General features: G+C 42.3%; 2 protein-coding genes across 7 annotated transcripts; both read left to right on the top strand.

Moving 5' to 3' along the window:
• The first annotated feature begins 33570 nt into the window (after positions 1 to 33570).
• GRM5 (glutamate metabotropic receptor 5) lies at positions 33571 to 361450 on the top strand. Of its 6 annotated transcripts, XM_043528685.1 has the most exons (11): positions 33581 to 33866; positions 44027 to 44907; positions 183472 to 183721; positions 291365 to 291600; positions 302839 to 303085; positions 307327 to 307495; positions 313032 to 313158; positions 326937 to 327876; positions 343594 to 343689; positions 345350 to 345511; positions 355307 to 355437. In XM_043528685.1, exons 2-10 carry the CDS (start codon positions 44229 to 44231, stop codon positions 345477 to 345479), a joined length of 2874 nt encoding a protein of 957 aa, XP_043384620.1. In that variant the 5' UTR covers positions 33581 to 33866; positions 44027 to 44228; the 3' UTR covers positions 345480 to 345511; positions 355307 to 355437. The 6 variants fall into 6 exon arrangements, with proteins under 6 accessions (XP_037745445.1, XP_043384620.1, XP_037745453.1 ...); XM_037889517.2 differs by lacking the exon at positions 345350 to 345511 and having other exon boundaries at positions 33571 to 33866; positions 355307 to 361450; XM_043528671.1 differs by lacking the exons at positions 33581 to 33866; positions 345350 to 345511 and adding an exon at positions 34010 to 34289 and having other exon boundaries at positions 355307 to 361450.
• A 101499-nt stretch (positions 361451 to 462949) lies between these two features.
• CTSC (cathepsin C) lies at positions 462950 to 498593 on the top strand. The gene is made up of 7 exons (XM_007063132.4): positions 462950 to 463535; positions 466952 to 467097; positions 485834 to 486000; positions 487317 to 487472; positions 490702 to 490817; positions 496030 to 496161; positions 497392 to 498593. Exons 1-7 carry the CDS (start codon positions 463370 to 463372, stop codon positions 497892 to 497894), a joined length of 1386 nt encoding a protein of 461 aa, XP_007063194.2. The 5' UTR covers positions 462950 to 463369; the 3' UTR covers positions 497895 to 498593.
• Positions 498594 to 502314: the final 3721 nt, after the last annotated feature.

Genomic DNA, 502314 nt, shown 5'->3' with positions numbered 1-502314 from the left:
GAAATAGCTCTTGATTCCCACTGATTTTCAAAGTCTGCTTTCATCCCATTCTACTTCCTTTAAGGGAGAAAATGAAAATATATTTAGAAAGGGACATTTCTCATTCAGAAACTGGTCAAAGAAAATAATTTCAGCACCAAACTGCTGACATTGCAGTAGTTCTTTTCTCGGTCACTGTTGGGGACACTGGGCACTACACTAGGTAACTCGGGAGGGTGGAAGACCACGAGTGTCGAGGAAGCCCTCCCGCTCTAGGCCTGGATAAACCGAGGCCCCTTTGCTCCTTGAACCTTCTGTGATCCTGCATAACTCTGAGGAAGCTAGCACACAAACAGACAAGTTTGCACACGGCTCGCCAGCCAAGGCCAGCTTCGGCCTGGGAAACAGATAGATAAGGCAGAAATGTTTAGCAAAAACCAGTAACAAATAGGACCAAATAAGGCAAGGCTCGGGCAATGCTACTGAGGAAAAACACAACTGGCTGCTTTAGCTGATTGGCTACGGTATTGTACGGGGCAACAGGTAATTGGTTGCATAAGCTTGTGTAGTGAAGTAGACAAAGGTATAAAATGTATACTGGAATCTGCATGCGCTTCTGCAGGATTTGAGACAGCTCAGTCTCCCTGCACCCTATTTGGAGCTCCAAATAAATCTCTCTGCTTCTCCACCCCGTTGTGGTCATTGGCGCGACGCATACCGGGCAACGAACCCAGCTGTTGCTTGCCTCAGGCACTCTGTGCCGGCAACATCACTGTGCTGATGCTCTCTCTTAACATCTTCTTTTAAAAAGATTTTTTGACAATTCTGTGCCTTAAAGTTTTAATTGATTTATTTAGCTCCCAAGGAGACAATGTGGGATGGTGAAAGGGGCTTGGGAATCACTCTTGCAGTTGCAAAGGGTTTTATCACTGATAATATTTCAGTATAATGTTGGATAAAGGGATGTCAGAAGAACTCAAATGACTTAGAGAAAATTAGTGCAGACCAGGTACAGTAGAAAGAAGAATCACGTGGGGAAAGAGTTGAAGATATGGCCCTTTGAGAGACATAAGTAAAAGGAATTCTTAGGCTATGTCTACACAACACAGCTTTTAGCGGCATGGCTGTGTCGCCACAGCTGTGCTGCTAAAAGTCACGCTGTGCAGCCGCTGTTTGTAGGCTCTCCTGCTGACAAAAAACTTCCACCCCCAACGAGCGGCATCCGCGTTGTCGCAGGAGAGTGCTCCTGCTGACAACGTGCTGTTCACACTGGCACTTGTCGCGGCAAAACTTTTGTCTTTCGTGGGGAAGGGGTTAACATCTCTGAAAGACACAAATTTTGTCATTCAATTGCCAGTGGAGACATAGCCTTAGGAAGGAGCAAAAAGAAGAAGGAAAGAGCGGGAAGGGCAGCATGAGATAACATAAATAGGTCCAAATTGTGCTGTCTGTTGCACAGGTGCTACTCCCTATTGGCTAGATTCTGCACCCTTACTCCGTTTTGGAGGACTCATAAATGGTCCCTTCTGGCCTTATAGTCTGACCTCCTGCACATTGCAGGCCACAGAACCTTGCCCACCCACTCCTGTAATAGACCTGTAATCCCTGGCTGAGTTACTGAAGTCCTCAAATTATGATTTAAAGATTTCAGGGTAGAGACTCCACCATTCACACTAATTTAAACCTGCAAGTGACCTGTGCCCCATACTGCAGAGGAAGTGAAAAAACCCCAGGGTTTCTGCCAGTCTGACTTAGGGGAAAATTCTTTCCCGACTCCAAATATGGCGATCAGTTAGGCCCTAAGCGTGTGGGCAAGACTCACCAGCCAGACACCTGGGAAAGAATTCTCTGTAGTAACTCAGAGTCCTCCCCATTTAATGTCCCATTACTGGCCAGTGGAGATACTGGCTCCTCGCAGTCGCAGATCACCTACATGCCATTGTAGGCAATCTCATCATACCATCCCCTCCATAAACTTATCACGGTGAGTCCTGAAGCCAGTTAGGTTTTTGGCTCTCACTGCTCCTCTTGGGAGGCTGCTCCAGAACTTCACTCCTCTGATGGTTAGAAACCTTTGTCTAATTTCAAGTCTAAATTTCTTGATGGCCAGTTTATATCCATTTGTTCTTCTGTCCACATTGATACTTAACTTAAATAACTCCTCTCCCTCCCTGGTATTTATCTCTCTGATGTGTTTATAGAGAGAGCAATCATATCTCCCCTCAGTTTTCTTTTGGTTACCCTAAACGAGCCAAGCTTTTTGAGTCTCCTCTCATAAGGTAGGTTTTCCATTTCTCTGATCATTCTAGTAGCCATTCTCTGCACCTGTTCATCTTTCTTAAACGTGGGAGACCAGCAACTGCACACAGTATTCCAGATGAGGTCTCACCAGTGCCTTGTATAATGGTACTAACATTTCCCTATCTCTACTGCAAATCCCTTGCCTGATGCATCCTAAGACTGCATTGGCCTTTTTCACAGCTGGATCACATTGGTGGCTCATAGTCATCCTGTGATCAGCCAATGCACCCAGATCTTACTCCTCCTCTGTCACTTCCAACTGATAAGTCCCCAGCTTATAGCAAAAATTCTTGTTGTTAGTCCCTAAGTGCAGGACCTTTTAAATGGTGTTATCACGTGCTGACTGAGGGTGACAGAAAGGGAACAAGATCTGTGAGATCGAGAGTGCAGTTTGAGCCCTACGATGGAAAAGAGAGACAAACTGGTTTTGAATAACGTAGTACAAAAGTTTGAATCCAGATTCTGTTTCATCCAGAACTCCAGTAGGTGGGAGGGTGAAGAATGGAAGGTTACATAAGATAAAATAGAATCAAAATTTTATCTATTCAAAATAAAAGGCCCAAGCCATTACTAAGTTGCATATAGGTAGCCCAGTATGTTTACATTACACACAATTAGGACTAAAGTATTTAATTTCTACTTAAAATGTAATCTTAAGGTAATAAAATAAATCAAATCTCTGGCAGTTGAGTAAGAAGACTTCACCAATTTCATTATACTAAGCAGGATTCTTTACTAAGAAGCAGATAATAAATTACCATGATCCATCTTTTTAGCCTAAAACAAATACCTACAGACCTATAGGAATGATCTTTAGGAGATGAGGCTTAAACACACTGGTTTAAATATATGAAAGGAGCATGCTCCTGGCAGAGAGACGATTCTGAATGTTATAAGTAATCGAGTTTTACCTCCAGACCAGCATACTAATATGCTGCAAGCACAGCTGATGACCTGATTGATGTGCCCGCCTGTGTACTCAATCATGACTGGAGAGATGGGTCCCGGCTCTAAAATTCAAGGCAGATAGAATTCTATTAAAACCTGGGTAGTGCAGTCATTCAAATAAATTGTCCCAACTAGGCAGAGAAGAATCCAAAATCTGGTTGGTTTCCAAGGAGGAACAAGCTATCACAGGCTAACTATTACAGGAGGCTTCTAGGATTGGAGGAGTTTTGATGAAAACAAGAGGTTTATTAGGAAGCACTCATGTGATAGTCTGGATGAAGTCAGGTATAAAAGACTATGCAGAAAAGCAGCAGCCACAGTCAGAGAGTAACACAGCAATATATTGGTATATTGGTTCAAATTGGGTTTTCCAGAGACCAACAGACAAAAAAAAGGATTTTTGGATTTAAATTGACTCAGGGCCATCGGTACAATGGGTGCCCCAACACTTGTAGAAGGGATGGAAAGACTTTGGCTTACTTGTGTTCCATAGACTAATGGGTGACTCCTGGTGTGTTTAGTGTATGTTTCAATCAGTTTGTTTTCTCTGTAATGCTTTTACTTTAAATGTACCTAAAACGAGCTGTGTGTAATTTGCAACTACGGTAAAAGCACTTGTCATTGGCTTTCAGAGAGACAGAGGGTGGCAGGGGACTGCACAGCCTTAAATCCCCCCGGTCAGAAGAGTGTGGAACAAGGATCCTAGCCCATAGACAGGTGATGGCAGGAGATCTGAGACCTGACTGGGCACTTCTGGAGTGGGCCACAGAGAGGGAGGACACAGGTCCAGTTACTCTGAAACTGTGACAACAACCTCCAGTGGCTAATACTCACCTTGCTTTGGCACGCAATGGCCTAGTAAAATGTAGGAAGTATAGATGCAGTAAACAGTGGATATGTACATTTCTCTGGGTGTGTTTAAATACCCTCCCAATTTACTCATCTGCCCAAAGTTTCTTATGACTCCTGAAGATGCTCATGAGAAGAATGTTAATGGTTCTTCTGTGTGTGTGTGTGTGTGTGTGTGTGTGTGTGTGTGTGTAAACACACAACCTCCCTCCAGTAGGGAATGCTGGAGCAACAAGAATAACAAGATTAAAAAGTTTGGGCCAATTGATCCAAATACAAGTAAATTGAGCTGTTTGGGGGAAAAGGGAAAATATTTGACTATTTATTTTTTTGATCATTTTTTCCAATTCTTGTTTTTTCAAAATTCAGATTATTGACATTGAAAAATGCTTGGATTTTGAAGTTTGCAAAAATATTGTCCATCTTTAAAGTTGGTCAAAATGGGGCTGGGGGAGGGAGACAATTTGTGAAAATGTCATTGTAAATTCATGGTGATAGATGAAATTTTGAAACTTAAAAATTCTGAAACTTTGAAAATGTTAACAAGCTGTAGTCAGAAAGATCTCATAGAGTCAGAATTTAAGGGCAGAAGGGACCACTGGATCATCTAGTCTGACCTCCTGTATATCACAGGCCACAAACACCACCCAGCATCTGCACACTAATCCAACAACTGGAATTAGCCCAAAGTATTACAGCCCACAGGAAACTAGACTATTATGCCAAGCAAAGAGAATAGGAGGGACTAAAGTGCACCAGTGGCCCCAGGCCAACACAATGGCAGGGAAAGGATTAATTGAGATATAACCAGATAATCCTGGAAAGTGACCCATGCACATGCTGCAGACATAAACGGGAACTGAGGCCCAGGGTTGTTGAGCCCTACCCCCTACCATCACAAGCAACCCTATCACACAATCACACTCCTAAATGGTCCAACTTTCTCTGAAAACCATGTAAGTTGTTTGCCCCCACAGCTCCTATTGGGAGGCTGTTCCAGAACCTCACTCCCCTCTTGGTTAGAAATCTTCTGATTGCCAGGCTGAATTTGTTCATGGCCAGTTTATATCTATTTGTTCTTGTGATATCATTGTCCTTTAGCTTAAATAGCTCTTTACCCTACCTGGTATTTATCCCTCTTGACTTATTTAGAGAGAGCAATCATATCCTCTCTCAGCCTTCTTTTTGCTAGATTAAGTAAACCAAGTTTTTCCAATCTCCTCCCAGAAGATAGGCCCTCCATTCCCCTGTTCATCCTCGTAAATCTTCTCTGCTCCTTTTCCAGTTTGAATTCATCTTTCCTGAACATGTGTGAACAGAACTGTACACAGTATTCCAGCTGAGGTTTTCCAGTGCCTTGTACAATGACATTAATGTTTCTAGACTGGGAATGCTTCATCTGATACATCCAAGGATCACATTTACTTTTTTCTCAGCTGCATCACATTGGTGGCTCATAGTCAACCTGTGATCGACCCACACACCCAGGTCTCTCTCCTCCTCTGTCGCTTCCTACTGAACACCCTCAACTTATAGCAAAAGTTCTTCTTATTAGTTTCTAAGTGCATGACCTTGCACTTTGTACTATGGAATTCCATCTCATTTCTGTCATTCCCGTTTTTAGACATTCAGATCTTCCCATATAATGTTTTTGATATTCTCCTCCGTATTGATGATGCCTCCCAACTTTGAATAATCAACCAATTTAATTAACACACTCAGACTTTCTGTGCCAAGGTCATTAATACAAATATTGAATAAGACTGTCCCAAGACCGATCCTTGAAGAATTCCACTAATAACCTCCCTTCAGTCCGATAATTCCCCTTTCAGCACAACCCACTGCTTTCTTCCCCTAACCAGTTCCTTATCCACCTTATGATGCCTGTACCGATCCCCACCTTCTCTAATTTAACTAATAATTTCCCATGTGGTACCGTGTCAAATGCTTTATTGAAGTACAAGTATATTGAGTCTCTTGCATTTCCCTTATCTAAAAAGATGAGTTATTTTCTCAAAGTAAAAAGAAAAGGAGTACTAGTGGCACTAGTAGTACTAGCTGTAGCTCATGAAAGCTTATGCTCAAATAAATTGGTTAGTCTCTAAGGTGCCACAAGTCCTCCTTTTCTTTTTGCGAATACAGACTAACACGGCTGCTACTCTGAAACCTTTCTCAAAGTAGGAAATCAGGTTCATCTGGCATGATGTAACTTTGGTAAAGACAGGTTGCATTACATCCCCTTTACCATTACTCCATGAATTTAATTATTCTTTCCTTCCCAATTTGTTCTAAAGCTTTACATACTACTGAAGTCAGAATAACAGGTCTGTAATTGTCTGGATCACTCTCCCCCCCCCCCCCTTAAATATTAGCATGACATTAGCTATTCTCCATTCACATGGTACCTCCCCTGCATAAATAGATTTATTAAAAATCCTTGCTATCGGACTAAAGGAGAGGAAATCTTGTGCATTCCCATTCAAGGTCTTTTCTTTAAATGATCTCATTTGACAAGGTGATGTTTTATTTCTCTGTAGAATAAGAAAGGGGTGTGGCCTGCAAGATCTGTGGCTGCTCCCAAGATCTGCACAAATTGGGATGCCAGTGTTTGCAAATTGGTTCCCAGTCTCATGGGCTAACCTCCTGGAGCTACCCCTTGAAGCACCTACCTTCCAGAGGTTCTAGTGGAAGGGGCAACTCAAATGAAATAACTCTGACTGGGAGGCATTTCCCAGAGGCCACTGGAGGAGAAGGAATGCCGCGGAGAGTGAATGTTCCCTGCATTCCCAGTTCACAGCCTCTGAACTTGCTGAGCCCCAGGCAATTCTTGTGCAGGGGTTGGTCTTAGAGGCCAGGGCCACCTTGTTTCAAGGGGAAAAGCGTGGGAAGGTAGTTCATGGTTGGGGGTCTCTCACTTTATTTTGCTTCACTCTGTTCTGTATAACAGAGGGTATCACATGGCTGTTCATTCCTAGATCATAACAAGGGGAAAAAACATAGTAAGAAGCAGGCAATTTATAATAGCTTCACTCCTATTTCTATAAATTGAAACCTCTCACTAGCATATGGGATGAGAAGAAAAAGGCATATATTATTCAGCATTCAAAAAACCTCATTAACCTTCCATAACTCTGTCTGACAGTGCTCAAAGGTCCAACTGCATTGAAGACTCAGAAATAGTAGATGTAATCTCTGATTATTCCCCCCCCCCGCCAATGATCATCCTAACAAAGAATCCAGTTGCATCAAATTGGACTTTCTGTGTAGAAATTCTCTAACTGGTCCCTAGCAAACTATATAAATAAGACCTTGAAGTGTTGCTCAGTTTTCATGGAATGCCAAACAGAAATCTCAGCTCCTCATTCTGAAAAGGGCTCTGTGTAAAAGAAGAATTGATATGTAGCCTGCCTCTGCCAGAAAACATCAGGGAAAATAAAGATGTTTTCACCCCAAAATAATGTAATTCTTCATTGATAAAGCCACAAAAACATGGGCGAAATCCTGCTCCTATTGAGGCTAAAGAAAATTTTGGAATTGATTTCCCTGGGGCCAAGAGATCACCCCGTCACTATTGTAAGACAGCGCATTACCAGATGCATATCCATTGAAATCTATTCCAAACCTGGGTCACTAGTAGAATCAGCCAGGGGAATCCAAAAGTCTGCTCTGATTACTCAGGTTGGGGCCTGGGTTTGTCTTTGGAAGATGAAGAAATTGAGAAGTCAATAGTAGGTTTGTTCCCAATGAGTACACAAGGGAGGGTAAGTGGGCAAAGGAGGTCCATGCAGGGGACGTGATGCCAGATTTTGAGGACCCCCATGAAATGAAATAGCAACACTAGTATTGAATTTCACTAAATGGTTTTCACCAACTTCTTCCATTCCCTGTAGAAGATGGTGTTATATTCTCCTGCAGATGTTGAGCTTTCCATTATTTATAGCACATACTGACTGAAGAAACAGTAGCTTTTTCTCTTCTTTAAAAACTTTCAGATAAACATTTTTTGTCTAAGTGAAAAGGGTCATTGGGTCCCATACAGTGACATGCCCTCAGTGGAGATGACATTGATAATTGCTCTGGTAGGTTTTAAACATTATTAACTTTACATATAAATATTAATTATGGTTTTATAAACTGGATACGGTTAATAGCACCAGCTGAACTACGCATTCTGTGGGAACTGTGCACTGCTAAAACGTGGCTAGGATATAATTGCAGCATCAAAATATGATGGGAGAAGTATATTCTTCATTAAAATGAATGTTGCTTAAGGCTAAATTTTCCCCTCAGTTAGCAGTCTGAGAAACCCTAGGAGGTTTGTGGGGTGTAGGAGGAATGGAATATTCCACTCTCAGTCTGCAGATTGCCATCAGAATCCTCTCTTGCAGACTTAGGGTTCCAGTTGTGTCTGCTGCATTCCCTGCCCCATCCCCAATGTGTCCCAACCTCTATCCCCCATAATGGGGCACAGAGAGCCCCTGTGAAGCTGTTTTATAGGTTTTACAGGAGGAGTCATGTTATGTTTGCTTGCAGTATGTTATTCAGCCACTGGATGGCTCTGTTGATTGGTCATTCAGAGTTCCAGAAAGGTTGTGGTAAACTGAGGGAAATAAAACTGGGGCCTCAAGCTGTTTTGAAGCCTTTTTGTTCATGTCTATTCTATGTAGTTGTTTCCTTTAATACATTCGTCCTGTTTAAGATGACTGTGATTCCAGCAGGAGGTAACGTCCAGCCACGGAACCCGCCTCCTAAATTCGACTCAGTCTCACTGGGTTGGTTGTGATCAGAATCTTCCACAGCCACAGGGATCAGGATGAGGGATGATTTGCCCATTCCCCAGTAAACTGTGCACCTTGATTATCAGTACAAAAGCTCCCCCCTTCCCCCGCTCTCCTGCTGGTAATAGCTCACCTTACCTGATCACTCTCGTTACAGTGTGTATGGTAACACCCATTGTTTCATGTTCTCTGTGTATATAAAATCTCCCCACTGTATTTTCCATTGAATGCATCTGATGAAGTGAGCTGTAGCTCACGAAAGCCTATGCTCAAATAAATTTGTCAGTCTCTAAGGTGCCACAAATCCTCCTTTTCTTTTTGCGGATACAGACTAACACGGCTGCTACTCTGAAACCTGTGCACATAAAGTATGTTCCTATTGAAATCTTATTAGGAAAACAACTGGTATATTCGCGTAGTGTGTTATAGAAAAATCTCTTCAAGGTGTGTGAATTATTAAAACGTGAAGGCCAGATTCATCAAAGGGAATCAGTAATTATCAGGAGCTGATATTTTGATATGAATTATGAAGCCCTTCAAAAATAATTTGTCAATATTGAGCCAAAAAAGTTAATAGCACTGACTCAGTTTCACAACACTTTCATTAGCATTCTGTGGGAACTGATAAAATGTTCTGTGCCAGACTGGCTCTTTGATGCCAAAAGACGCCTTGTGGGGGGACCTTCATGATTTTTTCTTGGGTAAGTTTAAAAACTATCGAAAGGGCTCTCCTTATTTCGAGGTCTGGTACGTGCTGAGCACACTCAACTCTCACTGCCATCAGTTTCTATGTGTTCAGATATCACAATGATAAGCAAAGCATATACATACCTAGAAAGCAGATAGATGCACCTGGCTTCAGCACTTGAACCCTGACTTAAGTTCTTGGACTTAGACACTAGCCCTGACCGCTAGGCCTGACTACCCAAGCCTCATTTGTGACACTGTGGCTCAGCTCTCCAGCCACAACCCAACTCATCTGCTCTTGTCCACAGCCAGTCCCTAACTGCTGGGCTCCCTCCCTTTCTGAAGCCATACGCCCAGCACAGGTGGGGCAAAATTAAAGAGGGCTGGCTAGCCCTTAAAGGGGCAGGCTATCCTGTTACACCCCACATTTTCTGGATTTGCTCAGTGTTTCTGCATTTAACTGAAAGGTGTCAGCTTTTGTATACACTAATAATAGGGTTCAACAAGTATAATTCATCTTTTGGGAAGAACAGACCTATCTCAGAAATAGGCCAAAATTTATAGGAAACTAGACACACTTGTTCTTAAAATAGGTCTAACATTAAACAGGCACTGTCAACTTAGTTTAGACAATACTGGGGGGAAAACGTCTTGCAAAATTCTTTTTTCTCCTTGCTTTCTTTCAAATATGTATCAGTCCATGGCTCTAGGTACGTATATGCTCTCATTTAAGAAAAAAATATATAGATGTCAAACAAAGATGTAGGAATGGAAATAAATTCACAGGTCTTTTGCATTTAAACAAAATCAGGTTTTTTAGTGGAACATTCCTTTGCGGTCCCAGGGACACAAACACAATAGCAATGTGCTGGTACATGAAACCCAGAAAGTGAAACTAACTTGAAACGAAAATGCATTGGATTAGTTCAGTTTCATTTTTTCCAGTCTGTGTGAAACACAAAAAGTACAAAAAAATTCTGACTGAGATATTTAAAAGGCTTTTCCAGACTTTATAATCTGTCAGTAACATAGGTATGTACATGTCTGTAAATATATTGGGCCAGAACTGGGCTGCATGGTAGAAAGCTTGGTGCAGCATATGTCAGGGGTTGTAAAGGTGGCTTTACTTCTTTATTGGCTTTTTCCTGAGACTGAGAGGTTTTTTTAGCACTGGGTCAGTCCCTAGCATTAACCAGAGCAGCCTTCAGGCCACTCTAATTATGTGAGCTCCCAATGGCCCCCAAAGGGCCATTCTGGCAGCTGTAACTCACCAGGCCATAAGGATGTCACATGCCTTTTTACCTGCCCTATTCTCTATGCTGGTAGCAGGTGGGAATGGCATAAACAGAACTAGGGAAACTCTATGCCACCTGGGGAGTCCCCTGTACAAGGAGAATCTGAAAATGGTTGGAGCCGCCCGATTTAAATCAGTGTTGTGCCAGCAGAATTAACCCATCGGAGAGTTAGGGCCCTTTTTTTTGTCTTGACAATAAGCCTTTAAAACTGTTATTTATCCCATTAATCGGATTTAAGATTGATTATATTTTTCTGTTTTTCGTAGAAAGCACAACGGTGTAGCTTTAAAGGCTAATAACATAAATATCACATGGCGAGTGATATGCTGTAGACTAACACACTTGCCATTTACAGACAAAATGTACACGGAATGAACAGCCTTCAAAAAAATAATTTCAATATCACATTCTTATAAATCTTCCCGACTCTGATAATCCTTTAATTATAAAGTGACTGACACTTCCAATCTTAACATGTCCTGGGCTGTGTAATAGATCATTTCACTTACTAAATGTTATCGTTTTTGATATTGTACAGCAGACATTTTACAATCCATCTCCCTTACCAGTGTAGGAGGGCAACAATAACATGAGATATTTAGCATTACAAGAATAGAATTTGATAAGAGATTTGGCCCAATCCTTCATTCCTGGCACATGCAAAACTCCCATTGACTCAAGAAATGCAGGATTGCGCCTAGGAGCCCCTTTCCTGCAAACAGGGAGGCATGTGTCTAACTTTGTTCAGATGAGCAGTCACACTGGACCAGAATGGGCCTCTGAGAGCCATATGCAGAGGCCCCCTTCTCACATAGATCTTGTCCCACCTATGCAGAACTGGGGATGGAGGAGTCGTATGCTTTCTTTTTGGTAACTTCCTTGCATCTTCCCTTTCCAGTATTCCATGCAGAGGTAGGGGGCAAGGACTCAGTTTGCTAAGCCTGAGAAGTGGGTGGCCAAGTCTGGAAATATTTCAGCCTGGAAAATGATAGTTTCTGAAAGCTGCATAAAACTGAAAACAGAACCTTAAAATGGAAATGTACAAACAACCTTACGAGAGCGGTAGCTGCCACTCCCACTCTGAGGCTGATGGCATCAGCTCTCCGCTTAAGAACATGTCTAACCCACAGTCACAATAATGAGGGCTGCTGAGGCAAGAGCAGATAACTCAGCTTTAGTTCGTATGATTAACTATTCCTCTACCCCCCAATCTAGCTACAGATTTCTGGTATGGTCACCACTGAGGAATTTATATGGCAAATACAAGTATTAAAAGACTTGCTGTTGTCCAAGTAAAGACCATCATTCTTGATCCTCCCTTTGTGATGTCTTATTCCAGAGATCTCCCTATAAGGAAGGTGTGTAGCAGGCAGAAAGGACACTGGGTTGCCATGTTGTCACTTTTTCTGTTAAGGGAAAGCCTTTGGAGGACAGGGTTAGAACTAAAAACAACCTTGACAGATTAGAGAATTGGTCTGAAATCAATAAGATGAAATTCAATAAAGACAAATGCAAAGTACTACACTTGGGAAGGAAAAAAATCAAATGCACAACTACAAAATAAGGAATAACTGGTTAAGAGTAGTCCAGTGGAAAAGGATCTGGCAATTATAGCAGATCACAAAGAGAATATGAGCCAACAATGCAGAAAAAGACTAATAGTCTGGGATGTATTTAACAGCCATATTAACATATTAACATAACGTTGTATGTAAGACAAGGGCGGTAATTTTCCCATTCTACGGGGCTCTGATGAGGTCTCAGCTGAAGCACTGTGTCCAGTAGTGGGCACCACACTTTGTGGATGTGGATAAATTGGAGAAACTCAAGAGGAGAGCAACAAAAATGGTGAAAGGTTTAGAAAACCTGACCTATGAGGAAAGGTTAAAAAAATTGGACATGTTTAGTCTTGAGAAAACGACTGAGTAGGGATCTGATAACAGCCTTTACAATATTTGAAGACTATAATAGAGAGTATGGTGATTAACTGTACTGCATATTTACTGAAGGTAGGACAAGAAGTAATGGGCTTAATCTGTAGCAAGGGAGATTTAAATTAGATATTAGGAAAAGCTTTCTAACTATGAGGGTAGTTAAAATCTGGAATAGTCTACCAAGGGAGGTTGTGGAATCTCCATCACTGGAAGTTTTTAAGAACTGGCTGGACAAACACCTGTCAGATTTGTTTGGTTCCGCCTCAGCTAGGAGGCTGGATTTGATGACCTCTCAAGGTCAGGAGCACCATAAGCTCCCTAGAAGTGGGGGGACACCTGTAACTGAGCCATGGCCCTGTCCCCCTGATCTGCCTTCCCCCTCAAAGCCCCACCCCTGCTCTGCCTCTTATCCCTGAGGCCCCACCCACGCTTGTTCCTTTCCACCCCCTGCCCCATCACTTGCCCTTAAGGCAGGTAAAAAGTGGGAGGGTATAGCCCTCCCACTTTTTAAAGTGATGGGGGCCTTGTGACCCCCCCAGACCCTCATGTTTCGGCAGCACTGCTCAAGGTCCCTTCCAGCCCTACCTTTCTCTGATTCTGTGATTTGCAAAGAGGTGTGTCTTGCCCAATGCTCTAAAAGTTTAGTTCATTTTGATTTCCTGAGATAGGGAAATCCACCATGTCAGGTCATCCACCAAAAATTACCTGGTCCCATGAGCTTTGTCCTGGGCTCCCCCTGTTGCATTCTCCACCCTGATTACCTCCTCCCTGTCAATATCTTCAGGTTACTAAATTCATTTGAGTAATTCACGGATATTAGTGTATGCAATTAACCTTAGTTTTTATGCATCTGTTTTTATAAAGATGATAAAAAATTTAGTGGAAGTCTCTGAATGTGGAATTTTTAGATGATCCTTTTGGTCTGGGTGCATACCACAGAGTAGTTTGCAAGCTATGTAATGTTATCACACTGGAATATATCTATTCTTTGTTTTGTTTTTCAAATGATAAAATAAATGATTCTGTCTATTGACTTGGTAATAGTATTAACATTATGAGACACAGAGTGAGCTTCAGAATTAATGAGTAACTTAAAGCTATCCAGGCTCCACTTTAATTTATGTGTTTGTTTGTTTTTTTTTGAAAACTTGTAAAAGTTGAAAGGTTAGGGTTCGGCAAGCAGCTTTGTATTTTATGTCCTTAGTGCTCTCCTTATTAAAGGATTTACCCCTTCTATCAATGAAATACAAGAGATTTCACTGACAGAAGTTATGATCCTGCAGTTGGATCCATGTGGACAGATATTTATGCCCACATCAAATCACATTGAAGTCAATTGTTTGTTGTTTGAACTTCAGTAGCACCTAGGAGTCCTAGTCATGGACCATTGTGCTGGGTACTATATAACACAGAGCAAAAAGATGGATCTTTGTATTGCAGAAGGTTCAGCTGAATGCAGCTCACTTGGCAGGATCAGGGCCATAACTTTTAATAACAATGGGCTAGATTTTTAGCAGGTGTAAATCAGTATTGACCCACTGCAATCAATGAAGCTTAGCTGATTTATATCATCCGAGGATCTAGCTCAATGTTTTCTTGCTGTGCATGCAAAGCTGCCTTTAGTATAGTGGTCATTACATGCATTCATCTAGAGATGGACCAGCCCCATTCTCTTCTCATTTACTCTGTAATCCCATTGAAGTTGATGAAGTTGCACCTGTGTAAATGATCACAAAACAAGGACCAATGTAACATTTTCCCAAAAGCTGTATATACCTAGCAAATATGAATGTTACTCTGGGACATTCCCCAGTGTACAATTTGGAGAGATGGACAGCTATATCCCCTCAAATCTCTATCTTTGGGTGTCTTTTACACTGCTTCTCCGTGAAAGCAACCACTCCTGGTCCTGCTCTCATACAGCTGCTAGCATGCAAAGTCACTCCCAGCTGAATTGGAAGCATGTTTTAGCTAACCAATCATAAATTACATCACAGGGTGACACCAGAAAATTCCCAGTCCCAGACTTGTTCCCAGAAATGTGCATCTTGTATTGCCCAGCTCTCTAATGGACAATGCAAGCTCATTTCATCAATGGAAAATGATATGCAGAAACCTTTTTATCTCAGGTGGAGGTTCCCAAACACTCAAACACATTGGTTTAAATAATAAAACAAGTTTATTAACTACAGAAAGATAGATTTTAAGTGATTTACAAGCAATGGGGCATAAAAATCAGAATTGGACACAAAGAAAATAAATAGATAAAATGCAAACTAATACCTATTTTAGCAAGCTAAATGGATTCAAAGCTAAGGTTTTTCTCACCACCTGCTTTTTGCAGTCTTTTACTGGCTGGAAGCCTCCAAGCCAGGACCCCTCTCTCAGTTCAGTGTTTCTTCAGTCATTGTTGCTGCCGTGAGCAGAGAGGAATGGAGGAGAAAGGTAATTTTTGTTGTCAGTGTTCTCTATTCTTACACCATTCCCTTTCTTTGAGGATTATCTCCAGCTGGGGTTCAGGCAACAGCTTGTTTGTTTACATGGGAATTTCCAGTTGTTCTATTATTACGTAAAGTTCTTGCTTACACCCCTCTTCCTGGCTTAATGGCCATTTAACTACGTGATAGTCTACATGACTTTGTTGACATATGGTCAAGGGTGTTGGTTTGTCTTTTGTTTTTGAGGAACTGGTTTGCACCTGTTTTTCTAAAGTTGGAGCATGTTACAGCAATATTATGCTGTAGAATCTCATAACTTTACATACAATGTTGCTATACATATCTGGCCAATAATGTTCAGCAGATTATGAGTTTTTAAACGATACCTCACAAGGCATACTTTGTACAAAATGTATCATGGTCCTGTAAAAAGATGAATATAAGGGTACAGTCTGTCATACTCAAATACACAGAATGATGCTGGTCCAGAGATCAAAGACGAAGGGGGTGCCTATGTTGCTTTTTACCTTTTGCTGTCCCACAATAAAAAAGTTATATATGACTCTTCCAAATAGTGGAGGTAAAAGAAGAGAGAAAGACAATGAGTACAGTTCCTTGGTGATGCTTTGTTGATTAGAAAAGCTGCACAATATTTCATGATCAGGATTTTTCCAGATATGTTACAGTAACATCACTGGCTGTTGGTATGGAAAACATGGTTGGAAACATGATGGGAAGCTGAAATTTCACAAATTTAGACTAGATATAAGGAGCAAATTTTTAACAATGAAGGTAATTCACCATTGGAATGACTTACCCAGGGATGTGGTGCATCACTTGAAGGCTTTCAAATAAGACTAGATGCCTTTCTGAAAGAAATGCTGTAGCTCAACCAAAAGTTATAGGCTTGATGCAGAAAGTACTGGGTGAGTTTCTTTGGTCTGTGTTATTATGGAGGTCAGACGAGATGAGTTTAATGGCTCCTTCTGGCCTTAAAATCTATGGAGCAACCTGCAGTTGCTGTGATACAGAAGCAACTTTATATCAAGATTTGAAAGCACTCAAACAGATTTCACTGAAACAACTAAATTGTTTCACTAAAATCCATTGAGTGCTTCCAAATCTTGATGTGAGTTGCTTCTGGGTGGTCACGGATTTTATTAATATTCACAGACTTTAAGGCCAGAAGGGACTATTATGATCATCTAGTCTGACCTCCTGCATTCCACAGACCATAGCACAGTGTTCTGTAGAATTTGTGCAGCGAGGAATCTTGTCATAATGGCTGGTGCTTGTGGTTGGCTCTCTATTTGCCACAAGGTTGTGCTTCCCAGTGGCTGTGCTCATTACTCTTGTTGGATCAGAACTGGTTTCTGTACTGGGGGGGGGGGGGGCTTATTTCAGATCTTTCATACACCTACAGTTTTATGCCAAAAATAAGATGCAGTCACTTGTTTCCTAGGTAACAAAAGCAAGAGGCACGTGTAGTACTAACCATATAGGCCTTGTCTCTAAATGGTAAAGACTGTTATCTGCCTTTCTTGTAATTTGTTAGTGCTGACATATTGAATCTCCGATACTTTAGACTAAACAGCTTGTTATTTGTGTAGTTACAGAAAATGTTCTTGTACTGATGTTTCCATGTCAGAATCCATTCTGGGCAAGTGATTTTTGTAGGGGGAGGTTGATGCTCAAGTATATGGGCAGTTGATTTCCCTTGTAAAGTTGGGGCTTTGGAATATTCAAAAGATCTTTTTAGGTGCTATTTTTGAACAGCACAACTGATGCTGGAACTCTGTTCAGCAACAAGTTTCAAGTCCCTTTCTTATTGCAAATATTGACAATTTCACAATTCTGCAAATTACAATCAAATGGGCAAAGCATGCAGTCTGGATCTCGACCTAGGTGCCTATGTCTCCCATCTCTGCAGTATTTTTTTTCTTCTTTAAAATCATAATGTGGTAAAATCTGCTAAATTAAGCTTGGTGGGTAGTTTTTCATCCCAGTCGAGCAGAACTCCTGATTACAAATCATTATTTTGTTATTTGAAAGTCTTCTTGCAAGGTCTCAAACAGCTTTACTTCATTTGCACTGCATTGTTCTCACTCACTGAAGACTCAGCCATGGACAAGACTTACAGTGGGCTCTTCCCAAGTTAAGTCAAAATGATAAAGAAGGTGCCACCCACATTCTGAGTAGCCCTCTGCCAACCTCATGGGATTTCATCTCACAGACTTATCTATTCAGTCTTTCTTGGTGCAAAAGTGTTGTTTTGCCTCCCCAACCCAGAAAAAATCTGTTAGGTTCCTGAAACCATGGATTTCCCAATATCAATCCACGTGCTCTCAAGCATCCTGTTCTTCCAGGGTCTCCACCTATCACAGCTAAATTGGAGGGAGAAAAAAATCAGCACAAATTAATATTACCTGGGATTATGACTTAAAGGTTGTCCAGATTCCCTGTATGGGTTTGAAGGGTGGAGAGAATGAAGAGGAAGAGTCCAGTGGGCTACCCTGCTCCATCCGGTTCTCACCTACCCACCAGCTAACTGCCTTCCTGATATCTCCAACTGTCTAAAGCTGAAGCTCCATGGGTGGGCTTGTGAAGGGAAAGTGGGGGACAGTGACACAGAAGCAGAATGCCTCACTGCGGAGGAGTCACTCTCCTCTAAGCATAGATATATGGGTGTGGGGATGAGGTCCATTATTACTGTTGTGATTGTTATTCATTATTTATTATATATCTCCAATTAAATGGAACGGCTGTTCTAATTGAACAGTGGCCATTGGCTTCAAGTACCACATTTTCAAAAGCTGAGGCTATTGCCAATTCTTATACTTTGTCTTTCTTTAAAATAACCAAACAAGGAAATCCCAGTTAAGGTTTATATAGAACACTTGTGAGAAGAATGTGACACTCCTCTTGATCGGTCACTTCTGGTGTGTTGATGCTTCATACAGTTCCTGTCATAGACATAAATTCTACCCTCATCTGTCTAACCCACTGGTCATTATGTGTTATGCCCTCTCCTCTATGCCCAATCTACAGGGGATATGGGTCTGTCACAGCACTCAGCTTGAAAGCCTGTTTTTTTAGCTCAAGATGTACAGACTCATGCTTTTCTCCCTGGAAATCCCCAGTTCAATCCAGGGGTTTCATTTCAGAAAAAATCAGGGGGCGGGGAGGCAAAGTTGTGTCAGCATCCCCACTTCTGCCTCCCACTAAGGCTGCAGATGCTTGTGGGGGGCTAACAGTGGAATGCAGGGGGTGGCGGGCTGGGGAGGGGCATGTCTCACTAATGCCAGCATGGGCAGGGTTTGGAGCCCGAATTGCCCCACATTTATATCTGGCCCAGGTCTCCACTGCTGCTTCCTATTCAGCTGGTGAAAAGAGGGGGCAGCACCAGAGGCTACTCGAGACATCTGCAGCCCCCTTGCTCATAGCTCTAGGGCAACAGATTTGGCTTTGCTGTCCTCCTCTCTTGATGGGAGGTGGCTGGGCAAAATTTGAGTAAGTGGCATTGTGACCTGGTGCCCAGGGTAGAGACACCATTCAATTTTGGCCCAGCCACCCTTTCATCATGATGAGGGGTGGCTGCGCCAAATCTGCCATCATAGGCAACTACCCAGACATCATCTGTGCTAGGTAGCTGCCTAAAAGTCCATGAGGGACAAACCAAGGTCGGGGTGGACAACTGCCACCTGGTCCATAGAAAATGGGTCCCCATAGCAATTCCCAGTGTGTCACCCAAGAGGGGGCAGTCAATGTGATATTGTAATGATGTGTAACTGAGCCAGAGTTTCATCCAAGGAGCCTAATCCTGGTTCCATAATTTGCCATTAGGTGAAAATTTACAAATATTCCCTCCTCTTCAACAAACTTGGAGATTGTCATTGTCCATATGATTCCAGCTCATGTGTCGAATTCATCATTCTGCCCAGTTCAATTGTTGTGTCTGACGTAAGAGAGAACTCTGACTAAATTCTCATGGAGCTTATTCAGTAACTAGGGATTTTACTATTGCTGTTGGTTTATGTGGTAGACGCTCAGATACTATGGTCATGGGCGGAAGTGAAAAACCCTAAGATAGAGAGAGGTTTTCAACATGTGCCTTATTTAAGCACGTGATTTCAGTGGGAATATGCCAATGCTTAAAGTTGGGCCTATGGTCATTGTGAGTGCTGTGGAGTGTCTTTGCTGCTGCAGCGGTGGTAAGGGCTTGTCTGCATTAGCCGCTGGATTGACGGGCAGCGATTGATCCAGCGAGGGTCGATTTATCATGTCTAGTCTAGACGCGATAAATCGACTGCCGAGCACTCTCCCATCAACTCCAGTACTCCACCAGGGTGAGAGGCGCAGGCGGAGTCAACGGGAGAGCGTCAGCCATCGACTTCATAGAATCATAGAATCTCAGGGTTGGAAGGGACCTCAGGAGGTCATCTAGTCCAACCCCCTGCTCAAAGCAGGACCAATCCCCCACTAAATCATCCCAGCCAGGGCTTTGTCAAGCCTGACCTTAAAAACTTCTAAGGAAGGAGATTCCACCACCTCCCTAGGTAACGCATTCCAGTGTTTCACCACCCTCCTAGTGAAAAAGTTTTTCTTAATATCCAACCTAAACCTCCCCCCCTGCAACTTAAGACCATTACTCCTTGTTCTGTCATCAGCTACCACTGAGAACAGGCTAGAGCCATCCTCTTTGGAACCCCCTTGTTGAAAGCAGCTATCAAATCCCCCCTCATTCTTCTCTTCCACAGACTAAACAATCCCAGTTCCCTCAGCCTCTCCTCATAAATCATGTGTTCCAGCCCTCTAATCATTTTTGTTGCCCTCCACTGGACTCTTTCCAATTTTTCCACATCCTTCTTGTAGTGTGGGGCCCAAAACTGGACACAGTACTCCAGATGAGGCCTCATCTGATGTCGAATAGAGGACACGATGGTAAGTAGATCTAAGTACGTCGACTTCAGCTACGTTATTCATGTAGCTGAAGTTGCGTAACTTAGATCAATCCCCCCGCAGTGTAGACCAGGCCTAAGGCCGCTAAGTGCTACTGTTTCTAGAGCTCCGATCTCAGCGGCACTAGCAGAGAATGCAGCATATCAATTCAGCAGACCTCAATGTTGTTCATAAAGACGGACAGCAGGCTCAGTTCAGTGGCGAAGGTGCTCGGCCAGGTTTATGGCTGACAAAGTGTAACCCACACACCTCCTGGCTGTGGTGCTCTGTCCCATCTAGTGGCACCGAGACCACATAGAGAGTGAGTGAGTGATTGAGTCTGCTCTACAACCGTAGCTAAAGGCCATATGGCTTTTTGCTTATGCAGGAGAGGCTCATGCACTAAGCTCCAGAGGCCCCAGGCTCAGTGCCACCCGGGATCTGTTGGCATTACAAAAGCATTTTACTAGCACCCCAGAAGAGTTACAGGTACACTAACACATGTATGCCTGCGACAATGATACCAGCTCAATCAGGACCCCAGGATCCTGTCCCTCCTATGACTTCTCCTTTTATATACTGATACAAACAAGTTCTGTATTACACTCCAGATATTGTTAGTTATCACCCTTATTTTTGTACCTGTTAGTTCAAACAAAACAACCTCACCCATTATCCTGCCATCCCATCCTTATCTTACGAGGGGTCGTCTGTTCTTGTACCATCTCGTAGGAATGCATTTACAGAGTTACTTGAGAGATCTGTGTTGTTTTGTACCATCCTCTCTGGTCAGGAATGTGCTTACTTGGTGTTAGCTAATACCTAGTGTGTTGCTATTTTGCTAAGACCTGGCCTACTCTGATTCACAGCCTTTGGTTCACACTGTTAGTTATTCCTAGGACTCCAGCAAGGCCTATAGTGCTTACATACTCTGCTGAACTGTGACCATTGCACTGGATCAAGGCTTGTGTGTCTTGAAAGCTCAGGTGACATTTTTCACATTGTTTTTAAGCCTTTCTCATTTATTACAGAAAGAATATTATAATAATTTGCTTCTAGCTGGAATGATTTGCTTATGATCTACACTGTGGCAGGTTTATCTGCTGTGAAAGACTTTTTGAATGTGATGACATGGAAGATGTGTCACTATACATTCTCTGGAGCATTTCTCACTAAACAAATCATTACCAAAGTGATCCTGCTAAACTTCATTGCTTCGCTCTGTATGTGTGTGTGTGTATATATGAAAGCTATATGAAACTTTATATAAAAAGTTTCATATAAAACTTTAGCTTTAGCCCTTTAGTTCATTTTTACAGTACAATTTTTAACCGGTATTACTGACTGACAGGTAATTCAGAAGACTCCTCTTGCTCTTGGCAGTGTCAATCTCAAAGGCAGCCTGCAAATATATTTTTATATCCAAAGGTGAAGAAATTCTGGATTGATGTTTCCAAAAGTCTTTCTGTATCTCTTGAAATCTCTTCCCTTATCCTACCAGCAAAGCTTTTATATCCTTCATCTCAAGGATCCTAACCTCCCTCTGCTTCTAAGTGGGTCTCTTCTGCTTTATTTGTAACCAAAAAAAGTTGTGTCAGGAAAGTGGAAAAGTACAGCTAGTCCTAAATACACAGAATAGCTAAAGCTTCCTTATTGGGAAGGTCTTGGTCCCTAGAAGTAACACAAGAGAAATATGTGGTTAAGCCTGGTCCTGACAAGCTAATTATGGGTATTTTGTGAGTGCACCCCTTGTGATTAATTGACTATTGGTGTTTAATAAGAGGTTGTTGTCTTTCTGGTGCCTTTTTATACATAGGTTCGTTTATACATAGTAACATGGTGAGTATAAACTCTGTTTTGGGTTGCTGCTATTTTCTGTCTGTTTTGTCTGTCTTTCAAATAATAATAATTTGTTTTTGTTTTAAAAAAACCACAATATGTTGGGCTTACTTGTGACCCAGACTATATGTGTAACCTATTGGTCAGTGTGTTTTACGTGTCCCCCATCTACAGAGTATGTGACTCTGTTATAGCCATACAAACTCATCTCTTTAGCGCTGAGGTTTCCTGGTTCAATCTTCAGTGTCAGCCAAGGTGCTGTTCATCACACGTACATGTGTAAAAGAGAAAGAAGGAGTATGAATCCTTCCCTCCACCCCCTGCTTATATCCCTGCAGGCCACCCAGACCTTGGGTGTGCAGGACTATGCACTTGCAGAACAGGTGGGTGGGGATAGGCAGAGCTTTGGCTCCTTCATTCCTATTCATGGCACAGATGGCATAGGCCAGTGCTAAATTACTACCCTTGAGAGCAAAGGGGTGAGAAGCAGGGAGTCTCAGTTTCCTCATCGGGAATGACCCCTTCTGTGGGCTGCATCCCCGTGGCAAAGCCTACCCCGTTTACTGCAACAGGCTGGCATGACTGTTCCAAAGAAAACTGACGTTACAAAGCAGAGAGGCTCTTGATTTTTTTTAAATAAAAGTGAGATCACATCTGAAATTTGTGTTTACATTGGCACACCTCCTGGAAGTGGGTGGCCATGTTTGTGGGTCTGCCATGTCTACTGTTTTTCTTTTTTGCCTTTTCACAGTATAACTAGTGTTTGGCCTCCTCCACAAATCAGCTGGAAAACTTAAGCAAGCTATTATGTTGCAACGAACAGCTAGCAGCTAACAATGGAGTTTCTGGGGGAGTTTGGCCTGAGAGTAGAGTGGTGATTTTGTGTTCTGAAGGTATGGTGATTTGTTCCAGGTGTGTGGTTTGATTCGGTGCATGCTGATATCCTTTAATGAGGGTCCCAAGCTAACCAAATTTGGCTAGGTTTAAAGCCAGTCACTAGAGAACACTGGAACAGAAAACAGCTAGAAGGAAAGATTCTGTGGGAGTTTGTAAGTGGGAGTTTGGTGGGGGGAGGGATTTTATTCCCCTTCCCTGTCTTTTTTTTCTAGAAATAGGGTCTAGGAAGAGAAGACAATGGTGTCTACTGAGGCAGCACTAGAATTGACCTCAGGATGAGAGGAGACAAAGAAGATGGTTGGATGTAGAAGATGTGGGAGGTACATCATCTGGAATGGGTATCTGATGGAAGCTCCTTATGCATGAAATGTCACCCGATAGAGCTCATGGCAGAAAATATCCAAGGATTAGTGATGCAGCTGGGGAGGAAGAAATTCAGATGGGAATTTGAAGGAATAATTCAGGAGAGGAGGTTGTGCAGATAACTCAAGATTTGCAGATACATGTTGAATAAAAGGACGGGGAGGGCAGACTGGTAGAAGAGGAGGGTGATCCAGGGAAGAAGGACATAGCAGAAAAGGAGAACAGCTAGTGGTGGTGAAATCAAATTGAGTAACATGTTGCTTGTGCTGGGGCATGAGGAGGAGAGACAGGCAGACTATGGGGTGGTGAGGAAGAATAGAAGGGAAGCTAATCCCTGCAGAAGAAAGAGGAAGAGATGTTGGAGCTAGTGAGGGATTGTACCCTAAGGAAAAATGAGGATGATGTACAAGGGACTATGAGAGAACATATAAGATAGACCTGTTCCTTCCTGACGTTGGTCTGAATCTATGTGACCAGAGACTCCATACTCAGAAGAATTGACAGGCCTGTCACCAGACCGTAACCAGAGAAGAGAAAAGTGTACTATCTGCCAGGAAAAAGGAGATGAGATATAGCTGTGAGGTTGAAAAGGATCCTGATGGGAGCAGGGAAAAATCCAATGATTGTGCCCCATGTTGGGATGAATGACACTACCAGATTCCCACTGGAATGGATCAAGGAAGACCACACTTGGCTGGGTAAGATACTTAAAGAAGTGTAAACTCAGATGATACTCAGAAAAATATTTCCAGTCCTTAGAGAAAGAGGGTGAAGGCATGACAAGATAATAAAGATCAACTGATGACTCAAGGATTAGAGCTGTGAGGAATATTTTGGGATTATCGACCATTTGGAAGCATTCACAGAAAGACAATTCTTCTTGACTGATGGACTCCACTTGAGTACATGGGGCATTAACCTTCTGGGATCAAGCCTGGCATGATTGATAAAAAGGGCTTTAAACAAGGAGATGAGGGAGAAGGTTGGGAGAGAGACTCATATAATCTCCATGCCTGGCTTCAATACACAGCAGGAGGAAAATCAGTGAAATGAAGATATAATGAGGAATAATGGCATCCTGAAAAGTAAGACTATGGAGAGCCAGGAGAAAGAAAGTAAAATATTGATTGGAATAGTGGTCAGGTACATATTACAGTTAGTAAAAGGACTATATCTAATCCAGCTAGAAAACTGGGTGAGATCGAAGGGAAACAAATGAAATTCTTGTGCATGAATGCAAGTGGTCTGGGCAATAAAATGGAGGAACTGAAACTACTGGTGGAGGAGGCCAAACTACATTGTACAGGGATTAAAGAAACATGGTAGAATAACTGTCATGATTAGAATACTGGCATGGAAGGGTATGTGCCATTTACGAGAGATAAGAATAAAAGTAAAGGTAGTGGGGTACATTATACATCAACAACGTAGTAAACTATAAAGAAATAAGAAGTGATAGTATGAAGAAAACAAGATCTGTCTGGGTCAAAATTGCTGTGGGGGAAGGCTTGTAAAAGAGGTTCTATAAGGATAAAGGTGGATCTGCTTTAGGTGTCAGACTCAGATACGGATAGAAATCTCATTAATATTATTAGAAAGATAAATACTGTTAGGAATTGTGTGATAATGTGAGACTTTAACTTCCTGGATATAAATTGGAGAATAAATGCTGCTAATACTGGCATGGCCCAGTTATTCCTGAAAGTGATGGATGATCGTTTTCTTCAAATTGTCACCGAACCAATAAGAGGCGATGCAATTTTAGACTTGGTTTTGGTGAGTAGTGAGTGCATCATAGAAGTGCTGGTCTTAGGAAATAATCTTGGACTGAGTGATCACGAATCGATTCAATTTAAATAAAATGGACAGATAATCAAAACAAGGTCATCAACTGGGCTTTTTTTTTTTTTATTTCAAAAGGGCAGATTTTGGGAAATTAAGGGAATTAGTTAAATAATTCAACTGGACTGAAGAGCTCAAGGACTTAAATGTGGAGGCAGCTTGCAATTTCTCCAAATGAATTATACAAAAAATATCTGAAATTTGCATCCCAAGCAAGGGGAAAAAACTTGTAGGGAAAAGCTCCAGACCCATCTGGGTGAATAACCACTTCAAAAAGGTTATTAGGAATAAGTAGAGAGCTTATAAGGAATGGGAAAGGGGGTTTATCAGCAAAGAAATCTACATCATAGAGGTTAAAAAATATAGGAATAAAATGAGAATTGCTATAAGTAAAGCTGAATTAGTTCTTGCCAAGGAAATTAATATAAATAATTGTTGTTTAGCTATATACAAAAAAAGAGAATAAGGATGAGGTTGGGCCACTATGCAGCGTGGATGGGAAGGAAATTAAAGATAACCTAAGTATGGCCCAAAAACTAAATGAATACTTTGCCTTGGTTTTAATAAGGATGATAATATAGAACATGTGCATGAAGGCAGGAAGGCTGATGAAAATGAGTGCATAGAAATTGAAATTACTACATCTGAGGTGGAAGAAAAACTTAAAGAGCTTAATGCGTTCAAATCAGGGGGTGGGGAACTGGTTAATTTTCATCCCAGAATACTGAAAGAAATGGCACATGAGATTGCTAGTTCAGTAGCCAGAATTTTTAATAAATCTATCTATTCAGGAAATGTACTTTATGACTGGAGAATAGCTAATGTTGTAACTATATTTAAGAAAGAGAAAAAATGATCCAGACAATTACAGATCTGTTAGTCTGACCACAGTAGTATGCAAGACTTTAAAAGAAAGAATAATTAAATGAATAAAGGAGATGTAATGCAGCACAGCTTTACCAAAGGTAGATCATGCCAGACTTTTAACCTGATTTCCTGCTTTGAGAAAATAACTAATTTTTTTAGATAAATTAAATGCAGTATATCTAATATACTTGGACTTCAGGAAAGCATTTGACCTATCACCTCACAGGAAATTATTAGTTAAATTAGGGAAGACAAGAATCAGTACAAGAATAGTAAGGTGAATAAGGAACTGACTAAAGGGGAGAAGGTAACAGTTTGTGCTGAAGGGTGAATTATTGCAATGGAAGGAGGTTTCTAGTGAAGTTCCTCAAAGATCGGTCTTGGGACCATTCTTATTCTATATTTTTAATTAATGACCTTGGCACAAAAAGTTGGAGTGTGCTAATTAAATTTGCTGCAAAGTTGAGAGGCATCATCAAAACAGAGGAGGATCGGAATACTATACGAGAAGATCTGGATGACCCCATCTGGAGTGACAGAAATAGAGTGAAACTCAATAGTACAAAGTACAACATTGTGCACTTAGGGTCTAATAATGAGAATTTTTGCTGCAAGGTGGGAGCTTATTAGTTGGAAGCCACCGAGGAGGAGAGAGACCTGGGTGTGTGGGTCGATGACAGCATGACTGTGAGTCTCCAATGTGATGTGGCGGTGAAAAGGGAAAATGTGATCCTTAGATGTGTCAGGCAAAGCATTTCCAATTGATAGAAAAGTACTAATGCCATTATACAAAGCCCTGGTAAGACCTCAGCTGGAATACTCTGTACAATTCTGGTCACACATGTTCAAGAAAAATGAAGTCACACTGGAACAGGTGCAGAAAAGAGCTACTAGGATGATCAGTGGACTGGACGGTATATCTTCTGAGTGGAGACTGAAAGAGCTCGGCTTACTTAGCTTAGCGAAAAGAAAGCCCAGAGGAGATATGATTGCTCTGTATAAATACGTCAAGGGGTAAATACCAGGGAAGATGATGAGCTATTTAAGCTAAAGGACATTGTTGTCACAAGAGCAAATGGATATAAACTGGTCATGAAAAATTTGAGGCTGGCAATCAGAAGAAGATTTTGAACCTTGAGGGCTGTGAGGTTTTGGAACAGCCTCCCAATAGGAGTGGGGCGGGGGGAAGGGGACAAAAAACTTACGTGGTTTTCAGAGAGAGCTGGGCAACTTAGGAGTGTGATTGTATGATGGGGTTGCTTGGTGATGGTATGGGGCAGGGATCAACATCTAGTTTGTCTTATGTTCATAAACACTCATGTGTCAAGGTTTCAGTTGGCCACCTGCAGGGGTCAGGATGGGATTTCCTCCTCCCCCCCCGCCCCATGTATCTTGGGAGCTTTTTAAAAAAATCTCCTTCCTCTGAAGCATCAAAGATGGCCATGGCTGGAGACGGGACATTGGACAGTGTGGCCCAGAGCTCTGAGGTGGCACTGAGCACTCTCTCAGGTGCATGGCTGGCTGGTTCTTGCTCAAAGCTCAGGGTCAAACTAATCACCACATTGGGGTTGGAATTTTCCCCCAGGTCAGATTGGCAGTGACCTTGGGTTTTTTTTCACTTTCTTCTGCAGGGTGCGAAAGTGGGTCAGTTGCCAGGATTATCTGGATATATCTCACTTAAACAATTCCCTACCATTATGTGCATCTCAGTCACGGGTGCGCCTCAGTCCCTCCTATTCTTTGTGTGTGGCACATAATAGTTCATTCTCCTGTGACCTGTAAGACTTTGGTCTAATTAGGGTTAGTTTGTGGGTGCTGGGTGGTGTTTGTGGCCTGTGGTGTACAGGGCTTGAGACTATATGATCGGGTGATCCCTTCTGGCCTGAAACTCTATGACTTTGTTTTTCTGACACCAAGATGAAAGCTCAATACAGGGACAATTCATATGAAATCAGAGAGTGGTTTATATACCGCCCCCCCCCCCCAAAAAAAAAAAAAAACACCCCACCTCAGCTCTGGTATTAAAATATTTCAAAGTTACCTTCTGTTTCCCTGGTTTTACTTAAATTATTTTATTCAAATGTGCGTTCATCAAACTTTCTTCTAAACCAGCATTCTAAGGAATATTTCTCTCTCTAGGTTCCTCATTTCATCCTAATCAAATATGGTACTAGCTGTGAGAACTTCTTGGAGTTAACTGGGATTTTTTAGATCCTTTCTGAAGGTCAGAAAGCATACGGCGAACCTCGGTGCACACAGACAGAGGTTGCATCCGATGAAGTGAGCTGTAGCTCACGAAAGCTTATGCTCAAATAAATTGGTTAGTCTCTAAGGTGCCACAAGTACTCCTTTTCTTTTTGCGAATACAGACTAACACGGCTGCTACTCTGAAACCAGACAGAGGTAAGTATTTCTGTCAACCAGACAGGTGGTAGGTACGTGAGAAATCCCTGCACTAGATTAGGTTAGATAAACAAATAGCTCAGAGTGTTCCCATAGCACATTAGCTGTCTTGGAGCCACTTAAAGCTGAGCCTGACAGTTAACTTGACACAAGGGGAGAAGCAAGAATTTACATTTCTTCTGATCAGTGCTAGTGACTGTTGCTGAAAAACAGGTTACTTCAGATGGCTGGCAATTAAGATAATTGACATACCATTCTTTTGAAAGACATAGACGCTTTTTCATGTCCAGGGTGCCATTATCCCACTGAGTGCCCCCTTTCTATTAATTTATAGTTTTCTACTCTCACAGTATCATCTGAGTAGCAAAGCATTTTAGCAGCAGATAGTTTCAGTCCATCAACCTCTGGGCTCACTGCCTAGTACAGCCATGGCCTTAGATGAGGAAACCGGGAGAGAGACTGGGGAGACATTGAATATAAGTGAGGTGTGATTGTTTAAGTGACATCCCTTCTGTATTACTCTCAAGTCTAAGGTTGCTATGTTATCACCCAGCCTCCTAAGGGAAGCAACCCAGTTGTAAAATTCCTCAGTGGACATGGGCAATCATAGGGACAAATGGAACCCATGTGTACTTAGTTGATTTGAGATTAGCTACTCTGAGAAGGTACCTGGGATTGGCAGACTAAGTTTTGTGATCTAAGGGAAGGCAGAGTTTACCCTGAAAACAACACAGAGCTTGTCCTGAATACATCTGTGCCGCAATTGTATAAGCAAATAGGCTGCTAATTCCTCTTTCTGTTCAATTATATATTGATGGGAACTGTGCAGTTATAGGTAACTTTATATTCATTTATTAATCCTGTTTTTGTGTCATTCCTCTCTTGAATGAAATAACTCATTTCACAAATCTAGGAGCCAGCTGACTGTTAAGAAGTCATCCCACTAGAAATTACAGATAGAAAACCCCATTAGGGCATTTGGTTCAGGGGTCCTCAGACTTTTTCACAGAGTGGAACCCATCTGAACAGACATAGTATCTAGTGAATAATCTCCACTTTCATTCTCAGTCCATTTGATATTTCTGTGGCAGCTACCACAATTGCTACATGGGAAAGCAATGTCAGGAAAGCATAGTACCTTCTTCCGGATAGGAACTGTGCCTTCCTTTATATGTGTACAATAGCACAATGAAGACGTTACTAGAAACAAATAACTGAAATATTTAACAATTCTCCTGTATTTTAACTAGTCTACTAGTGGCTTTGGCTTCTTGAGAGTGACTGCTGTTTTCTCTCCTCCTCCTCTGATATACAAGCAGCTACTGGCAGAGACAGCTAAACTGACTCTTCCTTTTTGTTCCCTGCCACTTTTACAAATATCCAAGCTCCTCTTTGCCGTGAGGAGCCTGTACAACTACAGAAAGAGCTGGAAGCAAACAAGTGGATCCAGAACCTTCTGAACACCAGTCAGCTGCCAGATTAAGAACTGATCTAGTCTGTGTCCTTGCTAACACAGGATTGTTTCCTACCACAAACTTGTCCTTTGTCTAGTTGAATTTAAATATCTCGGGAGTGGAGGGGACAAAGATCAGACCACCGTGTCTGAGGGAGAGGTTCTCTGGCAAAAGGGGATAGAAATATCAGTGTTTCAACTGAGATTCTGCAAATGGAATGACCTGTGTGTGGCTTTGCTGTGATGCTTTGCCGTCTTCATTCATGGAGAAAAGGTTTGAGATATATTTAGGATGATGTTCACTCCCATGTCCCACTTACACCCTATTCTGATGGTTTAAGTGGGGCATAGTCCTGAAGCTGCCTCTCCATGAACAGGTGAATGTAATCTGTTTTCTCTCCTCCTACTCCTCTGGTGTACCAACTACTACTGGTGGACGCAGTTCAACTGACTCCTCCTGTTCATTTCCTTCCACTTTTACAAATAAAATATACTAAGCATCCTGAATCTCTGCCATTAATCTCTCTTCCCAGTGCAAACGCATGGTCCTTGACTGAGCAAAACTCCCACTGAAGACAATGGTCCCCAGAGAAGAACAAACCTACTCTCAAGACCTAGGGCTAGATTCTCCTCTGCCCTGCACCATAGTTTCATTGACACCAGTGCAAAGTGAGTGTAAAACAGAACTGAATCAGAATGGTAATGAGTTGTTCTCACTTTGCATTGGTGTAAATCTCTTCACACAGTTCAGGGCAATGGAGAAATTGGGCCCCCAACTCTCCTCCCCAACAGTTCAGTGGAAGGGGCAATGCTGGAAGCCAGTTAGGAGCACGTGTAGCAGTCAAAAACAAACAAACAAACAAACAAAAACCAGAATGGGACTTAGCATTAGTGTTTCATCCACAATGCTTGGACTTTATACTAGTCCCTCATCCTTAAGTGACGGTAGCTTCGAGTATGTGAATTTGTTACAGCTGCACAGCTGGGAGCTTCAGGACATTTCATCCTTCACTGTGACTGTTAAGAGCTCCCTGCTCGGATCTGAAACCTTTCAGCAGAAACTGGAATTTTATAATTTTAATTGGTATCACAGCTCCAAGTTACATACTTCTGGGTCAGAGAGAACAGTGTTAGCAATCTAAGCACAAAGCTTGAACCTTCCTGGAAACACAGAAGCTTAGCCCTTCTTCCTTCTGAGATCCACAAGTGAAGTTCATGCATTTTACCTTGTGTGATACCTTTAAACGGAGGTCCTGTCTGCTCTAGGCAAATTCCTAAATGTAGAGATTTGCTGTGGTGCCTATAACCAAAAATTTCCGTTCCCACTGTGACTAATCCTCATTCTGAGTTGTATTTAATTGGGGAAGTGATTCTTGTATGTAAATTGTAAACAGTGCTTTCGGCTTCTTTGGATGAACGGTGGTCGAAAATAAACATAAATGTGGATGGGTAAATGCATGTGAATAATAGTAATATTTAGAGCTAGTGGAAAAACAAGAAAAATCATGAACATATCACAAATTTTCATCCAATTTTGTCAACATTTGAAAAATTTGAGAAATTCAAATGAAAAAATTGTTTGACTTACCTCTGATGATGATGATAATAAATCATATTTTGCATATATTTAGAAACCCTAAGTAAAGCAAAACACCCTACACTGGAGTTCCCAGTAGCCCTGAACACCCCTATTAGCATGATGTAGAACCTGGGAGAATGCTACAGAGTTTCTGCTAACTCTGTGGCAGGTGCCGCTCATTAACACCACTCTGGAAGTGAAAGTGGCTCTCTAGGAAGAGAAAAGTTGGAATCAGGGTAGAGGAGGGCACCTGGAAAAAGCACACCCTACAATGAGCTTGATCCTTCTTCTTTCATTAGATTTCCTGCAAACTGGTTTCTGCACCATTCACTTTCCTAAAATGACTCTTCATAAGTTCACCTGTGGCCATATCCAAGGGCATCTTCTCTGTACTCTGTACTCTCCCTCCACAAACTACTTCTCTAGTGCGGGGGGGGGGGGATACCTAAAAGTTATCTTGCAATGCTCCAAAGTGCCTATTTAACTTTGAGTGTCTCTAGTTGGCTATCCAGAAACTGAGGGACCAAAAGTGAGAGGCCACTTCTAAAATTTTGGCCCTAGAAATGTTGGCCTTAGCGGGTTTGTCTACCTGCAGCTGGGGGCATGCCTACCAGCCCAGTAGACAGACATGCTCTAGCTCTGCTCCAGCTAGAACACTAGAAATAGCAGTGTGGATGTTGCAGCATGGTCTAGCTACCCAAATACAAATGCTGAAGGTCAGGCAAGCTTTTATTTGGGCAGCTAGTACCACCACCCCTGCCACAACCTCCACACTGCTATGTGTAGGGTACTAGCTAGTGAGTCTGTCTGCCTGGGCTGGAAGATTCACTCCCAGCTCCAGTGAAGCTGTATCCAGAGAGATTGGGGTCCAGGAGACAGGGCACTGGCCTGCAACTTGAAAGCCCTGGGTTGTGTTACTGCCTGTGTAACCTGCTGCAACGCAGCGCCTCCGTTTCCTGTCCCACCCTTTGTCTATTTAAATGGTGAGCTCTTCAGAACAGAGGCTCCCTCTTACTCTATGTTTGTACAGTGCGTAGCACAATGAGGCCTTGATCTTGCTTGGTGCTATGAGAATATTATTAATTGTCCTATATCTCTCTCTCTATATGTACATTATGTATGTGTTTAAATTTTCATTCATTCACTATCACTTTATAGACAGTATTACTATGTGCTTGCAGGGAGATTACTTCCACTGTATATTGTTAAAACATATACAGAATCTGGAACATAGACAAGACAATTCTGTATAAGAAGATGTGCCAGCAGAGAAATGAATAGCCCACTTGTAAAATACAGAAGGTGCAGCAAATTTAAATACATCATATTTTGTTTTTGTTTGCAAAACCAACAAGCCTGTTTTACTGGGAGCTTGATTAGAAGGTTAATAGCCTGCATAACTAATGCAAGTGCTAAGGCTGCCCTCATCCATTTTATTCAGCTAGGTTTTAATCTTTGATCCAGCTGCTACAAGCATCTGGCATGCTGAACTCAGACAAGGGAATCTGACATGGAATGACACACCCATGTGATGATAATAGTAATAAGAATATAGTACTATAGATGAGTGTTTACTTGGCACAGATTAAGCATATGTGTTTATGTGAATATATGTGTGTTATATATAATATACTGTATATCCTACATTATCATCTAGATCAATAGAATGAAATTCAGATGCCTAGGTTTCATTTAGTGGTAGGATGCATTCTGTTCTTGCTTGTTTATATTTATACTGTATAAATGGAGAGTAGGAACAGTATTTGGGAAGTGGGTAGGGGGAGAAACGTAGTCAGTGATTGCTCAGTGGAACCAGGCAAATCCCCCCATGAAGTCCCTCCCTCCCCCAAATCCCTATTGGAGGGCAGTCAGGCACCAGATAACTTCCCAGTTCCAGACAGGAAATTCATTTCCCCCCACCATGATCCCTATCCGTCTTTTCTCCCCCCTCCCCCCCCCTTCCCTCTCTCTCTCCATCTGTGATTTTGCTAAATATATTAGCCACCCTATTCATCGGTGGCTGCTGCTTCCAGCCCTTCTAGGAATTTCACAGATCAATCGCGCCGGATGGTGTCAAAGACAAGGGGGGAGGGGAGAACAGCATGATGTCCCTCCCTCCGGCCCCCACGCAAGTAGGGGGGGCAGGATCAAAAGCTGGGAGGCCCGTGCCCCGCGAGGGGGCGCTGCTGTGCCAGCACTGTGGGCCCGGCTCGCCCTGACACCTCCAGCGCAGGTGTGAACTGTGTGGCAGGCAGCCGCCTTCCTTCCAGTTGCGCTCCGGAGCCGGCTGGAGGAAACACGTGCTAGACACACAGGCGGGCGCGCGGTGTCTTCTGCATTAGGGAACTGGCTGCTGCCGCCGCCGCGGCCGGGGCGTTCGCTGCTGCAAGGAGCCGGCGAGAGCTTTGGAAGAATGTGAAGCCGGCGCCGTCTCCCAGGGGCAGCCAGCGGGCTGGGACTAACTGGAGGAGTCCTGGTAAGCACTCCCCTCCCCGAGCCATCTCCTGTGCTCGGTGTCCTGAAGGCTGGATCGTCGGGCCGGTGAAGGGGCTATGGGGTGTGTTTGGGGGGGGAGCGCTGGGCTCCAGCAGCTGTTCTTCCCCCCCCCCTTCCCCCCATGCCCTCCTCTTCCCCTTAGAGCAAGTTTGAGAAAGTAGCCCCTGGCCGGACAGGTGTTTGGGGTTCGGGCGCTGATCAGAGGTGGTGTCGGTGCGATAGACCAGCCCGCTTGGCTGGTACAGATCAGTTGGTGTTTGGGATCTGGGTCACCTCGTGTTCGCAGAGAATAATGTTTGAACTAAAAAAAAAATAATAAAAAAAATAACAACAAATCCAAAGAGTGGAAAGAGCCGGGAATGGCAGAAACCCAGGCTGTGGAGCAGCGGGAACGGCAGCAAAAGTATGTTAATGCTCTAAAATGGATGCACGAGCTAATCCTCCTCTGCAACGACGTCCTGGTAAACAGTCAGCCCCAGCAGCAGCCTGTAAAGTCCAGATCAGCTATTACTTAAATGACATTTTTACATAATAGCCGGGAATAGAGAGGAGATTCCCTCCCCCTGTTGTTGCTGCTGCTGGTGCCGCAGCGCTCTGGGAGGTGTTGAGTTTGTAGAGACTCAGGGGTGGCTTCTGAGCCAGGCCCCCTCTCCCTTCCCCGGAACCACGCACCCGCTGTCGAGCTCGTGTTCCCAGGCGAACTGTTGCACAAAGGTGCAGCTGGATGTGTGAGGAGGGGAATTTGCTGGGTGTGTGTGAGGGGGGCGGAGGGTTGGACTGCAGGGAAGCCAGGCACGTTTGGGGGGACGGAAAAGGATAGAGGGGTACAGCAGAATTGGAAAGAGGTAGGGTGTGTGTGTGTGGGGGGGGGGCTCAGGGGGTATGCGGAGGTGCAGAAGACACTGGCCGAGCCAAGGAGAGGGAGCAGAGGACGCTGGTGAGAGGCGCGGAGTGAAGGTGGGGACGCAGGTAATGTGGCTGCGGGGCGTGCGGGATGAGTAAAGGGAGGCACGGGACGGAGGGCGCTGAACTAGCGGGGCGGCGAAGGGCGGAGGGGAGCGGGACCAGGGCACGCATCGGGAGATGAAAGGCTGTAGGTCTCCAGCGCCGCTAGGGAGTGGGGCAGGTTTCAGGGGTCATGCGGGGAAGGGGTGGGGGGGCTGAAACTGAAGGCAGCAGGAGGCGGAGGGGGAATACCTGTTCTCGGGAAAGGCGAGGGTGGGATAAGGGAGGGGGAAGAGAGGACCTGAGGAGACTGCAGCTGGCACGGATCCTGGCATCCGAGTTGGCAGCTCTGAATTCGCCCTTGGCCGGTGCATTGCTTCTCGCCTGGCTGTCTCGGGCTTTGTCACACTGGGCTGCTCTCGACGCGGCGTTGCGCCCATTTCACCGGGGAGGCCTCGTATAACCCAGCGGCGTACAATCGTGGGGTACAACCCCAGGGGGGATATCCGGTTGTAAAAAATAATTTTTTCTCCCCTCAAATAAGCATCAGGCTGAGCCCAGGGCGGTCTCGCTGCTTGAGCTCCTAGAGGGATCTGTGCCACTTGGTGGCACTAAAAAGTTGCGATGAAGACCATGCTAATCTCTCTGCATGTAAATTTCAACCCCACTCGCACCCCGGGCCTCGTCCGCACACGCGGTAGGGTCTCCCGTGTGGGCTCCTCCGTGTGATTAAACCAGAAAGAAATTGACCAGAAACCAGTCTCCACTCTACAGCGGTCTTTGTAGGGGGATGTAAAACTTTGTGGAGAAATAAGCTGGCCGAAACAATAGGGGCAAGCTCGTCTCTGGAGCTATTTCTTCAGAGAAAACACTGTGTGTATAGTGTGTGTGTGTGTGTGTGGGGGGGTATATCTATAACTAAAGCTTGAGGTGCTACTTCCTCTCAGGAAGCAGGTTCTCGAGACACATTCATGGCTTTAGGTCATCCCCGGTATCATGTATGGCATCGAATTAGCCCTGTTGCCGGACCAGTTGGGAAGCGGGAGGGGGGAGATGGAATAAATTGAGTGGGGAGCCTTTGAAACCTTCATTCACCTGAAGCAACTTCCCTGCAGTGCGAAATGCAAAAGGACTCAGAGCAGGGGGAAGGATTCAAAAACCAGTCGGCTATAAAACCTGTGGTGCTGGGGAGGGGTGGGGGGAAGGGGCCAGGAGGCTCTGTCCTGCTAGGTCTGGGCAGCGAGAGGTTCTGGAGAGCAGAGAGCAAAGATCCAGCTGTTTTTTATCCAGAGGGACCATTGACGCCTCTTGCAAATGAGGCCGTGGCAATGCTGGGGGAGCAGCGTGTTGGATGGCACGAGGGGGAGGAAATACCCGGTCCTCAGAGTCTGGCTGGGATCGGGAGACGACAGGACGTGCTGGTAGCTGGAGCAGTGACAGTGCTAGCCAATGGGGCCAAAGGCGCTGCTGCCGGGTGGTGACCTCTCCAAAGAGACCTGAGGATTATTCAGCCCCCCCCCCCCCCCCCGCAGAGGTCTGCCATAGGATTTGCTGTCAATGGCAGCGTTAAACATTGCAGGAGGCACCTTGCCTGCGCGTCGTGACTATTGACACCCCATCGCAAGTGGCGAATGCAGCCATCCGCAAGGTAATTCGGCTGGGGGCGGGGGGGTATCGGTCCCCGTTGCAGCTAAAGGAATTCCGGATGCAGCAGGAGCTCTCCCTCCCTTTCCCCCTATTGTTCCGTGCCCTGATCGCATGGCTTCCAAGCAAGCCAAGGCTGCAGGTGAACGGGGTAGGAAGGGGCGCAGCGCCATGCAGCGTGCTTCTCCTACACATGGCTGCCCTGTGGGTATGTCTGCTTGGGAAGCCTGCCTAGTGACATGGGTCTGGGGCCAGCCCGGGCTGTGGTGTTCTGCACGCTGCCTGGGGAATGGGCGGTGGGACCCGCCAGTTAGTTAGTTACCTTGCGGCTTTGCAGGCGAGACCTTCCTCCACGATTAGGTAGACAAGGAACCTCTCAATACCAGGCGTTCCCGAGTTTTAAATGACCTGTGTGATCCGCTCAGCAGGGGAGGGGTTTCTTCCCCGGGCAGGAGGGGCGGTGTAGTGGAAAAGGCAATGGACTTGCTCTCCAGAGAGAGCTGAGCCCCAGACTTCCCGTATGACCTTGGCACAAGTCACACAACCTACTCTCAATTCCCCAGCCAATACTTGGGGATAATACCCCCGGGGGTACCAGCATCCACTGCCGATTGCGCGCTGCTCAGATACTACCGTGAGGAGGCCAGATATTTAGACAGATCTAGGTAGCTAGGTCTAAGAACCAATTCATAAATGCGTGTGTATAGGCATATATTCTGGCTGGCTACACCTGTAGGTGAGATTGCACTATACTTTATAAACCCCTGTTTATGTGTGTGTGTATAATTCAAAACCTGTAGCCCAATTTGGCAGAGTTGTTACAATACAAGGTCGTAAACTCCCCCTCTCCCCCTCCCCCCCCCCCCCCGGCCCATTTTTCCAGCTCTTAACTTGTCTCTTGAAATCCCTAGCTTGATGCCTGGCAGCTGAGTGTCTGTCTCCGGAGGTGTCCAACTGCTAGTGGCCTGTTAAGTACCACAGACAGCTCCTTCTGATGCTTGGGGAGAATTAACTGGATTGAGGATACAGCTTAGCAGCTGCTCCATGTAAAAGGGAAGGAAAATTTAGTTTGACTACCAGGTGAAACTCCCCATTGGTGAGATCTATTACACCACGGTATCACTTCTCCAAAAGGAAGTGGTGGAAACCCCCATCCCTTGAGATATTGAGGCTAGAAAAAGCACTTGAAACTACCCATCAGAGAACAATCCTGAAAAGAGAGTGGGGATGCACTAGGAAACCTAACAGGTCTCTTTCATCTTTGATTGTATTATTATATTGCAAAACATTCCATTGTAGTTTACTATAGCACCTAACAGAGGAGAAACACATTCAGATAGTAATGTTTGTGCTATGTGGGTGGGGGTATTGTTATAGGTTTGTTTGGCTTTTATATTTTAAATGCTAAGCAATTACCCTTTGGATCCTAAATATGTGCTTTAGCCTCTTATTTACTTATATATTTTGATGTATATCTGCTTCTTTAGTAAAGTGGCAATATGGAAATGCTCTCCATGTCCCCTTGTATAGTGATTTGCTGTGATGCTTTCTGCAGTTGTCACTTTCCCTTGCTTTCTGTTTATCACTTCTTCTGGGTCTGACGGTATTGTGAATAATAAAATGATTAAGCATAGTTGAAAGCACACTGGAAATATTAGTTTCTGTGTCATTCAACATAATATTAGTTTCTGTGTCATTCAACAGTAATACCTTGTATATGTACTGTGGGGCCTTCTAAAGATCACTGGCTGTTTTACTGGAATATTAGTTGCATATTAAAAACTTTATCAAAGAATTAAAGGAATGCAGAATACATAAAGGAGTTGTGTGGGACTGTTTTAGAGCAAAGAATACTAGAGAAGTCAATATAACCCTTTATGATGGTACAATGTGTATTTAGAAGTTTACTACATTGGTCCATTTTATGATTTTATGGCCTTTCTCTACATTTTCAATATTTGTAAATGGAACTACATAGTGGTTTTTATTTCCTGTCCCTTGGTGTTCAGCAGTTTAATCTATTCTTAAAGGGCATGATCCAAAGCCCACTGGAATTCACAGTGCAATTAGTGCAATGGCTAGCAACTCTGATTTTTGGTCTTTTTTATTTATTTATTTTAAATTAAAGCTCAATGGCTTTTGAAATCTAAACACAAAATAACCTTGTTAATATAGGTCAAGGTTTCAAAAGCAACTAGTGATTTTGGATGCTTCCATTTTTGGATGCCCAACCTGAGACATCTTAAAAGAACCTGATTTCCTAGCTTGGGTGCTCAGCACTTTCTGCAAATCCGGCCCCGTTAACGTGTCTCCAGTTCAGCACCCAAAATCACTTGATCTCAATGTGCAGGGACAGTCTTCGGCCAACAAAAACCAGGAGATCAGAGTTAAGTCTTATCATCCTTAAGTTGCACTCCTTACCCAAGTTTAAATGCTCTTTATTCTGTATCCCTTATGCACCCTAAACTCTTTCTGATTTCAGTGGGAGATTTGCCTGCATAAGAATTGCACAATTGGGCTTGTGGGCCAATACATCAGTGACTGTTTTCAGACGCTTTCAGTTCGCATGTAGTGAAAATCCTGAACGTAGAGTTCCCCAGAATTTATTGGCTTAAATCGGATAGGCTTTACATTAATTTAATTGTTTTAACTACTGGATGGCAGTGAAGCAGTTATGTTTGGTGTCTATGTATGCCTAGGAAGCATTTAATCTGCAGATGCATGAGGAGTATTTCTACACATTGAGTGAAATTTGTCATTGCATATGTGTCTTGATCTCGCTAGGTGTTACGCATTCTGGCTCCAATCCAGGAAAATTTAGGTAGGTACTCAATTGAAACAAAGGGATTCCTCCTATTCTTAAAGTTGAGCATGTTCTTAGGAGCTTTGCTGGATTAGACCCAGAGCCTTCATCACCTTGCAGGATCAAGCCCATACAGAGCAGATTGATTTTCTCTCATACATAACAGGCATTTAAAAATGTTTAAAAAATTATTCAAAGGCACTTAAGATATTACAAACTAATAGGCATCGTTGTCTGTAAGGTTACAGGGCTGTAGAAAAGCTGTCTAGCAGTAAAATGATTTTCTTGTTTTCCTAATGTAAAATGGACCAAATCAATTTCCCGCCAAACGATTAAAAAAAGGTCCTTGACTGAGATTATACACCAGTAATAGTGAACTACAAACCCCATGTAACAGGGAAGTATAACAGAAAAGCAGACAGGCTTTAACTCTACCATCACTAGTGGGCACTGCTCTAATGTGAGCTGTTTGTATAGGAAATGTTTTACATTGTAAAGACTCAAGCAAAGTTACCTTTGCTGGAGCATAAAGCAAAGGAAGTCAGAGATGCCCCACCAAATAAACTCCCAACCATGCATGTTTTGAAGAAAGAGCAAAATGTTCAAGGTTCCTAGTGGCTTGTGAGGAATCAGGAGTAAATTAATTGAAGTACAGTGGAAAGTCACTCTATTGTTGTTTTTTCTCCACCAATTATAGTTACAGATAGTTTAGCATTTCAAGTTCAAGTAAATAATTTTAGAACGATGCAGTATTACACACAAAGTGCTGGAGATGTTAATTTACTGTGCTTTTAGGCTCTGTCCTTGGCACAAAACAGCTGGAGTGTTGCCCTACAAGGACATCTGAGGACTCCTCCTGGCACAGGTGATCACACGCCTGGCTCCCATCCTCTCTAGAGGGCTTGGGCAGGGTACATGTCAAAAGAGCAGGGAGGCAAGACAGAGTGCTGTGTGCTCCATCAGCTCCACTCAGGAGTAAATTGGGGTAGCTCTATTAACTTCAATGGAGCAATACCAGTTTACATCAACTGGAGCGCTCATGCAAAATGTCTCTCATTCCTGACAAGACAGCAGGCGTTCTGTGTCCACCATATATTTGGTGGCTGCAGATTCCAGTGCTCAGCATGTACTATATACACTGTTATACGTAGGGCAGATAGCTTTTGCCTTTTAAAATATTTTCCTGGCCATGTCCAAAAAACTAGCATACATCAGTAATTCCATCTTTCTTATGTTGGAATAAATCAGGAGTAACTCTCTTGAAGCCAGTGGTGTTGCACCACTGTAAAACTAGTGGGCAAACAGATCCATACCTTGAGTGTTTTTTTTGTTGGATTGCATGTGCATCAGTGAAGAAGAGTAAGTGCAGGTATATTAACAGCAGTTCCCAATCGTTTACTATGCACATGTTCTTCACTGCCTTCAAACCTGAACACTCTGATGGGTCCCCTGCCCGATTCTATATTAGAGCTGTCTCCCAGGAAATGCCAGTGGGATGCGCAGCCCATTGAATCTCTCCTCAACTATCTTTTAGCCAAGGAGCACCTTTTGGCCAGGTTGGGATGTTCACCATGCTGACCCTGATGGCATCCCTCAGTGCCCTGCCTGTAAAGCCAGATGATCTCTCTTTAATGCTGGTGTAAATTCTAAATAACTCCACTGGTGCACTTAATGATGCCAGTGTAAATTCCGTGTAATTTCACTGGCTGGTTTAAAGTCCATGGAAGATAGTGGGTGTCTCTCCATTGACTTCAGTGGGCTTTGGATCAGAGTCCTAAGTGTACCAATGTAAATCCCAAGTGACTCCGCTGGCTCACTTAGTGACGTGGGTAAATTCCCAAGTAAATTTACTCTGTCACTTAGCTACTCTGGTGTAACTGATATAACTGTCAACTCTGATGTCACTAAGATCAGAATCTGGCTTTCTGGCCCTGGCTCTGAGGAGCGAGAGTTGAGGGCTCTCAGAGTTGGCCTTTGGGCCCTATGGAGCCCTCAGCCCTGGGCCCCCTTGATTTTGGTGAACTGGAAATGTAAAGTAGAACCTCAGCTTTTGTTTTATAGCTCTCTACCTTGCAGAGATAATTTTTCAAACAAACATCAGTATAAATAGATGTAAACTGGAGTTGGAAGGAACAGGCCGCCGGGCTCTGCTTTCTACACTCTGAGGCCAGGGAAGGCAAAAATTGCCAACCTGGCACCCCCTTCACATGCATAGTGTGCAAAACGAGTTGGTTACCTGAAGCTGTAAATGTAAAGACTCATGTCACTAACCTGCCTGGCTACATTGGACTGGGCCTGGTGTGATAACGATACACAGGAATTTGAAACATTTGGTGGAGAATCATTGTTAAACAACCTCATCCAAAAATACTCAGACTGTTTGCTGAGTACATAGCTACCCCGAGAGCCAGGAGGTGAGCAGCACTTTATAATTGCACTTCCAGCCTTGCTCTGAGCCAGGGCCAGAATTTGGCCATTTAACAATAATGCTTTGCTACCCGAGGAACTGAACACGGTTTACAAACATCAGCTGATTTGAATAATGGGGCTTGCATTGGAATAAAGGGGAAAATAGACATGTTAAACATTCTAATAAGTAAAATCTTACACCATAAATTAATTTAAATCTGTCCTGATAATTTACAAAAGTACCCTAGAGTGTTTTGTCATCCATAAAACAGTTTACAACTGATACTGAATTGTCTTCAGAGGCACACAATAAACAGTTGGAGGATCTAAGATAAGTAGTAGCAAAATTCTGTAATTAAATTGAGAGTAGTTAACCTGAATTGCATCACTTTTATTGCTTCACTGCAGAGGATTGTTGTAGTGATATTCCAAGTCTTCATAGACTATGAAGCACTTTGTTAAACTGATTTACAACAGTTTTGCAAGGTGTATTTAATTGCTAGCACTTTCTATTAATACTGAAAATTACAAGAACCATTTCTTTTCAGTATTGCTTTATTATCACCCCTCTTTGAAGAAATTAATTTGCAAATGTTCAACTAAACATTGCATGACTATACTTCTGTGCAAATAGTTTTTTAGAATGCTTCTTTAAAACATGAAGTGAGGATAAAATGTCCAAATAAAGTTGGTTATCCTTAGACACGAATGTCTTTTGTGTTGGAATATGTGTTTCTTGCTTTCAGCTTTATGAGCTTTAACTTCATTGTGGCACAGGCTTGAACTATATACCTGTGAGTGATAAGGTAGGAATTTGCTAGATTCTGATCAGTTACACCCGTGTCAAAACAACGCTAAGAGAAGGGGTTAGGAAGATATGTGGCATAACTTCCGGCAGCAGAAATTTCTTGCAGCTTCTTTTGAAATATCTGGTATAGGCCATTGTCAGAGACAGGATACTGGACGAGACTCAACCATTGGTCTGATCCACAATTGTTCCTAATTCCATTAACTTCAGTGGATGTGTATCAGTGTAACTGAGATTAGAATCTTGTCTAGAATTTACAGTTAGCTCATTATGAATGGGGTTGGGTATGTGCTTTTCCTAACTGGCTCTGAGCCTTCAGAGCCACATGTGCTTAACTTTACGTGCTGTGAATAGTCCCATTGACACAAACAGGACAATGCACAGTGCCTAAAATGTGCTACAGTCTTGGCTGGATCAGGGCATGCAAGAGACCTCTTTGAACAGAGTTCAGCAATGTGCTAAGCACCTGCTGTGAGGTTCTGAGTATTTTTAAGTCCCTGTGACTTCGCTATGCTGACCAGGATATGAAGTCTTTGATGATAAATGAAAAATAAGTATCAAAGCAACAATAAAAAAAAATCAAATGCAGCTCTTTTCTAGTCTGCAGTGCAGAGTGCATAAAATGTTTTGTGCACCACTATGTCTGCACTGCATGTACGCTGTTGGTTTTCTATCGTGGGGATCTGTATAAACAGTTTATATTCCAAAGTGTTACACTTACCATTGGGGTAGGTGGGTTCAACTCTACAGAAATCAGTGGCATTGCCTTCACTTATTACACCTGTGATGAATTTGACCTACGGATGCAAAACAAGGAAACGCCTTTCAGCCAGTCTGATATTAGGACCAATTTACTACATCTATGACTAAATGCAGAGTATTCAGTATTTAAAATAATATGGATATTAATTAAAATTAGGTACTTAGTAGTTGCTAAAAAAAGTGATTGTTTTCAAATCTGTCTGTCAATAGAAATCTATAGCCTTTTTGGAACCAGCTGAGTTTTGCAAAAGATTTGAAGGGCCAGATTCTGCTCCCATTTATATCAGTATAGGTATGGAGTGACTCCACTGATGGCAGTGGAATTCCTTTGGCTTTATACTGGTGTAATTGAGAGCATAATATGGCCCAGAGTACATTATTGTGCATCACAGATATATTCTGAATTACAATATTCAAATGTTCGTAAGGTTAAGGAGGAGATTTTCAAAGGCACAAGTGGGAAGTAGGGCACATCAGTCCCATTGATGATCAATGGGAATTAACTGCCATTTGTGCCTTAGAAATTAGCCCCTCCAAGTGCTTTTTGTGTATCCCTTTTAAACAGTCTGGCTTCAGTAGAGCTCTGTTGATTTACACCAGCTGAGGACCTGACCCAGCATAATGAAATGGTAAAGCACAAAAAGATTTTTTAGCTTGCAAGATAATGAAAAAAGTAAATGTGTGATGTGCTGTTATCACTATTGACAGCAGAGGGAATAGACATCCTTACAACTGATTTTAAAGCTATTTCCCTTATCTTTTTTTAAAGGTTATGAAGATTATGATCACATGTGCAGCTCTGCATAGCTGTTCCCTTGGAGACGATGGTGGTTCCCTAGAGAATAGGTGGAAATGCCTGGTTAACCATCAGCTTCCTGCTCTTTTTATCCAAAAGATTCTCTAACTACTTTTTAACAACTCTCCGTTTTATTCCATCATGTTGTCTCTACCAGCTTAAACTATTTCCTAAGATGGTCCTTTTGCTGTTCCTTGCAATCCTGTTATCGAAGGAAGATGTCAGTGGGAACTTTGGGTTTTTGGTTTCTGCACAATCCAATGAAAGAAGGGTGGTTGCACATATGCCTGGTGATATTATCATTGGAGCTTTGTTTTCTGTCCACCATCAGCCAACTGTTGACAAGGTCCATGAGAGAAAATGTGGAGAGGTGAGGGAGCAATATGGCATACAGAGAGTGGAAGCAATGCTTCATACCCTGGACAGAATTAATCTGGACCCAACACTGTTGCCAAATATAACTCTAGGCTGTGAAATAAGGGACTCTTGTTGGCATTCTGCTGTGGCTCTGGAGCAAAGCATTGAGTTCATAAGGGACTCTCTTATTTCATCGGAAGAAGAAGAGGGGATAGTGCGCTGTGTCGATGGATCTTCAACATCGATCCGCTCCAAGAAACCCATTGTCGGCGTCATTGGCCCTGGTTCTAGTTCAGTAGCGATCCAGGTCCAGAACTTGTTGCAGCTTTTCAATATACCTCAGATTGCTTATTCTGCCACAAGCATGGACCTAAGCGACAAAACTCTGTTCAAGTATTTCATGAGAGTCGTGCCATCTGATGCCCAGCAAGCTCGAGCTATGGTGGACATTGTCAAACGCTATAACTGGACCTATGTTTCTGCTGTACATACTGAAGGCAAGTGTTCTACTTTTTTTCATCCAAGCATGATTTTGAACGGCAAGCAGTGGTAGTTAATTACTAGATGATTATAATGTTGCCTCTTTTTTTTAACCTGTTAGTTCTGAATGGTGTGGATTGCATATGTTACTTTAAAGATTAATTTCATACACATGGTGTGTCTTGGTGACATTGGGCTGGTATTGATTGAACAGAAGGTTTGAAATCCAGAGTTTCACAGTGTGAAATGTGTTTTTCCTATCATTTATCACTTACACAAAGTCCTGCAGGTGGCATTTAAAAATTGGCCGGGTAATTAGCTTAATGTAACTACTACTCAATACAGCGGTTAGAATATTCATTGTGTTTATGGTGGTGGCAACTGCTAAAGGAGCTAATTCTGGTCTTAGCAGTATGAGCTGCACTGGGGCTTGGGAGAGCAGTGACAGTCGTTCTGCCACATGCTCCTCATTAGCACTTGATGCCGGTATCAGTGTATGCATTAGAGACTCGAGGACCTGGCCGATGCTCTGAGTGACCACACCTCCTTAGGATCAAGAAGAACATTTTGCTAGGACCTCTCTCTAGTATTTAATGGACCACTAGGTCAATTTTTTCATCTATATCTGCTCATCTGCATTTGGGGATGGGTGGGAAGAGCCTTCTTGCACCTTTATCACACTCTGATGTTCCATGCAGGTGTGTAACAGGCCAGAATTGTACCCTACACGCCTCTCCTTCCTTTAAGTTTGTTCCAAGATTAGAGATTTTACAGTGTACTGTGAAGTGCATGCGGTAAAGGCGTGGGATAGGGAGGAGTGAAGATAGACTACAAATGAGATAAAGAGCCTGATACCCCTATGACTTACACTGGCTTACTACACTGGGGTAAGTGAGAGGAAAAGCAAGCCCAAACCACTATAAGCCCTGCTCTTACATGCCTGAGCAACACCAGAGAGTGGGCAGTGGGGTGCAGTACACAGTGTTTACAGCGTGGGGTCGAGTAAATGTGTAGTAGTGAGCATCTTGTCCAAAAGAACAGCATGTTTCTTTGCCGAGCAAGTGTTGAACACCTCTGCAGATGTGCTATTTTCTTTATCACAACCATTAGGCAACAGCTCTTTCCCCCTCTCCCTGCCCCCCACACATACTGTGGATCTGGTGCTTTGATAGGCATTTTACCCACCTTTTTTGGGTAATATTGACCTGATGCATGGGTGTGGTGACCTCCTCTACTCTGGTTGATGCCCATAACACATTCTATAGGATTTATACCTAATTATTGAAAGACCATTAACCCTAGTGAATGTAAACTGTTTTAGAACTTTTATGCAGATTTTTTAAAAGCCTTTTTTCCCCATCCTGATACTGAGGGCTGATGAGTAATTGCAGTCTTATTCAGATATGTATGCATGAATACATTAACAGTTTAATGTAACAGAGTATAAATCACAAAGCGTCATATCATGCGCTGAAGCTGCTATGGGCCATATGATGGCCTTGGCATACCTCCACGTTGGACCTTCCCATCACAACGTGTGTGAATATCAGTTTGGGAGTATGATTTGAAAAAGGGGGAGGATATAACTGATATACTAGTGTTGCATATTATCATATGATGTCACTTTTTTAATGCTTCCAACTTCTGCTCAAGCAACACCCCCGTTTTAAGGTCACAGGTGACGTGTCCAACACAAGCAGAGTTGATTTTGTGTCGATGTCTGTCTCCACACGTCATGGACACAACATAGACCAGACAGTAACATGCATCCCCGGATAATCTTACCACAGAAGACGTTTACATGGCGGTGGCTGCATGTTGGGAAGGAGGGGGATTGGGATACTGGAATTGAAGCTGGAGATCACTGTTGTGGATGAGACAAGGGGGATGGAAGGGTTTGGGGATGGGAAGAAGGGACCCAACAACCACCAAATGTGTAATTAGTAAGATGTTTGCTTATCACCATCCTGAGCACATGGAATAGATGGTGGCCTTTAAGCCACACCCTTGGATAGATGCCCAGTCTCTCTGAGAGATGCCCAGTCTCTCCTAGAGCTGTTCCTTGCACAGATAGGGGAATGCAGTTTGCGCCTGCCATTGGTTGTGGAGCAAGAAGCCTCCCTGTCCTCTTTTCAGTGTCCTCTTATTGCAAGCAGCCCCAAGAAAGGTTGTGGGGAAGCTTCTTGCTTGTCTTTCTATCCCTGCGTGGCCACACAGAGGTTGCTCACCATCTGGCCCTTTGCTAGCAAATTGTTTCTGTGTCTGTTTTTATCTTTTCAGATGGTATACTCCTTGGGGCAGGGACTGTCTTCCTCTGTGTTTGGAAAATGCCTTGTGTCCTTTGGATGCTACCACCACCTAAACTAAAAAATAATAATTAACCTCGCCTCCCCCCAAAATGTGTAACCGCTGATGGAGAGCTGGATTTCCAGATGTTTCAAATGAATGCTGTGTTTTATCTTATGATCAATCTCTAGTAAACAAGAATCCACAAGTATAGAAGGAAACATCAAGGACTTTTCTTTGCTTAGTCTGGAAAGAATTATTAGAACGTAAGGGCAGATCCTCAGCAGAGCTTCATCAACTTCAACACAGTGGCCCTGTTTTACACCAGTTGAGGGTTAGATCCTTACTGTTCAAATATCTGTTTGGTTAATTTTTGCAAAGTAGTTTCAAAGAACCTAACATTTAAAGTACTGTGTTTCAATAGGGGTGTTTTACATGGAAATAAAGATCTTGGCGAGTGGAAACCTCCAAGGCCTGATTACACCATGGTTACACCAGAGTAGCTCCATTGATGTCATTGAAGGTACTCCTGATTTACAGTGGGAGTGGGTGAGAGTAGAATCAGAGGCACACATTGGGATCCTACCATCTGATGTCACATGCTGGCTATCCAGATGATGCGCATGTCCTCTCTGTCTGAATATCCTCAGAATTCCGCAAATAAACGTAAAACACTAACAGCTTGCCTTTAAAATTGGCCATAGAAATAGGAATTCATTCATATATTTATTCAGATGTGCTGGGCACTTTCCAAATGCTGCTGCTATCCCAAAGAGGAAAAAAAATGTCAAAACACAGATGAAGGTTGGGGAAAAGGGATTCAACTCATACATGAAAATAGATCTGCGTGAAGCTATTCATGTGTCTTGTTATTTCCCCTTTTAAAAATATGTCTGAACTATTCCCAACTACCTGCCTACCTAGTTATTTGTAGGTTTTATTTTTTAACTGTAACTCATCCTAGCCTAGTTTCTATTTCTTTTTAAAACTCCTGACTCTTGCACATTTACCTATTGATTTACACCCGTTATTATTATTATTTCAAATAAGATTTAAAATGCTAAATCCCACTTTTATGCCTAACTACTATCTTACTCATGATCCCCATGCATTAACCATTGAGACGGCAACCCCTGGCCCCTCCTGCGGGGTCTTCTGTAAGCCCAAGTGTCAGCACTTATTCCCTTCTGCCTACGTGTATAGGCAGGGCACCCTGATATGCAATCTCTGACTTCCTGCGGGGGAATGGTTCCATTCCCAGGAGGTAGAGAGATCCTGCCCCTCATGGCTGCCCTTGGTAGAGGATCTGGACTGGGAGGAAAGTGAAGGGAAAGTCCATCCTGGCTGATTAAAAGACCACTAGTCTACCCCCTGCATAACACAGGCCATAATATTTCACCCAGTAACCCTGAAGTGGAGGGAAAATATTATTACGTATTTTCCAGGCATGTGCTATCCAAGCACACAGAGATTATCCCTTCCCCCAAGAATCTTACAATCTAAATAGACATAAGGTAGGAGGGGAAACAGGGAAGAGAAGTGAGTTGCTCAAGGTCAGTGGAAGAACTGGGTTTAGATCCAGGTCTCCGGAGTCCCAGCCTAGTTCCCTAGCTCTGACAGTACAATTTATTTCCTTACATAAACAGTGAAAGAGTGAATGTCAGGTAAATCGTCAGTGTTCACATGCATCAAGAGTTATTGGAGAGCCACCTTTGGCTAATCCTAATGGTGCTGGAGTCAGGTCTGCATTGGTTAGTGCCTGTAAATCAGTAGGTTGTTATTTCTGTCTATTGGAGGAACTATGTATAAAAATAGGCTATCTCCTGATGGCTACATTTCTGATATTGCGTATAATAAAAGTGGTCTTGTTTTAATAATCTTGCAGAGTGATGTGGAATACATTCACTATTTGCAGTGGAAATGAAGGCTTGAGTTAATGAGGACAATTATTTCTGAACAGTAATCATCCAAGAGCTAAATGGGACAACGAAACCCTTCCATTTAAACTTATGATGCTGGCGTGGGATTTTGGAACGATGCTTTTTGGCTGGATAGGGAGGAATTGGGCAACCATGAATCCTGGATTCTTAAAATGAATGTGGGTGATGATCCGGTATGTATTCATAGAAAATCTCCAGTAGGACCAAAGCACTTGGCTTTGCAAAATATCACCATGTCAGTGCTCTTTCTCCGGCTGCTGAGTTCCTCAAGTGTCTCAGCCCTTTTCACCTGGACCTCACTACTGAGCACACAGTCAAATGAATCAGACACACATGCCCAATGTGCATTGTCTTTAACTGCATACTTTACCAGCTTGGTGAAAGCCCTGTGCAAAATGAATTGCGCATGCCCACCGGTCCATTCCTCTCCACACTCGATTAATAGATTTTAAAGCAAGTCGGTACCATTATGCTAATCTAGTCTGACTTCCTCATAATTAAGTCCACAGAATTTCACTTAGTAATTTTTGTATGAAGCCCATAACTTCTGTTTGAGCTGTAGCATGTCTTTTAGAAAGATATCAAATCATCATTTAAAACCTTCAAATGGTGGAGAACCCACGGCATCCAGAGGTGAATTGTTCCAATAGTGAATTACCCTCACTATTAACAAATTGTGTCCTACTTCTAATCTGTATCAACCTAGTTTCAACTTCCAGCCACTGGATCTTGTTATGCCTTTGTCTGCTTGCCTGGTCTACATTAACGAGGTAAGTTGATCTAAATTACGTAACTTAAGTTGATATAGCTTAAATCGACGTACAGTGGTGTCTACACCACACTACGGTGAGGGGAGATGCTCTCCTGTTGACATAGCTAACACCTTTTGGGGAGGTGAAGCACTGATATCAACAAGAGAGCTCTCTGCCATCGACTTATTGCATCTTCTCCTGATCCATGAATCCATGGCAGAGGTGCCAATTTAGCCGGTAGTGAAGACAAGCCCTATGATCCCTCTGCTCTCAGAAATCCTCTCCTCATGTAGGTACTTGTAGATTGTGATCGTCACCTCTTAAACTTCTCTTGGATCATGGATAAACTAAATAGTGACAGCTCTTAAGTCTCTCTCTCAGTAAGGCACATTTTCCAGACCCTGTGTCATTCTTGTAGCAAAAACACGAACAGCCGGAGAGGTGAGAAGAAAGAACGAGATGAAAAGGTAGGTTATCAGAGGCAACTGCAGGCTAATTAATGGGAAACTTCAGCAGTAAATGGTGCATGTTTGCAGGCTGCAGCTGTGCTGGCTAGTCAATAAGGGGAGCATTAACAGCAGCCTGGCTGACACACAGAAGAAGCTTTCTGCTGGAGGAAGCAATGAAAAAAGATATGCCTAGAAAGGAAAATCATCTGTGGAATCAACGTGCTAAGATACTGTGTCACAGTTCTGGTGTCCACACTTCAAATAGGACATTGAAAAGGATTCAGGAAGAGCTACAAGAATGATACAGGGTCTGGAAAATGTGCCTTACTGAGAGAGAGACTTAAGAGCTGTCACTATTTAGTTTATCCATGATCCAAGAGAAGTTTAAGAGGTGACTTGATCACAATCTACAAGTACCTACATGAGGAGAAGATTTCTGAGAGCAGAGGGATCTTAGGGCTTGTCTTCACTACCGGCTAACGGTGATAGCAGCATATCTGGTCATGGCAAAGGCTGTAAGGGACTTGGAAAGAGTGATGCCAAGCATCATCACAAGGTGCTCTGCAGTAACATCCACAGTGTCCCGAAACTGGCTAATGGGCTCCTGGCTCACCGTGAGATCATGATGGTTATTTTTTCTTTTACTCTTCAAAACTGCCACCAAATGGAAAAATCCTGTATTTTCCCAGCTCTAATTATTCTCATTCACTCTCTGTCCCCTGGAAAAAGATGGTAATGAATAGGTTAAAAAACTCGAAACATAACTACAAGATTATTCAACACACTTGTGTGTTTTTATGGCTGAGGTGTGGTGTTCCGGTTTTGAATTGATTCTGTTTGCGTTTTGCCATATATATTTTGAAGTGAACAATTAATACTTATAGCACACTCTCTATTATGTGAGCGTCTCTGAATGTAACGAGGGAGACTGCACGTTGGCCCAGATAGAGGTCTGCATGTTCGCTATTTTCCCAATGAATTTACTTTATCAGATTTGTACATTCCGCAAACCTTTCCAAGTGTGGTTCTTCTCCGAAAAAAATGACTATAGAAATAGTCTCAGAGGTTGCCATATTTATTGTGACTCAATGACTTGAGTAGCACAGTTGCTGAGTAGGCAAGTAAAAGGATATTTTGTCTAAGTACCAGCCCTGAAAATTTAGCCTGGGATCTGAAAGTCGGGCTGTGCTCTTTCCTTCACCTGCATCATGGCCAGCAATAAAGGCCAAATTCTGCCCTCGGTTACACCTGTGCACCCTTACTGTGTCCAACAGAGTGGCATCAGTAGAACTGGCTTGGATAGGTGCAAATGAGGGAAGACTTTGAATGAGGCTTTGAAGGTGAAAGTTAGTTAATGGTTCTGTTGATGAAGCTTGAGAAGGAATAGAATCTAGCTCCATTTCCCACTTCTCCATTGGGTCCGCAGTGCTAGCTGCCATTAAATATTGAAACACTGTGTGACTGTGTGATCCTATGGAGCAAATTTGTGGAGTGAGAAGGTGCTACAGTATTTTTGCATGGTTGCTTTTCATAGTAGAATGGGACTTTAGAATGTGTTAATCGTTAGGCAATGCTTTTCCTTCTCTCTCTCTCTCTCTCTCTCTCCAAATCACCACTCCACTAAGGGCCTGATCCAAAACCTATTGAAGTCAATGGGGAGGTTTTTTATTTACTTCAAAGGATTTGGATAATGCCCTAATTGAGAGGGCAAATCAAAATCCAGTATCTGTCTATCTGTCTAAAGGAGCATTCAAGGATGACAAAGCCATTGTGGAGAAGCTAAATGAATTCTTTGCTTTGGTCTTCACAGCTGAGGATGTGAGGGAGATTCCCAAACTTGAGCCATTCTTTTACATGACAAATCTGAGGAACTGTCCCAGACTGAGGGGTCATTAGAGGAGGTTTTGGAACAACCTGATAAACTAAACAGTGATAAGTCACCAGGACCAGATGGTATTCACTCAAGAGTTCTGAAGGAACTCAAATGTGAAATTGCAGAACTACTAACTGTAGTTTATAATCTATCATTTAAATCAGCTTCTGTACCAAATGACTGGAGGATAGCTAATGTGATGCCAATTTTTAAAAAGGGCTCCAGAGGCGATCCTGGCAATTACAGCCAGTAAGCCTGACTTCAGTACCAGGCATATTAGTTGAAACTATAGTAAAGACAGAATTGTCAGACACAGGGACGAACATAATTTGTTGGGGAAGAGTCAACGTGGTTTTTGTGAAGGGAAATCATGCCTCACCAATCTGCTAGAATTCTTTGAGGGGGTCAACAAGCATGTGGACAAGGGCAATCCAGTGGATATAGCATACTTAGATTTTCAGAAAGCCTTTGACAAGGACCCTCACCAAAGGTTCTTAAGCAAAGTAAGCTGTCATGGGATAAGAGGGAAGGTCCTCTCATGGATCGGTAACTGGATAAAAGATAGGAAACAAAGGGTAGGAATAAATGGTCAGTTTTTGGAATGGAGAGAGGTGGATAATGTAGTGGTCTTCCCAGGGGTCTATATTGGGACAACTACTATTTAACATATTCATAAATGATCTGGAAAAAGGGGTAAACAGTGAGGTGGTAAAACTTGCAGATGATACAAAACTATTCAAGACAGTTAAGTCCAAAGCAGGCTGAAAAGAGCTATAAAAGGACCTCACAAAACTGAGTGACTGGGCAACAAAATGGCAGATGAAATTCAGTGTTGATAGATGCAAAGTGATGCACATTGGAAAACATAACCCCAACTATACATACAAAATTGTGGGATCTAAACTAACTGTTACCACTCAAGAGAGAGTTTGGCATCATTGTGGACAGTTCTCTGAAAACATCCACTCAATGTGCAGCAGCAGTCAAAAAAGTGAACAGAATGTTGGGAATCATTAAGAAAGGGATGGATGATAAGACAGAAAATATCATATTGCCTCTACATAAATCCATAGTATGCCCACATATTGAATACTGCGTGCAGATGTGGTCGCCCCATCTCAAAAGAGATATATTGGAAAAGGTTCAGAAAAGGGCAACAAAAATTATTAGGGGTATGGAATGGCTGCCGTATGAGGAGAGATTAATAAGATTGGACTTTTCAGCTTGGAAAAGAGATGACTAATGCGGGGATATGATAGAGGTCTATAAAATCATGACTGGTGTGGAGAAAGTAAATAAGGAAGTGTTATTTACTCCTTCTCATAACACAAGAATTAGGGGTCACCAAATGAAATGAATAGGCAGCAGGTTTAAAACAAACAAAAGGAAGTATTTCTTCACACAACGCACAGTCAAGCTGTGGAACTCTTTGCCAGAGGGTGATGTGAAGGCCAAGACTATAACAGGATTCAAAAAATAATAGATAAATTCATAGAGGATAGGTCCATCGATGGCTATTAGTCAGGATGGGCAGGAGTGATGTCCCTAGCCTCTGTTTGCCAGAATCTGGGAATGGGCGACAGGAGATGGATTACTTAATGATTAGCTGCTCTGTTCATTCCCTCTGAGGCACCTGGCATTGGCCACTGTCGGAAGACAGCATACTGGGCTAGATGGATCTTTGGTCTGACCCAATATGGCCGTTCTTATCTAATCTATCTATCTATCTATCCATCCTCATCCCACCATCACTGTTGTACCTGAGCCACTCGCAATCTTTAATATATTTATCCTCACAGCTTCCCTGTGAGGTAGGGAAGTAGTAGTATCCTGATTTTCAGATGGGAAACTGAGGCACAAAGAGTCAAAATGACTTGACTGAGGTCACATAGGAAGTCTGTGAAGGGGTGAGTTTTTTTCAGTCCTAATGTTCATTTCAAAGGTGTCCAACTGTAAGGGAAATTGTAAAGCATAAATCCCAGTGTGACTGACTATCACCGAGTGTGTTTAGAGATATCAAGCCTTATTCATACTGTATAATAATTGGAATTATCCAATACCCAATTGCCAATATGGATTGGAAATTAAGTTCTTTCTAGGTCAGCTGTGTAAGACTCAATAAGAATGTAAGCTCTATAGAAATAAGAAACTATGGAATAAATAAAGGTTTCTTGGTCCACTGAGCTCACCTCTTCGGTTATATCTTGACCCCACCTCTCTGATCTGATTTTACTATCTTCATCTTTCTTTGGCCTTGTGCCTTGTAACTAGAGCTGTCTGAATCATTCATGGCTAGACTGATCCTTATTTCTGCTCCCAAACTGATGCTGATTATTACAGATCTATGCATTATTCATAATTATTCAGTGAACAGTTTTGCAGACAAATTCCATTATATGAGCTGTTTGCAAGCTGTTCGCTTAGGGCTAAATTGTGACATTAAGGACCACCTTTCAGGAGGGCTGATGTGTAAATTGCACCAAACAAAGAGGAATTGTGCTGAGAGTCAAACCTCTGAATCACAATTCTGGCTCCCAGGGATAGTTAATTACTGCCCCCAGCTCATGCATGGCTCACCTACTCTGGCCAGTGAGTGGGGCTGGAAACAAGCTCCAGCAGAATTAAGCCAGCAAAAAATTTATTCTAAGAATATTTGGCATGAGAAAAGGATGGACCCATGGTTGTTGTGGTGGTGTTTAACCCGAAGATGCTCAGGGTAGTGTCCTGGTACTTGGGAGACCCAATTCTATGCTCTGCCATAGACTTCGTATCTGACCTCGGGCAAGTCATTTAGTGTCTCTGGCCCAGATCCTCGAAAGTATTTAAGTACCTAAGTCCCATTGAAATTAATGGAGTTAGGCATCAAAATACCTTTGAGGTTCTAGGTACGCTGTGCCTCAGATTCCCATCTGTAAAATGGGGATAATAATCCTACTTCATAGGAGTGTTGTTAGGATAAATTTATGAAAGATGATGAGGCACTCAGATCCTACAGTGTGGGGAGCCATATAAGTACATAGATGTCAAGACCTTATATAGATATCCTTATCTACCCCAGGTGTCTATAGCCTGGCTTCTTGGTGCCTACATTATCAAGAGGAAAATACATCTGTCAAGAAAACTCCACAGGGAAGACAGATGGGCAGTAATCACTTTAAGCTTTTTGGACACTATAGAAAATTGAAAGATTAAAAGCCCTTTTAATATTTTTTTCTCATTCACACACAGGCTTTTTACTGCTTTTATTGTTGGAAGAGTGGGTGTTCCTGCAAGTGACTCAAAACCACCTTTGTGTGACAGGTCTCAGCCCACAAAATGCCAAGACATTCAATATCATTAAACACATGGGACCAGATTCTGCTGTCAGTTAGACAGGCACAACTCCAACAGCATCTATCTACTTCAGGGACTAATGCACTAAAGATTTCTTAATGAGGTTTTTAGAGACTCAATAGACCGGGGTGTCAAACGCCAAGGCCAGTTGATTTATTTTTGCAGCCTTCAATGACCTGTTCAAATCCTGTAGAATCTAAGCTTTCATTTTAAAAAAAGAGCAAATTTCTAGCTAGAACTGGCTGAAAAACAGGCTGAAAATTTTAGTGAAAATTTCATCCCTTTTTTTCATCCAAGTTCAAACTTTTAACAAAAACCTGTATTTAAACATAGAGTTTTGAAATATCCCAGTCAGCTCGAATGGTTGCAAAGAAAACTGGCAAATCATGATCGGATTAAAAAACAAACAAACAAACAATGTAGCGTTGTCTGCCTGAGTCTGCTGAGAGCCTGAAACAATGATTCTGCGACGTTCAGTGCCCTTCCCACCTGATAAATCTCACTGGAGTGTTAGCTCTAAAGTATGAGTGAGTGCTCCTGAATGTCAGCGTTAGCTATTTCATTGCAGATCATTTTCTTAGATGGGATGAGGGAGGCTGAGCAAATGAAGCCTATCAGATTTTAAATTGAGAGTGGGTGCCAGGAAGAAAATGCAGAAGGATGGGAGGAGGAGAGTTACAAAGATGGGAAAGAAGGGGAGAATGGGGAATGGAGAGAAATAAAGGGCAGAATAGCAGAGGTTCTAAAAATGAAGTTATGTTCCCACCGAACAATGCTGAACATGATTATAAGGTACTGAACAAATGATTATAATACTTAGCTCATATATAGAGCTTTCTACCTACAAATCATGAAGGTAGAAATGAATTTACAAATGAATTCAATATCATTATCCCCATTTTACAGATGGGGAAACTGAGGCACAGAGCTGTGAAGCGACTTGCCCAGGGTCACCCAACAGACCAGAAGCAGAGCCAGGACAGAACCCAGGTCCCTTCTCTCTCAGTCCAGTGCTTCGTCTACTATTGTGATCTGCTTCTCTATGATAAATAATAATAATAGCTAAAAGTGAGGTACTTCATGAAAGACACCATATTCAGTCAGACCTCTGTGCCATCCTTCTCCTGACATTAATGGGAATTCTGCAGGGAAATACACAGTCCTGATTTTATTCCTTCACACACAGCTGTAGCCCATAGGGCTAGCCTGCTTGCTTGCTTTATTATATCCTTATGGGTTTGTTGTTTATTTTATTATAATAGATTTATAGCTTTGTATTAGAGTATTTCTGGCAGTAATGGAAGGCACCTACAGGCCACATCCTGTATGATGAACTAAAGCAAGTTAGCACCCATACGTTTGTGACCTTTGGCATAGATAAGTGGCCTACTGATTGCCCTCTGTAAACTTAACAGGTACGCCAAAAAGAAAATGGAAATAACCACTACCAAACCGATTCAGGCCAGAAATAACAGGTGTGAGAATGAGCTAATTTTCATTAATATGTATGACTATATTATCAATATGTATGAATATGCCAGCCTATAGAATAAGCACACCCAGATGTTATGTAGGTGGAGGAAATTAAGTTTGGACATGGAAGGTTGGGCACACAGAATGCAGGCTCTATAAGAGGGACAAGCCACCACATTTAAAGTTTTTTTTTTTTTCAGTTTAAATTTAGGTTCATTTTTCTTGGGTCTTTCTTGGCTTCTGGGTTTCTAACTCTCTAGCTTCTCCTAAGTTTTCATCTTCCACTCAGGCATTGAGGAACCTGGACCATCAGACTCTTTTGGCATGCCAGAGACAAGGCTGGTCCGTTGTCTCTTACCACCAGGTTCTCAAGGAAGAGTGTATGTTAATCTAGGGAGTTTTATAGTAAATGATACCATATGTGCCTCCAGAACAATACTATTTCATTTTTAATTCTGGTTGATTACTTTTCCGTTTATGTCAATAGAAGTCTCTAAGGCTGTATTTTATTCTCAGGGGGTGTGTCCTCGTCATACATCCCAAGGGTCCGTGCAAAATGGGACAAGAACCGTATTATCATCTGATCACATCAATTGGCAAGCCTATAACCTATGAACAAGAATATTAATCCCCTAAAATCAGGCAACACAGATCATAACTGATCGTGGCATTTGGCTTTTTCCAGAGAATAGCCTGATTTGTTAGATTTTCTAACACAAACTATTGAATATAACAATAAGCCACAACAGCATTTGTATTCTAGGCTGTTGGTACACATCCCAAATACACTGTGAGCAGAAATAATTGAATTTTGCCTGGTTCAACCAGTTTTTTTTTATTAATCAACCATGTTAATTGCTGTTCGTAATGCACCCAGATACTAATGGAGATAGTTGTTGTATAGATAGATATTTCCAACATGACCATGTCAAATTGGTATGGGTCTGAACTGGCTTAAATAAACCAAAGAAGAGCAATTGCTTCACTGCCCAGTAAAGGAATCTGTCTAAAGATCTATAGCAGAGCGATGCAAGCAAATGCAAACTGCCAAAAATAATGGGCTTTCTTTTTGTTTGCTTGCTTGCTTGCTGGATTTCTGTTTAAAAAAAAAAAAAAAACCACGTTGTCTTTGGATTTACCTCAAATTTTCCTGTTTCCTATATCAAATAGAAGGCCCTTTTATTTTGTGGAGGGAAGGAGAGAGGAAATGTCCTTGTAAATTGAAAATTCTCTCTTAAAAAATGGCAAATTTATGTGGAAATTTGTATTATACTGGTTTCCAGCAGTGGAATTTTTGTACTTTTTTTTCCTGCTGTGAAATTGCTCCCACTAGTGGAAATGTCCATGTTCACATGTAAACATTTGCAAAACGAAAATGTAGAGTTTTCCTGCACTTCTAAACATTTGTGGGGGATGTCTTCAAAAGCATCAATATGAATTAGTTGCTTACGACTCATTGACTTCCAGTGGGAAATGGAAGCCTAAGTGCATGTTGTGCTTTTAAAATATTACCTCCTGAGAATTGCAGCGGAGACCTCTGAAGTGAAGGGACCAGGTCATTGATTTATTGTGCTAAAAAAAGAAAACAAACAAACAAAACCACCACCAGAGATTTCTTGATAAACCGCACGACTCTGGGGGAGATCTGGTCTTTCCATTTGGAAGAGCTGAATGTTGACCAGCTGCATGTAGGATGTAGAAAAGGCTGATCACCATGGTTTTAAGAGCAATCCCCAAATCCTGTATGGTAGGATGCCAAGGCCATTATGTCTCTACTATTCATGCTGCCCTCAGTTCCCTGAGGAAATTGTGCAAGTCAGAAATATGCTTCATACATGTACTCGGTTTTGAAATGTCCTTCTTTGTATACTGTTTGTTTATTGTCCCAAAGGTTATAGCAAAGGTTTTGACTTATTGTGATCCTTAAAATAGAAAAACTCTTAAAAAAATGCATCAGAACAGCACATCCTGGTATGAAGGATTTTTAAAAAACAGAAAAAACCCAAAAGAACAAAAAAGTAAAGGAATGGGGAGGGAGGAAAAGGTAAGGAAGGAGGCAAGGAGGGGAAAGGAGAAAGGCACTTTCCTTTCCATTTGCTAGAACTTACTCAAAAGTTTCTAAAACGGTAGACCAAATCTTTTCAATTTGTCTGAGGGTCCTCTTCTCTGAAACGTTACCCAGGTCAGCCAAGTCACTGAGCCACCCTTCTAGCCCCGGAAAAAGGGATCAGTTCTTGGTCCAGTTCTATTCCATATGTTCATTAATGACTTGGATAATGGAGTGGAGTACATACTTATACAATTTGCAGATTACACCAAGGTGGGAGGGGTTGCATGTACTTTGAAGGACCGGATTGGATATTCAGAATGACCTTGACAAATTAGAGAGTTTATCTGAATCTGATAAGATTAAATTCGATATAGACAAGTTCAAAGTACTTCACTTAGGAAGGAAAAATCAAATGCCCAATAACGAAATAGGAAACAACTGGTTAGGTGGCAGTACTGCTGAAAAGGATCTGGGGGGTTATAGTGGATCACAAATAGAATATGAGCCAACAATGTAGTGCAGCTGTGAAGAAGGCTAATATCATTCTAGGGTGTATTAGCAGGATGGTTATATGTAGCGCATGGGAGATAATTGTCCTTTTCTGCTTAGCACTGATAAGGCCTCAGCTGGAGTAGTGTGTCCAATACTGGGTGCCACACTTTAGGAAAGATGTGGACAAATTGGGGAGAGTCCAGAGGAGAGCAACAAAAATGGAAAAAGGTTTAGAAAACCTGGCCTATGAAGAAAAGTTTAAAAAATGGACATGTTTAGTCTTGAGAAAAGAAGACTGAGGGGGCACCTGATAAGTCTTCATTTATGGTAAGGGCTGTTATAAAGAGGACAGTGATCAGTTGTTCTCCATGTCCACTGAAGGTTGGACAAGAAGTAATGGGCTTAATCTCCAGCAAGGGAGATTTAGGTTAATTATTAGAAAAACCTTTGTAATTATAAGGGTTGTTAATTTCTGGAATAGACTTCTAAAAGAGGTTGTGAAATCCCCATTATTGGAAGTTTTTAAAAACAGGTTTGACAAACACCTGTCAGGGATGATCTAGGTTTACTTGGTCCTGTCACAGTGCACGGGCTGGACAGTGCACGAGCTGGAAAGGACCTCGAGAAGGTCCTTTCCAGCCCTACATTTCTTTGATTCCGTGATAACGTGTGACCACCTTTCAGTGGTAGATTGCACTACAGATTTCTAAAATGTCCCCTGTCCATAAATATATATTGATAATATTTGAGAAAAGGGAACAAGTTGAGTAATTTATGCTGCTACATTGTACTGGTTGTTACGGTTGCATGTCACCAAAGTCCTGGATTCACCTTGCTATTGAAGATCATACAGGGTGAAATTTTACCCCATTACACGATCTGTGCAAATCCCTACAACCAGTTGGAATGTGCTTCTGCTCTTTGTAAAAATGGCATCATGGGCCTCCAGATTTATTGTGTATTCAGTTGCTCCCACATAAAATGTGTTCAGCTTTCAAGTAAGGAGATTTTGCTGCCAATGATCAGTTCTGTAAGCACAGCCTGGGCTCCTTGTCAAACTGGGTTCTTCTTTTGACAAACACCGCCTCTAGTAATATAGGTTTTGCAGGCCATGATATGCTGCTATGGACGCTTGTGCAACCCCATCACCAATTATGTATTGCTTTCATTATGATGGCATAGGTGTGGTTGAACGGAGTCAATGGTCCGATTGAGGGTTCTCAGCATATTTGGAAATCAGGCCAATAACCTATTCCATATTGGCTCTGCAGGGCTAACGGAATCAGACACTTCTTTTTCTCAGGAAGGTGAGTAAATATGTCTCTGCATAAACATAGGGCATAGATCCGTTGGGTAAGAAGGTGTCATTTTTACATATTTGCTCGACAGAGCATAATCATACTTCAAATGCCGCTTGAGAGGAAGGATGGCCTTGTGGTTAAGGCAGAGGACTTGGTCTCAGAAGCAAGGGGTTAAATCCCTGTCTTTGCCAAAGATTTCCTCTGTGACCTTGGACAAGTTACTTAATCTCTTAGGGCCAGATTTCTAAAGATATTTAGGTATTTGAAGGTGTTTGCAGATCCCATGGCATCTTTAGGCACCTAAATACATTTTAAAATCTGGCTCTTTGCGCCTTAGTTCTTCATCTGGAAAATGGAAATAAGAACATTTCTTTTCTCCTCCTCTGTGTCTTGTCTCTTTCGATTGTAAGCTGTGCATGGCAGGGAGTCTCTCTGACTCTGTGTTCTGTATAGTGCCTAGTACAAAGGGCCTTGACCAAAGCCTGTATGCCTCAGCAGGTTAAAAATAATGATAATTATTAACTGTGCTTCCATACAAGTATGTATGTAGTCAGGGCTGAATTTCACCCTTATGCCCTAGCATTGCTCCCCTCCCTCCACTCACCCCAAACTGAGAGACCTTCACCAGCTTCTGATATTTTTTCCACTCCAGAGTCAAAGGATTAATTGCAATTAAACAAAGAAGGATTGCAGAATATCAATCCATCATGCACACTGCAGGGGATCAGTTCAGCATGTCTCTGGATCCTTCTGCTATTTATACACGGTGGAACATTTCAAATGGCTAAGAAATTGCATGATTAAAACCGTCCATTGTCACTATACAGTAGGCTTTTGAAAGCTCGTTGGAAGCATTTTTATCATTATCTGCTAGAAAAGAAGAGCAATGTCTTGGCATTTAGGTGAAATCATTGATTGTTTGCCTTATTTATGTATTTTCCCAAGAACTCTTCTAGTTGTTTGGTAACTAATACATTATTTTTTCTCCTTGCCTTATTGTGGTTTTGACTGTGTCCTCCTTTCAGTGGAGGCTCCAACTCCTCGATTGGAACAAAACAGAAATATTGAAAGTGCTTTATGACATAGAGCTATTTCAATCCGAGCCAACATCTTGAATTGTGTTTGGAGGCTACTGGCAGCCAGTAAAACACCAGTTTTATGTATTCGGTCCCTAGACGTCAAAATTGCCTATATTGCACCTGCAAGTTACCGAGGGCTGAAATCACACCTGCTATTTACAAGCACAGAAATGGAGGCCAGAGTTAGAAAATCTGTTCCATAGTGTTTCCCAAACTTCTGTATTGGTGAGCTGCTGTATTTTTCTGCATCATGAGAAAATGTCCAGTCTTTGTGAAGTAAATTAATGGAAGCTCTTTGGGAAGGGGCTGAATGTTCTTCTTGTGTATGAGGGGACAGTAGCTCACACACGAGGTGCCATCAAAATACAAATGGTAAATGATTAATAATAATAATTGCTAAATGTCCAAAAAGGTACAATTATTGTGCTTGTAAAACATACAATCCTATTGCATCCACAGACAACATGAAATGTTTTTTTCTCCATGTAAATCTGGCATTTATGAGACTTACGATACATGGACTAACTGTCTTTCTTAAACAGAAGGCATTGATTTAAGAAAACAGCTATGAATATGGACATAAACACACAGGCTTCCTTGCAGCTTGAGTCCCCGCTTAGTCTCTTTTGTTTACCAGCACACAGAGACATCTAATGGCTGTGTAATGTACTGCAATTAAATGTATCGTAGTATCCAGAAGCAGCACTGAGAGGCCCATTTATTCAATTTACTAGTGGTATTTGTTGCATTTGCAAGTGCAACATGTGTACATGCATTTTGAAAGATGCAACTGTTTCAACCACATCCTAAAATGTCTCCTCCAGAATCTTTAGAAATACCAGTGAGGAGAACAAACATCAGCAGTATTAACATGCATAATCTTGATGAAGAGAATAAGACCTAATGAATTGTCAGGTTAATTTAATTTCACTTCCCAGGAAATATCACTAATGAAGGTGGAAATTAGCAAAGCTACACAGCTGCAAATTGGGGAAGGACTGCAACTGATGAGCTGAGCAACTACACTTACCAATAAATAAAACAGTGTGTGTAGCATGGTGTAACATCTATCCTGACATTCACATGCTCCAAAAGTCATGCCATGTTCACGTTACACCAGGGGACCCAAAATCAAAAGGAGCAGGAAAAGGGAAATGTAAATGGTCTGTAATTCAGTAAGTAAGTTAGCTCTAGCTTAGGGTAACTGCTAGTTCATACTCTCACATCCCCTTCTCTTTTCAAAACCAGAACATAATAAAGAGGAAAATAATATTGAATGAAGTTTGGTTTTATTTGGAGATGACCCCAAATACACTCAGATTCTGGGCTGTACAAAATCCAAATTAAACACTGAACGAAATCAAGGCTTTGTAGGAAACTGAAATATAGTAATTTTTGTAACTGATGGTAAAAGGCATGCAGATAAAACTCTGTGTGTGACCTCAAACTTTATCCAACAGAACAAGGGTAATATGCAAACTTTGGCCCATAGAAAGGGCCAGATCCTCAGCAATGATAAAGTAGCATAAAAGGGACTTGAAACTAATCTAATCACCCCGCCCTGGGGGGAATAGGAGCATTCTGTCCTGTCCTATCCACTCATATGGCCTCCATTACAGTAGTATTTGAGTGCCTCTGAGCACCTCCCAATCTTTAATGTATTTATCCTCACAGCACCCTTGTGGTTTAGGACAGCCCTATTGTCTCCTTTTTACAGAGGGGGAATAGTATCACAGAAAAAGGGTAAATGACGTGCCTAAAGACAGGTTTCAGAGTAACAGCCGTGTCAGTCTGTATTCGCAAAAAGAAAAGGAGTACTTGTGGCACCTTAGAGACTAACCAATTTATTTGAGCATAAGCTTTCGTGAGCTACAGCTCACTTCATCAGATGTAAGTGCCTAAAGTCATGCCTAAAGTCATCCAAGAAGCCTGTGGTGGAGCCGTTCTCCCAAATTCCTAACCATTGGCCCTTTCTGATCTTGGGTTGGTGGGACAGTCTCTCTGTCCTAGATGGTGTATGTTGGACCAACCGTTTTCTCTTGTCACTTTATTTGTGCAGAGTTTGAACTTGGTACAACTGAGGATCCAGCCAAGAATGTCCACAACACACTCCAGGAAATGTATGTGACTTGAGGCAAATCCAGAGTTGTGCTGTATGTTTCTCGTTGAGAAACACATTTTTGGAAACTGAAGACATGAAAGGAAATGATGCTTTGTTTTGTGCATCTGCAAAGTACTATATTAAAAAAATAATGAAAAGGACTTTAAAAGGAGAGGCAGATAAAAGAAGGTGTTATGACGGGCGATGCCAAAATGGGAGACGTTTTAGGAAGTAAAATGAAATACAGACTTTCTAGGTATTTGTGCAACTGAAAATGAATGCATGATCCACAAATTCCTCTGTATTCGTAGTGGGTAACATTAAGTAGAACTTGTGCAGTTATATATATAGAAAGGCCATATTCTGAGCAGAGAGTGATACTGACAGTCACTGGAGTTCCAATCCTGAACGCTAAAATTTGATCAGGGAGTGGTTGTACCCATAAGCCCCATTAAGGAATATTTGTGCCTCGCTGTAAGATGCAATGATGTGTGTGGTTTCTTTCAATATTGATGGTTCAAAATAATTTCTGATTAAGGCAGGCAGATGAGGAGCCAATAAGTCAATGTGTCCAAAGATCTCAAATGGACTCTGGTGTGAACAGCAGTGGCTTATGCAAACACAAGATGAAATGCTTGTGACTATAGATGGTAAATCTCAGCAGTCAGAGACTTACAGATGGACTGATTTTTATAACATTGGAGTCAGGGCTACCTATGTTAATAGAAATGAAGGCTGCATTCGGGCCTGATTCAAAGCCCATGGAAAGATTCCCACTGACTTCCAAAGGCTTTGGTTCTCAAGGCCTTAGTGGATAGTGAATTGTAGATGGATTGAGTTGATGTTGCACATGGTGCCATTTTATCATCCAAATGGCAAATATGAAAAATACGGTATATATGTGTGACAGTAGGGTGGCAAAGAGCTGAAGAGTAAGCAGCTGTATGTGTTCCACCCCCTCAAAAAATCCACTGCTTTCCCTTTCCATAGGCCCAGGGTGGAATTTGGTCCTTTATGGGTTAAGGGCTACTTAAGTGAAAGGAATGGAAAGAGAAATACCAATATTCACAGCATTCACATATGCTCCTCTGCTCTGATGTATATAACTAGGGCTTACAGTCTTACAGAGTATTTCCTGGAGCCCCCCATTCCCCTAAAACATGCTATAAAAACTCCAGGGGAGTTGAAAATATTTACCAGAACTTTGCTCCGGACAGCTCCAACTGAATTTAAGCCCTATATATGACCACATCCATGTGAAGGAGATGCTAGAATTCTGTTTTCTGTGCACCACACCTATACATGTGAGGATGCTCCCTGCCTGTCCACCAGAGGGCAGTGTTGTAATGAATTCAGGAAAGCTGGAGTTCATTGCGTCATTCATTTTAAGCTCAAAAGGGGGATCACAATAATCATCTAGTCTAACCTCCTGTATGACACAAGGTTTATCCCAGTAAATCATGCATTGGAGAGAATTATTCTTTCCTACAATATATGTAAGTGCTATCAAGCCTGATAACTTGTGACTCAGCTAGTGTATATCCTTTAGATAGCTGTCCTGTCTCAATTTAAAGACTCCAGGGGGTGATGAAGTAACTACGTCCCTTAATAATGTTGTAACAGTTAATTGCTCTTGCTGTTAAAGTTGTCTTATTTCCAACCTGCATTTTTTTCTAGCTTTGTTTTCCAGTCATTCTTCTACAGAACAAATAGGACCCTGTGATCACGCCCCTCATGGAGATTTATATTTGTTCTTTGTTTGTTGTTTTCCCTAATCCTAAATAATAATCTGGATTTATAGATGTCTTCTGATCTCTTGGCATAAATTTGCAGCTGCTCTAATGACTACAGTGGAATTACTCTGGATTTACACCAGTATAAACAAAATCAGGATCTGGTCCTTCAAGTACACGTTGTGATCTTTATAGACAGAAAATCTATCCCGTACTATTAGCAGAGATTGAGATGGGCTTGGTGAGCATGCTAGTGTGAACTCATTTAGAGAAGGCCTCCAGTCTTGATTTCCAGTCAGCTTGTTTTTCAGCTTTTGGTTTCTCCTGCCAATATCACAGATTTCACCTTCATGAAAGTCATCTTGAAGGAAGAAATTAATCTTTCTGGGAGAGAGACTTGCCTATTCGTGATGCTGAGCTGATTTTATTACAGTGTTATGTCAGGCAGTGATTTGCAGAGCAGTCAGTACAGATGGTTTGACTAACCTGCTAGAAATGAATCATAGAATCATAGAAATGGAGGACTGGAAGGGACCTCGAGAGGTCCTCTAGTCCAGCCCCTTGAGCTGAGGCAGGATCAAGTAAATCTAGACCATCCCTGACTGGGGTTTGTCCAACCTGTTCTTAAAAACCTGCAGCGATAGGGATTCCACAACCTTCCTTGGAAGCCTATTCCAGACTTTTACAAAGTCTTTCCTAATATCTATCCTAAATCTTCCTTTCTGCAGGATAAGCCCATTACTTCTTGTCATCCTTATAACAGCCCTTAACGTATTTATCCACATTTTTTCCACGAGAATGTCATGTGGGACTGTGTCAAAAACCTGACTAAAATCAAGATCTACTGCTTCCTAGCTATCCACTAGGCCAGTAACCCTCTCAAAGAAGGATATTAGGTTGGGTTGGCATGATTTATTCTTGACAAATCCATGCTGGCTATTCATTATTACCCTGTTATCCTCTTATACATTGATGGTTTAATGATTTGTTCCAGTATCTTCCCAGGTATCGAAGTTAGGCTGACTAGTCTATAATTTTTAAAAATGGGCACTATGTTTGCCCTTTTCCAGGCCTTGGGGATCTTACCGTCCTACATGAGTTCTTGAAGATCATTGCTCGCAGTTCCGAGATTGCAGCAGCCAGTTTCTTAAGTACCCTAGGACGAATTTAACTTGAATACATTTCACTGAATATTCTTTAACCTGTTCTTTCTCCATTTGGGCTTGTGTTCTTTCCTTCTTGAAGATCTGCTTTTAAATCACCCCTCCCTCCCCCCGGGAAGCAGGTAATTTACTTGCATAATGTTAGTTTCCCAAATTGGGATACTGAGCTCAAGGACAGACTAAAACAATCTGAGACCTCAGACAAGCCCCACCCTCCTCACCATGGCCCCACCTGCCTCTGTGGGTTGCAGTGGCATCCACACAACAGCACTTTTCTGGGCTGGGGAGGGGCTTGCTACTAATGTGTTTTCAGTAGGCTGCCGCCACCCCCTTCCCCAGCCCCCGGACTCCCACTCCCTGTCTTCAGACAGATTGGGTCCTGCCCTGGAGGAGGAAGGTCTCTGTTCCCACTCACCCATGCAGGGACTTGTCCCTGCTCATGACACCCCAGCAGAGCTATGATGGGCTGGCAGCAGTGAGGGGTGCCCTGTGTTAGGTGATGGTGGAATCTGCAACGGCTTTCAAAATTAAGATGAATGAGACTGTAAGATGAATGAGACATTTTAGACTTTCTGTTTCAGGCTCTCTGAAGACTCAGAGAGGTCACTGCATCCCTTAGATGCAGGGCTTTTCTAGCTTTTCTTTCCAACAAGGAGGGGTAGGAATGTAATTTTCTAAAATGAAAGTCGAGATTCTCACCTATCATGTGCCCCCAGGAATCTTTTCATGTGCCTTGACTGAGCCTGACCCATATGATTGTACTTACAGAAGAACATAAGTATGGCCATACTGGGTCAGACTGATGCCCATCTAAGCCAGTATCCTGTTTTCCAACAGTGACCAATGCCACATGCTTCAGAAGGAATGAACAGAACAGGGCAATTATCAAGTGATCCATCTCCTGATGTTCAGGCCCAGCTTCAGGCAGTCAGAGGTTTAGGGACACCAGAACTTGGGATTCATTGCTGACCATCTCGGCTAATAGCTATTGATGGACCTATCCTCCATGAATTTATTTAATTGTTTTTTGAACCCAGTTATTTTTTGGCCTTCACAACATCCCCTGGCAGTGAGTTCCACAGGTTGACTGTGCATTGTGAGAAGAAGTACTCCCTTTTGTTTGTTTTAAAACCTGATGCCTAATAATGTATTGGGTGACCCCCTGGTTCTTTTGGTATGTGAAGGTATAAATAACACTTTTCAATTTACCTTCTCTGCAGCATTCATGATTTTATGGACTCTATCATATTCCCCCCCTTAGTTATCCTTTTTTTCTTATCTGAACAGTCCCAGTCTTTTTAATCTCTCCTCGTATGGAAGCTGTTCCGTATCCCTAATCATTTTGTGCCCTTCTCTCTACTTTCCCTCATTCTAATATCTTTTTTTTTTTTGAGATGGGGTGACCACAACTGCACACAGTATTCAAGGTGGGGGTGTACCGTGTATTTATATGGTAGAATTATTATATTTTCTGCTTTATCCCTTTCCTAATCGGTCTTAACATTCTGTTCGCTTTTTTGACTGCCACAGAGCAGATGTTTCCAGAGAACTATCCACAATGACTTCAAGATCTTTCTTGAGTGGTAACAGCTAATTGAGTCCCCATAGTTTTGTGTGTATAGCTGGGATTATGTTTTCCAACGTGCATTTACTTGGCATTTATCAACGCTGAATTTCATCTGTCATTTTGTTGCCCAGTCACTCCTTTTTGGGAGATCCCTTCATAACTCCTCACCGTCAGCCACACAGAATGCTGTTCTGGGGTGAGAGACTTCCCATGAGATTGCAGCTCCAGCTGGGATGGGGAGTTCGAAATCCAAAGGGGCAATTGGAAGGATGAACCAGAGCTGGGTCAGGAGGTGAGGGGATACAATAAAAGAAGAACAGGGGAATAAAAGTAGGGGAGTGAGAAGGAGGAAAGAAGGAAAATAGGAAAGGTTTCAGGTCAGGAGAAGCAGGCACTATTAGAGAATGGAAGTAGAGGGAAATAAAATCAATTGACTTACCAGAGAAAGAGTATCAGGGGAAAAAAACCCGAAAGGAAATATAATGGGTGAAAAAGGGAATTGATCAAAAAGCTGTTAGATGAGAATCAGTCCTGTAAACGGTAAACGAGAAGTCCACCCACAAAGGATCTAAAGTACATGAACAGAGAGTGACTGTTTGAACATCTATTGACGGAATACAGTTCAAAGGTGTTTAATGGACAAGTGAGGATCACCGAGTGAAGCAACCCTGCTTGTGGGTAAACTCGGTGAAAAGAAATGCAGCCACAGGGACATCAAATCTAAGGAGCATTTCAAGCTGAAGAGAAGCAAAGAACAGGACAGCTAGAGCGGAACTGGATTTACAGCCAAGGAGAGGAAGTGATACAGTATATTAAGTAGGCTTTTTTGTTCTTGTTAATAACAATGCATTTGGTACTAACTGCACAGCGCATACAAGCTCACAAAGGTTAATGATAACCTTGGTAACATACAGTTTATTATTATACATAGTAAATCGTCAGTAATGTTCTAAAATCTTTATGCTTCTGGGACAATTTTGGGGTTTTTCCTTATAAAGTTCTAAACATTTAAAATGATCCCTTTTGTCTTGGTTTGCCTCTGCCTCTCCTCACAGTTAGCATAGCCTAGCCTAGCTGGGTCACCCACTACTATATCAGTATCCTCATTTAATACCCAAGTTGGATGCCTTCACGTGATGTAACTGAATGGGTTGCTTTTTTGTTTGGCTATTTCTTTTCAGTTCCTATCTGTGCTTTATCAATTTCTATCCTCTCCTCTTTATCAGGGTATAGAGTATCCTCTTTAATAAATCCTCCCTTAAGGATGTCTCTATCTGAACCATGGTGCTCTTCTGCATCTGTTGGCTTTCACCCAATCCCTTAGTTTAAAAACTTCTCTACGACCTTTTTAATTTTACATTCCAGCAATCTGGTTCTGTTTGATTTAGGTGAAGCATATCCTTCCTGTATAGGCTCCTCCTTTCCCCAAAGGTTCCCCAGTTTCTACCCTCCTCTGAACACCACTGTCTCATCCACGCAGTGAGACCTTTCAGTTCTCCCTGTCTAACTGGCTAGGCATGAGGAACTGGAAGCATTCCAGAGAATGCTACCATGGAGTTACTTGACTTTAATGTCTTACCTAGCAGCCTAAATTTGGTCTCCAGGATCTCTCTCCTACCTTTCTCTGTGTCACTGATCCTATGTGTACCAAGATCACTTGCCTGTGCATGATATTATTTTTAATGAAGCACACTTAAGACCACAAGAATAATATAAAAACATGTTACACAAATAACAAAAATGTAAAAAGCCCCATTTCCCCCACTGCCTCCTAGACCTGGCCGCTCCCACCCCAATCTCTTCAAGTATGATAAAGCCATCGTGGACAAACTAGATAAATTCTTTTCATCAGTCTTCATGATTGAGAATGTGAGGGAGATTCCCAAATCTGAGCCATTCTTTTTAGGTGACAAATCTGCGGAACTGTCCCAGACTGAGGGGTCATTAGAGGAGGTTTTGGAACAACCTGATAAACTAAAGAGTAATAAGTCACCAGGACCAGATGGTATTCACCCAAGAGTTCTGAAGGAACTCAAATTTGAAATTGCAGAACTACTAAATGTAGTCTGCAACCTATCATTTAGATCAGCTTCTGTACCAAATGACTGGCCGATAGCTAATGTGTTGCCAGCTTTTAAAAAGGGCTCCAGAGGTGATCCCGGCAATTACAGCCGGTACGCCTGACTTCAGTAATTGGCAAACTGGTTGAAACTATAGTAAAGAACAAAATTGTCAGACACACAGATTAACATAATTTGTTGGGAAGAGTCAACATGTTTTTTGTAAAGGGAAATCAAGCCTCATTAATCTACTAGAATTCTTTGAGGGTGTCAACAAGCATGTGGACAAGAGGGATAGAGTGGATATAGTGTATGTAGATTTTCAGAAAGCCTTTGACAAGGTCCCTCCGAAGCAAAGGCTCTTACGCAAAGTAAGCTGTCATGGGGTAAGAGGGAAGGTCCTCTCATGGATTGGTAGCTGGTTAAAAGATAGGAAAAAAGATAGGAATAAATGGTCAGTTTTCAGAATGGAGAGAGGTAAATAGTGATGTCCCCCAGGGGTCTGTACTGGGCCCAGTGCTATTCAACATATTCATAAATGATCTGGAAAAAGAGGTAAACAGTGAAGTGGCATAATTTGCAGATGTTACAAAACTACTCAAGATAGTTAAGTCCCAGGCAGACTGCAAAGAGCTACAAAAGGATCTTTCAAAGAGGGTTATTGGGCAACAAAATTGGATAAAATTCTGTGTTGATAAATGCAAAGTAATGCAAATTGGAAAACATAATCCCAACTATACATAAAATGATGGGGTCTAAATTAGCTATTACCATTCAAGAGAGAGCTCTTGGAGTCTTTGTGGATAGTTCTCTGAAAACATCCCCTCAATGTGCAGTGGCAGTCAAAAAGCAAACAGAATGTTGGGAATCATTAAGAAAGGGATAGATAATAAGACAGAAAATATCATATTGGCTCTATATAAATCCATGGTACGCCCATATCTTGAATACTGCCTGCAGATCTGGTCACCCAATATAAAAAAAATAGAATTAGAAAAGGTTCTGAAAAGGGCAACTAAAATGATGAAGGGTCTGGAACAGCTGCTATATGAGAAAAGATTAATAAGACTGAGACTTATCATGGAGTAAGATATACGCACTGTGAGTAAACTGGCAGAGTCAAGATGCAATTCAGCTAAATTAGCCACAGCAGTTTTAAAATGGCAGATAATTTTTTAGGAACAGAGCGACATGGGAACATAGGAACTGTTGGGCTGGATCGGACTTGTGGTCCATCTCATCCAGATTCCTTTCTCCAACAGTGGCTAGCACAAGGTGCTTCAGAGGAAGGTGTAAGAAGCCTGCAGTAGGCAGATGTGGGAGAATCTGCTCTCCGAGAGGTCTCATCCTGCACTGTAATAGTTAGAGATTGGCTTAAACCCTAAAAGATGAGTTTCAATATACCCTTCCATGACTTTATTAGCACTAACTACTACAGCTGTTATTCTTGTTATCCATACAAAGGACCAATCCCTCTTTGAGCCTTGCTAAATTCTTGGTGCCCAACAGCTAAAATAATGACAGCTTCTGTTTTTGAAGATTTCTTAGTTCTTCAGTATCCGTGGGTAGAGGCCAAATAGATTTTTCATTGTATGAGTCACTTAGGAAGTTTAAGTCCCATCTTGTAGGATACTGAGCACCTTGTGAGAATTGCTGAGTGCCTTCAAATTATGCTGGGAGATAAGGGTGCTCATCTCCCAAGGTTAGACGTTGCCACTTAGCACTGGTGGATGTAAATAGTATATCCCACTATAGACAACTGTGGTCCCCATTAACCCAACTCCACTTGCTGCAGCTCAGTTCAAAGCGGGGGGAGTGACTAGAGCTAGTCAAAAAATGGGCAAAAAAATCTTTTTCCCCCCAATTATTTCGACGAAATTATTTAATTTGAACAATCTTGACCAGCTCACTAGTTGGTCAAAAAAATGAGGGAAAAACATCATGAAAACTAAGTCAAAACATTTTTGCTTGTGTGAAGTTTTTAATTCAGAAAGTTCTGACAATCTCCAGGTAGCACGGTGGCAAAAAGAAAGGTGACGTATCCTGCAATCAGCAGGTATACATACTACTTGATTTCCCCCTAGTATACGTACTTTCCAAATTGCAGCCCTTTTACTCCTAATTGTGTTTGGTTTTCTCACACAAGTATTCTCCTTGTAGTCAATGGGACTAGATTTTTAAGATGATCATTAATACCTATATTGCTTTTTATTCAGTAGCATTGTACAAAAGAGGTCAATATCATCATCTTCATTTTATAGAGGAGGAAAATGAGGCATAGAGAGGTAAGGTGACTTACTCAAGGTCATCCAGTGGCTGAGGCAGGAACAGAACCTAGGTTTCTGGAATCCTTAGGCCAATGGGCTAGCCAGTGCTCCTAGCCACACAAATATGGCTGTCTAGTCAAGCCTCATGGGTAACATAAGCCAAAGAATTTCACTGGTAATTCCTATCTCAGGCCCATAACTTGTGGCTGAGCTAGAGTGTATCTGCTCCCAAGAGTAAGGTAAGCAGGATTTATTTGGTCCTTTATATTGCAGCAAACATATGCATGTTAATAAGATGTGTATCTGCTCAGACTGCTTATTCTATTTCTCAGAAAACAGATGCAAATAAGCACATATCTGCGGAAATTATTGATATGTAATTATGCTGTTGGTTAAGTACTTCAGAATTGAAAAACACAAAGCACAAATGAAAAAAGTCAAAAAAGCCCCAACCCCTTATAAAGTATCATTATTAAAACAATGTTCTCTGTGGTTCATTTCTATTTTAACAGGCTATTTTTAAATAATAGCCTTAGTTCTTTAAAAAATAGACAAAACATCATTATGCCTCAGGGATCCTGGATCCCACTCAGGTGTACGCCATGTGGTTCCAGCCTGATCCAGGTCTTGATCACTTTACTCATGGCGAGCAGGTACACTGAGATCAGTGTGATCACAGGGGTCCCGCATCATCTGTGAGAGCTGTGCATCCTCAGCACCACTCAAGGACAGCTCGATCACATGCAGCACGATGTTCAAAAGCCCCTGGGTGGTACGTCAGTGACGTCTCCAATATCCACTCCTGCAGATAGGATCCATCCTATGTCCTGTTGCACATGTGGGACTGCCTGGGAGAACCCCATCCTTTCCACATAGGCCATGAGCTCAGTACTATTGTATCCTTCCTATTGTCTATGTGGAGTCTGAGGTCCCCAGTTTCCTTGTGCTTGGTGGATTGCAGTATCACGCTGGTGAGCTACTCCATGAAATTGACAGGGTTTCCCTCTGGTGGTCTGTACGCCACTAGGAGTCCTAGGTTCCTTTTGTTCTTCACCTCACAGATCATGTGGGTACACTCCAATTATTTTTGTTTCTGGGGAGAAACATCTTCTGTATCTGAGGTTAGAGAGGACCAGGACTGCTACTCCACATCTTTTCTTTTACTGGGTGCGCTCTGAGGTCTCTCTTGGCTTGTGTTGTATAGAATATCCTGTGGGAATGAGCTGTAGAAGATGCTTAGAAATCAGTAATAAGGTAAAATGCATTTTGTCTTCCTTTCACTGGCTCATCTTTTTAAGGAAACATTCTGATTTAGTAAGTAACAATGATGACAGTTTTCCATGTAGTGTTTGTTTCACTGCTTTATTGCAGTACGTTTGTATAGCATTTTTTATTATGGCATCTTTGACTTCCCTGTGAGCTAAAAAATGTAATGAGATCATTGAGGGCCTGATTCTTAGTGGAATCCAACTTAGTGGGTGGTGAAAGCACTCAGCAACTCCCAGAAATGAGCCCATAAGAATTAATGACATAAAATCTTGTCAATTGTAGGAACATAGGTCAAGATTCTCAAAGGTATTTAGGAGCCTAACTCCCAGCAATTTCAAAATGCCTAAATACCTGGGAGGATCTGGGCCATAGGAATTACCATTTTGGATCAGAGCTCTGTTCCACCTAGTCCAGTATCCTGTTTCTGACAGTGGCCATTCCCAGATGCTCCAGAGGAAGGTATGAAACACTGAGGAGTGAACGTTCGGAATAACTCACCCAGGAAGTGAAGTTCTTCCTACCCCCTGTCAATTTGCAGTTGGATTGTGCCTTGAAGCATGAGGGTTGAGTTCCCTTCCATTTTGTACTGACTATTGCAGTATCATTTTACTTTTGCTGGTAGGGAAAAATATGCCATTTCCAGCAGCTGAAAAATTACGTTATAGCATCACTGGGGCTTCCCAGGCCAATCGTCTTGACCTTGGTAAAGTCAATCTTTGTGCCTCAGTTCCTGAGGCGTAAAGAGGGATAATAAAAACTTCTCACCTCTTGTTTAGTGATTAATATGTTGTGGATACACTTGCTTTCATGTAAACAGATGGAACTTACACTCCGTATTTTTTTCACTCAGATGATGATGATTTAGTTGGCAATTGGTCCTGCTTTGAGCAGGGGGTTGGACTAGATGACCTCCTGAGGTCCCTTCCAAACCTGAGATTCTGTGACGGTAGTGGGAGCTGTATAAAACGCAGAGATGGCTGGATTGAGAGTGATGTCTCTGTAGCTGGGGCCCAGTCATTCAAGGTGCTGAGCATCTTCAGCTCCCAGTTACTTTAACAGGAGTTGTGGGCATGCAGCACCTCAGAGGATTGGACCCTTGTGGAGAGAAGAGAAAGAAATAGGAAAAGCCATGTTTGTTTTAACTCAAGGAAAGCAACGGAAAATGCAGAGCACGGGCTTTCCCTGTGTGTTATCTGACACTCAGTTTATGTCTACATGGCAGTAAAACATGCGTGGCTGGCCCATGGCAACTGACTCAGGCTCGGGGGGCTTGGGCTATAAAGTTGCAGGGGGATCCCAGAACCCAGGCTCCAGCCTGAGCCCGAACATCTACGCTGCAATTTTATAGCCCCCCAGCACAAGCCCTACGAGCCGGAGTCAGCTGCCACGGGCCAGCCACAGGTGTTTTATTGCATTGTAGATATACCTACTGTGTTTACCATGGTGACAGGCAGCATCTTTGCTCCTAATGTAAGGCAGCATGTAGTACAACCACCCAGACCCTAGCTGCTGAGTTCTCAGGACCATCAGTGACTGATGCTACTTCCCAGTAATGTAGAAGGTTGGGGACCTGATCCAAATCTCCCTGAAGGCAAGGGAAAGACTCCCATTGACTCCAGTGGGATTGGGATCTGGCCTTGTGTGTGGCACTGCTGTAATACCTACAGGCCAGTTAATGTGCCACTTTGTAACCACAGTTAATACAAATATCCCATCAGGTTCCTGTGTATTTTAGAAACTCCATACAAACAAAGAATATGGCATTCAGGTATTCTTGTCTTCCTGCAGCCCAGTAACCACGCCCTATGTTATGTGAAAAAACTGTTTCTGGTATCTCTTATTGCTATTGAGGTGTATTACTTATTATTTCCAGGGTCAGGGGGCTAGTATTTGATGGAGTTTGGGTGATGGCAAATTGAATGTCAGAAAAACAAAGGGAGAAATTAAAAAAAAAAATGAGAAAGATCAGCACCCAGGCTCCAATGCTGTAAAGGGCTGAGCAAGTGAACCCCAGTGAAGTCACTGGGAACTCTGGGGGCAAAGCCTTTCCTGGACATGCTCAAGCACAAGATCTCGCGCCAAGCAGGTTAGCCATGCTGTTGGAAGCAGAGCGGAACCCTGCCTGGCTGGGCCCACACTTGCAGTTGACATTCTGTTCTACACCAATAGCTGATGCCTGTTGTCAGCAATGGATATATGTTTTAGTGTGAACACCTCTGAGGTATGTAGTAAAAGGTAACGCAGAAAATTGGCAAAGCTGTCGTTGCGAGACTTCACTGGGATTACAAAGAGTTGGCTAGGAAATGGTTAAACAGCATTCAGACACACATAGAACTGACTAGCAAATAACCTCATAGAGTCATCAATTCCAAGTTCCCACAGTGGGTACGAGGCAGCATGTGTAGTATAAAACCATCTTCTCCCCAAGTGGAGGGAGCTATGTTTGAATAAGACTATTTTGAAGAAATTCTCTGCCTTGAAATCAGCATGGCTGCTCGTATCCGTGGAGGCAGTCGCTGTACTAACGAGTAGGGTTTCAGTGCAATTGCCTGTGTTCAGACTTGTGCACCTGCCCTAAATAAGGTCAAAAATCAGTTCCCTGTGTCAGTACTTGACATGCGGCTGTAAGAATACTGTCAGTTCTGATGCCAGCCCCCAGCTGCATATCTCAGCTATTCTGGGTGAGGAATGCTAATTGGTATGGTGGTACCACATATCAACGAAGAGTCATGCATACGTGAATTAAATATTGATGAATGGAGCCTTCACTGTGAAGTTACCTTTTTATTCCAGCTGACACATTGGTTTACATTAAAATAAGCGACAGAGTTTAGGCTTCCTTATCATTTCAGTTTAAGAGCCTGATCCTACTTGGCTTACAGCTCTGAGTAGTAACTACTGCTTGACTACGTTAGGATTTGCAGGATAGGGACCCAGTCTAAATGATCTGCAATAATAATTGCAGGATTCCAGTTAATTGTCAGAAAAGCTAAACAAACACTTCCCAATAGAAGCTATGAAAGAAGATCCTCACAGCCCAGACATTTTGGCTTAAGGGCATTATTTCAGGATATAAGTTCTCTGCCTTCATTAGGTCAGGATGATGTAAGATAGCCAATAAAATGTTCCATTTTACCTTTTACCTGCCTGCAGGCATTATTGATGATGTATCTGTGAACACAATTCCTTTGATTTCTAGTTTTCTACTACAAATAGCTGTGATGACAATACAGCCTTTTATTATCTCCTACTAATTATGTCTTTTCTTGACTAATTTAATTCCTGCTTCTGCTGACAAATAAGGACATGAGAAACTTTATTCACTACAGTAGTACTATTGACTTCCAATGGAGCCACGCAAACGCATAAAATGAAACACACGCATAAGCCTTTGCAGGATCAAAGCTTTTTAAATTCTTGTGCGCAGAGCCAAATGTCTTAATTCACTAGGGTACTGATGGAAAGACTTGCATTGACTTCACTGGGCTTTGGATCAGCCCCTATGTAAAGTGTCATGCACTCTTATGTTGTTATATGCTAATTTTCAACAGTTTAAAATTAAAATAATCACATTCAAATAAGGTTGTATTGGGAATTGATTCATTTGATTTATCATAACAACATGTTGATGCATACATTAAATGAAAGAAGAAATAAAGAAGAAACAAGCCAAAGCAATAAATCTGATAAGATGGGGGAAAAACCTCCACAGAAAAGCCTGCAAACCTTGTGTGGAAATGGAAATAGATCAGCTGAAAAATCAATCTGAAGAAATGAAAGATGAATGTAACACTGCCATCTATTGGTTACTCTTTGCAACATGTGTTTTTCCTGATACTGTGTTTTGTTCAATGGAACTCAGGCTCGGTGCCCCATTGTACAGCCACACAGGAAAATACAGTCCCGATAACAGGTTAACAATAGCACTGTCACAGATTACATCAATTAGCTCATTATTACCATACCTATTTTCATAGATTCATAGAATTTAAGACCAGAGGAATCATCAAATCATCTTGCCTGGCCTGTATATCACAGGCCCTTAAATTTCATCCAGTGACCTCTGTATTGAGCCCATAGACTTGTGTTTCACTAAAGTATAACTTGTGTTTGGATAAAGCATGTCTTCCAGAAAGGCGTCCCATCTTGATTTTAAAGATCAAGAAATAAAGAATCTAACACCTCCTTTGGTAGCTTGTTCCAATGCTCACTGTTCAAAATATCTGCCTAATTTCTAGTTTTGAATTTTCTTGGCTTGAACTTCTAGCCATTGATTCTTGTTTCTCAGCTTCTCCACTAGATTCAGGAGGCTGTTAGTACCCTCTATTTTCTCCTGGTGAAGGTATTTATACATTGTAATCTGTTTGACAAAGTCAACAGATTGAAAGCTGAATGTCTCCTTCAGGAAAATGAAAAATTGCTTGTTGCCACTCCATCTCAGCAACCCCACCATAAGGATTACATATCTTAATCTATACATCTTTCCCCTCTTCATCCTTCCATGCTTTGATAAGCAATGAAATAGTTAAAGGGTGACATTTCAAGTGTTGTCATTGGCATCTGAGCTGTCCTGTGTTGCCATGAATGCTGCAGTTCATACCACAGAGCTATTGCTTCAGCATCTCTGCAAACTCAGGCAGTTGTCTATCGTTTACATTTCCTTCACATTTTGCAGGTTTTCTTTGTAGCCATAACAGCTAGTGACTCTCGTAAAAGGAAAGCAGAGACTTTGGTGAACAACTGGGGAGTCTGCATGCACCCGCTCCCTCCTTCATGCGCACGACACTTTGAGAAACATTGAATTAACTATTGATTAGCTATTGTGTCCCCGTGGGATCTAGTCCTTTATGCACTTCACACTGTGAGGAAACACTTGACAAGTTATTGTACAACTTGAATCATGTATAAGATTTGCTTTTCCATATAAATAAATGAATTAAATTAAGTCAGCTGTGTCAGACTGCTCTAGCATTGAGCTGTCACCAAATAATCAGATTAAGGTTGTATGCAAATGAGAAATCTTGCACAATAACAGTCTGTTTGCTTGAATATTAACTTCATTCCATTTTGTATTTTTAAAGAGCCTTTAAAAAAAAAAGAAATTTCTTGTTAAACTGAATTGCATCAATGTTCATCTTGAATTCTCAAGCACCTTTTTTCCCTTCGGACATTTTTTAACTGGCACCTTATGTCCGAAATCTCTAATCTTGGGCTGCTCAGCCTTCCCAAACCCTTAATTGGCTAGCTCTAACCTTGGCCTGGTTTAGCAAAAACTTTTCCTAATTGTTGGCCAAGCACAGACATTGCTTTCCCCCAAATCCAGAAAACAAAGACATACTGAGACATTCCCTCATATCATCAATGAATTAGAAAAATTGGGAACTTTATTCTGAAGCTGTCCCAATTTTTCCTGAGTTTTATGAAATCACCTTTCCTCTTTTTCATTAAAATAGAGAAAAATCCCTAAGAAATTTGATAGAAAATCTTATGTTTCAAGATGAATGTTTCTTCAAAGCAGCTTCTGGCTCACCATGTTCCAAAGAACACCTAAGGTTGGAAACTATAAACTTGGTTCTATTCTGCTGCTTGTATTGTATCATGCCATGGTATCAGGACACCTCTAAAGGGGCATTAGCCAGCATTTTGGGTGTTAAAACATTTTGACTCATGCACCCAAGAAAAATCTCGGTGACCCTTAAAAAACCATAACACAGACTCCACAGCCCACTCAAGAGAGCATGCAAAGTCCTGCGGAATAATGAAAGGGGATGAATCCAAAGTGACAGGATTAGCAATAGCCTCATGAAATGTACAGAAGACCCCTATATGTGCATGATCCTTACTTTGATCCAAATGCTCCTCCCAGATAGTTACTTGCAATTCCCCTTTTGCTGAATTTGGCCTTTTAGCTGGATTTGTCACTGTACCACCTCATTAGGAAGATACCAGAGCCTATAGATTCCAAGCCCTCCAGGATCCCAACGGAATTTTAGAGTTGCTGTTCCACCCTTCATCCACAGCCGACAGCAATATGTCCTCATTCATGCATGTAGCAAACATGGCACCACATAACAATCTTATATTTAGAAACAGGAGCACTTCCATCTGAAAGGGTGCCTAAGCGCTTGACAGCCATTAAACTGACGTATGAATTCTATTCATGGAACCTCTTCACCCACTGCTCAAATCCATCCATCTCTAGGCAGCTGTTTAATGGCAGTCAGAACATCCCACAACGGTTTAGCACGACAAGAGAAGAACATTCTGAATCAAACAGGCAGGACCAGTTTTCGGTAGGCAGAATCCAACTACCCTTCATCGAATTTGGTCACTTCTCTTGTGAAATTAACAAATGTTATCCCAGCTATGAGACTAGTGTAATAGGACAAATGTGACAATGCTGGCTATAGTGCCAGCATTGCTTGATGTTCAGCGTTTGAGGTCTATTTGAAATGCACTTATGTGAATGTAAAACGCCCACTGTTCTCTCAGACAGAACTATTGAATTATTCATTGGTACTTCGTTATCTCCATAGTGCAGTTCAAAGGACACGGAAGGCATGATGAGTTGCAGTTCTGTTTCTCAGCAGGGTGAACTGTTGTTACAATGTCAAGTTGATCTACATTCTGATTATTTACATGAGGAAGTAGAATTCAGCTGGCACTCCTTGTTGAACCTGTTGACGGGATTTCCAGAGTGAGATTTATTTGTTGGAAGAATTCCATTTTAGTTATGCAGCAGAATGCTATAGAACCCAGTTAGTCATGGTATGTGAACTCAGCCTTTTGCTGCAGGAGATTGCTTACTGCACACATTGACTTGCAGCATATATGTGTGCTCTCTACTGGGACGTGGGGATTGACAATGTCCTAGAGCAACAAGACATGACCTACCCAGAGGGTGTCAATGCTGAGGACATTGTCCAGGGGTGAGAGTCCTTTAAATAAAGTGATATTGTGCCTGGCAATTATTGCTAAAATTCGGGATATCCTCTCCACCTACCCAGCACCCTTATGCTTTCATAGCATCTGCCATTCATTTGGAAATTCCTGTCCTGTTTGCCAGAATCAATTCTAAACACAAACGCTGTGTCCAAAGCACGAGACAGGGCTGCAGGTAGCAAGCAGGAGCAGAAGCATCAGGGAGTGCGCAAGGCAGCCCTGTATTCTGCAGAAGTGAAGTAGCCTCACAGAAGTTTGTATTTCCTGCTCCTTCTCCTGCAGACCAGGTGCCAACCTTCACTGGCAGCCAGGTCCGTCAGAGCAGCTCCGTTGGCATTTGGATACCCCTAGTGTCAACAGGAGGTACTGCACCTTGCCCTGCAGCGCATCTGCCACATAACCCAATAGTGACATTATTGGTGAGGCTGAGCTCCATTAGCTGCTAAGGAAAAGCTGCCCCTGCAAAAAGAGACTGGGTTGCTTCCACATTTCTTGGAGGTTTAAGGAATTCAGACAAGGGAAGATGAGAGATCTGGATCTCTTAGAGCTCTCTGTCTGACAAGCCAGCCTTGCTTTGGATTCTTATTCAGATGGCTTTGGTGAGTTTTCCTCACGTTTTGTGGGGGATGCGAGAGTAGAAGAGACTCAACATCAATATGTTTCTTGGCACTTTCCCTAGATTCCCCTCCTGTTTTATTGACCTTTCTGAGTTTTTCTTTTTCTTTTCAAATGTTTGACAGATGTTTAGCATATCAGGCCCGGTGCTGAGCTGTTTTGAAAGTTGACTTCAAATAAAAGGCTGATACTGATACATGGCTTCTAACTGATACACTTTGAGTTTCCTGTCTAAAGCTGTAACAAGCTATGCATAGAAAAAAACAAAGAAATACTAGTATGGGCTGATATGCAAAATTATGAGGTTGATTGCAATGCCAATTAAAACAAAAAGTTCTTCTTTTATACACACTAGTCTTACTCAGTTTTGTTAGGTGTTGTTTATATTCCTAATATTCTGTTGCAATTTTTAAAAAATCAGGTCCATTATATTGACAATGGCCCAGATTTTTAAGGGTGTTGAGGTGCCTAACTCCCATTGGCTATAAATCGGTTCCTTTATTGTTACATCCCTATTTGATTTCAGTCAAATACTACTGAATAGTGCATTATTTAGCAGAATACTAACTGAATATTTGGCACACCAAATAGAGTGGTAAAATATAAAGTCACAAACTGTCATCCCGTGGGTTTGCCAGTTGAGATTTGAACACTGGATCAAGAGCACAGGATCCTCTTCTTTTGGTTATGGCACAAATCCTGGGGTCCCTCTTGGTTTTCTTTACTGAGTCCTTACTCAGCAAACTTGTATTTAGAGCTGGTCAAAACGCTTAATTTCCATTTCATGGGAACATTCTGAAATTTTGTTTTTTGTTACAAATGTGTCAGATTAATTACAACATAAATAAAAGAGCTTTTGTGTAAGCTCAAAAGCTTGTCTCTTTCACCAACAGACGTAGGTCCAGTAAAGGAAATTACCTCACCCAGCCTGTCTCTCTAACATAAATAAGAAACACTTTGATGAAGAAAAGCAGGTAAGATGTTTCAAAAAAGAGTATTTTAAATATTATTTTATGCCATAGTATGACACGTCAGTCGTAAGTATATATTATGCACTGCTGTTAATAGTGACAGGTCATGGAATAATGTAAAATATATATTAATAAGTAAAATATAATGTAAATTATATTTTAAAATTTTCCAAAATGAATTATTTCCTAAATAATTTTTTTTTCATTCAAAATTGTTTTCTGCTATCTTTTATCAAAATGTATATGATTTTCTAAAAATAATCAGCTCAAAATTATTTTTTGTCACAGAAAAGCTGTTTCGAGAAAAAGTTTCTAATGAGCTCTACTCCTACTAACTTTAGTGGGAGTTTGCCTGAGCCAGAACTAAGCAAACAAATCAGTAAGGATCTTATGTTACCATAGAAAACTGGGTTAGCTTCATAACAGAGTGGGACTAATCTGTCTCAATTCACTCTATACATGCTGATGTTTTCACGCTGCCTCTTGTAAGTGCACTCAACACTCTTGACTTTATTTGCACTATAGTTGACAGTGCGATATAGTCTTTGATGTGGGGGAAGAGCCAAATGTGGATCTTCACATGGCAGAATGAAAAAAAACCCTCACTGTCTAGAAAACTACAATATTGCTGCTAGGTTATATTGTGTGTGTGTGTGCGTGTGTGTGCGCGCGTGCACACATATACACATACACACACACACACACGATCTTGTATTCTATCAGTTCCACTGGGTAATCAAACCAAGAGCAGCTACATTGCTTTTGATGTAAGTTTTTCTTTAAAGAAAAAAATTATGTTGGAGAGGCTAACATGCATTCCTGGACCAAGATTGTCAGAAGTTACCAGTGATTTGGGGTGCCAATATTGAGATACTTTTTCTTTTGCATCTGATGAAGTGAGCTGTAGCTCACGAAAGCTTATGCTCAGATAAATTGGTTAGTCTCTAAGGTGCCACAAGTCCTCCTTTTCTTTTTGCGAATACAGACTAACACGGCTGCTATTCTGAAACCTGTCACTTTTTCTAGAGGCTAATTTTCAGAGGGTGGGTGCTCAGCACTTTCTGAAGATCAGGCGCCTTCAAAGGATCCGCAGTTTGGGCACCTACAAAATCGCTAGTCACTTGTAAAAATCTTGACCCTGATATGAAAGGAAATGGGGCATGTGCTTAGCACATTCATACCATCAAACAAATTAAAATCCTTAACCATTGGCTCCAATGTGGAAGTGCATGGATAGCATGATCAAATGCAATTAGCGATGTAAAAATAAGACTAAGGCTCCATCATCTCCATATATTGTTTAGCATTGTCTCTCATCTGTCAGTGAAATGATCTCATCTGTGTAATCTCCAAAGCTTGTCTGTTTTACCAAGAGAAGACGGTCCAATAGACGATATCACGCATCTTATCAATTCAAAATTAGGTTATTATGTTTAAGGACCTTTGAATCCCTATAACCTCAGATTCTATTCAATCTGGTCCTGAGCAGGAGAAGTCTGAACATTAATCTGCAATTTAAATGGTACAAATTCAGCATTTTATTGTCCTGAAAACCTCATGCAGCTTGAAGTAAGCTGAAATATTGTTATTGTTGAGGGCCATGAGAAATAAGGCTTTACATCTAACACAGGAAGCAGAATGAATCTCAGAGACACAGATTATTTAATTTTGATCTCTCGTCTCTTAAATTAAACATTAAAAATGCATGCTTGAAAACCATACTGAGATCCATTTGCTTTCTAGCTTTAAGCACCTGGCCACACAACTGGCCCCATTTCAGCTTAGGCAATTACATTCTCACTACACTAATGTTCTCTGCAGTTTCAAGTGGTTAAATCATCCTTATCATCCTGTCCTAAACCTTGCCTTACTATTTGATAGTTGCCATAGTTTACTCTAGACATGGCTTCTGTGAAACAGCGATGGCATACAAAACACAGCAGTAGCCCTTCCATAGAAACACTTTACTGTGTGATTACTTCATTCCTCCTAATTCTCCTCAGTTCAGAGTGGCCTTCTTTTAGAAGCTTTATTCCCAGCATGCCTTCTGTGGGCTGGCCCTTTAAATTTGGCAGAGCCAAACTGCTGCCCTAAAAAGGCCATTTTGCAACTGGTGGCTTCTTTTTAATATATTTCCCTCTTTTCCTGCTGGTAAGTCTATTTAATTCTTGTCACTTGTTCATGAGGAGTGGGCTGCATTTCTGTGGTGGATGAAGTTGGTCTTATATATTCTTATTGCTGCAGTTTAGAATTGTGATTTGGGATCCTTTAGAATTAAACAGAACTCAGATGCCCAATGGACAAGCCTCTGGGTGCTTGGGAGAACTAAGTTGTCAGGTTTTGGGAAAGTTAAAGCACCAGATGTTTTGTAGTTAAAAAAAACAAAAAACAAAAAAAAAACAATTTCTCTGAGGAGTTGAATCAAATTGGTCTTGTCAGCATTAATCACTACTGCCGTAGCACAAAATGCTTCTTTAACACATAATAACACCTTTTCTTTATTTCTAATATATCACTTTTCAAACCCACTAACCAGCTGTCATGTGGCATTTTATACTGTGGTTGGATTTAAAAACGTAGACTTAAAAATGGCACTGAGACCATGCCAAAATCTGAAATCTTTACCCACGATCTCAACTGTAAATCCAAATCTGAAATGTTTGCTTTGGCCCATGATAAAGATAAATTACTTTAAGAAATGTAAAATAGAGATGTGTCTGAAACAAAACTCCAGATCCAACCACAGCTCTGCATCCAAACCCCTTGTGAGTCTGATTCTCCTCTTTTATTCATTTTACTCCACTATAAAATTCCAGTTATTTCAGTGATGTGTGCCAGTGTAACTGAGAGAATTTGTCACTATATTTCTGTGACACACAAAAAGCTACATTTAAAAACATGAAGGTTGCAAAGTCAATATATCCAAAATTAGGAAATGCCAAAATTAAGCTTCACTGCCCCAGCCCTAGTCTTCCCCTCAGGCTCCTGGTCTGAGTCCCAGTATCTCTCCCCTACCCTCCCATTTCCAGGATCCTGGACCAGCAAATCTCAGTTCCCACTCCTGACTCCATCTCTGATCTGTCTCTCTCCTCCTCCTTGGCCTCCAAATCATCCTTCCCCATCCCTGTTTTTCTCCCCACCCACACACTGGCTCCCAATTCCAGGCTTCCCACCTGTACGACTTATCCAGTATCAGTCTCTGTCCCTCCACTCCCCAACCTCCTCCTCCTCCTCTGTCCCTCCACTCCTTGACCTCCAATAATAGACTTAGAAGATTCAGGATCTGAGCGTGACCTTTCCCAAATCTGGGCATTATTCAGTGTTCAGATTCAGTATCTTCTAGATCTGTGAACCCAAGATCTGGGGGGTTGTCTGGCCCTATTGCTAATGTAAAATAGCACCTAGACGCTTTAGAAATTTTTAAAAAATAGATTAAATGACAAATATATTTCTGTCCAAATGTAAAATGCATTATTTTGGTTGGGATTTTCAAGGGAACCTAAGGCAGTTAGATGCCCAGCTCCCACTGAATTCCAAAGAGATTTTGGAACCTAATTCCCCATTGCTTCTTTAAATAACCCAACTTCTGTCTTTATGTTATACACATTATGTCTTCAAAAGCTGTTATTTCATTGTGCTGTTGCTCTGGAATCATTTAGAGCAAGAAAAGGATAAGACCCAACTTCCATTCCCTTTAGTGCCAGCAGGACTTACCATTACTTTCTCATTCAATGTATATTTTTTTAACTGGTGGATACTGTTTCAGCTGGACTAATTCAAGTTGAATGTGCCGCAGAGTTTGGGAACAGGTTATGGCTGGACTTGTGCTAATCATTTATAATGAAAAGCAAAGAATCCTAAAAGCCAATGGAATTTACCTAATTTTGGGTCTAACAGCAAAACTAGCCAAGGTTCACTTGTATCTTTCGCTGAATCTTTTTGCTCTTTTTGAATTCCAGAAGAAGCAAAAAAGGGAATTGGGTAAAAATGTTTCTTTGAGAAATAATTGAAACACTTGTTCTATGTGAGTTTTGCAGTTTCTGGGCTTGTATGAACCTCAAACCTCATGAAATTGTGCAGAAAGAGTAGTCAAATGTTTTTTTAACTGAAATAGGATTTCATTAAGCCCCAGCTATGGTTCCTATCCATTACATTGCCCATTTACCCACCAATTTGCCATTAACTTGGGCAATTGCTTTCTCCTTATTCACGTAGTCTGGTCCCAAAGAGGTATTTACATTCTCTGGGTAGCAGCGGTTTGGTTCATGCTTGTTTGTAGCAGATGGAACTACTGGGAATCCAGATTTATCTCTTCAGGGTTGCTGTTGTGAGGTGTTTTGTGGGTATTTTCTTCCATTCTCTTAAATAACGGAAAGCTTGCAAGGAATGAGCAGTGAGCATTGTCCTTTTGTCAACCTTGCTCCCAGCCCCGGCTCCAAGCTTAATGCATCAACTTGGCACTCTCCCACAGCAAAAAGCTATGTAACAATGCTAATTCCTCCAATCAGCCGTGGACATGTATCTTTGTGAGGAGGCCATGCCAGTATGTTCCTTTTTATTACCACGTTGAATGTCTGCTACAAATGGGATTCCTTCAGTGCTTCCAAGACCTAACAGTAGATTAATTACCTTGATGAAATTATTTATTTTGCTCAAGTCCACTGTGCTGGCTAAATGGAGAGTTTTATCGAGCATTCCTACTACTTACTCACTGGCCCTCTTCAGTGTATCACAGCAGGAAATAACATCATTTCTACTATTAAATTGTTAGAAAACTGCTTCTTTCACACCCACTTGCTTCCTGGCAGGGTTCTAATGCCTAGCATTCCTTCATCCCCAGATTTCAAAGTGCTTTACCAAGGCAGCGAATTATTATCGCTATTTTATAGGTGGGGTAACGGCATTACTAAAGTGATGAGTCAATGGCACAATTTAGCAGAGAACTAAGGTCTCCTGTCACCTGGACAATGGTGGTCTCCCAGATTGGAAACTAGTGATATGTAATCTGAAAGAAAATTGAAAGGTAGTATGCTTTGGAAAACAACTTTTGGACCAAGACAATGGGAAGCCAGACCCTGGTATAGGCGTATTTCTGAATTAAATTGGTTTTAGTAAAGAAGAGAAACTTCTGTAGCAATATTCTGGAATATGATGTGAGACTACAAGGCCATATTTAGGAACATATAAACATCTTATTTGAAAACCAGTCCCCAGTTTCTTGAATCAGATTGTGAGCTCTCTGCAGCAGGGACTGTTTGTCTGTCTGTATTCACATACTACAATATAAATGGCACAATAGGGCCCGATCCTGCTTGAAATGTCTAGGTGCTATTTGTAAATAAATGTATAATCATTATTTGTTTGCATGAAGAGTACATAATGAACATTCTAACAATGACATTTAAACTGTAAACATCTAAATATTCACTGTAGGCGGAAAATGTTATCAGCACATGTCGTTGTGGTTGGGGAGAGGAAGGGCTAGTCTAGGACTTGGGAGACCTGGGTTCAATTTCCTGCTCAGCTACAGGCTTCCTGTGTGATCCTGAGCAAGTCATTTGTCTCTCTCTGTGCCTCACTTCCCTATCTATAAAATGGGGACAATAGCACTGCCCTACTTCACTGAGATGTTGAGGGTAAATACACTAAAGTTTGTGAAATGCTCAGGTATTATGGTAACAAGGGCCATATAAATACCACAGATAGAACATCTCGACAATAATTATTCACAACAATGCTTTGGCTTTAATGGTTGTCAGATTTACGTTAGAAAATTGTTATAGCAATTGTTTCCTTGCTTAGCTGAGAAATAATATAAATGAACTTAAATGTCTAGCAATTAGGGCTGTGTTATTATGGACGTGTTGTTGTCAAGAAGGCAATATATCCAAATCTATCAAATAAACACATAACTTTATGCTGGGAACAGTGGCAACAAAGATAGTAATTAGCATTTGCAGCCTTTCATTTATATGTATATTTAGGGCATAAAAATTCTAAAATAAGCTCTGATAACGCCTGTTACCTAATATTCTTCAATCGTAAGAGAGATGTACTTCCACTGAACTCAATATAAACACTAGTTATCACCAGAATGCAAACAAATTGCACATCATTAACACCATTTAATCTTTTCCTTTGTAGCTTTGTACAGAATGCAATCAATTTTGGTCCATAATTTTCTCTTTGTCTTTATTTTCATGGCAATACTTAATCATAGCTACAGGACCAGAAAAAAGGATAACTAGGTAAAATGCTAATGTTGAGCTAAATGGAAGCAAGTAAGGAGAGACTGCTTATTTTCCTTCAGCTACAAAACACTTTGGTGTTAAAACCTCTTGAAGCTGTGTTGTGAAATATAGGCAATCTATTTTGGGGCAGATCCTTAGCTGATGTAAAGGGACATAGCTCCAGTGAAATCAATGCATCTATCTGCTAAATGGAATTGGCCTCTAACATCAGATATCTTCTCCCTGTGTATGTATTTATATTGTGATCAAATCTCCTCTTACTGACAGCTTTTGTGTCATAGAATCATAGAATATCAGGGTGGGAAGGGACCTCAGGAGGTCCTCTAGTCCAACCCCCTGCTCAAAGTAGGACCAATCCCCAACTAAATCATCCTAGCCAGGGCTTTGTCAAGTCTGACCTTAAAAACCTTAAAAATCCATGCTTAAAGTTTGCCCCAATGTAACCAACATAAACCCGTAGATGTGTTAGTTAGCATTCTAATAAGTGCCTACTTCTTCAAAATCTCTTAGGCTTTCTGGGCCTTTTCAGTTTCATCTTTGAGTGTAATCAAACCAGGGATCATTTTTAAATGCAAGAAAATTGAACAGCTAAGGGAATAAAGATGGTGTTAATTTGTTGCATAATATAAAAATATTGGAATGTGCCTGGGGGCTTGGGGTGCTAATTAAGAAAAGTTGCAAAAATAGCTAAAAGAGAATATAGTTTTTATAGCTAGCGTACAGTACACTAGTTCAAAAGCAAGACAAGTATGTTGAAGGCAAAATAAATTCAACCAGAAATCAGATTATGCTCTGGTTCCTTTAAAGTTGGATGTTAGCATTGTGCACTTTTTATACATAAAATATAGTGCATTTGCCTAATTCAACATGAAATACAGAAACTTATGTGAATACACATGCCCAAATCCTCCTTAGTCATGCATTTTTTCCATTGAGAGAATGGGATGCAGCATAAAAACAGAGTGATCAGGCTCATGGTTGGTCCTTTAGTATACACCAGTGCCATACGATGGAAAATGAATCACAAAATAGGATCAGAAAAATCTACTTTGTGGGTTCAATTTAAGCCCCTATATTTTTCATGCCTGCACATTATTGCTTTCTCACTCACATTTGGTCTAACCTGACCTTCAATATTTATAGAAACAGTTTTTTCATGATCTCCCTCGGCAATCTGTTCCACTATCAAGTTGTTATTACTATGAAACTTTTGTATGTGTTTCCCAAACACCAAACCTTTTTGAGACTCATCTGTCACCAGCATGTTGTAATGATTGCTGTGAAGACTTAGGAGTGCAGACACAGCTGGGACTTGAGAGATACAGCACTAGCTAGTTGCAGGTTAAGAAATAATTACAAGCATTTAGCTCAGAATTTTAATACATTAACTGTTTTTAAATGTGCTTTAGAAATTCCCATGGCTTGCACTCTATGTATGCACATTCCACCAACTGTTAATACCAGTGGTGCAAGTAAGCAGGTACAGTCAGGTATGCTGCACCATTAAGATATTTATTGCCGGTACACTGCACCGGAAAGACACATTTTCAGAACCGCCCAGCGGCCTCAAGTTCTGCTCCTTTCATCACTGCAGTTCCCGGGAGCGCCCTGAGGTTCAGTTCAGCAGATACCGATTTCTAGCAGTTCAGTTCAGCGGATACCGATTTCTAGTTGCTGAACTGAACCTCAGGGCTCTCGTGGGAACTGCAGTGATGAAAGGAGCAGAATGTGGGCCCCACGCCAGCAGCTTCTCCAGCGCATCAGTACCATTCTCAGCCCTGCCCCCAGCCCTGTCCTCCAGCAGGGCTGTACAGACCCCAGACAGGAGATGCAGCTGCGGTTCCTGGGAGAGGCTTGCGGTTCAGAAATCCATATCTGGTGCAGTGGGAGGACAGAACCCCCCACCCCCTGCAGGTAACGTGGGATGGGGAGGGGGCTGGGAGAGCACGGGGGCCCTGGGCATACCAGTAAGAACTAAAATCTACTTGCATCACTGGTTAATCCTATGCACTTGAATAATTGCTTCTATCTAAGGATCTCAAAGTGGTTTAGAAACATTCATGCAATTAAGCCTTACAGCATGCCTGTGAGCTATGCTATTATCCCCATTTTACAGAGTGGAAGCAGAGCCATAAAGAGGTTACATGATTTACTGATGATCATACAATAAATGGATCTCCCGAGTTGCAGTCCATGGCAGTGGGTAAACTGAGGGTTGTACATTAGGGGAATGATTTCCCAAGGCACAATGAGCAAGTATGTGCCCAACTCCCATTGAAAGTCTTTGGGAGAAGGCCGCCTAACTCCCATTAATTCAATATGTCCCTTAGATCTGTCAGTGAAATGGTCACTGTTCACCCACGTGGATAAAGAATAAAATGAATTGAGAAGCTGAATATTAACAAAGCAGAAAAAAGTACTTTATGAATTAGACTTCTCTGCACTGATTGCATTAACTACTTGGCTAATAATGAATTGAATTTAGATTAAGGGTTTTGGGGTCCTTTAATTCAGAGGCTAAGCAGAGAACTTGTCTAGATTGAAAGTGTTTTGTGTGGCAGACAGTGGATGGTCCACTGATTAATCTTATGCAGAAAATTTGATATGGAACAGTGGGAAGAAATCATTAATGTCATCTTCAGTGGAAAATCAGGATAACATTAGAAGAAATAGAGCTTTCAGTAATGAAATCCTGTAGCCTTTTCTCAGGCCAAATGCCCAAATTGAAGTGGGTGGAAATTTTAACTGATTGAAAACTGAGGTGTGCCAGGCTGCCCTCCCTGCACAAACAATAGAATAAGGAAGTCCGATTCTGTGACATCTTTCTCCTTTTCCCCTCATTCCCAAGAGAGTTCTTCAGGGTTACAGCTGCTTCACGTCACAGATGAAAATACCATAAACAGGTGTTCCTTGTGGTATTTGTGCAATTCTAGTTTGCCCATCCCTGATCAGATGAGAAAGAGAATGGAGTGCTTGATCATAATGCTGTGCGTACTGGTGACAGGATATCACAAAGGGCTATTTACTGTCCATAAGGCTTGTGACATGCTTTAGGGTGATCCTGAGCAAACGAGTAGCTTTTATTTATAGATTTCTGTGAATGCTTGAGCCTGCTCCAGCTGAAAGTCAATGGCCAAACTCTCATTAACCTCAGCGACGTAGGATTTAGCCTTCTGCATACATAGCAAAGTGGAAATGGGTGACCTGTGTCATATCGTTACCTCAGAGAATCAATAGAGTGCAAAGAAAGAGTGGTGCATTGTCATTAGAGGCCAAATCCTGGTCTCTTTTGAAAAGCCTAAGTAACCGGCCTTTGCATGGGGGATTATCACGGGGCCAGGGGAACATTGTTTGCCCTGATCCCAGACCATGAAATCACCAGCACTTCCACTCTGAAGCTGTTACTGAGCAACCCTTAGTCTGTATTGGTTTCGGCTCAGGAACTCCACCTACACTTGACGTTTTTGCCTAGTAGATCCATGTACCTAGCTGTGGACCAGTTGGCTGTGGCCTCAAGTTCCCCCTGCCCCACGCGTTGGTGACCCTCCCCTTGGCCGACCCCACAGCTCCACTGCAGCGGAGAGGAATACTGTGGCCCACAGCTAGGCAGAAGATGCAGAATCTCTCTGACGGGGCTCACCATCCCCTGCTCCCTGCACAGGAGAATGGCGGCAAGTTCTGTTGCTTTTCAAGCCTTGCATAGCTTCACAAGGGCTGTCATGATGAGTTACTAGTAGGGCTGGATAGGCTGTCTGAGGGAGAAGAGAAAGGAAACTTGATGGACATTAACTGGGAAATTAGCCAAGTATGGAGATGAAAAAGACATGCTAGCAAACAGGGGACTGCCAACAGGAGAGCTTGAGAGGGGTAGAAGGAGACCCCCCCTGCTGAACAAACAATGTGCGAGTACTAACCTTGGGATGAGTGAGTTTGTTTGGCTATTTGTGTGTTTCTTTCTCTTTCCATTATTTCAGTTACTGGGTCAGTTGGGATTGTGTGTCTGGGGACCGTCTGAGTCTTTGTTCCCTCGATCATCCTTGACCATCTTTGATCAGCCTCAATCAGCCTTGTGATTACCCTCCCCTGTGTGATTAAGGAGGGGGTAGGGCTGAACTAGGAGAGAAGGCCTTAAAGGCAGAAGCTAAGCGACCAAGGGGAGCTAGCAAACAGGGGACCGCAAACAGGGTAGTTTGTAGGAGAGAGTTGTAATATAATCGCTATGGTTAGGAAGGGCCTCATCGCCAGTGCCAATGCTGCTCCTGGCTCCTCCACCTGCGCCTGTATCAAGACACATAGCCTAACCACGGATGCCTCTACCCAGATCCTGGTGTGGATTCGCAGAGACTGTGGCCTGCATTTCCTCTCTCAGAAAGCTAGGCTGGGGGGACCATCCAGTGTGAGAGGTGCCTGCTGGTGGAATCTCTCAGGAAGCAGGTGGGAGAGCTACAGGAGGAGGTTGCCAGGCTGAGGAGCATCCATGCCCAAAAGGAATGCCTTGAGAGTATTCACATAGAGACATCAAAGGCTGAGGAAGCTATCTAGATACAGAGGACTGCTGATATGGCTCTGTCGCAGGGAGGACACTGGCAGCTGGTTACTTCAGGCAGCAGGCAGTGCTCCACCCCTGCTCCCAACCCACCCACCACGGTGATGGAAAACTGTTAGGTTGCCCTGGCAATGAGTGATGAGGAACCACCCCCAAAGGTGGAGGAGGAGAAGCCATGTACCCACAAGGCTGGGAGGATCATAGCCACCACTCCCAGGAGGAAACGTAGGGTAGTGGCAGTTGGTGACTCTTTTCTGAGGGGGACTGAGGCACTCATCTGTTGCCCTGACATGGCATCCCGGGAGGTATGCTGCCTGCCAGGGACCCATATCTGAGACCTTATGGAGGGATTGTCGAGGATCATCTGGTCCTCTGACTACTACCCCATGCTATTCATCCATGTGGGCACTAACGATACTGCAAGGTTTGACCCTCAGCAGATCAGAAGTGACTACAGGGCTCTGGGAGTACGGGTGAAGGACTTGGGAGTGCAGGTGGTATTCTCTTCGATCGTTCTGGTCAAGGGTGGGGGCCCAGGCAGAGACAGATGCATCCTGGAGGTGAATGCCTGGCTGCGAAGATGGTGTTGCCAGGAGGGCTTCAGGTTCCTTGACCACAAGATGCTGTTCCAGGAAGAAGGACTGCTAAGCAAAGATGAGGTCTGCCTAGCGAGGAAGGGAAAGAGCATATTTGGATACAGACTGGCTAAACTAGTGAGGAGAGCTTTAAACTAGATTCAAAGGGGGAAGATGACCAAAGCCTGCAGGTAAGTCAAGAACATGGAGACTTGGGAGAAGGTTTGGAATTTGGGGGGAGCATGCGCTGTTATAGCAGGGATAAAGGAGAGACAAGACAGAACTGGGAGTGTGGGGGGGGGGAGGAATCAAATCAATATCTTAGATGTCTGTATACTAATGCAAGAAGTATGGGGAATAAGCAGGAAGAACTCAAAATGTTATTAAATAAATACGATTATGACATAGTTGCCATCACAGGGACCGGGTGGGATAAATACACATGACTGGAATATTGGTATAACTAGTTCAGGAAGGACAGGCAGGGGAAAAAGGGAGGAGGTGTTGCCTTATATATTAAAAATGTATCCACTTGGACTGTGGTTGAGATGGAAGTAGTGTGGTTGAGATTATTGATAGTGTCAGTCTATAAAAAGGGAAATAACGACAACGCATGGAATTACAGACCAGTCAGCTTAAGTTCTGTACCTGGAAAGGTAATGGAGCAAATAATTAAGCAATCAATTTGCAAACATCTAGAAGATAATACGGTGATAAGTAACAGTCAGTATGGATTTGTCAAAAACAAATCATGTTAAACCAACCAGATAGCTTTCTTTGACAGGGTAACAAGCCTTGTGGATGGGGGGAAGTGGTAGACGTGGTATATCTTGACTTTAGTAAAGCTTTTGATACTGTCTTGCATGACCTTCTCATAAACAAACTAGGGAAATGCAGCCTAGATGGAGCTACTATAAGATGAGTGCATACCTGGTTGGAAAACCATTCCCAGAGAGAAGTTATCAGTGGTTCATAGTCATGCCGGAAGGGCATAACGAGTGGGGTCCCACAGGAATCAGTGCTGGGTCCGGTTCTGTTCAATATCTTCATCAATGATTTAGATAATGGCATAGAAAGTACACTTATAAAGTTTGTGGACAATACCAAGCTGGGAGGGGTTGCAAGTGCTTTGGAGGACAGGATTAAAATTCAAAATGATCTGGACAAACTGGGGAAATGGTCTGAAGTAACTAGGATGAAATTCAATAAGGACAAATGCAAAGTACACCATTTAGGAAGGAACAATCAATTGCACACATACAAAATGGGAAATGACTGTCTAGGAAGGAGTACTTTGTAAAGGGATCTGGGGGACCTAGTGGACCAAAAGCTAAATATGAGTCAATAGTGTAACGCAGTTGCAAAAAAAGCGAACATCATTCTGGGATGTATTAGAAGAAGTATTGTAAGCAAGACACAAGAAGTAATTCTTCCGCTCTACTCTGCACTGATTAGGCCTCAACAGGAGCATTGTGTCCAGTTCTGGGTGCCACATTTCAGGAAGGATGTGGACAAATTGGAGAGAGTCCAGAGAAGAGCAACAAAAATGATTAAAAGTCTAGAAAACATGATCTATGAGGGAAGATTGAAAAAATTTGGGTTTGTTTAGTCTGGAAAAGAGAAGACTGAGAGGGGACATGATAACAGTTTTCAAGTATGTAAAAGGTTGTTACAAGGAGGAGGAAGAAAAATTGTTTTTCTTAACCTCTGTGGATAGGACAATGGGCTTAAATTGCAGCAAGGGAGGCTTAGGTTGGACATCTGGAAAAACTTTCTAACTGTCAGGGTGGTTAAGCACTGGAATAAATTGCCTAGGGAGGTTGTGGAATCTCCATCACTGGAGATTTTTAAGAGCAGATTGGACAAACACCTATCAGGGATGGTCTAGATAATACTTAGTCCTGCCATGAGTGCAGGGGACTGGACTACATGACCTCTTCAGGTCTCTTCCAGTTCTGATTCTATGATTCTATGCAAATTCTGCAGAAGCTGTTCATGCTGGGCATGGTGGGCAAAATCTTCCCTTGCCTTCTGGCCCAGACATCCCCAGGGAAGTCAATGAAGATGCGAGGAGTGGAAATCAGGCGTCCCAGTTTCTCCGCTACCTGGTATCACTGCAAACACAACGAGGTTACCCAGCAGCATTCATTTTTGCTTGCTAATTTTGAGAAAAATCCTCGTTATGTGCATAACAGACACACTCCGGGAATGGACTGTATTTAATGCTATTGTATAGCAGAACCGGGTTACCATTTCGGATCATTTTCGAAGCTTGGAAAAAGGGTGGAGGAGCCGAGGGAAGAAGTAATAACAGATTAGCTGAAGGAACTACTGTACTCTGATTTTTTTTCTTCCACTGCAGAAGAATTTTCTGAAAGCTCTGTCAGCCTTTCCCTCCTTTAATCGAATGCATGTGGTAAAAGACAAAACTGCCCCAACAATAAAAGTCTTCCATCTCCATATTCAGCAGCCAGCAGATTTGTCTGAATAAAAAACCTCTTCAACTGAAGCACTAATCAGCATAAAAAATATCTAGTGGCCTTATTGAAGAATACATTTAAAAAAACCCACCTGTTCTAGGGAGGATTTGAGATTTTCTTTGTTTTATTATTTATATTGTCCTAGTGCCTTGGACCCCAGTCATGACCAGAAGCCCCTTGTGCTAGGCACGGCATCAACACAGAACAAAAAGACAGCCCTTGCCCCAAATAATTTACAATCTAAGTATCATTTCTATGGTAACACACTTTGATGTGATGCTTTGATTTTGGATACAAATACACTGTTATTTGATTTTTATTAATAATTTTGTGCTTATGTGGAGCAGTGCATCTTATCTCAAAGTACAACCTTGCTGGGAGCCAGGTAAATCTTACATACATGTTGAAGCATAGTCTGTGACTTTCCCAAAGTTACACAACATCTCAGTGACTCCACAGTAGCACACAAACATTGTGATACTTCCCTCCTCCCCACCCAGTGCCTTGCTCTAATCACTGGACCACACTCTGCTGCTTTTTCAGAACAGGAATTTTATGCACAACTTGTAACTGGTCAGGAGAAAAAAACATGAATTTGAGAACCAAATTTCTGCTGTCCCGGAAACTTACCGGATTTTTGTAGGTTTTGCACAGTCACCCTGAAAAATAAAAATGAAAAACCTTTCCAGGTGAAAAGGGTGGTTGGGAAGGATGGGCAGGGCTTTCTTCCAAGGTTTCTTGATATGTCCTACTAAAAATGCAGTCACCATACATAGGCGTTTCTTCCATCTCCCTTGCTCTTCCCATTGTGTTGTTCCACCAGTCTTTGTAAGCATGTCATCCAGGGTCAAGTCTATTGTGCTGGCTAACTATCTTATCTTTTTTTACGCCCACTACCATTGTGGTACCTAAGCCCCATTCCATTGCCTCCTGCAAGCTTCAACTCCAATACACTTGTTTTAAGCCAGTTTCCCTGGTATTTCAAAATGAATAGAAATATTAACCCTGGTTAATATTAGCCCTACTGCACCCGTGGGAACTATGGGAGCTGCCAGAAATTCTGGGACCCCACTGCACAGATGGGGCTGGAAACTGAACTGGGCGTCTGCATGCTCCTCTTCTTGTCTGATTTAGTGTTCCAATTCCATGCATTCAAAACTCATGTGTCAGCCCAGCCCCCTGTCCTCAAAATCATGTAGTTGTCTTAAAAATCATGATATTTTTAACAAACCATAAATGTTGCCTTCTTTTTATTTGTCATTTGGTTTCTGAGCCTGTAGGGTGCACTTGGGTTGTGTTTTCAAGCTTTTCTCTGGAACCGTGAGGGCTAGAAACCTACTTTTTCTTTTAAATGAAAGCAGAGCGTCTCCACTAATCACTAATCCAGGATCTTGGGCTTTAAGAAAAATGTCAGGTGTCATTAAATTTGCAGTAAAATTCTGAGAGTTGTCGGTACTGGGAATAGGGCAAGCAGCGTCCTTATCACACTCGCTTTTCCTAAGCATTCCTCATTTCAGAGGCCATTAAGTTTTGAGGTTGATTTTGGTGACCTATCCCGCCGTCCCACCATGCATACACATTTGAGAAAGTTTGCTATACCATCCAGTAGAGGGCTGTGGTACACACACCAACTAGCTATTTTAATTAGATAAGAAATATTGCTGGTATTGGTTGGTGTACGTAGAGATCTACATGCCCGACGTGCAATGTTCTGTCAGACAGGTGTCTTATCAAAAACGTGTTTGGGAACAGCTGCTAATGAAGGAATGGGGTGGGGGTGGGGGGTTACTGACACTGTTAAATCTCTTTTACATGTATTTAAAAGTGTGACCACAGTGAGTGAGTGATTTGGAAGCAAACTGGGGAAGCTTTTAAAACAAAACCTACAACTGATCTGCTTCTGAATTAAATATGAAACAATTAAAAACGAAAGAAATGGAGCGGGGGGAGAAAAAAAAGTCATTGGCACCATTCATCCTATTTTGTTTTCTAGGGGAGTTCAGTTTCTGTAAAATACAGAAGCCTCTTTTCTCGGTAAAGCAAGAAAAATAAATACAGAGTGAAGGTTTTTACTTAGAATTCTTCATTTAAACACTGTTTTGTGTTTCTCTATTTTCTTTTATTGTGGGGTAGTTTAAAAAATATTACATCAGCATCACCCTTTGTGTATCTGATCCTAAGTGCTTAATTTACATAACGGCGTACCAACTAATTGGAGAAGTATGGTCCAAAATATCTAATGTATCCTTATTCCAGGAAATTGCAATACCACACTAAACTGTATTCATATTAACGTTCTAATAATGTGGCCTTTTAAGAGAGCAAATTTAGCAATTCATCTATTAGAAAGTTGTTTAACCTTTCATGGATGATGTGCATATTAATTAGCCTTGCTTTAATATGTGCAGTAGTGAAAACCAGTGTTCTCTGGAAATTCAATAGGAGGAGATAGAGGAAATCACGCCAAGCAAATGGCATTCAATATATTCCATAGATAAGAGTAGAACTCTCATAAATTTGGTCACTCCCATTTGACTGTATCGTTACACAAGTTTGGTATAGTTCCATAAGGGGAGCCGTGTTGTAAGAAACAGTATCAATGGAATTATGGTTATGACTAGATACTAATAACCTTGTATTACAGGAATGTAAAGACATACCAGTTGAGATCAGGGCTCCATTGTGCTAGGTTCTATACATACATACAGTGAGAGACACTCTCTGCCCTGCAGAGCTTTCAGTTTTAAAATTTCCATTTGCATTGATTGTTCGATAGCTAGAAAGCACACTGTGAGCTCAGCACTTTGTTCACCAGAACTCTATTATCAAGGATCAGGATCACAGTTCCTTTGTTACAATAAATGAGTTTGTTGAATAGTGAATACAAAAAGGGTAGTAATGAAGCTATAAGCACACACATGCTGGGAAATTCAAATAGATTATTATTAGTGTCACAGTTCACATCAACTGTGCCTGTATTCCCCACTACGGTCTACCTCGGGCAGCTCCCCCACCATTGCCTCTCTTGGGTGCAGATACATGTCTCTCTCCCTTCTGGCTGGGGTATTTCCAGGCTGAACAGTCCCCTTGGCTACCCTGTGGTTTTCCTCAGCAAAAGTCAGGCTGCCTAAACAGGCCTGCTTGCTTTCTTTTCAGAGACTAACAGGGTAATGGACTGCAGTGCTAATTTACTACACAGATCTTTCTAAAAAAGCACATTTGATTTGTAAGGGAGAAGCATTACAGAGAAAACATATTAAAAACAACAAAACAACACCCCCCGCCTCACTCTGTGTGTGTGTGTGTGTGTGTGTGTGTGTGTGTGTGTGTATATATATGTCATAAATATAAAGGGAAGGGTAAACCTCTTTGAAATCCCTCCTGGCCAGGGGAAAGCTCCTCTCACCTGTAAAGGCTTAAGAAGCTAAAGGTAACCTCGCTGGCACCTGACCAAAATGACCAATGAGGAGACAAGATACTTTCAAAAGCTGGGAGGAGGGAGAGAAACAAAGGGTCTGTGTGTCTGTCTATATTCTGTCTTTGCCGGGAATAGACCAGGAATGGAGTCTTAGAACTTTTAGTAAGTAATCTAGCTAGGTATGTGTTAGATTATGATTTCTTTAAATGGCTGAGAAAAGAACTGTGCTGAATAGAATAACTATTTCTGTCTGTGTATCTTTTTTGTAACTTAAGGTTTTGCCTAGAGGGGTTCTCTATGTTTTGAATCTAATTACCCTGTAAGGTATCTACCATCCTGATTTTACAGGGGGGATGTCTTTATTTCTATTTACTTCTATTTTTATTAAAAGTCTTCTTGTAAGAAAACTGAATGTTTTTTCATTGTTCTCAGATCCAAGGGTTTGGGTCTGTGGTCACCTATGCAAATTGGTGAGGCTTTTTATCTAACATTTCCCAGGAAAGGGGGGGGGTGCAAGTGTTGGGAGGATTGTTCATTGTTCTTAAGATCCACGGGTCTGGGTCTGTAGTCACCTAGGCAAATTGGTGAGGCTTTTTACCAAACCTTGTCCAGGAAGTGGGGTGCAAGGTTTTGGGAAGTATTTTGGGGGGAAAGACATGTCCAAACAGCTCTTCCCCAGTAACCAGTATTAGTTTGGTGGTGGTAGTGGCCAATCCAAGGACAAAGGGTGGAATATTTTGTACCTTGGGGAAGTTTTGACCTAAGCTGGTAAAGATAAGCTTAGGAGGTTTTTCATGCAGGTCCCCACATCTGTACCCTAGAGTTCAGAGTGGGGGAGGAATCTTGACAATATATATATACTAACAAGCTTAATAGAGACCACCCCACCTCCAAGGTGAGCTCTGGCAGGTGATTAGTCTTTCAAACCCCACAAAGGGGTCTCTTCAGTGGTCACAAGTACTTATGGCCTCAGCTCAGAAGTAACACACCCATGAAAACTTTAGCCGATCCTTTATACAGTTTGAGAGGTCTTTGACCTAGAGTTTCCAGGAGCAGGTAATCAGCAGACAATGGATTTTTCTCCCCGGGGCATAGCTTCAAAAGGCCTCCCAAGTACTGCCTAGGAAACCCACTTCATATCTATTGTCCCTAACAATTCTTTGATGCTCCTAACATTTCCCTAAGGTTTACAGTAGTCACATCACCTAGAAAAGTTACATAAACAATTGCATTATTAATACAATAGATCCCAAAGGTATTAAACTTACTGAATTAAGTTAAACCTTACTGAATTATGGTTTATCCAGGATATTGCAGGAAAATGCCCTCTGTCACAATGTGTACTGGAGTAATGCCTAGAATGTCCAGCTAGGTCAAAGCTCCATCACACGAGACTTACCATGCCTGCTCCAAAGAGCTTATCATATTTGTTTAAGACCAGATGGGTTAAACGAACAGTCTTGGGGAGGGAGAAGGACAAGGACAGTACTACTAGCACATTCTTTTAGTGGAACAAGTTAGATGCACAATGTGAAGTCATCGCATATTGGGTGGGGGAGTGTTAATGGAGATAAATAAGCACATTAGAAGCAGTAGTTTCAATTCATCAACAGCCTAGCAGTTAGCAGTCAGTAAGCATCATAGTAGAAGAGAGCCTTAAGGAAGGATTTGAATGAGGATAAGGCAGATTTTGGGAGAAGGGATTTCCACACATGAAAGCTGTCATGGAGAAATCAAGAAGGTACTTGTCAGGGAAGCCAACAAACGGCAGATCGGGGTTGGCATCACTGGACTGGAGCAAAGTGGTGGCGCCCACAGTAACTCTTCCAGCTGGCACAGACAGGCCCAAATTTTCAAAGAGACATGCTTAAATGCGCTCACATTTTTATACGCACCTGATTTTCACACCCAGCTGCCCTCCCCATAATGCACAGGTTTGTGCATGCAGACATAGACATGGCCTACATCTCACCACCCATACACCAGAACAATTTGTACACTGGAAATGTGTGCATCAGTGGTAACTAACTGTGTACAAAAATGCACATGCAACACAGAAGAACACGCCTGCCTGAAAGCTTGGACCACTCTGTGTAGATGTTCTTCATGACTGTGTATGATGTCAATTTCTCTGCCTTGATCAAGGCCCCATGTATTCTGCATCACACTGACCTTTGGCTCCTGTGATCTGCCCTTCACTGCATTTCCCCTTTGTTATACTTATGTGGTACAAATCCTACAATGCCATTTCCTTCATGGAATTAATGGTAGTGAAGGTCAGAGTGGGGTGTGTATAAAGATGTTTATGGAATAATGTGTGTGTTACATACAATGCATTGGTTCTTCTCATCTGATATGTTAATTTCAGAGTCCTACAATGCTTTAATTAAAATAATTTGACTTGATAATCATAGATCACAAACCACAAAAAGGAAAGTGCACAAATTTTATTTATATTGGTATACACTAAAACCAACTGTCATACGTGCTGGAAGAAGGAGTGCGGGGGATGTTGCAGCACCCCCTGGCTTGAAGTGGTTTCCATCATACACAGCGTTTACAGTTTGATTCAATGTCTCTCAGCACCCTCACTGAAAAATTGTTCCAGCACCCCTGCTAACTGTGCTGTGGCTAATTAAAGATAAGGAATATGAACCCCCCCTGTTACATAACATAACACCATTCTTGTGCTCAGTCTGTTTTGGGAACATAAAGAGACTTCCAGGCTACACCATTCTTTTGGAGCTACTCAGACCCAGCATAACCGAGAGCGGAATCTGGTCCATGTTGTTTACGGTGAGCAGTTAAATACATTGTTGTAATGTCAGTGTCCAGTTAAGTTTAATATTCCTAGCTATGGACACCACACAGGAAAGCATCATTATTCAGGACTGAATGTGTCTAAGTTACATTGAAGTCATTGGGACTTCACCATGGGATTAAGTGCTTTGCTAAACCAAAACACAATTGCTCTAAGACATAAGTGCTTGGATTCAGCAAAGCACATAAATTAGTACGTGCTTAAATATGCAGCAAAGCACATGCTTAAATCCCACAAAAAAGTAAGCACGTGCTTAAGCACTTCACTGAATTGGGGCCATATATCGCAGCCTTCATGATAAACGCCAAAAGAATAATGGGATAAAGCATTAAAAAAAAAAAAAAAACCAAGTTAGCTCATTCGTTTTGTACCATGCTCTTGATCATGGAAAAAAGAGACAAAAAATGTTGTCAGAAAATATTGTCCCAGCTCAAAAATGTCTTTCTTCAGGAGAAGCCTCAACATAGCATGTACAGATCTGAGACCCTGATAAATGTCTTAAGATTAAAAGGATATTTATCATGCACACTGGCATTTGTATTGTTGGCATTTGCCTGTATGACCTAACCTGAGAGGTGAGAAGAATATTGATTGCCAGCAGAGCTGGAAACCTCCTGGTTGAAATGAAGCATGTGATGGCCACTGTATACCTGCATGCAACGCTGTAATTTAAGTGGACAGCTCAGACATGTAAAACTCTACTTGGTTGAACAGTTATAGTGAATTTCAGAGTCAAAAGCAAGTGCTGTTAGGTCTGGGTATTGCTTACTTGTCTTTTAGACACTACTATTGTCCCTTTAATGTCTTATAATGTTCCTTGTGATATTAAAGAGTCAGGATTTTATTGCAATCAGTATAAAGTGGATTCTTTATTGAAACCACTGGTGACAGATAGACCCGGATTGTCTAGCTCACAGGCTAAAAACATACAGCCTGTGATTACTAATGTCACCCTAAGGCTTTGCTTGGGCTAAGTAAACATAAAAGGGACTGATGTCTACCTTATACTGTACCATGAATGGCATTACAGGATCAAGCTAAGTATGGTGTAGGGAAAATATACATGGTTTGTTTAAAGTGTGGTAGTCTGGTTGAAATGTGTCCACTCAGTGAACTAGGGAGGAATGGCTGGTAAGCTAACCTCATATTTTTTTGTTACCGTGTAGTGGTCGGTGTTCAGCAGCAGTCTCAGATTCAGAGAATCTGAGAGGGCTTCAACATGAGTGACTCTGGTATGGCCCCCCAACAGGACTAACGAGCGGGCTCTATCGTGTGCCTAACCCTGGAAAAACCTATGATTGTGGTGGAAGGACATGAGAAGAAGAAGCTAAACTCTGAATTGCATTACCTGCTATCAGAAAATAATTGACAGCATCTTGGACACCACGCAGTAACATGCTGATGTCACATTTATATGAGGACATCCTCATGAAAGAAGCAGAGCCTTTGATCACAGCTGAACCTTGTTTTGGGGATAGGGCTTCCCAATTAAACAGGTCTATAAAAGCAGCCAACTGTCCAGCCAGTGGCACAGAGCCAGCAAACAGAGGTGGAAACAGGAAGGTTTGAGTGGGATTTGGAGCGGATGTGTGTGGTGTTTTTCTGTGTTTTTTTCTTCTTTCTTGACGGGAGCTTAGGCAGGAAGGCTCTGACAGCTGCAAAGGCAGCAGTGATAGTGAGCCAAAGAATGGAAGAGACAAGGAAGATCACTGGCTGTGGAAGCTGTGGGATGTACATTATTCTGGAGGGCACCTGAAGGGTGCTTCGTTTGTATGAAGCGTCACCTGATAGATCTGATGGAAGAGAAGATCAGAGGTTTGGAGATGCAGCTAGAAACTGTGGTTGAGTTTTGAAGTGGATTTGAGCGGATGATGGAGGGAAGGAGAGAGGAGGCTGAAGGGAAACCTCAAGACTTGCAGATCCATGCTGGACAAGAGAACTAGGAGGGTAGACTGGATGAAGAAAGTGGCCAGTGAAAGCATGTGACTACAAGAAAAAGGCCGAGGAAGGAGAAATAGAGCTGAAGAACAGATTTTCTGAGTTGGAAAATGAAGGGGACAGGCAGTCAGTAACAGAAGATGGGAGAGCAAGGAAGAAGAGAAGAGGAGCTAGTCCTGCAAGAGGGGCGAGTCAATGGAGGTAGCCAGAGTTTGAAGCCCCAGGAGGATAAAGCATGAATCACAGAAGATTGCAAGTGACAATATAAGACAAGAAGACTTGCAGCCAGAAAGAACAGAAGGGGGAAAGCCAGAGAATCACACCCACACCAGGAAGAGGCAGGTCTATGTGATTGGAGACTCCCTACTAAGAAGAAGGTTCCTAAGAAGGCTTGTCACCAGAGCTGATCTGCAGAACAGATGATTGTGTTGTCTGCCAGGAGCTAAGATATGGGAAGTGGACCTGAGGCTGAAGAGGATCCTAATGGGAGTAGAAAACTATTCACTGATTGTCCTTCAAATGGGAAAAAATGATACTGCTAGTTTCTCTCTGGGACATATCAACGAAACCTAAATCAGGCTGGGAAAGATGCTTAAAGAAATGGATGCTCAGCTGATCTTCAGTAAAATTAGAAGAACAGGTTGTAGTGTACAGCCCTGGTTCGAGTGATCATGAGTTAATTCAGATGAAACTAAATGGAATTATAAACAAAAATAAGTCTTCAACTAGGTCCTTGATTTCAAAAGGGAAAACTTTAAAAAAAAAACAAAGGAATTAGCTAGGGAAGTGGACTGGACTGAAGAACTCAAGGATCTTAATGTGGAGGAGGCCTGGGATTACTTTAAGTCAAAGTTACAAAAACTGCATCCCAAGCAAGGTGAAAAGATTTGTAGGGAAGGATGGCCAACCAAACTGAATGAACGAACATCTCAGCATCTCAAACAAGTTATTAAGAGAAAGCAGAAAGCCTACAAAGAATGGAAGATGGGATGGATCAGCAAGGAAAGCTGTCTCTTGGGGGTCAGAAAGTGTAGGGATAAAAGTGAGAACTGTCAAAAGCCAAGCAGAGTTGAACCTTGCAAAGGAAATTAAAACCAATAGTTAAAGGTTCTTTAGCCATAGGAGTAAAAAGAAAACAAGGAAAGAAGAAGTGGGACTGCTAAACACTAAGGATGGGGTGGAGATTAAAAATAATTTAGTTATGGCCCAACATCTAAACAAATACTTTGTCTCCATTTTTGCCTTCTCAGTAAGGGCAGGGAGATTTGGGAGCAGTGGCAGGAGGGCTAAAGGGAATGAGGATATGGAAGCAGAAATGTCCACATCCGATGTGGAAGCCAAGCTCAAACAGCTAAATGGGACCAAGTCGGGGGGCTTGGATAATCTCCATAAAGGAATTGGCACACAAAATTGTAAGTTCAATAGCAAGGATTTTTAATTAATTCATAAACTCAAGGGTCATACAATTTGACTGGAGATGTGCAAAAGTAGTATCTATATTTAAGAAAAAAAAACGGTTTTCTAGTTCAAATTAACTTTTCCTTTTGAAATGTAAGCTAATTAAAGAAAAAAAAGATCATCATTGAAACAAAATGTTTCAAAAAATTTTAAATGAAACCAAAATTTCAAACCAGATTTTTTCTATTTCTCAGTTGGGGTTGGTGGGTGGGGGAGATTTTGATTTTTTTGTCCTGATTCAAGATGGGAAATATTTTCAAGCTCTTAAAAATATTTTCAGGACTGGAAAACAGTCCCTTGGCCAGCTCTTTGCACAAGTAGTCTCCATGTAATCATCCTCCCGTTACCATTCTCTTGTCCTCCCTTTCCCCCTCACAAAACTGAGGCACAGGCTGGTTAAGTGACTTACTCTTGTCCAAGGTCACACTCAGCAATCCAGCAGCAGAACTGAGAATAAAGTATCAAATCAATCAATCCAAGATTGTCTTGTTTCTTTGTGCTCCCCTCTCTGCACCCACCGGTTGTCTCTTGTCTTATACTTACATTGTAAACTCTTTGGAGTAGGGCTCATCTATCTTCCCTGTGTTTCTTCAGTGTCTAGCACAATAGGGCTCTAGTTGATGATTGGGGCTTGTAGGCACTACAGTAATACAAATAGATAATGATAGTAACAATAATAAAGCCTTTATGTTCTGATTCCCTGCTGTAACCACAAGACTACTCAGCCTACAGATGTTAAAATTCACCCCAGTGTATTCAGCCTAGTGCAGGGGATTTGCCAATGGCCTGATATGCCACCTAAACCACACTTCAACCGTGCATTAATGGAAGCCCTGCCCAAGCCCCTGTACTGGGGTGAATTGCACCCTTCGTAAAGATCAGTGATGTGCGTGTGAAAATGAGCACATGAAACCCTGTGACAGAAAACTCTCTAGGATTAGATGGTGGTTTGGTTTGTAAGAACATAATTTTCATAATAGCTCTCTAATGCTCTGGAGATTAAGACAACGAAGCTTGAAATGACAAACATGCCAGCAGGAGAGCAGGAACTGCAGCAGCAGGACAGGAGACAGAGACAGGGACAGGGACTTCTGGGCTTCCTTGCACCACCCGCCCCTCCCTGCCATGTCTAAGAGAACTACCTGAGGACATCATGTGCTAGAAGCACCCACCCACCCATAGGCCATCCAATCCAAGGTTTCAGGGCTGGAGTTTAGAAGCTCTCATGGCTTGTAACCACTGGACAAATTTCTACAGGGGTATGGTGGATTCTCCATCCCTCGAAGTCTCTAAATCGGGGTTGGACATTTTTCTAAAAGAAAAGGTCAGCTCTTGGTCAGCCAGACGTTACGGGCATGATGCAGGAACCACTTGGTGAAATTCTATGGCCTGGGTTATATGGAAGGGGAGAGGAGATGTCCCTTCTGGCCTTAAAATCTATGAACTTTTTGCCTTGCCTTGCCCGCTTTTAGGAGGCTTTCACTCAACGGATGGCGTGAGAGATGGTCCGAGTGCCCTCCCCCTTTGCGTGCACATGATGTGCAAGGGAGTGAAGGCTGATTGGATCCTCCCGTGTTGCCCTTATACCCCTGAAAGGTCTATGTAGACTGCAATAAAACACCCACAGTTGGCCCATGTCAGCTGATTTGTGCTGAGACACTGTACAATTGCAGTATAGATGTTCACACATTAGCTAGAGCCCGGCCTCCGGGGCCCCACGATGGCTACATGGCAGTTTTATAGCCCTGCAGCCTGAGCCCTGTTAGCCGGAGTCAGCTGGCATGGGTCATCTGTGGGTGTTTTATTGTAATCTAGACATACTCAAAGGTTATTAAATAATACCTACTCCGTGGTCCTATTTCTAATACTTTTGTGACTAGAGAGACTGTAGTATTGATAACATTTCATTGTGTGGTTATTGTATTTCTGCAGCCACCCAGCAGAGAGAGAAACTGAATTTTGATGTATTCCCATTACCCCCAGCAGAGACATTATGCGTTTTCCTATGTGCTCAATAAATCAGCAGACACTGAGGGAAAATCTTTCTTAAATAAATTCAAATACATTAATAATAGTTCTACGACATCTCATTTAAAGTTTCATGTGTGCTTGGTAAAGGCTTTTCTACTTATCTGTTTGGGTTTCTTTAAAGAAGAAAGACAAAAGGGGGGAAAGGAAAGTATAGGCCAACCTCTGTCAGGCAATCCGCATCGACGTAAAGAAAGAAGGGTGGTGAAGTACTTCTGCTGTCACAAGGCGATTGAAAAAAATAAAGCTACCCAAAATTCTGTGTGTTCTGTTATTCATGATATGCCACAGTGAGATTGTGTTACACATTCCTACTATCCTGAATCACAGCAACTGCATATGTTACCATTTGAATCTATTTAAAGAGCACCCAACTCCACTCTAGGTTAGACCTGCAACTGTTGTGGATGGAAAGTGTTAGCTAATTAAGTATTCCAAGTGAATTAACAGATGGAGGGACTCCTCGGCTTGCCTAGGACTACTGCAGACTTCATTTGCTAACACTTTTTACTTGTGACTCACAGGTAAAACCCTGGCTAGCGCTCTGTTTCCCTCTAGCGATGCTTGCCAATAACAGAGGTGCTGCTGCTTGCAAAAATTAAAAAGTTTAAATGTGCTACTAAACTCCCCATAAAATTCATACAGTGTATGAGAACAAGACCTATGTTATTCCTTTATTCTGGCTCTTGGAGGAAGGGTTTGGAAGTCTTATTAACAAAAGAGAAAAGAAAGCAGCAAAGAACCTCACATTGCAGTTGTGCACCCACAATTATCATTGATGCAACATGTATATAAGACCTAACGCATTTATTTTGTTCAGACTCTACCCTACCATGAATTGATGTTATGAGGATGAATCAGCAGGATTGGATTATAGAACTGGAAATTATTTTTATTAGCACAAATGTATGTGTGTGTGTGTGTGTGTAATTTTCAATATAACCAGCCCTTTTAGGGGAAAATTTTCTCTTTATCAAAATCTATTTTTGTTAGAAAACAAGTGCAACACCAACAGATCTCGGTCGTCAGCAGGCAGGATCGAACCTGGGACCTCTGGAGCTAAATGAATGAGCCTTACCGCATGAGCTAAAAGCCGTATGGTGCTTAACTCAGGCTGTAGCAGACTCATTGATCTTACACTACGAAATTAGGTTGAATTTATAGAAGTCAGTTTTTTAGAAATCATTTTTATATATTCGAGTGTGTGTGTCCCCACAGAAAATGCTCTAAGTGCATTAAGTGCATTAACTCAGCGGAATGCTTCCACAGTACCGAGGCAAGCATCGACTTCCGGATTGTTGCACTGTGGGTAGCTATCCCACAGTTCCCGCAGTCTCCGCTGCCCACTGGAATTCTGGGTTGAGATCCCAATGCCTGATGGGGCTAAAACATTGTCGCGGGTGGTTCTGGGTACATATCATCAGGCCCCCGTTCCCTCCCTCCCTCCGTGAAAGCAGCAGCAGACAATCGTTTCACGCCTTTTTTCTTGAGTTACCTATGCAGACGCCATACCACGGCAAGCATGGAGCCCGCTCAGCTCACCGTCACTGTATGTCTCCTGGGTGCTGGCAGACGTGGTACTGCATTGCTGCACAGCAGCAGCAACCCACTGCCTTGTGGCAGCAGACGGTGCAATAGGATTGGTAGCCATCATCATCATGTCTGAGGTGCTCCTGGTCGCCTCTGTGAGGTCGATCAGGAGCGCCTGGGCAGACATGGGAGCAGGGACTAGATTTGGAGTGACTTGACCAGGTCATTCTCTTTAGTCCTGCAGTCAGTCCTATTGAACCATCTTATGGTGAGCAGGCAGGTGATACGGATTGCTAGCAGTCCTATTGTACCATCTTCTGCCGGGCAGGCAAGAGATGAGGATGGCTAGCAGTCGTATTGCACCGTCTGCTGCCAGCCAAACATGTAAAAGATAGATGGAGTGGATCAAAACAAGAAATAGACCAGATTTGTTTTGTACTCATTTGCTTCCCCTCCCCCCGTCTAGGGGACTCATTCCTCTAGGTCACACTGCAGTCACTCACAGAGAAGGCGCAGCGAGGTAAATCTAGCCATGTATCAATCAGAGGCCAGACCAATCTGCTTGTTCCAATAAGAACAATTACTTAGGTGCACCATTTCTTATTGGAACCCTCCGTGAAGTCCTGCCTGAAATACTCCTTGATGTAAAGCCACCCCCTTTGTTGATTTTAATTCCCTGTAAGCCAACCCTGTAAGCCATGTCGTCAGTCGCCCCTCCCTCCGTCTGAGCAATGGCAGACAATCGTTCCGCACCTTTTTTCTGTGTGGACGCCATACCAAGGCAAGCATGGAGGCTGCTCAGCTCACTTTGGCAATTAGGAGCACATTAAACACCACACGCATTATCCAGCAGTATATGCAGCACCAGAACCTGGCAGAGTGATACCGGGCGAGGAGGCGACATCAGCGCGGTCACGTGAGTGATCAGGACATGGACACAGATTTCTCTGAAAGCATGGGCCCTGCCAATGCATGCATCATGGTGCTAATGGGGCAGGTTCATGGGGTGGAACGCCGATTCTGGGCTCGGGAAACAAGCACAGACTGGTGGGACTGCATAGTGTTGCAGGTCTGGGATGATTCCCAGTGACTGCGAAACTTTCGCATGCGTAAGGGCACTTTCATGGAACTTTGTGACTTGCTTTCCCCTGCCCTGAAGTGCATGAATACCAAGATGAGAGCAGCCCTCACAGTTGAGAAGCGAGTGGCGATAGCCCTGTGGAAGCTTGCAACGCCAGACAGCTACCCGTCAGTTGGGAATCAATTTGGAATGGGCAAATCTACTGTGGGGGCTGCTGTGATGCAAGTAGCCCAAGCAATCAAAGATCTGCTGATATCAAGGGTAGTGACCCTGGGAAATGTGCAGGTCATAGTGGATGGCTTTCCTACAATGGGATTCCCTAACTGTGGTGGGGCCATAGACGGAACCCATATCCCTTTCTTGGCACCGGAGCACCAAGCCGGCGAGTACATAAACCGCAAGGGGTACTTTTCAATAGTGCTGCAAGCTCTGGTGGATCAAAAGGGATGTTTCACCAACATCAACGTGGGATGGCCGGGAAAGGTACATGACGCTCGCATCTTCAGGAACTCTGGTCTGTTTCAAAAGCTGCAGGAAGGGACTTTATTCCCAGACCAGAAAATAACTGTTGGGGATGTTGAAATGCCTATAGTTATCCTTGGGGACCCAGCCTACCCCTTAATGCCATGGCTCATGAAGCCGTACACAGGCAGCCTGGACAGTAGTCAGGAGCTGTTCAACTACAGGCTGAGCAAGTGCAGAATGGTGGTAGAATGTGCATTTGGACGTTTAAAGGCACGCTGGCACAGTTTACTGACTCGCTTAGACCTCAGCGAAACCAATATTTCCACTGTTATTACTGCTTGCTGTGTGCTCCACAATATCTGTGAGAGCAAGGGGGAGACGTTTATGGTGGGGTGGGAGGTTGAGGCAAATCGCCTGGCTGCTGGTTACGCGCAGCCAGACACCAGGGCGGTTAGAAGAGCACAGGAGGGTGCGGTACGCATCAGAGAAGCTTTGAAAACTAGTTTCATGACTGGCCAGGCTACGGTGTGAAAGTTCTCTTTCTTTCTTCTTGATGAAACCCCCCGCCCCTTGGTTCACTCTACTTCCCTGTAAGCTAACCACCCTCCCCTCCTCCCTTCGATCACCTCTTGCAGAGGCAATAAAGTCATTGTTGCTTCACATTCATGCATTCTTTATTCATTCATCACACAAATAGGGGGATGACTACCAAGGTAGCCCAGGAGGGGTGGTGGAGGAGGGAAGGAAAATGCCACACAGCACTTTAAAAGTTTACAACTTTAAAATTTATTGAATGCCAGCCTTCTGTTTTTTTGGGCAATCCTCTGTGGTGGAGTGGCTGGTTGGCCGGAGGCCCCCCCACCGCGTTCTTGGGCGTCTGGGTTAGGAGGCTATGGAACTTGGGGAGGAGGGTGGTTGGTTACACAGGAGCTGTAGCGGCAGTCTGTGCTCCAGCTGCCTTTGCTGCAGTGCAACCATACACTGGAGCATATTGGTTTGATCCTCCAGCAGCCTCAGCATTGAATCCTGCCTCCTCTCATCATGCTGACGCCACATTTGAGCTTCAGCCCTGTCTTCAGCCCGCCACTTACTCTCTTCAGCCCGCCACCTCTCCTCCCGGTCATTTTGTGCTTTCCTGCACTCTGACATTATTTGCCTCCACGCATTCGTCTGTGCTCTGTCAGTGTGGGAGGACAGCATGAGCTCAGAGAACATTTCATCACGAGTGCGTTTTTTTTTCTTTCTAGTCTTCACTAGCCTCTGGGAAGGAGAAGATCCTGTGATCATTGAAACACATGCAGCTGGTGGAGAAAAAAAAAGGGACACCGGTATTTAAAAAGACACATTTTATAAAACAATGGCTACACTCTTTCAGGGTAAACCTTGCTGTTAACATTACATACATAGCACATGTGCTTTCGTTACAAGGTCACATTTTGCCTCCCCCGACCGCGTGGCTACCCCCTCAACCCTCCCCCCTCCCTGTGGCTAACAGCGGGGAACATTTCTGTTCAGCCACAGGCAAATAGCCCAGCAGGAATGGGCATCTCTGAGTGTCCCCTGAAGAAAAGCACCCTATTTCAACCAGGTGACCATGAATGATATCTCACTCTCCTGAGGATAACACAGAGAGATAAAGAACGGATGTTGTTTGAACGCCAGCAAACATACACTGCAATGCTTTGTTGTACAATGATTCCCGAGTACGTGTTACTGGCCTGGAGTGATAAAGTGTCCTACCGTGGAGGTCACAATAAGGCTGCCCTCCCCAGAAACCTTTTGCAAAGGCTTTGGGAGTACATCCAGGAGAGCCGCGAAAGCCAGGGCAAATTAATCCTTTCACACGCTTGCTTTTAAACCATGTATAGTATTTTAAAAGGTACACTCACTGGAGGTCCCTTCTCCACCTGCCGGGTCCAGGAGGCAGCCTTGGGTGGGTTTGCGGGGTACTGGCTCCAGGTCCAGGGTGAGAAACAGTTCCTGGCTGTCGGGAAAACCGGTTTCTCCGCTTGCTTGCTGTGAGCTATCTACAACCTCATCATCATCATCATCATCTTCTTCGTCCCCAAAATCTGCTTCCGTGTTGCCTCCATCTCCATTGAAGGAGTCAAACAACACGGCTGGGGTAGTGGTGGCTGAACCCCCTAAAATGGCATGCAGCTCATCATAGAAGTGGCATGTTTGGGGCTCTGACCCAGAGCGGCCGTTCGCCTCTCTGGTTTTCTGGTAGGCTTGCCTCAACTCCTTAAGTTTCACACGGCACTGCTTCGGGTCCCTGTTATGGCCTCTGTCCTTCATGCCGTGGGAGATTTTGACAAAGGTTTTGGCATTTCGAAAACTGGAACGGAGTTCTGATAGCATGGATTCCTCTCCCCATACAGCGATCAGATCCCGTACCTCCCGTTCAGTCCATGCTGGAGCTCTTTTGCGATTCTGGGACTCCATCATGGTCACCTCTGCTGATGAGCTCTGCATGGTCACCTCTGCTGATGAGCTCTGCATGGTCACTTGCAGCTTGCCACGCTGGCCAAACAGGAAATGAGATTCAAAAGTTCGCGGTTCTTTTCCTGTCTGCCTGGCCAGTGCATCTGAGTTGAGAGTGCTGTCCAGAGCGGTCACAATGGAGCACTCTGGGATAGCTCCCGGAGGCCAATACCGTCGAATTGTGTCCACACTACCCCAAATTCGATCCGGCAAGGCCAATTTAAGCGCTAATCCACTTGTCAGGGGTGGAGTAAGGAAATCGATTTTAAGAGCCCTTTAAGTCCAAAAAAAAGGGCTTCATCGTGTGGACGGGTGCAGGTTTACATCGATTTAACGCTGCTAAATTTGACCTAAAGTCCTAGTGTAGACCAGGGCTAAGTGGTCTTGGTACCACAAGAGGGGACAGAGCACCACACCCAGGAGGTGTGTTGGTTACACAAGGAAAATAATTTCCATTGCAACTCTCTCTGTTCACTTGTGAGGGGTGCCCAATGCATTAGTATATTACTGAGGCTTTCAATCAAAATATTATCACACAGAATCTAATTGAGCATAGAGCCATTACCATACAAAGCACTGATAAGTGGATTCTTGATCTTCTTGGGCAGTTCTAGTACCTGAAGCTTAAAACATTTTAAGACTTATGCATCAAATTTTTGTATACAAAGTTTTGGGTTAGATATGGCTTGGGGCTAGAGATGGGCAAAGACACAGTTAATGCATGTTTGAAGGGAGGGTTTTGGTTCAAGCACATGTCTACTGTGCGTACTCGAAACCTCTGCTCTGAACTCACAAATGGTATCTGCATAAATTGCTATTCAATCTAATTATCTAGCTTCCTTACGTAAGTGTGAATCTGAGCTTTGGGTGTCCAAAATCTTGCACACATGATATTGAGTGTTTGACAATTTGAATGTGTAAACTTGAGCAAGCAAATTTCGATACCTCTGAAAATTTCCTAAAATCTCATTTTCATTAGCTATAGCCATCATTTGACACTTCCACAAGCATTTATCTTGAGGAAAATTTCTGTGAGTACTGCATTCCCAATTAATACTACTTCTGGTGTCACTGAGGTGAAATTCTGGATTGCCTGTAAGTATTCTGGCATTATCCATGAGTTGCTGGTTAGACTAGTAAGGTATTTTGATCCCAGAAGACTTCCAGGGTTCTCTAGTCCCTTTGCAGAAATTCAAGATGAGATGTCAATTTAACAGAAATGTTACTGTTGCAAATAAAACAAATTTGTCCAGTTTTAATCTCAGTTGATCTCTTCCTTTAAAACAATTTCTGCTAGATAGCTTGGGTCCTGTTGAACTGCACACAGCACTAGTTGATTCTCTGTGCATGTGTCTGAGTGCGTACAAAGATTATGTAAAGTGTAACTTTGCACCTCTCAATCCGCGGTAATGGCTGGGCCCCTGGCATAAGTTAGAACATCTTGAGAGGTGCTGTAACTCATGGCAGCAGCTCATGGCCAGATTTTCAATCAGTAGGAGAATGGCCTATCAGTAGGAGAATGGCCTGGAGCCATATTGGCCAGTGATGGCAGCAAGACTATCTGGTTACAAGATAGCACAAAGAAGACTCTTTTCTTAGAGATAGTGATAAGAGACCTAGACCTAGATATCATGTGCAGGCTTGAAGACTCCCAACTCCTGCCTCCAGCTGTCATGGAACCTTGAGACCCACACCACTGAGCATTCTTGTACTGGAGATTCCTGCTTTAGTGTCTGCTAGGTCCTGTCCCCTTAGTCTCAACAGAGAGCAGGTTACGGTTACTTATTGATTTATTAAATTAATCTCATCTTTATTATTTGTTTCTTTCACTGTCATTCAAATGTTCTGCTTCATTTGCATTGTTGCAGGTGGTTTAACTAACTAGTTGGGGGTTCCCAGGTGGCATACAGCCTTTATGGCTAAGTCTATGTCATCCCTGTGGCTTCCCAGTCTGGGCGTAGGGGACACAGTTGGAAGATGAGGTGGTGCAACCAAAGCATTGTCCTTCTGAGCCATTGCAGCTGGGGGTAATTTACAGCAGCCCTGAGATTGCTGTGGGTCTCAGATGTTCAGGATGAGCTCCATCTGTTGAGGAAAAGTATGTAATGGTCTGCCAACGCGTATTATCCATCCCTCAATTTGCTCAATCCACAGAGGACACAACTCTGTTACAGCCCCAGCTAGAGAGGCTGGACTTGTTAGGTCAAGCTGTATCAGATCATGCTTCTACCTTGGTTCATCCCCTGATGTATCAGCCAAGATGGTGGTCATCACATTACGTTTCCCCGTCTTTGCCCAGTCCAGAGGATATGAGTCTGTTACAGCTCCCAGCTAGACTTCGTGAAATCAAGTAGTCAGGTATCTCCATCATGAAAGCCACCAGCTGGCATGCCAGTGCCACTTCTTGCAAGCCATCCCATTGACTTATTGGTACCCTGGGGAGGGGTTATAGAATTGTGCCCCTTGTTTGCAGGATCACTAGAGAGGACATGGATTAAACTCTGAAGCTACAGGGACTGACCTATCCTCTCACCCCTAGTGCTGCATTATCTAGGTCAGGATAAAAAGCACATTGACCAGGCAATGGGAGGAATGCCACTCTGCCGCTGCCCATGCTAGAGCTATTCTGTGACTAGAGCAAGATCACCGTCGCTGTCAATCCAGTACAGGTCATAAGTACAAAACTGAAACAGAATTTTAAATGAAGGCAGAGAAGAAATTCCCCAAGGGTTTGCATGAGGATAATGCAGAAAAGAAACAATTCCTCTGATTCTTTCTCAGTGCCTTTTGCTATGGTACACAGCTGAGCAAGCTTGTGAGGGCTTGTCAGTATGTGGGAGTGCAGTGGAAAACTTGATCCTTTATCCTAGTGGAGCAGTTGCTCGAAAGCAATGTCTATAACAGGATCAAAATGCTGAACAGTTTGCTTTAAAAACAAACCTTATGTAATCGGCTTTTTACAAACATTTTTTCTAATTGTTTTCTTCCAGAGAAGGTAATGGTCGGGCAGATGTAACAAATTGTATGCCCTCAGAATATCATTAATGATAATCTGGACACACTTTGTATTAAGATTCTGGGCCTTCAGTAAGTTATTAATAGGTATTATAATTGTTATGGACAGGAGTAGTATGTGTTATAGATAAGCACGTAAGTAGGTGTTATATATGGTTACAAACAATGGTTGTGAGCAATCTATTCGATTTTGTAACAATCTATAACAATCTATAACAACTGACTAACCATTGATTAAAACACATGTTAATCATTTATTTATCCTTTTAAAATATAAAATATGACCAATAACCTTTTGGTTTTAAAAGAAAAATTCCATGCAGAACATCCAAGGGCACATATAACCCACAGCAAGCTAGAGCTAAATTCTGTAGCAAGGTGTCTAGATTCCACAGCACTTGGGTAAAATTGTCATTGTTAAGCTTTAACGTTAACAGTCCATTAAGATGCATGGAGCAGTTTTCACCTTCCAGTTATTGTTTTGGGCTGTCTGCAGACTCAGGCGGACATCACTCCATCAGTTTAAGGTGGTTTGCCTTTTCAAGATTGTCTCCTCAACCCTTAGCATAGAAACATATCTACTGTTAAGTCATTAAAGCTGAGATTCTAGAATACAATTCTGCAGCCACGGGTGAATTTGATGCCAAACTCTGCAGCGGCAGCATCATGGAATTCATAAGGCTGCCTGGTAACTTGTAAATGTGTGTTTCACTGTGGTTGTTGGGCCCCACAATCCTCCTGTTCCTGTGCTGCAGTTTCTCTCTCTCTCTCTCTCTCTCTCCAGCCTCTGTTGCAGAGGTTGTCAACCCACAGCCTTCCGTCTTTACAGTCATGACTGAGTTTTAAAACATCCACTCTCCTTTGGATACCAATCCATCTGGCAATGTTCTTGAGATAACTAGGTCTCTTGCTTCCTCTTCCTGGCTTGCCTGCGATCTTGCCCGGTAGTCTGACTGCTGGAACTGGGTTACTCTGCAATTGGCAAGCTATGTGTAATCAGAAATATGGTATTCTTTCCCTCGGATTTCAAGTAGTTGTGCTCTTTTTAAATTCAGGTTATCCAGTTAATTTTTAATGTTTTTATAACACCAAAATGTGAACACTCTGAATCATCCTTTTTAAGTGCCTCGCTCTCACATCCATATGGGAGGGTTCAACAATAAAGCGCAGATGTTCAGTTTTAACTTTCAACAACACAGAAGTCTTTGGAGTTGTCAAATATATTCTTGCAAGCTGTATCCTTCTCTTGATTTCTTTGTCATAACTTCCATCGATGTCGTCAGACTCCCCAAGGAGGGGAAGCTATTCACTTGTTCCACCAATTGACCATTGAGGGATAAGTGTTGCCTATCTCATGTGTGACTGTGCTGACTTATTAGCATATTTGTTGTCTTCCTAATGTTGATCATCGTTCTGTATTTCTTTCTGGCACTATTCATAGTGATAAACTGTGGTATACTTGCCATTGTTAAGGCACCAATGGGTAATCCCCCCTTCTCTTCATGACATGCAGGTTGGCAACCAGAGATTCCCCAGTTTTCTAACAAGAGGTGGGGGGTCTGGCTATTATCTCCCCAGTTCACTTTCTGCTTCCCTGAAGAGCAGAACAATACAGAAAACTCCCTTCATGTTTGCCTTCCAGCACAGTGTTACATGTGCTGTTTCTTCACCATTTTGCCAGATAGTTGAAGAGTGGGTGGAAAGGGGGCTCCCATCAAGGAGAGCAGAGTCTGCAATTGCACCAATTATGAAGACATAATGCAAAACCTATCCTAGCTCCAAAAGACACCTGGAGAATGCATAGGATAGAGTCTAAGACCTCCATCCAGGGGGTAAATATCACTCTAAGTCCTGTTTTCCTTTGTGACCCAAGAAATATATTTGCCCAGTTTCAGTAACCCTACTGAGACACAACAAAAGTGTTTCTAGGTCTAGAAATATATTTGCTTCCAAAAAGCCTGAAGCTCAGACCTCCATACTTCCCACCCCATATCCTGCTCAGATTAGGCTACATCTCATGTGAATTTGAGTGACATCATCTGGAACTTCCTAGGATATGACCAAAGTAATTCAACTTCCTTATTAAGGAGTGGTATTAGAGATGGGCAGGAAACAGTTTTCCCATCCCATGAAAATTGGTGAGATATCAAAAATTTCCCATCCTGAACTGGAAAAAGTCAAATCTCACATTGTAGCAGACTGAAAGTCTGGAAGAAAGTTGGTTCAGGTCAATCAAAGAGTTTTGTTGAGATTTCAACCATTTTTTACATTTAAAAAAAACGTAATTAGCTCATATTTTAAAATAAAAAGTTGTTTCAAAACAGAAATTTTTTATTCTAAAAATGTCAAAATCAAATGTTTCAAAAACTTTGAAACTTTTCTTCAAAATCGTTGAGTTGAGAAATTCATCAAAACTGACCCTCTCCTGTGAACACTTTCAGTTGTGACAAATCAGCATTTTTTGACAAAAAACAAACCAAACCAAACCTTAGTCTGAAAATTCCCGAACAGATCTATTGGTCGGGCAAAGCTGCCACTTAGTGGTTGCTGCACAGTATATATAATCTATAGATGTCTTAGAATGAGCCCCTGAGGAAATGGTCTAGAAGGCAAAGGGTAGTCCTTGGTGCAGTAGAAAATAATTCATTACATGGCACTGCAAGTTATCACCCTCCACGTTTACAGAAACAATTCCAAATGTATTCTGTGTTCTTTTACACTCTTTGAAATATTTTTATGCTTATTGTTATTGGGAAATAATGAAGGAAAAATACTGTTACATTTTCTTAATAAATTTAATGTTGATAAATTTACATCAGCAACTTGTATATGACATTGGAGCACAGCATTTAGATGTAATGAATGTAAATAGATAAATGACAGGAAACGGGAGATTTCACATTATTTCAGCAATTCTTAACGCAGTGCATACACCTGTGTTATCACTCAGCCTATTAACATAATCCAATTCACTTCAACAGCTGTTACAGTCTCCTCTGCAGTTTGAAGCAGAGATCGTGCATTATTTAGGGAAATGCTGGTCTGTGACTTTGTTAAAAGAAATCTGGATCACAAAACTTAAAGATTAAATCTAAATGAGATATCCAAGTCCCTGCAAGAACAGATGAGTTGCAGAATGTGTCTCAATTATTTTCCAAAGACAAACTCATGCATTAATATAATTAATTTAATAATTCTTTATGGGAACTTGTCTGAGAGCTAATAATATAACCTACAAATAGTTATGCAGAACATACAATGTTCTGAGAAGTCAAAAATATTTGTGCTTGGAGTAAATACATAACATATTTAAGGATGGTCTGTCCATCTATCTACTTTATATGGCCATTCTCAGTGTGGTCTCTATGGACCTGTTATGTTTACAATTTTAACAGACATTAATGTTTGTTTTTAACTCTTTACAAATATACAGGATTTTCAAAAGTCCACAGTGTTCATCTAATTCTGTTCCCATTGAAGCCAGTGGTAGAATCCCTATTTATTTCAATGGGCAATTAGGTCATTTTAGTTAGGGAGTTAGGCTTTGGAAAATTCCAACCACACCATTACTTCACTCAGTTGCAGAGATCCAGTTAGAAATTTACTTAAAACTCACATTTCCCACAAGAGAAAAATACTATTCTTGTGGACAGAGCTCCTTTTTTGCCAGATGTAATATTGCTTACATATTGTGCAGTAGGAGAGTATTGTTCTTTGTTCCTCTCTCATAGCTTCTGAGTCTGCTCCTGCTTTAATTTTTCACATTTTGAATTCTGCACATTAGTGAGATCCTAGTTGCTAAAATCTTGATTGTTCTTTTTCAAACAAGATGAATGCCAGGCTATATATGTATAAAATGACATGTGGTTTACTGTTCTAGAAGTGGTGATGGACAAACCCAGGTGAGTGATGACAGAGATGTAATAAGCAGAAATTAGAAATGAGGGCAGTTAGTGGATCTGAATCAGATATGAATATTGTAATGTTTGCAACTTGCAATAATACAGTGTCAAAGCAATCACAGCATGTTGTAGAATGTTGATGCTCTTAGATTACCTAAGCATAGTGCTTCAAATGTCTAATGGAGGGTGGGATTTTGTTGTTAACTGAAAGAGTGATGTATCCTGTTTACTCACATCAGCATCATATCCTGTTTCTATTTATAAGATGCATCAGTGCAGACAGCTGTAACTTGCACACATTACCCACTTTTGCAGGCAAATGAACCAATGGGAACTCACTCAACTTTAGGGACACTATGTTATCCCATCATAATTATTATTAAATACATTTCTAACGTATGCATCCCTATAGTCTCTGGCTACTCTTCAAATATATTTTCTTGTAGAAGGATTCCTGATGAAGGGGAACATAGATCTCACCTTGTCCCTCATCATGTCTTTCTTTGAACACATTCTGTTGTTAGAAGAGTCAGTGTAATCCTGACTAGCCATTAGGAAAATGTCGAGTTCTACCTCCTTTGCAAATTTCCATTGTTTGACATGAGGAACTGAAAGGCCCACAATCCAAGGAAAGGATGTAACTATGCAGAATGTAAGACTGCACTGAGAGTATCCACTGCAAGAGTTTCCTCTCCTGAGTGCAGCAAGGATCCAGCATCAATGCGAGAGAAACCTCCAGGCTCACTGGGCTCTCGAGGGCCATGTTGCAGGATTGGCAGCCTGATGAATGGTTTCAGAGTAGCAGCCATGTTAGTCTGTATCCGCAAAAAGAAAAGGAGTACTTGTGGCACCTTAGAGACTAACCAATTTATTTGAGCATAAGCTTTTGTGAGCTATAGCTCACTTCATCGGAATCATGCAGTGGAAAATACAGTGGGGAGATTTATATACACAGAGAACATGAAACAATGGGTGTTACCATACACATTGTAACAAGAGTGATCGGGTAAGGTGAGCTATTACCAGCAGGAGAGTGGGGGTGGGGTGGGGTGGGAGGAGAAACCTTTTGTAGTGATAATCAAGGTGGGCCATTTCCAGCGGTTGACAAGAACGCGTGAGGAACAGTGGGGGGGTTGGCAGGGAAATAAACATGGGGAAATAGTTTTACTTTGTGTAATGACACATCCACTCCCAGTCTTTATTCAAGCCTTAAGTTAATTGTATCCAGTTTGCAAATTAATTCCAATTCAGCAGTCTCTCGTTGGAGTCTGTTTTTGAAGCTTTTTGTTGAAGAATTGCCACTTTTAGGTCTGTAATTGAGTGACCAAAGAGATTGAAGTGTTCTGCGACTGGTTTTTGAATGTTAACATTCAAAAACCAGTCGGAGAACACTTCAGTGTTAACATTCAAAAACCAGTCGCAGAACACTTCAGTCTCTTCGGTCTCTTTTTCAGCAGTACTATCATGTAGCCAGTTATTCTGCATGTTGTGGTTGGGCTTTTGAGTTTTCCTTCCTAAGCATAGTACTTTGCATCTCTCTTTATTGAATTTCATCTTGTTGAATTCAGACCAATTCTCCAATTTGTCAAGGTCGTTTTGAATTCTACTCCTCTCCTCCAAACCTCTGCCACTCCTTCCCAGCTTGCAACCCCTCCCAGCTTGCAGACATCTGCAGATTTTTATAAGCATACTCTCCACTCCATTATCCAAATCATTAATGAAAATATAGAATAGTACTGGATCCAGGACTGACCTCTGTGGGACTCCACTAGCTGTGTCCTCTCAGTTTGACTGCGTCATTAATAATGACTTTTTGAGTAAGGTCTTTCAGCCGGTTGGGTGCCGAACTTATAATAATTGCATGTAGACCACATTTCCCTAGTTTGTTTCTGAGAGTGTCATGCGGGACTGTGTCAAAAACCTTATTAAAATCAAGATATGTCACATGTACTGCTTCCCCCCACCTTATCCGCTATTGTTCTCCCATGACACTTTACCCTAAAGTAGTTGTCCTCCTTAGTGAGACCATTAAGAACTTGTAGATAGTGTCTCCATGGCTCCCAGAGGAAGCTCCACTGAAAAAAATGTCCCCACATTTTTCAGTTCAAAGTATCCCTTAAAATCTGTCTTATGTATGGTAGCTTTTTCATGGGGAGTGAAGAAAGTCATTATTAGATAGTCCCTGGCTTCTAGTTTAAGCAGGTGACTGGGATAAATGAAAGAGCTCATCTCCTATAGCTCTTCACAGATTTTCTTTCAGGAGATGTAGTTTTATATCTTACAAAGAGCATAGTGCAACGACTTGGAATTTCTCCCTCTGCCCACAATGACTGTAAAGCAGAAGGCTTTTAGTATCTGTTCCCCAAGAGGTGATAAAGTGGAATAAACTTACAGACCCTTTGTTCTTTCCAATAGTGAGAAGATTTTAGAGCATTGCTAGGCACTCCCGGGTGCCAGGCATTCTCATCCTTAAATTGGTTTATATATTATCCTTGCAGTTTGGGGTGTAGTTCCTAAATTAGAATCTGCTGTAGCAACATTCACTAACCCCCACTCCTCCCATCTGTTCTCTGCATCGCAATGACTTTCTAAAAGAGCCTGTTGGGTGTAGGATGAATACTTAGGCAAGGACTATGAGGCTTTTGTTGCTAATGCTTTTAGTGTGGGTTACGTACTCCCTTCTGTACCTCTTGGAGCTAAAAATGTGTGTCTTAAATATCAGTAGCTAATTACACCATTCTTAAGAAAAATCCGAGTGCTCAAGATTTCATTAGCCCACACAGAAGATTTTCTTTTAGCTTGTAGCCGTGAGCGAAGGGCATGCACTGGCATACTCCTCCTCCAAGGGAAGGCATCAGGAGGAGCACAATGGCTCCCAGACTATCCAGTTGCAGGGGGAAGTTTTTAACCTAAGCTGGTAGAAATAAGCTTAGGGGGTCTTTCATGCGGGTCCCCACATCTGTACCCTAGAGTTCAGAGTGGGGAGGGAACCCTGACAAGCAGAATTGGCTTTTGATAATATACCTATTTGTGTAGCTCCATGTTGAAATTTTGTTCAAAAAAATTCAATGTTTATTTGCATAGTTTAAAATATTTTGCAAATAACACTAATCTTCACCTTAGAAATATTGTTTCTATTTAGTGCAGATGAAAGGTGTGGCTCAGCAGCCATGCTAAATGAAGTCCTCTGATTATCTGTAAGACAAAAATAGGGCAAGCTTCTCCACAAACTGATCTCCAAGCATGCCTCAGCCCTCCCCGAGCATAGAAGCAAGTATAATTTCATCCAGTTTGCAAATAGATGGGTGGTTGCACAAGAGCATTGTACTTGACTATCTCATTTGTAAGCATTGCTTTCATCACTTGAAAACACACTCCCCCCTCAGAGCCAGAAAGAGAACTCCAGAATCTTGATATCCAGCCAGGGATGTAGGCACCTTTTTTTATTTGGGGGTGGCGAGGGGGAGGGTATTTAAAAAAACAATTAAAATAATAGCTGTAGAATATCATTTTAATCAATAGTTTTATACCTTGACTAAATTTGTCCACTTTTAATAAAGTGAGATAAATGAGCTTCTGTTCCAAACTCAACATTATTTAAAACAAATTAATGCAATCCCTATTTTTGAAGGGGTTAAGCCCCCAGTTGTGTATGCCATGTACCCAGCGTTTCATTTCTAACAATCCATTGGCAAAATGTGTCATGTCCCCTTCAAGAAGTTGTTCTATATGGAGGATAACTGCCTACTTCAGCTACCAGTTGTTCCTTCACCTCTCAAGGAAGAGGTCTGTGCTGTGGATCTGAAGATCCTAGTCTTAAACCACGCTGACAGCTCCTGTGAGGAAAAAATAGCATATGATCATGTAATACACACAAGAAGACAGAATTATGGCTGCAAGCATACAGACCCCATTGACCTATAATGGTCAGAACTGGTGATTTAATCATAGGAACCCAATGCTGAATTTTAGAATGTGTCTGTTACACTTACAATATTCTCTTTATTTATTTTTAAAAGCTGCACTTGAATAGAGGAAAAGGGAGTCAAACCACAGATTTTAACTTTGATTTCACTGAGATCATCCTGTTACTGTTTTAACTGGAAGAAATGTGCAATCCTTTGACCAAGCACAGAAACAACAGCTGCCATCTGTCATTTATGTATCATACCGTGTGTTCAGTTAAAGAAACATTCACTTAACTGGCAATTATTTAACATGCATTATCCTCCCTGAATTTGAATTGGCTTATTCAGAATCTGCATAGTGTGGTCTCTGATATTCTAAGATTCAAAATGGTTAATAATTTCCTCCATATACAATGCCAACACTTATTCTAAATGCCCTAGAGTCTGAGTTTTCCAAATATGAAATGGTAAGATAACATACAATAGAAGCAATTCATTTGTTGGGTGAGGGGACAGATGACAGACTGCTTTATAAGTTATATATTAACATCTCACAAAGATATTTGATTACCATTATATAAATTATCTTATTGTCTCCATTATTTAATTACTTGTTGTTAGTTTTCTTTCTGGTCCTATAAAAACCAGATTAAACAGGTGAAGATGCAGAACTGTGGCAAAATAAAAGCTTTGTTGAGCTCATTATCAATTAATTTATTTTACCCAATGTAATTCTTGCATCTATATGTGAATCCTTGTTTTGTTTTTTAATTTGGGTTAATATTTTGTTTTGTTTTTTAATTTGGGTTAATATTTTAATTCAGGTACAAAGCAGAGTCTTAAGGAAAATAAACAGAGGCTTAGTTAGAAATACATTAGGAATTTTTCTTAAAGATCCATTTGCTGTGATTTGATTACTTGTGGCATCTTAGAGACTAACCAATTTATTTGAGCATAAGCTTTTGTGAGCTACAGCTCACTTGCATCCGATGAAGTGAGCTGTAGCTCACGAAAGCTTATGCTCAAATAAATTGGTTAGTCTCTAAGGTGCCACAAGTACTCCTTTTCTTTTTGCGAATACAGACTAACACGGCTGCTACTCTGAAACCTGTGATTTGATTGTCAACCTATTTCAGTGCAGCTTCTCTAACCTAATGGAGAAAAGATAAAAGAGTTAAACCTATTCCAAAATTGACTATTTTCAAGGCATGTAACATACTTCTGTCTTTCACACAATTTATTGCACTTTAGAGTGATCGTATCAAATTCCTATGAGAGAGGTTTGAACAAGATCAGAAAATGTCACAACACAGATCTATTCTTGCAGTGATAAGGGTATGAATTTAGCTCAGTCTAACTACATGTCAAGATTCTATGATCTACCTAATCGATTATGTCTGTTCAGAGTATTTCTAGCGAGTTCATCACTGAAGCAGCTAGGCACCAATAGTAGCATCATGTTTTTCTCTAGGTGCAATTTGCTACAATTATTCATGAAGGATCAGAATGCAAAATGTATGGTGAATAATTCACAAATCTAGCCTTTGTTATACTTGTGGAACATTCATAAACAGATTGCGATATCCTCAATATTTTTGTTGGCTCAGTCCTTTCTTTTTAGTGATTGTTTTTGTCTGTTTTATTTAATGGATTCTTGTAAACCGTTTGCCATGAATGCTTTCTACTGAAAGTTTGAACTATGTCTGTTAGCTGTGAATGTATGCAGTGTAATTGTAGCTAGGGTGACCAGATGTCCCTATTTTATAGGGACTGTCCTGATATTTGGGGCTTTGTCTTATACAGGTGCCTATTACCTCCCACCCCGTCCTGATTCTTCACACTTGCTGTCTGGTCACCCTAATTGTAGCCGTGTTGGTCTCAGGACATTAGAGAGACAAGCTGGGTGAGATAGTATCTTTTTATTGGACCAAAGTCTGTTAGTAAGAGAGACAAGATTGCAAGATGGACAGAGCTCTTCTTCAGGTCTGGTAAAAGTACTCCCAGAGTCACACCAAAATGCAAAGTGGAACAAATTGTGTAGCATAAGTAGCTAGCACGTATTGTAAGGGACAGAGTGGCCTGTTAACAACTCTGCAATCATAGGACAAAAAGGGGGGTCAGTGGGTTACAGATTGTTGTAATAATCCATAAATCCAGTGTCTCTGTTTAGTCCATGATTTTTACTGTCTAGCAGAATAATGAATTTAAGCTCCTCGGCTCCTCTTTTGGAAGTTTTGAGCAGGTTTCCTTTGAGGGTGAGGACTGAAAGACATGGGCAACCGGTATGAGATCCTCGGGGAGGCTAAGCCACCCCAAACGGGGCAAGAAATGCTGGATGTGGTGCACCTCCCTTAGGAGGTGGGCTGCCTCACCGCCTTTGGAGAGCTGCTACCAGAAGCTGCCAAGAAGGGCAGGGGCCACTGGCACCCAGACTGTGGCCCCACTCTCGATCTGCCTCTTCCTCCCCCCTCTGCCTCTGTCCCCGAGACCTGCCCTACCTGCCGCTCACTTCTCTCTGCCCCCTCTCTCCCCATCGCTCGCCCTTGAGGCAGGAGGGAGCAGAAAGGAGAGAGCGGTGAGGGGCTTGAGTGAGGGGCTGGGCGGAGGGCCCCTTGGTGGAGGGGATGGAAAGGGCAGGTGGAGGCACCTCAGGGAGGAGAGGAACGGGCTGGGGGCCACAGGGGGTGGCAGAGCGGGGGCGGGAAGAGGCAGAGCAGGAGCGGGACCTCGGGGGGGAGCAGGGAGGGACCATGGTGCAGGGCCTCAGGGAGGAGTGGGGGACAGGGCCATGGTCCAGGAGCCGGTGGCCCCTCCCATTTCTAGGGAGCTTCTGTCACTTGTGCCATCCTCCCCAAATGCAAGAGTCACATGCTGCCTATGCTGAAAGGTCAGATGTAGATTGCTCACTTTGTGAAAAGTGTGCACCCACAGGTGATGTGGTGTTTGTGTCTTTTATCATTTTCCGGTGTGAGTTCTTTTGATAGTGTAGTGATTGTCTGGTTTCACGCACGTAGTTGTTATTGGTATTGGGGCGTTGTGATTGGTCACAAAACTGACAGCATATTTAAGTGACATGAAGGAACATAAGCCATAACCAAGAGGAGTGCTTGAAGCCACTGTGGCGTTCAATTTTTCAGGAAGAGGGAACAATTTAAATTGTGTTAGTAGATAAAATGTTAAACATTTTCCTTTCTGGGCCCTGCCTGATATATCAGTCCTAGTTTTTTTGTTTTTAAAAAGCTACTATCAGATTTATTGGCTAGGTACAACTTACATTTATTTTTCCCTGGTCATGTTCATACAACGTAATGATTGTGTTATTCACCATGCTAACTAGGCAGGTTGTGTTCAGAGCCTTGTGCTGTTCACGGGATTCTCTGTGAAGGTGTAACCTACACATATACATTGTGGCTCCCTGTCCCCCTCTAGTGGCTGGGTCGCATATAGCAGTTTGAATCCACTACAGCCTTTGATCTAACAGACTTTGGTCTTTTAATTTAGGTAGTAGAGGCTCATTCTTCTAGATCCTGAAGTCCTGTGTTTGATCTCTTGTCAATGACTTCCCTGGGCTGTTGTGTTTCAAGCACATCAGGTGTATGTATATATGTGCATGCATATATATAGATATAGCTGTTGATTTTTAACTGTGTCATTAATCCCATATTTCCAGATTTTCCTTGCTTTGGCTCAATATAATCATAGAATCATAGAATATCAGGGTTGGAAGGGACCTCAGGAGGTCATCTAGTCCAACCCCCTGCTCAAAGCAGGACCAATCCCCAACTAAATCAATAATAACCCAGAGGAGTCAATTTAGGGCCTGATCTTGTATCACTGAGGTCAATGCAAGCTTTGTCATTAACCTCTATTGCTGTAGGATTTCAATAAAGAAACATGTGAGGCATTATACATAGGCCTATAAGGGTAGACTGAGATCTGATTATTATTATTCTTATGTATTTGTATATTGCTATCAGTGTAAGTGATTTTAAGTTGCTGAACATTTTGCATATAATTAAAGAAATAATATAAATAATGTAAAAATTCATAAGAGGAAGGTTGAGAAGACAAAAAAATAACTAGATTGAGTTGGCAAAGATATACAATGGTTAGAAATGCCTTCATGTTTGAAGCCAAAATGAGTATCCAGGGATAACTATGTTGTGTTATGTTTCAGAGTAGCAGCCGTGTTAGTCTGTGTTCGCAAAAAGAAAAGGAGTACTCGTGGCACCTTAGAGACTAACAAATTTATTTGAGCATAAGCTTTTGTGAGCTACAGCTCACTTCATCAGATGTATTCAGTGGAAAATACAGTGGGGAGATTTATATACATAGAGAACATGAAACAATTCTCTATGTATATAATCTCCTCACTGTATTTTCCACTGAATGCATCCGATGAAGTGAGCTGTAGCTCACGAAAGCTTATGCTCAAATAAATTTGTTAGTCTCTAAGGTGCCACAAGTACTCCCTTTCTTTTTATGTTGTGTTATGATTACCAGAGTGGAAAAATGGGAGATTGATATGAAGGTGTGATTATTTTTTTCTCAAAAAATCATAAAAGATGTTACTGAAAACACAGTTGTGAGCTGGAACAGGAAAATGACAGCCTTTCTGTCCAATGTAACCGGTTAGTCCTGCAGTTATATAAGTTCATATACTCATTAACCCAAATACAGATACACTCAGCACATAAATGATTTTAAAATTACCTCTTGGTCTTTTCAAGTGTCTGGAAGTCAGGGTTCACCATTTCCAGACTTGTGAGAAGTCTCAGCTTAGTGCATAGCAGGTAGTTATTTTTCTTTTAAAGATTTGCAGGTTAACTTAGTTTGACCTTTCATAAAATGGAAAAGAAATTCCATTAATGCAAGTTCCCCAGGAGCAGGGCTACGGCGGTTTGGGTAAGTGTCTCTTTCACTATATGTTATGGGTTTACTAAGTTTTTCTTAAGTGTTATTATTTTATCCCCTTTGGGATAGGAAATCATAATGACAATCCTTTGTAAAACCACATTACTTAGTTAAAAAAATAACACTTTTCTGATCCAATTTCCATGATCCACCAAGGTTTTGTTCTGGTTATCATTTCTTAGACTTTAAGGCCTTAAGGGACCATTACATCACCGTTTCTGACTTCCTGTATAACACACCATGGAATTTTACCCAGTTTCCTCTTTATCAAGCTTAGTCGCTTGTGCTGGATGGAAGCAGATCATCCAGTCTTAATCTGAAGACTCCAAGAGAAGGAGAATCCACAACTTTCCTTGATAGTTTATGCCAGTGGTTAACCACCCTAACTATTAAAAATGTGAACCTTATTTCTAATTTGAATTTGTCTAGCTTTACCTTCCAGCCATTGGTTCTTGTTATGCCTGTTTAGGTCAGTGGTTCTTAACCTATTTCCCATTATGGGCTGCATATGCTGCTCACTGTGTATTATGTGGGCAGCATCCACAATATATATACTGTGTGTAGGGGCTGCAGCTGTGTGCTGATTGGGATGCGAGTGGGCCACAAGTTGACAATCATTGGTCTAGATTAGAAAGTCCTTTAGTACCCAGTATTTCTTCCCCACCCCATGAAATTTCTTATACACTGTAATGAAGTCACCTCTTTTTTCTTCTTTGTGGGATATCTCACAAAACAGGAGTTGGGGTCCTATCCTACTCCCACTGATGTCAATGGAAAGACTCCCACTGACTTCAGTAGGAGTTTGACTAGGCCCATGGTGAGCTGTAACTGTAAGGAACCTGAAGAAAAAGTTAAGATTTCAAATTAGATATGTGCTGAATGTGCCTCTTGCCTTCATTTGGGGCATCTACCTACCTACCTTAGGGTGTTGTACTGCTGTCCATCTCCACTGTACCCGAGTGTTTTCCATGTAAAAATAGCTTGGCAATAATGAAGTCCCAAGTGGACTTCATGGAGTCTCTGTTCCTTCTCCCTTTTAGAATGATAAAAGATCGGGTGTAGAACGATACTGTGAATTTTGCTGTAGTTGTGTTGGAAATGCTTTATCAAATAGAATGATTTTGCTGCTTTTCCTAAAGATGATCAGACTCTGGATTCATCTATTCTCCCTTAGAAGTCATTGCACAGCTCAATTCCCTCAACTGAGAATGCTTTGTCTCATTTGCAGTGTTCTGGGCTTTGTGATCTGCATTGTCCCCGAAGAGCACAATTGGCTTGGTGGTGCAAAGGTGGAGACACGGTCTCTAATGTAGCTAAATCTGGATCCATTAACTGCTTGAAGATTAGGATTAAGATTTTAAACTGCAACCTGAAGCTGACAGGGGGGCCAGCAGAGGGGTGCTGCTCAAGGCACTTACCTCTAGTTAGCTAACTTTTAGATACTTGCTCATCATTTTTAAACCGACAAAAGCAGGGACATTCACATTTAACATTTAAACTCCATCCTTAACTCACCCCAATTATGTCAACATATTGTCATATGTTTGATAGCTGTCCCACTGGTGGAGACTTCTGTAGTCCACATGTATAATGGGGTCAGGTAAGGACAGACTTTTAGCCATAAATTCTGGTTAACTTGCTTTTATGTGGCTGAGTCAGGCCACGATATGAACTGTTATTTCAGTTTGATTCACTCATTATCTGCCACGGGTGTTGGCTGTTTGTGCACAGAAATAGCTTTAGCTTGGACATGCAAAATTTTGAAAAATGTCATTCATTCTGTAGCTGCAGGGTCATGCAGCTTCTTCATTTGGGTTTTGATAGTCCCTTTTTGGACCTGTGCACCTTCCTACCACAACTCATGCTTGGCCAAATATCTCTGACAAAATCCCCATTTAAAATCTATTAGATGATGCTGTGTGTCCACCTTCAGCCATTTTTCTAATTTAGGTGAAAATTGGCCTTCTGCCATGGATCAAATCAGGTCAGACAGAGCCTGTTTCTGGCTAGTGTAATCTGCTGACAAAACACACGCTAGTCCCCAAGTTGGATATACAACCAGGCAGTTTGTTTGGTTGCATTAATCAGGTTGCCCACATTGACTCTCAGCTGACAGCTGTAAACACTGAATCTCTTTAAAAATTGAATTTTGTGCTCATGAAGAAGTGTGTGATTGATAGCCCTGGAGACCAAAGTCTTTTATATGCAATAGAACAGAGGCAATAAGAGAAATGCAATGTGATCTTCCCTACCATAGTATGTCATCTGTGAGTCTGAGCTGGTGAGACCATTTATAGGTGCGAGAGGAGAGACAGTCATTCAATTCTTCATCCTCAGTGCTCACACTGCCAACACATGTATTAATAGTAGTGTTGGGGTCCACGTAACATACATCATCATGTCTGCAAGGGAAATGGACCAACTGAACCAAACCATTTCCAATGGGCAAAAAACAACTGTTGGATGAATTATTTTGAATCATATATAATTCCAACAGGTTTTGGAGGAGAAAACCTTTGATTTCTTTTGCCAATTACAGTGGCCATTCAGTGCCACTATCCAAGGACTGAAATCTTAATTAAGAGGGTGAGAAGTTTTGCCAGGGATAAATTGGGACATACCAATAATTTACAACAGTGTGGAATAGTCCAATGTAGGAACAAAGAGTCTTGTGTGAGAAGATTAAGCTGGAATGAACAGCATGTTTTCTTCTCATAAAATTTTCCTGGGAAAACAAAACCATATTTTGTAAAATTTTAACACACTATTATAATATATTGCACATTTATTCTGCAGTGTAAGAAAAAATCCACAAATTAAATGTAAGGTTGGATAGATTGAAGACTAGGTTTTGAAAACTTTTTCAGCTTTGGGGCGGAGTTTATTTATTGAAAAGCAATCAGCCTGTTTATTACTTTCTACAAAGAACTTCACGCTGCTTTAGGTGCCTTAACATTCTTTCTATTCCCTTTCCATGATCTTCCCCAGAGGTAACTATTACAGTGCCACCAGCATCGCTACAGAACTATAAAGGCCTATAAGGCTGTTGTGACAAGACTTCATGATTAAGGATTTTATTTAATTTTGAATGAATGACCTCGGTGGAGAACGTTCTCAGAGCAATAATACCAGTTAGGTCTGGGACTTCTCCAAAGAGTCTAGAAAATTGTTTTTAATTTGAATTCAACATGAACTTCATTGTAAGTACTTGCTAGAGTAGCATTCAGTAGGATATGCCTATAGGGAGGCACTGATAAGAACACCATACCTTTGGGCTTGAATAAAAGTTTATTATTTGCCTTATCATAGCACTTAGGAGCCTAGTCGTGGATCAGAACCCTGTTGTGCTAGAACCTATACAAAAACAATGAGATAATCCCTGCCTCAAGGATCTTGCAATCTAAGTATAAGATAAATGGCGGATGGATGGAAGGCACATAAAAGATGGATAGACACCGACAGAGAAGAACAAGAAAACAATGAGACAGTGTTGGTCAGCAGTAGAGGCAGTGGTCTCAGCACACCATCAGCCTGTTGTCAAGTTTTTTGTAGGCGTCACAGTAAAGAGAGTTCTGAGGAGGGATTTGAAGGTGCATATGAGGTAGAATAAAAGGTTCTTCTTAAGGTTTTTATGAATTTCCCACAAGCCTTCATGGAGATGAGCAATACTACTGTCATTATTTCTTTTACTATAGGCCAGAGCAGTGAATATCTTTTATGGATGTTGGTTTTAGGTTTTATTTAAAAGCAGGCACAGCTGGCAGCAAAGTGCCCCCTCACATCATGCCGAGGCCTCTCCTGAACCAATAACTCATTGTAGTATTTAGGCATTCCTTAAAGATCTCCCTTTCCCATTCCAATATTTATCATAATCATTAAACACACTCGGTCTATTGAGGATTGTTGCACCAGCAAGAGTGACCATCGTTGATGGGTGAGACTGGCCCCTGCTCAGGATAATGAGCAAAGGCTAACAATGGATCCAGCAGATGAGGGTCAAGTTCCCCAATGGTGATGAATGTGATGAGCCAGGACTGCGGATGCATGGACCCCATAAGGCAGAAGAAGAACTAGACCTTCTTAATGGTCATCCACATCTTCAGTAACCAATGGCATGTGACTGAAGAATTCCTGGGAAGGAGTATGGTTTCCCCCAGAATAAAATCCCTCTATGTCTTTCAGTCCCAAGGATTTCAGTACTGACCCGGCCAAATACTGCCTATTTTGTGACAGATCATAGTATGGCTGCAAACATAAAACATATAGTTGAAAAGATCCCTTCAATTTCAATAGGTAGAATGAATTTAGCATTCTATTTCTAAGCAACAAAAGTCTGTTACTTGAAAAATGTTGAAGTGTCCTGGAATTATATTCTGCTGGTGGTGCTCTTTAGGCATTTTATAATTCTTTCTATGTATTATCTAGGGCTTTAAAAAGGAGTTTTAAAGAGAAGTTCACCATATGAAGTTTCAAAGGTTTTCAAACTCAGTTTTGCTCTGTTCACTGTGCACTTGTTTTATTTTTTGAGGCCAAGATGTGTTACTTTACATTAATATTATGTTTTATTTTTCACTTGTCAGCCTAGTTTCAAAGTAAATCCGAGTTCTTTTGAAGGTAGTTAGGAGCTTTGCCTTCTAAATTCTTGCTAGTTCTTTTGGTATTAAAAGGGATTACTTTATACTCTCTTAATTTAACCTACTTTTTACTGTTTTGCATGTTATAGTTATTACAGTTGTCAAACTTGTGGGCTTGGAGCTTCTTAATGTAATTTTTTCCCCTTAATTTGAATATTTATCCTGATACTCCTACAGTTTTTTGGGAACCTCACATGAGGTCTGCTGTGTGAATTCCTCAAACTTCCAAAATTCCTATTGATATTGGAGGAATGGAATATAAGGCTCAGAGACCAGAATTTTCAAAGAAGCTCAACACAATACCCATTTTGTGCCTGATCCAGCCCCACTCACGTCAATGGGAACTTTACTATTGACTTCAACGGGATCAAGCCATAGGTGCTGAGTGCTTTTGAAAATGGTGGTGCTTAACTAGATGTCTAAATGGGAGCTGAACTCTTTAAAAAATCTGTTGCCAACTGTAGTTGCTGAACACTTGGAAGCTTGGCTCTGAGCTTTTCTGAAAAGCTGGCCCCTAACCATAGCAAGTTGCTTTATCATGGTTCTGTTCATAGTTCAGCATTTTCACCTTCATTCTTAGTGCCTGTTGAAGGCAACGTAAGCTGAAGGCATTCAGCAACTCATAAGACTATGTCCTGGGTAGTATTAGTGCTTTCAGATTTTCAAAAGTGATTTTGAATTCCTCAGTTTTTGGGTTCCCTACTTGAAACCCTGATTTTCAGACATGCTGAGCACCTGCTTCCCAGTTGAAGTCAATGACTGCGGCAGGTGTTCAGCATTTCTGAAAGATGTCTCAAATAGAGCAGTCAAAATTACTGGGCTCTAGTGGAAATTCTGACCTAAGGTATAAAGTTTGGGTTAAAATAAATCATTGAAAGCTTTCTTTTTATCAGGATGTCTTTGTATTTCATTTCTCCATTTCGCCTATGAAAGGTGCCAGCTTAATAACATAGGAAACTGAACTCACTTATCCATCAAACAGGAATCAATTCTGAAGCACATAGAGGAGAGGAAAGTGATCAGGAACAGTCAGCATGGATTCACCAAGGGCAAGTCATGCCTGACTAATCTAATTGCCTTCTATGACGAGATAACTGGCTCTGTGGATGAGGGAAAAGCAGTGGACATGTTGTTCCTTGACTTTAGCAAAGCTTTTGATTCGGTCTCCCACAGTATTCTGGCCAGCAAGTTAAAGAATTATGGGCTGGATGAATGCACTATAAGGTGGATAGAAAGCTGGCTAGATTGTCGGGCTCAATGGGTAGTGATCAATGGCTCCATGTCTAGTTGGCAGCCGGTATCAAGTGGAGTGCCCCAAGGGTCAGTCCTCAGGCTGGTTTTGTTCAATATCTTCATTAATGATCTGGAGGATGGTGTGGATTGCACCCTCAGCAAGTTTGCAGGTGACACTAAACTGGGAGGAGAGGTAGATAAGCTGGAGGGTAGGGATAGAATAGGGATAGGTAGAAGGACCTAGACAAATTGGAGGATTAGGCCAAAAGAAATCTGATGAGGTTCAACAAGGACAAGTGCAGAGTCCTGCACTTAGGACGGAAGAATCCCATGCACCGCTACAGACTAGGGACCGAGTGGCTAGGCAGCAGTTCTGCAGAAAAGGACCTGGGGGTTACAGTGGACGAGAAGCTGGATATAAGTCAACAGTGTGCTGTTGTTGCCAAGAAGGCCAATGGCATTTTGGGATGTATAAGTAGGGGCATTGCCAGCAGATCGAGGGACGTGATTGTTCCCCTCTGTTCGACACTGGTGAGGCCTCATCTGGAGTACTGTGTCCAGTTTTGGGCCCCACACTACAAGAAGGATGTGGAAAAATTGGAAAGAGTCCAGCGGAGGGCAACAAAAATGATTAGGGGGCTGGAACACATGACTTATGAGGAGAGGCTGAGGGAACTGGGATTGTTTAGTCTGCGGAAGAGAAGAATGAGGGGGGATTTGATAGCTGCTTTCAACTACCTGAAAGGGGGTTCCAAAGAAGATGGATCGAGACTGTTCTCAGTGGTAGCAGATGAGAGAGCGAGGAGTAATGGTCTCAAGTTGCAGTGGGGGAGGTTTAGGTTGGATATTAGGAAAAACTTTTTCACTACGGTGGTAAAACACTGGAATGTGTTACCTAGGGAGGTGGTGGTATCTCCTTCCTTAGAAGTTTTTAAGGTCAGGCTTGACAAAGCCCTGGCTGGGATGATTTAGTTGGGAATTGGTCCTGCTTTGAGCAGGGGGTTGGACTAGATGACCTCCTGAGGTCCCTTCCAACCCTGAGATTCTATGATTCTATGATTGTAGTAAGAGGCCATTGAAATGCCCACACACTGTCCCACAATTGTGTCTTAATCTAAATCCAGAGAGATCAGCTTTAGAAGTAAATACCATAAGTCAGTGGTGAACAACCTGTGGCCCGTGGGCTGCATTCGGCCTGCCAGGGTAATCCGCTGGCGGGCCGCCAGACCATTTGTTTACATTTGTATGGCTGCCCGCAGCTCCCAGTGGCCGGGAACAGCAAACTGCAGCCACTGGGAGCTGCGGGCGGCCTGGCAAATGTAAACAAACTGTCTGGCGGCCCACCACTTCCCATCACTGGCATAAGTTCTGTAGTTTAGTTTTACCCACTTGATTCTTGGCCTCTGTAGTTTTGAACATAAGGGAGTGCCAGTGTGATACTAAGAAACCATTTGCCTTGTTTGAAAGTAGGTAATGAAGGCGATACGACATAGTATCAAGAGCACTAAAGAATCATCACTTAATTTTTGTATGGATATATGAAAGCTTGACAGTTGAAATCCTTTATTTTGTGTTGTCCATAACTTCCGCTCAAGAAGTAGGGACTATGATTTAGATGTGACTTGTCCTAAGTGTTCCCACACATGTTTTCTCCAGTAAATCAGCCCCTTTACAGTTAAGGTCAATTCACAGCAGGTGTGAAGCAGGCAGAACTCCATTGACTTCAGTGGGAACTAGATCAAGACATTTGTAAGGTAGGGCTGGCTTTCCTTCATAGAACTTCCATCCCTTTTAAAATAATAGCATTCCCATTATTGCTGATGAACCTGTGTTCATACATGCTCTCTCAAATGATTAGCTGTTTTAGGGGTTGGGCTTGTCACATGATACCCCACGGGATCCACAAACATGTCTGTTAAAAGTCCAGATACAACCCAAATTGCTCCTGGCCTTTGATTTGTATGCATTTATTTATTTATTTGGTAGCAAAGTCACTGTTACCAACTCTCACAATTGCTTTGCAAATCTTGTGTTCTTAGGTGTTTTCCTTAAAGCTCCAGCTCCTAGAGTCATGTGATTAGATGACAATCTCAAATTTAATTAAAAAAAATAAGTTTCTAGCCCTTATGGTTCCAGAGAGAAACCTGAAAACATGATCCATGGGGACTCTAAAGCCTCAGAATCCATAAGGCGAATAAACAGAACCCCAAATTTATTATTTTTTTAGAAAATCTCATGATTTTTAATTCATAATTTTTGGGGAAGCCTTACTCCTGATATTTAAACATTTGTGATTGACAATATTGGAATTTCCCACAATAGGGAAAGACATTGCTAAATCCTGTTTTCAGAGCATCATGTAAAGGATTCATTAACTAGTAATTTGTGGAAAGGCTATAGTACAACTGTGAAGATTTTAGAATGTGAGCACTTTGAACCTGATCTGATTGGTAGAGTAGCACTTGACATCAGTGTTCCTCTGTGTGAGACAAAAGTCATTTGTAAACAAACTCTGAGACATTAGTGATGACATTTCAGAAATAACTGAAAGCTTGTCCTAGTGGTACCAAAACAGAAAAAATTATTCCAGATGAGTCAGAAAAAAAATCTTAGGTCTTGAGTCAACCTCCAAAGGAATGAGTCAGGAACTAAATATACCAAGTAGGCTAAAATCATGAAAAAATAATTTCAGCAGAAGGAGGAAGAAATAGTGGTATATTTAAACCTTGGGACTCTCAACCTAATTCAGACATTGGCTGATGTGATCAAACCTTGGGAACTAATTCACTCGTCTGAAAAAGGGCACAATGTATTTTGATCAGTTTGCTCAGGTATTATAGAGTAATTTGATCACCTAGCTATAGAAAGTTATTCTTTAGCAAGGAAAGTCGGAATTCCAAATGAGAGGGAACAACAACAAAAAATCCTCAAGGAAGTCACATGTAATAACAAAAGATGGCTGCAGTTAAAAGTTGCATTTTCACACATTGGGCTCAAGTCTGCAGCTGGACAACTCCCACTGCAGTGATTGGAAGTGCTCAATGCAGAGGGCTTCCAGAATCAAGGCACTTCTTTTGACATTATAAACACTCCTTGTGCTGTGATATACGTAACTGGTAGTTACATGTATTGCAAAATCAGCTGCTCATTTCAAAGAGATGGAAAAGGACTCTAGATACTACAGTGAGCACCCAGACACTACAATTATAGTATTTCAGAAAGATGCATATAAGAATATAGGACATGATTCACCACTGCTTGCCTCTTGCATAGGTATGGAATGCGGGTGTAAAATGGAACCAGATCCTAATTCTTCATTCACTCGAGTCGCATTTTACACTCAATTTGCTCAGGTGTAAGTGACTAGCTATGGTTCAAGTCAGAAGAAAAATCAGACCTATAACCTTTATAAGTTCATAGTGAGTGACAACTGGAACATAAATGTTTTCATGGTGGAAAGGGGAATTAAGGACATCATCAACCAGTTCTCCTCCCTCCACTCCATAACCAGCACCATGTAAGAGTTCAAACAAAGCAGACTTGGGCCTGTATAATAGACTATCTGTTTTTTAAAAAACCAAGGAATTTTTTCCCATCCTGCCTCGTTGAATGAATTCTTGTTCAATTTTTCACTCTTAACATGTGGAATTTGGGAGAAGTAGTCTTGCATATGAGAAATATTGAGAGCTCGTGGATGGAGGAGAAGGAGGGATATGTATCTTATTCTGTTTGATTTCTTCTTGGTTAGTGTATGAGAAGAGATAAATGTCATACATAGTAGATGCACATTCTCCCACATATGGGAAGACACACAATGAGGAACTTTTAAAACATGTATAGCTTAGAGATGCGCAAGTTATTTGTGGGATTCAAGAAATCTTCAGAGAGTCCTTGAGTTGTATAAATATTCATCCTATTAAAAAAAAAAAGGAACAGGAAGAAAATGTAAGGGAAAAGAGTAGTAACCCCATTAGCTTGACATGACTAATGTACAAGATAATGGGAAAGAATCTGTACTTGGGAGACAGTAAAACGATCACCTGTACAGCCATTGTCTAACAGCAGATTATCTGCATGAGTCAAAAGGAGGATCTGAATAACTTAATGCTATTTTTTCATTCTTCTCACAGATGGTTGCAATCTTTTGCCACTTAAAAGAAAACCACCTACATTTGGCTTTTCACCAGCTAGGTGAGAAAAGTAATATATAATATCACCCTGTTCACATGTTGCAAATTGTAGCATGGAGTGGGGGGTGGTGTGTGGGGGTGGGGGGGGAGACAGGCGGAGAAATCCCCCTTTTCTATTGCAAAAAGAAAAAAACCTCTGTACGCTCAGAGAAATCAAATGTCCCAGTGGAGGAGGAGCTGAAGATCAAAGCATGATTTTTTCTTATGTAACATGGGATAGGACATATTATGTACAACCAATATTACACTCCCCTTTCCCATGTCACTCACATCTTAACTCTTTGCTGAAGCACAGGCCAGGGTTCAGTCCTGTAGTTGACAGGACCTGTCAGAAGGCAACCATGAATTCAGGTGTTAGTTAACAACTCCCTGTCACCTTCAGAGAAGGAATAACACACACTCGCTTCAAATACACATTTTTACAAACAAACAAAGGCGTGCCACTTGAAATGGTACTAGAAAGTCTTAAATAACTTTCTAAATACAGTAAAAGCTATTGGGCAGTAAGACTACCCAATAGCTGTGTAGTTTTCTTGTACAGACTTCCACAAATTTTTTCCTGGAATGCCATTCCACACCCCCAAGCTTCTTTTAGGAACTCATTACTCCATGGGCAGCTTTGGAAAATTCTTTTTGGAGTAAATCACATGGTAGTTTTGAATTAGTGTGAGGTATGTAATAAATTGGTAACTACAAACAAAGGCCTTTGTCACACCAGGTTGCCAAGTAAATTATTTGGTTGGCTGTAGTACATTTATATTAAAAGAGATCTAGAGCTAACAATGGAGGAATGTTAAGCTATTCCAGTAGCCTGTATGGTGGCAGCAAAGGATGGATACTGACTCCTGTAACGGCCTCCCTCCCTCCATAATTTGGCAAAAGTCACCATTTTGGTGTTTGTGGAATGTTGTGACAAGGGAATTTGGATACCTTGTGTCCCGGTAGCCTCACATAGCCTTTCATCCCATATAAAACCTACCACTTCTCGTGGGAGTACTTGCACGTGTGATTTATTTTTGAAACTTGTTTGTGAGAACTCAAGTGTGTGGGACTAGCATTCCATTGCCACCTGCACAGAGAGGATGGCAAAATGGCTGCAGTGACGGAATTTTTAAAAAGAAAACCTAAAGACGCACAGCAGTTATTTTTGGAGGCATTTGTCCAGCTTTCTTCACCACCCACCTCTTTGCACTTTCTCTTTTTAGTGATCTGCCATCCATTTACTCAGCAACTCAACCCAGCTCTCCTAGTTTGCCCTTCCAGCTCATCTTCTTGTAATGGTTTACAGAATTATTCACAACTGGAACTTCTATGCCTTGGGGTGATATAGATACTTCATCAATGGCATGTTTAAATTGCCTTATATTGCATTGCAGTTGGAATGCTCTTATTCCAAGTCTGTGAAACGATGTAATTTAGAGCCTATTTCATTTTTGTGTCATCATTTTTTGTACCACCGGTGGATGCCACTTCTCCTAAATGTATTTCAATATTTTCATCTTCTATGGAAGGTGAGTAAACACTAGAGAGAGGGAGAAACAACAGTGGAGAAAACAATGATTCAGGTGTCAGGAGTAACATTGTTTCCATCAATGCCCTTTTCTCTTCTAGCTTCCAGCTCCTGGCTACCTGGGATCTTCATTTGCAAGTGCTTTTCCTCATGAAATGGGCATTTCCATTCTAACATTTAAGTCCTCAGATGACCAGTCTTCCTCATTTGATGGAAACTTGGTGGCAAAAGGTGTAAATTGATTGAGGGATATTTTCTGGATAAGTATAATATAAATTACTTCATTAAAGTATTCTTTGCCATGGTTGGTTATGTTAGGATATAGATATTCAGGCCTGTCTGTAAAGGCCTGTACTTTAAGAATTTAGGTGTATTCTTATCACTTGGCTAGTTCTAGAGGTATAAAAGAAAGAATCAAAATCACTGTCTGCTGGTGTAAGGGCCTTCTCTTACTGTGACAGTTTGAGGCCCTGTTCTTAGGCTAAGGCCTTTGGCTAAGCAGCAGAGGCAGCCGTAAGCTAGGAAGCGAACAGTCACATCCTCACATTCCAAACTAGTCACATTGAAATAAGGTGCTATTGGGCTGTCAGGCACTATCAGGACAGGATTGTATTCCTATCACCTCCAGAGAAAGGGAAGTGCCTAGAAAATGTAAAAGGAAACTTAGTTTGATAGCATCCTGTCTGGCAAGAACTCACTTATCAATACTGGGATGTGAAATCCTCACTTCTGTATTGTTTTGTCATTATAGTTCCCACTTTGCTATTGTTTGTCTGTATAATCTCTGTCTGGTTCTGTGATTGTTTCTGTCTGCTGTATAATTAATTTTGCTGGGTGTAATCTAATTATTGTGGTGGGATATAATTGGTTAGCTAATCATGTTACAATATGTTAGGATTGGTTAGTTAAATTTCAGTAGAATGATTGGTTAAGGTATAGCTAAGAATATTACTATATAAATTAGGGGCAAACAGGAAGTAAGTTGGGATTCGAAAATAAGGAAGAAGGAACTTGTATTTAAGCTTGCTGGAAGTTCACCCCAATAAACATCGAATTGTTTGCACCTTCGGACTTCGGGTATTGTTGCTCTCTGTTCATGCGAGAAGGACCAGGGAAGTGGGAGAGTGAAGGAATAAGCTCTCTAACAGGTTAAGGAGCATAGGATGCCTTAAAATAATTGTTCTTCAAATGATATGGATTCTTAATTGAGTGGAAATTTAGAGACACCTTTTGGACTTAGTTTGTCCTCTGCCACAGACATCTCAGAGCCTACACCAGTAACAATAGTAATAATAATAATAATTAATAAACTACTTAGCAATAGAGCTCAGAGTACTTTACAAAAATTAATTCAGCCTCCCAAGGCCCTGTGAAGTATTATACCCATTCTGTATTGTTTGCTGGTATAACCATGTGATCTTACTGCTGATATCCTCATCCTCCCTTTCTCTCTATTGTTGTATGCTCAATTTTTGCATCTGCATTTAAATTAGATTATAAGATTTTGGGGGAAGAAATTTCCTCCTCCTTTGTTTTTACAATGGCAAGTTTTAGGGTATTGGGCGCTAGCATGATATAAATAATAATAATAATAATATACAAATGGGGAAAGAGAGACACTAAAAGGCTGAGAGACCTGCCCATATTTTCATAGGAGTGTCAATGGCAGAGTCTGGAATAAAGAGTCAATGGCAGAGTTTGGACTGGTTTCAGACTGTTATGTTCATGGCATACAAACCAAGAAGTTAGACTACTAAACGCCATAAAATACTCTTTGAGGAAGATTGCAACGTAACACTACTTTATTTCTTAAAATCCAGAACCTTAACACACAAGAACGAAAACCCAGACAGAGAAATCAGACTGCACCATAAAGCAGAGAGGTACAGCTCACCCCACCTTGCTTTAAGGCTGACTCTTTGCACACTCACTGTTGTTAGACCCAGACTCTACACTTCCTTACAGATCCCCTTAGCTTGCAAGCACACCTAGGAAAACCCCCAGAGCATTTAAAGTGATAGATTACAGTTTTAATACAGTTTTCAGTACACCACACAACCCATCCCAGGTTTCTGGGATCTTTGTGATATTACTGGGGGTGATCCATATTTCCTGTAGGTGGCACTTCTTGGATGTTCATGCATCTCAGTTTTGGAGCTCATTAAGTGCCATTGTTGTCATGTGGTGTCATGATGTGATGATGTATTGTGACATGTTGTATCATAAAAATATGTTGCATGAAAAATCATTCTGTTACATTGTAACTTGAAGACAGGATATTACCATATCATTATGTAAATATCATCTCAAATGGGAAACCTGAATAGAACCCAGGCATCTTGACTCTCAGTTATTTGCTCTCACCTTGATAAACATTCCCTCCCTAGTTTCTTTTTCCACTTGACTTTCTGAGGCTTCCATTCAAAGGCTCAAGACTTGTAGCAAGACCAATTTGCAGCTGTTATCTGTAAAAGCACCGAGGATCTAATTCTCTCCTGCCTTGCACCTTGTGAAGTCATTTACTCCTGTGCAAAGTGGTTGTCAAGCACTACCGTCCTGATCTAGGAGCACTCATTCTATACTCACTTTGCATAGGCATAAATGACCACATGTAGTGCAAGTCCATGAAGAAGTACCAAACCTTGAGTGTTCTGGTGTCACTTATATTCTAATTTTTGACCCTGTATTCCCTCAAACAGTAATGGAGAAGGGAAAGAATATGATAGTCATTAACAGTCAGAGATAAGTTTTTGGGAACAGCCTTAGGGTCATACCTTCAGCTGGTGTAGATCGACAAGCTCTTGTAAGGTCATGAAGCAGTGCCATATTATACCATTTGAGGATCTGGACTGCTATGTCTTGAACTAAAACCCTGGATCTTAATAGTCCTGTACCTTGGGGATACTTCAGATTCAGTCTAGATACAAAAAACAACAACGAGGAGTCCTTGTGGCACCTTAGAGACTAACAAATTTATTTGGGCATAAGTTTTTGTGGGCTAGAGCCCACTTCATCAGATGCATGGAGTGAAAATACAGGAGCAGGTAAAATACATGAAAGGATGGGGGTTACTTTACCAAGTGTGAGGTAAAGCAACCCCCATCTTTTCTTGTATTTATACCTGCTCCTGTATTTTCCACTGCACGCATCTGATGAAGTGGGTTCTGATCCACGAAAGCTTATGCCCAAATAAATCTGTTCGTCTCTAAGGTACCACAAGGACTCCTGGTTGTTTTTGCTGATACAGACTAACACGGCTACCACTCTGGAACCAGTCTAGATACAGATTATGTAGAATGGCCTTAATCTTTGTAATGTGTAGAACCAAAAGCTCTGATCTAAATAGACTCTGAAAACTTTGGTGTGTTCCAAACTGAGATTTGGATGTAAATGCTGTATCTTGTGCCTCTCTCTAATGTTCCATCAGAACATTCTTCCTACGGGTTAGACTGAACTGTTGAATATGTATTGGTAACCTTTATACATTGTCCATTTTGAAATATCATCAGTGAAATGAACTATTTAAGGCCCATGTATAAAAAGGTCACAAATCATTTCTATAAGGTTTTGGGGAAATTTGGTCAGGAATTAAATACATTTACTCATTAAATAAATGTTTGTTGTTCAGGCAGCAATATTATCTGTTGAGTAACTACAGTAGCTTCCTGCCCAAAAGACACTCAGCCTACAAGAAGAGAAATCTGAGTCGAAGGATGTGGTTTATTTAGAAAAACAAATCAGTCCAGGTCAGAGGCTGAGCATTCATATTAACTTTTTTTAAAATTTCGTCTAACCTAATAGTGGAGTTTTGTCACTAAAAAATTGTTAGTGCTGCCCCTCCCACACATATGGATCTCACTTAGCTTTGCAGCTAGTTAGTCCTACATTCTCGTTCACTGCTTTTTTTATATATATATATATGTCTTCATGGCCAAAAAGGTGTGTTCTTAACTCAGGTTAGTTAACCCAAGTTAGCTAAATTGGGTTACAAGATCAGTGAAGACACAGAACCCTGGCTTTTAACTCAGGTTAGCAGCTCAAGTTAAAGCCAAGAGCAGAGCAGGAGGTTGAACTTGAGTTGCTAAACCGAGTTAAAAGCTGAGCTGTCATGTCTTCACTGCTATTTGAATTTAAATTAGCTAATCCAAATTAATAACATACCTTTATTTTTCAGTGAAGATGTACCCTTAGTCTTTGCTGGGTGATCCTCCACCTTTTATGACCCTTTTGTACCATTTTAATCCCAGTCCCACACATCTGCTGCACTGCACTTAGGCTTTCCAATGAGCCATTCCTGCCTGCTGTATTTCTTGTTGTCTTACCTGTATTTATTTAGCCATTCTAAAAGAACAAAAACAAAAATAACCCCTAGAATATTATTTCACTAGCAAATTGCATTGTAATAGCCCTTACTCACTTTGATTATTGCCTTACATCATGAGTACTCACAATGAAAGTCATTGGGAATAGTGTTAGTTGGGATGTACATTGTTGTTATTTTAGAAAGAAAAGGTTGTTACTTCCCATTGTCTTTAGTTATTCTCAGTCAGTCAATTTCAACAGGTAAATTTTATTCTTAAATAGTGTATTATTAGGATGCTACTTTTGCACTATGGTAATGGGTGGGCTAGAAATACCTAGGAAGGTTGGGTGAATAATTGGCATAAATCCAAATTATGATACAAGTGGATACTTGTGATCAGTCAGGACACCAATTACCAGTCTGTCATAATCAGTTTGTTTTGGTGACTACTGTTTATTAATTCTACTACAGTATCAGCCAGTCAGGATTTGGACCGATTGTGATAGGTACTGTACAATAATAAATACTGTTTTTAATAAATAATGTCAATTATCCATAATTGCCCCTCCACCTTGCCATCATTAGCTGGATTATTTTGTTTTGTAAATTTTGCAGCAGAAGAACCCCAGCAAACCCCACTTAAGTATGCATTCTTTAATTGACGTCATTGGGACTAATAATTTACTAGAAGTTGACCAATAAATGCTTTGCTGAACAGGGACCTCGAATAGGAACTTGGAGTGTTTAGTGGTCTTATATTTTATTTCAAGAAGAATGTTCCATGCCCAAGGGAAACCACAGGAGACTGTATGGAGATTTATATGGGAGACTACAGCTGTGCTGGAACCAGAATTTTCATTTCACGGGAAAGTCTGTGATTTTGAAGTTTATTTTCATTCCAAATGGGGACAAATGGTCGAATTTTGAAATTTCCCATGAAATGAAATTAAAAGAATAAATCTGTTTGGGTGAATCAGAACATGGTTTTGGTTAAATAAAAGCTTTTTTATATTTTTATTGGGCAAGCCGCTTATTCTTATTCGCCTATTGTACGATGATAATAAATAATAATGATTTTTTTAAAAGAAAAGGTGCTTCAAAATGAAAAATTTGAAACTTTCCATTCTGAAAATGTTGAAAATAGAAAGTTTCAACTTTGTCAAAATGCTTCCGCCCCTCCCCCGCCCCCCCGCCATGAAATGTTTGTCAAAATTATCATGTTCCTATGGAAATTGTTGATTTTGACAAAACAGCATTTTCCAAAGGAACAATGTGCTGACAGAAAATGTTTAGCCAGCTCTAATGGAGACATTAGTATTGCACTGTAAGCAATACATACGAATATTAATGGATCCAGGAACTTTGGCTCCAGAAATGAAAATATCAGTCAACCTTGAATCCTTCAGGCCCAGATCCTGCAAACACTTTGCACGTGCTTAACCTTAAGCACATGAAGAAGCCCCATTAATGCCAATGGGTCTACTCACATATGCCCTGATCCAGCAAACCTTTAGGCATGTGCTTGACTTTACTATGCTGAGTAGTCCCAAAGTTAAGCATCTGCATAAGTGTGTGCAGGATTGACACCATAGTTATTTAAGCATGTGTGTATGTTCTGCAGGATTTGGGCCCTAAATGGTGGTAGCAGTAGTAGAGCTTTTATCAAATTCTCCATGGGATCCTCTCTCCGCTTGTCAAAAGAGAGAGAGATTTTTTTCAAACGTTATATTCAGCCATTTCCAAATTCCTCTTTGGTTCCCCTTCTTTCTTCATTTTTCACTCACATGAAATTAACAATATTAGGATGATTGTGGCATACTTTTTACCTTCCGATATTCACTTCCTTCCTTTGGATTTGTAGACTTTCTTGTCAGGGAATGTAAATGGTAAAATGCATGTCCAGTAAACCCAGTCAAAAACAGAACTGATGTTTACTGAACCCAGAAAACAGCAGCACCAACATGAAATTGTATAAAAATGTATTTCCACTCAAAGAAAGATATTAAATACTCAGGGTCAAAAGACTCTGAGATTAAATTTTTATTTAGTTTCTATTTGAAAAGCCCCATATTGAAAAGCCCCATTATTCCTCTGGTCTAGCATGAGGTATTTGACTGACATGGTGCGTATTCATTAACAATATAATGTGAGCTGTAAATGATGTCTTTGAATTATTTTAATCAAAATGTTTCTCTGAATTCATAATACATAATTGAATATGAGAGAGAGAAAAAGATACAGACTCCACGAGAAAAACAACAACCCTATTTTACATGGAAAGGTATATGGATTTCCTCTGCTTCATATGATTTATGGTATATTATGTATTATCATGATACTTCAATTTCAATGAACCATAAATAATGGATGTTTCTTAATACAGTAGTTCATAAATATTGAACATTGCAATCTTCAGGTAGGCAGGACAGCTGTCAATTGGTGCAGCTGCTTGTTGCCATGAGACAAAACTTATTATGAAAGCTGGTAAAAAGTACGCTGTTTAGACAGTTAAGTATAGTTTTTAGACAGTTTAATACAGTTAAGACAATTAATTTAAGAGACCATAAGAAACAATAGTTTGACTGTTGGTAGTTTTCTCATATAGGTGAACACAATGATAGTCATTATATTTGAGGATACTTTGTAGTGGTCTCTTAAGACAGGATAATCGCTAAATGGAACAAAATATCAAATTTTGAAATTTGCAAAGAAACAAAAAATATTTAGTTTTGTGTTGCTAAAAATGTTTTGTTTTGATAAAATTGAAACCTTTCAATTTGATTTCAACATTTAAATTTGTATATGATCATTTCTAATGGAATATAAAAGAAAATTTGAAATTATTATAGTTATTGTAATTGCATTTACATAGCTGTTCAAGTCACACATGTTAGTCAAAATGTCTTTACCATTCAGGAGCAGAGGGAAGTGCATTGTGCAAGTCCATGAGGGAACTAGGCAGCCTTTGCCAATGGATGCAGCCTGCAAGTATATGATCTACATCATCTAAATGGCCATAGTGGCAAAGGGAAGACTCATGAAGGCCCCACTTATAGTCATTAGCAGCACATCTGATCACTCCACATCTGAAGCAATTGAGCTTTACCCACAGATGGTGTGGAATGAGGGCTGGACTGTTGGATCTGTCACAAGATAGGCACTGGCTATGTATGAAGCTTGTTCTTGTCACCTGCTATACACTCTGGAGGTGACATTGAGGTTCTTTAAAGGATTTGTCCAAATGGAGTGCCTTGAGCTAAGATGGTAGATCAGTGGATTGGACATATCTTTTAACAGGGGTAGATGTGTCATGTGTTGCATCTTTAAGGAGAGATTCTGCAAGGCTACTTGTTGCCTGATGTCAGAAGAGGCAATGTAGGGCAGCATCGGCAGCCAGGGCAGGCTGGTTGGTGTCATGGTACCAGTTGTTATTATAGACATTGTTTAATTCAGCTGAGTGTCCACTACTCCTGTGTGAGAAGAGCTGAGCCACACTGGGGAGCAATACTCTGTGAGGGAAGAGCACAAGGCAAGCCCAGAGCTTCTTAGTGTCTGCACACTGTCCTTTCAAAATGAAAAAGCCAAACACCCCAGTGTGAAAATGTGGAAATAGAATGTTCTGACCTAATCAAAATGCTTCATTCAAATTTGTTTTCTGAAATAAAATGTCATTGAAATGGACATGTTCCTGTGGAACATTTTGATTTCAATGAAATGGCATTTTATGACCAAAAAAAAAAAGTCCATTGGAAAAATTTCTACCAGCCCTAGTCTTGTAGTTGAAGCACTTGGCTGGAACTCAAAAGACCTGCGTTCAGTCCAAAAACCTCTAGATGCTACTGTAATACAAATATTTAATTGTAAATTGTAAGATTGAGTTAAAACAAACATCTTGCATCACTTAAAAACAAAGGCTTTATGTGTGCTTTTAGACCTTTAGAAAATATTTTTATAATAAATATATTTTGATCTATAGTATTGACCATATTTCAAATACCCCAGAGGTGTTCAGACACACATTGATGTGTACAATATAAGAATATGGGTCAGACCTTATATTATCAATACACTGATAAATAGTTTATAAGGGGTTGTTAAATGATTAATAGATGTTTTAATAAAATTTAAGCAATTGTTGTACCACTGGTCAATAGGGTGTTTTAAGACCCTTCTGTGACACGCCATACCTCAAAGTAGCTCCCTGTAACCCCCATATTCATCATCAATCTTGTTTGACTTTTGTTGCCAGTAACTGTATGATCTCATTTTGAATTGTTTTTCCAAGGTAGGGGTGTGTGTACATTTTTTGGCTGGTGACTCTTCTTAGATGCTCCTGGAGTACAGTATCAAACTCAGCCATCAGCTCCACAATTTTAAGGAAGTTTCCGTTGTTTGGCACATGCAGCTGATCTGAAGTACCATGCAGTGATAGGTTTTGGATAGCAAGCATTCTCACAATGGCAATGAGCCTTCTAAGAACATTTTGCCAGTAAAGAGACTCTGATGCAATCTTCTCTTGATGCCGATCATCTATGGTGGCCTTTAACCTTAGTCTCATCTCAAGCTCTTTCCACCTATGGAATGCTCTCTGGTGATTTGCTGCCTTCTCGTGGCATGCCAGATTTCTAGCCAGATTTTTCCAGTCCTTTGTTTCTGTAGAACCCAATGTGGCTGGAACATTAGACTGGAAGAGTTTGCAACAAAAACAGTATGCAGCTTTCTGGGTTTTTGAGTACCTAAGTCATGGCCTCTCCACTTTGTCACCACTGTGGATTTCATGCCAGTAATGTGTTGGATGGAAACTTCTATTTTCATTGTCTTTTGGGAACATGAAGTTTTTCACTTGTTGTGGCCCATGCAGTACAAGGAAATCCCTCAGGCTACTGCTCAAGTGGGTCCACAGTCCTGGATCATCTAGACTTAAGGAACTAAAGTCAGCAACAGCTGTTTCTTGTGCCTCCACCACACCCTTCTCTGATCTGCACTTTTCTTCAGGAATGTGCATGGTTACATCCATTTGAGATGGAGATATGGATACTGCAGTAGCTGCCAGGTCACCTGCACTCTGACTAACTGGAAGATCAGGCATCTCCTCACCACTCACGTCCTCACTGGAGCCGGAAGGCTCACCGTGAACATTTGTGTCTATGTATCTCAGGAAAGCTCCTTCCTGCTTAGATAGAAAAGCTTCCTTTGCTTTCTTTCTTTTTCTGAATGCTGCCCCAGAGGGGCGTTTTCTTCTTTCACTCATGACTGCTATTCTGTGCCAGCTATAGTGGCTCTCAACACTCAATTGAAGGGGACAAATAAGCAGACTGGTAGCAGGACCTGAGTGAGGGAAGATATCAGCGTCTTAAGGGCCTAACTGGCTCCTACTACTTCAGTTGACTGCCTCTTCTCCTCAGTGGGTTCAGGGAAACAGCAGGAAACAGGAAGCTCCCTGAGAAGCTGGTGTTAACCAGTCCAGGCTCCTGGGGGTGCTAGAGAGGTACATTAGGGGTTCCTCCTCCTCTCTCTCCCTGCAGCTTCTGCTGCTTTCTGTTATTCCCTCTCACCTTTTCTCCTGCCTGCCTGTTATGTCTCTTGTGCCCTCCTTCCTCCAGCACAGCAGTCCCATCTCTGTGCATCTAGAGCAGAGAAAATACATATGCACCAGCAGCAGACACAATTTTCTACACTCTGAGTCCTAGTGGCAACCCCCCACCCCCCCACACCAGTCTGGCACTTGAGGCGGCCACCTCAGTTCGCCTCATGGTAAGGCCAGCCCTGTTTTTTAAATCAATCCACAGAATCAGAGAAATACAGAACTGGAAGAGTCCCCGTCCATTCACCGTCACTGAGGCAGGATTAAGTTTACCTAGACAAAATATTTGTTTAGTTGTTCTTTATCATTTATTTATTATGTGATGGCATTTGGAAAATGCATTTTAAAATTCCATTGCAGCACATATTGTTTTGCTTTCAGAAAAGGCCAGCCTCCATTACAGACTCTTTCCAGATATGCAAAAAGAAAAGGAGTACTTGTGGCACCTTAGAGACTAACCAATTTATTTGAGCATGAGCTTTCGTGAGCTACAGCTCACTTCTTCGGATGCATACTGTGGAAATTGCAGAATATCATTATTATATACACAGACACCATGAAATAATACCTCCTCCCACCCCACTCTCCTGCTGGTAATAGCTTATCTAAAGTGATCATCAAGATGGGCCATTTCCCATCTTGATGATCACTTTAGATAAGCTATTACCAGCAGGAGAGTGGGGTGGGAGGAGGTATTATTTCATGGTGTCTGTGTATATAATAATGATATTCTGCAATTTCCACAGTATGCATCCGAAGAAGTGAGCTGTAGCTCACGAAAGCTCATGCTCAAATAAATTGGTTAGTCTCTAAGGTGCCACAAGTACTCCTTTTCTTTTTGCGAATACAGACTCACACGGCTGTTACTCTGAAACCTTTCCAGATATGGAAGGCATGGTAGGATTTTTTCTTTGAAAATGTCAACCTTTCCTAAATTTCGGGGAAGCCAGAGAGAAAGAGATATGTTTCGCTATGACTGATAGATGTCTGAATGAATAACTAGCATCTTCGCTGAGAAGACTCCCTTGAGGATCTTGGTGTCCACATAGATGAAATATCCACACACAATGATGTATTATCTTGGCAAATGTTCCAACATGAAACTTACAGAACTAGAGATGGTTACTCCTGTCAATGTGTATCAATAAATAACAAAATAAAGGGATAGTATTATTTGAGCATAGTTTTTCTAGTTATGTAAGGACTGACAAACCCACAAAAGCAAAACAATTCATTGTGAAGGCTGAAAGTCTATTCTTAATTTACCATATTATGGTTTGTTATTCTAGCACATCTATGCTGTGCAGGAGGAGGTGATTATTCCTGGTCATACAGATGACTGGAAATCAGGATTTCTATATTCTACTCCTGGCTCTGCCACTGGCTTGTTGTGTGACCTTCATGTGATCTTTCTGTGCCTCCCTGTGCCCTTTTGTAAAATGGGGTTAATACTGACCAGTTTCATAGGCATGTTGAGGCATAATTAATATTTTAATGACAGGTTTCAGAGTAGCAGCCGTGTTAGTCTGTATTCGCAAAAAGAAAAGGAGTACTTGTGGCACCTTAGAGACTAATAAATAAATAAATTGGTTAGTCTCTAAGGTGCCACAAGTACTCCTTTTCTTTTTTGTTAATATTTTAAATTACATTGAGATTTCTAATGAAAAGCACATTACATACAAATTAGTATTATATTTGAGTCATCCACAGCTGGAGACCCCTACAGTATCTTGACTTAAGGATAAGGTGAGTGAAAGGCAGAATTTCAGCCCTCATTGTGAATTTACTTGATTTTATAGGTTTACACTGACTCCCAATGTTAAATGAATATTGTCGACATGGTGATAGGTATTTGCATATCTTGCACATATTCATTCATTTTTAAAAGGTGTGTGACTTACCTAGCATGGTCTGTTCTGCTAATATAAATTCTCAAAAAAAATGTATTATATTCTTGCTAGATAACAGCTTCTTTATGCTATTATGAAATGTCAGTAAAATCATTATTCAGACACATTTCAGAACAATGATTCAAATCTTTAACTCTGTGAATCTTGGTAGTCATTGTTTAACAGGGAGATGTTATCGTCTTAATACAAAGGAGTAATTTAAAATTTTGCCATAGATTTTCACCTCCAATAAATGGCGGTTGAACTGAGATTATCTTTTAGAAAGACTTATGTGCCATGGATTTAGACAGGAAATCTGAGTTCTGTTTCTGGCTCTGCAACAGACTTTCTGTGTAACATTGACCTGTGTGTCACTTAGGACAAAATTTTCAAAATTATCCACTAATTTTGGGTGACTTGGATTTTGAGTGTCCAACTTGAGGCATCTACTGGCTCCATCGTGGGAAGGTGCTGAGTCCTCCTGGAAGATTCTGAGCATATTCAGCTCCCACTTAATGGAATGGGAGTTGGGGTTGCTCAACACTTAAGTAAATCAGGTCATAGATGCCTCAAGTTGGACACCAAAAATTACAGGGTCCTTTGAATATCTAAGCCTTAACCTGTCTAGGCTTCAATTTACCAGTTTGCAAAATGGAGAAAATCACTGGAGCCGGAACACTGTTCCAGTATTATCCACTGAGCTCCCCACCCTTCAACCTCACCCTGCCCCCGGAACACCCCTCCCCTGCACCCCACCAACCTGACCTCATCCTCCTTATGCCACTGCCGCTTGGTTAGGGTGGCATCTGGTTGTGTGGGGGTGGAGGTTAGAGGAGTATAGGGCAGGGGTTAGACAGCCTGGCTGGCAGGGATCTCTCCAGTCCGGGATGCTGCTATTTAGGGCTATACCACTGGAGAAAATACCTCAGAAGGGGATTGGGAAGTTTGGGTTAATTAATGTTTGTAAAGTGCTGTGATCTGCTCAAACAAAAGAAGCAAATATAAGTGCATTATATTATATTATATATATTATATTATAAGTATTATTATTAACTGAAAGGGTCCAACTGTGTTTTTCTTAATTGTTCATATGCTTGTTCTCTCGCTCAGAGGTCTTTTAGTAACATGAAGGCATCCTTTATAATTGAATGTTCCAGGTGCCAAAGTACAACTGAAATACATAAAGTGATTACTATTGCTCATGTATCCCAAACCCTCACATTTTCAAACTCGGTCACCTACATCAAACCCTTTGGATGCCTCACTATGGACTTAGGTGCCTAACCTCAGGCACATAAGTTTGAGAGGGGAGATTTTCAAAGGCACAGAGGGCAGTTCCTTTAAAAGTGGCCCCAGTTTCTAGCACGGTCTAAAGCAATGTATAAAAATCTCAATGGTGCCACCAGCCACATTCTGTTCTCAGTGACTCATGCAACCCATGCATTTCAATGCAGCTGCATGGGGCAGCGGGGAATAACTGAAGGAAGCATGTAGCTCTCTGGGCAGAACTAAGACTTGTTCTCAAGAGCTCTCTATACAAGGTTATTCTCTTCCTGTGCAAGGCTATTCAAGTACTCTCCTACAACTGCTGATAGGTTTTCAGCACTAACGCGTGCCGGAGCTCCCTGGTGCATAGTGTGTTCTCTTTCAGAACAAATAAGGGGAAAGGCCCAATGCTAGGCCTTTTTCCAGGCTTTTCTCTTTCTCTCATTGTGCAAGGGAGTTCAGCTTCATGTACAATAGACACCTGAATGATTACTTAATTAATTATAACCTACTGGACATGGCGTTTTGGAAGAGAACACTTTCTCGCCTGGATTATGAGCAGACACTGATAGCGTTTGGTTTTCTGAAACTCTAATGGTGCATTTTTGCTTTGTACGTTCTGAGGATAAAATGACTTTGTGCCCCTGAAAACTGGGAATGGTCCTGTTTTCAGGGCCTATCCCAGTCAGTTTTACAGAAAAACTCAGTGTTTTGAAATGTGCCTTGATGATATCACATCCCTGTTCCTTGTTGTGTATTTGTTCATTCTAAAGGATTTCTCAGACATCTACTTTTTGACCTTCTGTAAAGCATTAATAAAAGCAGAGAATTGGAAATCATTAGATGTGACTTGTTTCATGCTCTGCCGCTGATGTACAGTGTGACCTTGGGCAAGTCAGTAAGTCAATCTGTGCCTTAGTTTCCCCAGCTATAAAATGGAGATAAATACCTACCTCTGGATAGCTTTTAGAGATGCTTGGATGAATGGTCCAATACAAATGGAAATTATTATTAATTATTATTATTTTATTATTATTTATTATAATTAGTTTCAGGCAATAGACTGTGTCTTGTTTCTTTCTTTTTTCTTATTAGCTCAGTTCTCTTGTTGTCTTCCCCAGTGGATTTTACCTATTTCTTTTTTGTTTCAAGAGGATTCTAATTTCACTGTGCTATAGCAGACTTCCTTTAAACAATTTAACAATGCTATTAATAATAACTGCTACTCCAGGTTTTTGGAAAATATGAAATAACTGAATGAACATAGAAAATGCCAGATTGCCTCAGACCCATCGTCCACCTAGTCTTAATCCAACAGTGACTAACACCAGACGCTTCAAAAGAAGACACAAGAGACCCTGCAGTTGGTAGGTGTGGGGTAATCCCCCTCCATGAAGAAGGTTTCATCCTAATCTCTAATAGTTAGACTCTAACAAATGAGATTTTACATCCCTTGCAAAAATGTTGTTAGCATTAGTCAGTATAACTTTATATTTTTGTTAGCCATATAACATCCATTCCCCTTTTGAATCTTGCTAAATTTTTGTCCTCAACAACATACTGTGGCAATGAGTTCCCACTGTCTAATTATGCATTGTGAGGAAGAGTTTTCTATTAGTCTTCCATCCATTTTGAATTTGCTGCCTTTCAGTTTCATTGAATGTCCATTCATTATTTTATACACTTTTATCATATTCATGAACATTTTCATATCAACATTTTCAAAAAATTTTAAAAAAATCCTTCAGCTTTCAGTAGTAATTTACCTTTATCATTCTTTGTTTGTATAGTCAGAGTGCCCAAAGACCCCACTCAGGGTCAGGACCCCGTTTTGTTGAGCACCATGCATATTGGAAGACAAAAGGTTTTAAGTGTCAGATTTCAATCCTGCAGTTGACGGTGTGCAGGCAAATCCCTGCACCTAAACTGAGCCCCACTGGGGGGACTTCACACAGAACCATTTGCAGGAATGGGGCTTTAGGCAAAGTATTCAGGGTGATGGCAGGCAAAAGTCACCTTAGATCTTTATCTTTTTCATACTTATTTAAATATTAGTTATATAAACATTGTAACACCTTAGTTTCCAGAGATTTTTTTCATTGGGACTATAGCATTCCGGGTGAAAGTGAAGGATGAGATTTATAGCAAAATAAAGGGGAATGGGTAAAAGGAGAGGGAATATGGAGGAAGGGCAGGGAGATAGAAAGAGGAAAGAAATTAGGGGAGCTCTCAAAAGGCAGAGTTTGGGGGAGATAGGTTGGGCCACTGAGGTCTTGCAGAGATAGAAGGAGCCAACTATCAATGGTAATTAGAGCTGCCAAAAATCTGAATTTCTGTTTTGTGGGAAATGCCGATATTTCAACTTTTGTTTTCATCCTGACTTCAGATGATTAGCTGAAATATCAATTTTTTTCATTAAAAAAATTAATTTTGAATCAGGTTAACATTAAAGTGCCTTGTCCTGTGGTGGTACATTCCGTCATGGGGGCTGTAGTTCAAGTTTCCTGACACCCCCATTCTCTCCTATTGGCCAGGCTCCCTGTCTGGACTACATCTTCTATGAATCACCATGAGTCCAGAACAGGAGCACTACTTTGCACCATAGCCTGAGCTCCCTCCATTTGTCAAAATGGATGCTCATTAGTTGATGGTGGTGGAGAGATCATGCTTGCAGGAGGTCCAGCAGATTCTTCTTGTTGGTTGGATATTTTCCACGAGGTCCACCTACCTCTCTAAATGGACAAGGTTTGCAAACTGGGCACAGCAGTACCAGCAGGCCCCAATGCATCCCGAGATCCAGGTGGTCTTGAAGTACCTGTTGCACCTGAAGCCATCAGGGTTCTCACTGAGTTCACTGTGGGTTCATCTGGTGGCAATTTCAGCTTTCCACCCTCCAATTGACCAATAAGCTGTCTTCTCTTACCCTATGGTTGTATCTTTGTATAAAAAGGTGTCAGTGATGTGGCCCTCTGGCCAATGTAATAGTCCTCATGGGGCCCTCGTGGTGATCTGAGTTTGAGATCCCTGAATTAGGTCATCTACCTACCTGTACTCTTCCCAAAGCCTGACTCCAGGAGAACAGAACAGAGGTTGCACATGCTGGACATGCATACAGCCATGTTGTTCTATCTGGACAGAACAAAATCCTTCCAGAAATCTCTCAGGTTGTTTCTGGCTCATTCAGAGAGAATCAAGGGACAGGATGTGTCTACTCAGAGGATATTGAACTGGAAAGCTCAATGCATTCAAGACATGTTACCAACTAGTGGCCCGGAAGCTGCCTGGCAAAGTAAGAGTCCACCACACAGGGATTCAGTCCACCTCAGTGGCCTTCTGTCAAGGCTGATTCCCCACTCTGGCACTTCGAGTGTAGAAGGTGGGGGCCCACAAGGATTTTAAAAATTAATACTTGCCACTCCAGGTTTGTATTAAACTCCCAAGGTTAAACTTTCTCTCTAACCTTGGATGAGTAGATGCTGCCACTACCCAAATGCATAAAAATCCTTTGAAACCAGAAAGGCGCACTTGGGAATTCCTTCCTGTAGGGTACCCTCAAACCCTTTCACCCCCCGCCCTTCCGGGGAAGAGCTGAGAAAGAAAAACAAAGGAAATCAGCTGTTGCCACCAGCTAATTAAATAATATGCACAAACCTCTTAAGACACCAAAAATCCAATCCTGTTCTTAAAAAAGGTAAAATATATTAAAAACAAAAAGAAAGAAAATACATCTGGAACTTAGCCCTTTTGCTAGATTTAAAAAAAACACTTACAAAATTTAAACATCAAGAATAACCTTCTTGAGGTCCAGCTTAAAGGTTACAAGCAAAACAAAAAGCAGTTGGGGTTCGCACAGAGGAGACCACAAGCCAAGAAATAAACAGAAATAAACCTAATCGTGTCTTTCTAAACATTCCTACTCTACTTACACATTTGGGAGTTCCAAATAAGTAATTCTAGATATGATCTGATAGTTTATGATCACACCTGGCTTAAAGTTTCTCATAGCATAACTGCTCCCTGTTCCCCTCTTTCCCGAGAACACAACAGCCAGACAAAGGGAAGTATTTTTTTCCCCATTTTAAAAAGTTCTAGCCCTCCAATTGGCTCTTTTGGTCAGGTGACCACTCCTTTCCTTTTACCTGTAGGCTTGTTAACCCTTACAGGTAAAGCAAGTAGAGAACAGCTACTAAGAGGAATTTTATAGCTAACTGGCTGGCTGGGTGTCCATAAAAGGGAGCTACCCCACCCTTTCATTTATCACACCTCCCTTGTGAGCCTGCCAGTTCATGACAACTGCAGTGACCTGGTCACGACAAAGGCAGCGACCTGGTCACATTCACAAAACACAATGTGTGGGTGCAAGCAGCCAGGGACAGCCCAAGATTTAGAAGATCCATGTTGCAGTCCAGTACTCAGAGGCTCCTAATACCTACCCCAGTGAGGGTTACAGCTTTGGAGTCACCAATTGTGGAATATGTATATGGACTAGCACTTGAAGAAGAAAAAGTTGCTTGCCTCACAGTAACTGATGTTCTTTGAGATGTATAGTCCCTACACATATTCCATTACCCAACTGCCTTCCCCACTACTCCAGACTCCTGATGTTGTGGGCTCTTGTGGTAGTGAATGTACCGAGGCAGGGTGGGGTGGCTCATTCCATTATCTCCTCAATGAGAGGAAGAATTATGTGCTGCTCCAACGTGTACTGCTGACTAGATGTAGTCTCCAAAATGTGTGACTCAATAACTGCCCTCAACAACTGTGGAATATGTATACAGACTAATCATCTCAAAGAACATTACATACTGTACTGTACTCTTTTTCTTCTTCAGCTGTTAATAGCCTTACCTGCAAGGAATGTAAACTCTTTTTCTTTGACTATTGGCATAGAACATAGTTTCCTTCCCAGTTATTTTCTATATGATGTTTCTTGTATTACTTAGAAAGATGTCACACTAGCTCTTCTCAAGATGCCACCTTGTATGCCTCCACAAAGCACCCCGTGACTTGAGAGTTCCAAGGTTGCAGGCAAGCATGAGTCTGTTATCTGATAGTGCAGAGTGCAGCCGTCCTTCCATTTGTATGTCTGACTCTAAGAATTGAAAGTGGGAATTAAAATCTGAAACTGAATTAAAAATAGAATCTCTTAAAGCCAATTATTATCTGCTGTCACAGTTAACACTATTGTTGAACTTAGTCTGAGTGGATGAGAACATCCTTTCTCTTTGAATGAGAATGGATGAAAGGGGACAAGTATGAAAGAAAAACTGTTTAGATGTTCTATTAGACTCTTCCCTCTGTGGTATGTCTGCTAGGGAGTGGGGTGGGCTTCAGAGTCTGAGCTCCAGCCCAAGCTGCAACTTCAAAGCACTGTGAATGCAGCTATTTTTAGAGCACAGGTGGAAGTCCTGTTAGCTCAAGCCTTTTGACCCAGGCTGTGAGGCTCATTCCAAAATGCGGTGCAGACATATCCTGTAATGCTTCACATTGCAGTAGAGCAAAAGGTGCTTAGGTGAATCTCCCTAACTCACATACCTTTCTCTCTCTGTCTTTACACTAAGTGAAAAGTTTAAAGCAATTGCAGGGAAGAACATCATTCCACGTACAGGGCTGGCATAGTTAAATGTGATAACACAGAGAAAACGGATTGAGAAATTCGGACTCATTTCCTCTTTCCACAATTCCAAAACAAAACTCATCTGAAAAACTCTACTAACTTTTAGGGGAAATAATATATTGGGGAATTAATGTCTTGACTGAATCTGTGGGTGTCACAGAGTCTGTTCTTTTAAACCAGCTGCTGATGTGAGAGGGTATAAAAATATTATTTGGGTAAATATATTTACCCAAATATTTATAAAAGGTTTATAAAAGAATATATAAGCATAGGAATATCAAATAGGAGTAGAGAGGTTATATAACCTCTGTATTTCGAACCAGTGTGACTGCTGCTAGAATACTGTATCCAGCTCTGGGTTCAACAATTCAAGAAGAATGTTGATAAATTGGAGAGGAGTCGCAAGAAGGACTGGAAAACATGACTTATGGTGATAGACTCAGGTCGCTTAATCTATTTAGTTTATCAAAAAGAAGATTAAGGGACGATTTGATAATAGTCTATAAGTACCTACATGGAGAACAAATGTTTGATAATTGGTTCTTCAAAGATAAAATATATGCTCTAGAGACTATTTCAGGGAAGTTCTATAGTCTGTGTTATACAGGACATCAGACTAGATAATCATAATGGTCCCTTCTACAAGGAAAACTCCTGGGACAGCAAGTCTCAGCACCTGAGTCAACTGACTGGGGCTCACGCTATGGGGCTTAACATAGCAGTGTACACTCTGGTTGGAGACATGGCTCTGAGACCTGGGGGGTTCAGAGCCCAGGCTCCAGCCTGAGGGGGGACATCTACATAGGTATTTTAAGACCTTTAGCATGGTCCCCATGAGCCCAAGCCGTTTGACCTGGGCTCTGAGAGTTGCTGCAATGGTGGTTTTTTTGCAATGTAGATGTACCCTATAAATCTAGCAGACAAAGGTATAGCAAAATCCAACATCTGGAAGTTGAAGCTAGACAAATCCAGACTGGAAATAAGACTGGAAAACAGTGAGGTTAATTAACCATCAATTTAACAAAGGGTGTGGTAGATTCTCCATCACTGGCAATTTTTAAATCAAGATTGGCTGTTTTTGTAACAGATATGTTCTCGTTCAAACAGGAATTAATTTGTGGAAGTTCTATGGTTGTGTTATGCAGGAGATCAGACTAGATGATCTCAGTGGTCCCTTCTGGCCTTAGAATTTATGAATCGATAACCTTTTAAATGAGCATGATTTTCCAGGCTAGATTTTTATTTAAATAGTGCAGAGATTTCATTGGGCTTGGATCAGTAAGGCTGAAGATAAGAGAGAATTGCAGGAAGGTAGGTTGCTGTATATAAGAATGGGTAAGAAATCAGATGGAACCACCTGAAATATTAGTCTGCATAAGTAATCCCTCCTGGAATTCCTTCGTGACTCTAAATACTGGAGTTATGAGATGTATTCTAAACTGAACGAGATTTACAATGTTTGAAAAATATTTGTTTAAGAAAGGTATAAAGTACCAAAAATATTATATTGTGCAAAAAAGTGCCAGACCTTCAAGGCAGGGACTGTCTTCTTTTGTTTGTCCAACAGCTAGCACCTTTGGGTCTTTGAACGTGACTTGGGCTTCTGGAAAAATGCTGCAAAGAAATGCTGATTATTTTGCAAAACATGCTCATCTTACCGTTTCCTCATCCCTCCCACTCAGACTTTTGTCTGTTTCTTCCATCTGGTGCACCTTGTCATAATCCTGTATTGTGGGCTCTCTTAGACTGAAGATATATTTCACTTGTTTGCACAGTACATAGTGCAGTGGGGCCCTGATTCTTGACTGGAGTCTTTCTGTGATACTCTAATACAAACAAATACTAATAACAATAAAACAGCAGGTAGTGACACAGTAGAGTATCTGACACTGACACGATCAGCTAGAGACAAGTCAAACCTAGGTTACAGATAATATTGACCCAAATCTTCATGCAGTAAAGCAAATTGAACTTTCTTGAGGTTCTAATATATATTAATTTTCTTCCTTTTGGGGGGTTGGGTTGCCTTTACACTTTTGCACAGGGTTTTCTATGCTAGATCCAACCACTGGTCAGTCTTGTTTGCCATCCTGCCACCCGTAATCATCAATAGTTTAGAGGAAGGAGAAGAAACCCCATAATACCTTTAGCCAAATATGCATACCCCTACATGGGATTGGTAAAATGAGATTTCTTCCTGACTGCATCAGGTCTGTCAGTGTTTGCTTTGAAACATGAGGTTCTTCGTTTCCAGATAATGCTAGCAGTCCAGTCTTGTCCAAACTTTATGCTGCAAAATCTCATGGGAAAGTTTGTATTTATGAGCTTTTCAGAGTAGAGATAAGATTGAACAGAGTCATCCTGACGTTTTATAGTTTGTTCATGATAGAACATTGTCACATTATAATATACTGCTTGATCTCTGTCTGTGTGAGTGTGTGCGTGTGCATAGGTAGCTGATGTCTAGTGGCAAGCTCAAAGGATTGAATAGAGACCTATTCTACTGATGGGGGGGTGGGGGTGGGGGGAAAGCAGTTTCCTTTAGCTTAGATTAGAAAGCTGTTTGGTTCTGCAGGACAAGGATACCTGAAGGACAAGGATACTAGTCACAGCTCCCAATGTGGATGATTCATATCATAACTGAGTATTGATATCAGTTGCTTCTATAGAGAGGAAAAGCAGCATAATGAGGATAAGCCTTATCAAGGGACCATACCCATGAGCAAAGTATAGCATCACCCAGAGTGTTAGCCATCTGGGAGATAATAAATTCTAAACATTTTACTTACATGCAGATCCCGTCACTTTCAGGCAATGGGCATCACTGCAGACGTTTGAAGCTTAAGGACCATGATAACAGTGTTTTCACTTATGAAGCTAATTTATATTGGCTTATTCATAGATTCATAGATACTAAGGTCAGAAGGGACCATTATGATCATCTAGTCTGACCTCCTGCACAACGCAGGCCACAGAATTTCACCCACCCACTCCTGCGAAAAACCTCTCACCTATGTCTGAGCTATTGAAGTCCTCAAATCGTGGTTTAAAGACTTCAAGGAGCAGAGAATCCTCCAGCAAGTGACCCATGTCCCATGCTACAGAGGAAGGCAAAAAAGCTCCAGGGCCTCTTCCAATCTGCCTTGGAGGAAAATTCTTTCCCGACCCCAAATATGGCGATCAGCTAAACCCTGAGCATATGGGCAAGATTCACCAGCCAGATACCTCAGAAAATTCTTTCCTGGGTAACTCAGATCCACCCCATCTAACATCTAACTTTTGGTTTAAATTACCCACATTATTCGCATACCCTTCAGAATTACAAACCATTCCACATGCCAAGGGGATATGTGGCTATGCAAAGTAGCTCTTCTTGTATGTACCAACAAAAACAAGTATAAATCTCTTCTGAAACATATTTGTCAGCAAATTAAAGCTGCTGATAACAAATTGGAAATCTATGGCGCAGAAATATTACACGCAGCTTTGTAAATCCGATTAACTAGCATTCCTCCTTTCACACAGTACATTCCACAGGGAGCATGTGTTCAAGGCAGTGACCGACTATCTGGCTCTGGATCAGAAAGCATTCTGTTTTCTGCACTAATTTTGGAATCAGTCCAGCTGAGAGCATCATTACTTAAACTCAAATCTATTTCACACTAAGATTATCACACTATGATACCTTCACATTTTGGGCATTAATTCTTGTTACATTTGAGCAGTCAACTCTACAGTTTTCAGTGGCTGGCTATGCCCAGGTTGAAACGTTAATAAGTTTCATAACATCAAATTCCACATTGTGTCTTTTTACCAAACACTTCATTAAAGCAGACTGGCCAATTAAAAAAGCAGATGTGGTTCAATATGTCTTTATAACTGAGCTTGTCAAATCCATACCCACCAGACCTATTACTTGCATTTCTTTGAAAAAGGTAAGTAAATGTTGATTTATTATATGGGCAGTATAAGATCTGAGATAAACGTTCATTTAACAGTGAGGGTGATTAACCACTGGAACAAACTACCAAGGGAACTAAGTGGTGGATTCTCCATCTCTTGATAACTTCAAATCAAGATTCGTTGCCTGTCTGGAAGATCTGCTTTAGTTAGTCCAGGTTATCAGGCTCAATACAAGGGTAGCAAGGTATGGCCTGGGATATACAGGAGATTAGAACAGATAATCCAGTGGTCCCTTCTGGCTGAAAATCTTTGAATTTCCTTGCCTAAGAGCTAGGTTTTTGGAAAACTATGTTACTACATAGCAACATCAGCTGGTTTTGCAGTGAAGTTTCTGGGAGTTTAACTTTCCCAGGAATTGTTTTAATAGCTTTATTTAAAAAAAAATGTGTTCAGGTAAATGAATAGAAAGCTTTTAAAATGGAAAATAAATAGGTTGGAAGGATCATCAATTTATTAAATTAAGAGTTTGTAAGTAGTCCATATTCCTTTTCTAACTCTGATATTTTTGGGGGAAGATTCTTTGAAGGAAATTGTACAGCCAACAGACAGTATGTCACTCCCAGTATCTTTGCTTTGCTTTGTCAAAAAGACTTTGTCAGTGACTGTGCACTCTGTACAGGCAATACATCAACTCTAGTGTCTTTGTACCATAAGAGTGAAATTCTGTGTAAAGGCCTTTCACAAGTCCTATGAACAACTCAAGTCTCACTATGCGAAAATATCAAAGATTTAATTGTTGACATGGACTGTTGGAGGAGATCTAGTTTGTCAGCATGTTTTCTCCATCAGCCTCGATTTCCGATAATTATGTCTGATTTTCAAATAATGGGAATTTCTTAAACAGTTTACTCTTCCTGTCCTTGAAGACAGCGGATTGCATGAGTCAGTGTCAAAAATCGAATCCTCTTTTAATCTTTCTGTTTTTATAAAGTATGTATCACTGTGGTCTCAAAGCTCTGTAGGTGAATTAAAAAATAATAATGAAATTTACATGGATACAGTCAATAAAACCAACATATGTCTTGAATTTTAATCTATAATGTGATTTCATTGGGCTGGAAAAAGAGAGAAAACAAACGTTAGGCCCTGTCTACACTGCCAAGTTTGTGCGCAGTAATGTTAGATGCCTCAAAAATGTAAAAGAAGAAAGCAGTTTTAAAGTCTTCTAATCTAACCAATCCTTGCTCAATTTATTGAAAATAACCAGAACAAATCCTAGTTGCCAGTGAAACTTACTCTTAAAGAGTTCCAACTATGAGGGGTTGATTTGCATTTGAATTATGAGATCAAAATCTACCTTATTATGAGATCTTGTTGCAATCTCAGCAACGGAGAGGCTACTAGCCACACTGTAATAAATTATTCACATCTTCAGATCTGGGCCTAAAACTCCTAAAACAGGCTGTGATTAAAGGAATTTCTCTGTCCTCTATTACTTGGTGGAGGACCTTTATGTTTTTTCCCCCTAAATTGCAACCAGCCAATAGAGGAGGACATGCTCACATATGTATACGGACAGATTTTCAAAAACAACTGCGGTGGGATGGCTCCTTTAAGGAAGTCAGGCATAGCCCTACTTGTATCTAACTAGCTGCTTTCCAGGTGGTGAGATAAAAGACCAATAAACAGCTCAGTTGTGGGGGACAGCAGTTCCTCTACAGCAGTGGCTCTCAACCTTTCCAGACTACTGTACCCCTTTCAGGAGTTTGATTTGTCTTGCGTACCCCCAAGTTTCACCTCACTTAAAAACTTCTTGCTTACAAAATCAGACATAAAAATACAAAAGTGTCCCAGCACACTAGTACTAAAAATTGCTTCCTTTCTCATTTTTACCATAGAATTATAAAATAAATCAATCTGAATATAAATATTGTACTTACATTTCAGTGCTTAGTATATAGAGCAGAATAAACAAGTCATTGTCCATATGAAATTTTAGTTTGTACTGACTTCACTAGTGCTTTTTATGTAGCCGGTTGTAAAATGAGGCAAATATCTAGACGAGCTGATGCAACCCCTGGAAGACCTCCATGTACTCACAGGGGTATGTGTGCCCCTGGTTGAGAATCATTGCTCTACAGCATTCTTAGACCCTGGCAGTCTGCAAGTCAGGGAGCGGTGGTGCCTCTCCAAAACTAAGGTTAGATCAGCTTCTGGTATAAAGACCTTTCTCTCTTGTCTATTTAGATTGTAAGCTGTTCAGAGCAGGGTCTATACAGTGTCTAGCACAAAATGGTGCTGTGATCTCAGCTGGACCCCCAGGGGCTACTGCAATGCTAATAATATTCAAAGGTGGCCCAGTGAAGCATATAAATTAACCTTGTATTCACCCTTAAGACAGTATCCAGTCTACATAGAGGGCGATGAGCAGCACAAGTTCAGTCACCATGCAGGAATTTCCTACACCAACTCCCAACTACTTCAGGGCAGAATCACCTTAGGGAAAAAAGGTCATTTACTTTTCAAAAACTAAAACATTTCAAGTATTCTTTTAGAGTGACAAAGGTCCTCCTTCCCCGGCTGCTGCATTTGGTGATGTTTAGCAACCTATATCTACTCTACACACAGATAACATTGCAAGCAATTGCCAGCCTAAGGCAACGGGGTAGAGCAGAGGAGAAGAAAGTGGGGGAGAGGGAAGGTGTTGCTGGGGAGAGTTTGAGAGTTATGTTCATGGAACTGGCACCACATGCATGGTGCTGGTGTAGCCGGACCCAGGGCACCATCTTGTAAGTACAATGACAAGATCTCCAGTCTTGAAGAAGCCACATGCTTTGCCAACGTTCATGCCAAGGTTAACTCTTGGTAGTAGATAGTTACCAGTTAGAAGCATATCTAACTGGTAACTACCTACCTACAGCTAAAAGCCCATGTGAAAGGAAAAATAGAGGAGGGAATAGGCAGCAGATAGACAAGGGTGGTGAGTTACTCTGACTGTGGGCTAAAGTGCCACACTTTTAATGAGGTAAATAAATAATTGCAAACCTCCTCTCTCCCATCTTCTCTTTCCATGTCTGTGCCTCCTTTATACACATACAACTAATTTCATAAGGTGACAGCCTTATAAAAAGATTGAATTTAACCCTGCACCAGTTAACCCTGCACCAGGACCAGGGTGCTATAGTATGGCTTGATTTTTTCATGATCACACTGAATATCTGGAACCAACACAGTGTTTCCGGTATATATTTTCATCTGAAGAGCATCCTGCCCTGTGTTTCATCGCTGATAGGAAATTCAGATGGAATATAACCTAGGTCAGGAGTTCTAGGCAGAATTGTAACTTCTTTCTAGACAGTATTCAAAGGCAATAGATCATCTCTGGAGCTGTCTCTCACAAAATGGCTTTTCTGGAATTCACCCTAGAGGTTTGCGTAAGTGACATTTTGCAATGAAACAGCTTCACTGATGATGGATGTTTGTATTAAACTCGACATCAGGCGTCTAACCAGGTCCATAATGGTGTCAAGAGCTTTGCAAGCTAGTGGTCTTGAACAAATAAGGCTGACAATAAAGCTGTGAAAGAGTGTTAGAGATGAATGGAGGAGAAATCTTTTGTAGCACAGCCTGTGCCCCCACAATGGGAAAATAAATCAATGTTAGCTACCTCAATGTAGCCTACTTCCATGTACGCTTCAACCTTTTCTCTAGTGACGATGCAGGTTAACTCCTTCTACCTCAATGTCATGGGTCAATGTCAGCCCACAGTGAGGTAGCTAACCTTGATGTATTTTTCTGGTGAAAATTAGTGCTGTGTGTGTGCATGTATATGTAACACCAACAGACCCTGGTCATTAGTGGGCAGGATCGAATCGGGGACCTTGGGAGCTTAGTGCATGAACCTCTACAGCATGAGCTAAAAGCCAACTGGCTCTTAGCTAAGGCTGTAGGGCAGACTCATTTTCTCTCTCTCTCTAAGTGGTCTCGGTGCCACTAGATGGGACAGAACACCACACCCAGAAGGTGTGTGGGTTACATATATACACACACAGATGTTGCCATTAATCTTCAGCTTTTGCCAACAGTTACCACACAGTGTTACCACACCACTGATTGTTTAAGCTCTGCTTAGAGTAGGCAATAATTGTGTGCATTTTGGGGGTAACATTGACTTTTTAATGATGATCTTCTTTATATTTTTTCTCCAGTTTTTCCCTCCTGTTTCAAGTATTAGTGTTATTAGGCTTTGAACAGTACCTAGCATATAGGAGCCCCCGTCATCAGTCATTGACTGATGCTAGGCACTGTACAAACACAGAATAAAAAGATGGTCCTTGCCCCAAATCTAAGTAACGCTCTTGTAAATTTTTTTTGTACTGAAGTTTTTCAGGCTGGGGAAGAATGATTTTTCTCTTTTGCAGATTGTCTTGTTCTAAAGTTAGTGGTTATCACATTTTTGGGGGGGCGGGAATAAATTTTAAATACCTGCAGTGACGCTTCATTGCCCTTTTCAGTTCCATGTGACAGATTGTTCTTAATTCACTGGATCTCTTTGTTCTTGTATTTAATATAATTGGGAACTCTATGAACTCCACATAATGATGCTTAAGCAACTTGCTGCGTCTCACTCCAGACAAAAGCAGTTGACAGCCAAATAGAACTGAAATTTTGCTGTTGCAACTGGTGCAGAAAAATAATCATGTTTGGAATCAAGATTCTCAATTCACTGTATTCAGCATCTCCTCTTAACTGCAGAAATAGTTTACAATCCTCCAGATGACTAGCAGTTAAGAAATGTGCTTTTAATGGAAATGCTTTTGGTTACTATTATTACCTGAATACTGTGGATTACATTTTCTGCTCCAGGACTGTTGCTGATCTGTTTCCTTTGAAGGAAAGACAGGATTTCCCTTCCACTTTATTTTCAAGTGTTTTCTGTAGTCTAGCTTTAGAAGTCCCATGTGGTAAGGGATCTATCACTTCACTCAGGAGACCATTCCACAGCGTGGTATGGCATGGTCAGGATATTTTTTCTTTTTACCTACATTTCTATCTTTTTTTTCTTTCTATCCTTCATCCATCCATCCAGTTACTTCTGATTACATACCTATTTTCTATTCCAAATCATTCTTCTCTCTGCTTGGTGCTTACAGTCTTCAAATATTTGTAGGCAATTATCATATTCCCTGCCCCCTTCTTATTTGTAATTTAACGAAGTTCTACTTAGTTCACTCTTTCAGTATATAGAAAGGGACTCTTATATTCCTTCTTCATGCCAAGATGCACCCTGCAGTGCCAATGGGCATTTTTGAGCCATATCTCATTGCAAAGTTATGTCCCATTTGCTGTAATCCCTAATTTCTGCTGCTCCAGGTGTCCCTCACATATTGACAATAAATAAATCTTGGATTATTTCCCACAGATGTTTTAATTGCAGTTTTTATATGTGGAATTTAGGGTTTTTAAACTTTCTACCCAATGTTACTCCATTGTAATAACTTTCTGTCCTAATTGGCATTCTCAGCCTTCAGTGTCATCTGAAAGTTTCATTAACATGCTGTTTACTCCTTCTTTGAGATCATTAATGAAGATGTCAAATAAGACAGATGACAGTTAAGCACGTCATATGAAACTATCGTCTCATCTTCGCTCAAGCATTTCAGAGGCTAAAGGAGTATCAGTTCTGATGGTCATTTCGGCCATCTGCTATGTGGACAAAAGGCTTTTGCGTCACATACTTTTTCAGGAGAGGCCAAAGTTTTCTGAAAAACAGCATTCATCTTTTATGCACCCGCAGGCAAAACCTGTCTGCTGGGCTGCTGTCTGTAAATCTTTTGTCGAATGGCTTTCCTTCGAGGGCTGGTGCTGCAAGTGGCAAGAAATAAAGCAGTAAAACTGGCCCAGAGCACCTCTGTTTTGGTGTCAGTACTATCCTGGGAGTAAATGACAATTAAAATGGTAGTTGTTGGTTAGATCTGGCTAAATGATCATAGTTGATATTGATCTATCTTTGCAACTGTCTTGAGCATTCATTAATCTGCCACGCCAAGTGTCAAAACTGATCTTGCAAATGCTGCTGCACGCAGTGTGATGCCAACTGGACTATATGATCAGCAACATGTAGATCAGTTGCCTTGATTGCTGCCCCCCCCCCCCCCCCCCGCACACATATCTCCCCATCCCCCACCCCGGCACCAGGAGTGGCAGCACTTGGCATTTTTTGTTCTGGGGAATGTTCTTGGAGAGAATGTTTGTGCATAAAGATATATGACACAATAACTAAACGAATGGAAAAGAGAAAACAACATCAATATATGCTGTTCCAAAATAGAATGAAGTGGGATTAATTTTAATCCGCCAAGCCTTTTGCCTGTAGGTAACTGATTGGAGTGCAGGCCCGAGTGGTCAAAACTAGAGCTGGTCAGAGCATTTTCATCCAAATATTTTTTCATTGAAATATGCTGTTTTGTCAAAGCTGTGAGAGAGAGAGAAACCAAGTCCCAACCCGGAACAGCTAGTAGCCTAGCGGCTCGGACGCTCATCTGGGATGTGAGAGAGCCTGATTCAAGTCCCTGCTCTGCCTAACTCAAAATGCCTGATCTTCGGGGATATTTTGGTGTGTGTTTTTGACCAGAAATCCCATTCTGGACCTGAGACAATTTTGTCAAAACCAACCCAGCACTCTTTCAATATTCAGGCAAGTTGCTGGCCAGACAGCATAGGTTCTCTTTATAAGAGAAATTTCTTCCTCCACAATTTTTCTTAAGCACCAATAATATCTCCCAAGATTCTTCATATTAACTCTTTCAAAATCTTTTGATCAACACTTCTGCGAAATTCAAGTGAGTGCAACTTTACCGTCCAGTTGTCGCTCTAGATATGTGCAGACTCTTATGAGACCTCAATGCACTACCAAATTCGCATACAATTCAAATCAGGAGAATAATCAAACCCAAATTTGCCCAAAATGAACACATTAAATAAAATTGTATATAATCAGTTAAACATAAAATTAACATTTTCTCTGTTTTAACATGGAGAGTCCTCGTCACCTTCTACAATAGCTTTAATGGTCTCAGATGTTGCTTAAAATAGACATTTAGCATGACTATAGATATAATAAATACGATTCAGCCATTAACACAATAAGCAAACGTGAACATGACTCAAAGCAATTTGATCAGGTTTGATGCTCAGATTCTACAGTAATGAGGGCACCCGAGTACGCTAGGTATATAAAAGCTACAAGCTACCAAAAAGAGTTAAGAACTAACCATTGTAGCTGAGCAAAATTTGGAATTTCCATCCCACAGTAAAAGCCAACCTTTCAACTTCTGTTTTCATTGCAAATTGGGACAAAAAGTTGAAATTTAAAAAATTTTCACAGAACAAAAATTCCAAAATAATTCAATTTGGAAATGTTGAAACATTTCATTTTGACATTTTTGACTGAAACAGACTATTTTGACATTCCTGAAATTGAAATGTTTTGTTTGTTTGTTGAAATGAACCAGAATGCTTGGTTTTGAGTCATTCCAATATTAAGCCTTGTGGGGATTGTAGTTTGGGAGCGTGATGCCCCCAAACTCCCTGGCTGGACTACATTTCCCAGCATGTAACTGCGGTGCACCACACATAGCTTGGTCAGAGGGAACTCCACATTGCATTATGGGACACAGTCTTTCAGGGAGCTTGGCCCATATAGAGTAGGGGGTTCAAAGTACAGCTCCCGTAAGACATGCAGTCATAGGGAAATGGAGTTTAATATTGTAGTGAACTGATTTGAAATGAAACATTTTGGGTCATTTCAACAAAATGAAGTATTCTGAATTGTGTTAAATGGACCTGAAACAAAACACTTAATTTTGATTTTCCAAATTTGGGCAAAAGTAAGATTTTTCTGTGGAAACATTTGGTTTTGTGGAAATGGCATTTTCTGTCAGAATGGTTATCTGATGGAAAATTCCCGACCAGCTCTATGAATAATATAAGTGAATTTGACAGGTATCCGTGTTCCAGTCTGCAACACTCTATAGACACAAAGTAACTTGCCTGTGAAGGGAGCTGATTTTCACTGAGATAGAAAGCGAGTAGTGGACCGCGCCGCAGCTATATTACAGCCCAAATTCCAGTTGATGAACCATTGCTCTCCTCTGGAACAAGGCAGATCACAAAATTCTGGATGAAGGATGCAACAGCTAGGGACAAAGTGTTCTGAGTTTAGAGGATTTATTCCAGAAGAGAATAGCCAAATCCTGAGTCCGGCCACAATTAAGAAACACTACAAAACCTTCCTCTTTGACAAAGACTTTCCATCATAAAAGGGATGACACCCTATTTAAGTGCCCTGTCTCCCACTTAAAGAAACAAACTACAAGCAATAGACAAGCCTGGTTTGATAAACAGGAGTGGAGTCATTAGTTTCACACAGTTTAATAAAATCACGAGAAACAACAGCAGCATGGACGAAAGTATGGGCTAGTCACTTCAGTACATATCCAGGGTTCCAGGAAGATTTGGGTAGCCTTAGGGTGACCAGATAGCAAGTGTGAAAAATTGGGACAGGGGGTGGGTGGGGGGAATAGGCACCTATATAAGAAAAAGCCCAAATATCAGGACTGTCCCTATAAAATTGGAACATCTGGTCATCCTAGGTAGCCTGTTCTGCCGCCCATGCTGCTGAAGCTTCACTAATATTGTTGTTCGAGGTGTAAGCAAGCTTGGTATGTCTACACATACTGCAGTCTCAGCTTGGACTGCAGGGTAAAAATACCCTTAGAGGTTTATACACCTGCCAATCACCACATTATCACTGCTATTGTTACCCAAGCTAGTTTTGGTCTAGCTAGATTAAAGCTAGCTTGGCTCAGGTACATACGTCTACCTGTGCTGCAGTCACACGTCCTGATTGCAGGGCAGACACAGACGGAAAGTGCAGATGATTGTTAATATCTTTAGACTATAAACAAGGAAAGCATGAGACACCATCATGTTTCTGCAATAGGTGTCACGCTTGAAATCTTGTGCTAGATGTTAGCCCCATGGAGGACTTCAACCATTATTCAGGGCAGAAGGGAATTACAGAGCTGTAGTTACAGCTAGTTAATAAAGTGATCAAAGGTGACCAGTCTTACAAGGAAAGCTATTGACAAGACTTGTCTGGGGATTTTCAGTAAGTTCTGCTCTGGGGATTCTCAGTAAACAGGAGTGTTTTAATGAGACTTTCCATTTAAGTTCAAGCTGGGAAATGACAATTTTAAAAGGAGACACAAGTTAGATGCATTAAACTGTGGAACTAGGTCAAAGTTTTCTAATGAGGGAAAGACTTTATTCATTTAAAGTAGCCAAAAAAAGATGTGCAATTTCCCCAAAAGGATGGCTCATCACCAAAGGAGATAATGGGCAGATGTATTTTGTTTAATTAGCTAAATTTGAATGTTGCAGTTCATGTACTGTATTTTGTTTAGTGTATGTGATGTCGTTACTCCATTAAAAATATGAAATATTTTAATGAACAAGAGACAATAATAATCATTTAAAAGTAAGAATAACTAGTTGAGATGGTTGGGAATTTTTCAGTGAAACTGTTTTCACAGGAAAATGCCAAGTACAGAAATGCTAATGAAAGGGTTGGTTTCAACAAATTTCTCGACTTGAAAAATATTTTGACAAAATTGTTTAGTAATTGTCAATGTTTTGCGTCAACAGTTTTTAAATGAAAAATTGCAGATTTCCTGTTAAGAATCACTATTTCTTTGGAAATTTAAGCTAATTATGGCCAAAAAAGATAAGATTTTAAAATGGTCAAAACTGAAACAAAACATTTTGAAATTATCAAAACAAAACCAAATTGACCTGAACCATTTTTTTATTTGGATTGTCAGCTTGCAAAAATGTTTGAGATTTTGATTTTGTCCTAATTTGGGACAGAATTTATTTTTCAAATACTTAAAGATGTTTGTGAGACAGGACAACCTTTTTCTGCCCAGTTCTAATAACTAACCCCATTTCATGCTGATCTATCAAATGTTTTGTGTACAATCCTTTTATTTATTATTATTACGTTAGTGCTCGGAGTCCCCAGCTGAGATGGTGGTCCCACTGTGCTGTACAAACACATAGTAAGAGATTATCTCTGTTACAAAGACCTTACAATCTAAATAGAAAGATCACACTAAGAGTGGTAGGGGAAACTGAGTCACAGAGCGGTTAAATGACTTGCTCAAAGTCACACAGCAGGTCAGAGGCAGAGTTGGGAATAAAACCCTGGTTTCTCGGCTCCCATCCCCGGCTTTATCCATTAGACTGCATTCCATTTCCACATATTTGTGGTTTTCAGTCAATAGACAAAGTTTGAGTTGGGTATGTTGTAGGTAGATCTCTCAAATGAATTCAAATAGGGTTGTTGCCTACTGTTTCTCCCTTGTTCTTTGTGCTCTGTTAGAGCCCAGCTCTAGCTGCTATCCCATTTATGCAGTTGCTTCTTCAAAGTACCATTCCATTGCCATGGCTGCTCAGTTCTGCGGAGGGCGTGAAAGCCTTTGAAATGGATAAAAAGAAAAGGAGTACTTTTGGCACCTTAGAGACTAACCAGTTTATTTGAGCATGAGCTTTCGTGAGCTACAGCTCACTTCATCGGATGCATAGCATATCGTGGAAACTGCAGAAGACATTATATACACACAGAGACCATGAAACAAAACTTCCTCCCACCTCACTCCCCCGCTGGCAACAGCTTATCTAAAGTGATCATCAAGTAGAGCCATTTCCAGCACAAATCCAGGTTTTCTCAAGGGGGATGGGCTGTTGCCAGCAGGAGAGTGAGTTTGTATGTGTGTGTGTAGGGGGGGGGGAAGGGTGAGAAAACCTGGATTTGTGCTGGAAATGGCTCTACTTGATGATCACTTTAGATAAGCTGTTGCCAGCGGGGGAGTGAGGTGGGAGGAAGTTTTGTTTCATGGTCTCTGTGTGTATATAATGTCTTCTGCAGTTTCCACGATATGCTATGCATCCGATGAAGTGAGCTGTAGCTCACGAAAGCTCATGCTCAAATAAACTGGTTAGTCTCTAAGGTGCCACAAGTACTCCTTTTCTTTTTACGAATACAGACTAACACGGCTGTTACTCTGAAATTTGAAATGGATGTATCTCCATGGCACAGCCTGTCTGAGTAACCAACAGGAAGGGAAGCCAGCTCTCATTTGTTGCAATTAATTAGATAGAATTAAGCAAAGATTTAAACAAATTAATGATTCCCCTTTCCCCCCGAATGCTCATTATTTTGACTAGGCAGCCGGGTAATCCCCAGTTTCTAAAGCTGCCACACCACACAGAGAACTGAGTGGCTGCCTCTGCAGCAGCCCTATGAAGAGAAAATTCTGCCAGTGTCACAATTCAGGGCTGAGTTCAAAGAGCTGAAGAGCACCAGAGGATAAACAGGGAGGGCCTGATTCTGCTCCCAATTATGCTGGTATAAATCCAGAGGGAGTCCAGTGAAATTACTCCAGATTTACACCATTGTAGCTAAGCAGCATTTGGCCCTATATCCAGGGTGAAAGGAGCCTTAAGAGAATCTCTTCAACAACAACAACAAAAAAATCCAAACCAAAAAACTGCCAGTACCTGAAGCCTCTCACAGGAGAGAGCTCAAAAAGCCATGAAAATACCCAGGCTTAGACAATGTCTAGGCTGAGAGCAATTCCTATGCCATGAGATGGAGAAGATCAGCATTTCCATTAGACTTCACTGGAAATATTACAGTGGGAAGTTTTCTCGATGAAAATCCTGCTTTGTTGAAAGTAAAATGTTTTGTGGAAACATGTTTGGTTTGAAGAAAGTTTATTTCTACATAAAAATGGAAAGAAGGCATTTCAATAACAATTTTACATTTTGAAATGATGCTGTTTCAATTGTTTTTTATATAAGATAATATAAAATTTTAAATAGTTGAAATAACAAAATGTTTCAGTTTTTATCCAAAGTCAACATTTTGATCTGCACAGGATGATCCCCTCCCCCGCCCACCCCATTTCTTTTTGCAAGAATTTTCACATTTTGTTCCTTTTTGGAATTGATTTTTTTTTTAAATCATGGAATTCCCCAGAAAACTAAAAATCCAGTTCATGTCCAGCTCTAATTGCAGTCATATTGATATGAGAAGTGATGTAATGGATTCTCTGACACTGGCAATTTTTAAATCAAAATTGGATGTTTTTCTAAAAGATCTGCTCTAATTCACAAAGGAATTATTTGGGGGAAGTTCCGTGGCCAGTGTTAAGCAGGAAGTCAGACTAGATGATTACAATGGTCCCACTGCAGCTCTGTTCCAGTGTTCTCCATACCACCATCCTTGGGCCTAGCACAGTGGCTGGTGCATAGAGTGTGCAGAGGCTGCCTGGTGAGGTCACTCTGTCACACCCATTTCTGTGTGATAATAATGAGTGGTTTCAGAGTAGCAGCCGTGTTAGTCTGTATCCGCAAAAAGAAAAGGAGTACTTGTGGCACCTTAGAGACTAACAAATTTATTTGAGCATAAGCTTTCGTGAGCTACAGCTCACTTCATCTGATGCATCCGATGAAGTGAGCTGTAGCTCACGAAAGCTTATGCTCAAATAAATTTGTTAGTCTCTAAGGTGCCACAAGTACTCCTTTTCTTTTTAATAATGAGTGGGTTCTGAGTTTATGGAGAGCTTTGCAATGAGACCTCCACCAATAAAGTCCCCCTGGAACTCAGGATCAGGTGCTACAACAGAACTCATCCAGAGCAACAGAGCCTGATGGCACGTGCAACCACTTGTTAAAGCACTTTAAGGCATAATATTAATTTCTCAGGTCTCCCACAGTCATGGCTACTCAGAGCAGCCCCACCATGTTTGTAGCTGTTGCAGATACGGTTGCCAATTTTGGTTGGATGTATTTCCTGAAAGTTTTGTTACATGACATAATGTTTAATTAAAGATTAATTTTTAACTCCTGGAAACTCTAGGGCAATCCTGGATGCTTGGCAACCATAGTTGCGGATCACCTTGTTCTCTGGATAACCTTTCTGTAGGACAGTCCCATTTGATCCTCCCCATGTTTTTAGTATTAATCACCTTTGATCCTTTTAGTTAATTGGATACAACCCTATTAATTAGTCCAAATATCCCTTTGCCTCTCAGGATGGTAGCTATTGTGAAGGGAGGGGAAGAGAATATCTGTAGGGATTTATTGGCTCTTGAGAACTAACATAATATGCTGCTGGATTTAATCTGAGCCAAATGATTTCACCTCTCCAAAGGGGAGATTAGTCACTGAGTCAAGGAAACCTCTTACACTATTTGTCCGGAGAGCTGCTGATGAGTTAGTTACATTTCAGAATGTTTATCTGATCATATCTGACCGAAACTAATAGTACCACTGCTGAAAATGAAGCTGGTTAAATGTTTAACACAATAATATGTTTCCATGCAAATTAAGAATATATCTACATGTATCTATATATGTACAAAGCCTAAAATAAGGTCCAGCTTTACCAAGGTATTTGGGCACCTAAAGTTCCAGATGGGAGCCTAGTGGGATTTTCAAAAGCACCTAAGCAGTTGAGATACCTAATTCCTGTTGAGTTTGCTGACATTCAATGTGAGTTAGGTTCTTTTGTAATCCTATCTGCCTCTTTGGATCCCTTTATAAATCCGGCCCTGTCCTTACTATTAGCAATGGCCAAACCTAAGAAGAGTCATAGAATCATGTCAAGAAGAAACCCAGTAGTTCACTGGTACATTTTCTAGTGTTTTCCCCACTCTAGTTTTAAATGTCACAAATGATGAGGTTTCTAACAGCAGTGTAGTCAAGAGTAAACTTGGGTAAACTGAGTTTACCCACTTCTCATTTGTGGAATATGGAATTTAGTTAAGGTAAGTTTACCACTTTTTTGTTTTGTTTTGTTTTACAACTACACCACTGGTTTCTACTATTTTGCTTTGGGAGACTGTTCTACATCCTATTTACCCTTGACTTTCAGGAAGATTGTCCTGATAATCAGACAGCATGTTGCATTTTAATAATTTCTTCCCATTGCTCCAAGCTATATATAAATCATTATACATATATACAGCTCTTCAAATACCTCCTGCAAGATGCTGTACCTTGTTAACTCTCATGGAAGCCAGTGAATTTTAGTACAAGATGTGTGGCTAAATCTGCTGTTCTGCTTTGAAAATCTCTACTAGGATCTCTCCTACCTATCAAAAACAAGGGTAGCGCTTCTTGATTAAAGAAATATGCTCCCCATGTCAGGTAGGATTATCAGGGAGCTAAATAAATGATGTAATACATTTCTTCATTCTTGATTGACCGTTCTGTTTTCCTATAAAATTACACTCTGTGGTGATTGGACTTCTCCCCAACATCTGTATCAATTTTATATCTTAAAGTTCTCCAAATGGCCTCCTTTTTCGTTCCCATGCATTAAGCCTCATTTCAAAATGGGACGATGTCTGATAACAATTTGCATTACAGATTAGGACAAAAAGCAATAAAACAATTTTTGTGGCTCTACTAAAATTCTCTCAGCACAGTATTTCAGTCAGTTATGGAGCCTTTCTTTATTATCTTGTATTGGTGTCCTCTAATCTGACAGAAGCAGATGTCAGTGTATTTTGTTTATTATTTTTAGACTAAAACCCTTTTTGCTTTTGCCTTATAATGCAGATTAAATCTCAGAGGTTTGTATTAAGAGGGTTTAATTGGCTCAATTACTGGGCAGAAGGAATAGTAGGAGTAGAAAGTAATTTGCCAGATCCCTTTCTATCAGATCCAAGTATTATATACTGTACTACATTCACTTTCATCCCCAGAGGATGGGGGAGAAAGAAAAAAGCACAGTCTGTTCTTTTTAAGCTTCTTAACAGTGACTAGTACTGATCCAGCTGAAGCTGAGCTAGCAGGTGGTTATAGTTATAACATAGGTGGTAATGCACATGCCTTATATTGAACCAAATTGTAAATCAGAGGCAGGGCTAAGTCATTAGCAGATGATGTAATACATGATTTATTTATACATGTTGAGACATATGGAAGCAGATTTTCAAAAGAGCTCAGCTTTCATTTATTCACATTAAAAAAGAGCCAGATGTTCAAAAGTCCCCAGCAGTCACTTCTGGCCACATTTTCAAGAGATCAGCACCCAGTGAAAATCTGGCCCACATTCTAGTGCAGAGTCAGCTACAATATAGATTCATAGTTTTCAAGTGCTCTAATGAAGAGACTGTTTAGTGGGGACAGAGTTTGAATGTAAACCACCAGTTTCTCATTACAGATTCATCTCTAGGTGTGGTAGTATGAGTCTTTGGCCTTGTCTACAAAGAGTAACTCAAATTGATGTAGCTTAGATCTACTTACCGCGGGGTCCACACTACGCAACATCAATGGGAGACACACTCCCATCGACTCCCCTTACTCTTCTCGACCAGGTAGAGTACAGGAGTCGACAGGAGAGCGATCGGCGGTCAATTTAGCAGGTCTTGTGAAGACCTGCTAATTGAACACCGATGCATCGATCACCACAGCATTGATCCTCCGGTAAGTGTAGACAAGCCTTACATACTTAAATTGTGCAACAAAGTAACAGTAAATCGACTTCTCCCTTCTATTTCTTACTTGGGACAAGTTTTGATCATTGTTAATGATTGGCTAAGAATTGTGTACACCTTCTAACCCTGCCTCCCCCACCCCAGCCCACTAGTTTGTGGCACCCATCTATTTACATCTTATCTTTTTAATGTGTAAGCTCTTTGGAGAAGGAATTATCATTTTTGTATGTTTTGGACAGAGCCTATGTGATAGGCCCCACGCTAGTAGGAAGGCAGTTAATGAGGGCCTGTGGACATGGTTGGCCCCACCCTGCTTTACCTACAACAGTTTTCAGGAGTGGAGAGGGGACTTAAATGGAAGAGGCCCAGCTCAGTTAGGGGCTGACCAGGAAAGCAGAGCAGAGCTCTGTTTCTTCCTCTGTGAGGGAAGCCTTCGTCCAGCCAAGAACCGAAGACAGGTTGCTAGCTGGGTGAGCCTCCTTGTGGATGGGATGACTGGTCCCAGGAAGACCGACAAAAGGGACTGGCTACACAGAGACGAGCCCTGAGTAGAAGGGCGGGGTCCTGCTGATGAATCCTTGGGTGACCCTGGTTTGAAGTTCACAATTTTCCTTTCATTTTGGACTCTGATGCCTCAGAAGGGGTGGGATTTAAGTCTGTCATAGGCAGAGGGCTTAAGGAATTATGGCGCCAGACCCATGAAGGGTGGCATCCAACTGACAAGGACCCGCAACTGGGGAATTCACACTTTGAGGGGCCACAAGGGAGCACCGCCTAGGCAACCCACTTGCAGCTTAGTACAATGGGGCCAACCTGGTTGTGGCCCTTATATTACTACCACAACATAGATACCACATTTCAGTTTTTTAAAACAATTTCAATGGATAATATCAATATTATCAATGTTTAATTTTAAGCATTTTTAAAACTTTTAACAATTTCAATTTTCATAGTTGCACAGAATTATGGGTTTTAAGTATTTCTTTTATTTTCAGTAACTTAAATTTTCACAGTTGTGGGAGGAACAGTAAGCGGGGTCAGACAATAATTATTTAATGACAGTAGATGCTGAGATTCAAACAGTTAAAGCTTTATAACCATTAAAGCACACACCAACATCACATGCCAAAATATACAAAGTAAATTATCCTTAAATCAAACTCTAATAAGTTTTCAAGCAGCATTTTCTTACTTTGTCTATCTGTAAATTTTGATTATTATTGATGGAAATATTTTTTCATTAGTTTAGGTGTTTAGGGTGAAATCAACATTTACTGACACTTACCAATAAAATCTAATCCTTCCAAGCCTACACATAGATCAGTAAAATCTGGTTTCTTTGAGAAAACTTACCAAGCGTCTCTCCTTCCACGAACTCCCCAAACTCCAGCTCCTTTCCCCTTGCAGGAAATGTGTGGCAGAAATTCTTGATGAAAACTTCTCATAGCCTCCTACAACATTTTCTGCCTTCCCTGGTTTTTCTGTTCCTGGAGGGGAAACATGGCTTTAAGGAAATTCAGACTAATTTGTTTTTGTGATATAAGGGAATCTAAGAGCAATGATTAGTTTTCCACCAAAGTGTGTTCATTACCACTACAGTATAGCTAAAATTAAATATACATACCTCATCAAAAGTACTCCACAACAGGGGAATTTTCTATGAATAATTAATAAAGTAGTTTAATCAGCAATGATTATGACAAGTGGATTTGTACAAGAACCTTGATGCAAAACTGCATTCTGTTTTTGTTGAATCTCCCTCAAGCTCATACCACACAGCTAGAGTTTTCTCAACTCGGAAACTCAGTCACTTTCAGAGTTAGAATATCAGGATGTTTTTCTTCCGAATGCTGAAAATCTGCATAATTTGGTAAGTGGCCTCATTATTTTGAAGCACTTTCTTTCATTTTATATGAGGCACCACTTACTGTATGGTGTAACAAAATTACAGGGCCTTGAAATATTACATGACCAGTACATTTGTGACATAATAGTATTTGTTTGATTATAAAAGAGTCAATGGTTGGGGCATTTATTGAGAAAACTGCTATTTGTGCTGCATTGTAGTTAAATCTATCCTCAGTTTTAGAGCAAGCCTCAAGGTAATAGTTTGTACTTGCAGTTTCATCTGAGGAGTTGAGTGTTTTACACCTTGAAGAGACCTAGTTCTGTAGGTGAATTACAACTGGTTGGAAATTTTCTACTGAAAAGCTTTTTTCAATGGAAATGCAGTTTCTGCAAAATCAAAATTTCCCATCAACAAATTATAATTTTGCTGATAATTTTTGAATTTTCTGTTGGGAAAATCAAAAGAAAATATGTATATTTTTTCAAACCAACTTGATGTTTCATTTTGGGTCAGTTAGCCATTAATTTATGTAGGACTTATGAAGTGCTGCAGGACCTCATTGTAGTTTGAGTACCTAATATCTCCATTTAGTCTGTCGGCTGGGTTCCCTGGCTAGACTACATTTCCCATGATTTACGCAGTCTCAGCCTCTGGATGAACTGATGCATTGCCTCACGTGAGCCACATGACCATGGCACATCATGGGAGATATAATCTGGCTCAGGAGCCAGGCTCATAGATTAAAATGGGTCATGAGACATGCAAGCTACAGGTCCATGAGACACCATAGCAGCTTAGAGGAAAACAAACTGACATTGAACTAAGCCAAAATGAAACATTTTAACATTCCAAAATCAAACAGTTTTTGAACTTTCTGTTTTGTGAGAATTGATCATATTTTGATTGTTCTTCCAGATTTGAATTGGGCAGAACTTCTGATTTTGGACCAGTTTTAATCCTAATATGGGAGGGAGGGTAGTTTTGTGGTTAAAACTCTCGACTGTAAACCAGAAGGTCTAGGTTGAAATCCTGGCTCTGCCACAAACTGACAGTATGACCTTTCACACACAAGTCACTTAATCTCTCTATGCCTCATTTCTCTTTGTGTAAAATACTTCCTTTCTCTTACCCTTTGTCTGTGCTGTCTATTTAGAGTGAATGGTCTTCAAGCTGGAGCCAGTCTCTTATTATGTTTATTTATGGTGCCTATCATAATAGGCCTCAAGAGTCTACCATAATACAAATGAAGTTTATTTCATAGATGTGTTAGCTGAGTTGGAGAGGGCTGGAAATGACTTGCCCAAAGTCGTAAAGCTACACAGTGGCAGAGCTAGAAGTAAAACTTATGAGTCCAAATTCCCAGATCCAGCTCTAACCACTCAATGCAATATCTTTCCATGGTCACTGTTTTAGTATGTTCCTGTATTATGTTGATATGCTGTAAAGTTTGCACCGGGTTAGAGTTTCTTTCCCTGAAAGAACACAGATGAGTTGAGGATCAGTTCCCAGCAGCGGTCTCACTTTCCTGGTCTCTCACTGTCTTCTTCTTATTTGTATTGTGGTGGTGCCTCATAGCTCCAGTCATGGACCTGTATGCCATTGTGCTAGGTGCCATATGAACGGATAACAAAGAGATGGTCCCAGCTCCACAGCGCTTGCTATCAAAGACAAGGAGCAACAGGTGAATACGGGCAGAGAGACAAGGAAACAATGAGACAATATTGGTCTGCTTGTTAGGCCTCAGTCTCAGGACACCAACGCCCAAATCATGGTCAAGTTTAGCAAAGGAATGTTTTAAGGAAGGATTTGAAAGAGATAATGAGGGGGGGGGGGTTGCGAATGTTTACAAGGAGCTTCTCCTGTGCGTGAGGGGCAGCATGCGAGAAAGCATGAAAGTTCTTCTATGCTGGTTTGGATTTACATTTCTACTTTAATAAAAAAAACAAAAACAAAACCTAGGATTTTAGCTTATCATGACCTCTGTGTCTTCAGTTTTACCACCTTTTCTCTAGAGATGCGCAGAAAAGGACCTTTCCTCAGAGGATTACTTTTGCCACGCATACATTATTAACATGTTTAAAATACTGGTATGCTTCAGATTGTGTTATTTACAAAGTCACATTTTTGCTAATTAACATTTTTAACATTCAGAATATTTTAAAGCAGGAAGAAAACAAACAAACAATTAGTCCTGAACAATTATTTTTACCTTTTAAAAACTGCCCAAAACCTCAAAGCAACTGAGCTAATTCAATCAATTTAGCAGACTTTGAAGGGTTAGGTTAGTTCTGTGATTTATAAACATTTTGTTGTAAGCATTGTGTTCTCTCTCTTTTTTTAAAAAAAGAATATTTCTTAATGGTACCTTGTTAGCATCAATAATGTAAACACCAATAAAATACCAATGCATTTAACCTGATTTGTTTATTTCCTAATATGGAAAACCTTGAAATTTTAATCTATTAATTTACAGTTTGTGCGTTTCTTTTATTTCCATGTAGGAAACTATGGTGAGAGTGGAATGGAAGCCTTCAAAGATATGTCGGGCAAGGAGGGGATCTGCATTGCCCATTCCTACAAGATTTATAGCAATGCTGGCGAACAGAGTTTTGACAAGCTGTTGAAAAAGCTAAGGAGCCACCTGCCCAAGGCAAGAGTGGTTGCTTGCTTCTGTGAGGGCATGACTGTGAGAGGGCTGCTAATGGCCATGAGGCGCTTGGGTCTGGCTGGAGAGTTTTTGCTGCTAGGCAGGTGAGTAACCCTGTATAATTATAGGTGTTCACTGATATGCATAGTACAACTGGGTCATGTGCACAAACACACACACACATAAGTTATGTACTGTGCGTGTGTTTCCTGAAGTTCAGGATATCATTTTAGCAGAATCTTTGTCATCTATGATATAGATACCAGAGAGGCTTGTGTGTATACATTACACTGTACACAGTGTCCCTGTTTGGAAGGTATTGCTGCATAATACAGTTTTTCAGAGAATGGCTGTAATATATAGATAATTATTTCTGATTTATGTTATCCTTGTTCTTTGCTACATTATTTGAAAATGCATATCAACGTGATGCCATTAATAACTAAAACTATGGCTGATCTGAATGTTGTTTTAAGACACGGCTGGTCTTGTCTTTGTGTGGAAATGAAATAAAAGTCTCTTCAAAATGGAGAGATTATTTATGAATGATTATTTTCCTTTGGCTGTAGTGCTGTTCCATTAGCATTGTTCTAAAGAAAGTATGCAGCTGTTTTTTCATATGATCTGGTGGTCAGTCATCATGGCACAAATGCTCACTTCCATCTGCATGGAAAGGAGAGAGAGGAAAATATTAGCTGCATTAATCAAGCAGGAAATGAGACTACGGTAATTGCACAAAGAGGAAAGGTGACTGCTGTATGTGCAGTGTGCCTCTGTGTATTTGCCACACATTCCACATAAACTAATGGACTTTGGGTGCTGGAGGGCAGGGTCGCCAGCCTACATGAAGGGGGTCTCAGAACAGTCACTTGACTATGACATGCTCCACCTGCAAGGAAGTGCAATTGGAAAGGTGAGTATATGCTGCCCGAAGAATGAAGGTTCTGTTGGCAGGTTCACAAGCATGCTGTACAGCTGGCAAAAAAAAGAGCAACATGACAGTGAAGCCGGCTGTCCGGGCGATGGAAGGGTGAGCCTGTGAAGAATGTGGAAGGGAAGCACCTCCGTGCAGTTGCCTTGGAATCTATGGGGCTTGGGCCCTTGTCAATTTTAGAATCTAGGCCTCTATCCACTTCCCAGGTCACCCTTCCTGCCCTTTTTACCATGCTGCCTATTCCTCTTTGGATGGTGAACAATGGAGAATAGCATGGCTACATGGGCTCCTGCCTTCTCTCATTGACCCATCACAAGAATGAAACAATCGCCACACCTTTTTGAATAACTGTAATTGCTTATTTATTTCTGCATCTTCAACCAATGTGAGTCCATTACTATGGCTATTTTTTTCCTATTGAGGTTGCTCTGTTGCCTTGCCTTATTCCATCCATTTGTGGCCTGATTTACAGAGAATCTATTGACTTCAGTTGGACTTTTGGGTGCTCATCACCCTTTCTACCTCCTTTTACACACTTAACACATGGAGGTGTTTCTCTGTTGCAGGCCTCAAATTTTCAAAAGGACCTAAGTCCCTCTTTCAGAAGTCATTTAGGTGCTTTGTTCATGTAAACCTCAAACTCCCACTGATTTTACTAAGAGTTGCTCATTTGCAAAGTAGTAGGATTTGATGCCCAATGGGCCCTCAGTGACTGTGAGACAGAATCAATGTAATGGATATACTTGTAGATCTTAAAAAAAAGAGAGAGAAAAGGGAAAAAAAGAGAGGTTAAATATAAGTGACGTCCTACTTTTGATAAATGATACAGAATGTTTCCTGTTTATATTCAGGGGTTGTCATGTCTAGTTGTAAGAATGTTTTAGAGGTGGCATGTTGAGATGATGGTTTATTTTAGAAGTCTAAATAGTAAACAGCTTTGGATTAAAAAGAAGGCTCTATTCTGTTGGAGTGATTTATGCACTTTCTTGCACAAGATAATACCAAGCTCATCTATGAATAGAGCTGTGTGAATTAGGGATTTTTCAGTACACTGGCAATTTCAAAATGTCAAAAAAATTGTTTCGAGTTGAACCAACAATTTTAGAAAGGTTTGGTGAAATGAAAAGTTTTTAAAAAAATCATTTTGGGTTGAGTGAAAAATTTTGTTTTGACAAAATCAGAAATGTTTTATTCGAATTTTGACAATTTTTTAATGTTTTTTAATTTAAAACAAATTAAATTAAAGGAAGTTTTTGAACAAAGAGTTGTTTTATGCTGAAAAATCAAATGGTTTTGTTTAGAAAATGCCAAAATGAAACATTTTGATTTTGTTCAGAATTTTTACTCCCCTCTCCACAAACATTTGGCAAAACTGATATGAATTTACAAAGCATTTTGCTGTGGCTGAATCTGCATTTTTCACTGAAAAAAGGGTCGGCATAAAAATGTCTCCCAGCTGTATTGGCGAAACGTATTTCTACACAATTCAGAAAGAGAGAAATATGTGGGGGTGGGGTGGCTATCATCTGCAATAAAAAGCCATGGTGATGAGACATAAAAGCAGTGGTGCCCAGTATCTACTAGAGACAGCTGAGCTGGGTGAAACTAATTGCAGCTACCCAACCTGGGCCTGCTTTAAACTGTAGCAAGCTGGCTGGGGCCGCAAGGGGCTTTCAGCCAACTGGAGATTAATGGAGTGCCACAGCGTCTCTTTATATCCTGCTGTCCCTAGGAAATGATCCTATCATTACCTCTGATCTTGGAGGCTGCACAAAGATGATTCAAGAGCCCGCAATACAAGCTCTGTGGCTATTGGAAACTCCCCCTTCACTGGAGCCATCCTCATTTCTTTTCAGCAGGAGCAATGTAAAGGGACTGATGCATGACTCAGGATGAGTCTCTGTAATACATTCCCATTGCTGCAGCTAGTAGAGAATATATATCTATTCCAGCTTGTTATTGTCTAAAGATGGCTTGTTTCAGCACAATAGCATTTGTTTGACTATAAAAGAGTCAATGCTTGTTTCATCTGAGTATTTGAGTCTTATTGGTAGCATGGCATGTTTATTTGATAAGCTACAGTGAGCAGCAAGGTTCCTGAGAGGCAGTTTAATCAGTAAGCTACGCCTTAGTGTACATTAATGAGCTGATGGGCAAGCCCTGGGTGTGTTGCAAAGAAGAAGGCCTAAGGCCAACCACCCTGCCACAGCGCAGTGAGCCTAGAAATACACACCATGGTGTGAGGGGTGACAAACAGGAGAGGTTTCAGAAACTGGAAAAGACTTTTTGAAGCATTAGATAATGTCTAGTGGTGGGGCCTTTTTGTGTATTATTTCTGTGAGGAAAAAAATATGGCTTTTAGGAAGAGCTTGGAAAATGGCTTCAAACCATGGGGGGTTGAGGTAGGGGGCTGAATCGTGAACCTGGTTACACATCTACCCAGGGAAGGCAGGGTCCAAAGTCAATCCACTGCCCAAGTCCAGCGTCACCAGACATACCTGGGCAAAGAAAGAACAGCTACTGGTGGGCTGCAACTCTTCTTCCCACACAGGTAGGTGGGCAGGGGTGGGAACTGGCTGGAGCTTTGGATCTGCCCCCTCCCCCATATACCAGCTAGTGCAGCTTAGCCAGGGCAGGGGGGTGTCACAGACCAGACCAAGTCCACAGGGATATCCTTCCATCATGGATTTACTCCCCTTGCCCCATCAAGATTTTACACACAGACACCTTGCATAAATCATGAGTAAGGCTACGTTTATGACAGGGATGTCATGGAAGTAGGGAATCTGAGATTTCCAGAGACCTCCATGACAGAGAGCCTCCCCGGGGGCTGCAGGACTCTGGAGCTGACAGCCAGTGGGGCCCTGGTAGGGTTCCAGCAACAGGCAACAGCAGCGACAAGTGAAGAGGGGGGGGATGTAGGAGGCTGCAAAGCTCCAGCCACAGGTAACAGACTCCTGAGGGGCCCCTCCTCAGGGTTCCAGCAACGGGGGGACAGCCTCCCGTGGTGGGAGGGGGCTGCCTTGGGCGAGTGGCTGGGATGTCCCATTTTCTCTTTGGGAAATATGGTCACCCTGCAGCTCGCAGTCGCCGTGGGCGGAGGGGGATCCCCACAGCTCCCAGCCACCACGGTGGTGGGAGAAACCATGGAGTTGCAGCAGCAAAAGTCACAGACAGGTCATGGTGTTGTAGCAACCAGGCAAGGTACTAACAAACTTCAACAGGACTTTATTTTTAAAGGGGAAACCTCTTTACCAAGCTGCTGCTGCACCCTTGGTAGCTCTCACTCCGCCTCCTCAGCTTCCCCCTGCCTCTTTCCTGTTTCCTGTCCTTTCAGACTCCCAAATGCCAGTGCTCCCAGTTCTAATAATTACAAGCAGCATCTAAACACCACACATGGCTTCCGTGAATTTTTGTTTATTGCCCGGGATCTGTCCATGACTTTTACTAAAAATAACCATGACAAAATCTTATCCTTAATCATGAGTATGATTTTTGATGCAGATAGAACTTGGGCCTGGAGTCACATGCCAGCTCAGCTTTGGTTTTCTCTTACATAAATAGCACAAAGAACAGTGACCAAAAACTTTGTGAAAAAGGTAACTCTCAATGGACACTAAACTCTCAGCATTCTCAGTAGTAACCGTGATTGCATTGCCTGTCTGTGATAGTATTCTACAGAGATGAAAGACAGAAAATGTTTGTGACAATAGCCCTCAAGGGTTTTTTTTTAATGCATGGAAAACATTTTAAACGCTCAGCAAATGTTTACCTCATAGGCCTAGTGGGATTGGATTCAACCCCAAATGAAAAGGTGAGTGCACTGAATTTCAAGTGTAAAAAATTATGTGCTACTTTAACCCTGCATTTATTCAGTTTAGTAGAGATGTATACACAAGGCTGTATCCATCTGTGCTTATTGCTTGTGGCCTCCTCAGGTCACCAGACAGAAAATATTACAGATGGCACTGATTAGAGTACAAGAATTATGTCCATTAAACAGTGTATCTGTCTGCAGAACATATTGCAAAAAGAAATATGGAGTATTAATTTTGTTGGGTTAAATAATTTTATTCTTGGTTATGTGGCTAAATTACATAAGGCTAAATCACGTAAATGACATTGGTTTGATTGGGTCAGGGACTGGCAATATCAGCATTCTGTTCCTCACTGTCTTTAATACTCATTTCTAATAGCAAAAGTTCTGTTTCATACTGTGCACCTGACTTTGTCTCCTTCTAATCACCATTAGTTAAGACTCTTTTTTGATATTTGAACAAAACTTCTGCAATAGCTGCTAACATGACCACTCCGTGCTGCTAATCCAGCCACTGTGCTGCTCAATTGTTATTCTGCAGTGAGGTTGCTCTCACGTGAGATAGGCTAACTCAAGGCGAGTTACCTGAAGTGTAGATAGCTCCAGTTAATTCTGCAGTGAAAACATAGCTCTATTTTCTTTTTTCCTCTTTCATACCTGACACTTTCTCAGCAGTACAGCTGAGGACAGGATTGAGCCTTTGGTATTTATTGTTTTTCTGTATTTTTTTTAATTCAAATCCACTAATATTTTGCATCTAGCAGCAGTTCCTCATGCTACTTCACTATAAATAGTAACTTTCTCTTTCCAAAAAATAATCTTGAAAATTTTTTTGCATTCCTTTCTGAACAGCTTGGTTTAGGATACTTGCCCCTGACCATACATTGGTTTGAAACAAAACAAAACAAAAAAGCAACCTTCTCCTTAGTAAAATAGGGCTAGATCATGCCCTTTGGCATAGCCCTGAGAAGGTGCCTAGGGAGACATCGTGCCTCAGACCCACTCCTGTGAAGCACAGTTTCTTCAGGACTCTCCTCTTGGACTCTGAGTGTGTGTAACTCAAAATTGCACCATCCCTTTATGAAGTACAGTATAATTCCTGCCAGTGCATCCATCCAGCTCCGCTAGATGGCATGTGCGGGAGGGGAAGGAAGTCTCCCATCACCAGCCCTCATTCCCTTGCCTCAGGGGGAGCATGGTCCGTCCGTTCCATTGAGCACTGAGGGGCTATGATGTGGATTACACTAATACAGACACATAAAGGAGGAGGGAATTTTATCCCCTTCCCTCCCCCCACTTCCCTTGCTGGCTATGGCGGGGTAAGGGCACGCTAGCCCTTAATTTGTTGAATTTGCTAGATTTTGCGGTGCTCAAAAAGCAGGCTGGGTTGTGCATCAGGAAGAAGCCGCATCTCTGTGCAAGAAATGGCTGAGCGTGCAACTTAGCTGCTCACGGAGAGGCTAACTGAGCAGGAGCAAGTCAGCTCAGGAATTGGGATTGATCACAAGGAGTTCAGCTGTGCCTATGTAGGACTAGATGTGTGCAAATGACTCAGCTGTACATGGGTAAAGTCTGGCCAAATGCAGCTTAGTGTTATAACGAGTGCTCTAGTTGATAGGGGCATTAGTCTAGCACTCAGGAGAGCCGGGTTCCATTTCCAGCTCAGCAACTGACCTGTTGGTGATCATGGGCAACTCATATAATGTACCTGTGCCTCAGTTCCCTCACTGTAAAATAGGGATAATATCTCCCTACCTCACAGGGGTGTGGTGAGGATAAATTCATTAATGAGGACGTGGCACTCAGATGCTCCAGCAATGGAGCGCCATATAAACACATAGGTAGCATGTGAGTGGCTGGAGTGAAGAGAAGAGGGGAGCAGTGTGTGAAGAACTTAGTGGGCAAGAACCTGGGTTCTGCCTAGGGGGCAGTTCAGGAAGGCAGATGAAAGGCTGACTGGCAGGAAACTCAGATCTGTGTGAGGAAAGGCAGAGTATATGGGGATATATGAGAGAAGCTTAGTATCACTGCTCAGAGATCAAAGCAAGATTGCTGATCTGAGGGAAATGACTTTGTCTCAGTAATTTAAAAAGAGACCTTTACTAAGAATTACTAAATGTCTGTATCAGAAAGAAAGACCACCTGGCAGAGGGTTTAGCCATTTTCTTGCTGAAAGACAGATCAGCAGGGTTGGTCACTGTCACAACTAACAGGCCTGATCCAGGGTTTGCACAAGTTCCTTTGCTTAGGGGCTCATTTAAAATAAATGAGGGTGTGAAATTTTAGAGTAGTGGAAATATTTGTGGTAAATTCATTTTCACAATTTTTTCCAATTTTGGGGAAAAGAAACCAAAATGTATCTCACTAATAGTTCCAGCGGTGGAACCCTCAGCAGAAATGAGGAAGTAAAATTCCACACAAGCGTGCTGCCATCCTCTTTTGGGCTAAAATAACCAGGAGCTAAAAATGGTTTGACAGTGTGTTCATGTAACCCACTTGTGAGTGTGTGTTACAGATTCCCTCTGTGCTCAATCCATAGAGGACAGGAGTCTCTTACAGCACCACACAAGGCCTGTGGGCTCTTTAGCTCAAGCTGTAGCAGTTAATTCTTTTTAGCTCCTGGTTCAGTCCCCAGTGTATCAGCAAAGCTGGCAGCTGTCACATTAGTATCTATTAATTAGATAAATACTACTTTTAATGAATATTAGTTGTAAGTAATTAATCCAGAAAAATTACTTGGGGGCAAAATGGCTTAAAGGGGGTGCAAGTTCTTCCCTCACACCTTGCACAGTGTCTGGATCGCTGTCCTGTGCAGAAGGAAAGAGCAGCTTCCATGGGTTTGTTACTCTCCCCACAAGTGAGGGGACAAAGCTTTGGATGAGTCCCCTCACACATGCATGCCAGCCCATGGAGCTGAGCTAGTGCAAGGGGGTTGGGTGGTAAACTGCATCCTCTAAAGAGCTGCAATAACTTACTCATCCGTGCATGGAAGGAATTGTTACTGAGTTCATTCCTTGCCACAGCTGCTCCTGGAGTGACATTGCTATGCTCTGTCCCTTATACAGCATTAGAAATTAGATCACAATGTAGCCCTTTCTTATCTGTTTTATAGATTGTGGCAAAGGATGGCACCATAGATAGTGAAATTATCCCCTTCCATGACAACAGTCACAGAGGAAGAAAAGTGTAATGAAAAATTAAACTTGTGGGTTTCAAGGAGAAGTGTGGGGGGGGGGGGGGAGGATGCAAAGTCACTCTTCTGTGTCTATATCAATATTTATGGCAGCATGTAAAGTACAGGGCATTACATACACAGCTACACACAGCAGTGAAAGGCAGGCGGTGACCACAGTTGTCGCTGTGGTATGTTGCTAATGCTGCAGTGAAAGGCTCTGGCAGGAGAGAGATGCCAGCGCCTTTCCCCACTGCTCCCCTCCCCCCGCCCCCACCTGCCGGAGCCTTTCACTTCAGTCGGGAAAGGCTCTGGCAGGGCACTACACTGCTAAAATTGTGTTGGGGCATGTAGGGAACCATGTAGGGTATATAACCTGGGGGCTCCGGCAGGTAGGGTTCTCTACTCTGTTGCCTAAGCTGCGTCTCACTGTCTACACTGCTATTTATACCCGGCCTCGCTGGACATGCAGTGCCTGTACCCTGCATGTTGCTGTAGGTGAAGACATGATTTGCCTGATCCAGATCCAGGCCCCGACCCAATCTTTGTGTGTTTAAAATCCAGATCCAAATTTTGTGACTCAGACCCCTCTCTCCAAGAAATGCATAATCCTGTGGTCCGTATTTATGGGTTAGCATCTGGCGGGGCTCTGGGAGTCAAAGTATACATTTTTTTCAAATAATACTTCTCCCTGCACCTTTATGCAAATCCTGAATCATCACAATGTGCTGTGGGACAAATGTTGGACAAGTGTCATAGTGGCCTAAGCTGTGACCTTGGAGAAGTGTGTGCAATTTTTATTGATTCCAAGTGGAGATGCACATGCTTCTCTTCTCCGAGGGAGAGACTGACCCCTTTATGCAAATCCTGAATCATCACAATGTGCTGTGGGACAAATGTTGGACAAGTGTCATAGTGGGCTAAACTGTGACCTTGGAGAAGTGTGTGCAATTTTTATTGATTCCAAGTGGAGATGCACATGCTTCTCTTCTCCGAGGGAGAGATTGACCCCATATAATTTAATGGCAAAAATGAATTTTTGACAGTGGTCTAGATAAAAAGATGAGCCGTAGTCCAGTGACTAGGGCATGGAATTGGACTTGTGAGACCTGGGTTCTGATCCTGGTGATGCCATTGGACTTCCGTGTGGCATGGCACTGCATAAATCACTTCTCTGTGCCTACATTTTCCCCTCCCACAGTTTGTCTGTCTTGCTGTTCAGAGCAGAGACTCTCTCTTCCCACATGTATGTACAGCATCAAGCACAATGGTGCCCCAGTCTTTGCTGGCACCTCTAGATGATACTATGCTACAAAAGGTAAATAATAATAATAATAAATAATAAATAGTAATAATGAAAATGTATTGGGTCATAGCTGTTCAGTGAGCATTCTTGTGGCTTTTCACTTTATGAATCTGTTTGTAATAATTAGATTCCAAATACTTGCAGAGATGGTAGATTCAATGGTAGCATTATGAGACCATTGTCATTAAGGTAACTGTACTTGTTGCCATTAGTTTCTCAATTCCATCACTGCAGGATTGAAATATTGATAATTGGTGGATATGAATGTAGTTGTCTATCTATTCACTTTAATGAGCTTTGGATCACGCCCTTAGAAGTTTCAATACATGAATGTTAACATACAAATATGTCTAATATTTCTGTGAGATTCTAAGGGGAACTGTCTGGAGTGACCCTCTTCTTGCTTGATATATTTTTAAGGCTTTCATAGAATCATAGAATATCAGAGTTGGAAGGGACCTCAGGAGGTCATCTAGTCCAACCCCCAGCTCAAAGCAGGACCTAATCCCCAACTAAATCATCCCAGCCAGGGTTTTGTCAAGCCTGACCTTAAAAGCCTCTAAGGAAGGAGATTCCACCACCTCCCTAGGTAACTCATTCCAGTGCTTCACCACCCTCCTAGTGAAAAAATGTTTCCTAATATCCAACCTAAACCTCCCCCACTGCAACTTGAGACCATTACTCCTCATTCTGTCATCTGCTACCACTGAGAACAGTCTAGATCCATCCTCTTTGGAACCCCCTTTTAGATAGTTAAAAGCAGCTATCAAATCCCCCCTCATCCTTCTCTTCTGCAGACTAAATAATCCCAGTTCCCTCAGCCTCTCCTCATAAGTCGTGCTCCAGCCCCCTAATCATTTTTGTTGCCCTCCACTGGACTCTTTCCAATTTTTCCACATCCTTCTTGTAGTGTGGGGCCCAAAACTGGACACAGTACCAAATGAGGCCTCACCAATGTCGAACAGAGGGGAACGATCACGTCCCTCGATCTGCTGGCAATGCTCCAACTTATACAGCCCAAAAATGCTGTTAGCCTTCTTGGCAACAACGGCACACTGTTGACTTATATCCAGCTTCTCATCCACCGTAACCGCTAGGTCCTTTTCTGCAGAACTGCTGCCTAGCCACTCAGTCCCTAGTCTGTAACAGTGCATGGGATTCTTCCATCCTAAGTGCAGGACTCTGCACTTGTCCTTGTTGAACCTCATCAGATTTCTTTTCGCCCAATCCTCTAATTTTGTCTAGGGCACTCTGTATCCTATCCCTACCCTCCAGCGTATCTACCTCTCCTCCCAATTTAGTGTCATCTGCAAACTTGCTGAGGGTGCAATCCACGCCATCCTCCAGATCATTAATGAAGATATTGAACAAAACCCACCCCAGGACTGACCCTTGGGGCACTCCGCTTGATATCGGCTGCCAACTAGACATGGAACAGTTGATCACTACCTGTTGAGCCCGATGATCTAGCCAGCTTTCTATCCACCTTATCGTCCATTCATCCAGCCCATACTTCTTTAACTTGCTGGCAAGACTACTGTGGGAGACCGAATCAAAAGCTTTGCTAAAGTCAAGGAATAACATGTCCACTGCTTTCCCCTCATTCACACAGCCAGTTATCTCATCATAGAAGGCAATTAGGTTAGGGAGGCATGACTTGCCCTTGGTGAATCCATGCTGACTGTTCCTGATCACTTTCCTCTCCTCTAAGTGCTTCAAAATTGATTCCTTGAGGACTTGCTCCATGATTTTTCCAGGGACTGCGGTGAGGCTGACTGGCCTGCAGTTTCCCGGATCTTCCTTCTTCCCTTTTTTAAAGATGGGCACTACATTAGCCTTTTTCATCTTTGTTATAGATCTCACTTTTCAAAGGCTAAGACTTTGTTTCCTAAATATTTCCTCTGAGATAAAACGTAACATAAAAATATAGAAATTGGTCAAACTAGTGGTCTGGCGAGTCCAGTGGCCCAGGACCAGCTGCTTCAGATGAAGGTGCAAGAAGCCTTGCTATAGCTAGTCCAAAAGCAATTTAAAAAAAAAAATTTAAATTACTGATGTTTTTCCACTAGCTGTTCAAAAATAATCAAAACCCATAATGTGTTCTTTTGATAGTCAAAGCAATTCTGGACTGTTGAATAACAGAGAATTAGGAGATGCTTTCCAAAGTGTAATTATAATGCGATTAACATTTAAGAATCATTTAAGAACGCCAAAATACAACTATGTAAATAGCATTGAGTAAAATGTTTTAAAATATCATAGTTTATCCCAGTGTTTCTCAACTTGTTCCATAACAGAACCCTTTATGTACTGTGTGAGTGCCCAGAATCTGCCTCCCATTTAGCAATATGAGGAGGACTAACTGTTTGACGTACCTGGGAATTGAGACCCTCCCCCCCCAGGCTGAAAATACATGGTCGATATTATGCCTATAAAAGTAGAAGTCAAGAGCAGTGACCAGCGTATATATGTAAAACAGCTGGGGATCGTTGGGACATTTTCTGAGGTTGCTGGGAAATCCACATGGTTTGGGGTGAAAAACAGAGCATTTAGAATAAGTACAGGAATATCAGAATTTTCACAGGTTGATGGACAATGGCCCTGATCCAATTAAGCATTAAGCACTTCGTAAATTTTAAGCATATGATTAGACCTACTGAGTTCAATTGTTATTAAGTAATGTCATTATTCTTTTTCATGCCACTGATGCTGAGCTTGGCACAGGAGAGTTGGGAAAGTAGGGGAATAAATTGTCAGCCTTCTCTGGGGTTCTTACACCTTTCTCTAAAGTTTCTGGTTCAGGCCACTGTCAGAAACAGGATACTGGACTAGATGGATCTCAAGTCTGAACCAGTATAGCAATTCCTATGTTGTTAAAATGTAATAGAATCAACCTATAATATAAAGAGAATTATATTCCCACTATAGAATTCCATAGGATAGCTATCAATTTCTGTAGGTCGGTGGAGTCATTTTTGTAGACCTTTATTAAATTTGAGTAGAACCTATTGGTTCCACCGCAGTTAAATTCTGTGTGACATTTCCCTATTGGACATTAGACTCCAGAATTTGATATTGTCTATAGTTGTTAACACTGTTGATGTAGCCGTGTGGGTCCCAGGATATGAGAGAGACAAGGTGGGTGAGGTAATACCTCTTATTCAAGCTATTGCATAGCTCAAAAGCTTGTGCCTTCCACCAACAGAAGTTGGTCCAATAAAAGATATTACTTCACCTACCTTGTCTCTTTCATTAAACTCCAGAGTCAGCCTTGGCATTTTGGGCAGGCCTGTGAAACAATTTTTCTTCCTACACAATGATCATGAGATTCCCACAGGATCATTTCACTAATCACAATGCTGGCCTAAGAATTTGGGGACGTGCTGATGAGACAATGCTTTAAAACAGAATGGCTTAATTTTACCTAACAAGATGGGGAGCGGTAAAGAGGAGGAAGAAGGTTCTTTAGGTTTGTAGAAGGGAAGCCCAGCTGCTTGTTTGGAGTTATGTGCATAGCTGGCAACATTTAAAAAAAAAAAAGTTCTGCAAAGGACAATCATCCACTAAGCAGGGAGACTGGGATCTGCTAGGCCTGCAGCCACTGGACTTTTCAAGCATTGACTTCTTCATCAGCAGCCTTTCCACTACTGATTCCCATAAATCAGATGATTTTACACATGGGGAAACGAAGGAAGAAAAGTTACAGCCCAGATATTTGATAGTGGCCTCTGATTTGGAGTACCTCGATTTTTGGGTGGTCAATTTGCAGCCCAAATTTCAGAGGTGCTGACTATTCACACCAAGTCCTTGCCCAGATTCAGGAAAGTACAGACTTTCTCTATGTGCTTAAAGTAAAATGAATAGGGAGGCTGTACTGAATTGTGGGCACTGAGCTATTCTTGAAAATCCAAAGTCTTTCAAGTTGGGCAGGAAAAAGAAAGCAAAAAAAAAAAAAACCAACCTCCAGAACCCCGAGGCATCTCAGTCACTGACCACTGTTAACATTTTTGGCCTACTTGGCCAAAGCCACAGAAGGAGTGTGTGTCAGAGTTGGCATTAGAATTCGAGATCTTTTATGTTTGCCATTCTCAGCATAATATGAAGACACTTGAAAGGTTAAATCCAGGTGAGTAAACACTATGGGAAATATTTTTAACAAGGAAAGTAATGTTAAGGATGTGTCAATCATTCAAAGTATTTTCTATTTTATTGTCATGGTTTGGATTATTTTCTTGCAGGTGACATTGTTTTCTGTCTTCCATCAGAACTATAGTCCTGCTTCTTGGAACACTGTATCTGGCAATAAAAGGACTAAGTACAGTCCAATACGCTCTGGGGACTGTGATAACAAGCACAGTATCCAGTGCACTAAATAAGTTTGTCCGAGTACAATACTAATACCAGAGACTAAAATACATTTCAGATACACCTTATGCTACTATAGATATGTTGCTAAGTTTCTAAATATCAATAATACTTATGCCCCTTAGATGATTATAATTTGAGGGGCGACTTCAAAGGCAAAAAGGAAATTAAGTCCCCAACTCTCCCATTGACAGAAGGGAGAAGCTTGGGGCCTTACTGCCCTTTGTGCCTTTGGAAAACTCCCCTAAAAAGCAGCAGCCTTTGGTCCTGTGATGATTCTTTGGGTGCGCAGGACAGCGAGTTACATTGTTACCCTCCAGCAAGAGAGACAGACTTGCTTTTGCTGAACTGGGCGTCACCTCCCTAACACCTCCAGGCCGTTAGCTACCCATACTTTCTATTCTGGGCTATGCAAGCCCTTGCTTTGCCTTGCAGATTAAGAATAGGTGTACCCCAATCACTGAGCTCCTTTGAAGCATTCCCCTGTAGTGTCTACTCCTTTATCCCCTGAACACTCACAGTAATACCAGGTTTGCTGTCCCCAAGGGAACAGTGTACATACCAGTTTGGAGGATTCAGCTCAGGGTCAGATCCTTGTATAATACCACAGCACTGAGATATAGTGAAAATAACATTAAGTTTAAGGTCATGTTTAAAGAGACAGTGAGTAAGAATAATGAAACAACAGGTTCCATATAATACAAAAGTATAACACACTTTCTAGAGACTAAAGTTAACAGACTAATCTCTAGTCTAAATACGCTTGTCTCAACTCTAGTGTCTTCTGCCATGTTTCAGCCAAGCCTGGTTGAGATCCCGTTTTTATGAATGTAAACACACTGTCCATTTACTTCCCAGGATAAAGGGGTGTCTTCTTGCCTTCCACTTATATTCCCAAATATAAGTTTGTACCCCAACTCAGGAGAACCTCTGTGATTTATTCTCCTGCCTTCCTGCTGACTTCACATCCCCTCTAATTTTGTATGTAAATGGCTTTCTATTGTGTAAAGTTTTTAGAGCTTAACTAACATGTGGACGGACTGACACAGGTAAAGAAATATCCTTTGTCTAGAAGAAATCTGGTTGTCAACTCTGCCTTAATACAGACTTAAGGAACATATTTTTAGAACACATACCTAACTCCTTACGTAGAATTTGTACATACATTTCACAATGATATTAATGCTCAACATAACCTTGGCTTTCATTTAAGACCATAGAGTACATACCAGGATCAGGATATTCTTGTAATGCCCGTTACCATTTGGCATTGACGGGTTCTTAAAGTTACAGGTCCCCACCCCACACAGAACATGCTGTCTGAAAGATTGATAAATCAAATTGAAGTGCATGAGGAGTAGTTTCATATCAGGTAGGGTGGTGATGCTTATAGAGATGAGAGTTACCTCAGAAGAGTAAGTTTTAAGAAGGCATTTGAATAAGGAGAGTATGTGAGCCTGTTATTTTTGATGGCTACTTAACTTTTCATGGAATATCAGGGTTGGAAGGGACCTCAGGAGGTCATCTAGTCTAACCCCCTGCTCAAAGGAGGACCAATCCTCAATATTTGCCCCAGATCCCTAAATGGCCCCCTCAAGGATTGAGCTCACAACCCTGGATTTAGCAGGCCAATGCTCAAACCACTGAACTATTCCTCCCTCCTTTGCTTCAGTGTTAATGTTGTTCGTTTTATTTGTATTACCCTAGAATAGAGCTGGTGAGGAATTTTTTGACAAAATGTATTTCATAGGAAAATGCCAATTTGTGGAAGCCGAAACTTTTGTGGAAACAAACTGGTTTTGACTAAACTTTGTTGGGAAGGTTTCTGAGGTCCAGGATGGAATTTCTGGCCAAAACAAAAGAATGATTAAAATTAGAATAGTCAATAGCCTGGTGGTCCGGCCACTCACATGGGATGTAGAAGACATAGGTTCAAGTCTCTGCTCTTGAAATTTTTCATGAAACAGAATTCTTGTTTTCCAGCCAGCCCTACCCCAGAGTCTCTGAAAAAGATCAGGGCTTCATTGTGCTATGTGCTCTATACACACACATAATAAGAGACAGCCCCTGTCCAAAGAGTTCACAGACAAAGGCCGTAATCCTGAAAATTGCCTTATATGGGCAAGCAATAGCAGATGGAAGGGGTAGATTAGAGAACAGCAATGGAAACATAATGAAATAGATACTAGTTATGTTCATCATCCATGATTATTATGTAGTCATGAGAGCATTATTTATTTTATTTTCTTTAGATCCATAGCTGTGTTTCATGTGTCCCATTTTGTAATTAGGAGTTGAAAGCAGGAATCAGAAAAGGAGAGAGACTTTCCCCACCGATCATACATTTAAAATGATTTAGAAGTATTTAAAACACCCAACAGACTTGACCATAAAAACATTAGCTGTTCCATGTAGATTTATACTGACAATTTCATTTTACTAGTATCTGTGAGTGATTATCGAAAGAATCTTGATAAAAGTCATAAAAACTTCTGATCTGTAAAGTTGAGATATAATTCATTTCTCTATTACTCTATTAAAATGACAGAGTAGCAAACATAACAAATGCATTTCCCTGAGTATGACTGAGTTGATATTTTCTACTGAAGCTGTTGTGTCTCCAGAGGTTAAGGCTGAAGGCGACTGATAACGTGGATGAAATACTAAAAACCTTTAAACCTCATTCTGGTAAAATTCAGCTCACTAGATACTTGAAAAGACATTGTAAATCTTGGCAAAAAGAAACCATTTTCAGGAAGAAGGGTGGGGTGGTGGGGAGACCATGTCTCTGCTCAAAGAATAGGGCCCAAGCTGAATTCTGTTGATCTTTATCTTTTTAATTAAAAAAGCTGTCATAAATAAGAAGGTAAACTGAACTGTATTTTGAATTGTGAAAGCAGAGTCAGTAAAAATAAAAAATGGACTGCAAAGGGCCAGATTTCACAACATTTACCCATGTTGAGTAATACCTTATTCTGCAAGTAATATCACTGAAGAAAATATAGCTACTCTTTGAGTAAGGGACTACTGGGAAAATGTATCATGTTAGTTAACACGTTAAAGAACAACTTTTAACTAACGCAATATTAAAAACAATTGAGCATGTAATAATAATAATAATTTAGTGGAGATGTTTGCTGGTCATGGTTCATCTGAGAGACTCACTAGGATTAACCATAAAAAGAAAAGGAGTGCTTGTGGCATCTTAGGGACTAACAACTTTATTTGAGCATAAGCTTTCGTGAGCTACAGCTCACTTCATCGGATGCATGTAGTGGAAAATACAGTGTGGAGATTTTATATACACAGAGAACATGAAACAATGGGTGTTACCATACAGACTGTAACAAGAGTGATCAGGTAAGGTGAGCTATTACCAGCAGGAGAGCGGGGGAAGGGGACGGGGGGAGAAACCTTTTGTAGTGATAAGCAAGGTGGGCCATTTCCAGCAGTTGACAAGAACATGTGAGGAACAGTCGGGGGTGGAGGGGGGGAAATAAACATGGGGAAATAATTTTACTTTGTGTAATGACACATCCACGCCCAGTCTTTATTCAAGCCTAAATTAATTGTATCCAGTTTGTAAATTAATTCCAATACAGCAGTCTCTCATTGGAGTCTGTTTTTGAAGTTTTTTTGTTGAACAGTTGCCACTTTTAGGTCTGTAATTGAGTGACCAAAGAGATTGAAGTGTTCTCGGACTGATTTTTCAATGTTATAATTAGTCGGAGAACACTTCAATCTCTTTGGTCACTCGATTACAGACCTTTACAGAATAAAGACTGGGATGGATGTGTCATTACACAAAGTAAAATTATTTCCCCATGTTTATTCCCTCCTCCCCCTGTCTGTTCCTCAGACGTTCTTATCAACTGCTGGAAATGGCCCACCTTGATTATCACTACAAAAGGTTTCTTCCCCTGCCCCCCCCCCCCCCCCCCCCGCTCTCCTGCTGGTAATAGCTCACCTTACCTGATCACTCTTGTTACAGTCTGTATGGTAACATCCATTGTTTCATGTTCTCTATGTATATAAAATCTCCACACTGTATTTTCCACTACATGCATCCGATGAAGTGAGCTGAGGCTCACAAAAGCTTATGCTCAAATAAATTTGTTAGTCTCTAAGGTGCCACAAATCCTCCTTTTTTGCAGATACAGACTAACACGGCTGCTACTCTGAAACCTAGGATTAACCATGTCCACCTACATTTTTAAATACGACTAAGACTGTGCTTATCCAAACTAAAGGCAAAATCATGTTAGTTACAACATGTTAATTAACATGTTTTCTGACATGATACATCTTCCCAGGGTAAAGATGGCCAAAAGACGACAGAATCTGGCTAAAAAAGGAGGTTTGGCATAGCAAATAGATCAGCATGTTGACACCTCCCATGAACTGTACAATATAACAAACATTTAGTGCATAAGTTGAATACTCAGAAATTGATCTTCTAAGCATAAATAAGCTTTTCTGACTTGACAAGCATTACATTGTCATATAATGTCAGGTCAGCTATAACATAGAGATTGTTAGTGATGAAATATAAAGCTTTGTTAAGTAATCCACACAGATGCGATATTTCTTACAAAAAATATATACGCCAAAGTGTGTTATGTAATTACACACATGGTAGAATCCCAGAACTGCACACTAATGTCTGGAAAATCCAGTGCAGTTTTGTGAATTGGGACATGAATAACCACAGTGCAAAAGCATCACAAAAGGCACTTTGTTTATGTATTTTATCAATTGTAGTTGAATTTTAATGATTTGATATTGCACGGGATGCTAATAAATGTATTAGTGGTTTGTAAAAAAAAAAAAAAGTCTTAATCAGATTGCTCTACAGCATCTGCTATGAAATTGGCTCCACTCAGTTTAAACAGTTGAAACGATTGACCTGTATTTTCAATTAAAAAATGATACTTAGTAATTATGGCACTTAAGGTCTAATATCTTGATTTTTTACTTTTGTAACTGTATCAGTGTCAGGAGTCTAGTTACCTACTGCTCAAGCTCTTTTTATTGGTGGGAGGGGGGCACGTAATGCTTCTAATCTATTCTATGTACGGTTTTATACCACACTTACCACTGTGGCATCTGAGCACTTTCCAATAGCGCATTAAGCAACATGTCAGATATTGGTTGTTCTCTCATCCTGCCCTGGTTTTTAACAATCTACCCTGAGTTTGTGCTCCTGAGCCACTGCAGGACAGCTTGACACAGATGAAATCTTGGCAGGATTCACATACCACAGGTCAGTTAGGGTTATAGATCATACTCCCAGCGCTGTTGAAGTTTAAACTTGATAATGAGAGTTTTTAAGGTTAAAGAATAGACAAAATGAATGAACCACAGTCATATGATGGTCGTGGGAAGCAAGACCTTGAGCAGTTATGTAAGGAAAGGGGAACATACCATTAATAGAAAATCCCAGTTCAGAAGCTGAGAGCTTTGCTCATAAATTCTGAACAAGGGGAGCCTGACGTAGATAGAGAGGGCCCTTTGCCCAGACACTACAGAGGAGACCAGTGTAGTGGACCTGGCCCAGTTGCAGCACCTGAGAGCCAGGAAGAACATGACCACAAGAGCCTGATGGTGGAATTGCAGATCAGGCAGACCAAAGCAGTCGAGGAGAAATCCCACCAAAGACACATGGAACAAATAGCAGCAGTTAAAGCCAGCAGAGAAGTTGAGGAGAGGGCACACAGCAGGTAAATGGAAGCCCAAACATTTCAGCTCAAAATACTGGAGCAGCAAAAGGAGCTTCCCCAGCTAGTGATTATAGCCCCCCTCAACATAAGGGAGTGGGAGAAATTCTGCCCAATTTATAAAGAAACTGACTGTACAACAGAGTTCCTGTCCACCTTTGAGAGACTATGTGGGACACACAGTATCCCAGTGGATAAGCAAATACCTATCCTCTTAACCAGGTTAACTGGGAAAGCCAGATAAGTTTGTAATGATATGGAGGAGAGTGATGATAAGGGACACATGCCATTTAAAGAAAATGTGTTGAAAAGATTTAAAATGACCCGAGACCTATCAATGAAAGTATAGAAATCTCAGAATGTTTGACAATATCACTCATGTTGAATATGTACATAAAATGTGTAATTTTATGAGAAAAGGGATAATGGGACTGGAAGATGAAGGTGATTATGGAAAACTGATTGTTATTGGTAGTTACAGATGAGATAAAGGCAGCTATCTGTGACCTAAAAATAAAAATCCACAGTTTTAGAGGCTGCAGAAATTGCTGATGAATCTGTTGAATCAAGGGCTGATGGGGGATGCAAATCCCAGGCAGAGGGAAATCCCCATGTCACTCGGATTAAGCGGGGAGAAGGGATTGGCTGTAAACCTTACCCCAGCTTTGATTAAAAAAACCCCAAGGTAGCCTGGCTTTAAAGTCCCCTGCCAAAATGGAAGGCCAGTAGTGTACTGTCACCGTGGGGCTCCCAGCCATATAAAATATTGGCCAAAATTTAAGGTAACTCCATGATCCACACCTCCACCTGTCCCAGTGAATGCCACTACCATTGCTCCAAAGTCAGCGGGAGAGGAGAAGAAACTCCTAATGAACTGTATTAGGACTGAGTCTTGGGAGGATAGTGAAGATTGTATGAAGGATGCTAAGGTCAATGGCATAGTTTGTAAGGGCTGGAGTGATACGGCATCCCAAGTCACTCTGGTCAGGGTAAGTTTGGTAAAGGAGGAAGACAGGCTTCCTGGTAAGAGTTTAAATGTATTAGCTTTGGCTGAGTTCCCTGTAACTGTACCTTTGGCCAAGGTTTACCTTGAGTGCAAGGATTTTAAGGGAGATGTTGTAGACATAAGGGATCTGCTTCCCACTTATATTTTAAAAGGTAATGGCATTTTAGCCATGTCTAAGCAGGTTAATGTTATAATCCGCAGCCAGAAAGAGTATGTTTTGTCTATGGACAGCAGGGAGGGCTGTGAGGGGGAGGGAAATACTCTCAGGCTTTTGTAAGCTGAAAGTAACCATTTGTCCCCAGAGGAGAGATTTGGAGATTCTATTGCTTTGCCAGAGTCTGCTCTTAAGTTCAACTCTACAGGAGTTAACTGAAGCCCAGGCAGGGAGAGGAAATATGGCTCAGAATAATAGCCTGGCTGGGGAAGGAAAGGGTAAGTTTTTTCTAGAGGGAGGTTTGTTGTACAGGGAGGATCCCATAGGGAAAAAAGAAGTGCCCTGGTGAGGTTTGCAAGCAGATGCTTGTGCCTGATAAGTATAGGACAGAATTGCTGCAGGTAGCTCATGGTTGCTCCTTTGCTGGACACTTAGGAGTGGAGAGAACCTGTGAGAGGCTCAAACAGAATTTATATTGGCCTCACATGTTTGAGACTAAAAAATTACTGTCCGAGTTGTGTCTCATGTCAGAAGCATAAGAGGTTAAAGGAACTCTGCAAGGCATCTTTGCAGCCATTGCACCTCCTGTTGGAAACTAGTGTTTCACATTTGTTAATGCTTCTCTCCTGTCTGGTGATGTACAGTTACAGAGCAAACCCTTAAATATTACCTTATAACATGGGATACAGATATTATAAGTGAGATTAATGCATGCAGCAATTTACAAGCATTTCTTAGTCTAAACAAATTCTTATAATTCTAATACCTATTTTAACAATGCTAACACACAGGTGAGCCAAACTGACTCCAGCTATGTATTTGTTGATGTTCATTTGAGACTGAGGGACCTTAGCATGAGCTGGCCCCTGGTCTGCCAGTGTCACACTCAGAATCAGCGAGGAATCCAAGAATACTCCTAGATTTCAGACTGAATAGACCAACTGCACGTCTATCTTCAACTAACAGAGATTGCATTGATGCTGCAAACTCTTCAAAATTTTTTCCTCTGCCCACTAGCATCACATCTGTCTCACGCAGGTGAAGCTTCAGCCAGCTATTCTACATCCAAGAGTTATTTTCATCCAAGCATCTCAATAGTAGTGGTGTGATCCTGTGTGGTGAAGAATAGGTAGAGCTGTATATCATCTACACTTTAGTCTGGGTGGTCTGACATATTCACTTAGTGGATGCACGTAGATGTTAAAAAGGAACAGAGGGAGAAGTGATCTTTATAGAACTCCACAAGTGAGGGGACTAGAGGTGGAGGTCCTTCTATCATTTCATGGTTGACTGAGCTTAACACCTCTTCTTCAGCCACTGGCAGGAAGGATCTGACTTTTCTCTAGGCCAGGAGGGATAGTGTCCCTGCCATGGGTGAGGTGATCCTAGAGGTGTCAGATTTTCTCCTTCATCAGATTGGGGGAACTGATAGGAGCTGGGGTAAACCATTTCCATATCTGGAGGTCTCTAGTCCCACCAGGTGTACTGAATATGATGGATGAGTATTACAATCTTTCTAGCTTCCTCTTTCCTGTCTGAGAGTTGGGAAGGTCAAAGTTTTCTCCTAAAAGATCACAGGAGATTGATCATGTTGAAGACCGTGGACATCTCAGGGAGGGATCAAAGTATGGCTTCCCTTCAGCCCACTATGCAAGCCGCAAGACTCATACCTAACTCAGGAAAGCTCATAGACTCATAAAATTTAAGGCCAGAAGGGACCATTATAATCATCTAGTCTGACTTCCTGCATATTGCAGGCCACAGAACCTCACCCACCTACTCCTGTAATAGACCCCTAATCTCTGGCTGAGTTACTGAAGTCTTCAAATCATGGTTTAAAGACTTCAGGTTACAGAGAATTCACCATTTACACTAGTTTAAACTTGCAAGTGATCCATTCTGCAGAGGAAGGCAACAACAAAAAAATCCCAGGGTCTATGCCAATCTGACCTGGGGGAAAATTCCTTCTGGATCCCAAATATGGCTATCAGTTAGACCCTGAGCATGTGGTCAAGACTCACCAGGTAGATACCTAGGAAAGAATTATCTGTAGTAACTTAGAGTCCTCCCCATCTAGTGTCCTGTCTCCAGCTGTCAGAGATGTTTGCTACTGGCAGTCGTTGACGGGCCACGGGCCATCATAGGCATGTCCCATCATACTATCCCCTTCATAAACTTATCAAGCTCAGTCTTGAAGACAGTTGGGTTTTTTGATCCCACTGCTCCCTTTGGAAGGCTGTTCCAGAACTTCACTCTGCTGATGGTTAGAAACCTTCACCTAATTTCAAGCCTAAACTTGTTGATGGCCAGTTTATATCCATTTGTTCTTGTGCCCACATTGACAGTTACTTTAAATAACTCCTCTCCCTCCCTGGTATTTATCCCTCTGACGTATTTATAGAGAGCAATCCTATCTCTACTCAGCCTTTGTTTGGTTAGGGTAAACAAACCAAGCTCTTTGAGTTTCCTCACATAAGGTAGGTTTTCCAGTCCTCAGATCATCCTAACAGCCCTTCTCTGCATTTGTTCCAGCTCATCTTGAGGTGAAGAAGTTACTCAGAAGAAGCTGTTTTTCTTTCTCTGAGGCTGGTACTGACAGTCTCACAGTTCTCTTGAGTCACATGGCTGTAGAAAAAGGGCACTGTTTCTTTCCAAGATAAGTCAGAGAATGTGTTAAATTGTAACCTCACCTTTCATTCAACAGTCTTGAATCTAGCCCTTTTACAGAATCAGGGCATACCCTGGGGTAAAGTGTCCACCTTTCCTGCCACCTTTATTCTTGAAGCATCTCTATATACTCAAGTGGCAGATATGCTTCTTGGGGAACAAATCAAACTCTGTCAGTGTTCACCTAGCAGATGGCTGCATGTCAACTTCTCCATGGTCAATCTCTATGGATGATTGCTCTTCTTAGAGAGATCCTGAGAGTCAATCCCCAAAAGTGGGATTTTTTTACTGTTAACTTTGGAGAGAGAGAATTACTTACCTTTCATTCTTCTTCCAGAAGGTATGTGCAGAAATAAATTCATGTCCGCTCACCCACCTTCCCTGCATACTTGACAGCGTGTACTGGCATCTCTTAGTGCTCTCTATTTTTCTCTTGAAAAGGAACTGACAGTTAAAAACACCATGGGACTGCTGAGCTCTCTAAGCAGGGTCAGAATTTTCTGCCCACGGACACAGAGGAAATCAGCAGACCTCAAAACTTTCTGCCTTTGGGAGTTCCTGGCCTGGCTTGTGCTGGAAGGACAAGACCCAAGAGTATGACTCTATCACAATTTATATCAAAAGACATATTACAGGTGGGTAATTTTCTTTTCCTGGTTTCTGCATTTCCACTTCTGGCTTCTAGTCCCATGCTGCCTCTTTGTCAGCTGACAGGGATAATAATCCTGGCATTGCTTTGACTTTCTCAAGCTTTGGGTGTTTTAGATGTTCTCAGAGCCAGGCTACGTTAGTTCTGTGTTCAATAAAACAACAAAATTGTTCTGCTGTGATACAGATTGTCTCATAATTCCTACGTAAAGCTGCTTTAATTTTATACTTACTTTGGACTCTGCCAAAGGAGACTGGTATAGCAAAGTCCACATTCTTATACATAACTTTCAAGTGTCTTATAGCTGTATGTTGGTGACATATGAGTGTTTATAATGGAAAGCCCAGAGATCTTCTAAAATTTTCTCTAGACTAACATAGATGAAAGACATTGTTTGAGCTGCTTGCTTTTGGAAATAAATATTGATTAAGCAAAAGCCAGGATTTTAGACAGCCACTTGCATAAATAATCTGTAGCACTGGTCAAAATTCTGAAAACAATTTTTGAGAAAAATGTTACACTTTTCATTTTGTTTGAAACAGGCCTATGTTCCATTGGAAAATAGTTTGGGGGCTGTGTGTGTGTGAGTGTGTGTTACCAAAAACTGATAATGTCAACAATTTTCCATACAAAATTTCATTTTTGAAAAAAGGCCATGTTATTTAATGGAAACAACTTTTGTCCAAAAAATTGTCACTCATTCTAGAAATCTGTGTGTTCTGGATAAAAACAATGCTCCTCTGACAGTCAGAGGACCTCCTTGAGTTCAGAAAATTAGGTTGGTTTCTGTTCAGTAGCTATAAAATTTTGCAGCTAAGAATTTGGTCTTTACATTTCTGCTTATGTTTTTTTCTGTCTGCATTGCCCACAATTCATTGTGTTTGTGTCACATTGGAGATGTGGTCCTCATCATCCCTATAATTATGCCACTTAAATAGGCTCTTGCATCAGACACACCAGCTGTAAGCAATACCAATAAACTTTTACAATTTTTCTATACAGAGGCAGTGCTAAGATGGCTTCTGCTATCTCAACATTTTTAAGGTAGGCTGTTAAGATAGACTGTTCATTCTGTGCCAAGCCACACACAGTAACAATAAGTAAACTCCACAAAGTAACTGTTTTCTGTAAGCATATGTGAGTGTTGCATAATTCCTGCAGAGGCCCAAGAATGCTTTCTCCAATGCTGCCCCTCACTCTCGGGAGATGCTCCACATATAGATCTGCCAAACTAATTCCTTATCCTCCTCCAAAGCCCTTCTTAAAATGCTCCTTTTTCATGATGCCCACAAAAACTTGAGAATGGTTAGGCTGCTGGTATGCCGAGACCACTGCCCACAATGCTGGTCAATGTTGTCTTATTGTTTCCTTGTACTCCCCCTTCAGTATGTCTCCACCTGTTTGTAGCTACTCTTATACTCTTATATAGCTTACTCTTGTAAGCTGTTTGGGGCAGGAACTCTCTTTGTTCTGTGTTTGTACAGCACCTAGCACAATGGGGTCCCGGTCCATAATTAGGGCTCCTAGGTGCTGCTATAATACAAATAATAATAATAATAATAATAATAATAATAATAATTAATAATTAATAAATAATTATACCTAAAAAAGAGGCTCTATATCTACTTGTTTCAGATATTAGCACAGGAAAACTTTGTGCATGTGCATCCAATCCTTTTTAAGGGGGATCCTCCATCACAACCCTTGAAAATATGTGGATCTGGAGAGTCATGCTTTTCAGGAGAGGACATGTGAACTCATCACTTAGAGCAGAGACTGCTCTCAGCTGCTCCTTTTACATAACTGATTCCAAGGACATCAGCTTTGCTGTGCAAATCTTAGGGCACAATCTATCCCTTATTTCAGAATTAATGTCCTAATCAGCCTTCAGGATATTAGCTCTCAAAAATGTTTCTATATGCTTAGGTATTTAATTAAGTTGTAGTAAATGACCCTCTATATTGAATTTGGTGTCCCTGCATATATGGTTATTCAAAAATCAATTGAATTGAAATAAATGCCCTGTACTTGGGCTAATGCTGATTAAAGAGTCTGTCATGAAGCACTGGGTTATCTCTATCTAGAGCTAAATGTGTTGCAAAAAACGTATTCCTGGTTTTTCTATATTTACCTCACTCTTTACCTCAGCCCAGTTTTCAGAGGTGAAAAAATGCTTTTGTTTTGTGAGACAGTCACAGAAATTAGACTATCCATTCAGCTTAGCTTTCTTCTGTACTGTATCCGTGAGGTGTTAAGTTAGAGGCAGAAATGAGATCAGCCAATTAATCTGTGTTTGAATCTCATGCCAGACAAATATTGGTTGTAGAGGGGAAATTCCTTGTTCAGTAATTTTCCAGAGTTCCATTTTAAATAGTTGTTTCAATATTGAACATTATGGTATGTTTGTGTTCTGGCTGTTGAAGTAGCAGTAAAATAGGACAGTATCTAGTTTGCATTTTTTGGTACTGGGCTTCCATACTGCCATTTTTAACCACTGGGTCAATTTTTACAATATGAATGCTGCCAGTAGAAGATTCTAGGATTATAATTATTATAATTGATTTGTTAAAAATGCTCAGTGATATACACAAAATGAAACCAGTCCCTGTCCCAAAGAACTTAAATTCTGCCATCAAAAGCTTTATTTTCAAATGATTTGCATAGCTTATAATGAGAAGTGTTTCTTATCTTTAGACTTTTCAGAATGTAAGGCTAAGCAACAAGAATGAATCATAGAATCATAGAATATCAGGGTATGAAGGGACCTCAGGAGCTAAAAGTAGCGGTGCATACATTCCTGCTCAGGCTGGAGACCCACACCTCTTGCTGGGTTTCAGAGCCTTTCAAAACAAGGTCACTGAACTTTGGAAGATATATGCAAGGACAGAAGCCATCTTTGGCTTCCAAACACAAGGGAACAGACCTCTTGGAAGCTGAGGAAGATGTGTCTTTCAACCAAGGGAGGGGCTGAAGACTCTGGACAGTAAATATAGGTGAAAAACCTGCTTAGGAAAAGATCTTTCACCTAGAAAGACAAGGGATACCAGCACCTTGTGCTTCTGTTGAAGGTCCTGACTGATAGAAGGTCAGCCATGGCTGGAAAGGAGGAAGATTGGTGAGAGAAACCATCTTGAACAAAGCTTGTACCTTGCTAGATTAAGTTTTAGATTTTTAGATATGTGTTTTCACTTTTATTTGCCTGTAACCATCTCTACTTTTATATTTTTACTTGTCATCACTTAACCTATGTCCTGTTGTTATTAACTTTGTTTTATTTTTACTAGAAACCACTCAGTGCAGTGTTTGAAGGGAAGGATGTATTTGCCCAAGTTAAATTAATAAACTGTAACGTACTTTTGGTTTATTTAAAGGAGAGACAAACCTTATTGTTTCTCTGGGCTGTCCAGGAGTGGGCTGGACATTGCAGAGTACGCAGTTAGTGGGAAATTTGGGAGTGGGAGCATGTTGGGGTCATCTTGCTGGTTGTAACCAAGGCTGGTGGAAGCCAGAGTGGAACTGTGGGGCTGTAGACTAGCTGCCAGGGTCAGCGCTGCTGAACCAGGGCTTTCTAGCACAACTTAGGGTGTGACCTGCAGTCTTGTAGTCCGGCTGTGAGTGCCCCATATTGGGAGCTACAGCAGCAAAGCACTGTAACGCACCTCAGGATTACAGGGTAAGAGGTGACACAACCCCGTTCTGGTCCACATTGCACCAAAGTGAGACAGTTCAGAGGCAAGTTAGAGATAAGTTAGGACATAACCCCAGATCGTGTTGTAAACATGTTTTGGTCCACTCTAGTTTGACGTGTTTTAGATTAAATGTTAATGTTTCGGCAAATGCTATCTATATTGATGTAGACACTAAGTAAGAGGATGTTTAATGTTAAATAGTCAATGAGAAAGTAGAAAATATTTAATTATGGAAGCAGAAATATAGATATGGTAAAAGATGGATTTAATGTTAATTAATGAAGGGTGTTTTTATAATTGATTATATAAAGGGTAGCACACTAATTTTAGATTAGATGCACCCTCCACCATAAAGGTACTGATAGAGAAAGGATTATACCTATTCTCCTCATTTAGGGACTGAGCATCATTTCATCTTAGAATGTGAGTATAAAGGCAGTGTCTGGTTTTCTTGTCAGACCTGTTTGCTTAATTACCTATTTTATAAAAAATAAAATTTTAATGTTATCTCTCATTGTGTCATTCACAGTCCTCCATTAAATTAAATTATCTGTAACCTCCCTGGAGGCTTGAACCTTAAAGAATTCTGTTTGGTTTTATTCCTCATTTTTTAAATTACTATTTGGGCACACATAAATCAAAGGGTACAATAGCTATGTTGGCTAGGAGGTGTGATTTTTCTTCACACTCCCTCCTCACATAGCTATGCCAGCAAAACTTTGTATTGTAGACTTGAGCTTTACTCCCACCCCTCCATCACTATCTGGGGACAGCAAGTAAAATGATCTCTGGTCCTGGAGCATCAGCAGTGAGACCAGCAGGAATGCAAGAGACACTGTTTCCAGGATCAAGCCCTCCAATAGGGGAAAATTATTTTGTCTTGTATCTAGCTAGGTACTTATATGGCCCACATCACCATATTATTGAGTGCCTCAGAAACATTAATGAATGTATCATCTTCACAGCCCTATAAGTTAGGGAAGGAAAACTGAGCCACTGAAGGGTGAAGTGGCTTGCCCAAGGTCACACATTTGAACTTAGATTTTCTGAGTCGCATGCTGGTGCCTTAACCACAAACCATCCTTCCTCCTCTTGTCTGTAAACTGTCTATTTAGATTCTAAGCCATACAAGGAAGGCAGCTGTCTTGGCTGCCTGTAGATTATCCAGCATTCATTTGGTTGTCATATCAATAATAAATAAAATAATATGCAAGACTCGTATGTACACCATCTTTTCTAACTTCAAAAGAGCCAAATGGGATTTCCTTTTTCTTCCTCCCTGAAAATTTGTAATCAAAACCATTTTTTGCTCCCAGACTGAATCCCTTAATGTTAATTGTTGTCCTAGAATCAATTATGACAATTCATTACATACTCCTGGAAAATGTTTATAGTAGCCATTATAGAAAGTACTCTTGTGGTCTACATAGATGATACCAAGCACTGTACTGTAAAGTGCACGTTTAGCTGAACGTGGAATAAAGCCAATAAAACATTTATTTAAATTAAAATAAAAAATAAAAAAGCTTTCATCCTGTTCTTCAGTCTCTTTGAGAAAACCAGAAGTAGAAATGGTGGGGAAATAAGAGGTTACTAATGGAGATATATCATACACTGTGTGACACAGTAGAGGGAGAGACAGACACTGAAAGATGAAGCCATTTAACAACTATAAAACAGACAGAAAGAAAAAGTGAAGTGAAGGAAGGAGAAAAGGGTGAAGAGGAAGAACAAAGGAAGAAATGGTGCTAATGGGACAGATTCTTAGCTGTGGGTCTGCTAGCAGAAAAGCTGTTTTAAAGGGACTAGCTAAAAACTTCCCCTAATATCTCTATATTATTTGCTAGCAACCCTCTTAATGTGAGTGGAGGGGATGTGTGGGGGGGGATGGTGTGTGTGGGGGTAGGCTGAACTGTGGGGGGCACAGTTATCCCCTAAGCTTTTCTGAGTTAAACCGTGGGATCATTTTGACCCCAGACAGCCAAGGAACAGGGAAATCGAAAGGTGATCTAGTTATGTTCTGGGATTCTGGTTTGTGCCTGTGTCTTGTTTAATTAATACGAAGTTAAAAACTGAAACACTTCCAGTACGGGACATAATATGTCTTCCGTTTCAGTCATTTTCCTGCACTGATTTTAAGAAAAGAAATAATTAACAATCCTTGCAGTTTTAATTGGTAGTGATTAGTGCTACCTACTGCAAGACACACGTTCTATTCAAAGACAATGGGGAGTGTGTTGTGAAGTACTGCATCTATTCATTTGAAGGAGTGCATGAGAATGTTAATTAGAAAACTGCTCAAGCTAGCAAATCCCATAGACCATTCTGCAGAAGCATCTTGTAGAAATGGCAACATAAAAGTGCGCCTTTGGGACCTGAAACAGGTCCAGGTAAAGATATTCCTTTTTAAGATATGCCATTAGCATTCATGACAAGACAATAACCCAACCCATTCAGTGACAACAGAATATTTTGCAGCATAACATATGATTATTCAAGCCCCCAAACACAGAAGCAGTAACACAAGTTGGCTTCTTAGCTGCTGCCATTTTGTGGGAGATTTCAAAAGGAAACAAAGGCAGCTGGAAATGACCATTATGGAATAGAAGGCTTTGTTGTATTGTATTATCTCCCAGAAGTGAAGAAGCAAAGTATTCCACTGTGTTTTAGTGGAAATGTGTTAGAAAACTGACTGATAATAAGATGTATGTAACTCTGGGAATGGATTGATTTCGAGGGCTTGGGTGAAGCCACCAAGAGTCACCATACTGGGGTCATGCGGAAGGTCTGTGGCCACTAAGGGCACATTTACCCAGCAGTTAAACAACTGCAGCTGGCCTGGGTCAGCTGACTTGGAGAGCCAGGCTTTAAAATAGCTGTGTAGACATTTAGGCTTAGCCTCGAGCCCGAGCTAAGGGTCCCTGAAAGGGAGGGAGGGTCCCAGAGCGCAGGCTCCAGTGCAAGCCCAAATATCTGCATAGCAATATTTAGTCCTGCAGCCTGAGTTAGCTGACCCGGGCAGCCACAGGTCTTTTATTCCAATGTAGGTGTTCCATAAAATCTCGTGTAGGATTTAAGGTGTGATGTTATCACATTAGACACATGTGCTAACTAACAGGTTTAAAGGTCCTGTCTGGACAAGACACAGTGGTTTAATACATGTTAAACTGGTCCCGTTAAGTAAAGCATGTGTTGAAGGCAAGATACCTTGTCTAGTCTAGACTTTTAAAATACGTTCATTAACATGTGTAGTCTAGATTAGATTTGAAGAAGTAATTTTAACTAAAGTCCATGAGGGGACTGGGTTGATACTCCTGCCTGGTTGAAGTCATGCTGTGTCTCAAAACAGCCTTGCAAGGATCCCATACAAAGCTATTAAAAAGTTATTCCAAGATAATGTTAGTTTGTGGAATTACAGCATCAGCCTAATGATCAAAGAGAAAAATTGAAAGATTTCCTTTATCTTGAACATTACATACATGAAAAGAACAACTGAATGGTTCCAGTACATAGGAAAGTTCAAACCACAATAGTGGGGAGAGGAAAAATTAAAATGATGGAGGAGGAAAATCTAATACCGTCGTCATCCACTTTAATATTGGGTCTCTTCACAGATTTTGAAAATGTCCATGCTACATCCCTTCCCCAAGCTTTTGGAGATCAAATCTATGTTCAGGTCTTCGATTCATTTAAACAGCTCGGAGATATTAGATTAATACATTTTCCCATGGGTCTGTATTTGGTATAGCAGCTTTAGATCAAAGGTTTTAATTTTGCTTTCTATACAACAAATAAAACCTGTATTATTTTACTAGGAGGTATAAGCAATCAGTCAGTCATTGGGACCATAACTAAAGCATTGCAGTAATCTGTGTGATTAATTCTAGAATTTCTTTCTGACCCCTTCAAATATGAATGCATACTGGAAGCATGTTTTCAGTCTACATTTCAAACAAATAATGGAAGAGATTCCATGCAACAATGGTTTTTCCAACTTTTTTGGGGAAAAGTTGGCAGTGTAGGATTTATGATGTCCTCAACTATTCATTTTTGTGCTTCTAAATGAAGTGGTGAATATTTACTCTATTGTCACCCAGGCCCTGACCCTGCAAATTCTTATGCATGTGCTTAACTTGAAGCACAGGAGTAATCCTTTGGGAGTCAGCGTAAGTATTTCAGGACTGTGAATTTAGCAAACTTAATTGAAAATTTTTCAGTTTTTGCTTTTTCAGGTCTTCGACAAAAACTGGAAAATTTCAAACAAAATGAAAGTTTTAGTTTAAAAAGAGGCTATTTTTCATTTTAAAAATTTTCAGATGAAAAATTTGACCTGCTCTATCTCTAGCTATAAAAATATTCTTTCTGAATAGTAACCAGAAAACAGAGGCTTAAAAACACAGAGCCTGATCCTTCTCACACTGACTTAAATGGCAAAAAGACTCCCATCTCCACTGGGATCACAGTTGGGCCCCAAATAATACACAACAAAAAATCACAAATATATTTGTTTGGTTTTAACCTATTTTCTTCAACAATAGCTAGTAGTGCATGGATTTCCAAGGAGATTTAACTTTTTGAAGCTTGAAGGGGAGATAACAGCTTTTTTCATGCTAATGGCAGACAAAAAAAATGTTAGAAATTCAAAATTTAATCCTGGTAATTTTCTAAAGGCCTGTAACTCACAATCATTGGGATTTTCTCCAAACTTTGCAGAAATATTCTAGAATCAATCTGGGCAATTGTCAACCCCAAAGCAATTTCCCAAGGCAAAATTATAGGAATGCTTTAATAGGAATGCATAATGGAAAGCTCTCTATAACGTTTAAGCTTTTTCATGATTATACAAAAACTGTAAATGAAGGAAAATAAATGTCCCCATCATTTCTGATTATATCTTTTTGGAGTAATGCTTTGCAGTAAATGACCAGTTCTGTATTGCTGTGGATGTAATCTATAAAATTTCATTAGCATCCCAATGTATTTTACCATCAAGGACCAAAAACTCTGTGTTGTCCCAATCCAAGGTAAGCGTGTTGGCACCAGGAAAGGCTAAATGAAAATTGTATAGGGGTAAAAAAACCTCCCTTCTGGATGTAGATTGCCAACAGAACCCCCCTGACTCATTACTGCCATCTCCGAGCTGTGGTAACTTCCATGGCTGTTGAACTTCCATTACATGTGTTTGTATGAGGTTGTATGATGGATTTCTGAAGTTGTGGCTCCATCAGTCATTCCCCAGCCATGTTTGGGTGAATGGAGTCCCTGCAAAAGGCCTGTCCTTGGGGACATAGATGGTGCAGATACTACACCTGCTATTTCACTTGAAATGTAAAAGCACCCATTTTGTTTTATTCGGGACCCTTCTTTTGTTCAGAAAATTTGGCCATAACTGCAATAATATGTACTTATTCTGTATATTAGTTAGTCTACAGGAAAACATATTGACTTCGATTAGAGTTCTGCCTGTGTAACCATTGTTCTGTGAGTGTTACATGTCCTCCTTCAATCGCTAGTTCACAAGGCTACGTGCCTACCACCAGCGAGTGCAGCTACTCCTGGAGCTCAAGCAATAGAGCGAAAAGTTCTGGGTTCAATTCTTGGGGATGACCTGGCAATATGTAAAAGATCTGCAGGCAAACAGATTTTTTGCCTCACCTGGGCTGGCATTTCCAGGTACATACTCTGCAATCAGCCCCCACTTCAGTCTCAGTAGTCTTCTGCATACTGACTTAGATTCACAGTAGGTAGACATAACAGTAGTTAATGCTAAGGAAGTGTTATATATTCCATCCACAGTGATTCAGTACTAAACATTTACCATGAAGTGTTACTGCAAGAAGATTGTACAATGGTATTGTGAAATGGTGGGAATGTTTATTTTCCTCCAAATTAAACTGTTGCAAAGGCATTAAGATGCTTAAATGTAATATAGTGCCATAGTCATTCTGCAAGCTGTGTCAAATGTCTAGAAGGAAATCTCACTATGTATTTCTAAAGGATGCACAATAGAGGAACAAAGCAACATTAATTAAAAATATACACTGCCAGGTGGCAATCAAGTTAGCTTATCACTTGCAGATCTTGGAAAGCTATCTGTTCAGTCTCCAAGCTTGGATTATTTATCACATTCAGTGTTTGTCTATTCCTTTGCTTGAATTGTTATTTAAAATAATGCACAGTAGGTGAGCTGCTTCTTGTTGAGTGGAATCCATCTTTTGGATAAGATTTTCAGACTCATGCTTAGCAGATCCTTAGGCTGAGCATGGAAGCTACTTAAGGGCCTTCTGTGGCCCCATATGCCCTGGGCAACTTCCTCACATAGCACATAAAATATTTACACTACTATTTTTGTTTGATATTTATATTATTGCCCAGAGACCCTGATCAGGATTAGGACCCAGTTGTGCTATATGAACACATAAGTAGACATGGCCCTGGCCCCAAAGATTCATACATGCTAAGAACAATTTTTATAATATAAAAAAAATCAAATTTTCACATTATGGTCACAGAGTTAAGGTTGATTATAGCTGACCCTAATCAACCAGAGGCAGGTAGAATGCAAAATTAAATTTGAAGTGTTAATTTCTCATAGCTTTGTCTCTAGACAAAAAGGGTAGCTTGTATTAGCTTTAAAGATTAGGGGATAATGAAAATTATTCTATCAAAGATATTTGTGATCAAGAAAAGCTATTTTTTGTTCAGCTACTTGCATAATTTGACTCAGCAGCACTTCTGGGAAGGACAGATTGAAACAGGAGCAATTTACTATAGCTTGCTTTTGATCAGAAGATCATGTCTCCTAATAAGTGAGTGAGAGAATCTGCCTCTGTGGTAGGGCTTCAACTCGAAATTTGAAATTTATTTGTAAATGGATCTTCAAATGAGAATAATTTGCGGGGGGGGGGGGGGGAGGGCGGGGAGTATCGTCAACATGAGCAGCACAGTGAGATGAGAAGTAGAAAAGGGTGAACAACAATAAGAGCATGTAGATACTCAGTGAGTCTTGAACACATCTTGATGGTTCTGATACATTTTGGGTTTTTTGGATAATTGATTCTCTTCTGATAGGTGACACAGCAGAAGTGAGTTCTTAGGAGGCATGTGAATGACGTGGTCTAGCAAATGGCTTTTAGGAATGCATTCCACTAAACAAGACATATAAGAAGGGGTGGAAGATGAAGGGATTATTGAGGCTGGCATCACAGTGTAAGGTGGGGAGTGGTGAGGGAGAAGAAAGGAGACCAGGTCAGATATAGGCCAGGTCTGAGTGAAAATGAGGACTAACCTCTTGAATTTGATATGTGGAGCTATGAGAAGTTGATGGAAGCATTTGAAGAGGGAGGTGACTGGATTACTGCTTCTGTGTTCAAATAAATATTTTACTAAATACTAAAATGCTTTGAACCAGGAATGTGTTCCATGCCGTTATCCGCTCTGCATATCATTCCTCTCAGAAGGTGTTCAGTCACTGACTTCTCACTCAGCTCTCCTGTGGGATGTCTTTTAGATAATAGGAAAATTAGAAATAATGTCAGAAGCTTTCTCTGTCCCTTGTATACCAAGGCTCGTATGTTCTTCTGTCATTTTAGTTTTGTCAGTTTGTCACACTGAATTTTTTTGGTTGTAGTTTCTTCTCAGTATTATATTTGCAATGGGATAGCCCTTGTGAAGAAGTTAATTCATCTCTTTGGGTCAGGGTCTAATGGTCCAAGCTCTTCTGTCTTCAGGTCTTCCCCTCAACTGGATTCCCCATGCCGGGGTAGACTTCTGCCTTTGGCATTGCCTAGGTATTAGTAGAGAACCCAGCCTCACCCTTTCCATTGGGTTCTAATCCAGGCCCCAGTGGTAAGCAGCTAAATCCTGCACCCCAAAGTGGTATATTGCTGCCTCCCTGAATCTCTGCCTACTAGTCCCCACCTTATGTATAAAGTACATAAGATATTGGGTCAGACCAATGATCCAACTAGCCCAGTATCCTGTCTTCTGACAGTGGCTGGTGCTTGATGCTTCAGAGGGAATTAACAGAACAGGGTAATTTTTGAGGGATCCATCCCCTGTTGACCAGTCCCAGCTTTTGGCAGTCAGAGACTTAGGGACACCCAGAGCCTGGGGTTGAGTCCCTGGTCATTTTGGCTAATAGCCATTGATGGACCTATCCTCCATGAACTAAAGTAAAGTCATTAAATAACTGAACTCAAAGAAAAAGTCTCAAGCCTTAGTTTGAGTTATAAGTCCCTCCTTTGTGATGTGACCAAGTTGCTATAGCCAGGCATCAGATAGCAGGAGCTCCTGCAATGCTCCTTCCCAGGAGCTCAGACTGTAGGTCACTGCCATTGTCTGCCTCCTCTTGAGCTGCTCTGCTCCCCTTTTAAGCTCATCTTCCAACCCATGTATGTTTTGCAGATGTGGCAGTATGACCCAGGAACCTCTTGGTGCCAAATGGCAGAGGGTACTGTGAGTTCATAGGGTTTTACAGGAATCCCTTGGTTCAGATATATGCATAAAAGTACAAAAAGGGTGGCATGTGAGGTCCCTTCTGAAAGCCAGTAGCCCACTGGTCATCGTAAACATTACAAAATGCAAGTGTGGATAACATTTAAGGAGTTATGTATCTATACTAAAACTTATGTTAAAGCCTTGGAGTTCAGTTAAAGTCTTGGAACCTTGGGCATGTTCCTTTCAGGGGGAGGTAAGCGACACTTATTTACCTGTCTGATCATTTGTGTATTGTCTGCTTTACAATGGAGGCCTACTGTCACACTGAGCCAGGTGCCAGTCAAAAGACTGCAAAATCTATACTAAAAATCTATAAAAATCTACAGGAAGAAACAAAACAGCAGGGGTGTGTCTTGTTTATGACGGAAACCAAAGGATGGGACCTGTATATTTTGGAGGGGCAAAAAAACACACAGGGTCCTTCACCTAGGAGGCAGGCAATCAGCTTGCCTGCCTCATGAAAAGAGGATCACAGGCAAGCCTGACTGTAAAACATTGTGAGGATTTGGGGTGAGCAATACTCTACAAGACATGAGAGTATCCAGGTAATTAAGACTAGGCTCTAGAATGCATGTTATGATTTTATTTCATTTTATTTTTGTCATCATTTTTTCCAGTACTTCTACTTGATATTACTTGAATCTATGCTGTGTTAAATAAACTCATGCTTGATTTCACTATAGACGTATCTAAGTGCTGTGTGTTAAGCAGAACGGTGATCTGTGATAGAACTGGTAAACTAGAGTAAACTGTTTCTTTAGAAGCATCAAATCTGTGAATACTACAGGTGTCCAGTGGATCAGGGACTGGACACTCCAGGGAGATGCCTGGGGGCTAGTGTGCCTGATGCTAACTAGTAGAGAGACAGTGAGGCCTGCAGAGGCCTAGACGGGGGTGCTTGTGTTGCCCCTGGCCGGTGGTGTTAGGGGGCTAACCCACAGCAGGCACAGACAAGGCTTCTTCCTGCTAAGAGCAGGTGATAGTGAGATGCCTCACAACCCTCAGTGTCCATAGGAAGCATCACAGGCAGGGTGGGGACACCTGGGCCCAGAGCAGCTCTTTAACCACTTCCTTTCCAGTTTTGGATTTGTACACCACCTCACAGCCCTGCATGGACAGAGGTGTGCTGATTCCTTTCTGTTCTGTGCTTCCATCTGGCAAGCTGTCTGGAGTGGCTCAGGAGCATAGGTATCAACCTCTGGGCAGACTGCTGAAAATCAGGGCATACATGCCAAAGTGGTTGTGAGTGGTATACTTAGATTTCGCCAACCAGGTATCAAGTATGAACTCCTCAGGCAGTACAACAGCCTTAACATGGAGTCACAGACTGGGACTGGGGCGTCTGAGTCCCTTAGCTCCTTTGAAAATTTCAGCCTCAGATATTAACAAATTATTCTGTTTAACAACATGGTATTTCAAGAGCTGTAATGTTATGCTATGTGTATTGACAAATTTACCTAAAGAGATTAAATGACAGAAGCAACTATTTAGATATTTAAAACACATGCCCAAAGATTAATTTACACTAAGAAGGAATGTCTGTTATCTCATAAGAGAGGGGTGAGGGGGGTTATAGGCTTTTCTAGTATTATGGTTAATTCTGAAAGAGAAAAGGGAGGACTGGATTCATATAGTGGAATTTTTTAGATGATTGAGTCGAGAGAGATTTCATTTTTCTAATGCCTTTTAGTGACCTTGAACTATAAAACCCTTAACTTGAGCCAAAAATGAATGATTTATTTGATGCCACAGGAAGGCACAGCAATCTGTCTGAGGGTAAACATGCTTAATCATGACTCAGAACCAAAAAAAAAAAAAAAGATAAATCGTTAAACTACATATAAAGAGTAGCTCATTTGCTCTGAGCAAGGGTACTAGAATCTCCCGTCAATCACTGCCATGCCGCAGTTGAAAGGATGGAGTGAATGCCAAGCCTGTGCACTATGGCCAAGCCAGAGAAAAAATTTCCAGGCCTCAAAGCTACCAGGTGGTTTCCAAATGCTCTTAAAGCTTCCGATTTCTATTCAATGTAGTGTACTGGCAGCTGGGGCTGGCCAGAAGACAACAATTGCTTTTCGTGAAAAATGTCTCAGTTCCAAATGTTGTTCTTGTTCTGATGTGGAATGAAACTGAGACCTTTCAAATTTGAGAGAGCAAGAGCGAGCGAGCAAGAGACCCCTCCCCCACCCCAGACTAGTCAGTAGCTTTGGAGTTCAGGGACTCACTTGGGATGTGGAAGACCTAGGCTCTAGCCCCTGGTTTGTAAGATGACATTATTGCCTAGTGGTTCAATGTCTCCTGTTAGAGGTGTTCCGCTTTCTGTAAATATATATTCATTAGGCCAGAGAGAGAGATTGACTCTCCAGCCCAGTGGTTGGGCAGCTCAGCTGGGATATGAGAGATGAAGATTCACGCCCCTGCTCCTAATCAGTCGGAACAGGGACTTGAATCTGGATCTCCCCCATCTCAGCTGAGCGCCTTGACCTCTGGGGTGAGCCTGTCTGGCCTGACATATGTTTCAACCAAGTCTACAGAATATCATCTCTATGGCTAAATACTTTATCCTGCACCAAGGCTGAATAAATGGGCTGGGGTAGGGTATAAAATTCTCCCTCACAGATGAAGGGAATGTTGCAGGAGTTGGTCTGTAGCATCCATTCATCACAATGTCATGAGCTGGGTGAAACCATGTTATGGGTTGAGTTAAAAACTGATTGAGATTGGTAAGTGTGAACTCACCTGTTAATTAACATTACTGTAAGAATCAGCCCCCACCTAAGACAGGAGGTGTGTGTAAACCCACTCAGAAGCTTTTGGCTATATATTATTTTGGCTGCGGGGAGGGGAAAGAGAGAACCTACAGAAATTGACATAAAAATGAAAAAGACAGAGAGACCAAAACAGCAGCTGAAAGCACAGTGGCTGCCTTTGGAAGAAACCTGCGGGGGAGGTTTTTGGGTCGGGGTGCCGGTTGAAAAGAGCACCCTTGGTGCTGTGACAAAAGAAGTTGTTTCCTTCTGTTTGATTCCTTCTGTGTTCAGAGACACAGGACTTTGTACACTCTTTGTAAAAAAACTAAACTGCATCAAAAAAATAACTGACTACAACCGGCTTCCACTCCTGTCTGTAATACCCGCAATGTATTTGACTGTATAGAGAATTCCAATCATTGTGATATCTACATGCCAGCCTCAGTTCTTCAGTAATGGTTATGTGCAAACAGCGTGTGCTGGCATGTCCTGTCTTTATCTGGAAGGATTCTTGAAGGTGATGAATTATATGAAAAACTCTTTTGGGTGTCAAGCCAAAAATGGCTGTAGGTTTATGGTATGGCACGAACAGCCAGCCCTGGGCTTGCCACAGACTTTAACGTTTCTAAGTAGAGTTGGCTGGAAATTTTTAATTTTTTTTTTAATCGAGATGTTTTTTAAAAACTATTGATTTTGATGAAATTTTGTTTCCAGGAAAGTGTTTTGATAGTGTCAAAATGTCCCATTGTAACATTCTCAGAATAGAACTCTTTGATTTTCCATTTCAAGATGACTTTTCAAAATGAAATTCATTGTTTTTTTGAAATAATTTTTAAACGTTAAAATAGGTCAAATTGGAGCAAAATGTTTCAATTTATTTGGAACAAAATGTTTTGATTGGCCTGAAACAATTGACTTTTCCAGAATTTTGTTTTGTGGGAAACTTTTATTTATTTATTTATTTATTCGCACAGCAGCTGAATCCCTTCCCCTGTGTGGGAATGTTTGGTCATTGGATTCACCTACTCAGGTATCCAAAACCTTTCCCCCAACACAACACCATTACTCCTTGTTCTGTCATCAGCTACCACTGAGATCTAGACTGTTCTCAATGGTAGCTGATGACTGAACACGGAGTAATGGTCTCAAGTTGCAGTGGGGGAGGTTTAGGTTGGATATTAGGAAAAACTTTGTCACTAGGAGGGTGGTGAAACACTGGAATGCGTTACCTAGGGAGGTGGTGGAATCTCCTTCCTTAGATATTTTTAAGGTCAGGCTTGACAAAGCCCTGGCTGGGATGAATTAGTTGGGGATTGGTCCTGCTTTGAGCAGGGGCTTGGACTAGATGACCTCCTGAGGTCCCTTCCAACCCTGATATTCTGTGATTCTATGGTTCTGTGAACACTGATTCACCTCCAAAACACATCTGCATGCTGTTGCAGGTGGAACCTCATCCGGGACAACTTTGTGGCGTGCTAGAGACATGGAATTTCCTGTATATATCATGCCCATATTCAGTGGAAGCAGAATGGTGCTCTTGCGTAGTGGGCCTTTATGCTCCCACAGGTGTATTTGCCTGTTTATGAGAAGAAATAGAATAGTGCAAGCAGACATAATTAGGAGTAACCAGATGAAATTGAAAGGAAGAGTTAAGGAGAATGCCTGTATGGTGATATCTATTAAACTGTGGAACACGTGATGGGTTGAAACTCCCATTGTTGCAACATTTAAAATTAGACCAGAGATAACATGAGAAAATGTAATGTAGGGGACAAGCATGCACTACACAGGGGAGTAGATGAGGTGAACTCTGAAAACTCTAGCAAAGGTATAAGAGGAAACTGTTCTGCATTGGAAGGGAGATGGAACAGATGACCCTGAAAAGTCGTCAATGTGATTACTCACATACATAAAGTTATGCGCATGCGTTAAGTGCTTTGCTGAACCAGGGCTTAAGTGATTGATGCTGGCAGATGAAAAAGATTTAAAAAGAGGGACTAAGCAAAACACAAATATGTTACCTAAGGACTTTAAGATAATGGAAAGAACTGTCAGTTCACCCTATGCAGACAACTTAAGTGAAACTGATTGTGATAGCTATCTCATTTTTGTGTTATTGTCCAGGAACAATGCCATGATATCACTACAGGAAATTAGTCTATAGATGATCTCAGTGCTACTGCTTCACCTCACGAAAATGAAAAAGGAGCAGAAAATATTTACCTGGTCTGAAATGTTTCCAAGGCTCAGTTTCACAAAGCATTGCATTTCCCATTTAATGTAGACATTTGGTTTAAGTGGGTAGAAAACAATGGAGAACTTGGCCCTTTAACTTTTTGAAAAACTCCAGAGTACTTTCTAAATTGATAGTTTTATATCTAATTATTTTTAAAATATAATCATAGTCCTTTTCAATGGACCGATTTCTCAGCGCTGAATAATTTCTTAAGGCCCCATTTTTTCTCTCTCTTCCGCTCTCAGTGGACCCAATCCAACTCTCAACAAAGTCAGTGGAAGACTCCAGTGAATTTCAGTGGGAACTGGGTAGGACTCACTGTTCTTTACGAATCTACTCCCTAGTATCTTTCCTTCAGTTACTAGATAATTCATCTCTCACTCTAGTATCTCCTGTTCCCCTGCTGCACTATCTATGCTTCTTTGACTCTTCTCCAAACTGCATTAATTATGTATCTTCGTATAGACATAGTTCACCATCTGAATAATCAGAATAGCTATTTACCAAGCATGATTAATCCAATCTATCATGAATGTAATTTTCCTGTTACCAAGGGGATACAATGGGAGGTCCCAGTCTCTTTTATTTAAGATTTTAGGATCACTAAAATAACAAGTTGTAAATCTATTCTAAGAGGAGTCTTATACTAGGATCTACATTGTAAATGCACATGCAATTTACAGCAATCTTAGTGATCTGTAAAGATAATTTTCAAAATTTTCAAAAGCACCTAGGTGACTTTGGATCCTAAGTCCCATTTTCAAAAGTGACGTAGGCACCTACGTCCCAATGACTTTCATTGTCATTTAGACTCATAAGGGCCAGATTTTAGGGTATTTAGGCATCTAAAGATGCAGACAGGTGCTAAGTGGGATTTTCAAAAGTTTCTTACTCCCAAAATCCCACTAGAGCCCAGAGTTTTAAAGGTATTTAGACATTGCTGCATTCAGCACTGCAACACCTTCACTAATTTAGGAGCCTAAATCATATTTTCAAAAAGGACTTCAGTGGGATTTTGGCTTCGAAGTGCCTACGTCTGTTTTCAAAATGAGATTTAGGCTCCTAAATCAGTTAAGGTGTTGCAATGCTGAGTGCAGCAGTACTTAAATACATTTAAAAATCTGGGCGTGTGTGCCTATATGTATCTTTAGGAACCAAAATACCTATAAAAATCTGGCCCTAAGTGCTTAACTCACTTTTGAAAATGGGACCTAGGCACTTCTAAAAATTTTACCCAATATTATTTACTACTTGTATTATTGTAGCACTTATTCTGTTCAACAATAAATGTGAAGGGACATCAAATCTCTTTGGATCAGAGGTAACTTGGGGACTAAAATGAGCGACATCCTTAGTAGGATGTCCCTTCTGATTTTCAGACAGTGCTGAGCACCCACCCTCTAAAAAACAGACCCTTTAACGCTGCGTCAAGCTGGGCATTCAGAATCACAAGTCACTTTTGAAAATTTAGGATTCTGTATTTTTTCTTAAATCTTATGTTTAAAATCCTTTTTGGCACATAAGTATCAACTGCTATAATCAGGTAGAGGGGCCTGATGTGAGGGAGGGTGTCCCACTGCAACAACTATCTTGCAATGGAGAGATTTCATGCATAAGAGAGAGTACTTTCAGTGTGATACAGGCTCCCCATTTCAACTCATGTTCACTTGGCACCTACAGTAACCGCTACGAATCAAGCAAGCCAAAAGATTGGGAAAACATTACTAGCTTCAGAAATGGGTATGATTATGGGCAGCCAAGAGACCATCTGTGAGTATCAAATATGCCTGCTGCTGATGGCTAGAATCCCAGACCGAAAAGACCTAACCTTCCATATGTGGTAAGGGGTTAGGCCGTTGCATTTCCTGCTCTGGGCTGGATTAATTTGCACAAACAATTTAAAAAACAATTCCTGCAGCTGCTCTGTAAGAGGCTTTGGTCCTGTTGAATCATGTATTACAGGGTGGAGAGTTGATTTGTAATGATATCTGCATGCCCACCACTGGTTCAATTCTTTGTGTAAGGCATCCATGTAATGTTCCTAAAATCGTCCTGCACACTAAGCAATTAAATAGGTCAAACAGGTGTTAAACTACATTTCAGGCTCTTTTGCAGACACAAGTGATGAACAACATTTCAGCTGAATAGAGCCTGGTAGTTACTGAGATAGATAATATCAATAAAATACTTAAATTTCAAAATAAATAATTTAGCAAGAAAAGGGAAAGTTTAGATTCCATTTTACAAAAAGGATAATTTGCTAAAACCCAATATTTTACTTAGCCTGCAAATTATAATATGCCATATCCATAATAGTGTCTATGATATATTTGCCCAGTTTTCTTTTCACTCCACCTTACATCTGTGGGGACAGAGGGCTTGTCTACATGGGAAGTTATATTGTTACAACATAAGGTGTGAATTTACATCACTTTATATCACTCATATTACTCCCCGTTTGGGCACTGTTCCAGAATGCAGAGTGACTTCTTCCTGTTTTAAGCTATCCTGGAGAAAGGCACTCTTATTCCAGACTTAGAGTGTCCATAGGGGGTTATACCTGCATAGTTACAGCAGTATAAATTCACATCTTATCTTGTAGCAGTAAAGTTCCTGGGTAAATAAGGCATGGGTGGACTTTATACCTGCCAACACTTTACATCTGTAAATAGGTATATTTAGATAGAGACATGGGGGCATATCTTTTCACTCAGTTGAAATACATTGGACTAGGAGAGTGAGAATTGAGCAAGTGGAAAAACGATAGTTTTTTAATAAAAGAAAGAGACTGTTGTGCCTAAAGAGGGACCAGTTGCAGATACAGTTCTGGTCCGTGAAAATTCTATGAGGACTGTAGGAAAAGAGTGTTTTATTTTAGAGGAAAGCAATGGTATGCAATGGAACTCTCCTTTCAGGGCAAGAAACACTCTGCAGGTCAAAAAGGGAATTTTCAGGCTAAAAGACTGTGTAGCTGACATGCCCAAGGCCCTGTAGGGTGAAATTCACTCCTGAACTATCAGCCAGCACATGGCTATATGCTATTGGGACAGAAGTGGGGCACAAGTCTTGGGTGGACTCTCTGCATAGGGGTGATTTCACTGACAATGAGTGAGTAGTTAAGGTTTGATTTGAACAGTCCTCTTCACATTTTGTTGCACAAAACATTTTTCTAAAAGAAATAGCATTCATTGGCCACCGTCTTTTGTTGTAACTGTTACTGGTGCTTTCAACTGCCACCATTAAGCAAGTGTCCTATCTTTGAAAACTATTCTAATATACATTTATATATATTTAAGAACATATGAATAACCCATGATAATGTTCCTCATGTCATTAGCAATCACTGATGTAGAGATCAGCATAATTCTAGATACTAATACCCTTTCATTTCTGGCTCTGGTTAGGATGCATGTTGATTGCTTCTCTTGGTGCAGCAGGATAATCAAACAATCTGAAATACAAGAGCCCAGTGCCAAGCAACAATTATTGTAATATTTTTCCCCCTTGGAAAGATACTTGTGTTTTCTTGTGAAAAAGGCAACCTGTTTTCTCTCTTTATGTTATTGGCATTGATTATTCACCAAGATGAAGAATTGGAGGAGAGAGATTGCAACAAACAAATTAGATAAAGTCAGGGGAAGGTGTTGGAAGGTTGGCAACCACAGAGACACAGGGAATTTGAAGCATTACACAGCTTGCTGCAGTTTTAAGGCATTATTTCCAGTTGAAATAATTGCATGCTTTACTGCAATTTCATGACATTTCATGGGAAATAGAGTGAGATTACACAGTGGGGAGCAAAGTTAACATTGTTGTGACACTGCACCCCATATTCTTCATAGTGATATAATTATGATATGGTTATAGCATAATTATGATGTATTTTATGCAAGACGGGCCATGTGAGGTGTCATTGGAAAAGTTATGATTTGCTGAATATGATTATCCTATTTGTATGCATGTATCATTTTTGTATCTGAAGTTATGAATTACGACTATGTACCTATTTCAAATGTAGTTACGCCTGGGTAATGCCCACTAGGCAAGATGCTTTTAGCCTAGATAGTAGGTGGGGAGGGGCCTATTCAGGGCAATGGGCCATTAGGAAAAAACAATCGGCCTTAGGAGGAGCTTATCTCCCACCTGGGGATCCTTTCTGAGAACACTACAGACAGCTTCCAGGTAATGGCTGCTAGGACTTTTCAAGGACGTGTGACCCCAGACCACATGTCTCTGGACTCCATCTTGGGATAACAGTGTTTTTCCACAGACTCATCTGGGAACCAACTTTGGGAACAAAAGGTTCCCGCCATATGCAAAAGGTATGTAAAGCAGGGAGTGACATCAGCTGTAGTTTTTCACTCCCCATACAAGAAGACTCCTGGAAACACCTGAGGAAAAAAGACTGAACTGGGGAAAGCGCTGGACCCAAGCTAAAGGGATTTCTAGCCTGTGAATGAAACACCTGGGGATTCCAATCTGTAAAGCAAGTGCAGCTTGTCCCTTAAGAATCTGCAGCCTGCTTGTATCATCCCTTAGGGTGAGAATCTGCTAAATCATATCCAATCTATTTAGTATATTAAGTGTAGTTTGCTTTTTTTGTTTATTTGCTAGGTAATCTGCTTTGATCTATTTGCTAGCCCTTATAATCACTTAAACTCTATCTTTTGTAGTTAATAAACTTGTTTTTGCTTTCTCTAAACCAGTGAGTTGGAGTGAAGTGTATGGGAATCTTAGCTCAAGGGGTAAAGGCTGTTGCATATTCCTCTCCACATTGAGGGAGAGGGCGAAATTTATGAGCTTGCGCTTTACAGTTTCCCGTGCAGTGCAAGACGGTTTAATTTTGGGTTTATACTCCAGAGGGAGTGTGTGCCTGGGGAGCTGGAAGTTGCTTTAGCTGTAGCCTTTCTATTGTTGGTTCACATGCAGTGGCTGATCAGAGAGCCTGCATGTCACTGCAGCTGGGTGTGTCCCTACCTGTATGAATGCTGGTGAAAGTTCAGACTGGAGGGCCTTGCAGCTTATCCCAGCAGTACAGTGTGAGAGGGAGCCCAGGTTGGTGGGTCAGGAGGCTCAGTGGTACCCCAGTTCCAGGTGACACCCCGGAGGGAACCCGTCACACTTGTGTCATTGCTACTTGATTCTCGGTCTATAGAAAATTTAACTAATAAAATGAAATAATACACATAACCATAGATGCAGCAGACAGGAGCATGGTCTGAAATGGAATTTTTCAGCATGCCACTGCAAAAACAGTTTAAATATCTTATATAGACAGGTTTGTTCTCTGCTGCTCTTTCCTGCTGCCTTCATAGTAATGATGATGTTAATAACAATCACACTAGCTTATATTTATATAACCATTTTCATCCCAAAGTACTGTCCAAATGCTAGTTCAAATTATGTCATCAGGTTACCCTGATGTACCTCTACTGATACCAAGAAACCTACATTACAGATTTATACCGGAGTAACTAAGAACAGAATCTGGCCCTTAAACTATGTACAAGGATCACTTTTTCCACCACTGGTGGGAACCACCTCTTCAGTGGAATGCAGCAGTTGAAGACTGTCTGGAGTGTTCTCAGGAAGGCTCCCCAGGTGGGAGATAAGCTTCTCCTAAGGCCTGTTGTTTTTATTAATGGCCCATTGACTTGAATAGACCCTTCCGACCCATTGTCTAGTGGAATATATTGGGATCAACAGTGCAGAATAATTTATCCTTCTTAAACTACAGAGGGAATTAAACAAGGCAGAATGTAACTACTGAAGGTGAAATGAACACTTTTACTTTCCATTTTTAGAATTTTTCTGCTAAACTTTGGTGCATTTTGTTACCTCATTTCCTCACTCTTCAATGCTGTTTTGACCACTTGTTTTGTCCTTTCTGACACCTGGACTGAAAACTCTTTGGGGCAGAGAGTATTATCTTTGATATCTATCTGTAAAACACCTAACGCAATGAGGCCCTGATCTTTGAGTGAGGTACCTTGGTACTGTGATACAAATAATTAATAATCATTTTCATAGGTAGTTTATTTTTCTTAAATGTTGATACTCCTCTGCTAAGTTGTAGCAGATCTTTGAACTTGCAGTTGGGTTCCCCATTGAAGAAGAAATCAATGTCACAGTATCTGATTATTTTCTTAGTGTAATTTGTTTATAACATATACACCAGCCCTTGAACAGAGATGATCAAACAGCACACAGACCATCTCATCTTTCAGGAATCAAAATTCCAGCAGCAATGTCCAGTCCCCAGAAGTAATTGTGTCCCAAGAATTGACTCCAGTTGGAGAGATTAGGGCGGAGTGCAAACTACCATTTGCCACAATTCCCGCAAAAGAAACAGCATAACAAAGCTAGCAATGCAGCATTTTTCCAAAGACTAAACAGTGCTTGCATTCCAAGAAAAAGAACTTGTAACACTAAGTGTAACAGTGCCGTTCGATGACTCTTGCCATAATGGTATTTCAGCTGTGTTTGAGCCCTTTCCTGGCCAAAGAACACAACGAACCCAACACCCTGTACACATTTTTAAAGAAACAAAATCCATGGGACCAGTGCCAGGTGCCCCAGAGGGAATGAACAGAACAGGTCATCATCAAGTGATCCACCCTCTGTCGCTCATTCCCTGCTTCTGGCAAAGAGAGGCTAGGGACACCATTCCTGCCTATCTTGGCTAATAACCATTGATGGTCCTATCCTCCATGAATTTATCTAGTTCTTTTTTGAACCATGTTATGGTCTTGGCCTTCACAACGTCCTCTGGCAAGGAGTTCCACAGGTTGACTGTGTGTTGTGTGAAGAAATACTTCCTTTTATTTGTTTTAAACCTGCTGCCTATTAATTTCATTTGGTGACTCCTAGTTCTTGTGTTATGAGAAGTAGTAAACAACACTTCCTTATCTACTTTCTCTACACCAGTCATGATTTTATAGACCTCAATCATAGCTCCCCTTAGCTGTCTCTTTTCCAAGATGAAAAGTCCCCAGTCTTAATAATCTCTCCTCATATGGAAGCCGTTCCATACCCCTAATCACTTTTATTGCCCTTTTCTGAACCTTTTCCAATTCCAATATATCTTTTTTCAGATGGGGCGACCACATCTGCACATAGTATTCAAGATGTGGGTGTAACATGGATTTATATAGAGGCAACATGATATTTTCTGTCCTATTATCTATCCCTTTCTTAATGATTCCCAGCATTCTGTTTTCTTTTTTGGCTGCCGCTGCACATTGAGTGGATGTTTTCAGAGAACTATCCACAATGACGCCAAGATCTCTTTCTTGAGTGGTAACAGCTAATTTAGACCCCATCATTTTATATGTATAGTTGGGATTATGCTTTCCAATGTGCATTACTTTGCATTTATCAACATTAAATTTCATCTGCCATTTTGTTTCCCAATCACCCAGTTTTGAGAGATCCTTTTGTAGCTCTTCGTGGTCTGCCTGGGGTCTTAACTATCTTTAGTAATTTTGTATCATCTGCAAATTTTGCCACCTCACGGTTTGCGCCTTTTTCCAGATCATTTATGAATATGTTGAATAGGACTGGTCCCAGAACAGACCCCTGGGGGACACTACTATTTACCTCTCTCCATTCTGAAAACTGACCATTTATACCTACACTTTGTTTCCTGTGTTTCAAGCAGTTACCAATCCATGAGAGCACCTTCCCTCTTATCCTGTGGCAGCTTACTTTGCGTAAGACCCTTTGGTGAGGGACCTTGTCAAAGGCTTTCTGAAAATCTAAGTACACTATATCCACTGGATCCCCTTGGTTCACGTGCTTGTTGACCCCCTCAAAGAATTCTAGTAGATTGGTGAGACATGATTTCCCTTTACTAAAACCATGTTGACTCTTCCTCAACCAATTTTGTTCATCTATATGTCTGACAATATTGTTCTTTTTAAAAATTGGTGTCACATTAACTATCCTCCAGTCATCTGGTACAGAAGCTGATTTAAATGATAGTGACACTTAATACCAATTAGATAGTTATTATTGACCTGGACTACATAATAACTAAGCCAAAAAAAGCAGATTTTTGTTTTGAGGAGGTCAAAAAGTTTTGAAGTGTATCCAAGGGAAACATGAAACAAATTGGCCTACAAAAGCATGATTAACTAAGTGACTTGATTGCATTTTAAAAAGCTTATATTTTGGCTAGTTAAATTTTATCACAGGGAACATGCATAAAATCACTTTTATATAAAGTGTAAGGGCTCTCTGAGCATAAATCAAAAAGCTGCTTTCACCATTTACAATATGTTATAATTATTTACTGAACAGCTCTTGCAGCACTGGCATAAATCTGCAATGCTTATTTTAGTTCTGAAAGTTTGCCATATTGATTCTGAATAAAAGTAAACAGATTAAGAATAAACACTGATAAATATCCATTCCAAGGCTGGATTGCTGCAGGCAGGGTGATGTCTGGACAGAGGGAGAGAACACTATACATAAAGCAACTTAATGATATATTGGTCATAGTCAAACAGGACATTTTGCCAGGTGGTTAGAACTTGCGAGTGGGAGTCCTAGTTCTGGGTTTTACACCTGATTCAATACAATAGCAGGGCAATGCTATTATCCCCATTTTACAGATGATGGCTGAGGCACAAAGAGACTGAGTGACTTGCCCAAGGTCGTACAGAAAGTCTGTGATGGCAGGGACTTGAATACGAGTCTTCTGAGTTCTAGGCTGGTGCCTTAAGCACTAGAACAAAGTATCAAATGTTTCATTACAACAAGCAGGAGACACTTAGATCTGAAAAAGACCATAACATATTTCAATTAGTACTTCCTTTAATGATTTAAAAAATTAAATTAATAGAATATTTTAAATATTATGTTATGTCATATGATGTCAGTAGTAGTAGTAGTGTGTATTATGCATTACTCCTTATTGCTAAAAGCTAGCTCTTATATAGCAGTTTTCATCAGTAGATTTCAAAGTGCTTGACAAAGAAGGTACATGTCATTATCCATATATTACTATTGATATGATATGAAATAATATAGAAATAATATAAAAATGAAATAAAATGAAATTTGAAATGAAATTTCAGAATTCCAAGCCCAATTCTTTTTAGACAATTTGATTTGCAGGAAATGTCTAAATATTTGTTGTTGTTCCCATTCGGACCAAAATCAAATTTCAAAACGTCAACACTTCCAGCAAACCAGAAATTCAGTTTCAACCAGCTGTATTAGGAAGACCTGCAATTTATTTGGACCTGGCAGAAGAAAGCTTCTCTCCTAACTCTCTCTGCACTTGGGGCCAGGCTGGAGAAATGGCTGGCACAGAGGTGAATAAAAGGTAAAATAGTGGGAGGCATTTTTGTGTTTCTTTTCCCCCCTCTCCTGTTACTCACAGCTACGACCCAGTCCCGGCTCATGCACAGCTGTGTCCACATGGATACAGAGCAACGTTTAAAATGGATCAGCCCTGTAGCTCAGCCTTTGTAAATACAGCCTTTGTAAATGCAAACGGACGAGCTGTGACTTCCAGGCTGAGCTACAGGGCTGATCCAGAGTCAGAGTAACATGGGGTGGCAGGGGGGGTGTCCGCTTAGTGTATTGTGTTATAGTATAAATGGCAGTCAGCCATTATCCTCTACTGTCTACATCAATTACTGCAGTACCAACCTGTTTTTAAGCATAGCAAAGGTTTACTTACATCCTTTGATAACCAGTTTCTGTCACACTTAGCCCTGGTTCCAGACAGAGCTGAGGTGCTGAATTTAAAGAACTCTTAGCATTCTTACATTTGGATGCATGCATTTGGTAATTTGTATGGCAATTAGAATAGCTCTCTAAAATTAGCTTTGTTGGATAGATAGCACCATTGGCTGAGCCATGAATAATACTAGAACTCTCACTGTAGCTTCAGGAAACTCTCACCATATGCAGATCTATAGAATCATAGAATATCAGAGTTGGAAGGGACCCCAGAAGGTCATCTAGTCCAACCCCCTGCTCGAAGCAGGACCAATTCCCAGTTAAATCATCCCAGCCAGGGCTTTGTCAAGCCTGACCTTAAAAACCTCTAAGGAAGGAGATTCTACCACCTCCCTAGGTAACGCATTCCAGTGTTTCACCACCCTCTTAGTGAAAAAGTTTTTCCTAATATCCAATCTAAACCTCCCCCATTGCAACTTGAGACCATTACTCCTCGTTCTGTCATCTGCTACCATTGAGAACAGTCTAGAGCCATCCTCTTTGGAACCCCCTTTCAAGTAGTTGAAAGCAGCTATCAAATCCCCCCTCATTCTTCTCTTCTGCAGGCTAAACAATCCCAGCTCCCTCAGCCTCTCCTCATAAGTCATGTGCTCTAGACCCCTAATCATTTTTGTTGCCCTTCGCTGGACTCTTTCCAATTTATCCACATCCTTCTTGTAGTGTGGGGCCCAAAACTGGACACAGTACTCCAGATGAGGCCTCACCAGTGTCGAATAGAGGGGAACGATCACGTCCCTCGATCTGCTTGCTATGCCCCTACTTATACATCCCAAAATGCCATTGGCCTTCTTGGCAACAAGGGCACACTGCTGACTCATATCCAGCTTCTCGTCCACTGTCACCCCTAGGTCCTTTTCCGCAGAACTGCTGCCTAGCCATTCGGTCCCTAGTCTGTAGCGGTGCATTGGATTCTTCCATCCTAAGTGCAGGACTCTGCACTTATCCTTATTGAACCTCATCAGATTTCTTTTGGCCCAATCCTCCAATTTGTCTAGGTCCTTCTGTATCCTATCCCTCCCCTCCAGCGTATCTATCACTCCTCCCAGTTTAGTATCATCCGCAAATTTGCTGAGAGTGCAATCCACACCATCCTCCAGATCATTTATGAAGATATTGAACAAAACCGGCCCCAGGACCGACCCCTGGGGCACTCCACTCGACACCGGCTGCCAACTAGACATGGAGCCATTGATCACTACCCGTTGAGCCCGACAATCTAGCCAGCTTTCTACCCACCTTATAGTGCATTCATCCAGCCCATACTTCCTTAACTTGCTGACAAGAATACTGTGGGAGACCGTGTCAAAAGCTTTGCTAAAGTCAAGAAACAATACATCCACTGCTTTCCCTTCATCCACAGAACCAGTAATCTCATCATAAAAGGCGATTAGATTAGTCAGGCATGACCTTCCCTTGGTGAATCCATGCTGACTGTTCCTGATCACTTTCCTCTCATGTAAGTGCTTCAGGATTGATTCTTTGAGGACCTGCTCCATGATTTTTCCAGGGACTGAGGTGAGGCTGACTGGCCTGTAGTTCCCAGGATCCTCCTTCTTCCCTTTTTTAAAGATTGGCACTACATTAGCCTTTTTCCAGTCATCCGGGACTTCCCCCGTTTGCCACGAGTTTTCAAAGATAATGGCCAAGGGCTCTGCAATCACAGCCGCCAATTCCTTCAGCACTCTCGGATGCAACTCGTCCGGCCCCATGGACTTGTGCACGTCCAGCTTTTCTAAATAGTCCCTAACCACCTCTATCTCCACAGAGGGCTGGCCATCTCTTCCCCATTTTGTGATGCCCAGCGCAGCAGTCTGGGAGCTGACCTTGTTAGTGAAAACAGAGGCAAAAAAAGCATTGAGTACATTAGCTTTTTCCACATCCTCCGTCACTAGGTTGCCTCCCTCATTCAGTAAGGGGCCCACACTTTCCTTGGCTTTCTTCTTGTTGCCAACATACCTGAAGAAACCCTTCTTGTTACTCTTGACATCTCTTGCTAGCTGCAGCTCCAGGTGCGATTTGGCCCTCCTGATATCTTTCCTACATGCCCGAGCAATATTTTTATACTCTTCCCTGGTCATATGTCCAACCTTCCACTTCTTGTAAGCTTCTTTTTTATGTTTAAGATCCGCTAGGATTTCACCATTAAGCCAAGCCAGTCGCCTGCCATATTTACTATTCTTTCGACTCATCGGGATGGTTTGTCCCTGTAACCTCAACAGGGATTCCTTGAAATACAGCCAGCTCTTCTGGACTCCCTTCCCCTTCATGTTAGTCCCCCAGGGGATCCTGGCCATCTGTTCCCTGAGGGAGTCGAAGTCTGCTTTCCTGAAGTCCAGGGTCCGTATCCTGCTGCTTACCTTTCTTCCCTGTGTCAGGATCCTGAACTCAACCAACTCATGGTCACTGCCTCCCAGATTCCCATCCACTTTTGCTTCCCCCACTAATTCTACCTGGTTTGTGAGTAGCAGGTCAAGAAAAGCACCCCCCCTAGTTGGCTCCCCTAGCACTTGCACCAGGAAATTGTCCCCTGCGCTTTCCAAAAACTTCCTGGATTGTCTATGCACCGCTGTATTGCTCTCCCAGCAGATATCAGGAAAATTAAAGTCACCCATGAGAATCAGGGCATGCGATCTAGTAGCTTCCGTGAGTTGCCGGAAGAAAGCCTCATCCACCTCATCCCCCTGGTCCTGTGGTCTATAGCAGACTCCCACCACGACATCACTCTTGTTGCACACACTTCTAAACTTAATCCAGAGACACTCAGGTTTTTCCACAGTTTCGTACCGGAGCTCTGAGCAGTCATACTGCTCCCTTACATACAGTGCTACTCCCCCACCTTTTCTGCCCTGCCTGTCCTTCCTGAACAGTTTATAACCATCCATGACTGTACTCCAGTCATGTGAGTTATCCCACCAAGTCTCTGTTATTCCAATCACGTCATAGTTCCTTGACATCACCAGGACCTCCAGTTCTCCCTGCTTGTTTCCAAGGCTTTGTGCATTTGTATATAAGCACTTGAGATAACCTGTTGATCGCCCCTCATTCCCAGTATGAGGCAGGAGCCCTCCCCTCACAGACATTCCTGCCTGTGCTTCCTCCCGGTATCCCGCTTTCCCACTTACCTCAGGGCTTTGGTCTCCTTCCCCCGGTGAACCTAGTTTAAAGCCCTCCTCACTAGGTTAGCCAGCCTGCTGGCAAAGATGCTCTTCCCTCTCTTCGGGCACTGACTATAGGATTCCCCTTAAAGGCCCTCAAACATTGGCAGAAGGAGAATATCTGTTCCATTTCATTGCCTTCATTGTCACTTTAAGAGCACATTTATTGGCGAGGAACTGATTCTTAACTGTCATTTCTCTGCTAACAATAACCCATGACTTCCTACTTTTTTGAAGATTCTTTTTTGGAAGGCAGGTACTTTGTAAACTGAACTATAAATCGAAGGCCAGATTCTGATACCTTTCCTCACACTTTGTATATTCTTCTGCAAGTAGTTCCACTGAAATTAACAGGGAAAGGTGTTATCAGCATGAGTAAGGAGATCAGAATTAGGCCCTAAATTAGCTAGGTGTGTGCACAAAACCCTTTGAGTGAAGTAGGTGAGTTTAAAGAGACAGGTAACTATTTCAATAGTGTCTTTCAGTAAAGGAAATGTTTTCATCCTATCCTCTTCACCCACCTGAAAAAGACCATTGGGTGAAATCTCTGCCAGGGACAGTAACATCTGCTGAATGAAAGGAACAAGTAGACTTTAACCCTTGTTGCCATTGACATGGCTTGAGGAGTGGAAATAGATATAGCGAGTGGATTCTGAGAATGTAACTGCTTTTCTGTTAGGGAAGTCATGAATTGTTTCTGATTTGGGCAAGATTTGCTATCTTTTTGTAATTAGATGGATTGTTGGGCAGGAAATATGTTGGATAATATTAATAAAACTCTACTGGTTAAATTGATCCGTAATGACAGAATTCTTTTTGTGGAGCTTAAGTGACTCTCTCTCCTTTGTCATCATTAATAGATTGCATGTTTTTCTGTACACAAAAATAAGCTGAAATAAAGTTGTGACCTATAAAACTTAAATCTGAAGGCTTTCGCCTCTGTTGCTGCCTTGATGAAGTATATGAAAATGACAAAATGTCAAAGAATATATGCAGCAGAATCACCCTTAAGCAATGCAATTCTTGGAAGATGATATTAAAGATCTTCCAGCTGGGTTGTAGCACTGCAATCCTTCGGTATGAGAAAAGTCCTGGTGCACCAGTGAAGTGTTGTGTCAGAACCCAAGCATTACATCTTAGTTTTTGACTGGATTTCTATTGCAGAAACTTTAATAATGGCAAAGGGAGCATACTGTGAGAGAGGCATAGCCTGGTGCTGTTTGAGTGAGTTCTGAGTTGTAATCCTGGCTTTACCACGGGATCCTTCTGTGGCCTTCAACAAGTCATGTGGGTCCAGATTTTTAAAAGATCTCAGAGCCAGATTTTTCAAGAGCTCAGTACCCACAATTAAGGCCACTTATTTTGGTGTCTAAATTGGAGCCTGCACAGTTTTGAAAATCAGGCCCCCGTTGTTGGTGCTGAATGCTTTTTGGAAAATCTGCCCCTAAATCTCAACTTCTGACAATGCTTTGGTACCTCTCAGGTAAATTATTGTTCAGATGGATTAACAATAAAGTGTAAATATAAGTTCTAAGTTTTATTCTGAGGTTCACAACTGTGAGAAGAGAGCACATTTTTATCATCTTTATCATAACTTATTTATGGTTATGAAATTTAATACAGAATCATGGTTATACTGAAAATCCACTGAATTCTTATAAAGGTTTATTATTTAAGCCAGTCACAATTAGAAAGTCCACTCTCATTTTAGAGATATTACTAATTCCAGCAATATTCTCCACTTAAGTGTAGTGCATATACCTCAAACCAAAATTAATTTTTAATTGTGACCACTATAGTTATAGCTTGTGCTAGTGAAATTTGTGCTGCAGGGAGGTTTTATGATATCCAGTAGTCGTACAGAAGACTTTTATAATGAGGGCCAGGAAACTGATTTGGTTCAATGTATTTCTGTGACTCTTAATGGCGTGTCTGTGGCAGCCTACAAACCTACGGTAATTAAAGTCACAGTAATGATTTGAGCTGCTATTCACTAACATACAATTCCCACACTCTGGCTCTTTGCTCACTTCATGCTGCTTTTCTGCTCTGATAATCATTTTTAGCCTCATGTCGCTTTTAAAAGCACATAAATGCTCTCTGCTATGCTTATTTTTTGAGTAACTAATGAAATGAAAGTTAATATCATCCAGCATAACCTATTTCTATGACCTTTTGACAAAGTTGTTTCAGTAGGATCTTTGTTTCCATCAGGGCCAGTGACAAGAAAGAGAATTCTGCTGTGAAGGGGGAAAAAATCTTATTTTTTATTTTAATTTAGCCATGTTGAAATCTGCCAACCATGTAGAACTGCATGCTAGAAACTACACATTTAAATCAGAATCATTTATATCTTTTTCCTTTTGTTATCACAACTTGGCTCCTCAAGAGGAGAGTTGTGGGAGGGGTGTGTATATAGTGCCTGTGTGTTTGCCTGTCTTGGCAGTGCATTTGTGCCACATCATTTTAAACCAGTGCAATGGGGATGGTATTAAAATTGTATCTTCCTGCACAAGTCAAAAGGGAGAGCGGAACGGCATGAGGTCCCAGTTCACCAAACAGACGAGGTAACAGTCGAGAAAAGGAGTAACCTCGGTCAAATTGAAAGATAATTGAAAAATGCATTTTCATCAACATCAAAACCTGGAAGGAATATCCTGAGATTATTTCCACTAAAAATTGAAATCAAAGTAATGAATTAATATAATAGCTTACAGATGATAAATTTTTAATTATGTCTAAATAATAGTTGTTATCACTTTTAGAGTTTAATTAATGAGTATATAAAAACCACCTAGTCTGGAATTGTACATGATTTGCAGTTATGGCTACATTAGAAAGGAAGTTTGTTAGCTAGATTACTACTGGAATATTTTGTAATAGGTATAATCATATTCCCAAATTGTGCCTCTTTCTTGCTTATGTCAGTGTCAACTGCCATATTTTAATGTAAATCAGAAGATCAACTGTAGATAGTTTTACATCTTTAATGAAAAGTGCTAACTTTTGTACAGACCTGGATGAAGTGAGATAGAGTATAAAGGTGATATGTATAATATATGCTCTCCAGGACAGTCATGGGAAGGTGCCAGCAATCTTCAATCTTTACTCATGTACTGGATCTAATATTGTCAGGATATTAGTGGGAGTTGTAGAAATCCTTCTCCTTCATGCTGAGGTCTAGCCATGTGTGATGGCTGCCATTTTGGACAACACTGAGGTTGAACCGGGGACATTTAGATCTGAAACTGGGAGTCTCCACAGCTTGAGTTAAAGAAATAGGGTCTTTAGCTGGAGCCTGTAACTGACTTGCATTTTCTGTGGATCAGGCACAGAGTGGGAAGTGTAACACACAATGATCAGTGTGTTAAACATTCTCACAGCCATAGTAATGGACCCCTTTCGATGGCTCAGTCCTGGGGGTGAATGAATCTGACTGGAATCCACTATGAGCAATAATACTACACAAACATTGGATTGTGGCATTCATGCTGGTGAATTATTATGTCAGATTTGGTTCCCCCGTATCAACACCCTTTGCCATGATATCTTTCCCTAATGATGAACTGGTGATAGCCAATGTTTAGATGTTTATACCTCTCAGACCTTTCCAAAACCTTTGGTAAAGTGGAGTTGTTGATTAATCCACAGCTCATGGTTGCTTTACAGTGACTTCCCTCCTTGGATTCACTGAGGACCCAGAGGGTTGTGCTGATCAATTTTCCATTCTCTTTAAGGTCTCTTTCTTGGGGCCTTCCAGAATTATTTTTTGTCACTTTCCAGTTTAACATATGAGGTTGTTGGGGAGACTGAGATGTCTGGAGCTTTGGTATCACCGACACGAACCTCAGCTCTCTTTCTCTCTCTTTAAATCTGGATGGACCAGTCTCCTTGATTTTCCGGTGCCATTCTGTGCTGGAACCTAGGATGAAACCTAGCTGGGTTAAGATCAGTCTGGATAAGGTAGAGATTATGCTGAACAGCTGGAGGAATAGATGGGACTTGGAATGAAAATGAGACCTTTCAAAACTTTCTGAGAGCCAGACACCTCAGAATAGCCAGTAGCACAAGTGGTATGCGAGAAACTCACATTCAAGGTTCTGCTCTGAATCAGGCAGAAAATCTGTGGTGGATGGGTCTCTCTCTTTCGGATCTGGACCACATATTCCATCCTGGACCTGAGCAAGTTTTAACTGAAACCAAAACTTTCTACAAAACATTTTGGGTTCAACAAAAAATGGAGGTTTTGGAGAAAAACGTTTTGTCAAAATATTGCAACAAGCTCACTGCTTGGTGACTCCAAATTTCCATTCCAACCAGTACAGAGATCGCCAAAATGTGAACAAAATAACTATCTGCGAACTCCATTCTTTGGAAGGTATAGCCAGAAATTTCAGCATGGTCATTTATCTATAGAAACTGTCATTACAAATATCTGCTCCTTGTGGTCTGTCATTTTTGATCAAGTATTTGTCAACTGAAACAAACTGTCGGGGGTTCTTTTTGTTGTTTTTGGTTTGTTTTTAGTTTGGGTTTTTTACATGATACCATGTGACTTGATTCACCCTGATTCTGTTTGAGGCAGGCTATTTGGTTCCCGGACAACGTGAAAACGGGCAATTTGGCCTTTTGCCAGCATGTGAATTTCATACTCATACCCTGTTTGCAGTATTGCTAGTACAAAAATCATGGCATTCCTACCACTAATTCTCCCCTGCTGTTGCTATAAGTGCTTTTTTCCCCTTCCTTGTCTCCACTCCCCTTCAAATTCTTTTACTTTTGCTGATCTTGATATATCTCTTCTTTGTTTTTCTGTGTCTGTTGTTGCCTCTGCCACGTTCCTCTGTTCTTCTTTCCCCTTGCTCTTTCTTCGTCTTTGTCATCTCTCCTTCATCCTCAAATTTTCTTTCCTCTTCCTGCCTCTTTTCTTTCCCCATCCCCCATCTATTCTAGCCCCCAGTCTTTCGAGCCTCTCCCACAGACCGGTGCAGCCTCTCATGTACACTGCATAATGGAGGGTTGGGAATAGGGGGATTCAGCACCAGCCACCAAGCATTAGGGAACTTGGGAGAAGAGCACAGCTGGGCGTCTGTTCCCTTGTCCATGCTGCAAGGGACAAGTATTCTGCGTCAGAGGGGTCATTGGGTTCTCCACCTCTTTTGTGAAGGGACTTCAGGAGATGGGAGGATTGTTTCCTCCTCTTTAGTAATGGAGAACAACAAAGGGAGATTAATCCCCTCAGTGCATAGCAGCCAGCCTTCAGCATGCCCTGTGTTATTGGTAGAGCAGTGAGTTAGTAAACCTGAGCAGCAGGTAACAATTGAGGGTTACCCTGCCAATGAGGGTTACCTTGTCTGCTGCGTCTGATGTGCACCCTACTCCACATGCAGAGTAAGGGAGGCCCTTGAACACATTGGTTGGTTGACCGGATGCCCTTGAAAAGTAGGAGTATCCATGTGTTCGGGCCCTGTCTCAATCTTCCCATTGACTTTACAAAACAACAACAAAGGTGTTTGGTCCCAGTTTCTGACACCCCTGCCACAAGCCCCATTGTTGGTATTCCCTCCGAGACCTCTTCCACTCAGCTTATCCAATACACCTCCTCAAGTTCTCAGAGAACACTTTATCCAGTTCTCTGAAATCCAAGAAATCGGGTCAACTCTGGACTTGTCACTGAGGTTTCTTTATTGGCATTCAATCAAATTACACTTGAGTTGGTCAGTGGGTGATGACAATGTACACCACAATTCCACAGTATGTAATCATGAATAAGCTTATATACAAACTTAATACTACTGGTTAACATCTCGTATTGCTCACTTTATGACTGATCTATTAATTTTTGTAACCAGTTTCTGTACAGATCATGAACTGTTCCCTTACTTCTTATCCTTACTTCTTGCATTGTTCATGAAAGGCTGTCATTTCCACTCCTTTCCCCCACCCCCTTCTTTATAGTACAACAGTGTTTTCATTTCAGACATATTCTTTTCTCTTTTTGCCTGTGATTTTTCAGGCTTATTACCCAGCAACAGATTCCTAAGACTACAGTGGTGGTTACTAATTGTACAGCCATTAAAAGCGAACAATGTATGAACTATAGGATGGAGGAGTGCTTTGGAATGGCCCACCATGGGTTAATTGTTTTTGCCGTGGTGGTGTCTATCTCATTATTTTGTTCAGATACGATCTCAGTGAAGGGTACCAACTATTCTAAAGTGCGTTCCACTAACCCTTTGTTTTATTTCTTCTGTTGCCTGAACCAAATGAATTACATGTTTATTTCTGTATATATCACACGGAATATTATTATTATTTTTTATTATTTTATTATTATATGTTCAAGGCTATTGCATGTGATATATACAGTAATAAACATGTAATTCATTTGGTTCAGGCAATAGAAGAAATAAAACAAGGGGTTAATAATAATAATAAGTAATAAGATGCTCAGACGTTTTGACAATTACGTTTTTTAAGATCCAAGCTTAAGGAGGAATAGGATGCCCAAGCTTGGGTACTGCTAATAAAGCATCCTTCTACAATTTAAACTTTGCCTATATTTCAGTTGCATTATTAAAAAAAACTGGTAGGGAATATAATGTTTTTATTTATCACCACAGGAAATTCAGGTGTGAAACAGCATATAGGCCAATTAAAATAACATTCCCTGGATCCATACCAGAAGTGGTCCCCTTCAGCCACCACACAATACTTGCCATTCCCAGTATAAGTAGTTTTTGAATTTACCAGCTTCCCAGCATCTCAACCACAGTGCACAATTTTCAGTCTGTTCCTGCAGCATGAACTCACATGACGGCAGCTCTGTCTGTAAGACATTACACCTACACATGTCAGTGTCCCCCCAGGTGCAAATATCCCCATTAGTACATTTGGAAGCAGTCAAGCCATATATAAATCCCTATTTCCTTTTTGGTGATATTGACTAAATCATCCATAATCCAGTAATTCAAATTAAAATGTCACTCTGTACATGCAGCATACAACTGATTATTCACAGACATAGAAGGAAGGGCCCATTTCCTGCAGAATAGCTGTAAAGGCTTCCTGGAGAAAAAAGCATAGTCGTAGAAGTAGTTGTCCTTACCTGTCCTGCACTTTGCATAATTTGTTTGATTTCTAAGGATTTTACCTGGCATGATTGCACCAAGTTATACTGCCATAACCGGGTTTTATTCTCAAATCAAGCACTCTTTTTTTTAATAATATTCTCTTTAATACTTTATCACTTCCACTACCCTGAGCTATCTAGTCCCCTAGAAACTCTGCAGTGTTGATTTGTGCAAAAGTTTCTTTAACTGCATATACCTTTTTCTTAAATCACTCACTTCAGTTTTCAGAGTAACAGCCGTGTTAGTCTGTATTCGTAAAAAGAAAAGGAGTACTTGTGGCACCTTAGAGACTAACCACTTCAGTTTGTCATTTTTTTATAAGACACTTCCAAAGACCTCACAAGCTACTAAAGTCTGGGACCGTAACTCTTCTATGTTATCACAGATTTCTTAGCCAACTTTTCTTATTGGCTTTAAACTTATCTTTTACATTTTTGGCACTTATTTCTTAACTTAGTACACTTTGCCTGCAAAGCTGTCTTCACTACATACAATCCTTGAAGGACAGCAGTCTTTTACTTTGGATTTATGCAAATAGGTAACAGAAATTGTTTTCTCCCTGACCTTCCAGGAATCTTTTCCATTGTTTCCTCCTCTACAACTTTGATTTGCTCTTTATGCCGTCTGCATTCATCGCTCAAGCTGGCACATTTTGTAAAATTTTAGCCACCAGAAATAATCTTTGTGAAACTGCTGCCTTGATATGGTCTTCCTTTGCCTTAGGATAAAAAAAAAACTAGATTCTATTTTTTCCTCTTGCTACCAATGGGTCCTATTTTTTGAAAATTTCAGTGTCATTCAGCAGACCTTTGCTGTGATCTGCCAATAATTTATTTATGGTATTCAATGGACATCTGCCATGCTCTGCCAGGCATTCTTTTTGTTTTTTAATTTACTGCCACTCTCTGGAGTTCCTTTTTAACCCAGTACAAGTTTCCCCCTAATACTTCTCTGAGGAGTCCACAGGGTCTACCCTTAGATTTAACCCACTTCTGCAGTATGGTACTAAGATCCTCACATTTAAACCCTTAAACCCTTCCGGTGCCATTTTCCTTACTGTCAGGTAGTGACCCTCACACTCAGGGGTTTATACTTAACCTACTCCAGAGGAGTCGATTCTGTGTTTACTCCAGGCTGGTCACTTAGTTTAGTTTACTTGCTCCAGACAAGTGGCTCCCAAGTTTCAGCACCAATAATGTGATTGTCTCTGAGACCTTTTTCCACTCGGCTTATGCCCCCATTCTCCCTATATGTCAGGCTTCTCAGTGAGACCCCATCCACCATGATGCCCTGAGGAACTTCAGCCCTAAGGAGAGACCACATTGCATCATGGGAGACGTTGGGGTTCAGGGGCTTGGCTAGAGCACATTACACTCCTTCTAATACTGTTGCCTTGAGGTCCATAGTCAACTGGTACAAATTAGAGCAGGCCTAACCTGTGCCAGTGCACACAATCAGGGAGCTGTTAAGTGGTTGTTAAACTGTCTGGAGTGGTTCACGACCATGAGTGCCAGCCTCAGGGCAGACTATCAAAAAGCAGGGCAGACACCCCAGATGCTGGCTGTATGTTCGACAATTAGAATTCACCAACCCAGTAACAACTGTAAACTGGATCACTGTAAAATACATTCATAGAAGATTAGGGTTGGAAGAGACTTTAGGAGGTCATCTAGTCCCAACCCCCTGCTCAAAGCAGGACGAACACCAACTAAATCATCCCAGCCAAGGTTTTGTCAACCAGGCCTTAAAAACCCCTAAGGATGGAGATTCTACCACCTACCTAGGTAACCCATTCCAGTACTTCACCACCCTCCTAGTGAAATAGTGTTTCCTATTATCCAACCTAGGCCTCCCCCACTGCAACTTGAGACCATTGCTTCTTGTTCTGTCATCTGCCACCACTGAGAACAGCTGAGCTCCATCCTCTTTGGAACCCCCCTTCAGGTAGTTGAAAGCTGCTATCAAATCCGCCCTCACTCTTCTCTTCTGCAGACTAAACAAGCCCCCTGATCATTTTCATTGCTCTCCGCTGGATTCTCTCCAAATTGTCCACATCCTTTCTGTAGTGTGGGGACCAAAACTGGACACAGTACTCCAGATGTGGCCTCACCAGTGCCAAATAGAGGGACATAATCACTTCCCTTGATCTGCTGGCAATGCTTCTACTAATGGAGCCCAGTATGCCATTAGCCTTCTTGACAACAAGGGAACATTGCTGACTCATATCTAGCTTCTCATCCACTGTAATCCCCAGGTCTTTTTCTGCAGAACTGCTTAGCCAGTCAGTCTCCAGACTGTAGTGGTGCATGGGATTCTTCCGTCCTAAGAGGAGGATTCTGCACTTATCCTTGTTGAACCTCATCAGATTTCTTTTGGCCTAATCCTCTAATTTCTCTAGGTCACTCTGGATCCTATCCCTACCCACCAGCGTATCTACCTCTCCCCCTAGTTTAGTGTCATCTGCGAACTTGCTGAGGGTGCAATCTGTCCCATCATCCAGATCATTAATAAAGATGTTGAACAAAACCGGCCACAGGACCGACCCCTGGGGCACTCTGCTTGATACCGGTTGCCAACTAGACATCAAGCCATTGATCACTACCCGGTAACAGTCTTACCATAGAGTCATAGACAGTCCCCTTGGGCACTTCAGTCTAGCTTGCCACCAACAGAATCACAAAATTTCCAGATCAATTTGTACCTTAGATCTCACACCAAAGACAATGCTGGTAGTAAAACATATAGTAAACTAACTAAGGATATATAAGCTAGGAAAAAGAAATGAGAGAGTTATTTGCAGGTTAAAGCAGGCAACGTATAAGCACAAATGAGTTGCAGTCTTAGGCTCCAAAAGGTGAGAGATGTAGTAATCTGTCCACTGAATGTCTTCTAGGGCTAACCCAGGTTGGCCCTGGGGCTCTTCTTTTATTTTTTAGCTCCAGCCCTTGCGATAGTCCAAACAGCAGAAAGATAGCCATTTCTTCTTGTGATCATCTTTATATGCTCTTCCCCAAGAGTTCAAACCAATTAGAGGAGGGCTTCTGTGTGTAATTTCTTCATGGGTAGATGGGGCAATCAACAAAGTTTTTGTCCTTCAGTGGTCTATTTAGTCTTGATAGTCCTTCTTGATGGGTGGGGAAACCACTCTTCCTGACTCTGTTCACAAGTTGAGAGCAGGCATGTTTACAGTTTTAAAGCAAAACTTACATATTTTATTATAGCATAGGCTACAGACAATACAAGTAAGATTAATGCATGCAGCAATTTACAAGCATTTGATAGAGTCTGAACATTAAACAGATTCTCACAAGTCTAACACCTATCTTGAACAATACTAATGTGTAGGTGAACTGGTCTGGTTTCCAGCTATGAATTTGTCAGTGCTCAGCTGACGCCTACAGATTTAGCAATGGTACCTGGTCTGCCAGCATCACAGTGGTCACCGGTTCTCAGCATCTCATCTTTTCTCTCCTCTCCAGGGCTGCCCTGGATGCCTTTCGCACGGGAGGTGTACTGTAAGGGGAGCTTCCCTAGATTCAGGCAGAGCCAGTCAAGGTACTATCCCGCTCTTCAGCAATGGGATAGCCATAATGATTCTCTTCCCCCTCTCCTGCAATGCAGCAGGTGGCCAGAAGGGGGAGCATTTGAGCAGCTGCAGCAAATTAGAGCTTAGGGCTAGAGAGTCAAAACATGGGAATTATTATTTTTTTGTGAAAATTTGAACAACATGAAAAATATTTCTCCAATGTTTTGGCAAAATGGTTTGAAATAAAAAATATCCACTTTGAAATAAATGGAAGCTAAACAAAAAAATCATTTTCATTTTTTGGGTTTCCTTCCCTCCACCCCTTCCTCCTCCCCCTTTTCTGCCCTTTTCCAATGGAAAAAAGGGGGGAGGGCAATAAAGAGGAAGAGAGGGAGGAAATCACAAACCTTTCTAATATTGCTTCCATTTGATTCGAAGTGACATGAAAATAAATGGTTTAACTGAAAAATCCAAACATTTCTCAAGATATATAACTTCTTTGTAAAAATGTTCAGAGTGTTCAAAGAGCCATTTTTCAATGAAAAACCTTTTTGATGAGAAATTTTTGACCAGCCCTAGAGGGGTAATCAGTCCCTCCGAGCACGCCGGGCTCATCTGGGGAAGTGGTGGAAGACAGAGTTCTGGCTCTGTAGCAGTGGTTCTGATTCAAATGCATCTGTTTTAAAATTGCAGGGTGCAGCTCAGGGAGCACAATTTCTGTTTGTAATCAGATACGAATTTCCTCCTTAACACAGTCAGCCTTTGGAGTCACAGTCAGAGTCTCCAGTGCTGGAAGTGGTCATCAGTTCACAGTTCAGACACCACTGCTGCAGGGCATTGGAGATATTAACCTGAGTCAGAGGGGGCATCGGCTATATTTAGTCTAACTAGGGAAGCGTCCTGGAAAATAGTATGTTTTGACAAGCAGCATTGTATTACAACTGTTTGCCAAGCTGTGAAACAACGATACTGCTGATCCCTTCACTGTACAGGGAAAGACTGTTACGGAGCCAACAAGAATAAAGAGCTTGCATTTGGTGGTGACACCTGTGTTTGGATAACTGCAGCCAGTGCAAACTGCATTGGGCTTTCACTCATAAAGAATTGTTGAAATCCCAATTGTAATTTGGGGTCATGAGCAGTGTTAGGAGCACTAGTGCCAATGTAGGATTCAGGCCTGTATTTTCACCTGAGATAGTATTTTGGGTTTTGCTTGCCTGTTTGATTTTTGATGCATACATTCTTACTAATATGTGTGAACAAAAGGATCCTTACTAATATGTGTAAACAAAGGACAAAGACACTGTGTATGTTGCTTCTGTCTAGCCAGATGGGTTTGTTCGTATAATGGGAACAGATAAGAGCAGTTAAAGTGTTACTGGGCATGGCGAGAATATAATATGAGCACACACTGTAAGGCTGCCTCAACTCCTATTTCAAGGCAAGGTCAAGCAACCAGTCAGGAGGGGCAAGCGGGGTTTGGGAGGGAAGGTAAAACACTAAAAGGCCAGAGAAATCCCTGCCCCTGACCGAAGCACATCCTCACTCCTTAGCCCTCCCAAGGGATACAAAAGAGGTGGGATGAAGACCCCAGACTGCCCCCAAATGGAACATAACTATAAATTGTAAGGGATGGGACTGTGAGCGTGCATTGTAGGTATAATTATGCCTGCTAAGGGGCAAGGGTGTGGGGGCAGGACACTGGGAAACAAGGCTCTGCGGCATCAGAGTTAGGGACATGCTTGCTGGAAACTAACTCCTATAAACATCGCATTTCCAGCACCTCGAACATCTGGTCTTCTGGCTGCGTGACAAGAACCAGGGGAGAGGGTAAAGGGAAAGCCCTCTAACAAGTAGAAGAAATACTTGTTAGAGGAGGTGGTTTCTATGGTTTAAACTGTGATTACGGAGGAAGATTTGTGCCAATGGACATTATATTGATACACACACACACACACACTTTACAGCTTTTTCCCCCATGTTGCCATGCACAATTATAGATGGAAACATCAAAATGCTGTCAGATAATTGACAAACATATCAAAACACTGATGTTCTAGATTTGCAAACCTGTGTGTCACTGCTTGTCCAACTGCAAAACAGCAATTGCATTTTAAATATAAACATCAATTACTAAAATGTATTTATTGAAGATTTATATGGCTGCAATAGAGGTTACTAATCCTCAAAATGTATATGTCATATTATTTCCTTACATAGTTGCTATAAAAGAATAAAATGGGGCCTTGCCGTGAGGACCTTTCAATCTAAGGATTTGATCCAGAGAACACTTTCTTTTGCAGTCTGTCTTTATAGGTCCAGTCCAACTTCCATAGGATTTTGATTAGCAAAGCAATTTTGCTTAAATCCATCCTGATTCAGCAAAGCATGCTTAAATCCCACTAAACATTAATCTCATGCTTAACTGCTTTGCTGAACTTGACTTGGAATCTTTCTATTGACTTCACTGAAAATTTGATCAGTTCCTTATGTGGCTAGTCCTATTGATTTCAGTGGCATTATTCACATATATAAGGAATGCTTTTCAGGATTAGGCCCATATGTAGAAAAAGGAGTGGGCGAAAGGATGCAACACACTCTCATTCTTTTGTTTGTAATAATAAAGGTACATCATCCACTTACAAAATTACACTTCTGTTTAAAACTGTTTTTACTTGCTGTTGTTATAACATACACATAAGCTTACTAGAACTGTAAGTCATTAGAGACAAAAAATAGATCTCTTTTCTTCCAGTTTGTTTACTCTGACAGCACATTGGTTCAGATCCTCAAAGGTATTTAGGCTCCTACCCTCCATCTGGCCGTTTTCTCTAGTCAGTGTTATGACTTCCCCTATGAAGTCAGAAGTCCTGTGGCCTGTGTTACACAGGAGGTCAGACTAGATGATTACAGTGGTCCTTTCTGTCCAGATAATCTATGTATGCATGAACTATAAAAGTAACCAAGTGCTAGAGCACCCCTGCCTGTAAGATAGGTGGTATTATCCCCATGGGCTTCTGCACAACAAAAAGAAAGAGAAATTTTTTTAGCAGATAGCAAAATGTGATTGTAAAACAATTGGCAGAGAGATTTGGTGGCAAGTGTAGTACCAGAAGCGAACACTAATTTATTCTTTGAAACTAACTAGATTTCAAAGTGATAAATGTCACTGTAGCTTTTCTTCCTATGAATCTTGAGTGTGGTTTTCTACCTTTGCTAGCCTTAGCTGGTTATTTTTTAAGTGCCATGCTGTATTTATTTTTGTTCAGTCTTTTTAAGCATTCGGAATTTATACATTTGTACTATACATTTATTTCTCTCTTTTTAATATTTCCCTGAATCCACAGCGATTTACTCACATAGGTGTTGATACTGTACCACAGAAGTTGACAGGAGTTTTGCCAATAATGTGAGTGGGAGCAGGATCAAGCCATTAACTCTTTCCTACATTTGTGTAACCATTTTTTCTGTTCTTTTCCTGAAAGGTTAGTCCTTGCTTGTTAGAACAATCTCTCTCCCAGCCTCCTCCTTTCACCTCCCTCATTAAAATAATGTCCTCCTCCACCTGCTCACCCCAAGCCCTCTACCCTGTATGAATGAACAGTTCATTAGAAGTTAGCTCCACTGACATCAGAAGGTCCCTAGAAAAAGGGAGCTGTTGTCAGTGCAAAGCTTGTGTTATTTCTGCCTTCAACCACTAGCTTCATGCCAGAGGCCTAAACAAAATGAACATTTAAAAGTGAACATGCACAAGTTCTCATGCTGCTGGAAGCAGTTTAGAGAAACTGACAAACTAAGAAAAACAAGCTTCCTCCATGCTGTGCTGCTTGTTTCATGCACAGAATCATTTATTGTCTGGATAGTGGAAGCATTAGAATTCAGTGCTTTGCTTCATTCTCAGAAACATTGTTCAGCACTCTTAAATAGATGCAATCTGGTGGGTAATTCATAGCTGGAATTAAATCTAGCCATACTTGGGCTTTGATCCAGCAAAGCACTTAGCATGTGCACCTCTTTAAGCATGCAAATAGTCCCACTGAAATCAAGTAAAGTTATTGTAAACTTATCAAAAATAACTTGATTTGGGGACAGGATGACTTATTTGATTGCTAACAGGATAGGTAACTTATCACCTTCTAAACATTCGTTCACAGCCCAGTTCAGCAGTGCCAGGAAGCTATTATTTGATGACTATTCAGGACCCTGTATTATGTGAGATGAGTTTGGAGTCACATTCCAATTTCTAGTGTACAGATATCCATATTGCAAAAATCCCCATTGCAACTAGAACATTTTATCCCTCTCAGAACAGAAGCAAAGAATTTCACATCTTTCCCAAGATACAGGCTCCTTACAGAATTTGAAATGATTGATTTAAAATCTGATGTGTGGATTACACCATTTTAGTTTGTGTAAATGGGCATTGCTCCACCTATGTCAATGGAGTTGTCATAAATATAAAGAGAAGGATAGCATAAAATCCCTCCTTGGCAGCTGTACTGAATCGCCTTACCTGTAAGGGGTTAAGTAGTTCAAATAACCTAGTTGGTACCTGACCAAAAGGACCAATAAGAAAAGAAGATAATTTCAAGTCTGGGCGGTGGGGCGGGGGGTTGTTTGTTGTTCTCAATGTTGTTCCCTCTCCGGATGGAGGGAGAGACCAAACAGGTACAACATCTCCTGAAAATAATCCATATAAAATTACAGAAATTGTAAATAGGGCAAGGAAAAGCATTAGATTATCTTTTGTTTTGGCTCGTGAATTTTTCTATGCTACAGAGGTAGTTTTATCCCTGTTTTTGTAACTGTGAAGATGAGCCAGAGGGGAATCCTTTATTTACCCTGTAAAGTTACCTTCCATCCTGATTTTGCAGGTGTGATTCTTTTATTTTTTTCTTTATAAATAAAGTTCTTCTTTTAAGAACCTGATTGATTTTCAGTGTCCTGAAGACAAAGGTTCTGGTCTGTACTCACATTACTAAGGCCATTGTTTGGTATATTATTCTCAAGTCTCCCCAGGAAAGGGGTTAAAGGGCCTTGGGGGGATATTTTGCGGGTATAGGGATTCCAAGTGACCCTTCCCTGAATTTTTGTGGAAATCACTTGGTGGTGGCAGCAATACCATCCAAGGACAAGGAAAGGAATGTGTGCCTTGGGGAAGGTTTTAACCTAAGCTAGTAGAATATAAGCTTAGGGGGTCTTTCATGCGGGTCCTCATCTGACAATCTGGTAACCGTTATTGAATGTTGTGCCTGATTCTGTGATCACTTGTTCATATGAGTAGTCCCATTGACATCCATGTGTAGGTTGTAAGCACCTTGAGGAAGAATTGATGTCTACGTCCATGTTTTGTGCAGAGATGGGTAGACTTCAGGGGCTCTGCAAATAATAACAATAATGCTTAAGAAGAAGAATAAACTTGAGTTCTCCTTGATTTTTCTACATACTTTACCACCTAGACACCGGCTTCCAGAAATACAATACTCTAGGTTGAAATCCTGGCTCCATTCAAGCTGATGGCAATAGGGTGTGGATTTCATCCTGATGCTCATTATAATACAGAAAGGGAGGGCTAAATATCAACTTAAAGTGTGAAATACCTGGAGTTTCCCAGCTTTGAATCTTGACAGCATTGACTCAGCTCATCATTCTTTCAAAGCAGATAGAATGCCTTCCACGCACTTTAGTCTATGGGGCCTTTCAGATGGGACATTTAACACATCTGTATACTATGGTATTTTTTTATTGGAGTGGGCATTTTGTCCTTGACCGAATCTTCCCCTCTCTATTCATTGTGGTGCTAGGTACTGCTAGCCAGTCTGCTGCCCTCCACCCCAGAGGTGGCTACTTTCCAGCTGCGAACTAAGTGATTTATTTACATAGAGAGTTTATAAAGTGCTTTAAGATGCCAGGCACTGTAACAATGAAAGATGGCATTAAATCTTCATTCAAATACAATAAAGTGATCTTTAAAATAAGTGATTTTGTTAAGATGCTTGAAACATGCATAACATTTTTGTGATGGTTTTCAGCTATCTTTCCAATGTAAACAGTTATTGTTTACAACACCCAATTCCTTAGTCATAGCCTGATTAAATAATCTATCATGTTCTCTCATTGTTTGCACATCTTTTTGCTGTATTTCTCAGACCATTTTTCTGATGACTCTCCATTTAAATTGTCTGAACACGGAGTAGCTGATTATTCCCTTGAATAAGTTTTACACTGGTGTCATAGTTGACATCAGTGGGGTAAATCCTGATTTACACTGGTGTAAATGAGGTGATGCCCAGAGTCTGACGGTCCAGTTCTGTCACCCTTACCTCCATTGTGAAATCCCTTGCTGCACAATTAGTCCCATTGATATTAATGGGATTATTATAATCTATTAATCTTACTGCAGTCTCTAGGGGCCCTAGTTGTAGACCAGGACTCCATTGTGCTAGACAATGTACAAACACAGAACAAAAAGATGGTTCCTACCCTAAAGGGCTTACAACCTGAGTACAAGACAAGAGGCAACACATGGATAAAGTGGAGTTCAAAGAAACAATGAGAAAATATTGGTCAGCGTGATGGGCAGTGCTCTCTGAACACCAGCAGTCTAACTGATATCAAGTTTTTTGTAGGCATCATGCCAAGTGAGGGATTTGAGTAGATAATGAGGTAGTTTAAGGATGTTTACACCTACCAAGTGGGTGGGGCAGCATGGGAGAAAGCACAAAAGTCTTTCTTTTAAAATTAAGCAAGTGGGAAGAAGAGGCTGGAATCATGGGCTGATTGGCAGTGAGCATTGACAGTTTGATAGTCAATAAGAGGTGGTAGGTCGGGTGGAGATTGACTCTGAATGGCTTGAAAAGGAAAGCAAGTCACTTATGTTCAGAGACGACCCCTGCCTGCCGATAGCGGGTAGGGGGGAGACAGAGTGAGGGCAGCCAGCTTCAGGACTGTTACTGAGCATGCTCAGTCAGTGTGCGCATGCTCAATACAAGCCATTCAGTAAATTTGCAGGGGCATGTGACCACACATGGACCTCCCATGGGTCACCTTTGCTTATGTTTGGTGTCGTAGAGAAAGCAGAGCCAGTGAAGGGATGCAAAGAGAGAGGTGGCATGGTAAAAGAGATGGACTAGGAAAATGATCTTTGCAGAAGCTTTTGGATGGGATATGAATGGGGCAAGATTGCCTTTGCCAACGCCAGGCAAAAGGATGTTGCACTAATCAAGATGCAAGATGATAAGAGTTTGGACGAGAGTTTTAGCTGTGAAGATGCAGGAAAGGCTGCATCTTACAGATGTTATGCAGAAGGAATCAGCAAGATTTAGATATAGCCTAGATGTGAGGACCTAAGGAAAGATCTGAGTCAAAGATGATGCACAGGTTATGGGCCTGAGTGACAGGCAGGATGGTAGTGTTGTCCACAGTGGTCAAGGAAGGAGGTAGCAGAGAGGGCTGTGGGATGGGACAGATTAGGAGCTCTGTTTTTGCCATGTTTGGTTTAAGCTGATAGCTAAACACCCATGAGGAATGTTAAAGAGACAGTCTGAGATTTTAGTTTGGACAGAAGGGGATGGGTCTGAAGTAGAGATGTAGATCTGTGAGTTGTCATCATAGAGGTGTGTGGTGTTTAGATGTTGCTTGTAATTATTAGAATTGGGAGCACTGGCTGTTGGGAGTCTGAAAGGACAGGAAACAGGAAGGAGGGGGGAGAAGTTGAGAGGCTGGGAGAGAGCTACAGAGGGTGCAGCAGCAGCTTGGTAAAGTGGTCTCCACTTTGAAAATAAAGTCCTGTTGAAGCTTGTTAGTACCTTGCCTGGTTGATACAACAAGGTGGTAGCTGAATTTGTGTTTCTGGAAGAGATTGACCAGAGATATAGTGTACAGGGAGAAGAGAAGAGGACCAAGGACAGAGCCCTGGGGCCCCTCTTCAGATAGCTGGAGGGAAGACGTTGAGAATCCTGGGAAAGACACATTGAAGGAGTGATTAGAGAGGTAGGAGGAGGACCAGGAGAGGACAGGAGAAGCCAAGAGAGAACAAGATTTTAAAGAGAAAAGCATGGTTGACTGTGACAACTTATGGAATAAGAATTCACTCAGTGTAGATAAGGCTGAAAGAAATGGCCCCTTAATGTTGTGTCTATCATGTACAAATGAGCCATAATAAATATAGTTGCAGATCCATCTCTCACCCTTCATGATAAATTCTGTAAAACTTCCCTGGGGCATAACTGCTGGAACTAGGGGTTCTGGGCGTGCGGCAGCACTCCCTGGCTTGAAGTGATTTCTATCATATTCCTGGTTTACAGTTTTGTTCAATAGCTTTCAGCACCCCCACTATAAAAATTATTCCAGCACCCTTGTCCTGGGGAGACCCAGATTAAACTCTTGTAACTGTTTTATTTAATCTTACTTAATATTATTTTAAAGAGGTGGATGGATGGATGGATGGATGACCACATCAAGAAAATTTTGGAAATTGTGTAACCTGCGGGGGGTGGGGGGAAGAGAACTAAAATCTCTACCATCACTGGCTGTTGACTTACATTCACAATAGATATGCATCTGTTAGAAAGATGGTGTTAACTCAAAAATATCTTGAGAATCAAATCAGTTGTTCCTACAAGGAAAAACATAGCCGAAGGAAAATTAATGCTAAGAATGAAGAGCTAGAAAAGTCATAGAATTCTCATTTAAAGGTGTATATGCCCACCATAATTTTGGTTCCCATGCTTACATGTGCAAGAGACTGTTCTCTGCACGTTGGCATGACAACTTTAACTTGTCACACTATACTACCTACCTATGTGTCAGCTTTTCCTGCTTGGGAGGACATCTCTGTAGAACACATGTTGGCAAGAGTATGTATTATGTTTTTCAATGCAGCTATATTTTAATCTCAATAGACAGGAGTGCCCATGGACGCAGCATTTTTACATACTTAATTCTCAAATATTTTGCTATTCAAATACAAAGTTGTAATATATTCATACTAAGAGAACAATACTGAAGGAATTTGCATTTGCTCAACACAGTTTCTAGGTGCTAATCCTTTCCTCATTTGCATTGTACAACTGTAATGGAGTACATCCAAAGTTAGCGAGGCACTTAATATGCTCACAGCAGTACTAATTTTAGAAATGTCTGTTGACCAAATACACTCTGTTAGCCAATGTGTTCTGCCAGTGATAACAGGATACCAAGTGTTGAGTACAGTTCCAGTCTGTTTTTCTGAAAAGAAATTAGGAAGTAATGAGGTGTGTCTTCATAAAAGTGAATTGTATTTCAGAATTACATGGCTCACCGTGGCATCGATCTCTCTCTGTTGTCACCTGATTTACAAACCGTTTCTTTATATCCTATTCGGAGATAACGTAACAATGGTAAGCTGATGGTTGCATTCACATTTTGAGGCACCTGTGGCAGGAAACTACAGCAATCCAATAATAAATGATGAGCTTGTTTCTAACCTCACTTTTGTTTGACTTTATGATGTTACCCCTGTTTCTCATTGGTGTTACTCTAAGGAGAATAAAGTGCAATGAGTATAATTAATACATCAAACTGCAGTGGTAATGGTACCTTACCTTTTTTTTTAGAATCAACAAAAACATCAATTTTATATTGTTGTTGTTTATGTTGTGTATTGTTTAAGCTGATTGGGTCAAATAGTTTGTTGACTTGTACCCTGTACAATACCATTCACATCCATAGGACGTATGGGGAAAGTCAGTGAAGAATTTCACTCTTCCTAATTAAGATTGCTTCTGCAATAGCATAATCTATCATTGGCCCATACGCCATGTAGAATTCCATTCTAATCAATGGGACTCGGTGCAGGTGTAAAGCAGATCGCAATGCATTCTAACAGATCACAATGCAAAACTGAGGCCTAAATACATACTGTATTAGTTTGTACAATATGAAAACATTTAAATAATGCCCCAGTTGGGAATGAAATCTGAGCAAAATGCATCACTGAGCTTCACATTTTTATAAAATCATAATGTGGATAACGAATTAGTGCATGAAACATACTGTATAATGCAACTTATATCAAACATTCTCGGACAACTGCACCTAAAAACCTGGGTTCCTATTTAGTGCTTTTAATTACTAACAAAATCTAAAGGCTAAAGTACAGTAATCACTATTTAAAAGAAAGCTGCCTAATGTAATATTCTTTTGGTCCATTTATAGTGTGTACTACATTGTCTTGCTAAATTATAGAAAATTACATCCCATAATTTTCATGCTGCCTTTAAATTGCTTTATATGAATCTCCCAATTCATCTTTGATTTTAATTCATTGTATTGTATCCATTGTATTAGTTTTACAAAACATTATTGTTCCTTGAACATCCCTGGTTTATGATAATTAGCTTGCAACAGAGTCTGATGATGAGCATGCTGTTGTCTTTGATGCAGAACTCTTCAAAAGAGCAAGCTCTGTGGCTTTCTCTGCCTCTGCTATTTGTAATAGTTAATTGTGCTGCCCTACCAAAGAAAATTAATGTTTTCCAAAGTCCATTTCATTGGAGCAGAGAAGACGCTTTTATGATAAGTGGCACCATGGCAGAAAGAGGCAGTGGAATAAATGGTTCATTACTTTTTAATAAAAAAGAAACTGTGAATAAAGCAAAGTCCTCCCGACTTAATCAGCTGAAATTATTGTATAACTGTTGGTCGGAGTAAAGAAAGTAAAACAAATGTAGAGATTGTTCTGAAAACTGTTTCAACCTTGAATGGAATTATCTAATCCATGACACTTTTTAAACACTACCACAAGCATTAAAAATTGTCTGTGATCCTACAGCTAAATCTGCACGCAAGCATATAGATACTATTTTTCGTGTGAGAGTGCATGATTCTTGTTCTTTGCATTTAGAGATAGACTCAGACAACCACTTCGTCCCAAACCCCTTCAGCTTTGGGGAGGATCAGAATCTGAAGCTGGATCTCTATTTTGGCTTTGGGCCCAAAGATATGAAACGAAACCCTGGTTCTAAATCTCCAGCAGATTTTGGTAGGTGTTTTATCCCTTGCATAAAACCATAAAACAGCTGTAAGTGGAAACAAAATGTCAGCAAAATAAGCAGCCATGTGCCAAATTACCTATGATTTTTTTAGGTAAGTCATTACAGGGTACTAGCTAATATAAGGAGATTGAAAATATGTTGATATCCATAGCCACTGGTACCGACGGTGAAAAAGTTATGGAAATATGTTTGTTTCCCTCAGGCCTAATAGGAACATTGGGCCAGATTAATGGCTTCAGAAGAGATCTCCTTGATGCAATAGAAAAGGGTAGGAATAATCAGTGTTATTCTTCCTGGACCTTTGCTAGTTGATTCTATACAGTTCACATGGGACATTTAGTTAGAAACTGTTGAAATTTCAGATATGCATAAATGGTGCTTCCACATTTCAGAATGGCTCAAATGGTCTTTCCTGCTTTGTAGGTGGCAATATACATACTGTCTATTCTTTCACCATCTTATCACATACCCTGTACCAGCACAGCTATTTCCTGTTCAAAAACTCTTCTAGTTGGCATTATAAACATTTACACAAGAAAAAGTTTTAGTCTAAATATAATTGAAGAGTTCACTCATTTACTGTGAATATACCCACATTAGATACTTATAGGACCTTCAGATCTAGTATCTGAGCACCAAGTGGAATACAATGGGTGAACTCGTCCTGGCAAATTAGGAACTGACTCGAAATGAGACCTGAATCTGAAAACTAACTCAGGGACTTGAACTCTTAATCCCCTTTCATCTCTCTGTTCTCTTCATAGGTTAGGACTTCAAACCCTTCTCACAGCCAACCCCTACTTTCTCTTCTGGCTCCTGTTCTCATTTCTGGCACCATGTCACTGCTCTTCTGGCACATGGAGAGTTTAATTTGCAATGGCTGGTACTTTGGGGTCCAGTGGAGTGGGCCAGAGTCAGGGGTAGAATGGGAAGAAAGGAAGTGCACAGGGCAGTCAAAGGAAACAGAATGAGATTAGATTGGACTAGAAGTTAAATGACTGGGAGGCAGCTCATGCTTGACTTGTGTGAGTCAGGCCTCTGTAGGTTTAGTTAAAATCTGGATGAGGAGAACTTGCAAAAGTTTGTCTGAACGCTCTCATCCCATTATTGTTAATAACACTGCCCTTCGTGGAAGGTTTTTTTGACTTTTATACTAGTCTAACTCCTTAAAATACCTTTTAGTTTGCAATATAGTATCTTGTTGCCTTGATTGCTATATACATATATAATAGTAAGCAGTAGTTTATTAAATAGCAATATATCTTTCTGTGTGTGTGTGTGTGTGTGTGTGTGTTTAAGAAAGCATGGCCTGAGTTGTCCTTAGAGTGGGAACACCATTCTGCTCATTGGTATGCAAACAGATGCACCAAGGATATGAGAAATTCAGAAGCAAGTAAGATGCTTGCTCTGTTCTTTTGCTTGCCAATAGACATTATGCTCTTCCAGCTCAAGCCAAGCTATTTTATTGCTGTTCTGGTGTCTGAGTTTTGGGAACAAACACAAAGGACTGGGTGCATCTCTGTGTGCCTGGAATTCTTTACTTCAATATTGCAAGCCAAAATCATAGGAGGACAGCTCTGGAAGAGGTAGAAGCTGTGTGTGTGTGTGTGTGTGTGTGTGTGTGGATAGGGCTACCCTCAGAGGCTTCCATTTTTGATTCGAGAGGATCCAGGGGGCAGTGTTAGGCAATTGCTTTTATGGACCGAGGGTTCCTTTATGTGGGTTATCCTGAGTATCTACTTTGTCACCCCGTTACTCAATGTGTTTGTGAGGCTGGTGGGAGAGTTAGTCAGGACATATGGACTGTAAGTGTTTTCAGTGTGCTGGTGACTCCCATCTTTATAACTCTCTCTCTCATCTGATGCAGAGAGTACAGCTGAGTATTGGGGGCAAGATTAGATGACAGTGAGCCAGTGAAGCCCAGAACTGAGAAGACAGGTGTTAATAATGGATTGGAGAAAACAAATCAAGTATACAGCTGAGACTATATCAGCCTCTTAGACTGAGTCTGTCCTTTCATCAAAGTTCATAGCTCAGGTGTCTGACTGGCTGGTTCTAGACTAACAAATAGGATCAGACATCAACCTGGCTTTTTATACATCTTCTCCAGCTAGGACTGGTGTGACTATTTCTTTCAGATTTAATCCTTGCTATTATGATCCATGCCTTGTCTCACCTGTGGATTGGTTCCCTGCAATGTGCTCTGGATGGGACTTTATCTAAGTCCATTTAGAAGTTGAAGCTACAATAGAAAGCATCAGCTCACTTCCTTTGTAGGGTGAAGAGCAGATCCTGATCTTTCTGTGACTTCCACCTAATATCACTGCACCTAGTTTTTGTTATGACTGGCTGCTTTGTCCTCTGCAATGCCTTTCACCTGACAATGTATTTTGGTTTTGAGTAATTCAGTGCAAGGAAAACAACTTGTTAAATACATCAACCTGCTACCTTCCATGATCTGTTTCACTCATAACACTGCAGAATCTTTCCTTTTTAGGGTCTGTGCAGTTTTGGGAGGCTTCTCAGTAACGAAGAAGTTTCTCTGAATCGAACTGTGTTGGATTTTCCTCAAAAGTGGTTGTTCCTTCTCTGAGAAGTCTTCGCCAGTTATCCCTATCCTGGGCTGCTGTGATGCCACATCTCTTGATGTTTATCTTGAGGGTGTCTTTGAAGCGTTTCTTTTGGCCTTCCTGTTTCCTTTCTCCTTTGGTGAGTTGGGCGTACAACAGTTGTTTTGGTAAGCGTACATCAGGCATGTGCACAGTGCCTGCTCCACCTCAGCTGGTGTGTTTCAGTGCCAGCACTTGATATCTTTGCTCCATGAACTGCCCTGGCTGCCTACGGTCTTCTGAATGGGATTTAATACATTGTTTTAAGCTACCTAAATGGCCCAGGATTCTCCATCCTGAGAGAGAGCCTCTCTCTCTGTACCATACTGCTGAAGCAGAGATCAGTAAGGAACGTCAAACTGAAATGCTCTTGGTCTGTAAGTGAGGAGCTGCTGGCAGGGTGTTCTCCATGAGGGCCCATCACCTTTACCTTTATCTAAGGTACCTACATGTCCCCCACCTGACAATCTGTAACATATTTATTCTTACAACATGCCTGTGATCTAGGAAAGTACTGTTATCCCCACTTTACAGATAGGGAACTGAGACACAGAGAGGCTAAGTGACTTGTCCAAGGTCACACAGACAGTCTGTGGCGGAACAGAACTTGTACCTGAGTCTCCAAAGTGCTGGGCTAGTGCCCTAACCACTGGACATCATGAGTTCATCCCTTCCCTCCTGGTCTGAAATAGTCTGAATTTGTTGACCTTCAAGGCATGCTGCAAAGTCCATCTCTTTGAGCAGGCATTTGAGGAGGGCTGGCCTGACTGGAGGTGAGTTTTCTCTAGGGAATTTCAGAGGAGGAAAATGTCATTGGTTTAAATGTGTTTTTACTGCCTCTTAGTTTTATGCACTCGTGGGGCGGGAAGGGGAACGTGCCACTGTTTAGATTTTGCAATGATTTTGTATTGATTTTTTAAGTGATTGCAAAGGCACCTAAAGCCAGGGTTTCATGTATGTTTTGTTAAACCTAAGTAAATACATACAGTGTCTAGCTGCCCTATTTATTTTTTCTACTGCAACCACGTTTGGTAATAAAAATCACAAGGAGACTATGTGTTGCATATGAAGTAGAGATACCATTTTCCTCTTCCCAGTACACAAGCCAGTGTGAGATCCACCAGCAGCACTGGCCGCATCACCTACTGTAGGAGCTCATTGGTGCTCTCTAGCCAAGTTCCTGACCCTGCGTAGATTATGAGGTGATAGGCCTGCTGGCATTGCTTTTTTCAACAGATTTTTGCTAGTCTGGCTACCACAATTTTTTATTATCTTTTACCCAATATTGCCCATTAATATAATTTGTGAAGATACGCAATTTTAATTAATTTTAATTCTAACTCAGTTGCAATCATTGACATTATACATTGGTATAAAACTAGTGTCAGATCAGAATTGGTAAAGGTGCATTGCCACAGGGAGTATGTCAAACTGGAGATACCACATGGTGAAAGGAAATATGTGAGCATGGACTAGTGTGTGCCATACAGCGGAGTCTGTGGCAGTATCCTCGAGCACGGATGGAAGTCATTTGGTAACAGACCCTTTAAAACTGATCTGTACCTGCATAAGCTACTGTACTGTACAGAAATGATCTACATTGCATATGCAAATGAGCTGTTTTATAAAAAGACTCCATGACATAAGCATGCTACATTTATAAGCCTGCTGACATTTAGATGGATATGATGATTGTACTACTTCAAAGATATCCGCATAGTTTGCCCTGAACAACATGAGTCAGTTCCACCGGAGCCGAGAATAGTGCTAATCACCTTCCCACAGTAGAAATTTAAAATAATTTCCTCAATACTGAAATAAATTGTGAAATAAGGGCCCTTAGATTGCTGTTCAGTTTATAAATAATAGTACTGAAAAGGCTGGAAATTCAGACGGCTGGATCTCAAACGCGAACGAAGTCAACAGGAGTCTTTCCACTGACTTTAGTGAACTTTGGATAAGGCTCAAAGAAGGAGCTGGTCACTTAAAACCCGTGAATTCTGATTTTCCTCTCACTTATATTTGTGTAAATCAGGTGCAACTCTGTTGAAATCAATGGATTTATACTAGTGTAAAACCTCTAAAACGGGAATTCGGCTCATGGGGTGTGTACTGAACAACAGAATTGGACTAAACTGTAGCTTTACAGGCAGTTAATCAGCATAGGGGACTGGCTGGCCCAGCGTGAGTTTGGTAACAGCACAGAGCCAGTTTTCACCTCTAGGTTGCTGGTTGGGTTCCATGCCCTCTTGGTTAGCAGAAAGCAAAAGTTATTTATAGCTATGGACTCTAAGATGGGCTGCATGAAAAGAATATGATGGTCTCCATCGAGCTCCCAGTGGTAAAATTCCTCCTACATAACAACAACCTAGGTCTTGTAATCTCAGCCCAAAGGCTAGGGATTGCATGTGTTTTCACATATCCTTTCCCCCCAGACACAGTCCCTCTGGAATAAGATCAAGGTTCTTTAGCTCTGTGCTTGCCCTCATTTGAATAAATTGCTAAATCCATTATCCAAGTCTCAATATCATACCTTCATTAGCACTAAAGTCACACACACAAACTCTACAGATGGCCTTCAAAGAGCAATTAGACTGAGAAATTTATTGCATCATAACTATTTTGCACATATTTTATCCGTTTTCTTTTTATGGACAAATACATCTTTTCTGTATCTATTGTGATTAGACTTCACCTTGAAATTCTTCTAATGAGATGAATAATTGGGCTATTGTAGTTCAATACCAGGAGATGAAGATTAGGTAATTTGATGGTAGTTATGATTTCTTAATAATATAGTGTTCACCATCCTACGATATAGCTTCAAATTCTGCTCTCTGATAAACGGGTGTAATTAGAGTAACTCCGCATTAGTGTCACTGAGAGCAGAGTTTGGAGCACAGTTCATTTGGAACTCATTCTAAATCAAGTTACCGTGTAGGTGATTCATACTTTAATCATCACATATATATGTAAAGAGCAGGATGAAATTTTTAGGGAAAAACTTTTGTTGGTGACATATGCAGATTCAGGAATAGTGGAATGTTTTGCAAATTCATGTTAGCTTTAACTAGCTGTTTCAGCCAGAAAAAATATATTCTGAAAAAACTGAAATGTTTAGTTTCAGCAGTTTCAAAATGAAACATTTTGATATTTTGTGTTAAAACCACTTTTTGTTTTAAAATGTCTTTCAATTTAATATTTTTAAAATGCAACTATATAAAAAAATCCCTGCTCTAAATCAGAAGTGAAACATTTAGACTCAAAACAATTTTTTTCAACTTTTCAATTCACCAAAAATTCCCATAAATTTTGTTTTTGGATCAACAGCAAATAATTTTTTTCCTAATTTTTCAGAACGGACAGAACTAAAAAATCTGTTATTCATACAGCTCTAGTGATGATAAACCTTGTTCTTTGAACCACAGCAGTTTTAATTTCATTAATAGGAAAAAGTTATCATCTTTTACACTCTTAAAATATTACCAGCTTGATATATTCACTTTTGTGGATAAAAGGCTGTTATATCATATACCCTACTGTAGACAAGCATGCAATAAGGTACCTTCTAGATTACGACTACTTGAAGCACTAATTTATTCCTTATCCTCTTAGTAAATATACTATTATGTTAACTGAACTATACTTTAAATGAATTAGGTTTGATTTCCTAAAGCAATAAGGAAGACAAGCAGACTGACAAAATGAGTTTAAGACAAAATTACTGTTCCCAGAAATAGGCAACAAGACTTTGCAGGGATGGCTTTTGCAAGCTTTTGACACGTTATTTTTAAATACAGCTTCTTATACTAAGTGGCCAATGGTAAGCATGTTACACAGTGAAGGAAGAGGGAGTTTTTCCCAAACATGGCTGCATTCATCTGTCTTTATCTGTGTCATTGACAAAGATACACAGAAAGAAAAGGAGTACTTGTGGCACCTTAGAGACTAACAAATTTATCTGAGCATAAGCTTTCGTGAGCTACAGCTCACTTCATCGGATGCAAGTACTCCTTTTCTTTTTGCGAATACAGACTAACATGGCTGCTACTCTGAAACAGATACACAGAGACTCCCTGTTTTTTATACATCTCACTTCAACAGAACTTCCTCTTTGAAGATCTCTTTCCAGTTTGTACTGGCATGTACAGCTGGACATATAACAGACTTTATGCTTTGCTGGCAATTCAAAAGCAATTAGTTAGGATTGAAGCAAAAAACATTTTTTGGGGGGGCGTAATTTTTGGAGAATCAAAATGCTTCATTTTGCTTTGATTTTGAGCATTTTTGATATTTTTAAAAATAACATTAAAGGAAATTTTGAGATTAAAACTCATTTTGGATAAAAAATCAAAACATTTTCATTTAGAAAATCTCAAAACAAAATTATTTGTTTTTTTTCCAGAGGGTTATTTTAGGTTTATTTTTGACCAAAACAAATTGATGAAATTGACGTGAAATCATAAAATGTTTGTGTGTCACTGGATCCGCATTTTTTACTGAAAAAGGTGTTGTGTCAAAAAGTTTCCCCAGCTCCATTGGCATGACAAAATGTAAAAATATTGTCAAGTTTCATGTTGACTGGAGAATCTGTCTGCGGGCAGGGTGTCATACATGTCTGTTTCTGATTCAGGGGCAAGTATATTGTCAGAAAGCTTCTACAACCACTTTCCTTTTTCTGAAAGTTCTGATTAGATTTCTTACACAGTATGTGATGCATCTCCCTCTAATGGTCCCTCTAAAGGGACCATCTTTTTGTTCTGTGTTTGTACAGTGCCTAACACAGTGGGACCGTGGTACATGATTGGGACTCCTAGGCACTACCACAATACAAATAAATAATAATGGTTAGTCTATATAGAAGATAACATCGTTACCAGTTAATGGAGTTAGTTTTTTAGCTCACAGAGTAAAGATCTGTTATGAAGTTGTAGGTTACTGGTTCCAAAATACTGACCACCCCTGCTGGGGTTACTGTGTGTGTGTTTTTCTTTTGACTGGGACATCTTCATTTTCTCTTTCCGAGAGTCAGAAGAGAAATCTTCATAATATTTATTTGTATGTTGTACATTGTATGTTGTACAAAATAAAATAAAAAATTCTCCACTTCAATTTCTTCTCAGTCATATTGATTACGTAGTCTGTCCTCTTTGGGCTTCTATGATGTCTTATCTACATTCCATAAGTTCTATTTGCAGTGGGTTATCATTGCTTCTTTATTTGGTGAGACAATTTTAGCAGCATCATTTTGAAAGAGACTGAAGGGGATGACTGTTTTGAGGGGATGGGTTGCATAGTGATTATAGAATCATCCTCATTCTTTTCTCCCTCACTCTGATGCTGTTGTGTAACCGTCCTTAACCTGTCACAGTGCCCCACCCTACCACACTGAGAAATGTGTGTGCTGTGCTGAAATCACAAAGCACATTTCTCACTGTGGTTATTATTTCTGTTAACATAGCAACTAGAAGACCTAACTGCAGTCAGGGCCCCATTGTGCCAGGTACTGTCCATGCATAGAGTGTAACTGAGAATCCCTGCCCCAAAGAGCTTGGCGTCTAACTAGACAAGACTAATATAGGGTGGGAGAAAATAAATATTATCCTCATTTTACAGGACGGAACCTTAGACACATCAAGTGACTTGCTCTGTCACATAGGGAATCTATGGCAAAGCCAAAGATTGAACTCAGATGTTCTAGAACCAATTGCACGTGTGCAAATCACTTTCTCTATGGGTAAAAGGTCCCTTATGCAGTCCCTGGGAGACCTTCAAAGCAGATCTATCAGCCAGAAGTACTCCATTACTGCATTGCTTTGAAACTTCATTTCCTACCTGACTCATACTCCACTTGCCAAGGAGACACCTGCCCCTACGAGTAGAGAATACCTTCTATAGCATTTAGAGTAGCTGGAGTCACTGACTCTGCTCTTGCGAAGTAGTTGGGACAGATGCATTTCACAGCACTGCAGTGGGGAGTTAGTTTACCATATCTCGGTTTCTTTGGGTCTGGGAGAACATACCCTCCAGTTAGTGCCCACAATGAGTGTGTTGTTCTGGATTGCTAATATTTGCTTTGATATCTTAGCACTGGCACACCTTGCACAATATGTACATACATAGCTGGGACTGCCTTATGTATCTTCATTTGCTGAAACTGTCAAGCAATAGTTCATCCATTCAGGAGTATTCACTGGTCACATCATGTTTCCTCTTTAAACTAATGCAGATGTGTGGAGGCGGCTGAGGAAATCTCTGTTTGGAGCACAGAAAGCATGTGACGGAGTTGCATCTTCACCTTGCAACTAGCTTATGTGCTTATCTCTCACTGGGCCTCTTAGGTCTGGTGGAAGGACATAGCTCTATGATCATAAGGTCCCATTCACATTTGATATGGGGGAATCTTTTGTAGTGAAATTAAGGACATTCCCCACTATGTTGCACAGAGATGCCTTCCTGGTAATTTTCATGTTGCCTCTACCAGGTGCCACTACAACACCCACTTCAGCCCTGTGCCTTTTCTCCTCCAATAAGCTTTTTTTACAGTAGCTATTACAGAAATGCCATAAGGTTCCTTATGTTGAACCAGAAGGCTTAGTTGAGTTATACCTTAAGCAGTGAGCCTATGCTTCGTACTGCAGCTTTCAGAAATGCCAGTGGAGTACAGCTGTGCTCATCAACAAGTACTTTTGATCCTACTAGCTGCTTAATTTCCTGACTCACACCCATAATATTTTAATTGTGACTCCATTCGCACCATTGGAGGTGTGGTTTGTGATTAAATAAATATATTTGTTTTTAATGGCATGTGACCTTATGATTTTGTTTCTGAATATTTTTTGTCCCTCCATGGGCCAAAGAAGAAGGGCAGCATAGGAGCTTCTGTGGTGCCTTTAAACAGACTATGGATCCCTCTTCCCAGGGGGAATCCTCCAGTGACTGACTAAATTGGCTTTAGGACACCTTTGTGCTAGCGGAACAGAGTAAAGTGGCTCTAGCATAGCTGAGAATCAGTGTCTTATGTTGTAATGATTATCTAAGCCCTGGTCTACACTGAGGGGGGGGGGTCGACCTAAGATACGCAACTTCAGCTACACGAATAGCATAGCTGAAGTCGGTGTATCTTAGGTCGACTTACCTGGCCGTGAGGATGGTGGTGAGTTGACCGCTGCCGCTCCCCCTTCTACTCCACTTCTGCCTCTTGCGAGCTGGAGTTCTGGAGTCGATGGGGAGCGCATTCAGGGATCGATTTATCATGTCTAGACGAGACACGATAAATCGATCCCTGGTAGATCGATCACTACCCGCCGATCTGGCGGGTAGTGAAGACCTGCCCTAAGTGAGAAATGTATATGCAGTGGGGCAAATTATGTCTGGAGCTGTATTCTCTACTATTACCCATACACCACGGTCCTGCTCTGTAAAGGTATAACTCTTGTCATGATACTTAAGGTTTCATCCTTTTGACAAGACTATGATAAATTTTGTACAAAGTATGCCTTGTGAGGTATCATTTGAAAACTCATAATTTGCTGATCATCATTGTCCTGGTAAAATATGTGTGACAACACTGTATGTAAAGTTATAAGATTCTACTTTATGACATTGCTGAGACATGTTCCAAGTTTAGAAAAGCAGGCACAAACCAGTTTCTTAAAGACAAAAAGGCAAACTGATGCCTCGGCCTGGTGTCAACATAATCAAATGGACGATCATGTGGTTCAGTGACCATTCTTTGGCAGGAAGAAGGGTGGGAGTGATAAATTTACATCTTGGCAATGGAACAGTTGGAGGTTCCCGTGCAAGCAGACATTCTGCCTCCTGAACCTCAGCTGGAGATGATTTTCAAATAAAAAATAACTATGAGAAGTAAGAACAAAGGACACACATCATTTCTCCTCCCTTTCTCTCTGCCCATGACATCCCCAATGCCTGAAGGACAAGGAAAGGTGCATTGGACTGGGAGAGGCCCTGGTTGAAAAGCATCCAGCCAGTATGACTGCAAAATGATGCAGTGAGAGACATTTTGGTTTAAGTTCACTTAGATTGTTAAGTTAGATATTAGTTGTATTTTACCATTTATTTTCTTGTAACCAAATTCTGACTTTTATGCCTCATTACTTGTAATCACTTAAAAACTTTATTTCCATAGTTAATAAACTTGTATTGTTTTTTCTAAACCAGTATGTGTTCCATTTGAGATAACAAGATTTGTGCATATCACTTTCTATTAATGAAATGATGGGCTTTCTATGAGCTTGTATTGTCCAGCAGGGGACTGGATAGTACAAGCCACACATTTTGGCAAACAAGAATGGGACTGGGAATTTGCTGGTGTTACTCTGCAATATAATTGACGGGTGGCTGGATGGCTAGCTATAGCACTCGTGGACTATAGCTGGGAGTGATTTAGATGCTGGAGGCTGTGTATAGGCAGACCAGGAGTGGTTGCTCTCACAGTGAAGCAGTGTAAAAGGCACCCCAGATTGGAGAATTGAGAGGACACAGCTGTTCAACAGTATAGATTGTACCCTGGGTATGTCATGGGAATAAAGGCCAAAAGCTCACTGCTTTTCTGTATTTGGATCTTTGAAGGTGGCTACCTAATTGTTTTATACTCTAAACAGCTATTATTATTTCTAGTAGAGACCCCAATCATAAACCACTGAACAAACTGTACAAACACAAAACCTTACAAATTGCCCCCAAGATATTATAATTGCAGTATTTGATACAGGTATACAAAGAACTATTTCCTTACGTCTGTTCTGATGGAAGTGACTTGTTAATTTCTTACCCCTCTTTCTTTTCTTTCAGATAGAAAGTAAAAATATTTGCACTCCTGTTTCACTTTTCATTCAGGACCTCAGAACAATTAATTAAATACAAAAAGAAAAGGAGTACTTGTGGCACCTTAGAGACTAACCAATTTATTTGAGCATAAGCTTTCGTGAGCTACAGCTCACTTCATCGGAAAGCTTATGCTCAAATAAATTGGTTAGTCTCTAAGGTGCCACAAGTACTCCTTTTCTTTTTGCGAATACAGACTAACACGGCTGTTACTCTCAAACCTTAATTAAATACAGTAATTTTATTACTTCGTGATCTATCAGTGCTTTGCATTGTGCATTGTCTGCTGCATTGTAAGCCTGTTCATTTGCAGTTAATGCTACTTTGTTTCATAGTGTAGACTGTAAGCAATATTTTCCTAAAAATCTAGCACCAAGAAGCTTAGGCCACTGACTGCAGCCAAACCTAAGCTAAAATATAGCACCTGATTCTGATTTCACATTAGTGTAAATCAAGTCAAGGGCATTACAATTGCATAAAAGTAATGTAAAGCCTTGTGTCGTATTTTGGTGTCAGCAGTGTACTAGCAACTCTTTCCACTTGTGACATGATTTGTTTGCTAAAGGATTTCAATTACTAAGATCAAAATAAAGTATAACCCGTTGAGTAGTATGCTGTGACATTGGACAGCTAATGTACATGCAACACTTGAACTAATGAATATAGGATCTATTTCAAAAGTGTGAGCTCTAGCAAATAGTTTTTTCAGATCTTCTTTCTTCTCCTTCCTTAAAAAAGTTCATAAATAATGGCCTCTGAGTCTCTGTCAATCCATTTTTTTTTCAAAAGCGAACAGATTCTTTTGTGCTTTAATTATATTCTATGAGAAAACTTGACTGGATTTGATTTTTATGAATTTCAGTGTATTGTAACTGTTTATTTCCAGGTGTTTCGCATTTATTTCAAACTACAATTATTTCTCAAGCAGGGTATTATTATGAACCCCTTTTCCCACTCCTTCCACCTCAGATATTCATTCTGATTTCAAAATGTTACAGACCAAATTCAAACCTGTTATTAATTTACACTACAAAATTACAATTGAGGCCTCCTCCCAGATCGGGGCCCCTATTGTGCTGGGCACTGTACAAGTACACAGGCAATTTGTAGAGGGGAAATTGAGACACTAATGGGTGAAGTGACTTGGCCAAGGCCAGTGGCAGAGCTAGGACTAGAAACCAGGGCCCTAGCTACAAGATGATACCACCTTTCTACTGTCATTAGTCATTACCAATGTTTACTTATTCAAAACGGATTTTCCTAAGTCTATATGTGAAGAAGTCAGGCAAGACTTCTCCACATCATAGAAGAGATGAAAACTATATAAACTAGAAGCAAAATAATCTCCACGGATAATTAATTGTCATAAGATAATATCTGAATCCTATTTAAGCAGCAAAGTCTGACTAAGTGTAGGGCTACTGCTTTGAGAGATCCTAGATGAAGATTTCCAAAGGTGACCTGTGATTCTGAGAACTTCACTGGAGATACTTTTAATGGGCCTGACTTTTAGAAAGTGCTAAGCATCTTCCCTCTGGAAATTAGGCCCTTTCAGTTCAGACCCCAGAAAATGGACCGATGCCAAATCCCTAGTCACTCTTGAAAACCTTGCCAAAGACTTTCAACTACTCAATGTGCGAATATCCTAAAAAAGTGATGCTCAACATTCAACAGCTGGAGGATGCTTTGCCATCAGATGAAGTGCAGAAAGCCCTACCATCTAATCTAGGCTTGTCAATCTCTCTATTTTAGGGTTTTATACGGCTTCTCATCCCTGTAGTATCTGAGCACCTTCCACATAAGTTCAATAGCAACTGTAAAGTCCCTAGTGGACTTCATGGAGTTTCTGGCACATCTTCCTTCCCAGGGTCAAAACTCCTGTTGGGGTAGGATTTTCCCTTGGAGAAGAGGAAGGGAGAAAAAGAGAACCAGCCATGACAGATGTTAGTTCTAATATAGTGCATTAAGCGATATACGGTGCTCAGTCACCACAATGATTAGCATGGTATAAGAATCTGAATCAAACAGAATAGGGTTGATCACTGCAGTTAACATTTTTATAAATACAGTGAAAATCTGGTTTTCATTTATTGAGGTGTTGCAGACTTTCAGATTAAAAGTAACAATGGAAAATGAATTCTTTGGTTCTGTTTTCTGACCCTTTTAAAAATGCAACCTTAAGCAGAGTGGAAAGGGAAGTACATGACAGAACGGTGTCAGCTTACAGTAAAATCTATTGTAAAACAACTTACATTTAAGAACTAATCGAATAAAATACTCAGTTGAAACAATCAATTTTGATTTAATTATCACAAGGTAGGCTGGAGGTTTCAGACATTTAAAAGATCAATGAAAGCAATGACTGGTTTGTATACAATAAGGCAGCGGTTTGCTGAAGTGGTTACTTGCTAAGTGAAGCCACAACAGGTTTTACTGCAGATTAGTTTAGGTTAAATGACTAAGGTAATGTATTCATGTAGACGCTGAAATGAATATGAAGAAATTTGGCATCTGGATTCTTTCTGCTCAGTTTTCAGGATTCCCCTAAGGTCAGCAGTGGGGGGAGGGTGGATTTTCGAAAGTGCTCATCCCTAAGCTAACTCTGTTCCTTAGAAATCAGTGGGCATTTTACGGTTGTCTTCAGTAAGAGCAGAATTAGGGAATACTGAGCACTTCTGAAAATCCATCTTTTTAGAGGATTTTTGTTTGTATGGGGGAGGGGCTTAAATCCATTGATTTAGTATCTTTGGATGGGATTGTCTAAAGCACCTAGATGACTTAGGTCTAGCCTACAATAGAAACGTTTGCCAATATTGTAAGCAAAATAAGCTATTCTGGCAAAAGCACTTTTAGCCGCTATAACTGCTTTTGCACTGGGGCTTTTCCAGCAATGCATAATTGTAAAAATGTCACTCCTTAACTGAAATAGCTATGCAGGCAAAGGTTTCTAGTATGGATCTTCTCTCAGGAAAACAAGTCTGCTTAAAAGTCAATGGGGCATGTGATCATATGGCAGTTAGGACCAGATTTTTAAAGGTATTTAGGCATCTAACTCCTATTGAAAATCTGGCCCTTAGGTGATTTTAAAAATCCCACTCATCTATTTTGATCTTCTTTATTCACACTTTTTCCTGTCTCTATCATATTGTCATAAGAGTACCTGAGGCTTGAAAGCCAAGTAAATACCTGTTTTTGTTATTATACTAATTCTACGTTAGCCAACTGGAAGAGTGTCTTCTTAAGTCCTGATTCAGGAAAGCATCCTTATTCAGTTATTCTGTAAGCACCTGCTTAAATTAAGCATGTGTGTGTTTTTGTTGAATAAGATTGAACTTAACCATGTGCTTAAGTGAGCCATAGAATCAAGCTCTGGTTTGAGCTCTGGCGTGGTGAATATTGGCTCTGCGATTCTGCAGTACTGACTCTGCTTTTTCATTCAAGAATCTATATATCTGACTTCTCACTGAATAAACAGTATGCCTGGCAGCAAGTGTTTGGAGCTCATACCTTTATATAGTGGTTATCCTTTAAATGATTGCTAATTATTCCGTGAATAAATAGCTATATTTTCCTCAGTATTTGCTGTTTTACCAAAACTTATCTATATTTACTATTGGGAATACCTAGAATACTGTAGTAGACACTGAGGTAAAGTTATTTAGCTATCTCAGGCATTACCAGAGACAATGGGAAAGCTTAAGGACAAAGGGGATAAGAGAGCCCTATGCAGCTGTTAGTTCACATGGATAGAGGACAATCAAGTTTCTACTACAGGTAGGATCAGGCCACAAAATTTGGAACCAGTTTTCAAACAGAATCCAAGGATGTTCAGTTCTTGGGTTTTGGTTCAGATTCAACTCTAGTTCCTGGAGTCAATGGAACTACACCAAGTAGTAAGCACTACATCTGGCCATGCTTGGGTAATTGGATCCTAGAAACCAACCTGTAATCCCTAATGTCAGTGGGAGTCTTGACATTGATTTCAGTGGGACAAGCCCAGGCTTTAAGAGAGTAAGTCACATGGGCCTTGCATGCCTACTCAAAATAAAATGAAGATTCATGTACAATGACATTTAAAACAAGCAGTGGGTCTTGAAATCTCTGTGCCATTTAGAATGGAAAAGCTGGAAAGTATATGGGTTTATTTTAGCCATGCAGTTTATTATTTTAGTTTGGAGACCTTTCAATTATTCACATATTACAGAGCAAGACCCAGCTATTCATTCATTGATAAATCTATGACAGATTATGGTCTCTTATCATAATTCACCATTGTTTTAAATCTTCAAACACACGTGATAGTAGATTGTAGATTTATTTTTATATAATTTGAGATTAAACCACATTACACTGTGCCATGTATTATATTCAGCTGTGAAATGTTTACAAGGTAATGTTACTTATCAAATCCTATGTGAAATATGACTGTAATATATCAGAACATGAATTGCATCGAGCTGTCACTTATTTTACTAAAAAGAAGATTCTGGTTTTACACTATTGTTTTCTGAAATATATAGCATCTTCTCTCTGCGGCTTTATATTATTTAATTCTGTAATGTGTTTTGGGATCCAGTTTGTATGAAAGATGCTATACAAAATTAAGTTGTGTTGTATTATTGCACTGTAAAATAACCATCTATCTAAGCTGTCTTAAATACCATCACAAAATATCAGGACTCTGCCCTCAGAACATGAATTCTCCTTTCTTTTCAATTCCTTTTATTACCAATTTTATACTCAGAATATAAAACTACAGCAAAATATTTGTAGAGTAGTATGTAGATATAATGATAGATTTTACATGCTATATTCATTACTCATATTGGTAATCATAACAAAAACTTTGGAATCCTAGTGTATGAGTCTGATCTTTTAAGGGCTTTACATAAATATAACCCCATTAGTTTCAGTGGAGTTACTCTTAATTTATTCCATTGTGAGATAAGAATCAGGCCCCACATTCTTTCTTTGCAGTAGACGAAGAAGCTATGTTAAGGGATTAATTCTGTTTTTAACTCAGGAACAGTGTGATGGCTGATGCTGTAGAGTATGTACTGTGCAGTATGTGGCTTTTCACTTTGCGCACCAGCTACTGAAATCTTTGAGGAAATCTCTATTTTCATGCCCATGGGACTTATATTCACAGGTTGAAACTCACCTCTGGATTCTCATATACATCCAGGCCTTGGTACACCGGTCCGGTGATGTAAAGGGGCATTAAAGTGGGCATAAATTCCACTAAGTGAGAATCAGGCCCACCTGTGCAGAAAGCCCATGCACCATCTAATCGTCTTGAACTAATAGTTTCTTCTGGCCTTAAAATCTATGAAGACCTCTCAGACTACTTTTAGCTTCACCTTCTGCAAGTGTAATCAAGTGGAGTGGCAGCTCAAAGGGGTCTCTGCACTTCTTACACAAGGGAAGGGTTAGTCTGTTCTGTGGCTTTGGACATACTAGTGTGGAGAGCAGCAGCAGCAAGGGCTGGGAGAGGAGTGACTGTAACCACAGTTTTGAAGACCCCATACCCTATGCCTTATACAAGTGATGTGGGGAGAATCTAATCACTGTCCAAGATTCTGTACCCTGGGCTTAAGCCCTGTGCCTTGGCCCAAAGCTAGAGTGGATTCTTATATACACAGCAACCCCAGCACACTTGAAACCAGATTACTTGAGCTTTATCTGGATGACATACATTTTCAACCATGTGTAATGCTGACCCACAGAGGGGCGTTGGCAGTGGGGATCAAACCTGAGACGTCTGGAGCTTAACGCATGAGCTTCTGCTGCATGAGCTAAAAGACATGTATCTCTTAGCTAAGGCTGTAGCAGGCTTATCAATCTCTAGCTGGCCTAGCCACCACTAGAAGGGGACAGAATGCCACTCCAAGCAAGTAGGGATTACACACGTAAAATATTAATAGAATACATGAATTGGCATCTGCTGAACTGAGGTGAGGGCAAAATGTTGCCTTCTGTAATGGAAATCTCAGTTTGGATACAAGAATTTGGTACTTGTTGGAGACAGGAAACTAGACTAGAAGGACCTTGGTTCTGATCCAGCAGGGCAATTCCTATGTTCCTATGATGTAGAATTTGATATGGTCATACATATGGTCATAGAAGTCAATGGGAGTTCCTCACCTTTGAAAATCTGGTCACTTATTGAAGGTGTCTAACTTTAAGCACTCAAGTTAGAAAATTTTGGCCTAAATTAATACATTATTTTCCTTCTGATGGAAAAAATGTGTATTGTAAAATAAGTGATATCAAAATGCTTTCTGTTAAAAAAAAAATAAAGATGTAAATGCCTTTCAACCCCTCATCTTCCCCCCTGCCCACAGTAAGCAAATAAGAAATATAAACTACTTCAGCTCAATAAAATATATTTATATAGGAAATGAAATTACTCTGTGTTTTTAGATTACTTCACATTCTTAAGAAGTGAGAATGTTCTTGTTTAAACTTGCTGTGGGTCCTGAGATTGGTGGCTCACTGCAGCAAGGCATCTTTTATTCCTGCTTCGCGAATCTTTCAATGTATATTATAGATTAAGTCTGTCATTTCAGTGAGTTTCTTATGATACACAGTGTTCAGGAAGAAGTTGGCTTTGAATGTTATAGTGCAGATGATGTTACACTGGCTATGTGAGGTCTTTCAAACCTTTTGCCTGCTTTCTTTATGCAAAGAACCTTTCTTACGATGTTCATATCTGATCAGCAGCTGGGAATGTGCTCAGCTTCCAGGACAGTGATTTGAGGAAATTCATATTTGGGGCCCATAACACTTAAGTAAGTTTGAATTTAGCTTAGAGAGATGGCAGAGCCTCATAAGGACATTCAAAAGCAGATGCAATTCAAAGCAGTGTTACCAGGAGGGAAACTATAAGGGGATCAGCATAAGTGTTAGCGGGAACCAGCAGGAACCACTGCATGTGGAGCCATCCTGTGCTGTGTGAGAAAACATGAGAGAACAAAGAGAAAAAAGCCTAGTGGTTTGAGCACAGGAGTGGGAACCAAGGTGAAAGTCTGGCCCCACTGAAATCAATGGTAACATTCCTACTGACTTTAACAGGGTCAGGATTTCATCCCACAAATCCCTCTTGGGGTCTAATCTTAGCTCTGACTATAGAAATTGTTAGGTTATCTAAATATAGGGGTCATTAAGAGCTCCCTCTATAATGTATATATTTGTCAGATTTGTACATATATGTAAAATAAACCCTATGTGTGTATGTAATACACACACTTACATATACCACACAGTCTATTCCTATAAATGTTTTTGCAGACAAAAATTGAAAAGTAAGATTAATAGATTCCAAGGCCAGAGGGGACCATTGTGACCATCTAGTCTGACCTCCTGTGTAACACAGGCTATCGAATTCCTCCAAAATGATTCTTAGGGCATACATTACAGAGGATTGTATATCCCTTCAGGCGAATTCAGTTTTATTGAAACAAGTGTTGTGTTCTGTGTTGCAGTATTCATCCAGTTTTAGTTAAAAGCCTATCTCTGGTACCTGTTCGCTATTGTGACTACATGTGAATGTATCACACATACTCCTGTTGCTTATCTATACAAGTTGTGTTTGGATATCTAATGGAAAATCATTCAGTAGATGGCAGCTCAAGCAAATCATCAATCCAAGAGAAATCCAATTAGATGTAAGCTATTTTTTTCCTGGTGGATGTGATGCAATGAAACATCAGTCAAGCACATGTAGAGTTAATCAGCGGTAGAAAAATAGCCTTGATAATGTCATATTATTATGGAACAAATTATAGAACCTTTGGGAAGTGGCTTCTGCAGTACCATCTTTGAGCTATTCCAGATCTGGGTGTGGGGGATGCAGAAACGTGGCTTTGTGGCACTGTTCTCTTCGGTAATCCCACATTTTTAAAAGCTGTGACTATCAAGAAGATTGCAATGTAAAGAGTTCAGAGTGACTTAATCACCTTCAAAAAGCAATTCTTCTTTCTGATTAATGGAAGGGCAAGTCCTGTTATACAGGTGAAATATAAACGAGCTTATTTCAACCCTTTTGACTCCCAGCGAATGATGATATGAAACGACTTTTTGGGCTTTGCTCAATAAACGCCAATGCCCTGTTTCCTAGAATAAATATTCTGATATGGATCTAATTAAAGAAACCAGAGTGGGCAAGTAATAGCTGAATATAACTGCCAATGCAAAGCATAATCTCCATGTGATTTTATGTTCAATGTAATCACAGCTATAAAGGTAGGACCATTACTTTATTAACTTTTTGTCAGGGTTACATAAATTGAATTGAGAGTAGGCCCTTAGAAAATTGTCTCGGCATAGAGGTGTTTTTATTTTCAATCATTGGTCCATGATTCCTTTATTTTTATGTATCCAAGATTGTTGGTTGTACACCGATTGTTTGCTTGCCATTCGCAACTGTTTGTATGCAGTGTTGTTGTAGCTGTGTTATTCCAAGGATATCAGGGAGACAAGGTGGGAGAGGCAATGTCTTTTGTTGGACCAGCTTCTGTTGGTGAGAGAGACAAGCTTTCGAGCTTACACAAACAGAAGTTGGTCCAATAAAAGCTAATACTTCACCCACCTTGCCTCTCTCATTCACAACTGAGTAATTCAGGAGTGGGCAGATAGGCTGAAAAATGCCCTTGGTATTCCACAATGTAGCATTCATCTACCCATCTCTTTAATACAGAATATACAGGTTCTGATATCCAATGCTCCATTTTAGTCTGAGCAGCTAGACAAGACAGCTTGTATCAAGGTGAAGCATTGTGTATTCTTTGAAGATCTCACTTCTGAAGTACAGATGTCAGCAGCTGTAAATCTGTTCGTTTTTATGTGAATTAGGTGCAGCCATAGGCTACACATATGCCATCAGAGCTGTCCTTGGCTGGGCAAAGTTTGGACACTCCAAATTAATTAGTATCCTTGATTACATGGTGACTGAATATGTTTTCCTACCAGAAATCATCTTGGCAGAAACAGCAGGTGTTATTCGCTTAAAAATATTTAGAGGATTCCTTTCCATTGAATGTCCCTTTTCCCTAAAATTCATTTCTTCTTATAACCTGCATGAAAGGAAAGACAAAGACAAGAAATTACAATCTTAAAAAAAGCCAGTCAGTGGCCCACCTATTTCCATTCTCCCCCAACACAATCATTTCAAAGTGTTGCTCACCTGAATTTAAAAACTTACAGGTGCTCACCTTGAGAGATAGCCATATTACATCCAAACAGATCCACCTTTGGGGAGAAAAAATTGGCACATTAGCACAAAAGCACAAGGGCTCATTCCCCATACAATTTGGTGATAAAATGCTCCTCGATGAGCATTTGAAAGCAAAGGATTCATTGGAAGATTGTCATTGCTCACAGTTTCAAATATGTAATGTTCCATGAAGCTTAACGTTTATCAATACAATAACATTAAAATGCATTTATAGTTAATGCTTCTTGTAAAGAAGGTGATTCCGAAGTGCTAAAATAAACTGTTCAGCAGCTGAATTTTTTTAACTTTATTGTTTTTATATGAAATATAAACACATAATGAAACAAAGCATATATAAATACACGGGCAAGATGGAAATAGCATATCAATAACAAAAGTCAATGTTCATTATTTGCAAAATCTGGAAAAAACAAAACAAAAAATCTAATAACAAATACAAAATCTGAATCCTTAGAGGTCATGCAGAGTATCGATTATGAAAGTGATTAAATAGATAAATAAGTGAGAACATAACCTGTGAGTATCGGGGACTAATACATATAAACTGCAAAAGTATGCAACAGTTTCATTTGTGACCAGACATCCTCATATGTTTTCCAAGTGTTTCTATTAGGCAGAATTATTTTTCCCATTAATGCAGTGGTAGAGAGCTCACTATGGCAGTCTGTGTGTGAGGAAGGAATTGCAGATTTCCTTTTGTTCAAAATAACTCTTTTGGCAAGTTAAATAGTTACAGCAATCCACTTCTTAATGCTAAGTAGCAATACCACTCATCCAGCATCCTGCATCTGAATTTTGATGATGACGTGTTTATTTATTTTTTTAAATTCTGATTATTTGGAACTGTCAAGTTGTGCAATAACTAACATATGTAATGACATGATCTTATAGCTACCCTCATGCTCTCACCACCCTTCCCTTCCTGGTGTGCATCACATTCCCCTGTTACATCTTGAACCAAATTAGAATGTAAACTCCTCAGGCCATGGGTTGCATCTTCCTGTGGTTTTCAGTGCTCAGCACAATGGAGATTGCATCCGAAGGCCCAGTCAGGATTGTACCACCACAAAAAGCAATAAAACATAATAATAATGCATTAGTTACATGGAACTCATTGACAAAACACGACATGTAAGTGACAGCTTTATGTTTTGATGCCCTGAAAATGTTCCAAAGGCTTGACAGAGATTTAATTTATGCATTTTGCATGGACTCACAGGCCACTGTAAAATTACTAAAAGTGGAGTTGGGCTGGTCTCGGTAGACGCTGCATTTCCCCCATGACAATGACTGATGGCATTACGAGTTCGATAGCTGGCACAATGCCTCCAAGCACACCCATTTGCAGTCCTTGCTACAACTTTGCCAAGGTATAGTTTGGGCTCCCCTCAGAGTGGTCTCTGGGATACACCATGTGGGAGAGGAGTATGGCTGACAGTGCTAGTGTAACCTACCCTGGCATAGATTTTTGTTTCATTTAGTAGCTGGTTCACATACAAAAGGTGTCAATTAGTGCTCCCAGCTTGAAGAGTTACTCCTTTAGCTCAAGCAGTGGTGATTCCAGTTTTAGTGCTGATGGTCTGGGGTTCCTCCTGTAAGTGAGGTTATTACACAAGCACACACTGCTTTTTGGATGCGTTTTGTACAAGAAAGTGAATTCTTGTGCCCTCTCGCCTGTTCCCCTGAACCTCCCAGTACACCTGCCGTGCAGCAGCTGTGGTTTTAACCCATACAAATTAGAGATGGAAAACAATCTATTAGATCAGCTAGTTCACCCCCAGGCTTGTGCGTTGGTACATTTTCTAGTGTATTATCCAGTCTGCTCTCTCCAGAAGCAGTGTTACTTACTGAGAGAAGGCTAAATCCAATGGTTAGGGCATAAAAGGGTCATAAAATATGCCAAGAATTGTAGCATTTTTGGTCACAAAAGAAGCTGCTATTCTGAAATGCAGAAGTTTCAAGAGGAGACAGTTTTAAATCACAGGTACAATTGGTGGGCGGGTCTTTTCTGTTGGTATAAGCACATTGTAGTTATTCAGACCTGCTATAACTCCATTGACTTTATTGCTATTATAGCTTCACATGCCAGAGCTGAATATAGCCTGAAGTGTTTATCTGAGAATTTAACTGGAATTTGCACATAAGTCAATAATACAGAATAAGAGCTTCAAACATTGGTGCCAACATTAGGTATTTAGAACCATATTTATCCAAAACTTTTGGGGAAAGTGTCTAGGTTAGAGATGGTAGATTTTTTTTAAATGACTTTTTCTCAAAAATATAAAAAAATATTTTAACGGAAAGATATTAGAGGGAGAGCTAGTCAGGAAATGCATTTTATTTCCATGAAAAAAATTCTATGAAGACAAAAATGTTTTCACTTTCATTTAAAATTGTCTTCAAATGTTTTTAGGTTTTCATTGACTGACCAAACAAACAAACAAAATATCCTGTGCATATATCAACTCCAGCATAGGCAGAGTAAAAATGTAGAACAGGGAATGTTGCTATTCTGGATGAAAAGCTATTAGGTGCTTATTACTAATAAAGTTGGGTATTTCAGAGTAGATGATAGACGTGAAAGACCAAAACAGAGAACACTCATCATGTGAAACGGTATTAATAGAATATGCACACTTCCCACCTCTTACAGTAGCAATCATAATACTTTTACTTACATTAAAATGTCAGTACAGCCACTTCTATACAGCACATTACAATGATAATCCTACTTCCCTATTCATATTTTAGGAAATCAACAAGTTTCTGTCATAAAGACCTAGACCATTGTGTGTCAGTGTTCTGCAGGATTTATTGCTGCTGTTATGTTTATTTGTAAGTGCAGTAAATGTGCAAGGCTTTGTAGTGACGTTACTGGAGTGTTGCTGTGGAGTAACACTGTAGTGCTTTTTAATACAAGTAAATTAGGCAACCCTTTTCTCCCGATGTGAAACTCCCTTCTTCCATTTTTTTCTGAGGGTTATTTTAGACTAAACTCTCTGACATTCTGACTCATCTTCGGAAAACCAAAACCTGTGGCAATGTAATCATGGAAATAAGCAATAATGTCATATATGGAAAATTGTGGACCAAAATGTGCTCTGAGGAGCTCTAGTAAAGTCAGTGCTATTGTCTCAGACTTACATTACCATAACGGAGCAAAATATGGCCATTTGCAACTTCACTGTGTCAGCATTTCACTAGGGTCTGCCATATTTGCAAACAAACACATCTGTCATAGATTGGAACATCCTTTTTGACATCTGTAAGATACTGTAAATGCAAGATGTTTACTCTTGTGTATATGTTGCCAAATAAAATTAGAAAAGAGAATGCACACATTCTTTGATCCTGATCATCTTTCTCATATTTTTGTTTTACAGAATAAAGCTTTTAACTCTCTACCAAATTTTTCTTCCGGGTCAGTTTTTAACTGAAGATTGGCTAGCATATTGGTATTTCTGAAGAAGATCCTTTTTCCTCAGAACACACAGAACAATTATAGACTAGTAAAATATTTGCTGATAGAATCACCTATATCGCTAAACTAAATGTTGGTATTTGATGAATTTGCATATATGTGATATGTGTATATATATTCATATATGTACTTTGTACACACCCATATTTTTAATATGTAAAATATGTGTGTATACATATATGAATATCTACACACACACATAAGATGTATGTGTACAAACATATATGTATGTGTGTGTATAATACATTGAATTTGAGCTGAACGCATAACTGATTTTTTGGTTCAGGTGGCAAAAAACGTTTCAATTTTTTTTCAGTTTTTCTCACCAAAATTTAAAAAAAGAGAAAAAAATGGTTTCTGGTCTAATTAAATGGTTTGTTCAACCCCAAAAGATCTTTTTCAGGTTTTTTTCTTCTGAGTCATTTTCAAGTATTTTTCTTCACCCTTTTTAAAAAGTTACATAAATTAAGAAACAAAAAAGCACCATTTCAAAATGAAAACTCAAAATGTTTCTTTTTGAAGTGGCTGAAAAGAACCATTTTGACTTTTAAAAAATCCATTTTTTCAGCCAAAATTATTCACTGAGTTCAACCTGAATTCACTAGTAATGTTGGTGCGCCAAAATAATTGCATTTTTCAGTGAATTTTTGTGACATTTGTTCCCAGCTCTATGTATGATACATTTTTTTAGTGTTTCACTTTTAACAACTGGTTAAAGATCTGGTGGAGTTTACTTTGTGATCTCTTGTTGTGAGTTTAGCTATAATTGACACTAATGAGAGCAATACCAATTTTTCCCTCCTCTTTCATGATGTAATTGTTCATTATCTTGGGTTTGCAAGCATTTAAAAATTTTTTTTTAAAAGATCCATAAATGGTGATACAATCCTTCAGGATACTTCCGTACATTACAATGTGATGGTTTAATAAGAAAACACCAGTCATTAGGCTGACAGCATGGAATACAAAGACAAAAGTTAAAGAACCGGGCAAGTGGACGAGATGACATGATCCTGAAAATAGTATCCCTTGCTGTGTACGTGTGTCTAGTATACTAGCAGCAGTAATGTCTGTTCATTGCATAGTCATCTTTCTTTTACTGATAGTCTTCTGTCATGACAAGATGATGAATGAGTTATATGCATGACCACGTACCTCGTAAAAATTGCCGTGTGAGCCTTTTACCATTGCTGCTAGAACTGTTTATTTTTCCAAGCAGCCAGGATTTCCTGATGATCCACCCTAGTTATAACTCCTTGTGGTAAGATTTTAAGAAAATTTGCATATGGCATTTGATTTTTTTTTAAATCACATTTCTTTGCACGCACACACACCCACACACCATATGCATACAAAGGCAGAGTTAAGTAAAGGATCATACTTCAAGCTACACAGAATTCTTTATTGCTGTCCCACAGTCTTTCCAATGGGATTTCCTTCTGATCTCAACCTTCTCACCTCGTGGCAAAGAGGTGGGCATCTCTGCTTACCATGCCACTTTGATACGTGCTAACAGCCAGGTCCTCAGCTTGGGGTGACTCCACTGATTTACACCAGTTGGTGATCTGTCCCCAAACTTGGGACAAACGTTTGAGGGTGTAGAGAGCCACAGACAAACGTGGTTTGAAGGGATGAGCCAGAGGAGGAGTGGGGCCAGAAGCAATGGGAGCACATCAGTTCTAGGGCTTCAGTAATGTCTTTGGCCTGGAAATTCAGAATCTTTCTTTCCCTTCCACCCCCTCTTCTTCTCTCCAGTACACAACCAGGCTACTCAGGCTGAGGTCAAGAGCCATCCATCCTTACATGAATATAGACATAAGCTATGAAACCAAGACAGAAATGCATTTGGCACTGCCTATTCCAAGCTAAGTCGAGTGGTCATAAAATGGAGAACTTGCCCAAAGAGTTCAGCTTCTAAGGTAGGGGCCTGCATTGTTTTAAATGGAGAAACAAATAGAGTGATGCAGCCATATACTCCATGTGCTTTGCAGTGCATAGTGAGGGCAGGTGCTGGTTTGCACTGTAGGAAAAGGGGCAGAAATCACTAGTGCACATACTCTAATGCCTAAGGCAGTAGCCAAAGCACTAGACATAGCCAGGGAGAAATAAAGTAGGGTGGCATTGTGGGGAAAAGAGATGAGAGACTAAACAGAAGTCAAATGCTCCACCCAAAAATACCCGCACAAAACCTCTCAGAGAGCAGATGGGAGTGAAAGTACCCAGCATTCCACAAATGACAGGCATGGAGATTGTTTCACTCCATGCATCTGATGAAGTGGGTTTTAGCCCACGAAAGCTTATACCAAAATAAATTTGTTAGTGTCTAAGGTGCCACAAGGACTCCTAGTTGTTTTTGCTGATAAAGACGAACACGGCTACCACTCTGAAAGGAGAGGCTTGTGTATTTACTGAGGACATGTCTACTCTGTCTGTGATATTTCTGGACCCAGCAGAGAAAGACACAGACACAGAGGGAGCTGATAGAAACACAGCAGTGTGCTGTGCTTACTTTATTCTGTCTGCAAAACTGAAACTAACAGGAAAGTGAGATTTTGAACGGGGGAGGGGAGAATGCTCAAATATTTAAAGGGATGTGATATCACATTCTTCTACCCTACCTTAAAACACTTCCCAAACACATATACATTATCATTTACATGGCTAACAATAAACACCATATGACCTAACTAAGAGTGGCAGGTGGACTTGAATTGCAAGGGATTATTCTGCCCTGGAACAGCAATTTACTAGCTAAACAATTTATAAGCTCAGGTGCACAACTGGTTTTCACACTGTCTTGGGATATTGTGGTGATGGTGGTGTGGCAATGTCCTGAGAAACAATAACAGTAGGTAGTAAGAAATCAGCTAGATTGAGTATGGAATCAACTGGATCCAGTACCAGAGATTCTTCCACCAAATTGTTGATATTAGGAGTTGTAACAAAAGTGGTTCAATAGGAGGATCAGAAAGTCCTACTGGAACATCCCTGGACTCTGGTACTTGTCAAGGCTGCAACTGGTTCATATATGATTTCCATAAAATGCTGTTGGATAATTTTACCATGAACCAAACAGATCCTGTGCATTTCACAAGTTCTCCAGGTACCCATTTCACTCCACAACTGTAGCTGCCAGCTCACACCAAGTTTTCAACTTGAAAAGAATATTGACAAGTCTCACATTGAATACATGAGGCAATATCAGGATGTAACAGGTCCCAACAGGTACGCAAAGACCACCTCAAGAAAAGAGTCGCAGGTGACTCCTGGGTACCAGCATGTGATATGTTCCTGTATACCAGCAAGAAATTGTCCCGTTTCCGCTGATGTCGCAAAATAGACTTGTTAGGTTTTAAAGTATGCTCTAGCGTTTGTACAAAGTGTTCCACTACTGAGGCTTCAGAGCAGAGGCACAGGTCTGGGCTTGCAATACTTCGGCTGGCTGTCAGACTTATCAGTAATTTTCACAAAGACAATGCTCAAGCTCTTTTTCAAAAACTTTAGAGTACCTGTCCAGTATTTCCTGAAGATTTTTAGGTGCTTTTGTGATTACCTCAATAAAAGTCCAAGTCACCTTGAGCTTCTCAAGCCAAAATCTGCCAAATAATGGTGGATACTTTCCTTCAGTCACACATAAGAGTAAAACAAATGATTGTCCATCCAGCTGAACTTTCACCTGGAGTATAAGTCTTCAAAATCATGGATGTTTCTTCCAGAGGAACTTGTGACAAAGTCTGTTGATAGGTAGATGCAGAAACCAATGAGATGGCAGCTCCAGTATCAAGTTCCATTCTTGTAAGAACTCCTTCAATCAAAGATGTAACCCAGATGCCATCTCTGAATCCAGCTTGCAATAACACGTGTCGTGCTAAATCCTGGTCAATGTCACTAGAGCTCTTGTCTTCTTCCAGATTATGAATTTCCAACTTCCGTCCTTTCTTAGGTTCAGTTGTCATAGATGTTTTCTTGAATCTATAGTTACTCTTTGTTGCTGATCGTTGAACTTTCCCACGGCTCATAGCAATGTGTCCTTTCTTCTGGCACTTTCTGCAAATAACCTGGCATGCCCAGCAATCCTTTTCAGCATGTGTAGTTTGTGCACTACAACCACATGGAAATTCCTTATGTTCCCATGATCCTCTGTCTCAGTGATTCATGAAATGAAATTTTTGGTTCACATTAAATTCCAGAGAATCCTTCTCTGTGGTCTCCATTGCAACTGTACTTCAACAGCCTTTTTGTATGTAGGCACTTACACAGTGAATAACGTCTTCTGGACCTGGTCACTGCATTATCCAGAGACTAACTGGTCACGCAGGGCATCACTCACTGTTTGTCCAAACTGATGGTGCTCTGACAACCTCTTGAGAACAACATCAAACTGTTCTACTGACTTCCCACTTCTGTGATGTTGTTGATGAAATTGATACGTTCTGCTATCACTGATGGAATAGGAGAAAAATGTCCCTGAACAGCTGCAATAATTGTGGTATATGTGGCAGTGCCAGGCACAGTTGGAGATAATAGGTCACACAGCAGTCCATGTCTTCTTACTCATCATTATCAACAAGGTTGAAACCCATTGTCCATCTGGAAAGGTGTTGCAGGTTACAAATTGCTCAAAATGTTTGAGGTACACCGCCCATGACTCACAGTTGTCATCAAACTCACCAACATTGCCCACAAAAGGTGCCATTTCACTGCCCTCCTTTGACCTTCATGCCTCCTGGACATCTCCTGCCACAAGGAAACTGTTTTTATTTGTTACTGCACTATTTGTACCCCCTCTGCTGGCCATGTGCTTACATGGCAAACTGCAGAATTTTTCCTTTGGCTGTACTTGGTCTCCATCACAGTTGCCAACTTTCACGCGGTAAATAAGCACCCCAACTTTCACAATAAGCCAAAAATCAAGCTAATCCCATTTCAAAATGAGGCCAAAACAAGCCAATCCCTAAGAACCGCAACACTCTATGTGACTAGATCGCCCCAGCGTGAGTCTGGGACTGTGGTGGATCCGCTGTGCACCCCGACTCTCTCCCCGCTTACCCCTGCTTGCCCCTTGCCCTACTTGTCCCCCCCACCCGTTTGCAGGGAGGTGATCAAAAAAAAAGGCAAAAACTAGGCAACAAGCAAGTCACAAGCCAATTAAGCCAAAAACAAGTCCAATTTCTGCATTTTTTCGTGGGTTTGGCATGTCTGGTCTCCCTCTGCTGGCTATAGACCCTCAGTGCAGGCTGCAGGCTATTTGTCTGGCTGCCTGCTTGCACATGGTCAACAAAGATGGCTGTTTACTTCCCCGTCACTGCTCTGTTTGAACAGTTCTAGCAGTATATGCAGAACTTGTATCCTTTGTTCCCTTTTTATTTACCTACTTGCCCCCTCTAGCTGGCTGGTTCCCAGTGTCCCAGGAGCGAAGAAAAGCAGTCTGACACCCTGGGCCTCTAAATGAACTTTGTCCCCTTTTTCACAGTAGTATTTATGTACTTTTTCTTCTTCGTGTTCAATCAGTGGGAGCACTGGACACTCCTGGGATATAAATTCCTCGTCATCGAATGTTATATTTCTGGATCCAACAGAGAAGGAGATAGACACAAACATAGAGGGAGCTAATAGAAACACAACTGTGCAGTGCGCTTGCTTTATTGTTCTGGCTGCAAAACTGAAGCAAAGACAAGGGTTTGCACTTGGGAGGGGAGAGTGCTCAAACATTTAAAGGGACAGGACACTGTTGTTTATCTAAATTCTTACACTGTTGCACCCAAGTAGTCTTCACATGGACTGATTTTATTCTCTGGGCTGAAGCTGCTCTAGACCATTTATCTACTGAAAAGATGAACCCCGTTTCGTATCTTAGTACAACCAGCATTTCAATAGTTACAGCATATGCACTTACCCCTTTCTTTGTGCTGGATGCCTTCTTCTGGAGTCTTCTGTACCATTCTTCATGGCCATTTGCTATATCGTGCATAACACCCTTTCCAGTGCACCTGAAGGTTGCTTTATTAGTACTTCTGTATCTCTTTGCACGCATATTTTCCTCTCTCATTTTCCTCCCTCCATACCTTTTACACCTACTCAGAACATAAGGATGTTGCCTGTAAAATTCTGTTAAATATCTATATTTCATATGAAAAATCCCTAGTTCACTGATGTGCAAAGAAGCTAAGATGGGCTATTTCCAAGGTTATTGAAACACGGAGTCAGTTCATGGAAAACATGTGGCCTAGAATTCTCATTTATAATGTTCCAAAACTTTGATCATTAGTATCCCCTACGTATTTTATCACTATTGCTTTAACAACCCATGACATTTACTATAGAAATAAGATCCTTTCTAAAGGTGTGGCATTGGGTTTTTTAAACAATCCTGTACAATTCTATAGTATGGACGTAATTCTGCTAAGATGATTGAAAAAACCCATAGAAGAGCTGCTATTTGTTGTTCAGTTCTATAGGACTTTGCTATATGGGGTGGAAACATTTAAAATCTTGCTGAACATGAGATGACCATTTTGAATATACTAAATCTATTTAGATAATTCCTACGTTTAACTGTTTGAAATGTTTTTTTTTTTTTTTATCATAGCACCAAGACAGACCTGTAAATGATTCCAGCCCTTGGACTAGTAAATATCCTTCCGGGGAAGCTAGACTTTTTGCCAGAATTGATTCCCATTAGCATATTCAGGAACATTAACTCCTGTTTCCAACCCTAATATGATCTTAGTCTTAGGATACATTTCAAAGCAGCATGCTGCACATCTCTCTGTGATACCAACTAAAAATCACTGCTTACCTCTTTTCCTTCATAAATGTATCTCATTCTTTCTTGCAGTAAATAACTCATTTTACCCTTTAATGTTTATTTTTAATCTGAAGCACTTTCTTTCCCTTCATCAGATTATTAGTTCTTTCAGGCAGTTCTTTTTGTTCTGTGTTTGCAAGTACAATGTTTATAGACCTTACAATCTATGACCCCAATCCTGTATTGTGTAGAGGACAGACAGACTTCTGTGCTAACACAAAGCCCCACTGAAGTGAATAGAGGTCATGCAGTTCCAGCAGTCTTCCTGCATGTTACAAAATGCATGATGAGGGCAAGAAACCCTCTATTTTCCCCTGTGAAAACTAAGATTCTCCCATAATCCCATGGCCTCAGAAGCTGGGGCTCTATGAACAATACCAAATATAGCAATCATGATAAAACAGCCATAGATGGCAACGCTATGCTTAGATATGTAAAATTTGGAGGTGGAGCCAGATGAAACTTTCCGAATTTTAATTTTTCTATGGAAAATTGTTTGTCAAAATTTTGAATTTCTGTGAAAGAAAAAAAAAAACTTGTGCATGGAGAATTCCACTGAAATGTTCATGACTTTTTTCCTGTATTTCTACCAGCTCTGCTTGGAGTTCAGAGTCAGAGTTCTGGAGGGATTTTAGGTGAAATAAGTGGAGGAGAATCGCTAGCGGACTGCTTGATGGCCATTATCATTTGGTAGTTTGCCATTGGCATCTCAGTTTACTGTGATGTTGTTTTAGCCATGAATCTAAAAGACAGCTTCCTGTCTGGTTTTTGCAATACCATTACAGATTCTGTGAAACTTTCGCTAAGTTGTCCCCTGGCTAGAATATCCCCAAACAAGCACCATCCCAATGAAGTCAGCAGGGCTCAGTGCAGTGCAGTGCAGAGGTGCACATGCACACAGTCAATTTCAGGACTGGGGCAGTGGCTTATAATGCTGGTCTGGATTCCTTGGGATACAAGCTTAAGAATACACTATATAAATAGAAGATGCTGATTACAGCTGAATGCTCAGTGTAAGAAAATAGAAGATGCTGAATGCTACTAATAGAAGTATTACTGATACTTCACCCTTCAAATCTCTGGTGTGAGTGTGCATTTATTTGCTTCTATTGCTATTTGAAAGGAGCACTTCCCTTGTTCTTTAGAATGGTGCAAGAAGCAGTAGCTTCACAGTGTTTTCTCTCTTTTATTTCTCTGCAGTGACGGCTGGGCAGACAGGTACGATGTGACAGACGGGTATCAGCGGGAAGCTGTTGGTGGAATAACGATCAAGCTTCAGTCTCCTGATGTGAAATGGTTTGATGACTATTACCTGCAGCTTCGGCCAGAAACCAATCTCCGAAACCCCTGGTTTCAGGAATTCTGGCAGCACAGGTTCCAGTGCCAGCTGAAGGGGTATCCACAAGAGAATACTAAATACAACAAGACTTGCAACAGTAAGCAGCTGGATTTATTTATGTATTTATACGTAAAATCACTAAGGTTAAAGCCTTGATTTAACTAGATAATACCATGTTGAGGCAGCGAGGTTTGCAGGAATGGAAGTCAGAAAGTCTGGAATTTTAATCCCAGATCTGCCACTGAGCGGAAGACTGGTCAAGAAGTTAGAGTACTAGCCTGCTTATGAGACCTCAAGTCCAGCTCCCTGACCTGACACTGATTTCCTGTGTGACCTTACTGTCACTTACAGTAAAAATTCTCAAAAGTATCTAAGTGGTTTAGGACCCTACATCCCATTTTCAAAACCAATTTAGGCACTTAAGGGCAGATTTGGAAATGTATTGAGGTGCCTGAAAATGCAGAGAAGCCGCTAGTGGGATTTTCAAAAGTGACTAGGCCCCCAATTCCCATTGGTTTCACCGGGAGTTAGAGGCCTAGGTACTTTTGAAAATCTCACAAGGTGCCTATCTGCAGTGACCAAAATACATTTAATTAAGTCCCTTCATAATTAAATCTAGTTGAAAGTCAGTCGAACTTAGGCTCCTGAGTGCCTTGTCACTCTTGAAAATGAAATGTAGGCTCCTAATAATCTGTTCGCTAACAATTTGTGAGCAGAAAAAGAAGGGCTAAATTTGTCAGACTGGTCTCTCTGAATAATTGCTCCAACTCCGGCGCTTTGTCCAATGCTACCACATCCATGAACTCTGGAAAAGGAGCAGACTCGACCAGGCTAGAATACCCTTAACTGCTTCATTGTCCCTTTTTGCATGTCATTAACATAGTTCCGTATGGTAAAGATTTAATGGTGACCTCTATTCAGACACCATCAATCTGTCCAGGTTGTTTAAGCTGTCCATTTCAATATGCATTGTTTTGTAAATATGTTTTTTATGCTCAATTTCATTGGTCATCATGATGCTTTAGTGTCCTAAGTTTTACTCTGATCTAACCATCTTGTGTTAAAACTCGCAAGAGGGGAACACAAGGCTTGGCTAATAACTCTGATGTTCACCTTGCAGAGTTTCTTTGAATGTTGCCATCAGGAGCAAGAGGACTGGGGGCTGCAGAGGTTGGCCTCAAATCCTTGCGTTTTTCTCACAATAGCTTCCAGTTCCCACTGTAGTAGCATGGCTTCCTTATGAAGTCAATGAGAGCTCAGCACCCCTGAAAATCTTTCCATTTATTTAGGTGCTTAAGTATGGATTTAGGTGTCTGCCTTTAGGCACTCAAATGTGAAAGTCTGGACTTAAACTTCTGTCCAGGTCAATTTCCTCATTTATAAAATGTGCTCACTGCAACTCTGTGCAATGGGTCCTTTGTCCAGCTGACTGAAAGAACAAGGGTTGTAGCCCCTCTAGGAGCTTCCTCTGCTATTGGTGACAGAGGGGGAGGACAGGGAAGGCTTACCTAGATCAAGCAGAGAGGAACAGGAAGTGGCCATACCAGGTTCGGTGGAGGGTACTGACCTTCCAGGTGACCAGAGGAGGGTGTGGTATTTGTACCCCGGGCATTTCCAGAGCAGCCTTCTCTTACTGGGATCTCGCTGGCACCATCCACCTTCCCACCCATAGAATCAGAGTCAGACCGGATGCCTTCAGGAACCATGTGGGCATTACACTAGTCACCTCTTTCCTTGGGGGCCAGGAAGGAATTTTTCCCTCCCTGTCAGACTGACTGAGACGGGGTGGTTTTTTTCACCATCCCCACAGTAGGGCTGGGGAGGGAGGTTCACACATCACAACTTAGTAAATTAAAAAATGTGGCAGGTGTGCAGTGCATCCCTTAAGGAAGCTGCAGGAGGGGGATTCAGGAAACCAGGTATAGCAGGAAAACAGCCCCCAATAACTCCCATATGAGGGGAGGGCACTGGGATCCGAGCAAGGGGCTTGCTGTAGCCAGGATGGGAAGTGGGAAATGGGGAAACAGTTAAGGAAATAATGATGACCTGCATTATTTATTGCCAGGTTCTCCCAAATATTTCAAGTGAGTAAAGTTGTGGCCTAATTGTACCACAGACACTGTCTCCTGTTCTTCTGGCATGATTAGACAAAGGGTGATATTGATACTTGCCCATCTTAGTAAAATGCTCTGAAGCCTATGGCTGAAAATAATATATTGTTGATGTGTCATATGTATCATGCTATGAGAGCAGAATTTTACCCTTAATTTCATCTATTTAAATATTTTCAGCTCAATAGGAGTTGCATAAAAAATTATTACAGTATCTTCTAGTGACCCCAGTCAAAGGACTCCCAATTGTGCTGGCAGATGCTCAGAAAATTTAAAAAAACACAACCGCTACCCAGAGACCACATAGTCTAAGACAGTGGCAAGAAGATATCAACAAGAAGGTGGGATGGAGGAAGTGGGTGAGGTAATAGTTAAAAGAACAACTTGGTGAATAAGCAATACACTTAGGTCACCACGAGTGCAGAATTTGACCTATAGTCAACAACTTCATTTTAATTCAGTAATGTCATATTGAACAACTATTGATATAAACAATATATTTTTAAAATATTGAAATAAGTAATAGGAGTTATGGCCAAAAATTTGCATATGTGGATGCCTAAATCTGGATTTTGCTACATAAACGTAGTCTTCCATGTTTGAAAACTCTAGCCCGTGCTTTCAAATCCCTGTATATTGAGATGATGAGATAGATTCAACCTCACAAATGGAAAGTGTATAGATTGTGATGGAGTCCACTCACCGCAACAGTGCCTCCTGCTGGCCATCACAGGGATTAGCTCTGTCAGATGGAGTGCCCTCTCCAGGTGATGTCTTTCCCATCATTGAATCTGCCTGCAGACCGGCCTCAGTCCAACTACCGCAGTGTCCTCTTCATGAATTGGCCCTCCAGCTGTGTCACCATCTGTGTTTTCCCCCTTCCAGGTGTGCAGTAGCTCAGTTCAATAGTCTAGTCACTTCTCCAGTTGCGAGTGGCAGAACCCGGGCCTGTCCACTACTCCGGGTCCCATCCCAGGGACATTGTAGATAGCAGCCTCCTGAACTTCGCTCAATGGTATGTCAATTCTTTGGGCCATTTCCCTGCAGCTCCAGCACCTTCGTTGCCCTCTTCTCAGGGTATTCAGCCAGCAAGTCCCAGCAGCCAGCCAGGAGCTCCCTCTTGCTCCCCTGGTCCCCCCAAGCAACTTCTCTGTCCAAGGTGCTACCCTTCCTGCAGCCCACTAGGAATACAGTTGTCACTCCTTGGACTCCCCACAGCAACTGACTATCTCTGGCCTTGCAGATCTTTTTATGTGAGTCTGCTGGGCCCTGACTGGCTGCTCTGTGCAGCCTCCCTCCACTTGGCTGCTTCCTGTGCAGCCTCCCTAGGCTGCTTGGAGGACTCACCTCCACGGCTCCTTTCTGGGACAGGGTCTGGCAGGCCCATGAGGCCTCCATTAAGCTCTTGCACTCCAGTGTGGGGTGAACATCCTATCGCAAGATTCATGAGTAATGCTAGCCTTGTAGATCTCATTTTATAGTAGCAAAAAATGTACACAGTCATTGTTACACAGTCACTGCAAAATGAAAATGTGATGTTAAAGTAAAGAGCACATGAAAAACAGCCTCAAATGAATATAGCTTTTCTTCTTTCATTTCTATCAGCTTCTGATATGTTTCCATCTCTTCACATATACTTTGATTCATGTTGAGGTTAACATTTTAGCATCAAGCCATTTTTCATTTGCAGATTGAGTATATTTACCTAATCCAAACAGGCGCCACTGCAACTGCTGTTGCAAAGTACATTGATTTTCCGCCCAGCTAGAGCGCTACTGAAAGGGAGAAGTGTGCAGACTTATCTGACTTCATGCTCAATGTTATCAATTCCGTGTCACTGGAGAATTGATGTGAGCCACCTAAGTAGACTAAGGGTCAGCGTAAAGGATTTAAAATACACCTTGAACTGGAGACTTTCCATAGCCCAAGAATACTTGGGGTTTTACAAGAATTGGAATGTGCTTCCCCTCTGGCACCAGTCAGATGCTTTTGATTAACCAAGGCCCCAGTTCAGCGAGGCAAGTAAACATGAGCATAGGTCTAAACAGCTGAGTAATTCCACTGAAGTCGACGAATCGCCAACACCAGCACCATGTCACAAGAGGTTAAGCCAGCCCCTTGATGTTATATAACTTTAGCCCTTTGCAGCCTGAGTATATATCAATGTCTTCCTCTTTCTCAAAAGAAAATATACACACAGAGTTCCAAATTCCTAGTGCCTTTTCTTCCGAGCAACAATGTTTTCCTAACACATCTTCGCTCTAGGCAAACTGAAACCTCACCAAAATAAGGCATAGAGTGGATGCATGGACGTTACTAACAAAACTGCCATTGACATCAATGGGGCAAGGAATTTATCCATTGAATTTGCCAATCTGTTGTTGTCAGTCTGGAGGTCTCTAATATGGGGGCTTATGGTTCAAATAGTTACTGTTTTGTTTATTTGTATTACTGTAGCACCTAGGAACCCATCGTGGACCAGGATCCCATTGTGCTAGGCACTGTACAAACACAGAACAATAACATGGCCTCTGCCCCCAAAAGCTCATAGTCTAAGTATAATGCAAGAGACAACTGATGGATACAGACAGACAAATTGAGGAGTACAAGGAAACAATGAGATAACATTGCCTCATTATGATAGCCATTGGTCTCATCACATCCGCTGTCTTGTGTCAAGTTTTTTGTAGGCCTCATAGCGAAGAGGCTTTGAAGGAGGCTAATGAGGCAGCTTTGCAGATGTTTACAGAGTGCTCCTCCCATGTGTGAGGAGCAGCATGGGAGAAAGCAAAAAGGGGTTTGTTGGAAAATTGAATAGGTGGGTTTGTTTCCTTCTTTTTAAATTCTTCCCCTATGTGAATGTGCAAGACAGAGCAAGTAAATCCTGAAAATCATGCAGCATGTAATAGAAAAGAATCATATATTTTCTATGGACATTTTAAACCAGCACATGGTATTCTACCGCAGGGGCATGGTTGTCTATTTAATAATTCTATAGGGTGGTATAAAAATAGAATTTCATAATTGTTCTCCATTAGATTCTACTGATTGTTTAAGAGTAATTTCTATTGAATGCTACTGGTTTCATCCTCATTACCATCTACAGGAAGATCCCTACTGAGGATAGTACTTCAGTATGTGCCAAAGTGTACATTCATGTGTATGTTCCATTCAAAGAGAATGGGACTTAAGTACATACTTGGAAGTTTTAACTGTATGCTTAAATGCTATTCTAAATGGGTATAGATTTAAGCATCTGCTGAAGTGCTTTCTAGAATACGGGTCTAACACCCAGTTCAGCAATGTATTTAAGCATGTGCCTTACCTTAAGTACATGCATAGTCCCACTGAGGAGAGTGGAAATATCTTTATGCTTAAAGTTAGGCATGTGCTTAAACAATGCTTGGTGAACTGGCCTCAGATCACTTTAGACTTTGTAAAAGAATTAGAGTTGCAGGCCAAGGACAGAGTCTGGATCTAGGTCAAAATTTTCCCAAAGTTTGGGAGTATTCTGATTTGGGACTTTAATACAAACAAATCTCCATTTTTTAGTGTTTCAGTATTGTTAAAATAATCTAAAAACCAAAGTGAAGGAAATAAATTTTCTCTAAATACAGAGCCTTGATGTATTGCAGACCAACAGCCACATGCTGTGGGGCAAATTTGCCCCTCTGTGGCAAGTGGAAGCAATCACATGTAAAGGAAATGCTTTCCCCAGGTACAGAAACCAGAACAGCTAATTCCCTCAGATTTCCTTTGACGATTGCTAGCCACTTCTGTGAGGAGCTAAGCAGCCTCATTACAATTTATCAGGTGAACTGAGTGAGATCAAATGTGTAATGAAAGACTGGGTAATAATTCTATAAAACAGCAGCACAAAGCCCAGTAACAAGAGTTCCTACAACTCAGAGTAAAGTTATTCCGTTTTCAAGCCATCATTGGTAATAAGGCAGTTCGAATATCATTTTAAAATAAATATTATTGCTGATGCATGTCAGATTCATTCTATCGGCCACTTTAATTAACAGCACAGTTTGTGAGCTGTTAATTTTGAGGCTGAGTAATTGCGTGCATTGTAATGTAATACGCTTGTTCAATTTTCCACTTAATTTCGATTACTGTGGATTTTACATGTAATCTATCGTTACAGTTATTACGCCTATTATTTTTAATTAGGAAAAAACATTACCTCAGGAGAATGAAACAAATAATTAGCAGGTTTAAAAAAAAAAGTTCATACTCAGTCATAGACCGAGGAAATTTGGTTTTCAGAGAAGCTGAGTGCCCACCACTTCACCCAATGTTCACAGGAGCTGTGGGAGTGCAGCACCTCTGAAAATCAGGACTGGAGACGAGAGAAGGGAAAGATCTTTTAGGTCACCTTTCATCTTTTGACAGTATGAAATGGTTTTCAATGACAAAACAGTTTTATAGACATATTTTCCCCCAGTGAACTTTCGCACCACTCCTACGTTTTAGTCATAATTAAGGACTGGATTGTCATCCTCTCATCCTCCTCCAGTAAGGGCCAAGCACATTGGTGCACTGCCCAACAACAGGGAAGGAACCAAACTGTGCTTCTCAGAGCCACAATCTGGCCCCTGCTTCCCCAAGGTGGATGAAATCTGAGCTAATTCTGTTACTGGCACAGATTACTTCCCACTCTGTGCCATCTCGGGTGCTCTGACTGGTGCATTGGTGGGGTGGAGGCTTCAAAGGAGAGCGTGGCCAGTGCCACTTGGCAGCAGCTACTTCCCTTATGCACGGGCCCTGGGGATGTATGTAGCCCCCTTTTGTTCCCCAGTGCAGGCACACAGCAATCTTTCATAAAGATGGTCAGGAATTTTTTAATGACATGATTTCCACGAGACAAAGCCGATTCATGGAGAACAAGACATTTCACAGAAACATATTGGTTGTGATTACACTTCTGTCAGGGAGGTTTCTCAGGTCCAGGATGGACCCCTAAGGATTAATGTGTGGTTGTAACCAGAATAGTGACTGTTTGGAAAAGATATTGTAGAGCTCATTGTTTATTCTCCCTTATGACTGCCCACATCACAGTTATTCCCATTACGTATGAAATTGCTCGCGACAGTTGCCCCCCGACAGCAATTCCGGGCCACCGGGCAGAAGAGTCAATGGGCCCCCATGTGCGGACGTGGTCCACCTGACATTTGGGCGTTTGCTGTGACTGTGCTGGCTGGTGCCCAGCGAGCTGCTGGCTGCGCTGTTGGGCACACTCTTACAGCATGGCCAGGGCTTCCACATGCACGCCCGGTAGGGTTGCCAACGGTCTAATCGCGCAAACCCAAAGATCCTTGCCCTGCCCCCTGCCCCACCCCTTCCCCTGAGGCCATGCCCCTGTCTCACCCCTTCTCTGAGGCCACACCCTCTGCTCACTCCATCCCCCCCTCCCTCCGTCGCTCGCTCTCCACCCTCACTCACTTTCACCAGGCTGAGGCAGGGGATTGGGGTGCAGGGTGCAGGCTTAGGGAGGGAGTTTGGGTGTGGGAGGGGGTGCGCGGTGCAGCAATTCATGAATGATAAAGATGGCTGGAATGTAGCTGACAGTTTTGCCGATGATACGTGAGGCTGAGTAGCATCCAGTCTACTCTCTCTTGGCTGGATGAGCGCTGCCAACATGTTGTTAACACTCGGAGGTTATAAAAGAAACCCTGTAGGGTGCCTCTCAATGTGACTACGACTAAAGTAGGCCAAAGGACCAAGCTAAAAAAAAAGGAAAAAAGTTAAGCAGCCTGACATTCAGCATAGCTAATGTTTGCAAGCGTGCATAAAATGCTGATTAACGGCAAATCAGATAACGCAATGGGACACAACGGGGAATGATAAGATCTTGGAAGATAAATTAATGGATGCTGAAGGTTATTAATGTCATCTAGCCGTAAATATACTCTGGATAGGAAGACCAATGAAACTGAACAGGATATGCAAGAAGTAATTTAAAAACAATAAAGGAGAGACATGTATGAAAGATGAAACACCAGGAAGAGGGAAGCAGCAGAAAGATAAGGAATTAAGGTAAGAGATTAGTACTGTATACTAGAAGTAAAGCAATAATGACAAATAAAATCTTCAATTAATGCATTTTCCAGGGACATTAAAATCAAGAGGTCACTAAAACACAGGAACATAGGAATTGCTCTCCAATTGGTCTCACTAATAGTTAGTTAAACATTCTCTTAATGCAGCATGAGGTTTTATCTCCCCTCCAAGACTTTTTTGTGGTTGCATTAATTGTTATATTCTCAGGGAATATTCTTGTCAGGCACATACATGCCCAAACCCTCTCTGAGGAGAGACAGTGTCAGAGCCAGGTTTTGCAATGGGGGTGGGGTGGGGGGGCGAAGAGTCATTGGTGTTGCCACTTTCCATTATACCTTTTGGCTTGTTAATTTCACACCTGTTGTCATGCCTGTGTATTTCACACATGAGATCGATCATGCCTGCTGCACCCACCACAAACCTAATCTCAACCCAGTGTGGAGGGGGGCCCCTGGAGTGGTTGACGGGGGCAGGGCTGGAAAGCAAGCCTCCTGCACATTCACCAGGCAGCAGTGGCTCCTGTCTTATGAGACTGGGCCTGACTCTCCACGCTGACCTGGTGACAAGGATAGCAGTGCCTTTCAAGTTTGGCCTTGCTGCCCCTAGGTCATGAAGGAGGGGCAGCTGGGCCAAATTTGAGTGAGTGGCATTGCAACATGGCTCAGTGAATCACAGAACAGGAGCTGGGCCCAGCCGTACAGGACAGGAGTCGCCACTGCTAGGCGAGTGAAGAACAGGCTAGTTCTCCAGCATCATGTGAAAAGTCATGTCAGATACCTCCTTTTGTAATTGGACAATATACCTATGGGCCGCTGGACCGGGGTGGGTGTGAGGGGTCAACAATGGAACTAATTGTGTGCTTAAAATTTAGCACGTTTGTTCTTTTTTCCCCGGATTGGGATTTTAGATTGTAAAATATTCAGAGCAGCACCTAGCACAGTAGGGTCCCCAATTCAGCTGGGGCCTCTAGATACTGCTTTAGTATAAATAAAATAATAATAATAATAATAACTGATTGGGATTGTGCCAGAAGATCTGATGTACTGGAAAACATGAAGATATCTGGAAATGGATGAAAAGCCAAGTTCACTATATGGGAACCTTCCAGGAGGTGCGGGTTTGTGTTTGTTTTGGCTGCAGTCCTCTGGTGAGGAGCCCTCCCAATCCTTGTAAACTCCTGTCCGGCCTGCTGCCTTGCACAGGTTTTAATTCCAAAGGAGGCAGCAAAACAGATCCAGGAGCCATTACCTAGTATATTTAAAAGCTTGTTAAAAGGTGGAAGTATTGATTGAGCTGGGCAGGTTTCTTAAACAGATCCTAACTCTCTTTAAATGTGTTAGGTACTGAAGTCTTTCATGAGTCACAGGTTTGGGTTTGATGCTCATTCCTGAAATTTAGTCAGTTCATTGTTTTGACCTTTCACCAGTGGATACAAAATCCCCTGAATAGAATGTGTCTGAGCAGAATGACCAAGTTGGCCAACTTTCAAATTTGATGTATTTATTTAACCAGAGTCAGGTTTCCTTACAAAAGTTTTCTTCATAAAGTTGAACATTCTTTCTAACAGAAAAGGATCACACTAATTTTCTGAATGAGTAACTTGTCTCTTGTGAAGGGACAGATGAGTTAACTTGTCCTCAGAACCCAGCCCACTACAGATGTGGAATGCCTCCCTCTCCCATTAAACCGTAATCTGCCTCCATTTACACTTCTGCTCCTCACTGCTTCTCTATTGGCGTCTTCATCAGGGAGAGGGGCGGTTACTGTCCCTAGGATAAGGCAAAGAGAATGCATCAGGTTGGTGTGTGGAAGAGGAAACCCTGCAGAGATGGGACTGAAGAAAAGGAAACCCCACATTAGGGAGGTTATGAAGAGCGGAAGGCTGTTATGGTAGCCAGGAATCCCATGGGAGCCCTGGCCACACCCTCTCATCATCAGCCAGGTGGACTGCAAGAAGGAGAGACAGGCACTGTTATTTCAGCTGCACACCACTGGAGATCCACGTAGGGTGAAGTGATGCTTTTGCAGGCAGCTAAGCTAGCTTCAGGGTTGCTCTGCACTTGCAGTGCAAGGGATAATCTAGGCTATCTACATGTGAGGCCTAAAACTAGTGGTTTGTGTCCTTTAACACAGTTACCAGACAAAAATTCTACAGGGTCGACTGACAGTTAGATGCTCCTTTCCAATTCCACATATCCCATTAACTTCCAGACCTACTACCAAACATAGAAAGATTCAGTTTTGAGTAACTCACAGAAGCCATAATCCTGAAAGGTTTTGAGTGTTCACAACTCCCAGAGATTTCAGCAGGAGCTGTGGCTACTACACGACCAGGTAGCAGTATGATATTAATAAGACCGCTTTGCTGACAGAATGTCAGTTTGCCAATTCCACTCAAGATTTCATTCCCATGGTAGCATCTTGGCTTGTAGTGGATTTCTCGATTCCTTACATAAAAACATAAGAACGGCCATACTGGGTCAGACCAAAGGTCCATCTAGCTCAGTATCCTGTCTTCTGACAGTGGCCAATGCCAGGTGATTCAGAGGGAATGAACAGAACAGGTAATCATCAAGTGATCAATCCCCTGTCGCCCATTCTCTGCTTCTGACAAACAGAGGCTAGGGACACCATCCCTGCCCATTCTGGCTAATAGCCATTGATGGACCTATCCTCCATGAACTTATCTAGTTATTTTTGAACGCTTGGTTTCTCCATAAATCTGGAAACACAGAAGATGATACATACGGTTCCTATTACATAGGCACCCTCTGTGGCACACCAACCACAAAGGGCTGAATCAACTAGCTTTGAGGTCAGTGGAAAGAATCTCATAGACTGTGGTCACTTCCTGGGAGCCTCCAAGTATTACAGTATGTTATAATAGATACATACACACACAAAATATAGGGTGAAAGAGGGATAACTGAAAATGAGGATGCACAGATTCTATTGCTTCATTGAGATGGAGACCAACAGGATCATGAGATGTTTAAAAGAGGACCTGTTCTCTCCACCCTTTATATATATATTTATACTGCTTAGTGTCTCTTAAGAGGGTTTTTAAATATTAATAATAGATACACAGCAAAAACGTTTGAAGATTCATCATGTTTTTGTCTATGGCAATGACTAAACTTTGTGCTGTTTCCTAACAGGTCAGTTGACTCTCAAAACGCAACATGTTCAAGATTCTAAAATGGGATTCGTAATCAATGCCATATATTCTATGGCGTACGGTCTTCACAACATGCAGATGTCACTATGCCCAGGCTATGCGGGTCTCTGTGATGCCATGAAGCCTATAGATGGTCAAAAACTCCTGGATTCTCTCATGAAGACTAACTTCACTGGGGTTTCTGGGGAGGTGATCTTGTTCGATGAGAATGGAGACTCACCAGGAAGGTACTGTGAATATTTATCAGAAAGCGCAATGCCAGATATGCTGCTTTGTTATTTACTCATGATTTTAATCATGGCCATAGAGGGCATCCCCAACAAGATGCTCACTCACCAAGGGAAGGGCTCCAGGTTGACTGTGCTCTTTACTCAGTGCGGGAATGTGGTTGCCAAGAAGTCCTGCCTCACTGAGTGTACACTGAGTAAAGCATGGCTCTCCATGTGCAAACTAATGTATCATATAGAGGAGGAAAGGTTCTAAAGACCTCGTTACTTAAAAACATAGACCTGGTTTCTGTGATCTTTCAGCCCAGTGATAGACACATTATTAAATCCAGCTCTAGTTATAAAGATTGGGCAACATTTTCTTTTCAGGTATGAAGAAGAAGAAGCCTTTTTAGCAAGGTCTACCTCTATTTCCTAGCTTCTGCTTTGTCTTCTAGCTGGACTGGTCCCTAGTTCTTTCAGGACTCCAGCAACTGTAGTTAGCAATAGTAGGAGAAAGAATCAGAACTCATCCCCACCTCTTCCCTGTCTTAAATATCTGCATTAGGGTTGCCAACTTTCTAATTCCAGAAAACCGAACACCCTTACCCCGCCCACTGCCCTGCCCTTTCCCTCAGGCCCTGCCCCGCACCTTCCCAATGCCCCACCCCCGCTCACTCCATCCCCCCTCCCTCAGGGACGGGGAGGGATGCAGAGATGGGGGATGGTGATGCATGGGGGTGGGACGTGGAGGGATGCAGTGACAGGGGGATGGGAGTGCAGGGGGTAGGATGGGGAGGGATGCAGTGAGAGGCATGGGGGTGCAGTGAGGAGGATGGGTGCCCGGGGGGGTTGGGACAGGGAGGGATGCAGTGACAGGGGGATCTAAATTGGTGTTACAATTGTTACTGTTGTGCCTCAGTGCCCTTGTGTTCAAATAAATAACACAAATACTCTTCATGCCCCAGAGAGCTCAAGATTTTGACAATACACAACAAATGCTCGATCCTACAAGACGCTGGGCATTCTAGGCTGGAACTAACAAAGCCCTTAAGCATATGCTTAACTTAAAGCACACAGGTAGGCTCATGGAGGATTTAAATCCATTTGTTTAGGAGATATAGAAGGAGAACACTTGGAGAAAACAAAGTAACATGTAAGGAATTGTCTTTCATAAGAAGAAAATTATTAGCTGGTCAATATTATGGAAACTCTAAAGAAGGAATTGAAACCCAAGTAAAGAGGGCATTAGTGTTCACACTGGACTTTAGCAACAGGGTAACTGCAATCACCACCTTCACCATGCCAATTCGTATGTTCTGAAACTGAGTTTGCAATAAGTATTTTGCCTGTGGATTGGACAATGCTGGAAACTTACATTAGTGTCTGGTCCCTGGCTCCCGAAAGCACCTTATAGTCCCCGCAGCATTATCTCAAGCTAGTTTCAATGTAGCAGTAGCTACTGAACAACCAAGGTAGGTAAAGGACTTCATAGCACTGGGAATTTCTGCCAGTCCTATTCTGAGAACAGGACTTCTGCGAGATATAGAATGAAAAGGGCAATAGTTCACTATATTTTATTAGGAGTTCCCTTCCATTTTTCCCAATGTGATGTTTGCACAGAGTTCTTTTGTAACTACTTCAGGTTTCATTGTCTTTGGCTCCAGAAGACTGTGAAATATTGGCATTAAAGTTTGTCCTTCTGAATGGTGATCCTCATAAAACAGTATTATAAGGAGTGTTGCAATATTCTAAGGAAGCTAAGTATGGATCCCATAGGTACTTCTGGGACAGCTATTTTTTTAAATCCCCAAAAGGTCGTCTTTTGCCACTTATCCCAGTGCCAGGCTGTACCATCATCAGGCAACATTCTGAGTGGAGCATTTAATTGTGGGGGAGTGGCTTTGATTAGCTGTGATAACGTGCCCATGAATCTCTCTGAAAGACCTATTTGTTTTGGGGTCTTTCCATTTCTACAGGTGATCCCCCTTTCTAGTTGAGCTCCTTCATCATTGTGTATGTGTCTTACATAGTCATACAATGACACATTGTGTATGTGTCATTCAAACCAACCTAGCATTTCTTCTTGCTTAATTTAAGGTTTGTTTTGTTGCCACACTGCACAAGATTAGACAATCTTTTGTTGAAGTGGTGATCATTTTTTGCCCAAAAGAGCAAGGAAAATAAATATGACCCAGACCCACTAAAACAGTGGTTCTCAAAGCCGGTCCACCGCTGTTCAGGGAAAGCCCCTGGTGCGCCGGACCGGTTTGTTTACCTGCCGCGTCCGCAGGTTAGGCCAATCGCAGCTCCCTTGGCCTGCACTGCTTCCCGCAGCCCCCATTGGCCTGGAGCAGCGAACCGCGGCCAGTGGGAGCCATGATCGGCCGAACCTGCGGACGCGGCAGGTAAACAAACTGGTCCGGCACACCAGGGGCTTTCCCTGAACAAGCAGCGGACCGGTTTTGAGAACCACTGCACTAAAATACAACTCTTCTTCCTGGCTGTGTGGTGGATTAATTGTTTCTTCTGGGCTATAGTGTTAAACCAGCTTCTGATATCACTCAATAACACTTAATCTTACCATCAGCTTTTACTTTGTTTCTCGGTGGCACAGGACTTGATATGGTGCTTATAGCTCTGCCACTGACTGACTGTGTGACTTTGGTCAAGTCTCTTCATCTCCCAGCCTCAGTTTCTCCATCTGTAAAACAGGCATAATGATATCTTCCTTTAAAATACTTTGAGATCTGTGGATGAAAAATGCTGCGTAAATGTTTTGTTTATGATGTAATTGTTATGCTTTTGGGAGCACACTGGGAGCTATATCAGTGTGATGTACTATATCCCCACTGAGTCCCTGTGTGTTAAGCACTTCATCAAAACATTTTTGTCTTGCTTAATAGACCTTTAAACTAATGCAGGTGACTCACCAACCTGTGCATACAGGGAACTCCCATGTTACGCTTTGAGTAATATCTGTCCTTTTGTAAACATGACAGAGTGGCTTGGCTTTGTGGCCCCATTTTTTGCCCACTGTCTGCAACAATTTTAATTATCAATTTAAGCACTTAATAGTCACTAATTTTTTTATAAATGCTTGCAGTGACTATGTTGCACTCAACTTCACTATCTATTTTGAAATTAATTGAGCATTTGCTTTCATAGTCATGCACTGATGTCTTGTGCGATCTTCTTCTGTACAATTAAGATACTCAGTAAGGGAGAGGTTGTTAGCATAACCTTAAAAAACCACACTACTCTCCAAGTATGTTGTTGCCACTAACTGAACCCTAAAATTACTAGGCTAGCAGGAGGGATGATTCAGTGATTAGGGTGCTATTCAGGGACTTAAAAGGCTTGGGTTCAAGTCTCAGCTATCCCAAAGGCTTCCTGTGTGACCTTGGGAAAGCCGCTTTGTGCCTCAGTTCATCTTTAAAAGGGGCTAACAGTACTTCCCTACTTCACCTGGGTGTTGCGAGGACACATACACTGAAGACTGTCAGTCACTCAGACAGTACAGTAATGGGAACCATAGAAGAACCCCAGATAGAGCTCACAGTGATTAGAGAAGAACATTTTTCCTTTTTTATTGTTTCATTTAGTGCGGTGGTTCTCAAAGCCAGTCCGCCGCTTCTTCAGGGAAAGCCCATGTCGCGCCGGACCGGTTTGTTTACCTGCTGCGTCCTCAGGTTCAGCCGATCGCGGCTCCCACTGGCCGCGGTTCGCTGCTCCAGGCCAATGGGGTCTGCGGGAAGGGCGGCCAGCATGTCCCTTGGCCTGCGCCGCTTCCCGCAGCCCCCATTGGCCTGGAGTGGCGAACCGCGGCCAGTGGGAGCCACGATCGGCCAAACCTGTGGATGCGGCAGGTAAACAAACCAGTCCGACGAGCCAGGGGCTTTCCCTGAACAAGCGGCAGACTGGCTTTGAGAACCACTGAGTTAGTGCATTTGGCAGTACTTTGTGTCTAGTCAGTTTCACTGTTTCCCCTGCTTTGTGTCAGTCAGTTTCTCCCATACTCTATAGGGATCTTTCACACAGCAACAGGGGAGAGAAAAACTTTGTTTTAAAAATGATAGGATAATATGCTTATATAACTACAACAATAGGCAGGGGAGACTCAGTGGTCCATGTAGCACTAGAAAATACTTTTAACTTTTTTTTAGTTAATTAGATTTTGATTTGATAGTGCTCCTTTAAATCAAAAAGATTTAGTGACTGTATCCTAAACTCAACTGTTTGTTCATTTTGTGTTTTGCAAGGTATGAGATTATGAATTTTAAGCAAATGGGGAAGGATTACTTTGACTATATCAATGTTGGAAGTTGGGACAATGGTGAATTGAAGATGGATGACGATGAAATATGGTCAAAGAAAAATACTGTCATCAGATCGGTCTGCAGTGAACCCTGTGAAAAAGGCCAAATAAAGGTAAATAGGGTGCTTTTTTATTGTATTGATGTATTATTTGCATAGTCGTGAAATGTTACCCAGAATGTTTGTCAAAATTTTCAACCATAAGAACCTAAAGTTAAGACCTTAAACCAGTTTTGGCACCTTAATAAAAAGTGCAAAAAGTTGTTTATGTGATTACTGCTTCTTGCTACTCTTTTCATAATTGTCTCATTCTTTTCTTGTGCTCCCCTATTGTCTGTCTGTATCCATCTGTTGCCTCCTGTTTTATACTTAGATTGCAAATTCTTTGGGCAGGAACCATCCTTTTGTTCTGTGTTTTTGTACGGTGCCTAGCACAATGGGGTCTCAATCCCTGATTGGGGCCTAAAGGACCAGCCCAAAGAAAATAAACTCATAATAATTATCGTCATTTAGGTGCTAAAATCTGGATTTAGGAATATAACTTTTAGTCACGCAATTTTGAAATTTCTAGCCTTAGCTCTTAAGAGCCCTTAATTTCTTCTTATTAACAATAATACAGTAAACACAGGAAAAATTTGTCATTTATTATTAATAATAGGTTTAAAGGAGAATCTCATGAAAAGGTAAGTAACTTGCTGGATTTGCTAAAATCACAACTTTGTTTTGCTTTTGTTCCTTTTTTCATTAGCGGTCTGCAGTCTGCAAGTTGTGTTAGTCTATAATTAAGGGGGCAAAGGGACTCCCCCTGAATGAGAAGATGCAATGGCACAATTTGACATCTGTTTGAAAAAAGCACAGGAACATGGACATGATTCTGCTCTCAGTGAAAGTGATGCGAATCAGGAGTAACTCACCGAAGCAAAAAGAGATAGCAATGTGTGATCCGAATCAGGCCATGGTCTGCAATAACAATAAGTGTTCATAGGGGTTAAACTTAGTGATCTAGCTTCAAAACAAGCAATACGTGTGGCAAACAGCGTCACTGTACTAGAGATAGGCCCAGGACACAAGTTTTGGAGCTGGGTCTAAACCTTCTGAAATTTCAGGCATGTTTGGATCCAGGATTTGGTTAGTGCCAGACTCTACTCTTCACCGTGGATCCTAATTCAGGAAAGCACTTAAGAACGTGTTTAAAGTTAAATGTTCTGCATCAGGACCCATATCTGTAATCCTCTTTCTTTTTACATTTGATTGTTGAGTATAAATCCCAAATTTTCTTTCATGGACAAAAGCCCATGTGCTAAAACAGGGGATGAGGCCTGGCTCCATTGAATGAAGTCAACAGAAGTTTTACCATTGACTTCAGTGGAGTCAGGATTTCACCCAGGGAATCTAGATGCACACAAAGCAACAGTGTCCCATTATACAGCAGCATCCAGCATGTCCCTTCCTGTATGGCCTTATGCAAACCAAATACAGTACAACCCAGAACACCTGAAATATTCTGGAGACATCAAAACTCTTCGAATAATCACAAGAACGACCAGCAGGAGAGTGGCCTGGGGGAAATAACTGCAGTTGAAAAAAGGAGATTTAGTTAAATAGGGTTGGATAAATTGCGGGAGGGGTTACAGTGCAATCAACTGCAACTGACAGCAGTTGGATGTTAAAAACCAACTTTCCACACAAACTTCCTCGTGGCTGGACTTTACAAAAACTAGACAAGCCATTTACAACACACACTTTGCTTCTCTACAAAAGAAAAAGGACACTAAACTATCTAAACTACTACATGCCACAAGAGGCCACAGCAATGGTTCCCTTAACCCACCCAGCAATATTGTCAATCTATCCAACTATACTCTTAGCCCAACAGAAGAATCTGTCCTATCTTGGGGCCTCTCCTTCTGCCCCTCCACCCCCACGAACATGATACAGTTCTGTGGTGACCTAGAAACCTATTTTCGACATCTCCGACTCAAGGAATATTTCCAACACACCTCTGAACAACATCCTAATCCACAGAGACCTTCCTACCAACACTACAAAAAGAAGGATTCTCGGTGGACTCCTCCTGAAGATCAAAACAACAGACTGGACTTCTACATAGAGTGCTTCTGCCGACGTGCACAGGCTGAAATTGTGGAAAAGCAGCATCACTTTCCCCATAACCTCAGCTGTGCGGAACACAATGCCATCCACAGCCTCAGAAACAACTCTGACATCATAATCAAAAAGGCTGACAAAGGAGGTGCTGTCGTCATCATGAATAGGTCGGAATATGAACAAGAGGCTGCTAGGCAGCTCTCCAGCACCACTTTCTACAAGCCATTACCCTCTGATCCCACTGAGGGTTACCAAAAGAAACTACAGCATTTGCTCAAGAAACTCCCTGAAAAAGCACAAGAACAAATCCGCACAGACACACCCCTGGAACCCCGACCTGGGGCATTCTATCTGCTACCCAAGATCCATAAACCTGGAAATCCTGGACGCCCCATCATCTCAGGCATTGGCACCCTGACAGCAGGATTGTCTGGCTATGTAGACTCCCTCCTCAGGTCCTATGCTACCAGCACTCCCAGCTATCTTCGAGACACCACTGACTTCCTGAGGAAACTACAATCCATTGGTGATCTTCCAGAAAACACCATCCTGGCCACTATGGATGTAGAAGCCCTCTACACCAACATTCCACACAAAGATGGACTACAAGCCGTCAGGAACACTATCCCCGATAATGTCACGGCAAACCTGGTGGCTGAACTTTGTGACTTTGTCCTCACCCATAACTATTTCACATTTGGGGACAATGTATGCCTTCAAATCAGCGGCACTGCTATGGGTACCCACATGGCCCCAAAGTATGCCAACATTTTTATGGCTGACTTAGAACAACGCTTCCTCAGCTCTAGTCCCCTAATGCCCCTACTCTACTTGCGCTACATTGATGACATCTTCATCATCTGGACCCATGGAAAAGAAGCCCTTGAGGAATTCCACCATGATTTCAACAATTTCCATCCCACCTTCAACCTCAGCCTGGACCAGTCCACACAAGAGAGCTACTTCCTGGACACTACGGTGCTAGTAAGCGATGGTCACATAAACACCACCCTATACCGGAAACCTACTGACCGCTATTCCTACCTACATGCCTCCAGCTTTCACCCTGACCACACCACACGATCCATCATCTACAGCCAAGCTCTGCGATACAACCGCATTTGCTCCAACCCCTCAAACAGAGACAAACAGCTATAAGATCTCTATCAAGCATTCTTACAACTACAATACCCACCTGCTGAAGTGAAGAAACAAGTTGACAGAGCCAGAAGAGTACCCAGAAGTCACCTACTACAGGACAGGCCCAACAAAGATAATAACAGAACGCCACTAGCCATCACCTTCAGCCCCCAACTAAAACCTCTCCAATGCATCATCAAGGATCTACAACCTATCCTGAAGGACGACCCATCACTCTCACAAATCTTGGGAGACAGGTCAGTCCTTGCCTACATACAGCCCCCCAACCTGAAGCAAATTCTCACCAGCAACCACACACCACACAGCAGAACCACTAACCCAGGAACCTATCCTTGCAACAAAGCCCGTTGCCAACTGTGCCCACATATCTATTCAGGGGACACCATCATCGGGCCTAATCACATCAGCCACACTATCAGAGGCTCGTTCACCTGCACATCTACCAATGTGATATATGCCATCATGTGCCAGCAATGGCCCTCTGCCATGTACATTGATCAAACTGGACAGTCTCTACGTAAAAGAATAAATGGACACAAATCAGATGTCAAGAATTATAACATTCATAAACCAGTCGGAGAACACTTCAGTCTCTCAGGTCACTCGATTTCAGACCTAAAGGTCTCAATATTAGAACAAAAAAACTTCAAAAACAGACTCCAATGAGAGACTGCTGAATTGGAATTAATTTGCAAACTGGATACAATTAACTTAGGCTTGAATAGAGACTGGGAGTGGATGTGTCATTTCACAAAGTAAAACTATTTCCCCATGTTTATTTCCCCCACCCCCCACTGCTCCTCGGACATTCCTGTTAACTGCTGGAAGTGGCCCACCTAGATTATCACTACAAAAGGTTTTCTCTCCCCTCCCCCGCTCTCCTGCTGGTAATAGCTCATCTTAGAGTGATCACTCTCCTTACTGTGTGTATGATAACACCCATTTTTTCATGTTCTGTGTGTATATAAAACTCCTGACTGTATTTTCCACTGAATGCATCCGATGAAGTGAGCTGTAGCTCACGAAAGCTTATGCTCAAATAAATTGGTTAGTCTCTAAGGTGCCACTAGTACTCCTTTTCTTTTTGCCAATATAGACTAACACGGCTTCTATTCTAAAAAGAAATGGACAGTGAAGCAGCTGAAAAGTCCATTTAACAAACACATCCAACAGGGGGTTTGATCCTGAGGTTTGCGAAGAGATTCTTACTCACTCCTGTGGGAGTTGTGGGTATTCCCAACCCTTCACAATCAAAGGAAATTTTTTGGAAATCTTCCCATCTGTTTTCTCATTTACTTATTTCTTCAGGTGATTTTGCCCTTTAAGAATCTAATGTAAACAATCACCTCTCTTTGCAAGCTCGCTCAAAGCCATTGAAGGAGATTTATTTCCCAGGTTTCTGCGCTATACAACAGCCTTTCAGGACTTTGGTTGACTGTGCTCCTTTGCATTTGATTAAAATCCCAATCCGTGACGTTTGCTTGTGAAACCACGTTCTGAACTGATCCCTACAAAGGCGAGACAAGTCAGCCGAATGCTGTAGTTGGTAGCGTTCGTTTAAAAATGGATAGAATGTGATAAACACCGACACAGAGAATACTTCATCGCAAAGAGGAAAGGCCTTCTCGTCGCCCTTGGCAGATCACCAGGGATCACAGATGTGTTCAGTGCCCAAGAGAAGATACGTGGGGATTTGGGGAAACTCACATTTGAATTGCCATGGTGCAGTAGGACGTAACATGTTGAATGGAAAGAGGTGAAAATCAGTGCTGAATGTTAAAATGGACACACATTACATTCTCCTTATTAAATGTTAATTTAAAACGTAGCTGATCTGAATCGGTTTGGAAAAGGGACATAAAACCTGAATTTTCTCAGACTGATCACAAACTGATGAAAACTGAGCCCTATTGCAGCCCAATCCTTAGGGAAGCAAAGCTGGTTTCCCACTTTTTCATGCTACATTTGGACTAGAACTGGGTGAATTTCTGTATCTACAATAAACAATATTATTCCCCCTTTTCTGTGTGTAAATGATCACTGAAGAGATTTAGATCTTTACAACTTTGTTTGCTTGACAAATGATTTATCTGACCCTATTTCAGCCTATAAGATGGTTGCAAACTATCCTCAGTGATTGTTTCTCCCGATGCCCATGAGTCACAGTTCATGCTGTGTGAATGATCATCCAGTTCTAATCAGAAGGATTTATGATGGTAAGAATAATATTAGCAAAAGGGGCTTCCTCAAAAGAACGGGCTCATCTCTATTAGAAACAGTGAGTCAAAAAGGGACTTTGAAAATCAAATAAGGAACCTCAGCAGCATTAAAGAAGATCGATTAAAAAAACAAATCTAATTGCACTGTTAAATATTCATCTCAGGTGATCCGTAAAGGAGAAGTCAGCTGCTGCTGGACCTGTACACCTTGTAAGGAGAACGAGTTTGTCTCTGATGAATACACATGCAAGGCGTGCCAGCTGGGCTCCTGGCCCACCTATGACCTTACAGGTAACTGACTTATTGTTGTGTTTAAAACCCAGCAAAAGTCGATGGAAATGTTCATACACTTTATACATGAGTTGGGGACATATATGCACTACAAAACTAAATATTAGGGGTGTTTAGATTTTGTTTAGCCTGCAGTTTGGGTCCAAGTTTGAACTGAGGCTGGCACCTGTATTCATGCTTCAAGTATGAATCTTTGTCACAAACCAGAGGAAAATTCATCGGATGAGCTATTCCCAAAGTTCTGAGCCGCTGGATCTAGAAAACAGACTTATTCTGGTTTTAGATCCAAACTGAGCCAAAATCATTGGGGCAGGTTCAGATATGAACTTTCCAAAAATGGGCAGGAGATAAGTTGTTGTTTAGAAGTTGAGTGGGGTCCAGTTTTAGGTGCCTCTGTTTTTCTCCAAAACAGGCGCAAAATAATTCTCTGAAACGGCAGTGTTTTCCATCCAAATTCTAGTCAGTTGAGAGACCCTCTAGACAACTTCCTGTGCAGATTACTCCTCCCAAAAACACAACTAATCCAAGAAGCATCAACATTTATAATAGCCTTGGGTACCCCAGGCAGTCTAAGCTAAAACATTGGAATGTTGTCCTCCCGGCTCTGGATAATGTGCCTCTGTGTTTCAGTGCAAGGAAGTCTGCAGAATATCTGTTAGCAGATTTTGAGACCATTGGTGTTGGCCTCAACACTGGTACTGCCCGGGTTTTCTCTTAGCTGCCTAATGATAGCGCTTGTATTCAAATATTTTTATTACTTTAACACCTACAAATGCCAGCCATGGTTTAGGTTCTCATTAGCTGGGCTGTGTACAAACAGGAAGCAAAAGGCAGTCCCTACCCCAAAGAGTTTGGAATCTCGGTTCATGACAAGATGGACAAAACAGATGGGTGGGGTGTGGAGAAGGGAGAATGAGATGATAATGGAGAGAGAGAGAGAGAGTGTGTGTGTGCGCGCGCACTGAAGAGCCAGCCAGAATTTGGCATTTAGGATATAGAGGTGATATTGATGTTGTTAGACTAAATATTTCTCTTGCTGTGTAGGAAAGCTATAGTATTCTAATGTGTGCACCACTGAGGTATCTATTTACCATATACACAATTTTAAAGAAAGTAGCTTTTTTTTACCATTTTCATGCTTACTGCTTCATATCAGTACCCACACTGCTACATTTTTATAGATCATTCTTCTGCTTGATTAATTCCATTTAATGTCCTCACTGTTGCTGAAACTGACAGGTGTACATATAAAAGTACCTGTGGGTTTCTGTGACAAACAGTGTGATCTGATCCCTGTTCTTTAGCGCTGTATTAAAAACCAGCTTCTGAAAAATGTTTTTCCAGGGGATCTGTAGGGTGGATGGAGCAATAATGTTTTATAATCATATCTAAGGTCGCCAGCATTTACAGCTTGTAAAGAAAATGCATTTCAGTCTAGCCTTGTTTTTAACATAACCTTTTGGGTGGGGGAGGAGAGAGAGAGAGAGAATATTTTGTATTCTGGCAGAAAATTTCCTTCAGTTCTACAAAGCACACACTAGTCTCCTTGAAATGCCCTTATGTTTGCTATTGCAGCAACCTTTGCCTCCTTACTGCAAGATAAAGCTGTGTCATAGGTAATAATGACAGCTTCACAAAGCTTCATTCATAAAAAGCTGATTGGAAAAAGTCTTTCTTTCACTATCTCCTTCAGATGAGAGGCTTGATGCTGTGCCTTCCTGGAAATATATCAACTCCACACCTGAAAAGGATGGCATCTCACTGTTTGCCACACCTGTAGCATCTCATTATTTGCCAGGTATTGGAGCACTGATAAAATCTCCCCTGGCTCATTCGACAAAATGTGGCTCCATCTTTCCTCTGCTCAATGGCCAGGATTGGTTTTATGCCACAGACTTGATTAAATGTAACGGGGAGGAGCTGGGAGGTTGCCAGTGGGGAGAAATTGAGCTTGGTGTATCTCTTTACTCATATGTTTGTAGGACATCAGAACACAAATGTGTTTTAAGAAGGAAGGCAGAACAAATGGTGGAAAACTATTGTCAGAAATAGAAAATGAGGATTAAGACTTGAAGGAAAAGTTTAAAGTCCAAATGTATTGGCGGGAGGGGGTAAGAATTTCTGTTGATAAAAGCAGTCACTGGAAAGTACCTCTGACACCATCTAAGAGTAAACACCAGAGGCCAGGAAAACAGTGATAAGTGGCCAAAATTTTAACTAGGGGATCCCTCAAAACTTTTCAGCCATATATGCAACATTCCCTGGGTAAAATACTTCTCATCCCCTTAGACAATTCTTGCTTTCCCTTCCCAAAACCCATCAGTTCCATATTCTTCCCACTCCCAAATCCATCTATCTTTCCATCTCCTCCCCGCCTGATGTCTCACGAACGCCTGCACACCTTCCTCCCCAGTACCTCCTCTTGGGGGCTCCTTTGCATGGCAGCTGTGGTGGTGGTGGTTTTTCCTGTGGTAATAATAGTGGCTAGCAGGATGCCCTGAAGTCTCTGATAGTAGGGTGGTTGATTGGGTGATAATGGGACTATGCTGGTAGTGGTCTGGGTTGGATGATGGGCAGCCCTGGCTTCTTAATTGGAAGGTGTCCTCTGATTGCTGGAGGTCTCCCCGCAGTTGGTGTGTAGGGTTAGGGAAACAGGTGCCCCTTGGCTGGTGTGTGGGGAAAGAAAGCTCTGGGCTCCATTCCATTGGGGCCAGGCAGGAAGGCACTGGTGGGGGAGAAAGAAGTCTGGGTGCTGTGACTACAGGACTTCCACTCTACATCAGAAGCTTTGCCTCACCTTCTCTTGCCCAGCCCTAGTGCAGCTGGAGGAGGTTGAGAAGGCTGTGTGGAGCATCTCCTGTGCTCATTTAGAGGCACTAGTGGGTGACTCAAGAAGGGAGCTTGAGATATCTTAAAAGGGACTGACTTTCGGAAAGCTTTGAGCACTCACCCTCTGAAAGTCAGGCCCTTTTAAAATGTCTCAAACTGGGCATCTAACAATGGAAGCACCCAAAATCACTAGTCACGTTTGGAAAATGTAGGCCTCACTGAAGAAAAGGAAGAGCTAAGTAAGCAGTTCCACAGGAAAGACAGAGATGGATACTTTTCAAATTTGCAGTAGGACTCTTCATTAAATGTTATATGACTAGCATCCATGGTTATTCAGGATGGCTCTCTTCCCCCATATAAAGGTTTATGAGACTATTACAGCCTTTAAGCTAACACAGCTGAGTCTTTCAGCTCAAGCAATAATAGCTCATGGGTTTAGATCCAGAGGTCCCTCATTTAATGACCCACCCAAGGGTATTGTCTGCATTAACTCTACAGTGGCGGAAGGAGAGAATCCAAACATTTTCAGACAGAAACAAGGAGATTCTCTTAACAGGCCAGATCCAAACCCCAGTAAAATGAATGGGAGTCCTTCCAAGGACTGCAGTGGAATTTGGATCAGAAACAATATCCCACTGGTTCCCCAGATGATCACATTGTTTTTGAGGGCACAGCCTTCTGATTTCAAACCTTTTTTGGGGGGTAGGGTGGGGGAATAAGTCACACTTTGTGTGACTTGTGACACTGCACAAGAGTGATAGGAACAAAGTTTTAGCAGCAGCTACTTTGGGGGCAGAAACAGAGGGTAGATACTATTAATATCAGCAACATTTGGTTCTTCTTCCTAATATATTCTGCATGTGCTGGCTATTTGATTGTTTTAGCTGGCTTCAGATGAGATTAGGAGGGAAGATATTTCACAGTTCATTGAAATGTTTTCAGTTTCTTTTTTCTTTCTTTGTTTGGACGGCTGTTTGTACACAAAGACTGAATATCAGAAGTAGATTTCTTTTTTCATCACAGGTTTCAGAGTAACAACCGTGTTAGTCTGTATTCGCAAAAAGAAAAGGAGTACTTGTGGCACCTTAGAGACTAACCAATTTATTTGAGCATGAGCTTTCGTGCATCCGATGAAGTGAGCTGTAGCTCACGAAAGCTCATGCTCAAATAAATTGGTTAGTCTCTAAGGTGCCACAAGTACTCCTTTTCTTTTTTCATCACAGTTACAAGAAATGTTTTCATTTGATGCGGCAAAATAAAGCAAGGACATTATTACAACTGTGGCCCAGTCCTGTGGTCTGATGGTCATATTGGACAGATGTAGCCAGATTATGGCCCTGTTCTGAGCCCCTAGCTGTCAGGGACTAGGTTTGCGTATGGAGACTGCATTCTAACCCTGGAGAGGCAGGGACTGGGAAAATCTGCTTCACCCTTAGGCAGCCCATTTGATTACCATTTGCAGTAGCAGTGAAAGGCTGCAAAGGGTGTTGCGTTCATTCCTCTTTGTCTGGGGGCAGGTGAGTAGGAGCCCGGGATACTTCATGAAAACTGGGCTTGAGGTTAATAGTGTGGATAAAAAACAGGAAGAGCCCAACCCCAGAAAACCAGTTAACAGGCATTTGCAGTGCACTTCCCATAGAAAGAGCTTGACAATTCCATGCTGTATTCCATACAAAGCATTCTGTCAGTGAGAGCCCAGGATCAAAACTGATCTAGTTGTGTAAGTACTGAACAAGATGACTCCTTCCTTTGTTCTATGTACAGTTGCTCTCTCTCTTGCTCTCTCACTGAGAAGATCAACAGAAAGTGACCAGTTCCCAGGAAGCAATCACTGCTCGGTCTTGGTTTCTGGCACAGTTTGTATGACAGCTTAGGAAAAGCACAGACCAGGGTTGAGTTACATTGGCAAGTCTCTACGGATGTTTTGAGATGCTGATTGCCTGCTCCTGCCAGGTGCTGAGCACCCTCAACTCCTACCGAAATAACTGGGAGATGATGTGCAAAGCACCTGGTAGGATCAGACCCTAGCTGCTAAAATCATGCATGCACACACATACACAAGAACTATGTCACAACTGTAGCTCTCCGTTATGCTTCTTATGGCATCATAAGTAAAAATAAAGACACTGCAGTCAGGAATTAGCTGACAGTTCTGGTGATAATGCGCAAGGCAGAACAGGATCTGCTCATGTCTCATATTGACTCTGCCACTATAATGACATTAAAAACTTGCTTTTGTCTGTAATTTGAACAGCTGTAACTCAGACACACAAGGATCAGGTACAGGGAGAGTGCAATTTTACACAATTGCTTTTATGACTCCAAACACTCCGCGGTATAGAACATTTATTGCTTTCATCATAACTTATTGTGTTCTTCTTTCTTTGCAAAATTAGATTTGCATAAATTATGCTTTTGCCAGGCTTTGCGGGAAGAAAGAATGAGTGAAGGGATGAATCAAGGCGTAGAGCAGTTATACTGTGGTCTGGGATCATTGGATGGAGAGGGTTTTTTTCTCCCCTTTCCGGTTGAGGAGAGCTGCTGTGTCTTAGTTGTTCAAGATAGTTTGTATTTAGTGAGGAGAGATTGTAGTGAAGGTGTTGGCCTTGAACTCAGAAGATCTGGGTTTAATTCCTGGCTTTGCGGAGTGATTTTCACTGGAATTGATCCAAAAGTCATTAAAGTCAATGACGGTTTTTCCACTGACTTCAGTGAGCTTTGGGAAAGGCTCTTAAATCTCTGTGCCTGAGTTTTCCGTCTGTAAAATGAGGTTAACAACATTTCCTTTCTCTCGCCCTTAGTCTACGTCCACACTGCCCTACAGTTCGGACTATGGGGTGTGAATAACAGTGTGCACCAAAATGCTCTGCTGTAACTCCCCCGTGTGGACCCTGCAGGTGCAAACTAAAAGATTCCTAGTTTGCGATAATGTAATCCTATTTGAAGAGGGCGCCTGCAGCATCCACACTGGGGGAGTTCAGAGCAGCACATTGGCACACACTGCTATTGACACCCCCACAGTCCAAACTGTGGGACAATGCAGATAAACCCTTAGTTTATCTTATTCATTTAGATTATAACATCATCAGAGTAGGTCTATGTATTCATACATTGCCTAGCACGATAGGGCCTCTAGGGTTTCAAAGGAATCCAGAGAAATAAATAAAATAAACAATATGATCATGATCAGATCCCAAGGGTGAATACTACCCTTTTCTCACTGCTGAAGAAATTGTTCAGCAATACAGAAGATCACAAATGAATGTAATTTGTAACACTGTAGAGAGGGTGCTCCAGATAAAGTCATCTATATTTTTCACAAAATGTAGCTGTTTCCAGTCAACATGTGAGCTTGCCTGTAATTTGTAGTTTTCATATCTCAGAGACTGAGAGACATTTTTATGGGATAGAAGATCCTGCATATCAGAGTACTGTGCACACAATTTAGTGTATATAAATGTTGCAGTGTGTTGGTGCGAACATCTTTTTCCCTTACAAGTCAAAGAGCAATAGAGGGGAAATTCTTGTCTGTCAACATATCAATTTATTTCTGAGGTGCTCATCCCCTTGGCTTGTAGGCAGCTAAATTTCTAGCTTCAGATATACTCATGCAGCTTTATTCCACCTTTGTACCACCCATCATCCAATCCTAGGGCGAGCCTGGGGCCAGTTTGCTCTCCGCACAACATAGTGCACCCTCCAGACAGCACTAAACTGCCCCAGCTGCTAAAAGCCTTTCCACCAACCTGAGATTGTCCCCAATGCACCCTAGGGGGCAGGCGAGAGGGCTGTTGTATCTATACCACCTGGGAATGCCCTTATGGCTGAGGATTCCCCAGCCAACCAATCAAGCAGGCTTTCCAGATGTTTTGCCCTGCCAGTGAGGTGCAAGTAGGTGGAAGGTGTGTCCAGGCATATGTCTGGTGGAGCAGAATTGGGCTCCTTTATGTATAAAGCATTTTTCAGTATTGACATTAGTTTAGTCTTGGCCACTAAATCTGGCATAGTGTTCAAAATCTTTTTTCCCTTTTCCTTCTTTTACTTTATGTAATCCTTTCCTTCAAAGTGCCATCCTCAGAAACAATTACCTGCAAATGTGTGCATACAATAACCCTACTGATCATCATTTCATAAACAACATTCAGCCTTTAAACTTAATTGAGGAATAAATCACTGGATATAGTTTAGCATCCTCCAAATAAAATGAAGGAGAATAAATAGCCTGAGTTTTCATCTCTTTGTGGGAATTTTATTAAGGGAATCTAAAAAAGAGTAATAAACCTTGAAAGGCGTGAAATAGGCTGGAACTGATGATAAGTGCATGCCCATGAGTCACCTCTGTTGAAAAGTTAGGAGTCATCCTAAAACGAGTCCTTGTTTCTTTGTGCTGTGTATAAAGGCCAGTTGCCAGAAAAAGATCATTTTCTAATGTTTTCTGCTCCAGAAGTCTACAGGCAGCATTGTGAATATAAAATACCAAAGTGGTCCCAGCAAACATTAATTAAGTGATCCTTTGGTAAAATGGAAGCTGGACGTATGGGTCATTGAGGTCCTTTAGTCTTATAATATATTGGGAAGTGGTGGAATACACATGCAGGTGCTATCTTAAGAAAGCATTAGTGTGATTACATATCACAAATCAGCTCTCCTGCCAGTTTTACACTGGTGTAACTTCATTGACTTCAGTGGAATGACTCCTGATTTAGGCCAATGTCAGTGAAATTAGAATCAGCCCCCTAATCTTCTTCAGGATAAATAAGATGCATATTCTCATTAAAGTGAATGGGAGTCACACAGGTAACTTTTATTAATGTTAATGAGAATGATTCATAAAAATCCAAATGTCTTTGTTACACTAAGAAATGGTGATAACTTCATTATTGCCATGAAAAGCTTTTCATGCTAAGACTGCTACAATACGAATGTCATATCAGTCTGCATTTAGTAACTAAGGGCCAAATTGTGTAACACCAGTATGCCAGTAAATGTGTTCCTCTGTCTTCTTAGCTGCACTGATGTCAAAGGCTAAATGACCCACATCCTTATGGTATTTCCATGGTGAAACAGATCATTCTGCCTAGCACCTTTGCCATGCACCCCATTGATTTTTTTTGACATATTGTGGATAATTGTATTTTCAGCGACACTCATGTTTGAGTGTGTGATACAGAAACAATGGAAAGAGACTAATTAGACTTAATATAAAAGGGGTTATTTTTCTTGGAATGAATTCTGCCTTTAATAACATAAGTGATATGGTCAGGAAACAGCCTAGGAAAAACATTAATATCCCCTGAAAATAAAGGAAAGAGACAAAGAGGCATTTTTAGTGATATGAGCACAAGACTCAGAAATAGAACCTTCTAAATTCTAGTCCAAATTCTTACATTTAGGGCTTGTCTACATGGGGTCACCCAGGAAAGTTAATCCAAAATGACTCAAAGTGAATAAATTCCAAAATGAATTAAACTAAACTGAATTAAGTCCACTTTAATTCTGAATGAAAGTGTCTGCACAGGGGTTTAATGCATCTTAAAACACTTGGTTAATCTCGATTTATTTTCTTGAGTGTCCCCATGTAGACAAGCCCTTACTCCCAATTGACAAGCCACTGTGAAGTCAAAATTTGCTACTTAGCCTGGGTTCCCCAGTGCCTGGGTGCCCAGCGTGAGATGTCTTTAGCTTGATTTTCAGAAGTGGGAGCACCATCAGATCCCATCGCTGAAAATATGAATTGTGGGTGATCAGCATTCCTGGAAGTCAGGCCCAAAGTGTCTCCAGGTGAGTAGCTATTGTCCATTAAACCCAGTGGAGCTGTCAGTTTGTACCCACTGAAGGTCAGGCCTGATATATTTTTTGCAACTGACCTAATCAAATAGGAACAAAACTATGGGGAATATATTTTTCTCTGTGAAAAATAATATATTTAAAACATACACTTCTTCTGTAATTTCAAACATGATGTTAGTAAATTTGCAGTAACTTGTTTAGAGAGGGTTCCAACACAATAAAGAATGATGAGAAGACAATATATGAAAAAGGTATCTAAATTATAGTTTAATTGTATTCAAGAAGATAATAGTTAGGATTTTGAAATATAGACTCCTGCCACCATCACCAATATTTTAGGAAGGGTTCAAGCTTTTAAAAAATACATGTTTCCAAGCGGCTGGTCTTCCTATTCCCGAATGTTCCTTTGCTGTTAGAGGACTTTGGTCCCATAGATGTCTCCTGGTTTCTTTCCTTTCAGGAAGTCCTGACTCCTGCTCACAGTTTCAGTGGCTCCTGTTTCCTCTCCTCCTCCTTGTTAAGTAGCAGCAGCCCACAGTGGCTGGCTCCTCCTCCTTATTTCCATCTGCTTCCAGAGGTATCCAGGCTTTCTAGTGCAAACAAGGAGATGGATGGATAGAAACATTAAAGAGATGCCAGCAGCAAGTTACCTGCTAGCTCTTACTTCAGCTGAGTGAACTGGACTCAAAGGAATTAAAATTTCATTGGCTTAAAATGGCAAGTTTCCCATAACACCAGCAATTAAAGTGCTTCGTTATATCCAAGGCCCTTCACAGACACACACACACAGAGAACCTACATTACAGGAGCCTAACTGGGGGCTGTGTGGGCCAATGGGCCAAAATATTGCAGAGAGTAAAATATTCAGAGAAAAGGAAAAATGCATTGTCCAATGCAGAGATCCAGCTAAGAATAAGGCAGAATGGGAGCAATGCAGAAACGCAGAAGATTTACATAGTGGCAGAGAGACAAAGGCAGATGAATTGGTGATTCTGCCATTTAAAAATCTGCCTTTTTCTTTCAGTTCCCACTCCCATCCCACTCACACAGTGGGTTTTTATATTGGAGCCACCACTGTCTTAAAAAAAAAAAAAAGACTACAAAATAGTAGGCAAGATCCGTGACTGGTATAAATTGGCATAACTCCATTGATTTCATTGGCCTAATGCCAGTTTATGCCTACTGGGGATCTGGCCCAATATTATGTTATCAGTGTGTACACTATGTGTTACCCCAAAAGAGAACAAAGTGCCCCATTAACTAATATACAAACACTATGTAGGGATCACTTTCCTCACCACTGACAATTTATCAGTCTCTGGATTGAAACATGGCAGGTGTATGTTTCTGTAGGCAGAATGCAGTTAACTGAGTTAGAATTTGGACAGAGTTAACACTCTACTCTTATCAAAAATGCCATGGGGGCAGGTAGTGACTACAAATGGTCACGTCCTCTATTTTACACATCATTCAACAAGGGCATTTGGACAAAGCATCACTATCATGTGTGTGACCTTGGAATCATATGCTTATAGGGCCTGATCCAAAGCCCATTGAATTGACGTCAATGGAAAGACTCTTAACTGATGTCAGTGGGCTTTGGATCAGGTCCTGGGTTCCTGCAGCTGCTTGGCTAAATGCCCCTTCATGACTCTCCAACTGTAAAGGGCCATTGTAAAGACTCGTGATCTGGGATAAACACAGATTTTCTCCCATACAAATAATGGTGCAAATGGACAATAGATTTAATTACTGACAAAAGTTCTTTCTTAGTAATAAAAACAATTTTCTCTGCAGAGTTCTTTTTTTCCTGCAGATATGTACCTCCCTTCTTATTTATTTATTTATTTTGTCCATCTCATTCTCAATCTGTAAACACTTGGCACCTCTGTTTAGAACAAATGGTGTTTGAAAGCCAGGGGCGACCTCAGATTGGCACAGAGACAAGTGCCCTATCCAGGTGCCACGTCACATTCTCGAGCACTGAAACAATCTTCCTTAGGCAATGGTTTTGCTATGTTGACATTCCCAGAAAGGAACCTTCCATAATAAGAGCAGAGCCCTTGAAAACTCAATGAGAGATGTCACCTATATAAGGGACATTCAGTATGGGGAGCAGTATGGGCCTGATCCAAAACACACTGAAGTCAATGGGAGTTTTTCCATTAACTTCAATGGTCTTTGGATCAAATCCTAAAAGAACATAGGTAAATAAACACATAGATTGTGTAAGATATAAACAGCTCTCAGCTCACCGTGCAGCCGCTCCGGCCTGGCCTGCTCCTCCTCACCCTGCAAAGACAGAGGTGTCACTTCCTGGGTCCAGCCATATACAAAGTGTTTCCATATCCTCCCCTATTAGCTAAGAAAATCAACTGAGTCATCTCTTCCAGCCTGGAGAGTCATAGGTCAGCAACATGGGGGCTGATGAGACCAGTAGTTAGTTTCCTGCTTAGGAAATATTTAATTCACTGTGGCATTGATTGTTAAAGTTATAGCTGTGGGAAAATGGAATGACGTGTTAATGCGAGATTACAGGGCATCCATTAGTGCCTCTCTGTCAAGTTTGTGTTTTCCTTAAGCACCTTTCACCATGGTAGCTAAGTGCATTTTGAACTGTAAGCCATCATTATTATGGAAGTAACAGAACAAAAATTGCATGTCTTTATTTTGATTAAATATTATTAGCATTGGTATTAGTGATACATTGACAGAAGTATATGTTATTAATAGCTAATCAAACAGTGTGGTCTGAAAAATGATGATTTACAAAATAATCAGTGTTTGAACTATGTAGGCATGGAGCAGGTGTAAAAGGCCTGAAAGCCATCTAGTATGTGGGCTGCTCCTACACGGCACAGGCACTATTGCCAAGCTCAAGCCTTCAAAAATCCCAAATCAATCTACAGAAAATCAAGAGATTGGCTTAAAAATCATGCTGTGGTTTTAATAAATAAATAAATATTGGGGTTCTTTTCATTTTCCTTCTGGTTTGTGAGTCTTTAGGATTAATTCATTTCACGTGTTCAAGCTTTTCTCTGTAACCATGAGGGTTATAAACGTACTTTTTTTTAAGTGAAAGCTCAGGTTCCCACATAATCTATGGATTCCAGCAACTGAGGCTTAAAGAAAAATACCACATGTTGTGAGGTTTGCGAGAGTCGGTACCACTGGCTCTGTGAAGGAAACCTCAGACTTCCCCAGCTAATCTTCCCTTAAGGGGGCTGTGGTTCTCCTTGTGGGACTGACTGGGGATTTGGCCACAAGATAAACAAGATCCCTTGGGATTCTCAGAGGCAGGTGCATCTATTCAGAGACCCCTGTGCAATGCCAATCAGCCCTTATCACAACAAAGCTCTAATGGAGCTGGGTTGCCAAGGGCTCCACACCTGGCTGCTCCCCTGGGAACAGTCCATCACCCCAGAAGAAGTTCCACATTGCAGAGGATGAAACCAGCCAAATCAAGGCTGACAATAGAGACAGCACTAACATAGGCCTTGTCTCCTTCTTGGGGGAGAGAGATAGTTCAGTGGTTTGAGTGTTGGCCTGCTAAACCCCCGGTTATGAGTTCAATCCTTGACGGGGCCATCTAGGGCAAAAATTGGGGATTAGTCTGCTTTGAGCAGGGGATTGGACTAGATGACCTCCTGAGGTCCCTTCCAACCCTGATATTCTATTCCATGAGAAAATTTGTCTATAGCAGTTTAGAGCTGGTTTTATTAAATCGGTGCAATACCCAAGTGTAAATGGCCTTAATTTGGTATAAGAGTGAATTATTTTGAGCTTAATTTGATTCCTTACTGGCTGAAACTAAATTCATATAAACACTAGACCAAAATGCAAGTGTCCATGAGAAGGCTTTGCACTGATTTAACTCAACTGGTTTCTAAACCTGTCTAGTCAACTCAGTGCCATTTGTCTTGCGAAGACAAGGCCTTACTTGCAAAATGTCTCATGAGGATGAAGGGAGGCAGAGGTGAAAGTAAGCCAGTACGGTCTGGTACGGCGTACTGGCAAGAGCTGGTCGCTGTGCCGGACCGGACCGGCTTCCTCAGGCTGGCGCTTTAAAGGGCTCAGGGCTCCCTGCAGTGGCCGGAGCCCCGGGCCCTTTAAATCGCTGCCCGAGCCCCACTGCTGGAGCCCCGGGGTAGTGGTGGCAGGGCTCCGGTGGTGATTTAAAGGGCCCACAGCTCCGCTGGGGTAGCAGCAGCTGGAGCCCTGGGCCCTTTAAATCTCCCCGGGGCTCCCAGCTGCCTCTGCAGCTGGGAGCTCCGGGAGTGATTTAAAGGCCCATGGCTCCCAGCCAGAGCCCCAGGGCCTTTAAATCTTGATTTAAAGGCCCTGCCTCTTCCAGTTGAGGCCACACCTCTTTCAGTTGAGGCCACGCCCCCGCTCAGGACTCTGGCATACTGGTAAGTCCTTTAAGTTACTTTCACCCCGAAGGGAGGATACAATGACGTAGAGAGTGATTGCTATCAGGCCCCCCGCTACACCCCAGCCGTGCATTCTGAGCCCATAGAACACCCAAGAAGAGGAGCAGAAAAGGGGGTAACAGTGCTGTCCTTCCATGCCCCCTGAGAGACAAAGCAAGATCCCTGGCATCTCTGTTCCCATAGATGGAGGCAACAATACGGTCCACAGAACATAGCATACCTGGTCGTGCTGAAGATGTGGTGCCTCACTGAGGTGTATATTACTACAGAGTAACTACATTCAATTTCATGTAATACGACTGTGAAAATGGCTGATAAATTATTATAATTACACATAAAAAGCCAAAATACACAGCATGACTATAGGTGGCCTGCTCAAAAGCTCTCCAGTTGGCCTAACTCTCTGAAGTCAGTTGAAGTAGGCCAGTGCTAAATGCTTTTGCAATTCGCGCTCCAAATGTCTGCTTGTACTGGCCTTTTTTAGAAGATGTCCCCACGGGCTCAAAATAAGATGCTCTACGTTACTAAGATAACATAACACTGAAAAATGTCTCACATGCCATCCTAGCAATGTCATCTAAACAATTAGTCCTTTGCCATTCTGTACACATACGCCTCTGAAAAGTTATGGAAAGACTGAAATTAGATAAAATTAGCAAGAAGAAACTGCAGTTATACAAATCTGACTCTGTATATTTCCATTTGCCACTTTTTCTTTTACAACAGGTTGTGATCTCATCCCAGTCCAGTACCTCAGATGGGGCGATCCTGAACCAATAGCAGCGGTTGTTTTTTCCTGTCTGGGTCTACTGGCCACCCTGTTTGTTACCGCTGTATTCATCATGTACCGCGATACCCCAGTTGTCAAGTCATCCAGCCGAGAACTCTGCTACATTATTCTCGCTGGCATCTGCTTGGGTTACTTGTGTACTTTCTGTCTCATTGCAAAGCCCCAACGGATTTATTGTTACCTTCAAAGAATTGGCATCGGTCTGTCCCCAGCTATGAGTTACTCTGCCCTAGTAACTAAAACCAATCGCATTGCAAGAATTCTAGCTGGCAGCAAGAAGAAAATCTGTACAAAGAAACCTAGGTTCATGAGTGCCTGTGCCCAGCTGGTTATTGCATTTATATTAATATGTATACAGTTAGGCATAATTGTTGCCCTTTTCATAATGGAGCCACCAGATATAATGCATGATTATCCAAGTATCCGAGAGGTCTACTTGATTTGTAACACCACCAACTTGGGTGTCGTAACGCCCCTTGGATACAATGGATTATTAATTTTAAGTTGCACCTTTTATGCATTTAAGACCAGAAATGTCCCGGCTAATTTCAATGAAGCAAAGTATATCGCCTTTACAATGTATACCACCTGTATCATTTGGCTGGCCTTTGTGCCCATATATTTTGGTAGCAACTACAAGATAATCACCATGTGTTTTTCTGTAAGCCTGAGTGCCACTGTGGCCCTCGGCTGCATGTTTGTGCCAAAGGTGTACATCATCCTCGCTAAGCCAGAAAGGAATGTACGCAGCGCGTTCACCACGTCGACCGTGGTCCGCATGCATGTAGGGGATGGAAAGTCATCTTCAGCTGCAAGCCGCTCAAGTAGCCTGGTCAACCTATGGAAAAGAAGGGGATCGTCTGGTGAAACTCTAAGGTAAATTTTGCGAATATGGGAGTGTTTGGAGCAATTATGGTCTTCTGAGTGTGGAATAATACTAGTGGAAGGAGAAATAGGAGCCAATTTAATTTACTTCACCTCTGCACTGGGATGTATTTCACCTAGGATGGGCAGATATGGGCTCCTGTGTTATCTCAGTTTCATGGTAGGTCTGTTTCAGGCAAAAGGCTGCCTATGGGTGAAGACCATTTAGAGTAGCAAACCAAATATAAGCAAGCATAATTACTAGGTTGAAAGCATCAGCTGAGTCAACTGCATATGTGTTAAAGAGAGGGAAATAAGATCGTAACCCCCCTCCCCCCAAGAAATATAAGTTATTGCCTTTTCCTGAACGTGTTCATTCAAAATCTCTTTCACTCTGGTGAAAGTCATAGCCACTAACATACTGTATTTATATCTAGTCACAACCGTAAGACAACAGAATTGCTGCTAAAGCTACATAATCAGAGGTGAAGCTATCAATATAAATTGGGTCATTAATGGCAACTCTTGAGCCTCCAGGGATTTATTTCATGTGACTATTCTACCTCTTCTCTACCATTCTCTTATTTTCCTTTCTCTTATACTCTCTTCCAATCTTTACTCTTTTGCCCTCATCTACCTTCTCTCCTTTCTCCTGAGATCCTTCTCTTTTTCCATCCTCTCAATCTCCTCAATTCCTGCTGTCAATAGGTTACACTCTTGCAACCATACTTTGTCCTGCCATTGACCAAGTAGTACTTCCCAATGAAGCATTTGCCCTTAATGGTCATCAAGAAAAGATGCATATTCAGGGCACAAGAATTTGCAGGTGAACAGCAGAAGCAGAAGCCCATCTTTAGGAGGAGATACAGTCTAGCCTGGAGATAGAATAGGGAAGGTTCACTTACTTCTTTTGGTCCCTACCTCTTGTGGCATGGTTGCAATGGGGCTGATTTCAGCTGGCTAAATGCTGCTATGTGGGAAAAGACCTGGCTAGGTACAGGTGCAGAAAACATACCTTTTCATTACTTTGCTATGTTTGCATTGCACTGAAATTACAGAGGGACAAATTCCATTCCACATTGAAATAAATGGGAGCCAGGGCATGCATTTTAGGGCTTATGAATCGGATGCCTTCACATATGCAGCGCCAATGGCTGTTGAAATCAGTGGGAGTTTGCTTCCATATGCTGCTTCATGCACAGGTAGTAATCAGGGTCAAGTGCACACTTGTACCTGTTGGAAGGAGGTGCAGCCTTTGCCAGAGGCTTAGTTATTACAGTGTACTCTGCGAGGTGACTGCTTAAGACCACTCTGAAATTTCCACTAATGCAGACGGTGCTTGTCAGTATAGGCTTAAAGAAAGAAATATGTTACACGGGCACACTGTGATCAACACTCGCTTCCAGTTCATTTCCAGGTGCAATTTAAGATGTGAGTTTTAAATGAGTTGAAACATGGGTACTTCCGATAGAGGTTCTCTCCATGAATACCTGGGCAGTTGAGATCATCCGAAGTGCTCAAGCTAACAGCTCCATGGTTTGTCTGTAAGGGGTTGGAAGCAAATGTTCTCCATGAAAGAGCCTCAGCTGTGGAATATTCTTCCTGCTTTGGATCATTAGAGTCCAAATGTGTTCAACTGCAGGTCAGGCTGCAAGGCCTATTTGCTTGCCCAGGATTTTTCTAAGTAGCAGGGAGTGGCAGTTGGTTTGGTTTGGTGGAAGCTTTTCGTTTTAGGGGAGATCCAGGTGGAAAAGTTTGTTGGACACTGACCTGAAATTACTGTTGTGTTTTTAACAGTTGATACACATGTGCCCTGAGCATTGAGTTCTAAAAAAAAACAAACAATAAACCAGTAATTTGTTCTTCTTTATTGTTACTATTTTGCTGGTAGTGAGCTTGGCTCTATACAGCACTCAGAATGCAATGTACATATATACAAGAAGCATATGCCCCCAAACTATCAGATTGACCTATCTGTTTGGTAGGGTAGAAATTAACAGCAAGTCCATTTAATCTGAATTCTAGGGGGAAATAGTTCCTTTATTTGTGAGGAGCATGGATAAATGACTCCTAAAATGTATGAAAACAGACCCTCAGGTGATCCCAACTAGAATAGCTCCATTGAGCTCAACAGAGCTATGCCAATTTACAGCAACTGAGAATCTGACCATGAATTAAAAAGATCCATTAATCCATCAAAAACTTTCTGTGGGTCAGGCCTTTTTTATACTTTTTGGGTTTGCATTTTAAATAGTAACATTAAATTCATAGGGTAAATTTAAGATTCCACTCCTGAGTCTACCGAGATCTGATGTCATCTCCAAGGTGGAACAGAAAAGCTTTCTCAACTTTAATTCTGCCCACTATACTATATGACCACCATTTTATTTAATGGTCAAACACTTCTCAATAATAATATGGTGTATAAAGTAACATATTTCAGAGAATAAATCAGTACTATGCTCAACTATTTATTTGGAACCTATTCAAGTCAACACTAAAGTACTTGCAATCAAAGAAAATATGCACCAGAACTATACAACATATTTAAATAGCATAGAGGGGTTTTATTTAAATAGGGAGTGAGTCATTGTTGAGTTTTTAAGGAAACATGCTATTTAAGTCACCAGTGCATGGAAGGGCCCCTATCATTAACATTTTGCTTCTTGACACTAATTTATACCACAGTGTAGCGTTCCATCAAATTATTGTCAAACAGATAATGCCATGGCTCCATTCAAAGCTTTCACGTCAGCTGCAAAATGACAGATAAAGAGACTGCTCTTGCCTAAATAAAGTAGTACATCTGTTAGAATCCTAAATGACTTTTTTCATAAGGTGCTGTTCAATTCAAAAACTCAGAAATACTATGGCTATATGCTGAAATGAGCATTCAAATGCTGAAATATGTAGAGAGTGCGCCTTACAAAAATATTCATTACCCAATGAAATGAAATTCACGTTGTGAATTTAATGCAAGCTCTTCTGATTTTGCAAAATCCACCCAAATACATTCTCTCCTCAATTAAAAGAAAAGATCATGTATCAAATCAATGCACAACATTAATTGAAGCAAATCCACAAAGTATTATGTACTAGATATCATAGCCAGAATCAAAGACGCACAGCCTACTTACCTTTCATCTCATCTTATTTCTCCATTTCCAGAGTGCTTAGTCACCATAGTATCTAGGGGTCGAGAGATGGGCAAATTGGTTGGGAAAAAAATGAATACCCTATTCACTCGCAAAGCCTCTGTGATTTTTAGCACAAAATATCAACCAACCATTTTTTTAAGATTCTAAAATATTTGGGTGAAGTGTCTCATCCTCATTTTTCATGGACTTCCATGCCCAAGCCTGGATGAAACCACATAATGTTTCCACAAAATCTGCTCTTGTAGCATTCCTAGCTGGGACTAGAAGCAAAAGGTTTGGAATATATCTACTATTGCACAGAGATTGGAAGTGATGTTCCAATGGTTCTATCTAACTTCTTAGGTCTGAAAGTTTATTCAGCAGTACATTTGTGTCTATATTGGCCTATCCCTTAAAATGTGCATTCCCAAAAGCACACAGGCACGTTTCCTTATGCCCAGCTTATGCTCACAAATACCAGGATAGGTGTGCATCCATCCAAGACCTCCTCCTTAGCTCAGGCCTGGGCCATCACTTGCTCATTCATTTTCCTTTTGAAGGGTGATTTTTTAGCTCTCGCTGTCCCCAGAGCTGGGGAGGTCTCAAATGCTCCTTGCCAGTTGCCCCCACTTAGTCCCCCCACACCCAGATCCACTTTTTTAAAAAATGGTGGGAGGTAAGGGTAATCATCTTATGATTTCTGCAACCTTTTCAGGCAGCTGCTGCTGTCCTAACTGGCCACACCCTCTGTGATGATGTAGGAGCCCACTTAGGTGGAAATGCCATCAGCAGTCACACAAGAGACAGGGTCAATTGGGAGCATCAAATGTACACAAAAGTGACAAGCAAATCAAGATTGGCCACTTACTCTTGGTGACACTGAGTGTTATGGAAAGTGAGGGTCCATTTTAAAAAAAGCGTGAGCCATACTGTAAAGCCAGTTGTAGAGATAGTTACATAGCAGGAGTATGTACATAGAATGATACATAGTAGTCACTCAACAGTAGCTGACTAAGTAGATGGTCAACTGACCATGTGTTTCAATTCTTCAGCACTTGAAACTCTTCACCCATCCAGATCTGAACAGCAAGATAGAGCCTGTGAACAGAGAAGGATTCCAATTAATTTCTGCTTCCACAGAAAACTTGCAGAGTCCATTAGCATTAAACTTTAATAACAAAGTGTGGTAATGATATCTGGTATTACTAAAACTTCATTAGCACATTGCTTAGATTTGTAGATTCATGCATACTAAGTCCCAAAGGGACCATTGTGATCGTCTAGTCTGATCTCGTGTACAACGCAGGTGATAGCACTTCCCCAAATTAATCCCTCTTTGAACTGGAGCATATCATTAGAAAAAACTTGATTTAAAAATTGCCAGTGATAGACAATCAACCATAGCCCTGAGAAAGTTGTTCTAATGGTTAATTATTTTCCCTGTTAACAATGTGCACCTTATTTCCAGTCTGAATTTGTCTAGCTTCATCTTCCAGGCACTTGATCTTATCATACCTTTGTCTGGGGTTAATGTTAGGGTAACAGGACTACAGTTACTCTGGTCATCCCATTTACCCCTTGTAAGTATTGGCACAACATTAGTTTCTTCCCATCGTCTGGAACTTCCCCAGTGTTCCAAGACTTCTTGAAAATAAACATTATTGGTTGAGAGAGCTCTCAGCCAGCTCTTTCACTGCTCTTGGATGCAAGTTACCCAGACTTTCTAATTTTTAAAATGTCTAGTTTTATTAGCTGCTGTTTAACATCCCTTCTGAGTTCCTGGTGGAATGAAAAGTTCATTATGCAGTATTTCTTAAAGGATTAAAATTAAACTGCAGTTCTCAAAGAAATTAATAAAGTATATTTTGTGATGTTTTATCCTGATCTTTTATTATATTTGTTCACTATTTGTGAATTCACAAAATTCAGTAATTCACTATGGGACTCCCAATAATTGGTGTGAATTAGCGAGATTCTTCTGATGCAAATTAATTGTGCAGTATTTTGAGAGTATTATTCATGAGTGTGATTAGTTGTTGTTTGTATTTCACTCTGGAGATTTACAGCATTACAACTAGAGACTCTTTAAATGTGTTTGTCTTTGCTGCAGTACCCTCAGCAAAACCAGTGCATCACAATGAAGAAATCAGTCCTCTTTTCCACATCTGCTGAGACAAAGCAACTCTTTTAAGAGACTCCACTGTCATATAAGAGTGAATTGTTGCTATTATTTGTTATTTAGAAGACTCTGGAGAGTGCCCTGAGTTTCCAGCCATTGGGAAACCAGCCCATTCAAGTCAAGTATTTGTCATTGAATCCTGGCATTATACCAACCTGCTGTAGGACAGAGTCTACTATAAGCAATATTTTAGCCATTCATATAGTCCAGGTAGCAGATTTTGAGTGGTTGGAGGACAAGTCCATGAACCAGTGGACGGACTCTGAGACATGGACTTCAAGCTGTTGGGTCAGGTGCTGTCAGTATGCAAATTCACCAGCAATGCAATGCCAGTGATGAGCCCGAGAGAGATTCAAATTCTATGTACCTTACTGAGATGAAAATCCTAAGGGAACTAAAAGGATTTTTACCTGATATGGAACTGTTTAGTCGAGGAAAGAAGACAAGGCCATGCTGTGAAGAACACAAGCCAGAATGATGCAGCAGGAGAAGATAGCTGATCCTTGCTGAAAACTGGGCCTTGTTGTTTGATGGCAGGCACTTGTTTTCCATATCCCCACTAAGTAAGAAGTTTGTCGTTAGAGTCGGCTACACCTTATTCTGTCAGAACACAGGGCATTTATTAGTACCAATGCCAATTTGCAAAGACACAGTTCCTGTTTTGATTAATCAGAGGTGTAGACAAGTTCTTGAACACGTGTATAATTCTTTCTCAAGACCCAATTACTTGAGGCATCTTTTTTGTCTACCGGTGTTTTACGTCAGCGCATAGTCTTTAAGAATCAAGATCACATCCATTACAACCAAAAGGCTGAGCAAATCTTAGAGGTCTGTTGGACTGAAGAGACTGATGAGTTAATAGGTACATCAGATGGCAAGACAAATAGATAAATACAGAGAAGATCTTAGAAGAGCACTTCTTACGCGTAGAAATAACAGGCTTTGGAATTTTATAGATTAGTTGTTTACAGTTCTTACCAATTGTTGTAGTTCTGCTCAGACTGGTGTTCTGGCCCAAACAGAGAGATATTAAGAAGGTGTCATTTCACTGTGTTAAGATCAGTTAGAAGGATGGCTCCAGAGCTGCTTGTAATGACCTCTCCCTATTTTGGATCACCATTTATACTGACTACGCACACCAAAAGGGTTGTATGCTGTACGCATTTAGAAACAGAACAGGCTTGAAAGGTGACTGTATATATTAGGTGAACATTGCAAAATGCTGAAAAGAAATGTGATTATTCATATTCAGACAAGGGCTTTCTGACTTTTAGAATGTGGATAATGAGTAAATGTAAAGGAAACTTCTAGTGTGGTATATAAAATAATAAAATGATATACTAGTGACTATAAATAATTAAGAATAATAGTAAATCACTTTCAAAAACATTTGTCTTCAAATATTTTTAAAAGTCAGTCACAATTAAATGTTCTGTGTGTCTCTGCCACTTACTATGCTTCCCTGAAAAATTAAGAATGTACAATATCTATCGCACTGTAATTGCCACTGGTTTGAGTAGTGATTTTACTGCCCACTGACACAGTATGCTGTGATTGGCACACAAAGTATAGCCTTTAACAGACACACATTTGTGCTCATGAGAAGCAGTTTCTCTGTTAGGCGGTATGTGCAGTTTCTAGCGGTTAGATTTATCTTCAACTCCCTGTCAGTCACAGGACTGATGGCTCCATGAAACTCAGGCTGCATTTCCACCATGTATGGTGTTTGCCTCCATAGCTACTAGAACACCTGTGAGATGCGAATGGCATCTCTAATTAGTTGCATTCTGACATAGAGAATTTTAGCCGTCTTTCATAGCCTGCCTTTTCTTCTACTAATGATCAGAGGTTAGAAGCAGAAAGCCTTTCTGTAGGATCTGTCCTTGTGACTTAGGAGAAACCAGCCCTTCAGAGGTGACATACAAACAAACCCATCCCTTGACCCAGAAATGACTTGATGGTCCAGAGACAATACTCTTAGAGTAACTGTAACTGTTGAAGAGAAGTGAAGAACTATAATGGATCACAACCCCATATCTTAGCAGAGGCAAAGTATGACTTCACTGCCACTGTCAATGTAGTAAATATAATGGAAGTTGCTCAATAAAATTACTGCTTGAAAATGGAGAGGAGGATGCAAGAGATGCTAAGGATAATTTTTAGTGGAAGAGAAGTTTAAATTGTGCAAATGCTAATTGCACATATGTGATTGCAGAAGTTGCTTTTTGAACTACAGCATTCCCAAAAAGACTAGGGGCTAGATCCATATGTAGCGTAAACTTGTTTAGCTCAATGAACTTTAATGGAGCTGTCAGTTTACACAGCTGAGAGAACAATTTTGACAGAAGAAGGAAAAGAGTATGACTCTTCAAAGAAAACAGTCATCTTTTTGACTAGTTTGATTGCACTTACTAATTGCTCATTTTCCAAACAGATAATTTGGAGCTGTCCTAAATTCGTATACCACAAAAATTGAGATCTGGAAGTTGTTGAATGGTTTGAATCATTCAGTTCTGCATAGATAATTTACTCCAGTGTCTTTCTGGGCAAGTGTGATAATGTGATTAATTAAACTTCAAGGATTATAAAATAATTGAGGAACATTTTAGGAAACTCTCTGAAGGATATTAGGTCTGAATTATTTTGATGAATTACTGCTAAAGCACTCCATCTGTATAATGTATTGATCTTCTTGAATGCTCTGCTTACAATGAATTTTAATTTGTGTGCAATGCTAGAGTTGTTGTTTGGGGATTTTTTCTCAACTTAAAATTTAATTAAAACATTGTTGATAGATTGATATAAATTGTTTGGCTACATACACTGAGTTCACTTTCTGGAATTATTTTTGTTATTAAGATGGTATCCCCATAACTTTGCATTGAGCATCATAGCTGAGTTGTACAAATTAAATTATATACAAATTTCCTGCCAACTTTGAAACAGTGTATGTGCTAGCAGGTAAAAGAAAGTCTCTTCCTTATATCTTCAGGAAGGAAAAGAGGAAACAAAGAAGGTGGCCCCCTGCAGTATTACTCTTTAAAAAAAAATTGGATACTACTTTGCCTCATAACAGTGTCCTCTGTTTATCTAATTTTCCATCATTGCACTAACCCACAAATTCTACTGAGCTGCAAGTAATCCTATGAGGATGGCACTTGTGCATGAATGCTGGCCATAGATGCAAGTTGACAGCAATAGGTAGCTGTTGCCTGATGTACCTGAACTTCTCCAAACTAGTTTAGCACAATCTCTGGTTATTGGTATTAAAATGGCTACCCTTTAAAATCAGGCTTTACATCCATAAAACTTCTTCCCTCTTCCTACAGTTTTAGTTTGGGTACAGTTATATTTCTTTTATAGTCTGGTGATATGGTCCATATGGTATGTTGCCAACTGTTGAGGTTGGTTTACAGCACAAATAAGTTGACCAAAAGAATACATTGCTTTGCAGTGGTTTTTCTCCTGCTTGAGAAATTATTGCAATCTTATTTCTCCAAAATCCAAATCATGCAGTTGCAGAATCCTGAAACCAGATTAGGAAGGCTGAAAATTGAGTAAAGAAGTAGCAGATTAATAATACGTATAGAAAATAATTAAAAAAGAAAGAAAGCTGACTTGCTAGAAACATAGGATAGAGTTAAAACAGTGTTAATCAGAGAAGATCTTCCTTGCAGAGTAATTTACTGAATGCTGATCAACTGTTTTTGGTGATTTTTCCATCTGTAAATATTTTGGGATTCCAAACCACAAGACTCAAGTAGCTTGAAAATTTCCAGCGTGTTGTAATGTTTAACGCAAAGCCAGGATAAAGCATTGTGCACTGTTCATTTTTCCTTATTTATTACTAAAAGTAATGAGGTCTTAGTAATGAGACCCTCCACACACTGCATATATTGTTATATTTTTATGGGGAAGTGAGGTGAGAATACTGGCTTTGTGCATGGACTAGAGGGTATAAAATAGCAGGGTTCTACTATTACAGGGATTCTGTGGGTAGGATTTCTGAAGATCTATCTTTTCAATAGCACCCCTAGAGGAAGAAGATAAATTGGAGCACTATTCAGTCTGCACTGACAGTCTGCTCTTTCCATCTACCTGTGGAATCCTCAGAGCCTTTGTAGATCTCTACATCAAGAAAAGTCATTTTAATTCACCAGTTGCAATTACATATGGTTGCTTAATTATAATTGACTATAAAGAAAAAGATTACACCCTACATGGAAAAAAATAAATTATAAACTTGGCTTTAAAGTAATTCTGTTTGTCGAAATTGTGCCACTAAGCAATTGTGCTTGTATTCTGTTAAAATAACTCAACCCTGAAGTGTTCAACAGTATATAACTTATTTTAGGCATTGCAAAACTATTATAATATAAGGGAGTGAGACCATTTTAAGCCAGTCACTTCACGATGGTACAGTACGGAGACATGCCATCAGGGTATGCAAATTATTGCACTACTGAATTTCCAGAACTCTAGTGTGTTTTGTAGCTCAGTGTAGCAGATCAAGTGAATATATTAAACATTCTCCAGAGTTCTATCTTTACCAGTTTAAAACTATTCAGAACTCTCCATGCACGCAATGTTTGTTTCTTTTATCTAGAGTGAAGGGCAGAACTTATCCTGTTGCTGTGAAATGTAGAATCTTCATCATTTCCGAGTGTCAGGGCCAGATAGTATTGAAAAATATTATGTGTGTATGAGCTGACACTGTTAAAATGTATCACTGTCTGGGAAGGTGGAAGGCTTGGTTTTACCCAAGTTTCTAGGTAAATTCGAAGCACAAATAGATTAAAAAGCACCATTAAAAGCAACTCTGGCAACAAAATGACAGCATTTCATCAATGCCTAATTATGGACTTTAAATCCATGGATTAGTAACATTATAGACTACTTTGGCTCTTTCTTACATGACACTGGGAGTTTAGGGATTTAAACATAACATGCTTATAGTTTGATAAGAAATATACTCCATATGCAGAGAAAACCGGAATGAGGAAATCATTAATCCTGAAAATGTACGGAGAACAAACTGAGGGTCAGGTTCAGCAAAAGCACCTAAGTAGTAATTTTGTTTCATTGAAGTCAGTGGGACTTAAGTATGTGTATAAATGCTTTGCAGAATCAGCACCTGAAGGACACAAGCAGTCTTTTCAGGCCATATTAGCTCTGATTCTAAAGGCCAAATTTTGCCTTCTTTTCATATGGATACCAGAAAACCTGAAGCACATTGCCAGTGATTACCCATAGCCCTGGCTAACCTGAAAAATCCTGGAGAATCTGCTCTGCAACAAGAGTCATGGAGGGGCATGAAGGAGCTTGGCCAGTGAGCCAGGGAGCAATCGACATATTCACATGCTTCCCCAACATAGTCCCGACTCCTGTGCACAGCAAAAATGTAGTCATAATCCTAGAAGGAAACAAATTCATGAGAAGAGCTTTCTCCAAACTGTTTACAACCAGATTGTAATTGTACCAGCTGAGCTCAGAGGTCACATCATTTCCCCCATAACTAGAATGCCCTACTGCCACATGCTAAGAATATTTAAGCATTTGTCTAGACTAGAGTTTATGGCCCTGTTTAAACGTGAGTTAGCTGATTGCCAGTCAGCTCAAATTCACCAACACAACTGTCAATCTCAGCCTAGACACTTCGCAAACATTTGGACACAAAGGTATGTGATTTACCCTAGTGTGGAGTTAGGGTCTAGTTCAGAGGCTTATTCAAAATGTTCAGATCTTGGGAGTCTGCAAAACGTACCTGGAACTGTCATGAGAACCAGTGTTCTTGCTGCATTTTAGTATCTTACACTTCACCCTATCATGAAATGAAGAGGTGGGTGAAATTTTATTTTTAAACTTCAAATACAGATTTATCAAGCATTCCAGGAGTTTCAGAAAGCCTTGGTTTGGGTTCCGTTCTAGGAGTGGTCTACTGCAAGGCCGTTTGTGAAAAAAGGCATATTTTTAACCATTTTGCCCATTCCTAGAAATAATGGTCAGATTTGACTCCATTTTTTTCATTTTTCCTATTGAAATGGCACCTTTTCCATCCCTCCAGGCTTCAGTTTTATGAGGACATTACTGCTGCCTTGAGAAGGAAGAACGTTGTTGATCAGAGAGGCTGTGTTTCTCTATGATTAATCAGAGCCAAGCACACTGTTGGCATTCAATAAATAATAACAATAAAATACCTGCATGGTAGTGGAGGAGCCATTTAAAATGCAAGTGGAGAGAGATTTATATCAGTTCTCTAATCTCCTACCCCAGCAAATTATCCTTGCTTTGTGGTACATGAACAATGGGCTAAATTTTGCAGTCCCATTTAATCCTTATTCAGGCAATGGAATTCAGAGACTGATGATGAGAAGGATTTTGAGACGGGGAAACACTCTGACATGATCAGAGATTGGTTCTACTCTTTTTAGAGAGCATAAGAAAAAAACTAATGAATATTACAGAAAAGTAGATCAAGATCTTCTATTTACCCTTTCTCATAATACACAATAAAGAGAGAGCCCATGAAATGTAGAGGTAGCAAATTCAAAACTGACAAAAGGAGATAGTGTTTTACATAATCCTCAGTTAACCCGTTTAACTCATTGCATCAAGATATTAATAAAGCCAAGAGCTTAGCAAAATTCACAGATGTATTAGATATTTGTAGGGAGACCAAGAATATCCTAAGTCATTATATTAATCTTTTTTTAATTTTGGAAGGGATAGAAACCTTCATGCTTGATGGCATAATTCAACCTCTAATTACTGGGGGCCAGGAGGAAACTTTTCCTGCAGGCAGGTTACCCGATAACTGCCTACTGCAAAGTTTCTTGCACCTTCCTCTTAGTAATTGGTACTTCTATTCTGTTCTGTTCTATATAGGTTTTCATACTGTGCTCATAACCATAGTATCTGAGTGCCTTCCAGTAGTGCATTCAGCAATGTGACTACATGTCTGGCACGTGTTGTTCTCTCCTTCTCTCCCCAAAAGGTGAAACGTGTGCTAAGGAGAGTCTTGTGGTAGGGTATTAGTAGTAGTAGTAGTATTTATAAATATGCCTGTTGCTATGTGTTTATATTAGACAAAGCAAGGCCAGAAAATGTGTCCTGCACTTGGCCATTCTCAGTGCCAGAACTACATAGACCACTGGTCTGATCCATGATGGCAATTCCTAGATTCCTCTTGGCTTCCCAATGGCTCAATTATTGCTAGTCTTCAATGGGAGTTTTATCTGAGAGAGGACTGCAGAATTAGGCCATTGTTTTCTTACACCTGAACATCCTACTTAGTGTTTTCTATCTACTATCATGATGTAGCACACACATCAACAGCTCACACTATATTGTCATATTTTCTTTCAGCCTGCAAGCAAACTCTTTTCTCCATAATACTCTGCTGATCACCCATATAAAGTACAGATCACCTCTAAATTCCCTCTCTAGGGTCAATGGGAATTTTGTAAATGGAGCGAGTGCAGAAATGATCTGCACGATGGATTACTTTTGAAATTTCCTACTATTGATAGAATTGTATGGTGCATATCATTGTGTATAAAACACTCCTACCTCTGGATGCAGCTCACCCTTGTGCAGAAAACCAGCAGAAAACCTATATGCCCCATTTATGCCCACAAAATATAGCTTAAGTGGTACATAGCCCTTGTACTGGCCCTCTGCACAGGAGCAAATCTCTCCTACCCTTTTTGCTGAAGAGAGTCATCGTGATGTTCTATAGTTCAGGTGCTTCCATAAAAAAGAAGAAATCATCTTGTACACAAGTAGTTAAGTTGAACTTGGCTTGGCCTCACTCCACATGATTGTATTTAAAGTGCAAAATAACTTTTGCATAGAACTCGTTAATGGTAACTGAAAAAATATATTTGTAGGGGTTTTTGTTTTGTGCTTTGCTTTCAGATTTAATAATTTTTTTAAAAACCTTTGCATTTAACAACTAGGAAGAAAAACAAAATCTTTTTATAGTATTTCCAAATAAAGACAACATTGGGGCAAAATCAGGCCCCACATTCCCTGCCCTCCATTGGCACAGAAAACCCTATATCCTACAGAAGTTCATGCAAGCAAGCATGCAGGCTCTACAGAGGCCATGCAGAGAGACTCGCAGCCTTTATGTGCTCTTTGATGCTTTTCCTCCACTGTAACATGAAGAGGACTTTAGGGAGTAGGTTAGGGAGAGATCTGTTCAGGAGGTTCATAATGACATGAATACACTGGCAAAAATTAGTGTTGCATAAGCAACCATGGAGCAGATCCCTTCTTTCAAGTCTTTGAAGCAACCCTTGATCATATCAAGTCTCCTTTCACAGGTGTCATTGGGTCTCAAAAAGACTATAATCATTGGGATCCCCCAGCAGACTTTCCAAGATCCAGCATCCTGATTATCACATTTATAATGGGACCTGGGGGACAGAAAATTATCCTGTTTTCTTTATCTGGGCTACAAGTGTCCCAGCCTAGGTTTCTCACTATGACATCACTAATCAGGATTACTTATCTCTTTTCTTCTGGTGGCTACTTTTCACCATTCAGCCCATAGTCAGTAGTTCGACCTCTAACCTCCCTGCGTTGCTCTTTTTCTTCTCTATATAATCATCTATGCTACCTTCTGCTTTGCTTCCTTCTGCCTTGTGGAGAGCAGAGTATCTATTTTGGATACCCAGGTTAAATGTGTCTGTATTTCTCTCCTGCTTTTCCTATCCTCTTTCCTCCATGATGTCACATTCCTCCTCCTCTTATTTGCTCCTCTCTCTTCTGTGTGGTTCAAACTTTCTTTCTTTCTTTCTTTCTTTCTTTCTTTCTTTCTTTCTTTCTTTCTTTCTTTCTTTCTTTCTTTCTTTCTTTCTTGTTGTTCTCTTTGAGTTGAGGTTCCTGTGCAGCTGGAAGTACCTGTGTGATCCAATTTGACTCCCTTTTATATCTTTCAGTGATTTCATCGGCTGTTCAAGCCCCTCCACTTTTTCCTCCACTGTAGGAATCAACTTGCAATTCAGATGTATGTATCCTGCATGGTCTTCATTCATAATTGGGAGCACTGCGCATACAGCACAATGGGTTACTTTGGAGTCTTTGGTAGCAGTTTTTTAGAGCATTGTTGCTTCTTCCTTTAGGATGGTGCCTCACTTGTTAGAACCTTTAAATAACACAAGATTTTGCTACACTGAGAACATCCCACATGGCAGTCTCCAGCTCACTGCTACACTAACTTTTTGGCTGATCTATATTAATTCCTTCCTTTGCCACTCACTATGGCATGGTTTCCCTACCCAGCATTCACTGTAACTGTCAGTCAAAGTACTGCTCCCTTTTTGCTTGCCCTCAGATTGTTGCTGTCTTACTGCGGTGCTGGCTTTGGATTAGTCTTTTGCTACTTTCCCTCCGGTTAATAAATTGTCCACAAATTAGCTATCTGGTTATGTTAGTGATAATGTCATGTTAACAAGCATGTTAACTAACTGGCGTCAAACCAAACAGATTTGCTTTAAAGAATTTTGCTAAACATGAGAGATGCAGACCACGGCATCTGACAGTGGAATATCACAAACAACTGTTTAAAGAGAGGGGACTCAATTTTCAGTATGAGTATCTCTGTAGGTTTTCCAAATCCCAAATTCAGGCATTTAAATAGCTACTTGAACCCATACAACTAGAACTTGAGCAACTAGGGTGAAATTCACCACTGTGCAGACAGCCAGCATAAGACCTTTGCATGAAGTCCCACTGTCATTCTGTTTTGAGGACGTAAGTGGTGAACAGGCCTTGCACTAGTCTCCTGCATAGGAATGAATTAGACCCTTGAGTACCACTTGCTCACCCAAGTGTGGGCTATGGACATTCACTCATAGTGTTAAATTGTGCTCAAGGTGTATCCAAACAGGGGTCAGTGTTCAGGCTTCACAAATGGAGAGAATGAGTTAGATGCTGCAGAGATGCAGAGCTCAGTGGTTTAGGGAGGGATATTAAGCTAGGAATGAGAACTCAGGCCTTGTCCTTTGTGACCCAGGAGCAACTAGTTAACTTCTCTTTGCTCTTTAATTTCAAATTCTCTTTCCCTTAATCTTCCATTTGGTCTGTGCATCTGATTTACCTGGTACAAGTGAAACACTAGAGAGAAAAGGCTGGTTTGGTTTTAACTCTGCAGAATAACTCCGCTCCTGCTAGAGCAAAGAAAGTGCTTGAGCTCACCTCCTGTGCACTGCTGCTTGTGTTGAGCACGGGCCTGGGGGCCTTATGCAGCTTCTCCAGCACCCCTCCGGCAGGCTGGTGCAATAGCCACCGTTGCAATAGCAGCCTTCTCACGCGTGGCACTCTGCACAGCAGCTGTTGCACAGGGTGGCAGCCGAGCACACAAATCATTTCTTTCTGTTTGCTCCTGTTGTTGTCATGATTTGTTAGGTACAAAGGCAGGAGGCTGGCCCAGCACAAGTCGGAAATAGAGTGTTTCACCCCAAAAGGGAGTATGGGAAATGGTGGGAGAGCTACAATGAGCAGGTAAGCATACAGTGGAGTGGCCTGGGGGCCGTGTGATATGTCTGTGAGCAAGAGGAGCACTTCTGGGACAGTGCTGGCCCAGATCCTCTATCTGTAATGACTGTGCATCCCATATAGTATGTCCAAAAGAAAAAAGCTTGGCCACCCTTGGTTTACATGTTATGTTTGATCTGCAAAAATGCACCATGCTCATTTCGGTAATTGGAACCACTTGTCATTCATGATGTTGTCATAATATGGGGCTCTTGTCAAGAGAAACTTTCGACCCCTGGCCAGCCCATTAGAAGGTAACAATAAGCAATGGTAATACAGAGTCTAGCTGTCAAGTAAGCAAATTCTGAGTTCTATCTAAATGTGGGTCATACTTTATATAAAGGGTTACCTTAATAAATAGCTTCTAAAGGATTAATGAAGAGAGCTAGTTGGGAAAAAAATCGATGGAACAGTTTACTGTCAGAATTGAAATGTTTCGTGGGAATGTATTGATTACAACAAATTTTTTGACGGAAAAGCTTCACAATTATTCAAAATCAAAATGGAGCATGACTTAGTTGTTTAGTTTCATTTCAATGTTCTTGTTTTGTTTAATTCTGACTATTTCGCTTCATTTAGGTTTTCGCATTTCAGTACATTTCATTTTAACTTTTATATTAAATTTTACTATTATATTTCTATAATATGTTTAATATTATAAGTATATTCACTGTGAGTAATATTTTATAAGATATTATAATGTTTTGACATTAGTGAAATGAAACGTTTCAATGATTTTTTCCCCTATATTTCCCAATCAAAATGTTTCAAGATTTTTAATTTTCATCCCAGGTTGGGACAAAAACAAATACTGAAATGTTGGAATTTCCCATGGGATGGAAATTCCATTTTCCGACCACCTCTATTAACATATGATTAATATGATCAATGTGTTACAGGCGAGTGACATGTGTCATACATGGTTATAAGCATATCGGTAGAAGATGATTATAGATGATTATAAGCCATGATAATAAGCAACTTATTGACCTGTTAGATTCTATTGCAGTCTATAACAATTTGATTTACCACTTCTTAAAAGATGTATTTAACCCTTTATAAACAACTTAGAAATGTAACTTTAACATAATACATAACCACAGGGGTGAACAAAATGTACCTTTGGCTTTACTGATTTTTGTACCAGAGAGCCATCCTGTAATTGCAGGAAGGCCTTCCAAGATGCACACAGCATGATGTTCCCCTTGTGCTTAACAACGCTCACTCAAGCGCACAAGGCATGTGATTATAACAATGCACACTCTGGGGATCCTGGCTGCTTAAATAATGTCAGCACCATTCATTCACATGTGGTTGTTCGAAATTTATCTACACCTGCTGTTTGTTTGTCAACCTGTCTGTGTTCTGCACTCTGTTCTTTGGGGGTATTTTTAACTTCCATTTCCTGCAATTAGATTTGTTTTTTCCAGTTAGAGTCACTGAATAAGAGAGAACTGAAGAGGAAACAAGTGCATGTAAATGTAAAACAGTTGTATTTCATTGTACATAGTTTAGTTCCCCTTTTTACAAATACTTTACACATACATATATATAAACTACATGTATAAAACTATATATTATATATATATATATATATAAACTCTCCCTATATTTTATATCTTCACAGTGAAGAATCTATGTGCATTCCAGAGTATAATCCATCTGAGCCAAGTAGAGATGAGAAAGAGGTTCCTGTGAAAGATGATGCCCTAATAGTCAGAAAGACTGGAAACTTTATCAGTGTAATACTTCTATAGCAAGACTGTCATTCATAAGACCTACTCAAACAGTTAAGAATATTTGTTGTTTAACAGATATTAGATTTGTATTTTATGGCGGTGTTTTGTTGTCTCCAGCCATACTAGCCCAAGCTGTGGTTCTGTCAGCTCCCAGAAGCTAACTAGAGCTGGAACTGAATAGGATGGGAGACTTCCAAAGAAACCGTAGGTGCTGCAGAAAGCAGTGTAGGTGATGTTCTTCCTTTCCAGTAAGTATCAAACCCATATTTAGAGGCACAGGGATGCTTGAAGTCTTGAGGAAACATAGCAACAAGGCTTTGATTATTTTTGGATGATTAAAATACCCCATCAGATTTTTTTTTCACGACTGTAGGGGGTACTGACCAAATTATAGTTATGTCTTTTGGGTTTAAATCACACATTACACACGTCGTTTCAATTACACATTATTCACTTCGAAAAACTCTTGTGCAGTATTGCTACCGTATTCCAAACTAGATGTGGGTACAATTCTGAGGTGGACGAATTATGCTTATATTGGCATCCTGTAGTAGGGGTTGGGCTTCTTCAAGATGCAAAGCGCTATATAAATGTTAGCAGTTATTATTTTTGTGTTACTGTATGCAAGTTACGCTGTATGTAAGGGGAGTTAATCTGTTCTGAATCACATACAAGCATCTTTCGCCTACATCACATAAACATCAGCTATGAAATGGAATGTTTTATGAGGCTGTCAAAAAGTAGGAGTCTTGGTAGCATTGCTATGATTTAGAATTTAAATTACTGTCTTAATTAAATGAAACAAATAAGAAGCTGATTAATAATTCACAAGTGATTTTTCCAATGATGACATAAATCCCATGTGAATAAATGTCTCTGCAATAATATATCAGTCAAGCCATACACCCTAAATTACTTCCATGCTAGATACTCTGTGCAGACTGGAAATAATCAGACTGGAAAAATTCAAGACGAGTCTAGAGACTGAAAACAAAATCCAGATAGTGCTAAATCTTTCTCCCTGTTCTGCATGATGTGTGTGTGTGTGTGATTCTCATTTTAGAGAGATGAAATGGACTTTCTCCAGTTTTACTCCAAAAGATATTATAAGTGGTGTAATGTAAGGCCCATTAAAATCAAAGGAGAGACGGCCACCAATTTCCATGGGCTTTTTATCAGGCCTCAGCTAAGCAGGGATGAAGAACTGTAAAGAATACCTGGCTACTGTAGGAAGTGGAGCTGATGGTTCGACAGGTGGAACTCTTCTCTCTCTGAATCATACTGACTCGAGGTGATAGAGCATTGTGATGCTGCAAGTGCCATATTTCAGACAGAAAATAAAACACAGGTCCTGACCACTTGTGTTAATGAGCAGCCTCAGGCTGGCCTCTGTAAGTGAAGAAAAATGTTAACTCTGGGGTCCTGACCAATTTCCAGCTTGGGTAATTATATTAGTCCTACTAGAAATCACCCAGTAGTTTCAGTTAGATACCGTATACTTCACTTCCTGTCCTAAACAGCTATGTATTGTTAAAACAGCTGCTGTGATTTGCCTCTGTGGTTTGTATATCTATTTATAAGTTGCTTTGGGTTCCTTTGGAATGAAAATTGCTCTGTCAATGTTGGCTGAGATTTTCAAATCTGTTAAGTTATTTGGATACCCAGTTTCCATTAAAATTAGCAGGAACTGGATGTCCAAATCCCCCAGGCAGATATAAAAATCTCAGCCATCAGTTCTTATAGGAGGGACCCTAGAAGTGTGCAGAAGATTGTACAAGCTTGCCAGCATAGCAAAGAGTCTGACACTTCCTGGGGATACCCAGCATTGTGAGGCATCTTACTACCACCTGCCCTGAGCGTGAGGGAACCTTATCTGTGGCTGCTGTGGGTTGGTTCCCCAACTCCACCAGCCTTTGGCAACACAAGCACTGCCTTCCAGGCCTCCACAGGCCCTGCATTCTCTGTACAGGTCAGTGATAGGTCCTCTCCAACCATCCCTCCGGAACAGCCAGGTCCTGTTCCTCTGCACACTCTCAGAATTCACAGATCCGCTACACACCCACTTATCAGTTACACCTCAGTATCACTACTCCGCTCAACTTCATGTATCTAAGAGCTGTTACAGTACATTCAAGAAGAGGTTTATTTCACAAGAATAGAGACTTGAGAAGAAGTAAGTAGAAATAATGGTAACAAATAGTTACATATAAAATAAAATCATAATGTACTTTCTGGAGCCTAAACGGAACTAACCAGATATTTCCCTGAGCTAATGAAGTTAAGCTGACCCAAAGTTTTTACCATGGTTTTCAACCAGACAGGCTGTGACCCTTCTTTCATAAGACAGAACACGCTGGCAGTTCGTCTCCTCAGTGAAGGATAATTGGATGTCCCTTCGCAGTCTTAGGTATAGTTCCAACCATCCATTGTCTTGTAAACAGGGCTTCCTCCTGCTGGTTTATTTCTTTCTGTAACTTCCCCCTCTGGAAAAATTTCACAATCCCTTCCTTAGCATTTTGCTCGACGGTATATTGGCACCTATTGTGAACCATACAATACTCAATTTACATGTAGCCAGAAAGATAGATAAACATCTCTTGCCTATTTCTAGCCCCAAGTTGTTGGCCTTGAGAATCTATTTTTCCCGTATAGATACATAACTCCTTACATGTTATCTGTAAATACATGTTGCAATGATTATGAGGACCCATGTGACCCAGGCTTTCAACAGAGACCTTACATGGTGCTCTTTGGTGAATTAGTGTATAGATACCAGACCCAGGGTATCTCTGCTATGGTGTCTCTTCCACGAGGTCCCTGGGTCTTGAGGAACAATATGAACAAAGTTCCTTGTTCAGTGTTAGAAGAAAGCAACTCTTTTTTATTCTTTGCCATTGTCACGTGACAGATCTGCAGTCAAAGTGCAATGGGTGCACAGCTCCCCCAGGAACACAGGCTAGGACAAAATGGATGCTTGCTCTGTGTGATTCAGTGTTTATTTCCAGTCTGATTTGTTTGGTTACCTCTTATCTCTACAAAGCACACAGCATAGGAGTCTTTTAAGCTGTGTGGCTTGATGGATACGTCACTAGTGAGCTACTTATGCACAGTGGAATTACAGTGTCACTGGGGGAAATAATGACTTGCCTATTCATTCACTTTATTTGCTGTGTTTAATAAAGGTGGTCATTAAAATCCTAACCAGCCTAGATAGGATGTGTCTTTACACTTGCCACCACTGCTCTCCTGCTGATTGTTCAGAGGCAGCTGGAGCTGTCAATCAGGGTGAGCCCAGGAGTCCTGCCCACTAGTATCTTGCCAGAAATGTCTGCCTTTGCGGAGGTGGATAGATTGCTCCATTCAGACCTCTCCACTACTTCAGCCATGAAACACATTGTTCTTCCATCCTATTTTCCTTCTGTTGCTTTCCTCTTCCTCTCCTGCTACTCCCCCAATTACTGCTCTCTCCTCCTCCGCAGCTGGGGAAGCTCAGTGGGTGGGCAGCTCCAAATTGCAGCTGTGGCAGGGGACCACCCAGGTTCCAGGTACAGGGGCTCTCTTTTCCCCTCAGCTTCAGGCCCAGCCTGTGTCTTCAGCTTGCAGGTCCCACAGGCTGTTGGAATTTGATGAGGGGGACGCTACAGAACCGCCTCCTCAAAGCAGCACTCAGCAGGCAGCAGCAGCTGAAGAGAACAGGAGGCCTGGCACTGAGACAAAATGCACTCAGTCCGAGACTGATCCCAACAGCAGGTCAGCTGATGCAAAGTAAGATCACCAGCAGTAAAACCAGGCTCATCCACCTGCCAACGAGCACACGCGATTAAGGAGGGCAGGTGAGTAATGCCAGTAGATGACATCAGAGGTGCTCCTCCTCTTTCCTGTGCCCCATGACCTCTCCCTCCTCAAAGGTACTGTTTTGAATATGGCTGTAACACACACAAGCAGGCCTCATCCCTACACTTCAGGGAACCCTGCTCAAAAGTGTGGTTTGAGCCTCGCTAAAAAAAGTAAAGGGAGCCTTAAAAGAGGCATATCAGATGAGCAGTGAAAGGGCTTACCTGCTTACTCCCACTGTACGACTTGTGTGGGTCTTCCTTCAAAAGCGATCCCGAGCATTCCGACGCTTCATACAATCTAAGGAGGGGAAAAAAAAGAATTTCCTGATCTCTTCTTCCCCTGGACTTCCACACTTTCTTGGGAAGACCTTTGCCTCAGAGAAGAGGGACTCCTTGAGTCTGATTCAGAGAAATATAAAGCAGGATCCAGGGCACATTTCTGCCCAACCCTGTATAATAGAGTAATTCAGACCAAGGGTAAAGCTGATAGATAGCAACCCACCAAAGCCATCCACACCGATATTCCAAAGGAATATAGAAGCATCAGCTTTACAGTGCAAATGGCCAGGATTCCTTTGGTTGTCCACCAAGTTGAGGGAAATGGACATTGCTGGCAGTGCCATTTTCTAAGCGATCAAGTGGACAGAAAGGTTGAGATGACATTCTCGAGAAACTGTACATTCTCTTTAGGCTCACTGAGGTTGTCCATATAAGCCACTTAGTTCACCCAAGTGTCTGTAGCATTGTGCAAGAAGTTGGATGATTTGTCGTCTTCGAAGGATAAAGGAACTTGGGCCATTTCAAAAAAATTTCTATCAACCTGAAATTGCCAGTTGTCCAAGTGACCAGTGCCAGGACACACACACAAAGCTCCAGTCAGGGAAAGTCAATTACTAGATAAAGTAGCTAATATTATTCAGCACTTTTTCAGAGAGAATGATTATTTAGAGAGGTCTTCAAAAAGGTGGCGGCAGAGAACTCTGAGAAGGGACTCTTTTTATCAGTTTTCTTTGCATTTGAAGAATCCTTCTTGGCAGAAGGGTGGAGGGGCCTCTGATTAAACAGATAGAGTAAGACAATGCCCTAACTACATTAGTTGCATAAAACAATATGATTATTTCTGTTCAAGTCTGTATGTGGGCACACTAGGCTAGGAATAGAAATGGCTAAAGTCAGTTTAGGTGCCAACCTTAGCTAATTGAGTTTTCTCCAGAAACAAGACCATCCAGACCTACACTTGCACTAAAATAGCTAAATCAGTTTTAACTGAGACCTTTTCGTTTCCATGAAAGTTTGTGTGCGGACCACGACTTTGTCAAGACTTGGATAAGAAATCCAGAATAACACCACTGAAATCGGCAAAATAATTTCGGATTTTCAGCAGTGTAACTGAGGACTGAATCTGGTCTGTACAGTTTTAGGCAGCATTTAAAAATATAGTTTCATTTTATTCTGCTTTCAAGAAATGTATAGTTTTAAATGTGTAGCTCTCTGTTTTAGGTTGTCTCATAAACATGGAATTCCATGGGTTTTATGTATAGTTACATACTGTAGCCAACAGATGTTAGTAAGAAAATAAATGACTTATTTTCAGCTTGCACTGGTGTACAATATATTACCCATTGTTAATAAGACAGGAAGACAGTATATTCACACAGTACGACTAAGAGCATTTCACCAAATTACTTATATCAAGTTCAAGTAATCCATGGGAATGACAATCTTGCTATAAAGTTAATAGAGAGTTTCCAGTTTATGTGACTTTCAGTATGTTTCCTTCTCGTTTATCCCCTCCACAAAGCACAGTCACTGCCCTCATGCTTCCTTTGCTAATTCTATAATGGCATCTGACTAAAGAGCATTACACATTCTTTTAGATATCCAGAAACACAAGGAGCAAAACAATGCAGAATTTCGGTTACATCAACAAAAACAAAGGGCAAAATAATATTTGCTAAATTAGTAAAGAGAAAAGGTAGAGGGGAAAACATTCATTTGTGTTGGCTTCATTTCTGTTTTTTTTTTTCTTTCTTGAAGACATTGGTTTACTATTCATAAATTAAAAAATATTGAAAGCCCAGTTAGAAGATTAGAAAATAAAAAGTGGAAGAGAATAAGGAATGTACACAAGCTATTGTTCTACCAGAATATGTGGACACTTGTAGAGGGAAGATGTGAATGTTAGCGACTTCAAAGGCCTCATTTAAAGCCTTAAATTTCTTGTACATGTTAGGTCATTGTAAGCCAAACTGGCTGAGAATAAAATTTATTAGGTGACAGGTTTTGAGGAGATCTTCCAGTACATAAAACTGAAGTTAGCCAACCTGTAAAAAAGAAATAAAAAACAGAAAAATGTGTCACCACTAAAGACCTTTCTTTGGAAAAAAAAAAAAAAAGTGCCCAATTTGTATTGTGGGTTGTATGTTTGGCACTGTCTTGAAGTTTGCATCCCTGGATTATAATCAATGACCCATCCAGCGAAGAACAGCATAACCAAAAGATTTGCACGACAGAGTAGCATATTAATATATATTCTGTACTCCACAAGACATTTTGGCATTTATTTGGAAGCTGAAAAGAGTAAATATACTGTCCCCATGAGAGAAACTGACAGGAAGCAAAGTTTCTTGGTAAGAAGAATCCCTGATCTAGAATATTACTGACCAAAAGTTTCCCATCACTCAACAGAACATGGCATAGTCCGGCCCAATAAATATAAACAACTGTTTGTGATATTCCATTAGCAGGCATCATGGTCTATGTTGTCCGTGTTTATCTATTTATTTCTATATAAAGCATGCACTTTGTGGTGTGATTTAGTTAACTTGGCACTATGTAGTTGGAGTAGGAGTTGAAAAGGTGATACTTAATCCTTCCCCTCCACTCCCCAATCCAAGGTGCAGCCCTACCAAGCATCACACAGCCCTCAAAAGATAAGATCAAATTACTTTTACAGAGAGATTAGCAAGATCAGTTCTTCTTATGACATTATTAATACTGCATTAGGTGATAGAATAGGAATTAGGAGCAGCAGGATATAACAGAGAAGCTGGATGTCTGAAATTAATGTTCTAATTATTGCTGAATGTAGTGTTGTTGACTTTTCATGTCTGGGCTTTTTTTTTTAATGGATACATTGCTATTCACTTGGTGCATGCTAAATTCAGCTGGTTATAACAAGGGACTTGAAATAGTTAAGGGCCAACCCATTCAGTCATTCCTCAGGAAAATTCCATAAGTAGCCAATGTTCCTTTTTTTAGCCACAGATGCAGCTAGGTTGAGCCCTTACCTCTAACCCTGTGTGAGGGGCAGTGCACAGCTGCATCCATCAGGCTGGCCCACAGAAGGAACTGGAACACAAGGGAGTCACAGCTGCTCCATGAAAGAGTTAATTTGCTGCTGAGGCTCTCCCAGGTGAAAATTACTTCTCCCAGTTTCTCTCCTCCTCCTCTTCTCCTTATGCTGGCTCAGCTCTTCACTCCCACCCCCACCCCTCTCATTCAAGACTGTCAGCTTCTCTACCAACTGGTCACAGAGGTGCAGGGCTCAAGAAGTCTGCTTGCACCTGGTACAAGTACAGTAACCCAAGAGGCCATGCAGGTAGATGGGGGGGATATTACTCCTATTACTTTCTCTTTATATCCCTTCACAACCACATAGGGCTGGTCCGGCATCTGGCTGTTAGTGAATAGGAATCATGTCAGGCCCCTTGGCTTAAAGGAGCAGTCGCTAGTTATGAATTAGAATGACAGAACAGTGAAGAGTAGAATGGATCAAAGCTAAGGATAAGAATGGGCTGTTTCTTCTTGCCCTGTTTAAGGGGCCGCACATTGGTGTGTCACCCCGGCGCAGCAGAGGGATGGAACCATACATTAGGTAAACATGAGTCCTTCCTTGTTCCCTCCTTCCTTCAAGGGGCTAGTGATTTGCTGCTGATCTATTCTAGTCACATGTTACTAGCCTCCTGCCCCTGCCCCATGGAAGCACAGCTATTCTGGCTAGCATGCTGAGGGTGGTGGGGGAGGGAACCAAAGCTCCACTCACTCCCCACCCACTTGCTAGGAACTGGGGAACTGTAGGTGCACAGCATCCACTTACTTGTGCAGACCTGATGTCCAGTGAGCTGTGTAGGAGTGCAAAGAGGGCTTGCAAGAGTGGAAATGGAGTATAATTCCCCCTTATGCAGTTATGCACCCACACAGGTTATTGGACAGCCTAGCCTTAATTTGCTTCCAAACAGCTAATACCCTAGAGGTTTAGGTTGTGTTCGTCTGTTAGAGTTTGTTTATAAAAAAAAAAAAAAAAAAAAAAAAAAAGGTGTCACATGTTATGTTACATGATCGACTGTATCTCCATATATCGTAACCATAGATATGAATCGACCAGAAGGAGTTCTTTTGTTCACACTCACTGGGAGGTTTTTAGATCCCTGGAAGAGACAGTGAATCAATAGCAACTCCCTGCAAACTGCAAGCACCCTATGAAGCTCTATACAAAATTCCCATTGTTCTAGTACTGCAAACTATTTCATAACAAACTAAAAAGTTGAAGTGTAGTCACTTCCAGCTTTAATACACATTGTTTAAGATAATTTGTTCTAGCACAACCAGGATCTCAGATTTGCTTGTCTTTCCAAAACTGTAAATGGTTGTTGCAAATATTTTGGAAGCCAAAATAACTTGTTAAAAAATCCGTTATTTTGTATATAAATCATGCCTGTATGTAATTTTGTATGTATGGACCTATGTTTTTATTGTGGACGTCATTTCTTAGTCACATTCTGTTTTTCTGGAGAAATATTACCACTGCTCATGGTCTTTTTTTAATCCTGAGAGCCACAGGTGAATGTATGGGAGTTTTATGGGCATGCCCAGGCACACGCCCATGGCCAATCTGACAGAGGGGGGGAAGAGGTGAAAGGAGCAGTTGCGTACTGTGTGTGAGAGAGACCTGGAACCTCCTCACTCTTATAGGGGGATGTACTGGTGCTGGGGAGGCTCTGAGCAAACAGTAAGGGGAGATGTCTCTATGATGAGGGCCTGAAAGGAGATCAGGAGGAGGGGAAAGTAGGATGTTGCCACTGTTTCTTACTGTCTGAAAACTCATCCTGCCACTGGGCCAGAAAAATGGCCCTTGTACAGTTTGTGAGTCACTTACTTCCCTCAAAGACAATCTCTTGCTCTGAGCTGACCTGCAATTAAAAATCCTGGGTGCATTAACTGAGTGACATACCTGACCCAAGCCTGAAAATGAAAACTGCCCACCAGTCTCAGTCTCCTGCTAATGTCACTGCTTTGATGCCTCCAGAGTGGATGCATCATGATCCATTTGTGAGTTTTGTTCTGAGACCGAGGTGAGCCGTAAAGGAAAATTGCCACGCTATTATTACAAACAAATGTCTATAATACAAGTATCAGAGCCAGGCTGGCACAACTTCATTTCTCCTGTTCTTCAGTGATGTTTACAAGGCAAGAGACCAGTTGTTATTTTCAGCCTCTGCTCAGACAAGCTGGACAGGTAATGCCACTGGGATTTTTAAATACAAGTCAGCAGCTTCTCCAGAAAGCCGTATATAATCAAATTTCACTTGACCAGGCCAGATTGTGGCTGCCCTAACTTGCCAAGCAGTATGATGATCTTGTTTTCCTAGCCTGGGATTACCTGAGATTAGTACACTGAAGAGTCACTTTGTACCCCTAATACGAAAGAAGTAATGAGAATTTATTTGTTGTGGGAAGTTAATTCACCAGGTTATTGTAATCATTGCAAGAAGAGCATCCTTGTAGCAGGTTGCCACTTGTAACCTCTGCTTAACTGGTGCATGCATCAGTGCTTGTTCTTTTCCGTAGCAGAATATATTGTTTTTACCATCAGCTTTACAACGCATCTGACGTATACGTGCCAGAATGTCAGCTGTCCCTGTTCGTGATTTAATGAGCTAGTTAAAGTGAGTCATTACGATTAAAAGCTAAATGTAAGCCAGCATCTTCTCTCATTTTCATTCGCAGCTCTAATGGAAAATCAGTCACATGGGCCCAGAATGAGAAGAGCCGCAGCAGGGGAGCGCACCTCTGGCAAAGGCTCTCAGTCCACATCAACAAAAAGGAGAACCCTAATCAAACCGCCGTGATCAAGCCCTTTTCGAAGAGCACAGACAGTAGCCGACACAGCAGCAGTGCCGCGTTTCCAGAGACCAGTGCCAAAATGCTTTATGACGTCTCAGAAGCAGAGGAGCAATACCCAGCTCAGTTCCAGCCACAGACCCCCTCGCCTATCAGCACGGTGAGCCACAGGACTGCCTCCATTAGCCGAACAGATGATGATGTCCCCATATCCCAGACAGAACGTGCCCAGCGAAGCAGTTCCTCCCAAGGCTCTCTGATGGAGCAAATCAGCAGTGTGGTCACACGCTTCACAGCCAACATCAGCGAGCTGAACTCTATGATGCTTTCAACAGCCACACCGGGGGCAATGGTGGCCACTCCTCTCTGCTCTTCCTACCTGATCCCAAGAGAGATCCAGCTTCCTACAACAATGACCACTTTTGCAGAGATCCAGCCGCTCCCTGCCATTGAAGTCAATGGTGCATCGCAGTCTGCTAGGAAACCTTCATGTGGCAGCATCAAAGAAGGTACTTCGGATGCACCAGCGGTGAAGCAAGATCTTGAGGAGTTGGTGGCTTTAACTCCTCCCTCACCTTTTAGAGACTCCATTGATTCTGGGAGCACATCTCCCGGCTCTCCAGTGTCAGAATCAGCTCTTTGTATCCCATCCTCCCCGAAGTATGACAAGCTTATCATAAGAGATTACTCTCAAAGTTCTTCTTCATTGTGAATGTAGTTCAAGACACCATTGGATCTCGACAGCTACAAGCAGGTAGAGCGGGGACAGCCAAGCCTTCAAGATCTCCAGTGTTTACACAGATACAGTGATAGGCATTAGGTCATCATGTAAAGAACGGAGGGGGCAATAGAGAATTATTCGATAAATGGAAACATCGGATTAATTATGCTGTGTTAAAGAAACAAAACTTTGAGCAGATTTTCGTGGCCTTACAAAACATGGGCTTTTAAGAAACACTGCATCTATTTTTGAGGGCTTATAAGGAGTCTGTTAAATCAGTTACATACCAAGTGCTTTGCTTTAGTATAACAATGAACTGTGTGTACAATATATGAAAAAAGTAGACTGTAAGCGACTGTACAATGTTTTCTTTATTTACTCCGATTCCTTACCCAGAAGTGAACCTTGATCTATTATCAAGAATAGAAGACCAAACATTGAATGTACATTTTCTAACAGACTCAAAACCTGGCACCAATGTGTCAGGCTCTTTTTTTTCTAGGAAGATCTCAAAAAGCAGTAACGTATGCTTCATAACGACCAAACTCTTGCTGAAGCGTATCATGCTGGTGATACGCTACGTGTAGATAACAATAAACTGCGGCTTTGCAATGTGTGACTGCAATATGGAGGGCTTTACAAGTGACTTCTCAACCTACAGATTTGTTTATGAAATTCTCTTCTATAAGTATTAAAAGTTCAATTTATTCACATTGGATACACCTTCATAGCAACAAAATGTGAGGATGATTTCCTGACTCTTTCACCACGTTGCCAGCCAATGATGGAGTAGCAAAAAAATATTTTCTGGAGTACTGTTTTGTAATTCCCTTATCAGGACAAGTGTTGAGGAGAATATTCTGTTTCTAGCAGTATTATTGAGCTATAGCATAGCTGCATTCCCTTGTGAAATTAACACATTTTTATGGTCATTCTTATGGTAATATTGCCAGTTATAATACCATGCTTATTCAGGCTCCCATATCCTTTGCTTTTAAGGAACAGGTAATCACTCTATGGGTTTTCTCAGTTTTTATAAAGGTAGAATACTGAGAAAGCAGTCTGGATTATGATGAAGGAATACTTCAATGGAAGGATTGTCATGATCATAATTCATTTATGAAAAAAACCCTGTGGCTTAGAGGTGGTTTAGCTACTCTTCAATAAGCAACGATTTTAACTCTAGTTAGCTGCAGATGCATTGCAGCTATGAACTGTGACAAAAGAAGATTTTTAAAGCAATACAGAGTATATGTTCAAACAAGGGGGACCTAATGAGATACAAACTAACAGAGTCTTTCTTTGTTTCTTAGCAGCTCCTAGAAGAGGCGAGGGAATTATTGACATTTTTTTTCCTGTATCAAAATATCTACTAGTACAGTTTAGTACACTTCATGCTGTCATGGCATTTTTAAATACATGCAGGAAGAGATTTAAAATTTGAATAGAAGCAACATAATTTTTGATAGCTATGTTGAAACAATGCACATTATAATTTACTTTCTCCCTTCCCTCCCCCAATGACACAGCTATCCTCAGGTGCCAAAATTTTGTGGTTTTTTTCTTATAAATAAGAACAGTATGAAGGGATGGGTGATTTACTGTAATTCAAAGTCAAGTTGATGCAGCCTTATATAGAAGATAGCCTTATGGAAGGGAGCCTTGGAATAAGGCTGCTGTGTATTATTTTTTAAACTCACTAATCTTATTTCTTTGCAGCTCTGCAAATACTTTTCAATCAAAATGTTTTTTTTCAGGCATTTTAAAACAGAAAAATTTCATATGATTAAAAAGTGAAAGCACATTTGTTCATTTCAGCAAAGAGTATTACTATTCTATTGTTAAGTTAGCTCTGCCATGATTTTATACCATACATCCCAATTCTCCATTCAATTAATTTTTTTTAACAAAATATCTGAATGATACCACTATAAAATAACACCCTCCCCTAACCTGATCCAGTACATTTTGCTCAAGGAATAGTAATTCTTTATTTAACTAACTGCCTGTGTCTTATGAGACACAGACCTTTTAACTTTTCTTGGTCCATCTGGAAAAATGGGCATTTCAAATCAGGAACACAATATATATGTTCTTTGTAGGGACTCTAAACCTCTATGAAACTATCTGAAATATTGTACATGGAAGATTTGCAAGGTACTGTATATGTTTTCCTTTAACACAGAGCTGCTTTCATTCGTGGATAGTTTAGGTAGGTGGTTTAGGTGGGTGGATAGTTTAGGTGGGTGGTTTTCAAAGGGACTGTATTATTATATTATATATTAAGTGCCCCTCCCTCCTTCCCCCTCCCCTCTTCTCACTTCTTTCTCTCCCCCTACCCCGCCACTCCTTAAACAAATGTGTCAGTTGTGTAGCCTCCTTTCTCATGCTGGCAGGTACTTACACAATTATCCCTCAATGGGATTGCTTGCATGAGTAAGTGATTAACAGTGTGAGTAAGGATTGTACAAGTGGTCCCTTAAAATGTGTTGTTAATCAGTCTTCTTTAAGAAAAAAGAAGGAGTAAGAGGGGAAGGCTATCAAATCATGATACAATATAAATAATGCATTCACTGTTACACAGCTCTTAGGTCATAATTCTGAAGAATCATTCAGTCTAACTGGCCACTGTTGCTGTTCAGAGTTTGTTCATCTTTTTTATATTGCCAATAATGCATTCATCCCTCAGTTTAATGGTTGGGTACCACTTCCATCTATTGGTTGATTAGGACCCTAACATTATACTAGCTATCTTTTAAACACTCTTTGCTTTTGTCACTAAGGATTCACTTTCCTTGTACTCCTGTTTGCTGTAGAGGAAGTTCTGCATGCTCAAGGAATGCAAGACTGGCCCCGTTGAGATAGTACTTTTCTTCTCTGTTTGACTTCCAAGACTTTGATATCTAATCAGCAATGAAGAATAGCTTGTTATTAGTAGTAGGCATGGGATGGCAGAACACATTTTGTTGGGCAGGCTGGTCCTTGGGAGATTTACTTGAATTTTATAGAGATAGGAGAAGTTTTGTGGGAATAATGAGGAGCAACACAAAGGACTTAAGCATTAGAAGAGTCAGAGGCAGCTTTATGGAACTGTAGGGTCCCAAGCAAGAGTCCAGAGGATTTGGTGGAGGAAGGGAGAGAAATTGGAGGTTCTAATAATTATTTTCCTTGCACCACTAGTGTACTAGATTCTTTACAGGGAGATGTGAAGACAAGGTTCCCACCTGGAAGACCTCACAGTATGAATAAACAATGTGCAAGTAGATGATGGGTTACCTTCCAGTTCTGCTGCTGGAAAGGAAATTGTTTACACTGCAGGGAAAACACTAACATTCTTGTCAGTGAAGACATCCCCAAAACCCCACGCTTGTTCTGAAGGCCAGCCCTGGGAGAGTGCAGGTCTGAGCCCTCTCTGGAAGCCATGCTTCTGAAATAAAGTGAGCAACTACAGCAGCCCAGTTACAAGCATTTGTGTGAAGTGCTAGAAAAAATGAGGCAGAACTGTATTTGAAAATAGGCTGTTTATTGTATGACTTTGGAGATGTATCCCCTCCTATTTCTCATCTAAAAATATCTAAGATACTTGGTGATTGGGCTCCTATAGATATCTTAGACCAGAGGTTCCTAGATCATGGTCCATAGAGCACTTGCTCATGGCTCCTGAAGACCTGGCTAATCACATGGTGCTGGCTCCTTCTTCTGACTTCCTGCTGTGAAACAGCATTAAATGATAGCTAAAAATATCTTATATACTTTCCTTAACTTACTTGGGTAGATATGCAATTGCTATGGTTGGTACAGGAATGTTTGTGATCACAAATGGGAGGGGAAGTCATCTATGTGAGTGTGATTAGGAGGAAAGGTGATCCATGAGACAATCTCTGGATTAACATGTGGTTCACATGAAAACATTTGTGAACCTTTACCTAGAGAGCAAAAGAGACTAGATAGAGAACATAGGTGCAAATGTTGATGCCTGAGAGAAAATTATCTTTATGCTCATTACTACAGCCAGACCCCACCAGACAGAAAGAGAGAAAATAGGGGAAGATTTATCACAAATGCCAGTTTCTGAGAGAAGTCAGATTACTGTGTTTGTGATGAGTAATTATGGCTAGATCATTATCTCAACAGACACCAGTGGAAATCCACTGAGGTCTTACTCCAGGTTTACATCAGTGTAAATGAGATCTGAGTCTAGCCATGGCCAGTGAAGTGTAGACATTGACTGTTTATTCCATCAGCGGATGGTAGGAGGAAAGAGATTTCTTAAGATTTTGCTTGATCCATACACTATAAATAGTTGATTAGATTAATTCTTAAGAGAACTCTTTTAGTTCAGTGGCTAGAACCTTCCCCATGGATTTGCTTTACCATTTACCTAGCAGGTATCCCTATAGACAAATAAAATTGTGGTTGGAAATGTCAAGGGTTGTGCGGATAATTTATCCATAAGTAGGAAACAGGTCATGGCTTTACTGTTGTTTCCTGATTCCCAGAAAGAGAATTAAAACATTTCCCCAAGAGTCGTATGCTACACTCCCAGTATGTACGACACATGTTGGAACTTTGACTGAATTACCCGAGGTCACTTTTTTGCTACAGCTTATCATTACACCCAAGCTGTTGAAATCTCTGTAGTTGCCATTTACAATTTTATACTGTGAAAAGAATAAATAACTAAATAATTCAGATCAGTGAAACATAAAGGTAAGTAAGAAATTCATCTCCTTGATGACTTGGCATACGTGGCTGGTTTTCTCTTGTCTGAGCAACGACAGTGCAAACTCTAAATAATAGACAGCTGAGTCACTCTGATCTGCCAAATGGGAATAAATATACTATGTATATTATATGTACTGATAGGATTCAATGGCAGCTGCTGGTGGTATTTGTAATTTGAACTCTATATAGAATATAGATGTTTTAGAGAGATGGTGCCAATTCTAAAAGATTTGTGTGGGCTACAAGTGCTTGTAATTATTATTATTATTTTTATTTGTTAATAACTTATTATGAAAATCTGGTTTTAAACATTCTGTGAGTGTTTGTCCCTTTCTTATGTTGCTGCTTATACTATTAAAACAATAGAGAATGTAAAATTATTTTGATGTGAACTGAAAAAGATTTTTCATAAAATTTAACATTTTTATCAGCTTTGGGTTTTGCGGTCTACCTGTATAAATGTAATTTATTTTAGCATTTAAAAATACATTTGCTTGTTTCTCGGTTGTCTACATCATGTTATAGTTGATGTTTATGTAGAGTCAGGTACTTTTTGAACAGTATTAAAAAATCCTGTGATATGACTTAAACTTTGATTTTTTTAATAAGATGTTATTCACATGTTTTTCTGTGGATCAAGTGAGCCAGCATACTAACCGTTTGAGGGTCATACAAATGCCCACATTCTGCAAAGGGCTAACCCCTCCCCACCCCATAAACACACACACACACACACACACACACACATATGCACACCAGCGTGCATAATTCACAAGGGTGGGTTGGATTATCCCGTTTATAATTAGCAATGTTGGCCCTGATCCATAGATTCATTCATAGATTTTTAAGGCCGGAACAGACCACTATGACCATCTAGACTGACCTTCTGCATAACACAAGCCATAAAATTTCACCCAGTAATTTCTCCACTGAGCCTGCATTTTGTGTCTGAGCTTGAATATATCTTTTAGAAAGACATCCAATCTTGATGTAAAGACTTTGAGTGATGGAGGATCCACCACAGATCTTGGTTCCAATGGGCAGTTACCCACATTGTTAAAAAAGTTGTGCCTTGTTTTATCTCTAGCCTGAATGTATCTAGCTTAAGCTTCCAGCCACTTGATCTTATTATGCCTTTGTCTGCTAGACTAAAGAGCCCTTTCCTCTTAGAAGTCTTCCACACTCCATTCCAAAATTCCCCTCTCCGTTACACCAGTGCAAATCAGGAATAATTTCACTGAGCACAATGGAGATTGGTACCAAAACAATGTAGGCTCCCGTTCTTCTGAGCAGGGCCTAAGTGAGATGAGAATCAAGCCTGTTATTTTTGGGACAAGTTCCCATAAAGTCTATTGGAGTTTTCTCTTTGCTACTTAAGGTTGAAAGGGAGGGCATTCCATGGCACGAAGGGCATGCCTCCAACTCCTGTTAAAAATCACCCAGCTGTCCTTTGTGCCTTTGTTCAGCTCAAAAAATTCAGATCTCAAAGTAAACAATTCCACTGCCGGGAGAAATTGCTTCCGGAAAAATACACTGTTACATTTTAAATTGACAGTTGTTTAAAAAAGCAGGAGAAATTTTAGCCAAGTCAGCCCCATGCAGTCGAAGGTATGCACGTTTTAAACACAATGGGTTATTTCACTGAGTTATATTTGTTTGCTATAATGTCTGGTAGACGCACGTTCTGTGGAACACTGGCTTACTGTCCTCTTGGCAAAAGAAAACCTACCTCCTTCTGATGGCAATCTCCTACTAACAGCTCTTCTGCTCCTGATTTGACACTAGTGTTAACCAGGTGCCCCACTAGAGAGGCTAGTAAATGACTTCACTAACTTGAATCCTGTAGTTATTCTAATCATAACAATATCAGAGTTCACCGCCCTTACATGGAGCTCATAGAAATATTGTGTGGCACCACAAGGGAGTAAGAGGGTGTAAAGTGCACTAATTCCCACTACCTGGATCACAGGAACAGTGTAAGGGGGAAAGTGGCCCCGGGGACAGGTGCTGCATAAGTAGACAAATCAGGGCAAAAGTGGGTGGAGTCCTGGCTCCCCCTTCCCCAAACACCTCAGACCTGGTGCTTGGTACTTCCCCACAGAGTAAAGAGGAACCTGGAACACAGATGGTGAATCTCAGAGTTACCATGGCCCAGATCTTAAAAGTCATTTAGGCACCTAACTCCCATTGGTTTCAAGGCATCTAAAAACCTTTGAGGATCTGGGTCCAACTGCCTTCAAGTCTTCTCCAGGACCGGGCAACAACATGCCTCCCCTTGTGAGGGACTTGTGACGAAACCATAGTGGAGTGCATTATGTATTAGTCATGGCGTCAGAATTAGACTTGGTTCTTTCCAATAGCTGAAGACTTTAGTGATGTATTTACATTTATCCAGAGAAGTTCAATTTGTAAGCAGCATCTGGTTTTTAGTGAGGTCCTGTATTTTATCCAATTTTCTAGCAGTCCAAGCTGGTCAGGTTTCTTGCTCAATATCACACAGTAACTCAGTAGTTCCACTTAGCTTCAAACACTCGATCCCCACGCTTCCCGGTAACTTGCTGACTACCATACCACATGGCTTCCTTAAACAACGATGAAAGGAGCCCACTGTTTCACTAGTAAATATTGCCAGTTCTTTTCAGACACAGGCCAGCAGGTCTGCTTTCTGGAGGGAACTAGGGACTGTAGTTGAGTCTGGAGCTGCCAACAGGAAGGAAGCACCACAGGTGATGGGCATCCAACAACTTTGCTATAAGAAAGGCAGCAAGCTCCCCGACCCTATCGTGCCAGTGCTCACTCAGATTGGATCTGCAGGAACTGCCTCAAGGGATGAAGGGCTAATTCAGTCTCTGAGGCCATTCTGTTCACTAGAGTGCCAGCAAGGCTGCTAGGGGGAGTTACTCAGCCAGTGCAGCAGAAATGAGTTCCAAGGTGTCTCCATGAAACTGCTGCTGCTGTGGGGCCTGCTGTATTTGTGTTGCATATATGGAATAAGTAAGTTGCACAGAGCCGTAGTGTAAAACTGCACTATGAGACACAAATTAACGCATTCATTGAATGGGTTAATAACAGAGGATTAGAGAACTTAAGTGACATAGGCAATGCCGGAGAGGGATGTTAAAGATTTGAAGAGAGATGGAGTGCCAATTAAGCAGCTGGATAGAAGGCGGCTGTTTCAGATGGCAGGAATGTGATGAGATTGTTGGAGAGACCAGAGAGGGGGGTAGCTGCTATATGCAAAGAGACCAGGGAGAGAAGTAGAGACAGACATGCTCCAGACATTAGCTTGGAGTAAGACCACGGAGAGTTCTGAGAAGGAGAGAATTTTTTAATTGTATCCTGAAATTAACAGGAATCTTGTCAAGGTGTTTGAAGACATGGGTGATGTGGGCACACTCCTTGGTACACATGAAGAGCTGCAAGCAGCATTCTGCACAGGCTGACACCTGAAGATCTAGGATTTGGGGAAGCCACAGACACAGATATAAACAGCGCTGGAGATGGCGTCCAGGCATTGGACTGTGTCGACAATATTCCAAACTTATGATTGGGAGACACACCAATGAAGAACAGTTCAGGGTCAAGTCTCTGGAGACAAATAGAAAAATTTCTGAGCCAAGGAGGGAGATACCAGGGATGGAGAATGGCTTCTGCATTCTAGCCATTTGTGTGACACCACAAGCAAACCAAAAAATCACACAAGCCAAATGACCTTGTGGTTAAGGTTCTGGACTCTGGGACTCAAGAGATGAAGGTTAAGTTCCCAGTTCTGCCACAAAATCCCTGTGCTAACTTGGGGAAGTTTTTTAATCTCTATCCTCATCTATAAAATTGAGATAATAAGCCTATAAATGAAATGTCAGCCCATCAGGATAGGCAGAGGGGAGATGTCAAAGCAGAAGTCATAAAACCGGTGAAAAGAGATGACAGTTCAGATATACAGCCTAAAAGCAGCACTTGAAGAGTAAAAGCTGAGATAAATTGACTCAGAAGGAGAAGAGAGATAGAAAAAAAAGAGAGCCAAAAATAGAATCTTGAGATGCTGTTAAGAAGAGGTGGAAAGGAAAAGCTATTGCCAGACTTAGGGAATGATCTGTTATATAAGAGTGGAACCATGAAAGGAGGCAGCCAGAGATGCCTGCGCTACTCTGGAGGCTCACATAAAATGAAATAGTCAATAGCATTGAAGGCTGCACGGAGATCAAGCAGAATGCAGATGGAGGAGCTGTCAACAGCAGAGGGGAGCTCATTAACTACCCTAGAGGAGACTGATTTCCATGCCATAGCCATATGGAAACCCAAAGAGAAATCTGTCAAGGATTGTGTTCAGTGTAAACTGACTGCATTTCCTCCTAGAGTACCTTGCTCTGTTGGCTTGCATGATATTTTCACTGCTATAGACTGGCTAAAGAGGCACTGGATAATTATGCAATTGCCATATAAAATGTTGCCCACAAGTTAGAGCAGCAATGTTTAAAATAAAAGGACTTCTTTCAGCCTGACATATCTGGCTTAGTACAGCTTGCTAAAGATTTTTTAACAGTGTCAAACCTCACCCATATGTGAGTACCATCTGTTGAAATGCTTTTGAGCCAAATGGCAGGCGCCACCAAGCTCCATCTTAAAACAGACCGATGGAGTCTCTTGGTTTGTGCCAAGGTTACTTACAAATCACTCCCACTGCCTTCAAACGAGCACCGGGAGGCAGTTGGAATTATGACTTCACTTTGTTACAAGATACTATGCATCATGGCTGTGCTGCTATTCCAAGCATCTGTTCAGATGGGGGGAAAGCACAGTGGCAACCCGGTTAATACACATGTTGCTTCAATGAATTAGAATTCCCTCGTCTATACTGAGCCTCCACAGGACCAGAACGGATCATGGCTGCGAGGGAGTCAACATTCTGTTATAAATACTCATAGAAATCAACGATCTGAGCTCTCTATCGGTTCTTTACTAATGTAAAGCTTGAATTTAGTCAAATGGTGGACGTATTTCTTACTACTGAGCAAAACTAGCTGTAGTACCTTCAAGGCACATTGAGCTCCAAAGCAAAGATAAACAAAGCCTGTAAGGTTGTGCAGAAAATTCAGACTCTGCTGCAATGGATTATATGAATAGGTAGTAAACTATCTTTTTTATTATCTATTTTATTATCTTTATTATTTATTATTATCTTTATTGTTATCTATTTTATCTATTATTAATGTATTACCATCTATTTTATTATCTGCTGATGAGAGCATGAGATAGTGGGTTTCCAATCTCTTTGTTATCCTTTTACTATCCTGGGCAGACAAATCGACCACACAGTGGCAGACAGAGGTATTTCATTATCTGATTATTCAGATTGCACCATCAGCAATTGTCTTGAAGATAGACCTGGAAGTCCTTGTTATCACACTCCTAGAGGAAAGTGCAGACGGGAGTACAGCAAAACGTCAACAACATTATACTGGGCAAGGCAGAAATAGAGGAGCCGTGTAAAATCAGAATACTACCACTGAACTCACTGGTCATCTGTTTTATTCTGCACTTGTACTTGTGTAACAGACTAGAATCTGGTCGAGAGAGTTCAGATGAACCCTAACAGGGGATCCAGGTGCAAACCCGCCTAGAAAACAAATATGGAAACAGACAGTCATGGAGTTTGACACAAGACTTGCTGTTTATGGTTAGGTATTTTGTTTTTCAGCTTCTATATTGGCTTATTTTCAGTGCTGACCGCTTTTTCTGCCATGACTGTTCCCTTAAAAGTTTATTTGAATTGCGAGTGAGTAAACTTGATCAGAAATTGGTCATTTAAAGAAATAAACATAAAAATTAAAAAGGTCACAAAAACTGTTTTTTAAAAAGCCTCATTTACCGTTTTCACCCTGTCCTCTCACCTTGTTTAAAACCTTCACAAAGAAGGGCCTATCACACTAATACTACTCAACCTAATAACTACAAAGGGAATGAACAGAAAGTGATACAGGCTGTTGTTGACTGTGAACACTAGGAACAGGAACAGTTGGTGCTGTTTTCTCAGTTGTTTATAGTTTAAAGTGAAAAAATGGAGGATTAAATCCTGGTTCCAATGAAGTCAGCGGGAGTTTTGCCACTGAATTAATGGGGCAGATTTAGCCCAGAATCTGTTTAGTGTAGTAGCTCATAGTAGCATGTACACATAGGCAGGTGTTATGCTCCCATTAAACAAGACCATTTTTTTCTTCAGTGCTCTCTTGCACCTGTGTGAAGACAGAAGCAAGCCAGCACTATGCATTTCAACATTATTTTTCACAATTTATTCTCCTTAGTGATATTTTTAATAGAGACCTTCGATGAACATTTTAATTCACATGTGCAGTTGCACATAAAAACATATAGATTCACATAATAGGCTCAATAAATGCAACATAGCATTTATGTTTCATGACTACAAATGGGTAGTCAGGACTTTGCCAAGCTCTGCAATTATTTACTGCTTAGGCCCTCCTGACAATATAGTTCATGGCTACCGTTATTGCCTCTCCTGAATAAACTATTTGTCTTACTTAGAATTCTTAGTTCTGGTAGATGCAAAGTTGAGTTTCACAGCACTGTAAGTCAAATATTACTGCCTTCCATAATGTCTGCTGTCTTTGTCTCATCGCCAGTCCAAATGATTCTCCTAAGAGTTCAGTCTAGCTCCCAGCTCTGAAGCTGCCTTGCACTCAACCTTCAGAAGAGTCCACAGTCTCCGCTAACACTCACGACCCCAGATTGGCAGAGGAAGGAAAGACAAATGTGCATACGCTATTTATAAAACCAAAGGCTCCAGTTTAATTTCATGATACTTTGAGAGGAATTAAATGCCTGGCACTTCACGGAAGGACATGTGGACAAGTAAGTAATATAACTTTAATTCAGATCAAAGTAAATTTGAAGAGAGGTTAAACAGCCTTTGCACCTGCTCTCATTCATTTTAGGCAACCTTCAAAGCCTACTGGCAAAAATCACAAATGTCCCTACTTGTAGGTAAGAAGACACTCATGAAGATTCTTATTCTGGAAGTTTATCTAGTAGTGAGCAGCCTGAACTGGTTAAACAACAGTTAGACGCTGGTGGGCTACCTGCAGCCCACAGGCTGCATGTGGCCCATCAGGGTAATCTGATTGCAGGCCGTGAGACATTTTGCTGACGTTGACCATCTGGGGGCATAGCCCCCCCACAGCGCCCAGTGGCCATGGTTTGCTGTTCCTGGCCAATGGGAGCTGCGGGAAACAGTGGGCCACAAGGACGTGCTGTCCACCGCTTCCCGCAGCTCCCATTGGCTGGGAACAGAGAACAGCAGCTCCCAGCCTGCAATCAGATTACCCTGATGGACCGCATGTGGCCCATGGGCTGCAAGTTGCCCACCACTGGTCTAGTGTCATCAGTAGAGCTGGTCAGAAAATGGGTGGGGGAATGGGGCGGGGATTGTCCATGGATAAAGGTTTTGGTGAAAAATCTAAACTCAAAATATTTTGGCCACAAATTGAAATATTTCATTTCTGAATATTGCCCTGCTGCCTCATGCTCCCATTCTCCTCTTTAGGCCAGACTTCCTGGTTGGACTACATCTTCCACGATGCACCACAGTGTGCCCTCCTCATAAGGGAAGGCGGTACACCATGAGAGACGTAGTATGGCCGGGGACCCCAGCATATACAGGAGAATAGGAGCACAAGGCAACCGAAAGGGAACTCCCATGAGGCACTGCAGAAATGACGAAAATGTCAACATTTTTCACCGAAATCAGACTTTTTTTCCCCAAAGTTTTGTTTTATCGAAAACCCAATTTGCTGTTGAAAAAACAGTTCTCACAGAAAATTTCCAACCACTCTTTGTCATCACCCCTGTGCTTCTCGGTACTGGGTTGAAACTCTAGAGTGGAGGCACCAGGGACCATGTGTTAACCCGTCTCCTGTATAAACACATTCAGATCCAGGTTTTTGTGTTAACTGCTCATATAGCTGGGAGGCACTATACATAGATCACGTTCTTTTTTCATTTGTGCTGGTGACAAGCACCTTTATAGAAGCATTTCCTTACACAGGCTTAAATATATATATATAGTTCCAAAAGCTGCAACAAAACTAAAATCAAACTCCCTCATGTAGTCCTGTTTGGATTAGTCAGCTTCCCACACAATGCAATTACAGCTGTCAAACAGTGCTACTGCTGAGATTACGGAAAGGAAAGGAACTACAGTGGCCCTGCCAGAGGAGCAAAGATTAAGGAGTAAGAGAGGAATGCACGTTCTTGCAGGCATGTCCTCTGCAATGCTAACAACAGCCTTCATACACTCTAAGGACGCAAATCGAAAGGGCCCAAATATGGGGGCGTGGCAATGCAATTCCCGGCAATATTACAGGCAATGGAGAGGGGCGCTGAATTCCGCAGGAGGGGTTGCTGTGTGGTGGAAGGGGGTGGCTGTTATGTTTTCAGTGAGGGTTTGCAAATTGCCCACACAGAATGGATTCACGCAGCAAATGGATTCAGACTCAAAGAAGCCCATCTCCAGCGGGCCCTGCCCAACAGAATGCTTGTGACTCCTGTGTATTATTCACCTGAGGGTTAAGCAAAGCTGGGGAGCATATCAACAGGTATCAGGGGCCAGGAATCGCAACCATTCTGCCTTTCCTATGCTGCTAAAGGGAGAGGGATCCCAGCTGGCTGAGCGAGGGCGGGGGGAAGCAGCAGAGGCACTGGGGACAGTATGGAAACGGCTGAGAATCACTGTCCTAGCTGACCCCAATATGTATCCCTCCTTGAATTAAGACCTGACCTTGCTTCCATTGAAGTCCAGTGCAAAATCCCCCTTTGGTGTCATGATGCAGGATTGGGCTTTTAATGAGTAAGAAACAGAGGTTTCATAGAACTTTTTCAATTACATTTGTTTCATTTTGAAAGTTTATCCAGCTGTCACAAGCTCCGTGACACAGGGAAATGTTGCGTGGTACACACCACCAAGCATGTTGTTGCAGAGAACTCATCAATTAAAATCTGGCTTTTTCAGCTGGAGGAAGGAGCTGTGAATTAAATGGACTCATTATGTTTAAGGTCTTGATCCTTAAAGTTAAAGTCAATGGCAGTTTTCCCATGTGCTTTGGTGGCACATGGCAAATTTCATTTATAGGTAGGTAGCCTCTCAATATGGATCGGCTTTTTCAGCTTTGACGTTGGTTACCTTATATACAATGAAATGCCCCAAGCCCCCAAGTCAGTAAGCACATGTCTTAAAAACGTGCTTAACTTTTTGGTTGACTCAGGACCCAAGTATGATTTGGCAGCAGTGGCAGGGGGGCTTTGCAACCTCCAGAGCATGCACAGTATAATACCATGTATATTCGCACTGCAGCTCGTGCATTATAATTAATGCTCAGAGTGTGTCCATCATCCCCATGATGTCTGGTCTACACAGGATATGAGGTTGCTGCGCTACCCTTTAACTCAAACTGTAAAGGTTCGTGCTGTTAGCTCCAGAGCTCCAAGGTCCAGTTCCCAGTGACAACTATGATGCTGGTTATTATATATTCAAATAAACCATGAATCATGTGGCACTCCCCTCATTTCAGGCTAACAGACTTGAACCTGAGATTGAGAGCATTAAGGTTCAGAAACCTTTTGAGCAAATCTGGGGCCCAGTTTTGAATACCACATGGACATTATGGGGTTGCATCAAAATTATTCAATATGCATGGGTTTACATGAGTTCCAATGCAAAGCGTTCCATGAAGGAGGAGTGCTGGGCAGAGACGGGCTCCACCTAATGAAGAGAGGGAAGAGCATCTTTGCCAGCAGGCTGGCTAACCTAGTGAGGAGGGCTTTAAACTAGGTTCACCAGGGGAAGAAGACCAAAGCCCTGAGGTAAGTGGGCAAGCAGGATACCGGGAGGAAGCACAGGCAGGAACGTCTGTGAGGGGAGGGCTCCTACCTCATACTGAGAATGAGGGGCGATCAGCAGGTTATCTCAAGTGCCTATATACAAATGCAAAAAGCCTTGGAAACAAGCAGGGAGAACTGGAGGTCCTGGTGAAGGCAAGGAATTATGACGTGATTGGAATAACAGAGACTTGGTGGGATAACTCACATGACTGGAGTACTGTCATGGGTGGATATAAACTGTTCAGGAAGGACAGGCAGGGCAGAAAAGGTGGGGGAGTAGCACTGTATGTAAGGGAGCAGTATGACTGCTCAGAGCTCCGGTATGAAACTGCAGAAAAACCTGAGTGTCTCTGGATTAAGTTTAGAAGTGTGAGCAACAAGAGTGATGTAGTGGTGGGAGCCTGCTATAGACCACCGGACCAGGGGAATGAGGTGGATGAGGCTTTCTTCCGGCAAACCGGGAAGAATTAGTAGGGGAAGCAAAAGTGGATGGGAATCTGGGAGGCAGTGACCATGAGTTGGTCGAGTTCAGGATCCTGACACAGGGAAGAAAGGGAAGCAGCAGAATACGGACCCTGGACTTCAGGAAAGCAGACTTCGACTCCCTCAGGGAACTGATGGGTAGGATCCCCTGGGGGAATAACATGAGGGGGAAAGGAGTCCAGGAGAGCTGCCTGTATTTCAAAGAATCCCTATTGAGGTTACAGGGACAAACCATCCCGATGTGTTGAAAGAATAGTAAATATGGCAGGCGACCAGCTTGGCTTAACAGTGGAATCCTTGCGGATCTTAAACATAAAAAAGAAGCTTACAAGATGTGGAAGATTGGACAAATGACCAGGGAAGAGTATAAAAATGTTGCTCGGGCATGTAGGAATGAAATCAGGAGGGCCAAATCGCACCTGGAGCTGCAGCTAGCAAGAGATGTTAAGAGTAACAAGAAGGGTTTCTTCAGGTATGTTGTCAACAAAAAGAAAGCCAAGGAAAGTGTGGGCCCCTTACTGAATGAGGGAGGCAACCTCATGATAGAGGATGTGGAAAAAGCTAATGTACTCAATGCTTTTTTTGCCTCTGTCTTCACGAACAAGGTCAGCTCCCAGACTGCTGTGCTGGGCAACACAGCATGGAGAGTAGGTGGCCAACCCTCTGTGAAGAAAGAAGTGGTTACAGACTATTTAGAAAAGCTGGACGTGCACAAGTCCATGGGGCCGGATGCGTTGCATCCGAGAGTGCTAAAGGAGTTGGCAGCTGTGGTTGCAGAGCCATTGGCCATTATCTTTGAAAACTCGTGGCGATCGGGGGCAGACCCAGACGACTGGAAAAAGGCTAATGTAGTGCCCATCTTTAAAAAAGGGAAGAAGGAGGATCCTGGAAACTACAGGCCAGTCAGCCTCACCTCAGTCCCCGGAAAAATCATGGAGCAGGTCCTCAAGGAATCAATCCTGAAGCATTTACACGAGAGGAAAGTGATCAGGAACAGTCAGCATGGATTCACCAAGGGAAGGTCATGCCTGACTAATCTAATCGCCTTCTATGATGAGATTACTCGTTCTGTGGATGAAGGGAAAGCAGTGGATGTATTGTTTCTTGACTTTAGCAAAGCTTTTGACACGGTCTCCCACAGTATTCTTGTCAGCAAGTTAAAGAAGTATGGGCTGGATGAATGCACTATAAGGTGGGTAGAAAGTTGGCTAGATTGTCAGGCTCAATGGGTAGTGATCAATGGCTCCATGTCTAGATTGGCAGCCGGTATCAAGTGGAGTAGCCCCAAGGGTTGGTTCCTGGAGCCGGTTTTGTTTAATATCTTCATAAATGATCTGGAGGATGGTGTGGATTGCACTCTCAGCAAATTTGTGGATGATGCTAAACTAGGAGGAGTGGTAGATATGGTGGCAGGTAGGGGTAGGATACAGAGGGACCTAGACAAATTGGAGGATTGGGCCAAAAGAAATCTGATGAGGTTCAACAAGGATAAGTGCAGGGTCCTGCACTTAGGACGAAAGAATCCAATGCACCGCTACAGACTAGGGACTGAATGGCTAGGCAGCAGTTCTGCAGAAAAGGATCTAGGGGTGACAGTGGACGAGAAGCTGGATATGAGTCAACAGTGTGCCCTTGTTGCCAAGAAGGCCAATGGCATTTTGGGATGTATAAGTAGGGGCAGAACCAGCAGATCGAGGGACGTGATCATTCATCTCTATTCAACATTGGTGAGGCCTCATCTGGAGTACTGTGTCCAGTTTTGGGCCCCACACTACAAGAAGGATGTGGAAAAATTGGAGAGAGTCCAGCGAAGGGCAACAAAAATGATTAGGGGTCTGGAACACATGACTTATGAGGAGAGGCTGAGGGAATTGGGATTGTTTAGTCTGCAGAAGAGAAGAATAAGGGGGGATTTGATAGCTGCTTTCAACTACCTGAGAGGTGGTTCCAAAGAGGATGGTTCTAGACTATTCTCAGTGGTAGAAGAGGACAGGACAAGGAGTAATGGTCTCAAGTTGCAGTGGGGGAGGTTTAGGTTGGATATTAGGAAAAAAATTTTCACTAGGAGGGTGGTGAAACACTGGAATGCGTTACCTAAGGAGGTGGTAGAATCTCCTTCCTTAGAAGTTTTTAAGGTCAGGCTTGACAAAGCCCTGGCTGGGATGATTTAATTGGGGATTGGTCCTGCTTTGAGCAGGAGGTTGGACTAGATGACCTCCTGAGGTCCCTTCCAACCCTGATATTCTATTATTCTATGTATAATATGTGTGTGTTTAACGTGCCCCCTGTTAGGGGGCTTATTCCTTCACCCGCTTACTTCCCTGGTCCTTCTCGCATGAACAGAGAGCAACAATACCCGAAGTCCAAAGGTGAAAACAATTTGATGTTTATTGGGGTAAACTTCCAGCAAGCATGATTCCCGTTTCCTTCCTTAGTGTCCCCTTTCCCAGCTCTGACACCACAGAGCCTTACCTGTGTCCCTGTTCCCATTCCCCCCCTTAGCAAAACATAATTCCAATTTCCCCACCCCCATTCCCTGTTCCCATGCCCCCCTTACTTCCTGATTGACTGCCAACTATATAGTAAAACTTGAATTCTGCTTAGCTATACCTTAAGCAATCATTTTACTGAAATTTAACTAACCAATCTTAACATATTGTAATGTGATTATTTAACCAATTATATCCCACCACCTTAACTGGTTTACACCCAGCAAAATTAATTATACAGCAGACAGAAACAATCACACAACCAGACAGATTATACAGACAAACAATAGGGAAATAGGGACTACAGTGATAGAACAACACAGAAATGAGGATTTCACATCCCAGCTATTGATAAGTGAGTTCTTGCCAGACAGGATGCTATCAAACTAAGTTTCCTTTTACAGCTTCTAGGCACTTCCCTTCCTCTGGAGGCGATAGGCATTATCAGGACAGGATTGTATTTCTAACAGCCCAATAGCACCTTCTTTCAATGTGACTAGTTTGGAATGTGAGGATGTGACCGGTTGCTTCCCAGCTTATGGCTGCCTCTGCTGCTTAGCCAAAGATCTTAGCCTAAGCACAGGGCCTCAGACTGTCACAGTAAGAGAAGGCCCTTACACTGGCAGACAGTGATTTTGATTCTTTCTTTTATACCTCTGTAACTAGCTAAGTGATAAAAATACACCTAAATTCTTAGAGTTTAGGCCTTTACCGACAGGCCTGCATATCTATATCCTAACACCCCCTCCAAAAGTGGTCAAATTTAAATTCCTGTGCATGCCCCTGTGTTACCCTGAGAAATACATCACAAATTGTGAGGTGCTCAGGTACTGTAGTAATAGGGGCTGTATACGTATCTAAGCTAGATAGTCAGGCCCTTGGGAATTGAGCCAATAACATAGCTAAAGCCTGTTTTTCTCACTCATGAAATGGCTTCACCAGTATTGTGTGAGGAAAGCCAGCAGGGTTTGGCCCATATTGGTCATGCCTAAAGTCTATCGGGGTTGGTAATAAAAAATCTAACTGCAATTAGTGCTATATACAACTGTATTCTTGATAATGACTTGGTACGGCCTTGTCAATTAAGGCCGACGGCTGACAGTCCATCATCGCATTGCTGCGTTTTCCCACATGGCTGGATGTGTTCTAAAGATGATCTTTGTGCAGGTGTTAAAAGTGACTGGTTTGCTTTACTTCGTTATTTATTCATTTTATTCAATTCTATTTGAATTACCCATTTTGTTTGCTCCCTTGTCTTCCTTTACTACTGCCTGGGAAAGCAGATCAATGGCCTCTGACGTTACATTTCAGCAGCGTGTCAGTTTGCTTCATCGTACGTGACAGAGGGAGTATGTTCTCTACACAAAGAAATAGGTTTGGGTGGTGGTGGGTCGTCCCCCCCGAGGTTGGTCTCCCCAGAAGTTGGTCCCTCCACCCCACCCAGTCATCAGAAGAAAGGCCACTTAATAGGTCAGATGTGATTTCAGGTTTTCATGATGTGTTGTTTTTTACTCAGAATATTTCTCTTTGTTAACTGTCAATTTGTATTTGACTGACAGGGATAAGCTTTCCAAGATTCAAGCCATAGTGATAGTGTCTATAATGCTGGGGTTTGGCATTTTCAGGGACTCATTATATTTGTACTTTGGGGACTAGTATTTTTATATTAAAGCTCGTTCTATAAGAGAAATACGGCTGACTCCCTGAGGATGAAGTCCTATGGAATTGAACAGAACAGAATTACTTATGATAATCATCGTGTATGTAAGAAGCATGATGCTAAGGAGGGAAATGGGATTCAAATTTATTTCCCTGGGAGGGCTTTTGCCCAGGTAACCAATTGCTACCTGACGTGTTTTAGAGGCCCCAGGGGATGATCCAATCACAAATAAATCGCCTTTGTTCTCCTCACGTAAACAGAATCGCTGATTTTTAATAGCAAAGGTAATCTGTGTGGATGGAACATGATGGGTAAACCAGTCCCAAGGAAGGGGAAAAAATTGTGAACGATGGGATGAAGCGGAACAATGAAAACATTTCCCAGCCATGAGCATGTGAATATGAAGTAGAAGCTGACCCAACAGTCGAGTAATCCGAGAGTGGACTAGACAAAGTATTCAATAGTATGAAGCAGGGAATAATTCTGTATTGAAAGGATGATGACTCAGATGCCCTAAGAGGTCTTTCTGCACTCTGATGCCCTTGGCTGTGTTTCCACTGCAAAAAGAGTTGTGTTTTTACATCATTAGCTAATGCCAAGTACATTCCTAGCGGAGACAAAGCACGGGTAGTTATTGGCTCCATGTAGCTAGTCGAGATCATCCCAAGCTAGGTGGTATATAGTTGACCTTCATTAGTTTCATCGAGCTAAAACCTACCTGTGCCTTTTCTCGACTAAGGTTTTACCTGGATTTTAGCTATCTCCTTGATTTGCACTTCTTTATTTGCCTTGATTCTGTGGCCCTGTGCAGTCCACTATACCAAATCCTGCATTCAAGAGCCTTAGCTTTGCCATATCTAATCTTCCCATGATACCAGCAACCTGGCCAGGGAATTCTCATTCCATGCAATGTGCACAACCTCAAAAGCCCTTAATAAAAAAAAAATTTAACAAAAGATTTCTGAGGCTTGTGTATTTCCAAATGCTCTTACTTAAATCTTGACAGGTTTCAGAGTAACAGCCATGTTAGTCTGTATTCGCAAAAAGAAAAGGAGGACTTGTGGCACCTTAGAGACTAACCAATTTATTTGAGCATGAGCTTTCGTGAGCTACAGCTCACTTCATCGGATGAAGTGAGCTGTAGCTCACGAAAGCTCATGCTCAAATAAATTGGTTAGTCTCTAAGGTGCCACAAGTCCTCCTTTTCTTTTTACTTAAATCTTGACGTGCATGTCAGTGGCATTAAAAGTACACCCTGCTGTTATTCTAAGCACTGATATGCTTCCCACTAATGGTCAGCTTTTTAAAAAACACAAAATGTTTGTACAGCACCTAGCACAATGGAGCCCCGATCCTGATTAGACTTTGGATGCTCACGCAAACCAAATGAACAGTTCTTATCAATTATTAGTATTATATGCCCAGCTTCTGCCGCACACAAATCAAATGCAATTTTGATTGACTCAGCTGCTGCATCCTGGCTGTGCCTGTGGATTAGAGCCTGGTGCAGCCTTACTCAAGCTAATTGATGCAAAACACAGAGGGCTGGTGTTCATCTGGGGCTTCCTATAAATAGGGGGAAAGCTCCACAGTGTCATTTGAAGGCAACAGCAAAGGGAAAGTAAAGGGAAAGGAGAATGTCTAATTCCAGGGGCCTACAGAATGATGTCTTAAAGAGCAAACGAAAACCAGAAAGGGTTTTCAGGTGAAAACCATCATGCAGAGGGGAAATTTCTATCCATACGGGGTTTTTTTAACACTTCTATCAGAAAAATGGAAACGAAACATCTGACTGTATGTCGGCACTTCTTCTGGGATTCTGACTTCTCTTTTTTAAACCTTGTGGCTGCCCTGGACCTTCAGCACAAACCCAGCACTGGGTGAGAATTTTATGAAGGCTGTTGGTAGAGTCCTTTGATACTGGATCTGTGTGCTACAACGATCTGTCTACGTATATGACCCCCATTACCACAGTTTGTGAGCACTTCTGTACAAACCTCGCACTAGCTGGGAAGGGTTAATAAGAACCTGGGTGCTCAATTAGCCCTGCCTTACTTCACCTGCAAGAGGTGCCAAGCCTGGAGGGAGGTGTTAAAAGGGTGGCGGGGGGGAGTCTAGTTCAGCAGGAAAAGGAGAGGATTTTTTGTGCTAACCCCTTGAAAAAAAGATCTGGCTGAGGCCAGGACCTACCCTAGGACTACCTGAAGGAAGGCCTGGCTCGGGGCTGGAAGATGACCAGACATTGCTAGATACCAGAGCTGCCTTATTGGCAGGTAAGCATGGCATTGGCAAGGGTCTCTTACATGTACTTTGTTCCTGGCACTATGGGTTTTTCCTTTGGGGATCTGCAGAAAGGAGCTAGTGGAAAGAAATAGAGGCAGTCTGTGGTAGGAAGTGGCCCAGGGATTACAGGCTCCATTGGCCAGACCCCAGAGTAGAGGGAGGGCCTGGGTTCCCCAACTGGCCCGCTGACATAGATTGCATGGAGGACCTGGAGATAAGGGCTAGAAAACACTTCTGTTCTCAGGCTGAAGATCTGGTGTGCAGTTGCTGAGCTATGAACATGTGGGTCTTGGTTTACATCAAAGGGATGGGACCGCATGTGACCTGACCAGAGAGTTGAATCATGAGAAGAGGCAGACCACTGCACGGCTGGAGTGGTTGTTGGCAAGGGCACCAGATAGGGAGAGCCTGCTATGCAACACCCAGCCACAAGGGGGCATACTAGCAGTGAGTCAACTTATTGACAGCACTTTACAAGCATTATCTTCACAATATCCCCATGAAGCAGGGATATATTATTAACCCCATTTTATAGATGGGGAGATGAAGCACAAAGAGACTAAGTGACTTGCCCATGATCACATAAGAAGTCTGGCAGAACAAAGAATTGATCCCAGGTATCTCTGTCCCTGCCTGTTCCTTAGTTATTTCTTGTGTTCATTCAGTGATTAACACGCAGCTCTTTCTTCACTGAATGCCTGGTGCCCCTTGATGGGAACTGTTTTTCCCAGCATGCTTTTCTAGAGCTGGCCCTTTAAAGCTGGCAGAGCATCACAGCTGAAGTGCTAAAGAAGGTTTATTTGTGACTTGCAGCTGTTGGCTGTATCTCTCTCCCCAACACCAGTTAGTATTTGTTGCTGTCCCTCTCTTACTGCTGTGGAAATGGCACATTATGCCATGTATTTTATTTTATTTTATTTTGTAGCTGCACTCAGAAGTCAGTATGCCCCTTTCACAAGTCTAATCAATCACTCAGGCTCAGTGCAAGCACAGTGCAGCATTCAGTAATTAAGTCCTGGCACAATAAATGCTTCTCCGCATCTTGGTTCAAATTTTTCAGCTCGACCTGCCTCGCATGTGTAAACAGAGGAAATCAAACGTTTAACAAATTCTGCACTGGCCTTGATTTGTGTCATGCTCAAGACTATTTGCCTAAGAAAATGTCCGCTCTTTAGAGTCATTGTTAGGTGCTGGGTGGTTTTCTGAGAGATTTAAATGCACTCATGCGTTATATCGTGTTGTGCAACTGCTTTATTTCCCCCACATCTGTGAAGCTGTTATCGGCAGACACAGATTGCTTTAGGAACTGGTACATTCTTTGAAACTGCATCTGCCATCCTGTGCTAATGGGCCATGTTTCAGTAGAGTGGGTGGGTGGTGAACCACACAGAGCTACTTAGCATTCATGGAGCCTTTTCTCTCCTCCCGTTCCAAAACAGTTCTTTAAGACTGGAACAAGTGCTACAGAAGCTGTTTGACTTCCAAAGGTGCAGCTGGGGATAACTGTGCAGTAAGTCTGGTGTAAAGGAAGGACATTATACTGCTATTCACTAAACGGCATCCAAGGAAATAGAGTGGAACAAACAAATAAGAAAAGGACCGTTTAGATGGAGACTCGTCACCGGAGAAATATTGGAAGCAATGTTGCTTTGTTGACATTCTTTGCTTTTATCCAAAGGCCGTATTTTTAGAGACAGACACTAGGTCAGATTCTCAGATGATGTTTATTGGCTTAGGTCTATTGAAGTCAATGGAGCTAAACCAATTTATACCAGCTAAGAATCTGACCTAGTGTGATTTGTATTATTGTTGCACCTAAAGTCCCCAGATGAGATCGGGGGCCATTGTGCTAGGCAATGTACAGACACATAGTGAAGTCCAGCCTTAGATGGAGCACAACTGCCAATGTGCTAATCGCCTTAGTCTTGGAGACAAAGAATCAAAACTCGTGCTTTGCCATTTATACCTACCAGCTCTTTCCTATGGTCTGATGGAGAGGGTGGGACTTTCAAAAGCTGTCCCCTTTTAAAATTTTGTATTAGTGGAATAAAAATCACATAAATTGTGATGATATCTGTCTGATCACTTGGCTGCCCAGTGCAAGCGAGTGGATCTCTTCTACAGAAATAATGTAGGGTTTTGCTGCCACCCAATTAACCTTTATTTTGAGTGTCACTGGCTACATCTACACTTACAGTGGCACTTAGAATAGAGACACTGCATGTCCAGCTAGCATGAGTATAAATAGCAGTGTAGATGGTTAGACATCGCTTAGGTGAGTAGAGTAGATTGACCTACAGGTAGGAGCCAACTTTTACTTTTCCCTGGGGGTGCTGGTTATAGGATCTCATGGCTGGAACCCAGTGTAGTGGGAGGGCCTAGGGTTCCCCTATCAGCCACTGGTATGGTGGTGTGAGGTTGGAGAAGGGGACGAGGGCATTGAAGAGCCCTGAGAAAAGGGAGTGAGGACCACAAGGCCCAGAGTTGGGGCCGAAGACCTGATACAAGGGCTTGGACATTGGTTTGTTGGATTTCTTGTTACCCTTCAAGGGGTGGACTGAAATTGTGACTGGGCCGGAGGGCCAACTCGCAGGAAGCAGCAGACCACTGGAGGATCAGAGCTGCCATTGGCAGGGGAGCCAGATGGGGAGAGAATTGCTTTGCTACACCCAGACACAAAAGGTGCTCCAGGGTGAGTTATCCCTTTTACAGATGGACACTGCTGCAATTTTTACTCCATACCATCCACAATCTGGGAATCTACTGTAGCTGATGTAAATGGTAGTCACTGTTTCTGTTGTCTAACTTATCTAGCTCTGTGTACATTGGTGGCTGGTACACCACAGAATAGAATTCAACATTTTGGGATTAGTATATTAAGCCCTATATAGCTAGGCCTTAAATATCTGAGCCTTTTCCCTAGACCCATTCCCAATAACTGTGAGTGTTCACAGCAGCTTTGCTCTAGGTCTGTAGGTGTAGTTATGATTGGACTGAGCTGGGGCAATTGAATCCTGGCCCCAGATGCAGAATTTTCTCTGGGACCAGGTCCAACTGGCTGCCTTTCCAGCATAACGAAAGTCTCAGGCTCATCCCTGATTGCTTTTGGGCTCCCCCTCCTGGACTGCTGGGGATTTGTAACAGCTGTCACATTTTCACCCCTCTTTACTGCGACTGCACTCTTTCCTGGGTGTTATTGTATTTGTCCCTGTGCCGGGTGCTTTGCTTGAGATTGCTGTGTACTTGGGTTCATTGGTACAGTATGTAGATTTTAATGGTTTGTATCGGTTTTATTCTATGGCCCTTAGATGTGTATAGGATACAGATCTATAAAAGTATTAAATAAAAATAAATATGCAGTAAATCACGGGCAATATTTTCAAAGGTGCCTAAGTGACATTGAAAGTCAGTGGGACATAGGTTCCTAAGTGCCTAAATCCCTTTTGAAATTTGGGCTTGCGCTTCTCAGTCACTTAAGGTTTCTCAGTTTGTTAGGGTAGCTAAGGAAGTATAATTCCCAGCTCGGGCAAATGTACATGCTCTTGGTCTTGCATGCTAAAAATAGCATTGTGGCCGTGGCGGCATGGGTGGTGGTTTGGGCTAGCTGCCGCCCAAGTGCAATCTCATGTGAGGTCCTAGGCACAAATGGAATTACAACTCCCAGCTGCTTTGCAGACAGACTCTCCTGTGCTTTTAAAAACTTCCCCCACATCGAGTTGTCTGAAGATCCTCTTTCCCCTGCCAGAACAGTGTGTCTGTACGCAGCTGCTGAATTACTCTTTTACTGAGGATGGCAACTGATATTTCAAAAAGCTGCTCTTTCTTTCGTGTGTCATATTTCACTGTTAAATGTGATAACGCATAATGGCTACATGATGTAAGTAATCCAAAACTTTTCTGCAGGAATACTTCTCCATGTTACTGCTGCATGCATTTCCCTGGGTCAATGGTGATGTATCAGTTCATCTGTGGCAGCATGTTAGCTCACATCTTACTATCCCCATCTGATGTTTCACATCTGTACTATCACTTTCACCTCCGAAGCCTTGTTTGTGCTCTGTCACTTAGGCTGGGTGGAACCCAGAGCTCTAGGGATAATACACACTAATAAAGCCATAGATCGTGGCTGATCTACACTAAACTTCCTTTTATTTGTTCAGTCAAGATTTCAGGGTAACATCCACTGGGGAAATTCACAAACAGTGCGATAGCCACAGAACAGCGACTCCTTGGAGTCCTCAGGAGGAGGCTCTTCGGAGACTACAAAATGTGATCTCAGCCAGGACGTTTTTTCCTCTAAGACATTTATTAAATATAAGTGTAAGCAAATGCAAACACCTCAGCAAGCAAATAGCATAGAATCACACCTCACTCTTGTATAGTGCTTTTCATCAGCCGATCTCAAAGCACTTTACCAAGGGACATAAGGATCATTATCCCCATTTGACAGATAGGGAAACTGAGGGACAGGCTGGTAAAATGACTTGCCAAGGACACTCAATGGGCAGCAGCAGATGGGACTAGAACCCAAGTCCTTTGAGTAATAGTCCAGTGTGCTATCCCCTAGGCAGCCTTGCTTCCCTTTTACATCTCATTTCCTGTATTTGCACCTCTCCCTTGTAAGCAACAAATCCAGGCATAATCGGTACACTGAAATTTGACTCTTCTTACATTCAGAAGTCATCTCTTTTTATTGCTGTTGCATGCTGTAATGAACTTTAGTGAGTACCACACGTGTGCTACTGCCCTCTACTGAATGTAATGAGAACTGCTGAATGGTGTGCCATACACACTAGATTGCTGACACACAGTTAAGATTCTCCATTAGCTAAAGTGGCCGGGGGTCTATGTTTCTGAACCAGGAGGGATGAGAGTTCTGGAGCAGGAAACAGATTGTAAACAGAAGGAGAGAAAGCAATAAGAGAGCTATTAGAATGAATGGTAAAGTTAAAGTAAAATAATAGCAATAGAGTGTAATAGGTAAAATAATAATGGTGTGCTTTTTGCTGCTTTGGGGCTGGATGACCTTGTAAACTGGAGTAATAGTAATAGGGATGAAATTTAATAGTGAAAAGTGCAAGGTCATGCGTTTAGGAATTAATAACAATTTCTGTTATAAACTGGGGACGCATTTCTTGGAAGTAACAGAGGAGGAGAAGGACCTTGGAGTATTGGTTGATCACAGGATGACGATGAGCCGCCAATGTGATGTGGCCGTGAAAAAAGCTAATGCGGTCTTGGGATGCATCAGGCAAGGTATTTCCAGTGGAGATAAGGAGGTGTTAGTACCGTTATACAAGGCACTGGTGAGACCTCATCTGGAATATTGTGTGCAGTTCTGGTCTCCCATGTTTAAGAAGGATGAATTCAAACTGGAACAAGTACAGAGAAGAGCTACTAGGATGATCTGAGGAATGGAAAACCTGTCTTATGAAAGGAGACTAAAAGAGCTTGGCTTGTTTAGCCTAACTAAAAGAAGGCTGAGAGGAGATATGATTGCGTTCTATAAATATATCAGAGGGATAAATACCACGGAGGGAGAAGAATTATTTAAGCTCAGTACCAATATGGACACAAGAACAAATGGATCTAAACTAGCCATCAGAAAGTTTAGACTTGAAATTAGACGAAGGTTTCTAACCATCAGAGGAGTGAAGTTCTGGAACAGCCTTCCAAGGGAAGCAGTGGGAGCAAAAGACATATCTGGCTTCAAGACAAAGCTTGATAAGTTTATGGAGGAGATGATATGATGGGGTAGCCTAATTTTGGCAATTAATTGATCTTTGACTATTAGCGGTAGATATGCCCAATGGCCTGTGATGGGATGTTAGATGGGGTGGGATCTGAGTTACTACAGAGAATTCTTTCCTGGGTGTCTGGCTGGTGAGTCTTGCCCACATGTTCAGGGTTTAGCTGATCATCATATTTGGGGTCAGGAAGGAATTTTCCCCCAGCGCAGATTGGCTGAGGCCCTGGGGGTTTTTCGCCTTCCTCTGCAGCGTGGGGAACGGATCACTTGCTGGAGGATTCTCTGCACCTTGAAGTCTTTAAACCATGATTTGAGGATTTCAGTAGCTCAGACATAAGTTAAGGGTTTATTACAGGAGGGGGTGGGTGAGATTCCGTGGCCTGCGTTGTGCAGGAAGTCAGACTAGATGATCATAATGGTCCCTTCTGACCTTAAAGTCTATGATTCTATGAAAGAAATCCTGACCAAGTTTTTTACCTTTGGAATCTTTTGTGCTCGAAAGACAAAGATACTCCTGGGATTTGAGTTCAGTGAGGCTCTCCATACTGTGCAGCAATATTAAAACGTATGTAGTCAACATGATCCTGCTTGCTTTGAGTAAGTCTGCGGGAGTTTCCAGTGAGGAGTGGTGTATCTACATGTACTGGCCTCCCCTAGGAGTACTGGCTCCAGCTATTGTAAACCCTGAATGAGGATACCCAAAGCTACAAATTACCTTAGCCAGTATTCCCTCTGATCAACATTTCTGCATGTCAGACAGCAGGCTGGATGAGGGCAATGGTGATGTTCTGAGCACAAATCCTTCCCCCTTCCCCATTAATACACTTGCTTCCTCCCTTCCTTCACTCTCACCCCTTCTCCTCCTTCACTCCCACTCTTTCCCCTGAACACAATCTCTGCTCTCAGGGCAAGATTCATCCTGGCCAGACGCCCAACACAAAGGTGTGTCAACCACTGAAATTCCCCTGCAGTCTTCAAATAGGGGGCTAAATGAGATGCAAGTGGTGCATATGCCTTGTGCTGGCCCTCTGCGCAAGGGTGAATTTACCCTCAGTCCCTCTCCCGCCCATCCTCCTCTCTTTCCCTATTCCTTCTCACTCTTTCTCCCTTCCCAGTTCCCTCTTCCCATTCTCCCTCGTCATTGCTATTTCCCGCTGTGACAACACCAGCATTTTCTTCTGCTAAATTTCCCTGTGCATGAACCCCTTTCCCTAAATCTGGTTCCCTGCCTTCCATGACAGCCCTGCTCAGTCTCTCCTCCCTGCATGGGTGGGACACCACCTTTGTGACAATGGGGAGGGGAGGACTTGCCCCATAGTGTATGGCCCCCTATCAATTCAGGCTGGCATTGGAATACTGCAGCAGCAGCCATCGTGGGGAGAGTGAAGTCAGCATCAGAGAGTCTATTAGATGGGTGCAGTGTATCTCTTTCCTTGGTGTGAAAAACAGCTCGAGCCCTGGTGACTTGCACAAGGTGAAATAAACAGATTGTGGAAAGCACATCAGCTCAGCAGAAGCCAGGTGTTGCTTACCCTGTGTGTTGGTTACAGCTTCAGAAACACTCTTGGGCAAAAAAAATTCAAAAGTTCCTAAGGTCCAGATCCTCAAAGGTAATTAGGTGCCTAACTCTGCCATTTAGGGATTAGTGACATTTTCAGCACACCACACAGCTGCCACCTTGCCAAGTAGGTACCTATCTTATCTAGACACCTGCCTTTCTGCCAGCTGGCACCACAAAGCACCCAAGCGCTGGTGCTACCCCATAACTATTGAGCTGATCCTAGCTCAAACCAAAGCCCTGGAGACCCTGAAATGGGAATCTCAAACTATAAAGGGGACACATGTCTTGCCAGGCCCGACCCTTTAGACATGCTCTGAGCACACCTACGACCTGATCCCTGTCAGACCGCACTGCAAGAGGGCCAGATGTGAGCCACCAACACGTGGGGGAGCAGCACAGCACCTGGGCAAAAGACAGACGAGGACAAACAGAAACAAAAGGCGAGTTTGAGACAGGTAGTGAGTGTGAGCGAGAAACAGAGAGAGAAACGGTTTCAGCTTCTAGGGCATGAGCTACCTACACGGCTGACCTACCTTAGGTGCCTAACTCCAGCAGAGGATTCATGGCTGCGGATCCTGAGCAGAGGGAGACTCCTATCTCTGGCCTGGAGGTGCACCAGGTCATCCACAGAGACCTGGTCTAAGTTAGCTCAACCCAAAAAATCCACCCCCGAGCACCATAAATGTGCCAACCTCACTCCTGGGGTAGATGCGTCTTGGTCAATGGAAGAATGCTTCCATCAGACTAGCTTTTGTCGCTTGGGGAGGTACAGTTCCTGCAGCCATGGAAAAATCCCCTCCATCACTGTTGGAAGCATCTACACACGGTGCTAGAGTGGCATAGCTACGGCATCAGAACTGTGCTGCTGTAGTGCCCAAAGAATAAACATGGCCTTAGGCACCTCTCTTCCTCCAGCTCTCTCCTTGGCATTTCACTCCTGGCTGGCTTGCTGACTTCTGAGTATCTCTTTCTCAGGCACCAAACTTCCCATGCGTCGTATGAGGAGCCTGAACACCTGGCTCGGGGCTGGGGATTCTGGTAGGCACCAACATGTGCTAGGCATGGCAATAGCCTCCTTAGTCCCATTTTCAGAATTGGTGCGGGCATTAGGACCCTGTGTATCATTGAAACTCAATGAGACTTAGGCACCTACATTCGAAACACTTTTGGGACAACCTCCTAAGTCACTTAGGTGCTTTTGACTATTTTCCCCCTCATCAGCATTGACATGATTTTGCAGCCTGACGCTTATCTGAGTAATCTCATTGAACTCAGAGGGACTCCTTGTCTAGTATGTACAAATCAATGTGAATAAGGTTTCCAGAACCAGACCCTTGAGGTGAAAACCTGACCCTTCCCCTTCCCCCCACTGAAGTAAATGGCAATACTCCCATTTACTTCACTAGGATCAGAATTTCAGCCTATGCCTTTAACTGAACTATTTTCTTCATATTGACACGCTTGCGCTATTCAGATTTGCTGTGGGCTTACTTAAGGCCTGATCCCGTATGGCACTGAACACCTTCCACTAAGTGCCAAATGTACCCAAATCCCCCGAAGTTCAGCACCCTGCAGATCTGAGCCCTTTGTGAGGAGCCCTGTCATGTTTGTTTGCTGTGGATGCATCCCCGAGGTGGAACAACAATGCAGAAAGGAGAGACTGACACACCACAGCATCCTTTGGGGGCTTTCTGCAGAGATTCTTGAGAACGATGTGAGGAACACAGCGTGTGCGACAAGAGTAGCAAGGCAGTTGCAAGTGGAGCTAGTCATCAGGGGCCATGCATCAAAGTAAACATCAGTAAAACACCCAAAGGAACAGGATTTAATATGCTACTGTCTATGTCAAAAGGCTACCTAGTGCAAAAGGAATCCCCAGTTTAGCCGCATCAAAAGCCTTTACCAACAAGAGTCTCAAATGCAGTGTGCTCATCGATGGTGTTGCCTCCAGAACTCGACTTACCTGTTACCTGCAATGGCCACAATTTCAAAAGTGACTTTAGGGGACTCCACTTGAGACACCTGATTCTTAGGGGGCTGGTGCCCAACCCTTAAAATTCAGTCTCCTTGAGATTGTCCAAAATCATCAGTCACTTTTGGAAAATCTTGACCAATGTGTCCAAACCTAGGAAGCAACTCTGGAGCTAACTGTATTTCAGGTAGTCAGTGGACTTGAAAACTGTGCTCCTTGCTTTACTTTCTACATCTCACAATGTACTTCACAAAAACAAACTCATCTCTGCTAACTAAATATGCACTGTATGGCAAGTGAATAAATTAGTTTAGATTTTTTATTGAATAGCTAACAAAAATACATTCCTTACATAAATAATAATAAACACTTAAGGGCAAATTCTGCTTTCAGATACCCCATTGTGTGCATTTTCCATTGAAACAAAATGAAAGTTGCACATAGGGAAGAATTTGTCTCTTTTTCACAAACTTTCTAAAAGAGTGAAGACCTCTGAGCTCACTCTTGTGTTTTATTGTTAACCCCTGTGATATGATTTTCTTAAACTCTCAGCTCCTGGAGTCATGTGATTTTTGTGAGTGGTGTCAGCTTTCATTAGAAAAAAAGGAAGATTCTTGCTCTCTGGGTTTGCAAAGCAAAATCTGAAAATGCGAACCCCAAAGGCTGAAAAATAAGAAGACAAATAAGAATCTGATATTCATTTTTGTTTAATCTCACAATTTCTTGGGGGCCTGACTCTTTGAGTGTTTGCAGTCGGTAATACTGCTCCTTTGAAGTCAATGAAGTTACCCAGGATGAACTGGTATGAGTTGAAGAACAAACAGGCTCTCAGGAGGTGTTTATGGGGCCAAATTCTCCTCTCAGTTAAGCTAGTTTCACCTCATGGAAGTTACAGCAATTGATGACAAGATGACAATTTGGCCAGTTTCTTTAACTGAATTCTCACTGTGATGAAATTAACTGTAGGTGTGTTACTGGGAGTTGTTTTCCCACCAGTATTGAGCATAGCAACAATGTATTGTGCAAAAATGCCCGGTGAAGGATGGAAGGAAGACAAGGACTGCACAGAAAAGTATTTGAACATTAAGAATCTTTCCTAAACTCTATGTTGTAATCCTGCCCTTCACCTGTGTTGAAGAGGAAAAAAATGGCTCTGTGCATCCTCTTCCAATACTGGACATGACATGTTCACTTGAAGTATGTTTTTAGCCCCTCAAAGTCTCTGTGTGCTGTATAGCATTCCGTGATTTCTGGTAGGAGAGAAAGCTGGGGCTCAAGTTGTGTGGAATCTTTGTTTTTTGCACCTTTGGCAATTTTCTTTACGAAACCCCCTATTATTTTGTGTCACGAAGGGAAGACTTTTGCCCACTGAACAATGTCTTTGTTCCAAATAGCTTGCTCACATCTCTTCATATACTGACCACAGTTCTTCATTTAAGCTAATGAATGGAACTAATATTTTTCACACTGCTCATTAGAATTTATACACAGAGGAGAAAAAGCTAGTAGAAGGAGATGTTACATGGCTGTTGCTTACACATGAGGAAATAATGGAAACCCAAACTGGAAGCTATTATTCTGGCGGCTATCTATTTCACATTATATGTTATAAAGTAATTCATAGATGCTAGGAGAATCAGAAATGTAGCTGCTCAGGGGTTTAAACAGAACAAAGAGGGCTAATGAGTCTGTTCCCCCTAATAAAATATGCTTCAATCACTGAGAATACAAATCACTCACAATAAACACAAGAGACACAATCTTGGGAGACACTGTATAGTAATGAAAAGAGCAGGGTGAACAGCAGTCAGATTGAATACTGTGGAAGTGGAAGTGGGATTTTCCTTAATATTGATTTTGAAGGACTTCTATTTATCACAAGCTGAGCAACAGCAGCTGGCCGTGACAGGAACAGCTAAACAAGTCTATCAGATAAATATACCAAGTTAAAAACATAAATACCAGTAAGAAAACCAATAGTTAGTGACATGATGAACCATCTATACAAAAACACTAGCTTCAGGGTAACTTCAATCTTTAGCCTTCCTGGCTTAATTTCCCCATCTTCCAAAGGTGGGATAATAATACTTATTTATCCACCTTACAAGCCAGTGAGAGGATTAGTTGGTTAATGTTTTCAAAGCACTTTGAAGGTAAAGAGTGTTAGGTAAATGCTAAGTATTATTACCAGAAGTAGGAAGGACTTAACTTTATGTAAATTACATCTTGTCGTTGTGCTTTTGAAGTCCTAGATGCTGCATGTAAGGATGTAATAATAGCTGAGTCGTCACAGGGTTTTTTGTGTTGTACCAAAGCCAGGGCTGAATTCTCATTGATTTTAAGAAGAGTGGCCATTAGACCATCTAGTCTGACCTTTCATGTGACACAAACCATAGAATTTCACTCCTGTATTGAGTCCAATAACTTTTTCTGAGATCTCCAATCTCAGATCTCCAATATCATAGCATCATCTTCAACCACCAGATATTATGGAATAATGAACTGTGTGCATTTAAACGCAGACATTGTTAACTGAGTTGTAAATTGGGAAATATTCACTTACCTTGGGGAATTATTTTAATCATCACAGATTTTTAACAGTGCAGCTGCCAGTCCAGAGCTTATTCCAAGATTGGGGCCTATGTGTCTTGCTCCTGTAATGGGAGACTCCAAACTTGGTGCAGCTTTCAGAGTCCACGCTATCAGCCCCTGCCACAGGATCAGAGCCTAAAAACAAGATTGTTTTTAGCATGTACTATAATATGGGTTCTGGACCTTTATTTATTTGAGTTTGAAATTTTGTCATTAAAATAAAATGAATGTGTGTGCGTGATTTGAATACAGTCAGTAACTTTAGTGGGGTGAGTGATTGGGTCTCCCTGCGCTTCAATTGACTTTATCTTCACCTTTTGCACAACTCTATTTCCAAAAATCACACCACATGTAAAGCAAGAGATACATTTTTATGCATGCCTATATGGAGGCAATGTGGTCTGGATGATAGCATGCTGGACTGGACTTAGGAGACCTGAATTTTATTCTTGGCTCTACTGCTAGTTTGCTGGGTGCTCCTGGGCAAGTCAGTTCCTCTCTCTGTACCTCAGTTGTCCTATCTGTAGAATGGGAATAATATTTACCTTCCTTTATAAAGAACTGTGAAATCTACTGCTGTGGTAAGAGTGAAGTATTATTATTGAACCTTTGAAAAGTTTCTCAGATATTCAGTTGCTGATGGCCTGGATCCAGGTTATGGTATCACCCACTGACATGTCTGGCTTGAAATGAGACTTCTTTTTAGATGCTTTACAATTTGGGCACCTCGAAACTATGACAAATGCTTTCTCTAATGCTCCTGAGTGGGAGGAGGACAAAGATTTACAGCAGAATATATTGAAATGAGGCAAACTGTGAAGGGTTTGGAAATAACTCCTAACTTGCCATCATTTAAAATTGTTTCTTCCATTATTTAATGTTATGAAGGCAGAAAATGAGATCTATAGTGCAGTGTTGTATAAACTGCTTCTCTTTAATGTTACCCCAAGTAAGGTGCTGAATGTCACAGGGGATTGCTAATGGAATACTCTACAGGTATGTCTACACTGCAATTAGACATGCATGGCTGGCCCGTGCCAGCTGACTCAAGCTTGCAGTGCTCAGGCTAAGGGACTGTTTAATTGCTGTGTAGATGTTCTGGCTCAGGCTGCAGCCCGAGCTCTGGGACCCTCCCGCCGCACAGGGACCTAGAACCCAAGCTCCAGCCCAAGCCAGAATGCCTACACTGCAATTAAACAGCCTCTTAGCTGAAGCCCTATGAGCCCAAGTCAGCTGGCATGGGCCAGCCGCGGGGTTATTAGTTGTATGGTAGACTGAACAGTGTTCATTGCATAGACCAAACCGGCACCTTTCTTGGCCATAACTAGTCAAAGACCTGTCATCTGAGTCCCAAGAGGCAGCTTTGTCTGGTGATTATAGCACAGGCCTAGAAACTGAGATCCCTGAGTCTACCATTGATGTGCTGTGTAGCCATGAGCAAGCAGGCCTGCCGGAAGGGTCAGTTGCCCAGGGGCCCGGTGATTTAAAAGGGCCCAGGTGAATGGGATAGATATGTATGTTTGTAATAAAAATTAAGATTACATAAGAAAAGAATTCTGGTTTCCTGCCGCTCTGTCCAGAGCACCGTCCCGCACTGTGACCGTCACAGGTTGCCAGGGCGCTGCTGCACCCTGCTGGTCTGGCAGAACGTCAGCAACAGCAGTGCGGGACCCGTGGCGCTTGCTGCCTCCCCTGGCTGCTTGGGAGCCGCTGGGCCTGCCGTGCTGGCTCTCCAGCTGCGGGGCTGAGGACAGGGAGACTGTAAAGAGGAACAAGTTCCCTCTGCGCTACCAGATTTCCACCCCCAGGCCTGCAACTCCTTGCCAAACACAAGCCAGCAAGTTCAGCCACCCCATCGAGCCGCCCTAAATTTGCCAAGAGGCAGCCGGGGCTTTGCTGGTGATAGCACTGGCTGACGAGCTGCTATCATGAGCACAGGATGAGAGACCACCTCCACCACTCCGTCAGGGAACGAAGCATGAGTTTTCCCTCTGCCTTCACCTCTGGCCACCTCCTCGGAGATCTCCAGGTAGATGTGGTGCGCCGGGCTTGCTATCTCCTCATTGCTCTGGGGGTTGATGTCCCACAGCACCAACAGCACGAGTATTGTATTGTATATTTTACCTTTGTTGGTCATATTCGGTTACATTGCGTATATCAGTTTTTTCCTTGTCTTTAGATTACACATGAATCACGATTAGGTGTTTAATTAGCCTACTTGATACTTTAGGTGTTTCTTTACTTTGTGGTTCTTTAAATGTTTTATAATTCATTTCATTCCCTAATGTATTTTATTTAATTAAAATATATAATTCAAAATAACAAATTCTACATCTTATATTTAGGCTCACAATTTCTTTAATACTGGCACTGTAACTGGAAGAAAAATGTTAACTAGATCAAGCACCGCCACAACTTACGCATAGTGGGTTCTAGGTGTTATAAATAGGATAAAAATTAGTCTCGTAAACCTCAGCCATCCCTTTCTAGGAGGGCCATTGACTGTTCTGCCCTGGGGCCTAGAATTGCTGTAGGCGGCTCTGGTCACAGGCAACCAAATTTTAAAAAATGGTCACTGATTTGGGGTTATCTCCATTTTTTTGTGGTGGTCTCCAGATTAATGCAAGGAGAGCTTGTGTTAAACAAAATAAACACATTCCTTTAGTTGTAATTTTTGCATCCATTTAACAGCACACAAATCAATGTGTACTCCTAGCCAGAGCAGGCAACTCTCTGACCTGATCAGCAGAGAGCTCTGCACTGCACTGGGAAGGTTGGGACCCTTTGACGCAGAGTCATTAGGATTTATATGAAAGATAACTGATAATCACTGGGTCCGGCAAAGAGAGGACAAATTTCCCTGAAGCCTGGTGGTTATGGGTCTCAATCAGGATGTGGGAAAGCCAACTTCAAGCCTCTGCTCCGGTGACTATTTAATTATGTGTAAAAAGTGGAACCGCTTCAACAGGACAGATTGAGAAAGACACAGAGCACAACATCCCATAGTCCAGCAGTTGGGTCACTTATCCAAGAAGTGGGAAACCCCTGTGAAAATCCCTGCTCCTCATCAAGCAGCAGGATGTTCCTTATGACTGCCTTAATCAGTGGGCTAAATGTTATAAAGGAGGCTGCCTTCTCATCACTCGCTGGCTATTCTGGGAATCTAGTCCTCATTGCTTTTTTTAAAATTTCAAATTCAAAACCAAAAACTTCAGGTTGGATCAAAATGAAACATTTAATTTAAACTTGAAATTTGTTCAACTTCTCAATTTGCCAAAAATTAAAAAAATTCATTTGCTGTTTGACCCAAGACAAAATTTGGATGTTTGGAACTTTCAGACAACTGAAAAATCCATTATTTTTCCAACCCTACTTGTAACCTTTGGTGCCAGCAAGTCAGTGAACGTTTTTACAAAAGACACAACAACAACAAAATTGTTGAAAGGAAAGCTGTAGCAACTTGCATGGCATTTGGAAGCAGATGCACCAGTTGCAGGAAGGAAGAGTTAGGAGGAGGCACCAGGAAGTTAATCTGTGTTCGGGTGGCTTGAATGCTAGCTGCAGTTGCAGCACCTCTGTGAATACTTCACTTAGTAAGGAGCCAGCTTAGTTTTACAGGCCTGGAGTCTTCTCATGTTACTATCCAGAATGTTTTGCATGAAACAGGTTACACTTGCTTCCTGTGTAGTCAATTACACATGGGAAAAGTCACTGTGGGTATAAAACAATATCACTCTGATGCAGTTTTGCACCCAGTTGGCATGCCCTTGGCACAGCTATAGCTGATAGGAATTTAGCTATTCACTTCTCTGACAAGCAGCATCAGAACCCAAGCAATGGACTATCAGGTCCTTTGTTTTTGTAACAGATTTTTCTTCCCCTTTGCTTTGTGCATTTAGTGCACTAAACTGAAAATAACTACTGCAGTAAAGTATATTCAGTAAATCAAAAGCATCACATCTGTCGACTGTAAATAAAACACTGAACATGATCTAGTTTACATTATTTTTTCTCTGCCAGAAAAAGATAAGTTCAAAACTCATCAAGAGAATCATTATGATAATGTACATTTCAGACCAAATTACTAAAATGGCATTTAGAATGCTCTGGTGGGGTGTCTCTTCTCTCTCATTCTTTGCCATTTAAAAAGCGCCAGTCAGCCATACTTAGAAATATTCCACTGGTAAAATAGCAGCATAAACTGACAGTAAATGATACAGTTAGATCACAGCACACACAAATGAATCCTTTCACAGGAAAACATTCTCTCAAAAAGAGATTTCTAATGGGTATCATTCTCATTATTTTTCTGCAATGAGCCCAACATGATGTAGGACCGGGTGGCACCAGATTACTATTCCCTTTATAAAACCATACAGAAATACAAATACTCATCTCAAAGTGAGAGGACTGGGAAGTGCAGACAGATGTAATGAGGACATTGCCACCAGATTCCTGTCCAGGACTTTGGAACAACCAAAAGGAGAAAGTGTCCCCAGAGGATCAATTTCCTGGTTTACTCTGAGTCCAGTGCATGTAGGGACAGGATTTTGTGAATGTAGTCACTGCTCTCAAGCCCTGATCCAGCAAAGCACTTCTTCACATGCTTCAGTAATACAAATAATAACAACACACATGCTTAACTTTAAGCATGTGAGTAGCTGAATTCAAATAATTCCTGCATTGAGCTTAATAACTTGTTGAAGTCAATGTGACTACTCACTACAATTAAGCACATGCATAAGTGCTTTGCGTGATCAAAGTCTCAGTTGCATAACTACATATGCCACAGCTATAATAGCAGGATATAGCATCAATTGTGTCTATGAAATGCACCTTATATGGGACATCTACTACAGCCAGCTGGTATATTGCTGTATATAGAGTTTCACTTCTATCTGGCCTTTCAGCACCTCTCATGAATGGTCTAGTTATACTTAATCCAGCCTCGGCATGGGAGGATGGATTAGATGACCTCTTGAGGTCACATCCAGTCCTACCTTTCTGTGATTTCTATTATTTCACATAGTGCCGGTCATTTGCAGGACAGGCCTTTTAAAATCAAGGCTGGATGTCCTTCTGAAATCTATGCCTTAGTTCATCCATAAATCTGTCTATTTCTGTGAATGTACAGCTCTGTTGCAGAACTCTACAGCAGGGAGGAGGGGAATGCCCACGGTTCTGGATCACAAACATACCAGCAAGTTCAGAACCATAGAACTGTGGAGAACTTTGTATTACTCTGGTCCCTAGTGTTTCCTCTGCAGATGTGGTGGTGCTCTCCAGGGGTGGATCTGTCCTGGCCTTGGTGAGAGCAGTGCTGTCTCTGTGGCATCATTCCCCACATTCCTAGAAGCCCATCTCTGCCCTTTTCCTCAGGCTGCATGCTGTAGGGACACCGCAGTGTTTGGGTAGGGACTAGCTACGGTCGATGTAGCTCTATTCCTTGCATTTGGGAGACAATACATCTTACAGCTGCTTTAACTCCCTCTAGGTCCCCTCCCTGGTTCCAGCGGAGTCTCCAAATTGCTGCTATGCAACTGCAGGTGGACTAGCCAGTAACTCGAGTTATCCTGTCAAGGGGGAAGCTTGGAGGGCAGTGGGAGGCAAGCGAGACACATGGAGAGGCAGCTCCTCTCCCTCCAGATGTTGGGCACCCTGGATGTGCAGGGCCAGGTGGCCTTGCACTCTGCAAACTTTGCGCACCCCTATGCTGCCCCCTCACTCCCTCAGCTTGAGAGGTTGCTTCCTAGGAAATGTCGTGGAGTTTGCTGCCTCTCTGGCCCCCTTCTGCAGGTCTTGCTCTTGGAGGGGTTGATCCTTTAGCTGAAAGGGATGCTGGAGACTGACATGCTGCTTAATGATATCCAAGTGGTCATTTATGTATATAATCAATGCCTAACTAAACTTCAGGGCAATTACCCACACCATGTTGACCTGAAACGTGAATTAGAGGTCTTTAACCCTTCCTCAAGGGATTATGGAAGTCAATTAACTGCTACTGTAATGCTGGCAAATATTTTCTTTGTTGAAGTGATGAAAGCAAGAAGGATCCTTAACCTGGATATTTACCAGATTAATGGAATATGTCTTCATTAATGCAATTTGTCAAATGCCAACTCTAGAACACATGATCAAGCCAATTACCCTCAGCCTGCTGTAAATCAGTCTTTTAGCTATTTGTCCTTAGGCTTGGCAGAATTTGATTTTTATAATTTTGACAGATATCAATGTTTATTTTTAATCTTTTTTCCTGATTTTTATCAATTTTAATCTTCACAATTGCAAGAAATTATTAAAGGGGGTCAGACAGTGGGGGAAGGGCCACAAAATAAATATTTCATCTGAGTAGATGTTGAGAGTCAACAAGTTAAAGCTTAATAACCATGAAAGCACAAATGGTCAAAATATACAAAGTAAATATCCTTACATTAAACTCTAATTTCTCAAGCAACCTTTTTCTTACTTTACCTTTATGTAAATTTTTATTATTTCAATGGAAATATTTGTGTGTGTACAGTGAAAACGATGTTTACTGACATTTACTGGTAAAAAACTAATTCTGTCCAAGCCAACTTACCCTCCTGGAGGATGGCAGTTATAGGACCTATTAGAAGTCCTAGAAATTCAAAAATATAGTGCAAACAGTTGTTGCGCAGATTTCCACACTGCCTTGCTAAAATATACTGGCCTGTAATACTACGTGTTTCCTATATTGTGTGCTGGGTAATAACATGAAAGGACTCTAGGCTTGTAAAACTCAATGGGCTCTTCACAAGAGCTATTTACGGAGATGTTGCAACTGCAGCTAAGCATTCAACCTATATGCACACATATTAACTTCCTTATGCCTCCTGCAAACTCTTCCCTCGGGCAACCCGTGGACCTCCCTCCATTCGGTTGCTTGGCATACCTCAATTATCCTAGCTCTGGAACTTTCTACAGCAGAGACTGCCAATTGTGTCAGACTTTGTAGTAAACTGCTGGTGATTGGACATTAGGAAAAACCTCCTAACCGTCAGGATGGTTAAGCACTGGAATAAATTGCCTATGGAGGTTGTGGAATCTCCATCATTGTCAAACACCTGTCAGGGATGGTCTAGATAATACTTAGTGCTGCCATGAGTGCAGGGGACTGGACTAGATGACCTCTAAAGGTCCCTTCCAGACTCCAACAAGAGACTGCTGAATTGGAATTAATTTTCAAACTGGATACAATTAACTTAGGCTTGAATAGAGACTGGGAGTGGATGTGTCAGTACACAAAGTAAAACTATTTCCCCATGTTTATTCCCCCACCCCCACTGCTCCTCGGACGTTCCTGTTAACTGCTGGAAATGGCCTACCTTGATTTTCACTACAAAAGGTTTTCTTCCCCCGCCCCCCACTCTCCTGCTGGTAATAGCTAAGCTTAAGTGATCACTCTCTTTACAGTGTGTATGATAAACACCCATTTTTTCATGTTCTGTGTGTATATAAATCTCCTCACTGTATTTTCCACTGAATGCATCCGATGAAGTGAGCTGTAGCTCACAAAAGCTTATGCTCAAATAAATTGGTTAGTCTCTAAGGTGCCACAAGTACTCCTTTTCTTTTTGCGAATTCAGACTAACACGGCTGCTACTCTGAAACCTTCCAGATCTATGATTCTATGATATCCTAAACTCATTTTCCAATGAGACAAAGCAGTCTTTGAATTGAAATCTTCAGTGATATTTTATCTAGTCCATACAAGATCTGAACCTAAATCGGCCACCCACACTCTGGGGACCCAAATGGCAATTTGTTTTTGCTAGTTTTTATTTCTAAATTAGGACTGTCAATTTTGAGACATAGAGTAGAACTTCTGTTTTTAAGAGCACCAATTTTACAAGCGTCCAGTTACACGAACCAATTTTCCCAAGAGGAAAAAAAGTAAAATCACATAACAAAAGTGATGTCACTGAAGAACAAGTAGACATTCCTTCACATTCCAGTGCTTTCAGTGCATAGGAAATTGCTTTGCAGTGGTTTAAATGACAAGAGGTAAGTGAGGTGATATCATAACTACTGCAATTTTGAAATGTTCAGTTTTATGAACTTTTTTATTTTATTGAAAAAAAATTAATTCAGAATTTTTTGATAATCCAGGCAGGACATGGATTACTCCTTCTCATAATACAAGAACTAGGGATCACCCAATGAAATTTATAGTCAGCAGGTTTAAAATAAAACAAAAGGAAGTATTTCTTCACACAACCTGTGGAACTCTATGCCAGAGGATGTTGTGAAGGCCAAGACTATAACAGGGTTCAAAAAGGAACTGAATAAATTCATGGAGGTCCATCAATGGCTACTAGCTAGAATGGGCAGGGATGGCATCCCTAGCCTCTGTTTGGCAGAAGCTAGGAATGAGTGACAGGATATGGATCACTTGATGATTACCTGTTCTGTTCATTCCCTCTGGGGCAACTGTCATTGGCCACTGTCAGAAGACAAGATAGTGGGCTCAATAGATCTTTGGTCTGACCCAGTGTGGCCATTCTTATGTTCTTATGGATATCCTTTCCTATTGATTTTAAGCGGTTTTGCAAATCTCAGTGTCAAAATGATTCTCAGGAGAGTTTTCAGGCAGTTCCCAGGATGGGCTGGATGGGCCAAAGTCTGCCAAAATCTGTTCCAGAAAAACCAGGTCAAACTGGGTGAAAGCGTTGTGGAAGTATAACATTGTATAAGTATAACCTTGTATAAGGGGACATGCTGGATACATTGTATATGAGAGGGCATGCAAAAACATGTTACAAAGTATCTGAGGGAGCACACGTAGGGACAGTTAGCTTTTGAATGGAGAAGCAATTAAGATAGAGCCAGCACGTCTAAGAAGCAGGCATCAGAATGGAAGGTGTGAAGGGCAATTAGTTAAGTTAACTGGAAGCTGTTAAAGGAGATTGTTAAGGGTGGCAGGTAATTGAAGATACGTGACTGGTCTCAGGGATCTCGAAGGGTGGTGACTAAAAATCTTTTTCTTCTTTTGTCTGTAACTTCTCTGTAACTTGTTCTCCAAAAAACTGTATAAATTAAGAGACACAAGCCCCACTCGGGGGGCTCACTTCTAAATGTATTAGCAGAGCAGGTTTGCTAATAAAACAGAGTGGTCTGATAAATTGTGAGTCTGAGTCAAACTTTGACAGGGTCTATCGTTATTTTTTATTTGGTTTAAGACATGCTTATAACCTGTTTCAACATCAATAACCGAGGGGCTCATCCAGTATCACTTTTGTGTAGCACAGCTAGACAGTTCTGAGCACAAGTCTTCTAGATTCACAATAGCATAATCCCATTGAAATCTGTTCAATGGATGCAAAATTACAACTCAAGGAATGTGTTTATTTTTTTTAACACAAGCACTCCTTGCATTAATCCGGAGACCACCACAAAAAACTGAGATAGCCCCAAATCATTGACCACTTTTGAAAATTTAGTTGCCTGTGTTGGTTGCCACCAACAGTAATTCTGGGCCTCAGGGCAGAACAGTCAATGGCCCTCCTAGAAAGGGATGGCTGAGGTTTACGAGACTACTTTTTATCCTATTTATAACACTGCAGAGGATGTGAGGAAGATTCCCACACCTAAGCCATTCTTTTTAGGTGACAAAGCTGAGGAACTGTCCCAGACTGAAGTGTCAGTAGAAGAGTTTTGGGAGCAACTTGATAAATGAGACAGTAATAAGTCACTAGGACCAGATGGTATTCACCCAAGAGTTCAGAAGGAACACAAATATGAAATTTCAGAACTTCTAAGTGTGGTATGTAACCTATCGCTTAAATCAGCCTATGTACCAGATGACTGGCGATTTTTCTAAAAGGCTCCGGAGGCAAACCTAGCAAACTTCAGTACCAGGCAAATTGGTTAAAACTATAGTAAAGAAGAGAATTATCAGAGTCATAAATGTACATGGTATGTTGTGGAAGTGTCAACATGGATTTTAGTGAGCTGTAGCTCACGAAAGCTTATGCTCAAATAAATTGGTTAGTCTCTAAGGTGCCACAAGTACTCCTTTTCTTTTTGCGAATACAGACTAACACAGCTGCTACTCTGAAACATGGATTTTGTAAAGAGAAGTCATACCTAACCACTCTCTTAGAATTCTTTGAGGGTGTCAACAAACATGTGCACTTGGACTTTCAGAAAGTCTTTTACAAGAGCCCTCACCAAAGGCTCTTAAGCAAAGTAAGGAGTCATGTGATAAGAGGGAAGGTACTTGTGGACCTAATGCTCTCATGGATGAGTAACTGATTAAAAGATAGGAAACAAAGGATAGGAATACATGGTCAGTTTTCACAGCAGAGAGGGAAACAGCAGGGATCCCCCAAAGATCTGTACTGGAATGAGTGCTTTGCAACATATTCATAAATGACCTGGAAAAAGGGGTAAACAGTGAGGTGGCAAAGTTTGCAGGCAATACAAAATTAAATTGTCCTGTTCTGTTTGCTCCCTCTGAAGCATCTGGCACCAACGACTGCCAGGAGACAGGATACTAAGCTAGATGGACCATTGGTCTGAGCCAGTATGCCAGTCTTATGTTCTTATGAGACAGGCCATGGAACTTCCCTGAAATAATTCCTGTTTGAACTAGAGTATTTTAGAAAAAACATCCAAACTTGATTTTAAAATGGCCAGTGATGGAGAATCTACCACAACACTTGGTAAATTGTTCCAATGGTTAATGACCCTCACTTTAAAAAAATTGGTACCTAACATTGGGCTCCTTAGTCTATATTTGGGGTCCTAAATAAGTGGCCTGATTTTCAAAAGCACTTGAAGACCCATCAGCTTCTATTAATGTCAATGGGAGCTTCTGGGTTCTTGGGAGCTTTGAAAATTAGCCCTCTAGGAGCCACATTCACTTCTTTCAGTAGTATCTTTAGAAAGAGAACAAATCATGTATAAACCTGGCAGTAACCCACAATCTATTTAATATGAGCAAGAAAGACTTGATGTCTTGCATTGACAAAAGGTTCATCAGAAAGGCCAACCCAGGAATAACTAAAAAATAGATAAAGAAATGGAGTAGGAATCTAATTTGGCTTTCACGGTCACTGGGATAAACCAGGAGTAACGCCATTGAGGCCAATGGCTAACACCTCTGAAAATCAGGCCTCTCTTGTTTAGGTGCCCTAATATGGAATTTAGGAGCCTTATTTTGAGCAAACAACTCTTGGGCAAAGTTTTGAAAATTTTGGATTACATCTCATAGAGTCCTACACTGTCTGACCCCTGATTGAACCATTAAATCTTAGTGCTGATCAAATGTCCTTTGCCCTGAGTGTTTCTTCCAAGGTTTAGCCTGGCAAAGTATTGCTGCTTTTGCTTTTTTCCTTCAAAAGTATTTTGGTCTGCTGCCTGTAATCTCTCTGTTTCACATATGTCTACAGTGAGCAGTACTCTTCTTCCTATACCTTAGATAGAGCCTTTCTTTCAATGTCTATAGGCTCTTCCAGCTCCATTTAATGTATTTTGGAACCAATCATTCTAAAATGAGGTATTTGCTCCATCCACCTCAGGGAGACCAAATCTAACCATTTAAACTCTAAATTTGATTTACTAGACTCTCCATTGCCTTATATTTAATTTTCCTTACTAGTGGCTGGATAGATGACTTACTCATGCTTTACTGGAGCTTTCCAGTTTTAGGTCCTGGCAGTGTCAAAATGGATCTCCAGGTTTATCTCCTGTGAAACCTGGTTGTTTGTGGTTTCTCTGCTGGGCATGTTACCTGTGGAATTCTCAGTGTCTTTGTTGGTCATTCTCCCTTGATAGTGTGGAAGTATAACATTGTATAAGTATAACGTTGTATAAGGGGACATGCTGGATACATTGTATATGAGAGGGCATGCCAAAACATGTTACAAAGTATCTGAGGGAGCACACGTAGGGACTGTTAGCTTTTGAATGGAGAAGCAATTAAGATAGAGCCAGCACGTCTAAGAAGCAGGCATCAGAATGGAAGGTGTGAAGGGCAATTAGTTAAGTTAACTGGAAGCTGTTAAAGGAGATTGTTAAGGGTGGCAGGTAATTGAAGATACGTGACTGGTCTCAGGGATCTCGAAGGGTGGTGACTAAAAATCTTCTTCTTCTTTTGTCTGTAACTTCTCTGTAACTTGTTCTCCAAAAAACTGTATAAATTAAGAGACACAAGCCCCACTCGGGGGGCTCACTTCTAAATGTATTAGCAGAGCAGCTTTGCTAATAAAACAGAGTGGTCTGATAAATTGTGAGTCTGAGTCAAACTTTGACAATAGTTATTTCAGATACGTCATGCCTCAGAAATTGCAGGTTTCCTTAAGATTACTTTTCCTTTCAGGGGATACAGGGTTCCCCTCACTTGGTGCTGGCTGTGGCCCATTTCTGTATTGCATTCTAACCATGGCATTCCATATTATATAAGTAACTCTGCACTGCATGACTTACAGAGCATGGCCCAGCTCATGGAGCACTGGACCAGGAATCAGAGACTTGGTTTCTGTTCCTGTCTCTACAACTGTGGGTATGTCCACACTGCAGCTGGGAGTGTGCCTCCCAGGCCAGGTAGACAAACAGCATTAGCTCTGCTTGAGCACGGGCTGTGGGCCTGTTTAGTTGCAGGGTAGACCTTCAGGCTTGGGCTGCAGCCTGAGCTCTTTGACCCTCACACTTCACAGGGTCATAGAGCCCAGGCTCCAGACTGACCCTGAACAGCTACTCTACAATTAAACATCCCCTTAGCCCAAGCCCCACAAGCCTGAGTCAGCTGGCACAGGTCAGCTGCAGGTTTTTAATTGCAGTGTAGACATACTCTACGTTCTGTGACAGAATATACCTGTGTTCACACCTACACACTATTGAAAATAACTTTGTACAAGGCATGTCTTGTAAGGTATCATTTGAAAACTCATAATTTGCTGCTCAGTATCATCCTGATAAAATATGTGTGGCAACATTGAATGTAAAGTTATAAGATTTCCCTGTAGGATTTTATTATCACATGTTCCAAACCCCACAGCCATGCCCAAAGATAAGTTGGCAAACAGGTCTGTCCTAAACAAAGAAATGTGTGCTTTCCTTAATTTGTATTTAAGCAGTAAACAGTGTCATCAAGCAGGAAGGGAAACAAAGAAAGATCAAACAGGTGAGAAAAAGCCAGAAGGGAACATCTTTCCACATAGACCTTGTCTCCCAGCTGGAAATGTTTTTCAAGAGAGGGACTGAAACTATAAAAAAGGGACAAACACCCCAAGGCACCCCTTTCTCCCTTCCCCTGCCCATTGCATCCACTGCACCTGAAGCGACAAAGGAAGAATTCGTTGGACTCTAGGGGAGGGTCCCTGACCTACAGAGTTTGGTTAGGAAGACTGCTGAAAGCATGTGCTGAGAAACTTTGCTTGAATCTGATATACTTTAATTTAGGTCATCATCTGTATTTTTTTTTGTAACCATTTGACTTTTATGCCTCATTACTTGTACTCACTTAAAATCTATCTCTTTGTAGTTAATAAGCTTGTTTTACTGTTTTATCTAATCCAGTGAGTTTAATTTGAAGTGTCTGTAGTGTGACCGCCCATCTCAAATTGGGCAGCACAGTCCAGAAATGCAGAGTTCAAGTCCCTGTCCCGGGCTGAATGACAAAATTTGTTCCAGATTCCCAGCAGCACTGCTCTGCACCTGCCCAAGAAGGTGGGGACACGGGTTGAGCACTGCTCTTGGGTACCCTGGTACCCTGCCCAGGGCAACTGGAGAGTCTGGAGCTCCCCATGGTGGCCCAGACTCCATGGGTGGCTCTTATCATGTCCCGGCTCTGGCTTCCAGCGTGGCCAGGGAGCAGGGCCTCAGGGGGAAGAGGAGGAGCAGGGGGTGGGGCCTAAGGGGAAGAGGAGGAGCAGGGGTGGGCTCGGGGGAAGAGGTGTGGCTGCAGAGGGGGTAGGGCTCCTGCATGTTTCCCACTTTTGCCTTTTGAAAAGGTGGTCACCCTCAGTGTCTGAACAACTGTTTGCGATAATAAGCTGGCACATTGTTCCCTTTAAGGAATAACAGACTTAAAATATTTTGTACTGTCGAGGAGAGGGCTGGGCAGTACAGCACATGCATTTCTAGGGGGAAATCTGGGACTGGGGTGTGTTGGGGTGACACTGCAGTATAACCACGGCTGGTGAGAGCCAGAGTGTAACCGAAGCATGGCTGACCGGCTGCAGTTACACACAGACACTCAGGGTGGGGCTTGCATGCTGGAAGGCTGTTTGTGAATGGCCCAGGTGTGTGCCAATTCAGCAAGGCATTCTAGGGCACCCAAGGTTGCAGGGCAGGGGTGACACAGCTGCTCATTTGTCTGGATTGTATCCTGGTGTGTCACACACATACACACTGCTGGTCTGGCAGGGTCTGCTGGCTTCTGAAACATAGAGGACAGTGAAGTACACCAGAAAGTGTTCACAAAGGGATACTACCCAATTCCTATGTACTACACCGTTCCTCAGGGAAACCAGAACGGTGTCTCACCAAATGGACAGTGTTGACAAAGCCTTCCTTTCCCTTCCCTGGGAAGCCCCTTATTATGGCTGCCATCCCCAGGCTAGGAACCCAGCTCCCTCTGAACCTCAAGGGATGTAGTTGTTGTTGTTGCGGTTTATTTGTATTGCAATACCACCGATAAGTTCTAGTCATAGACAAGGTCCCCGTTGTGCTAGGTGCTGTAGAAACACAGAACAAAAAGACCGACTTTGCCCCCAAGAAACTTACAATCTCAGCATCAAAGAAGAGACAGACAAATATAAGCAAATGGGGAGCACAAGGAAGCACTGAGATACTATTGGTCAGCATGATAGGCTATGGTCTCAGCACACCAACTGCCTAACCATTGGCAAGTTTTTTGTAAGCACGATGGGAAAGGAGAGTTTGAAGGAGGATAGTGAAGTAGTTCTGAAGATGTTTACAGGGAGCAACTCCCAAGGGGGAGCGGCAGCATGGGTTAAAAGGATGAAGATGCTTGTTTGAAAATGTAACAAGTGGGCATCACACTGGCATCGTTAGCCAATTGGAGGTGGGAGTTGACATATTGATAGTATATGAGAGATGATAGGCAGGGTGGAACTAGGTCATGAAGGGCCTTGAAAGTGAAGACAAGTAGGTTATATGTCATGCGACAGAGAATGGTGAGCTAGTCGAGGGGTGCAAAGGGAGGGGTGACATGGGCAAAGGAAATGAGCTTTGCAGAAGCATTCTGAATGGGTGTGAGAATTGTCATAGCCTTTAAGGTCAGAAGGGACCATCATGATCAGCTAGTCTGAGCTCCTGCACATTGCAGGCCACAAAACCTCACCATCCATTCCTGTAATAAACCCCTAATCCTCTGGCTGAGTTACTGAAGTCCTCAAATCATGGTTTAAAGACCTCAAGTTACAGAGAATCCACCATTCACACTAGTTTAAACCTGCAAGTGACCCATGCTACAGAGAAAGGCAAAACTCCCCAGGGTCTCTGTCAATCTGACCCAGGGGAAAATTCCTTCCCAACCCCAAATATGGTGATGAGTTAGATCCTGAGCATGTGGGCAAGACCCACCAGCCAGACACCTGGGAAATAGTTCTCTGTAGTAACTCAGAGTCCTCCCTAGCTAGTGTTCCGTCACAGGCCATTGGAGGTATTTCCTGTTAGCAGGTGCAGATTGGCTACATGCCATTGTAGGCAGTCTCATCAGACCATCCCTTCGATAAATTTACCAAGCTCAGTCTTGAAGCCAGTTAGCTTTTTTGCCCCTTGGAAGGCTGTTCCAGAACTTCACTCCTCTGATGGTTGGAAACCTTTGCCTATTTCAAGCCTAAACTTTTTGATGGACAGTTTATATCCATTTGTTCTTGAAGCCACATTGGTGCTTAACTTAAATAACTCCTCTCCCTCCCTCGTATTTATGACTCTGATGTATTTATAGAGAGCAATCATATCTCCCCTCAGCCTTCTTTGGTTAGACTAAACAAGCCAAGCTCTTTGAGTCTCCTCCCATAAGGTAGGTTTTCCATTCCTCTGATCATTCTAGTAGCCCTTCTCTGCGTCTGTTCGAGTTTGAGTTCATCTTTCTCAAACATGGGAGACCAGAATTTCACACAGCATTCCAGATGAGGTCTCATCAGTGCCTTGTATAATGGTACTAACACTTCCCTGTCTCTACTGGAAATACCTCGCCTGATGCATCCTAGGACGGCATTAGCCTTTTTCACGGCCACATCACATTGGTGGCTCATAGTCATCCTCTGATCAACCATTACACCCAGGTCTTTCTCCTCCTCTGTTGCTTCCAATTGATATATCCCCAGTTTATAGCAAAAATTCTTGTTAGTGCCTAAATGACCTTGCACGTTGCACTGTTAAATATCATCCACTTTCTCTTACTCCAGTTTACAAGGTCATCCACGTCTTTTTGTATAATATGCCAGTTCTCCTCCATAATGGCAATACCTCCCAACTTCGTGTCATCTGCAAATTTCATTAGCACACTCCCACTTTTTGTGCCAAGGTCAGTAATAGAAATGTTAAATAAGATTGGTCCCAAGACCGATCCATGAGGAACTCCACTAAAAACCTTCCTCCAGCCTAATAGTTCACCTTTCAGTATGACCCATTGTAGTGTGCCCTTTAACCAGTTCCTTATCCATCTTTCAATTCTCATATTAATCATAGAATCATAGACTATCAGGGCTGGAAGGGACATCAGGAGGTCATCTAGTCCAACCCCCTGCTCAAAGCAGGACCAATCCCCAACTAAAGCATCCCAGCCAGGGCTTTGTCAAGCCTGACCTTAAAAACCTCTAAGGAAGGAGATTTCACCACCTCCCTAGGTAACCCATTCCAGTGCTTCACCACCCTCCTATTAATCCTCATGTTCTCCAATTTAACTAATAATTTCCCATGTAGAACTGTATGAAATGCCTTTCTGACATCCAAGTAGATTAGATCTGCTGCATTTCCTTTATCTAAAAATCAGTTATATTCTCAAAGAAGGAGATCAGGTTGGTCTGGCATGATCTACCTTTTGTAAAACCATATTGTATATTTTATCCCAATTACCATTTACTTCTATGTCTTTAACTACTTTCTCTTTCAAAATTTGTTCCAAGACATTGCATACAACTAAGGTCAAACTAGCAGGCCTGTTGTTTCCCAGATCATTTTTTCCCCCATTTCTCAACAATAGGAACTCTATGAGCAATTCTCCTGTCACAGGGTATGACCCCTGAGTTTACAGATTCATTAAAAATCCTTGATATTGGGCTTGCAATTTCATGTGCCAGTTTCTTCAAAATTCTTGGATGGAGATTATCTGGGCCCCCCAATTTAGTCCCATTAAACTGTTTGAGTTTGACTTCCACCTCAGATGTGGTAATTTCTACCTTTATAGCCTCTTTTCCATTAGCCACCCTGCTACTACTCCTAAGATCTTCATTACTCTCATTAAAAATTGAGGCAAAGTATTTGTTTACGTGTTGGGCCATGCCTAGATTATCTTTAATCTCCACCCGATCCTCAGTGCTTAGTGGTGCCACTTCTTTTTTCCTTGTTTTCTTCTTATTTATATGTCTGTAGAACCTTTTACTTTTGTTTTTAATTCCCTTTGCAAGGTCCAATTCTGCTTGGCTTTTGGCAGTTCTCACTAAGGTGCCACAAGTACTCCTTTTTTTTTTATCCCTATACTTTCTGACCTCCAAGAGGTAGCTTTGCTTGCTGATCCATCCCGTCTTCCATTCCTTTTAGGCCTTTCTGCTTGTCAGCTATCACCTCCAGGAAAATCTGGGCCCTACTATTATTAGAAACACTTGTCCTCCAATCTATATCTGGGAAGACAAAGTCTCCCATAATCACACAATTCCCAGTTGTATTTATTTCATTAAAAAAACATTAAAGAGGTCTCTCTCCATATCCATATTGAATCCTGGTGGTCTGTAGCACACCCCAAGCACTATATCAGGGGAACCTCTAGTAGCTTTCTTCCCCAAAGTGATTTTGGCTCAAACAGACTCTGTCTTATCCATTCTATCACTTCTAATTTCTTTATAGTCTATCTCATCATTAATATACAATGCTACTCCACCATCTTTGCCTTTATTTCTGTCTTTCCTGAACAGCACATACCCTTCAACTCCTGTACTCCAGTCACGACTACTATTCCATCATGTTTCTGTTTTCCCTATAATATCTGGTTTCACTTCCTGCACCATTAGTTCTCGTTCCTCCATTTTGTTACTCAGGGTCTTTGCATTGGTGTACAAACAACTGTTACTGTTTCAGAGTAACAGCCGTGTTAGTCTGTATTCGTAAAAAGAAAAGGAGTACTTGTGGCACCTTAGAGACTAACCAGTTTATCCATGCGGCTAAATGCAGTGCCTTGCATAATGACAGGTTTCAGAGTAACAGCCGTGTTAGTCTGTATTCGTAAAAAGAAAAGGAGTACAAGTACTCCTTTTCTTTTTACGAATACAGACTAACACGGCTGTTACTCTGAAACCTGTCATTATGCAAGGCACTGCATTTAGCCGCATGGATAAACTGGTTAGTCTCTAAGGTGCCACAAGTACTCCTTTTCTTTTAACTGTTACTGTGTGGCTTTGCCCACATTCCTCGCCCGGTTGGGTACAGACATTCTACTGCCAGAATCACCATTCTGGCTGGTATCAGAACTATCCTTCCTCTTAATGTCCATTTTCCTACCCACTGCTGTTTCTTGCTCCATTCCTCATCCTCCCTTACTTTATTTTCCTTGATCAAAGCAGCTGCCTTTGAAGTCTGCCTTCTCGTTTGTATCCTACTCCTTCTTGATTAACTACAGAGGCTCTCCCTATAAGCTTAACACTCCTGGCAGGTGCTGAGGGGTAGAACGCATGTAAATTCCTGTCTTCAGGACAGAGTCTTAATTACTTCCTGCCCTGGCCCAGTGTGGGTTCTGAATATGCCATCGCACACCCACTGACTCCAAGAGGAATTTTGCTGCATTAAGGTTTGCCTAATTTTGCCCTTAGTGCTGGATTGTAATGTTGGATTTGGAAATCATAAGGCACAGTAGCTGCAAACATCTGGAGCCTTTCAGTTTTAATGACTCGTCTCTTATAGCAAAACTCTGGAACAGCCTCATCAAACATTATGACTGCTGGGCTAGTTAGAATGTGATATCACGGCTTGTCCTCAACAGCTGATGACCATCTTCCACCTGGTGAATTCTCTGAGCCAAATTGTGCCCTTGGATGCATGGATAAGTCTGTCATAGAAGCCAATGGAAGTTTGATACAGTCACCAAAGGACAGAAAATAGCCCTTGGGAAGAAAAATGTGAACAGAATTACTTTCTCACCATTTTATTCTTTTAATTAAAAAGGAATGAGAATGTGATGGAAAAATTCTGATAGTAAACAGATGTCCTAAGCTGAGTAATTGCTGTCATTCCACTTTTTAAAAGTAACATATATAATGGAAGATTCAATATTTTCCTGCAATCCTCAGATCCCTAATTAAGCATTATTATTAATTCTTTACATAGCATCAAAAACATTGGTTCTCAAACTGGGGGTTGCAACCCATCAGGGGGTCGCGACCCAGTTATGTGGAGGGTCACAAGTCCCGACCCCAGTGTGTGGCTGCGAGCCGCGAGCCCCAACCCCCGCACCGGGCTGCAAGCCCGGACCCCTGTATGGGACTGCGGGGCTGCGAGCCCCAACTCCAACCCTGACCAGAAGTGGGACTGCGAGCTCTGGCCAGGAGCAGGGCTGCAAGCCCCGACTCCAACCCCCATGCAGGGCTGTGAGCCCTGACCCATGGGGCTGCGGGGCTGCAAGCCCAGACCCCAACCATGGCCAGGAGTGGGGCTGCGAGCTACTTCCAGGGGCAGGGCTGCAGGGCTGGAGCCCTGACCCCAACCCCCGTGCGGGGCTGTGAGCCCCAACGCCAGCTAGGCGTGGTGTTCTGATCCCCGACCCCAACCAGGAGTGGGGCTGTGAGCCCTGAGCTGGGGCATCCAGGACACTGTGAGCCCTGACTACTGTACTGGGGTTGTCAGGCGGAGCCCGGCCATGCTGAGAGTTATCAGCCAGGAGCTCCGTCAGGCACAAGGTTGTTAACCCCCAGCCCTGCCACACACAGAGGTGTCAGCCCCGAGCCCTGTCACTTGCTGTGAGCCTGGCTAGGCGCTTGGTTGTGAGCCCCCATTACCACCATGTGTGGACCTCAGAGCCCCAAGCTCCTCCAGCCCAGCTCCACTCCCAACTCCACTCCACCTCCAGCCCTGCTCCACCGCCAAAGAAATTGTGCCAAATAGAAGTTTGCCCAGGGTGCCATTTTTCCTATGGCTGGCAACATTAGACAACATTGGAGGGCTTGATTCTTTAGCAGCTGAACAAGTACTTTATTAATTAACAGTCAGACACACAAGCGCAAACTTTCTCTTGACGATAATGGCCACCTGTACTGCTTTAAAACCACTAAAAAAGGAAAGTATCTCGAGTCTTACATTAAACTCGGTTTTACCAGTATCATCAGCTCTGGGATTGAAAAACCACAGTGCGTCATTGGCTGTGAAGTTTTGTCTGCTGAATCCATGAAACCATGCAAACGGCAGCGACTTCTTGAAACTGGACATCCTGAGCATAAAAATCAAAACGTGGATTTTTTCAAACACAGAGAAGAAGCAACAAAGGCTGCCAGGCTTGATGCTGATGGAAGTTTCCGGCAGCAACGTCCTCATAGAATCATAGAATATCAGGGTTTGAAGGGACCTCAGGAGGTCATCTAGTCCAACCGCCTGCTCAAAGCAGGACCGATCCCCAATTAAATCATCCCAGCCAGGGCTTTGTCAAGCCTGACCTTAAAAACTTCTAAGGAAGGAGATTCACCACCTCCCTAGGTAACGCATTCCAGTGTTTCACCACCCTCCTAGTGAAAAAGTTTTTCCTAATATCCAACCTAAATCTCCCCCACTGCAACTTGAGACCATTACTCCTTGTTCTGTCATCTGCTACCACTGAGAACAGTCTAGATCCATCCTCTTTGGAATCCCCTTTCAGGTGTTGAAAGCAGCTATCAAATCCCCCCTCATTCTTCTCTTCCATAGACTAAACATCCCCAGTTCCCTCAGCCTCTCCTCATAACTCATGTGTTCCAGTCCCCTAATCATTTTTGTTGCCCTCCGCTGGACTCTTTCCAATTTTTCCACATCCTTCTTGTAGTGTGGGGCCCAAAACTGGACACAGTACTCCAGATGAGGCCTCACCAGTGTCGAATAGAGGGGAACGATCACGTCCCTTGATCTGCTGGCAATGCCCCTACTTATACATCCCAAAATGCCATTGGCCTTCTTGGCAACAAGGGCACACTGTTGACTCATATCCAGCTTCTCGTCCACTGTCACCCCTAGATCCTTTTCCGCAGAACTGCTGCCTAGCCATTCGGTCCCTAGTCTGTAGCGGTGCATTGGATTCTTCCGTCCTAAGTGCAGGACCCTGCACTTATCCTTGTTGAACCTCATCAGATTTCTTTTGGCCCAACAGGTAATGAGGGGCAGGGAGAGCATGGCAGCACCAGGCTGGGCACAGGGTGAGGAGGTAGCTGGGCAGAGGAGACACGTGGCAATGACATGTGTCCTTCCCTTTAGATTGAGCCCCACCACCCCCAGTATCAGGAGACGCGAGTCGTCTATGGGCTGTACACTGATATAACTTGTGTCGACCAATGTTTGTAGTGTAGACATGGCCTGAGTGATTCAGGAGACTTAATTTACTCCACCTTTGCAAACAAGAATAGCCTTCTTGTGACACCAAATACCATCATGACATACCAGAGTGTTGGGAAGAGCGCACACTTTATATCCTGCTCCCACTGGAATATATTGTGTATCTCTACGGCTTCTGGGCCTACCACATAAATAAGCATCCTACAGTTTACAAGTTCAATGATTATTGCTGATGTTTGCTTTCCCCACCACTGTATTTGTTCAACAGGACCATCTACCTCTGGCCTGTATAATGCTGTAGTACCTGGGTAGAGCAGGAACTTGAACCTACCTCATCTGAGTGCTATATGAGCACCCTAACCACTGAACCATCCTTCCTCTCTAATCGGTTCGCTACCTAAAATTTACTTGCATGATTTGCAAAAGGGACCCATTGTCTGCAAATCCTCTGAGCAACCCATAATTCACAGAACAGGAACTCTATGTTAAGAGCCACACACGCTGACCGGATATAATAGCAACTTTATTGAACCTATGAACTTATGAACAATTAAACACACTAGTATTCTTCTATGTCACTGGATGGTGACCTTTAATTATACCAGTGTACAGCCCTGCAGAGAGACAGAGAAATTACTTTCTAAATGAAATTCTCTGAACGCTCTGTGTTCAGCAGCTGGGAAAATCAGGCTTGAGATTGGGTCTCCTGTTGGAATCCCAAAGGTTGAGGTTCCCCAAGTCAGTGGCCGTTACTGAAAATTGGGGCCTAAATGTGGAGTTGATCAGGGGTTTCTTGTAAAGGCTGATTCTCAAAGCATAGGTTTGTGATACCAAGTTTATCTTACAGTGAAGGAAATCTTGCATGCAGAGCACCTGTGTGCCAATGTCTATGACACAGTGCCCTAAAAGTGACACGGTGATACATCGTTGTAATATCTGCAAGTGAATTAAAGAAATGACAATTAAATGCATTCAGGTCAAGTCTTTGTGTTCTAGTGGACTAGGGAAGCGGAGAAAAAGACTTCTCTTTCCTACCACCTTCCCCATGACAAATTGTAGAATGGTAGTGTAGTGTGGCAGCTGCCCCACTTTGGTGTGGAAGGGGTTAGAGCAAGCCAGAGAGGCTACATAGAGCCCCAGCCAATCCTGGAAGGGCTTATTGGGAGCCAATCAAGTAGAGGCTTGAAAGCAGCCAATCAGGGCCAGGCTGTGCCCTATAAGAAGGCTGCAGAGCAGCAAGGAAGGTAGTTTCTCCTTGGAGGGCAAAGGGAGAAGAACTGGCTCTTAGACAAGAGGCCAGGCCAGCAGAGGCTGTGGGTGCTCTAGGCTGATAACATGCCAGACTGGGGCCCTGACACACAGGGGCAAAGAAGGTGCTGGGGCTATGGGGAAGTGGCCCAGGGAAGCAGGCAGTAGAGGAGAGTTGGAAGAGGGCAGTAAGTGGCTTCCTCTAGAGGGTCCCTGGGTCAGGGCCCCGCACCATTTCCCTTGACTTGCCAGTGATGACAGTGGCTAAGCCAGACTGTAGTGTGCCCTGGGAGGAAGGGGCTAGACTGAGGACTGCAGTGAGCCACTGAGGCGAGTGATAGAACCAGAAGCTGCTGGTCTCCTGGAAGTGGGGAGAGCCAGGGGAGCGGGCACAGCCAGAGGGCAGTGTCTAGAAGCGGATGCCGTGGTCTGGGAGTGATGTGGGTCAGACTGTGAGGATGGTGGAGACAGAGTAATGGTGAGCAAGACACCACTAGTAAAGATGCACCGCTGAAAGAGCTAATTCCCAAACCAACCAACAGGAGGTGCTGCTGTGGTGAGTCTGCGCCCTGTTACAAGTAGGAGAGTTGCCCAGAAGCCATAACTCAGGACCGCAGTAGTCCCCTTGACTCTATGATGGGAGGAGCAGACAACATATACACAAATCCTGCCCCTTCACTCCAGCTGACCCTTATCTCCCAACATCCCATGGAAGCTGGAGTAAGGAGCAGGGTACAGAGTACAGTATCACTGCATGCAGGGGGTGTAGATTCCTTGTTTGGAGTTAGAGTATCCCATCCCCTTATTCAATGAAACCATTCCAGATCTGCTGCATCTAGGGACTTCTGTGGGCATAAAATGGGTGTGGGAGTTAACTCTCAAAATGCAAGAATATGCATCATCTTTTAAGGAACAGTTCTCTGGTGTTACACAAATACCTGCTGCAACTCCCTCCACCTTCAGACAGTTACTTGCTGTTGGGGTTTGTTTTGTCAGTGCTGAAATCTCTGTTTGAGACCTTCAGTGAAATACATACTTTGGGGGAATGAACAGCTGATTTATACTCTCATTAATGTCATTTGCTTTACTGGTAGGTTTTTCTTTTTAAAAGCCACAGGGTGTGAGATACTGGCAGGGAAAATAAATTACTTAGGTTAGATGTATTGTGTCTTTATAAAGTTTATCTGCAATCTTTCATATTTTCCATTGTGCTTTCCTATAATGGTCTCCTTTCAAGGTCAGAGAGCCAGCCACTCCAGAGAAGAGTGGACGGAAGAATGGAGTAGTGTGTTCTGAGTCAGAGAAGTGTTCATCTACAAAAAGCATTTTAGTTTGGCCTGCATTGTGTTTGATTTTTAATATCTTCTGCTGCTGCTTTATTTTCACAACTCACTGCATCTGCTATACTTGGTTGCGGCTTATTAAATATTGTGGCCTTCCTCTCACTTCCACCAGTCCAACTTCATTGACTTTAATGGAGTTACTCCTGATTTACACCAGCATAAGTGGAATGAGAATCAGTCCCTATGTGAGAAGTTTCAGGGGGACTCGTTGCTTCCCATGGAATGCCTTTGAAAAAGTGGAGTTTCGCACCTAGACCCCTAAGACAGAATTGAACTCCATGTTGAGGAGTTTTTCTATTGATTTGGTGCTTGCATGGTCTTATCTTGTTTTCTTCTTACAAATGCTAGTTCCCCAGAAAAAGACCTTGCTGACCACCATTTTGATTTTCTTTTTTCTGTTGAGTCAGTCCACCAATTTCCTCAGTGGAATGGAAAGGAGCTGACGGGGGATTTGCTGTTAATCTTCATTACTTTCAATGCATCTGATGAAGTGAGCTGTAGCTCATGAAAGCTTATGGTCAAATAAATTTGTTAGTCTCTAAGGTGCCACAAGTCCTCCTTTTCTTATTACTTTCAGTGTTACAGTTGCTGAGAAGAGAGCTGAGGGAAATTTTTCGTACACATAGTAAATTTTTTTTAAAAAAAAGCCATTTCAGGGTGACTGAAACGGTTTGCGAATTTGGCAAATAGTTTCAGACAAATAAAAAATGATGAATTTGTTGTTTTTAAGTCAAAACTTTTTCACATTTTCTAAATGTGTTTTGATATTTAGTTTCAAAAATGTTTCAAATTGACCTGAACTAGACGTTTTTGTTTTTGACCTGAATGGAAAAATCAATTCTAATTGTGAGTAACATTGTTCCATTTAAAAAGAAAAGGAGTACTTGTGGCACCTTAGAGACTAACCAGTTTATTTGAGCATGAGCTTTCGTGAGCTACAGCTCACTTCATCGGATGCAGCCATTTTCCATTTCTTCTACAGCCATCACTTCATCGGATGTTCCATTTTCAATTCATATAAAGCACTCGCTATATACATGATCCTTCGAGCTTTGCCTTTTTCTTCAAGGGGAGCAGGATCAGAATTTAGTATCATCAACCTATTCCACTGATGGCTAAAGGCCTCCACTGTGGTTTTGTGTCCTAGTTTTGGTTCTCGATTATTTTTTTATTATTATTATTTTTTCCCCAGCCCTCCCTTGGGCTAGGGAAAGTTGAACTGAGCTCTGATATGAACACCTAGAGTCTCTGCAATGACCTGGGAGAAATGTGTATGAGTGACATGAGGTACTCTTCTTATCTCATCCCAGGAGCTGAGTATGTTGGCTCTGATTCTCCATTGCCCTGCACTTGTGGGTCACTTCTGCCTGTCCAAAGTGGGTGTAAAATGCTGCCAAATCAGAATTCTCTGCTCAGACGAGTGGTGGTGTTTTGATCCACACTTCACAGGTGTAAATGGCTACATACTAGGCAGTGGCCCTCTAACTCTAATTCACTCAGGAACTGGAAGTGTAGGACAAGTTCATCAGAGCTTAAGGTCTGATTGCTGCATAGCAATAGATTGTGCTGTTACTTGGCCCAGCCAGACTGCCCACTGAGACATAGCTAAACTCTCTTCCCCCATTTAAACTGATTATCTTTGAACTTTGTAAATTCATTTGTTTCCATAGAGCACAAGATGGGGTTTAATCATCTGAACATACTTTAGTTTCACTTGAATGCAACCCAGTTAGTTCTTTTTTATTATATCATTGTCATTCATATACTCTTCAAGGACAGCCAGACCTATCAATCAGAGCTCTAGGGACTTGATAGTTGGGGAAATTTCCGTTTGCACACTGATTCTCCCCTACTCCCACCCGAATGATTAAAATAAAAACCAGCAGGATCTTATTAAAGGGGATAAGACAAAATGTCACATTTATTGTGAATACAGAAAGAATCATAGTAGGCAGTCAGTTATAGCTAAAACATTTCATTCCATTTCACATTCCTTCACACGTTCGTTCATACACCCACAGGTTCTGCAGCTGCTGTTTGGTTAGTCTCTAAGGTGCCGCAAGTACTCCTTTTCTTTTTGTGAATACAGACTAACACGGCTGCTACTGTATAGTTAGCAGTCCTAAATGTAGCTTGAGTTCATGGCTTGGGTTCATAGCTTGTGATGGCTAACTGGCCAGGAAAGCCGGGCACAAGGAAGAGCTGGGTCTCTGTTGGGCATGCACCGATGCCCTTCCATGTTGGCAGCAAAATGTTACCCTTCAAAGTCTTCCATCTCCTCCATCCTTTTTGCAGGCTTTATTTTGAATCCAGAGTCTATAGGTCTTGCTGTGTCACGCTGCCTCTGGGTTCGGTGTGATTGATCACCCGTCAATTGCAGACGTGACTTTCAGCCTAGGACCTGGCTTTGATGTTTCTTCAATCGGACCTTTGTTCTTTTCTTTTGAGGGTGGACTCCTCTTACTTTGCCAGGGCTGTTGTCTGCATCTTCAGCCCTTGGGTGTTTACACTTTATTTCATCAGGACAGGCTCGGGCTGGAGGTTGATTCCATCATGTATACATACCTCATTCACACAGCTAAACTAATAAGATTACAGCAGGGTTTTGCAAAAATGAAGGTTGCAAGCTTTTACAGAATGAAGTGAGCATTTTAAAATGGAGTTTGGGACAAGTTAAAATGGAGTTTGAGTTACAATATGGACAAGTGTAAGGAATGGCAAACAGTGAGCAGAAGTTACAATGTTAAAACAGTGTAAGTTTCAGCGATTTAAGCAGCAATTGGATTGAAAGTGAAACTCAATTAGCCAGTTATTGGGGTAACCGGTTTTATGAATGAATGTTTCATTCATAAAACTTTGCTTATGAAGTTATATTAATAAAGAACAATTAAAAACAAAAAGAAAAGGAGTACTTGTGGCACCTTAGAGACTAACCAATTTATTTGAGCATAAGCTTTCGTGAGCTACAGCTCACTTCATCAGATGCATACTGTGGAAAGTACAGAAGATCTTTTTATACACACAAACCATGAAAAAATGGGTGTTTACCACTACAAAAGGTTTTCTCTCCCCGCACCCCACTCTCCTGCTGGTAATAGCTTATCTAAAGTGATCACTCTCCTTGCAATGTGTATGATAATCAAGGTGGGCCATTTCCAGCACAAATCCAGGTTTTCTCCCCCCCCCCCCCCCCCCCACAAACCCACTCTCCTGTTGGTAATAGCTTATCTAAAGTGATTACTCTCCTTACAATGTGTACGATAATCAAGGTGGGCCATTTCCAGCACAAATCCAGGGTTTAACAAGAACGTCTTGGGGGGGGGAGGGAGTAGGAAAAAACAATTTCATTGATCAGTTCCACAATTTAAGCAACCATTGTCACTGCACTGGTACAAACCTCTTGTGCAAACACAATTCATGCCAGTGTAGTGTGATTTACCAGAGCAGTTTTACCCTGGGTTTCAAAGCCTACTAACTCATTCAGGGACAAATCACATTACACTGGTGTCAGTGATGGGTATGCTATATTATCTATCTCATCAGTGTCCTGTCCTAGCGGAAGGACTCGGGCTGATTAGGGCACTAGCCCAGGACTTGGGAGATACGGGTTCAATTCTCTGTTCTGCCACAGACTTCCTCTGTGATCTTGGACCAATCACTTAGGCTCTCTGTGCCTCAGTTCCCCATCTGTAAAGCAGGGATAACAGTATTTCCCTACCTCAAAGGATCAGTTTAAACTAGTAAACCAGTTTGAAAAATGCACACCCAAGAGAGGCAGTTCAGATGACCTGATTCCTGGTGTAGACACTGCTAACGCCTCTTGAAGAGGTGGGTGGAAAGGAAAAATGGAAAACCTCTTTCTGTTGCTGTACACTGTCTACACTGCTGCTGCACCATAGATGTGTCGCTGTAGCATCTGTAGTGTTGCCAGCACCTTAAAATCCGCAGAGCTGAACTCTCATGCCTCTGAAGGTGGCTCCCTCCCTCTGGTTGACCGCGATGTGTAGCAGCTCCTTTCCCTGACTCATGCTGAGATGTGCATGTGTCATGTGCTGATTATTGGGTTTGGTCTGGGCTCTCACTGTGAGGCAGCAGCTGCTAAACGCAACAGGATTTTTTTGGGAGGGGAGTTGGGGGGGGGGGAGGTATCTAAAGAGCAAAAGGTTTCTATGTTAAAGCTAATAGGCCCTGAATGTGGCACAGAAATCTGTCACATGATCAATCTATTCCTTGTTGCTGCACTTCTGTTCACTGTCATCTAAGCAATTCTGCCCTAAAGAGGGACTGATCGCATTCACCATAGTGTTACCAAATGGGAGCCACAGAAGTCGGTGTGTTTTCTGAACTTGATGCCTCTTCAGACTGCCCTGCCCCTCAGTACCAGCTTTCCTTAGCTTGCTAGCCTCTCTCCAGCTCCCACTGTCTACCAAAAGAGACTCACTCACAGGTGGGTGAAGACCTGTTTATTGGCTCTGGCCTGTTCACCAGCACAGAGATGGGAGCTGATTGGAATTGTTTTTGACCAAACCGTTTTCTGTCAGAATATACAATTCCGTCAAATGCTAAACATTCCATGGGAACATGATTTAAACAAAATTTTCAACAGGAAAAAGTAAACACAAATAGTTTCTATTTCCTTCATTTCAAGACATAAAAATGTTTTGCTTTGACTTTATCACTTTGATTCATTTCATTTTGACTTGTATATTGTATTAAAATATTAACTTTAATTTAGTTTTACATATCCTGTTAAATGGTATATATAATAATATATTTTATATAATGTTTTGATATCAAAACAAGATGTTTGTACCTTGTAAAAATGAAACATTTTGACATTATCAAAATACAATATTTTGATGGTTTGAAATAGTTCAGAATTTTCAGTCCATGGGAATTTTCCACATTTTGGTTTTTTGTTCCAATTTGTAAAGGAAAAAAGTTTGAAGCAGCAGAATTTCCTACAGAACAGAAATTCCATTTTGTGAACAGCTCTAATTGGGATCCATGCTAGGGAAGTCTTGCTTAAGCCTCCACTACTGCCTTCAACTGACCATTTCCAGCTGGACCCTTGAGTGAAGGAAGGGGCTCATACTTAGAGCTTGTCTACACAGTGCTTTACTCTGCACCAGAGGGGTGTATGGTTTAGTCTGCACTAATGTGTTGCACAGTCACTGGCCCACGTGGACCCTGCTGGGGCACACTAAAGGTTCCCTAGTGGCCGTTAACGTAGACCCGTTTCAAACAGTACTACGTGAACACAGGCTAAGGAACTTTCAGTGCGCACCAGCAGGGTCCACAAAAACCACCTAATGGACAATACGTTAGCATGGACTACAGTGACCAGATGTCCCATTTTTGGGGACTTTTTCTTGTATAGGTGTCTATTACCCCCCCCCCACCCCCTATCCTGTTTTTCACAGTTGCTATCTGGTCACCCTAGCATGGACTAAAATTCACACCACTCTGGTGTGAACAAAAGCGCCATGTAAACAAGCCCTGAGGTGGCCAGTCAGAGGAGAAGTGAAGTGACGCCAGTCAGGAATCCCAGCCTGGTTCTTTATTCTAGCAGCCACAGATTCTCTTTCTTCACCATCACAATGACCTCTAATGGTCCCAAACTTAGCTCAGAAATTAGCCAGTCCCCAGATCAGAGCCACTTGAAAAATGGTCCATTTCCTAAATGATAATATGATCCAGTTTTGGCAGCCTTGAAGAGGTACACGGAATCCTGTTTTGATCCTCAGTGGAGGCCGTATAGATCTTAAGACAGCACTGTCCACCTGCAATAGGATAAAAACAAAAAGTGTAGATTGTATAAAGCATTTGACCCATAGCAAACCCTCTGATCCAATGCAGTACAACTTGGTATGCTCTTCCTATCTTTCAGTGCCGGTAAATTCAAATAGATATCTTATTTTTTCTAGCAATGCCATCTATCCACGTCTTTGTAGCAATCAGCCACTTCAAGCCAAAGTTTCAGAAAACTTTGTGTGTATGCAAACTATACAGACATGTAGGCAAACGTGCAAAGCCAGGCCCTATGAACATAGTACCTTGTTCTGCATATGCAGATAAACATCCTCCATCTTGGCCGGGGGTTAAACTAGATGATCCTTGCAGTCCCTTCTAACTCTATGGTTCTATGATTCTATACTGGAGATATGTGTTGTATCCAAATGTGCATATTTTGCCTGGCCAGTTTAAATGCCTACATTTTAAAATACCAATACTTTACACAACTGTGCCTTTCATATAAGTATCTCAATCAGTCATTAATGAATTAATCCTCACAACACACTGTGAAGTTTCCCATTTTACAGATGGGGAAGCTGAATCATGGAAAGGTAAAGTAACTCACCCAAGGGTGTATAGGGATTTAGTGGCAGAGGCAGGGAATAGAACCCCAAACATCTGAACCCCTCTGCTTTCACCATTAGACTATGCATCTTCCTTAATCTAGCCCTTGATTTTCATGTAACTAATATAATTCACATACGGCCAGGTTCTTACAATGTTATTCCCATTTAGCATCATACTCTACAAGTAGATGAGACTACTTGAGTGAATTACTACTCTTGACATGAGCAAAGATAGAATCATAGGACTGAAAGGGACCTCGAGAGGTCATCTAGTCCAGTCCCCTGAACTCATGGCAGGACTAAGTATTATTTAGACCATCCCTGACAGGTGTTTGTCTAACCTGCTGTCAAGGCTGAACCCCCACTCTGGAACTTTGAGTGCAGAAGGTGTGGGCCCACAAAGATTTTAAAAATTAATACTGTCCACTCCAGGCTTGTATTAAGCTTCCAAGGTTACAGTTTTTCTCTGCCCTTGGGTGGTGGCAGCATCTACCCATCCAAGTGCAAAAACCCCTTTGAGAACCCAGGAAGGCGCACTTGGGAATTCCTTCATATGGGATACCCTCAAGCCCTTTCACCCCCCTCCCCCCCCCAGGAAGAGCTGAGAAAGAAAACAAAGGAAATCAGCTGTTGCAACCAGCTAATTAAATGACGTGCACAAACCTCTTAAGACACAAAACTCCAGTCCTGTTCTTAAAAAAGGTAAACTTTATTTAAAAAAAAAAACATCTAAAAACTCAGGCTATTGCTAGATTTAAAAAGAGCAAATACAAAAATTAAGACGCAAGAATAGCTTTCTTGAGGTCTAGCTTAAAGATTACAAGCGCAACAAAAGCACCTGGGGTTAGCACAGAGGAGAGGCTTCTTATGTAAGTCCTCTGCTTATAGGAGTTGGATGCAAAATTAACAAACCAATACAAGTGCAGATAATTAAAAAAAAAAGCCATAAAGAAATAAAAGAGAAACCTAATCGCGTCTTCCTAGCCATTTCCTGATCTACTTACATATCTGGGGTTCAAAATGAGTAGTTTCTAGGTCTGATCTGATGATTTTGCATACCTGGCCCAATATTACAGAATAGTTCCAGCCCTTTCTCTGCTCTCTGGGAGAACAATATAGACAGACACAGGGGAAGTTTTTTCCCAATTTTAAAAAGTTCTAGCCTTCCCACTGGCTCTTTTGGTCAGGTGCCCACTCCCTTCCTTTTACCTGTAGACTTTTTAACCCTTTACAGGTAAAGCACGTAGAGAACAGCTACTAAGAGAGATTTTATAGCTAACTGGCTGGCTGAGTGTCCATAAAAGGGAGCTACCCACCCCCTTCATTTATCACACCTGCTCTTAAAAATTTCCAGTGATGGAGATCCACAACCTCCCTAGGCAATTTATCCCAGTGCTTAACTACCTTGACAGTCAGGAAGTTTTCCTAATATCCAACTAAACTGACCTTGCTGCAATTTAAACCCATTGCTTCTTGTCAGAATCTGACCCATATGTAATAAACATACCAAGAGCTGCAGACTTCTTTAATGCTAGTTTAAACTTTTAGGATTAGGAATCCTAAAATCAAATATTAAGGACAATAGTTAAACTCATTTTGAAATTACTTTTACACTTATCTTCTGAGCATCTAATACTTGGGGAGAATCATAAGTTAAAATTTAAAATACTACTTTTGGCAGAATTTGTGCTACACTTGTTATGTAGCTTTCTGGTGTAAAGATTTTAGCTGAGGTGAGGAGAGGCTTCTTATGTAAGTCCTCTGCTTACAGGAGTTGGGTGCAAAATTAACAAACCAATACAAGTGCAGATAATTAAAAAAAAAAGTCATTAAGAAGGCAAAGTCTAATTATGGCTCTTAAACTTTATAAATGAGACAGAGCTATTAGGCGGAATCAAAAAAGCCCCTTCGCAGCAGAGAATAAGATCTGCAATGCACTTTGTCCTTCAGGAAGGATGTGAAACTTTCTGACAGAAACATGAGATGGCAATTTAACTGAGTCATAATATCACAAGATCCAACAGTAAAAAAACAGAGGAGATTGGGCACCAGCAACCCCCTCTTTAATTTGCCGCCCTTCTCACCCTCTGTAAATATTGAGGCTGCTCAGTGCTAAAATACATCGAAGGTGCCAGTAGCATGCCAGGTGTACCGTGACTGAGAGGCAAGAGCTGTAAGTGCTTCCGCAATGAGGCCTTGTAGGCGCTAACCTTGGTGGGATTCAATAACCACTTACGCACTAAGTGATATGGTATTTTACTAGGGCTGGCAGGAAAGATTGCCCATACCCTAAGTACAGAACCATAAACAGTCACAGTTCAAAGTTAGTACTAGCATTTAAATGTTTGGGCCCCTGGGGCAGTTCAGTCGAGGGTTAGGTCTCTTCAGTCCTACTGTCTCTCCAATCCAGTGTCTGTTCAAGCAAATAGGGGTTTGCAGATATCCAGGCCAGGCTCAGATAGAGGCTCTCACTGGGCCCTGCCCAGCTGCTGCTCCCCCAGAAGTCCCACACAGACCTGCATCGAGTTGTAAAGTCCAGCAGTCAGAACCTGTTCTACCACATCCAGCTCTGCGTAGTCTCTGGGGAATCTGTCCGCATCCAGCTTCTCCCAGCTCCTGGGTGGCAATGTGGTATCTGCTACAAAACAGAGCCAGCCAACTAACTCCTGGCTCAGGATCTTTCCCTTGGGGGACTGGAGGGGATGGGGGGGGTCCCTCTGGGCCATGGGAAAGGGAAATGCAGCGGGGAGGAGGTGGTGGCAGTTGTAGTCCCCTGCTTATCAGGTCTGCCATATCTCTCTTTTCATCCTGTTTCTGAGTGATACCCTTCAGGCATTGTAGTCTATTGGCTGCAGCTCAATGTTTGTGTTGCTGCTGCCTCTTTGGCTGTGTATATTGGGCACAGAGTTTCAAATGGCCATTTGACACACGGTATTATTTACATTCTCTGCACAGTTAGTGCTAGTCCCTATAATTTTAAAGAAACATCCAGGGAGGTTGGGGGATGACCCCTTTACCCTTTTTAGGGGCTACCTCACTTATGTCTTATTCAAAGGTACTGGGGGGGAGGGCATGTTTTGACCCCAATCCTTCTCACCAATGTTCCCTGGACGAAGTATGCGCGAGCGGCCGTGCAACAATCCTCAGTATGCCATGCATGTCACAAACTGTGCCACGCACAACTTCCTCTGTCCCAGGGATGAGCGTTGCAATGGCCAAGCCAATGACTCCATGCCAGGCAGGGCTCTGCGGCTGCTGTGGATGGAAGCAAGAGTGGTACCCAAAGAGGCTGGGCCTGGATTGGGCCAGGGAGCAGGTAGGAACCAGGGTAATTGGGCCTGAGGCCAGAAGCAGCTATCTGTAGTGAGAGAGACAGGAGCTACTGGGACCCTGGAGCCTGGAGCCAGCTTGCCCTCCCACTGAGTCTCAATATCTCCCCCCAGTCCCAAAGCAGAGCACTCACCCCGCTCCTCCTCCTAACCCTGACACCCCCATGGTCCCTCGCTCACCAAGCAGAGCACCCACCCTGACACCATGACTCACTCCTCTCCTCAGACAGAACACCTACCCTTACATCCCCCCACTGCCCGGGACACCCGGCATTCCCCTGCTCCCTCTACCCCTGACATCCCTGTTCCCTCATTTCCCATGCAGAACAGCCACCCCAACTCCTCTTATGCCTGACATCCCAACTTCCCCCCACTTCCTATGCAGAGCACCCACCCTGACACCTTCTTCTCTCCCTGCCACCCCAACTTTCCTCTCAGGGACCCACTGTCCCTGGCTCTCCCCAGGAGCACAGGCTCAGCTGTGGCAGCAGCTGTGACAGATTGACAACATCCTGAATGAACTTTGCTGAATTAAGTTAAACTTTATTGAATAAGGTTCAATAAGTTTGGGGGTCCATTGTATTAAAAATGCAATTGCGTAGGTGCTCCTGTGGAACTGTACGTACCTTCTCTAGTTGGAGGAGGATGCTAATGTACTTTATGTCTTATCACACCTTTAAGCTGCCACCCCCTGGAGTTCAAACAGGATTCTCCAGAGGCCAAAAGACAAAGAAAGGATTTTTGAATAAATAGCCTGGTTTTAAACTGGCTAAGGGCCTTCTTCCTAATCCAATAAATGGACAGGACCCCGGGTCCACAGAGAGCACCAATCCTTACAGAAGCGTTGGAAGGACTTGGCCTACTGAGAGGCCCATAAGTCTGGGAGCTTATTCTGAGCTGAAGCTGTGATGAACTTGTGACCACAAAGGACACCCTGAGGGTGGGGTGTTTAAAGCCTGCTGCTGTCAGAGCCCATGTGAGAGTCTGGTGTCTGCTAAGCTTGACAGCATGAGTGTTCTTTATTTAATATTTCTAATATGTTTTCTATAAAAAGAAAAGGAGTACTTGTGGCACCTTAGAGACTAACCAAGTGAGCTGTAGCTCACGAAAGCTTATGCTCAAATAAATTGGTTAGTCTCTAAGGTGCCACAAGTACTCCTTTTCTTTTTGCGAATACAGACTAACACGGCTGTTACTCTGAAACCTGTCACTATGCTTTCTATATAATGATTTTACCTTAAGAATAAAATAGGCTTGCATAGAAAGAATTGTGTGATGCCTTGTAACTGTAGCAATTACACCTAGTAGTGGTCTCTGAAAAGAAAGCGAGCAGGTGAGCTTGGGCAGCCTGTCTCTGTGGGGAATAACACAGTAAAGGCAGGAAACTGTGCAGCCTGGAAATACCCCAGTCAGAAGGGAGAGAGACACAGCCTGGAAATACCCCAAGTAAGGCAACTGTTGAGGAGCTGGAATCCTGAGAATGGGTGCCCTTGATGGACCACCGAGGGGAATACAGGTGCAGCCGCCTTGAACCGTGACTGCTGCATCACCTGCAGCATCCTGTGGTGGAAACGTTTGGCCCCTCGGATGGGGCTGTGTTGTCCTGTGGGGTAATAGTTTCCCTCCCTCCTTCTGGGTTCAGCCCAGCAGGGCTGGGCTCAGGCCTCTCTGAGTGTGGGAGGTGAGCCCGGGTGTTGGGAGCAGGGCAGCCAATGACCCCAATCCCAGCAAGCCTCCTCAGAAAATCCACCCCTGCTCACGCGCACGCACGCACACACACACACACTACAACGGTCCAACCTGACAGACATTTTGCTTTCATGGAGTTAGGGCATTAGTGAAGGATCTGAGGTGAGGGTCAGAGTTAAATCAGAGGTGTACAGAGGGCCTGATCCTGACAGAAGAAGTCCTTGGTCACCCAAGTCTCCGAACTGAAGTTAGGGGAATTGAGAGCGGCTGGGTTCTGAGCTCTTTGGAAAATCTGGACACAGGACTTAATTTATGTGCTTCAGTGGGAGTGGTTGGGCACTTAGCTCTTTTGAAAATCGAGTCCAGTATGTCCATCAGGACTGGAAACTCTCCATTACAGTTTGTGTTTTGAGAGTGGGCTTGGGTGTGTTTAAAAACAGAAACTTGAGCCCCATCCTAAAAATAAAGTTTACTTCTTTCATTAAGGGCTCCCCTACTTATTTCCCCATAATTCAAGCCTTGGGAATTCAAACCACTGGAAATGTAACTACTGCGCCTGGCAAATGTCCATTTGCACTGGCACCCAGCAAAGCTTAGCAGGATGTAAATAGGGAGCACAAGGGACTGGTGTGTGGGGAAGGATTTGTGTTTTCTGTGCCTAAATAGAGGGCCTGATCCTGCAAGGGCCTCAGTGCCTGCATTTCCCACTGAAGACAAGGGTACATTGAACTTTTTTTCATCTATATTGTAGTCTTTACTGCAGGCATTACAACTTTGTTGGCACTGGGGACATTTTGCAAAAAATAAAAACAAATTAAAAAAAATCCCACCCTTGCTAATGCTGGTTCTGCTTCACGTTTGTTGGAAACACTGGGGAATCTAGAGGGGATGATTAATTGGCTTCCGCTGGTATTTCAGGTTCTATGTTAAATCTGTTCATAGCAAGATTAGATAAACAGGGACTTACAAGCTAGTACCAGCCACGGAGCCAAACTCACAGCTGGAAACTATTGCCAGTGTAAACTAGGCTCAGGAGGCATAGATGATCCGATGGGAAGAAATATTGGTGTATCAGCCGTCAGAGATTTGCAAGAGGAAGTGGCGAAGTCACAAGTTGCTGTGCTGTGGGTGGCTGCTTCAGCCCTTCTTCAAAGCAGCTTCGTTTTAATCCTGGCTCCTGGTTAATTGTCGGCATTTAACTATTCAGATATAATTTGACTTCCGGAGTAATGTTCAATTTCATTAGCTCTACAGCTAGCAAATGAGAGGCCAGTGGGAGTTAGCAGATTTTTATTTTTGAAGGACTAAGGAAAACTTCAAAGCTGTCTGAAAAGGAAACACCAACCTATTTATTATATTTGTTCTCTGGCTGCAATTACCTTGCTGCTTTCCCATTCTGTTATTAAACGCTGATTCCAAAATGGTATTTTAATAAACCTTATGTGCTCTTCACTTCCTGTTTAACACTTGCCCCTGGCTCCTTTTTTCACTCTCTATTATTATACTGCAGAGACCGTCAACTTGTACAAAGTTGTCTGGTTCTAGGAAATATTTTATGTGCAATCAGGGCTCATGGGTATGTATGAGGCATTGGTGAATGAGTAAATTGCATTATCTTTTCTGTTAGCAAGGAAAGAAAATAGCTAAATGGCTTTTGAAAAATAAATGGTGAAATCGATTAACAATAGCAAATAGAACTGTGTTAGAGATGCCATGACTGCATGTTGTTTTGATCTGTTAGAACACTACATACTAGCTATTGCATCTGTCAACTACATGTGATGGGCTAGACTCTCAGGTAGTGTGAATCAGTGTTGCTCCATTGACATCACTGGAGCTACACTGATTTACACCAACTGAGAACCTGGTACAGTAATGTCAGTAATTTATAGGAAGTAATGCACACTTAAAAAGTAAGTAAAGACCAAATTCTGCCCATGGCAGCTGTACCCTGCTGATAAACTTAAGGAAACAATTCCCTCCACCATGTGTGTAGCTCTCATTTATTATGAATGGGAATTACATGAGCACACCAAAGGGAGTATAGAACCCTGATGGCTAGCTCCAACTTGCTTTAGAAGCGCAAAGGGCTTTATCCTTGTTTTACTACAGCATATTTTATCTGGATATTTGGAGCATTTCATCATGAAAAGAATGTCCTGACCAGTAGTGCATTTTCCTGTAGAAAAGGATTTGTTAATTTCAATTTGTGGACACTATACAAATTAAAATATCTTTAGACCAAAAAACAGCAACTCCCAGTCAGAATCCAGCTCAGGCCAGTGGTTGCTGATTGTTGTTGATCTCCTGGCTTTTTGGAGGCGTATGCAAAATGAGTTTGGTGGACTCTTTCCAGACTCTAACGGACAAATGTCCACATCCCAGCAACTGGCACTGATTGGTGGCTTCTCAGCTATCTCAACAGAGAGACTAAGAACTGATTAGGCAAGAATAACTGCCCTCTTGTCCACAAAGCTAATTCCCTCCTGTCCCGGAGTGTGGGGGAATCCAGGCCCTGCACCCCTCTTCCTGGGATTCACTGAGACTCTCAGCCAGCCAGTAAAACAGAAGGTTTATTGGACAACAGGAACACAGTCCAAAACAGAGCTTGTGGGGACACCCAGGACCCCTCAGTCAAGTCCTTCTGGGGGAGCAGGGAGCTTAGACCCCAGCCCTGGGGTTCCCTGTGTTCCTCCACCCAGCCCCAAACTGAAACTAAACCCACCCAGCAGGTTCCCTGCTGCAGCCTCTGTTCACATTCCTGGGCAGAGGTGTTACCTCCCCTTCCCCCTCCTGGCTCAGGTGACAGGCTCTCAGGTCTCCCACCCCCAGGTCAACACTCCCCCCTCCCTGCTGCGTCACATCGTCACATCTCTCCCCCTTTCGAGACTGAACTGAGCGGGGTCACTGTGACCAGTGACCTGGGGAAGTTCGGGGCCCCCTCTCCGGGACAGCGCATCCGCTATCAGGTTGGCACTTCCCTTCACGTGGACCACGTCCATGTCGTAATCCTGCAGGAGCAGGCTCCATCTCAGGAGCTTGGCGTTGGCTCCTTTCATCTGGTGCAGCCAGGTCAGGGGAGAGTGGTCGGTGTAGACGGTGAAGTGTCGCCCGAAGAGATAGGGTTTCTTGAGGGCCCACACCATGGCCAGGCACTCCTTCTCGATGGCCGCGTAGTGTTGCTCCCGGGGTAGCAACTTCTTGCTCAGGTACATGATGGGCTGTCTCTCCCCCTTTTCATCCTCCTGCATTAACACCGCCCCCAGTCCCGTGTCTGAGGGGTCGGTGAACACCACAAAGGCTTGTCAAAGTCTGGGTTTGCCAGAACTGGGCCACTGACCAGAGCCTCCTTCAGCACCCGGAAAGCCTCCTGGCACTGCTCGGTCCAGACCACCTTGTCTGGCTTCCCCTTCTTGCATAGCTCAGTGATGGGGGTGGCTATGGCGCTAAAGTGGGGCACAAATCTTCGGTAGTATCCTGCCATCCCAATAAAGGCTTGGGCCTGCTTTTTGGTGTGGGGAGCGGGCCAGTCTCTGATCACCTCCACCTTGGCCGGTTCCGGCTTTAGGCGGCCGCTCCCCACCCGATGGCCCAGGTAAGATACTTCAGCCATCCCCACCTTGCACTTCTCCGCTTTTACAGTCAGCCCAGCCCCCTGGAGTCGGTCCAGCACTTGTCTAACCTGGGACACGTGGTCCTCCCAGGTCTGGCTAAAGACACAGATGTCATCAATATACGCCACGGCAAAAGTCTCCATCCCCCTCAGGAGCTGGTCCACCAGGCGCTGGAAGGTGGCCGGCGCTCCCTTGAGGCCGAAAGGCAGGGTCAGGAACTCATAGAGCCCCAGAGGGGTGATAAAGGCCGATTTCAGCCGGGCATCTGCATCCAGCGGCACTTGCCAGCAGCCCTTTGTAAGGTCCATGGTGATAAGGTACCGAGCTCCTCCCAGCTTGTCTAGGAGCTCGTCCGGGCTGGGCATGGGGTAGGCATCAGATACAGTGATGGCACTGAGCTTCCGATAGTCCACACAGAACCGGACCGACCCATCCTTTTTGGGGACCAGCACCACCGGCGAGGCCCAAGGGCTGGCCGATGGCTGGATCACCCCCAAAGCCAGCATGTCCCGGACCTCTCTTTCCAGGTCCTGAGCAGTTTTCCCTGTGACTCGGAAGGGGGAGCATCTTATTGGCGGGTGCGACCCTGTCTGCACCCGGTGGACAGTCAGATTAGTGCGTCCAGGCTGGTTGGAAAACAGCTGTCGGTACGGATGCAGCACCCCCCTGACCTCAGCTTGCTCGGCAGGGGTTAGCTGATCCAAGAGGGGAATTGTTTCCAGGGGGGAACCAGCCCTGGTCCCAGGGAATAGATCTACTAAAGGGTCATCTCCCTGCTCCTCCCACTGTCCACACACGGCCAACACCACATTCTCCCTGACGTAATATGGCTTCATCATATTCACATGGTACACCCGGCGGTGGTGCGCCCGGTTCGACAGCTCCACCACATAGTTTACCTCATTGAGCTGCTTGACAACCTTGAAAGGGCCCTCCCAGGCGGCCTGTAGTTTGTTCTTTCTCACGGGGATGAGAACCACCACCTGATCCCCGGTGGCGTAGGCACGGGCCCGCGCCGTGCGGTCATACCAGACCTTCTGCTTCCTCTGGGCTCTGGCCAGATTCTCCCTGGCCAGGCCCATGAGTTCAGCCAGTCTCTCTTGGAAGATCAGGACATACTCCACCACTGACTCTCCATCGGGAGTGGCCTTCCCCTCCCACTCGTCTCTCATCAGGTCCAGGGGGCCCCTCACCCTCCTTCCATATAACAGTTCGAAAGGCGAAAATCCAGTAGGCTCCTGGGGCACCTCCCTGTACGCGAACAGCAGGTGAGGTAAATACTTGTCCCAATCCTGTGGGTGCTGGTTCATAAAGGTTTTCAGCATCATCTTTAGCGTCCCATTGAACCTCTCCACCAGCCCACTGGACTGGGGGTGATAAGCTGAGGCCCAGTTGTGCTGGACCCCACATTTCTCCCACAAGCACCGGAGCAGGGCCGACATGAAGTTGGAGCCTTGGTCTGTCAAGACTTCCTTGGGGAACCCCACTCGGCTGAAAATGGTCAGGAGCACATCTGCCACGGTGTTGGCTTCACTGGAAGCTAAGGGCACTGCCTCGGGGTAGCGGGTGGCAAAATCTACCACCACCAGAATGTATTTCTTCCCCGACCGGGTCGTCTTGCTGAGAGGCCCCACGATGTCCATGGCCACCTTCTGGAAAGGCTCCTCTATGATGGGCAAAGGTCTCAAAGCCGCTTTCCCCTTGTCTCGGGCCTTCCCCACCCTCTGACAGGGGTCACAGGATCGGCAATACTGCCGGACCGTGGTAAAGACCCCAGGCCAGTAAAAGTTCTGTAGCAACCTCTGCCGGGTGCGTCGGATTCCCTGGTGCCCTGAGAGGGGGATGTCATGGGCCAGGTACAGGAGCTTGCGGCGATACTTCTGGGGGACCACCAGCTGCCTCCTGATCCCACAGGACTCTACTTCCCTTGTGGGAGCCCATTCTTGGTACAGGAACCCCTTCTCCCACAGGAACCTCTCCTGGCAGCCTCTCCTCATGGTCCGTACCACACTGAGCTCGGCCAGGTCCCTGAGCTTCCGCAAGGAGGGATCTTTCCTCAACTCGGCCTGGAACTCAGCGGTTGGGGAAGGGATGGGGCCCGGTTCCCCCTCAGTGGCCAGGTCTGAGGCCTCCGCCTCTCTGAGCCATGCCCCTCCGCGCTCCCTCCCCACCAGGGTAGGGTCCTGCACCTCCGGTGTGGTACCCTCCCCAAGGTCAGGGTGTAGTACCCCTCGCCAGCTCTGGCTACGGGTCACAACCAGGGCGGTCTGGGGCTTGCTTGGCCAGTCCTCTAGGTCTCCCCCCATCAAAACTTCAGTGGGCAAATGGTGGTGTACCCCCACATCCTTGGGGCCCTCCTTGGCCCCCCATTTCAGGTGTACCCTTGCCACGGGCACCTTAAATGGGGTCCCGCCCACCCCTGTCAGGGTCAGGTAGGTGTTGGGCACGACCCGATCTGGGGCCACCACCTCGGGCCGGGCCAGCATCACCTCCGCGCCCATATCCCAGTATCCATTGACCTTCCTCCCATCCACCTCCAGGGGAACAAGGCACTCTCTCCGGAGGGACAGCCCCGCGCCCACCCTGTAAACCGAGCACCCTGAGTCCAGAGCCTCTGGCCCTCTGGCGGAGCTGGCCTGGGGTACTCTTCCCTCCTGAGCAGGTGGTAAGCTGGCAGCCCCCCTTTCCTGGGTCGTCTGCCCCTCATCCAGCTGAATCCCTACCCAGTTAACCCTGGGTAGGTTGGGTCTGCTCAGTTTGTCCCTGAGCCCGGGGCACTGGGTCCGTACGTGGCCTCTCTGGCCACAGTGATAGCAGCTCAGGTCACGTTGGTCCCCTCGAGCGGGTCGGAGGGTCCCGACGCCAGGCGTTCCCCTTTGGAGGGGGTTCTCCCTAGTTCCCCGCTGGGAGGCCCCATGGTGACTCTCTCTCTGCATCGGGGGGGGCCTGTTCTTTTGGGACTCCTCCCGGCTACCCCCTGACCGACTGTTCACAAACTCGTCGGCCAGCTGCCCTGCGTGCTGGGGGTTCTCTAGCTTTTTGTCCACCAACCACAGCCTCAGGTCGGGTGGGCACTGTTCATACAGTTGCTCCAGTACTATTAGGTCAAGCAGGTCCTCTTTAGCTTGGGCCCCAGCTGTCCACTTGCGGGCATATCCCTGCATCCGGTTGACCAGTTGTAGGTAGGTGACCTCAGGCGTTTTACACTGACTCCGGAACCTTCTCCGGTACATCTCGGGGGTCAGCCCAAACTCACGGAGCAGGGCCTGTTTGAATAGTTCATAGTCCCCTGCCTCCGCCCCTGTCATTCGGCTGTACACCTCCACGGCTTTGGTGTCCAGTAAGGGGGTGAGAAACTGGAGCCTGTCTGCAGGGTCAACCCTGTGCATCTCACAGGCATTCTCAAAGGCCGTCAGGAAGCTATCTATGTCCTCCCCCTCCTTCCGCTGGGCCAGGAAGCACTTATCAAAGCTCCTTGCGGTCTTGGGTCCCCCCTCACTCACCGCAGCCGGGGCCCAATGCTCCTCAGCCTGGCCAGCTCCAGTTCATGCTGTCTTTGTTTCTCCTTCTCCTGACGTTCCCTCTCCTTCTCCTCCTGCTCATGTTGACGTTGTTTCTCCTTCTCCTCCTGCTCATGTTGACGTTGTTTCTCCTTCTCCTCCTGCTCATGTTGACGTTGTTTCTCCTCATGTTGACGTTGTTTTTCATGATCCTCCAGCTCCCTCATTTTCATCTCCCTCTCCCATTCCAGCCGCATCCGCTCCAGGGATGGGGAGCTCCGCCGGGAGGATCCCCTGCTGGCTGCCGGGGTCAGGGTGCCCTCGGTATTCGCTGGGCTTCCCCCAACCCCACCCCCAGGCATAGGTAGGAAGGGTCTTGGGATGTCCTCGGTGGCAGTCTGACCCCTCCCAGCCCGGTTAGGCCCCAGGGCCCACGCTGCATCTGCCGGGTGGCTTCCCTCAGGGACAGGGATCGGGTCATTCAAGCGATCCCTCTCCTCCAACTGGGCAATCAGCTGTTCCTTGGTGGACTTCCCAATGCGCAGCCCCCTCTGCCTGCACAGCTCCACCACGTCGCTCTTAAGGCGTTTAGCGTACATCTCCCTGCTGGCCACTCGCAGGCCGGGCAGCTTTCCACGGTTTCCAGGAAAAGCCCCTAGTGTGCCAGTCCTTCTTGAGGTCACCACCTCTTTGCCAGGGTCGAGCTGCAGACTCCTCCGCCCCTGAGACCGCTCGCTGCAATCCCCCGGGGGACCCTGTTACTGCAAAAGTCCTTCTCTCTGGTCACACACTCCCAGGGGTTAACCACCCCCTGGAACCGTCTCTCTCTGAATCTTCAGCACGCCTGGTCCCCGTCAATCCCCCTTCGTTTTACTGTTCCCCAGTCACTTACTGCAGGAAGCGCCGTTCACGGGGTGCAGTAGATCACACCGCTACCACCAGTTGTCACGGAGTGTGGGGGAATCCAGGCCCTGCACCCCTCTTCCTGGGATTCACTGAGACTCTCAGCCAGCCAGTAAAACAGAAGGTTTATTGGACAACAGGAACACAGTCCAAAACAGAGCTTGTGGGGACACCCAGGACCCCTCAGTCAAGCCCTTCTGGGGGAGCAGGGAGCTTAGACCCCAGCCCTGGGGTTCCCTGTGTTCCTCCACCCAGCCCCAAACTGAAACTAAACCCACCCAGCAGGTTCCCTGCTGCAGCCTCTGTTCACATTCCTGGGCAGAGGTGTTACCTCCCCCTCCCCCTCCTGGCTCAGGTGACAGGCTCTCAGGTCTCCCACCCCCAGGGCACATTCCCAGGTCAACACTTCCCCCTCCCTGCTGCATCACATCGTCACACCTCCCAAGCAAGATTGAGCCCTATTAGCAGAACAGGAAGGAATCTGTACTCATACGTCCATTATGTACCTGTTCTCTGGGTGAATGCAGAGGGATCTGGCTGTCTGATGTCTTGCTCCTTGTGAAATCTTTAAATGTGTGCATTGTGAGTATAAATACTAACGGATCAGATTAGTGTTTTATATATTTTGTCCTAATGTAAGGTGCAAAGCATTAGGGAATTTCAGACCCAGAGGACTTCAGTCTCCAGAGTTGACTATCTGGTACCTTTGATGAGCCCACATAATTTAGAAAAGTTTCTTCAAACAGTAAATTCCATATAAACTTCTTCCGCCTGCCTTCTCTAACATAACCACAGAGTCATCATCATCATCATGTTCCTATTACGCCTCTGGCGTTTAGAGTAATGACGAAGCTCCTCCACGCCTGTCTGTTTCTGGCAAGTCTTTCAATGGTTCCCCAGCTGTGCCCCAGGTTTTTCAGCTCAGCTTCCACAGCTCTTCACCATGTTGTTTTCGGGCGACCTCGTTTTCGCTTGCCACCATCTTATTGCTACTCTGGAGATGGAATCAGTTTCCATCCGAATCACATGACCGATCCATCTCCAATGCCTCCTGGCAATGATGGTGCTCAGATCCTCTTGGCTGCACTGTGTCACTACATCTTGGTTTGAGATTGTTCTGGGTCAAAAGATAAGGAGGATTTTTCTGAGGCAGGTGTATGGAATGAAGACAGTTTGGACATGTCATACTTTCTCATTTCCCAGCATTCTACACTATAAAGTAGTGTTGAAAGTATGCAGCTCTGATAAATCTTGAGTTTGGTTTTGGTGTTGTATATTGATGATTTCCAGACTGTATTTAAGCTCCTGAAGGTGCTCCTGGCTTTACTGACTTTGTTCCAGATGTCCTGGCTTGTTCCACCATCCTGCCTGATGGTGCTGCCCAAGTATGTGAAAGTTTCTACATTGGTGAGAACACAATCCTCTATCCGTACTGGTGATGGTGAGGCTATATTAAAGGTCATGATATCTGTCTTATTGTGGTTGATTTTCAGTCCAATTTGCTGGCTGAATGCATTGAGTCGAGTTGTTTTTTCTAGTATATGGTGTTGGGTACGTGATAGGAGAGCGACATTAACTGCAAAGTCCAGGTCTTCAAGGGATGAGAAGAGTGTCCACTTAATGCCTCTTGGCATGTCTTCTGTTGTACGCCATATTACCCAGTCGATGGCAGTGTTGAAGAGGATTGCAGACATGACACACCCCTGACGGACTCCTGTTTTGACTTCAAAACTGAGCTCACTGTGATCAACACTGCATGTAAAGTTGAAATAGAAGCTTTTGATGATATTGATTATGTGGAAAGGAATTTCATATACCTGTAGAACGCGCCATAGGGTGGTCTTGTGAATGTTATCAAAAGCCTTCTCAAAGTCTATGAAATATATGTAGAGTTGTTGTTGCCATTCTAAGCACTGTTCTATTATGTTTCATAGAGTGAAGATCTGGTCTGGCATCCACGCTCTTTCCGAAAACCAGCCTGCTCTTTTCTGAGAACGCTATCAACTGCCTCTGATATTCGTTGGACTATGATCCTACACAATACGTTACTTGGCACAGATAAAAGTGTGATACCACGACAGTTATTACAATCACTGAGAGTTCCTTTCTTTGGTATCTTCACTATAACCCCATTGGTCCACTCATCTGGCACTTTTTCCCTTTCCCAGACTGATGTAAATAGAGGGGCCAGGATAGAGGTTGCTAATTTAGGATTTACCTTGAACAATTCTGCATTCAAGTTATCCTTGCCAGGAGCTTTCCCATTTTTTAAGGATTTGATGGCTTGAATAATCTCTTCCTTAGTTGGTGTGTCTGTATTGATATCAAGATCTTCTTTTGCTTCCTGTTTGTTTCCTCTTTACAGACTTTAAGGTCAGAAGGGACCATTATGATCATCTAGTCTGACCTCCTGCACAACGCAGGCCACAGAATCTCACCCACCCACTCCTGCAATAAACCTCTCACCTATGTCTGAACTATTGAAGTCCTCAAATCATGGTTTAAAGACTTCAAGGTGCAGAGAATCCTCCAGCAAGTGACCCGTGCCCCACGCTGCAGGGGAAGGCGAAAACCCCCCAGGACCTCTGCCAATCTGCCCTGGAGGAAAATTCCTTCCCGACCCCAAATATGGCGATCAGCTAAACCCTGACCATGTAGGCAAGACTCACCAGCCAGATACCCAGGAAAGAATTCTCTGTAGTAACTCAGATCCCACCCCATCTAACATCCCATCACAGGCCATTGGACCTATTTACCACTAATAGTCAAAGATCAATTAATTGCCAAAATCATGTTATCCCATCATACCATTTCCTCCATAAACTTATCGAGCTTAATCTTGAAGCCAGATAGGTCTTTTGCCCCCACTGTTCCAGAACTTCACTCGTCTGATGGTTAGAAACCTTCGTCTAATTTCAAGTCTAAACTTCCTGATGGCCAGTTTATATCCATTTGTTCTTGAATCCACGTTGGTGGCTCCCTGTTCAGCAGTTCTTTGAAATGCTCTGTCCAGTGCATTTTTTGTTCTTTTTTGGTTGTTAGTAGGTGTCCTTGTTTTTTCCTGATGAGCGTGTTTGTTGGTGTCTGCCGTTTACCACTGATAAGCCGCGTCATTTTGTAGACGGTTCCTTGTTCACCACGAGCAGCTACATCCACTGCTTGTGTTGCCAGATTATCAACATAATGCTGTTTGTCCGCTCTCACAAGGCGTTTGACCTCCAGGTGTGTCTTGCTATACTGTTTGTGGTATTTGTCCTTTAGCTGCTGGGATTTTGTGTCTAAAACCTTTTTCTTCAGGACTTGTCTGGTTTCTCTGGCGTTCCATGTGCTGGGTGTAATCCACTCCTTCCTTCTCTTCTGCCTGTAGCCTAGACAGGCTTCACTGCTCAGTTTATAAATTGCTGTTACTTTGTCCCACTTCTTGTTGATCTCCTCATCTGCATTCCCCTTCTCTACATCAAGGTCTGCAAGTGCTTGAAACCTGTTCTTTAACTGCAGAACCACAGAGTAGTGTGCACATATTAAAAAAAAAATCCTACCAAAGCAAAACACTTCACTGCACAAACAATTCTCCCCCTGGGGAGTTGGTGAGAGAGAGACTGAGCCACACATGACAGATGTTAATCAGCTGAAGAAGAGCTCTGTTTGTACCTTCCATCAACATATGTTGGTCCAATAAAAGATATTACCTCACCTCCCTTGTCTCTCTCTTGTCTCATGTTGTTTAATGCACTATTGGAAGGTGCCCGGAGGCTATGCTGAGGAAAGTGGTATATGAACCTACATACAATAGAATTTCCTGATTTGCACAAGTATTTGACATAACTGCATGCACAAATTACGCACACAACTGCAAGTACATTGAAACTTTTAAAAAATCTAGCTCTTAATGCTGAAGCACTAATCAAACCCTTTTGTTCCCCAGCTCAGATTATATACGGATATATGTTTGAATAGATAACATAGAGTCCTTTTCCTTTTCTGTTTTATTTCTGTATATAAATCACATTCTCTGCAACATTCTTTGAGTTCATATTTAATTGAATAGCCTGTCAAGATTCACTCCACAGAGAGAGCATGGTGGGAAGGCTGCACAAAGTAAATTGAGAGATTCTGAGAAATAATATTGTTTCATTTTGGTTTTGTTTTTTAAATACACTAAGAAAAAGCCACTGAAATTAGTCTTGTTCTTAGTGGGATCCTCCACTGTGCAGTAATAATGAAAGAGCCAAAGCCTCTGTACAACCGCCCACTTATATGAAAAATGTTCACTTAATAGGCTACATCCGGCTCAACTGCTGGGTAACAATGGCTACCTCTTGCGGTCCAAGAACTCAATAAGAGAGGTGGGTGTTACAGGGCAAATTGTTGCTTAGTTCCTCTCACCATCATCTCTCTCCACAGTTAGTGGATTGTATTTTATGCAGACTACTGTGCCTGAGTCCTTTGAACAGTGTTTGGCATCCCACCCATGTTCTAGTGCTGTGTGTGTCAGCCTGTCCTCTTTGGGCAAGGAAAGGGAAGGACTGTAAAGATCAGATCATTAGAACTGCACCTGTAATTCCTGCTGAGCCTGCTGGTGCCCGAGCATCCTCAATTCCTATTGCTGTCAGTGGGAACTGAACTTCTCAACAGTTATTCGGCATCTTGTATGACTGGGTCCAAGAAACAAAATGGGAGGTGCAAATGCTAAGCATCTCTCAGGATATGGTCTCTAGTAATTTCAGTAGCATAACATAGATAGTCTGCTGCTAAAAAATAATTATCTTGTTATCTATAGCTATCAAGCAAGATATGCTCGACAATGGCTTTCCCTTAGGTGCAGCAGAGTAGAAGGGAAACCTAAATCCATGGAGAACTGCCTGGTTTTAGCTCCTGCTGTAAACTCCACGCTCAGCCCAGCTATGTGTGGTGTTTAGATGTTGTTTGTAATTATTAGAATTGGGAGCTCTGGCTGCTGGGAGTCTGAAAGGACAGGAAACAGGAAGGAGGGGGGAGGAGTTGAGAGGCTGGGAGAAAGTTACAGAGGGTGCGGAAGCAGCTTGGTAAAGAGGTTTCCACTTTGAAAATAAAGTCCTGTTGAAGCTTGTTAGTACCTTGCCTGGTTGATACAACACTATGCCAAAAGGTTCATAAATTATTTGAATGTCTGTGCACGCAGCTCGACTATGCTAAAACATCCTTGTTGTCTTTCCTTCTCCCCACCTGCTTGTTGAAGTCATTCTTCTGCTATATCTTGTCTTTTAGTATAATATTTTGGAGGCAGGGGTTGTTTTTTATATGTTTGTACAGTGCCAAATACAATAGGCCCTGATTTGGCAAGTGCCTGTGGACACTACCACAGTATAAATAATCAGTCTTCAAATGATTTACAGCTTTGCGTCTGTGGTGTTTCGATGCTGCTTGTAATTAGTAGAACTGGGAGCACTGGCTGTTGGGAGTCTGAAAGGACAGGAAACAGGAAGGGTGGGGAGGTTGAGGAGGCGGAGTGAGCGCTACCGAGGGTGCAGCAGCAGCAGCTTGGTAAAGAGGTTTTCCACTTTAAAAATAAAGTCCTGTTGAAGTTTGTTAGTACCTTGCCTGGTTGATACAACAGTGTCAAAACCTTGAAAGGGGGAAGAAGGGGGGTAATCTCATTAATTTAGTAATTTTGAACGTTTGGATTTCGGTTTTCATGTTGGTTTGAAACCAAAGCTCAAGAGAGAAGTAGGGAGTGGGAAGTAAGGGAAGTGAAAGTGCTGTGTTCAACTCAGATTTTTAATCTGTTAGAAAACAAGTATGGGAAATTCTCTAGTTTGCCATGTGACAGGGCAATTTTCTGCAATATATTGGGGAGCCCTTGTGGCATTAAGTGTATGAATGGTTTATGTATCATTATGTGCTAACACACCATATAGGGGTGGTAGCCACAGCTCCTACAGGAAATGAAAACAGTAGAGGATGATTAAGGCAAATCACTCAGGTTATAAAACCTCCAGAGAGGTACCACTTCCTGGGGAGGCTCACGTATTCTGGTTCAAATTGGATTCTCCAGAGACCATCAGACAAAGAACAGACATTTGGATAAATAGCCATACCTTAAGGTGACTCAGGGCCTCTCCCTGATCCAGCAGACAGGATCTGCTGTCCAAGGAAGGCCCAACCCTTGCGGAAGGGTTGGAAAGACTTTAGCCTCCTGAGGCCCCATAAGACTGACGCCTTTGAGTAGGAGTGATGAAAAGTCAGCATAACAGGTCTGTTCCATCCAGGGAATCCTCAAGTGCCATGGGTATTCTCCAGTGACCAGATCTGCTGGCGTCATTGCCACTTTATAGCACTGGGTCAGTGTAAAAGAGCCATAGGACAATGGAGAATTGGGCCTAGAGTTTCTCTGGAATTCTTGCCTCCCTGCAAAAGAAGCCAAGGGTGTGCTACCCTTTACGTCCATGGGTCCCCGGAATTCCATGAAGAGGTTGGGGGGAAAGGGAGAATCTGCTTTCATATGATAGGCACTTGCCTCCACAATGCTGCCTGGATTCCTCTCTCCCTCCCTTGGCTTCTGCAGGAGCCGTGTCTCAGGGACTTTCCCACATCTGTTACAAAGAAGTGGGGGTTGTAGTGTTGAAACGCAAAGCTATGCAAGCAACTGCAGAGCCTGCAAAACTTTGCCCCAGAGGTTTGGATAGGGAGGAGGAATTGCCAGGAGTCAAGTCAGCGCAAACCGTCCTAAATCGTGGAAGCAGCATGCAGCATAGGCCAGCCAATCCAAAGTGACTTCTGTGGGGTAGGAGCAAAGGGATCATGCCACAGATATGACATCTCCCCTTTTCCTGTGTTTCCAGAATCCCGGGGTGTGCATTTGTCTCTGCTCACAGAAGCAGAAGTTCGCATTTGGCCCTGAATTAACAGGTAGTATAAATACACGTACAGACTGGCAGACCCTATTCATATATACCATAGGGAAAACCAAGCATTGTTCTGAAGTGGATGAAGGGTGGAGGCAAACCCCTTGAGTCTCAAGCTTGTCTTTGAATGCCAATGTTTTTATGAGTCAATATTGGATCCTATGTTATGTTTAACGTAATTTTTTCCCATACCTTTTCATTGGTGGTGTGAGGGGAGTTTTTTGTTTGTTTTTTGCCTGTTGAAAGAATCATCAGACTAAAACCACTGAAACTGTAGCACATAAATAGAAATGAACTGGCACCTATTTAAAAAAAATCAAGATCTGCGTATTCAGTGCTAAGATTTTGTAGGTAAAGAAAAAGGCTTAAACCAGGTTACCTGCTTCTGGAAGGTGCCAGAACAAGGCTCTGCAGTGTTTTTGTTAAACAATGAACAGGTACAACCCATGTGGTGTTAGTGTGACCTTTTCCACACCAGAAATATCCCTCAGACCTTGATGTGGGCAGACCTTCTCTCAGGGTAAGTAAGCAGGACAGTCTTCATGTCAGCTCAATCCTGAGTGGTCATCGAGTGCCAAATGTTGTGGAGGTTTATGTCAGCGTTGGCGGTGATCCCTCAGGGTTGAGAAAGATCTCTTTCACAGGTTTTATTTTTCATGGGTCCTTTGGTGACTGAAGAGTCCGATCCTTGATCATTGGCAGATGTTGCAGATGGTGCTGGAAGTCAGGATTGGGCTGTGATTGCTGCATGACCACTGCCTTTCCTTTCTTTTCTGGCATTCTTCTGTGACCGGGGCAAGGCGATTTTCCTCAAAAGTGAACGTTCCCTCTCTGACAAGTCTTTGCCAGTTATCCCTATCCTGGGCTGCTGTCTCCCAGTGTGTGGTGTCGATGCCACATCTCTTGATGTTTATCGTGAGGATGTGTTTAAAGCGTTTCTTTTGGCCTCCCCATTTCCTTTCTCCTTTGGTGAGTTGGGCGTACAGCAGTTGTTTTGGTAAGCGTACATCAGGCATGCACACACAGTGCCCGCTCCTCCTCAGTTGGTGCTGGATAATCAGGACCTCAACACTGATGTTGGGCTCTGTGAGGCCACTGACATCCCAACTCTTCTCTATGGTTGTGAGACTTGGGTGACCAATGTTCCCTCTAATTTTTTACATCCATGTGCGGAATGAATTTTGTTGTGTGCATCAATATGGAGGTGATGTGTGACACACGAGGAGTTCAGAGTGTGGGAGGGGGATCAGGGCTGTAGTAGAGGGTTGGGGTGTGTGTGGGGGTGAGGGCTCTGGCTGGGGATGTGGGCTCTGGGGTGGGGCTGGGGATGAAGGGTTCAGGGTGCGGGAGAGGGCTCAGGGCTGGGGAAGAGGGTTGGGGTGCAGGCTCTGGGGTGGGGCCAGAGATGAGGGGTTTGGGGTGCAGGCTGTCCAGGGGCTACGGTGGGGAGAGAGGACTCCTCCCACCCCCAGGCCTCTCTCCCCGCAGCAGCTCAGGGCCGGGGGAGAGGCACCTCACCCCGGTTGCACAACTCCAGCAGGGCTGGGCTCCTCTTCCCCGGCCACGGCAGGTCTGTGTTGGGGTTAAGGGAGGGGCTCCTCTCCCCCAGCCGCGCAAGTCCAGGGCAGGTCCATGTTAGGGCCAGGGGAGGGGTGCCTCTCCCCTGGTCATGGCAAGTGTGGGGCAGCTCCGTGCTGGCCTGGGGGGAGGGGCGCCTCTCCCCGCTGCCGCAGCTCCACGCTCGGGCCCTGAGCCCCAGCGAGGGGCCTGATAGGCAGGTGCATGGCCATGCAGCTTAGAAGGAACTTAGTGGGTGACCTATAGAAAACACCTGAAAAACCTGGAACACCAGCACTTTCTTCGGAAGATCCTCAACGTCTAGTGGGAAGATCGTCGCAGACAAAGAAGAACTGGAAAATGTAGAACACTTTGCCTATCTTGGCAGCCATCTCTCCCAGAGGCCAGACATAGACAGTGAGATTCAGCACAGAATTCTCTGTGCCAGCCTTGCCTTTGGCAGCCTGTCTCGCTGGGTGTTCAGTTTATAAAAGTGGTAGTAATCCCAGCTCTCCTCTATGGAGGTTTATGTCACTTGTTCTTTGTGTACTAGGAACATTTCATATAGGCCGCTGAACCACCATTTTGCAGTCAGGCAGTAACTGTAAGTCACTATACAGAAATAATGAGGTTGAGAAGACACGCCATCCCACTCTGATTTAAGAGACCTGAGTTCTGTCCAGTGCTGTGGCTGACCTGCTGTTAGACTGTGACCAAGTCACTTCACTTCTCTGAGCCTGTTTTCCTCCCTGCCCTTTGTCTGACTTACCTGTTTGGATTGTAAGCTCTTTGGGGTATGTTTGTCAAGTGCCTAGCACTACAGAGCCTTGACATCGTCTGAAGCCTTAAGGCACTAGCATTACAAACATAATAATTGACGCGGGCTGCAAGTGAACTGACAACCCAGGTGAAAGTTTTCACAGAGCTGAAAGTCTGCGTCCCATTACCCAGGCCCAAGCCATGCCAGCCCGGCCACTAACTATAAATGATTAATTTTACAAACCAACCATTTGCAATGCCCTGTTCACCCAGGAAAGAAGACACACCCTGCACAACTCTCTCTCTCTCCTGGTGAGTTATCTGAGAACTAACAAATATAGTAGATTTTATCAATACGGGTCACAGAGGAAATGCTTCTTGCACAAAAATGATGCTGTCCTCAGAACATGAATCCCGCTTCCATTGTATATGTTTGGTCTGGCACCTTTCATCATCATCATCATGGCAGATTGAGTGCCCCCGAATCAATCTCTAGCTAGGTCTTTACAACGATCTGGGTGGATGTTCAGTCTGTGTCATCCCTGGCAGTCTTATCACACTACTGAAGCGTTTGGAAACCATATGATTGCTGCCATGTTGCAGAATTATCTGGCATCTTTCACATAGATTCAGTTCACTTGTGGGGAAGAGGAAGAAGGGGAATCCTCAGCAAATCTGACAAACGGCAGCCCCAACATTCACAGGGACCCATGCAGGCAGGCAGATAATTGTTCAAAGATGCATGCTGAGCAAGCAGTTGCTTTTTTGTATGCACATATTTTGTGGGCAAAGCTGGGTTGCCCTGTAAAAGCGATTTAGCCCAGAAGATTTTGAGTTAGAACAGCACAAAGGATGATATGAAAACTGGTGAAATTAAACTCCAGGAAAATTGAAATGATGCTTCTTATGTCAAGCATTAGATGTAAATGGGATGTGCCTGGGCATATCACCAGCCTTTCCATCTTTGATGGAGAAATTGCATCAGAGGCTAGAAGAGGAGGTAATACGGGTAACAGCAAGACTTTTCCCACTTGAAGAATGAGGCCAGGCTTCAGTCCCATCTCCCACATAATGAGCTGATAAATGTTAGGCACATCACTTAATGGCAGCAAGGCTGGATTACTACAAAGAGCTGTATTGTGGGCTAATGAAAAGGCTGCCTGGAGCTAATACAGAATGGAGCTGCATGATAACTCCCATGCAAGGGAATTCTGCATACGTGTTGCTTCCCTCTCTGCTAGCTGCCTGCTGATAAGCAGAATGATTTCAAGATCTTGATCACATTGGAAGCTGTAATTAATGGATCCTTGGGATAGTACTGAAATTCTGGCATGCAAAGGACTTACTGAATGTGGGTAAAGGGCTACATAAGTGCTCATTATCATTATTGCCAATTTGCCTCCCCTTTTTAGATCAGAGGTTAAGAGCACTTGGAGTGGGATGTCTGCAGAGAGTGGATTTTGTACCTTCTTCACTACAGCCCTGGAGTGCACTCCTCAGGCAGGGCACACACTTGACCTTATCGAAACACAGATCTACATATAACTTCAAAAGGCACTCAGCATTTCAGCTGAGTTGGTGTTACGGGTTACCTGTAATGAGACTTTAGTTGGCTTTGTGCATGGTGCGCAGCCATGCTGCCACAAGCAATGCTGACTATTACTGTATGGCGGCAGCACCTAGTAGCCCCCCGCAAGGACCAGGACCCCATTGTGCTAGGTATTGTACAAACACAGAACAAAAAAATGATCCAGTTTTCATCAGCAAAGTTGGGTTGGGCCTAGTCTGTACTTGGAAGATTGGATATAAACCCAGGTAGATATAGAGGACATGCAGGGAAAGCTGCAGGAAGTAGTGCTGGTGATTCAATAGGTGGCACCATTCACCAGCATGGTTCTAAGGGTCACTGTGCTGCTCGATGTCCATACTAAGCTCCTGATTAACTGTGGTCATTATGAATCACGTGGCATTTTATGCAAGAACTAGAGCTGCTATCTAGTGCCTTGTCCAAATTTCCACTGGGGTAATTACATTCTGACTATATGAAGGCACGCTGCATTGTCAATTGGATATGGTATTCCTCACTTCCTGTCCCAAACTGGTGTGTAGTGTAGCTGTGGGCTGCTAAGCAGTTTGTCCCCTTAGTAGGGGAAGTGAGATATATAGGTCTTGTCTATATGGGGTTTCTTTGCACTGATAAAGATACCACCTGTGGTGTCCCTGCTCCCCAACTGTAGCTACACCGCACTGATGTTAACTGAGGGCAATAACCAGAGTAATTTACCCCAGTAACTTAGGGCTTGGCTACACTGACATTTTATAGCGCTCTAACTTGCTGGCTCAGGAGTGTGAAAAATCACCCCCCTGAGCGCAGCAAGTCTGAGCGCTTTAAAGCGCCTGTGTGGACAGGCTCCGAGCACTGGGAGCCGCGCTCCGAGCGCTGGGAGCTAATCCCCTCGTGGAGGTGGATTACCAGGAGCGCTGGGAGAGCTCTCTCCCAGCGCTTGCTCATGACCACACTCACACTTCAAAGTGCTCCCGTGGGAGCGCTCCCGCGATAGCGCTTTGAAGTTTCCAGTGTAGCCATGCCCTCACTGAGTTAAGTCGCACCGCAGCAGCAAGCCACGTTTCACACCAGTGTAGCGTACCTACATTCGGGGTTAACGACCCTTTAACACTGATGTAATTGCATTGATTGTATTTTACCTACACTGATGAAATTACATCAGTGGAAATTACCCTAATCTAGAGGAGCCTGTAGTGTATCATGATGTGTGGGGTTTGGTTTGGTTTGGTGTTTTTTTTTTTGTTTGGTTGGTTTTTTTGCTTTTTTGCTTTGTAAACCTCGGCAAGGTCTATCTGGATGAAAGGTGGATACAAGGAAGAATCTTACCCTTCAATAAAGAATGCTATGGAAAATAAGGCTTGCAGATTTATAAACTCTATACATATATTGTTAAATTGGATGTTTTGTAAATTACCCAACTATACAAATCTTCAGATACAAGACCAGTTTCAGAAAGGCTCAAATACTTGAAAATTGGTGAATAGTGGAACCCTTGACACATCCTTAAATCCCTCATGGGCCTAATTCTTATTCACATGGAGGTCCCTTTACACTGCTTTGGGAACTACAAAATTACATTAAGTTAATACACTTACACCCTTTATCATAGTAATAAGCAGGAGCCCTAGTTATGGACCCTATTGTGCTAGGCACTGAACATACAGATGGTCCCTGTCCCAAAGAGCTTGCAATCTAAGGGCACACATACAGAACTGCTGTGGTACAACTGTACCAGCGCATCTGGTGAAGATCCTCTATGCCAACAGGAAAGAACTCTCCGGTTGGCATAATAAAACCACCTCCACGAGCGGCAGAAGTTATGTCAGTAGGAGATGCTCTCCCACCGACAAAGCACTGTGCTCACCAATGCTTATGTCAGTGTAATTTATGGCTCTTGTGGTGTGGGATGGGGTTATTCACACCCCGGAGCGACCTAAGTATAAGGCCATGTCTACACTACCGCATATGTTGGCAAAACTTATGTCACTCAGGGGTGTGAAAAAGACAATCCCTGAGCAACATAAGTTTTGCCGGTGTAAGTGGCAGTGTGCACAGAGCTTCTCCTGACAACACAGCCACCACTGCTCATGGAGGTGGTTTTATTAAGTTGACAGGAGAGCTCTCTCTCATCAGCATAGAGCAGCTATACAAGTGTTCTGAACAGCAACACAGCTGTGCCTCTGTAAGCTTGCTAGTGTAAACATGACCTAGGACAAGAGAACAAGTGGATGCAACAGCTGGATGGGGAAGCATAAGGAAACAATGAGATGGTATTGGCTAGCATGATAGGCAGTGGTCTCAGCACACCAGCATCCTAACCAAACTGGTGTAAAGTGGCCTTAGTGTACATAATAATCAGGACTAATGGCTCTATCCTGGGTTTAAGCTGCTCTCATTTAAGTAAAAGCTGTGTGTGTGTTTGTGTGGTGTGTGTGTGTAAGAAAGCAGCAATGGGAAATAAGCAGGGGAAATTGAGAATGAAGAGAACAGCAAGACAAAAAGGAAAGGAGAGAGGCTAGAGGGGAAAAAATGGAGAATCTGTGCTTTCATAACTCAAAGACACTGCTCCTGCAGTGACATCCAGTCATAATCTGTCAGCATTATTCTTTTCAAACACAATTCCTGACTTCTGTTTCTAAAACCACTCTAGATTATTAAAAATAAAATATTTTTGGTCTTCTGACACTTTTTAACATTTTTGCTTTTTATTTGTTGTTCACTTTGGCCATTGTAAATAGACTGGTCAATAGACTTCTGTCCCTTATAAATTTCACTCTCTGGTTCCCATGTACTAATACAACACAGTCATGTGGGTTTACAACACTACCTCTCATTAGGGATTCCATAACATTTCTTTTTGAATAAAGTAAAAAAAAAAACCTCCACAAAACATTCAAACATTTCTATTAATATTGCCCTACGTTTTCAAAAAGGCTGAGTGATTTCTGGATGCCTGACTAGGAACCTGATTTTCAAAGAACAAGTGTTGAGGCCTGGATCCACACAGGGGGCGTTACAATGCCTAACTTTTAGGCGCCTAGAGGATCACTGGAACAGCAAGGGGATCCACAAAGCCTGAGTTAGGCACCCAAGCTTCCTATACATTGAACAGGCAGGGATAAGTGCCTAGGAATGGTATCCACAAAAGCCACCATGCTAGGCGGGGAACCCCCTGGGATAGTCAGTGGGAGATGCTGCCCCTCTTATACAGTTACAGTTAAGCAGCTAACTCCAGGCTGCAGGGAAGCACCTATCCCTGCTAGCGATCCACAACTAGGAACCCGAGTCAGGGTGGCTTAGGCACCGAAGCTGGTTCTTGCCAGAAATGACAGAGGAAGAGGAGAGAGGCAGGGGTCCTCTACTGCTCAGGAGGGTGCCCTAACTACTGGGCTGTGGGATGTTCTGCTGTGGGTCTTCCTTGAGCCCTCCTGTTCAAACCATCCACTTTGGATAAACCATCAGTCATTGGCCCAGAGAGAGGAAGAATGACTCTATAGTCTGATGTTAGGGCACGCACCTGGAGGCCAGGAGACCATCAGGTTCCCCTGCTCCAATGACTTGTAAGTTATGTATCCAAAGTGGGTGGCTTCAACGGGAGAGATTGAGGGAGTCCCACATCAGAATATCCCATATCCTAGTGGCTAGGCCACACTCCTGTGAGGCTTCTGTTCAAATTTTCTCTTCTCAGCAGGCAGAGAGGGAGTTGAAACTGGGTCTCCCACACCCTGAGTGAGCATACTAACCACTGGGATGAAAGTTATAAGGGAGGTTCCACTGCCTCCTCTGGCCAGATTTTGAACGGGGCCTGATTTGTAGGATATGCTTAGAGCCCACCTATTGGATTGGGCCCTTCAGGCAAGATAGGTGGGTGACATCCTGGCCCCACTGAAGTCAACGGCAAAATTCCTATTGACATAATAGGGCCAGGATTTCACTCACTGTCTCTAATCACAACACGTGGGCTCTCTCACTAGCTCTAACAGCCATAATTCATCTCTAAGGCTTTATCCACATAGCACATCCTGTGTATCTAGTCTGCTCTAAATATAGTTTGGCCCAAACAATATGTGGTTAAAACTTGATTAGTAACCATGGCAGCAAACAGTATTTCACCCAGAGGCCTAGCCTGTCACATAGTTCTCTTCCTCTAACCCAGTGGTTCTCAAACTGTGGGTCAGGATACCCACGTGGGTTGCGACCCCATTGTAATGGGGTCGCCAGGGCTGGCGTTAGATTTGCTGGGGCCCAGGGCCAAAGCTCGAGCCCCACCGCCCAGGGTGGAAATCAAAGCCTGAGCCCTACCGCCCAGGGCTGAAGCCGAAGCCTGAGACTCAGTGCCCCGGGCCAAAGCTGAAGCCCAAGGGCTTCAGCCCTGGATGACAGAGCTCAGGCTTTTGGCTTTGGCCCCCCTGCTCGGGAGGCAGGGCTCAAGATTTGGCCCCCCTGAGAGGGGCGGGAGAGCTCAGGCAGGCTCAGGCTTCAATCCACCCTCCTGGGGTCGTAGAGTAATTTTTGTTGTCAGAAGGATATTGCGGTGCCATGAACTTTGAGAACCTCTGCAGATCCATTCTACACACTGTTAGCTTTGTTGCGCTATAGACAGCTTCTCCTAGCCATTTAACCAGTACTCCTTCCCCGACCCAGGACAACCCAGAGTGTACTGCCCACATGCTGCTGGTGCAATTCTATCTATGTGTCCTCAGGCATTTGAACTGCTGTTGAAGCAGTATAGAATAGTTGCCCACTTTTCCCCAGAATGCACTGACTGTTAGCCCAAGGGTGTACTGTAGATTACGAGGTTGCTGATTTAGCCATGATTTGATTGTGCAACAGTCATCAATGAAGTGCTTTTTGTTGTTTTTTGCAAAACTGTAACAGGTTCCCTTTAGTTGAAGCCACCAAAATTTAAAGTAGGTTTGTGCTTAAGTTTTGTGCCATCTCTAAAATTAGCAAATCAAAGGAAGGTTGTACGAAGGGTGGTTGGGATCTAGGTGCCATTATATCTGAATCTCCAATGTGCACAGGAGGGATGTCAGATAAAAGGCTTTGGGTTTGGCCCATTTCTAATAGATAATATATCTTGGTGGGGGGAAGAAAGCAGGGGGTCTGTCCAGGAGGGAGTTTGTTTTTTTAATACAGTGTCAGAGGATAAAAAACAATTAGGCCTTGAAGCTGATGACAAACAGGCAGGCAATTAGAGTAAGTTTTTTGAGGAGAATGTTACCCCCCCCCCCTTTCAAATCTGATGGAAAAATGGAATGTTAGGTTTGACAAGATTTCAGGAAAAGTGCTAGAAATTGACAAGCTCTTGACATACTTAAGATGCTTCAATTCATAAGGCAGCTGGGCACAACAAGCAAAGAACTGAAAGATGAAAATTAAAAAAAAAACAAAAAAACCTCGAATAACATACGTTTTCATTAATCTATAGGACATTGAACATTCCTTTTCAATGCATATAGAGGTTAACTGCTACTTAGTGTAGAGGTCACACTATGCAGCTCAGCATGCATAGCCATCATATCTGTTACCTAAAATACAGCTTCATTTTAAGGTGAAGTATGATTTGAGCTGGAAAGGCAGGCAAAAATAATAGGTTAAGAACAATTCTATTAAACATTTGTATGATTGCAAATTTCCATTGGTTTTCATTTCTCCTCAACAAGGAGCATGTTGCATATCCTACTGAGATAGAAGCTTCTCTTACATATGGCAAGCAGCTATAAATAGCTATAAAAACCAAGGGGCTGATATTTAACTGAAATCTTGCCTTGTTCACCCTTACCTTATCAGCCTGTACAATGTAGTAACGACTCATGAATGCCATGTTACACCCTGGCCACTTGTCATGTACATATACACTATCTAAGCTGGTGCATTACCTTGTTATTTTTTGAAAGTCTCTTTGAGGTCTATTTCCATTTTCTATAATATGAAGGGGTCAGAGCTCCTTGCCTAATATGGATGAAACCCTATGTGAGCAAATGTTTTAGTGAACTGATGACCAGTACCACAGAGTAGGAATATGTGTATAAGGGTGGGGAACAGTGTTTGAAGTAAACACAAACTAACACAAACTAACCCTAATCTGCAGTCCATCCATCAAACTAATCCTTCAATTTTTAAATGGTCTAGTTAGCCTTTGTTTCCTCATGCATATTGTGCATTTCTAGGTTCTAAACAGGTCCAGAAGGGGCTACAGTAGAACCTCAGAGTTACAAACACCAAATTGACCAGTCAACCACACCTCATTTGGAACCGAAAGTATGTAATCAAGCAGCAGCAGACACCAAAAATAAATATATAAATAAATGAAAACAAAGTAAATACAGTACCGTGCTGTGTTAAATGTAAACTACTAAAAAATAAAGGGAAAACAGCATGTTTTCCGGATAGTAAAGTTTCAAAGTTGCATTAAGTGAATGTTCACTGTAAACTTTTGAAAGAACAACCATAATATTTTCTTGAGTTATGAACATTTCAGAGTTACGAACAACCTCTATTCCCAAGGTGTTCGTAACTCTGAGGTTCTAATGCATTCCAGGAAAAGCTTTTCTCATGAGAGTTCTAGTCCTACGAAGCAGCAAAAAGCAGTTTGGCTGCAATAGTTATCTGTGAAACTGCTGAGTTTCGGTCTACAGCAAATTCACAGAAGTTCCTAATTTTTGTGTTTAGGAGGAAGGGTGTATAATTTTTTTTTATATTTTCACCATTTAAAAAACAAAATGCAGAAACAAAAGTTTTTAAAACATCTGACTTCTCCATTTCGTTCTTCCACTGACTTCATTCTGAGATTTAGGCAAAACACTTAACTTTTGTATCTCAGTTTCACCATCTTTTAGAAATGGAGAACAGGTTTGGAAATAACCATGAAGCTAAAAATTTAACCAAGCAAATACTTGCAAAGTGAAATGCTTTAGATTTGTAACTACTTATTTACATGATAGTTGATTGGAAATTCCAAATTTCTTTTTTTCTCTGGTCTTATTTAGCTCAGACTGATACGGTTGTCCTGGTATCAGGATTTCTAGTTTCCATTGCCACCCACTTTTCCACTTGACCCAAGTACAGAGGTATAAGAACATAAGAATGGCCATACTGGGTCAGACCAAAGGTCCATCTAGCCCAGTATCCTGTCTTCTGACAGTGGCCAATGCCAGGTGCCCCAGAGAGATTGAACAGAACAGGTAATTATCAAGTGATCCATCCCCTGTCATGCATTCCCAGCTTCTAGCAAACAGAGGCTAGGGACACCATCCCTGCCCATCCTGGCTAATAGCCATTGATGGACCTATCCTCCATGAATTTATCTAGTTCTTTTTTGAACCCTGTTATAGTCTGGACCTTCATAACATCCCCTGGCAAGGAGTTCCATAGGTTGACTATGCATTGTGTGAAAAAATACTTCCTTTTGTTTGTTTGAAACCTGCTGCCTATTAATTTCATTTGATGGCCCCTAGTTCTTGTGTTATGAGAAGGAGAAAATAACAGTTCCTTATTTTTATTTTCTCCACACCAGTCATGATTTTATAGACCTCTATCATATCCCCCCTTAGTCGTCTCTTTTCCAAGCTGAAAAGTCCCAGTCTTATTAATCTCTCCTCATACGGCAGTCGTTCCATACCCCAATCATTTTTGTTGCCATTTTCTGAACCTTTTCCAATTCCAATATATCTTTTTTGAGATGAGGCGACCGCAGTATTCAAGGTGTGGGTGTACCATGGATTTATATATAGGCAACATGATATTTTCTGTCTTATTATCTATCCCTTTCTTAATGATTCCCAACATTCTGTTCACTTTTTTGACTGCCACTGCACATTGAGTGGATGTTTTCAGAGAACTATCGACAATGACTCCAAGATCTCTTTCTTGAGTGGTAACAACTAATTTAGACCCCATCATTTTATATGTATAGGCATCAGCCTATAGGATACTAAAGAAACTCCAAATCAACTTCTCTGCTTTGGTTTCCTCATCCTTCAAAGTAAAAATAATAGTACTTATCTACCTAACAGGGATCATGTGGATTAATTAGATTAGGTTTGTAAAACCCTTTGAAGTAAGTACCAACCACTATGAGTGAAATCTTGTCTTTATGAGAGAGGCACCCGTTCTGAAGAATGACATTTCCTTTAAGGAAAGTAAGTTTTGAGGCCTAAGAATCTTGATAATGTCACTTAATTTTACAGTCTTCACCATCTGCAACTCACTTTCTGTTTTCTTTAAATCTTTTTTAAAATAGTCTGTCTGTTTATATACCTGCATCAATACAAGTGAAACGAATGTTTTCACTTTAGTTTCTCTACATTTAAAAGATACTGAGCTCCAGCTAGTTTCTGAGATAATGGAATTTTCATATTGCTTTAATTACTGCCATATTTCTTGTTATTCTGCCCTAATTAGAGCAGTACCTAACAGTTTTCTAATCAACACTAAATTTGCATTATTGTTTTGTTGGCCCTCAAAATAACAGTCTCAAGCAAACCTCCAGCATGCACATATTAACAAGTGAAAAGGTGCAGCGTGAATAACTGGAAACTTGAAATCAGCATTGTTTGTTTAAGCCAAAAACAGATTTTTCAAGAGCAATCCTGTTCATATATAGAGTCTAGAACCATGTGAGCCACCTTCAATGAAAGTTGGCAGGATTCTTTTTATTTATTTGTATTACTGTAGCAGCTAGGAGCCCTAGCCAGAGACTAAGACCCCATTGTACTAGGTGCTGTACAAACGCAGAACAAAAAGCTCCTAATGAGCTTAGAATTCATTAAATGACAAAACCCAGACAAGCAAACTAAAGGAATGATATTTACATTTCTACAACCAGATTCTGCTAGACTTGCTTTGGTTGAGTAATACCCAGAGGTGAAAGTAAGCCAGTCCTGTCAGGGGGGACTGCAGGGCCGCTGAGAGGGGGAAAAAAGGGGCAGCTTCCCTGGGGCCCAGGGCTCCTGGCAGCAGCAGGTAAACAAAGTGTCTTGTGGCCCGCCAGGGGCTTACTCTGAACAAGCCGCGAACCAAGTTTGGGAACCACTGTTCTAGAGATCATGTTTAGACAGGAACCATGAGGAGCCACACCATCAGTCAGCCAGGGAACTGCATTGTCTCCTGCAGACCTTTGGGCTAGTAGATGTTTGGAGGTTCTCTCACCCCACTGTTAGGCAGTACTCTTGGCTGAAGACTACTCCCAACCAGGTCTCAGGGGCCAGACTGGATCGCTTTGATACCTTGAAGGCCAGTGTGAATACGTTTGTTCGGTCTTCCATGTCTCCCACTCACTTGTTTGATTATCATTATGTCTCTGTCAGTGTGTCTTTCCCGCTTCCTGCCTGGTGTTTTCCACTGGTGCTCTAACACCAAATTATTACAGGACTTGAATTTCACCCAGAGGTTTGCTGTGTTTTGGGAGCACTGGTGACAGCACGAGCCCCTGTATGAGTCTCTGAGGCGGTGGTGGGATGCCAGCAGGATACCCAAGCTGCCACATCGTCCTTGCATTAGGCCATGAATGCCCTGCAACAAGACATCCTGGGCCTTCATGGCAACCTTGATGTGGAAATACCGGAGCAGATTCACTAAACTTAATTGAGAGGTACCAGCCAGCTCCTGAGGTGCTTGTTGGAAGAGAAGGTGACTGGTTTGGTCCCATTTTACTCTGCTCCATGAAACTGACACTCCCACAAGGTTCTTTTTCAGGTTGGAGAAAAAGTCTACAGACCATTGACAGATTTTTTGCCTACAGCTGCCAGATGGTTGTCTAGGGTTGCCGGGTGTCTGGTTTTCGACTGGAACACCTGGTCGAAAAGGGACCATGGCGGCTCTGGCACTGCCGACCGGGCCGGTAAAAGTCCAGTTGATGGTGCAGCACGGACCCGGGGCTAAGGCAGGCTCCCTGCCTGCCCTGACTCCAGGTGGCTCCTGGAAGGCACATGGGCGGCCAGAAAGGCTCCTCCTGCTGTCTGCGCCCCGGGTGCTGGCTAAGCCGGGAACTGTGACCAATGCGAGCTGCAGGGTGGCGCCTGCAGGTGTGAGGGCAGCACACAGAGCCTCACTGGCCACCTGGGAGCCACGGTAAGCGCCGCTGGGACCCCGCATCCCCTACCTCACCCCAACCCCCTGTCCTAGCCCATAGCCCCCTCCTGAACCCCAAACCCCTCATCCCTGGCCCCACCACAGAACCCACACCCCCAGTCGGAGCCTGCACACACCCCCCCCTCCACACACACATACACACTCCAAACTCCTCGGCCACAGCCCAGAGCCCTCTCCCGCACCCCAAACCCCTCATCCCCGGCCTCACCCCAGAGACCACACCCCCAGCCAGAGCCCTCACCCCCTCCTACACCCCAACCCCCTGCCCCAGCCCGGTGAAAGTGCATGAGGGTATGGGAGAGCGAGTGATGGAGGGAGGTGGGATGGAGTGAGCAGGGGCAGGGCCTCAGAGACGGGGCAGGGAAGGGATGTTTCGTTTTATGCAATTAGAAAGTTGGCAGCCCTATGGTTGTCTGATGCCTGACCCTGATGAGATCCGGAAAGCAGCTGTTTCTTTTTACAGTACTGTGTACTCACCTGAGGCCCGTGGTGTGCTGGAAACGGAGGAGTTGCACCAGGGGTTAGCCCGTCTGACTGGTGAGGAACAGCAATGCCTGGATGCCCCACTGCACCACAGGAGCTCTCTGTTGCAGTCCAGCTGCTCTCTTCAGGCCAGGCCCGCCAGCATTGATGAGCTGCCATCTGAATTTTACAAGCATTTCTGGCATCTCATTGGTCCTGACTTTTTTCTAGTGGTGCTGGAGTGCATCCAGGAGAAAGAGCTGCCCTTCAGTTCCCAGAGGGCAGTGATCACCCTGCTGCACAGAAAAGGGGACCTCTGTGACTTACAGAACTGGAGACCTATTTCTCTTCCTGGTTCTGACTATAAGATTTTATTCAGGGCTTTAGCCAACCGACTGAAGGACTGTCTGGATTCTTTGATACACCCAGATCAAACATATTTTATTTGTACCTCTGTATTTTTGAGAATTTGTTTTTAATTCATGATGTTTTTACTGTTAGCAAACTTTGTAATCTGGATGTGAGGCTTGTTTCAATGATACCAGGAAAAGGCCTTTGATAGAGTTAACCATAGCTATCTTTTCAAAACATTAGAAGATTTCGGGATCAAGTCAGTGTTCTCTTCATTTATTTCTTTATTATACCACAACATTTTTAATGTCTTAAAGATTAATGGGGTTCTTAGCCAGTGCTTCCTGGTTTGTTCTCAGAGTGAGATATAGTGCTCGCATTTGGCCAGTTTCCTGCCTGGCTAAGGTTTTGCTTGTTCCGGCAAAACTAGCTGTTTTGAAATCTCACCACAACAGAATGGCCCGGATAGAGTGATGTGAGGTGCCAGAGCTGTTCCGTGCACTGATTGTGGCCTGGCTGCAGACTGGTTACAGCTTTTACAAATTGACTTGTAACCTGGACACTTTTTGGTTGACTTGGTGTGTTAACAATATTTGGAGTGAACTTGGTGATCCTGCCACTTTAGTGATCCATGTTCAGTGTTTCTTTAAAAGGTGTTTGGCTTTATTTTATTCATATGCTTTTGTGTATATAATTTAATTGTATAACATTTTAATAGTTTTTAATGCACTTTTATGGGGATAAAGGTGTTTTTCATAACACGTCTTTCTCTTTCTCTCTCTCCTCCCCTCCTGTGAAAAGGTCTCCGTTTCATTCCTTTTCTCACTGTAAAAAAAAAGTCAGCGAAGACAAAGCCTTTGTAGACAGAGCTTCACTTTTCAAAGCCATGCAGCTAAGAGCAGGTCTACACTTACAATGCTGCAGCTGTGCTGCTGTAGTGCTTCAGTGAGGATAAACACCGGCGAGGGAGAGGAATTATTTAAGCTCAGTACCAGTGTGGACACAAGAACAAATGGATATAAACTGGCCACCAGGAAATTTAGACTAGAAATTAGACGAAGGTTTCTAACCATCAGAGGAGTGAAGTTTTGGAATAGCCTTCCAAGGGAAGCAGTGGGGGCAAAAGATCTATCTGGCTTTAAGATTAAACTCGATAAGTTTATGGAGGAGATGGTATGATGGGATAACATGGTTTTGGTAATTAAATATTCATGGTAAATAGGCCCAATGGCCTGTGATGGGATATTAGATGGGGTGGGATCTGAGTTACCCAGGAAAGAATTTTCTGTAGTATCTGGCTGATGAATCTTGCCCATATGCTCAGGGTTTAGCTGATCGCCATATTTGGGGTCGGGAAAGAATTTTCCTCCAGGGCAGATTGGAAGAGGCCCTGGAGGTTTTTCGCCTTCCTCTGTAGCATGGGGCATGGGTCACTTGCTGGAGGATTCTCTGCTCCTTGAAGTCTTTAAACTACGATTTGAGGACTTCAATAGCACAGATATAGGTGTGAGGTTTTTTGCAGGAGTGGTGGGTGAAATTCTGTGGCCTGCGTTGTGCAGGAGGTCAGACTAGATGATCATAATGGTCCCTTCTGACCTAAATATCTATATATCTAAGATGCTGCCTACATTATACGTACTCCCCATGTCTATACCAGGGGTTAGGTTGGTTTAACTGCGTTGCTCAGGGGTGTGGATTTTTCACACCCTGAGCGACGTAGTTATACTGCCCTAATTTCATAGTGTAGAGCTGGCATCGGAGACAGACCTTGCAGAAAACTGTCCACGGACAAAAAATAACAGCAACAAAGTTGTGGACCCTCTCAGTGAGATGTTAACTTCAGAGCCTACTCAGGACTATATAAATGCTAATGTTATGGCATCCTGGCTGTCAAAGAAACAAATCCAAACTCTATTAGACTCCTGTTGAGTTTGTGATTTACCCAGCACTTTATAATATTAGCATTTAAACGGTCACAGTCCAGACCCATCATCTGCTCCCCTCCCTCCCCCCCCCTTTGCCAATACAGAACTCTCTCTTCTTGCTTCTGTCATAAGACACTCTGCACAGATCAGGGAAGCTAGCTGAACCAGTTAAAGAGAAGGTGGGTGAGGTAGCATCTCTTATTGGACCAACTTCTGTTGGTGAAAGAGACATGCTTTCAAGATATGCGGATTTCAGAGTAGCAGCCGTGGTAGTCTGTATCCGCAAAAAGAAAAGGAGTACTCGTGGCACCTTAGAGACTAACAAATTTATTTGAGCATAAGCTTTCGTGAGCTACAGCTCACTTCATCGGATGCATGCCATGGAAAATACAGTGGGGAGATTTTATATACACAGAGAACATGAAACAATGGGTGTTACCATACACACTGCAACCAGAGTGATCAGGTAAGGTGAGCTATTACCAGCAGGAGAGCGGGCGGGAATAAAACCTTTTGTAGTGATAATCAAGGTGGGCCATTTCCAGCAGTTGACAAGAACGTGTGAGGAATAGTAGGGGGGGAAATAAACATAGGGAAATAGTTTTACTTTGTGTAATGACACATCCACTCCCAGTCTTTATTCAAGCCTAAGTTAATTGTATCCAGTTTGCAAATTAATTCCAATTCAGCAGTCTCTGGTTGGAGTCTGTTTTTGAAGTTTTTTTGTTGAAGAATTGCCACTTTTAGGTCTGTAATCAAGCGACCAAAGAGATTGAAGTGTTCTCCGACTGGTTTCTGAATGTTATAACCGCATTTGCTCCAACCCCTCAGACAGAGACAAACACCTATAAGACCTCTATCAAGCATTCTTACAACTACAATACCCACCTGCTGAAGTGAAGAAACAGACTGACAGAGCCAGAAGAGTACCCAGAAGTTACCTACTACAGGACAGGCCCAACAAAGAAAATAACAGAACGCCACTAGCCATCACCTTCAGCCCCCAACTAAAACCTCTCCAACGCATCATCAAGGATCTACAACCTATCCTGAAGGACGACCCATCACTCTCACAGATCTTGGGAGACAGGCCAATCCTTGCTTACAGACAGCCCCCCTACCTGAAGCAAATACTCACCAACAACCACACACCACACAACAAAAACACTAACCCAGGAACCTATCCTTGCAACAAAGCCCGTTGCCAACTCTGTCCACATATCTATTCAGGGGACACCATCATAGGGCCTAATCACATCAGCCACACTATCAGAGGCTCGTTCACCTGCACATCTACCAATGTGATATATGCCATCATGTGCCAGCAATGCCCCTCTGCCATGTACACTGGTCAAACTGGACAGTCTCTACGTAAAAGAATAAATGGTCACAAATCAGACGTCAAGAATTATAACATTCAAACACTAGTCGGAGAACACTTCAATCTCTTTGGTCACTCAATTAAAGACCTAAAAGTGGCAATTCTTCAACAAAAAAACTTCAAAAACAGACTCCAACGAGAGACTGCTGAATTGGAATTAATTTGCAAACTGGATACAATTAACTTAGGCTTGAATAAAGATTGGGAGTGGATGGGTCATTACACAAAGTAAAACTATTTCCCCATGTTTCAGAGTAACAGCCGTGTTAGTCTGTATTCGCAAAAAGAAAAGGAGTACTTGTGGCACCTAAGAGACTAACCAATTTATTTGAGCATATTTCCCCATGTTTATTTCCCCCTCCCCTACTGTTCCTCACATGTTCTTGTCAACTGCTGGAAATGGTCTACCTTGATTATCACTACAAAAGGTTTCTCCCCCTCTCCCCCACCCCACCGCCACTCTCCTGCTGGTAATAGCTCACCTTACCTGATCACTCTTGTTACAGTGTGTATGGTAACACCCATTGTTTCATGTTCTCTATGTATATAAAATCTCCCCACTGTATTTTCCACGGCATGCATCCGATGAAGTGAGTTCACAAAAGCTTAAGCAGAGCTCTTCTTCAGGTCTAGGAAAGGTACTCAGAATTTGGTCCAATAAAAGATATTACCTCACCCACCTTGTCCCTCTAATATGCTGGGACCAACATGACTACAACAACACAGAGACACAGTGTTAACGCTTCTGCTCCAAACTATCAAGTTAGAGCTCACTGCATTGAAATCAGCAAAACCAAGGCTGAATCTTACCTAAGGCCTAGTCTACATACACAGTGGTAGGAGTTTAAGGCTGTATCTTCCCTAGGTGATATTGTGATAGCTATCTCAATGTACAGTCCTAGCAGGGAAATGGCACAGGTAGCTTCTAACTCCATGTAGCTACTCAAGGTAAATGTCAGGTAGGGGATACAGGTTGAGTTCCACTAGCTACCTGGAGGTAAAATCTACCTGTGCCTTATTTCCACAAGGATTTTATATCATTAGCTATCTCGATGTAAAGACATACCTGTATTTGCAGTGAAGACATAAGAACATAAGAACGACCATACTGGGTGAAACCAAAGGTCCATGCTAGCTCAGTATCCTGTCTTCCAACAGTGACCAATGCCAGCTGTCCCAGAGGGAATGAAAGAACAGGTAATCATCAAGTGATCCATCCCATCACCCATTCCCAGCTTCTGGCAAACTGAGGCTAGGGACACCATCCCTCTCCATTCTGGCTAATAGCTATTGATGGACCTATCCTCCATGAACTTATCTAGGTTTTGGGGGGTTTTTTTTGAACCCTGTTATAGTCTTGGCCTTCACAACATCTCTGGCAAGGAGTTACACAAGTGGACATAGCCTAAAGGTGTGACTCTAAACAGATTTAAGGTAAACAGGTGCAACTTAGCGTGTAGACAAGCCTTCAGCGACCATCAACTACAGGTGAAAAGGGAGGCACAAAGCACAGTCCAAACCCATATACAATCAATGTGACAGAGGAGAGATTGAAGCTTGGTCTACAGTACAAACTTACGGAGGTGTAACTAATTCCACACCCCTGGGTGATGTAGTTATACTGACCTAAACTCCAGGGTAGACAACACTGTGTCAACAGGAGGGCTTCTCTCATCGACATAGCTACTTCTTTTCAGGGAGATGGAGTACCTACGCCGTCAGCATAAGTACTAAGCACTACAGTGGCAGAGTGCTGAAAGTGTAGGCAAGCCCTGAGATAGAGAGATGTTTTCTGCTCCAAAATAAGAGGAAGTGCAAGAAGGATATTTCCTCAAGTTATCAAGAAAACTTGCCCTCAGAAAGCGAGGAGGTAAACATTTGTCCTGACACCATGGGTGAAAGGTGAGAGTCAGAAGAGATGGCATCATGCTATGTAGCCACCTGTCACCAGATCAGGAACAGTCAGAAATGGCAGTGCATATGGAAAACAAATTGTAGCTACCTCTGTCATATCCATTAGGGGTCTGTTCCTTTTTTATTTTGGTACCTTGACAACAGACTAACTAACTAATACAGACTAACACGGCTGTTACTCTGAAACCTAACATTTGTATAGCTTCTCATCCCAGCAAAGTCTCACTGAATTGAATTTATGCCAGTTTCCCTATCTGCAATGTGGGAGGAATTTTACTTCACCCACCTTTGTAAAACATCTAATGATAGTCTCTGAATAAGTGCAGTTTGTTATTGTTTTTCTGTTGCCCTGAACAAGGACATATACTAGATGATGGTTCTAGCAATGTTGACATTGAAACTAATTCCTCCCCTTGAGGATGACTGGAAGAAATTCAAGCTGTGAAGTATTAGTATTGAAATTCAGTGCTCTCTTTTAACTAAAGGTGTGATTTTAAGCTAATTTAGTTAAACCAGTGCAAAAGACCATGTGGACACTCTGATTTTGGTTTAAACCAGGTATTGCTTAACTCATTTATGAATTAAGCTAAACTGCTATAAACCACTTTTAAACCAAAATAAGTGTCTACACAGGGGTTTCCACTGGTTTAACTTAAACAGTTTAAAAATACACCTTTAGTCAAAGTGATGCATTAATTTCAGTGTCAACACTTCATTACTTAAATTTCTGCAAACTCCACTAGCACAGGTTTCAGAGTAGCAGCCGTGTTAGTCTGTATCCGCAAAAAGAAAAGGAGGACTTGTGGCACCTTAGAGACTAACGTATTTATTTGAGCATAAGCTTTCGTGAGCTACAGCTCACTTCATCAGATGCATTCAGTGGAAAATACAGTAAAGTAAAACTATTTCGCCATGTTTATTCCCCCCCTTCCGCTCCCCCCCCCCCCCAACGTTCCTCAGACGTTCTTGTCAACTGCTGGAAATGGCCCACCTTGATTATCACTACAAAAGGTTCCCCTCCCCCGCCCCCTCCCAGCTCTCCTGCTGGTAATAGCTCACCTTACCTGATCACTCTGGTTACAGTGTGTATGGTAACACCCATTGTTTCATGTTCTCTGTGTATATAAATCTCCCCACTGTATTTTCCACTGCATGCATCCGATGAAGTGAGCTGTAGCTCACAAAAGCTTATGCTCAAATAAATTTGTTAGTCTCTAAGGTGCCACAAGTACTCCTGTTCTTTCCACTAGCATAGGTTATTTCTATATATCTTATTCCCTGCTGCTCCTCCCCAGAATCCATTCACTCTTGCATAAATTATCTAGTTTCTCTTTTTGTAGACATAACCTTCAGAATGGAAAGCTATGCACATTTGGAATCTGCAGACACAATGAAACAACAGCCATTAAGAGAAATGTGAACTCCTTCATTCCATGGGTTTGCATGTAAATGCTCACACAGTTAACCATTTCACAGTTGATGTTCTTATCAGGAACACTCTCTTCTGGTGCTTATCCATGGTTACTGGATATACCTGTCATATTCCGGCAGTCTACTCATCTGAAAGGACCTTGTAAGCCACTGAGGCCAGGTCTACACTACAGCCCTATATTGGTACACCCACTTCATTCAGGGGTGTGAAAAATCCATGGCCTTGAGCGTCATAGTTTCATGACCTAACCTTCTGTGTAGACAGCGCTGTGTCGATGGGAGAGCTTCTCCCATTAACACGGCTACCTCTTCTCTCTTGTCAGTGAAGTAGCATCTTCACTAAAGTTCTTCCTTGTCTTGCTGTACGTGAAGAAACCCCTAAGGCTGCAAATTTGAGTATTCCGACAGGCTATTTAGCTAATACATGTTTGTTTGAAAATTTGAACTTGGATGTTTGCTACTGTCTGTAAAAATTATATGTGTTTTGTCTACTTAGAATGTAAGCGCTGCAGAATAGGGACAGTCTGCTACTCTGTGTTCTACAGTGCCAGGACCCTCTTGTCAGCAGGTCCCTAGGCATTACTTAGCCTGATTAATAATTATGGGGAAATGGTGGGAGCACTAGTGTAGACAAGCCCTAGCTACCATGTAATTACTGTGCCCTCTGAGCAGAAGAGAAAGGCAGCTGGGAAAAGGGGACACAATGTTTTACATTTGAACAAGCTGTATTAAAATATGAGGGAGAACAAGAAGTTCAAAACTTGCCAGGATTTCTCTGAATGTGCAAGTCAGGCTGGATGGTTTGTTTATCAGCTGATGAGCTGGAGGGGTTCTGTGGTTTGGTTTTGCACTTCCTTCTTTGTAAGTCTGGGGTTTGCAAAACTAGGCAGATTCTCTTTAATTTGAATCCCCCAAATTCAGTGGTGGGAGAGTCAACACACAAAAAGGTTGGGAGTTTGCTCCATCTCTGCAACAGACAAATCAAGCTGGTTTGATTTTGATTCTGTAAAAACTGGTCAATGGAGAGTTGCCAAATCAGAAACAGCGGCGGTTCTGATCTAGGAACCAATTCACTTCAACCAGAAACAGTTTGGATCTGGCTTCTATTTCATATGAACCTCCCCCAACCCCAAATTCAGTGGGAGGTGGAAGAGGGAGGAACTGGCAACATTGGTTTTGCCCCATCTCTATAACGGGGGGGGGGGGGGTATTTCTAACACAGCTGGCTGAAAATGTTTTGACTAAAGATTATTGTTGTACTTAAATGAGGATTTTGTCAAAAATGGAAAGTTTTTGGATGGCCAGCGTTTGTTTTTTTTTGGGGGGGGGGGTGATTTTTTTTAAAGCGCCAGCCCACAGGTTGTTCAGTGGGGGGCGGATCTGCTCCAGCCAGATCTGTGCCTCTGGCTCCGTGTTGTCTGAAGCCCCGGGGAAGATCATGAATGATGCTGGGGGACGGTGCGCGGCTAGCCCGGGATAACAGACCTGTCACCCCACGAGCGAGCTGGGTTTGCTGCTGCTGCTGCATCCGCCTTGCTGCACCCGCTAGGCCCGCTCCCGGGCAGGGCAGGGGAAGGGAGGAGGCCACCTTCCCCTTCTCCACGTGATCCCTCCGGGGCGGGTCTGGCCCTTGGTCCCCGCCGGCCCCAACCCCGTAGCGCGCAGAGCCGGGAGAGGGAGGCCGCTGCTGCCGCCCTTGCTGGGCTGTCTCCGCGCCGCCCGGCTCAGCGCCCCTCCGGTGACTCGGCTCCCCCAGCAGCGGGGCTGTGTGGCGCCGCCGCCCGCAGGCATGGGGCGCTTGGCATGGTGCCTTTTCCCCGTCCTCCTGCTCTGCCAGCTCCGGGAGTCGCTGGCCGACACCCCGGCCAACTGCAGCTTTGCGGACCTGGAGGGCACTTGGGTCTTCCGGGTGGGGAAGGGGGGCCAGAACCGACACATTAACTGCTCCGAGATGGGTAAGTGCTGGGGGGCATTTCTCTCTCTCTCTTCCCCCCCCCCCCCTTATTTTCTTTCTCCACCTGGTTTTCTCTTTTTGCTTTTCCCCCCCTCTGGCCAGCACGATAATCAGCTTGTGACAATCTCGGACAAACACGCTTTAGTTAAAATCCTTTTAAAAACGAACAAAAAAGCCCCCTTGGTCCCCTTAAGAGTGTTGGTAAAACACATTCTGTTCCCCCGGCTTTTTAAAAACCATGGGGTATGTCTGATCCACTCCTGTTTGAACAGATCCTTTTTCTCCACCCTAGCCCCCCCAAAATCTGCCCCCTAATTCATTTAGTGGGTAACTGTAAAACCACACGGGATATTTTTGTAAAAGGATTGTCTGGATTACGTGGCCCTTGGACCCGAGTTCGTAGAAACTTGTGTATTTGTTTCTTCTCTTTAAATTACTTTCTGGTTAAAGTTTAGCTGGCCTATCTTAGGAAATTCCCACTCTGATGTATCAATTCAGATATCAAAAGAGGCAGTAGAATGAGAAATTGGGTGTTAGCCCAACAATTCTGTGGGGAACTCAATGTGAGCTGTAAAAATTGTTTCAGAACTTTTCTCTTACAAATATAGGCATTTTTATTCTGTTACTAAGCGGCAATATGTTATGACAAGTTCCAGAGGTTAGGATAGGAATAGTGACCAACAATGGTATTTCCCTCCCCGCTCACCGTGGGATGCTAAAGGGCACATCGGTTACAAGTAAACCAAGCCTACACATTTGAGTAATTTGTGTTTTTAAGGCTTGTACCTTCCTTTTAAAAAGGAAAGTTACATCTGATTTCATTTTACTTGGCTTTTTGACCTTGCTTATGCCAGGAACAAGACTTTGCTACTTTTGTGTTTAAAAAGTGGTTGTAGTTAGTCTTGGATGCCTTTTCTAATAGGGGCAGGGGCCTGGATTCATAAAGGTACTTAAAGTCTCTAACCCCCAGATTTAGGCACCTAATTCCCATTTTTAGAAGCCACTGTGATCTACAAAACTCCTGCTTGACTGCAGCTTAACCCCGTAGGTGTCTAAATTTGCTTGGCACCTACATTTTTGCAGTAAAGTGTGCCTGACCCTGCCTCTGGGTATGCACTCACTTCGAGCTGAGTGTGCGACTGATTCCCAGCTCGAGGAGATACACATGCTAGCTCTCCTCAAGCTAGTGCACTAAAAATGGAGTGTAGCTGCTATAGTGCAAGCAGTGGGAGGGGCTAACCACCCCAGCTAGGGCCCATCACAGATTCTGCTGGCTCCGCCCCCCTCTTGTGCTGCCACAGCTCTGCTTTATTGTTAGCATGAGTATATCTCCTCAATCGAGGAATCACACCCAATCTCAAAGTGGTGTAAATATGCCCTGTCTCCTAAACTACAGAGTGATCCACAGAGCAGGGAGCTGCCTTAGAATCATAGAACCATAGGGTTAGAAGGGACCCCAAGGGTCATCTAGGCTAACCCCTGCCAAGGTGCAGGATTTGTTGGGTCTAAACCATCCAAGACCGATGGCTATCCAGCCTCCTTTTGAAAATCTCCAGTGAAGAAGCTTCCACAACCTCCCTAGGCGGTCTGTTCCATTGTCCTACTGTTCTTACAGTTAAGAAGTTTTTCCTGAGATTTAATCTAAATCTGCTCTGCTCTAGTTTGAACCTCTTGTCCTGCCCCGCTACCTGCGAGGTAGCCGATCTCTGTTCAAATCCCTTCTCATCTGGCAGAGGAGGGACTTGTAATGGGGGTCTCCCACATCCCAGGTGAGTACTTTAGCCACTGGCCTAAATGTTTTGTGTGGGGTTATACACCCTCTGAGTGCACTTACTGGATTGGCCCTATACAGACAAGTTACACAGTGGAATAACTGTCTTCTCCTGGCTCCAGACCAGAGATAGGCACCTCCTGCAGCTGGGGCTTAGGTGCCTCTCTCTGAAAGGGTTGGTCTTAGACACACTGCTGTCATCGGCATCTTCCACTGGCTAGTTTAGGCATCTCCCTGCCCAGCTTGCTAGGATTTGTGGATCACATTCTAAGTCACCTGTTTCTCTCCATGTATTGTTTGGGGAACCTAGGTGCCTAACTCAGACTTCGGGGATCACAGTGTGTTTCTGTGACTTTTAAGCATCTAAAAGTCAGTTGTTGCAGTGGATCGGGGCCAGAGACCTTTTCTTTTAAAACCATTACAGTGGTTTGGAACGTGGCTATATGCAAATCTGATTGCCGCCCCGTATTTAAAAATGGTTTCAAAAATGTTTTAAATGTCCTATGTGGATGTGAATTTAATCGAGTGCCATTGGTGAAACTGTCCAACAGCTGCTTTCTCCCCTAGCCCAGTATGAGGAGTGCACATAAGTCATCTAAAATTGGGCCTCTTTCTCATATTGCCCCGGCGGTAGTTTTATTTGGCATTTCCCTGCCGTAAATTCCATTCTCTGCTTCCACTCACTCCACCATCCGTTCTCTGCCTTTCACTCATCTGCCTCCATCTTAATGGCAGACTTCTCGGACACTTCACTTCCCTCCCCACTCCCTGAGTGTGGATGGGTGGTGTAATGTAGCTCTGTTGCTCCACTTGGCACTTCATAGCCAAAAAGACAGGTTCTTTGACTGAAGGAGTTTACAGTCACAGTTAGGCTGATCGGATCAAGAGGGATTGAAACAGACCTACCGGGAAGGGAGGTGGGAGAGAACTGCCCTGAGGAGAGAGCATTTTCTCTTTCATATTTTTCTGGGTTGGCCGTCTTTTCTTTTCAGTCTGCCTCGTGCTCTGCTGCTTCTCTTGCCCAGAGTTGAGATTTTAGTTGTGGGAAGCAAGCTTGGAGGATTCAGAGTAGCAGCCGTGTTAGTCTGTATTCGCAAAAAGAAAAGGAGTACTTGTGGCACCTTAGAGACTAACCAGTTTATCTGGGGATTCTCAGGAGAGGAAGGGTGCCGCTGTTGGAACTGCCATGCAATGTCTGTTCTAGGCTGCGCGGCACTGAATGGCAGAATACTGATAATACTTAGCGACAGATGTGTGTCAAGAAGCCACTTCCAGCTTTGCTGTGATGGGGCCAATCATTTCACTGCTATTAATATCCAGAGTTAAGAAAGCTTGTGTAATAGATTCCACTTCAGGAAAATAAATCTATTGCTGCAACAGGTGCTTAGTACTTCTCACGTGCCAAACCCAGATATATATAAAAACCATAAAGCTCTGAAAGAAGAAGTCAAGTGCACCACCAGGAAAAATATATCAAGCAAAAAACTGAGCCTGATAAAAGTTTATCTGCCGGTGTAGTGCTTTCTGCGTGTCACGGCAGCCCTAATGCCAGTACTTTATTTTCACGTCTGGTCGTGTAACGGCGGAAGTGGCGTAGTAACTTTCTGCTTCAACCCATCCGTGTAAAACGTGTCTCATCTCTGCAGGACCTGTGGAAAAAAAGGTAGTCGTGACTCTTCAGAAGGTGGCTGTGGCTCAAGATGATCTGGGCAATTTTGGCTTCTTCACCATAATTTACAATCAAGGCTTCGAAGTTGTAATAAATGATTACAAATGGTTTGCCTTTTTTAAGGTAAGTTTTAATTTTTGTTACATTCTTCCCCCCCCCCCCAAAAAAAAAAAAAAATCAGTCCGTACTCTGATTTCTCTTCATAGCCGTGTTGCCTAGTGGCTAGAATACAGCGCTGGGAGTCCAAGAGGCCTGAGTTCCACTCTTGAATCTGCCACTGGACTGCTGGTTGACCTTGAGCAATTTACTTCACCTAACTGTGCATCCTATCCCCCCTCTTTAAAAGGGGAGTAACAGTAGTGACCTCCCTTGAGATCTACTCATGAAAAGCACGATATAAGGACTCCTAAGTATCTTTATATTAAAAAACCCCCTCAAACTATTCAGCAGTGTAGGGTGTGGATTGCTGATCCAGCCATTCTTGCTGAGCCAGCTATATTATGGACAGTCTTTTGTCCTGCCTCTTTTCTGATGAAAAGAATTGACAGTCTTTCATAGGGAAAATACTTTCCTGAGGGACTGGTTCGATCTTGTCCAAAATGACAAATTTGGGTGCGGTTACTTTTCTAACTGAATGGGGAAACCAACATCAACTGGGCTGATGTCTTTGGATTGGTACTGTTCAGGACCTGAAATTTGTTCATCTCTTGATTTTAAATAACTTAGTGGCCATTTTGTTGTATTTAGACCAAAATACTCTGTATTTAACTATAAATTAATCGGCTAAAAGTAATTGGGATCCAAAACAGTCCCTTTGTTTCTTTGATTCTTTATAGCAGGGTTTCCCAGACTTGGGACACCGCTTGTTCAGCGGGCCGGGCCAGTTTGTTTACCTGCCGCGTCTGCAGGTTCGGCCGATCGCGGCTCCCGCTGGCCACGTCCCAAGTTTGGGAAACACTGCTTTATAGTGAATAAAAGATCTCAAATCTCGCTCTCTCGCTCTCTCTCTTTTTTTTTTTTAAATAGTCTTTACACATTGAAAATAGCCCTCCTTTTGAGAGAGGGCCTTGGTAGGCACTTTAGGGTTTGTCTGCATAGGGAAATTATTCCAGAACAAAGGCAGGGTGTCAATTTAAAGTGCAGTAGTTATTCTGGAATTGCTTCCCCCCGCCCTCCCCCCATCCCCCATATGGATATTCTTATTCCAGAATAAAAAGTTCCTTTTTCTGATTTATCTTAATCTGCTTCTAAAGTGGGTTAAGCAAAATCAGAAAAAAAAAGATATTCCAGAATAGCTATTCTGGTTAATTTCGCCATCTGGACAAGTCCTTATTAGATGTGAATAATGTCACATAAGACTGTAAACTGAGCTGCAGCTTCACCCCTCCCCTCTCTCCACCCTCTCACCCCAAGCAGGGTGGAAGGACCACAGCTAGGGGTGAAGAGAGAGGGGCAGCTTGGGGGACAGCCTCATGCTGCTTCATTAGGCAAGTCTAACAGTGAGGGAAGTAAAGCTCTGATGAGCTAATCTGGATTCTCCATTACTTGACCTCTTTAAATCAAGACTGGCTATCTTTTTTCAAAAAGATATGCTATAGCTTAGCCAGAATTTATGGTCTTGAGGCAGGTATTATTGGATGAGGTTCTCTGGCCTGTAATATGCAGGTCGTCAGATTAGACTATCATAATGGTTCTGTCTGGCCTTGAAATCTATGAAATTTTAAAGATTATAAAGTAGGAAAGAATGAGATCTAGTTATGTTTGCTTTGCATTGCAGTGCACCTGAGACTATGTAAAGGTAAATCCCTAAATGAACTTTAATTACCTCGAGGCGCTGCATATCTCACCGTGAATTATGAATTGTTGCCATTACTAAGGTAATGGAGCCCAATATACTGGCTTGTTTTCTTTCACGCACCTAGGACTGAACTATTAATTCCATCTGTCAGAATTGAACATAATAGTGTTACTTTCCTTGACAGACACACTTAGGGGAAATACTAGACCGACACAGACAGTGGGATCCTTAGGCTGATGTCTTTCACATTAAATGTGAAGAGTTGCTTCAAGAGCCAATAAAGTGAGCTGTTGAGACAAATGTCAGTTATCAAGTTACATCTTGATAAACTGTAGAAACAGCAAGTGGATTCTGAAAGAAATGTAAACAAGCTGCATTTCCACAGATAGTCTCCCCCGGTGCAAGAGTTGCCAGGTAACAGTGCTGCTCCAGTAGCATTCACAAGAGATTAAACTTGGCTCTTGTGAAATCAGAGTTCATTTGGAGAGCACTAACTGAGTCAAAGGGCCATGGAAGTCAGACTGATAAAAACATCAGTCTGACCTATTTTTATATGTTTGTGAAAGCTGGTTCAGTGCCTTGAAATGTGGTGGTAACTGCTACCTAATGAGTATTCTGACTATTCCTCAAATAAATGCATGAACAAGGAAGAATGAGGCTCTTTGAGATTCAGAGGAAAAATATCTGAGACTCGCTACTGCATGGCAGTTTGATCCATTCCTGGTTTTGCGGATGCTGTTAGTAGTTGGAGACATAAAAGGTATTTATTGAATAGGTAGGCTATTACACCACCATTGATGATTAATGTTTCAGATTCCGTCAGCAGGCTATACCTGGGTTAAAGTCTCCATTCTTTCAAAGAGCGTTCTCCTGCCGACAATGCAAATGCCTTTCGTTGGGGGTAGAAGTTTTTTGTTGACAGGAGAGCCAACAAACAGCGGCTACACTGCACGACTTTTAGCGGCACAGCTGTGGCAACTCAGCCATGTCGCTAAAGGCTGTGTAGTGTAGACATAGCCTCTGTCTTGCTGGGTTTATCTCGAAGAGCAAGGGTAAATATTAGAAATCTCAGTGCAAGGAGCCAATTTTCCTGGCAAAAACTTATTTCTAAATATCTCTCTACTATTTGAAAACCTTTTACTTTAGTTAGTCAATACAAGTGAATGCTTGGTAGACGGCTAGGGTAGACTATCAGAATGCACTTCACCCTAACTTTGGAACCTCACAGCTCATTGGCAGGGCAGAAATTATTCTCTAGCATTACAAGATCATTCTTCCTCTGAGTTCTTCCCTTTCATTTCTCTTGTTCTTTGCAGGATTATTAGTGGTTTACACATGGAACCGCTGCAGAGGGAAACTTGAGTAGAAGAGTTAACTAAACTAGAAGCAGAAGTTCAAATAAAACATACATTGACCCTTGAGTCTACTAACAGCCCATGATAAAGGAGTGGGATTAGAAATTAAATGCCCCGCAAAACTAGTCTTGAAACCAAAATTGGGTTTAATTGTCCCTTATGTTCTTACTCATGTTGTAAAATTCACTATATCAGCAGATCTAATTATAGCAGCCCCATGATATTGCTAAATCACACTTTGGTCTTGAAATTGTAACTGGCACAAAACAGAATCTTAACTATCTTTTCACAGTGCTATCATCATGTCTGTAAAGAGGGACCTGGACACTTTTATTTTACAATGTACATAAGATGTTAGATTTTTTTAAAATAAAAGAAACTTTCTGTTTGGGTCAACTAAGTGCTGATTCACCCATCACTAGGTAGCTAATTGGGCTCTCACTGCTTTTTATATCTATATATAATATAGATATATATAATGTTACTATTTCACATATTATGCAGCAGACATTATAACTCTAAAGTGTGAAGTTGGTCATGTTTCCTCACCCCTGAATTTAAGTTTGCCACTGTTCCTCTTGAAGAAATTGCAGAGTTGAGTATCAGAAGAGCAGTACACCAACATGAAGGCTGCCTCACCACTGTTCCATGGCCATCTCTTTGTTAGCTCGTTTAAGGGTGCAGCAAAGTCAAATGAGTTTGTTTTTAGTGTTCCTTTGACAAGCTAAACTGTAACCTTGCTAGAAGTACAGGATTGAGCCGAGGATTGGTCCCACTACCGAGGCCTTTTCTACACAGCAGATTTACCGTGATTTCAACCATGTGTGTCAGACCTTGGCAGGTGGGGTGGGGAGGGAGAGATTATCAGACATCTGCCTACAGCAGGGTTCTTAAACCTTCCTCTGAAGCATCTAGTACCGGCCACTGTCAGAGACAGGATACTGGACTAGATGGACTGGGTTATGATCCAGAATGGCAATTCCTGTGTTCCCCCTAGTGTACACAGGTTTCAGAGTAACAGCCATGTTAGTCTGTATTCACAAAAAGAAAAGGAGTACTTGTGGCACTTTAGAGACTAACCAATTTATTTGAGCATAAGCTTTTGTGAGCTACAGCTCACTTCATCGGATGCATACTGTGGAAAATACAGAAGATGTTTGTTTTTATACACACAAATCATGAAAAAATGGGTGTTTATCACTACAAAAGGTTTTCTCTCCCCCCACCCCACTCTCCTGCTGGTAATAGCTTATCTAAAGTGATCATTCTCCTTACAATGTGTATGATAATCAAGGTGGGCCATTTCCAGCACAAATCCAGGGTTTAACAAGAACGTCTGGGGGGGGTGGGGTGGGCAGGGAGAGGCCATGAGGGTACCCATAGCAGTGCCGCTGATTTGAAGGTATACATTGTCCCCAAATGTAAAATAGTTACGGGTAAGGACAAAGTCACAAAGTTCAGCCACCGGGTTAGCCGTGACATTTGGGGACAATGTATACCTTCAAATCAGCAGCACTGCTATGGGTACCCGCATGGCCCCACAGTATGCCAACATTTTTATGGCTGACTTAGAACAACGCTTCCTCAGCTCTCGTCTCCTAACGCCCCTACTCTACTTGCGCTATATTGATGACATCTTCATCATACGGACCCATGGAAAAGAAGCTCTTGAGGAATTCCACCATGATTTCAACAATTTCCATCCCACCGTCAACCTCAGCCTGGTCCAGTCCACACAAGAGATCCACTTCCTGGACACTACAGTGCTAATAAACAATGGTCACATAAACACCACCCTATACCGGAAACCCACTGACCGCTATTCCTACCTACATGCCTCCAGCTTTCACCCTGACCACACCACACGATCCATTGTCTACAGCCAAGCTCTACGATACAACCGCATTTGCTCCAACCCCTCAGACAGAGACAAACACCTACAAGATCTCTATCAAGCATTCTTACAACTACAATACCCACCTGCGGAAGTGAAGAAACAGATTGATAGAGCCAGAAGAGTTCCCAGAAGTCACCTACTACAGGACAGGCCTAACAAAGAAAATAACAGAACGCCACTAGCCGTCACCTTCAGCCCCCAACTAAAACCCCTCCAACGCATTACAAGGGTCTACAACCTATCCTGAAGGATGACCCAACACTCCCACAAATCTTGGGAGACAGGCCAGTCCTTGCCTACAGACAGCCCCCCAACCTGAAGCGAATACTCACCAGCAACCACACACCACACAACAGAACCACTAACCCAGGAACCTATCCTTGCAACAAAGCCCGTTGCCAACTCTGTCCACATATCTATTCAGGGGACACCATCACAGGGCCTAATAACATCAGCCACACTATCAGAGGCTCGTTCATCTGCACAGTTACCAATGTGATATATGCCATCATGTGCCAGCAATGCCCCTCTGCCATGTACATTGGTCAAGCTGGACAGTCTCTACGTAAAAGAATAAATGGACACAAATCAGATGTCAAGAATTATAACATTCACAAACCAGTCGGAGAACACTTCAATCTCTCTGGTCATGCGATTACAGACATGAAAGTTGCAATATTACAACAGAAAAACTTCAAATCCAGACTCCAGGGAGAGACTGCTGAATTGGAATTCATTTGCAAATTGGATACAGTTAACTTAGGCTTGAATAAAGACTGGGAGTGGCTAAGTCATTATGCAAGGTAACCTATTTCCCCTTGTTTTCCTAACCCCCCTTTCCTCCCCCCCTTCCTCAGAGGTTCTTGTTAAACCCTGGATTTGTGCTGGAAATGGCCCACCTTGATTATCATGCACATTGTAAGGAGAGTGATCACTTTACGTAAGCTATTACCAGCGGGAGAGTGGGGTGGGGGGAGAGAAAACCTTTTGTAGTGATAAACACCCATTTTTTCATGATTTATGTGTATAAAAACAAACATCTTTTGTATTTTCCACAGTATGCATTCTGATGAAGTGAGCTGTAGCTCATGAAAGCTTATGCTCAAATAAATTGGTTAGTCTCTAAGGTGCCACAAGTACTCCTTTTCTAGTGTACACAGAGCAAACTGCTACTAACTGCCATTTGTACTGGGGTAAGTCATTTAACCTTTAGCTCTTGCTCTTTTTCTGTAAACTGGGCATAATATTTATATAACTAAGTACTAGTAGGGGTGTTGTGAGCTTGTGTACGTGTACAATGGTTATGACAGGGTATTTTGCATTAAGGATACATATATGAGAAGTCTGATCTTAATACATGTCTGCTATTGATTTTATATATATATATATATATATATATATATATATATAATTTTCCTTTGTTCTTGCAACCTACTTACCAGTCACCCACTGTAAAATTTTCTTAGGATCTCACTGATTTTACAAGTCACTTGTTCTTACGCCTGGGCACTGTGGGGAAATGAGTTGTCACACCAAAGGAATGGACTGGGTGAGCTTATCCATATATTTTTTTAGCTTTCAGTAGTTTGTGTAAATATTACCTAGTAAAGGAGGGCTTGTTGATAGCTTTTTGTGTGGGCCCAACTTTAGAATCTTACTCTTCCCCTCCTCCCAACCCCCTTAGCCTTGGAACCATTAAAAATGCAGAGTCCTACTGCATTTTGGCAGAGCTCCCATTTGTCACAAGTCGTAGTTTTTATGGTGAATGTTTATTGCAACATATGAAAAAGGGAGGATCTTGTAACAGTGGTCTCTTAAGACATGCAGTGCACTTGCAGTGTGCTACATAAATAGCAACCTACTGATGTCCCAAAGAAGGAGAAGCATTTAATTTGAGCCAGATATACACTTCAGACCTAAATGGACTGAACTAATTTTGCTCAGGGGTGTGAAAAATCCACACCCCATGACCAACGTAGTTATACTGACCTAACCCCCTGTGTAGACAGCACTACATTGACAGGAGAGCTTCTCCCATTGACATATCTACCACCTCTCAAGAAGGTGGATTAACTACGCCAATGGGAGAAGCTCTCCCGTCAGCGTAGCAGCACCTTCACTAAAGCGCTACGGCAGTGCAGTTGCACCACTGTAGCACTGAATGAGAAGACAAGCCCTTGTGCTTTCACACCTATCACACAAAGGAGTTAATCCTGGCCTGCAACCACTGTAGAGATAAGGCAGGTAGCTATGCTGTCCCTTCTAAAGGTGACTAATAAGATTAAGCCTCTTAAAATGGAACTTTTAATTAATTTTCTAGGTGCCCACTATTAAGAGGGTCATGTAACTTTTTAAGAATGTATCTTGTTTTTTCTACAGGTCCTGAAATCTAGGCCCACACAAGATTGCTGTCTGCTACATGTTGAAATCCAGCGTGCACTATATCAAACCTACCACAGATCCCAGTGGAACTGGATTCTGTAATACAGGGTCTCTTCTAAAGTTTATCCGTTATCCTGTGTAATAAACAATTGCAAACGTTACAATATTAAAACAGTAGGGTGAGATCTGTGGGATAAAATAAGTGTTATTCTCCCAAGCATCAGCTCTCTCATGATGTCAAAATAGGCATCACTCACAGATCTTAATATGATCGCCCATCTCCTTTCTCATCTGCTTTGATCAGCAGTGAAATAGTTACATCAGAGTTCATGTTGAAATCATGACATTAGTCAACATCCCATTGATATGAATGTGAGCAGTTCCCATTTCTTAGAGCTGTTTGTCAATCTGTAGATTCAGACAGACCTCAGTATCAAAGACACTTGACTTACATTTAAAAAGTTGATGTTTGCAACCATAAAGAAAGGCTCTTAAAGGTGAGTTACAAAGAGGAAAAAATGAGTTTGTGACCTTCCTTACTAAGACCCGAACAGTTTTTACAAAGTGAATTTTCAGTGCTTGTTTCTCACATTAGAAATTCATATCTTTAGAGCCTAGCACGTGATGACTGGAGAGTTAGTAAAACAGTGATATCACAAGAGCTTAGAGTGTGAAAGCTGAGCACGAGGGGAAGAATTTAGTCAGTGTTTCAATCTTTTATATTAGTTTTTGGTAACACCTATTTAACCTTCGTGACTAACGTACATTTTGGGGGCAGGAAGTCTGCTAAAGACTCAACATCTCTGCCTCCTTAATTAAGGTGTGAGCTAATATACAACCTCTGAGGCCTGCCCTCCTCCACCAAGTTCTCCAGCAAAACAAGGGAAGACTGAAGTTTGACATTCCTGATATGATTTTTTAAATTTAAAAGTGGGGTTCAGGCCACCTTTATATATCAAAGGTGTTTTTTTAAAAAATGTCACAAGCCCAATTTGTTTTTAAAAAATCCCAGTCACCTTTAATTTATTTAAATGAGAGTTTTGATTCTGGAGCACAAAATGATGGCTAAAGTGCCTAGTTGCTAAGTGGCTGCAAAGTGGCCTCACCTGATGCCAACAAAACAGGAACTTGCTGGAACCAGTGTAAGGATAAAGCATGGGTCAGCGGTGTAAGACATCGCCAACATAGTGCATGCTGGGTATTTGCAGCAAGTAATAGCTGGTTGTCGGCCTAGACTTCAGGATCTGCCAAAGAAATAAGGTATGTTCTTGGTAGGTTTGAAATTTGAATACACCTTGGTTTGGACCATTAGATTTGTGGATCATCTTTTAATCCTGTTAGTGAATCGAAATTAATAATTTTCACACTTCTGAGTGTGATTTAATAACATGCACTTGCTGTTTGCTTAGCCTTAATGTGTGAAATAGAAATACATTCAAGCGTAAACCTTCTTCTGCTGCAGAATAGCTGTCTGGTCTGCTCTCCTGATGCCAGTGCAAAAATGCATTTCCTGTCCAGTGGTTTACATTTGTATAGATAGTGAATCCAATATTAGGTAGTATGGTATACTGCTCTGGGTAGCATCTCATTCTGTCAACGTTTAGGTGTGCATTGCCCATTAGTGTGCCCTGGAGTCTGATTGGAATTATGTAATAGGTCTTTCTCACTAAAATCTTAAGCATCTCACTATACATTTCACAGGAGAAAAGGAGCAAATAGGAGAAAAATTGTTCAAGATGTTAGGCTTTGTTAAAGACGTTAGGCTTTAACATAGCTATTTCATGCTGGGCTCTGAACCATGTTCCTAAAACTTTTAAATGTTTGTGTGATGGAGGCAAAAGAACTAACATGATCCTTGGATATTTCAATAAAGGAATATGGAGCAGGAGTAGGAAGACAGTATTACCTCTCTTTAGGTATTGGTATGCTCACTGCTGGCATACTGTGTTCAGTTCTGGTCTCCACACTTTAAAAAGGATGTTGAAAACTTAGAAAAGGTTTCAGAGAAGCTCTGTAAGACTGAAAAATATGCTTCATAATGGGAAATATAAGAAGCTCAACAGGAACAACTGTAATTATATAATCTAGAATTACCTACACAGGGAGAAAATTTGACATTAAAAGAGTACTTTAATCTAGCAAAGGTATAACACTATCCAGTGGCTAGAAGTCTTTAAATCAAGATGTGCCCTCACTGCACCTGAAGTTAGGGGCTCAGTGCTGGAATCACTTGGTGAATATCTGTGCCCTGCATTATACAGGAGGTCAGTTGGTTCCTTATTGGTTCCTTCTCGCCTAAAATCTATGAAGTTAGTAGAATTCAAACAGAAAATAAGTTTCGAGTTCGTAACAGTGAGGATAATTAACCACTGGAACAGAGTACCATGGGATGCAGTAAATTCTTCATCACTTAGAGTCTTTTTAAACGAAGACTGGATGCCTTTTTAAAGGCGGTTGTTTGTCTAGTTAATGTTCATTTACACAGTAGGGAAGAATATTTCCTCCATACCAGGAGCTATTGGGTAAAATTCTACTTGTGTATGCAGGAGGGCAGACTAGATGTTCAGATGGCTCCTTTTTGGCTTTAAAATCTGTGAATTTGTGCTCTTAAATCAGATTAGGTAGCAAAGAGATACTCCTGTGGGAATTCTGCACCAGAATTTTGCAGAAATTAACATGGTGCGTGCAAAATTTCCTTTCCCTCACAGAAATGGGCGCAGTACTGCTAGCTGCCACTAGGGGCCATAGAAGACACTGCTGAGAGGGAGCTAGAGCAGAGTTTCCCAAACTGGGGTTCGCAAGGGTACTCCAGAGGGTCCGTGGGCCCTGCTGATCAACTTCTCCCGCTCCCTCCCTCAACTCCTCCTCCCTCCCAGCACCTCCTGCAAGCCAGGGAACAGCTGTTCAGTGGCGTGCAGGAGGCGCGGAGAGGGGACAGAAAGGTGGGGAAGAGGAGGGGCAGAGGTGTGGAGCAGAGTTGGGAAGAGGTGGGGTTGGGTCTGGGGATGAGTGGGAGGCTTGGGGATCTGTGAAAGGTTTTAAATCAAAATGGGGGTCCTCAGGTTGCTAAAGTTTGAGAATCACTGAGCTAGACTGCTAGAGGGTTCCTGGCAGCTGCGGTTCTCAGTATGGCCTGAGGGAAGGAGGCAGTGGGTGCGCAGGAAACTCCATGCAAGCATGGGACCGAGCGTCAGGCTGTTTCTCCCTCTGGATCCCTGGGCTCTGGGGAGGGAGGGAGTGTGGGTATCTGGGTAAGGGGGCTGGGGCCCTGCAGCTGCACTCTGGGGCGGAAGGGGGTAGGTTCTTGGGTGGAAGGGAGGGGTGTTGGTATCTGGGCAAGGGGGACCCTGCAGCTGGGCTCTGAGGGGGGATGCTGGTATCTGGGCCCGGGGTCCCCGGTGGGCTCTCGGGGGAAGGGGGTTTGGGTGTATTGGCTGGGGTGGGGCTGCTGCTGGGCTGCGGGGGGGGGGGGGAATGGAGGGGTTGTGGGTGTCTGGCCCCCCAGCTGGGCTCTGTGTGGGGGAAGGGGGCAGGAAAAATAGGAACTGGGTTGTCATAGGGGTTTCTTTAACTCTCTACTCTTGGGGGAATTTTTGTGTGTGTCTGTATTGTTACAGACATATTTGCTGCCAGGTATTTTGAAATAAATTACCAAAATAATTGAAACCGGTGTTACTACTTAGTGTTATTTTGACAAATAAAATTTGCAGAATTTTAAAATATTGTGCGCAGAATTTTTAATTTTTTGGTGCAGAATGCCCCCAGGAGTAAAGATCTGCGTTATCTGTTTGATGCTATGTTCTCTAGTGAACAGTGCTTTGCAGTCTCTTCTCACCTTAATTCACTGTTCTCTAGCAGCAGTTGTTTTGAAAAAATCCAGGGCTGAGCAATCAGGGAGAGCATTACATACGTTCTTGGGGATGTAGTTTTTCTGCTGGAAAAAGAAGTCTTAAAAATAAACGTAAAGAAGTTGGCAACCCACTTGTACATCTGAGGTATTAATTGACAGCAGTTTTCTCTGTAAATTTCACTTCCAGTTTGCAAAAGTTTATTCTGGCGTTAGTTATCTCAGTAAAATGCCACACTGTTTTCTCACACAACTTGTAAGCAAGGCTACTCATGTCTTAAAGATGACCTACGGATTTTAATAAATTGGTCTCTTTTGGACTCCTGTAGTATGTATAAAGTATGCCTGAAAGGGGTTTTTAAAAGACATTTTTTGTTGCTTCATATCTGAGATATGAGGAATGTAAACTTATCTTCCCATGCTTTGTTGGATTGGTTGTATATATCTGAGGATGTATAGCTCTTGCCTTAATTGAAGGGGCAGAGATGCTGAAACTTTAACAAAAGTTTCCTGTCTCCAAAATGATAATTACACATTGGAGGTTACAAAAGTTAACTAATAGTCTGATTAAAAATCTCTTTGGTTCTTAGGCTGTGTCTACACTTTATGATAAATGTGGGTTTGAACAGTGGCTAACAGAAGATCCTAGTGTAGACAAGGCAAGCTGTAGTCTTAATACATATTAGCTGGTCAAGGTAGGGTGACCAGACCTCCCATTTTTAAAGGGACAGTCCTGTATTTAAGCCCTCCTGCTGGTGTCCCAACTTTTTCTTAAAAATGGGCAATTTCCCATATTTTCTGTCTCCCCCCGCCATCAGTACTGGCGGGTCCTGCTGCTGGCTGGATCCCGGCTCACCAGCCACCCGCCCACCAGTGGTGGTGGTGGTGGGGCGGGGCGGGGGGTCCAGTGGCCAACAATGTGGCTGAGTGTGCAAGGCTGGTGGCAGGATGAAGATGCGGGGCTGGCGGCTCCCCCTGCTGCTCCATCACTGCAGCCCCCACTGCATGCCAGCTCTCTGCCAGCAGGACCTCGCACCCACATCCTGTTTCCTGCCCGCGCTGGCTGCATGCTGCAAGCTGTGGTGGCTGATGAGTGCGGGCAGGCACCAGGCGGTGGTCGGTTACATGTTGCTTCTGCTGCCCACCCATCGGCCCTTTATGCGCTCCCCCTCTCGCTGTCCTCTCCCTGCTTTGCCCTCCCCACCCCACCCCTCGCCCCTAGCCCTTCTGCTCGTCCTTATCCCCCCCGGTGGGGCACATCCCACTCCCAGTGCTGTGCGGAGAGCCAACCCCTAGTCGGAGTGCACAGCTCTCCTTCCCCCACTGCCTCTGGCTGGGCCGGTGCCCTGGGAAAGCCCAAAGCCTCTGGACCTTGGCACTGGCCAGGAGGAGCAAAGCCCCGCATAGTGCTGGCACAGGGAAGCCTCTCCACCCCTCAGCTAAGCTCTGGAGTGGGGTGGGTGGCACCCTCCCCTACTGAGACACCTCTCTGGCCCGCTCTGCTGATGTCCGTGCAGTCAGGTTCCCTGGGCCCTGATGCACAATGCATCCGGAGGCGGGTGGGTTATGTCAGTGGCCAGCAGCAGCCTGGAGATGTTAGCTGCCTTTCAACACTGTGCAGACCCGAAGGGACAAGCTTCTTCCAGCTGGGTGGGGGGCGCGAAGAGAAGAGATGAGCTCTGCAAAGACACGGGCCAGGTCATCCTCCCCACCCCGCGGCTGGAAGCAGCTCCCATCCCTTCCCTCCTCCACAGTGCTGAAAGACTGCTGCTGGCCACATTCTGGTGTGAACCTTGGCAGAAATTGAGGAGGGGTGGGAAGGGCATGTGACCCTACGTGCTGCCCCACGTGTTGCCTTGGGATGTGGTGCCAGGTGCCAGGAGAGGCGGGTCTGTCCTGGGGGTCGGTCACCCCTGCTGTGTGAGAGAGGTGTACGGGAGTGAGTGTGTGTGTCACATATCTCCCCGTGTATCTGGGGGCTAGGTGTGTGTGTCACCCCTCCCCGTGTGAACCCTAAACCCTTAAAGATAAGAAGGTAAATAAAAAGAATCCAACTACGCAGTATTGTTTTTTAACGGGCCCAGTCAACTTGATGTTAATTTGAACATTTGTACTGCATAGTTCGGATTGATTGCTGTTGAACTGGCTTGAATACGAGTAATTTTACCAGGTATGACCAGGGAAATATGGTCACCCTAGGTCAAGATAAACCCTAGAAAGTGTTAAAATTACAGCTTGCCTTGTCTACACTAGGATCTTATGTTAGCTAACATACTAAAACCCCACCCTTTGTCATAGTGTAGACATAGCCTAAGAAGGCAAAAGATTCTTAACATGTACTAAAGTTTACTTTGACCAACTAATATGTGTTAAAACTACAACTTGCCTTGTCTACACTAAGTTTTTTAACATATTAGTTACCAAGTGTTAAAAACACACCCATTTTTAGCAACCACGTCAAACAGCTGAAGTGAACATGGATCTTCAGTTCTGTGAACGACTGTGTTGTTCAGGTTCTGAACTGCATACGCTTAGAATAAGCCTGCTTGAGGGTATATTCTGTGATACCAGTGCAGCATGGGCCTACAATGCTCATTAAAAAGGGAAGGTTTTAAAGCCCTAGTTCTGTGGGTTTAAGACATGGGGTTTATTTTTAATTTGATCTGTAGTTTTTGCTTAAGTTCATGAAATTTCAGTGTTGAGTGTTCAAATTTACTGAAAATGTTATGAGGCAAGGAAAGAGGATAAAATGCCTAAGGCTGCTTATTAGAAGGATATGAGTCACTTGGTAATTTCACATTCTCCTATTGTAATGTCCTATTTATGGTGCTGTTATACACCAAGGTGTTCTATTCATCTGAATAAAATCTGTCAATGATTTTCCTTTCTAAAGGCTGAGTTTTAATTTGCTTAAAAACAATGAAACCACTAAAAGATCCACGTAGAAACTAGTCAGTTCCAGAAGATGGAGGGACCTGCAGCAAAGGGAATAAAATTGGGCTTGTGACCTCTTTTATGTTTCTTCATGATTTATAAAGAAAGCCTGAAGTTTTTTCACCAAAAGAAGTCAGGGAGGCGGTTTTAGACTATTAAAATGCAGTTCCTGTTGGGCCTAGATGTATACTGTTAGATCACGTAAATAAATAGTGAGTGGGGTAGCTTGGGGCTTGTCTTCAGCCAGTGTTGCCACCATCCTGTTTTGAACACAAGACAAATGCTGTGAGCCTATGTCTGGCTTGTTAGAAGGAGGGTGGCAAGCAGGTGGGTATGGATTGTTAAGATTCAAGGTCAATACTCCTCAGGAACAGCATATTCAGGCTATTATGGAGAGCCAAGTACAGTACACTCACAGTGAGTGTTTATTAATGTAAAGTTAATAACTTTCTGCTTCTGATACAGAATGTCTGGGCTTTATCAGCACTGTTTTTTTGAGAATCCCTCCAGACTATAGAACAAATGCAAAGTCCCACCCGCAGTAAAACCCGCACCCCTAGCCAGAGCCCTCATCCTTCCCACACCCCAACCCTCTGCCCCATCCCTGAACCCCCTCCCACACACCAAAGCCCTCGGCCCACCCCCACCACATAAATTTTATTATGTGCATCAATATGAAGCTGATGTGTCATATTGGTGCACGTAACAAAATTCATTCCACACATGGGTGTAAAAAATTAGAGGGGACACTGCCCCAGTGTCTCCCCGGGCTCCACCCTCCCCCCCCCATTGCCCCGAGTTGCCTTCCGCAGCCTCGCACCCCAGGCCTGCCCTGCTCCTTGTCTCCTGTACCAGGCTGCCCTCCTGACCACAGCGCTCACCCCTAAGACTGGCCCTGCTGTTGCTTTCCTACTCCTCTGCCCTGGGAACTCCCTACAGCCTCCTTCCAATATCAGGTTCCCCAGGAAACAGCAGCAGCTGCTTCTGCTCCTGATTCAGCTAAGGAGTACCCCCCCCCCACGCTTCCTCTAAACCAGGGGTCTCAAAACCAGGGGACCCCAAAGTGGGTTGTGACCCCGTTTTAATGGGGTCGCCAGGGCTGGTGTTAAACTGAAGCCCAAGCCCCACCACCTGGAGCCAAAGCCGAAGCCCAAGGGCTTGAGCCCTGGGCAGCAGGGCTCAGGTTACAGGCCCCCTGCCCGGGGCTGAATCCCTTGGGCTTCAGCTTTGGCCACCCGACCCGGGACAGTGAGGCTTGGGCTTTGGGCCCCCCCAAGCGGGGGGGCAGTGCTCAGGCTTCGTTCCCCCTCCTGGCGTCATGTATTATTTTTTGTTGTCAGAAGGGGGTCACGGTGCAATGAAGTTTGAGAACCGCTGCTCAAAACCAAACCTCTCCCACACCCCAGGTTAGCGGGAAGTCTCCTTCCATTTACTGGCTGAACTCACCCCACTTCCCCAGACCCCCATATGCTGCTGTGTGGGGTTGCTACCGGCTGAGAGGGTTATGGCTCCTCCCCACCCCATAGCTTCAGATAAACTGGAGCACGCAGAGGCTAGGCTGTGGCTTTCCTTTGCTGTAAAGGCTATGGAGAGGAGGAGGAGAAGGAGGAGGTAATGTCTCTCTTCCCCCAAGGCGGAGGGGGTAGAGGGCCTCACCTATCTCACACACTTGTATGGCTTGGCCAGCCAGCAGAGTGTGTTGTGTGTGAGGGGTGATCCTCAGGTGTCCCCTCCCCCAAACAGACCTCCCCCCCATACACAACTGCTGCAAGGGAAGGGAGATCAATAGGTTGGCTTCCTCAGCCAGGCCTCCCTCGTGCCAGCTTCCTGGGGGGAGACAGAGCCAGGGCTGGCCTCCTCAGCGTGGGTCCCCAGAGCAGATTTGAAGGAGAAGAGAAAGAAATGGGGCATATCCCAGGGGGAAGCATGCACTGGCACACGTTAGCACATTTCCCTCTCCTCTCCCAGTCTGCACGGCTCACTGGGTGCAGCAAAGGGGACTCTGCTCCCACCAGGCAGTAACTGCAACTCCCTCCCCGCCCCACCCCAGCAGCCAAGCAGGGAGGAGGGTGCTGCAGCAGGGGGTCACCTCTGGAAACAGCACGGCTGGGTTGGGGGACGGAGCTGGCTACATGTGGACATGCTCCTTGCAGCCTGTCCCCAACCCCCGATGCAAAGCTGGGAACCCCCTACCCCGACACGGGAGAAGGGGATGACCCCCCCCTCCCGCCCATGATTATTTCACGTGTCTCCCAGCTGCCGGCCAGCCCCATGCTGGCAGCAAGCTTGGAGTGCGGCGCCAAGCCATCACCCCCAAAGGTGCCTGTCACAAGCAGTGGCCCATGAGGGGGGTGCAGAAGCCTCAACGCCAGCCGAGATACCCATCTAGGCTAGTTGTGGTAAAGCCCGCAGGCGGCAAGGCTGGGGAGGGGGCTAAAGCTCAGACTATAGCGAATCCCTGCATGGTGTCTTGCACAAGAGGCCAGTTTGTACCTCTCTGCCCCCCAAGTCAGCGCTCCCAGAGCTGGACGGGGGGACACCCAGGCCCTCTTCGCTGTGCTGGCCAGCTCCATCCGCCGCTGCTGAGCAGAAGTGCCCTGCGGCAGCACCGGCTACCAATCAGTTGGGGAAGCCAGGGAGAGCACAGGGCAGGTACCACAGCACTGTGCACAGAGTGCCCTAGGCGTTTGCCCAGGTCACCCACCCCTAAAGCCAGCTCTGCTAATAACACTGTCTTTTGGTGCCCCCATTGGGAGGAGACATGCTTGTCTTCTGAATGTAGAAGTGATCCCATTGCAGCTCTTAAACTGGTAACAGGAGTGAACTTGCGACATTGTAAAACCATTGGAAGATTAAAACTCTCTGAACTTCTCTTGGAATGTGGTAGACTTAATGATTTTACCATGTGTTCCCTTGTTCCTGGTTCCCTGCAGAGCCCCGACAAACACCCCTTCCTCCTAGTCTCTTTATTAGCTGCATTGTCTGGGTTATCCCTGTGGGGCTGGTTCTCCAAACTGCAGCCACTACCTTTCTGGGCTAGAGGGCCTGTAGACAGCAGTGGCTATATGACATGATGTACTTTAGCGTGTTGACAACATTGTCCCAATATTTGGTATCAGTGGGACTTGACCATGTTCTGATAGTGTCCTTGGACTGAGCAGGGCTATGGAATGACCCGGAGGCGCTGTTAACCATTTATTCTACACTGCAAGAAGGAGCTACAAGTCAGGTGACAACGTAGTTGCAGTGGTTCCCCAGACACTCTAGTGTCACTTGGTCTTAAGCAGAATCTCAGCACCACCACTCCTTTGACACTCCCTCTTCTAAAGGCTTGTCTACACTGGCGCTTTACAGCGCTGCAACTTTCTTGCTCAGGGGTGTGAAAAAACACCCCCCTGAACGCTGCAAGTTTCAGTGCTGTAAAGTGCCAGTGTAGACAGTGCACCAGCGCTGGGAGCTGCGAGCTATTTCCCTCATGGAGGTGGGTTTTTTATAGAGCTGGGAGAGCTCTCTCCCAGCGCTGGTGCCGTGACTACGCAGCCTTTAAAGCGCCGCCATGGCAGCACTTTAACGTTGCTAGTGAAGACATTCCCTAAGTATTCTGCTTTCAAAGCCCTGTTAATCCAGAAAGTAAGATATCAAAGCTTTACTGTAAGGCTGGACGGAGAGATTGATCTCATTAGATAACTTAATCTTTACCCCCACTTTTAGCTGGTAAAATTCCAGAGGGTGTAACATTGAATGAGCGTTGGCTTTCAGAGATAAGATGAGCAATAGGGAAGCATTGAAGTTTTAATGCACTGGAAATAGTATTTGTATTTACAATCAATACTGCATTTATATGCAAATGGATTTCAGTAACACATCACCCTGTTCTTTGAAGTTGCCTTCTTTGAATCAACATTCACTGCGCCTAGAATAAATTTTTGTTTAACTTGTCAAGGTGAACCTGTTTCCTTACATACAGTTGACACAACTCACAAACTAGAGGGAAACTTGCTTCCTGGTCCAGCTCTCTGAAATGGGAAAACTAGGAGGCGTAGTGCTGTCTGAAGGACTGTAAAGGGATGCTGTCTGTTCTCTTGGCGTGCCCCCTTCAGACCTTGAAAGAGCAGCCTCTCAGTAAGGCAGTGCGTCACACCAAGGGTGTGTGTTTTGTCACGGTTCTTTCATTGACCGTATTGCCACGGTACCTGAGGGCCATAAGTGCAGAGGATTTTAATGCCCTGCCTAAACTACTGATTTTAACCCAGTTTGTACCAGATTAGGACTTGGTTGGTAACTATGGCAACTGGCTGTGGTTTCGCCCTTGCCAGAAGCCAAGCTAGAACCTGATTGTCTTCCTATAACAAGTTCATAATTTTAACTTTATTGTGTGGACAGGACTGTGTCCGGTGGCTGGCTGGCATTCCTCCTAGGTCTGTGTTCTCGGATGTCCAGAATGCATTGCCCCACATGCACTGATACTACAGTGTGCATGTCCTCCAGATGCACTCTTCTGTAAGATTTTTCCAGAATAAAACTGATACATAGCTGTACTTGTTCTGTGGAGAGTGGCTTAGTAGCAAATTACAGGTGTCACCCCTTAAACGCAGGAGTCTCGATGTGGCTGTACATGTGTCTAACAGAGTTTGTTTGGTTTACAGTACAAGAAGGAAGGACGAAACGTAACCAGTTACTGCCATGAGACCTTGCCAGGATGGGTGCATGACGTGCTAGGCCATAATTGGGCATGTTTTATCGGACACAAAGTTTCGCCCTCTCTCTCCAGCATTCATGTGAACCAGCTCCCGCATCAGAAACCAAGGGAAAGGTGAGTGCACACAGTGAATGGAGGATGACTTTTTATTTTGAAATATGGTGACATCAGCAGTTGTGCTTTAAGTTCCAGACTTAAATGTGTGGACTGGTTCCGGGGCAAGATACAAAGCTATAGTATCACAGGAAGTTTGTGGTCCAAATGAAACTAAATTCCTTAGGCCTGGGGGAAGCAAGTAGTGGTGATGGGGCAGTTTAGTGGACAGGGTTTCCATTTTCTTCAGATACGGCACGCTGTCTTTAAGCTCGACTTTAATCACAGTCAAAATGGAAAGCTACATTTAATATATTTAAAAAAGATCTGGAGATGTTTGTAAGCTTCCTGGATGAAACGTGGAGAATCCGTAGCAATAAGTATGTCTACAATTATTCTAGTTTAAGTGTTGTCCGATGCCGGCCATTCATTTCAGCTGCTAACAGCTAAATGGTGAATATCCTTACTTTTCAACATAAGAAATTACTGTGGTCGCTGGATATTACTCAGTCACAAATCCAAATGGGAGGAGAGGTGGTCTTAGTTAAGCTTTGGATTGAGATTTGATCCACAGCGTGAAAAAGCTGGAGAACCTCTGTCTAAATAACCTGGTGTGCTTGTCCAGTTGGCTCTTTGAGGTACACTCATACTTTGAACCTTAATCTTGCATCAACCCAGTTCTAATAGAATAGAAAGACTTAGACTGAAGATCTAAAGCACTGGGTGTGGGAATTTGAAAGAAGAAGGTTAGGAAGTGGTCATCTCTGCATTCAGAAAATCCAGGGAATAGAGGAAAAGTTCTGAATTTAAATCTTAAATCCAAATAATCCCTTTCATGCAAATGATCCCATGTAATGTCCTCTCTAACTACTGGGACTACTTAAGGTAAAAATAACTGGCTTGATATTTGTTTCTACCCCACACCACAGGGCAAGTCTAGGCTTAAAACGCTGCTTCGGCGCAGTTGCCCTGCTGTAGTGCTTTAATGAAGACAATAAGCTGACTGGAGAGAGTTCTCCTGTTGGCATAGTTAATCCACCTCCACAACAGGTGGTAGCTATGTCTGCGGAAGTGCTGTCTACACCAGGGGCTAGGGGTCACTATAACTACGACACTTGGAGCGGAGAGGGGAGGATTTTTCACACCCCTGAGCAATATTGTTATGCCATTATAGGTCAGTAGGGTAGACTATACCTCAGTATTACAGCTGGCTTACAAGAGCCTGCTCCTAAGCGAGTGGTAAAGTCTTAAGTTGTCTAATCACAGCAGTTGTGTGAATAGTGAATAGTCTTCAGGCCAAACTTTTATCTTAATGTACTATTCCTGATTGTCTGCAGGTTTTCAAGGAGGCCTTATGTACAAAACTTTGACTTTGTGAAGGCTATCAATACTGTTCAGAAATCCTGGACAGCAACAACATACAAGGAATATGAAAGCCTCTCCCTGGAAGAACTAACTAGAAGAGCTGGAGGTCTCAAGTCCAAAGCTCCGAGGTATTAAAGTTTTCCTACTTAGGTCACTCACAAGGCCTGCTGGTGAGAATCATTCACTGAGTTCTTTGTAGCTTTGCTGATTATCATCAGCTATGGATCTGGCTCCTAGTTCAGTTTATATATAATATACTGTGGAATCCAGATGTATTCAGACCCTTTACTGTATGATTGAGTGCCAGCATATTTGCCTGTTTGAGTCCTGATGATCCAAACATATCTGGCTGTCTTGCAAGCACTTCCAATGAATGGGAGTTTTCGCTGTTTGATCCAGTCCTGAAATTGCCTCAGAATATACAGATTAAGGGAAGAGGTGATGACATGGGTATAGAATGGGAATTTTAGAATTAAACTCTTAACCATCCATCGCTCAGGTTGTGCCCACACACAGCTATGGCAGGCAGGTAGGTGTTTTTATCCTTTAAATAAAGTTAATTAGGGAGTTCATAATCTTCAGTCCAAAAACAGCCATAGGCAATCATGGCTGAAATATAGACAATGCAAATTTTCAGGAGGAGTTCTCTGTCACGATATCAAATTGCCCATCCCAGTGTCTCATTCTATAGATAACTTGGGGAGAATGCTGGCCTATATTTTATACACTGAGTAAAGCACACACCATTCAATATCAGGCAGCAGGGGGTTGTGTATGCACACCGTAACCTCTGATTTCAGTACAGTCTGACCAAACTTGTAACTGGAGGTAGAAATTGTTTTTCCTTTGAAATTTCCCATTGTGTAGCTGTTCCCTTTAGTACATTAGCAAGAAGGAGAGTAAAGCTACCTTCCTGTGCCAAACATTGCTTTGCAGTGATGTAGCTTTGCAGATGTCTTTTTTCACTCTCAGATGGTTGACTCTGATGGTGTTGAGCCATGTCCTGAAGTAGGAGGGGGCTGTAGGGAAGAAATATTGCTCATACTTTTCCCCCAAACTTCACTGTACTATAGAAGTCAAGTGTGCAGGTAGAATTTGAAATATCTCTAACTTTTGCTACTCTGATTACGAAGAATGCCAAATATTTGCTCTGTGCATGCAGATAATGTTGGGGCTTCCCGATACATTGGTAAGATTATGCGTTGTCCCTGTGAAGACAGTCACGTGCCCTCACAATCACAGAAAAATAGCACTAAGTACAGACACAGAAACATTTAGACCCGCCATCGTCTGCGTGTAATGTTAGATCTCTGTCATGCACTTGGAGCAGCGCTTGTTGGGCTGGTCTCTCCGGTCTGCTGAGAGTAGAAGTGAGCCTGATGCTCTTCACAAGCACTTGGCTTTTAAAGTGAGTGGAATGCTTACCTGTGCAATCTTTTTGGCTTGTCTGCACTATGACTATCCGCCGGCAATGGGTGCCGCTGAGGACGGTTTAGCTGCAAGCGTAGACAGGGACAGTCAGCGTTCAGAACCACTTCAGTAGCTGCGGAGAAAGTCGGCTTCCAGTGGCTGTCTCCAAGCATGCTTTAACCAGGATCATCGGAAGCATGGCTGGACACTTTGTCCTTGTCAGCGCTTGCCGTTAAACTGTGTTCACCTCTGACTGATGCACATTGACCGTAATTGGTGATTTTGTGTACTTTCAAGAAACCCTGTGTATTCTTAATGAAATTTTTTGGTAGCACAGATATTCAGTAGCTGTTCAAAGTCGGTTGTAAGGCTGGCATCCTTGATGATATTGTGGTATTAGTTCAGAACTTCAAAACAAAAACAAACTTTTGGACTGATTTAATTGCCCTAACCAGCAGGTTGTTATGGCATAAATAAACCCTTGTCTGCTCCAGCAGGGATTGTGTCTATTTTCTCCTTGCCATATTCCATCCCACTGAAGCTAAGCAATAAAGAATCACTTGTGAGACTTGACACCCATTCAGTGTGCGTGGAAGGGGTTGCTAGCTCTAGATACAGTTAGGTGGATTAACACACGGGCCCCGGCCAATTTGGGGGCCCCCAGGAACATCACAACTGTGGCACCGCCCTCTGCTCATCCTCTTCCCCCATGTGGCCCCGCCTCCTGGCTGGGCCGGAAGCTGGAACCGGGCCAGAGCCGCCCAGGGAGCCCTGAACCTTTCGCCTGTCCTGGGCAGAGGGCTGGGGGGCCCAAGAGCAGCCCCCTGGCCTGTGTCCCTGCCCCCTGGGGTGCACCACCCAGGATAGGTGGAGGGTTTGGAGGGGGTTTCACCAGAACTGGGGGGAGGGGGCGCCAAGGGGGCTATGCCCTCCCACTTTTTAACAAAAGAAACCTGCCTTAGTGAGAGCAGGGAACACCGTATCATCAGCGCTGGCCCCTGCTCAGCCAGGGCCGTCTCTGTGTGTGGCTGCAGCTCCCAGACCTGGCTCTGCAGGTGGCAGATGACTCCAGTTCTGGGTAGAGGGAGCCCGGCTTGGGTGGGGGGTTGGGTTGCAGGGTCTTGAGACAGGCAGTGGATGGATGTAGTTTGGGGGGGGGGCATTGATCCCCAAAACAGGGGTGAGGCATGGAGGGATGTTCAAGGAGTCATGTGCCATTGCTCCCCCCCATTTCTGCAGCTCTGAGCTGCTCTGCTCTGCCTTTAATTAAAAAGAAAATTGATCTAAATGGGGAAACACACCAAAAAAAAAGCCTAAGTCCTGCTTGGGGGGCGGGGGGGGTGGAAAATGGGGGAAGCGAGTGGGGGGGAGAGAAGGGGATGAGAGGGTGGGGCAATGGTGAGGGGAAGGGGGATGGGATGGGGAAGAGGGATGGGATAGGGAAGGGGAAGACAAGGGGAATGGGGTGGGGAGAGGAAGTGGGAGGGGGAAGAGAAGAAGGAGGATGGGGTGGGGAGAGGGGATGGGGTAGGGAGAAGGGAGATGGTGCAGGGGGCGGTGAGTAGAGGCACTTTGCGTCTGAATTGCCTGAGTGGCCGCAGCTCCTGCACTCTGGTCACTGCAGCACCTTTTACGAAAGTTTCATCGCCCTGGGGCTCCCCACAGTGACCTGGCTCCCTGGACAGCTGCCGCAGCTCTTACCACAGCCTGACAGGGCCTCAGGGGAGAGGAGGAGCAGGAGGCGGGGGCCCCTGGTGAGAGGGGCTGTGGGGGCCCCAAAAGGTCTTTGTTCCCAGGGTCCCATTAAATCTTAATCTGCCTCTGCTGTTAGGAAATAGTCTGTTGAAGCAAAATTGCTAGAGATGTCAGTTCCTCATGCAATCTCTTTTCCTCTGCCTAGACAACGTGATGGTATGTTAATGTCAAATGTATGTTCTTGTGTTTTAGACCGAAGCCTGCTCCACTAACGCCTGAATTAGTCAAACAAGTTTCAGGTTTGCCAGAATCCTGGGACTGGAGGAACGTTGATGGTGTCAACTATGTCAGTCCTGTAAGAAACCAAGGTACGAGGTTTTTCATAATCCCCATATGAGACTGTCTGCAAAAAGTACCTCGTACTTAATCTATTGCATGTCAGTATCATGAAAGGTCTGAATTTGCTTTGCTGTATGGTCCCCTGCGATAGGCAGTAGAACACGCCTGATATACAAACCCTCTGCTAAGGCTTGGAAAAGTTTTCGCTCTTAATACTTCCTGCCAAAGTAGAAGACTACTTCCTGTTAGACTGTCCGGTTCAGTACAGGAGTGAAAGTCAATTACCATGGCTCTCTGTATGGAGATCGCTAGCAAATTCTGTTTGTCCAAACTGTCATCATGATGAATTTCTGCCCACCACTGATACAGTGCAAGTTCAGTTATTAATTTTTCTGCTAATTGCTGCTGACAGCATATTATCATACAATTTTAACCAATAATCCCTTGAAGGATTGTTTATACCATTCTGAAGTCTCATTACTTAAATCATTTTAGGAATAATTAGTTACATGACTGATCTGTTACAGAAATAGGTGTCTGTTTATACTTTGAAAAGCATAGACACTGGTAAACGTCTGATACCCCCATAAACAAAATGCAACCACTGTAAAGCTTTCGCCTCACTCCTGCACTAGTACAGATCTTCCTTCTTAGCTAGATTTAAAGGTTCAGTCTTACTATTATTTATTTGTAGTGGTTCAAAATCTTCTCTTGAGGCAAATGGAATGAAGTGCTGTTATATAATGAAGTTGTTTCCTTAAACCATTGGTCCCTTTCCAAAGCATGAGGGGCGTGTGTGTGTGTACGTGTGTGTACTGAAGAATTCTTAACAAGATTTTGGGGGAAATGGGGGGGAGAGGGAAGAAGGAGGAGGATGGGGGTGTTGGTGGAATGTGAGAGAGTTGGTTCACAATCTGATCTGTGGCTGAGTGATGATTGGAAATAGTGAAATGCTTACACAGGGATTATCAACAGCTAACCGGTGTAAAGACCTGTGCTTCCTTCGTACCTTCAGTTCACTTGAGAAATGTGATATCATCCCTTCTTCATTCAGTGGGTAACAAGATCTAAGGCTTCCTCTTCCTGAAGCAGCATTGTAAACATGTTCTCAGTATGGGGAGTCTTGCTTTGCTCTTTTCAGGAATGGGAGTTGCCTAAACCCCCTCGTATTGTGTTGAGAAAGCACTTGCAACACATAAAGGAATTCAGGTGGACTGTGTTTGCATGTCACATTCAGCCAGAAATGAGCATATTTGGTATGATAAATAGCCAAAAAGATAATAACATTATTAATATGCGTAGTGCTGACATATCAAATAATTCATCTTCCTTGCAATAATGAGCTATTGTAGATTTGCAGAGGCATCAGACATCAATGGCTGTAAATAGTTATTAGTAAAACAATGGCACAATATTAAGATTTAGATGCTGAAAGTTTGAAAATGCACTGAAGACTAAGAGAACCATGAGCAGCAAGAAGCATGTTTTTTCAAACAGCCAATCATGGTAGGCAAACTTCCACATGCTAAGCTGTTGAGACAGTGCTGCATTCACTGCAAGATCATGCTTTCTTCATGTGTTTACTGTTAGAACAATGTGGCCGCTACTATTGTCCCAAATGGACAAGAATTTCACAAGGACAGAAGTCTAGTCTTTGAAAATAATCCTTCAAAATTACAGAGGCAGGCCTCCAGCCACAGGTTTCTTGGTTTGTAATCTTCATTTATATCTATGATACACATCAGCATTCCCCAGTATAATCAGTCACCTTTTTTTAGGTAACCTTCTTTACTTACTATTCAGTACAGTAACTGAATTACTGTACCCTTTAATGCCAGCTAACACTTTAAGAGATAAAGGCCTGATGTACACTACAGACTTAGGTCGATGTAAGGCACCTTATGTCGAGCTAATTATGTCAGAGTCTACACCACAGCCTTGCTCCCTCCGATGTAAGTGCTCTGCTACACTGACATAAGAACTCCACCTCCACTTATGTCAGTGTAGACTCTGTTACTTATGTTGGCTGTCATTCTTGTCAATTTCATGGCTTCCTGCTGGAACCTTGATACTGACAAGAAAGGCTAGTAGGTTCCCCGCTGTGAACCAGCCCAGCGTCTCAGCCCCCCACACTGCTCCTCTGAAGTTGGGGGAAGCACTCCTGGCAAGGACATGCACCACTGATAGAAGGAAGGTAGTGAACCATGGCAGGTAATTACTGCCGTGTCTGTAAGTCAACCTAACATAGCTTGACTTAACTTTATAGTGCAGGCATGCCCAATGCTCAGTTTAAAACTAGAAGCAAACAGAACAAAGAACTCTAATACAAATTAAGCTTCAATAAAATCACTGTCCCAGGAACCCCCCTTCCCGTGCTTTAGATATCTTCTGCAGAAGAGATTAGTTTGAGAGGATGCATTGCTGTCAGTTTCTACTATGGGGAAATATTGTTAGGCAATTACATCACAGTAACCAATTTAGCACAGAGAGCTAGGATTCTCAGTAAATCTCTGCTCTGACTCCTGTAATCTTCCTCTCAAACCAGAGTAGGTGGAAAAACATAGTGACCTATGATTCCTCACCTTCTAAAGGCGTTTTAGGCCCTTTAATCATTTTTCATCATTTAATGATCCTTTTGCCACAGACTGAGTGGAATCTAATGCGGTTAAGTCTGTGATTGACTTGGAATTGAATTTGTGGGGAGCATCTGACATGCAACAATTCCAGCAATTATCTCTGATCTCCACTTATATTCCATTTCTGTGTGGGTGCCATATTAGGAGGTTCCCAGAGTGTACTGCTGCAGTTAATAGGGAGAATGTTTTTTTTAAAAAAGTTACTTCCAGGACAATGATTACATGAATGAGACCTGGCCTGCTGTGGCTTGGCCAATCAGCAAACAATGGAATGATTGTGTAAGAACGGGTGTCACCTTTCACCACTTTGAACATGAATGCTCTTTGCCCAGCAGTGTGATCAGAGAGTAACTTCCACCCCCTCCTCTTCAGAGATGCATCCAACGTCTTAATGTTGAATAATGGTACAATTTCATAAAGTCCTGCTTTTATAATAGCCCTGCTTGATGCCCTCCTATACGTAGTTTGAGACATGAGGTAGTTTCTTTTTGTATTCTCAAAGCCTCATTCCTTTTTTAAGCTTTGCAGTATTTTCCTTTGTAGTGGGCAAGTCAGTTGGGGGCCTGGGTGAGGGGCGATAGTCAGAATAAGACCTCAGCTAAGCAACTCCCCCCCTTTCAAAGTTTCTACTACATCACAGAAAATACCAAGAGGGGGCGAAGGAGCTAAAACTAAAAGGCAACACTAAATTGTGGTGTAAAATATGATGCTAGGTGACTTATCTTGTTACCTGTCAGCAGAGGACAACTACTCTGAAAAGCCAGAGTATGACTGCATGCTGCTTGAGAGAATCACAAAATTAAACTTCACACTTACATTGCCAAACTCTAAAACAAGCCATTACTTTAGAAGCAGCAGTATAAGTATAGTGGTGCAGTGGGAAACTGTGGCTCTAAATACACTAATGTGCTGAGGATATCTAGAATAGTTTGTTCAGAGTTCAGTTGACACAGGTCATAGGACACCTTTTAGGAGGGCTTCACAAAGAGCAGCCTCAAAAAGTTGGTTATGAGCATCCTCCGCACCATGCTAACAAATATTTTTTATATGACCATTCGGAGGCAACAGCTTAGCAATTATGCAGCTTTTAAAACTAGACAATTAAAAAGTTAAACTTAACTATATTACACTATATTAAAAGAAACTATATTAAAAAAAACTTCTCGGTCTTGCTGCTTCCTTTTAGGAGACATCAAACCTGCTTTATGACCACAGCTGATCCTTAAAGGGACTTCTAAATGCTAACTTCAGTGGGACTATTTTTGTGCTTACAGTTAAGCATATTTGAATAGCGTTCTTGAACTGGAGCCTAACTTCTGGTCAAACTGAAGACAATGTCAAAACGGGGTTGACTTGATTCAACAGCCTGTGCAATATAAGGGTTGCCTCCCTTTACAGCACCCTAGAATCATAGAATATCAGGGTTGGAAGGGACCTCAGGAGGTCATTTAGTCCAACCCCCTGCTCAAAGCAGGACCAATCCCCAACTAAATCATCCCAGCCAGGGCTTTGTCAAGCCTGATCTTAAAAATATCTAAGGAAGGAGATTCTACCACCTCCCTAGGTAACGCATTCCAGCGTTTCACCACCCTCCTAGTGAAAAAGTTTTTTCCTAATATCCAACCTAAACCTCCCCCACTTCAACTTGAGACCATTACTCCTTGTTCTGTCATCAGCTACCTCTGAGAACAGTCTAGATCCATCCTCTTTGGAGCCCCCTTTCAGGTAGTTGAAAGCAGCTATCAAATCTCCCCTCATTCTTCTCTTCCGCAGACTAAACAATCCCAGTTCCCTCAGCCTCTCCTCATAAGTCATGTGTTCCAGTCCCCTAATCATTTTTGTTGCCCTCTGCTGGACGTTTTCCAATTTTTCCACGTCCTTCTTGTAGTGTGGGGCCCAAAACTGGACACAATACTCCAGATGAGGCCTCACCAGTGTCGAATAGAGGGGAACGATCACGTCCCTCGATCTGCTGGCAATGCCCCTACTTATACATCCCAAAATGCCATTGGCCTTCTTGGCAACAAGGGCACACTGTTGACTCATATCCAGCTTCTCGTCCACTGTAACCCCTAGGTCCTTTTCTGCAGAATTGCTGCCTAGCCATTCGGTCCCTAGTCTGTAGCGGTGCATGGGATTCTTCCGTCCTAAGTGCAGGACTCTGCACTTGTCCTTGTTGAATCTCATCAGATTTCTTTTGGCCCAATCCTCTAATTTGTCTAGGTCCCTCTGTATCCTATCCCTACCCTCCAGCGTATCTACCTCTCCTCCCAGTTTAGTGTCATCTACAAACTTGCTGAGGGTGCAATCCACGCCATCCTCCAGATCATTTATGAAGATATTGAACAAAACTGGCCCCAGGACCGACCTTTGGGGCACTCCACTTGATACCGGCTGCCAACTAGACATGGAGCCATTGATCACTACCCATTGAGCCCGACAATCTAGCCAACTTTCTACCCACCTTATAGTCCATTCATCCAGCCCATACGTCTTTAACTTGCTGGCAAGAATACTGTGGGAGACTGTGTCAAAAGCTTTGCTAAAGCTTTTGGTCTTGGTCTTGTTTAGTTTGCTGATGTTTTGTATTTCCTGTATTCCCCAGCATCATGTGGCAGCTGCTATGCATTTGCTTCCGTGGGCATGTTGGAGGCAAGAATTCGTATCCGCACTAACAATACTCAGACACCAATCTTCAGTCCTCAGCAGGTTGTGTCCTGCAGCCATTATTCTCAAGGTGAGTAGACTGGAGATGTTCCCCTGGTATTGAGGAGATGGGGGAGGACACCACCCCAAGGATTTTGTCACTATCGGAGAGGAAGGGTTGACAGTCTCTTCTAATTGATTGGCAACCATTTTTGTAAGCCTATCTGTGGTCTTGGGGTGGGAAGCTCATTTGCTGTGAAATAGCAGCTTCAGAAAGCCAGGGTATTAGAACACGCTTCTTTCATGACTGAAAGAAATGACTAATTCTTGAGTGTCATATGCTTAGGACTACATTTATGGTAGCTGGCTTCTGTGACTCCAGCATAGTGATCCAGATTTCATTCCAGGGTCATTAGAGTCCATTTTGCTGTGTGCATGGGAATGTTGTATTGGAGTTGAACCACGAGTGGTTTGCTTAACACTAGCTAGTGGTCTGTGGAGACTGGCTACTCATTTGGTGTCTGCTGTCCTCCTTCTCCAGCTGCTTGTGCAGGCATCCAGGCGCTTCATTGTAAACCGCCTTGGATGGCTGCAAAAAGTAGCTCGAAACAAGGGAAAGGAACCTGTCTAGGGGAATGTGCTGTGTTGGAGAGGATCCTGGAGCTGTAATCCACCTGCAGAGAAGAGGGAATGTCTAGGGGGAGCAGAGGAGATTGGAATTGGGCAGTTTGTCCAGGGGAGTTAGGAGAAGGCCACCAGACTGGGTAGCACATCTAGGGAGAAGGGAACAAAATGTCCCTGAAGCGTGTACAGAGGGAGGAAGAACAGAGTGGTGGGGGGAGGCAAAAGGAAAAGCAAAAAGCAGCAGACCGTGCGATTCTCTTTTGGGAAAAAGGACACCACCCCCACCGTATCTGACAGGTACAATACATATGTTTTTTACTGGTGCTATGTTTCCATGTAAGGAATTGCTGTGGTTACCATGGGGATGTCATATGGTCACAAATGGCTGAGGAGATAGCTTGTGCAGTAGGGAAGAGGGAGTTAAGGTGGTCCACCCTGTGAGTCAGCTTGAGAGCCTCTGCTCTGGGTCTTAAAAGAATGTTAGGCATTGTTTCTTCTTGATCTCAGGGGGAGAGATAAGAGTGGTTCCCTTTTAACTGTAACCTGCATTAGCCATGCTCAGTCTGATACAAAATATCGGGGATAATAAAGACTTGTGGTGATTTTTAAAACAATGAACTTGCAAAATTGCAGCTTCCTCTCTTACCCCAAAAAGACCTTCTGCAAGGAATAATCAGATCTTTTCTGACTATTTCAGGTTGTGATGGTGGATTCCCATACCTCACTGCTGGGAAATACATCCAGGATTTTGGTGTGCTGGAGGAAGAGTGTTTCCCTTACACAGCCACAGATTCTCCATGCACTCCAAAGCGGAACTGTTACCACTACTATGCCTCTGAGTACCACTACATTGGAGGGTTTTATGGAGGCTGCAATGAAGCCCTGATGAAGCTTGAACTTGTCATATATGGGCCAGTGGCCGTTGCTTTTGAAGTTTATAGTGATTTCATGCTCTATAGAGGAGGAATCTACCATCACACTGGGCTGCAGGATGAGTTCAACCCCTTTGAGTTGACCAATCATGCTGTGTTGCTTGTGGGGTATGGCAAAGATCCAGATACTGGTGAGAAGTTCTGGACAGTGAAAAATAGCTGGGGAAGCTCATGGGGAGAAAATGGTTACTTCAGAATCCGCCGGGGCACTGATGAATGTGCCATTGAAAGTATAGCAGTGTCCGCAACTCCTGTTCCAAAATTATAAAGCAAAACTCCTTTCTAGTGCCTCATTTCTGAGAAGCAAATTTCTTTGCCATAGGAGCGTATTGATTATATTATCTACTTGAAAATTTTACTGCAGTATTTTAAAGCTTAAGAATGAGCTTTAATGAGATTTTTCAGAATCAAGTGAGCAGTTTTCACTCTCTACCACTGACGACACTTCAAAATTCTGTTGTTTGTTTATGATACACAAAGAAACACTTCCTGTGTATAGAGGCTGGCAGTAAATTCTCTAAGAACACAATTGCCATTAGATTAACAATAAGTGGTAGTTATTCATCATTGTATAAAGCCCCGATATTCTTTTTCTTCTCCTTGGACAATCTTAAAACTAGACCTCAGAAGGAAATGACTGCTACAATAATCTATAATTACTTAAAGGGCACTTTTTAAAGTATTGTGCCTTACTCCTGGGACATCAGGGGATCATTGTCTTTTAAAATTGGACATCTTAAGTGTCCATCAGAGAATGATTACACTGTGATTAAAGGGAAACTTTAAAGCTTTAAGTGTTTGGCAAATGTGCAAGCAAAATGTCAGACGTCAAACTCTCTGAACCTCAAAGTTCGTTTTACATATTGGCCTTTTACTGCATTTATGTGGCGGTTTTTTTAAGTTCCTATTTTTATGAATGTCATTTGAATTCAATTCCAAGCTGATCCTCAATAAAAGTCTGACTCTATTGCTGTGGGAGTTGTTTCTTACTGAAGTTGGTGCCTTTTTATTGCTATGACCTACACCAACAGCTTCAAAATCGAGAAGGGATATTCGGGTATTTTAGCGTAAGGAAGATTTTGGGGTGGGTGGGGGAGGAGAATTATAAATCATCTGTCCTCCAGCCAATTCTGTTCGGTATCAGTTCTTACACTGCGTGGTGTTGCTCTTTAGTGCAAGCGCAAGCAGAGTCTTTGTGGAGAGTCTTTGTACAGCGCCTTGCACAGTGCAGTCCCAGTCCATGATTAGAGCTTCTTGGTGGTATGGCAGTATTAATAATAATCTGTGCGTGGATGTAAATAAGGCTATATCACCTGTAATCCTCTACACCGAAAGGTAATACCTCAAGCCCCATATGTATCTGCTCCCTTATTTCCATATCCGTATGTAGGTAAGAAAAGGAATGGTGAACAGGCATGATGGAAGAGATGTGAGCATAGACAGTCCTCCTCTGCAGGGGGGAGATGTCACATAGCTTCCTCCTGCAACAAGACAGGAATAATGTGGCAGACGCATAGCAGGTCCCCTTATTAATGCAGGATTGTCCTCCATTCTGTGTCCTTAACTGGCTCATACTTTTTACCAGGTATACAACAGTAAATCTGTGCTGTGCAGAATCACACTCCTTATATCTAGACAGACACTCTGTTCACAGTGCCTCTTTGTTTATTTGTATTACAATAGCAGCTAGAGGCCCCAACAAAGATTGGGGGCCCCAATGTGCTTCACAAACTCATGGTAAAATGGTCCATGCCCCAAAGGTTACAGTCTAAATAGACAAGAGAAAGGGTGGAAGAAAGGAGCTCTGATCCCTCTTTACAGGTGGGGAACTGAGGTGCAGAGACTTAAGTGCATACCTCTCAACAGTCCCTCAGTGCATAGGAATTCCCAGACTGGATCAGATCTGAGGTCTGTCTAGTCTCCACTAGTGGCCAGCCCGAGATGCTTCAGAGGAAGGTGGGAGCAGCCGCAAAAGAAGGCAGATATGGGATAATCTGCCCCCCGTTCAGGTCTCATCCTAATCCATAAAATTGGCTGTAGCATCAAAGCTGTCTCACCCAGAATCAGAAAAGGCCAGAGGTCTTCCCTGCTACCTCTGAGTCATCTGAGGCTGTGCTTCTCCTTTCATTTCCTTCTTCCCTTATTCCTACTCTCTTCTCCTCTTCCATCTTTGAGTCAACTTAATACAAGCAGACAAGCTATTTGTAGATACTAGATACCAGCCTCAGTCATCCATAGCCTGTTGTTCTTCTATCATTTTACAGATCCTTTAGGTTGCTACTTGAATAGCATTTTTCTGCTGTGGTAAAATCAATAATGCTTGCAGCACTTTCTCTTGTGCTTTACTATGGAGCTATTTAAATGCCCATTTTGTTTGCATATACAGAGGGCGTAACAGCTGGTATACTACAGCAATGGTGCTAACTTCAGGATACTGTTTAACTTCAGGATACCCAGCAATCTGTTGGCTTGTTCTTGTCCACTAAAGAACTGCAGTTTACAAGCATTCAACTCAATTACTGTAACTTTGCAAAGGTGGCATGTGCCCGCATGAGCCACTGGGACTAGTTGTAACCATGGTGAATGTCTTTTTCCGAACCCAGCCCTCCCTCAAGCTGTTGCAGTCAACATTTTTCATTCTAACCTTTTCTGATGAAAACTAATTTTCTCAACAAAATGGAAATTTCGAGGGGAAATGTCCAGTTCTGAAACACAGGCCAGTTACTGGAGTATTGTGCTCTTTTGTGAGGACCAACTGATTGGTGTAGGGAACATCAGGACTCTCATTCTATATTAGTCCTGCAGCTGTGCACAGTTGACCCAATTCATGGTATAACTTGCTCCAACCAAATGCACTTGCAGTGTTGTGGACAAACTTATAAACACTTGTGTGATTGTGAATGTGAGCTGTATATTCCCAGTGGAAAAAGGCCTGTTTTCAGTCTCATGCTCTGAGACCACTATACAATGGATAGTCATGGTTTCATCCTTAGTAACACACTTTGAACATATTGTATGTTCAAGGATTCCTGTTCTTTGGCTGTCATCACTGTGTCGCCAACACTCAACGATAACTGGTGTTTTTCTTAAAGCCCTGAAGTCAGTTGAATGCATCAGCTTCTCAGCTTTCCTTTAAACAAGGGTTGTAGCCTTTATGGTTATGGAGATAAGCTTAAAAACATGAATGCTGCTTGCTAAAGGTGCAGAAGGCAAATAATTCCAAATGGATTTTTTTTTAAATCTCATGGGTTTTTGTAAAGCTTGGGCATTGTACTGCTGTGGGTGGGTGGGTGGGTGTGTGTATATAAAATCTCCCACCATTACACTCCTTCGGGCACTAATGGCAGTGCTGGTGTAGAAAGGACATTGGTGTTCACTATTACTAATCACCATGTTGTCTACATCTGCTCCAAGCCAGTAAAAACACTGGTGTCCCCTCTATACTAGCACTCCACAGCTAAATATAGTGGTGGTCTTCCCATAATCTTGTGTGGTCACAGACTCTTGCTCAGAACCAGACTCATTTGTTTTCTTCTGGCTTGCAGTGTATTGTATTTAATTATCATATTTCAGAAATGACAAACATGCAGCCCACTTCAGGTATTTACATGGCCAGCATAAATCACTTGGATTCTGTGGATTCTAAGATTTTGTTAGTTTTTGTTAGGGATTGTATGCTAAGAGGAATGGAAAGAATCGTCTGCAAGAGATGGAGACACCAGGACAATGTGCTGTCTTCCCAGAACCAGGATGTGGCTGCAAGATTGGATAGGATTCCAGAATTGGCGGGCAAGGCTCCACTAGTGATAGTGAATACCAGTGGAGACACTGCTTCACATGATGCATTTGCAGATTATAGACTACTCCAGAGAACTCAGACATTCCCCTCCTTCAGTGGCCTGCCAAGTGATTTCCTCAGAGATCCTTCCTGTCCCACAAGCAAAGGAAGACAGAAGATTCTGGAAGTGAACCACTGTCTATGTAAGTGGTGTAAGATTGAAAATTCTGGTTTCATGGAATATTGGTCCACCTTTGTTGGGGACAGGGAGCCTGCATAGTTTGGATGGCTTCTATCTCAGGAAAAGGGCAACCAATCTTCAGGGAGACAGGCTAGTCAGGGGACTAGTGAGGAGGCCATTGAACCAACAAAAAGAGACAATGAAGAGGCAGAACAATTGAACACTCATTTAGCACAAAATCAAGGTGTCAAGAACAAAATTAATTGAGGCACGAAGGGATATGAAAAGACGAAACTCTTTCATTGTCTATACATCAATGTTAGGTGCCTGGGTAATAAGAGGAAATTTGAATTGCTCACTTATGAGCATAAATTCAACCTAGTTGGTATTACTGAAACTCACTGGGAAGATTTGTGTGACTGGAATGTTTATCACTGGTATAACTAGTGCTGGTCAGAAATTCTGTGACAGAACATTTTTCTGTCAGAGTATGCTGAACTGTCAAAATCAAACTCTTCCTCTAAGACCGTTGAATTTCAATGAAGGTCTGATGGAAAGCAGGAAAGGTTCCTTGGAAACCAGCTTACCCACCCAGCTCCTTAGCAATTTGGGCTTCCAAGCTCCTGAGTTTTTGGCAGCCCGCAAGGCCTCTTAGCTACAGACCTTGGGCCTTTGTAGTTCCCAGAGAATTTTGAAATTTTGGGGGGTTTTGTTCCAAATCGTAACACA

This window comes from Chelonia mydas, chromosome 1, assembly GCF_015237465.2.
Source record: "Chelonia mydas isolate rCheMyd1 chromosome 1, rCheMyd1.pri.v2, whole genome shotgun sequence".
Lineage (NCBI taxonomy): Eukaryota > Metazoa > Chordata > Testudines > Cheloniidae > Chelonia > Chelonia mydas.
Note: the sequence above shows the minus strand (reverse complement) of the source record. Positions and strands in the feature narration are given on the sequence as shown.

Coding starts and splice junctions, on each gene's coding strand:
- GRM5 (XM_037889517.2), top strand. CDS start 44,229: ATGGTCCTTTTGCTGTTCCTTGCAATCCTGTTATCGAAGGAAGATGTC. Junction 44,908..183,471: donor TTCTGCTGTACATACTGAAG/GCAAGTGTTCTA, acceptor ATTTCCATGTAG/GAAACTATGGTGAGAGTGGA. Junction 313,159..326,936: donor GCCCACCTATGACCTTACAG/GTAACTGACTTA, acceptor CTTTTACAACAG/GTTGTGATCTCATCCCAGTC.
- CTSC (XM_007063132.4), top strand. CDS start 463,370: ATGGGGCGCTTGGCATGGTGCCTTTTCCCCGTCCTCCTGCTCTGCCAG. Junction 463,536..466,951: donor CATTAACTGCTCCGAGATGG/GTAAGTGCTGGG, acceptor TCATCTCTGCAG/GACCTGTGGAAAAAAAGGTA. Junction 496,162..497,391: donor CTGCAGCCATTATTCTCAAG/GTGAGTAGACTG, acceptor TGACTATTTCAG/GTTGTGATGGTGGATTCCCA.